Source organism: Ochotona princeps, chromosome 16 (genome assembly GCF_030435755.1).
Source record: "Ochotona princeps isolate mOchPri1 chromosome 16, mOchPri1.hap1, whole genome shotgun sequence".
Taxonomy (NCBI): Eukaryota; Metazoa; Chordata; class Mammalia; order Lagomorpha; family Ochotonidae; genus Ochotona; species Ochotona princeps.
Genome location: NC_080847.1, coordinates 24,527,070 through 25,070,641, shown reverse-complemented (window position 1 = coordinate 25,070,641; position 543,572 = coordinate 24,527,070). Strand labels below are relative to the sequence as shown.

General features: G+C 43.1%; 3 protein-coding genes across 4 annotated transcripts; 2 read left to right on the top strand and 1 right to left on the bottom strand.

Annotated features, from left to right (window-relative positions):
- The first annotated feature begins 31,068 nt into the window (after nucleotides 1–31,068).
- Nucleotides 31,069–32,180, top strand: LOC131482187 (ATP synthase F(0) complex subunit B1, mitochondrial). Its single transcript, XM_058674092.1, has one exon. The coding sequence runs from the start codon at nucleotides 31,129–31,131 to the stop codon at nucleotides 31,900–31,902; it is 774 nt and encodes a 257-aa protein (XP_058530075.1). The 5' UTR covers nucleotides 31,069–31,128; the 3' UTR covers nucleotides 31,903–32,180.
- A 25,807-nt stretch (nucleotides 32,181–57,987) lies between these two features.
- RPGRIP1L (RPGRIP1 like) lies at nucleotides 57,988–156,954 on the bottom strand. Of its 2 annotated transcripts, none has more exons than XM_004584117.4 (26): nucleotides 156,797–156,954; nucleotides 153,832–153,923; nucleotides 150,959–151,103; nucleotides 147,057–147,355; nucleotides 142,441–142,543; nucleotides 140,983–141,126; nucleotides 130,577–130,682; nucleotides 128,132–128,278; nucleotides 126,640–126,713; nucleotides 120,899–121,038; nucleotides 115,598–115,704; nucleotides 115,286–115,336; nucleotides 114,395–114,574; nucleotides 113,373–113,490; nucleotides 108,105–108,557; nucleotides 103,981–104,132; nucleotides 100,444–100,825; nucleotides 97,362–97,552; nucleotides 96,761–96,844; nucleotides 94,040–94,141; nucleotides 93,421–93,583; nucleotides 91,616–91,689; nucleotides 72,239–72,422; nucleotides 65,684–65,768; nucleotides 60,614–60,747; nucleotides 57,988–58,682 (listed from the first exon to the last, which is right to left on the bottom strand). In XM_004584117.4, exons 2-26 carry the CDS (start codon nucleotides 153,914–153,916, stop codon nucleotides 58,570–58,572), a joined length of 3,816 nt encoding a protein of 1,271 aa, XP_004584174.3. In that variant the 5' UTR covers nucleotides 153,917–153,923; nucleotides 156,797–156,954; the 3' UTR covers nucleotides 57,988–58,569. The 2 variants fall into 2 exon arrangements, with proteins under 2 accessions (XP_004584174.3, XP_058530520.1); XM_058674537.1 differs by lacking the exon at nucleotides 156,797–156,954 and adding an exon at nucleotides 156,531–156,679.
- Nucleotides 156,955–157,032: 78 nt separating this feature from the next.
- FTO (FTO alpha-ketoglutarate dependent dioxygenase) lies at nucleotides 157,033–538,848 on the top strand. Its single transcript, XM_012926690.2, has 9 exons — nucleotides 157,033–157,209; nucleotides 252,219–252,296; nucleotides 268,095–268,719; nucleotides 284,651–284,794; nucleotides 310,158–310,237; nucleotides 318,145–318,288; nucleotides 326,343–326,462; nucleotides 372,702–372,826; nucleotides 538,098–538,848. Exons 1-9 carry the CDS (start codon nucleotides 157,165–157,167, stop codon nucleotides 538,249–538,251), a joined length of 1,515 nt encoding a protein of 504 aa, XP_012782144.2. The 5' UTR covers nucleotides 157,033–157,164; the 3' UTR covers nucleotides 538,252–538,848.
- Nucleotides 538,849–543,572: the final 4,724 nt, after the last annotated feature.

Sequence of the window (543,572 nt, the reverse complement as noted above, 5' to 3'; positions counted from 1 at the left end):
ACTCCAGGTTGCCGTACCTAGTAGCTCACTCAATACCTTAGCCACTGACAGGCCTACATCATCCTGGGTGGGCCACATCTCCCCAGACCTCCTGCTAAGTAACAGGCACTGCTCCCTTCCAGTTGCTCAGTCTCTTAACCGCAGCCCCTGCCTGTTTGCCCACCATCTAGCATTAACTTGGCCGCACAACTAGAATAGCCTACTTTCAATGACATCTGAAATCTATTCAGTTCTGGCCACCCAGCCAGCCATCTTCCTGCCTTGCTGGAAAAGTGCTGTTGGTAAAGTCTCTAGACCTGTTGCTCTGTCTGCTCTACAAACAAGGAAGAGCCCCTGAATGCCCAACTCCGTGTCCCTCATGCCTGATGGACCCCCATCTTGGTAAAACTCAGCGGCCTTGTGACATTCATTAAAGCCCCATCTCTCTTCATCTGGACACAGCCACTCCCCTGTTCCTCCTTGAATGCTGGCCGCTGGGGTCTTTGCGTTTTCCTGCTGGACGCCTGGCTTGGTTTAGGCCTTGGCTTAGACACTACCTGCTCAGATACACAGCTCTCCCTCCTTCAGCCCACTGCTCCTGCCACTCCCCTCCCTGGCCCTGCTCTCCTGCAGCCCTAAACACATCACTGAACACGTACTACGCGTGGGTCTCATACGCCATCTGCTGGCAACACAAGGGTGTGCTCCGCAGCCCTGGCCTCGGAACCATGTACAGAGCATATGCCCAAGTGTCTGTTGAATGACCATGTCACAGGCCTAGCTGCCTCCAGCCTGATACTGCCACGCTGCTGGCAGGCTGCCCCGACTGCCTTCTCACAGTCCCTTATCTTCCGCGGTCCTTGTTCTCACAGAACAATGCGCTGTGACACCAGCGTGCTCCTTGACACAGCACAAGTTTGCCCCAGAGCACAAGTGCAGACAGGCTGGGCAGAAGTGAGGGCCATGTCCCAGGCTACACACCCAGCCTAAGCTCCAGACAGCCCAGGGAATGAAGGACTCGCTTTTAACTTTAATGGGAGGATGCCTCAATTTTAAAGGTAGATTGCTAAAAACATTCTCAGACACAGAATTTTACAGGCTATAGTCTAAGTGTCTTTAGCTTATGCCCCTTTTGTTAACTTTGACCTGCAGCCGAGTCCTCCAAATGGACCAGGAGATGTCCGTGGGATGGCATTTGCTGGCATAGCACTTCAGATGCCACTTGGTTGGGTGCCCACATCCCGTACTGGACTGCTTGGGCACAAGGCCCAGCTCCTCGCCCAGTTCCAGCTTCCTGCTCATGTAGACCATGCAACACAGCAGGTGGTGACTGAAGTAGTTGGATCCTGCCACCCAGGGAGACTGGGCTGAGTCCCAAGCTCCTGGTTTTGGTCTGGCTGTGTCTTTTGTAGGTATTTGAGGAGTGAACCAACAGTTGAAAGGTCTGTGCCTGTTGCCTTTTAAATAGAGCAAACTAAAAATTTGAAAATCAATTTTAAAAAATCTAGAATTTAGTAGGAGCATCTCTCTGACCTGTTTTCTGAGAGGGCAGGGAGGGTAAGAATCTTGGGTGTTGGCTCCTATAATCAACATCTGCGTGGAAATGAAGTGTCAGCACATCCATGTGAGCATGTTGGGAGGAGAGTTGGACACACAGGCGAGGGAGACAGGGAAGATTGCAGGTCAAACGGGCCATTTATTCCTGTTTGAACAACAGGCTGTTCAGTGCTGGCCCTTTCCAGGGTCCTTATGCAGATCTTCAGTATAATGTACAGTCATCTCTTTGTACCATGGGTTCCACAATCCAGGATCCATCCAACCGTGGCTCAAAAAAATTTGGACAGAGATGGTTATGTGCCCCAGCATGTTGTCATTGCCTGGGATGCCCCGTTCACATCCTGTTTCCACTTCCCATCCAATTATCTGGTTAAAGCACACCCTGCTGGGCAGCAGGTAGACTCCACTCTCCACCAGAGTGGCTTGGACCATTCCTGGCTCCTGCCTTTGGCCTAGCCCAGCCCTAACTGCTGTGGACATTTGGGAGTAAAGCAATAGATGAAGTTTCCAACCCTCTGACTTCCAAATAAACCTTTTAAAATATGGAAAACAATTGCATCTGCACTAAACATATACTCTTATCACTCTCTGGACAATTGACTCTCAGAACTATTGACACTGCCCTTACACTGTGTGCAGTATTCTAGGTGAATAATGTTTGCCACTACACAACTAGATCACAGGAGGCCGTGCGTAGCTTATACATGAGCACAGAGTCTTCCCAGAAAGGTTGAGCATCAGCAGATTTTGGTATCTGCAGTAGGGTCTTGGAACTAGTCCCTTAGAAGTGGTACAGGTGACTAAGCAGCTGACCCAAGGTTTATGACACGGAATCCACTTTGTAGGAGGAAGGTGACAAATGAGTCACCGGGACCAGAATTAGTTTTAAATATTGGGTGCAAGTTGGCAATAGTGACTCACTAATTCCTTTTCTGTGCATATGAGGTACTTCAAAAGGCAGATGAAATATGGACTGTATAGATGCTTATTTTATAAGGAAGTTTTGAAATTCATGCAGATATGTGGTCTTGAAATAAGTTCCCAGATGGCCCCAAAGCATAGCGGCTAGGCTGTCACCGGTGGGGCCAGCATCCCCAAAGGGCACCAGTTTGTGTTCCAGCTGCTCCACTGCTGATTCGGCTCCCTGCTGTAGCTTGGGAAGCAGCAGAGCATAGCCCAAGTGCTTGGGCCTCCACACCCGGCTTCCAATTGGCCCAGCTCAGCTGTTGTCATTTGGGGAGTGAACCAGCAGATGGAAGATCTTGCTATTTTCTTCTTCCCATAACTCTGCCTTTCAAGCAAATCTAAAAACCTTATGCCTAATTTTTTAGAGTATTTTTTGAAATCCAGTTTAAAAATTTAGAAGTCATTTTGTGGGTAGCTGGTCAGTCAGTGTGCCATCATCAACCTGAAGCCAGAAAGTCTGAGTCTCCCGCATGGGTGAGTGGCAGGGACTCAATCTCTGGGGCTGCCATCAACTGCTTCCTGGGTGTATTAACAGGGAGTTGGGTTGGAAGCAGAGCAGCTGGGACTTCAGCTAACACTCAGATTGAGACATGGGCATCCTGAGTTGACGCCTTAAACCACTGCACCACAATGCCCTCAGATTTTGCAAATTACACATTTTCAGTTTTTAAATCTGAGAAGAGTATTTTTGGTAACATGTCTTTTCCACAAGATTTTCCAAGATACCTCAGATAATGAATTTCAGAAAAAAAATTTATATTAAAAATAAACTTATCCATTTAAGTCTATTCTTCTATGAAGTTTATACATCTGAATTAGATGTTCAAATAAAAACTCACATGTAGGGCAGAGGTGGTGGCATGTCAGGTTAAGCTGCAGCTTGTCACATTCAAGTGCTAGCCTGAGTCTGCTCTGCTTCCTCTCCCGATCCCTGCTAATATTTTCTGGAGAACAATGGCTATTGGCTTAATTACTTGAGTCCTTGTCCCCATGTGGGGGACCCAGATGGGGTTTCTGGCTCTTGACCTCTGCCCAGCCCAGACCTGTCTGGTCAGCAGATGGAAGAGCTCTCTCTCCTCCTCTGAACTCCATTTTTTTTTTTCACTTTTGATGATATTTACGTAATTGATCAGGGTGGGAAGGGTCAAAAATTAGGGGCAAGTGGATGATACCTTCATTTCCAAATTTTGTTTTTCGTTTCCAATAACCCCACTAGGCCCACCCTGTCCTGGCTCCTGTGCTTGCCTGTGTGTACAGATTGGTCCAGTCTGCCCTGTACCCCACTCCGTTCTTACGCATCAATGGGCAGTGCAGCCAGGTCAAACCTAAGTGACCCCACTATCCAGCCCACACTCATGCCAGCGGCTGCCACCACCTGTCCAGCCTGTGAACACCCAGCTCTGGGTCCCATGCTAACCAGAGTTGAGGTCCATCAGTTTCCCTAATGGACCTACTCCGTCCCGGATCGTACACTTTCCAATGGTTCTGCAGTCTAACTTGAAAGGACTTCCCCCTAGTCCTAACGCTTGCCAGCCAATTGTGCAGTAAAACCCAACCAGCCTGTACTTATTCTGGTTTATGCATGCACCAGTGGGTAGAGTCAGCCCAGCCTGGCTCTCCCCTTAACCCAGTTCACATGCAGGCCAATAGGTGTTCTAGTGCTGCTGGGCCTGGTTTGTCCCCAGTACCAGGTCTCATGCTCACCAGTGGGAATAGTAGCCCAGCAGGAGAGCCCACACTGCCTCCCTACCAGGCTTGCACCCCTCCCCTCAGATTTCATCTGTACTGCTGGGTGCTGTGACCTGGTCTGGCATGAACTGCCTCACCTTGGCATATGCCAGAGTGTTGTGACCTGGCTGGGTCGTCTGTGCTTGGTTCCAGCTCATACCGGTGAGTGCTACAGCCTAGTCCAGCCCAGATAGCCCCCAATCCCAGCCCTAATGTGAACTGGCTGGTGTTGTGGCCTCACCTGGCCCATCTTGCGCCCAGTCCTGGTTCTTGGATCTGCCAGTGGGTATTATAAATTAGCCTAGCCTGGCCCGCCCCCAGACCTGACCCATGCGTATGCTGGTGGGTAGTACAAGCTGGCCTGGTATGGGCTGCTCCCAGCCTTGGTTCTTGTGCTCACCTGCAGGGACTGCATCCTGACAGAAGAGTTCCCTAAGCTCCTCTATCAAGTCTCCCAGTGGCAGATCTTGTACACACTGGTGGGTCCTTGACCCAGACCGATTGAGTCACCTCCTGTCCTGGCAGGAACAATGGCCTTGCCCAACTGACCAATACCCATTCTAGTTCTTATTGTTGGTTGCTACAGCCCAGCTGTACCTGGTCTACACAGACATAGCTCTTGTGTGATTCAACAGATGCCAAGACAAGAGTTAGCCCAGCCCATCCTATACCTATCCTGGCTTTCATGAGCACCAGTGGGTGCTGGAGTCTAGCCCAATTTGCACACCCCAGGCCCCGTCCACACCCATGCCCAGCCCAGATCACCACCTCCAATCTGGCTTGCACACTCATCTGAGGGAATCACAACCCAGCTGGGGTATACCCTTGGCTCCCCAACCAGGCCTGTTCCCAGCCCCAGATCTTGTGCATGCCAGTAACTGCTCTGACCCAGCTCAGAACAGCCCATTCCCTATCTTGGTCTTTACCATTGGTTACTGCTTTCTGGCCTAGCTTGGCCAGCCCCCAGTCCCAACTCTAGCTGGTAGGTACTGTAGCCTAGCCCTGCCCAGTTTGCTCCCATTTCTGACTCATGTAAACCATGTATGACAGCCTGGCCTGGGGTGAGCCGTACTCTAGCCTGGCTCCTGTGCATGCCGGCATGCTAAGGTTTGGCCCAGTCCAATCCATCCCCCTCCAGAACCAATTCACATACTTGCTGACAGGTGGAACTACCTTGCCTGGTCTAATACCCAGGCTTGAATCGTACTCAACATTGGGAACTACGGCCCACCAGGGGAGTTTCCTCCAGTCAGCCCACTCCCAGATCCATATCGCACATGTACCAGCAGGTGCTAGGCCCTTACCCAGCGTAGTCCTCAAACCTGGCCTTTGTGTGAGCTGGTGGATATTGTGGCCCGGCCTACCCTACACCCTATTATTGGGTGTGCCTTGCTGATGCTGGTGTGGGTGTTGCTGATGCTGCAACCTTGACCAGCCTGGCCTGTTACTAACCCCAGTACCTATGAGTGTGGGAGGGTTTCATGGTCATGCCTAACTCAGTCTGTCACTACCCCAGCTCTTATGCAAACCAGCAGAAATTGCAGTTCCACAGGAGTGAGCCCACATATCCCCCACAGAATCTGCACCTAGATCTGATTCTCTTGCATGCTGGTGTCATGACCCAGCCTAACATTACTTGTCCCCTGTCCTGACTTTCACTGGGAGGTACTGTGATCTGGACCTGCCAGGTAGGCTCTCAGCCCCAGCTTTAGTGTGCACCAGGGAGTTGTGGTCAGCAGTGGTTGATGTTAAGTAGCTCAGTCAGGTCTCCCATGTGGGCTGGTGCATTGCTCTAACCCTTGAAGATCCTCCAGTTCCCGCCCCCCACCCCATCAAACTGAATACAGTGGAGCAAATTACAAGTACAGTGGAGAGTCCAAAAGAGAATGAAGCAGAAGAAACTTCAAAATTAGACATCTCCTGTAACCAGGGGGAAACAAAAAGCTGGAAGCAGAGCTGGATCAGGCTGAAAAAATATTCAAGAATTGAAAGACACTATCAAAAGGCCTAATTTAAGAGTCATGGGATTCCCAGAAGGTGCAGAAAGAGAAGCTGGGTTTACAAATATATTTAATGAAATAATAAAGGAAAAATTCCCTAATCTAGAGAAAGAATTGGGAAACACCCAGGAGGGGCACAGAACTCCCAACAGGATTGACCAAAAGTGATCTTCACCACAACACATGATAATCGAGCTCTCTTCAATCGAACATAAGGAAAAGATCATTAAATGTGCACGTGAAAAAAATCAACTGACATAAAGGAATGCCAATTAAACTCACAGGAGATCTCAGAGGAAACTACAGGTCAGAAGCGAATGGAGCAACATATTCCAGATTCTAAAAGAAAAAAATTGTCAAAAAAAATTGTCGGCTCAGGATAATGTACCCAGCAAAACTTTCCTTTGTCTTTGAAAAGGAAATAAAATTCTTTCCCTATAAACAAAAGTTAAAGAATATGCCTCTTCCAAACCTTCCCTACCAATGATACTTCAAGATGTTCTCTTGACACAGAAAAGGAATAGCGCCCATCAAAACCAAAGGCAAATGTGAAGAACATACCAGTAAAATAACAGAAGACTAAATCAATGAACAACACCTTGCTAAAAGGACAGGACCAAATTACCCACCATTCATATTAATCCTGAGTGTAAATGGCTTAAACACAAATGTCATAGATTAGACTGGATTAAAAAAACAAAACCCATCTATTTGTTGCCTGCAGGAGGCATATTTCACCAACAAAGATCAGCGGAAACTATCTCATCGATTTTGACTTTGTTAGTTTCATCTCTTCAAGACACTTTCTTCTGATTAAATTCTTCAATGACTCATATCATGCAGAAGCACCCTTTTTTAAGAAGGCTCTTTTTAAAAAAGATTTATTTTTATTGGAAAGTCAGATATACAGACAGGAGCAGAGACAGAGGAAGATCTTCCATCCAATGATTCACTCCCCAAGTGAGTACAACGGCTGGTGCTGCACCGATCCAAAGCCAGGAGCCAGGAGCCTCCAGGTCTCCCACATGGGTGCAAGGTCCCAAAGCTTTGTGCCATCCTCTACTGCTTTCCCAGGCCACAAGCAGGCAGCTGGATGGGAAGAGGAACTGCTGGGATTAGAACCGGCGCCCATATGGGATCCCAGCACGTTCAAGGAGAGGACTTCACCCACTAGGTCGTGGTGCTGGGGCCCCAAGAAGGTTCTTAGTTTTCTTTTCCTTTCTTCAATGACATTAGTCATTCAGTAGCATGTTATTTAACTTCCTGATGTTTGATTTTTTTCTTCCTTTTGTTGGTTTTATGTTGTGGCTTTTCATTTAAGGGGATATGTAATAACTGTAATGGAGACTATCATATCTAGTAGCAGACCAGATATGAGAGTCTCCATGACACAGCATGTTTGTAACACTGAAATGTAACTCCTTAATAACATTATCTGATTAGAAACAAGCTACAAGGGCAGGTGCTGAGATATAGGGTAAGCCTCCATCCCTGGGACTGGCATCCCATGTGGCCAAGTGGCTGCTCCACTTCCGAGATCAGGCACATTCAGGGTGTTATGGCCGTAGACAGCTGCTGCTCCACTGCCAATCCAGCTCCCTGATCATGTACCTGGGAACGCAGTGAAAGATGGCTTGGATCCTTGGGACCCTGTACCTGCATGGGAAGCTCTTGACTCTTGGCTTTGGATTGGTCCAGCTCTGGCTGTTGCAGCCATTTGGGGAGAAGCAGATTATGGAAAAGATGACCATTTCTCCTTCTATTAATCTGACCCTCAAAGCTCCTGAAAAAATCCATAGTACCAGAATTGTTAGAAACATGTATATACGAAGAGACAAGGTAGACTAGTCTTCAAGCATCATTGCACTTGGAATTTTCATTAGTTGCCCAGGCATTCACAAGCCATGTGAATTAGTTTTAATAGGCAAACCATGTGTAAACGCACATGACTATCCCAGATGGCTTCTTAGGTGGGAGATTGACACCGCTTGTGTTAGCCATAATGGTGCAGCTGGAATATACTGCGCCTTCACCAGGTAGCAAGATGATATGGCCAACAGCCTGGTGGCACTTGGGCCCTGCGCAAGTGCCTACAGGGGTCGGCCCACACAAATCCACATGCTAATGACCTTGCGTGGGAATTCACTGAGTCAGGGTTTCTTCAAAGAATGCGTAATCTTTACCAACCCAGTTAAGAAAGTCAGGCCTCTTGGAGCCCCACAGTGGTGCCCAGCTTAGTCCTTGACAACAGAGCAGAGGCTTCGAGTCAGCCTCAGCTGCTTAACACGGTGATGGACAGGCCTGTTGCAGGGTATAGCCTTGGGAATCGGGTGCTTATGGACAGGCCTGCTGTGGGGCACACAATTGGGAACCAGGTGCTGTGGCCACCACAGTGTACACAGATCTTCTATGTGACACCACCTCACCTGGCCTGTCTCCCAGATGCACACCTGGTTGGGTGAGCTGGTGGCACCGCCAGCAGTAGTCTAAGAAAGCGCATCTATACTACCGCCTCGCTCTCCATGGCTCCTGCGTGTAGTTGTCTGTGCCCATCCTGCTGATGGCCTGACGGCCATGGGTAGACCCTGTGTTCCTAAGCACTGAGACTTCACATGTTTGAAAGGCAAAGAAGCTGGCACTGTGGTGTAACAGGTAAAACCACTGTTGCAATGCTATCATCCTATATGGATGCCAGTTTGTCATGTCCCGGCTGCTCCGCCTCCAATCCAGCTCCCTTCCTGTACATCTGGGAAAGCAGGAGGAGGTGGCCCAAGGTCTTGGATCCCTGCAAGATTTCCCTCATGTAGGAAAACCCATTGAAACTTCTGGCTCCAGCCTGGCCCAGCCCTGGCTGTTGCAACCATCTGGAGAGTGAACCAATGGATAGAAGGAAGATCTATTTCTGTCTCTCCATAACTGACTTTCAAATAAATAAGTTAGAAAAATTAAAAAAGCAGAGAGAAACAAATTCCATCTGCTGGTTTACTTTCCAAATACTTACAGCAGCCCACCTAGACCAGGCTAAAGCCAGGAGCATGCAACCCAGTTGGGGTCTCCCTTGGGAATGGCAGTGATGCAAGTGCATAAACTGTCACTGCCACCTCCCGGGGTGTAGGTTAGTCAACAGGAAGCTGGACTTGGGAACAAAGTCGGGACTTGAACCCCCAGCACTCAGATGTGAGATGCAGCAGGTGGAGTGGTGTGAAAAGCCCTTTGCTGAGAGCCAATCTTGATACTCTTGGACCAAGGACGGAGAAAGCGCTTTAGAGTTCCAGGGTTCCTGACCAGAGCGGGGACACAGCTTGGCTTGGGCTTGGTTCAACACTGACTTCCTTAAATACTGGGTATTCCTGGAGGACAAAGAAAACCTCAGTCCTTTAGTGGTAGGCAAGCTGGCGACAAGGCCACTGCCCCAGAGCTGCAGAGGATGGCTGCCTGCTGCTCCCAGTGTTCGCTGGTTCTTAGGGTCTCAAAGGGTGGACTCCCAGCACCTGTACAGCCCCTCTCCCTCCTCAGTTGAGCCCCCAAGCTCTGCTCTCCACTCTGGGCTGGGCTCTCCGTTTCCAGACTCTCATATTAGCCTCGTGGAATCTCAGTATTCAGTTTTGAGCAGCAAGACATGCAAGGCCCTCATGTCCCGCAGAGCTGGTTCATGCTTGCTCTGTGTGCATGTGTGTGTGTGTGTAGTGAGGGGAGTTGGCTCCTAGCTGGGTGTTCTGGCAGGGCGAGCCCCAGGCTCATTGCTGCATACACATGGTCAGGCTGTGGCTGAGCTAGTGAGGCCTCGAGAGTCCCTCCCTGCTGCCTAGGGCTTGTGCATGCTCCGTGAGGAGCAGCAGTTGGCGAGAATCACCCAAGCTGAGCCATGAACAACTTGTAAGTGATCTGGTTCCTCTCCAGCTGGCCACGCCCTACCAGAGCTGAGCATCTGGACAAGGACAGAGCGGCAGCAGCAGCTTCAGCTCTAAGCCCAGTACCAAGTACTCCCATGGCTTCCTGCAGACCAGCGCTCATCGCTGTGTGAGGCTGCTGGCCACACAGGCCTAGCAACCTGCCTTGCAGTTGCTTGGCTGCGTCCAGGCAACAGCGTTTGTCCAGGTGCAGGGGTGAACTCTGCTTGCAGCCCGGGGCTCCTGGCCACCTGCACAGCCCCTCTCCCTCTGCCCGCCCAGCAGACCGACTGGGGCGTCTGGCCACCATAAAGGCGATTACGGAAGGCTACAATCCTGAGCTTTGCTTGCCACAAAAACGATCACCAGAGGTGCCCCTTTTGATTTCCAGGGGAAACTGGGGCTTCTTGCTATACTTCCCGTCAGGCCGGCCCTTTGAACGAGCTCATTCCATAATTTAGAGTTTGAATCTCGTTTTAAATGGCAGTTAAAAATTGCATGTGGCAGTTCACAATGAAATTTAGCTTGACAGCTTGGACATAAAACTAAAAATAAATGACTTCACATCCAAATAATAAGTAATAACAATGTTAGCCTGCATAAGAATAGCAGGGCTGGATTCAAATACAATATTAATTTTAGGAATATGAGTGACTGGGGAGAGACAGAAGCAGAGAAACAAATCCTTCATATAGCAATCGTCTCCTCTTATCCCCCAGGCAACTGACTGGCGCTCACCTCCGCGGCGCAGCAATTATGCAGTGTAATGGAGGCAGCGCAAATAAGCAGAAAGATTTTATTAAACCAAATGAGCAAATCATCTGCGTATTATTACGATTTGATTGACACTGACAAGTGTGGAGCAGGCGCGGATGTGACTGATGAAGCAGCCTGAGAAAAGCTCTTGATAATGTTACTCTTGATAAAGTTGCCTGGCCACCTTCTCTGAGTCAATAACCGGGAGAGGAATGCGACGCATATTAATTCACCCTGTTTGCAGGCTACCCGGGCGGGGAGGGGGAGGCCGGAGGTAGGGTGGGGAGGGACGAGAGGGGAGGGAAGAAAGTTGCCACGGGTTCAGCGCGTGGCATTTGCTATGAATACCAAAATTGCATTCATGATTCACATAGACTTTACGATAATATATTAATATTAAAACTAAAGGTCATTCCACATAACAGCTAAGCTGCCTGAGCTTCAACCTTTATACCAATAACAGAATCTGGAAAGTGAGTGAGAAATATTTGAATAAGGAAATTTTTTTTTGGGGGGGGAGCACTACCGACTACCTACTGTACGCTTGGGTGGCCCCTCACCCACCGGCCTTCTCCGGGGACAATTAAAGGGCTACCTGGAGGATGGCTGCACCTGAGACAGCTGCTGCTGCTGCTTCTGAGTCAGGAAGGGTGTTTAATTGCCACAGGCCTTCGGGCCCTCGTACCAGGCCACGTTCCACTAATGATTCCCTTATGAGCTGTCGCAGTACGTGCTGCCGCCTGGGTGCTCCACGGAGTCAGCACAAAACATCCCGTGGCTGCTCAGGGCGCTCGGAGCAAAGGGCCCGGCTTGAGGACGGCTCTGTCTAGGACGATTTAGGGGGAGGGCTGCCTGGAGGCAGAGGGCTGGCCACAATGACCTCTGGAGCGCCCTCCAGGGGCTGGTTTGCTCCGATTCTGTCAGTCAGGATGGGGACGGAATGGGGTCCTGGGCTCCCAACCCAGGCACTCAAAGCTCATGGGGACTGGGGAGTTCCGAGCATCCCCACCCAGGTGCTGGTGAGAGCCATTCTTGGGGTCAGACCAGTGGCTCTTCAGAAAAGGATTTCATTGTCAAGTTTATCTGATTCTTGGTCACATGGGAACGTTCACAAACTTGGTCTGCTATCACTGGGGGCACACAGAGCCTGGGGGACAGAGGTCAGGCATGCCAGAGCTCACCACAATCCAGCAATGAGGGGACCTCATTCTGTGACCCGATTGAGAACTTGAACTGGATCAAGAGTGTTTATTCTAAAAAAGTGCCCAGTGCTGTGGATCAGGCCTCTGCCTAGTGCCCCACTGGCTGGCTGCACGTGGGTGGGAGACTTCACCTGTCCCAGGTGGTGGTCAGGCTGCTGTGTTTACCATACTTCCTCAAAGGGCATTCAAGCATGGCTCCTTTATGAAGAATGGATTGAGTTATGAATCCCGATTCCACACAAAGTAAGAGAAGACGGCCAGGTTCAGCTCCACTGAATGTTAGCTCCTTATGTAATAGACTTCTTAGGGGGAAAAATGACTGCAGTGTTCTGACATCAGCCTTGCACCTACACAGTCAGCTCCCTGGCAAGGCAGTGCTTGAGCTAGGAAGGCGCTCTATGGAGGTATGACCCCAGAGCCTGGGTGCCCCCCCCAAGGGTGCCCCTCACTACCCTGCTGTGTCTTACACTAGCCGACTCATGACCTGGTCTCCCCCAGCATTCCCCTAGCAGGTAAATACAGCCCCTGGGCCAGCCTCCTGGCTGGGAGAGTGGAGCAGCGGGATAGGAGTCAGTGCACATAGAAGATGCTGGTGCGTGCAGGTAGAGAATTAGCACGCTATGCGACTATTCTAGCACCATTTTTAAAATGAGAAAATAAAATGCACGGAAGGTTAAGAATTGTCCTCCAAAATTGATTTTCTGTAAGTCTAGAGATGCATATAATACTTTGAAAAGTTCCGGGAATATTGGGTCAGATATCTGGGAGCAAGCCTTTTTAAAATCCATGGATAGTTTCCCCGTAACACACCAGGGACTTTCTGGCAAGGCCTTGCCTGTGGGCTCAAACATGCATTCAGGTGTCCAAGGGCCATGCTTGAAGGCCACCATTTGGCATCACACTCACTTACTGAACAAGTTCAGTGTCCCAAGAGATAACAGCAGCGTAGTCCTGTGCTGAAGGATCCGCCAGCCCCAGGCAGCCGAGGCCATAGAAGCGAAGCCCAATCAAGTCCTCAGGATAAGTATGACTTGCCATGCCTCCAGAGACTGCCACGTGCTCTCTCCTGCAACCCTTCTGTCTGCAAAGGGGACCTCTCCCCTCTCCCAAGGCGAGCTGACACCACTGGTCAACAAGACTGATCAAGTTCAGAAAGACCAATGAAAAACAAGAGGAATGAATACGCTCTTTCCCCAAAAGCTCTCCTGCTACAGTCAAGAGGCTGTGTCATTGCCCTTCCCTCCCACTAGCGACTGGCCCCTCTGATGCCTTGCCAGCATTTGTAAGAGACAGAGAGAGCTAGAACCAACAGCCTTTCCATTGCCCATTCTGGTCGATTCCCACCTGAGCCACCCACATTGTTGATTGTGACAAAGCAAGCATAAGCAACTCAGAGGTTGCTGTTAGTAGGAGAACCAGGTTGACTTTTAAGATTTGTTTTTATTGGAAAGGCAGATTTACAGACAGGAGAGACAGATCTTTCATCTGGTGGTTCACTCCAAGTGGCTGCAACAGACAGATCTGAGCCGATCTGAAGCCAGGAGCCAAGAGCTTCTGGGTCTTCCATGTGATGCAAGGTCACAAGGCTTTGGGCTGTCCTCTACTGCTTTCCCAGGCCACAAGCAGGGAAGTGGAGCACTGGATGGGAAGTGGAGCAGCCAGGATATAAACTGGTGCCCACTGGGATCCTGGCACATGCAAGATGAGGACTAGGCTACCGCCTCAGGCCCTAGGCAGACTGTAGGTCAGTGCGCCTCCCTTCCAGCCTGTCAGCTTTAGAGGGTAGAGTGCACCTGCTCACCCACAGCTCCTGCCCCCTGCCCAGGCACAGCCTCCAGGAATCCCAGTGGGTGTTTGACAAAGTAGGTGGAATGAGTACAGACTCAACCTGGGAGAATGGCGCCACCTCCTCCGTGTCCTGATGGCCTAATGGGCTTAGGTAATGTCATCACGCCCGGCACTAATCCTGTCATACTCTGTTCACTAAGTTCCAAATGGCTTTCATGAATTTCCCAAGACAAACTCAGTTGAATTCCAATTGTTCATCATCTTAAATTATCACTTCTGTTCTGGCGCTTTCAGAGGCCTTAGAAGTGTGTAGCTCACAGTGTGGCAGCAGGAGCTCATTTTTTGGACTTGAACTAAGTCACCGGGTAGAAAGACAAAGACCTAGCCACGTTTCTGGCCTTCTAGCCAAGAATATACTCAGTGACAATATTCGATTTAATTTTATATACAAGTCTGAGAAAAGCCTCCAGACATTTTTTGAATAGGCCACCAAATTCTACGGAGTTAAGGCATAAAGCAGTTAGAACTTCAACATCAAGCAAAGAACACAGCAATGGCAGTTAACAATTGGAAACCACAGTTGTAGGATATTAAATATCTACAAGATACTGGGGTACTGCTCCCTGCCTCGTGACTGTCACCAAAACTTTGATGTTCTACATGAATGTGCCATATTCTCATGTCCTACTCTTTTTGCATTGCCTGTGCGCACTACAAACTGTCACCGGCACCCGAGACTGAGGCCAACAAACCTGAGCTACTTTCCCTACCAGTTATTCGTTCATTTATTCCATCAGAAATATCGAAGAAATACGAAAATGTAAGCTATTTTCCTCCTGAAATTCACGAAGCAGGAAAAAAAATTATAGATCGGGCCTGGTGAGGTAGCCTAGCGGTTAAGGTCCTTACTTTGAGTGCACCGGGATCCCATATGGGTGCAGGTTCTAATCCTGGCAGTCCTGCTTCCCATCCAGCTCCCTGCTTGTGGCCTGGGAAAGCAGAGGACGGCCCAAAGCTTTGGGACTTTGTACCCACGTGGGAGACCGGGAAGAGGATCCAGGCTCCTGGCTTCAGATTGGCTCAGCTTCAGCCACTGCGCTCACTTGGGGAGTGAATCATTGAATGGAAGATCTTCCTCTGTCTCTTCTCTCTGTATATCCGACTTTCCAATAAAATTTAAGAAAATGTTATAGATCATGTTAAATGCTATGAAGAAAAACAAAGCAAGGGAGAAAGTTCTGAATGAGAAGTGTTGTGGGTGCCAGGGAGACCAAGGAGTCAACTAAGGAGACAGCAGACAAAGAAACACGTGGGCTACAGTAGGCAAACAGCAGAGGAGCAGGGGAATACCTTAAGAGGTGGGAGTGGCCAGGGAGGAGCCAACCTGCAAGACCAAGGGTCACAGTGAGAAGTGTCACCTTTATGTTGAGAAACCTGAAGTTAAATATCACTGTATGCAATGGCCTTATTCACCAGGGCCAAATGTGGGGGCCAAGTTCCAATGTTCCTTGGCTGGAACAAGCAAGCAAGAGGCGTTCTCGTCCCTTGAAGGCACACCCTGAAGTGTGAACACAAGCCACCGACCCTTGCAACAGCATGGGCGAACTTCAAACGCACTATGCCACAGAGCAAAAGCCAGACTGCATGTTGGCTGCCTACCTGTGCTCCCTACCTAGGGCTGATCTCAGGAGGAGTGGCCGGAAGTACACACCTGCCATGGAACCGGAAGACACCCGTTTGGGTAGCAGAGCCTCCCGAAGCAGCTGCCGCTGCAGTGCCATCTCACTCCTACAGTGGGAAAGGTCATTCTGGGACTGTTCACCAAGGAGTCTTAGGGCTTTGCAAAGTTGTGAACCCCACAGTTTCCATCCCTTGAAAACTCATTCTTCACATTACTGGAAACAAAATGCACTATTTTCTTGAGTCAGCTGGGAGACTAAAAATGTCCTAGGACATAACACAAGCCATGGTATGCAATGAGAGGACACTGGTACCATGCTCACAGCATCCAGTGACACCTTGGTGACACCCATGTGACTCTGGATCTTCAAAACTGAGGGACTCCGCTTCCTTCTGCAAAACTTTTGGCCGGGACGCAATCTTAGGTCCTTTCTGCCTGTAAATTTGCCATTCTGCGATTGAATGGCATGCTACTGCTTGTGTGACAAGTTGTGGATGAGGGGACAGCCCCTAGGGGCTGTCCCTGTGTTTTTCCCAGGGTCATTTGGATACTACCTGTGTGTTCCCTGCCACATCTGCTGGTCACCTGCTCTTCTGTTTAGTCCATCTTTACTTTCAGATAAACACATTCGATTTTTAAAATGAGTTTAGTTTAAAAGTAAGCTTTATATCATGATAGAAAAAGGTGGGGGTGGGGGGTATGGGAGTCAGATTAGACAGTTAGGAGCCAACAGAGAACAAGTGCAATGAAAGCAAAAAAATGTTGACAATTTCTGGTTCAGCTATTGCGGTTGGAAATCTTACCTTTTTTTCCTCAAGGAAGTATGAATGATTGGAGAGAGATGTTAAAGACCTATTAGCACCAAAGTGAGATGTTCTCTCTGCTTTATCTGAAGGCTTCAAAGATAATTGAAAAGGGAATAACTTTGTCCTCTGGTGATTCTGTGTTATTTAATGTCAACTCCACATACTACCTAATATCGTTTCTCATTATGTGCTTATACGTCTTCCACACCTGGAGACGCGTTGAATTGAGCATGCAATATGTTTTAGAGCCACTTACTACTACCTCTCAATTAATGAGCTTTCAGATTCAGAAGGCAGAAGGTGTACACCCAAGGAGAGTGCAGGTTTAAGATCAGTGTTGTTAGAGATGACATTCAGCGATAGCCCTGGTCTGAGTGGGTCTAAGGCTGTAAAGCAGGAACATGCGGCTTAATGCTTCCATGTTTTGCTCATGGAAAGGAAATGACAGCTGATCCACACCTGCCATGGGACATGGTAGGGTGAACTGGTGCCTTTGGAGGCCTGAAGAGCCACAGAAGGCGTGTTGGTCAGTGCTCACCACATCACCACTCACGGTAGCAGCCCAGTGTCCAGCAAGCGAAGGGGGGTGGTCAGCAGAAGATGCTGCATCCTTCCTGGGGACAGAAGGAAGTATGGTGCCATGCTGCCATCCGGATGCCCTCAGAAGTGGTGTGCTCAACGAAGCAGCCACACAGACCCTAAGTCCAGGTTTTTGTTTATAGGAAACGTCCGTTCTATACCACGTTCATCAAAAGATGTGCACTTTGATGAGGACATACAGTGTATCAAAGAATTCAGAAATGGAATCAAGTTTGATGCAAAAAATCTGAGAACATTTTGCTTTTTCATGATGTACATTTTTCAATGAATGTTTAAGATCCCTTGCATCTCAACGTTGAAAATTATATCCAGAATAGGCAAGACCATGGGGAACGTAGGCAGGAGGGGAGGGTGGGAGGCATCAGTAAGCTAAATCTATTGAGGTCAAGTTTGTCCACTTTCTACAAATAATGAAAATTTCCTGCTTAAGAAAAATTAGGCAAATCCAGAAAACTAGGATGAAAATTAATGACTGCCAGGGGCTTCAAGGAAGAAAGGAGAGTGGGGGTGATGGTACAAGGCTCCTTTTGAAGCAAAAGGGACTGACTGAAAAAAGTTTGAATGTCAAAAGCAAAATTGGTACATTTATAACCATTTTTTCTTATGTGAAGATAGAGCGGCAAGAATAGAGACAGATCTCCTATCCATTGTTCACTCTCCAAGTATCTGCAACAGCCAGGACGGGGCTAGACCAAAACCAGGATCCAAATCCCCCAGGTACGGGTGGAGGACTCCAACCACTCGCGCCACCACCTGTTGCCTCCCAGGTGTGCCCTATCACAAGCTGGAATTGGGAATGGAGCCTAGGAACTCCAATATGGGACGCAGGCATTCCAAGCTGCATCCAAACACTAGAAATAACCCTGAATGGCACATTTAAATGGATGAATTGGATGTGAATGAACAGCAGCAGTTACAACCACACAGCAATTACAACAAAATGCTTTGTAAAGCTGTTGTGCACAGACCCAGATAGCTGCTGGGTAAAGACACTGATGATGGTTCATGCAGCATTAGTTCCCAGTCCTAGCCACGCAAGAATCACCTGGGGGCTTTGAGTCAGGCTTGCTGGTCTCACCTACAATGGTCTCATCAGGAACTGACAGCTGGCCGCCACAGTTCTGAATTCCCCAGGCCACTCACAGGGCTACCAGGCCCAAGAACACCAAATCAGAAACATTGCCCACAGACAGGTAAACCTGTGCACACAAACATCTCAGCTTGTCCCCAGATCTGCCCTCTTCATACTATATAATTCCTCATCCACCACAATGTACACCTGTGACTACTGCATATAAGTCCACTAACCCTTAACCCTCCAGCTTTGCATCATCATTCACTGGGGGAAATACAAATGAACTACAATGAGATAACAGTTTACACCCAGCAAAACAGGTGACAGTAAGGATGGGGAGATGCAAGGACCAGTGCACCAGTGATGGAAATGCCTAGCAGTATAGTTGCAGTGACCAACACAGTGACGATTTGTTAGAAGGGTAAACAGGCTTGCTGGCAGACCTACAGTTCTGCTCCTAGGTAGATCTCCCCAATTCCAAGGGAATTGAGAACAGGTTCTAAAGCAGGCACACCACCCCCTCCCCCCGACACACCTGAAAATGAAAACCACCCCAGTGACCATTTAGCAACAGAATGGATAAACAAAATGTGGCCCACACATACGATTAACCACAGGAAGGAATGCAGTTTTGATGCAAAAAGTGGATAGTTTTTGAAAACATTATGTTCAGTGAAACAAACTAAATGCATAGAAACATGTCATAATCTTAGAGTTGTGCCTAGAATAAGCAAGTCCACCAAGCAAAAGAACAGGTTATTGAAGGCTCAGGGGTGGGAGGTGGCAGGAGAGGGGCTTTCGTGTCCTCTCGTGCATGGAATTCCAGTTTGGGATAATTTCTGTGACAGGCTAGTAATGAGGACTGCGGACATCACAGGTGTACTAATACCATGGAATTGTACTCTCAGAAAATGCTGGAAGAGTATGTTAGACATCAATATTTTACCATAATATCAAGAACTACCTAATGAATTGGGGAGAAAAAAAGCCAGCTATAATGAGCCCGTCTGCGCAGAGGGAGAACTTTCCACATGTCACAGGGAGCAGTGGAGAGAGAATGCCCCACCCAGGATTAAATATTGTGGCTGGTAGGCCACCAGGCCCTTCCACAAAGTGAGGCTTAACATACTGGCCACCTATTGTGGTGTGAGCACAGTACACAGGCCTGTTAAGCATTCAGCACAGTGGTTGGATTACAGTAAGCACTCAACAGCGGCTACTGGTTCCCCCGTCCTCGTGGCCATCCACGCCTGCAGAAGTTCCTCCACTGTGATTTTCACTCAAAAGGCAGGTGTGTGTGTTGGGGGGAGGTGAAGATGTAGAATTAAATAGCAGGGTGGTTCGTATCTCCCAAAACCATGAGCTACACACTTGAATGTTGTGGATCTCATGGGGCGCAAGATTTTGGGGTTATCTTTTAGAGACAGGGTATAGAGTCATGCAAAGCATTTCACAATGTAGACATAGTTGTGTGTAGGATCTACAGTTTGCTAAGCGACGCCAATGACCATCCCATAGGCCCATTTTCCACCCTCACTGAGAGAAGTCAAGTGCTGACCGTAAGAGCTCCCCTGTGGGCAGGCAGGGCTGAGATTCTGGGAGCCTAGGCCCCCCTCTTCCTTAAGGGAAGGAGAAGCAGCACACAGAACCTGCCCTAGGGAAAACCTCGCGGCCCTGCTCCATGAATCTCCAAGCTTAGCACAAAAACTATTGTATCTGTTTATAAACCCAAGCAGCTGGAGGAACGCCTAGCCTTGAGCCTGGGAGCTTTCTAGGACCAGGCAGCCATGAGGCCAAACCTTAGCAGTCTAGAGACGTCCACGCATGACACCAACTGACACCAGACAAGTTAAGTGACCCATTTCCAACGACAAAGCCCAAACACTTGAGACCAACTATCTCTAGTTGGGGACTGCTGCTGCTGCAGCTTTAAAGCCTTCATCTTGAACAAACAAGGCAGAGTCTGGAACTTTTTAAGGGTTAACATCCAAATAAAGCCCCATAGTGAGTGGGACATGGGTTAACATCTTCCCGTGAACACTTTGCTTCCCACGTACCTCCTCTAGCTGCCATGCGGATTCCTGGAGGGAAGGCTCTTCACTGAACGTCTTCCAGGTACGCCTGCAGAGCCCACGATACAACAGAACCAGCAGCTTCCGTTTCAGCGCTAACCAGAGAGTATTTATAGAGGTCTAGGAAGACAGCTGGGAGGAGGAGGCAGGATGATGCAAATTGCCTCAGAGAGGGCTCAGAGAACCTGCTTCTGACATTAGTACCAACAGGCAGCACCTGCATTCACAGTGACCAGGGGTACTCTCTAGGCTTTCTGGATCCATGCTGCGGGCAGGACTGGATAATTTTCTCTGGCAAGCTGAAGTGCTGGCAGCTGGAAGAAGTGCGAGCCAGCTCAAGGGGTGAGAGGGACATGAACTCTACAAGTGTGCTTGAACAAGTTCCTCTTGGGTCAAGAGGGGCCGTTCCTGCCTCGATGACTAGGAGGAGACAAGGCCACATTCAACCTGGATCCATGAAGCCAATGGTTGATGGAAAAGTTGTGGTGTCTCAGGCAGGAGAAAGACAAGAACAATTGACATTTCAGTATGGGGCATCATCTTGGATGCCCAAGTAGAGGTGTTCAGAGAGAAGCGGGCCCAAAACGATGACAACCTGAGATCACTTAGGAACAGCATGAGACTTGAAATATCCAAGGGTTGTTGTATGCCAACCACACCTGAATCCAGCATTAAGTTAAAAAAAGAAGACATTAGGAGCTACCTGCTGTGGGTGCTTTACAAATCAGAGCTCCTTTACTTCTCCAAACAGGGAGCCAGGGCAGGTGTAATCAGGGAGGCTCAGGCTCCTGGGAGCCAGGTGATTTGCTGTCAGTCAAACAGACAGAGGGGTGGAGCTCAGCCCCTGGGAAGGTCCATGCATATTCATAAGTTTTCTCTGCAGGAGCTAAAGAGGTGGTTGCTAAGGTAGGACTTGCCTTCAATTTGCTGTCTAATTCTAAGCAGCTGACTTCCCGACGCCTCAGTTTTCTATCAAATAATACAGGGTCTCCAAGACCCCCTTTTGTCCTGGGAACACAATGATTATTTATGATTTTTTTAAATTGTCCTTTTTAAAAAGTTATGAAAGGCAGAATGACAGAAAAAGGGGAATGAAGAGAAAGAAAGAGAGAAAATGCTTCCATCCACTGAACCAGATCAAAATCAGAAGTCAGGAACTCCATCCTGGTCTCTCAGGCGTCCACATATTGTACCGTATTCTGCTGGTTTCCCAGACATGTTAGCAGGGAACAGGACCGGAAGTGGAACACTGGGCCACCAGAGCAAGCTTAGCCCACCCCACCATGTCACCGGCTCATCCCACCACCACCATTTTTTTTTTTTTAAGGAGCAATATGATCTGTTTCCCACCTGAATGTTGGAAAGACAGACACACAGTGTTTCCCAAGCTTTCCAGCATTTTTGCTTTCTAACTTGGATTTTCTTGCTACTTCTCTTCCTTTAGGAGCCTAACGCCACGAGGTTTCTAATTTTAGAGTCTTAACCAAATCAGTGCCAGAGAATTTGGGCTCTATAAGCTACAACCCAGTGTTGACTTTAAAGCGCTTGAATACTAGGGGTGTCTTTTTTTTTTTTTAAAGAAAAATGACAGCTATCAGCCCTTCACCAAGCCAGCCCCCTTGCAGACCTCCACGGCATTATCGCCGCCTTTAATATTGCTGACAGTCTCTTGCAAATGTATCACAAGTTGGCATTTATTAGTGCGAGGCACAAGTAAGGGGCATGTTATTTGATTTGAATAACAGCTCCGAGCTACGGTTGGAGTCCAGAAATATATTAGTCAGAAACAATCTCATTTAATAACATAGAAACTAATAAAAGAAAAGGATTCCAACTGATTCAGAATTGAATTTATGAATATTGCTTTAGCAGGATTAATGATCAAAACCCCAACCTGTTTGTCACGTTATAACTGACTTTTCCATTTAAATGCAAAACCAGAAGTCAATGAGTCCAAAAGATTGTATATTGCTTTGAAGAAAACCAGTTCATTTTACATGTAAGCTTCCAAATTGGCAATAAACTTTAATTACAGGGTCAGATAATCAAATTATCATCAAATAGCCTCACATAAAAATCTATGTTGGAAATTAATGAGACACAAGCCTGCCACATGCTATCAGAACCCCTCTGTAACTGACTAACCGACATTTCATTTTCATTTAGAAGTCACCGTAAGGACTCCCACCTCAATTTCCACCTTGTAGCTTAATTCGATTTAGAAAACATTTCATTCTTAGATTATACAGTCCTTTGTATTTTCATATGCATCTTTATGCTCTGGCTCCTCCTCTCACCGTGGAGTAGCTCTGTTTCATAATTGACTCCTAGGGTTTCTAAACTGGCATTACTGTAAGAGGCAGCCTAGATGCATGTGGGGGGAACCCTCTACCTGGGGTCATGTGTCAGCAGACGGAGGCGGCTTCTGCGCTGTGGGACTGAGCAGGCCAGGAAATTCAACGGGAAGAAAACAATATAACTCTTAAAAATGCCTGCACAATTTTGGAATCGACTACGATGTGAATGGCAGCTGAACGGTATTCATACTTGGACCTGCTTCATTTCTCTGATGAGAAATGAACCAGCAGAATGCTGTTCTGCTCAAAGAATCTTTTCCCACCCCAAATTGAAAAGTAGTATCTTTGCCTTCTTTAGTAACAGAAGTAGCTGTGTAGGGCTTTTGTTGGTTTGTTAGAAGGATGAAGAGCCGGCTGCTGCGGCTGGTCACATAGCAGGTGTGCTGAGAAGCCACAAAGTATCTCAAATGTTTGCTCTTCTATCTCCTTTCACGCCTTCGTTTTCTGAAGACTAGACTTGTTAGCTTTTTCATTTTTTTTTAAATAAATGGAATACAGAGCATTTGGCAGGGTTGCCAGACAAAAACATTTTTTTTTAAAGTATAGCTTCTTAAAAAATCATTTCTTGCTTGTCTGAAATTCAAATGGAAGAGGATGGTCTGTGCTTGGAGGAGCCACACTGCCAACCGTGTTGTGTGAGCACCATGACGTGGACGCTTCTCGCAGAGTTCAGAGCCTGGTGTCTTCTGACACCCTCCAGAGCTTCCCGTGATTCACTCAGGCCGCCCACACTCGGGTATCACCCCATCACAAGAGTCATCAGAAAGGGTTCTGATAGCATGTGGGCAGGCTTGTGTCTCATCAATTTCCAACAGGTGCTTGTTGAAACTTCATCTGTGTGGACCCCACCTACCACTGCCGGCTCAGTGCACCCGGCTCTAGCCCCTGGAAATTTGCATTTTTTTTAAAAAAAGATTTGTTTTTATTGGAAAGTCAGATTTACAGAGACAGAAGAAGAGACAGAGAGAAGTATCTTCCACCTGCTGGTTCACTCTCCAAATGGTCGCAATGGCCAGAGCTGAGCCAATCCAAAGCCAGGAGCCAGGAGCTTCTTCCCGGTCTCCCATGTGAATGCAAGGTCCGAAGGCTTTGAGCTTTTCCAGGCCACAGGCAGGGAGCTGGATGGGAAGTGGAGCAGCCGGGATATAAACTGGTGCCCATATGGGATCCTGGCACATGCAAGGCAAGGAGCTTAGCCACTAGACCGCCATGCTGGGCCTGAAAGTTCATATATTTAACAAGTTTTCCAAGGATACCAGGGTTGTTGGCATCAGACAAATTTGTGGAAAATGTTACAAATGTCTCTTGTCACCTGAATAAGAAGGTGGTGAGGCAGGGTGGGAGCCAAAGTGAAATTAATAACTTTTGAATCACAGCCCTGAAAAGTGCTTAACTGTAATATTTTTATTTGGTTTTTACTGAAAGGCAGGGTCACAGTGAGAGAGAGGAGAGAGAAATATAAAGAGAAAGATCTTCCAACCACTGGTTCACTCTCCAAATGGGCTCAACAGCCACAACTGAAGCCAGGAGCTTCCCATGTGGGTGCAGGGTCCTAAGGCTTTGGGCCACCCTCGACTGCTCTCCCAGGCCACAAGCAGGGAGCTGGATGGGAAGTGGGGCTGCCAGGATTAGAACTAGCATCCATACAGGATCCTGGTGTGTGCCAGGTGAGTCTTTAGCAGCTAGGTTACTGCACGGGGCCCAGAAGGTGTTTCTGTTGGTATAATGAGGACATCTGCTGTTTTCTCAGGTATACCCAGCAGGGGTCCCAGTATGAATTACTGAAGCAAGGGGAAGCCATTGCCCCTGCCTTGGGGTTTTTGTCTATGATGAGGAAGTTTACCTTGCCTCAAACCTTCTCTGTGGTTTTACCATCAGGACAAAGACAACTCAGAGAAGAAGGCATTGAAAACCTGGGAGAAGCTCCAGCCGTCAGGGCAGAAAGAAAGAGAAGGGAAGTGGTGGTGGGGGGTGCAGTTTGCCCAGTTCTGTCTTCCAGCTCCACATTAGTCCCTGTCCTGCTTTTATGGGCCTCTTGCAGGGACACAGGAGAGATGTGGAACCCGTGGATAAATCTAGAATTCCCAAACCAGTCATCGGCACTTGCAGTTTCACTCATGTGCATGAAAGTGAACTTGCAAGGATACCAGGGGTGTGAGGCCAGCCAAGGAACACTGAGAAGCCCTCGGGTTATGCCACCTTCCCCTCCCTGCCCACTCATGCCTGGGCAGGAACTGTGGGTCTATAGCCAACCAGTCACCTCCTTCTCCTGAGAGGTGTCAGCTGAACAAGCATGAGTCACCTTCCTGTGGAACCCTCACTAGACACAAAGCTGCCTCTTCAGATCATGCTCCCGCCCCCAGGAGATCAACCCTGCCTGCCTGGTCCATCCCTTTTGGGGGTCTCCTTGCTTTCCAACTGGGTGACATTCTATGCCTGTATGAAATCGCCCTCTTTTGACATGATCATTACGAGAGACAGAAAAATAGTCTCCTGTCATAGCTATGACCTCGGGCAACCTTGACTTTGCTTCAGCGTCCACTCAGGCTCCTTACATCTGGGGCTAACATTCTGGAATTCTCTGCTAGATTTGTGATTGTGACTGGTGAGAGATAGTCACACATTATAATCAAGGACACAAAGTTTAATTTCTCCTTTTCACCTAAAGTCACTTCCATCTCCCTCTGTTCTTCCAAATGACTTCTGCAGCACCACCCTGCTCCTCACAGATCCACTTCTCACTATTGATTGAGTCGTCCCCACAACTCCATGAGCCAAGAGACTGGAGGGAAAATATGCAGTATGCTTCCCCAAGAAGAAAGACTCACTGTGCCTTTTCTCAGTCGATGCCCAGAGTCCTGGGGTCATGCATCCTCATTTGAGAGGGGGCAGGAGTTTGTGCAAGGCCCACCTATAACCCCCACATTGAGGTTCTGCATCCATGGCCTCTGCATATGATGCTGGCACATCGGAGCTTGTTTGAGTCCTGGCTGTTCCACTGCAGAGTCAGGTCCCTGCTAATACATCTGGCAAGGGAGTAGAGAAGGAGCAAGTACTTGGGCTTCTGCCACCCATGTGGGAGCCCTGGATGGAGCTGTAGTCTCCCAGTTCTGGTTGGACCAGCCTTCACTATTTTGGCCATTTTAGGGGTGTACACAGCTGATGGAAGATTCTCTCTTTTTCTGTCTCTTTCTGTCATTCTGCATTTTTAAAAGCAACTTGATTAGCCCTCACTACTCCCAACTGCGATGCTGTGCCAAGTCTCCCTTAACACTGAGGACTATCACTCAGCCATTCTGCTGAGGTCTTTCTAGAACATCAAGAGTCAGGATTTTGAAGTTAGATTTCAGCTTAGATGGGAATGTGAAATTCTGACGCTGACCTGTATCTGTCTCAGATGCCTTGGAGGTGTTGACCGTCTTGTGATCCAGCAGCACCATGGCTAAAGATTACCTCCTGAAAGAAGGCCAACTGTACAAAGTTTTTAGCTAAAAAAAAATCTGTAATCACATCTGGCATAAGTTATAGTATATTCAAAGAATGCTCTTGTGTCGTTCAAAATCACGGAGAAGGCTACACAGCAATATCAGAGGTTTGTCTCTTACAGCTTAGTGAAGACAGAACCCTGTCCATAAAGATAAAATTAGGGTCAGGAACTGGGTATGGTAGTTAAGATGCTCTTTGGATGTCTTCATCCTGTATCAGAGTGCTGCCTCAAGTCCTGTCTCCGTCCCCTCCAACCCAGCTTCCTGCTGGTGCGCACCTTGCAAGGCAGCAGGTGACGGCTGAAGTAGCTGGGATCCTGCCACCTGTGTGGAAGACCTGGCTGAAGTGCCTGGCTTCTGGCTTTTACCTGACCTAGTCCTGGGTGTTGCAGGCATTTGGGGAATGAACCAGAGGATGAAATCTCTCTCTCCATATCTTTTAAGGGAAATGAAAAGAAACAGCATTTAAAAATTAAAAAAAGCAAAAAACAAAAAACAATGTTCTTCAGGGCCACGTTCAGAGGTGACAGTGGTCATCTGCGGTTGCTGGGATTATGACTGGCTTAGTGTTCTATTTCCTTTTTGTTTTATTTTCCCTGCAAATCACAGTTACCTTGAAATTATGGATCACTTTTTTCATAAGGAAAATCTAATTACACATCTGAGGAAAAAAACAGAACCAAAAAAAAAAATCTCTCAGGCTCTTATGATGGGACTGATTTTCGGCCTCCGTTTTGGGCATGCGTCAAAGGATTCCATGTTTGCTGTGTTTCCAGGTCGTCCCACGCTCTGTAGTGAAACAGTTGCCTGAGGCTTCTTCCCTTCTGTTTTTGACCCATGTGGAAATGTGCCAAGGAGAGGAAACAGCAGAATTACTCTCTGAAGAGTAAATAGTGGGAGGTCTTCACTGACTTGTGTGTGCACTTCAGACAGAATCCAACGCACAGACAATGCTGAGCAAATATTTGTTGGATGAAAGGAGAAAAAAATACAACCTTGATATTTCAAGGGCCTGCACATGTTCCATTGTTAAGACAGAAAAAAAAAAAAAACTGGTTTAAAAAATTAACTCAATTCACAACAACCAGTGTTGTAAAATAGAAATTCCCCTAACCAGTTTTGGCCAAGAGGATTCTAGTATATTCTCAACAGCTGCTCTTGTAGACACAGTCTGCAATAACTTTCAGCGCAGTTCCAAGTCTGTGTTGAACAAACAGCCCCAACGTGGGGAAGGGCTTCATTAGCATTAAGGGGAGGCTGGATTATGGCTCTGGGAAAAACCTAGCAAAGCCAAGCCTTCCTCCGGCTGTAGATGGAGCCCTAGCCTTACTAAACACGATCCCCGCGGGTGAGGTGGGGGTTTTGTGCAGTCAGAACCAGATGTTTGGAAGTTTTCAGGCTTTGGTGTTTGAGTGTGAACAACTAGAAAGCTTAAGCTTTTCTGTTGTCTCCCGCGACCAGGTTGACCCGGCTTTTGCAAGCCCAGAGCCTCGCTAGGCTGGTGTCAGCTTTCCCCGGCCCAGCAATTAGCACCTGCATCACCTGCCTCTCTGACGATTTCTCTGCTTGGGGGGCATCCTGGGGCTGTTGGTCCCACCTTGCCTGGTGAATTCATTTGGAAAGTCAGACCTGAGTCCCTGGGCACCTCTGGAAGTCTTTCTCCAGGAACCACTAACGGGACCCCCGAGCCTGGGTCTCCCCCTGTTCTCCTGGGCCAGGGTAAAGCTTGGGGTGTGGGGCTCATACCTGCAGATGGGGGAGGGGTCTTAATGAGCTTGGTGGTGTCAATGGCGGGACCCCAAAAGATCTGACTCCTGGCTTGACTGGTGTCTGATTTTTTTTTTAACTCTGCCACCTCTCTCCTCTATTCTACCTTTTCTTTTCCTCTAATCTTTATCACCCCTCCCCTGTCTGCCTCTCTTCTTCCTCATTCTCATTCTCTTCCCCTTCTTCTTCCTTCAATTTTTAAAAAAGATTTATTTATTTTTATTGCAAAGTCAGATATATATATATATATCAATAGATACAGATATAGAGAGACAGATGTAGAGATAGAGATAGAGAGAGAGATAGAGAGAGAGAGAGAGAGACAGAAGAAATATCTTCCATCAGATGATTCACTCCCAAAGTGACTGCACTGGCAGGTGCTGCACCGATCCGAAGCCAGGAGCCTGGAGCTCTTCTGGGTTTCCCACATGCGTGCAGGGTCCCAAGGCTTTGGGCTGTCCTTGACTGCTTTCCCAGGCCACAGGCAGGGAGCTGGATGGGAAAGTGGGGCAGCCAGGATTAGAACCAGCGCCCATATGGGATCCCAGTGGGTTAAAGGTGAGGACTTTAGCCTCTAGGTCACGGTGCTGGGGCCCCTTTATTTTTTAAAGATTAATAATTAGAGAGGGACAGAGGGAGAGGGAGAAAACAGAGCACTAACATCTTTACTCCCAAATGGGCACAGTAGCCGGGGTGGGTCAGGCTGACACTTGGAGCTGGGAACTCCTTCCAGGCCTCTCACATGTGAGGCAGGGGCCCAAGCACTTGGGCCATCTTCCATTGCTTTCCCAGGAGTGTTAGCAGGTAGCTGAATTAGAGGTAGAGTGGCCAGGACATAAAATGGCTCTCAAATGGGATGCCAGCATCACAAGAGGCAGCTTAAGCCACTCTGCCACAGAGTGCTTCAGCCCTTGCCTCTCTTCTACCCTTTTCCCTCACCCTTCTTTCTCCTTGTATCCTTAAAGACAGCATCTTGACAAGGGCCATTTCCACATTTATCTCTCCGTTCATCTCTCCGCTGGCCTGTGGCATCTCATCGTGTCACTCTTGCTCTAGAATATTCCATGGCATTTGCCCTGCTATCGCTCTTGTGAAGTCAAAACCCTCGGGCTGACGATCCAAGGGTATGACGCCTCCTCTCCCTTTCCCCTAGTTGCAGCCACAGGCCTTGGGGGATGAAGCCAACTCCAGTGACAACACTGCTTCTTGCATTAACTCACTCTGCTACTCCTCTGCTAGAGACATTACTTATTCTTTTGGGCCCAGGTCATACACCCTCTACTTGATAAAGCTTTCTTTGCTTGTCTTCAATGGACATTTCTTGCTATGTGCTGTAGACAGACATCATGATGGCACAGTCTACATTTACCATGGGCTCTGGTTATTTGGAGACGGGTCTCCATGGCAGCATAACCATTTGGAGTGTTTCCTTGGATGTGTTTGTATGCTATGGCCTTTATCAAATGCTCAGTGCTTTCTTCCTGGCCTCAGGCAGCAGAAGGGAGGGGCACATACAAAGGACAAAATGTTCTCTTTCCTGGTATTTAAGCAGCTCAGGTGACTCCCCATGCCCTGGCAAAAGGAAGAGCTATAGATGACAAGGTGCAGGAGAAAGGGGGCGGCTTCACATCCCTGGCCCAAGCCCTTGAGCCATCCTCTATCGCTTTACCAGGTGCATCAGTAGAAATCTGGATCAGAAGCGGAGCAGTTGGGACATGAACTATGCGGGATGCCAGCATCGCAGTTCCAGCCCTTGCACCATGCTCAACCTAGTGACTGGAGCAACTGATGCATAAATACCCAGTACCCTTGCCTCTCCTGGGGGACAATTCTGAGGTTCGTGTACATTCTCCACTGTTCTGCAGAGTCCCCCTGTGGGACTCGGCTCCAGGCTCCCACTCTTGGAGCTTCCTTCCCTTCCCTGTCTCATACTCTCCTGACTTGGGGATTGCTTCCAAAGCAACACTTGCTTTTTCGGATTCCGAGGGAACCCGAACTAACACAAAAGGGCTCTGTGCAGGGGAAAAAGGTTGGTACACAGGACCCCATGAGGCCTGACGGAGTAGGGGAGCCCTCAACTAATCCCACCACAGACACTGACCTGGAGCAGCTCTGGCCCCTCTCCCAGCCTCCCCTCCCAGAATCTACAGTGGAAGGAGCTGGAGTTGTGGTCCAGGCAGTGGGGTCCAAGCCACCACTTGTGATGCTGGCATCCCATTCAGAAAGGGCAAATTTGAGACCTCCCCCATGGTTCTGATCCAGCTTCCTGCTAATGTGCCTGGAGAAGGCAATGGAAGATGTGTGAGACCTTGATTTAGTTTCTAGCTCCTGGTTTCACCCTGGCCCAGCCTTGGATGTTGTGGGAGTAAACCAGCAGATGGAAGATCATGTTCCCTCTCTATTAAAATATATATATATCTCCCATATATATATATACACCCATATTTAAATATATATATATTCAATATAGCATTAAGACACTTATTGGGACATTTACATCCCAAATATTAAAGTGTTTCAGTTCAAGTGCCAGTTCCGCTTCCAATTCCAATTTCCCGCTCACATACACCCTAGGAGGTGGCAAGTAATGGCTCAAGTACTCAGATCTTTACTATCCATGTGGGAGACCCAAGCTGAATTCTAGCTGCTGCATTTGGTGTAACCCAGCCCTGGCTATTGTGGGCACATGGAGATTAATCATGCTGATGGAAGGTCTCTGTCTTTCTACCTTTCAAATAAATAAAATAAGTTGTTTTAAGTATTCAGAATATCCAGGGAGAAAGAAAATGGGTGGTTGTGCCTTAAGCTTTTTTTTTTCTCTGAGTTTGTGGGTACATACGGGGCCTTATTTCTCTCTGTTAGCTGCTTGAGGTCCGAGAATGGGCCCTTCTTAGTCCTGTGGTCTCCCATACACCCGAATCTCCCACAAAGGTGGGTTATTGAGCCACCTTTAGTACACCTGGCAATGTGACAAGAATACTGACAGTCTTAAGGAGGGAGGAGCCTCAGAAGACAAGGGAATGAGACCTCATCCCTACAATGGTGAAGAAATGAGCTCACTCAGTAGCTTGAATGAGCTGGGAAGCGTCTCCTTTCAAAGTCTGCAGGTTAGAACCGCTGGACTGGTCAACTCCTTCCTTTTGGCATCGGGAGACCTTGGGCAGAGGAGTCAGGCAAACTTACACAGAATTCTGACCTATAGAGTTGTGAGGCAACAAACTTGCATGGGTTTAAAACACTGATTTTTGGAATGTTTGTTACAAGAGCAATAGGAAGTTAATAAACAGGTGGGTAGGACCAGTTAGGGCCCCTGTTGGGCAGCTTTGATTAAAACATTAAAAGGCAAGCTCTAGATCTTGCCCCTGCTCCTGGTGGAGTGTCCGGTCGGGGTCACAGGGACGCCTACGCTTTGGCTGATCATGCTGTCCCGGGTGGTGCTTTCTGCCGCCGCCGCCGCAGCGGCCCCCTCCCTGAAGAACGCAGGCCTCCTGGGTCCAGGGGTATTGCAGGCAACAAGGATCTTTCACACAGGGAAACCGAGTCTGGCTCCTGTACCACCTCTCCCTGAACATGGAGGAAAAGTTCGTCTTGGGCTGATCCCCGAGGAATTCTTCCAGTTCCTTTATCCCAAAACAGGTGTAACAGGACCCTACATGCTTGGAACGGGGCTGATCTTATACTGTCTGTCCAAAGAAATATATGTGATTACCCCAGAGACATTCTCTTCCATATCAGTAGTAGGCTTACTTGTGTATGTAATTAAGAAATATGGTGCCTCAATTGGAGAATTTGCTGATAAACTCAATGAGCAAAAAATCGCTCAACTAGAGGAGGTGAAGCAGGCTTCCATCAAAGAAATCCAGAATGCGATTGAGTCGGAGAAGGCACAGCAGGCTCTGGTTCAGAAACGCCACTACCTTTTTGATGTCCAGAGGAATAACATTGCTATGGCCTTGGAGCTGACTTACCGGGAACGGCTACATAGGGTGTACAAGGAGGTGAAGAATCGCCTGGACTATCACATCTCTGTCCAGAACATGATGCAGCGAAAGGAGCAAGAACACATGATCAACTGGGTGGAGCAGCGTGTGGTGCAGAGCATCTCTGCCCAGCAGGAGAAGGAGACAATTGCCAAGTGCATCGCAGATCTGAAACTGCTGGCCAAGAAGGCTCAAGCACAGCCAGTTCTGTAACGTGCCTGACCAGGCAAAACTGAATGTGACTGTTGCTCTCTACTGAAGTCACATCTTACCCTTCCTAGAGGTGAAATTTGAGTTTCATAAAATGAGAAATACTTTGGCCAGTGGTACATTTCTCATCCTTTGTTCTCTGTGTTTCAAGTTGACTGTAATCACTTTTAATGTGCAGTTTGCTTTTGGTAAAACGTGCTGCCTAACTGAAAATTACCAGGTTATATTTTGAATGTTTAATTCATTTTACCATCCTGAAATAAAATGACAGTTAAAATATTTTTCAGGTTGTACAGTTTTCTAAATGCTGCTTCAGCATTTCATAAGAGAGAAGATTAAAGATGTCATTAAACTAAAAAAAAAAAAAAAAAAAAAAAAGGCAAGCTCTATAGAGAAGCCCTTCTGGCTTTGCTCCATCCCACGAAGCACATGAGCCAGAGGTGGAGTACCTTCTGTCAGAAGAGCAGCAGCAGTTGGGGTGCCAGTGTCCCACACTGAAATGTCTGCATTTGATGCCTGGTTTTTCCTAATTTCATCTTCCTGCTGGTATGGGCCTTGGGAGGCAATAGTGATGGCTTGTTCAGTTGGGTTCCTGCCACCCGCATGGGAGACTTAGATTGAGTGCCTGACTTTGGCCTCAGCCCTGGTCCAGCCCTGGCTATTGTGTGTATTTGAGGAAGTGAACTGGTGGAGAAGGGAGTTTTTTCTCTCCAATGAAAAGAACAATGAATGAATGAATGATTCCTTTCTGATTTTATTGGGGTAGAGGAGGCGACATATGTGGCGGTATGTGTTTGGGGCCGTTGGTGGGATATGGAAGTTACTTGGGGATTCTGTGATGTCCTTGGCATGCAGAGGGTTCTTTGCTTCCCAGACCAGTTTCCCTGTGGCTGTTGGCAGACACTGGCATCTGTCAGGACATGGGCAGTGTCTCAGTTCCTTTCTCAGTCTGGGAGGAACAATGGGACGTGGAGGTTTACCTTCAGGTTTATTTAAGCTCTTTTGCTCCTCTCCATCCAATCACAAGGTCCTTGGAAGGCAAATTTGGAATCTACTTTTCCTCCTCGATTAAACTTTCCTGTTTCAACAGGTTTCAAGCTAGTGCTAACTTCCGCTGCCAACTGGAGCTGTTCAAATGTGTCCTGGGGGTTGTGGTGGGGACAGGAGTTCACACTTTGATCTCTGCAATGAGGGTGAATGGCATTTTTCAGTCCCCAAAATGGAGGAAGTGGGAGCTGGTTTCCTGCCTTCATCACAGAGCTCTGTGGAATCTGCATGCTGTCTGGAATAGAAATGCCTTGTACTTCTGGCTTGACTTTGCACGTCTGTCCCTGGCCAATATAGAAAGGCTGGGAACTTGGGGAAGGGGAGGGGGGAGGAAGTAACCAAGTATTCCCTTTACTGTTATGGAAAATCAATTCCAAACATATGCAAAAGGGGAGAGCTTGCCCTAACGGACTCTGTCAGCTTGTAGGCAGCCTGTGTCCCCACCTATTCTCCTACTCCCACTATCCTGCCCTTCTGTATTATTTTAAAGAAAAAGGCAAGGTATTATTTTATCTATAGTTGCCCAGGTATCACTTCTGCAATTAGCAATGAAAACAATGACCTTGCTCTTAGCTAAATGCCCCTGCATTCTCCTGTGGAGGAACCAGAATCCAGAGATAACAGGACACTCTTAGTCTCTGGGAGACTTGGAAGGGATGGTTCCTGGTGTTTTATCCAAAAGCAAGCAGCTTGGGAAGTGGGATTTCAGGTATCTGTGGGACAGGCTGCATTTGGGGGTGATGTGCAGGGGGACAGGGTCCGCTGTCCCATTGCAGTGTGTTGCTCCCACTCCTCCCCAGAAGCCAAAGCCCCTAGAAAGTACCAAGGAAATAATAGAGCTATCTTCCAGAAATTCAGTACTCCCTCTTCCTGCATCAAAGGACAGGGCCATTTGGAGTTTCTGAAGCTGCAGCCTGCCATGCCCACCTCAAATTGTGCTTAGTTCGCGTCCTCTGGGCTCACAGCGCTGCACACTGCCTGCCTTGTTAGTCTGGATTAAAACCTCTTGGTGTTCAATTTTTTGCTTTTTTTCTTTTTCGAAACTGTGAAAGTATTCCGGAGGGATTCTAGATGCAGTTAGAGAATCACTTTGGATTTTCATCTGAGACATATGGAAAGACTCACCCCTACTTGCTACTTCCCTCGGACTGTCCGGCTTGTGGGGCATCACTTCAAAGTGGAGAAGTCCTTCCGGGTTTTGTGGGATGAGAGCGAGATCACACCAAACACGTCTAGGCTGTAAGAAGCAGTCCTTATTAATCAAGCTTGGTGACATCAGGGCCCACTAGAAATTATCAAATGACAAGTCCATATGGCAAAACAGCCTGAATCGAAACTCTGAGAAACAAATGATCATTACTCTGAAGTCTATCCGTTAAACACCTATGTCCCACTTTTCCCAGCTATATGTTATCCTAAGAGACAGACAGTGAACAACCTGGGGATACTTACAAAGCTGCAAACATTCACCTTTCCCTGGCTTCTCTGCCCACGTTCCATTACTGCTAGGCCTCACCTCTCCTGGAACTCTTGAAAGTACACAAATTATGGGGGGGGAGGGAAAAAAAAAAAAAGAAAAAAGAAAGTACACAAATTAGAATTACAAAGCATAAAAAAAAAGAAATAAAAAGCATCTTAGCATTAACACCTTTACTGTCCTGCCAAAGCAGTGAACAGAGAGTGAGGCATTCAGACATACAAGGGCCATGTTCAGGGGCTACCTGTCCTGGAGTCTGTTTGAGGGAAGCCAGAGAGCAAGCAGGTACTATGGAGGCCAAAAGTTGGAGTGCCAGAGCGATGGAAACAGAACACCAAGAGGGCGAGTCCCTCCCTATCATGGGCCTTTATGGGGACTGGCGAGGGAAGTGTTTTTTTTTTTTTTTTTTTTTTTAAATTATTTATTATTTAACTTCAGTAATTACATTGTATTATGTGACACAGTTACATAGATACTTGGGTTCTCCCCACCCCTCCCCAAACCCTCCCACCATGGTGGATTCCTCCACCTTGTTGCATAACCACAGCTCAAGTTCAGTTGAGATTTCCCCATTGCAAGCGTATACCAAACATAGAGTCCAGCATCTTATTGTCCCGTCAAGTTCAACGGCTTCTTAGGTATACCCTCTCTGGTCTGATGACAGAGCCAGCAGAGTATCATCCCAGTCAATTGAAAGCTCCAACATACCATCAGCAAAAATTTACATCATTATGGAATTAATTGACATAGTAATGAGTAACCAATATGTTAAAAGTAAATGCGGGTGAGGGAAGTGTTTGTGCAACAATGCAAGACCGTCCCCTCTCAGGTTCCAGCTGAGGATAGGTGAGCATCACAGGTGGGCAGAAAGGACCACAGAGAGCTTGGGCAGGGGAAGTGGCTTCCAAGCTCGTGATCATGAACCAGCTTCCTATCCCACAACATCGGGCAGGCAGAAGTTAAGCACAGGTCCTGTCCTGGCCCTTGCCTGCACTGACTTGCGCACAAGTCACTTCTCCTGGGATGGCAGGACCTCAACTGAGCACCAGGCCCTGGAAACATCTAGTGCTGGGATTTCCTTCTCCTCACTGAGGCTGGGGTGCAGAACACCCACCAGGCCTGAACCTGGGGAGCTGGGGGCAGTGTGGGAGGCACAAGTGCTGCTGGGGCTGTGGCACTTCCTTCCTTTCTTCCACTTGAGTTCGTGGAGAAGAGCCATCACCTGTCGCAGCTGGAGCCGGCCAGATAGGCTGTGGATTCCTCAAGAAAGCATGGCGGTGGGGTCTACAAGCAGAGCAGATGTTGGACCTTTAGTAAGATTCCAGAATGCAGGCCTTGGCATCCTCAGAAAATGTGTGTCTGCATGTGACAAGTCCGAAGGACAGAAATGGAGAAACAGACTCACCATGCAGTAGGGGAGGCACAGGATGGGGAACTGGGCCATGTGGGGTCAGCTGCAAGAGCTGCCTGTGGAAGGCACTCTAGCAGCAAGCTTCTTCAGGTGGCAATCCTTGCTGCTCTCTGGCAAGATGCGGGGAGAGTTGGAGGGTGTGGAGAGTCAGGAGGCATTGAGGCATTGTAGGGCTGACTGGGGACTGGGGAAGTGTAACAGGCAAGGGAGGGAGGGGACAGCAGTCCCGTGTTGTTGGGGGTGAGCCTGGAACTTCTCTGGGTGTTTTCCACAGATCCCCCCTTGAGAGTTTGCAGCCTCTCTGTGATGCTGATGGGAACCAGGACCTGTGGGGGGAGGCTATTAAACTGGAGTCACAGGGTTTCTGTGGACAGATCCCTGAGGAAGAAGAAGGAAGAGAAAAGCAAAATGCATTCCTGAGAGACAGTGCAATGATGCTTGCCAAGAAATCACCGCAGGCTTTGGGCAAAAATAGAGACTCCTCCTCTTTCTTTCTTTTTTTTTAATCTTTTTTTTTTTTTTTTTAAATTTAGGATTTTGAAAGGCAGAGGGAGAGAAAAAAGAGAAGAGAGGGAAAATGAGAGAACAGAATCTTCCATCTGGTGGTTCACACCCCAAAATGGATGCAGATGCCCAGGCTGAGGCCAACATGAAGCTAGGAACCAGAAATTCCAGCCAGATCTCCCACATGGGTACAAGAGCCTAGGCATCTGGGCATCCTAGGTGCATCAGCAGGGAGCTAGATGGGAGAGAGGCAGGTGGTGGCTTAAACTGGTGTGCCACAAGGCCGGTCCTTCTAAGATCTCCTCTTTGCTTCTTGATGAGGAATGGCTGATGGCAGGCCCGATCTTGCTGGTCTGCTGGAGGGTGGAGCCAATCCCTCACAGCACAGTGTGGAAGACGGGCCCTGCAGCCAACCGTTGGGCCTTGGGAGCCGATTTTCCCAGCCTGGAGCTGAGCATGGCATGGATTCAGCCCGCTCTGCTGGGACTCCGTAAGTTGTGCAGGCAGGCAGGGGAGGGGGCAGAGCCAGGAGGGACAAAGGCACATGTCAACAAGTCCTCCATCTTCTGCATCCTGGGGACTTGGCGGGCCAGCCCAAGTTTCCTGGCATTGGGTTCTGAAGGAGGTAAGGCCAGCTGGCTGCAGGGAGTTTTGTGCAGCTCATGTCAGCCCCTGCCTCAGGGTCTTGTTTGCTGCCTGGGAGGCAATCCACTGGCTGGCGGAGCCCCAGCTGTTCCTTTGGGGGCCCATGTGGAGGCTTTGGCCTGTGACATGGTCTTCCAAGCCAACAGGGGCCTGGGGGCCGGAAGGTAGGGCTGCGGATGGAACACAGGGCAGGTCTCACAGCCAGAGCTGATCCCTGGGGCTTTCTCTGGTCACCATCCCTTGAAGGAATGAGTTCTCAGGCCCCGAGGACAGATGCAGGGGCCGATCCTTCATTCCCTCCTACTGTGAAGCGTGTTCCTGCTTGAACCCCGTGGTGCTGGGGGGGCGGGGCTCCTCCATATGGGATGTCAGGCACACTTTGCAAACGCATTCGTGACCCAGTACCCCCTCCAAGCCACCAACTCTGGGAACAAAACATGCTCTAAAGCCCTAGCTTGATGCAGACATTAAGGAGGCAGTCTTCCTGCCTCCTTGCATTACTATCACTTCAACACACTCCCCCTCCGGGCCCCTGCCTGGGCGGGAGGAAGCCAGGCATCTGTTTGCAGTGATGTTTCTGAACACTTGACTCCCGGGGCGCGGACCTTGAAGGTCGTGTACACTTGCGGCTTCTCCTTCTTCAGAGCAAAGGGATGCGTTCAGAAAGGTCATCTCAATCCCTCTGATGCTACCAGGAAAGGCACACGCCAGAACCATCAAGGAACGGGAGAGCAAGCATCTTCAGTCCAGTGTCTCAGGCTGGCCAGGGTGACCAGCTGCTCTGTGCGCCTTGCTATCCCTCCAGCTGTGGGGTGGTGAGCATGGCTGATGTCCACGCACTGCTGTGGCGAGGTGCTCTTCTAAGGGCACTGCCCACGGGTGGACCTGTGTACACACACAGGGCTGTTGTGTGGCAACGGAGCGGAGCTTTCAAGCCTCTCTTCCCACCAAACTCAAGGGCGTTGGTTTAGTGCTGTGCTGTGGAACTGGGAGCTAAGTGTTTTCTTGGGAGGGGAATGGGCACAAACATACTTGGTAGGGGGAGAGTATAACTTGAAAGGCAGAAGGGTGTTTTCCTTCCTGGAAACCATGTGGGTTCCGCAAGCCACAAACTCAGCATGAACCACATCACAGCTCTTTGTGTGTCCATAATTTTCCACTCCATGAACAGTCCTTGGACTCTATGTCCTACCCCCGGCAACGATGCACATGGTGGCTTTGGACATCTTCACCAAACACTTACCCACGTCAGGAGCAGCTCTTGGGGCTGAGGATAGAGAAGGGAAAGGCGCGGCCTTTACTACTGATGCACACGAGTTGATTCAATCCTGGATGTAATGGCGCAAGAACCACAGGTTGGCATAAATGGCTTGATTGCAGGCAGTTGGCCTCTGGGCAGAATTACAGAGGGTCTTCCCTGGATTTGGGGAAATCTTCAGCAGACTTGCTTGGCTGAGAAAGGTGTATTAACTATGATTATGACCTGTAGGAAGATGCTTACGTGACAGAAGAGTTCAAGTACACACCAACAGAAAAGAAGTATTCAGGGCTACTGGCAGAGGCCTTGACAGAGTGTGAGGACTTGGAGAAAGAAAAGAAGTGAAGAGCTCGCCAGTGTTGTCTTACATGGCAAGGGCCTGTAGAATTTGGGGCAGGAGTAGCTGATGAAGTCTAGGCAGAGTGAGAACTAGAAACTTCTTTATTTTTTTAAAGATATACTCTATATTTTATTGGAAAGGCCAATTTACAGAAAAAGGGAGAAAAAGAGAGAAAGATCTTTCATCTGCTGATTCACTCCCCAAGTAGCACAATAGCTAGGGCTAAGCCGATCTGAAGCCAGGAGCCAGGAGCTTCCTCTGGGTCTCCCACACAGGTGCAGGTGCCAAGACTTTAATACCTCTTAATTCCAGCGAACTATTTTTTTTTTAAAGATTTCTTTATTTTACTACAAAGTCAGATATACAGAGAGGAGGAGAGACAGAGAGGAAGATCTTCCATCCAATGATTCACTCCCCAAGTGAGCACAACGGCTGGTGCTGTGCCGATCTGAAGCCGGGAACCAGGAACCTCTTCCGGGTCTCCCACGCAGGTACAGGGTCCCAAAGCATTGGGCCATCCTCGACTGCTTTCCTAGGGCACAAGCAGGGAGCTGGATGGGAAGTGGAGCCACCGGGATTAGAACCGGTGCCCACATGGGATCCCGGGGCTTTCAAGGTGAGGACTTAAGCTGCTAGGCCATGCCGCCGGGCCCTGAACTATTTTTTTTTTATATTCATTTATTCATTAATTACATTGCATTACATGACAATTTCATAGGTACTGGGATTCCCCCCCCTTCACCCCAAACCCTTCCCCCATCATGAATTCCTTCACCTTGATGCATAACCACAGCTCAAGTTCCGTTGAGATTCCCTAATTAAAAGTTTACACCATACAGAGTCCAGCATCCCACTTGTCCAGTTCAAGTTCAACGGCCTCTTAGGGAGGCCCTCTCAGGTTTGTAGGCAGAGCCAGCAGAGCGTCACCTATTTTTTAAAAAAATTTTATTTTTACTGGAAAGGCAGATTTACAGAGACAGGAGAGACAGAGAGAGCTTCTGTCCAATGACAGAAGTGGCTGGAGCCGAGCCAATCCAAAGGCAGGAGCTTCCTCTGAGTCTCCCACACAGGTGCAGGGTGCCAAGGCTTTGGGCTATCCTTGACTACTTTCCCAGGCCACAAGCAGGGAGCTGGATTGGAAGTGGAGCAGCCAGTATATGAATTGGCACCCATATGGGATCCCAGGCATGCAAGTTGAGGATTTTAGCTACTAGAGTACCACACCAGGCCCCAAATTTAGAAACTTCTAACCTAAACCTGCTTCCTGCCGGTGTAGTAATTATCATCATATACCGCCTCCCTGATCCTCACCCTCACCCCTGGGACCTTAAGTCAAAGATGGTGACACTCTTGTACAACAATGTGCCCAAGATGTGATGGTAGAGTAGCAAGCAGTGATGTGATGGGAAAGCTTAGGCAAAGCCCAAGAAGAGCACAGATAACATTTGAGAAAACTGCTGCAGTGCCCAGTCACCAAGAAACAAATCAGTAACAGACTCTTCTCCATCCTTCTGCAGAGGTGAAATTGCCAATCTATGGTGGAGACAGCGGATTAGGTCCTGCATAGTGCTTGTTACCAGGGTGGAACTGGACTGGGCAAGTGAGGGGCTCAAGATGAATCCCAAAGCTTATGCACTCAGAGAAATTATATTTTAACACAGTATTGAAAAATTAATAAAAAAAAAACAACCTTGTGAGGAATAGCATTGTGAAGAAGCGGTGATGGGCCTGGTATAATGGCTCAATTGGCTAATCCTCCTCTTTCAAGCACTGGGATCACATATGGATGCTGGTTAATGTCCTGACTGCTCATTTCCCATCCTGCTCCCTGCTTGTGGCCTGGGAAAGCAGTAGAGGATGGCTCAAAGTATTGGAAGCCTGCACTTGCATGGGAGACCCAGAAGAAGCTCCTATCTCCTGGCTTTGGATTGGCTCAGCTCTGGTTGTTGCAGCTAATTGAGGAGTAAGTCAGTGGATGGAAGATTTTTTTTAAAAGATTTATTTATTTTTCATTGGAAAGGCAGACATACAGAGAGAAGGAGAGACAGAGAAGATCTTCTATCTGTTGATTCACTCCCCAAGTGACTGCAGCAGCTGGTGCTGAGCCAATCTGAAGCCAGGTGCAGGGTCCCAAGGCTTTGAGCCATCCTCAACTGCTATCCCAGGCCACAAGCAGGGAGCTGTATGGGAAGCGGGGTTACTGGGATTAGAACCAATGCCCATATGGGTTCCTGGCGAGTTCAAGGAGAGGATTATAGCTGCTAGGCCACCACGCTGGGCCCCAAAATAAATCTTAAAAAAAAAAAGAAGCAGTGGTACCCACTTTTCCTTTGCTCTCAGGTTCTTATATTGCACAGCAAGGTCAAGCAATTGAGTCTTTGTTTAAAATCTACATAGTTCATTCATTGTACATTTTTGCATTGTTTTAGATTTTTAAAAAATATTGCATTAACACATGATTTATTTTCATCGTTGACTTTTGGGGTACATACTCACAAATGCTGAGCTTTACTCACCCTAAGGCTGGACATACATGAGGGCTGGACAAAAGTCATCTGTGAGTTTGTGGGTTTACAGCGGAGGGCAGACACATGGCTAATACACAATCTTGAACTTTGAAAAATTCCTGGAGTCTGAGGAGTTTGACCTAGAAGTTAAGATACCATATCATCAGAATATGTGGGTTTGATCTCTGGATCCAACTCCTGGTTCTGGCTACCTGCTATTGCACACCCTGGGAACCAGTGGTGATGGCTCAGGTAACTGGGTTCTTATCTCCTATATGGAGACCTGGATGGAACACCAGCCTCTTGGCACCGGCCTGGCCCAACCCCGGTGCTGTTGAGCATTTGGGGAGTGCCCTAGTGAATGCAAGCTATCTCTGTTTCCCAAAAATAAAGCATTAAAATTAAAATTAAATTAGAAGATATTCTTATATTGGTGCAAACATTTCTGAAATTTCTATATGTGATGGGCATCTTCAAAATGTTCATGGGAAATGCATGTTGTGAAAAAACCACATGTGGATTTCAAAACTTTTTGCACCAAAATAAATTTGTCTTTCAGAGTTGGTATTGCGGTGCACTGAGTTAAGCCAGGGCATGCAATAGATCACCGGTTCAAGTCCCAGCTACTCTGCTTCTCATCCAACTCCCTGCAAGTGTGCCTGGGAAAGCAGTGGGTGATGGCCAGGAGTACTTGGATTCTTACCACCCACCTGAGAGACCTGGAAGGAGTCCCTGGCTCCTGCCTTTGGCCGGACCCAGACCTGCTGTTACAGCCATTTGGGGAGTGAGGCAGCAGGTGGGAGATCTGCCTCCCACCTCTCTCTCTCTCTCCTACTATGCCTTGAATATAGGCAAACACATAGCAAGCACATTTACCTTTCAATTCCATTTTCTACATGTTTTGAAGCATCCTCATGCTCTTGAGGCTCAGAAAATGATGCCCTAAAATAGGATGTCTCAGCCTGCTGAATGCTAATGAAGCAACCCCAGTGTGTCTCTGACCTTGCCCCCCACCCCTGGATCTTTTTTCCTGCAGCACAGAGAGGGTTTTTTCCTTTTTTTTTTTCCTGGAATTTTCCTTATCTGGCCAAGGGAAGTTCTTCCAGAAGGAAGGTGAGCCTGTCCCTGGGACCTACATTACAAAGGGGTGCCAACTGCAGAAGAAAGTCAGACCCCACCCCCACAGGCAGCAGAGCTGCGTTCCGGTCACTGTCTCTCCCGCAGGCCCCTCCAGCTCCCCTGAAGGGCATTTACTCTTGCCCTGAGCCGCCACCACCTCTCTCTGCCCTATGCAGCCAGTAGTGAAGCTTTGGCCATGTGGCCTTCCGAGTCCCACCCTTGCTCTAACTCCAGGACCCTTGCCTGTGTACGCCTTTGAGTGGCTTTGCTTCTCTCCAACCGTCAGCTGTGTGTTTCTTTCAGCAGGCTCAGTTTTGCCCCTTCAGAGGGCAGTCAGGAGAGTCCCTTCGCCTCCACAATCCTACCAGATCCCCTGCCACAGCCCAGTGACTTGGGATGTCTCTACCACAGCCCGTAGTGCCTCCGACTGAGAACAAGCTCCGTGTTCACACATCACTGCAGGCGGTGATGCTGGGCCTCCCTGGGAACTCTGGACCCAGATGCTGGGCAGACAGCCAAGGGCCCATGGGCCAAGGGGGAAGTGTTAGGGGGCTGGTGGGCTGATTTGATTTTGTCTCAATGGGAACTTTCTTTGGATCTCTTTCCCTGACTTCACTACACATTTCAAAACAACATTCTTTTATGAACAGGCACCAGGACATCAAATACTTCCACACCCTCGGCTAGAAGTGCTTCGGGCCATGTTGCTCTTTTTCTTTTAAAGAGTTCCATGTAAAATCAGATGTTAACTCCCTCTGAATAAACCCAAGTGGAAAGGCTTTTTTTCCCCCTCCTTTAATGGTACCAATGACAATCAGAACAGGTGGAAAGAGTATGTGCCCTTAGTTGCAAAGTGTTCAGCCATTTAAGAGGCAAACACTAAGTTGTTACATATGCAGCAAACACTTCTTATTTATGCATGGTGAGGAAAATGAATAACAAAGCTTTGAGAGCGGCTACACCAGGAAACGCATCAGTAGGAAGAATGACGTATTTCTTTGAACACGGCCTATTGCTTTTATAAATGGATTTTGTTTTTGTACCTTGGCCAGCACCAGCATCTCCCTGCTTTTTACTGCTGCTGCTAGGCCCATCATTTATTGCAGCCAGAGATAGCAAACAAAACAAAACAAAAAGGGGCACAGGATTTGGGATATTTGGGATGTGCATAGACTCCACCCTCACCCCAAGTCCCCAAAATACACCAGCGCTGGAGCCTAACAGGGACATCTGCTCGTTCAGTGCTCCAGTCCCCTCCTCCATCTTACTTGCAGGAAGGAGCCTGAGAGCGAAGGAGTTAAGCCAGATTCCTGTAGTTGGCTGGTGGTGGAAATGGATGCTGTTGTGATCAGAGAAGTTGTGTAGCAGACACAAGGCTCAGGCTTCTGGTCTTTGCTCCTTTCCTCCGTGGTCTTCCTGAGGTACCACATCCGAGAACCACATTTCTCTCATCCACTGACACTGACGCCCAGAGGTTCTCACACCTTAGCTTCCCTCGGAAGAGAGCCTCACTTCATCAGCTTAGGGTCCTGTTGCGTTGTATTTGCACTTCACATGGAGCCCCGCTGCTCCATGGAGGCTGAGGAAGGATCCTGACTATTGCTAATGGCAGCGACAGTGATGGCAAAGATGCTGCAGGTGGGTTGATGTGGGAGGGTGTTTAGGGCCTGGCCAAGCAGAGCTCCAGAATGAGTGTTTCAAACTCTGCTCCATTTGGAAACTCAGGCTGAGCAGCCACACTCTGTGGTGAAAAAAAAATGTTCTTTTTGTTTTTCAGTGAAGCAAAAGTTCAGGCCTACACTAACACAGAGTTGTGCCAGTCTCTGCGGGGGAGGGGGTTTCAAGTCCTGCGTGCTCCACCTCTGATTCAGCTTTGTGTTAATGTACCTGGGAAAAGTAGAGGAGGATGACCCACGTACTTAGGTCCCTGCATCCATGTGGGAGACCCAGAGGAAGTTCCTGGATACTGGCTTTAGCTTGGCCCAGCTCTAGCTACTGTGGCCATGTAGGGAGTGAACCAGTAGATAAAAGATCCCTCCTCTTTGTCTCTCTCTGCTTCTCCCTCCCTGAAACTCGGTCTTTCAAAAGAAATGAATTAATCTTCTAAAAACCCTTTCATTTCATAAATAAGATGTATTCATGTTGGATTCAGAAAATATACAGAGAAACATAGAAATTGCAGACAACCATAAGTCAATTAGTCACGCTTTGGGATATATATTTCTAGCCTGTCGGTATAAATATTCACATGTTCAAGCCTGGCTTTTTTTTTTTTTAAGATTTATTTATCTCTATTGCAAAGTCAGATATACAGAGAGGAAGAGAGACAGAGAGGAAGCTCTTCTGTCCACTGATTCATTCCCCAAGTGGCTGCAACTGTCATAGCTGAGCCAATCTGAAGCCAGGAGCTTGGAGGCTCCTCCAGGTTTCCCACATGAGTGCAGGGTCCCAAGGCTTTGGGCCATCCTCGACTGCTTTCCCAGGCCACAAGCAGGGAGCTGGATGGGAAGCAGGGCCACCAGGAATACAACTGGTGCGCATATGGGATCCCAGTGCATGCAAGGTGAGGACTTTCGTCATTAGGCTACTACGCTGGGCCCTAATGAGTTCAGTTTTAATTTATTATTTAAAATATTTGGTTGTGAAGCAGGTGCTACTGGCACATAGTCAAAAATGAAGTGCATATGTAATGCAACCACTCTAAAAAAAATCTGGCAGCTTCTTTAAAAAGCTAAATACAGTTACCATACGCTCCAGAAATTTCACTCAACATAAACCTAAAAATAATGAAAACTATTACTTATACACAAAAATGTATCAGCAACTTTCATATCAGCTTGATTCATAATGGCCAAGAAGATATGAATGAAAAAAGCTGACTGCCAAGTGAGAAATCAACAGATTGTGGTACAGTCATGCAATGGAATATTATTAAGCACTAAAAAAGGAATGAACTATCGATGTGTGTGCACGATTGCATGGACAGGTCCTGAAAGCATGATACGGAGTGAAAGAAGTCATTTACAGAATCTTACAGGATTCTAATTCTGTGACACGTTCCTGACAGACAAATCCACAGACACAGAAAATATGTTAGTGATTGTTTGAGGGGGGCGCCTGGGGGGCTGGGAAAGCACAGTCAGTGCTGTGTGGCTGTGTGGTTTCTTTCTGGGGTGTTGACAATGTTCTCAAACTGGGTTTTGGCAATGGTTACGGAAGCTTGCAGCTGACAACTTTCAAGGCCATGGATTTTATGGCCTGTGAAATCTATTTCAATAAAGCTATAGAAAGGTAGACACGAAAATAACTAAAAGTTCGCTTTTTCTTCTATTTCCTCCTCGAGCTACCAAGTTTATTAATTTTTCCCCCCAGAAGCTCCCACCGACGGGCTTTGTGGTATGCTTCCCAAGATATTTTCATACGCAAGCATAGGCACATGCATAAGTTTTCACAGAACTTACTGCATACACCACACTGTTATTTATCTTACTTTTTTTTTTTCACTTATAAGGCTATCTTGGACACACACACAACACACAGAGGAAGAGCATGCTCTGTGAAGATGGGAGCAGAACGGGGTCATGGGAGCACAGGCCAAGCAAGACCACACTTACTGGCAATCACCAGGGGCTACGAGACAGGCACAGGGCAGATTCCCTTCTGGAAACTTCAGCCAGAGCACGGCCCTGACCACAACCTGATTTTGGATTTCTACTTTCTCAGAACTGTGAGAGAATAAATCCTGTTGTTTTTAGCCAAAAACCAGAGAGGCAAAACTATCTGGAAGATTATTCCATATCAGTACTTTTAAATAGCTGTACAAAGCTCAACTCCATGACTAGGACATAATCTATTTGATGAGTCTCCTATTAGATAGTTAGGATATGTCCGACTTCTGCTTTTTCAAACAATGTTGAGACAGCAACATTGTCCAGAAATACTTTCTAATATTGCAAGCAGATCTTTGGGATAAATTCTTACAATTTGTTGGATTAAAAAAGAATTTTTTTTAGTTTCAAAAATATTTTCATTTAAAAAAAATAGATGATTTATTTTACAGGTAGAGTTACAGAGAGAGAGTCAGACGTTTTCTGTCTGCTGTTTCCCTCCTCAAGTGGCTGCAATGGCTGAGGCTGAGCCAATGAGAAGCCATGGGTAGTGGTGGCACCAACACTTGGCCATTTTTTTTTTAAAGTTGGGCCTTCTTTTGCTTCTTTCCTAGGCACCTTAGCAGGGAGTTGAACTGGAAGTCAAGCAGTCAAGACTCGTATCAGCATTTAGATAGGATGTCTGCACTGCACACAGTGGCTTAACCTGAAGTGCCACATCCTGGGCCCCTATGTTTAAGTAATTAAAATTGCTGAATGGACCTCCATAGGAGGTAGGAAATTGCCTTCCCACCAATAGCGTGGGAGTGTGCTTGCTTCCCCACAGTGGTGATGACATCACATATCACGAAATTTTTGACTTTGTCAATCAGGTAGGTTAATATTAAATATCACTATTGATATAATTTAGATTTTTTTCTTTTTATATGCTCAGCATGATTTTCCCTGTTTAATATTACTACTATCCCAATTAGCAACATTGTCATATTCACTTCAAGTTATTTTGGATCTTATTTTCTATAAATTTCTTATTCATATTTTTAGACACATTTATTTTGCCTTTTTCTTATTGTAGACCAGACTAGGCAGGGCTACAGCACATGTGAGCCTCATGTGAACCACATCAGGGAAAAACCAGGCTGGGCTGATTATTCCTACCGGTGCAATCTACAATTAGAGTGGGTGAGGGTTGTTGGGGCTTAGCCACAGCATTAGCTGGCAGAAGCCGGCATGGGGGCTAGTTCTATCAAGTTAAAGCACAGAACCACCTGGAGAGTGCATAATCTGGGAGTGGGAGTGGCCTGGGAAAGAAATAGTGGGCTCCTCCCTCTTGGGTTACCATCTCCCACGGGAGGGCACGAAAACTAGGACAGGGGCTGAGAGGTGGCTAGACAGAGACACCCAACAACATCCGTGAAGGCTGGATAGTTGAGCTGGTTAGATGGAACAAGTTTTTAATACCCATTGACATGTATCAGGGCAGAAGGGGATGTGGGACAGACTGGACTAGTCTGCCACACATACTGGCAAAGCAGGGTAGGGGGCGGGCCTGGTTGGGGTTATTGTGGGTTGCTCTGGCTGGGCTGCAGCTCCCACTGGATTATGTGAAGGCCGAGTATGTGCTGGGCAGAACCAGGCTGGACCGCAAACACCCATTGGTTCCAGTGGATGACAGGGATGGAAACAGAACCAACCCAGCAACCGCAACCACCAGCTGATTGGGGCGATGGACCATGCCGGGCCCTGTTCTTGCTAGTACATACAAGAAACTGGTCTGGGAACACCTCAAAGTTTCTTTGGGGATCCCCCCAATCGAGCTTTCGGACTCAGAAAGCTAACTATCAAATGACAGAGGACAGAACAAGTCAATCAACCACCTCAGCTATATGCTGGCAATGAAAATACTGGGCAAACGCAGACTATATGATGGACTATGTCAATCAGTGGATTCTCCAACGACCGCATCGTGCTTGGAGTGGTGAGAGTGGCAGCAATTCAGAACTGTTGAACTATCAAAACCACTTGAGCAAGACCCTCGGAGCATGCCCCACATCTGGGACCTGGGGTGGGTGGGAGACTGGGTGGGGCTTCTCCCTTAAAATCTCCTTTTACATCAGATATATTAAGGAAACAATACAGAACGGATTGTCTTGCCCATCTTCCTGTAGTGCTTGAACCTTTTTACCCTAATTATGTTGATTGTCAAAAATAATTAAAAAAATACTAATATAGCACTAAAAAAATCTTCACATTTTGAGTCTTCTGGCAAGATTATTTCATTATTGTCACCTTTTGCAAATTGCTCTTAAGAAATTTAATGCCAACCTGATTTTATTTCCTTTATAACTGACTTGGTATTTTGCTTGGAATACCAGACGGTTGTTTTTTCAAAGGGTTACTATTTATTTACTTTTATTTGAAAGGCAGAGTGACAAAGAGGAGGAGAAGGTATGGGAGAGAGATTGAGGGAAGGGAGAGAGAGAGAGAGAAAGATTTATCTCCCATCTGTGTGTTCACTCCCAAGAGTGAACAAAGCTGGGGTTGAGTCAGGTTGAAGCCAGAAGCCAGGAACTCAATCTGAGTTTCCCATGTGGGTGGCTGAACTGTCACCTTCTGTCTTCCAAGACGTGCAGCAGCAGCAAAGTTGGAAGCAAAGTGGAGCTGGCACTTGAATCCGGGCATTCTAATATGGGACGCAGGCAACACAACAGTGGCTTAACTTTCTTTGTTACAATACTTGCTCCTAAAGGATTACTTTTCATTAACTGTAATGTCTAGTAGTTTCACTAGGATATGTCTGAGTTGAGCATTTTGAAGAACTTTTCTTATATTGTGAGTCTTACAGTATGTAAATCCAAGTGTTCTTTCAGGGAAGCCTGTTGGAATTTTAACTTCCTGTGTTACTTGTGTCTCACTGTCTTTCTCTTGTGGCTTCCCTACTGCACTTAGGTCAGCTTGCCATTTTCTACTGATTTTTTGGGGGGATACATTTTCATATTTTCTTGCTTTTTAAAAAAAATTTCTACTTACTATCTTCCTTAGCTACTTTTAGTCATATTTTTGTTTTAGGAATCTTACTCTTTCTGTCATCTCAGATGAATTTTTCTTTTTCTTCAATTTTTTACTTAAAAGCTTCTCATTTTACAAATTCTAGTTATAAAATTTTTAGTTTTAAAACTTGATTTCATCTCATCTGCAATTGATTTTAATTCATATTGCAATACTGTGTTACATTCTGGCTTAGGTCAGAGTTGATTTTATTAAGTGTTTCTCATGAAACAGATCTGTTTAGTTATTTGAAATATAGACTTATAAAGGGGGACACACACGTATACACACTCAATTGACTTTCCATCTCCTGGCCACAACAGCTGGGACTGGGGAGGCCAAAGCAGGAGCCTGGATTTGCACCCAACTCTCCCACATGGGTGCCGGAGCCCAACGACTTGGATCATCTTCTGTTGCCTTCCCTGTCATGTAAGCTGGGCGCTGGATCAGAAGCGAAGCCACTCATATGGGATGCCAGTGTTGCAGGTGGCTGCTTAGCCTCTGTGCCACAATGCCTGCCCCTGCAGTATTTCCATCTACTGAAAATTTTTCTTGAAGTTAAACCGAATGGAAGTATAATATAAACTCAGAAAATAGCGGATCCCCAATGTTTCACTTTCCTTTTGCATTTACAACAGTCTACTACCATTAAGATTTTTTTTACAAACTAGGAGTTAAGTAATATTTTTTGGCCATCTGATTAGTGAGTGACTAATTGCAGAAGATGTAATCAGTAATCTAGAGGTATTCTTGATGTCTACATTGTTAACATGAGCGTTCCTTGAAGCCAGGGTATGCAACAAGGGTTTCCATCCAGGCAGCATGTTTGGGAAATGAGTTGAGAGAGGAGTAGTGAGGGACATGGAGGAAAAAAACAGAATGGATGGGAACATCAGTGCAGAATTGTATTACCGAGCTGATCAGCATGACAAGTGATTGTGACTGGATTCTGCTAACCCTTTCATTAGCTGTGCAGAATACACCTCACTTGTCCAACTGAAGAATGAGATGTCCCATTTCCTGTTCCATTGGCCAAGTGTTTTCTTGGGGTGTCAATTCTCTTGTGTCTGAATAAAATATGAGAGGCAGGACATGGGGGTAGGTTGGACGAGGTGCTTCACACCATTTTCCAGTGATTTCCACTGTTGCAGTTGGAAGTCAGCTCCCCATGATGGTCTTTTATTTTCTTTTCTAGTCTTCAAACATTATTGAATTTTCATAATGTGACAAGGCGGTCATGAAGTCACCTGCTAATCTAACAGTGCCTTTCTGCAGACACTGCTGCTCAGCTGCTGATCGGACATGGATTTCTCAATAACTTGTATCAGTGATCACTGACAAGTGGGACTTGTGGCCCTTTCTAAGGCCATGATTCTTGCGGTCTGAATGTCAATCCACTTGTGCCTGTGAACTTGTCTGGTGATTGAGCAGGAGTCAGGATTTCTTCAAAAAGCTTCTGGAATGGACCAAGGACGATAACCTCAAAGAATTCATATATGGATGTGCCAATAATCCAGTGAGAATTTAGGAATGCTAGTGTCTAGTGGTGTCCAGTTCGGTCCTCAGCAATACACTGAAGGCTTCCTGAAAACTTTACTGCTTACTATCATGAGGAACAGGCATGCTGCAGGTTGCACCCTCAGAAACTGGGTGCTTGTACCACCACGGTGTATAGGAAGGATATCCATGATGTAACCTCGACTGGCCTTGTATCCCAGGCTGCCTGAACAGAGAGCTGGTGGCACTGCCAGCAGTAGAGCCACACGAGCAAGCACATCGATGCTGACCTCTGCTTTCTCCATAGTTTCTGGATGTTCTTGTATGCACCCACTCTGGCTGACCTGACCATTGGCTGATGGAAATATCAGTGTTGCTCTTTCGGATACTGGCTTTGGCTCTGGCTGCTTTAAGACTTCCTTTTTTGTCTTTGTTTTCCAGCATTTTTTTTTTTCTATGATGTTTTTAGGTAGTTCTGCATGTATCCTGTTGTGCCCATAGGACTGAGTCATTCTCAAATTGTGTTCCTAGTATGTATTTCAGGAATCTTTAGCTTCCAGCTCTTGGAATTTTTATTCTGATTCTTCTTCCTCTTTGGATCCCTAAATTACACATTTAACTTTCCACCCAATTCCATCTTTTTTTTTTTTTTACAGATTTATTTATTTTTATTGGAAATAAAAATTTTTTTGAATAAAAATATCAGATATTCATATAGAAGGAGAGACAGAGAGGGAGATTTTCCGTCAGATGCGTCACTCCCCAAGTGGCCACAATGTTTGGAGCTGAGCCAATCTGAAGACAGGAGTCAGGGTTTCCTCTGGGTCTTCCACGTGGGTGCAGGGTCCCAAGGCTTTGGGCTGTCCTCGACTGCCTCCCCAGGCCACAAACAGGGAGCTGGATGGGAAGTGGAGCTGCTGGGATTAGAACCGGTGCACATATGGGATCCCGGCGTGCTCAAGGCGAGGACCTTAACCATTAAGCTTTTGTGCTGGGCCCCCTTCTATTATTTTTTTTTTTTAAACAATTCATTAAAGCTTTTGGTTGTGTTGACTGTCAAAAAATATCTTATGGATTCTTAACTTCAGTTATTGCAATTTTTACTTACAGACTTATTATCTGGAAGGAGTTGACTTCTGGGGCCAGTGCTGCTGTAGAGGGAGGCTGTTGTCCACAATACCAGGGTCTCATGTTGAAGCACTGATTCAGTGCCTGGCTACTTTGCTTCTGCTGCAGTTCATGTGTCCAGGAAAGCAACAGATGGTCCTGCACATGGAAGACCTGAATGGAGGTCTGGGGTCCTGACTCTCGCCCAGATGACCCTGGCTGTTGTGATCATTTTGGGAAACAAATCAGCAGCTGACAGTTCGAATTTATTCTGTCACTCTGTCTCTCTCTGTTAAACGTCTACGCCAAATGTCTCAAGATTTTTTTTTTAACTTCATAATCAAACATTATTTTGAAGTTCGTAGAAAATGGCTCCATCATGTGGATAACGTATAAGTGCTTCACTAATTTGTCAGTCTCTTCAGTCTCCCTTGCCCAGTTATTTCAAAAAGTGTACTGAGCACTGCGCACAGGGCACTGTATCTTCCAGAGTTTTCCTAGCTTCTGAGATGGCTGGGCCATTGGCTCAATAAGCACTCATATTAATCTACTCAGGGACCGAGATAATTCTAATTAGGGCTTCAGGACTGTCATCACTCCATCTCCTATTCACTTTCTTCGTGGTCTAGTTTTTCAAAGGCCCGTCTCCAAGCCTGGCAACTGCAGACCGGAGGGCCCTGAAATTGTTTTGTCCTTCAATGCCTCACGAGTCTGTTTAAAACCCTGTTTAGCTTCTCGGCCTCTTGTCCTTGCTTTCTGATTGGCAGACGCCTTCAGGGGAAAAAAAAAATCAGTCTTAATGCTGGGCTCACCCTGTGGGTTTTCCTATCTCTTGTTCCTGCAGTTTCTTACAGTCAAGGTAACTGGCATTCTGGTGTTTTTAAACTTTATACTTGTATTTTATGCAATGTACATTCCAACAGGAAGTTGTTCTCAATAGGAAGACTGGTTCGAACTGTCAAATTCATCATTTCTGGGGTCGAATTCCATCCTGATGAGGTCTTTCCAAAAGAACCAGGGTTGCTCTACTGCAGCAACTGTGAGACGCTGGAAACCTTGGGCGAATTCCAGAAGCGTTGTTTAAATAAACGTAAGGTTAAAAAAAAAAGAGAGAGCAACTTGCACAAACAATGTCTGTAGTCTGACACTTATGTAAATAAAATCCCAACCCATTCTGAACATATTCTATGGGTACCTTTGTATGTATACATAAAAAATGGTCAATGCTGCTAGTGCAGGGCAGATCTGCATTAGGCTGGCCCAATACAAGCTGATTTTAACCACCTGTATTGTTCTGATTTTAAGAGGAACAACAGTGCTATTTTTGGACATTTTATTCACAAACAGGAATACAGACAGCAAGTGGATCAGATGTTAATGCACGACTCCACACGGTAGGATTACGGGTGACAGTCCTTTTTTTGCCCCCTAGATTTAGTACATCAGACAACTGCTGGAAAGTTCTGATTCTTGGTTTTGTTTTCTCGTGGGATACAGGTGCAGGATTCTCTTTCCTCTTGAATGTCATGTGATTTTGGATTTTCTGGTCTGACCAGGGCAGATAATCAAGCACTGGGGAGAGGCCTGGGCTGCTCCATAGGCTGCTTAGCCGAGCAGGGTCTTCCTCACTAAGGTGCAGTCTACCTTCCTGATCCAGCTGGTTCCTTCCTCCATTTCAGTACCACGCTCTTCGTGTGATTCCAACCTCCTTCTTTTCCAGAAGTCCTGTTCCAAAGTTGTCACCTCTGCTTCTGTGCACTTTTGAAGCCTTTTCTGTTCCCATTCACCAGCAGCCAATCCTCTCCCGCACCAGGCCTCGGACAAGTTCTCATCCTTGCCCTGCTCACGACGGCCCTCTGCCCTGTCGGGACTGCAGCCCATAGCACATGTTCCAGCCCACTGGAATCCTGCCACGCTCTCCTCTCTCCTGCCCCCTCATGTGGGCTTTGGGGTGATGTTTATTTCCCCAGCTCCCGTCTCCCTCTACACATGTGGTGGCAGTTTGTAGAAGTTTTTGTTTCCTTGATACGGTGCAGGAATGGGTTATTTCCCGTCTTGTTAGAACCCAGAACAATAAGACAACCATAAAATATGATTATTTTGTCAACCAAAAAGAAGATTAAAACCTACACAGTTTAAACTTTTAGACTGAATTGTTTCAGCTGTGATTTTGCCAATGATTTCTAAGTTCATTGCTTTATGCTGAAACACAGTCTAAGCTGTTGGTTTTTTGGAAGTGGAGATGTCTTCTGGGGTTACGTACACACTTGCCTTTTCTTGTGCTCATGCGCATTCTACATCCGCTTGAACTTAAGAGTCCTATTGAACAGATCTGAATTTTTTCAGTTTTTTGACCTCTCTACTGTTAAAAATTGATGTGGTTATACATTCCGCAGCTCCATCAATTGTTCTTTTATGTATTTTGAAGCAATACTGTTGGATGTATGTATCTTTACTTGCATGTTTCTTTGATTTATTCCATTCAATAGTATAAAATCTCTTTCTCCATCCCTTGCTTTTTACCTTGCCCTCCCATTTTGCTGACAGTACAAGGGGCCACTCTGTGGACAAACTCAGCACGTCTGTCTGCTGTCACCTAGCTCCCGTCTTCCCCCCGTTGAAGCAGAGCCTTCCCCACTTGCAGGATGCACAGACTGTCCCTTAAGTTTTCCCTCGAATGTCTCTTATTATTTCCTGTTACTGATGACATGTGTGACAATGACAAAACATATTTACACCAAGCACAGCTCCATTTTAATGACACGATGAAATTTTAACCAAGCCTTCTGCTTCAGTTCCTTTCCAGTGACTCTAGAGAGCTCTCGGAGTTCCAGCCTCTGTTAACATCACTGTAAAAAGGTACGAGCAGCAAAGACACAAAACTTAGCTTGCGGATTCCTTAGTTTCATAATGGCTGACTAAGAGTGTCCCTGTCATGTTAAATTAAGACAAGTGCCTTAACACAGAGGAACGTTTGGGAAGGCCACTGGAGCTGTCACAGATGCTGGTATCTACAGAAATGGTCGGAGAAGCGGAAGGTGGAAAAATGTGCTTTGACTGAAAATAAGTGCAAAGACAGGTGTAGGGGGCAGATGCATGGCAGAACATAGGAAGATACAATATAGGCAAGAACGGGTGTAGCTGTGACTAAAATTCAATAATTAAACATAACATTGAATAATTTAATTTAATATACAGATACTACACTTCACTAAAAAAGAGAACAAATGGTGTTCAGTGAAGAGAGAGGACACTGTTACAGGGATCAGAAAGTGAAACTCAATTAAGTGAGAAGGCGCAAAAAGGACCAGAAAGTCTAAAGGCATTTGTCTCAGGAAAGAGGTCATGTTCCAAGTTGCAGAATACCAAATTTTACTTCAGAAAGCCCTAAGAAGAAACTCGGCTTCATGGCTCGGTCAATGCCCAATTGAAAAAGAAAGGGCAAGAACACACATGCTTTGCTACCAGTACGGGGGCCCAGTGTGGCATGGCGTGAGCCCATTAGGACACACTCAGAAGCGGAAGTGGAAATTCCATCTTGTGAGATAAAAGAGATTAGGTTGGAGAGATGTTTTCTACTTCCAAATTTTTGGTTTTTAATTCACTTGTTTCTACTCCTTTGATACTTTTTTAGCTTTCTGCTTGACCTGGAGGTTGTTTTTATTCTGAACAAAGAGGATGTAAAGCTGTGTTTGCTCCCATTCATGGATTTAATTAGGTCTGTTGTCCAACCTATAATAAATCATGGGTTTAGTTATTTTTTGTTAAGGTAGTCAGGGGCCTTCGGGCATGAGTGACTTATTAAAATATACACTCATGGTTGGGGATGAATCATAATTGTGATATTGTCAATCACTTGATGGTTTTATATCCCAAAGTGCTCTCTTGGTTGTTTTGTATTACACAAAGATGACATTTTTATTCTCATATTTGTTCACAGACATGATTCACATTTTGCTATTTGGTGCATAAGGAAATCATTCTAAATTCAGCAATGGTGCCAGTATTTCTAAAAAAAGTTATTTTCCATATCCACAAAAATGTTAATCAGATTCTTGTTAGAACATGTGTAAGAGCTGGTTTTCATTGTCACAGCTCTTGATGTCAGATTACTAAAATAATTTACGTTTTGTTGTGGGAACATGGGTGCACGCAGAACCTCTCAGCTCACACGAGCACTTCTCAGCCCCTGCTTTTTCATAACACAGAGAAAGTATTTGTGTTTTGTGGTAACAAATGAATGGCAGGAACAGCAGAATTTCAATGTGGCCTTTCTTTATTTGATTAAACATATTCTCTATTTATTCTTTAAAAAAACCTAATTTAAGTTAAATGGCAACAAACCATGATAATTTAGAAAACATGTTGAAACTGAGAGTGAAGAGAAATGTTCTCTACATAAACCACACTGTAAACCATAAAACTTATTTTTGTCAACTGCTTCTCAGTACAGTGGCTGGGAATTTGACATTTCTACTACAGTAGGCAAAAAAACATGTAAAATACACTCTCCCACATACCACATCACATCTCTATTTATATTTCTAAACTAAAAGCATTACAATCCAAAAAAGTGCTGAGTGTACTGAGTGTAGTTTCACTAAAAGTTGCAAGTTTGTACTGATGCAGCTGTGTGGCAAGGCCACTGCTGCTGGCCTGTGAGCCCAGGCCATCCTCACTAGACAGACTGGCCCACCAGGATAAAACATCGCTCCGTAATCCAAAATAGAGCAAACTTTTTTTTCCTTTTTGGTGAATAACGGGACAAAATCAAACAAAGTAGTCCTTGGGTAGACTATGAAAACCAACTGAAGTTTCTCTACAGTAGCGTTCGGGATTACTCACCCACTCAAAACGTGCCAGCAGCGACTGAATGTGCAAATAAGTGCTGCAAAACTCTGCAAGAGTTTGAATATTTTAAGACTAGAAAAGAAATATTTGATATTACAGTAAACATGAATGTGACAGAAATATTGGTTAATCTCCTAATCTTATCTGAGGTAGGTATTCTATATGGTTTTTAGATCCCCCAAGTTTTCTAATAGATACTTCCCCTCTCTACTAAAAGATCCCAAAAAGTCAACACAGTCTGGTTCTTCTCCCCTGCTGGAAGGGTATTTAGTTTGGGATGTAACATTTTAAAACAATAATACAAACCTCCTGGGAGAATACCACAATGAATGTCTCAAAAACCACTCAGTTACTCCCAGGGTATAATCTAGCTGTTTTAAATTACTGCAGGGAATATTACGGCCCTTAACGACAGTGTAACTGCACAAAGCCAAAGCAAGCTGGAGAGAGAGGCCAAGAAGATGAGCTCAGAGCCAGCTGAAGTGACAACAAACATGTGGTTGTTTACTAGGATTGGAGAGGTTTTGTCTGCAGATGTTTGTGGTCTCTGCAAGGTTCCAGAGGAATGAGTTGTTACGAAGATCTGCAGAGTTTGATGAGAGCAAGATTCTTCTTGGGCATGGCAGGCCCCAGGACAGGGAGGCCCAATGGTATAGACAGAATTTATAGATTTCTGTGGTCAGAACATACTCTACTGGTCCCACGATGTACATCAACAAATTACTATTGTGCGGATGTCATTTCAAAGCCTCCTAAAGATGAGTCATTACTGAAGCCATTAGAGCACAGATGGTTCAAACTATATGCAGATACTCATACTTGCATTTTTGCATTATAGCTGCTTTTTTCCCCCCTGTTGAACTGTAATGAATTGTCTCATAATCTATTCCATCTTCTTGCCATTAGCAGGCTTTGAATGTTCACAAATAGGAGCAAAGAACTCATTTTCCAGAGCTTTAATCACACAAAGAGGGAATGCCTAATTCTCTAAATGAAATGGTCTGTGATCACTGAAGCAGAGATTTAATATATCACGGCAAATTAGGTAGATTTTAATAAATTACTTATCTCCCTGAATACTTTACATATGCTTAAGAAGGAACATAGCCTGTTTGCAAACAGTGAAAACCCACAGCCTGTAAAAATCCTCTGAAGAAAATGACAAATAAAAAAGTAAATTAAAAAAGGAAATGCATTATATGCTAGACCTCTAGAGACAATTCTTTGCAGCATTGATTCACAGCTCCATTAAAACTATCAATGAAATCCGTCAGTGAGATTGGGTAAAAGCTAGAAAATTAACTTTCTGAGCTGCTTTTTGGAGGAACTGGTTATCCAGATACATCCTAGCACTGTGTAAGCTTGGTACAAATTTTAAACAATGATCAAAAGATACTCCTTTCAGTTCTAAGCAGGGCAGAATTTGAGTCATACTTTTAAGAATAATTTCTATGTCGTAAGCTCGGTTTTTAAAGTATAAATGTCACCATTTCCTGTCGCTTCCTTACCTGTACACATCCATCCCTCCATCTGAACCCTTAAAAATGCAAGAAAACACCAAAAGCAGAACCGTTATTTTTTTAAGGAAGAAAAGCAAAAAACTTGCAGTAATTTAATAAGTTAGTGCAAAATCTCATTCTTTATATTTAATTGATAGAAACTGCATGCATCAAAGAAAATGCATACTGAGCTTTAATATGCATAAAATGGATATTAGCATTTTAAAGAGGAAGATTAACACATTAATCCAAGTAATTTTCATATATTGCTTCTAATAAAATCTTCACAGCATAAAACTCTTAATGAGGCTAATCAGAGGCATTCCGTTTAGTGGGACGATTAGGGATAACATAAAAGTGTTTCTTTTTCATAGGTTTTCTAAATTTATGCTTTTGCTTATTAAAAATAAAAATGGGAATTGCAGTTCCGTTCTTCTTAAGAAAATGTTGAAAATGCAAATAGACTTTCTCATGTCATCATGTAGGTATAAATTATTGAGAAGGTGTTACCCATGCTGGAGAACTTAAGCCCTGAGGGGTGGCAGTCATGGGACAGAGGGAATAGAAAAATAAACAAATGGAAAAGTATACAAAATTTGAACATTTCAAAAACCCAGGCTTCCCCCTCCCGCCTCCTGGCTTCCCATGAATTATAGATTATATACACCAGAGTAATTATGAAACAATCTCATCTAGGAGCTTTCATGTGAACATTTACTCAGGAGTAGAGGACGCCTCTGGAGCAGTTCCTTTCAAGTCTCCAAGTCGTCTCTGTATTGCTCGTAGACAGACCGGAGGGCGTGGAGAGCTTCGACTGTTACTCTAAGCTTGCCGATACTTCTGCCATCTGCTCCCGTGTCAAAAACTAGGGCAAGAAGAGTAGGTAGGTGTTAATGTCATTTATCAGATGTTTCTTGAGCTAGGCGAGGAGAAAACAACAGCTGGAAAGACGAAACTAGCTCTACAAAAGGCGATGATCAGTCATGGGCATTTCAGGACTGTGTAACATAAACCCTGTCCTGTGTGCAAGGAGCTGCACATTCTAGAAACAGTATGTGCACGCGCACTGCATACATGGGGGGATGACTTAACCATCTGATCTGCAAGTCTACTTAGTGAAAAAGATTATGACTCCCAAAGATAATGACAATCTGAATTTCTAACCTATCTAGAAAATTTGGTAAAATGGCAGGCTAGGAATTGAAGGTCTGTAATTTTCGGGAGTCCAGGAGCTTCACCTGGGGAAGGGGTCCCTGCTTTCAGTTATGTTCCTTTGGGCCTTGAGCCTTCTCCAAACTAAGTGATGGAATGCCAGGGCATGCCCTCTGATGCCCTGACACCCTGATAACCCATTCATCTATGGGTAGTGGAATTTGCAAGAACACTGGACATTGGAAATTGATAGTAGTTTTGAGTTACTTTAACATGTGTGTTTTCTTAATTTTGAGAAAATATGTAAAGAAACCCTCAAACAAAACTTGGACTACAAGGACTTTGGTAGAGAAATCAGCAACAGGGCAAATACAGTGGCCCAGGTGGCTTCAGATCACTTCCCCCGCATCTGTACTTCCTCTTCAGGACCATTAACTTCTAAGCTTAACGAGGACTGGATGTGACCCATGCCTGCTCTCCTGACCTGACCATTGCTGATTCTGACTCGTTCCCTAAACACGGCCGTAACAGCTGATCATGTCCGTCCACTGGTGGTCCCTTAGGAGGACAGGACAGGTTGTAAAATAGAACTGACTGTAAAAAATGGAACAACAACAAACGCAGAGATAATTTTGCTCATTTCTGTCACCTTTCTTGCTGTTAAGAGCATTCAACAAAGTGTAGGTTATGACATGTTTACTCTCATGTCTTTCCTGTGTGTCAAAGCAAGCTGTGACCAACTCACGCCATTACAGATACACAGCATATAAAGTTTCCAATCCAATCATTTGGTAGAATTTGCTTAATGGTTTAGCTTGATTCTGACTTTTGAGCACTTGACATACACTCCAGAGGCAAAACTTGATATAATGAACCATGAATGAACTCCTGCCGTCTGCAGAACACCTGGCACTGAGGAGGTGCCCATGTAAGCGTTAGATGTGTGAATGTTACGTAAACAAATCACATACTTTTTTTCCCAGAGATGGCTAACCTAACAAGTAAGATAAAAATTGGCCTTATTTCTCAATTTAGTTGATAAAGCCCAGGTCATTCCTTGTTACGGATTGTCAAAAGTCTAATTCATGAGATAGGATTTCTTCAGCAGGTTCTAAAGGCAGCGTTGCTGGGAATCCTGCGTAGTGGGGTAGACGTTCAACCCGCACTCTGCTCAGACCCCTTGTGGAAAATGAACGATCAAACTGCTTAGAGTTATTTGTAGTGACTGTATCGCCGGACTGCAGTGCTGAATTAATGAGAGGCCTTGAGAAGGCACCATCAGGAGAGCTCAGAATAATATGCTGAAGGGTAAGTGCCTGGCAGAACTGAGACTTCCACAAACAACACTAAAAACAAGACTGATTTTTTTTCAACCTCTGAACTAAAAGAATGAATAATTCCTTGTGAAGCTCCATTAATTATTTTAAAAATTCTGCTGATTCCAAAGAAGGCAAAGGGAGAGGGCAAGGAAGGAAGGGGCTGTCAGGAGAGAACTCCTGCATCAACAAGAAGTCAGCTTGAGTTGCAAAGGATTCAAGCACTGTGTGACTCAAGGCCCTGGCAGGCAACAGAAAGGAGGTTTCAACAGACAGTGGATTGCAGCAACCATGGGTTGCCAGGGCTGGGCAACGCTTCTGCTCATACCATCAATGTTTTGCTCAATGATGTCTCTCCCTTCCTGGAACACGTGGCCGAGGTCGACGTGAGCCACACCAATGTCCTCACACTCCAGCTCCTGCTCATCCTGTGGCGGGTCGCTGACCACAGTGAAGCGAACACTGAGAGGGGCAGAGGGCAGACAGAGTCACCCAGGGAGAAGAGATCACCGTGGACCCCCACTCCCAAAGGGGTTTTTGCCAGTAAGTGTGCAGTATTCAAGTTTCCAACACCAATGAAAGACCAACACATTCAGTTACAACCAAATGAGCTCTTCGAATTGCTACCACACACTCAACCTGCAAACGAACTTTCTGAACACTGACATTTATCTCTACATAAATGAGAAAATCACTAGGCAATGAAAAAAAAAACCAGATGCTCATTCTGTTACACACTCTCTGATCACATTTTGACACCTCCCCTTTGAATACTAACGGCATGAAGTGAATAAAAACCACAGAGTTTAAAAAGTCAGCATTTTCTCTAGAAGCAATTTTTTCTTTTCTTTTAAATTTAATTTTTTTTAAAAATTGTAAAGTCAGATATACAGGAAGCAGGAGAGACAGAGAGGAAGATCTTCCATCCACTGGTTCACTCCCCAGGTGGTCCCAGTGGCTGGTGCTGAGCCGATCTGAAGCCAGGAGCCAGAGTTCCTCTACTGGGTCTCCAACACAGGTCCCAAGGCTTTGGGCTCTCCTCTACTGTTTTCCCAGGCCACAAGCAGGGAGCTGGATGGCAAGTGGAACAGCTGAGATTAGAACTGGCGCCCACATGGGATCCTGGCATATGCAAGGTGAGGACTTTACGTGCTAAGCTACCATGTTGGGCACTCTATTTATTTTTTAAGATTTTTTTAAAATTGGAAGTCAGATATGCAGAGAGCAGGAGACAGACAGGAAGATCTTCTGTCCTCTGATTCTCTCCCCAAGTGGCTGCAATGGTCGGTTATACACCGATTCGAAGCCAGGAGCCAGGAGCTTCTTCTGGGTCTCCTACATAGGTACAAGATCCCAAGGCTTTGGGCTGTTTTCAGCTGCTTTCCCAGGTTACAAGCAGGGAGCTGGATGGGAAGCGGAGCTGATGGGACACGAACCGGAGCCTGTAGGGGATTTTGTGCATGCAAGGTGAGGACTTTAGCTGCTAGGGTACCATACCGGTCCCAACATTTTCTATACAAATGGACTCTGGAGCTGCTACCTTGCATTGCAACCAACTGTCATGCTCCACAGAACGCAGAGATCATGCTCCCTGGGTGACATTCCGCATCATGGTAGATAAACGTTGTAGCTTTGCCCAACAGCTATATCAAATGTTCGTATTACTTCAGCAATCTTTTAACTTACAATCATAGCATCCAAGTTGTATTTTACTTTTAGACACATAATTGTAGGGTTCTGATGGAACTGATTTGAATTAGTGGCTTGCATGGAGGCCAAACACACTTGGATTGACCAAATGAAAGGAATTTACAGTGAAGTACTCTTTTGATAGTCTTGGCAGCATGGCTTAACCCATGGATGCTTGTGAACTTTAGCATTTTAAACTTTTTAAAACATATCCAGCCCAAATCAGAGAAAAAAACAACAACAAGGATCATAAAAATTTAAGTCTTTAAGAAATCATTCCTTGGAAAACACAAGCAGAGTCCTCTCCAAACACTTATAGGTAAACATGACAATATTTCTTTACTAATCTGTGGAAAATAAGCATTGCAACATTTCACTCCTTTATAAGTCCCTGTTTATAGCTAGCAATACATTTTGATTATAAAACAGAAATCCCTTCAGTCAAAATCAAAGGTAATACCATCTCACACTGTAGTTACGATCCTGGCCTTCAAGGAGAGAAGAGGACTACTTCATTAGATGTACAGGACAGAAGGACTGAGATGGGGTGGGCTCAGGCTTCCATTCTGGGTTCCAGTTCCTGCTTTCCTGTGTATTAGCTGTGTGATCAAAGGCAAACCACCTAACCTCTCCCGTCTGTCTCCTACCGGTAGAATGGTGACAATTAGCTCTATTTTATATCAAGAGTTCTTACGGGGATCAAATGAGATGATACAAGTAAACCGTGCCGGAAACATCGGAAGTATCAAGGAAACGACTGCTCTTTCGTTGCTGCTATCTTAAATCTAGCTAGAGTTGCTTAAGCTTATACATTTCTGAGAACAAAAGTTGGCACGGGAAAAGTTTCGACTGAAAACTGAGTCAGATTCTCAAATGATACATCGACTGTATCATTCAGTTTAAAAAGATGAGTGATGATGAAAGCAATTTTTCCAATATGAGTATGTTTGGAAGAAAAATTATTAAGTGGGACTTGTGATGCATATTTTACAACAGAGGTTTACAACAAAGACGGAGGCTGCACAGACTGTAATAACCACATTGCGTGTTATCTTCACACAGGGTCTCACATCCGCAGACCACATCCATATCACAGTACATTTGCAGACCACTGTCTCTGAAGAATTTAGGAGACTCCTGAGATAAGAAGGCTAGAGATGTAAAAGTGTAATATTTTTGGCTTTATATGTTTTAGCAAAGAAAATATCAAAAACAAAATTAGCTGTACACTTAAAAAGGGAGGAAAGTACACTAAAGTAACTTAGAAACAGTTTGGCTTAGGTCAAACTGCAAATGCACATATACGTAAGTGCATCTTACCTTAAGTCTTGCCAAAACATACAGGTCCCATGGCCCGAAGAGGCCTCGGTCAAGTCTGAGCGCTGTGTGATGCTCCAATATGGGGCAGGTGCCAGGTGCCCATGTGGATGTGGAAACAGGAAGAGCTCCCTGAGCTGCTCCCGCCTCCTCTACCTCTCAGCCAGCCTGTGCTAACCTCCCCTGCAGGGCCCAGAGCACACCTCCCCATCTTCCTTCAAGCATCTGCTCACACTGCTCTTCCCTGGGCTCTCTGTGTGACCTGACTGGGTGCTGCTGTCCTTCACGAACCAGCCTGAACAGCGCCTCCTCAGCTGGATCTTCACTGTGATTTCCTAATTTAGCATTTAACTTGTTTAATTTTCTGTTACTAATTACTGCAATATGCAATTAGTTTATTTGTTTACTTATTATAGTTTGCTTTCCTTACTGGTGGATGTCTTCAATAGAAGACTGCTAAAGAGGGGGGGAAAAAAAAAGCAGAAAGGAATAAATCTTAGGTTAGTGTCAATTCTATGGTTTAATAGACAGAGTCTTCACAGTCTAACTTTATTATGTTGACTCTCTTTGTTTTCATTTTATTTCAAAGCCAAACAGAGAGATCTCACATTCGCTGATCCACTTTCCACATGCCCGCAGTAGCTGCAGCTGGGCCAGGCCTAAGCCAGGGCCCTGGATCTCCTCTGCGCCCTCCCGTGGATGGCAGGCACACAGGGTGTGCTTCAGCAGGAAGCTGGAAACGGAAGCAGAGCCAGTGACAGAGGGTGTGGGCGTCCCAACCAACTCAACCACTGAACATAATGCCTGCCCTTGTTAGTTTCCTTTTAATGAGGCACTTGGGTGTTGGCAAACAGCAAGCACGCTTATAATTCATCTTGAAGTGTCTAACTGCAGCCATGTCAGAGAGGCCAATGCCAGCCTTCTCGGTGGCTCTGGTAGTTGGTACCAGTTTTCAATATGGTTGTTGTCTGAGAAAACAAATTCTCATCTACTAGAGCTCCTTTTAAGTAGGATATCTCTGAGCACTCCAAAAAGCCGAGCACATTACTGGAATAACTTGGTTTTGGCAGTGAGAAAAATATAAACTACAGTCTATTTTCCTTTAGGAAAGAGATGCTGCCGAGGGAGACAGGTGGGCTTGGCCACTCTCGCCCCTGTAATCAGTGGTGTAGCTCAGACTTGGTCACGTAGTCCTTGTCACTGCTCTTGTGCCTCTGGAGAGCAGATGGGCCGTTCTAGAGCAACAGTAATCAAACAGTAAAGTCAGCACAATTTCCACGTGCTTGTCAAATTTTTATAATGATCACTGTTTTTAACCTCTCTAGCACAAGCAAGTGATGTTTCTGAGGAAAAATCAGGCCTTAGATGAAAGTAGAATCTACATCTTAATTTCATCTTTGTAACACTTTGGAGGAAACAAGATTGCTCTCTCCCGAGGGGGAGTGCTACTATCCAGAAACAAAGAGAACACAGAGGGACACAAACAGGCTCACCAGACCACCAAGTTCAGGCTAGAACTTGTGCAGGGGAGTAAGGCTTTGTGTTCCAATGGATGACGTTGATAACTGAGTGGAGGGAAGTATATTCCTCTACTATTGCTATCTGTTCCCTAGTGGCCTGGGATAACCCTGGATGGTGGTTTGGGATGGGGTCTTGAGAGAAGCTAAAGTATAGAAAGAAACATTGAGTACAAGTTGAGAGATGGCGGAGCTGGAAAAATAGAACTGCCTCCCAGTTTCAAAAAAATATTCCAATAAAGGGTATATGTTCTTTACTGGACCAGAATTGCAAAGTGCCTTATTTGAACAAAAAAAATTATATTATATCCAATTAAATTAATTCATCTAATTATAATTAAATAGTTATAATAACATACAATGTAGTCTCAAATGCTGATAAGCTGTTACAAGTACTCCTACTACGATCTACTACCACCTACTGGGCCAAGCATTACTGTATGCATGTTACATGTATTATCTCATTTAATCCTCACAATGACCCCATACAGCACTATCATTATTATTAACACAGGGAGGCTAATCAACTTGCCTGAGGTCACAGAGCTAATAAGTCCTACAACAAGAACTTGTAATACCTGAGCCAGGAGACTCCATAGCACACCTTCCTTTCAACCTGTTCTATTCTTCACATTTACACTGGAATGACTGTGCTGTGCTGTTGATCCTCTTCCTCGTCTACAGCCACACAGTGCTGCAGACAGACACTACGATCCAGGAGGAAACAGACCTCATGTACTCATACCGGGACACCAGGAGTAACAGATGCCAGGGGTTCGATTTCATTCCGACCTTTTTTTTTTTTTTTAATCACCTCATGCAACATAGATCCTCTTTATGCAAACCATGAGATAATTTAGAACTCTCCGAAGTACCTTCTATTAGGCATCTCTTGTTTTTGCAGAATGGCTTTTAAGATGTCTCTTTTCTCTTGGTTGTTTTCTTTATCCACATAGATCACTATACAAAAAGAAAACACACACACACACACAGAAGGAATATGTTACATTAGTATCATTCTGCATTTCTTATAAATACTTGTTTTTACAGATGCAAGTCACGCCACCTGACTTGGGAAAAGAAAACCGCTCCCGAGAGCAGAATCAAATCTGAATAGTCATGTGATTCCCTGTCCCGTCACTGGCAGGTTTATGTGCACACTGTCAGAAGAGATACAAGCAACATCCAAGAGTGCCACATCACTGTCACCGCCTGTTAATGGCACTGGCAGTCACGACGGCAAAAGCCAGGGGTCTTTATTGCGCTGTGTTTGAGGGATTTACTGCATTTTCTTTCACCCAAGAAGCAAGTGATAATGATAATGTATGGCAGAGTGCTTGTCCTTTCTGACAGCCTCGGTAACTTAATCCTTCTCTCCTGCCACAACACGCAATAAAACAGGCATCTAGTGTACTGGGCTGAGGAAATCCAGCAGCTGACATCTGCTGGTGCAGGGCTGGGGAATGTGGGAGAGAAATGTGGAGAAGGGACAGGAGTTTAGACGAACTTAGTTGTAGTAGCAGATTAGATAGCTGGTGTCAAGTCCCAGCAGGAAGATGGTGAACCCTTGATACTGAGTATGCCTATGCACTTGGGCAAAAGGCCACTTCAGTGTGTAAAAACTGTCATGGTTTAGACTTTCACATTCATCTATTTCCACTTTACTTCAAAAGGAGGGAGGATGAGACGGGGGAATGAGGGAGAGGGAGGAGGGAGGGGAGAGAGAGAGAGAAATGAATATAAGTCTTCTGTCCATCAGTTCATTTCTCAAATGCCCCCCAACAGCTGGGACTGGGCCACGCCAAGGCTGGGAGGATGGAACTGGGAGTTAGAAGGATCAAAGCATTGCTACCTCCTAGGATTTGCATTAGCAGGAAGCTAGATCAAAACCGGAGCTGAGACCAGGACCCAAACTAGGTGTTCTAGTTTGGAGATAAGGTGTGGGTATCCTACGCAGCACTTTACCTGCAATGTTAACAAGTCGTGCTCATAGATGTGCTCCTCTTACGCAGGAAGGCAGTATCTCATGTTTTAGAGGATCCCAGTATTGTAAGGTAGATGGGAACTTCTCCCCTTAAATAAGATCTTTATGTTCACTGTTATTTACTGATGCAAGATGTGGGACATCATTTTGTTTTTTGACTTCAGAGTCCTTAAGCTTTTAGGTCCTACTACTGGCTTAGAATGTTTGAAGTTATAGATAACCTTAGTGATTTAAAAAAGGAATAAATTTTCCAACTAAAGGGCCTTTCAATTAAGTCCAGAATAGTCCTGATGAATTCCAATGGCTTACGATTTTTTTTTTATTGTGACAAAATATTTCTGATACAAACTTTACCACAGAGAGCACTGTGGAGCTTTGCCATTTGGAGCACTCAGTTCAGTGGCACTGAGTGCCCATACATTGCTGTAATCATCATCAACACCCCGTTCTAGAAGTTCTTCATCATCCCAACTGAAACGCTGCACCCATTAAACAAGAGCGCTCCGTTCTGCCCTCCTTTCAGCTTCAGTTACAATTACTCGACTTCCTGTCTCGATGCATTTGCTTACTCAAGGTGTCTCAGCAAGCAGCATTGTATAGAATCTGTCCTTTTTCTGTCCAGTTCACTTGATTTAACATTGATGTTTTCAAGGTTTACCCACGTTGCAATATCCACTAGTTTTAATCCCTTTTAGGGCAGACTAATATTCCATTTACATATGAGAGTTCTTTAAGCAGCTCATGGAAAACCTATATTTTGGAAAATTATGCAAAGATTTCAAAATCAAATAAACTTATCTTTACATTCCATTCCATTATTCAAACTTTTTGAAGTCCCTTCATATGAACCTCAATTTACTTATTCATTCATTCTGTGATTGACATTTGCTTGTCTCCATCTTTTGGCTATTATAAAAGTGCTGATACGAATGTGGGATTCTAAGTATCTTCTTGCATGCCTGTTTTCAATCCTTCTTGGTGTGGGACAGACGGCAGCTCCACATTTGACTTACAAAAATAATAAACAAATAAAACAACCCCACCGAAAAACATTAGCACTAGAATTCCTTTTAAAAATGGTACTGCTGAGGACTGTTTGCTTCTGGCTCACTCAGCTGGTCTGCACGCTGTTTCCTATTCTCTTAACAGAGATAAAAGCAATGAGAGCCACCATGTATTGAGTGATGATTATGGAAACTTGGTGTCCCCAGGGTTTCTAACTCAGTAGGTCTGGGGTGAGGCCTGCACATTTGCAATACTAGTACGTTCTTGGCTGTTGCTGTTGCTGTGGCGGCAACAGTAATGCACATTTTTCTAATTGTTAACTGGGATCAGGAAATAGTGAACCCTGCTGTGTTAAGCGCTCTGGGAAAAAGGCACACTTTGGCCACCTCAGTGCAGGTCAGTATCCTATGACCATCACGAGTGGATGTTCTGAAGCTCTAGAAGATATGTACACACATGCACACACACACACAGATCACAACTTCAAAACCTCAATTGTTAGTAATGATGGTTGTTACAAGGATCAGAATGCTTCAAACGTTTGCCTACTCATCCTTCATTCCAGCAGAAATATTTGTTGGGCCTGGCACGGTAGCCTAGTGGCTGAAGCCCTCGCCTTGTATGCACTGGGATTCCATGTGGGTGCCAGTTCTTGTCCCAGCTGCTCCACCTTCTTTCCTGCCTGTGGAGGGAGGAGACCCAGAAGCTCCTGGCATCAGATCAGCTCAGCTCCAGCCGTTGTGGCCGCTTGGGGAGCGAACCAGCAGGTGGAAGATTTTTCTCTCTGTCTCTCCTCCTCTCTGTAAATCTGACTTTCCAATAAAAATAAATAAATCTTAAAAAAATAAAAAATCGTTAAAAAAAGGAAATGATATTTGTTTAGGACTTGCTAGATGTTGCCACAGTTTATGGAAAATTTATGGCTTTTAGAGGATACAAAATTGGTAGTCAAATCCTTGATCTTCAGGTGCATACCATTATAAATATTGCTCTTATGTCTGCAAGTTGGGAAAAAAACTTGTATTTTCTATTAAAGTCATATGACAGAAGTAAGAACTGCAGATGGTTTAATTATAAAGAGTTGACAACCTAAAACCTTAGAAAACTTTGGTATTAAGGTGGTATCACCCCAGTAATCCCTACTTTTATTAATTTTTCTTCCCATTAGTAACAAAAACTGATAATCTATATCCTCTTCACCTATGAAATTTTTTAAAAGATCTATTTTATTTATTCATTTTTTTATTGCAAAATCAGATCTACAGAGAGGAGGAGAGACAGAGAGGAAGATCTTTTGTCTGATGATTCACTCCCCAAGTGAGCTGCAACGGTTGGTTCTACGCCGATCCGAAGTCAGGAGTCGGGAGCTCTTCCGGGTCTCCCACACGGGTGCAGGGTCCCAAGGCTTCGGGGCTGTCCTCGACTGCTTTCCCAGGCCACAATCAGGGAGCTGGATGAAAAGCAGAGCCCCTGGGATTAGAACCAGCACCCAAACTGGATCCCAGAGTGCGCAAGGCGAGGACTTTAGTCGCTAGGCTACAGTGCTGGGACCCCTATCCTCTCATTTTATGTACTTATTTTAGATGCCGGCATACACATTCCTTTTGTACACATGAATCTTTGCTGAATACGGCTAACCTACTCCACTTGTCTAGTGTTCAAATTGGAGACAGTGCGTGTTAACTGTTTTCAAAATTTTCCATTTGAATCAAAAAGTACATTTGGAAAAAAAAAATCACTGGCATTAACACTTAATGAGATTTTGACCTTCTGGGTCAAGTAACAAGTGAATGGTAAATAATTATATAAGATAATTACTTATTAAAAAAAGATTTAGGGAAATCCTTCCACCATAGCAATGCAAATCTAGTAATTTTAGAAAGAAGCATTTTCATTATGTTGTATTCAAATGACAAAAATAAAGGTAAAACCTTCAAGAAAGTTAGTATTATTTCTCAAATTTGTTGTTGACCTAGAATTTCATTTTTTCCAGAAACAATAGATACAAAACTGCATGTTTGCTTCTAACCGCAAAGCATATTCTTTCTCCTTTTCCCCAGAGAATCTCCTTGAAACTCCATTTACTGTGAAAATGTTCAGTAAAAAGAACTAGAAGCTAAAGAAAAGCATAGCAAATAGTTGCACTGAATTCACTTCTAAGAGATTATTGGTTTTCTTGCTGTTATCAAATTACTGATTTATTAGACATAAGCAACTTCAAAAATACAATTGGGCCTGGCGGCATGGCCTAGTGGCTAAAGTCCTCGCCTTGAACAGGCCGGGATCCCATATGGGTACTGGTTCTAATCCCGGCAGCTCCACTTCCCATCCAGCTCCCTGCTTGTGGCCTGGGAAAGCAGTCGAGGACGGCCCAAAGCCTTGGGACCCTGCACCTGCATGGGAGACCTGGAAGAGGTTCCAGGTTCCTGGCTTCGCATCGGCACAGAACCGGCCGTTGCGGCTCACTTGGGGAGTGAATCATTGGACAGAAGATCTTCCTCTCTGTCTCTTCTCTCTGTATATCTGACTTTCCAATAAGAATAAATAAATCTTAAAAAAAATACAATCATATAGTAAGGTACTTTGCACTAAAGAGAAAAAAAAAAAAACTAACAAAAAAACTGAAAACAATCAATCAACAGAAAACCCCAAAGAGACCTGAGTAACTATGTGAGAATGTACAGAAATCAGGACACTGGAGTTTTGTATCACAGGTTTGATCCAAGGAAGGATTTGTATTGCTCTTTAAGCAAATGGAAACATCTGTTCTGCTCCATGGCCAAGTGCCTCAATGTATAATCAATTTCTAAAAAACAATTTTGTGGCCAATGCAACTCAACATTCTACTGCTTACTTCTGCAAAAAAAAATTTTTTTTTCCTTGGGGTATCATCATTCAAATTAGTGACTCAACAGTTCCTTCATGACTAATGATATATATATTTTTTTTATGACTAATGATATTTTGATATGGTGTGCTTGCCCGTCACTTTGTAATTAATCTTTAGGAAGCCTGAGAGAATGTTTTTGGAAAGGTTTCTTTTCCATCCAGTGAATGAGAGGAAGGAGGAATCACACTTTTGCCCTGACCACACTTACTTACCATATGATTTCTCAACCATTTGTTTTACAGAGTTTGAGCTGAAACAGAAAGCACCTTGATGTTTAGGTAAGCAACAAATTGTGAAATTTAAACATCTTGCCTAAAATTGCCTAATTAGTAAGAGATTGTGATTAAACCAGATCTCTAATTTCTGAAGATTATTGTCTCACACAATGAACATAATTCTAAAAATGCCTTTTCCAAACCTTAGAAAAAGTCCTACATGCCTACACCATTTTTTTTACAACAGCATGACTATACATGTTCACTGAAGTATAATTTTTTTGTTTCAGATTTCTTTTATTTATGTATTTATTTATTTATTTACTGAGAGAAGGAGAGGTAGAGAGAGGGTGAGAGAGAACAGATGATTGTCTTGGTTTACTCTCCATATGGCATTTTGCCACGGCTGGAGATGAGTTAGTTTGAAGCCAGGAGCTTCTTCTGGGTCTCACAGGGACACCAAGACTTGATCCATCACATCTTTTGCTTTCCTGGGTCATAAGCAAAGAGTTGGATAGGTAGTGGACCATCCAGGACATGATCTGGTACCCAAATGGGATGCTGGCGCCATAGCTACTAGCTATGACGAAAAAACTCAGTGTTTAACTAACATCAGGGGGCCTATTTTGCTAAAGATAATGCTGCGATTCTCCATATTTATGGTTCATTTTAATGCAGGGCTCCTGGAGAATTTACTCAAGATCATGGTATGATTTTATATGATCACATTATATACTTACAAGTTTCTTACACTTGAGTGGTCCAGGTGTGTATGGGGCACTTTCTGGGTCTGAGTTGATCCCTGCCACTTCTATAACAAGTTAACTCTAACGGAACACATGCCTGCTGCTACGAGTGGATGTGTCGGCTCAATGATGGAAAGGTACAGTAAGCACTTCGGCTTTACTCAAAAGCCTGAGTATCTGGGTACTGGGATCTAAACACATACGTGATGGCATTGATCACAAAGACAATTAGGCAATTGAACAGTTGAATCCGATGATTCCCTTTGAAGTATTTACTATATTCTCCAGTTATATTTGCAGACCTACAGGACATTTTTCTACTTTCAAAGGAGTATAGTAGAACATCTAGAAACATTGTTTCTCTAATGTTTTTGTTTTCTCTTTAGTATTATTTCAGTTTTATGTTACTAAGCCTTAAGCTACAGGTGTAATTTTCATTAAGATTAATGATTTGATTAATTAAGCTGACAAGATTTCGATAAGTCTGTGTGAACTTGAGAGGATCGAACTTCATCCTAGTGCCTTCGACTTTTTTCATAGAACAAGACCAACAGAAGAGCCAATGACATACGTGAATTGTACATACATACCATTGCTATAGTTATAGTAAACCCACTGTCCACTCTTGGGCTTAGGGAGGGACACAGGTGTCTCCTCAGGAGGAAGACTGTAGAATCGGTACTCAACAAACAGCCGCTGGATAGTGGCATCCATGGTTACTCGAGAATCAGTGAGGCTCAGAGCTATGATCTCAACACGGATTTTTTCTGATGGCTGTGTAACGAGTGAAAACAATACCAAATTAAAAAAAAAAAAGGAAACAATCAGACCCAAAAGATGTTGTATTCTTTTCCATGCTTAATTTTAAATAATACCACAAGGCTAATAAATGTCTTTCCTGGAATGCATCGTACACTCGTGCATATTACACACGATAGATTAGATTATTCAAGACAATCACAGAGAGAATGAGCCGCTGATGCCCCAGGGTTTGAAGTGAACAGTGTCATGGCAGTTGTCTCCAGATCTACATTTGGGGCTATAAGTTATCAGGGGTGAGATCTTCATCTCTGATTGCTTTCAGAACGCAACATCAGCTGGCCTTATTTCAAAGCATGTAACAAAGTACATGTTGATCACTCCTTCATTTAACTATAGTGCCTGAGAAAGTCTCAGTGATTCGGGGATCAAAGCCTGTTGTATACTTTATAGCTATTAGCTAATATGTGATACTATATGAATCTATATTAAGGAGAGAGGAGACTGTACTTCTCATATATTCTGCCATAATATTCCATTTATTAAGTAATAAATTTTCAGATACACATTTTTTATATAATGCTTTTCTTGCAATTCAGGTTTTACTTTACTTTCACAGAATTAACAACTAAAACAATATTTGTCTATTTAACTTTCGCTTCAATCCTCGCTTAATAGATTTTGGTGTCACAGATACTATCATGAGTTACAAATGCTCCCTTGACTGAGGATTTTAAATAAGACTACGATTACACAGTTAGATCCCACCAAGATAACTCTACAGTTAAATTTGTTTTTTCAAATTTGTAATTTGTCTTTTATTGTCAAAATCTCCTTTTCCAAACCCAGAGACATGAAACTGTAAATTATATGACTTAGATCTGATGATAAGACCTGTTTATGGGGCTAGCTTTTTAGAAATGTATAATATAATGAAACTTAATGTGCAAACTCACTATAGTGATTATGCAGATATTTCAAAGCATGTAATATAATTAATCAAATTTAAAAGCGTAAGTATCCTATTGTAAAAAAATCCCCATGAAGAATAATTTCCACCGCTGTCAAGCCCCCTCAATATTTGATGAAGTAATTTTACCCCCTTCTTTCAAAAGACATTTTCTTTTATTATGTATTCTAAGACACTTTAACTAAAAACCCAAATCTGAATATTTCAATAAGGTTATTTTATTATTCAGTAGATTCATGGAAATTTTACTAGGATGACAGAGAAAACTCCACGCCATTCTGTCTCCACTAATACAGGTACAAGGCTGCAGCTGGCAATATTACTAGGATTAGCATAGTATGATGAAATATTTAAAGGAAATTTTTTTCTAAAACCTAATAAATCAAATGACTGCCAAATGTCATTAAAGTGATGGTCTTTGACTTGAATATGCTTTTCATATTCAAATTTGAAAAGAAAGAGATGAAAGCCTGGAAAGGTTACTCGGTTTCAACTAATAACCTCAAGCCCTCTCCGTACACGTGCATAAAAAATGAAGTTGGCTCTATTGTCTAATCTCCCTTCAGAAAGCCATTCCCTGCTTGCTGAAGACTACTTGGTAAGGAAAAAACCTAAATGATACTGTTTTTCCTTTAAAATGTCTTGCACTTGTCAAAAATACTGCACATACGTGTATCTTGTAATTCTAGGGTGAATGTAGCAAAACATATAATTGTTTTATGCCACTCAGAATTTGACAAACTTACAACTGTTGTAAGGATAACATCTTCCAAACATCTAGTTTTGCACTAAAGAATTAAATGACGGTAGCTATGAAAAGGAAGGAATATATATATATATATATATATATATATATATATATATATATATATAAATATAAATTTATGTTTATCTTGTGAGAATGGGAATTTATTTATCACCGGACTTACAGCAGAGACAAGACACCTTTTAAATAGGAGGGGGGGTCAAAATTATTTCCATGGTTATGCTATTAAAATGTATATTAACTATATTATCCCCACATGAAGCCTTGTATTATTGCAATAATCAAATGTCTCTCAAATAACACAACATGCAATTCTTCAAAATTTACAATATAATTCTAGATAAAAGTAGATTCTTGGATCACAGTCAAAACCCAAAAATCAGCCTCCAAATTCCCCCCAAAATAGCCTCCCAACCCCCTCAAAAACAAACAACCCCCAAAAACCATTTAGAAGAAAACCAGTTAAAAGCCTACTGTATTATTCAAAGGAATAAAAGTACCCTACAATTCATTCTCTGTGTGTGCATTCCTGTCAGGGTCTCTGTGTGTGCGCATACATGCACACACTGGCGCACGTGCGTGTTCTCTCTCCTGTTCCTCGTTATTTCTATCATATGTCCTGTTTAATTCTCTGGGCAATGACACTGACATAAGTTATCAGTTACCATTATGTTTGATGGTACATGTTTCAGCTTAAATCTGACAAAGGGATGTTTCTAATAGTGTATGTATCTAGGGAAGCCCTGAATAAAGAATTTCCAGACATTATGCATTTTGGCTAATGGTGGTAGACAATTTATTTTCAACACTGGGACATTTTAGGTTGTGTTCCTGCCCCTGTGAAACCAAAGTTCAACTACATCATGTATGTACAATAGGCAACTCCGACTCAACATGTCAGAAAGCAAGCCGTTACCTCTCCTCCCCTCTCTTGTCTTTCTGTAGATCCCCTCATTCTCTGATATTTCCTTCCTTGGCTACAACATCACCACCTACTTAGCTACCTGCACCCAGGAGATTGGATATTCTTTTATAATATGTTTTAATGCATATCCTATGGATCACCCAGCTCCTGCTCATTGTGCTTCCATTCCTGATAGATTTTTTTAAATAAAATATTTTATTTTTATTGCAAAGTAAAATATACAGAGAGGAGGAGAGACAGGAAAATCTTCCATCCAATGACTCATTCCTTAAGCAGCTACAACGACCAGAGCTGAGCCGATCCAAAGCCAGGAGCCAGAAGCTTCTTCCAGGTCTCCCAGGTGGGTGCAGAGTCCCAAGGTTTTGGGCTGCCTTCCACTGCCTTCCCAGGATCCTCCACTGAATTGTTAAAAGCATATTATTTCAGGGCCCGGCACAATAGCCTAGTGGCTAAAGTCCTCGCCTTGCATATGCTGGGATCCTGTATGGGTGCTGATTCTAATCCTGGCGGCCCCACTTCCCACCCAGCTCTCTGCTTGTGGTCTGGGAGAGCAGTAGAGGATGGCCCAAAGCCTTGGGACCCTACACCTACATGGGAGTCCCGGAAGAGGCTCTTGGCTTTGGAACAGCTCAGCTCCAGTGGTTGCGACCACTTGGGGAATGAATCAGTGGACAAAAGAGCTTCCTCTCTGTCTCTCCTTCTCTCTGTATATCTGACTTTCCAATAAAAATAAAAATATATCTTAAAAAAATAAGCATATATTTCAGACACTGTACCAGCTATGGGGACAGAAAGAAAAAACAAGATATGGTTTCTTTTGTCTTTTTTTTTTTTAAATCTCAGGAGAAGCTTTTTTGGATTCTTATGGGGTAATTAAATACAAGTTTCCAGGGCTAGTGTGGTGGCTCACAGGCGAATCCTCTTCCTGCAAGTGCCAGGTATCAGTTCGTGTCTCAGCTACTCTACTTCCACTCCAGCTGCCTGCTTATGACCTGGGAAAGCAGTGCAGAATAACTCAAGTCCTTGGGCCCGTGTACCCACTTGGAAGAGGCTCCCAGTTCCTGGTTTTGGATCAGCTCAGCTCTGGCCGTTGTGGCCGTGTGGGGAATGAAGATGCAGACGGGAAGTTCTTTCTCTGTCTCTCCTTCTCTCTCTAAATGTCTTTCCAATTAAAACAGATAAATCTTTAAAAATGTTTTCTAGTTATACAGTAGAAATTAGACGTAGCAAGAAGGGAGAAAGCAGAGAGGATTAACATAGAAGGAAACTGCAAGCAGCCTGTTGAGACAATCAACCCAGTAATCATGGGACTAGGGTCTTTGAGTACCACACAAAAACTAAGCATGGGCTTTTTTTTTTTTCAATGAAAATTTATTTTTGATGATGTTTACATAGTTGGTGGGAAGGGTCAAGGATTAGGGAGAAAATAGATGAAACCACTGTTTACAAATTTTCTTTTACTTCTGCCTGTGTCTAGGGGAGGGGGAGGAGATAAGGGGAGAAACCACACCCAGCCTCCAACTGCCTCAGTGCCCAGAGATGGGGAAGGGCCACCTGATGTCATCTAGGGTCCCTGATGTAGACCTGTGCATGGATTTCAAACGATTTCATCTTGTGTTTTCCGTGAACTTCCTGCAGAGACCTGGTATGGTTACCGTATCTCTGGTATGGTATGAAGTATTCTAGGAGGGAGTGACTCTGATATGATAGAGGCGTGAGACATTCTAGCCTTCAATTCAGCAGAGAGGAACCTTTTTTTTCCCCCCACCAAGGGCCGTGTGGATACTGACAACACCATCCACAGGCAATACATTATCAACTTAAAAATGATCCTGCACAGATGTACTGGATTTTGAGTCCCACCTGCAACCGCCTTTATGGGGGACAGACCAAATGACTTCTCGTGGATCTTGCATGGTTTGCTGGCAGGATGTCCTGTTCGCTGCTCTCTTGCCCACAGCCCCAACCATTGTTGGCAAAATTTTCTGCCTCGAAATCAATCAGGTATCACTTTCAAGCTTGACAATCTATCCCTCTATACTCTAGGCATCCCCTCAAACTGTTGTGTGCTGTTTACATTGCTTGATTTTTACATCTGTTGTTTATTCTGTCTGAAATAGCCTTTTCTTCCACCAGACAAAATCAGGCCCTGGAGACCTTTAATCACACATGTTCTCTTATGAGGGCACCGTCATTTCCAAGGGCAAGCTGGAGCTTCCTCAAGGGAGCCCTCCCTACCCATCTCTGTCATATTATTCCATGTGGATTTGTTTACAAATCTGCCTCTCTTCTTTGGACTGTGAACTCCTGGAGGGCAGAACCTTACTAAGCATACACATCTTCATCCAGTTAACACCGTCCCCAGTATCGGACACATGGCAGGCTCTGAAGAAAGATCCAATGATATAGAGAAGGCTGAACATCTTGCATATATTCAGAGTATCTTTTATATACATAAATTGACAGCACTCGTTAACACTGCAGTTATTACTGCTTTCTTCTCACTTAAAAACATTATGTTTATTCCATCTTAGAAAGTGAGAAGGTGTTAACTGTGGAAACCTACACAGCAATTATGCCATCCTGGATTTTAACTGAATAAGACTATCTAAAAAGGCCAATATTGTTCAATCTAGGTGATGGGGTACAATGATTTCAACTTTTCTGTATGCATAGTGTCTTTCATAAAGTTCAATTAGGAGAACTAGGAAGGGTAACATACTGACAGTGACAGAAGCAATTCCGTTCATTACTGTATGTTTCGAATTCCTAGGGCAACGTGACCGGAAAGCGGTCAAGCAATGAACATGGCCTTTCCCATCTGGTTTCCTCTTTCTTGGTGAGAACTTTTGTTACTAGGTAAGACGCTGCTTTGCAAAACTTGTTTCCTTTTGTTTACCAACAGCCCTATTACCGTCCCTAGTTAGCACGATGTCAACATCAGCACGTAAAAAGAGCCTTTACAAATTCCGACTGTAGTGAACACAAGTCACACACTTACTGAAATGAGAACTGCATGCAACTGCTTTTTGGTTGTCTGCATAAATGGACACTACACATTCTGTGACTGAATGATCTAGAAACGTGATGACAGCTGGTCTTACTCTCAGAGAAAAAGAAATTACAGGTTTCAATGATTTTGGCTCAATGCCACTATTTCTTCCCAACTGATGTTAATTCACATTTAGGTCATATTTTTCTATAGTGTTTACTTAAGCTTATTATTGGCATTGCATAAAAGTTCATGCTTTGCTTTAGAGGATAGTGGTGAGCTGTTCCTCTGGTTCCTGCCATCACAGCCGTCATACTGGGGTTGGACTGCTAGCTTTTCTAAAATTGAATGCAACCTGACAACTCTAGGTACCATGTTGTGTAAGTAGCATTGGCCGATGATAAGGGTTTCCCAGCTTCTATCATTCAGCTAGCTTTAAAATGAATATGTTGAGATAACAGGTGTATTTAATTTCCACAAGTTAAACAGGCATTTCTTCCTTATTATGAAATGCTTTGGACTGGAAAATACGGAGAAAAATTTGGCATATTCAAAGGCTCATGTTCTTCAACAGATGTAACCATTTTGCTCAATCTGAGTCAAACCTTTCTATTGTTGTTGAAGAAATAAAACATTTCAGATACAGGTAAAGCCCTCACCTGCCAAGTCCTTATCCTCCTTGCTCATTCCCCAGAGGTTAACTAGAAGTAGTTTGCATTCCAAATATGCTTTGTATTTTTTTGCTACTACATGTATATGTACTTAAGCAACATGCAGGAGTTTTAAATTTTCTGCTCATGTTCTATCAACTATTTTGCAACTTGTTTCCTCCTTAACACTGTTTTTGAGACTTATTCATACCTATTATTCATATCTGATTAATTTATATTATATACAATTCCATGTATATGGCATATATAATCTTTTTTTTTTTAAGATTTATTTTATTTTGATTACAAAGTCAGATATACAGAGAGGAGAGACAGAGAGGAAGATCTTCCGTCCGATTCACTCCCCAAGTGAGTGTAACGGCCGGTGCTGTGCCGATCCAAAGCTGTCCTCAACTGCTTTCCCAGGCCACAAGCAGGGAGCTGGATGGGAAGTGGAGCTGCCAGGATTAGAACCGGCGCTCATATGAGATCCCGGCGTGTTCAAGGCGAGGACTTTAGCCGCTAGGCCATGTCGCCGGGCGCGGCATATGTAATCTTTATATACTCACCTAGCTATTGATGAACAATTAAGTTGTTTCTGTCATTATGCTGCACTGCAAATACTTAGTATGCTTTCTTTTCTTTTTTTTTTAAAGATTCATTTTCTTTTTTTTTTTTTTTAATTAATTACGTTGCATTATGTGACACAGTTTCATAGGCTCTAGGATTCCCCCAACCCCTACCTGTGTCCTCCCCCCATGGTGGATTCCTCCACCTTGTTGCAGTATTACAGTTCAAATTCAGTCAAGATTCTTTCTTTGCAAACAGATACCAAGCATAGAGTCCAGCATCTTATTGTCCAGATAAATTCATCAGTTTCTTGGGGAGACCATCTCTGATCTGAAGGTAGAGCTGGCAGAATATCATCCCGATCAATTGGAAGCCCCAGAACAACATCAACAACAATTTACAACATTATGGAATTAACTGACATGGTATTGAGTAACAAATATGTTAAAAAATGCAAATTCTTAACCACATCCTATGACTACTTCATTGACATTTCAATTATTGTTTGTACACAGAACCGGTTGCTATACACCTTAAAGTGGTTATAGGGTACTATTCAGCTGTCTCTTGTCTATTTTCATTTTAGTATTTAGCAGCTTGTTGTGTTAAAGCATAATTTTGCTGAACGTGGCAGATTTTAGGATAGTCTAAACTGACTTATAACTCGAACAAGGCATATGTCAACAGTTGAGGTGCAGAACAGTTTTAGGAGGGGTGTGCAGAGAAATCCTCAATACCCTAGTGAGGAGTGACTAATCTTTGTGTCCTACCTAGTAAGGTATATGAGGATCCACACTGACCGTTTCCTGTTTGGTTCTAAGCTTTCCTTGTATTTCTCTGACTATTGACTATCTGTTCTAATTTTTTGGGGGGCCCCCCTCCGGAGCACCCTGATGGTCATTGCAAGAGAGGGTGGGGATCTAAAGTTGGAACTAAGTAAGGACCAGAAAAAGCTCCCCTCCCTAGTCCCGAAGAAAGTTCACTGTTTTTCTGTTTCTGCGGACTGCTCAGGGCTCGTGGCTGTTATTCCGATGACTTTGGATCTAAAGATTCATTTTCATTGGAAACTCAGATATACAGAGAGGAGGAGAGACAGAAAGATCTTTTGTCTGCTGATTCATTCCTCAAGAGACTGCAATGGCCAGAGCTGAGCCAAAGACAGGAGCCAGGAGCCTCTTCCGGGTCTCCCACACTGGGTGCATGGTCCCAAGGCTTTGGGCCCTCCTCCACTGCTTTTTCAGGCCTCCAGCTGGGAGCTGGATGGAAGCAGGGCCACCAGGATTAGAACCAGTGGTCATATGGGATGCCGGCGCGTTCAAGGAGAGGACTTTAACTGCTAGGCTACCGTGCCAGGCCCTTAGGATGCTTTCTTGTACACATGCATGTGTCCCTTATTTTGGGTAACCAGTATGAGAAATTCACTTTTAAAGGATGATCAAATTAATATTCAAATAATTATACCAATCTACTCATTTTTATCACTATGTAAGAACACATTTTGTATGTGTGTATTAGTGCGTGGACAGATACAGGTAAAGCATGTACAATTTGGTACTAACTGCAAAACATAATGATAAAATGAAAGTAGAAGGCAATGAGCTATGTCTACATCTTTGAAACATTCATATTTTAACTGGTGAGCTCTAAGAAAGTTTAGAATACTTGGTTCAGACACACTCACTACTGGTATGGACAGACCTGTCTGTAGGTGAGGAAGGGATGTCTATTAATGAAGACTCTGAAGATGGGCATAGACATAATTATCTCAAAGAGTCAAAACCTTCCCTTGATTTCACAGGAATCAACACAGTATCCTCTTATTAGGAATCACATCCCCTCATCCGGCAAGTTTTCACAGAAAGGTTTTGGCTTTCTAAACAGTCTCTCTTGAGAGAAGTAAGAGCACACAGAAGGCTGATGTCACCAGAAACTAAAACTTCCAAGATAATGTTTTTAACAAACAAAACAGAACAAATTCAATTTTCATCAGCTGCAGAAGCCTGTCTTTTTAGCATGTGCTGCTCAGGAGAACTACATTGAACAAAGAATGTAAATTTTGAAAACTTCAGTGATAGTAGGGTCAAAATCTCGGTCAGGGTCAAGACTGCTTATTTTTAGAATGCTGTTATGGTGACTTTTTTTTAAAAATTATTTATTATTTATGTTATGGTGACTTTTAAACAACATGTAAATGACTGTGTACACAATGGTCAGCAAATTATAAAGCTCGTTGGTGCATTTTAAATCGGTAGTTGGGAATTATTCCCTGTTCTAATACACCTGAGAGACGTGACACAAGTCCATCATTAACTGCAGTTTACTAAGGCAGGAATGTGAAGGCAGGAGAGAATTTTTTAAACCACTCTCATTTCAGGTAATTTGGATATGCCACTCCACCTTCACTATCAGTGAGAACGGATGTTGTAGATTTTGACTGAACATTAGAATTTCCAGGATAGCACCTGACAACATTCTGATTTAATGTTCCTATCTAGGTGGGGTTTGGACCAGGGAACATTTTAAAAAGCTCCCTGAGTGATTTTTTTTTGAAAAATGATTGCTTTTATTTGAAAAGTAGAGTTAGAGAGAGGGAGGGAGAGAGAGAGATAGAGAGATATTGTCCACTTGCTGGTTCACTCCCAAAATGACTGCAATGGCTGGGGCTGGACCAGGCTGAAGCCAGGAGCCAGGAACTTCTTTGGTTCTCTCTCCTGGGTGCAGGGATCCAAACACTTGCATCGATCTTCTGGTGCTTTCTGAGGCACATAAGCAGGGGGACAGATTGGAGGTCGTGCAGCTGGGACTCAAACCAGCACCCATATGGGATGCCATCGCTGTTGGCAGTAGAGTCACTCCGTAAGTGACTCTAAGGTGCAGTGAAGGATGTAAAGCTGTGTTTCTCAGCATACCCCACCCAGCATCAAGCAATAAAATATAATTTGCAGGGATTCTTCCCTCTGCAATCTGTAGGCCTAGGGTAGTGCCCAAGACCGCTACTGATGGTGCTGTTGTAGGGATCATATGAAAGAACGCTCTCAACCAAAAGGAACCCACCCTGCATATCCTAACCCTTCAAACTTATTTACAGAAAAACTCTCACAGTATTCCTTTTAATCTATTTCTTTAAAGAAACATTTTAGTACACAATTAGCTAACCAATTATTTCCTTTCTAGAGGTCATCTCTATGCTTATCACTAAAATTAACCCAATAATACATACACATTATGGCATTACAGGCTATATGCTCTCTGTTGCAAGTACTCAATTTTCATCCTATCTATGAGCAATATATAAATGAACGAATGGCTGCTTTCCAATAAAGTTTATTTATGAAAACAGGAAGAAGACAGAATCTGGCACATGGGCCACTGTGGGCTGACACCAGCCCTAAAAATAATCACTGCTAATAGTGACATATATCCTTCCACACAACGTTTTTGCTTATGCAAACCAAAATGTTACATCTGCATGTTCTTGTAAAGACGTATGTAGTGGCATGTGTTCCGCAGGGCAGTGCAGATGCCAGCTGGGACACCTGCACACCACACTGCAGAGCCTGGCTCCGCTTCTGTTTTCAGCTTCTCGCATATGTGCACCCTGGGAGACAACAGGTGGTTTCCAAGCACTTTCCCCGTTCATGGGAAACTCAGATCGAATCCCTGGCTCCTGGCTTTAGCAAGGTCTAATCTCAGTTTTTCAAGCATTTGGAAAGCATAATGGCAGATATGAGCTTTTTTTCTCAACCTGTCTGTATCTCTCTACCTTTTAAATGAAAATAAATCACACATAAAAGTACTTGTGAATATAATCCTTACTTCTTTAAAATGTAGTCATCAGGAGAATCAAGATGGCGGAATAGGGTAAGGACACATTTAAATGGACGGAGAAACATTTAGTCAGGATGAAGCAGAGAGGACAAATTCCAGGAAATAGGAAAGGACAGAACAACACCAGAGGGGTACCTGGAGACTGACAGACACAGGAAAGCAGCGGGCACAGCAGTGTGGTATTGTAGCGACTGATTCTCCAGCAGAATTCAGCTAAGGGCGATCTGAACTCCACCAGCATCTGGAACTCCACCAGCAACCAGGTGGGAAGGGACTTTCACTGGGAGCTCAGGAAGTGAACCCAGACAAAGATCTGTTCGTCCTGCTGGTCTGTTTGATTTGATCAGGAGCAGAGACAGAGCAGCAGATCCCAGACGGGCAGTGCAAGAACAGGGTGGATTTCATAGCCCAGTCAGCCCCCTAGAGCTGAATTGGGTGTCATTTTGTGTAAGGAAGAAAGGACAAGGGAAAGGACTGAGCATGTGCTGAGCTGGGAGTGAACTCATTTCTGTCTCAGTGAACTGCAACGACGTGGCATTCTACAGGTTCCACCCGGGGCAGGTCTGGGTAGCCCTCGGATCTGACGGCCAGCAGATCAAGAACTGTAGTAGTGGTATGTCAGGCGCCATTTTGTACACTGTGGCAATAGCTTTAGGACTGCAGGGGACAACAGTGAATTGCACATGTCCTGAGCTCGCAAGATCTGAGTTCAGCGAATTGCACTGGTCCCGCAGGAAAATAATACCAACTGTGGCATCGTAGGGGTGGCACCCAGACCTAATGTCCAACAGGTTTGGCAAGATCAGCGCCATCAACAACCTAACTATATAGGACACCTGGTGTCTCTCTAATCCTGGGACCTGCTCCAATCAGAAGTGGGAGAAAGGTTGCAGACACAACGCTGCAGCCTCACCACGGTATCACAGGAGGTGGAGAGTGGTGAGACAAGAGCTGGGGCTGTGGAGACCATGGTGGAAATCTAACATAAGAACTCAGACCTGGAACTCGCTGGGGTTGTGGCACAAGTGGTTGCAAGCAAAAAGTTGTGTACCAACTTCAATAAGTAAAATCGCATTGTAGACCTGTGGGTGACAAAACTTAGAAACCTGCCCCAAGGAGAAGACTCTGCTAACCAGAAGTGCAATGACCAAGAGCAAAAGAGACAAAGACACAATGAATATTACCGAAAACTCCCCTGCAAAGGAGCAAAACCCTATGCCAACCTCAGAGTTAACTGAGGAAGACATCGAGAAAATGGGGCACACAGAATCCATAAGACTCATTTTAAAGATTCTGATCAACAATGAGAAGCTCATGCAAGAGTTTAAAGAATTTAAGGAAGCAATAAAGCAAATCAAGGCTGAGATATCAGAAATTTTTGAAATATCAAACAATTTCTGATATATCAGAAATTAAGAACACAGTAGAGCAAATTAAAAGTACACTTGAGAGTCTCCAAAATAGAATGAAGCAAGCAGAAGAAAGAATCTCAGAATTGGAAGATATTTCCTGTCATCAGTGGGAAGCAAACAAAAAGCTGGAAACAGAGCTGGATCAGGCCAAAAAAAAGTATTCAAGAATTGAAAGACACTATTAAGAGGCCAAATATAAGAGTTATGGGAGTCCCAGAAGGTGCAGAAAGAGAAGCTGAGTTTGCAAATGTATTTAATGAAATAATAAAGGAAAATTTCCCTAATCTGGAGAAAGAATTGGGAAATAAGATCCAGGAGGGGCACAGAACTCCCAACAGGCTTGACCAAAAGCGATCTTCACCAAGACACATGATATTCAAGATCTCTTCAATTGAACGTAAGGAAAAGATCCTTAAATGCACATGTGAAAAAAACAAATTGACATATAATTTTTTAAATGTAAAATTATAAAAATGTAGTCATCAGCAAGGGTTAATTTCTTATCCATTATTTTTATTAGCTTATGTAAGAGTGTGTTGGGAGAAAATTAGAATTTTCATACACTACTATGTGCAAAAAGTTAAATTTAATCAGAAATGTTTGTATTGGCAAAAGCTCCCACAAGCCTAAGGGTCCGTGAAAAGGAGCTTATTTAAATAAATGTGATATAGCCATCGTGGAATATTATCCATTAAAAAGAAATACTGGGGCCTTGCGTGGTGGCCTAGCAGCTGAAGTCCTTGCTTTGAACCCACTGGGATCCCATATGGGCGTCGGTTCTGGTCCTGGCAGCTCCACTTCCCATCCAACTCTCTGCTTGTGGCCTGGGAGAGCAGTCGAGGATGGCCCAAAGCCTTGGGACCCTGAACCCATGTGGGAGACCTGGAGGAGGTTCCTGGATCCTGGCTTTGGATCGGCACAGCACTGGCCGTTGCGATCACTTGGGGAGTGAGTCATCGGATGGAAGACCTTCCTCTCTGTCTCTCCTTTCTGTATATCCAACTTTATAATAAAAATAAATAAATCTTGAAAAAAACAAAAAGAAAAGAAATACTGCCATGGAAAGATGTTCATGGTAAACTGGTAAGAGATAATTAAGTTGCAAAACATTAAAAAAAAAAAATAAGGTTTTATACGTAACTACTATCTGGGAGTAATTCAACATTGCTGGTTTTGTTTAAAATACGTTTTATTCCTCTCTGGCTCAAGCTAGCACATGTACAAAGCATTGAGATGTGTTTATTTTACCCACTGATAGGATTTAATATTTGATTGTGGAGTGATATAATAGTTTTTAATAGTCAGATTCTAGAACCCGTGAATTGCCTTTTGCACTTTGTCGAAGCCTAAACCATGTTTTGCAGAATCGTTACCGCAGTCACCTGGGAATGCCTGCTCTGCTCAGAGAGCCAGGTTTCCAGATGGAGGTGCCATTTCGTCCAATTGAATACGGCAGCTTTTACAGAACTGCCATTAGCAGCCACTGATAAAGAGAACGTGATGAAACAGGCTCTGCCCGGCACAGCTCGCTGCCCAGAGCCTGTGATGCCCCACTCTCACCTGTGGGCTCAGCGTAAGACATCTGTGAACTGAGGGCAACACACTGTGTTGTGAAAAATGAGAGCTGAGTCATTTAAATAAGATTTTAAAATGCGTAAAAGAAGGGCTGCTAGTTATTTTTTTTAAATGCCATAGCAAAGTCAAATTTGAATTTAATGTCTATTTTGAGGACTAAAACAAGGCTTTTAATCAATGTATTATACATCAAATTGATCCTGTTAACTTCTGATTATTCAAATTAATGAAATATTCATAGAGAAATGTCCAAAGTTTTCCGTTTCTCAGACTTTCATCCCCCGACCCCCATTAATTATCATGCCCAGAAGCTTTTCAGTAGAAGCAGCAGCCATCAGGCTGACGGGATCTGACAGGCCAGCAAGGCCCAATTACACTTGCGCTCTGTGCTACTTTGATGTCCGGGAAACGAAGAAAGATAGGGGCAAATTGGGTAGCATATTATGTTAATAACTTGATTTAATCCAGCCACTAAACTTTATGTAGCCCGTTAGAAAAGATGCTAACACTAATTATGCCACTTTGGAAAGGAAAGGAGGGGACAAGCGTTTCATACCAACAAAGTGAGGCTCATAAATGTTGTAAATGAAATGAAACAAAATGAAGTAATCTATGATTAATTATAGATCACAAGCACAAAGAAAAGACAAAGAACCAAGTAATATGTCAAAGTCCTGGGAAATCTGCTAGATTCCCTTCAAGGATCAACAGTTCTAAGAAATATCTATGAGCTGTCAGATTCTATAAAGTGAAAATAAGAAATGGAATCATCTCAAATTGCTTACCCAGTGTATTAGATAATTCAAATTCACAGTGTAATTAGCATAAATGATTTTTATCTCAGACACTATTCTAGTGCTAATTTTGTGACATTACAGGAAAGAGGCAATTTTTAACAAGTCTATAAAGTGAGGGTAACTATAAAGTATTACTTTTTAATTAGCTTCTCATTCTTTTACATTTACAACATAATCTTTTTTTTCAAAGATTTATATTATTTATATTGAGAACTCGGACATACAGAGAGGAGGAGAAACAGAGAGAAAGATCTTCCGTCCGATGTCTCACACCCCAAGTGACCGCCAGTGCTGCACCGATCCAAAGCCAGGATCCAGGAACCTCCTCCAGGTCTCCCACATGCGTTCAGGGTCCCAAGGCTTTGGGCCATTCTCCACTGCTTTTCCAGGCCACAAACAGGGAGCTGGATGGGGAAGCAGGGCCTTTGGTTCTAATCCCGGCGCCCATATGGGACGCTGGTGGGTTCAAGGCAAGGACTTTAGCCACTAGGCCACTGCGCCGGGCCCAACACAATCTTTTAAAATGCAAACCCAAACTGCAAACTATTGGAATAGATGGCTTATTTCCCACATTTACTGCTCCATCTTCAAGGTTTGCACTACAGCAAATGCTCAGCAAATATCTGTTCAATGAATGAGTGATCTTTCTACCCTGATTCCTTAAACAACCACGTGCTCTCACAGCCAGGGACTGTGCCTTTCTTTTCAGTCTTCCTGGGGCTCTCCACGTGTACCATAACTGGCCTGGCCCATCTTAAAATCTCTATGCATTCCACAAGAAGCCATGCCCCATCTTCTCTCCAATCCTCATACTTTTCGTTTCTTTAACCTACAAGGAATCTCCTTCCCCATTTTTGCCAAGCCCAAATCATCTACAACATGTTGCTCAAACTTTGTGACTCTAGGAAGTCTTCTGTGAGGGAGACTCCACATGCTGACTTAGCCCAGGTCTCAGATGGCCCTACAGCACCCAGCACTGACCACCAAGCTCTGAGATCGAGTTTCTTCAAAACCCTGAGCTCCCCGATGGAAGAGACTGCTCTTTTATGTCTGTCTGATGCACACAAGACGCCACTGAGGGATTATCTTTGTGCAAAAAAATTAGTGATGCAGAGAAACGAGGTTTACAATAAGAAAAAGAACACACAAAGCCTAGAGAGTCAGGGCAGGAGGTGAGTGGGTGAGGTCACGGGGATAGCCTCTGAGATTTCTGTTAAAACTCCACTCCAGGGGCCAGCGCTGTAGCCTTGAGTTGAAGCTGCCACCTGCTATGCCAGCATCTCATACAGGAGCTGGTTTGAGTCCCAGCTGCTCCGCTTCTGGTCCAGTTTCCTGTTCATGTGCCTGGGAAAGCAGTGGAAGATGCCTCAAAGTGCTTGGGATCTAGAATCCATGTGGGAGACCTGGAAGAAGCTTCTGGCTTTGCACTGGTCCAGCTCAGGCCATTGCAGCCAAACCAGGGAGTGAACCAGTGGAAGGAAGATTGCTCTTCTTCCTATCTGTAATTCTGCCTTTCAAATAAATAATTTCTAACAAGTCACTCAAGCTTCTTCTTTCTCTGAATTTTCTTCTGAGTCTTTTTTTTTTTAAAGATTTATTCATTTTTTTATTACAGCCAGATATACACAGAGGAGGAGAGACAGAGAGGAAGATCTTCCATCCGATGGTTCACTCCCCAAGTGAGCCGCAACGGGCCGAAGTGCACCAATCCGATGCCGGGAACCTGGAACCTCTTCCGGGTCTCCCACGCGGGTGCAGGGTCCCAATGCATTGGGCCATCCTTGACTGCTTTCCCAGGCCACAAGCAGGGAGCTGGATGGGAAGTGGAGCTGCCAGGATTAGAACCGGTGCCCACATGGGATCCCGGGGCTTTCAAGGCGAGGACTTTAGCCGCTAGGCCACGCCGCCGGGCCCTCTCTGAATTTTCTTAACTTTTTTTCACTTTTGGTTTTATTTTTCTGAACTTTTTTTTTATTGGAATGATTGGAAGCAAGTCACTTTCTCTCTTGAGATCTGTTAACCCATCCAGAAAGTGAGAATGGACTGGAAATGGCTAAGTATTCTTTAATCCAAGTATATGGCTCTGATTTTGATGACTAATATTGTCTCCTGCCACTGTTTCATGTTGTAATTTTACTGCTTGTCTTTTCAGAAGTATATCTTTCCAACCACCATGGCCTCTCCCTGAGGGAAGGGCCAGAATACTGTGTCCTCATCTCTGAGAAGAATGACCGCCACTGAGGAATGAGTAATGTTTGTACACTGCATGGATCAATATGGCCCTGGGTACCTGTCTCCATAGGTCCTCAGGGCTTAGTCAATAGCTCATTTCTCATGTTCATGTAGATAACCATAAAACCTGACAGAGAAGATGACACAGGCCTGAACAACAACTACTGGATCCAAGATTCTTAGTAAAAAGCTGTAACGGTTAGTCACACGCGGCCATGGAATGCTCAGACACATGGTCAAGTATTGTTCTGGGTGCAGCAAGTGGAGGCTTTTCAATGAGAGTTACGACTGAAGTGGTCGATGAACCAGAACAGAATTTGTTCCTTGATCTAAGTGGGTTTCATGCAATTAACTGAAAACCTATTAGGACAAAAACTCTGCCAGGAACTTCTGTCTGACTGTCTCTGGCCTTTGCTCATGGACTGTAATCTCAGTGTTTCCTGGGATTAAAGCATCAAGCCTTCTTTTTTTTTTTTTTAAAGATTTATTTTATTTTTATTACAAAGTCAGATATACTGAGAGGAGGAGAGACGGAGAGGAAGTGGAGCTGCCGGGATTAGAACCAGCAGCTATATGGGATCAAGGAGAGGACCTTAGCCACTAGGCCACGCTGCCGAGCCCAGCATCAAGCCTTCTTGGGTTCTGAGCCTTATGCTTTCAGATTAGAATTTAAACCACCTGCTTCTTGGTCTTCAGGTCTTTGGACACATTTCTTCTGAGTCTTTTTTTTTTTTTAAGATTTATTCATTTTTATTGGACAGTCAGTTATACAGAGAGGAGTGACAGAGAGGAAGATCTTCCATCCGTTGATTTACTCCTCAAGCGGCCACAATGGCCAGAGCTGAGCTGATCCAAAGTCAGGAGCCCAGAGCCTCTTCTGGGTCTTCCACGCGGCTGCAGGGTTCCAAGGCTTTGAGTCTTTCTTGACTGCAATGGGAAGTGGGGCTGCCGGAATTAGAACTGGCGCCCATATGGGATCCTGGCGTGTGCAAGACAAGGAGTTTAGCTGCTAAGCTACTGTGCTGGGTCCATCTTCTGATCTTGGGGTTTATCACTACATAATCATGTAAGCCTCTTACTTTAACAAACCTCTTTGTACATATGTATCTCCTATTGGTGACACAGTCAAGCACTGTCAATGACAGAGGCATTTTGAGAATGAGACAGTAAGTGAATAATCATTGTATGAACAGTGGAGCTGACTTACTCAAACAAGATGGCTACATCATGAGGCAATACAATCTTACGCGACCACTGTTGTATACGGGGCCTGCTGTTGACCACAGTGTCTTTCTATTACACATAACGGTACAATTATTTCTGCATAGATAGCTCCTACTGGTTCTGTTTACAGTTATGAAGCTAAATCCCACCACACAAAGGGCCCATTTTACCAATGACTACATTCATCGTAAAACTCTTCCAAAGAGGGTAGAAAATTCTATTTGTTTAATAAGATAATTTAACAAGTTCAGATGTGGTAAAGCAAAAACAAACTTAATTTAACTGAATGCTATAATTTAAAAAGTTCTCAGGTAATCATATCCAAGAGTCCTTCCTTGATTTACCAGTTTAGAACAATGAAGTTTCCATGTCTTAGGTGCCATGGGCTATTTTTATTATAATTAATCATTACATAATATAAGATAGATAGGATGTCCTATTTGTTTTTATCAAGCACAGAAATAACATGTACCTGTATTTGATAGAAGCATCAGTGATGAATGAAAAACTTTATCATTTTGTTTTGCAGACAGAGTAAGATAGAAAAATGTGAAAGAATTAAAGGAAGTATTGTGATTGTTACCGGTAAAATATAAATTGTTATGGGATAAGTAAAATTAATATTTTTAGAAAAATTAATGTAGATGTACAAGTTAGAACTTTTCTACTTACCCTTTCTTTGTATCCTTTTTCCTTTTAAAATAATGTTTTGCTAACAGCACATCTCCCAAATATATTTCTCAAAATTTCAGATTATATACTATTTTCCACCAATGTGCTAGAAAACATATCATGCCTACGTAAGATTATTTATCTTTTAATAAAGTCTAATTATTTGGCAGAGTTAAAATAACCTTAATGATTTATCAGAGAGCATATTTATATATGAGTGTTCTATGAATTCACATTATCAGTCTATTATAGTTTCAAACGACAACCTTTTATTTTGAATTTCTTAAAGTTAAGGTCTAATTTAACTCATCTTTGTACACAGGACCTGAAAAGGAGTTGAAGGAAGTCAGCTGATTTGATAAAGTTAACTAAAGCTTCTATGCTAGGTACTCATGACAAAAATAACATTTACATGGCATGAATCGTCAGATAATGAAATCATAAAACTTCTTGTGTTTGACCAAGATTATGATAATATCTCAAACATTTTCCAGAATGATTGTTGTCTTTGGATTTCCATGTATGAAGCCCAGTGTGCTCTGGGTGAGAAGGCAGACTGCCCCAGCATGTTTTGAGCTCGCGCCCAGGTACCGACCTCTTTGAAGCTCTCAGCGACAGGAGCTGGGATGATGCTGTCATCACTGTCTGAAGCTGATCTGTCTTCTTCAACTGTTAAGAAACAAAGGGTCACCATTATAAAGTTAGATCAACCACTTTTATATCTTGTAAAATACAGAGAAGCAAACACTCATCATGGAATAATCTTTTTTTTTTTAAAGATTTTATTATTATTGGAAAGCCGGATATACAGAGAGGAGGAGAGACAGAGAGGAAGATCTTCCTTACGATGTTTCACTCCCCAAGTGAGCCGCAACGGGCCGGTGCGCACCGATCCGAAGCCGGGAACCAGGAACCTCTTCTGGGTCTCCCACGTGGGTGCAGGGTCCCAAAGCCTTGGGCCATCTTCAACTGTTTTCCCAGGCCACAAGCAGGGAGCTGGATGGGAAGTGGAGCTGCTGGGATTAGAACCGGCGTCCATATGGGATCCCGGGTTGTTCAAGGCGAGGATCTTAGCCGCTAGGCCACGTCGCCAGGCCCATCATGGAATAATCTTAAGATAACTGTATGACGAGGGCCTGGCCATTGTGCTCACTTGGGAAGTGAATCATCAGACGGAAGATCTTCCTGTCTCTCCTCCTCTCTGTATATCTGACTTTGTAATAAAAATAAATAAATCTTCAAAAAACAAAAGATAACTGTATGATGCTCAGGTGTATTCCTTTTTTTAGCAGATATATTTACATATGTTATATTTTTAGAAAAGAAAAAAAGGCTGTAAATTCCAAGTTGACTTTCGGTAGAAGCAAAGGAAATAAACCAAATATACTTGTTATAGCATGATGTTAAAAAAAAGTTTTAAAGAGAAATATAAGCAGAACGTTTTCTAACAGTCTAACCAACAATACTGTGCGAAGCTTGATATTCTGAGATGTACGTAATTCTGTGAAATCATCTCCATGGTTAAGATAGCAGACACATCCATCGGACACAAGCTTCCTCAGGTCCCTGTGAAATCGATCCCTTTTGCTTCCCCTTTCCCATTTTTTGTTAAGATTTTTTTTTTTTTTTACTTGAAAGGGTTACAGAGAAGAGGAGAGACAGGGCAGAAAGATCATCTGGCCACTGGTTCATTCCCCAAGCGGCCGCTATGGCCACAGCTGAGCCGATCCAAAGCCAGGAGCAAGGAGCTTCTTCTGGGACTCCCACGCAGGTGCAGGGTGCCAAGGCTCTCGGGCATCCTCTGTTGCTTTCCCAGGCCACAGGCAGGGAGCTGGATGGGAAGTGGAACTGCTGGGATACGAAGTGGTGCCCATATGGGATCATGGTGCATGCAAAGCAAGGATTTCAGCCACTAGGCTACTGTGCTGGGCCCTTCTTTTCCATTCTTTCTTCCCCAGGCCCACTTAGTAGCTTTCTGTCAGTAAACCTATACACAGCTAGTTTGCTTCTTCTAGATTTTCATATAGATTTAGTTATACACGACTATTGTATTTTTTGGTTTAGGTTCTTAGTTTTAATTTTTAAAAGAGCAGGACCTCTAGAATAATACAGATGATAATACAGAACCCAAAGGGAACATAAAATTGTTCAAAACATACATTCGGAACATGATCAATAATACTACTTACAGTATTCTACTATAGAGCAACCAAACTGAAAGAATTAGAGATACGACAATTCCACTTAACTGTAACTAAGCATATGAAACTACATCCCACCACTTCTCAGAGAGATTTCAGGAATAATCCTACTATTACATGAAGATCTTCAATGACACATATTTGAACTGACAAAACAAAGCGAGGAGCTAAGTAAGTAGCAATTTTAAGAAAAAGTCACCTTCTGGTTCCAATTCCTCTGTGATTTCTGTTTCATCTTCGGAGGAAGCCGAGCTTTGCTCTGCAAGCTGACCCTCGGATAGTACAGACAAAACATCTTCTCTTCCTTCCTGCATCTGCTCAGTATTCTCCTGCGCCTTAGCAATGCTGTTTCTGTGTGAAACCTGAAGAAAGCAGGCATGTTTGTGTGTTTGTTATTGCTTGGATCACGTTCTAGAGCACTCCTGATGAACTCCATGGATGATAAAGCCTTTGAGACATCAATGTAAACCTGAGGCTTTGAGCAGGGTGATACACTGCATACATGACTCATCAGAGAACAACCACCTAACTTGAAAATATGCAGATAAACATGAATTTGAAATGTGCTAAGAATGAAATATGCATTCACCTCAAAATGATTTTTCCGTGAGGACTTTAATGCACATGTCTATATGGTACCTGCCAACATCAGTAGAAAGGTAGATGTTACACATGTCAGATTTCTGACCTTTCAATTGCCAAGGACTGTATGTAAAAAACAGGATAAATGCAGGGATTTCCTGAACCATGCCCAAATCATAAGACAGACCCTCTAAGCAAATTAAACCTTTCAAAATAATTTTAATACAAATGCATACCTCTGGAATATGTGAAACAGATGGCACAGTAATTTCTATTTCTGGTGTATCTTCTACTTTGGGCAAAATTGTCTTCCTATCTCCAGCATCAGTAGAAGTATCCTTTTATTAATGTGAAACATACATGTATATTATTATTTTATATTTATCACTAAATCTAAAGTCAATCTAAGACTTTCACATTTATATAGACGGACCAATAGAAATCGACAACAAAAATAATGACTTTTACATTTACACAGATGCACCAATAGAAATTGACAGCAAAAAAAGTTACTCATGTGACATAGAATTTCATGTATTTTAATACAACAGTCAGCATTCATTGAAGTATCTTTCTCTACAGAGTCACATCTTTAGATCAATTTAAGAACTGCAAATATGCTTTGTTGAAGCAGTGTAAAAGTTGAAAACAATGAAAATGTCCAACAGTAAACATTACTTAAAATACGGGCATGCATTGACATGTATGAGAGCTGAAAGGGATGTGGGACATACTAGACCAGCCTGCCGTAAATACTGGCAAGCACAGGAACCAAGGCAGGGGGCGGGATTGGTGGGAGCTATTGTGGGTTGCTCCGACTAGGCTGCAGCTCCCACTGGTTTGCATGAGGGATGAGCATGTGGTGGGCAGGACGGGGCTGGACTTTAACACCCATCGGTTCATGTAGAAGACAGGGCTGGAAACAGAACTGACCCAGCAGTTGCAACCACCAGCATGTGCATAGGTTGACTGGGGCGAAGGACTGTGCTGGAACCTGTACTAGCAAGCACACACAACAATCGGGTCTGGAATCATCTCAAAGTTTCTTTGGGGATCCCTCCATCTGAATTGATGGACTCAGAACCCCAACCATGAGGAGAAGCGCAGGTTCCATGGTCTGATTGTGGAGTGCATGTGTCAAAGCTGAGCCTCCTCAAGTGGCTCAGATGGAGCAGCGGACAGCATATCCAGGAATAATGGAGGATGTGGTAGTACACTGGAGCCTGCAGGGGACACTCGGCACCACAATAGGGGACAGAACAAACTGGTCAACTATCCCAGCCACATGTTGGCAGTGAAAATCTGGGCAAACGGAGACTCTAAGGTGGACTGTGTCAGCCAACGGATTCTGGAGAGATTTCATCATGCTTGGAACGGTGAGATTGGCAATAAAATATAAATAACTTAAAAAATTTAAAATATATTTGTTTTAATATAAAACTTTGGGAAAACAACTTTTTTTTTGCTATTGAGCAAAAGTTCATTTTCCTCAAATTTATAAAATGCAAATTAATAAAAAAATATTTCTGCAATTGGGAAAACAAATTTACTTTTTATTTTCAGAATTAAAAAGTTTTTTTTGGAAAAGATTCACAGAGAAGGAGAAACAGAGAGAAAGATTTTCTGTCCACTGGTTCACTCCCCAAATGTCCACAACGGACTGAGATGAGCAGATAGGAAGCCAGTATCCAGGATCTAGGAGTTTCCTCTGGGTCTCCCATGGCCTATTGAGCCATTACACTGGCCCCTGGGTTATAATTCTTGAATTCACTAATGCACCGGACAAACACTTAATTTTGTGTACATTCCCAGTGTTGTGCTGAGCTCAGTGGGTGGTGATTATGTGTGAGTATGTAAGAAAAAATCCACTGAGTCGTGTGCTTCAGGTCCGCGTCCTTTAAGGGACATATGCCTCTTTAAAACTCCCTAAGAGATGATGGTGACTTAAGTAGTAACACTGTAGGGATTGAGAAAACAGTGGAGCACGGGGGATGCCTCCAAAGCATCTTATCTATGCAACCAAGGCAACGATCATACCACTGACTGAGAGGTCCTCTCCCCGTCTCTCCCCACTCTCTCCAGGTACAGGAAGAAAAAGCAGATAGGAAACAGTTGTCTCATCCACTTTCCCCCATTCCTTGATTCTCCTCACCCTAATTTCTGGTCCACACAGGTGATGCATCATTTTTAACTATGCAAACATCATCAAAAATAAATTCATAAAAAAGCCAGTGCAACATCAGCCAGATGGTTTCTTTTTTTTTTTTTTAAAGAAATATTTTATTTTTATTTGAAAGGTGAAGTTACAGAGAGAAGGAGAGACAGTGAGAAAGGTCTTTGATCTGTTGGCTCATTCCCCAAACACCTGCAATGGTCAGACTTAGGCTGGTTCAAAGCCAGGGCCAGGTATTCTTTTCTGGGTTTTTCACATGAGTGCAGGGGCCCGGGTCATAAGCAGGGAGCTGGCTCAGAAGTGGGGTAGCTGGGATTTGAGCTGGCACCCATATGGGATGCCAGCATGGTCAGCAGTGGCTTAGCCAAGTATGCCATGGAGCTGGCCTCAATCAGAACGGTTTTAATGAAGATGAAAACTTGACTATAATGAGTTCAAAATATAGTGTGAGGAGTGGGATACAGAATTTAGACAGCTTTTTGAAGAGCTCTTAAAAATACTTAATTACTTGTTTACTTTTATTTATGCATTTGTGTTTTGGTAAGTGAGGATGGGACAGTGCTGCTTGAAAGAGTTATGGGGCAATGTGAGGGTTTAGACTGAAGAATACGAACAGTTAACACTCAAACATAGTGCTAATTTGCGAAGCTATCATTTCAAAGGGAAAAGATATCTTCATTCACCTGTTGCCCTTTACATCAGTTAGATAATGCATATTCATATCGTTTAAGTCAAATATTTGCTATGGTAAAAATAATGAGTATTCGAAAACTTAACTACTTACAGAATTCTCCTGTGGCTTTATATCTACAAAAGACACTTTCTTCTCTCCAGGCGTGACGCGTTGTCTTGGTTTGGGTCTTGGTGCCTAAGAGAAATCATGTGTCTCACTGAGCATGATGATCACTGCATTTGCATTTGTTTTCTTTTCTTTTTTTCCCTAAGTTCTTTTCTCCCTTCCCCCCCGCCTTTTTTTTTAATTTGAGAGGCACAAAAGGAAAAAAAGACAGACAGATGGGGAGAGAGAGATGGTCAGAGTTGGTACTTGCTGGATTACTACCCAAATGTCTGCAATGAACAGGTTGCCACCTGGGGGCAGCAGTGGGGAACTCATCTCCAGTTTTCCCTGTGGTTTTCAGCAATCCACCTGAACAGCCACTACCAGGATCCTAGTGTCGCAATGGGGGAATGCTGGAATAGAGAGGTGGAGCTCTCAATCAAACTCAAGTCCTCAGATGTGGGTAGCGGGGATCTTAACAGCTGTACCAAACACCCATTGCCATTACGGATATCTCTATCTGTACTATTTTTTTTTTCTGTAGGTATATGACTATTTCTGAAGTTTTATATCAAATTTTTATACTAGGAAAGACATTCAAAGTTACCTCAGCTACGGTGCTAACAGAAGAGGTTGGAGGTAGCATGTGAGCAACTTCTGGCTCTTCTTTGTATATGAAGTTTCCTAAGTCTTTAGTTGTTAATGAACCACTTGGTGAAAGGTACGTAAATTTCCATTTCAACGTAACATGGATGGTACCTGCAGGATGCTTTTGATGATCTGTTAACTCAAATATTCCTGTTAAATCAAAATACATTGTACTCAATGCTCAAGTGAAGTTTTGTTACCTTCAGAAATAAGGAGGAACAATGAATTACTCCTAACTTTAAAAATCAGCTTGTATTTCACTTAACAATTTCAATGGAGAATAAAAAGACAGAAGGTTCCAAGATAGATTCACCTCTCAACAGGTATGTTTCAGAAGTTAAAGCATCAGAGATAACACTGATTCAAAGAAGATAAATCATTTTATGAATATATTAATCCATCAAAATTAAACTCAGAAGTATACACTTTCAACTAAGATACTACCTAGGGAATAGCTCAAGCACTGGCACTTGCTTTAAACTGAGTATCTCTGTAAGAGACTTGTCCTAAAGTTTAACACATCATCAAGATTTGAAATGTCAAATAATTTATGTTTATAAAGGAGTCTTAATGTTAGTATATAATCTTATACATAATTTTAAATGTAATTTACTAATTCAGAATTTTGCCAAATTAGCAGAACAGCAAAAAAATTCATTTAATAAACAGATCACTCAAAACAAATAGCAGATACCATAAGTGCTACCCAGTTGAATCTGTGTGTGTCACAGATTTTAATCATTGCACTAAACTTCTGGGAAACGAACAATCTCTAACTTGAAATAACGAAACTGAATGAGTAAAACCAATGCGTGAGGGGTCAAACAAAATGAGAAGCACTAGGGCAAGAAAATGTACTGAACTTCACAGGAACACTAAGGAACTGTGGGGCTGCCTTCATTCTTGTTCCCCCTTCTCCAAGGTACAGAAATCCCAGCAGGGTGGGCAGACTACAAGGATTGGTGGTTGACATTATTTGGAACATACAATGTTGATAACCTCATGTCTAGGACCATTGTTGAAACAGTAGCAATCTCAGAGGCAAACAATCAGGGAAGGCTAATGTCACAGCTAACTTGAAGTCTCAACACTGTTTCAGCTAACAGTCTGAAAGGGAGATGCAAGCAAAAGCAAAGCTAAAGTAGAGGACCCCACTGACGCTTCAAAGCAGGGAAGGCTGTGGGGACATGCACTAAGCTGTGTGGCTGCTCAGGAAAAACCAGAGGGCATCTCAGTAAACTAACTGTCTTTGGTCAAACTAGGGGCCCAGCAAACACACAAAGTAACAGTTGATGCAGATTTATTCAAAGATCTGATCTATGAGTGTGTTCGGCAAGCCGCAGACTGGCCCATGGTCAAAGGTTGTATCTGGGCACATTCTGGCATCATCACAGGCTTACTACTTAGTTATGTTGACTTAAGTACGAGTAAAACAAAGAAATAAAATGTTGCAGAGACATCAGGAAACAAACTCTACAGAATTAGTTCAGTAAGTTCAGTAAACAAACTAGCAACAATAATCACCGTGGGAGGATGCCATAAATGTATTATTCAAAATGTCCAGTTTTCAATAACAACAAGAATACATGCAATCAAGCAGGATGTACGATGCACATACAGGATACAAGGTATCAGCAGACATTCTCTAAGGAGGCACAAATGACAAAGCAAATACAAGCAAACAGACTTTATAGCAGCTTTTATCAATCTTCTGTGAACTGAAAGAAAACCAGTATGAAGAATTAAAGGAAAGTATGATGGCAATGATCTGCCAAATAAAGAATATGGTAAAAGATTATATAAAAACAAGTAAAAATTCTGGAGTCGAAAAGCTACTAAAATGAAAAGGCTCAACATGAGATGTGAAGTGGCAGGAGAAATGATCAGATTTCAAGTTTGATCATCAGCCTGAAGAAAGAGAGGAAAAAATGAAGAAAATAAACAGGGCCTCTGAAACCTATGGGATATTATTAAAAATATCAACACACATGTGATGGAAGTCCAAGGGGAAGAAAAGATAGAACAAATATTTAAGAAATGTTACAAAATCCCCCAATTTAGTAACATTGTATTATATAAATGAGAAGCTCAATAAATTTCATGTATCATAAAACACATGGAGATATGTGTTTAGACAACAGTCGAACCAAAAACAAACTTGAAAACAGTATCAAGTAAAGGTGAACCACAAGAATATCGACAGCTAATCAGAGATAATGGATGACAAGACAGTGGCCTGAAGTAATCAGGACTGAATGACAAAAAACAAACACGCAAATAAACAACAACAACAAAATCTGTTGATCAAAAATATTATATCCAGCAAAGCAATCCTTCAAAAAATAAAAGCAAAATAAAGATATTCTCACATAAACGGGATTGAGAATTTCTCTGCCAGCAGACCTGACTTCTAAGTCCTGCCACAGAAAAGTAATCAGGGAAAGTGACTGCAGACATTGTTACCAGTTCAAACAAACGAACTGAGACAAAAAAAAACTAAGTAATGATAAAAGACATTGTAAGTATAGTATATGAGATTTTTCTTTTTTTCTTCCTCTTAATTGACTTAAAAAGACAACTGCAGAAAATCAGAATTACAAATGACATTTTTGGGCTTTTGCATGTATGTGACAACAGAGCAGGGAAGAGGGAAAACAGAGGTATTTTGGAATATGGAAATGATGTTAGGCAGAATTAAAACTCACAGGAACAAATAAAGATCATCAGAAATGATAAACATGTAAGTGAATATCAAAGTGGACTATAATGATTTATTTTCTCCTTCTTTAAAGAACACATAAGTATATAAAGCAATAATTATAGCACTGCATTACTGGGTTTGTAATACAGAGCAATATTAACACATATCTATGATAATAACAGTGCAAAAGAGGGGAGAGGACATGGAATTTTTAAAGGCAACATTTTAATTAAATTAAGTCATCGTTACTTTTAAGTGGACTGGGACAGGAAGGAAGCTCAGTTGAGGTATCATAGAGGTTTATCATTACAATTTCATAGATTCAAGAACATAGGCTTACCTGAGATGCACCTGTCATGTGCCAATGAAATCAGAGGCACACTGACTTTTCCTATGTAAAGATTTTCCTGGGAATCACTATCGTCAAACACATAAAAACCCAGAGATTCTGACTTAAGGTATCGATCCAGATCCATATTCATTGGCACTGGGAAACACATATGATCATCAAACTGTGGATCACTGCTACTGGGAATGATGGCTGTATCATGGTCTGCAAAATCATAAAACTTGTACACAACATATGGGTGTGGCTGCAGGTGGCTTGCTTGGGACTGCAGGTGGTTGCAACATCTTATTGTAATGTGAAGTTCATTTAAGTTGCCATCTGTGGAATCTGCAGAACTGAGCTGAGCAGTTTTAACTGGTGCTTGCTGACTTAACTGGAAAAACATACATATTTTTATTACAGAAATAATAGAATTGAAAGACAAGCAGTAGGTGCCAACCCCCAAACATCAATTTTGTAAATGGAAAAAAGCTGTATATTTTGCTGTATAGTGAATTTTCAGTAGAAAAATCTTATTGAAAGTCAGTCCTGGAACATATCTGAACACATTATCCCATGCTAACAGCAACAAATACGGTAAGCTGAAAACAAATACACAAATTGGTGCTAAAACAAAATAAAAGTTAATATCCCTTTATTATGCTTAACAAAATAATTTATTGGTAAAAATGAATCAAGTAAAGAAAGGGTCCAATGGAAGTAATATCCTAAGTAGAGGACACTCCGTTGGCCCCCCAGAATGATGGTTTTGCGATATTTGAGTTGGCTCTCATTGTGCTCCACTGAGGTCTACAGAAGCAGATACCTGACACTGAGATTATCTAGTATTTCAAAGTTCAACTGCCACAGGAAAGAGAACAGTGTCAGACATAAAAAAAGCTAGAACTAGGGAGACATTTTAGGAGACAGGGGAGCAAAAGGGGCCTATGATCCTGTTCGAACCGTTAATGGCCCGAAAACAAGTATTCTAGAAAACTGTTTGATCTTCCATAGCTGATGTTATCTGGGACAAACAAACAAACAAACAAAAATCCCAAGTGTTTCAGGGCCTTACTTAGTTTACTGTTGAATTATCTTCCACAAAGGAACATTCCTCTGCATTTCTAAATTTGGACTGAGCATCTGGGACCCTTGACCCTAAGCCGAGCTCGGAGCCCCAGTCTCCTGAGCAGAGGCATCTGGCGGAGCTGAAAGGGGAAGCCTGAGATGGGATTCACAGTGCGGCTTTCCAGGAGCTGGGCTGCTCTTACTTATGGAAGGCTGAACGGAAAGACGTGAGAAGCACTTCTACTGCTTAGTCCCCCAATTCAATCAGTTAATGACTGATTCAGCCAGAAACTGGGAGTTTAAAAAAAAAACATCAAAAATGTAAAACCACATGATCTGATCTCCTTATGTCTAATTTTCATTTCCATTTCCAAAGTACGCTGTGAGAAACACCAGGCAGAATGACTTCTAGCACGTGGGACCCACTCCTTCCTATGTGTGAGAATCATGTTCTACTAGTCATGGTTCTTTCTTTTCTTTAAGATTTATTTGTTTCTATTGCAAGTCAGATTATACAAGAAAGAAGGAGAGACAAAGATCTTCCACTCCCCAAGTGGCCCAAATAGCCAGAATTGAGCTGATCGAAAGCCAGGAGCCAGCAGCTTCTTGCAGGTCTCCCACGTGGGTGCAGGGTCCAGGGTTTTGGGGGCATCCTTGACTTCTTTCCCAGGCCACAAGCAGGGAGCTGAAGGGAAGTGCAGCAGCCGGGATACAAAATGGCCCCATATGGGATCCCAACGCTTGCAAGGCAAGGACTTCAGTCACTAGGCTACCGCGCTGGGCTCTAGTCATACATGGTTCTTTAAGTGGAATTTAAAGAACTCAGTTCATCTAGCAAAAACAACAGAAAGGGAACTTGATATAAGGCTATAAGAATATTTCATGTAACTACAGCAGAAATGCAGGAAGGTCTTAAAAAGACAGTGGGATTGGAAAACCAATGCAATTTGTTCTCTATACGGTATCCATTTTTCCTCTGTCTGCTCATTATCATACTCGCTTTTTCTCTTCAGATTTATTTTCGATGTTTCGCTGGTTAACAGTAAAGATAGCTGTCCACAGCTCCCCGCATGGTGAGTTTTGCTTTCTCTTGATCTCAGAAGGCTGACTCAGATTAATCCTGAACTGCAGTCAACTGGAAAATCCTGAATCACTAGTTAAAATTGGGTGGGGAGTGGGAGAAAACAGAATCACCCAACATTAACCTCGGTGATGCAATGGGGTGGAAGGAAGTTCCATGAGAAAAAAGATAAGTATGACACGAACAGACATTCACAATGTTTCTAGTATATTCTAAATATTCTACCCCAATATTAAACATAGTTGCATATTTTATGCTCCCAGCTCAGTCACATTATATACAAAAAGCCTTAATATGAAGAATCCTATGTTTAATTCAGGGCTTTCTGCCTTCACCAGAACACACAATCCATTTGGAAATGTGGTCATAAAAAGTCCATGAGAGGTCCATGTGGTGACTCAACAGGCTAATCCTCCACCTGCAAGCACCGACATCCCAGTGGGTGCTAGTTCACGTTCTGGCAGCCATTTCTGATTCGGCTCCCTGACTGTGGTCTGGGAAAGCAGTGGAGGGGGGGGGCCCAAGTCCTAGGGCCCATGCATCCACGTGGGGGACCCAGAGGAAGTTCTTGGATCCTGGCTCTGGACTGGTTCAGCTCTGGCCATTGTGGCCACCTGGGAGTGAACTAGCAGATGGAAGATCTTTGTCTTTCCTTCTCTCTGTACAGCTACTTTGCAACTAATAAATAAATAAGTAAATAATCTCCATGAAACATAGTTTGGGAAATGCTGCTGCGGAGTTATATTTAAAGTTACAACTCTCAGCAACAGAATATTCATTTTGCATTCTACTTTGCATTTTAGCAACGTAGCATGAGGAAACAGTTTAAAAGAGGGATAATAACTGACAGCTTAATAACTTTATATCATTAACAGAAGATGTTAATGAAAGTTTCTTGATATGCGATAGTAGTTATACGATTTTATTTTACCAAAGGATGTTGTTTAGCAGCACAAGGTGTTCCTTTGGGTTGGTGGGACAATTCTGTATCTTAATTATTATGATGGTTCTATGAATATACATATATAAAGCTGCAGAAATACAGGAGTGCAGGTGAAAGCTGAGAAGATTTGAATAAGGCATATACCCTAGTTAACTGTACTAGTTAACTGGACTCAACGTCAATGTCCAGTCTTGACTGTACTACAGTCATGGAAGACATTACAACTGGGAGAAACTGGGTAAAGGGCACATGACAACTCTCTACACTATTTTTACAACTTCCTCTGAGTCGATGATTACTTAACAATAAAAAGTTTTTAAAAGCCACTTGAAATAAAAAGAAAAAAAGGCAACTTGATGATTGTAAAAGAAAGTAATTTCAGTTTAAAGCATGACATAAAAGGAAACATTATACAATTTCCATGTCAGAGAAGGGCCTTAAAGCCAAACATGCTTACCAACGGCATTTTATCTTGGCCTTTTAAATTTGATGTTATGTATCCCAAAGCCTTTGCTCGTTCTCGATAAAGTCGAATTGCTTGATCCATGGGAACTCTTAATCGGAACCAGTATTCTACTGTGCCAAAATTTGGGATGTTTCCTTTAGTTCCTACAAATCAATGTATAACCCATGGTTAAAACAGCACCATAAAAGAAAATACATAGCAGTGGGAAGAAAAAGAACCCACATCAATGGCAAGAGGCATTAAGAGGATCGATTTTATACTATATAACTTCAATCCATGATACATGACTGGCAAACACCAGAGGAAGAAAATGGTGATTTTTCAAATATTAGTTTCACTGTATGTGAAATATTAAAGAACTATGTCAAAAGGAGGTTGAGTCATTCTAATTCACACTATTTGCATACTTCTGATCTATAAAAGTTCAAACACTGAAGCAAATATTTCCACAGATTCTTTTTGATGCTGCAGTGCTCTTTAAAAACAAGTTACACTCAGTGTAATTTACATACAAAACCTCAAAATTATAAATACAACATTCCAACTTCGAATTCAGCCTTCAAGAAAATTTGGCACTCTCCCATCTCTCTACTGTGGCACTAGTATACGGGAAACCATCAGAACCATGCCAAACACTCACATACACTGTACACAATATACTGGGCAGTGTTTGAAAAATTACTCAATGGGCCATATACAAGATATCCACATGTGTCCAATTACTCACGTGTACTGTATGCAATATACCCATATGCACTCGCACGTACTGTACAGAACATATCCATACATATTCAACTCCTGGTGTATATTCATCACAATATATCCTCCATGTGTGTTCAATCTCTCATGTGTACCAAATACAAAACATCCACACACATTTAACTATTCACTTGTACTTTAAGTAACGTGTCCCCATGTGTTCAATTACTCATGCATACTGTACATAATAAAACCCCACGTGTTTCTCTTGCACATCCTTGGCACTCCTCTGATTCCAGGCAGCTCTTCATCTTACTTCCTCTGTGAAGACTTCCACTTTTAAGGCTCTCAAGAGACATGACAGCCTTATGTTTTCTTCGCTGAGCTTGGGTGTACCAAGCAGGGCTCCAGAGTGCCTGTTTGCTACCACACTGAAAGTTTCTTGAGGGTAAGGACTGCAGTTCCCATCAGTATATTCTAACCAGAGGAATTAATACATAATGAGCATTCAAGATACAGCAAATTGACACTGGTCTATGCATGAGCCTTTCTCAAGACACCATATTATTAAAAAAATTCCCACTACTTTTTAAAGAAAGATTTATTTATTTTTATTGGAAAGGTAGATACACAGAGAGGAGGAGAAACAGAAAGGAAGATCTTCCATCTGATGATTCACTCCCAAAGTGGCCACAATGGCTGGAATTGAGCCAATTTGAAGCTGGGATCCAGGAGCCTCTTCCAGGTCTCCCATGCGGGAGCAGGGTCCCAAGGCTTTGGGCCGTCCTTGACTGCCTTCCCATGCCACAAGCAGGGAGCTGGATTGGAAGTAGGGCTGCTGGGATTAGAACCGGAGCCCATATGGGATCCCGGCACATTCAAGGTGAGGACTTTAGCCACTATTGCACTGGGCCCCTCACCACTTCCTGCTATCTCAATTTCTTTCTTGCTAATGGATCATTATCAGGACTTAAACATGATTTATTACCTGTCACCATTTTTAAAAAGCTCCAAGACTATTAATTTACCCACACATTGTTTGTACATGCATAGAAGATATTTAAAAGAACATGCATCTTTCAGGGTAGATGTGGGACAAAAGAGGGAGGCAGGTATTTATTTTTTCATTCTTGAATCATGTGACTATCTTACCTATGCAATCCCTTCCCCAGGGCTGTCTTGTGGCTCTCTGGGTTAAGTTGCTGGGTTATGGCACTGGCATCTCATATCAGAGTGCCTGCTCCTGATCCAGCTTCCAGTCAATGCACCTGGAAAGCTAGTGGGTAACGGTTCAAGTGCCTGGTCCCTGCCACTCACCTGGATACCTGGATACCTGGAACGAATTCCAGGCTCCTGGTTTCAGCTTTGCCCAACCTTGGATGTTGTGGCCACCTGAGAAGTGAACTAGTTAGATGGAAGATCGCTCCTTCTCTCTGTCTTTCAATAATAAATCTTTATCCTAAAAAAGTCTCTGCCTAGATGCATACTTTCTCCTCTTCTTTCTTTATTAAAGATTTATTTATTTGAAAATCAGTTATAGAGAGAGAAAGGAAAGGGGGGAGAGAGGGAAAGAGAGAGAACGGCCAGAGCTGAGCTGATCTGATGCCAAGAGGCAGCTTCTTCCAAGTCTCCCATGAGGTGGCCCAGGGTCATTCTCCACTGTTTACCCAGGCTACAAGCAGCAAGCTGGATTGGAAGTGGAGCAGCTGGAACTGCCACCCTTATGCGATCTTGGCACGGCAGGCTGAGAATGAGCCTGGCATGCTATTGTACTGGCCCCAGGTCTTCTGCCTTAAAACGATTTTTTGAGGAGCGGACATTTGATCTGGTGGTTGAGATCGCGCTGTCCTGTATCAGAAAATCTGAATGCCTGGGTTTGTTTCCAGGCCCTGTTTCCTGACTCCAGTTTTACTCCACTGTAGACCCCAGAAGGCAACGGTAGTGGCTCAAGTAATTGGATAAGTGTTAGCCACAGAGAAGACTTCACTTGGGTTCTGGGATTTCTGGCTTCAACACAAGTGCAACCCCGGAAGCAGGTGTTGGGCAGAGTAAACCAGCAGATGGCAGGGCTCTCTCTCTGCCACTCAGCCTTTCTTTTTCTTTTTTAAAAATTAGTCTTGGGAGTATCACATTCTCTTGGTTTTCATCCCATCATTGGCCACTCCTCTGTTCCTTTTGCTGGATCTTTTCTCGTACCCTCAATTTTGGAGTTTCCAAAGGTTCAGCCCTTGCTCACCTTCTTTTCTTTATCTACATTCAGTCTTTATGTGATATTGTTGAAGCCCAAAGTATAAAGTATCTTCAACATGCTAATGACTTACACTTTAAATCTCTACCCCTGACCTTAGGGTACTGCAGCCAACTGGCTACCTCCGATAAGACCACTTGCATGCCTATTAGGCAGGCCGATGTTAACCAGTACAGAATGGATTTTTATTTCTCACATCTGTTCCTTTCCTAGTCTTTCCTATCTTGGCAAATGGTGATGCACTATTCTCCAAGTTGCTCACATCAGAAATTGATGTCTTTTCTAATTCCTTCATTATCCAGCATTCAACTTATAAATTTGAAAGAGTTAATATTTACTGAATATGACCATTTCTCATGACCACTTTTAATGCCATTTTACCAAGCCACCATCATCTTTGCACAAATCAATGCATTAGCCCTATTTTCCCCTCGTCCCCAGTTAGACTATTTTTTTTTTCAGGGCATTCAGATTTTTCTAACACCTATCAAAAACAAAACTCATTATAACCTATAAGACCACCTAATATGACGTGGTACCTCTTGCTCCAGCTGCTGGCCGCCTTGCTGTTCCTCCAACAGGTAAGTCTGTTCCTCCTTCAGGACTTTGGGCATGTTATTTCCTCTGCCTGACCATTCTTGGCTGAGATCCTGGCCTGGCTCTTCATTCAAACCTTTACCAATGTCAGTCCCTGAACGAAGCTCTGATCTGAACAAGCATCCATTCATTTCTCCCTTTAATCCTTAATCTCTGGCTCTCATTTCATTTTCTTCATGTCTGACTCTCTCTATCTCTGTCACACACACACACAGGTATATATGTTTTATTGTTTGTTTTCTCCCCTACAAGGCAAAGTAGACAAGAGTTTCGCCTCTCCACCTACCACTGATCACTATATTCCTAGTATATAGTAACAGTGGTAACATGAAAGGTCTTTAAAAATTGAATAAATATTCTGTAATTAATATTTAATCAAACATGAGTATCAGTATGGTAAACAAATACCAGGAGTTACATATTTTTAAAAAAGTAACAGTCATGGCATTTGTAACAGTTGTCAACTGTGGGCAGACAATACTGTCCTTAACCTAGGGGCACCTAAAAGGTAGAAGATACTCATGCAGAACACTATATGGACACGCATCTGAAGCTAATAAATTGTACTTACCCACCAAAGTTGCTGTGCAAAATATCCTGCCATTTTTTTCCAGGATCTCTTGAAATCTCAGTTGGCACGCTGCAATTGTTTCATAATCTGTGCTGTAAGCTTGGTGGACCTCAAGAGTGATGGAATTCTTCTGAACATATTGCAAAAATAAGTCATTAACATGAACAAGGTACTGGGAAGTGAAGTTATATTCTGGGTGAAGGCCTCGCACTATAGGAGTCGTCTGTAGCTCAAAATCATAGAAAGCATAGGTACAGAAAGTCACAGGCTCTTTGTCTCCAGACGCTTGTAAAACTTCAGAGGAAAAGGTTACTTTGTTGATGTGGATTTCAAATAGATTTTCTCCTCGTTCTAGATGGATGGTTTCATCAAATTCATCAACAGAGTCATCTGGCATGATTTCTGGTTTAAATCTGTATTGCTTAGTGCCATAGGCAATATCCTTTAATTGGGCTGCAAGAGAAAGCAGAGTTAACAGAGATTTTTAAAATACTGCTTTATGAAGATACAAACTGTTTCTTAAACTAGTAAGGAGTCTGAAGGCTTCAGTGAATGCTCTCAATCTTAAATTTTATAACTATATTCATTTTCCATAAATAATATTTTACCATCCAGACATCAATTGCTTTGAAATCACTTAATAAACAGCAGCAAAGTTGCAACTTCATGGACAGGTACTGTGTCACAGAGGTTGGGCCACTCCCATCCCATACTGGAGTACTGGTTGAAGTCCCAATACCTCACAATTCCAATCCAGAGGAAGCATCAGAGGATGGTCCAAGTGCTTCTCTGGTTCTTCGTTCCTTTTTTTCTTAACAGATTTGTTTGAAAGAGAGAGAGGGACACACAGAAAGGGAGACTGAGATTGTGTAGCACTGGCTCACTCATCAAATGGCCTCAACAGTCAGGGCTGGGCCAGGCCAAAGCCAGGAGCCACAGACTTTATTCTGGTCCCCCACATGGGGGCAAGGGTCTAAGTACTTGGATTATCTTCCACTGATTTCCCTGGCCACATTCACAGAGCAGCTGGCACTCAAAGGGTTATCTATATGATGTTCAGCATTGAAGGTCGTGAAAGTCTGCTGACTCTTCAGGGGTTTCTTTTTCTCTTATGGTTTCCTGGTGTTTTATGTTATGATTTTTTTCTTTTTAGCTTATTTTGAGAAGTGATTCCATACTCTGTTGATGTTTGATACTATCAAATATGTATTTCTATTTAAGAAATAGCTTTTTACTGACATATAATAGTCATACACACTTATGAGGTACAGTATGATAACAATAAATGCATATATTGTGTAATGAACAAATCAGGGTAATCAGAATTTCCCCTGCTGAATGAAATTCAATTACTTATTTCATGATGGCCGTCTCCCAGGTTCTGCAGCAGTAGAAAGCTGGAACTGGGAGTGGCAGGCAGGAATCAACCCAGGTACTCCAATTTGTGACTTACATGTTAAGAACACCTTAACTTCGAAGTCAAACACCTGTCCTTCCGTTCTACATTTTGGCTACTTGTATCAAATAAATTTGTTTTAGCTTCTACACATGAGCTATTTATCTTTCTGTGCCTGGTTTACTTCATTTAATACAACGTCCTTCAGCTCCACCCATGCTGCTACAAATAACAGAATTTAATTCTTTTTTTTTTATGGCTAAATGTGTTTATATACTATAATTTTTTAATGCACAGAATAAATACCCTGGCTGATTTTCACCTTGTCTATTATGAATAATGTTGCAATGGGCGTGTAGATGCCCCTTTGACATGATGACTTCCTTTGCATACATTTGTATACTCAGCAGTATCATATGAATCATATGATAGTTCTGCTTTTAGTTTTTTGAGGAGCTTCCATGCTACTTTCTATAATTGCTGTGATAACTTTCATTGATAAATCTCTGCCAATATTTGCTATTTTTTATTGTAGCCATTCTTCTGTTTTAATATTTATTTAGAAACTCAGATTTACATAGAGAGGCAGAAATCTTTTATTTGCTACCTCCTCCCCTAGGTGGCCTCAGTGACCGACACTGGACAGGGACAAAGCCAGGAGCCAGAAGGTCCATCTGGATCTCCCATATGGGTGTCAGAGGCCCAAATAGTTGGGCCATCTCCTGTTATTTTCCCCAAGCTATCAGCAGGGGGCCAGCTGGATCAGCAGCTAGAACATCCTATATGGGATGTTGCAGGCAGTGGCTGTACCCGCCACAATGGCCCCCATTGTAGCTATTCTAAATGGGGTGAAGTCACATTTCATTGTAGTCTTGATTTGCCTTTTTCTGATGATTAGAAATGAAAAAAAAAAAAGAGTTATCTCCAAATACTCAATCCAAATGCCTCATGTAGACAGCAGCATCCCGTTTACTGGGACCAACACAATGGCCCCCAGGGTCTGCAATGATGGGAAGTTGGAACTGACAGTCCTCAAGGGTTGCATAAGATACTAACAAGTAAATGGACGGTTACATTTTCTTTCTAAGACACACAGAAGGTAGGGTCTTAGCTTATTTGTGCTGCCCTTGCAGAATAAGTAAATGTGGGTAAGAAACAGGTCTGTTTCTCACAGTTGTGGAGATGGAGAAGTCCAAGGTTAAGAAGCCCACATCCAACAAGGGGCGTCTTGTGACATCATCACGTGATGCAGAAGAAGCAGAAATAAAGGATGCACAATGGAGAGTAAGAGGGGACCGAATGGCATTTACAATAAACCCGTTCTCACAACAATGAAGTCACTCTCAGGAGCACCAAGTGACCTCATCACCCTGTCCAAGGCCTCATCGCAGTACTGGTTCACTGAGATTCAGTTTCCAACACAAGAACTTTAGGACATATTCAAATCATAGCAAGTATCAATGAAACACTGAGGAGAGAATGCCTATTTCTGCCTCAAGATAGGAGGAGCCTTCACAGCAGACATGGAGCCTTTGAGGATGCTGTAATTCACTGCTACGTCAAAGTCCCTGAAGGCACTCCAGGCAGTGAGTGAGGCCAGTAAAAATGCCCTGTTTGAGAAACTGAAATGTGAATCCTTCTATTTGGAACTCAGACTTGGTAAAGGTAGAGAAACTGGAGATGGGATGGAAAGAAAAAAAAATTAAACCGTATTAATGTGGAGAGCTGCTGAGATTTGAAAGGCAGAATTACACAGCAAGGAAGAGAGGGAGGAGAGAGACTCTCTCATCCTCTGGTTCATTCTCCAAATGGCCAAAGTCCCCCAGGAATAACCCTGGCTGAAGCCAGAAGCTGCAGCTTTTTCCGGGTGTCCCCCATGAGGATGGGGGCCCAAGCACTCAGGCTACCTTCTGCCTCCTTCCCAGGCACATAAGCTGGGAGATGGATCAGAAGTGGAGCTGCAAGTGCCAATGTGGAATGACAGAGTCACAGGCAATGGCTTAACCTGGCTGTGGCACAACACTGGCCCCTAACGGAATTTTTTTTTATAAGACAGGGAATGATAAACTCAGAACTGCATTTCAGAGTTTATGCTATAGGTAATGGGAAGAATGGGTGAGTTTTTTTACTGAGCACTACTTGCAATAAAAGGTACACATTGCTCTCGGACTTTTGGAAAGCCCTGCTTAGTCACATGTTCGGTCTTTCCACATCAAGCAATGCAGTATGGGCATCCGTGAGGGTCTCTAAACAAAACAGTTGGGAGGGTCTGTGATGTCAATGCGCCTTTAAGAGGATACTAAAAAAAAGATACTCAGATGTTACTTGCCCTTTTAATTTTTATTCCCTACAAGTTTACAATGATTTGTGATATCACAACAGATTAAATGCAGAAACTGATTTTAAAAAATCCAGCTGTTTTCTGTTAAGCACAAACCTAAAATGATTCACAAGAATTCTGAACAATTAAAAAATCGTAAATTTAAAACGCCACTCTTTCAGAATCTTTTAAAATATGCAGTCTTTTTAAAAATACTATAATTTATGTGAAGGTATAACAGGTTTCTTATTAAGTTAACATGAATTACAAAAATTCTGGGGCTGGCACTGTGGCACACTGCATGACGCTACGGCAGGTTAAACAGTTGCTTGTGATTCTGGCGTCCCATATGAGTTCTAGTTTGAGATCTGGCTATTCTGCTTCGGCTCCCTGATGACACAGCTGGGAAGACAGCAGCAGACAGCCTGGGTACCTGGGCCCCGTCACTCACGTAGGAGACGTGGCTAGACATCCTGGCTCTTGGCTGTGACTTGGCTCACGTAGGAGACAGAGCTCACTCACTAGACAGCAGCAGATATTCAAGAATGACAAAGTAGGGCCCGGCAGCATGGCCTAGCGGCTGGAGTCCTCGCCCTGGACGCACCAGGATCCCATGTGGGCGCCGGTTCTAGTCCCGGCAGCCCCACTTCCCATCCAGCTCCCTGCTTGTGGCCTGGGAAGCCAGTTGGGGACGGCCCAATGCTTTGGGATCCAGCACCCGTGTGGGAGACCTGAAGGAAGTTCCTGGCACCTGGCTCCGGATTGGCGCAGCACCGGCCGTTGCGCTCACTTGGGGAGTGAATCATTGGATGGAGGATCTTCCTCTCTCTCTCCTCCTCCTCTGTATATCTGACTTTCCAATAAAAATAATAATAAATCTTAAAAAAAAAAAAAGAATGACAAAGTACTTATCATTGTAGAACTCACACTGCGGAATCACAGATTCCAGGCCGCTAGGATTAGGTCTAGGAAGCTACATTTTGAGTAAGTTCCTTGGGTGATTTTCATAGTTCCTGAAGTCTGAAAATCCCTGCCAGGGCATTTCAGGTGGCTGGATGGCTAATAGCAACTGGAGCCTGTGTCCTGAGTTAGACTTGACAGCAGGGAAAGCTATGCCTTGAAATCAAGGTAGGAAGGGGGTTTAGGCAGGGAAAAGAGCGAGAACAATGACATGATGGAGGACACTGGTTCTGAGCAAAACGAACCTGGCAGAGAGAACGCAGACCTGGTGGGCTGAGGTATACAGGTTCCCCAGAAGAGAAATACCAAAGAGGGTGGCATTATTTACTTACTTATTTTACTTATTTTAGTAAGTATCAAGTTACTCATTGGTACTTTGAAATTCAACCTTCAGTACTGCATCAAGAAAGAAGAAGTTTTATAAACATTCTGGAGTAATAGAACATGATAAAGGAAAACTGTCTTCTTCTGCTTTTTTTTTTTGTAATTTTGACTCAGGAAAAGTGAAAGGACATGATGAGAGCAGACTTAGATGACATATCCCACTGCTATAAATCCACCCTTCCAGTCACTGTGGCAAGGAATCACGTACCTTCCAGCTTCTGGATGCGTGAAGCTCTGACATCAAGAAGATGAACATACTGTTCCAATCTGAGCTCATAATCTTGCTGCAAATTTTCCATCTTTTGGGTCACTGCTTCAACTTCCATCTAAAAAATAAGAGATAAAAGTTCCAATATTTATGATTAACTGCATTTTCATTTTTCAAAGGGTACTGTGCTTTTAGCATTTTTTAGATTTTGGAGATATCTGGAAGTACAAATAGTGGCTTCCAGAACTCAAACAGCTTAGAGTTTAGAAAAGTATCCTTAAATGTGTTCACAATTCAGAAATAAACTAAATTCAACATTGGATTCTTCTTTGGGTGGCAAGCTTTTATTCTGAAGAAACTAACATAATGTGGTTGTGGCAGGAAAATACAATTCTTTTGTAGAATGTATTAATAATAACATGAATGAACTATTGGCCACTATTCATTCTTAAAATCAGGGACTTAAAAAACATTTGTTTCTTCTTCTTTGTTTTTTTTTTTTTGCTGACAGAAAAGTTTATTTGCGAAGGGACCAGGTAAGCAGGAAGGGAGAGGGAAGGGGAAACACCTCCAGAGAGAAAACCAGTAGGTGGGGAGCCTCTAAAAAGAGGAGGGAGAGACACCCAAAACATTTGTTTCTAAACTTTTTATTCTAAGAACTTGTTAAAAGGCTAAATTCCAGGAAGTGGTAGAGTGTGATAACAGATACCAGCCTGCAGTGTTGGCATCCCATGTCTGCACTGGTTTGAGTCCCAGCTGTTCCACTTCCAATCCAGCTTCCTGCTAAAGCATCTGGGAAAAAAACAAAAGATGTTGGGCCCCTGCATCCACCTGGCTTCTGCCTTTGGCCTGGTCCAGCCCTGGTCCTTGCGGTCATTTGGGGAGTGAATCAGTGAATGGAAGACATCTCTCTTGCTCTCTCTGTAACTCTGCCTTTCAAATAAATAATAAATATTTTGAAAAGTAATTTAACAGTACATTTTATAGAAACCCCACCCTCTCAATTTAGTATTTAACATTACCTGATAGTCTTTATTAATTTTATGTTGCAGAATCAGCATTTTTCTTGTTTTCTCAAGTTCTTGCACTGTTTCCGCATGTGTGGCTTGTAATTCTCTCATGGAGCGTTCTATATCTTTATTATTTTTATTGTCTACTCTCTCTAAAAAGGAAAGGTCTCCATTTTTTTGTTCTTTTTGAGCCTAAAATAAAACATGGTTTATTAATGAAACAAGAATTTATAAAATGTGATTGTGTGAATTAATATATATAATGGCAAAAAACAATAATCAAAAACAGCCGTACTTCCAGTTTCCCATCAGGAATAAGGTGCTACAATATATGCCTGCATAGACAAGTGTACAACTACAGAGAAATTTAAAAAAAAGACAATGTTTTGTGTTAGGTTATAAAAATTAAATTTATTTATTCCTTCATTTGACTGAAATCTACACTGTGATCTAAAGGGAAAAAAGAATATTTTCCTGTGGTTTTCTTATATGATATTCCAGAATTGGAAAACATCTTCATACTATATTTATAGTTCAATATTTTACTTAAGATAGCAAAAAAAAAAAAACCAGTAAGTTCTTATGGGGAAGAAAATTGTTGGTCAGTTTTATACTGAGGCAGGTATAAGCAAAATGTTCATTACATCTAAGTAAAATGCTTTAAATAAATTTCTATTTTAATGTAGTTTTGGTATTATGAAACATGCATATGCTATGTCAACTGACACAACACATATGTGCACCTATTTATACACATACCCTTATACATACAAACATGTGCATTAAGTACCTATAAATATCAGAAGATGTACAGATAATTTATTTTCCAAGCAGAAGGGTACAGATAAAATGACATCATTACACTGAAATGGTTATACACAGACATGAAGTTGAGAAAGTTACCTTTATAAAGAGGAGAGCTTCACTCAGTTCATCAACATTAATTTCACTCTCCTGCAACAGATTAAGTAAAAGCTCACATTGAGGCATTAGAGGCAAGTACAACCACAACCAATGAGGTTAATAACCCTATGAAAAATATGCTGCCTGACACCTTGAATTAATAAACCACGTAAAAGACATTCTCACTATATTCACAATATGAAACATAAGCCACCAGATACCATACCAAGATACTGCTATTCTTTTGCTTTGTAGTATAAAGTTTTCTCTATGAATAAAATTGGTTTTTTCCTAAATAAGAAAATAATTCACCTGATTGTAAAACTTCATGCGGTTTTCAAGTTCATCAAATTTTTCTTTCTGCTCCAGATACTGTAACTGTAATTGTCTATTCTCCTGCATGAGTTTTTCATTTTGGTCTTAAAAAATAAATTCAACACAATTAGAAAGGTTAAGTGACAATGAGGCCTAACACACACATTTTAAATGAATTAGATTTTTGTTACACACCAAACTTGGTTAGTCCTGTTTTGGTCAGAGAGGAAACTGAACCATCCCCTAGACAAAGGCAACAGGGAAATGAGGAACAAATGAATACCATCATGTGTGTACCATATGAATCACTAACTTATCAAAAACTCAAGACTGAAGTTCACAGCATTAATACAAGGAAATTGTGGCCTCTGGGACTTCAAAGAAACATTCTATTTAAAATGCCTAAGAATATGTTTCCAAATGTTTGATTTCTACTTACTTAGTAAGGGCCCTGAAAGGCATGCAAAGAAAAATTTTAGTCTTTTAGTTTTCTAATTGATTTTGCATTTTCTTTTCCCCCATAAAGTCTTCCTTATTAAAACAAGATGAGAGCTCTGATAAATGCTAAATCCATGATTTGATCAGCCACACCTCCAATAAATCTTGTTATGGTGGGAGAAGTGGGATTCTCCACTGGTGAAATGTTGTACTGAAGCTAATCGCATGTGTGTGTGTGTGTGTGTGTGTGTGTGTGTTTCTTCACTGAGTTCAAGCCATTCGTCAGTAGGATAGGAAAGTATAGCGGTTCTTAAAGAATGTATATGGAACAGGTCTGCCTAGGCAGTAATTAGCATGACTCACAAGCAGGAGTATAAAACCACGTGTACAGAAGGCAGGAGATTCACAGGGCCTAATTTTTCACACCTTGGATGAGACATGCTGAATTCTGCTAAAAGGTACATAACAATCAGCTACCAAACCTACTGCTCTCTTTGGTCCCCCGTTCTTGGGTGCAGCCTTCACTAGAACCCACTGAACCCACTGCTGACTAAGTCGCAACCCGGACATCCCCAGTATCTGCAGTCACTTCAAGTCTTTGATTTAAATTGTACATTTTTGTTTCCTTTTCTTAAAAAAAAAAAAATCCACACATCTGCCAGGAATTCTTTCATGAATTCATTTGCACAGTGACTGCATTTTATGTCAGAGTATTTCTGACTTATGAGGTTTTGTGTTCACAAGCTATAATCACTACATAAAGTAAAAGTGCTAAATTGAAGTTAAAAAAGTAAAATGTTTAAAAAGAATGTAATGAATTTGTATGTTTTAATGTCACAGATTTCCAAAAGGTCTAAAAAGTAAAAAAAAAAAAAAAATGGATTTGTGACCATTTGGTTTACAGAGACACTTATTATCACACACACACACAAATACATTTTTATCTTATTGATAGAAGTTTACAAGGCTACCCTGCAGGATATACTGCTCACATCTAGTGAACTAAAAGAATTTCCAGATGTGAACAATATCTGGAAATGCTGAAGGTTAAAACTCAGACACTTGTTTGTAAATGAAAAACTGGGATTAATAACATATGAATTCTCATAAAACTTTATTATAGAATCAAAATCCAGGGCTCTTTATTTTATAGCTGGTTAGGTTAAATAATATCCATACTGAATGATGACGAAATACAAAGTAGGTGGATTTGGTCAGAAGGATGGAAAAGCAAAGGTAACTGAGACAGAGCTGGATAATTTCATTAACTGAATAGAGCAGCTTTTAGGGGTTCTAAGCATGAAGTGAAGTGTAAAGAACATGACTACTCCAGCTTAATCCAGACACATTATACTTTGATCAGTATTTTATGCTCTATTTCTATTTACTGCTCTTCCAGTTTTTCCGGAGCATGGTTCCTGAGAATGATATGCTATTAAGCATAAATAAACTTGTTTACATGTTTCTGCCCTTTATTGATTTCTTTTGCTACAACAACTATGTATCCACACACATTTTTAAAAACAAGGGTCTTATCAGTGCAAAAACTATTGAGTCCCCGTAACCTTGCTTCCATTTAATTTTATGTAGAACTATCAACTATTATCTTTCTTTTCTCCAAATGTTTATTGGGGGATGTAACTCCTGGGTCTTCAAAAAGTAAAGAAACATTTTAGCTCAAAGAGGAAACAGACTTGCTGAATTGTAATATGAAAAATCAGAGCACGTTGTACAAGATGAACATTAACCTCCTTACCTTATGATTTGACAAAAAGCAGGTTAGGCTATACAGCATTTTATTCGAGTGAGATAACATTTCACTCTTTTAAAATGATGTTCTTCCAGCACACTATTAATAAGCAGGGTGCAGAGAACAATTCAACTAAACAATTTTCAGAGTGCCTTTGTGCTAATGTCTTCAGCTGTGATCAATATAACCATATGCACTATGCTGAATTATGCATTTCAGCTAAAGATAGAAAGGAACTTTCAAAAGCAAGCCCTTAAACACATGCAGTTAATTTAAGCATTAGCCAAATGCAAACTGCATTTACATATCCTTCCTCTACATATTCACACAATCTGAAACTAATTTGTACCTTGAATAAAGAGGTGAGTCTTCTCTAAAAATAATTTGCCAGTTAGATGAATGACTACAAGGAGCCAGGGAAATCTCTTCTGGCAAAAAACACTTGAGACATGAAAAGGTGAATGTGTGAAGAGACTTCAAAGCAAAATTAAACAGTTTCAAAAGCTGCAATGTGAAAAGGAACTTTCTAAATATTAAAAGATTCCTTTAAATAGATGATTTCGATTTTTCTCTAGGGGAAAAAACTGTTTAAGGTTATGATATTTTTCTTATAACCTATTGTAACTTTATTATTATTATTACATAAAAACAGAAACTTCATGTACCGAACTTGTAAATTTGAGGTATCTCGGCATAAAATGACTAGAAAATAGGTTGCATTTAGAAAATAAAAGATTCGGTTCTAGTAGTTTTTCCTTAGAAAACAAATGCATGGATGTGTAGAAAGATACTGCTCATAGTACTCAAAACTGAAGCTACTTAGAGATTCATCAGGAGATTGCTAAGTAATCAGTTACATCCCACACTGGGAAACTGTCACAGGCGTTATGAGCGATGATGATACAGATTTACAGTTACGCTCAATGACTGATCCCAGTATCATAAATAAAAAGGCACATTACAAAACAGTATCTATACATGTGGAAACACCAGTTGGGATGACCTTGAGAGCTGTGGGAATGGGTGGTTTCTGGAATGTTTCTGTTTCCTAACTTGTCTTTTACCACAATGTACATAAATTATTTTTAAAAATCCCCTCAAGATATAAGAACCAGTAGAAAAAAAAAGAGAGAAAGCAATAGAGAGATAAGTAACGGAATAGGTAAACTAGTCATTAATACATTGGTAATCATAATACTTAACAAATAACTCAAAAAAAGTTTCATGACCACACCGATGCAAACAAAAATCCCCATATTTCGTTCCCTTAAGAAGAGTTTCTGTCCAGAGAGCAATTCAGAAAAACAGTTTGGGGACTGTTGACACCTAAGGGAATACAGAGAGTATAGAAAGAAAAAAGGCTTATTTCCTTTCTTTTTCCTTGAAAAATGAATACCCTAACTTTACTGGCAGAGGAGAGTACTTCCATCAGTGACAAGAATTTTCTGAGCAAGTACTAAGTGTTAGCAAATCAGTACTGCATATTAAAACCAGAAACCATATACATTTCTGGCATTACAATGTTTAAATAACCACCAGGTGAGGAAATATATCGCTATTTTATATCACTTAAAAATTTCTAGACAAGAAACACATAAACAGTCTGTCATCAAATTAAATCATTTGATAAGGGAACACAGTACTGACGCATTTCACTGAAATTAAGATTAGATTGAGGGCGTGGCACGGTAGCCTGGTGGCTAAAGTTCTTGCCTTGCATGTGCTGGGATCCCATATATGGGCACCAATTCTAGTCCCCACAGCCTCGCTTCCCATCCAGCTCCCTGCCTGTGGCCTGGGAAAGCAGGTGAGGACGGCCCATAGCATTGGGACCCTGCACCTGTGTGGGAGACCAGGAAGAGGTTCTGTCCGGGCTCCTGGCTTTGAATCGGCTCAGCTCCAGCCTTTGCGACTGCTTGGGGACTGAATCAACAGATGGAAGATCTTCTTCTCTGTCTCTCCCTCTCTCTGAATATCTGATTTTGCAATAAAAATAAAATAAATCTTAAAAAAAGACTAGATTGACTCTAAGTCCCAACTGAAGACATTAAAATACAAAAAATGTCGAACTTCAATTTTAAAATGCTGTCACGTGCAGGATGATCCTATTTTTAGAGATGCTAACATGTGAAAAAATAACATTTCTTTTAGTCAATGAAATATGGCATTATGATCTAAAGGAATATATGAGTACTAACTGAAAACATAATTTTTATTTTTACTGAGTCATATTACATTTTTAAACATTCTCATGGAGCTGAATTGCAAATGTTCAAAAGCAGCAACATTATGTTCCCATTACTTGGTTTATCCAAGGGATGAGCAAACATGAAACAGATGATTCATCTTTCTGTTGTGCACTGTGAATAATGTATATGCAATATATGCAAGTGTGAGTGATACAGGGATCCAGACGCTGCTATAATTATTTTAGGACACAAAAGAGATGAGATTTGTTACTTAAACACAAAATGCATTACTGAGCATTATTTTCAGCAGCACATTTTGCTGAGGTTTCCCAGTATTTAGGGTCGTTGCTGAGAAGTGAATGAGACAGCTTAGTATGGGAGAGGTCTTTCTTGTCCAATTCTATCCAAAAGGGCCAGCAACCGCTGCAGCCATTCTGTTGTCTTGATGCTTACCTGAGCCCTGGCCCCGGCTTGTGACAGCCCCCGACATATCACGTTTATTTAATTAGGGCCAGCTTATCCCCTGGGGCCTTTATGATTCCTCAGGGCAAGGCTTTTGATTGTTTTCATTGCTGCAATCTCCAGAACTTACAGAAGCTCCTAGCGCAAACTAGTTCTCAAGGAATCCTTGTTGAGGGATGCATAAAGGAAGGCTCGGTACTCAGGAAAATTGGACAGATTAAATACAATGTGAGCAAGAGCAACTCTGACAAAGAATCCCGTGGTCGATATGCAGGGCTGAGTCAAGGCCATTCTCAGCATTAACCTACGCGCTCTTGGACGTGGATGGCTGTTACCGGACAGTGTGTTCCTCAGGTGGGGAGCGTGACAAACAGCAGGCACCACAGTGAGGACGGGCTGGCTCGGGGAACAGACGGTAGATGTTGAAAATGAGTAAGTCAGCAGCTAGTGTACATGTACCTCTTTCCGTTTTTAATCTGTCAAGGATTTCGGTTTTCTCTGTTAAATCAGATTTCAAGGCAGTCTCGAGCTGAGCAATCTGCACTTGGAGCTGCTGTTCCTTTGACTTCCACTGCTCTTCGTGGGCAGCACTGAAGGCACTGCAAAACACACGTGACACGCGGGGGAGCTTGGAAGTCAGCTTCAACCGAAAATAATAAAGAGAAAAGCTTTTAGTGGCACAGAGACCACTGTCATCATGTCTTAGGAATTAAGTAAACATGTGCTGGTCTGCTGCTGTTGAAACCAAGGCGCCTTTCTCAGGCTGCGGTTAGGGAACATGAAAGAGTTTGTGGGATGAGCAAAGGAACTGGCCTTAATTTAGAGCTCTCAAGTCAGAAAAGTTGGCAGTGTGCAGCTTTTGTGGGACTAGGAAAGGAATTCAGATACTGTACATACTCCAGAGGAATCCACAATTCCCAAACCTCAGCAATTGACACGGGACAAAACCGTCCTCTCCCACTTAGAAACCCTCTTAACAGAGAAAATGCGCTTTCCACCCAATCTTTTAATTCCGTGAGGCTTTTAAAGCATCTGTGAAAATAACATATGCACAACATACTGGCCACAAAATGATAGCGTAACTAAATCACAAGCCAGTAATTCTGATACTAATTAAGAAGTAGTGAGAATGCAGTTTTTTGTTCTAAAAAGCCAAAGGAAATAGGTTAAGAACAAACAATTCTACTTGTCACACGTGGAGGGGTAGAATACCAATACTCTGTGCCCGATAGGAATGATGGATTAGAATTACTACTTTTCAATAAAACGACATTTAAAACTTGCTCGTGTTTGACAACACATTTCCCACTGGGTCCCACTGCCTTTCTCTCTTCTTTTGGACCTCTAACTTCAACTTGTTCAAAATGGTTCCCAGCTGTTCCTGTGCCTCTGCTGGCTCCTGGAGGTGACTCCTGCCCCACGACGGAGGCCCGGACCCACTGGCTACACGCCTTCCTCCAGGAAGCATGTGAGCGATAACAAGCTCCTTCATGTGAAACAAAATCTGCTAATGACCAAGACCCAGGCATACAACAAAAACCTATTTACATCAATTGTTTATGTGGATGGTTCCTAAATACTGCTGTGAACTCTGGTGCTAGGCTGGTTGCGCTATTGACGCTTGGATTTCAAAACCAAGATCCCAGGGCTCACAACCTGATATTTTTACAGAGCTCCCCAGGCGATAGTTTTTTTTTTTTTTCTTTTCTTTTCTTAAAATCGCTCTTTCTATGCATTTCAGCAGAAAACCATTAGGAAGCTGGATATGACTGAAAAAGCATCAGTACCTCTGATCCCTTGTGCTTATTTTAAATCCAGCAAGGGAAACAAAATGTATAAAATCTGGTTTTATACTGATGATGAAGTAAATGGAGGAGAAACATATTACCGAAGATTGCCCTTAATATTGCTCCCAGCTAGTCTTGAGGTTTTGTTCCAAAAGAGATACTATTCTGGGGGACATAGCTTTCAAAGAGCCAAACTACGTATTCATTTCACATTTTGAATATTTTTACTGCATTTAAAATAACATGACCTTGAAAATAAATGGAATCCTAGAAGCTCCTCTCAATATGACATCTGTCTCTGCTATCAGTGTTCTTATTTCACATATGGAACCTTAAAAACGTGCATGGATCCAATATACCAAGATTTTAAGTCAATTTTATCAAAGCTACAATTACCTCAGTTTAAATGAAGTCCAAACAAAATACATGCTTTCTATTCTAAACTAAAAAAATATTTCTTTACATGTTTGTTTAAAAGTAAAGAATGAATGTAATTTCTGTGTCTCTCCAAATTATATTTATCAAACACACACTCTATGAGCATGAATGCACTCATATGCATGTGTGTGTGCTGCATTATTAAAAACATGAACCACCCAGAAAAAATTAGCATGATGAAATAGGTACAGCTATACATTATATCAGATGCCAAAAATTAGAAACAGTAGTGTTCCAATAGCATTAGTACCAGCATAAAGATCACCAACAGCTAATCTGGCAGAAACATCAGAAACTGTATGTGTTTAAATTAAGAACAATTTAGCAGCCTGGTTTTTCCAAAGCCACAAAATACTAGTGTAAATCAGCATAAGTCAATCTGAATTTAGTCCACTGCTATCTTCCCTCTAAATTTAGGATTACATTCCACTGGAGTTTCATGAGGAATTCCTCCTGAACTCATATGCTTGGAGCCATCTGTGTATCAATGGTGAACCACATCTGGCTCCATTTGCTTTGTAAGGGCTGTGTACATGATTAAATCTGCATATGAGAACAGTCTTTGAGAACTTTTTATTCATGAAAATCTTCTTGTGTATTGCCTGTAGTGACAACTGAGGGGGGAATGATGGTTGGTTATTGTATACATTTCACTGTCACATTATGTTGGAAGAGCGGTAATATGTCATTCTGCAAAGAAGTGCCCGCTGGTGCCTGTGGTCACTGGCATGTCCATGGCAGCCCTGGGTTTGCGTATTGGAGCAAAAACACGATAAGACTGAAAAAAGAATTTGTCTCTCCTCTTAGGTCTTTTTTCCTACAAAATAAATTCTATTTCTTCTAGGGCATTATAATATATATATATAAAAATTAGGGAATAAGAAACTTTAAATCATCCAAAAAGTAATCCACAGCTACTTCAGTGAGAATAATGAAAATTCAATACCTATTTACATCAAGATGGGTTTATTTCCCGAAGGAAATGATGCCCCAGACACAGAGTTTGATTTCTGGGCAGCACTGTATCACACGAGCTCTCCTGTTTCCTAGAATTCTACAGGGGTTAGATGTTCATTTTCCAGAAACTGAGTAAGGTCTATGGGTTGCAAGCTGTACACTGATTATTATTAGCTGACCATCAAACAACAAAAAGGTGATCCACTCATTTCTTAAAAGGGTTAATACTTCTAAAACTATATGAACACTTCTTAAAAACAGGCATTGGATCAGTCATCTTCAAAGAATCAATGCCTTTAGGTAATTGCCAGTAGATTTTGCGGCTCAAATGCAAACAGACCGAACCGCAACAGGATGGTGGGGAGAGGCAGACAGGTGGGACAGGTGAGAGGGGTCTCTGAGGGTGAGCAAACCTCGACTTTCACTATGTTTCCACAATGTTTATACACATTAGAGTTGAAGGACCACTGCGCTGTGCACTGTTGATCAAATCACAGGGTCACATATTAAACACTGGAACGCAGCTTTGTCATATTACAGGATAGTTTTCTTTCTGCACAAAAAGAAAGATTTAATAGCAAAAAAAATTTTTTTTGGAACTACATTTCTTAGTTGTATTTACTTCATGGCACTGTGTCAGAAATGTTTCAGCATATTAAAAAGGCTCATACCAAACCCTAACATGAGGGTTTTATCTTACTACATGATTCTTCAATATGCCATATGTTAAGTAAGAAACACATTCAGAGTTTCATTTGAGAAAGGAAGATGCGAATGCAATCTGTAAATCATATTGTTTCTCCTGAAATCTAGCCAGTTTTGAGTAACAGGGAGTATATGTAGTTTTTCATAAGTATTAGTTGTTGTAAATGACGAAAAACTGCTACAAAACAAAAGCATCTCAGACAAGATGCTGACTTCTGTCGTTTCTCCCACTATGAATCTGAAAACATGCATTTTTGTAGAAATCACATTTAAGAAATTTATAGTTCCATTTACTATCATGTGTGCCTGCTGGGTTTTGTGCTTCAGTGGTGTTCATGTTTTTTGGCATTAAATATTTCAACATTCATTACATATATATACTTCACATACCTCAATAAACTTCAAGTGTAAGCAGCATACTGAGATATGTTTTTATCATGAACAAAACCATGTAGCTTAAGTATAACGTACTAAAAAAAAGAAAAAACTCCCTCAAAGCCAGTTTTATACTCTTAAATCATCTCTAATATTGAAAGATAAAGTTTTATGGTGATTAAGTAAGTATGAGAAAACCATGTCTTGTCAAAATTCCATTCTTGCATTATTCTCAAGCTAAGTTTCATGTTTTGTTAATTCTAGGAAACTATGTTCAGGAAATTCCCAAATTGAAGAGATGTAGAAAAGCTAAAACTAATGGCCAAATGTCACTTCTTTTCTTACAAGAGTGTTTAGGCCATGTTAAATTATTTAAAATTACAAGATGTTGAGGATGAATGCAAATCAGTACCTGAATGTCTGACAGTTCCATTATTCCATGATTTTCCCCTTTCATCTATACAATTTTCAATTGCAATTAAAATCAGAGAGATAGTGAGGCATATGGGAAAAATTCAAAATCTAGAGTCAAAAGCACTGGGTTTATTTCTCTGTAGGAGTCTCATCAGTGTGACTCTGCACAAGTCAATTGTTTCAGAATTTCAATTCCTTTACTGATAAGATATGGGGATATTGTCTCTGCTGCCCACTATGATGCCATTCTATCTGTAAACAGAAGTTTGAATTTTCATACACGTATTAAAGCATAGATCTATGTATTATTTTATAGACATAGAAATATAAAACAGGATATATAACAAACAGTTTGGGTAAAATTAATCAGAATTGATGGGAAATGGGACCAAGACTAAAAAGTGGGTCTAAACAACCTGGAAGAAATGTTAAGGCAAAGCTCAGGTAAATACTCCCAGCCATTCCACCACTGTGGGGTTCCTGAATAGTGTTTTAACTGGCATCTGAACCTGTTGTTGCTAACCCTTAATTTAAGTGCAAAGACATTCAACAGCAGTAGTTAAATAACACAGATGACAGAAATCAGTGTAATAATAATAATGCCTAACATTAATTCAGGTGACTCAAAGAAAACCAAAATGAAAAGCTTATTCTCACATTCTATGGGGTGATTTGGTTAGCTTACAAAAAGTTAAATTCAATTTATAAAACCTAAGACATACAGTTAAAATGCTAAATATCTATGTGTAGTTTAGATGGCTATTTTCTGAAATTTCTTTGTGTGATCAACAAAAGAAACTGCTGAATATCAGTTGTAGCATAATACATTTAAAAATATACGAAATTTACTTTCATGTTTTATAATTTATCAAGGTCATAATTTATAATTTATCAAGATCATGTCTTAAAAAAGACTTACAATATCATACACACCTGACACCTTTATTACTTAGCTGTGGAGTAGAAGTTTGTAACATTACCAGAAGTGACTAATTTCTAAAACTTTACAATTATGAAACCAGTTAAGAAACGAAACTGAGGGAGCCACTTAAAATTCGTCTTGAGAGTGAGACAAGCACGTTGCCTTGTGTCTGTCTTTATAAGGACAGGGAGACTCTCAGCTGAAGACCCGTGCTTCCATCAGAATTACTGTCAGCTGGGAAGAGTGATGAGCCCTAGAGAGGTTCAAACAGAGCTCGGCCTCTTACGGTTGTTTGATTCTATTTTGATTCTGTTGTCTGCAAAGTGGGCATTCACACATTCACAATACCTGTATTTCAAGGTGTTGTGAGGAATTCCTAACTACGGATACTGAACTCACGGTCTATTAGTACAGTCTGCATTCCAAAAATGACAGCTTCTACTGGCCACACAGTGAGCCGGTTCTCTAAGCAATGACAGACCACTGCTTCGGGTGACAAGCTCATCATCAATGTCTTACACTGTTAACTGATACTAGATATTCAGACAACAAATGCTTTGATATTAAGAGTTCAAACGAAAACACAGGGAGTCAGGATTTACCTGTTGTAAAGCTTATCATAGTTTTCCTTTAAAAGTTCCCGTTCCTTTTCTAAATCATTAATTCTATCCTGCAGCTAAAATGAAAAGAAAATTACACATTAGGTGAGTATCATATAAAACTACATGGGGGTCATGAAAAACATGAAAAGATGAGACCAGCTTCGGTGTGGATTTCAGATTGCAGCTGTTAACGGCACAACTTACACCGTCTGCGTTTAATTCTGCCTTGAATTTTTTCAAGTTGTTAAATGAATATGAAATTAATATTTCTGCTTTAATTTAGTAAGAACGAATGCACTGCTTTATAGTAACATGTGCCAGGGCTAAATAAAGAATGTGTTAAGAGCTTGCTGTTAAGTCCTTGAAAACATAATAGTTTCTTGTTTCTACCAAGATGAATTATATCATTATATTCATTTTGTATTAATTTTCAATTGGCCCATAAAAATAAAAGGATTAACTTCTCTTTAAGTGCATGGTTCAGGCAAATTGTGTCAATCACTATTTGCTTTCAAGACACAATTTCCCACATTACCTAAAATTTACAAACAGTCCATGGCACACATCTTATGAAAGAACTAATAAGAACAGTATACACCTCATTTGATCTCCTTGAGTATTAGTTTCAGAGATAAATGGATAATTACAACATCTTTATGCAATTCTGTATTCCAGAATTTACTTTTATTTTAAAAGTTTGTTCATTTTTAGTATATTTTGTGATAAATTTTTTTTTCCTATGCATAACAGTATTCTGAAAATTCACCTTCACTCTCAAAATTCTTTTCTGATACTAGTTAACAGAAAAAGATTCTGCCACGATCTGAACAGAGTGTATAAGCAAGTGCTTTCATTTCTATTCTCCTGAGAAACAAGTCTGACAGGATACAGAAAAAGAATCAACTAGTTGGGAGACATGAGTAGCAACCATCATACGAAAAGTTTTTAACAACTCTTTGGGAAAACATAATTTCACCAAAAAGAATATAACATCCATCTCCTTAGAAACATATTCCTGTAATTTTGTTTTGTTTATCTCAAATGGCTAAAAATCAAACTGTGAACTCTGAGAAAGTTACGTTCCACAGTTCCACAAGTTAATCTGGTATCAGTTTCAGAACGCTATAGATTTTATTTACACTTAAGGATCTTTAATTCTTTACATAAATACTGGATCTAAGTTCATTTACAGGTGTTACTGGCACTGACCTGCCATTAATGGTCATATTTTGTTGCATCTAATACCCAGTATATGAGGGGTCTTGAGAAGAGACATAGTAAATGTGTATTATGAAAAACTGTGTAAGCTTTAGACATTTTTGCACCAAAATAAACTTTTAATTCAATTTTCCCCACGAACCTTCTGAAATATCCTCGGAGATAGCTTAGGAATCTAAAATAAAAGTGCTATTTGAAATGTGTATTTTACATCTCCAAAGCATCCATGGAGAAGTTTTGATGCAACAGCTGGCTTAACTGTTCGGGGGCTTACCTCTTCCATTCTCCTTTCGGTGAACGCCATGGAATGCAGTTGTTTCTCCAGACTGCAGCATTTTAAACGCTGCTCTTTGAGCTGCATGTTTAGCTCATCTCCATTTGCCATCAGAGCGTCATGGCTAATCCTGAGAGTTCTTTGCTTCTAAAAAAACAGGAGACTCTTCCAGATATTATTTTCAGATTAAGTTTTGAGTTAATGATTGCCATCTAGTAAATGAACGTACTCAATTTCACACTGTACAATCTATTTTTCATGTCACAAAGTATATTGTATTTTCTATAGGTATGTACTCACCCAACGTGAAACAAGAAGGAAAGTATAGGGCATTTCAAAAAGTTAACAAAAACGAAATTACAAGTTTCTTCTGGTACAAAACATTTCTGACATCCATGCAGAGCTTCTTTCTTTATAGACATTTTTCATGAGTCTTTGGAAAATCCCTGACAGGCCCATCTCATAGTTACATAAGGCAAACTATACTTGTCCTTTACTTCCTCAGACTTTTTAACTTGTTGATAACGGCCAACAAATAAATTAGCTTTAGCAATTTGGTTTTTTTTTTACTTTTTGCTATAGTTACAGTTCGACATGCTTTCTAAAAATGCTGCATTATGGGTTACAAATACTGACCAGATATTTAAACTGAAAGGATTCAGTACTACTCCACACAAACAGCCTTAGAAGTATGTTTAAACTTTAATTCAGGGAAGATTTTTAATTAAGCATAATCATTACAAACTCTTGTCAATCTTAAAAGACTGCACGTGTTAATAAAATTACATATATATTTTAATGCCCTAAACCTCTTTTTTCAAAATATTTTTTTCATTTTTATTGGAAACTCAGACATACAGAGAGGAGTAGAGACAGGAACATCTTCTGTCTGCTGATTCACTCCCCAAGTGGCCGCAATGGCCAGAACTGAGCCCATCCGAGGCCAGGAGCCAGGAGCTTCTTATGCTTCTCCCACATAAGTGCTGGTCCCAAGGTTTTGGGCCGTCCTCGACTGCTTTCCCAGGCCACAAGCAGGGAGCTGGATGGGAAGTGGAGCAGCCGGGATATAAATTGGCGCTCATATGGGATACTGATGCATGTACATGCAAGGCAGGTACTTTAGCCACAAGGCTACCACGCTAGGCCCCGCGTACCTCTTTTTTATATAAAAAGGCAGTATGTCTTTTCATAGATATCATATGACCACAACATTTAATGCCTCAACTACTAACTCCAGTCATTCAAGCAGCTACTTTCACATTCATTTAAGCTGCTTCAGGTCCATTTTCATTAATCTTGGCATTATTACAGAACACTCTCTTCAGCCAGTTTTTTCTGAACTTTCCATTTCACTGAGGCTGCAAGCTTTTATCCTGGCAAATCTCTACCCTATGTTAATTCCCAAGAGCACTGCACTTGTACTGCAGTAGTTATTACTGATACTGAAATAAATTCTGGGAGGGGGAGGGTTGGAAAAACAAGACAATTTAGGTGGATAAGAGTGCAAAACCATCATTCCATTCCTTCCTTAATTTCCCACTTTAGAAATGGCTTTCCAACACTTGTGTTCCAGTTGTTTTTCTCTACCTGCATATAGTTTCAGCACTGCCACTCTCTCATCAGTCTCCTTTTCCACAGACCCTCACATTGACATGGAATGTATTTGTTCCTTGGCATTTAAGGAGGTTCCAGCAGGATGGATGCCACCAGCCAGAGGATAGTTGCACAGTATTTAACTCTTTCAATAGTTAGTGTAGGCATCAGATGAGCCCTTAAATCATTGGCTACTTTCCTTGTCTCAGTACTTCAAAGAAAAGTACTTGGCTTTTTGTTCATCTGGAATGGTTTGAAATTCATTAATACCAGGGTTGATGCAAACTCTGCAGTGTTAATAAATGGGAACCCTCTGCTGAAACACTGCTGTAGGGCTGTGGTCCTTGTTGAAACACCTGAAAGGGTGAGGAATCCTGAGCACTGCCAGACCTGGTCTGTGAAGAGTTAAAGCAAAAACACCCAGAGTTGACATTACCGGCATGTTACAATTTTCTGATAACGGCACAGATTAAAAAAAAAAAAATCAAAATCAAAGAAAAATTTTACAGAACATGATTACTGCCTCAATGTTGGTTATGAATGCTGAAGGGTGAAATGACATACAAATACAGCAAAATTTTCAGTGCAGTATGCTCATAATGAATTCAGAACAAAAGGAGTTAAAAATAATATTTTTGGCAAGTGATAAATGCGTTTAAGATATTAAAAAACTAAAAAGTTCAGTTAGTTTGGTTAATAATTAGCACAAATGAAATATGAAGTACAGATCTGAGAATAAAAACAGCATTCTTTAAAATTTTTCAGTTGTGATCATACTACTTAAAAAAATACAGCTTGCATTTTTTATTTTTTCCATTTATGTTTTGTCATAATAACAATGAATCACTGTACCTCTTGAAGCTGAATAAATTTTCCTTCCATTACTGAAAGAGCATTGCTTTTCTCCACCAGTTGTTTATGCAGCTTAATCATTTCTACATTGTCTCGAATAGTTGACCTTCAAAGTTGCATTAAAACATAAGAGAAAAAGTGAGACAGAAATAAACTATGCAGGAGAAAAAAAACTCTATGGCATAATAAAAAATTTTCAATTACTATTAACTAGAAAATATTTATGCATTTGTTACTGAGATTCTGGACTATGGTAAACACAGATATTTAAATCCAACCAATAATCATTGCTGAATTCTCACAAACTTAATGACAGAAGCCCTAACCTGGATGCTATGGCTACAACTGCTAATATGAAGGCCAACTCATCCTGGAGCATCTTGAAAGGTGGTATAAGAACACTTTCATTTTTTAAGCAGAGACATGGGTCTACAACTAGAATTTACATTTATTTTAAGGAGGACTATCAAGCTACTTTTTCCCAAATGGAAAATATGCAATATGGTCATTCATCTTCCCGCCACTCCCCCGAACCAAATGGTATCGTAAGATTATCATTTATTGGAGTTTCTTTTTGGAGTTTAAAACTTTTCAAAATATTTTGCAAAAAAAGTGACTTAGCATTTTATACTAATAATACCCAAAGCTGGCATTTAAATATGTTGCAGATGTGCCTTTAGCTGTAAGAGATCATTTGATGTCCATAGGCTATACAGAAACTCTATATGCAGCAATACTATTTTGTATTTTTCCTACTGAGATTAAAGCAAATATAGAATTTAACAGGAAGATCTCATTAAAGGTTAATCATAGATCTAAATGAATACCTGTTTTCACAGTATATTTACTTTCTTGATAGAAAAATTCCTTAATTTGATGTTTTGCATTAAAAGGGTTTTTAAATTACAAAGCTTGCTGTCAGACATCTTTTTAAGAGAAATAACTGTAAAAAGTGTAAGTTTAGAAATTAATTCAGCTATAAAGTAAGTGATTTTACTTCAAAACTTATCTAGTGTACACATATTGGAAAAATTGTCACAATGCCCTACTGGAACCAGAAACTGGACTACAAAGCTCACACATCTGTAAACCAGCTGAGGACTTGAAATACTTAATTTTCCTCTTTGATATTTGAAAGTTCATTGTATTTTTGGCTTTGGACAGTTAGTTGTCCTCACACAGAAGATAAACAAGTCCAAGGGCCTGGATCTGGCCCAGGGTACAGTCTTAACACAATGTTAAAATAATTATGGGGCTGAAATGTATTCTCTAGTAGTTCTGAGCACATACTCAACAGTGCATTTACTGTTGTTCCCCAAGGACTGTCTTCGTTCACTTAAAACACACACACACACACACACACACAGGCATACATGTATAATATAAGGAGAAAACATAAAGTGTAAAGAAAATATATTTCTCATATTTAGAAGCAGAAACGTAATTTGCTCCTTTTCCCTAGAATTTCTTGGGTTGACTAATGTCGATATGTAGGAAGAAGATGTGACTGAGGAACTGAAAATCTTCTCTTTTACTGTTGTCTTTGATACTTATCTTATGTTAGTGTTTTCAAGATCATTAAGATATTTTGAATAAGTATCACCCTCTAGGTTTTAATTTTGAATTTTCTTTGTTAAGATACACATCAGCTATTACATTTGCAAAGCTTACACTGCTTTAATTGCTAGATGCCTTCTTGAATACAATCTTAAATTCCTTGGAGTTTAAATTCTTAACACATTGTTAAGAAAGTGACAAATAACTTCACAGAGATACTCATAATATACAACAAGTAAGCATAAATACAGCGAAAGCAATATTTACAAAGCACATAATAGTAATAATGATGTGTTTACTATGGAGCACACCTATTTTGCACAGATGTGAAACCTTCATAATAATTTTTTCATATGAGTTTTAGGGACTGCATATGTAATAGTTATCATCACGATTACATATTTTTTCAGTGTAATGGTGAGAAGAAAAGAAAGCTTGTTTAAAAGTGTTTTCAGCGATACAAAACACACCGACAAAGTTAAAAACCAGCAATGTGATGAACATGCTTAGGCTTTTAAGAAGGTGTACAAGGAAAACCATGGTCAGCCTGACAACCAAAAAGTATTTTTCCATAGATGAAAGATGGGAGAACAACATGGCTGGAAGCGACAGCAGGAGGAGAGGAAACGTTAGGACAAGACGACAAGGAGTATGAGGAAGATGCAGTTACAGCCACTGGGAAGTGGCTGGTCCTAGATCTACGACAGGGGGTTAAATGTATGGGGTTTTGTCATGCTGTTGTGACTTGTTTTTCGAGTAAGACTGTGAGAATGAGACAGAGAATGAGTGAGACAGAGAGAAAGCTCCTCTGTGTCCTAGTTCACACCCAGATCATCAATGGCCAGGTTAGATTTGGGCTGGAGCCAGGAGCCAGGAGCCAGGAGCAGTTCTCCCAGAGAGGGGCTGGAACTCAAGTATTTTAGCCTCCATCACTGCCTCACAAGGTGTGTGCGCACTGGCAGGAAGCTGCAATCCACAGCCAGAGCTAGGCATGGGATCAAAGCACTCCACTATGGAACACGACGGCTCTACCTGTGTCTTTAACCACTAGGTTAACCACCTGCCCTGTGAACAATATTTTAAGCTACTTCAACATAGTATTTTTCTGTCCTTTTCTCTACCCTATGAGAACAGCAAATTCTCAGAAGGATGACAATATGATAGAAAGAATGCATGGTAAAAACAACCAGACGAACCGACAGGGATGCACTGGTTTGTACATGCTGCATTACACGATGAAATGATTTGCAGGCAGATATTAAGCACACTAATTAAGTGCTATGTAAAAATTAATTTCTCCCAATTTTCAACAAGGCTTTGGAAAAAAAAAAACTAAGAGCAAGTAACTCGGAAAAAAGCAGTTTCTTTCGCTCTTTTTTTTTCAGGATATGATTAGAATTATGATCAAATCTCCTAAATTATGAGAAGAGTTGCTGGCCTATCTCTAGATTAAAAGCAAACTAAAATAAATTAGATTTTATGTTGGAAAAAAGTCATCCAGCTCCACAACCTGTGGGCCAAGTTTCTCTCATATAATTTGAAACAGTCAAGCAATAAACTCCGAAAGAGGAATTTCTAATGGAAGTCTTGAAAACACTTGACTCCAGCTTTGCTACTGGGTGCCATAATAAATCCAGAAACTTAAAACCTCAGATACACTGGAGAAGGAAAAACTTTCAGTGGAGCTATGTAATGTATAGTCTAATATGAAACCTTAAGAAGCAAAAATCTTTGCTCCAGTGAAAGTTTCATATATTTCATTCCCCAGGCACTCAGCTCCCTTCCTCCACTCTTGCCAACATTTCATTCTTTGCAACAGTAAGGATTATGAAAGCAAAAAAAAAAAGCCTCTTGATTTTTTTTTGACACTGAAATGTTATAATATGGTATTTAACACCATTTATAGGAGACGGCTGTAGAACATGACAGTGAGGCTCTGAAATACTGGAACATGGGAAATAGGGCACACATTTATGAGATATGAGGGAGATCTTTCTAAGCAGTAATTTTAGGCTGACAAATATGAGAGATAAGGTTAGAAACAACCTTAGTGTAAAAAAAATTTTAGATTTTTTTTTTTTTTAAGATTTATTATTATTGGAAAGCCGGATATACAGAGAGGAGAAGAGACAGAGAGGAAGATCTTCCATCCAATGTTTCACTCCCCAAGTGAGCCGCAACGGGCCGAAGTGCACCAATCCGATGCCGGGAACCTGGAACCTCTTCCGGGTCTCCCACGCGGGTGCAGGGTCCCAAAGCCTTGGGCCGTCCTTGACTGCTTTCCCAGGCCACAAGCAGGGAGCTGGATGGGAAGTGGAGCTGCCGGGATTAGAACCGGCGCCCATATGGGATCCCGGGGCGTTCAAGGCAAGGACTTTAGCCATTAGGCCATGCCGCCGGGCCCTAGATTGTTTTTTTTTTTTTAATTTATTTATTATTTTTAATTCATTAATTACATTGTATTATGTGACACAGTTTCATAGGTACTTGGATTCTCCCCACCCCTCCCCAAACCCTCCCACCATGGTGGATTCCTCCACCTTGTTGCATAACCACAGTTCAAGTTCAGTTGAGATTCCCCCATTGCAAGCATATACCAAACATAGAGTCCAGCATCTTATTGTCCAGTCAAGTTCAACGGCTTCTTAGGTATACCCTCTCTGGTCTGAAGACAGAGCCAGCAGAGTATCTTTCCAGTCAATTAAAAGCTCCAACATACCATCAGCAAAAATTTACATCATTATGGAATTAATTGACATAGTAATGAGTAACCAATATGGTAAAAGTAAATGCGAGTTCTTAACCACCTTCTGTGACCACCTCATTGACATTTCAATTTTAGTTTATACACAACATATAACATACCTAACATAACATGTTATACATAACATCGTGTCATCCCTAGATTGTTTTTAAAACAGTGGCAGACACAGTAAGAGCACTGTTGAAATAGATGTAGGCCATTCATGGCTCTTATTTGGGAATACACATGTAGCAAACACCAGTGAGGCTTCGTTTTGTTGAGCAGGACTACAGGGCTGCTAATAAACGGAGTGGAATAAGCATCATCAAAAAAGCGGTGGAAAGTCTGTTTGAAAGGTATTGAATGGTTTTGCTCAGAATCGCTACAAGGGTTCAGAGGTGAAAACAGTGCTCCTACTTGAAGGAAAATTTTTTGTCTGAATTTATTTGTTTGCTTCTGGATTTTACCTTTCCTGTGGTGTTGGGTCAAACCATACATCATAACTCAGTTTTATCTTACTGTCAGCACCCACAGGAATGGAGAGGATAGTTCTACTTGGCTCTCCACATGCACAGTCACACTTGCAATGAGAACACGTGGCAGGGGCATTCTCAAACACTGGCGGGACTCAAGAAGAGCTCAAATCCTGGCTCACCTGAAGTGGCCAATTCACAGTAACACGAATGGGAATACAGAAGCGAACAGTGATAGCTGAACACCCCAATGGGAAACACAGCTTCAATGGTGATGGAGTGGCAAAAGCAAACTAAAGGTTTTGCATTGTTCAGTTTTTTTTTGGCATAATTATGCCAATTCAGTAGAGGCTATTTCGCAGTTATGAGAAGGAATGAATGTCATGGTAAGAGTTTTTGATGAATATAAAAAGGAGGAAAGTGATTCAACTAATAAACAGAGCTTACCGAGAAGATGGGGCACACCTAGTTTGAAGAGCTAAATGCTTCCTAGTCTTCCAAGTTGCTTCTGTTTTCTAACATGTTCCTAAGTTTTAATTTCCCTCTGCTATCATGTATACATTACTTGATGTTAGTTTTAATAATAATTTCTGTGGTCTATAGACATAAAGTACCGGGAAAATACATCAAGCTGCCTCCAGAAAAATATTAACTATAACAAAAACAGTATTTGAGTACAATAATTTTCACTGGACATATTTTAAAATATTCAAAATAAAAGTGAGAACTTGGTAAATATGTATTTTTTTAAATGACAGATTAATCCCCTGGAGAAGGTAATGTCTGGATGGTGATCCCTGGCCCCAGTTACCCTTCCTTCAGAGAACAGATGTGCCCTCCAAATTAAGGGGCGAAGCAATCAGGCAAATCCAAATGGAGGGGCATTCTGAAAACAACTGCCAATGGACTGGAAAAGAGTGGGGACTCATTCTGGAATAAAGGAAACCTAAAAGAAATAGCAACTACATTCAACACATGACCCTTGAGTGGTTCCTAGACCAAAACAAAACCAAAGCAGTTATTAAAAAAGAAATTTGGCTCCAAATTTGGACAACTGGGGAAATGTGCGTATGTATTCTCAGGTGATGCTCCTGCGTCATTCGTGGCTGAAGGATCTGAATGGGATGGCAGTTTTGTGAATTCCCAGGAAGATGTCTTTGTTCCGGGGAGATACAAGTGTTCAGACAGTAACGTGGAAAGTGCGCTAAGACTCAACTGGGAGAGGAAGGCAGGGAGGCAAGGTGCAAGGGAGAGAGGAAGGGAAAAAGGAGAGGAGTGAGAGAACCAGAGAGCGGGAGGGGAGGGAGAGATGCCTTGGCTGCAGGCACGCAGAATGGAGGAGTAGGTGTACTCCTCCTCCAGGAGGGTCACCAGGATGTGAATGGAGAGCTCATTCTATTAGATGTAATCCTGTATCTGTGCAGAGGGGAAAGCGTGAGCCCCCAAAGGCAAGCTGGTTCTTAGAAACGCATGGCTGCCAAGGCCTTGCTGCTCTAGGAGTTGACAGTCCGCTCTACGCCAAAGGGAAGAGGGCAGGCCAGCGTGTCTGAATTATTTATGGATTAAATTTCCTCCACTGGGACATTATGGCACTAACATGATTTTTAATTAAGAAGGTAAACACCCTAACATTTATTTAAAAAGAAGAAAACACTTAGTACAAACTAGCTACACATTTGGGTAAGAGGATAAATATTTTCAGAATTGAAAAAGTCAATAAAAGGTAAAATGATTCTAATTTTAATGTTCATGTACATGTGTTCACTGGTTACTGCTTTGCATTTAATTTAAGACAGCCTTTTTAATAAGCAGAAAATGTGCATTTTTATATTGTTTAAATTTTAATATGGATTTTTGTTCAAAACAACACAGACATTCAGGCTACTTGTAAATGATACAAGATTTTTTGCTAATGAGGCATTATGTAGAACATATGCAAAAATCACAACTCACTCTTCCAAAATAGACCACAACAACAGGAAAAAACATGATTTTAATAAAAAAGAACAGCACTGGGCTTTTACTTCAAAGCAATTAAGGGCTTTGGATAACCAAAAGTTTATGTCAAGCTGATGCCAAACCAAACTGGTCTATTAAACACATACTCTGAAGAGTTTCTGTAATATTCTATGAAAAGGCTCTTTGCCATAAATATCAAGCCCTGCCACTCCGAAGATTACAACTATGTTAGGTTCATGCTTGAGGACAAGGAGACCAACATCCAGATCAGACTTCTAGGATTTCAAATCTGAAATAATGTATCCCTGAAGGAGAACTTTAAGTATGCTTTCCATTTTGTAATTTTTCTCTACAGTAAATTATACCAAGTTTTATATTCTGCCCAACGTTTTTTTCCAACAGTTTTCCATTAGTCTCAAAAAAAAAACCCCTGCTCTTAAAACTTTGAGCTCATGTAAACATATTAAAAATAAAAAGCCTCGAACATTCTTATTTTGAGTTACGTCTCTACTTTCAGCAACTGGATTTTAACAAACAATATATTATTCAGTACAGGTATCTTCTGTTATGAGCAAATAACATACACAATTTCTAATTTATAAACCAGGGTAGGAATGCATTGATTTCTCTGGACCATTTTTTTTGGGGGGGGGTCAATTTTGGCCTATGCTGCATAAAATGACCACAACCCAACCTAGTTGTAAAAATTTTATTTATTTATTTATTTATTTATTATTTATTTATTTACTGTTGTTTCATTGGAGAGAGAGAGCAATCTTCCATCTACTGGTTCCTTTCTCAATGTCCACAACACCCACTGGAAGGCCAGGCTGAGAGCAGGACTTTAGGAGTCCATCTGGCTATTCTGGGTGAGCGCCAAGGACTCAGGAAGTTGAGCCATTGCCTGCTGTTTTCCAGCAAGTGAATCACCAAGAAGCTGTACCGTAAGTGGAGCCAGGCCTTGAATCCAACACTCTGAGATCCACGTGTCCCAAGTGGCAACTTAAGGGCTAGTGTCAAAGGAATGTACTTGTTTGAGCATTTCATTAAGGTGAATTTTTCCAATATGTATGTTTATTTATTTGTTTATTTATTTTTGCTGGAAATATTTGTAGTAAGAAAAGTATGTGTTGGGCCCACCAAGGCAGCCTGGTGGTTAAAGTCCTTGCCCTGCAGGCACTGGGACCCCATATGGGTACCAGTTCAAGTTCCAGCTACTCCACTTCCCTTTCAGCTCCGTTTGTGGTCCGGAAAAGCAGTCGAGGATGGCCCAAAGCCTTGACACCCTGTACCCTCACAGGAGACCCAGAAGAGGCTCCCCGCTCCTGGCTCTGGATTGGCTCAACTTTGGCTGTTGAGGTTACTTGGGGAGTGAATCAGCAGATGGAAGGCCTTTCTCTCTCTCCTTCCCTCTAAAATTCTGATTTTCCAATAAAAAATACATTTTTTAAAAAAGAAACGCATGCACCTATAATTTTTTTCTGCTGTTGTTATACTTTTAGGATTAAAAATTTTTGGATTTCTTTTTCAGTTAATATGGTGGTCTAGCTCCAAGATAACCTTAGACCTTGGGCAAAAGGAAAGGCCAACAAAGTTCCATCTTACTCTTTGGGAAATTGAGAAATAAAGAAGGTGAAGCAGTCCATGATAATCACGTGCTTCATGGTTATGTAAAGCTAAAAGGGAATCGGCCAAACTTGGGTTTGACCTACGTGAATTTCTATATGCAGATGATGTCTTCAATGCAGCCAACGGCAATTTTCTAAGATCACCATGTTCAGTGCTGCGGTCTTGTCATTCAGCACTGTTACTCACAAGTAATCACTTCTTGGGTTTCCAAGAAAGTTTAGTCAAAATTATTTCTTCTTCACAGGACAACATGGAATAATTTCTATAGTTTAAAGAAATATTTCAAAGTACATCCTTGTATTTAAATAAGGCTCTCAAATATTTATGTTTCTTTTGCCTTGCACTTAGAATGGTATATAACGTTACAAGATACACAGGATTTTTTTTATGTAACTTAATTTTACATATATGCTTTTAGGAAGAGAAATTATTAGGCACAATACAAATCTACTATATCTTTTAAATAATCACTGTATGCAAGATCATTCTGTCTCTCCTTTCTGTAAAATCTGCCTTTCCCACAAAATTAAATCTTTAAGATTTTTTTTCATGCTTTCTTTAGCTTACTTCATTTTTTCAATTGCTAAAGGTTTCATTTGTTTGAAAGGCAGACAGTGACACACACGTGTGTACACAGATACAGGGAGAAAGAAAAGAGAGACGGAGGGAGAGGGAGCGACAGAAACTTCTGCCTACTGGTTTACTCCCCAGATGTTTACAGGAGCCAAGGTTGGGTGAGGCTGACGCGAAGAGGGAGGGGCTCACCATCCACGTCCAGGTCTCCTATGTGAGTTGGAGTGCTGCAAATACCTGAGGCGGTGGATACAGCAGGAAGCTGGGTCATGACTGGAGCAGTGAGAACCTGAGCTAGACACTCCAATATGGGATGCCGGCAGCCCAAGCAGTGACTTCATGGCTGTGTCAAACACCCTCCACTAGAGATTCATCTTCCATCTGCTGGTTCTCCTACCAAGCAAAGCCAGGAGTCTGGTTCGTCTAGGGCTCCCAAGTTAGTACTTCATATTTGGATTCAACTCAAATAAACAGTAGAAAGGCAGTACCAGAGAAGTTTAAATATAAACTGATTACTGAAGTTATGAAAAATGATTATTTTTGTTACATAGGATCATAGCATGGGAGCTATGTGAAAATGTTTTCTCGTTAGATAAAAACATAATACTGACTAATTGAAGAAAACAAGGGTGAGAAGACATCTAATTGGCAAAATGTTGGAACTAAGGCGAGAGATGCTACTCTCTTTACTTTTAGGTATGGGAGAAAGAAGCAGAACAAGCCAAAAGGGAGGACAAAGAGCCATAACAGAGAAGAAAACAATCCAGCAAAGAATATAGGAGAAAGGTAAAGTTCTGTGGAAAGAATAATGGCAAAAGAACCTAGTGAATGAGCTAAAAAAAGGAACACACACACTCTCACTCTCGCTCTCTCTGTAACTCTGGCTTCCAAATCATAAATAAATAAATCTTAAAAAAAGGAATGAAAAGGCAGCAGCATTACTGATGGGAACCGTTGTGATCAACAATAATAACCAGAGGACTGCCATGCAATATTAGGAGAGATAATATATTATTAGGAGACTACTAGGAAAACTTACATCCTTTTGGGTTCGCAAATTAGTGCCACGTTATATGGAATTTACTATCCTGTAAAGCTGAAAAAAAAAACTTTAAATAATGCTGGACTCATGTACATGGTATGCCAATAGCTAAGTCCATGTCATCTCTATTTTTCTTGGGAGCCTCAATTAAGTGGTTTTAGAACATTCTGCATTCTTGCCCACAGGAACAAATAACAGGTCATATACTGGAGGTGATTTCTACTCAGTAGAAGCTGCTACTAAATAGGGCAGGTTTAGGGAAAACTGTTCTTGGACTGGAGTCATTGAGAGCAGTTAGTATGTCTAGAGAGGGCTTACAATTACACCAGGTTTTCAAATACACCAGATAAATGCATCCTTTTGAGGCACATGATAAAGAGTTTAAAACTAATTTGGACCTCATCCAAGTGATATTCCTGTTTTAACATACCTTTGATCTGTAGCTTGTTGTTCTCGAAGCTGGAGAAGAGATAACTCAATTTCATTTTCTTTTCTCCTCAACTGTGTTTTCAGAATCTCAGTCAGGTGCTCTAACTCTTCTATCTGGCCTCTCTGTGATTGAATAACATCTTCCCTGAAATAAAGAATCATTTTTTAAAGACTCTGTAATTTGAGGAAAATTTCCAGTACTTGAAATGAATGAACAATAAGTTCTTCACAATAAAGAGCAAAGAAAAGTCAAGAATTTTAGGTTAATTAACTTGTACATAGGAAACTGGAACATGTTACATGTGAAGATTCAAGAACACATATGGAACAATTCAAGGCACTGCTTTGTACAAGACAATGACCCAGGCAATGGATTGGACTTTGATTCAATTCAATTAAGGAAGAATTTATTGATCACCTACTGTGTACGCCACAATCTGGTCTTCAGATAATTTTAAAGTCTTTGTTCTTTCATATGTACGCACATCTGCTTGTATCAACCAAATTAACACTTCAGAGAGAAACGGCAGGAAATTTGTCAAACATAACTCAGTGGTCTCTGGCATGCATTTATCTCTGTCATGTCTGGCAGCATCCTGGAGTAAAGAGCTTTAGGAAGCTGGGATGAATCTGGCTTTTCAAGTTTATTACCAGGTAACAAGATTATGTTTAATCCTTTACTTTTACTTTCTCACAGGCTGTTAGTTAACTGGTAATCTAAACTATTCAAAATGAGACATTTCAAGTACGTACTAGTTTTGCACAACTATCTATGTAGGGTAGTGGCCAGGTGGTGTTCTTGTTCCTATTCAGCAGTGTTTCTTCTGGATAATCCAGGTGAAGGCCTTTGGAGAAAGTGGGGCTGTCAAGTCATTTGTGTGACGCAGAGACACTGAAAACATGAGGCTTTGATTAACTGGCAAAGTCAGCCAAATGTGGCCGGTGCAACTTTTTTTTTGAAACCGTGCTATGTAGTAGAATGTAGTAAAGCAAAAGTATGAAGAAACAAAACGTGAAATCCATATGTAGTTGAAAACTCCAAAGTTTTAAGCCACTCCTTCTAATTCCCATTCCCCTCCTTTTGGGGGGGGTGGGTAATCACTGCAAGAGCTGATTGTTTCAGGATCTGATGATCTGATAAAAACTACCAGTGACTTTCTGGGATACAAACATTGTCTCTAAGGTTTTATGTTATTCCCTTGTGGTTAAAATGATAAGAAAGAGGACCAGTCAATCAACCATTCCACTGATGCAAATGAGTGAGTTCATTTTCCTCATTTTACTGAAAACATGCTATATAATACCTATTTGTCACTATCCCACAAAACTCAATGTATCTTAGTGACTAAATTATTTATACATAACTAAATTTTGCTTACGATAAAGAAAAACAAAGGATTTTAAAAAACAAATCATCAATAAACAAAGTTCTAAAATGACCATGAAAAAGAATACATACAAATTTCTTATTTCTCCTCTGGCTTTGTCAAGTAAACTGCTGTCATATTTTGTAAGCATGGGTTGTATGGTTTCTGCTACATCTGCATCTTGAAACCTTATACCTAAGAGTAAAGTAAGAGTATGATTAGAGAAGTTAGCAAAGGAAGATCCTTGATTTGCTATTAAAAGGAAGCCTGGAATACAATAAATCTCTTATTAGGGACTAATAGATGTATGTCCTACAGTGGAGAGAACTAGAAATACACTGTCCAAAAGGAATATTAGATCCCAGCTATCTGTAGGCGTTACATAAAATGCAGCAGTAAGTACTGCACGTTTAGCAAAATCTGCTAAGAAAATTAAATTATTTAGAAGTAATCTGATTCAACTTAAGATTCAGAACTCCTGCAGTAACTTCTGGAAGTACCAGTCTTTAGTTCAGATTTTTCCAATGTAAACTGAATTAAGAAGGAAAAAAGGTTTCAAAACTTTGAAATTTCTGATAATGTTTTAATTTTATAATTCACATTCCTTAACTTCATATTTAAGTCAAAATGTATCCTCAAAGAGAAAATCCTTTTTTAAACAAAAGGTAATTTTGTTTTTATTTTTAAAAAAAAATTTATTGGGCCTGGTGCCGTGGCCTAGCGGCTAAAGTCCTCGCCTCGAACACACTGGGATCCCATATGGGCGCTGGTGCTAATCCCAGCGGCTCCACTTCCCATCCAGCTCCCTGCTTGTGGCCTGGGAAAGCAGTCGAGGACAGCCCAAAGCCTTGGGACACTGCGCCCGCGTGGGAGACCTGGAGGAGCTCCAGGATCCTGGCTTCGTATCTGCACAGCACTGGCTGTTGCGCTCACTTGGGGAGTGAATTATCGGATGGAAGATCTTCCTCTCTGCCTCTCCTCGTCTCTGTATATCTGACTTTGTAATGAAAACAAAATAAATCTTAAAAAAAATTTTTATTTATTTTTAATGAAAAGTCAGATATAGAGAGAGGAGAGATAAAGATCTTCTGTCCCATGATTCACTCTTTTTTTTTTTTTTAAAGATTTTATTATTATTATTGGAAAGCCGGATATACACAGAGGAGGAGAGACAGAGAGGAAGATCTTCCATCCGATGGTTCACTCCCCAAGTGAGCTGCAACGGGCCGGTACGCGCCAATCCGAAGCCAGGACCAGGAACCTCTTCTAGGTCTCCCACGCGGGTGCAGGGTCCCAATGCATTGGGCCGTCCTCAACTGCTTTCCCAGGCCACAAGCAGGGAGCTGGATGGGAAGTGGAGCTGCCGGGATTAGAACCGGCGCCCATATGGGATCCCGGGGCTTTCAAGGCGAGGACTTTAGCCGCTAGGCCACGCCGCCGGGCCCCCCTGATTCACTCTTTAACTGGCCACAACATCCAGAGTTGAGCTGATCCAAAGCCAGGGGTCAAGAGCTTCTTCCGGGTCTCCCATGTGGCTGCAGGGTCCCAAGGCCTTGGGCCGTCCTCGACTGCTTCCCGGGTCACTAGCATGGAGCTAGATGGGAAAGTGGAGCAGCCAGGACATGAACCAGTGGCCATATGGGATCCCACTGCATGCAAGGCGAGGACTTCAGCCACTAGGCTATTGCACCAGGTCCAATAGGACACTTTTAAAGAAAACATTACCCTCCTACTTTTAAAATGTAATTTTTCTTGGTGCTAGCATTGTAGTAGGTTAACCTAAAGTATGTGATGCCAGCATCCCATATGGTGCCAGTTTCTGTCCCAATTGCTCTACTTTCAATCAGATCCCCATTAATGGACTGTGAAAAACAGTGGGAGATGGCCCAAATACTTGGGCCCCTATCACCCACTTGCGAGACCCAGATAAAGCTGCCAGCTCCTGGCCTCAGCCCTGGCCGTTGCAGCCCTTAGGCAGTGAAGCAGTAGGAGGAAATCTTTCTCCCTCTCTGTAATTCCTTCAGCTAAATAAATATATCTTTTAAAATGCACAATCATTTTTATAAAAAGAGTTATATGCAGTTTTACGAGAATGGTCCCTTGGCAGGGTTGGTGCAGTGGCACGGTGAATGAAGGTGCCACTTGGGATGATGGCATCCAATAGCGGAATGGTGGACTGAGTTCTGCCTATGCTGTTTGTGATCCAGCTTGCTGTTCCTGTGCTTCGGAAGGTGGCCATGACGGTCCAGGGCTTGGACCTCTGCTACCTGTGTGACTTCCTGACTCCTGACTTCAGTCTGGTCAACTACTGGCTATTGTCTCCATTTGCAGAGTGGGATTTTCCCGAGCTCATTAAGTTTGGCCCAAGTCCACCTTAAATGTAGTTTCAGGGCCCAGCGTGGTAGCCTAGTAGTTAAGGTCCTCACCTTGCATGCACTGGGATCCACTATGGGCACTGGTTCATGTCCCTACTACTCTACTGCCCATCTAGCTTCCTGTTTGTGCCTTGTGAAAGCAATCAAGCAGAGCCCAAATACTTGGGACCCTGCACCTTCACAGGAGACCCAGAAGAAGCTCCTGGCTCCTGGCTCCTGGCTTTGGTTTGGCTCAGCTCTGGCTACTGAGACCACTTGGGGAGTGAACCAGCAGGTGCAAGATCTTTCTCTCGTTTTCTCTGTAAATCTGACTTTCCAATAAAAAATAAATTGTGCTCAGGAGCACTCAGAATGATAGTAGTCCTGTAGCTACAAAACCGTTTCACGGAAAATTACAACATTAAAAACAAGTAAGAAAAGAAAGGCAGTAGGCCACATCACTGGATAATGTTTTGTGTAACGTCAGTGTCCTGGACTCCATACAAAACAGGGCAAAAGTGTGTAAACATGATGGGAATTGGAAGCTATGTAACCCCACGTTTAACAGATTCTGAGAAACTTTCATCAGTCTCTTCTATTCAAACAGCAAGGAACTGTACATTAGCTTGCTATCTTAATATAAAATTTGGGCATCATGTTTACGCAGCTAGAAAGACCACATACATCCGAGAGACTCTTGCTGAGTTACAATCCTAGCTAGCCAAGCTAAGGTGAGGAGAGGATAAGTGATTTTTCAGTTAGAACGTACTGCTGCAGAGCTACTGGCTCCTCACCTCTGACTGGGTCTGGCATTATTATCACTCCATTTTACAGACGGGGAAAACAAGGTCAAGTGCTCTTCTCTATGTTAGACAGCTTATTAGTGGCAGGGTGCACTGCCTGATTTATTATTCGTTATGCATTCTCTGGTTATAGTCAGAGTTTCTGGAATCTCACCCAGCTAGCAGGAGCAGCCACGGCTGTCAGCCTACGGCTGCCTCCTGTCTCTGAAGTACTTAGTGACTTCAAAGCAGTTCCGAGTACGGAAGAGACAGTGTGAACATTTTGCTTTGGAGGAAAATGAAAGCAAACTTTGCTCCCTTACTGTTCATGTGGTGTTGTTCTTCCTCTTCACTGAATGAAAAGTAAAGTTTTCCGGGATTTTTTTTTTCATACATCTAAAAATGTTGGGTCTTTTATGTGAGTTTATTCCAAAGAAAAATCAGTTAGAGCCACAACTTTACTACCTTCCCTAGCAACTGAAATTAAGCAATGTTACTTAAAATTTTTACTTTTAGGTCTGCTGTAATTAATTTTGCCTGACTGTAGGGTAAACTGAGAATTTTTATTAGAAATATTTAGGTTCTACGTTGAGTGTTGTCTATGCAATTGAATTGCTTTGTAACCTGGACATGTTTTATGCTACCTGACCTTTGACCATTTTTAGAGATGAACCGTTATGGGTTATTTATTTTAATATTATTATTTTATGCGAAAAGAAAACTGAAGCTCAGAATTAGATCTGTCTAAGGACACCAGTTAGTAAGTGGAGGAGCAAGAATTCAACCTTTGAGATCCCTGGTTATATGCACATCCCACTGTCTTGAAACAGTGTAAAAGATTTTTGCAAACTTTATAGAAGATCTTTGAACGAAGAATTTCCCAGTGAATGCTTGAAATACTGTGATCAGAAAATTTGCTCATTTCTGAACTTGCCTGAGTCAATGTGATTTCTATTTGGAATCTTAAAAAAAAAAAGTCAAACGTAACACATTTTACTTCCTTTTACATGTCTCTTACGTCAGGATGAATGGTTTGCTAAAATAAGCGCTAGTGATCAGGTGATTCTTCAGTAAAATGATCTCATGACAATATTACGATTCTAAGAAAAAGCAAGTTGGGCCAGTGTTGTGGCATCGAAGTTAAGTCACTGGTCACTGCCTGGGATGCCAATACCCCTTATGAAAGCTGCTCTGCTTCTGAGCCAGCTCCCTGTAAATATGCTTGGGAAAAGCAGTGGAATACAGCCCAGGAGCTTGGCTCTCTGACCTATACAGGAGACCCAGAGGAAAGCCCCGGTTCCCGCTTCTGGCTTTTGCCCAGTTGTGGCCATTCTGACCATGTGGGGAATGAATCAGTACACAGAAGATCTGTTTCTCTGTATCTCTCTGCAGTTCTGTCTTTCAAATGAATATAATACTAATAAAAAAAGAAAGGAAAGGAAAAAGCAAGTCAAGAAGCTATTTTTCTTTTTCCTTCTGACAATAATAAAAAGTGGTAACGCAGAACTAAAACTCTGTGAATGCAACAATACAAAACTCCAACTTAGGATTTAAGGTTAGGGGTTGTTTTACCTTTCCTGGGGCTTTCTGGCAAACCTGCACTTTCATTTGTTTTTCTACGCCCGGTGTTAATACGAGATTGTATATAGCTGTATGGAGTTTGTCTGGAACTCTGGATTTGCAGTTGCTGTTTGGCTGAAATGAGTCTGTTTTTGAGGACTTCATTTTGTCTTTCAAGCTCATGAACTTTCTCTTGCAGACGCTCAATCATTTCTTCCATTTCTACATCACGTCCCAGCCGCTTGGGGCCGCCACCAACCCGTTCGTATCGTTTCTTGTCATTAACTAGTCGTATTAACTTGGTGGCCATTCTAGGAAAATAATAAAAAGATGAAAAGGAATGTGAGAAGTCAGCATAAAATGCATTCTGTTGAAAGGAACATAATCACTGTGAAGACTTCAGTGCAGAACCTGAATAATAAATTTCAGGTTTGGATGTAACTATTACTGCCTGTGAAGAATCCTTTGATGATAATTGAAACCACTGGGCAACAATCTGCTTTATAGCACTGACAAATAACAGTTTCCTAAGGCTTATCATTTAAGGTTAGTAAAGAGAGGACACATATTTACTCCATATGTTCCTGAAATGCAATTTTTAACGCATGACCTTATATAGGAATGCTGTATGCACTTAAACGCCATTACAGCGTGTGGATGTCGTGGGTTCTATCTGGGGTCCACAGTAAGCTAAAACTTTTTAAAAAGTCTGTTAAGACTGGCAGCGCTTAAGTAATATATTTGTAGTTTCTTTAGCACTCAGAAATGTAAATTTAAAAATGTTAAAATACATACGGAGAAAGCAAAGTGAGAAATTCAAAAGGAATCAAAATACACCTTTGCCTGTTGCTTGGGGCTCAAGAACCATTCAGTTTAATGACAGAAAATAACCAGATGCAAAATGTATCATTTTAATGCTACTTTGAAATTTACACATAAATTGTGCATCTGACATCTTAGGTGTTTATACCTCTACCTTTGATTCTTTTAAGTTTTGATAAAAACTAGTTAGACAGAACAAAAGACAGAAAGGGCACATGGGGGTGATGTAATATACACGCACGGAAAACATGCCTGACAGTGAATGGAAAAATCTTGGCAGGACAAGAAAGAAAAGGTGGCTTTGATGAGAGACACAAGTTCAAGACTTTACAAAATTGGTCGCACATCTTCAATAGCTGATTCTAGTTTATAGTGAATCTATTTTTATAAAGACCCAGACAGGAGACTGAAAATAAAAACACACTTCATTTTTCTTTACATGGGGTTTGCTTTATTTTAGTATGGTTATGGACAGAAGCTTTTACTTAAGAGAACAAAAGTGAAATAAAAAAATCCTTAATAGCTTTGGGATGTCACAGAACAACGTTTTTCTTTCTATTTTTTTTTCCCCCTGGATTCAGCAGAGTCCTCTGTAAAAGCGGTAGTTAACACATGTCTATCTAGTCTTCCGGCTACCTAGCCTAGAGCATGTGGCATCGGGGAGAGCTATGCATAACATAATCAGCTAAGATTGTTTTCTCTTTCCCTTGAGGCATATCCATTAAGCATGCTTTATAAGGGATATAGGATAATAAAAACCACAATCCAACAGTACCACAAACATCCTAGTAAAATAATCAATGGATTAGTTCCTTTTCCACCTAATCCAGAGAATGATACATCACGGTGGGGGGGGGGGGGTGCGGGGGCGGCGGGACTTCACCAGGTATTCTACTCTAGGCGAGCCACAGACTCTGCCTCAGCCTTGACCAAGTGCAGGGTCCTGGGCCCGAAATAAGGGTTCATACACAAATGTAAGAGTCATCTAGATGAGTTTCCAATCGTTAACCTCAGTCCATCAATGTTCTGCTACAGAGAGACTTACACATAGAAATACAGATTACAATCACAAGATAGATTTCATACGAAAAGCAGTCATCATCTAAGAAAAACAAACGAGCCTAAAGCTTAAGGAAAACAAAGCACATTTATACTCTTCGGACTACGTAAAATAATATTCAAGCAAACTTCATCAAGAAACGCCATGTTTGTACCTGTCCAGTAAAAATAAAAATTTTCGATCCATTTTGTGATACTAACGAATCGTTCAGTGCTTTCCTAAGTTTGATCTCCTAAAGTTTTGAAATGTGTTTTATAAAACAATCTACATTTACACTAAAAGATGTGACACCGATTATATCTTAAGCATGAATTTAAAGAGAAGCTGGACTATGTCGCCCTTCAAGCGTGAGACTCAGAAGGAATTTAGGGATTTGGTTCATAACACTCATTTGATGACTACTCATACAGTTGAGTAAAATAAAATCCCAGGGTGTTAAATGGTTTAAACAGACCACAGTCTACTGGTATAATGGATAATAGGACACACACATACAACTTGATTGCTTGCCCACTACTTTCCCCACTATATGGTTCATCACCAAGTTGTTTTAGTTTTCTGGCTGGAACACTACTACTAATGAGGGACTGTTTCAACAAAATTCACACAATAGTAACTGCCTGAATCACTTCTTTTGGATAAATTTTTTTAAAAGATTTTATTTTTATTGGAAAGTCAGATATACAGACAGGAGGAGAGACAGAAAGAACTTTCGTCAGATGAATCACTCCCCAAGTGGCCCCAATGGCTGGAGCTGAGCCGATTCAAAGCCAGGAGCCCAGCGCCTTTTCTGGGTCTCCCACGCAGGTGCAGGGTCCCAAGGCTTTGGGCCACCCTCGACTGCTTTCCCAGGCCACAGGCAGGGAGTTAGGTGGGAAGCAGGGCCGCCAAGACTAGATTCGGTGCCCATATGGGATCCTGGCTCGTCCAAGGTGAGTACTGCAGCTGCCAGGCTACTGCGCTGGGACCTAGGACAAATTTTAACATGGAACAAAGCTTATCTTCTTTCTTCAATGCCTGTCTCACCTTTTCTGAAGCCAAGAGTATGAATATTCTTCACATGTTCATACAACAAATGTGACTGTACTTATTTGTTTTTAATAACATCCATCCAAATGATAGGCACAGGAGTTAGTGCTGTGGCACAGAAGGTAAAGCAGCTGCTGGCATTCCATTTCGGCACTGGTTTGAGTCCCAGCTGCTCCACTTCTCAGTCAGCTTCCTGCCAATGTGCCTGGGAAAGCAGCAGATGATGGCCCAGCCCCTTGGGCCCTGGTCTCATTTGGGAAAGCCAGAAGCTCTGGGGTCCTGGCTTTGGCCTGGCATAGTCTTGGGTGAGTGAACCAGTGCATGGAAGATCTCTCCCCATCTCTCTCTCTGTAGCTCTGCCTTTCAACTAAATCTGTCAAACAAAACAAAACAAAAAAAACAAAAAACTAGACAGACATACAAGAGAAGACTATGTACTCCCAAGAAATCATTCTTGCACAAAGGTTTTAAATATAAATCCAAAGCAACAATATGTTTCTTCAAAACAGCAGAGTCTTTGAAATATAGAATCTAGGCTAACCAGAGCAAAGTCAGGTAAGTTCCAGTGACTGATATTGTAATTCATAAACCCCAAATCTTAGGGAACATGCAGTCTAACGAATCAGAACAGTTAACGACTTTAAAAATATTTCACTGCAAACCAAAACACTTGAAAAAGTGTTGGCTATTTTCGTTAAACCATAACTATTGCATGCCAAAAGTTATTTATAGCATTGATACACTCATGGCACTCTTTTTTGATATCTCTTTTCTTTCCAAAAGTTACTTCAGACACGATAAACATTCATTATTTTTTGTTTATTATTCTCATTTGCAAGATTTTCCATTTTTAAAAACTGTTTATTTTCAATTTGACTTGTTCCAAAAAGATTCTAGGTGGGGTTCTCAGTTAGGCTTATCAAGAAAAAAACCAAAACATATTCATCAAACTTTGCAGAGTCAAGTAAAAAAAAAAAAAAAGCAAAAAGCTTTTTATCATAACCTTTTGATTTTATCCTCTTGCTTGCGGGCATGCTGTTTAAGCAAAATGTTCTCATCGCGCAGACGCAAGAATCTGTCTTCCAGCTCCTCCCGACTGACCCGGGCCACTGCCTGCCGAGATCTCATCGTTCGTGTTGTGGAAGTTTCTGAAAAAACGTTAAGGTGATTAGAATGGGATTAATTAAAATAGCCTTAAAAATAATGGAGGATGATAAGCAATATCATTTCTGAAGCAGTCCTTCCGCCTGCCCTGCTCTGTGACACAACTAAGGCTGCTTTAGAAACTGTCAGGGCGTCCGTGAAAAAAACTCCTTCCTGTTTGTGCTTCATATACTCTGCTATTAATACTGATACAACACCAGGCATACGAACAACCATTCACTAAAATAGTATTCAGTTACACTGATTCTGTGAAGCCTTTAATTTTTTTGAGTAAGCTGGTCTTGCTTGCATCTTTTTTTTTTTTTTAGCTTTTGATTTTATTTCCGTTGGAAAGTCAGATATTCAGAGAGGAGGGGAGACAGAGAGGAAGATCTTCCATCTGATGATTCACTGCCCAAGTGACTGCAATGGCTGGAGCTACACCGATCTGAAGCCAGGAACCAGGAGCTTCCTCCGGGTCTCCCATGCAGGTGGAGGGTCCCAAGGCTTTGGGCCATCCTCAATTGCTTTCCCAGGCCACAAGCAGGGAGCTAGAGGGAAGCAGGGCTGCCGGGATTAGAACCGGTGTCCATATGGGATCCTGGCACGTGCAAGATGAGGACTTTAGCCACTAGACCACGCTGTAGAGCCCAAGACTTTAATTTTTACGATAGATATTGTGAAAACTAAATTACAAATCAGAGTATCTTGTTTTAAACAAAGGCAACAGTTCTTCTTTTAAAAAGAAAAAAAAAAACCTAAAACAATATGACTAAGCGATCTGGTGCAATAGCCTAATGGTTAAATACTCGCCTTGGATACACCAGCATTCCATATAGGTGCCAATTCATATCCCGGTTGCTCCACTTCCCTTGCAGCTCCCTGTCTGTGGCCCTGGAAAAAAGTAGAGCGTGGTGCAAAGCCTTGAGACCCTGTACCCACGTGGGAGACCTTGAAGAAATTCCTGCGTTCCGATCACCCTAGTTCTGGCCACTGGCCACTTGGGGAGGGAAACTGCAGACGGAAGATCTCTCCTTATCTCCTCTCTGTATATCTGCCTTTTCACTAAAAGAAAAAAAAAAAAAGTAATACAGTAAAAAAACCCTACAACATCTACAAGAAAATGGTTCTCAAAATTTTCATAGCCATTAAAAGCTGAAGCATCATTTCTCTATAAGATATCACATACATACACACACACATATATTTAAACGACTTATTTTTTTTGGAAAGTGAGATATACCGAGAGAAAGAGAGACAGAGAGGAAGATCTTCCACCTGTTGATTTGCTTCCCAAGAGGCTGCAATGGCTGGAGCTGAGTCAATCTGAAGACAGGAGCCAGGAGCCTCTTCTGGGTCTCCTGTGTGGGTGTAGGGTCCCAAGGCTTTGGGCCGTCCTTGACTGCTTTCTCAAACCATAAGCAAGGAGCTGGATGGGAAGTGGGGCCTCCAGGATTAGAACCAGCACCCATATGGGATCCTGGTGCACTCAAAACAAGAACTTTAGCCACTAGGATACTGTGCTGGGCCCTATCACATATATATATATATTTTTAAAGATTTATTCATTTTATTACAGTCAGATATACACAGAGGAGGAGAGACAGAGAGGAAGACCTTCCGTCCGATAATTCACTCCCCAAGTGAGCCGCAACAGGCCGGTGCTGTGCTGATCCGAAGCCGGGAACCTGGAACCTCTTCCGGGTCTCCCACGCGGGTGCAGGGTCCCAATGCATTGGGCCGTCCTCCACTGCTTTCCCAGGCCACAAGCAGGGAGCTGGATGGGAAGTGGAGCTGCTGGGATTAGAACCGGTGCCCATATGGGATCCCGGGGTGTTCAAGGCGAGGACTTTAGCCGCTAGGCCATGCCGCCGGGCTCAATATCACATATTTTTTTAAAGAGCTTTTACAGGATTTAGAATGAACGTCAGGTATCTTAGACTTGGTACTGTGCCTGTCAACGGAAGATAATTTCATTTTCACTAATCCTCCAATAGAAAGAGAACAAAGTGACAGAGATTAACCTCTTCTTGGGGGTTAGTGAGAACAGTAATGGAAGTTAGACCAAAACCTCCAAGATTAAAAGCAAAGCTCATGTGTGCTTTTCACTTTTACCAATAAAGTGTGTGTAGTCAAATTTACCTCCTTCCAATGAGGGGTACATTCACTGGCCATTTCTGTGAGATAAAGGCGGCTCATGATACGGTACTGACTAGAAGGCAAAGCAAGCCTTCTTAGTGAACAAACCTCACTAGCAGATGCAGTGGCCGGACAGCACGGCTGACACCCGCACATACAGAAACACAAGCACAGCTCTGCATTCTAAACTGTTTCTTCAAGTAATGCTTTCTTAATAATGAAGTGTATAATGAGTTTCAATCTAGAGAAATGTTTTCACGGGGAACGTGACTTAAATCAGCATTTTTTTTGTCTGGAAGCGGCTTGAAACTCTTGTAGTTTCTATGGACATGTGGAATTTTCAAAAGATGATGTGGAACAATTCTGGATCACGACAGAGGGGGGTTTTACATTGGCTACGAGCTGTTGAGAAGTGACGCACTGCAGTAAAACGCCACATATGTTCTGCAGTCTCCATCTTGTTTAGTCCAATCGGAGAGCTACATAGTTACCGAAAAGGTTCGGTTTCTATGAATATCAGAAATATTTAAAAATTAAAAGTACAGAAACTACTGATGCGAGCGCCTAAGTGTAATGCAGAACAGCTGGCCTTACCCTGGAAGCCCTCCACCCTGAGAAGGCCTAGGCCCGTGTCTTTCACGGGCAGATCTCCAGCGGTCTCATCAGTGGGACCAGACATGGTCGATCTGTGGAGAGAAAAGAAATTCAAATAAACTCCAAGTTATTCCATTAACTATGCCCTGGAATGTACCATATAAAACCAATAAGGGACTAGAACTTTAATGGACATCTTATTGCCCACATGTGGCTGGCTGAAGAAGATGAAAGCTTCCATTCTAAAGTTATACTACACTCAATCATGGAGACTGTCCTCCTTTCAACAGTTTATTTCCCGCAGGTTGCTTAGGAAATGAGGTAAGATTATAATTTTGCCTTCTATCTTCTTACTCTTCTATCTGGGGGGAGCGGCGTGACAAACACCAGTGATGTACCTCAAAGTTAAGAAATATCCCCTCTCCAGAAAACACTCAGGCCAGCAACTTTGATTCATTCAAATGCTTGTCCCACCCCTTCCAAGTGGGTCAAGACACTCATCCCTGGTGGGTTTCAGCTCACCAAGTGCGAATGGGAGGAATATGACAGGTACTCTGAAGGTGAGGCGGTCGCTCCCAACTTTTTAGCATATGTGCCCGAGAGGTCAATGTTACCCAAATACTGCTTTTCTGCTTTATGGAAGAGCTTTCACAGATATGCCAACTGGGTGGGGGCTGTTGTGAATGGCCTTTGCTGCCACTGAGGCCTCAGCAAGGCCCCTGGGTTGAACTACCTTAACACGCAGGCTATGCACTTCATGGTGGCACAGTTAGTTTCTGTTTGTTAGATAGTTACACTATAGCAATTTTATTCTGTATGGGGATGTGACTGGGTCAAAGTCAAGTGTATAACCACATCAAATCAATCCCCAGGATTTTGATCTTCCTAGAAAGACACAAGCAAATACCCTAAGCCAAGGGTCTCAAGCTCTAGAATGTTAGTTCTAGAATGTGGACGACAAGGAGGGGAGTAAGCCTGTTTTGCCTTGATAATCCTTGTGCCTGGCACAGAGCAAGCATGACTGAGTCAGCCAGCCAGCTGCTGAATGAGCCAGTGAGTGCCCTTGTACCACTGGGCTTGCCTGTGGCTTCCAAAATTTGGTGTGCATCTGTGGATATGCACTGCGAGGTAGAGAGGGGGGCCCGAACTTTTACTGTGACTCTCAGAAGATCGACAACCACTCTATTTTCCCGTGTTGAAAACTGCTAACAACCTTGGAGACTCTTGGTTGCAGGAAAGGTCCATTGGAGGTTGCAAGTCGTTAAGAAGTTTTGACCCTGTCCACCTGTGAGCAGGATTCCTTTTGCGCATCAGGGTAACAGCAGTGGTGATAATGGTGCTAATACTGAATGGCTGCTTTACTATGAGCTAGCCATGTTGCTCCATGTGAATATGAAAGAAACATTTGACCACATTCTTGTGATAGCTACTTGGCCAAGGAGAAAGTTCAGCAACAGATTAGCTGTTGTCTGAGGCCACACACCCAGCTAAGGGTTGTCTGTTCCAACTGGGCAAGAGGAGGTGTCACTGGCTCCTACTGGGCTAAACCAGCTACGGCTTCCAGGACCCACAACAGCGAGGCATCTGGCCCCAGCTGTCACCAGGATGGACAGTAAGTGGCCGGGGACAGGGAGCAGTGCCTCTCTGTCACCATCCCACGCCGTCCCTCCTCACTTCGTGCTTATGGCTTTCCCTCCAACCTGCCCCTCACCCTCGTGCTGCCCCTTGGTTAGCTGGCCTCTTAGCTTGTTAAAGCGTAGGTAAATGTTAGAATAATAAAATGCTATGTTAGGATGATAGTATATTAGAATGCTAGAATGGAATGTTTTTTGGGGCAGTGTGACATTCCTTTGTGCTGAGATTACTGCTTCTTTGCTGGGTCAGGAGGTGCTGGACTTTGGGAGGATTCCGCTTTAGTGATACATCTATTCTTTGCTGCCCTGCAACCTTGTGACTAACCCAGGTGCAGGAAGTCAAGGGCACAACTCTCCTCTGGTCCCAGGAACAGGAGGAAGATAAGGGTGTGAGAATGGGATGAGCCATACAGATAATGGGTATGGGAACCGAACAGACTGCCTGCACATGAAGGCCATAAAAATTAACATGTCTAAGATTGTTACTTTTGACGTATTTCCCACCAAAAGGGCCTATATAATCTTCTGTCTTGGGCTAGTTCAGGGTCCGTCCGCCGCTTGGCTGGTCTGCGTGCCCCAAGTGTGGTCTGGCCCCAGCATGCTGGCACAATAAACTCTGTTTGCTGTTTGCATTGCCAGCGAGATTCTTTGTCGTTCTCTGGGGGTTGGCTAGCTCGCACCCTGACGTCCAGGGGCTTTAGCCCGGACTCTAACATTCTCAAATGTTAATTTTTCCAGAAAGGCTTTCCCTGGCCATGCTATGCAGCTCTCGGCCATTCTTCATGCGTATTCCTTTCCCAGTCTTCGCCTCTCTCGGAAATCACGTTACGGGCTTACTACTTCCCCGTCTCCACTAAGGAGGCTGGAGGGGGTAACACGGCCGGGTTCACGGTGGGCAATGAAGCTAATGTTCACTGAGTGATGAAGTGAGTTCCAGGCTCTGAGACTAGAATGGTCAACCTGGCCTGGCTCCAGCCCTTTAGAAAAGGAACAGCTTGGGGGAGGGGAGGATACACAATACTAATTCACGAGGCCCACAAAGGTTCGGTCAGTCAGGACAAACACCTGAAGGAAGTGGACAGGGACAGCGATTCTCGGGCTCGGGTTCCATCCGCTCAGGCGGGTTGGGATATAAAATTTCAAATCGCTCCTGGGCGTGAGGTAAACCGGCGGGCTGTGATGCAGGCCCTCGGATGTGGCGGTGCTTTCCATGAGACCGCCAGTCCAGGGGTTTCCGCAGGCCGCACAGTCGGGCCTCGGAACTGCGACCCGTGCCGCAGCTGAGGGCCCGCGAACCGCCGGCCACCCCAGTCCTCTCCCGGGGTACTCACCGCCGCTCGCCCCGCCGCTAGCTACCGTTGCTATAGCGCCCACGGCGTGTCCAGCGCCCGGCCGAGAGGAGCACGGGAAAAACATGGCCGGCTCTTTTGCCTCCTGGGAAGTGTAGTTCTTCTTGCGCTCCAGGCCTTCTGCTTACTGCGCCGCGGACTACGCTGGGACCTGGGAAATGCTCCTGCTTTAAGCCTCGAGGTGCTCTTGAGCGTCTCCGCGGTGCATCCTGGAAGAGGTAGTTCTCTGGGCTCCAAGGACGCACGGCGGCGGGCGGGAGCAGGATTGTGGGAGAACTACAAGCAGGAGGCGGGGTCCGGAACGAGAGGGCTGCGCGGCTCGCGGTGGCGAAGGCGGCTTTGGTGGCAGCATGAAGCGCACTCCGACCGCGGAGGAAAGCGAGCGCGAAGCTAAGGTATTTCGGCCGCCCTACAGCCTGTGGTTCTTGGTGCGCTGGAAACTAGAGCCAGGGAAGCGAAAGACGTTGGTTAGATGGCGACAGGATGCACGATGTGAAGCCAGGGGGTGACAGGGCCTTGTATGCAGGGGACCTGGAAGGCATGGGAGGGGGCAGTTATAAACTCGCCAAGCCTGGGCCGCAGGCCGAGTCCAGCAGGGGCGGTGAAAAAACGAAACGCGAGACACCTGTGTCCTGTTGCTGCTTCTGCACCCACTGCTTGGTTCAATGTGTAGCCACCGTGGTGCCTCAGTTGACCGGATGCTCCAATGGCTGGTGACTGGAAGCAGCTGGGCCTTTCATTGCCTCCTGGTGTGCGGGGCTGAGATCTGTGCGGTCAGGTGTGTGGATTTGGAACAGTTGTCTGAGTGGCCAGCTGGAGCTCTGGGGGTGTAAGGTGCCTTTTTCTTCTCCAGCCGTTCCGTGGGAGGACAGATGCAGTACCAAACTGTCCAGAGAGCGCTTCCTGGGATCCTGGCCATAGCCATGTGCTAAAAGCATTGGTTGTGTGTCAGGGGCTGTGTTAGGTGCATCTTTGTGTCATTTAGTATGGTCACAGCTGATGATTGCAACATGGTTGTTGTTGTATCCCGTTGTTGTATTTTGCAAAGGAGTCGAAGAGTTTCTTTTTTCCTTCCCTCTCAAAATCAGATCTTGTTGATTTGTCTTGTTATATGTGGAAGTCCTTGCCTTTGCTTTTCATCTCCGCTGTGTTGGGCCAGGCTGCCTTTCTCTCCCTAACGGGCTGTTGGAATAACCTTCTTAACGGACTGCACTTTATTTTTATTAAGATTTATGTATTTATTTGAAAGACAAAGGAGAGAGAGAGAGAGGGAGGGAGGGAGGGAGGAGGAAGCGGGAGAGAACTTTTGCATCCAGTGGTTCACTTTACAGAAGATGGCCATGGCCGAGGCTGGGCCAGGCCAGAGTGGGAGCCTGGAACTCCATCCAGGTCCCAGGTGATGGCAGAGCCCTGAGCTGCTTTTTCAGGGCCATGAGCAGGGAACTGAATTGAAAGTGGAGCATCAAGACCTCCCATGGTCCTCTGGGCTGTTACTGTTGTAAGTGGAGGAGTAGCCCCCTTGCACCACAACCCAGCCCCCAGACTGCACTCACTTAATGATCAAACTTGACTCCTGGGTTCCTTTTCTGCCTGTAACCGCACGACCAGCCTCCTGTGCTGTGGGATGTGGTGTTTTCAGAATTCAAGTCTGGCTGTGTTCTTGGCCTCCCTTCCTGCTCTGGCAGCCACCTGTTTCAGTCTTCCCTGGCCTTCAGGTGCTCTTAGGGTAAAGATGAACTTCACCTGGCCTCCAGGCCCCTGCATGAGCTGGACCCCAAGCACTTCCACAACCTGCGTGCGTCTAACACTGCCTTCTCTGCCTTCTCTTACTCTGGCCTATTTAGGAGGCTTTTCTTGTATTTGCATTGGTCCCAGGGCCTTGGCATGGGTTATGCAGGCCAACGTTGGCAGTAAGGATCAGTGGTGAGTAAAGGAGACGGTTCTTGCACTTACAGACCGGAGGCTTGCAGGTGAGTCTGTTTTAGGGCAACCCACCTAGGGATTTTCAACAGACCTTGTCTGTAATGTGGTAGGGTTGTGGCAGCTTCAGGACCTGAAGCTTGCCTGGTGAGTCTGCGCATAAGCTGGGCAGATGGCTACAAATGGTTACAAGCTGTGGCTGGACATGCACTGAGGAGGCCCTTACGTTCAGGCTACCCAGTACAAAGAAACAGTTCAGTGTCCGGCACTGCCATATCGTGATGCCTTTGTCATCTTTCAGGTGGATTTAAAGTGCAACTTCATGTACTCTGTAAAAATTAATGAAGCATCTGTTATTTGTCTGACCCTGAGATTGTAATTTTTTTAAAAATTATTTTTAGCATTTCTACTGCAAAGGAGCTCCCCCCATTTTCTGCTTCTGTAACATGTTGAATTGTAGTTTGTCTTCCTGTTGGCTTAAAAGGTTTTTTTGTGTGTGTGTGATTTTTTTTTTTTTTAAAGATTTGTCTTTATTGGAAAGGCAGATTTATAGAGAGAAGGAAAGACAGAAAGATCTTCCGACAGCTGGTTTACTCCCCAAGTGGCTGCCATGGCCAGAGCTGAGCTTATATGAAGCCAGGAGCCTCTTCAGGGTCTCCCACATGGTTGCAGAGTCCCCAGGCTTTGGGCTACCCTCGACTGCTCTCCTGGGCCACAGACAGGGAGCTGGATGGGAAGTGGAACAGCCAGGGAAGGAACTGGTACCCATATGGGATCCCAGTGGATGCAATGCAAAAATTTAGCCAGTAGGCTATTGCCCCGTGCCCCTATTTTATTTTTCAAGGATTTATTGATTTATTTGAAAGGCAGAGTTACAGAGAGAGGACACACCCACACACACACACCCACACACAGTTGCAAGCCCCCATGATAACCAGGGATGGGTCTGGCTGAAGCTTTATCCTTGTCTCTGACATGGGTGCCAGGGGCCCAAGCACTTGGGTCATCTTCCATTGCCTGTCCCCTTCCTTTCTTTTTTAAAAAAAACAGCTTTATTGAACCATCACTGTGTATAATTTAGTGGTAGTAATGTATGTAGAGTTTTGTAGCCATCACAGTCTTACTTTGGAACATTTCCATCTTGCCTGAAATAATCCTTTTGTTCATTTGCAACTGTTTTCCATTTCCCCCTCATTCTTAGGTAACCACTCATTTACCTTTCATTTGCTACATTTGCCTTTTTTTGGACTCTAATACACAGTAGTAGTACCGCCTTATTCATGGGTTTTGTTAATTGTCATTTGAAAACATGGAGAATTCTAGGAATTAGTAATTCATAAATTGTAAGTAACTTTTACTACAACATATTGTTTTTGTTCTATTGGTTTTTTTTTTTAAGATATATTTTTATTGCAAAGTCAGATATACATAGAGGAGGAGAGACAGAGAGGAAGATCTTCTGCTCATTGATTCACTCCCCGAGTGACCACAACGGCCAGTGCTGAGTTGATCTGAAGACAGGGGACAGGAGCTTCTTCTGGGTCTCCCAGAAGTGTGGGTTCAGGGTCCCAAGGCTTTGGGCCGTCCTTGACTGCTCTCCCAGGCCACAAGCAGGGAGCTGGATGGAAAGTGGAGCTCCTGGAATTAGAACCGGTGCTCGTATGGGATCCTGGTGTGTTCAAGGCGAGGACCTTAGCCACTAGGTCTCGGCACCGGGCCCTTGTTCTATTGTTCATGTTGTTACTAGTCGTTATTGTGGTTAATTTTTTGCTTTGTCCAGTCTGTACATTTTTTTTTTTTTTGCAGGTGTATCAGTATAAGAAGAAAGTGTAGTGTGTTTTAGAGCTGGGTCCTGTCTGGTTGGGCATCCACGGAAGGGCTCAGGACACAATGAAATATGTGGGTTTTCGTGTTTGGCTTCTTTCACCCGGTATAATGTTTTTAAGGTTCATCCATGCTGAGACATTTATCAGTACTTTTTTCCTTTTCACCCATTGGATAGTATTGCAGTGTCAGGACATGTTTTGGTTATCTAATTCTCCAGTTGCTAGATGTTTGAGTCAGGTCTACTCTTTGTCTGTTATGAAGAATGCTACGAATGGTTGCATCCTACTTTTTGTATGGGTGTTTCTTATTCCTTTAGGAGGGATGCTGGTCGTAAGTTAGAGCTGGGTTTAACATTTTACATAGTTTGTTTGGGGGATGAGCACAGAGAGGTAGATCCCATCTGCTTGTTCATTGTTGAAATGCCTCCAAACCTGTGGGACTGGTGTGCCTGAAGCCAGGAATGCGGTCTGGGTTGGCCATGCGGGAGTCAGAGACCCGGCTTTGTTGCCTTCCAGGATCTGCACTAGGAGAAACACGGCTAGGAATCGAACCCAGGTCCTCACATCTTAGCTGCCAGGCCAAAGGCCTGCCCCGGTTGAACATTTTTAAGAAACTGTCAAGTCGTTTTCCAGTGTGTATTACATTTTGAACAGCAGATTGAGAGGCACAGTTTGTGCACAGTTCGTCACCACTTGTCATTGTCTGTCTTCTTGGTGGTCGCCTTTGGAGTGGGTGTGAGCAGGGGCTTCCTGTGGTGTTGAATTTTACGTTGCTGAAAGCCAGGTGATGTTTGGTATCTTCCCAAGTGCTCATCACACACATGTGTATCTTTTGTGAACTATTTATTCAGAAACTTGCCTGTTGAGTTTTTCTGTGTTCTTACTTAGTTTTCTGCTTTTTGTATTTGCTAGATATGTGTCCTTTGGCAGCTGTCTATACTGCAAGCCTCTACTATTCTTTAGTTTGCAATTTTTATATCTTCATTTTATTTCTTTTTATGATTCATGCTTCTTATGTCGTATCTATGAGACGTTTATCCCGAAGTCACAAAGATTCCTTGTTTGCTTCATAGATTAAATTTTGCCATCTACATAATGGATAATTTTTGTTTTCTTTGAAGTCACTTAGATTATGTTCTCTTCCTTGTATTTGCTTACACCTTATGCTATAGACATCTATGTAATTTCCAAATCTGGAGGATAAGATTGGAGTAAATATATTTCCTTCTGTGGTAACATACACTTAATATTTCTTAAAGCGTAAGAGAGTAAACATGATATTCATGCATTTTCAAAGCATCATTACAGAGTAAGTTGGAGGCACTAGTCTCTATTTCCAAATAGTTCCATGTGTATTTCCTAAGAGTAAGGACATTCTCTTCCATATAAAACACAGTCAACTGTCAACATTAGAAAAGATAACATTGACATTCATTGAGTACAAAGTCCATATGATCTGAAGCCAGGAGCCAGAAGCTTCCTTTGGGTCTCCTTTGCAGGTGCAGAGTCCCAACGACCTGGGCCATCTTCTCCTGCTTTCAGAGGCCACGAGCAGGGCTGGAAATAGAGCAGCTGGGACATAAAAAGGCGCACATGGATGCTGGTACTTGCAGGTGGAGGCTTAACTGGCTCAGCAATTGTGCCGCCTTCTGTCCTTGGATAGCCTTTTTTTTTCTGCTCTGGGTACCAAACTGGGGTTGTAAATAACCTTTAGTCATTGTAGCTCTTCTCCTTTAATCTACTGTCCTTTAAATTGGTTCCTCCTCCTTTCTTTACCTCTCAGGACATTGGCATTTGTGGTGGGTGCAGGTTATTGGTTTTCTAAAATGACCCTGTCTTATCTGTCTGAAGCCTCCTTATGATCATGCATTTTTGACATGTATAATTTTGAAGGCATGTTGGAGCAGCAGAGATGACATATTTAGAAATCACATATTTGGCCTGGCTGTAAAAATGTGTTATTTGGCCCAAAGAATTATATCTGAAAGTTGAGAATTCTTTTCTAGTATGTAAAAAGTGGAGAGATTTCACATAAAAATCTGATTGTCTATTTCTCTTGGAAAAAAACTATAAGAGTATCTGGTAAAACTGACATGCGTTTCCTTGCTAGAATTGAATGAGAGAGTGGACCATTAGCCCAATGGTTAAGATCCCTGCATCCCACAGCAGAGTGCCTGCGCCTGACTCCAGCTTGCTGCCACTGCAGACCCTGGGAGGTGGTGGAGATGGCTTCAGTGATGGGATTCCTGCCATCCTGGGCGGGGAGGGGGAGACCTGGGTTGAACTCCTGGTTTGTGGCTTTAGCCCCACCTCATTTGGGGAGTCAGTGGATGGGAGCTCTCCATTTCTTAGATAAATACTAGCACCTGCTCTTTGTGATGGGAAATGCACTTTTAATGTTGCCACAGGCTAGTCTTTCCCCTTCAGTCACACTTACTCCTGGTCTCCTCTTGCAGGGTTTCAGTTACCTGCCATCAGTCATGGCGTGAGAACATTCATGTTTGTCTTGACTCTTTCAAGAGGGAGAGAGCCCACATCCACCTTGACTTGATTGCACTGAATTGTCAGGTTTATCCTGTCTTGTTATTGGTTTTCATTTCTTACTGTGCCTAATTCCTGAGTTTAGCTTTGCCATAGTATATGTATCTGGGGAAAATTGGTATGTGTGAGATTTTGAGCATCCAGTGTAGGTCTTGAAATGCATCTTCTGTGGATAAAACATAGTGATTTAGCATGAAGGTCTTTAGAGCAGACTACTGGAATTTCATTCTGCTCCATCACTTAATTTAGCTCCATTATGAGTCACTTTCATTCTGTGATGCCCAGTTTCTCATCTATAACATTGCAGTGACATTCATAGTTATGGTGGGGATTATGTGGGATAATAAAGCAGCCAGAACATAGCTTGCATACAGTACAATAATTATACTATCATCACCATCCCCAACTGTCTGACCTCAGTTGATACTTAGCTTCTATTCAAGATGTTAATTCTCTGAACCTGTGTTGAATGTCTACAGAGGCAGACTTGCCTCAACTGGGTTCCAGTTAGCTTCTCTTCTGTGTATCCCAAGTGGTACTGGTTTTGTCTCACCATTTGGAAAGTTAAGGAAATCGTTGCTCAAACCATTTTCTGTATTCTGTGGGTTCAGTTGAGGAACCTGGTAAATGCTGAGTAGTACTGTACTGGGCATTGGGGATGTGTGGGTTAAAGGTGGGAGACAGGGTCCCTTGGAACTGCTGGCTGCCCACAGGAAGTAGATAATCAAGCAGACACCAGCAGTAGAGTTGTGGGAGCAGTATGTGATAGCAAGGAGCACCTAATAGGGTCTAGAAGTCATGAAACCTGTTTTGGAAGTTAGGGAGTTCCGGCCTCCGGAAGATGTGTATTCATTTATTTTAAAGATTTATTTATTTTTCTTGAAAGGCAGATTTACCAAGAGGAGAAGATACATAGAAAAAGATTTTGCATCCACTGGTTCACTCCCTAAGGGGCTGCAACAGCTGGAGCAGAACTGATCCGAAGCCAGGAACCAGGAGCTTCTTCTGGGTCTCCCATGTAGGAGGGGCTCCAAGGCTTTGGACCATTGCTTTCCCAGGCCACAGGCAGAGAACTGGATGGGAAGTGGAGCAGCTGGGATATGAACAAGTGTCAATATGGGATCCCAGCACTTGCAAGGCAAGGATTTAGCCATTGAGCTATTGCACTGGGTCCAGGAAGATACTTAGAGGTGTGTCCTCAGGGTGGCATTTGCATCTTGTGATCCAATATACTGTGTTGGGGTGCTTGGTTTGCCTGCCAATCCTCCTGGCTGCAGCCTTGTGCTAGCGTGCGCTCTGGGCAGCTAAGGTGGGATGGCTTTGGTAGTTGGATCACTACCACTCCACTTGGGAGACATGGATTGAGTTCCAGGCTGCAGGTCTCAGCCTGGCCAGCCCCTGTTGTTGGAGGCATATGGGGAGTGAGGCATTGGTGGGAGATCTCTCTGAGCTTTTCAAATCAGGTTTTGAAGGGTATATTGTTTTGCGAAGCCCACATAATCCTCTCAAATACAATATGAAGATGTGGATGTGGGTGTTGAACTCCAGGTGAGCGCCCAGGCTGGGGACTTTGCAGTGGCAGTTGGGATGCAGTTTGAGACACCCACATTCCCATATTGGAGTAGCTGGGGGTGAATCTTGGCTCTGCTGCCTCTCCTGGCTTCTTGCTGATGCAGATCTTGGGAGGCAGCTGGTGATGGGTCAGTTAGTGGGGTGTCTTGATTCAGTTCCTAGTTCCTGGCTTCATCCTTACCCAGGCCACTGTTTTTGGCGAGTAATCTGATAGAAATCCCTCTGCCTCTCAGTCATTCAAGGGAAAAACATTTTCTTCAAAGATTCTTATATTGGCTCAGGTGAGATCAAAACCTTTTAAAATACTGAAAATAGAAATGGCCAATTGAAGTGGTTATTCACTTAATAAGAACATTTAATGATTTAGTATAAGTAATGTGTATTTAAATTTTTAGAAGTATTCATATTTTAAAGATTTATTTATTTTGAAGTCAAAGGTAGAGAGAAGAAGAGTGAAAGAGATCTGTGATTTACTGGTTCAATCCCTAGATGGCTGCAACAGCTAGGGTTAGGTCAGACTTGAAACTTGGAGCCAAGAGCTTCATCTGGGTGGCACATGTGGTTGGCAGGGGCCCAAACTGTCTTCTATTGCTTTTAGAATTGCTGCACCATTTAGCAGGGAGTTGGGTTGGAAGTGAAGCAGCTGGGATCCGAACCCATGACCATGTAGGACGCTGGTACAGGAGACAGTAGCTTAGTCTACTATGCCATAGTGCTGGCCTTCCAAATTAGTGTTGGCCTGTGTGTGAAACATTCCTTCCTCCTGCGTGTGGGACAGAATGCTTTCTGGAATGAGGGCCTTTCGATCTGTTATCAAATAAGCAAGGTCAGAGAGTTACTTTATGGCCAGATGTTATACCGACCAGTGGGGCAGGAAGGCCTTTGGCCAAGTGGTTCAGATGCCATTTAAGATGAGGGTGTCTCATATTACAGTGCTATGTTTGCTGACTGGCCTTGTCTCCTGACTCCAGCTCCCTGGCTTGAATGTTTGGGCCCCTGCTACCTATATGGAGACCTGAGAGCGGCTCCTGGCTCCTGGTGTCAGCCTAATGCAGCTGTAGCTCTTGAAGCCATCTGGGGAGTGAACCTGTGAAGGGACGACCTCTCTGTGTCTTTAACTCTGGCTTCCAAATAAATAAGTTAAGCTTTTTTAAGAAGTGAGAGGCAAAGTAGGTTTAGAGTAATCTATTGAGACCTTAGGAGCTTGCTTTGGGAAAGGGGATTCTAGTTTTCTTTGACCTGCCTGTGGAAGCGGGATTCTGGTTTCTATGGCTTTAAGCAAGCAGTAATGACAGGTGAAAAAAGGAAGGTAAAAGGTGTTCAAAGAGAGCATGATTCTGAGGCTGCTTCTGAGGCCTTGCAGTATCAGTTAGGAATTCTGAGCACAACAAATTGCCACACGTTTGGGCCCGGCACCATGGCTTAGCAGTTAAAGTCCTCTCCTTAAACACACTGGGATCCCATATGGGTGCCGGTTCTAATCCCAGCAGCCCTGCTTCCCATCCAGCTCCTTGCTTGTGGCCTGGGAAAGCAGCTGAGGACGGCCCAAAGCTTGGGACCCTGCACCCGCGTGTGGGAGACCTGGAAGAGCTCCTGACTCCTGGCTTCGGATCAGCACAGTACTGGCCGTTTTGGTCACTTGGGAAGTGAATCATCAGATGGAACATATTTCTCTTGATCCCCTTCCTCTCTCTATATCTGACTTTGCAATAAAGATAAATCTTTAAAAATTTGCCATACTTTGAGGGTATCAATTTCTGTGCCTTAACACTAACTAGGGGCTGCTGGCCACCAGTCATTTCAGTAGCACAGACAAGTCCTTTTGACCCCTGCAGAACTTCCAAGGTGATTAGGAGCTGTATAGGAAGTGAGGAAGAAGAACCAAGTGTATATTTCACAATAGCAACTGTCCATGACCACAGAACTTGAAACATTAAAACCTCATCTCAGAGCAGATCCATTCTGTAAACTCCCTCTGCCCCTCTATGCTCTTATCTTCAGCTTAATCGGTGTGTGTGGGTCAGCCTTTCATCCCATTGAGTAAATTTTATTGCTGGCTATAAATGGCTGTACCATTTGATCATAGCTTCCAAGCAGCTTTAAATCCCTTCCTTAAAAGTTTACCAGCTGTGCGTTGTTACTGCTTTCTGTTATCTTCCCAGTCTGTTTCCCCACCATCCTAAGGCTGGCTTTGAAAACTCAATTTGCTGTTGCACAAATCGGAATGGTCTTTTCTTGCTTGGAGAGAGCACTGGCGTCTCCTTCATCCTTGCATCTCTGTGAGGTACCGGGCAGAGTGTCCTCCACGGGGGACGCGTGAGTATCTGTTGAAGAAGGACTGAGTGATCGAGCGTCTCCAGCATCTGATGACTGATACACGTGACTATCATGATGATATCTGCTCCCAAGATGCGGATGAGCGTTATGGTGGCTGAGTTTGGCAATACATGTCTTGGCATTTAAATGGCATGTCCCCAAGGAGTAGGGGACATTTTGTTTTGTTCTGCCGTTTGTCACTGTATGCCTAGTAACTTAGCATATGCAGTGGGTCTTCCAAGCATAGGTATCAAATGAGTGAATGAATTTCCAATAGCATCACAGGTTATTGGTCATTAGCTTCCCTAATAATGAGAAATGGAACTGAAACCCGGAAGAAATAGTGGGAAACAGTTATGGATTTCATGGATTTCAAATTGTGAAATATACAATAGGTGCAGCCATTAATTTTGAAGAACAAGACCCTTCAACACATGCTAGAGCGACTGTCTACAGTTATTTGCTTTCAAGTTTAAGATGCTGCGAGACTGCAGGCTTAGTGTATTTTGTTGACAGATTCATATTTAGCGTGTGATCTTTGGCCTTTTAGAAGAAAAGAACCCGAAAGTTTAAGATGGCACTTTTGAAACCCTCTAGACACTGCACAGAGGAGGTGAATGTAGAGTTTGCTAAGCTTTTTCATTGAATCCCCTGTGATGAACTGATTTTGTATCATTTGACAAAATTGTCTCATTGGCTGAGTCTGCAGTGAAAGCTGGGGGAAATGTGAGGGGGTACTGGGTTGTGTCAGGACGTGTTCAGGAGGCTAAGACTTGCGTTAGCAGGACTTGATTCCAAGCATTTGTCCTTGGCACAGTATTTGCAAAGCCGGCATGCGTTTCAAAGCCAAACCTTGAGGTGCTGTTGGCTTGCAGTTTTTAAAATTGTTTTGTGGTAAGAGCACTTACCCTGAGATCTGCCCTCCTGACAGCTTCGTTCACTGTAGACACCGTGTTGTTCAGTACATCTCTAGCACTTACTCATCTTGCATGATCACATTTTTTTTGTTTGTTTGTTTTTTTGCCCTTTGATGAGCGTTTTCCTGTCACCCTCTTCCCACTGAGTCTCCATTCTTCTGCCTGGTTCTCTGAGTTTAACCATTAGGCTTGTATTTCTCTTCACAATGCAAACGTGCGTCCTGTTGCTTTGCTGTAGTTAGAATGACTGCTTGCCAGAGACTAGGTCTTTTCTTTTGTTAAAGAACTGCCACAAGAGCTGAGGAGCTGTTGAGACTTTTACAACGGGTCTAAACCAAGCAGAAAAACTCGGTTTGAAGGACCGCATCATGTTGCATCTGGTTTGGAGAGCAGGTCCGTTGCCAGGACATGACTGTTTTCATAACTGTTTGTGATCAGAAAATTCAGAGCTCTGATTTCTGCATTAGCCCTAAGTCTGCCCTTTGGCACCTTCATTTAGTGCCTGGATCATTCAAGGCTGAGCCTCAAGGGCCGGCATTTCTCCAATAATAATATAAAATGGGCTGATGTTGCAACCTTAACTCACTCTGCTGAATTGGACATGATTAAAGTCTCAAGGCTGCATTAATATGGATTTTCTGTTTCTGTGTACAGCACTCCATTATCTCACTGTTTTCCAGTTTGCCATTTTTTTCTTTTCTTTTTTTTAAACAGAGCTGGAACATTCTGCTGATGAATTTCTTTCTCCTGTCGCACAGGCGTTCTGCTCTTTTTGCTTATGAATTTGAGAACAGCACGGGCCAGACGAATGCAGACATTACAGTTTGTGTGGACTCTGGCCTGTTGTCATGTCAATCTTGTTATTTAGGTAAATAGTGTGCAGTGTTTTCGCCACATCAGCATCCAGTGTGCTGCAAGCAATTTTTGTTGTAGTCACAGTATTGGCTGGCGACAGTATTAATGAGAGAATAATTGGGAAATAGTAGTCATTGTTCTCATAAAACACGATCCTTGTATTGGACGCCCAGCCAGGCCGAGGAGCAGCCTAGACCGGCTGAGAGCTTGGAAGGATGAGCAGCTAGTGTTGCCAGCTTTTAAATTCAGCAGACCCCTGCTGCTGAAATTGTCCCAGCTGTTAATGCTGGAACCATTACAGTAATGGACTCAGCAAATGAAGGAGAACGAAGACACGCACACTTTATTACCAGAGGGGCAATTTTCTCTTCATCTGTAATAGCGCCGGTGCCTCATATTGATCAGACCATCAAGATACTAATCCTCTGTAAAATTACTTGTTATAACTGAAAATGTGTTAATCCAGATCCGTCTGTGTCCTGACTGTCTACTTACTATTGAATACGGGCTATTAGATGGTTTATTTTTCATGATTTAAAGCCCTTGCCCCGAAAATGGTTGGCATTTCCCTCGCAACACCGAGCGCTTAATCTTAGGTTATAGCCCAGGGTTGTCTTTTTGTTTTAAACAGAACATCACCCACTTAATTAAGGAGTGAGTGTCTGTCTTGCTGTCTTGAGTTATGCCGATGTTTTATGTTCCTCTGGATTTATTAAGCATCTTGTTTTACATTCAGTCTGTGGTTTGTGCTGTAAATAAAAGTAGGCCCATCTTGCCCATATTAGAAATTTGCAGGTAGCAAATGTCAATAAGTACCAGAGATGTGCGAGTCTTTGATTTATATCTCAGACTCCAGGTTGCGCTTTGTCGATTGGACCCATAGGCGGGATGCAGCCAGTCGCCCCCTGTGTGTAGCAGATGTATTTTTGCATCTTTGTCTGACAAAGTTTATGGTTATTTCTGCATCCTTGGTTTAGCAGATTGCTTTTTAGACAATGAGGCATGTCCATTCCTCCCGTGTGTTTTGTGAGTAATGACTACAGGTAGACATTTTTATAAGAAAACCGTTTTTTTTTTTTTTTTTTTTTAAGAAAACTTCATGTCTGTCTTCCTTAAAATTTAGAATTGTAGGTTTTTTTTTTTTTTTTTTTTTTGCATTGTACTCCCTTTAGCCTTATCTTGTTTGTTTATTTGTATATACAGCAAGGTGTTCCCTTGGCAATATTTTTATTTATTCTAATATATTGTCATGGATCAAAACATTGTCATGGCATTCTCTGTGGAGTTCATCCCAAAAGACTGACCTACTGCTTGGCAGGTGATAGGTCTTGTGTTAGGGGCTGGCGTTTCCAGGATGAATACGGTGTAGCCAGGATTGCAGCGCAGGCGGAGGACAGACACACAAGCTGGTCATGACCACAGTGCGGTGCAGGAGCTGCTCGAGTCCACTGTGAATGGAGTTCCTGGGGGTGGACGCCATGATGGACACGATGCCAGAATCAGCTGCATCAGTGTTTCCTGCTGCTATGTTACCAAAAACCGACATCTGTCATTTAATCCCACCTGTTAAACTCTTGCATCTGAGTGTCTCCTGGCTGTTGGAAAGAAACCTCTTACAGGTTTAGTAACTCCCTGGGAAGAGGCAAAGCAAGGGTTTCCAAAAACCTTTTCGTCAGTGACTTCATGTCTGGATATACAGAGCTCCCCAAGGAGACTGCCTTCAAGGGGGTAGTGCTTGTCTTATTGTTTATGTTCTGAAATCCATTTGACAGATTGGTCTTACTGCTCCACAGGGTAGTTTTGCAGGAGGGACAGTCACCTGGTGATCAGCAGCGTGGATTTTGGAACCAGTGTGCCTCACCTGTGCCCCAGAAATGCTGCATTCCAGTTTTAAGTGATCTTGGCCAAGTCGCCTGATCTCCTTGAGCCTCTGTCTTCATCTGTAAAATGGGATGATAATAGCTGTGAAAATGCAAGGATTTAATAGATAAAGCATCTAAAGTGATGATGAGTTTATATGAGTACTATAAGTAAATGTCAGCTAGTGTTGTTGTCTGGGTGGTGACACACGGGGGACATCCAGATGGAGCTCCAGGGTCCTGGCTTCGGCCTGGCCCTGCTCTAGCTGTTGAAGCCACTTGAAGAATGAAATAGCAGATCAGAGATATTTCTGTCTACCTCTCCCTTCTCTCTCTGTAATTCTTTCAAATGGCCACAGTGGCTGGAGCTGCTGGTCTGTAGCTGGAAACCAGGACAGTCCTCTGGGTCTGTCCCACACGGGGGCAGGGGCCCAGGCGCCTGAAGCATCCTCTGCTGCTTTGCTGGGACATTTGCAGGGAGCTGTGCTGAAGTGGAGCCGCAGGACCGCGGATCAGTGTCACATGGGATGCCAGCATTGAAGGCAGCAGCTCAGCCTGTTGTACCATAACAGCAGCCCCTGAACTTTAGAAAGAAAAATTTGTGAAGGAAAGAGAGACAGAGAGAGACAGAGAGAGAGAGAGAGAGAGAGAAACTCCCATCTGTCTGCTGGTTCTCTCCCCAAATGCCTGCAAAGGCCCTAGTGGGGCCAAACCTGTGAGCTGGAAAAAGAATCTAGGACTGCCATGCTTGGCAGGCATCCAGTCACTCAAGTCTCCCCACTGCCTTCCAGAACTGGAAATTGAACCAAGTGGCTCTGACTGGGGGGATATGGGACACAGGTGTCTTAAACGTTAAGCTAATTGTGTGCTCCTGAATATTTTTTCAGATCATTAAAACTGTATAGCATTTCATTGTATGGGTTTTTTGTTTTATAGTAAGCATTCTTGCACGAAAGTATCAGAAAATCTCTGCGGTTTTCAGAGATGAGTAGAAAGCCAACTTTATGAGCTAAGGCTTATAAAGATATTTGGTTTTCATCTTCAAATTGCCACCCAGAGAGATGATACCAGTTTTTAGTGTAACAGCAATACAGAAGAATACTCTTGAATCACCCTCTCCAACACTTGGACATTATCATAAAACAAAAATATCTGACGATCTGGAGGAGAAGAAAGGGCTCATTGTGGAACTTTTTTCTCAGTTACTGTATTTGATTGAATTCCCTCCTACCGTGTTGATAGGTTAAATATGGATGGTCCTTTTATGTTCTGTGTGCGCCTGTACAGTGTTTCTTTGCGTAACGTGTTTCCCTGTTTTACTGATCTGAAAGAACGTCTCTTACATTGAAGATATTATCATTTGGTGATTATGTTTTGGTAGTGTTTTTCAGCATTGTTTCTTGCCTGCCTTTTACTTTATTTTTATTATTCAAAAGTTTCCTTTGTAAATTGGAAAACTTTTCCCACCTCAGTGTTGGTGATCATTTTTAGTTATTCTACTTATTTATATGTTATTTTTTTATATTGTTCTTACAATGTATCTGATGTTTAATTGATGCAGGTGTGTACTGGATACCTAAATTTTTCCCCCTTAAATGATTAACGGTTGTCTGGGCTACATTTGTCAACTTCCACCTTTTCACAAATGTTGTTGAAAATTTATTTGCTCATTTGAGAGGCAGAGAAATGGAGAGCTACTATCCACCAACCGACACCCTCCCCCGATACACAACAGTTCAGGCTGGGCCTGGCTGACCTGTCCTTGGAATGCCACCTGGAGCCACAGTCCTGGTACCTCCCTGGGTCCTCAGTAGCAAGAGGATGGATTTAAGAGCTGAGCTGGGAAGCGCAGTCAGGCGCTGCAGGAGGGACATAGGCGTCCTACCTGCCGGGCTGCAGGCCTGTTCGCTAGGTGTTTATCTGCCGTGTACGGATGGAGAGCCCAAAGGCTTTTTGCTCCATTCTCTCGTTTAGTTTGTTATCTTTGACACGCTGTTTTAGTCACCACATTTTTTGATACCTTCCTGGCAGTACTGGCTCCATAATTATTCATGTTCAAAAATGTCTGGACTCTTCTCTCGCACTGAAAAGAAAGCTTAAAAATATGCTTCCAGATAAGTTTAAAAGTCCTGTTGTCAAGGCCGGTCCTTTGGTATTTAATTGTTATTACATTAAATTCAAGAGTCAATTTGGAAAGAGCTAATGTGATTGTTTTTCTCATTCAATGATGTCTGTCTTTACATTTATTGATCTTCATAAAGCTTGTGATTTTATTCATTCAGGCACTACTTGTGACTTTTTGGATTTATTCCTTGGTGTTTTACAATTTTTTGATTGTCTTTTGGCTGTTCTTGCAAGTGGGCTATTTTTTAAAATCATATTTTTTAAACTTACACATTTTCAAAAAGATTTATTTTATTTTTTATTGGAAAGTCCGATATACAGAGAGGAAGAGAGACAGAGAGGAAGCGCTTCCACCTACTGATTCACTCCCCAAGTGGCCACAATGGCTGGAGCTGTGCCAATCTGAAGCCAGGAGCCTCTTCCAGGTCTCCCACTTGGGTGCAGGGTCCCAAGGCATTGGTCCGTCTTCAGCTGCTTTTCCAGGCCAAAGCAGGGAGCTGAATGCGAAGCAGGGTCTCTGAGATTAGAACTGGTGCCCATATGGGATCCTAACACGTGCAAGGCGAGGGCTTTAGCTGCTAGGCTACTGTGCCGGGTCCTAAACTTATAACTGTTTTTGTGCCTGCTATTTTGTAATTGTATTCTTGTCAATATGTTCTGGTTAATTTTTTTGGATTTCTTTTAGACATATGCTAGGTAGATAATCTGAATAACATGTGTTCTTCTTTTGATAATTATATTCACTCACCCCCGTCACCCATGCATTATTACATTGTCTAGAGCCACTAAGTGATATGGTGATATCAGATAGCACTGTCTTTAAGAATTATACCATTGTTGTTGACAATTATTTTTGATTTTTTTTCAGGACCTAAAGTTGCATTTCTACTAATTTTTGACATCTATTTTGATGGTAATGTCTTTCTTCTTCATTGATAGGATATAATTTAATGGAAGTTTCTATTACTAGTTCCTTGGAGTAAACCTTTTGCTATTTGTTTCCATTATCTTAGATTTTTAGCGTATTGCTAAGTTCAACATTTTAATATTTCAGTGAGGAGAATAAATTGGATTTGTAGCAGTGCAAGATGGTGTCCTTGGTGGGTAAATCAGAATCTTGGAATGGGGTGTATTTATCCTACATATTCTGGTCAGTATTCAAACCATAGTTAGTGAAGTCCAGTGAAGCTCTTCTGACTTATGGGGTGAGTTAACAGTAGAGCGAGGCAAAGTAGTAAAAATATGGAGAGAAACCATGTTGTGCTCTCCTTGTCAAGTTCTGTTCTCGTTTTATGCTGGTGTCAGAATGTGGCTTGCTGTTTCCCTCTGCCTTTTTTTTTTTTTTTTTTTCTTGAGAACCATTTACAAAGCAGCACAATTATTTGTCCCTTGGAAGTTTCAGGTACTTTTAAAACTGTCATGTTGTAAAGATAGCTTTGTTCTAGTTTTTGTCTATTTAGTTTTCTTCTTAAGTTTTGTTCATTACATTTTCTTTCTTTTCCTTTTTTTTCCCCCTTGATTTATCTTACTTAAAAGGCAGAGCTATGCAGAAAGAGATGTAGAAACACAGAGAGAGAGAGAGAGAGAGGGAGAGAGAGATATAGGAGAGGTTTTCCATCTGATTCACTCCCTAAATGGCCACCACAGCCAGGGCTGGGCCAGGCTAACCCAGAGCCTGGAGTGCCAGCTGAGTCTCCTGTGTGGGTGGCCGGGCCCAAGCGCTTGGACCGACCTTCCTCTACTCTTCTAGGCTTTTTGCAGGGTGATGCAGTGTACCATTGATGCCAGCTCATACATTAATTTTTAAAAATTTATTATTTATTTGAAGGAGAGTTTTTTTTTTTTTTTTTTGCCAGGGGGAGCAGGGGAGGAGGTGGTTTTCCAAACACCTGCAACAGCTGGCAGAGGGCCTGATTTAAGTTGGTAGCCAGGAACCCAGTTTGGATCTTCCCAGATTGGGTGGTAAGGAGATAGTGCTTGAATTATTACCTGCTGCTTCCCAGGGTACACATTAGAAGGAAGCTGGAACTGGAGGAAGAAGAGCTGGACTCAAACCCTGTGGGTTGCAGGTGGTTTAATCTCTGTGAGAAACACACATCCCGTTAAGTTTTCCCCAAGATGGCAGATTGAAAGTTTAGTAGTTTAACATTGAATCTAACATTCTATGATTTACTTAGAATCGTATGTAATTTTATAAATTTTTTTAAAGATTTATTTTTATTACAAAGTCAGATATACAGAGAGGAGGAGAGACAGAGAGGAAGATCTTCCATCCGATGATTCACTCCCCAAGTGAGCCGCAACGGACCGATGCGTGCCGATCCGAAGCCAGGAGCCAGGAACCTCCTCCAGGTCTTCCGGGTCTCCAACGCGGATGCAGTGTCCCAAATCCTTGGGCCGTCCTCGACTGCTTTCCCAGGCCACAAGCAGGGAGCTGGATGGGAACTGGAGCTGCCGGGATTAGAACCGGTGCCCATATGGGATCCCGGCCCGTTCAAGGCAAGGACTTCAGCCGCTAGGCCATGCCACCGGGCCCTGTAATTTTATAATTAAAGAATTCCTTACTCACTTGTTGTGCCTCTTTGCAATTTTTTTTTTTTTACCTCATACCTCCAGTTCTGAAATCGACTGTATTCACCAGCGGTCTGTTTTTTTCTTGAGTTTGTTTATGCTGTAATTCATTAATGCCCATCTTAATCCTTTAAATGTTTCTTCTGATTTGCTTAGACTTTTGGTAGCTTCTGAAGACGAATGCTTACTTTGCTTCCTTTCTGTCTATGTGGCAAGCATTTGACTCTTAAAATCATTTCTTTTCAGTTTCCCGGAGGTGTGTATTGCTGTACTGGGATGCCCTTTCTCAGTCTCTCTCTGCCCTCTCAGTTACGTAGGTACATTTTATCTGTCTTTGTGCATGCGGAGTCCTGAACAGTGTAGGTTCTAATGTTTATTTGAGGAATCCCATGAAGACCTGGCTTCCCCGGAGCCTGCAGGAGTGGAAGGCGCTCCTGGCTGGTGGTTAGGGGGTTGACCCTCTGGTCCTACATGTATTCCTGTAAGGCATTGGCTGTAAATATTAAATATTCTTCTAAAAAAAGGTTTTTCACTAAAGGATTTCGGGAAGCCACTGATACGGCAGCATTGTGACTTCTGGTATAGCACGGGAGCTTAGAGCACCCATCCTGTCTGCATCTCCCCTTCCCGTTAGGCCAGTCAGTGCAGCGGGGCTAGAGGAGGGGCAGCTTTGTTTTCCTTCCTTCCTTTGCTTCCGTACTTCCTTTTTTTTTTTTAAAGGTATATTTATTTTTATTGCAAGGCATCCATACAGAGAGAGGTGACACACATAGAAAGATCTTTCGTCCCACCGTTGGTTTCTGTCCAAGTGGCTGCAATGGCTAGAGCTGAGCTGGTCAGAAGGCAGGATCCAGGAGTCTCTTCTGGGTCTCCCACGTGGGCACAGGGTTCCAAAGCCTTGGGCTGTCCTGGACTGCTTTCCAAGGTCACAAGTAGGGAACTGAAAGGGAAATGGAGCAGCTGGGACATGAGTCAGTGCTCATATGGGATTCCTGTGATGCAAGCAGAGGACTTTAGCCACTAGGTTACTGCGCTGGATCCTGGAGATATTATTTTCCAACCCCTCCCCCTTTAAAACTAGTTATAAATGAGTAAAAAAGAAATCTTTATGTATCTGAGAGTCTGAGAGGTAGAGAATGCACTCCCATACCCTCGTTCACTCCTCGCTGGGTACTGGCAGTAGCCAAGGGTGCCAATGCAAAGCTCAATTCAAGTTTCCCTCTTGGGTTGCAGGGACCTGCTCTGGTCTGTTGTCTCCCAGAGTAGGCTGTTTTTAAAGATTCTCAGGAAACTCATATCTCAGGTAACTGATGGTAGATTCTGCTTGGTTGCTTTTAAGCTCAGACTAAGGAAATTTGCCAGAAAGGTTTCATTTGTGAAATAGAATCTAATTGATGTTGCTGTGTTAGGCCTACCAATCCTAAAGGACTCTCCCCAGGTCTCTTGTCTTTCAGGAAGCTTTTGAGGGTTATTTTGCTTAATCTCTTTCCTTACTCAGTTTATTTTCTTTGTGAAAAAGAATGGCATCAATAGTGAGTATGTGCTTAGTGCTTAGTGGCATATGGTATTTTGGTTGCATTTTATTAAAGCATACACCTATTAGTGCTTTGTGTAATTCTTTTTTCCTCTAATGAAATGATAAACCCCCTCTGGCTAACAACTGTGTCATGCATTTTTATTTCTTGTGTAGCAAGGTGCTAAAAAAGCATGGTAGACTCTCAACATTTATTTTTTGTCAAGTAGAGCATATATAGATTGAAAGTTGAGATTATTCTTTTCTTTTTCCTTGCAGAAAAGTTGTTTAATCTTGTTCTGTGTCAACAGTAGAAAATATTTTCATTGGAAAAAGTTTCTTTTTTTTTTCTTTTTTTCTTTTGTAAAAACTTTTGACAGAAAAGACCCCAGCAAACTCCATTTGTAGCCATAGGAACATCTTAGATTTTGGTGGCCATTTACCCATCAGTGAGCTTTGTGAGAGTTATATTTGAGTCACCTGTGTGTCCCGATTCATTTTGCCATTTCATCTACTGCTCTTCCTCCTGTTTTTATTTAAGACTATAAAGTTACTTTAGTGTAACTGCAGCTGTCACCTTTGCCCTCAGCTAATCAAATAGTTTACCTTGAGGGAAGCATTTATCTCCCACTTTCATTATTATTATTTTTGTAGCTGTAAAGATATATATTTTATGTCTGCAGAAGGCTGTAACAGTGAAACGAGGTATTGATCTGCTGTATTTAGCAATTTCTTTCCACCTTGCCATCAATAGCATGTCAGCATCTGTCTGTACCGTGGTTGACCTCACAAATAGCTCTTTATGCTCCCATTGGATTCAAATGATATAGTATGCTGAAAACTAAATCAATGAATGATTATAAAGTTTTTAGTATTATTTCATGACCTGGAGGCACCTGGTTCTCCCTGCACTGAACAGTTCCGCATACAATGAATATGGTAAAGGAGAGTGCCTGGCCTTTGTTCAGCTGCTGGGAGAGCAGGGGTCCTACTTGGGGCTAGCTCCTACTTTTAAACTTATCCGCCACAGCACTTGGGCTCCTGCGTGCAGCACGGGGACTGGCAGAGACTATTTGAAAGAAGAGCAACACCCCATTTAGCTTTATTTCTCACCTCCCAACCACTGCTAGGCAGCTAATGTCCCTAAAATCATTTGAGCTGTAAACATATGGGCATTTGCTGCCATTTGCTGAAGAAAGACAGCAGTTGACACAGGTGCTTTGCCACTCTGTCACTGAGGATCTAACAAAAAGGCACACGGTGAGAGGTGGCAGAACAGTCTTGGTGTAGGTCTGATGGCACCCGTAGCCGCTCTCAGCTCCTGGAACCAACCCTAGATCCCATTGCTGAGGCTGCACCCTCCACTGCTCATTTCATTTGTGATACCTCCACTGGTCCGCACAGCGCTGGATCGGCAAGAGTCCTAAACTTGTTGACTTTTGAATTTTGGCTGAATGGGAAGCCTGCCATCAGCTGGGTGAACCTTTTAGATGTCTGACGGGTTATATGGTAGGATGTGATGACGGTGGGAGAGTGGGGAAAGTGGAGCCTAGCAGTGATCATCATGATCTTCTCAGAGTGTGAGTCAAATGTGTTTCAAAGAAATGCCATTCGGGTGCATTCTCTGTTAGTGCAGTAGAAAGCTTGACAAGGAGTAGTGGGGAATTCACCTACTAATTGATTCACCAGTTACTTATTGAGCATCTAGTAGGTCCCAGGTAACATAAACCACAAGCGAGGACAAGTCTTGCCTCTTATATGTTCAGGCAAAACTGTCTTGCTCAGCCTTATCAAGTCTTAAATGTGGTCTTATTCCTGTCACCTGCCATTAGTGCCCTGACCCAAATATTTGAATAGGGGAAATAAAAGATGAGTATTATTACTACAAGTTTAAGTCTAGTAGGTTTCTTTTCCTGTTTGTCATTTCAATGAAAGGATAAAGTAAAGCAGAAACCCCAAACGAGGAAGTTCAGCTTGGCCCTTGTGTATCTGGGCACCGCATCCTCTGTTACTTCCTGCATAGAGAATTTTGACTTAGCTCTGTAAAGTTTTCCTTGGCAGTCTTCTTGGGGATCTGCTGCTCCTAAATGCTTGATATACTTTTGTTAATCATTATGATTCAATGAACTGAGGTTGAACTGATTGACATTTTGTTCTGTGTGGATTTCTCAGGAATATGACTGCCATTATATTTTGATGCGGAGTTGTCTAAGAGAGTCCCTGATTAACACAGAATAGAAGGGTCACTTGTTTTGCTGCAGAATTGGTTTTGAAGTCCCTTCATACAAAAGGTCCTCTAAACATTCATGAGAAATGAATAGTATAAAAAAAGTTATGCATGGATTTCCAATTTTTTTTGACACCCAAACAGACATCTTTTAATTTGGTTTCCTATAAACTTATTGGAGAACTCTTCTCTGTGCTAGTATGTTTGATGAGGGATTTGTTTTTTTCTCTTCCAGCCATCCCTCTGGAAAGAGAAGTTACCTCATATTCAAAATCTTATCAAATCTTTTGTATTATAGGATATTCATTGATTATTATGTTTAATGTTTTCATCTCTCTGGAAGGCAGAGAGGGGAAGGGAGGGAGGGAAGGAGACAATAGAAGAGAAGGCGACGGGGAGAGAGGAAGACAAATTAGTTGATTTTTTTAATCTGTTAATTCATTGCCCAAATAAATGCCCATAGCATCCAGGGTTGAGCCAGTCTGAGGCTAAGATCCTGGTACTCCATCGTAGCACCCGGGATGTCATCTGCTGTATTCTAGGATGCGTTAGCAGGAATGCTGGATCAGCAAGAGAGTAGCTGGGACTTCAGTTGACACTGTATTATGGGATGTGGGCATCCTAAGCAGTGACTGAACTTGCTGTACTACAGTGCTCACCCCAATGAATTGATTTTTAAGTATTATTCAAGCAGTTTATCCCATTAGAGTGTGAATATGCACTCATGGCTTGGGATATTTTTCTTGATTGAAACTATATATACAAATCTGCATTTCTGTTTCCTTATTTCTGGTTTTCCCTGAGTGTGATGTTGCTTCGTGCTTGCTTCAACACTACTTAAAATAACTGAAGTTTGGCTCGCTGCAGCAGAATATTATGAACTAGCTATATTCTTGTTGCTGTAGAATAGGGCAATTAGTTGACATGTGCCCATGCACGCTTAATGATAGGGTGCTTTGCTATAAATGAGGGGTTTATCTCTTCTCCCTAGGCTCACTCAGGGGAGGGCGAATGATAGTGATCAAGGTTTGGAGAGGAACTCTAGTGCTGTAGCCGGTGTAGGCCAATACTTATACGTGAGGTTCATTTTCTTTTTTATTTGAGCAGCAGAGAAACAAAGACAAACAGAGCTCCAGTCCACTGGTTCACTCCGAAAACGCCTGTGATGGCTGAGACTAGGCTTGGCTCGCGTTAAAAGCCTCGAACTCAATCCAGATCTCCCATGTTGGTGGCAGGAAGCCAACTGTTGGAGCCAGCACCAGGCCTTCTTCAGGTGCACACTAACAGAAAGCTAGAGTTGGGTGCTGCAGCTGGTTCTCTCAACTGGGCACTCTGATAATAGAATGTGAGCGTCCCAGTCTGGCAGCCTCACTGCTTGGTCCAAATCCTATAAGGTTCATTTTCAAGTTCACACCACCAAAAGCTACCCTTGAAGAGGCCCACATAGGGCTCAGTTTGTCATTAGAAATCCTGTTATTGATAAAATGTAAGACTTATCTAACTTAATTCTCCATCCTAACCAGTCACATTAGATGACAGTCATAGGCCTTCTAAATAAGATGAGACATTGTTTTTGCACTCAATAGAGGTTATGTGTGTGTGTATATATATATATATATATATACACACACACACTTTGTGCAGTTAAATGTTAATGCTATACATTTGAGTGTCCTAACTGTAAAAGCAATAGAAGCTCAAACTTAGAATTGTTTAATGATGTAATTGTGTCATATGCTGGACTCTGAATCGTTTGTGGACTATTTTATAAACAGACTCTAATGATAAAGTATATGGATGAAATGTATACTTACAACTGTATTATTTTCATTAAATACTATTTTATATATATATCTTAGTTCTTGTAATAGTATAATATGAAATGAATCCTTTTTAAAGATTGTTTTGACTTATAAACATTTCTTAACTTTCCTAGAAAACTATTATCTGAGTTTTCCTAAATCACTCAAAATTACATACTTTCTTAGAAACTCCCACAAGAAGAATAAATTAATTTTACATTTCCTTTCCTTTTCTTTTATGATCTGAGAATGTATGTGTCTGAGGCTATGTATGTGTCTAAAAGCATAGCATGCTTAAAACCGTGGCAGAAGAGTTATGCCTAACTGTATACTTTGCATGTGTTTGTGACTTGAAATAGAAAAAAAAAGTCAAGTTTGAGACAGCTTGAATGGCACGCTGTCAGTTTGGAGCTTCATGAATTGGCAATGGTCTCATTTAGGACCCTCAGATGTGTCTCTGCCTGGACAGAATGCGAACATTTTGCATGTTGCGGAGGAGACAGCCACTCCTCGCCGCTTCACAACAGGCACTGGTGCATGACAGTTGCCCTTCATTGCTGGCTTCTTGGAGCTTAACCTCTGACCCTCCACTTAGTCGCCATGCAGCGGTCGGAGCAGGTTGGAGATGTTGGTGAATGACGGGCAGTGGCCTGCAACGTGCTTGTCATTATTTGGCTGTCAAAGGGAGCCTGCCATTGGTTTCCATCAAGGTTTGAAACCTCTGTGCAGCAGTCCATATTGCTTAACTTCCAAGGCTGTCAACAGGATGACCAAATGTGCATAAAAAATCAGAGTGCTGAATATATTTTCAATCAGGAGATGGAAGTTTCTCTCTCTCCTTTTCTTCCTTTCTTTTTCTCCTTTTTTTTCTTCCCTTTTCTCCTTTTTGGCCAAATAGATTCAGAGGACTTTCTCAGGGCCAAGAGGTTGAATCTATTGTCATGTACTGTGGTCTCAAGTGGTCTCGGATTCAAATAGCCCAGTGTAGAGCTGAGCAGTTCTGCCAGTTAAACTCTGCAGCTTGCCTTGCATATCCTAGCAGCTTCTGGCTATTGGTTTAGACGCCCTCACCAGTCCAGTGGTGCCTGGGGTTAGCTCACAGGATGAAGCGTTTACTTTGGACTTCATGTACCTCCAGTCTAGAAGGGTAGAAAGAGCAGTTCACCTGACTGCAAAGAAGGGCTTGAAATTTAAAATAAATAAAAAGGTGGTAAGATATATGATATATCAGATATAGGATTGGTATTTCATTTAAGACTTTTTTCCCCATACGGTAAATTTCAAACACAGGAAGTTTAACTGACTGTGATTAAGCCTTGGGACTTTAGAGGCCAGTTTTATATGGTATCGGGGGGGGGGGTCTCCAAAAATTTTATGGAAACTGTATTATGAAAACATACCCCAAACAAACATAACTAATTTCCACTTCTTCCATGAACTTTTTGAAATCCTCTTATCTTTTTGTAGGTCAAGAAAAAATATGATAGCTGAAATCTTTTCTATAAATTTGAGACTTTGGGTTGAAAAATATCCTCAAATGGAGGAGGAGGAGGAACAGGAGAAGGCAGAGAGTAAGTCTCTTTTCAAGTATCTGAACAAGTCTGGTATCCAAGCCTGATTTTGCATCTAGCTTGGATTGTGGGTGGAGTGGATGGGAATTAGGATGTAGTGGGTGAGAGTGAAGAGACCTGCTTCGTTTGCTTTTGCCATTTTCCAACTGTCACACAGTTTAAGTCTGTCACCCTTCATATTCAAGAGCAAGAGAACTGAGGTGACTAGGATGAAAGGAGATCCTGTTTGTGACGTGCCTGCCTTTGAGAAGTTACTTAACATTTTTCTTTTTTGATGCATTGTTGTTTAATTAAATTTTATTTATTTCGAAGGGAGAGAGAAAGGGAAAGAGAGAGAGGGAGCACACTCCCATTTTGCTGGTCCACTCTTCAGATGCCTATCTGTGCTGGGTCAAGCTGAAGCCAGGAGCCAGACCCTCAATCTGGGTCTCCACACATAGGTGGTAAGGGCCCTACTGCTGGGGTCATCACCAGGTTGTCGCAGTGTGTGTGTGTTATCAGGAAGCTGGAATTGGAAGCTGAGCTGAGACTTGAAGAACCCAGGCACTCTGATCTGGAAGGTGGGCTGGCATCTTAACTGCCCCCTAGGTGAAGCTCTGTGTAGGAACTATCTGATTTACATCAATCATTAGCAGAAAAGATGTATTTATTAATAGGTCAGAAGGCACAGCTTGAGCTGAATGAACTACTCCAGAACCCAACACATATTTGTCCCTGCTATGTGCTGGGCCTTGGTCTAAGTTCCTGAAAAGAAGCCTCTGGCTTCAGGGAGCTCACATTTTGGAGGGAGAGACAGATCACAAGCAGGAAACAAATACCTGCTTTTCAGTGGCTAAATGCCATGAAGATTAAAACCAGCAAGAGAATAGGGAGTTGTTTAGGTGGTCAGGGCAGATCTCACCTCAAGGCCTTTTCCAGGAGGGAACTGACTGGGACTCAGAAAGAATCATGGCAAGAGAGTAACACCTCCTGGGAGAAGGGAGACTGCGCCTTCCTGCTGCACATCCAGATGGTCACCTGGCCTTTGTCCCAGCGCTTTTCCTTCTGTCACCTCTGTGTCTTAATGCCATGACTATGTACCAGCCGTTGTATTTCTCTTAGCACTTGGCCTGAGGTCTCCCTGTGGCCAAGTTGTTCTGCTTAGCTGTCTTTAAACTGTCAGTTGGGGCTGGCATTGTGCAGAGGATTAAGCAGCCACCTGTGGCTGGCTCTGGAATGCGATATTGGTACCAGTTTGGGCGCTGGCTACTCCACTTCGGATCCAGCTCTCTGGTAGTAGTACATTTGGGAAGGCAGTGGAGCATGACCCAAGTACTTGGGTTCTTGCCACCCACATAGGAGACCTCGAGAAGCTCATGACTCCCGGGGAGTACTTTGGCATGGTACTATAGTAGGTTAAGCTTCCGCCTCATGCACTGATGTGCCGTATTGATGCCAGTTCAAGTCCTGGCTGCTACGTTTATGATTCATCTTCCTGCCTGTGCACTGATGTGGGAGACCCAGAAGAAGCTCCTGGCTTCCGACTCTGGACCAGCACAACCCCAGCCATTGTGATCCACTGGGGAGTGAACTAGTGATGGAAGTGCTCTCTGTCTCTCTCTCTGTCTTTTTCCCCTTCTTTCCCTGTAAATCTGCTTTTCCAATAAAAATAAAATACTTTATTTTTTTTTAAATAAAAAGAAACTCTTGACTTTGGTTTTGGTTTTGGCCTGACCCAAGTCTGGTCAGTGCAGCCATGTGGGGGAATGAGTGAGTTGATGGAAGATCTCTCTCTGTCTCTCCCTCTCTGTAACTCTGCTTTTCAAATAAGCAAATGAATACATAAACATAATTTAATACATAAACATAATTTTTTTTTTAAAAAACAGAACACATAAAGTGAGCACAGTACTGCACAGTTGATGTTACAGAGAGATTGGGCACTGATTCCATGTTGAAATGCGGACTGATTGGCTTGCCATGTGAAGTTCCCATTTCGGGGGGGTGTCCCATTTGTTGTCTGTGGCTTAATCCTCTCTTCCCAAGGTGTCACCCGCACCCCAGTCTTCACAGCTTATTCTCCTGCAGGGAGGAAGTTGTTCCCCATCAGGTGTGCGTGCCTTTCCCCCGGTGGTCTCCCTCTCCCCAGCACTTAGAAAATGCCCTTTCCTCTAGCGGTCTGCTCAGATGCCACCTCTTTGGAGACATCCCGGGTTCTGCCATCTTTCCAACGGTGTATGCTTTAGAGGTTTTGCTTTGCTCTATTTGTCCATCCATTTGTATAGTTTCTGAACTTTTTGAAGACAAAAACTGGGCCTCTGTCCCCTCTTGTCTTTTCAATACCTGGCATTAGTGGCTGATGTACAGCAGGCACTCTGCAAACTGTCACCTGTTATTACATATGCTACAGAAATACTCTGTCTTTAGCTAAAGACTATGCACAGTATTTAATATTCTAACTCAGGAAGTAAATAAGTTTATCTACCTATTTATGTTTTTCAGATTATACTATATGAAATTATCATAATCTTTTGCATTTTTACTACATTAGAAGCATTTAAATGCCAAACCACATAAGTTTCCAATATAAGAACATAGTTCATTTAAGCAGTTCCCCATTGTTGACCATTTAAGCTGGTTTCATTTATTGTGTTGACACAAACAATGCTAGATTGAGATGATGTTAGACATCCATATATATGCATTATTTAAATGAATAAGTTCCTAGAAATGGAACAGTGGGGTGAAAAGATATATTTAAGGCTCTTGAAATTTATTTCCAAAATAATGGCTGGAAGAATTTTAGAAATTTTGGTCAAGATAGATTGCAGAAGGAATTTTGTTTTATAATGTGTTTTTTCAATTGCTTGTATGTGAATCTGGTAAGGCCATCCAGCCCTGTTGAGGTCTTAGCCACACCTTCAGGTGGGCGGCACAAGCATTGCCCACCCATTTCCTAACTGGTTAGGAGACCATCAATGGGGAACATCTTACCTGTAGGTTTCCGTCCAAAAAGGAGGGGTCAGGAAAGGCTTCAAAGCCAAAGACCCTTCCTCAAACCGTAAGTGTCTCTCTCAGCTGTCTCTCCCTTCCCTTCTCACCTGGTCCTTTCACAAATAAACTTTTCTGGCTGTAACAGTTTCCCAGCTTTTTATTTCTATAATAAGCCGAAGAAAGAATCCACTGGGCTTTTCTGGTAACATCTGGGACTTAGCTGTTATTTATTTATTTATTTTTAAGTATTATTTATTTATTTGAGGGTCAGAGTTGGAGGGAGAGAGAGAGAGATCTTCCATTTACTGGTTCATCCCGCAGATGGCTACCATGGCCTTGGAACACGCTGAAGACAGGAGCCAGGAGCTTCACCCATGTCTCCCATGGGGGTGGCAGGAGCCCAAGTACTTGAGGCATCTTCTGCTGCCGTCCTAGGCATACTAGCAGAGAGCTCTGTTGGAAGTGGAGCGCTGGGACTTGACTGGTTTCCATATGGCTTAACAGGAGGATGTATCAGAAGCAAACTCCAGTAGGGCATGTTGGCATTGCAAGTAGCAGCTCAGTCTACTGTGCCGCAATGCCAGCCTTTAGATTTATTTATTTATTTTTATTAGAAAGTTAGATTTACAGGGGAGAAGGAGAGACAAAGAGAAAGATCTTTTTTGCGCTGGTTCACTCCCCAAGGGTCCACAACGGCCGGAGTTGAGCTGATCCAAAGCCAAGAGCCAGCAGTTTCTTCCAGGTCTCCCACTCTGTTGCAGGGTCCCCAACTTTGGGCCGTCCTCTACTGTCTTCCCAAGCCACAAGCAAGGAGCTGGATGGGAAGTGGAGTAGCCGGAACACAAACTGGCACCTGGATGCAGTCCTGGTGCTTGTAAGGCAAAGATTTAGCCACTGAGCTGTAGTGCTGGGCCCCTTACTGAGAAGTTTATTCTAGAGAATTCATTAATAGGTATTAAAGGAAGAAAAAAGAAGGAAAGAACAGCAAAATCTCAAGATTTTTTGCTGCTCAGCTGTGTAGATGGTGGGTCAATGAGTTTTGGTGTCCTAGGTGTGCCTATGGTTTTGCTACCTGAGGTAGGGACCTACAAACGGCTGAGCTGTTTCATTTTATTTGTTTATACTTTTGAGAAAATTGTTTTGCATTCATAATTCTAAACTTGAAAATTTTGAAAACTAGTGATCCAAATTTACTGTTGGTTTCCTCAGGCTTCTGCTGTTTGATGTTCCAGTTCATTGTTGCCACCCTAACTTCTTAAAAACAAAAACAAAAACAAAAACAAAACTTATTTGAGAGACAGTGAGAATCAGGCAGAGAAGGGGGATGAGAGAGTGTATTTTCCCATTGGTTATTTCATTCCCCAAATGCTGCAGCGGCCAGGCATAGTCCAAGCAAAAGTAAGGTCCTGAGGCTGAATCTGGCTCTCAGCTGTGTGGCAAAGACCCAGCTACCTTCACCATCTCCTGCTCCCTCCCAGGGTGTGCCCACCAAGGAAGCTGGACGTGGCAGCTAGGCAGTGGACCCAGGGACTTAGATGTCAGCTATATGCCTCTCCACCCTTAGGCTAATCCCTCCCTCCCATTTTGCAGTCCTAAAGAACTCTGTTGGCAACCCAAATGAGAAGAGAAATTTCCTGAAGGAGGTCTCTAGCACGCCTTAGGAATATCTTGTTACTTGGTTGAGATCTGTGTAGTCAGAACAGGGTGGTATCAAATCACTTTGCAGTTCCAACTCCAGCGTAGTAACTGTGAATTATCTTTTAGGCAAAGCAGAGGTTAAGGCCCTTAAGGGCAGGGGCTTCTTGCTTTTATTAGCAGTGGTGTCTACATGTACTAAAATGTGATAACCCACTCTCCTTTCTGATAAAAGAAAACTGGCCTGCCTGGCACAGATGGAGAGAGAGGTGCCTGGGGCAGATTACATTGTCACCTCTCCTAATAACAGTAGGCACTGGAGGAAAAAAAAAGAAAAGAAAAGAAAAAGGCCAGTGGATTGCTGTTCACTCATGGAAATGTTTGACGTTTTTGCCTTCCAATGAGATGTGCTGGGCCGAGGCAACTAAGGAGCATTGTATGGGAGAGGAATGAGTGAGTGGGGAGGCGGTGGGGGTGGGCTTGGCTGTATCAGAGAGGTTTTTAGACACTAGGAAACTGAAGTCCTAGCCTTGTAACAGTCTTGCGGGCCCAGCCTTTTGACCTCAAATTCTAGAGGGAGCTTCACTTTCCGCCTGTTTTTGATTTAACTTCTACGTGTAGAGAGCCAAGTTCTCTGCCGTGGTTTTGCTGACTCTTCTAGCTGAACTAAACACAAGGCTACCTGTAGAGCTGGATGTGTCGGAGGTCTCCTGAGCAGCACAGAGCATCAGGGAGATCATTCCTCCCACCTCTTGGGCTCTGAGCCCGAGGCTGGGAATCCCTGAGAAGAGTTGTCGTTTTGAGATGTTTAGTATAATTTAAAGGTTTTTCTTCTTTTACTTTGGTCGATAATTGTGTGGCTTAATCTGCCATTTGGTAATATGAATCATACAACATAAAAAAGTTAATATATGACATGTTGAGGTATCTCAGTAGACTTGAGTTTGTGTCATGTCTACCATGGCAATACTCTTACTTATCACAGAAAACATTACAAGGATTTCCTGTAGAATTTTTAAGCAAAACAAAAATATTTTAGCCAGAATGAAAGTTTTATATTTATGAAAAACACATTGGAAAGAAAAAATAAACAAACATAGCAATAGCAAAATGAAACAGGATCCTGTGCCGTGGCCTAGTGGCTAAAGTCCTCGCCTTGAACGCACTGGGATCCCATATGGACACTGGTTCTAATCCCTTGCCCCACTTCCCATCCAGCTCCCTGCTGTGGCCTGGGAGAGCAGTCGAGGACAGCCCAAAGCCTTGGGACCCTGCACCCACGTGGGAGATCCAGAAGAAGCTCCTGGCTCTTGGGTTCCAATCGGCTCAGCATGACTGTTGTGGTCACTTGGGGAGTGAACCAATGGATGGAAGATCTTCCTCTCTGTATATTTGACTTTCCAATAAAAATAAATAAATCTTAAAAAAAAGCCCCAAGTATTCAACCATGCCATTCTATAAACTGTATACACCCATACACATGCAAACTCTGTACGTTGAAAGTATCTTTGAAAATTTAGCTCCTTCTCATGAATCAACTTACTAGAAAACAGCTTTTTAAAAGTGTACAGAATAGGAAGATACTAGAAAAACATTTCTTAGACTACTCTTTTTACCCAGGTCAAATCTGTTGATAACATTCTCTCCTTAAAATGTGGAGTTTTGTATTTGTCAAGATAATAAGGAAGAGATTAAGAAATAAAGTAACCTCCAAATATGGATTTCTATTTAGTTTTCTTGTGAATAGGAGAGTCATGCTTATTTTTTAAGGCAAGTATTTTGGATTTTCAGTTATCTGTTGTATTCTGAATGCTTTGTCTACCCTGTACACAGTGTGAAAGGAGCAGGCATGCCCCGGGGATGTCAGGATTCTGCATGTTTCCAGGGTGCGGGTTCTCTTCTTCCAGGATAGAACAGTGCTCAGTTGATAGTGAGCCTGCCTCAGCTGCAGCTCTGCTAGGGTGGGTAGTGTCAGGCTGGAGTGGATGGGCTTTGAAGGTTTTTTTTTTTTTTGCCATTTCTCATGATATGAGTTTGAAAATGTTGGCTTCAGGTTAACAGAATTCCCATTTAATAATGCATTAAATGGCCAAGCCAGGTCTTCCCATGTGGTAAGCTTTCTGTAATAAGGAAGTTTATATGAAACAGTGGCTTCATGAAAATTCAGTCTGGGAATTCAGTCTGTCTCCCATAGGAGAGGCAGGGATCCAAGCACTGGAGCCAATCACGTGCTGCCTCCCAGGGTGTGCATTAGGAAGCTGAGATGGAGAGTGGGACCACGACAGGGACACAGGGATTCTGAGATGGGATGTGGTTGTCCCAAGTGTTGGCTTAATTGCTGCGTGAAATACCTGCCCTGAAAACAGGATTTGTTTTTTTTTATTTTTCATTCCAGACTGGCTGAAGAATATGGCTTCTTTTCGTATGTGTCAGAACCCTTTGAGAAAAATATATTGAAGGATAGGATCGGACCTTGTGTTCGTTCGTTCAGCATATGTAAGGAGCACTTCTGTATTTCAGGTTGTAGCCAGAAGCAGGGGATATTGCAGTGAAAAAGACGGGCTGTCCTGGATCCCTGGGGCTTAGAGAGTCTGCTAGCACACAGAGAAGAAGTAAACAGTTTCAAAGTGTGGAAACTGTTTTGAGTGATAAATTCAAGTACTTTGGTGAGTTGGGTAAAATGCAGTTCGCTGTACTCAAATGCCTATGAGCTATGGGACCCTGGGAGTCCAGGAAGGCCTCTTGGAGGAGGCCACATCTTTGTAATGTCCTAGGCAGAACCTCACTCATCTCAGAAGACAATGAGTTGAATTCATCTTTTTGGTTAGGTTTTCTTGGAAATCAAAGCAGTAACAAATGTGCCCTTCCTGTGGCAGCCTTCACATCTTAATCCAATCAAGCAGCGGCCTTGAAGCAGCTAAGGTGCCATAATTAGCATCACTTTTGGCCCAGACAGATGTGGTCTTTGCCTGTATTCCTCTGTCTAAGAAACAGGTCTTCCCTGAGCCTAACTTTCTTATCCTGTAAAATGGAGACAATACAATGCAAATTTTAGGCAGTGAAGATGGTACTTAGTTTGGACAACGCACCCTTCTGATCTATTGCATTTATTGACACATTAACCCTAAGACCAGGCACTCTCATTTACACATGAACAAGTTGGAGAATCAGGTTAAATAGTGGGTCTGTGATCTCCATCGAGTTGCAGAGAGCTGGTGTGTGAGCACAGGGTGTGTGGCTCTTGCGTTTGTGTTCTGCACTTAGTAGGAGGTCTTGACGTCGTAATGCCATCTATGTTCTTCTGCACTATCTTGATAAAGTAAGTCAGACTCCTGGCTTGTCTTTGAAATATTCCACCATCAGCTCGTAATTTCTTCCCTTCCCCAAGTCATTATAAGGTCCCCTCTGGAAATCCTGTGCTCATCCTCCTTTTATCTCGCCTCCCCTCTTTGATTAATCACTGTCTTTCACTCTGTCAGTAGCCTCTGACTTAGTTTGGGTTACCACCAAATACCTCATTGTGGCAAAATTGCAAGTCTTCTGACATTCTTGATTCTATTTCTTGCTTTTTTCCCCAGTTGATCTTAGTCAACTGCAGAGTGATTTTCTTATTATTTGACTGTTTGACTTTGATCCAGTGTAATTTGACAATTGAGTCTTTTTTTTTTTTTTTTGTTTTGTTTTTTAGATTTATTTTATTTTCATTACAAAGCCAGATATACTGAGAGGAGGAGAGATAGAGAGGAAGTGGAGCTGCCGGGATTAGAACCAGCGGCCACATGGGATCAAGGCGAGGACCTTAGCCACCAGGCCACGCTGCCGAGCCCGACAATTGAGTCTTAAAGAATATGAAGGCTTCTGTGGCACTACCTAACCTTTCCAGTTACTTCTCCTAGTTCTGACCAACCTCTCTTTTTCCAACTTCGTTTTTTTTTTTTTTTTCCTCTTAGGAGTGCTCCCTCCCACTGTTCAACATTCACCTCCACCCTCCCTCCCACTCCACCTTCTCTCAGTCATGTGGGGATAATTCTATCCTCTTCTAAGATTCAGCTGTAAAGTTTCTGTTTGCAAATCCTTCCCTGCCATCTTGCCTGTTTATTACTTCAGTTTCCGGTCACTCTGTACTTGGCCATGGCATTGGTGCACTTGGAATCTCTTTCATGGTAAATCCCTAGAAATATAAATTCCTGTCTGTACCCATTTGTGCGGAGTACAGTGAAGTTTCTGCCAGTATAGGGGGCTGGGTTTATTGATGTCCTGAGAATGTTTTAATTTTCCATGTTGCACACATTATATATGTCGTGCACATGCTTGAGCAAGCACACACACCCATGTGTGCGTGTATATATGTGTGTGTGAGTGGGAAGGGCGCACCTTTTTAGAGCACTCAGCTGTCATTACTTTTGTATGATAGTCTTTAGGGAAACATTGATTGATTTCCTTAGATTAACATTATGAGGAAATAATGTGTACCCTGCGATGTCTATGTTGTTTTGCATGTGCTTTTTACATTAATTTCTTCATCATATTAATAACGTTCTAATGTTTTACATAAGCACATTGTATGGAAGGATTGTAATGGAAAATGGTTAGCATACCCCTCTTTAACATTCCCAGTTAGAGGTCACTTTTTTAAATGGTTGATTTATTTGAAAGAAAAGAGAAACAGATAAAAATTTTCTATCTGCCGATTCACTCCAAAAATGGCCTCAGCAGCTGAATCTTGGGCCTGGCCAAAGTCAAAAGCTAGGAACACCAGTGCTGGTCTCCTACATAGGTGCCAGGGCCCAAGCACCTGAGCCATTTTCTACTGCCTTAGTATTAGCAGGAAGCTGGATTAAATCAGAGGAGCCAGGACTCAAATGGGAAGCTGGGGCAGCTGGGCAGCTGCTTAACCCTCAAAGCACTCTCCTTTTTTGTTATTGTTGTTGCTGTTTCTGTTAGCTGCAGTTTTTTTCTTTCTATTTATTTGAGGTGCAGAAACAGAAGAGGAGAGAGAGGGAGGGAGGGAGGGAGAGAGCGAGAGAGCGAAGAGCGAGAGCAAGAGAGAGAGAGAGAGAGAGAGAGAGAGAGAGAGAAGGGCAAGTGAGAGAGAATGTGGTTGCCAGAGGGAGAGCAAGCCCCTTGTCTCAATGACTGGGGCCAGGCCAGGGCTGAAGGCAAGAGCTAGGATTACAATTCAGTTCTTTCATGTAGGTGGCAGTAACTCAACTGCTTGAGGCATCTTTGCTGTTTCCCTGGGGTCTAAGGCAGCGGGAATGTGGAATCAGGAGTGGGAGCCAGCAAGTGGATCCCTGAACTCTGATGTGGAATGCAAGTGTTTTAGTCATTAGGCCGAACTCCAGTTCTTTTCCTGCATTTGTTTTAAACAGCTTCATTATGACAACTTATATATCCTATAATTGAATTAAAGTATAGAATTCAGTGGGCTTTTAAAAATGTCTTTTGTTCTTAAAGACTTATTTATTTTTATTGGAAAGGCAGTTATACAGAGAGAAGGAGAGACAGTTGGGAAGATATTCCATCTGTTGATTCACTCCCCAAGTGGCCCCAACAGCTGGAGCTGAGCCGATCGAAAGCCAGGAGTCTGGAGCCTCCTCTGGGTCTTCCACATGGGTGCAGGGTCCCAATGCCTTGGGCTATCCTTGACTGCTTGCCCAGGCCACAAGCAGGAAGCAGGTGCCAATGGGATACTATGGGATCCAGTGCCAATATGGGATCCTAGCGCATGTAAGGAGGACTTTAGTTACTAGGCTACCATGACACGCCCAACTCAGTGGATTTTTTTTTTTTAAAGAATTATTCATTTTATTTGGAAAGGCCGATTTACAAAGAGGAGACACTGAGAAAAAGATTTTCCATCCACTGGTTCACTCCCTAAGTTGCCACAATGGCCAGAGCTGAGCTGATCTGAAGCCAGGAGCTTCTTCTGGATCTCCCACCTGGGTACAGGTTTCCAAGGCTTTCGGACATGCTCCACTACTTTCCCAGGCCACAAACAGAGAGCTGGATGGGAAGTGGAGCAGGTTTGATCTCAGATCCAAAAAAGGAACTGGTGCTCATATGGGATCCCAGTGCATGCAAGGCAAGGATTTTAGGCTCTGAGCGATTGTGCCAGGCCCAATTCACTGGGTTTTTGAAAACATGTTCACAGGTTGTATAAGCATCACCACTAAAATTGAAATTTTAGAATATTTTCATTCCTTCTGATAGCCTCTCTATAACCTTTAATTGTTACTTCTTCCCTCCCATCCACCCTCCACCTCCAGTTGTAAGCAATTACTAGCTTCACTTCTGTGTTGGTGTGTTTTTTTTTGCTATGGACATTTCATATACATGGAAATGATCTGTGATCTGTATGGCTGGCTTCTTCCACTTAGCATAATGCTTGGAAGATTGTCTTATGTGTTGGATGTGCATATCTTTATATATAACTTTTTTTTCACTCAGTAACGTTCTTCCATATGCATTTTTCATTTCGGAGACCTTTGGGTTGTTTCATCTTTTGACCACTGTGAATGCTATAAGCACTCTTAAGTAGATTTTTGTATGAATGTTTTCATTTCTCTTGTGGGTATGTTTTGGCGTGGGCTTTCTGAGTTATGTGATAACTCCATGTTGAACTTTTTGAGGATGTACGACTTTCTCTAAGTTCTCAGTATCACATTCTCGTTGGCAGTGTGTGTGAGTGATGGTTTCCATGCCAGCACCTATTATTGTCCTTCTTTTTACTTCTCATATTCAATTCTCAATTCTGTTGATTAGTCACAGAGAAGTGTTCTTATTGTTATTTTCTTGGATGGAATTCCAAGACAATTGATAGGTTAAATGAGATGCTTCATATATGTATGAATGGGGCCCGGTGGCGTGGCCTAGCGGCTAAAGTCCTCGCCTTGAACGCCCCGGGATCCCATAAGGGCGCCGGTTCTAATCCCGGCAGCTCCACTTCCCATCCAGCTCCCTGCTTGTGGCCTGGGAAAGCAGTGGAGGACGGCCCAAAGCTTTGGGACCCTGCACCCGCATGGGAGACCCGGAAGAGGTTCCAGGTTCCCGGCTTCGGATCAGCACAGCACCGGCCTGTTGCGGCTCACTTGGGGAGTGAATTATCGGACGGAAGATCTTCCTCTCTGTCTCTCCTCCTCTCTGTATATCCGGCTTTCCAATAATAATAAAATCTTAAAAAAATATGTATGTATGAATGGAGAAAAAAATAATATTGGAGGTTCAGAACAGCATATTATCCAAATATAATTCAAAGGTTTTTGAGTCGTATGTTGGACATTGGAGATCGTATTTCTTATGTTAAAAAACAAAACAAAACAAAACAGTATGATTGCATGTTTTTACCTGTATTTTTATCATTGAAGTATTATTAACTAATGTAAAATTGCTATTTATGAAGTTTATAATGTCTCTATCTCTTTACTTTCTATTTAAAAATTTCTTTTTCTTTTGAAAGAGAGAAATATAAGGTTTGATCTCAGGAAGCCATTATAATCAAGAATAAAAATGTGTGTGTGTGTGTGTGTGTGTGTGTGTGTATGAACAGTAAGGGAACCCAGAGTCACTAGTTTTGAAGTAATTAGGATGACTGTGTTGACTTTCTTTCTCTCTCTCTTTTTTTTTTTACTTTGGATATAGCCTTTTCAAAATTAGAAGGCTGTGTCTCGTTTGTTATTCTGACATGCATATGTAACAGTGCCATCTCTAACCTTAGGATCATATGGCAAATGTTAACAAGAAGCACCAGAACTTGTGTTTCTCTGTCCTATTGTTTTCCTACATGAATGCTGACAGCTAGAAAGGCTTTGTGACATTGTGCCTACAAAGCTGACGATTACATGCGTAGTTTCCTGGGTAGGTGCAGAGTGTGTAGAAGAGCCGGCTATAATGACTGAATGTCATCAGTCATGTCTGTTTTATAGTACTGAAGAATTCACATAGTTTGAGAAAAATTGCATGTTAGATTTTTATAAGCAATACCATTTCCATGTATGTTTCTGCTATGTTTCTCTTCCTGAAAAAATGCAACTTCTGATATGCTCCTAGGATTGAAGATGTGCTTAGTATGTCTTCAGGCATCTATTGTTAATGTGTCTTTTATTTTTCCACGGAAGACACCCACAGGTTACAGCTTCGGTTCTCTTTATTCTCATGCTCCTTTCTCAGTGGCCATATATTTTACTTTCACTTTGCAGAATCATTGAAGGCCACTGAAAATATCATCTCTGGTTTGTTGGCAGTTTTTGTAAAAAAATCTGGGAGGAACAAAGTCTGTTGTCTGTCGATGTGCCTTTCTAATTCCCAGTGTCTCAAAAGAAATTCTTTGAAGTTGTTCTGTTTCTTTCATATCATATATATTTTTTGTGAGCTCATAATGATCTCTTGTAATGATTATAAATTAAGAAAATGTTGATAGGTTTAAAGAAGGTAAAGGTCAATCTTAATCTTATCTCCCAGATGTACGTAATTTGACATTTTGACTTGTTGAGGGTCAAATAGACTGCCACTTGTGGGTGAGATCTACCCTGCTGCCTATTTTGTATGGCTTGCATGGTAACAATGATGATTACATTTTTTACTTAGATGAAGAAAATTCGAAAGAAGAGTAATATTTAAAAAAATCATTTTTATTTATTTGAACTACAGAGAGAATAGTGTCATCTGCTAGTTCACACCCCAAATGCCCATATATACATAACAGCCAGAACTGGGCCCTGAGTGATGACCTAGTGGCTGAATACTCGCCTTGCATGTTCCAGGATCCCATATAGGCCGTGATTCGTATCCTGGCTGCTCTACTTCTCATCCAGCTCTCTGCTTGTGGCCTGGGAAAACAGTGGAGGATGGCCTAAAGCCTTGGGACCCTGCACCCACATGGGAGACCTGGAAGAGGCTTCTTGCTCCTGGTTTGGGATTGGCTCATCTTCAGCCATGGTGGCCACTTGGGGAGTGCACCAATGGATGGAAGATCTTTTTATCTGTCTTTCATTCTCTCTGTAAATCTTCTCCCCCACCCCCTGCAAATGTAGCCAGGGCTGGGATCTCATTCTGGGTCTCCCAAGTGGGTGAAATGGGACCCGAGTGCTTCAACCATCACTGCTACAAGGAGGTGCATTCGCAGGAGGTTGGCACTGGCAGTGTAGCCTAGACTGGAACCCAGGCACTCTTAAGTGAAAATGTTCTTGTCTCAGCATCATACCGTGCCAAATGCCCATCCCAGAATAACATTTTGTGATTTGTAGAAATGATAGGCCATTCCACATTTAATTTCTCTAATAGTCGCTTTATTTGCAACAGAGCGATGCCCGTTTGTTTACCTGTTGTATATGACTACTTGCATGTGCTAAAATGGCAGTCTGTCATTGGTCCTGAGGGGCCTCAAAGACCTGAAGTATTTACCTTCTGGATTTTTATGGAAAAAGACGTGCTGAGTTCGCGACTGTAATATTGGAGATGCTTTTGTGCATTTGCACAAGTGTGAGTTTTAAACATTTAAAGTCATCCTGTGTGAATGTTGCTTTTTGGTAACATTGCTCTGTCTGTTTCTATTGAAAGATAATCTGAGAATTGCTCTGTTGTTGTTTCCATGTTTGTGCGATATAAATTCATTACGTGTTACCTGGGAACAGTAATAATAACAATACGGCACTTACTGTATGCCTTAGAATTGACTTTAGTAGCTGGATGTAATATGGCTTTATTTTTCTCACCTCATCGAGGCATGAGGCAGTTAGCCCAGCAAGGGGTCATTGAGGAGACCAGGTCATTCTGGTGTCCCCTGCTGCCTGTCTCAATAATGAGTGACTGGATTCTGTCCTCGCTGTGTGACAAATTACCACAAAACATAGCATGTTGAAACAAGGAATCTTTATTACGCTACAGTTTTCTGTGGTCAGCAATCCAGATGGGTGTGGCTGGTTGACTCTGGCTCAGGGTCTCTCCCAAGGCTACACTCAGGATGTTGGCAGGTAGCGGGAACTCTGTCAAGCTTGCTCTTGTCCCGTTGGCAGCCCCACAGATCCTCAGTGACTGTTGGCTGGAGGCCTCCGTTCCTTGCCACATTGGCTTCTCCGTCGGGCAGCTCGCAACAAGTCCGTTAGCTTCCTGCAGAGTCTCTGAGAGATGGAGTTAGAGATTGCAGACTTTGTGTAGCCTAATCTGGGAAGTACTTTCCCATGTCTCCGTTTGTGGGGAGTGAGTCAATAGGACCAGCCTGCATTTAAGGGCAGGAATTAGGAAAGGGTGGGAATACCAGGAGGCAGGTTCCTTGGAGGTTGTTTCAGAGGCTGCTTACATCATTCAGCTGCGTCAACTTTCAGACATTTGTCTAGCAGGAAGGAGTCTAGGCAGAAAAGGGAATCAAGAAAGGATTTTTAGTTCTTCTTTCAGAGTGAGAGGGAAAGAAAAGCAGTGAACAAGCAAAATGACCTAGCTCTCCTCATTGGCTGGTTCACTCCCCAGAGGCCTGTGATGGCCAACGTTTATATCAGCTGAAGATGGGAGCCAGGACGTCAAGGCAGGAATACCGCACAGGTGGCAGGGACCCGACAGCTTTAAATGTCACCTGCCACCTCTCAGGCTGCACGTTAGCAGGAAGCTATAGTCGGGACTAGAACCAGGGCTGGAACCCGGGCACTCAGGGAGGACGTGGGTGTCCCAACTGGTGTCTTAAGCGTTACGCCAAATGCCTGCCATGAGAAAGGCTTTTTAATCATTTTCTTTTCTTTCTTTTTTTTTTTTTGATTCATGAAAGCAACAGTAGACTTGCCTTTCCATTTTATTAATTAGCCTTTTGTTGCATGGCCACTCCTAGCTGCAGGGAAGTGAGGTGAAGCAGTCTTGACTGGCTCTGCTGTTGGCTCAGTCGGTTTCAGGATTTGTTGGCAAAGTCACTGAGTGGCCAACAGCAGGTATCCCCTTACCTGCCTTCCGAGATGGTTGTGGGGGTTCAGTGAGGCAGCCTAGCTCTTGCCTGCTTGAGGTCATTCACTCAGTTCAGTGATACTTCGGCAGTTGTTGGTAGAGTGGCATTCCTGCATGCTGATTCTGGCAGTAACCACAGTAGAAAGAAGAAAATGAACATTTGTTGAGTATAAGACTAGACCTAACTGTCATGGTAGACATGTGAAGTCTGTATTATTCATCCCATTTTATAGATGAGGAAATAAGGGACCAGTGATATTAGGCAGACTGTTTGGGGTTGTGGAGCTGTTAATCCCCTTAATTTCTTGGGTTGGCATGTGGGGCTGAGGCAGCCAGGACCCCAGGGTTTTTTGTCCCCATGCCTTGGCAACTTTGTTTTTATTGTTCCAGTTTGCTACCAGATACCATTTTCTGTGGAAGAGGTTAGACTCGATCTGCAAGTCATTGGCAGACCTTGAATTTGAATCCTGGTGTGTATAACTCCACAAGCTCGTCTTGCGATGACAAGATAGTCTGTAGGAAGTGAGGCTGGAAGAAGAGTTAAAAATGCTCTTGTTTCATGTGCACATTTTGATGTTTTTATAATGTATTTCTCTCTTTTTTAAATAGCCATGATCAAGTTTTGGTAGACTGTAAAGTTTGCTTGGCATGATTTTGTACCAGCTGTAATCTGAATGGCAATACACTTGGCCACTAGGTGTCTCCTTTTGGTTCTGTTCTTTCCCTTGAGCCACAATTAGAAGGAATTGAAGTGGATGTAACGATGACATGACAAAGACATCTCAAAATGAATGAGACGCACACTCTGGTGATTCCAGTTGTCGTACTACCCGGTACTCTTTGGTTTGTCCCTCCTTGGCTGGTAGTCTGATATTCAGCTAACAATCAATCCCTTGGAAACTTAGATGAATTGTTTGATATGTTCTTTGTAAAAGTAGGAAAGTTGGCAGAAAGCGGTGGGAACATTTGTGCTTATCTGGATATGTTAGATAATAAAATTGTAACATGTGCAGAGACTTAGCTATGATTTTTAATACAAAATGTTTTAAAAGTCGTGGGAGTACTTATGTTACTAGGCAGATAATCATTGCATGATTCATATCAATCTCCCTGTTGTTTAATATAATAATGCTGGCAACAATTTACATGTATTATCTCCTCTGGTTCTCACAGGAACCTTGTGTCGTTCTGCCTACCCCAATTTTAGAGATGAGCGAATAAAAACAGGGAAAGGTTCATTTGCTCCTGGTTGTGTTTTGTTGCCTTCAGGTTTTTTTTCTTTTCTTTTCCCTCCTCTATTTTGAAGTTCATTACAGTGCTGGGGAAGGGTTAGATTCCAGTCAAACAGTTTCAAAGTTGCTTTGAAATAATTCAGAAAAGTTGTGGGTCTGTGGTTTGGTTGGGAGTCACAGCATCTGTTTGTTTTCTTTCTTTCTTTCTTTCTTTCTTTCTTTCTTTCTTTCTTTCAAGATTTATTTATTTTTTTTATTCAAAGTGAGGTAAACAGAGAGGAAGGGAGACAGAAAGGAAGATCTTCCGTCTGCTGATTCACTCCCCATGTGACCACAACGGCTGGAGCTGAGTTGATCCGAAGCCAGGAGCCAGGAGCCTCTTCCGGGTCTCCCACACAGGTGCAGGGTCCCAAGGCTTTGGACCATCTTTGGCTGCTTTCCCAGGCCACAGGCAGGGAGCTGGATGGGAAGCAGGGCCACCAGGACATGAACCGGCACCCATGTGGGATCCTGGCATGTGCAAGGCGAGGACCGTAGCCGCTGGACTACTGCACCAGGCCCGCAGCATCTGTTTTCTGCACTTGTCTGGTGGAATGAAGCAGTGTGCTTCCAGTGAGGGCTTCCTTAGGAAAGCTACAGGCTCTTTGCAGAATTACAAATCGAATACACTCAGAGATCACTTCCCTTTACTTGCCTGCAAATGTAGCATCTATTACTGTAGGAACTGTGGGGGCACTTGTCAGCTCAGGTTCAGACCTAGCGCTTCATGAAATGGAACATTTTTCTTATTCAATCAGAGGCACACACTCTGTGTGTGTGTATGTGTATGTGTAAGCAGCTAGGCTTAGGCACACACACTATATATATATGTGTGTGTGTGTGTATATAGCTAGGCCTAGGATTATCAATGAGATTGCTCACTGTTAGCATCCTTTTCAACTGAATTTAGATTCTGCATTAATTTCCAAATTTTCCCTGTCATCTAAAACAAGAATAAATCAGCTCATGCTCGGTTTTCTTCACTCGCAGATGATTTAATTGGGCTCAGTACCGCTCCAGTTTGCCGCCCTAGTTGCGGTGGTGCTCTCTGCAGACCATAGGAAAACGTGTAACAAATATGAGATGAGAGGGTGTTTGTTGTCAGGCAGGGAGCACTCTCCTTTGGGAAGCAGGATCTGGCGGTGGGCGCAGTCCCCAGCACTAACAGGCACACCCACGAGAGCTGCTCCCAACACTGTCACTTCCACCTCTTTGTTCCCCTTCCCGACTCACTTCCTGCCAGTGATTTGTGACATATTTCCTAGCAGATCAAATGAGCCCCTGACACCTGATTGCCGAGTGATGCTTGTTTACAGTTGCTTTCCAAGGACACCTAGACAAGATGGAAAGCTTAACGTGCAGTAATTAAATTTGCATCTGCTCTGTGACAGGCCTCAAAGGAGTCCCCGTCCCTAGTCCCCCTCTCCCACCCCGCCCCCATTCACATAGGCATTTCATTGTAGAGCGCCCACTGTCTTTGACCATCCGGCATCTCAAAAAGGCAAGATGTGGACAGGTAAACAAACATTGGTTCAGCTTCCTGCCTGTCATCAGATGATGGCTGTTAAATATGAACGCTGATAATCCTTTCCTTTTTCGACTTTCTTCTCTTCCCCCACTTGTTTCACCCAGATTAAAACTGGATTTTAAATATCACAACTGTAGCTTGGAGGTGATTTCTTTTAATTTTAATATTTTTCAAAGGAAAACAAACATTACAGAACAATCTGGATTGGTTTAACACCCTTTGGATTTGTACATTTCTCACAAATGCTAATGAATAATTCAGCAAAGCCAAACACAATCTGCTGGTGGTATCTAGTGTTATTCACACTTGCTAATGAATAATTCCCTTTGGCTTTTATGGGGCAGCTCTAAGGAGTGACTTCTGAGACTCAGATGGGTTATTATTGGGCTATTTGTCAGTGTCTTTGGGGCATTGTGAGCCAAAGCCCAACTTGGCTGCCCATTTCACATACTTGCTCCAATTCTTCTGGGAAACATGCTGCTCTCTCTGTCCCAGCTTCTCAGCCCCACAATGTTGCTGTGAAAGCAGCTGGAGAAGAAGGGACCCTAACAGAATTCAATTCCGTTATAATTACATTGCTTCAGTTCCTTCATTGTTCAGTTTAAAACTGAACAAAATATTTATTGAGAACACCTTAATTGGGACAAGGCAGAGAACATGGCATTGTGTAATATTATACAGAAGACAGGTAGAGTGTAAATGACAGAGCCTTGAGTGGAGTGAGTGCAGGGTATATGGGGAAGACATGGGGTCCCAGAGTAGTTTGCTTGGGGTCTTTGTGTCACAACAGTCAGTTGTCATTCTCTAACCACATTTGTAGATATGCATATCAAGATATGTTTACTGTGGAAGGTATTGGTTGAAATATTTATATTGTTTTGGATAATCCTAAAAGTTGATTACTGTTAGAACTGTTACAACAGAAACCTTCTAATATCATAAAAAAAAAGAATTTATTTAAAAAAAAAAGAAACTCTGAAATGATCGTACAGGCAGCTGGGTAAGTACATCATTTTAGCTGAAGCAGAGTTGGGATGTGGTATGTCTGGCTTTGGTCCTGTGGAGAGTACAAGGAGGGTGACCGTGTGTCTCCCCATGCCTGTTGGCCTGTGCCTCGGCAGCCGCACCGCGTAGCCTGTCATCTGAGAGCCACGAGGTGCACTCAGCTTTGCTAAGGTTGTTTCTGGCACCAGGGATCTGCTTCTGCTTTTTCTGCTCAACTTCTTTTCTAGTTTCTCCTCTGCTTCCCAGGTCCACTGGCAGATGATAGAGCCCCACCTCCTAGGTGGTTAGGTGGGATCAAGTGATTTTTTTTTTTCCAGCCAATGAAATGTAACTGCAAGTGATGGGTATCAGTTCCTGGTCAAGACTTTTAAGAACCAGCAGACCACTTGATTGTTTCCACTTTCCCTGCCATAGTGAATGACCTTGGAAGGCCAGGAGTTCCAGTTGGTGGGGTCACTGTCTGACACACATGGAGCCCTCCCCTCCTCAGGCTGGCTCACATTAGGTAAGACCCTGGCTGCATGAAGACCCCCAGATCTGAGGGTTTCCAAGTAGTTGTTACTGTGGTGTAGCCTACACCATTGTCACCAAATTATACAGATCAGAACCGGAAGAGATGTTATTTATTGAGAATGGCTTTGTTGAATGTGGTTTCTTTTCCCTTTTTAATTTTTAACTGTGAATTTATAGATTATAGTAGTATGTATTTATGTAGTGGAAGAAGATGTTGTGATAGCTGAGTAAATATAGAATAATGAAATGAGGCTAATTACCATACCAACTACCTAAGTTTTTACGGTGAGAACTTTTGAAATTTGTGCTTAGCGAACTTGAACTGTGTATGTTTTCATTCACCGTATGCCACAGGCTGTACAAAATGAACCAACCCTTACACCTGATATTCCTCCCGTGGAATTGAATGTTTTGTGCATTTTGGCTGTTTCATTCTCCTTCCCTCCAGTCTCTTGTCATTAGCATTCTGCGCTCTGCTTCTTGGAGTACCGTTGTTCCAGATGGCACCTTGAAGTGAGAACTGTGGTGTTTCACATAGCGTGGTATGACCTAGTTCTAGTCACAGATGGCCCCATTTCTTTTATGTTTTGAAGCTGAGTAGTATTCCATTGTGCAGTTCCTTTCTTCCTACCCCTGACGTGTGCTTAGGTTGACCAGAAAGCGCTGCAGTGAAGATGGGGGTACAGACATCCCTTGAGCACACTGCCTTCAGGTCTTCCAAGGACAGAGTCGGAAGAGGCACTCAGGATCACAGAGCAGTGCGGCTTGCAGGATGTTGAGGAACGCCCCCTCGTTCCCCCGTCTATCCTAATTTACACTCTGACCAACACAATACAGCTGTTCCTTTTCTCTTTGCCAGCATTGATTGTCTTTCATCTTTTCCTTTTTGCTTTAAAGATTTATTGATTTTTTTTATTGGAACATCAGATATACAGAGAGGAGGAGAGACAGAGAAAGGTTTTCTGTTTGCTGATTCACTCCCCAAGTGGCTGCAATGGCCGGAGATGTGTCGATCTGAAGCCAGGAGCCAGGAACCTGCTCTGGGTCTCCCACTCAGGTGCAGAGTCCCAAGGTTTTGGGCCGTCCTCGACTAGTTTCCCAGGCCACAAGCAGGGAGCTGGATGGGAATTCGGGCCGCCAGGATTAGAACTGGCGCCCATATGGGATCCTGCTGCATGCAAGACAACAACTTTTTCCACTAGGCTACTGCTTTGGGCCCATAATAGCTGCTCTGACAGGAATGAGGAGATACTTTGTTGTGGCTTGAATTTGCATTAACTAAGGATCATTGGTGTTGAATGTTTTTGTATTTGCCTGTCTGCCATTTGTATAAGTGGCTCTTTCTTTTTTTTTTTTTTAAAGATTTATTTATTTTATTACAAAGTCAGATATAAATAGAGGAGGAGAGACAGAGAGGAAGATCCTCCATCTGACGATTCACTCCCCAAGTGAGCCGCAACGACCGGTGCTGCGCTGATCCGATGCCGGGAACCTGGAACCTCTTCCGGGTCTCCCATGCGGGTGCAGGGTCCCAAATCCTTGGGCTGTCCTCGACTGCTTTCCCAGGCCACAAGCAGGGAGCTGAATGGGAAGTGGAGGTGTCGGGATTAGAACCAGCGCCCATATGGGATTACGGGGCGTTCAAGGCAAGGACCTCAGCCACTAGGCCATGCCACCAGGCCCAAGTGGCTCTTTCTTTTCCCAGGATTGTATATTTAGGTTTCTTGCTTATTTTTAAACTTACTTGTTCTCTTGTTGTAGATTTGTCTGATTCCTTACATATTTTACATATTAGCACTTCATCAGATATGTGTCTTGAAAATGTATTCTAATTGTCTGCTTTTGTCTTTTGTTTTGCACAAGATTTTTGTTGTTGATATTTTTGAAGTGATTGCATTTGTCTTTTTGCTTTTATTGCATACCCTTTTAAGGTCAAATCTAAACAATTTTTCTGTCTAATGCCAAGTTGCTTTGCATCTATGTTTTTCTCATGCTTTTAGATTTCAGATTTTATGTTTAAATATTTAATCCAGGTTGAGTTTTGAGTTGTATTTTGTATAGTGCTTAATACGTAAAGACCCCATTTCATTCTCTTGCTTATGGTGACCCAGTTTTCCCAATACCATTTGTGGAAGAGACTCTCCTTTCTTCTAGTATGTGTACTCTGTATCTTTGTATAAAATTCACTTACCTTAATGTGTGAGTTCATTACTGGCAGTCTATCCTGTTCATTGCTTTATGCCAATACCGTACTGTTTTAATTACCGTTGCTTTGCAGTATAGCTTGAAATCAGTCTTCAGCTTTGATCGTTTGGTTTGCGATTACCTTGGTTACTAAGCCCCATAAGAATTTAATGATTCGTTTCTCTATCTGGTGGAATTGTGACAGGGATTGCATTGAATCAGTAGATTGCTTTGGGTATTATGAACATTTTAGCAGAGTTAATTTCTTCAGTATGTGATCGTGAACTCTCCGTTTATTTGTGTCTTTTTCAGTTTCTTGAGATGATGTTTAATACTTTGCATTATACAGAATAATCATCTCCTTGTTTAAAATTATTCCTAAATATTTTTATTCTTTTCTGTAGCAATTGTGAGATTGTTGTTGATTTCTTTTTCAGATAGTTTATTATTAGTATTTAAGAATACTTCTGATTTTTTGTGTATTGACTTTGAATACTATAATTTTACTGTATTCATTTCTTGTAGCAATTTTAAGATTTTCTATATGGCATTATATTATCCGCAAACAGTGACAGTTGCACTTCTTTTCTGTTTGGATGTCCTGTTATTAATTTATTCTTTTAAATTTCCTTATAGCTCTGGCAAGGGTTTGCAGTACAGGTTGAATATCGTTTAAACGAAGTACTGCTTCAGGGTCTTGTTGGCATTTCCCAAGTTTCAGGTTCAGAGCATTTCAGACACCTGATTTTTGGATTAGGAAGGCTCAACCTGTCCTGTGCTGCCTAGCAGTGGTAGAAGTGAGGCATCCTTGTCATGTTACACATCTCAGAAAAAAGGATTTCAATTTTTTTGTATACCATTAGCGAACTTATTACTGATGGCCATTATCATGTTGAAATACATGTATTCTATACATACTTTGTTGCTTTTTTTGGTTATAAAGGGATTTTGAACTTTGTCATAGGCTTTTTGTGTATGATGGCATTATTAGATGATTTTTTTTGTCCTTTTAAAAAAAGACATTATTAATTTGAAAGACAAGAATTACAGACCAGAAAGGGGGGAAGGGAAGGAGAGAGATTGAGAGATAAATTGATCCTCTATTCTTTGGTTCACTGTACATATGACTGCTGGACCAAGCTGAAGCCAGGAACTAGGAACTTCTTCTGGATCTCCCACATAGGTCCCAGGGCCCAAGTAGCTGGGCCTTCTTCAGCTGCTTTCCCCGGTGCGGCAGCAGGCGGCTGGATAGAGAGTGGATCAGCAGGAACCACTGGGCCTTCTTCAGCTGCTTTCCCCGGTGCGGCAGCGGGGGCTGGGTAGAGAGTGGATCAGCAGGAACCACTGGGCCTTCTTCAGCTGCTTTCCCCGGTGCGGCAGCGGGGGCTGGGTAGAGAGTGGATCAGCAGGAACCACTGGGCCTTCTTCAGCTGCTTTCCCCGGTGCGGCAGCGGGGGCTGGATAGAGAGTGGATCAGCAGGAACCACTGGGCCTTCTTCAGCTGCTTTCCCCGGTGCGGCAGCAGGGGCTGGGTAGAGAGTGGATCAGCAAGAACCACACCGGTGCCCACATGGGTTGCTAGTGTTGCAACCTGTGATTTAACCTGATATGCCACGATGTTGTACTTGACTTTTGTTCTTTTTGCAGAATTTGGATTTAAGTAAGAATTGAAGGGATGAAAAATCAGTTTGTTTGACAAATTATTAAGGTGTTTGCTGGAAATAATGTTGGTGTAAACTGAGTTATGAAAATAAAAGACTAGGGCCCAGCATGGTAGCCTAGAGGCTAAAATCCTCACCTTGCACGTGCCATGATCCCATATGGGCGCCGGTTCTAATCCCAGCAGCCCTGCTTCCCATCCAGCTCCCTGCCTGTGGTCTGGGAAAGCAGTCGAGGATGGCCCAAGGCCTGCATGGAAGACCTGGAAGAAGCTCCTGGCTCCTGGCTCTTTGCACAGCTCCGGCTATCGTGGCCGCTTGCAGGATGAATCAGCAGACGGAAGATCTTCCTGTCTCTCCTTCTCACTGTATATCTGACTTCCCAATAAAAATTTAAAAAAACGTTAAAAAAGAAAATGAAAGAATAATAAGTGACAGAGGCAGAGTTGAGTTCAGGTTATCAAAAGTGTTATTAATGAATTTTAAATTATATTTACCATGTTTAATTGATAAGATTATGAGCCCATATTTTTTCTTACTAAATTAAGCTTTATTTTTAATTAGCTGCATTTATGAAGTTGCTTGGAGTTTACGCCAGGGTCAGGGTATTTTTTTTAAAAAATCAAAATGCTTTTTTGAAGAATTGTAAAGAAAATACAAATTGGAAGAAAAATATGAAACATAGTTATGTGAGTGATGAAACCTTAAATTTTAAAATTTTAATTTTTGATCATGTTTATATCGTTAATCAGGGTGGGAAGGGTCCAGGATCAGGGGAAAGTGGGCAAGACCATTGTTCACGCATTTTCTTTTTCTTCTTCCTGTGTCTGGGGGAGGGAGGGCAGAAACTACACCCAGCTTCCTAACAGCCTCAGAACCGGGGATGCCATCCCAGGCTCCCCCTTCCGGAGCATGTTGTGAGGGTTCTACTCAAATGGTTTCAATAGTTCTGAGATGCTGTTGATATCACCACTCCAAAGGTGAGGAAATCTTTCCAAGGTCAAGTGGCTGACATAGTTCACCTTTGGCTCTCCATTTGCCCAGAGATTTGCCAACAAGCTTCGCTGCAGTACTTGGTCAGTTGGTGCTGTGGCCCAGCCCAGCTGTGCCCACCACACGCTCGGCTCTCATGTACACCAGGGGGAGCTGCAGCACGGGCAGAGCTACCCACTAAGGCCCCCCCTGGGCTCGCCCCCAGCTCTGGTTCCTGTGTCTGCCACCATGTGCAGCGGACAGGTCAGGAAGCTTAAATATTTTCTGGTCCTTTACAGAAAATGTTAAATCCTGGAATCTCTACAAATCATTATAAAAAATAGCATGCTTAGTGAAATGTGAGTCATACGGAGAATTGGGGACTTGAGAGTTTCAGTAGTTCCTGTTTTGGTCTGGCACGGCCCATGACAACATAGTGCAAGCTCAGAACAGGTTGATGTAGAATTGTGCATTTAATGTGTGAGACATGGAAGGTGTTTGAGAGAGTGAGAACTGAGATGGACTCACGAAAGTCGTAGGTAGTAAGAAGTAGACCTTCTGTTCTCACAGGAAGTTAAGAGTTCTGCATGTGTTTAACCTAATAGATATGGACATTCATTTCAAATAAGTGTCATATTTTGCAAAGTTTTAAAGTTAGGGACTTGCACTCCGACACCGAAGTATTGGTAGTGTCTTGTTAATCTATGAAAATATGAAAGAGGTGGAAACACACCTGTACAGAAATTTGCTCGCTGAAACTTCTTCCCAATAGCAAAAAATCACTCATAATAGCCCCCTCAAAAAAGAACTCAAAATGTCCATCAGCTGATGTGTGAATTAACAAATGATATATTCATGTTATGGAATATGATTGTACAATGAAAATGAATGAAATTCTGTTCTGTGTAGAGCATGTATGAATGTTAATAGCATTGCTCTAGGCCTAGCATGAAAGACTACATATTGTGTGAGTCCATTCATATAAAATACTAGAAAAGGAGGTGATGCTGAGGGATGGGATATTATGGGGTAGAAATCAGGAATGAGTTCTGACATGTGAGGTAGTTTTTTTTGGGGGTGATAAAAAAAAGTCATAAGCTTGAAATATGAGTTATGCCTAACTTGGTGAATACACTAAACTCCAATGAATTGCACACTCTAGGCAGGTGAATTTCATGTAATGTGAATTAGATCTCAAATTAACAAAGGAATCTGCAGTGAAATGCTTGCTTTCTAGTCATGCTGCTGATTAGACATACTTCTTAAAGTGACAGGATTGGAATCTGTTATATTTTATCTTCTTGAGCTAAGCTCTTCTAAAAACAAAATTGATTTATAGTCAAATTCCCTTTGATCCAGCCATTCTACTTACATGAATTTATTCCACTTTGTGTTCTGACGCACATGCACAGACATTTGTGCAAGAATATTCATTGTAGCATTACTTGTTGTAGCAAAACATAATAAATAATCTAAACATCTATCAGTAGGAGATAGGAGAACTACATTAAGGAGGATGAAGCGGTGGATACGAAGCAGTCTTCAAGGTGCCAACAAGACACCTGCATATACATGGCATACGCTGTAGGCATTCAGGAGTGCCGATTTCCTCTGAAGGCAACTTTTGCACGAGCCCAGTCATAGGAGAGACACTACGTTGCAGGGTTAGACTTTTAGTAGAGTAGCCGGGACTAGAATCCAGGCCCTTGATGCTGGAGGCGGACATCCCGTACAGCTGCTGAAGCTGCTGTGCCACTAGTCTTCCCCCAGACTTTGTTTTAAGTAAGTATGTGTTTTCCCCCCATAGCAGCATCATTAATAATAGCCAAACAGTTAAAAGTACATCGACTGAGGAGTGAATAAACAAAATGTGACCTACCCACACATTGGTGTAAGAAGGGCCAAAGAGGATTTGACTATAAATCCGTTTTATTTTGAGGAACTCTTAACTCATAAAAGGAATTTGGTGCCTAAATGCGATCTTCCACCTTTTTAAAAGGTGGTTTCTTGCTATCGCTTATCCAAACAAAAGCACAAAAGAGCAAAAAGCAGGAAGCAAGTCTTGCATCTGTTTGTGCACACCCCTCTTCAGTTCATGTGGAATAATTTGTTTAGGAGCCATCCCACTTCAGCCCCTGGACCACTGACGATGCAGCCGCTATGCGGTTCCGCAGCAATTTTCACACCATCTTCTAACCCAGCTGTGTGGGAGCAGCGTATCTGCAGGGCAGGACTGCGGCTTGCAAGGGACAATGTCAGACTGCCCACAGTAATTTTATTGTCTCCTGTGAAATGATACATGGAGTTTATAGTTATAATAAAAAGAAACCCACTTCCTCCCACCAAGCTGTAGGCAAGTGCAAGTACGCTTCACATTGTCAGATGCCACCACTTTTGTTATTTCTAAAAAATACTCCCAAGATTTATACCTCTTCCTCTCAAACTTAGACTTTTTTTGTTGCTGCTGTTGGTACAGTTGAAAAAAAAATCTTTTTTTTTTTTTAATTTTATTGTTATTGGAAAGCCGGATATACAGAGAGGAGGAGAGACAGAGAGGAAGATCTTCCGTCCGTTGTTTCACTCCCCAAGTGAGCCGCAACGGCCGGTGCTATGCCGATCCGATGCCGGGAACCAGGAACCTCTTCCGGGTCTCCCACGCGGGTGCAGGGTCTCAAGGCATTGGCTGTCCCCAACTGCTTTCCCAGGCCACAAGCAGGGAGCTGGATGGGAAGTGGAGCTGCCGGGATTAGAACCGGTGCCCATATGGGATTCCGGGGCTTTCAAGGCGAGGACTTTAGCCGCTAGGCCACGCCGCTGGGCCCCCCCAAAAAAATCTTTTTAAGTTTTGCATCTATGTAGGTTGTTTTACAACACTAACTTTGTAACTCGCGAACTGTTTGCTGGGGTTTTTCCTGCTCCTGGGAGGATCTGTCATTGGGCTCTGGCTCGTGTTTGGTATTATCTGGTGTCACTCTTGGTGTGCTTTTCCCTACCTAACAACTGGAAGCGGGACATCTCCCTGAGAGGGAGCTCAGAGGACCATGCCGCTCGTCTCCTCAGGAGGGAAGTATGAGGGTGCAGACACAGCCCCCCTTCTTTCGACTCCTGTCCACGAGCCTAGGGACTTTGCCTTGTCTTTGGGAAGGAATTCCACGGTCTTCGTGTTCGTGCTGCTTGCTACCAGCTGACCCTCAGCCCGAGGCTGCCCCTGCTGCAGCTTCAGCACATGCAGCATATGACAGCTTCACTTTATTCAACTCACGTCTTCATTCAGCTGTCTCAAAAAACTGATTTGGCCAGTGGCATAGTAGGCTAAGCCTCCACTCTCAGTGCTGGCATCCCATGTGTGCACTGACTGCTCCTTTTTCGCTCTAGCTCCCTGCTAATGCGTCTAGGAAAGCAGCGGAAGATGGCCCATGTTCTTGGGCTCCTGCACCCCCATGGGAGACCTGGATGAAGCGAACTGGGTTCAGACTGGCTCAGCACCAGCTGTGGAAGCCGTCTGACAAGTATACTATTGGATGGATGATCTTTCTTTCTCTGTCTCTAATTCTACCTTTCAAATAAAACTAAATCTTACCAAAAAACCGGTTTGGGAGACAGAGCAAAACAGGGAGAGCTATACAGCCCAGAGCCAAAGTACATGGCCAGGAAGGCAGCCCAGGTCTCCCCCATGGGGGGCAGGAAGCCAAGCCTGGCACCGTCCCTGCCATCTCCCTGGGGTCTGTAGTGACAGGAAGCTGGCATCAGGAGGCAGAGATGGGTATCAAGTTCAGGTACTCCGATGTGGAACGCAGGTCTTGACTGCTAGGCTAAGTGTTCACTCCTACTTTTTTGTCTTCTGCGTACTGTGAGAGAACGGGGTTTGGAGATACTGTTTAAAATTCCTCTCTCAGCAAGGCTCAGTTTGTGAATTTTATAACGTTCGATGTTTGTTATCGTTGATATAAATGCTAGTACCATTGAAAGTTGTTTGGAGCCAAACCTCCTTATAATCCAACTGAGGCCCGCTGAGAATTTGTCAGCTTGTATAAATTGACACAGCCACTTCCTTACAGAGCTGAATCTGTGCTGGAGAATTCTGGATCATGAGCTGTTTCCATGACCTGAGCTGCCTCAAGTACTCAAAATACCTTGAGCTGTAGGGTACCTTGATGGTGAATTGGGAAAGGAGTTCTGCACAGCGGCATGAAACAGTCTCCATGAGGACATCTTCATGATGAAATACTCTGAAATAAAAGCAATTCTGTGATATTTAGAATTGCATTTACTTTCATTGCAGTCATCGGAAGAAATACATTATCATTATATGTGTTTCTCATGAGGGCATATTAAATATTTGTGGACAATGTTCATTCTTTTTAATTCCACGTGGTGTGAACTTTCAGAAGCACCCTCATAGTGCTCAAAGATCCTTCTTGGAGCTTCTACAGCGACTTGCTGATGGCTTGAGGCTGTGGCTTGGTGGTAACTGTCCCCCGGGGTATCAGGAGGGTATGCAGACAACACTGGGTTCAAGAGGAACCTGGACCAGAACAACTGCACAGGTTGCATTTCCCATGGCTCCAGGCAAGCTGGAAGCCACATCTTTCCTAGGCAGAAGGGTCGACCTGTTACTATTGCTAGTTGTGTGTACAACATGTGTTAGAAGAAGTAATTATTTTTAGCTGACTGACTATGACCAAGATTAATAGCTCTTGAAAGGGCTATAATGAAAGGCTGCCCCGACCGGCTTCAACATTATTCTTTATTTATCCTGCTCTCATCCCTGTCACCTTTGGGCATCAGCCAAATGTCATTTATGTGAGATTTGCCCCTTGGATGTGAAAGGGCTCTTTTTCTTAATGTTGGGAGGTGACTGGGCTGCAGGCCCGAGGAGTTGGGACAGTTGACGTGACCTAGAGGTACATGTCCCCCCACCCCACCCGCCAGGTGCATGGGAGTCGCTGGAACAGGACATGCGACCCTGGGGGACAAGGAACCTGACAGCATCTGCTTTGCTGATCCAGGTCATGGGGAATTTGGAGAGTTTTTTTTTTTTTTTTTTTTAAACTGAGATTCTCAATGTTTTATTAAAATCAGAGATCTCCTTGTGAAAGAGAGAACAAATTAACTCTCAGGTCCATTTTGACCTTTTTTTTTTTTTTGTCACGGACTTTTCAGGGCGCAGTAACTTCTCATAGTTGCATTTCCCAGCCTCCCCTGCAGCTGGGTGTGGCCCTGAGACAATGACAAGATGCATCTTCTTATAGTTTCTGAGGGAACTTTCCTTAGAGAGAGCTGGTATGTGCCCTTTGTTCTTTGCTTCTGGACCCTTCCTTTATCCTCTGCCTGGCATGTGAATGCTGATTTTGACGGTGAGGGTCAGTCCTTAGAGTGGTGAGTTTGGGAGGGGCCTGAGTCCCTGAGGACTTCATGGCAGCCACCATGCCAGCCTGGTTAAGCCATTGTTATTTTGGCTATTTAGGTTTCTTCCCCTCCCCTCTCCTCCCCTTCTTTCTCCTCCCTTCCCTTCCTCTCCCCTCCTGTCATCTCCATTCTTTCCTGAGGTTTTGTGATTTATTTGAAAGGCACAGTGAGAGAGATGGGAGAGCTAGCTAGCTAGCTATAAGAGAGAGAATGAGGGTGAGAGAGAGAGAGTTTCCATCTCTTATTTCAGTTGTAAATGCCCACCCCAGCCAGGGCTGGGCCAGGCTGGATCCTGGAACTGGAAACTGAGTCCAAGCCTGCGACGTGGATGAGGTGGAGACTGGGTTGGAAGCCGACATCTGGTATCTGAACTGGCTCTCCGGTTTGGTGTGGTGTCATCACAAGTGGCAGCTCAACACACTGTGCCATAATGTCAGTCTCTGGTTTAAAGTTTCTGTCCGTTGTCATCCAACCCTGACCTGGATACCGCACCCTCTATGCATTGCACAGAAACAAAGTAAACCCTACGAGCTCTGGTTTCCTTCTCCCCTGATGAATGTCAATCAGAAAATTTAAATGGATTCTTTTTCCTTTTAAATTTCTAGAAATTAAAACATGTTTTAAAAGATTGTAACAATGAAGAACTAATGATGTGAGAGATAGATGTATTAGTGCAGGAGATGTGTGTGTGCGTCTGTGTGTGTATGTGTGAGAGAGAGTGAGAGAGAGGCAGAGAGAGAGACAGAGTGAGAGGCAGAGAGAGGAGCAAGGAGGCTGCCACGACACAGTTGAGGAAGTGAGCAGCAGTGTGGGTGGGAAGGGCCTTTGGAAGCCTGAGCACCTTGCACCTTGGTGACACCAGCTTTCCTTGGTGTATCTGAGGGCCTTGGGACCTGAACTCAGTCTGCTTTCTGAAGGCCCAAGGGAGCTGTTTTTGAAACTTGAGGTTTCAAATGTCAACTCCCTCGTTACGACTTTCAGGTCCCTCGCACGACATTGCTCCTTATACTTAGCGTGACTTTTCTTGTTTTTGGCATAATGTTTGCATGGGGCCATCTTATTCCTCTCGTGTTATTTCTATGAGATAATGTGTCCTGTGCTAGCCATGGTGGGTTACAAATTATTATGAACCTTTACCCCTTTGAAAGACTTGCCGAGACGTGTAATTATTTTTCATGATTTTTTTTTTTAAAACTTAAAAGAGAAGAGCAACTGTTTGGCTCACTGTTCTCATTAGCATTTATAAAGTGAACTGGGCGAGCGGTTCTCTGTGCAATGTTTTTCCTGCTTCTTGCTTTTTAATTTGAAGAATAGCAGGATCTTGTCTTTTGTTCACACGAGTAAAAGTCCACTGAGCTGGAAAAGGAACAGTGTGCTCTTTGTGTACTCAGAGCATTTGAATGCTTTTGGTCACACACTAGTTGCTGTTTAACGACAATAAAATTGTGACCAAAGGAGATAAACATTTAAAGGATAAATGACAGGGCTGTTAATCTGAAAGCAAGTTTGGGAGCATTGTTGTTTTTAGCTAATAGGTATGTAGCCAAGAGTCACAGAAATGTTTTTTTTTTTTTTTTAAAGTCTGAAACTGAATGAAGTTAGTGTTTCCAACCAGTAGAAAAAAAAAAAAAAAACTTACCGCTGGACTGTTCTGGAATGATAAATAAAAACTGCACGTTGGTTTACAGATATATTGTGGTGTGCAGCATGATGTTTTGACATGTGTGCTGTAGAAAGGTCAAATCAAACGAATTTATGACCTCTAATCATTATAATTTTTCTTTTTTTTGGGTAAAAACACTTAAAAATCTCTCATAGCCATTTTCAAATACACCATACATCGTTACCGGCTGTAGTCATCGTCATGAGCAGTGGAAGAAGTAGCTTGTTTGAACATCACTGGACATTTCTGATGACCGATTATTTTTGTTGGGAAAAATAACCACTGGAGATATATTTCGTCTTATCTTATTATTTTATTGGATTATTCAACCCCTTCCCAGGTTAATAGGGAGTAAAATCAATCATGGCTTTGTTTACAAATGTCTTTTCTTTCATTTGCATTCATCATAAAACAAGTATCTTTACACTGAGCCTGCTTTTCACACAGATGCGAGAAGGCTGTCGAAAGCTGAAGCTGTCTTAGTTCAGGGCAGCCAGCAGCCACGGAGTTTGCCCGTGGTGAAAAAGAAGTACCCATGTTGCCCGGAGGGACTCACTGGATGCCTGAATGTGGACCTTGGTTTTATAAATGTTCTGATTTTTCAAAATAATCTGAGTATATGGATTTCTATTTGAAAACTCCTTATTTTAAAGGAGTTTGTGTCTACTTATTGAAATGTGTATCAGTATGTTTTTGCTATACCGTATCTGCTGGCTGGAAGGAGTGGGAGGGGGGTTGTATCTTTTGTATCCTGCTATTTGGAGCCATTATGTACTCAACCCATTCTTTATTCAGAGAAAGAGAGGATTCCTTTTTGGAAAGGCTGACCAGCTCAGTTAAAAACAGTTAGGGTATATTTGGGAGTATCAAAAAAAAAAAAAAAAAAAAAAGAAAGAAAGAAAAGGCTGAAATTGTGGAGCTGATGCCCATCGGTGGACAAACTAAACTGCACACTCAGCTTTCAGTTCATTTTGGATGACTTCAGTTGAAATTATGAACTGATAAGCATTTTCAAACATCGAGGAATGCTTTTTTCTCTCCATCTTTCTTTCTGTAACTTAAAAACTAAATTTAAAAAAAACATTTTCAGAGATGAAAGAAGATATTGTATATATGAGACAGGAATAAGATGTTAATGAAAAGGGAAATGGACCTTTTTCTTTTAGTTGTGCTCACATATTATGATAACATTTAAAAAAAATGTCATTCTTATATATTAGATGTATATACCAAAGAAATACTATTGAAATATTATGATGTTTGGGTTTTACTTTGAGATAGTTCAGAAGAAAATACGGCGTAGTGAAGAAATGAAATTATGTTGGCAGATGCTAAAAATTGTTGAAGTTATGTAATGAGTACACGGAGCTTATTGTTTATTTTTCTGTTTGAAAGCAAGGGAGAAAGAGAGAATCTTCCATCTGTTGCTTTATCCCTCAAATACTTGTACCAGTCAAGGCTTGGCCAAGCCAAAACCAGGAGCCTGAAGTACAGTTTAGGTCTGCCCAGAAGAGGATGCTTGGGCTGTTATCTGCTGCTTCCTAGGGTGTCCATTAGCAGAAAGCCATATCAGAGGAAGAGCCTGGACCCAAAGCCAGGGACTCCGATATGGGATGACAGCCTACCAGGGGGAGTCTTAACCACTATAACAAATGCCCAACCCCATGGTGGTTTATTGTACAATTTATTCTACTCTTTTGAGTGTTTGAAATTTTCTATAATAAAATATTAGAAGAGGGAGTTTTTTTTTTTTTTAGATTAGTTTATTTTTATTGTAAAGTCAGATATACAGAGAGGAGGAGAGACAGAGAGGAAGATCTTCTGTTTGATGATTCACTCCCCAAGTGACCACAACAGTTGATGCTGTATCGATCCGAAGCCAGGAGCCATGAACTTTCTTCAGGTCTCCCGCGCAGGTGCAGTGTCCCAAGGCTTTGGGCTGTCCTCGACTGCTTTCCCAGGCCACAATCAGGGAGCTGGATGGGAAGTGGGGCCGCCAGGATTAGAACCAGTGCTCATATGGGATCTTGGCGCTTTTAAGGAGAGGACTTTAGCTGCTAGGCCACAGCGCACTGGGCACTAGAAGAGGGAGTTTTTAGAGAACCAGAGCTTTCAAAAATAAAACATGAGAGCAGAAATAAAAATTTTAATTAAAGCATTAAAGAATTGAGTTGACATTTCCCCCCCAGAGTAGAACAGCAACAAAAGATGAATCATTGGAAAGTAAGAGGGAACAAGATCAAATTAGAGGGTTTGTCCCAGCAGTCCAATATTTAACTGTAGGAATTACAGAATGACAACCAGTGTACCAAAAGGGAAGAATTTAATCTAAGAAATAAAATGAGATCATTTTCTTGACCTGAAAACAGTGAGCTTCCAGATATAAAGGGTTCAATGAGTCCCCAATACAAGGACCATTATCCCATTGAGATACATTTCATCATGAAATTTCAGAATCCCAAAGAACAAGGAGACGGAGATGCAGCTCTCTGTGGGCTGTGCATCCTAGGGTCCAGGCTCCCTCTGGGTTAACAGCATCTGACAGAGAAGCTGTCTGGCTATTGGGATCCAGGGAAAGAAGCATCTGGGAACTTCTAGACTTGCAACCAGTCTTCTTGCTGTCAGCGCTACTTCCAAAATTCAGCTGTCAGAAGCCGCCGGTTCTTGTATTCCACGGGTCTCTTTGAGATGGGGTGTGAAGAAGCTCCCTTCTTCCTGGTCTTCCTCTTTTCTGCACCAGTTTCTGCCCTGCTCCTTAGATGTCAGTGGGTTTTGTTCTGTTACGTGAGTTACCATTAACAAACACGAGGTTGGCATTCTCTCATCTGTTGACTTCTTTTGTCTCCATTCTCTCTGTCCCTGAAGATTTTTGTTGTTTTGTTCCCATTTCTTCGCAGGCATTTCAATAAGGACTTGTCTTAAATCCACTGTGTTTAAATAGAAGTTCATTTGTTGCCTTCGTCATTAGTTTTGACACCAGTTTTTTTTTGTTTCTTCCTTAAGGTTTATTTGGGAACTAAATTAAACTAAAAAATAATTTAGCTTGTAGAAAATAACTCCCTCTTTCTTGAAGTCTTCCTCGGTGGGTGCCATTCAGCTTGAATCGCTTCTTTGTGAACGTCTGTGGTTCGTATGGGCTCCCACTCAGTGAATTCTCTACTGTTTCGGGTCTTACTCTTAGCACTTGTGTGCCGTGTTGCCCAACTAGATTACAGATCACAGCGTCTGTGAGTACAGGCTGATAACTTCCTGTGCTCCTGTGTGCTCCGTAGCTGCTGCTGCTGGAAATGAGTGCCATACACGCCCGTTACATGTGATTCTATTTCAGTGTCTTCTCAGCCTTTTACTTAGAGATCAGGAGGAAGAAATAAGTGTACCACAAGGGAACTTTGGAATGATATCGCTAAGTTAAGTATCACTGGCCTTCAGCTTAAAAAAAGTATTTTCTTGAAATCGCACATTTTCTGTTGTGTTGAGAAAGATGAGGAATAGAGACCCAACTCGTCATTATAGAGAGGGAACAGAGATCCGGGACTTGCCCTCTGATTTTAGGCTCCTCTGGGTGGCCTCTTTCGCAGTGGGCTTGCTTAATGACCTGCCGTGAAAGGCACCCCTGTCTATTTAAGCTCCTGCCTTTTAGCACCGGGTACTTAGAATTGTTCCAAGTCTGCCTCCCTTGTGTAAGTAACAATGCTGTCATTTTCTCTAAAGTCTCTCTTTTTATTAAAGCAGCTCTTTAATAGTTCCACATATTCTGTGGTGGTGCCTTTCTCTGAGTGCCTGCCGACCCTGGCACAGTGTTTAATAAATTATTGAACTTTGAAGAACCTTTGAGAAGCAAAGGCTTTATGTGACTGAGCAGCAGACATGAAAAAACGCTATTCTCCAGAGTATCTAACAGACAGAAATAGACGCTTGATCAGGCAATATAAGCACCGAGTGAATGATGGTAATACCATGAAATATTTACACGCCCAGCACAGGCTATGGTGTGGAGGAAGACGTGTGGGTTTTTATCGTTTTTTTGGGTTGAGCCTGATCCCGTACAACAACTCCCCGCTCTATGATCTTAAAAGCAAAGTGGAAAAAGAGACAGAAAGAGAGAGAGAAAGAGAAGGAAAAGGAAAACAGAAAAGGGAATGGAGAACATTGATTTGTAGATACTTTGTTGTTTGCAATATCTTAACTCCAAAGCAGGATTCCTGGTTTAGTCTTAGCCTGAGAATCAAGTTTCAGTGGTCCTTAACAGAAACTAAAAGTACCTGAAATGCTTTCTTGCTGCCATGAGCTTGAAGTTTTAATCAGTGTCTCATGATTTAACATGCCTTGAAAGTTATTTTATGTAAAAATATTAAAAAGCAAAGAACCAAGCACCCCAATATGAATCTGACTTTCAAACAGAATATGTACCAACAGAATACGTTTTTGTGAAATGCTATTTTAAATGGCTTGTGGTAAATTTCTTTAGGAATAGTGTAGCACAGAAAAAAGTAATTTGGGAAAAGTGCCTGTTACTTAGGACAGGTTTGCAATATACTTATATGAGCTAATATATTTTGAGAATTCCCAGTATCTTTTCAACAGAAAAGGGCTAAGACAAGTGTGCCAGATAGATTTGTTTTGTCCCTCTGCTCAGTTATTTTATAAATAAAATTTTCTTGTAATGATAGGCCATGTGATTTTATGGTATTAATCGTATTACTAAAAAGTAGTGATTGTCAGTGATAAATTAGGGTTGACAAACAATTTGTTTTATTGAGTTTCATTTCAATGTGTCTTACCTAAAAGCCCCTGACTGTTTGAGAGACATTTGAAGAAGGTTTACTTGTTGGTTATCAGGAGGAATTGAATCATGTTTTAAAAGGAAGCGCAGACTGGCTGTCAGCACTGCCCTGCCCTGGGAGTTTGCTGGGCACTGTGCTGAAGCAGGCCATTCGCCTCCGGGATCACACTGATGTGTGTCGGCAGTTTCTGTTGCTTACGAAGTCAAAGGAGTAGAGTTAACGTTGGAAGGAAGATGTTGTTGAGATTGTCTTTTGCTACTGCATGATTTCATGTATAGCCTTTAAGTTAAGAGATCTTTGAAAACCCTTTTGTTTTTGTAATGCAAGAACCATTGCACCCAAGGAAATTGAGAATCTGAATTGCTCGCGATCAGTGAAATGTAATCTACAGCTATTCATGAAATGATGCATCAAAATGAAACAGCAAAAGCAAGCTGGTGTTTGCATATTTGTTATTTTTGTTGCAAAAATGATGGCCTGAAACAGTAGGGATTTTAAAGACCGAATGATGTGGGCTTCTGGCAAGATCATAGATCTGAGGGTCCGTTTTCTTGCCTGTAAAAGTGGGGATAAGGTTCATCTGCTTTTCTGATGCGTTAGCGCTTCGAAGCACCGTGTGCAGTGCCCAGCAGATGGAAGGCATTCAGGGAAGTAGGAGCTCTTTTGCCTTCCTCTTCAGCTAAAACAAATAGACTTTTCTAGGAGGTGAGATTTCTAGAAGCTCTTGATTGCTGGAGGAAATAAGTCAGTGGAACAGAAGAACTGCGCTCAAGGCCTGTGCACAACCACGTGGGAAGGTGAGAAGTGTGTGGATGAGTGCTTGTTTATGTGTATGTGACGTAAAGAGAGTGAGAGAGAGAGAGGGAAGGAGGCCTGGGAGAATGGACATGTGGACGGAGGTCACTATTTGATCCTGGTAATTGGAGACCTCATCTGGACGTGCACTGTCATTTGCTCTTTGGAATTTGAATTGAGAGCACATGTAAGTTGAGATTTTATTTCTTCCTGTTCTCTTCGTGAGCATCTCACTCTTTTTCAAGTGCAAAATGTTAGGAATGTTTGATCTGGTACCAGGCAAATCAAGGGCTTATCTCTTGTAAGATTCTCTGTCTATAGTGTATCAAGCAAGAATGTGTGGCTGATGTTGGTATCCAGACCAGATTTCCACATGCTATCCAGGTACTGTATATTCAGTTTTTTAATGGAGGCCTATATTCTTGGGATTCAGTGGTGACAGGCCCAAGCTCCTCGCCTCATTGAAATGAATGTTCTGTTAGCAGAAGCAAGCTTGTAAAGAAGCAAACAATATTTAAAGTGACAAATAAGCCCAGACCTCATAGTGTTGCGGTATGGCATGGTAATGACTGAAGGGGGCTGGCTACTTTAGATAGAATAGCCTTTAGGGTCCTTTGATGTAAACTCCTTAGGATGACAAGGCCATTCATTCCTGCCAGGGAGACCAAACTCCAAGGTGCCGCTGAGCTTTGTGCGAGAAATAGAGGGTGATCAATGGCCAGAACTTGGGGAGAAAGAGATGAAGGGAGAAAAGTGAAACTGAGTCACATTAGGGCCTTTAGGGTGTGATAGAGTTCAGTTTTATTCCAATTCTGATAGTTAATCATTGAGAGTATGTATGTATGTATTTGCATTTGAGAGGAAGAGAGGAGGGAAAGAGAGAAATGTAGTTCTGTTGATTGGCTTACTCCGCACGTGCCTACAGCAGCTGGGGCTGGGAGCCGGCGATTCCATCTGGCTCTCCCCTGTGGCTGGCAGAGTCTCAGTCACTTCAGCCATCATCACTGTCTCCGACTGTCTGCCACATTGGGAAGCGGGGTCCGAGCAGAGCCACGTGTGGAACCCAGGTCCTCCTCTGTGTGATATTGGCATCTTACTCATTAACCGGTAGGCCAAAGGCTCACCCCATTGTAGGGTTTTAAGGTAAGGAGCAAATGTGTGCAGTGACCTGATCTGATTGGCATTTCTCAAGACTACCCTGGCTGCTGTGTGGGGAATATCAGGTCAGGGGGAGATGACAGAGAAAAATGGAGAAGAGATGTGCTGATGACTTTACCTAGATGGTGGTTTTGGAATTGGATGGAATCAGGATATGTTTTGGAGGCAGAGCTGACGGGAGTTATTTGTAGACGGGATAAAGAGGTTTGAAAGGAATGAAGAACCAAGAGTCACAAGGCTTCTTGCTTGGGCAATTAGATTAGATCAGAGGATGAGGACTGAGCGGGTCGAGGTTAAATCAGGTGCCGCCCCTTGGGCCATCACATGCCCGGTGCCTGTTCGCATCTGTGGGGTACCCAAGGAGGCTGCTGGGAAGGGCAGTCTGAGGATCAGGGCTGGAGATGCAATTTTTGGCAGTCAATGACCCCCAGCAGATAAGCCCTAGAACTGCTCTCTTCGTGAATCCTGGCTGTTCCTTAAGCTGTAATGAACTTTGAGGCCCCAGCTTTCCTGAACTGCACTGTCGCCCTTTGCCTTCCCTGCCCTCGGTTACACTGCCGACAAATAACATCCCTTCCAGGCAAAAGCATAAGATGACATACACTGTGAGGCAGATTTTCCATGACAGACTTGTAAGGAACAAGATAATCTCATTGTTCCTCCTGTTACTTAAAATAAAGGTAATATTGATTGTATCATAGCAGTTCAGGTCCTAAGGCATGGTATTGATTAAGCGTCTGATGAGAATTTGCAGGGTAGCCTTCCAGACCTGCAGCCACAGGGCATCTCCCCACTGGGCCAGGCCTCTGTGCTGACCTCCACGACCATCAGTGGTGTTTTTCTTAGAAATGCTTGGCCCTGTTTAGTCTAGGCCCTGTCCAGAACATTTATTTTGCCTGATGGATGGTTCAATCCGCCTATTACCTTAATCTGACCTCAGAACTCTTCTGTCCTTTGTAAATGTGAACTCTAATTTTGACACTTAGAAATGTTTTCTTATCAATACCGGTAGATTTCATATTGAAAGGATCAAACTTCCTATTAAGATGCTATAATCTTCTTTCTCTTTTTTCTTTTTCTTTGATTTTGTTTTCAGTGTGACAAGACTTAGTTTTGTGGTATTTTTGTTTTGTTCTGTTTTGTTTTCCTTTGGCCAATAGGACAAGGTGTGTCTTTTAAATATGTCATGTTGAGTTCTGGGACCCCTCCATTTTAATATTGCATTAAACAGAGTAATTTCTTGTGGTGATTTTAATATGAAGCATGCAACGTATAAGCTACAGATCATGTTCTGAGCATATCTTGAACAGGTTAATAATGATCATGGGATAAATTGTTCATTGCCCAAAGTATAGAACGAATTCACAGTAATCATCTATACATAACAATTTCATATAAAAGATTTTGACTCTCTATTGAGAGTAGTGTGATTCATGTATTTTTCTCCAGTGTCTGATGGTTCTGGCTGGGTGCTGCACAGTGTTGTTAAATGAGTTAATACAGCCTCAGGCACTTAGTGAAGTGCACGCCACACAGTAAATGCTCAATTGATGTTATTAGCTATTAGGAGCTACTCTAATGTGATGTTAGTACAGACCCCTTTGATGTCATCCACAATTCCCAACACAGGCCTGGGCACCAAGTGTAATATTTAGGTAGATGCTTAGTGACTGATTGATGTCTCCAACATTTGGGATTTCCCTGCACACTTATAATATCATAGCTCATTTTATGTCTTTTCTCAAAATGGTCTCAGTACCTGACATCCTTTGATCCTTCATGTGATAACTCTCCAAAGGAGCCATATGAATTTTGACCGTTTCCACATCTGCTTGTCTTTGTTAGCTGCCAGAGAGACCTCAGGTCTTAAATTCTTTGCAGTTAAGAGGGCTAGTAACTGTTAACATTCTTAGTACAGTGTCCCGCACAGAACAGCTAACGCACCACCTGACTCAGAATCCTGACTGCTGGTCGGTTCTGCCTTTAGGGGACGCCATACTGGGAAGGTGGGAGGTCAAATAGTTGTTTGTTTTCCTAGGCAAAGATAATGCCAAAGGCAACCGATGCTTCAAGTTCTGTTGATGAACAAAGGAGCAGCTCTGTGACTCTGTGTACCAGGGCCTAGGTGGGCAGCCTGTAAGTGGAGACATGGCCTATGCTTGGCTCGGGAGCACAGAGTTATTTTGAGGGTGGTTTATGAGTCATCTTGAAATATGCATTTAATCTAGACCCTGTGGCCCACTGGTGAGGCTGCTGCTTTTTTATAATCTCAAATGTCTTGTCCATGTCAAAACTTGCCTTGTTTCTTTGTTTACTTTGAATCAGGAAAATGTTCATGACCACACTTGGAATTCTTTCTCAACCACACTTGAAATTCCTCCTCAAGTGTGCGCTTGGTCACATCACCCCTGGCTGCCACCAGCACATGACTGTTTATTTTGGATGTCCTTTTCTGATGTTCAGCTAATTTAACCCGCAATGAAGTTAATCCTTGCCTCTTTGGAAAAATCCAGATTTACTTATTAGCTGCTTTGAGAGACATTTGCATTTCCATGAACATGATTTTATTATCCCGCTGACTTTTGGACCCCTCTATTCCCCACATACGCAGTGGATGCTTTTTTGAAGTTAGGATTCAGTGCAAATCAGAACTGTCCTGAGTGATCTCAAGTTCTTCTCTTTCAGGTTAATCATGAACATGTGTGTGACGGACTGGAGGAAATGTTACTGAATATTCTTTTATGTCTGTTGATATTGCTTTCTTACGAGTGAGGGAAAAGAAAATCAAGCGACTTTGAGATTCCGGTTTTCATCTCAATTCTCCACATTTATAACTCAGCAATTAGAAGCGTGGGTTCCAGAGGCAACTCTCCTTGGGCTTGACTGCTGGTTCTGCCACTTGCTGGTTGTGTAACCTTAAACAGGTCTCTTGATCTCTCTGTGCCTCAGTTTCATTGTCTGTCAAGTGGGAACAATTACAGTAATCCTCACTAGAGATTATTGTGAGAACAAGTCAAGGTAGTTCAGAGCACTTAGAACAGGACCTAAGACTCAGTAACTGTAGTATAGTGTCAGCTGTTGCTGTTATTAATAGTTAGCCATTGCAAAAATAGAACTGATGAAGGATAATAAAGTGTTAATCATGACGATTTACCGAAGAAAAACTTACAGGAATAGTTTTTACCCCTCTGGGTTGATACTAGTTAGAGTAGATTATTGCCCTAACAAAAATCATATCAAAACACTGTGTGATATCTTGAAGAATTTTCTTGCTTTTGTAACAGTTCACGATCAGGTAGACAGAGGCGGGTGATGTTTTCTTCCTTTGCATTTGCTTAAGGGTGTAGGTGGAGGAGGCCCTGCCATCGCCAGCACACGGCCTTGATGTTGGCTTTACGTTATCTGCATTGCGGCCCGTGAGAGCCGACAGAGAGCATGCCGAGATGTGTCTAGGAGTTTTGAAGGGCCAGACCTGGAAGTGGCACTCATCACTTCTGGGCGCATTCCATTGGCCAGAACTCAGCAGGAAGAGCAGGAAAACTGCAGCTACTTGTCCCCGCCACTGCGTTTTTCTGGGGTCTGTAAAAATGCATGAGAACTGAAAATTGTATTCACGCCAAGCTTCAACTTGTAGAATTGAAATGAATAAATGTTTCATTACATGTTTATAAAATGAAGTTTCATATCAGTTTTCTGAGTTACTAGATTTTGTATGCAAAAAATGTTATTACATTTGAAAATAATTTATAAGTTAGAGTTTCTAATTTCCAAGAATCCCCAAGTACACCGTGTGTTTGCTGAGATGTCGTAGTCAATCATAGATGAGTTTCTCAAGGCCAAATAAATCCAAACATAAAATTATAAAAACCCACTCACAAATTTTTTTAATTGCAGAGAGACTTTTTAATGAGAGATGTGAATACAATTTAATATGCTATGCTTATGTTGGTGTTGAACGAGTAGCAGCAGGGTGACTTACAAAGGACTTAAAGCAGTTCTTTGTAGTATATGCAGAGACTTCTGAAGACGTGTTTGGGAGATAGAAATTTATAACCCATTTTTATTGATGGATCTTGTCAAGAGTTACATTCCAGTGGCTCTTGGCTCTTCTTGCTCATTTATTGTTTAGCTGTAGTCCTGGAACCAAATTTGTTACCTTACAAAAGGCATTCTATCCAGCATAGCTCTAAGGGAACTTGGGTTCTGTGTTCGTTAGGGATATGATGGTCACATCCTTGAAGGAGACAAGGAAATGATTTGTGTCACGCTGGGATTTGACAGCGCTGCCAGGACTTGTGTAAGTGCAATGTGGAGAACTCAGAGAAAGAAGGGAGCGTGGAGGGAATGACGTTTGCATTTTCATGAGAATGAGAAGATCATTCTGCTGACTTTTGGACCCGTCCACCCACACGCCCTGTGAGAAAGCATTTGTTTTTCCTGCTGTCATCTGTGTCTCCAGACACAGCCACTTCATCTTCCGTTTTGCTCAGGCCAGGCATCCTGGAGGCAAGTAGGTTCTTATTCCATGTCTCACCCATCAGCAAGTTCTCCGGCATCTGTCTCCAGAATCCAGCCAGTTCTCAGCATCTGTCCTTCTGCCCGCCTCCTGCTAGCATCTCCCGGATCACTGTGGAGTCCTCCTAGGTAGTCTCCCTGCTTCTTCCCTTGTGTTCCTCCACACAGTACCCAGTTCGTCTCTGAAATATCATCAGGTCTTTCTTCTCTTCAGACTCTCCTGTATTCTCTCAAGTGTTTAACACAGAATTTCTCTATAACCCAGTAGTTGCACTCCTAGTTACCCAAGAGAAATAAAACGTGTCCACATAAAACTCAGATGTGAATGGTCCTTGACGCATGATTCGTCATAACCCTGACGTGGAAACAACCCGCGGGTCCTCCAGGTGATGAATGGGTTGTTAAAATGTGGTATATCCATGTGGTGGAATACTATTTGTCAATAAAAAGGATGAAGCACTTGATACATGCTGCCACAGGACAAACTCGAAACCATATGATAAATGGAAGGGTCCATGTACCACACAGTTTCTTATGCAGACTAGGCAAATCCTTAAAGAAAGGAAATAAATTTGTGCTTGGCAGTAGCTGAAGAGAGAGTTCTGGGGAGCGATGCCAATGGGCACAAGGTTTGTTTTTGGAGTAAAAATGTGAAGACTCTTGGTGCTGATCGTGTAACGTAGCCTCTGACTTGCACGCAGATAGATCTATGGTTTGGTGTATCAGGGTTATCAAGAAAGCTGCTATTGGAAAAATAAATTTTATGAGTTTGTATCTGATCTGTTCCCCTCATTCTCTTCCGTAGTTCTCCCCCTTTTTTGTTTCTAACCCAACCAGAATGCCACCCCAACCCCCAGCCCCTCCCGCCCGGTTTTGCTTTTCAAGCAGGGCAAGCCAGGGCCACTAACTGCCTCGGGCGTACATGCTGTGCTCTCTTCTCCCCCCCCCCCCCCCATACCTGCAAGACTCCTTCCCCGGCTTCCCTTAGGACTCTGCAGAGGCTGTATTCACAGGAGACTTTCTCTGATTCCCCTAAAGCAGAACTTTCCAGCACGAGTGTTCTCGGCTCCCGTGTCTGTGTTCCTTAACCATGATCTGATATGCTGTTTTCTGTGGGGGGGTCTGGTGGAAGGTAAGCTCCTGGAGGCAGTGACTCACCTCGCCTGCAGCGGTGCAGACCAGAGGTATCCCCACCACCACCCCGTATTAGCATGAGAAACGCAAGGGCTACTCCCAGGGTGGCACAATGCGGAGAAACCAGCAGCTTAGGAACAGGCCTACAGGAAAGCTGCTTTGAATTTGTAGGGTGGAAGTTAACTTCTCAGAGATTTGTGTTATCGGTTATGATCAGATACTTCTTGCTATAGTTCAGTAAGTTTTCCTACTTTTTTAACCGCTTGCCTTATGCATACAGTTTGTTACCTTTCATTGTTGTCTTACCATCAAAGCCTTTAATCCCATGTCGTCTTAAATGTACCTTTATTGTCTCACTCTCCTGGTATGTTCTTAAGGTTTATTTCTGTTGTGGCATGGAGGGTTAAGCTGCTGGTTTGGATGCTTGCATTGTTTATTGGAACGCATTGTTCCAGCTACTCTGCTCCGGATCTAGCTTTCTGCTAATATTTCCTGGGAGAGAACAAATGACGGCTTAAGTGCTTGCTCACTTGCAGCCCACCTGAAAGACCCGGATGGAGTTTTAGACTCCTGCCTTTAGCCTGCTCTAGCCTTAGCTGCGGTAGGAATTTTGGAAATGAACCAGGAAATGTAAGATCTCTCTTTGTCTCTGTCTCTTTCTCACCTCCACATACCTTTCTTCAAAGTCGCTAGAAATAAATATGCATTCTTTCCTTTAAAAAGATTTAATTTTTAAAGGGGCACTGTACCGGAAAAATATAAATGAAATAAAAAATATTTCTGCAAAGGAGCTGATTACTTTGGGCCTTTGATTTGATTTTGAAGGAATGCGTGTTGAGACATACTTAATTAGTGGTTATTTAGGAAGACTGAGGCGGGGGAGAAGAGACAAGAAATAAATGTATGCTCTAAAAAGTTAAGTATTCGAGAGCCCTCAAAATGTTATTTCTTCCTTGCCTAATTGCCGTTGCCTTTGCCTGGGTTAGAGATAATGTCAGTTGCTCCGAAGTCCGCAAGCTGAAGCACGCAGGTCACTAGGTGGCAGTGCTGCACCATCCTGGGAGCCGCGGCGCCCTGGCACGCTATCTGGCTGCGGACGAGTGGATTTCTAGGTGTCAGGGAAATTGTTTTATTGGTAAAGGGCAGAGTGTAATATATTCCTCCCCACCCTAGGCAGCCATGTAGTGCCCTGAAACATGCCCCTCTGTGGCCATGGCCTGTTAACTATGCTGATTGGGTGTAATAATTAGCAGAATTTCTCACTAACAGGGGTACTTACCAACACCTCACATCTTCACTGTGTTTTTGTACGTGATGGATTGTACATTCTGCGGAAAAAGTTGGGAAGGTCAAAGCTTACCCTCTAACAGGGCTACTTTCTGTGCATTTGTTCAGAGTAGGTTTATATTAACTTGCTCGTGAGCGTCTTCAAATCAGAGGGGTGTGTAATATAAACATTTTTTGAGCTTTTATGTCAGGGCCCAGTGAAGGTTTGTAAACACAACACTGTTAATTTTCCAACTCGTCGAATGATAGAAAAATAAATGAATAGCTGCCTGAATAACTGGATGGCACTTGCTGCTTAGAGCTGAATGTGTTGAAAGTGTGTCATAGGAACAGTGGGCCTGCCACAAGCACCACATTTGATGTTAAAATTGGAGGAGAAAATTACACATGGAATTTTTATTTTTTTCCATGGTTGTGAGTTAGGGCCCATTTAATTCCTTGTGGTTTTACAATTCCTCTTTAGGCTCCTAATATTTCCACACCAACAATTTCAACATTTACTTTAGAACATGGACAGAATTAGCTGACAGAAGACCAAACAGGAGAAAATAGGTTTAAATCAGGAAATGCTGGAGTTGACCACAAATGTACCTTCTGTGGCCTCAGGCAGGCTGTCAGGCTTTTCCGGGATTGCTTCTCTCATTTCTCAAATCTGAGAAAGTGTGATACGCACTCCTTTTTTCTCCTACTCCAGGTAAAAATGAAATGAGAACTCTTCAAATATTATATGAGAGTACGTGGGAAAAAGGAGCTAAAAGAAAAGCTTATTTTGGTACATTTGAAAAAGATGAAGTCTATGTGTGATTTCTTTTTCATAACAGACGTTTTTTCCGTGAACTTTTTGAAGACCTCTTGCGCTTATGAGGGGTTGCTATACTTACTCAAGAATGTGACAAAGCTCTTCCTTCATTTATACCAAGGTGAGTTTTAGAAATGTAAGAGACTGGATTGCCAGCACGGGGTCTGAGACACGTACTGCTTGTGCAGGTGGTGGCTGTGTGCAGGTGCCCCGGCCTGGCCCTGTTTGCAAGTCCTCCTTCCATCCCTGGAACTGCGCGTCGCAGCCTTCCCAGCTGGTTGTTCTGTTGTGACTTCAGCTCATTCTGTCTATCTGGATTTAGTGGCAAGAAATGAGAACTGTGCAAGACAGGGAAAGAGACTCATGCAGAGTCCTTAAAATGAAGAAAAGTGGGTTGAAGGCTGAGCAGAGGAGAGCCCCTGTATCAGGGTCACAGACTGGCTGGCCAGGTGAGCGGCCAATCCGTCAGCGCAGGAAGCCATTACTAAAACTGTTGATTACCTTTTAAAAGAAATTCCTCTCTCCCTCCCTCTCCGCTCTGTGTTTGTTTGTTTGTTTTTTTTCTTTTAAAAATCAATTTATTCAAGAGACCGAGAGATGGGGGTAGGGAGAGAGAGGGAGGGAGAGAGCGAGAAAAAGAGAGAAAGACACACACACACAGAAAATGCTCTGATCTTCTGGTATGTTTCCTAGGTGCCCACAAAAATCAGAGCCTACATCGGAGTCCAGTCCTTCCTGTGTGTGCCATGAGTGCAGTTCCTTGACACATCACTGCACTCGTGGAAGGCTCAAGTCAGGACCGGAACCGGAAACTGAACATAGGTACCACTTCCTAAACGGGCTAAACCCGAGAGGTGCTGCAGCCGGGCGGCGGCAAGGTGCTGCTACTCCAGGGGATGTCTGATGACTACACACTTGATGTCCAGTGCTGGAATGCTGCTGCTGTGGAAAACCGCAGTGCTTCCATCGGTGTGTGGCCCTAAGAAAAAGGAACGGCCACAGGAAGACCTCGTTTGACTTCCCCCTTTCGCGGGTGACCTGCGGCCATTTTAGTGTTAGAGAGAACTGCAGTCCATCCCATCAGCGTCTCTCCCCAGCGTGTTTAAGATGAAATCTAGCTTTCCCTCCTAAGCAGTGTTTCCGTGGTGGTGCCTCAGGTAGATGTGCGGTCGGCAACACTGACTGGCTTCTGCGCACGATCCTGCCTTTCCTCCGCACCTGTTAGATTCTCAGATCTCTCCACCTCCCTGTGACCGGCTCTTTCTGCTGTCCATGGCCATCTCCTTGTTCAGGTCCAGCTCAGTGTCTGCTGGGGCTTTTCAGCAGTCTCCTTGTTTGGACCCCTGGCTTGCAGTCTTAGTTTCTTTTAACTCGGTCCTTCTCTAAGCACTTTATTTATTTATGCATTTATTTATTTATTTAAAGAACAGGACAACAAATAGGAAAACGTGCTCCCGTGGGTTTCTGCCCTCCTCAAAGGCTTCTTGTGACTCCTCCTTACCTTCAGGATGAGATCCAGGCTGCTGAACTGGGCTTCAGCGTCGTCCGGAATCAGGGTTCAATCTATCGTTCTAGCCTTATCTTTCGTTTCCCGCCCCTGGTGAAACTGCACTTCAGCCTCCCCAAATCTAGTTACCAGCATCTAAGAGCATCTTGGCTTACTCCCTTCTTAGCTCTGCTCCTTTATTATGGCTTGTCGTTTTGTACCTTTGTACTTTTATTTATTCCTAACTCCGATCCCTTTGGCTTACGGGTTTTTTTTTTTCCCTCTCTTTCTTTCTACATAGTTTTTATAACACTGTTTACTAAGACATTTTAATTTTATTACCTGTATTGTTAGTTTTCTTTTTATGATTGTATCTCCTCTTTCGCATGTAGACAGTCTAAATATTTGCTGTGCATTGATTGATTAGTTGATTCTTCATGGCTCAGACGTCCACATGCTTGGGAGGACGGGGCTGGTGGGGGTCCGGGTGGATTTTGAAGCCATACTCTAGCTGTGTGATTCTGTCCTTTTGATTTCCAGTGAAAGGACAAATTAACTATTTGCTTGGAGCAAACGAATGGTGTGTTTTGTGGATTTAGTATTTGAAAAGGGCCCTGGGAGGGGAAGCCCCGCCGGTGAGCTCCTTATCCCTGTTTGCCAGGCCGGATGAGCTCCCCGGCTCTGCCGCTGCCTTGCAGTTTGCTGCAGTGTGGTTGTGAAATAGCAGTGGAATTTGTCTGTGGTTTCGTGCCAAAGAGGAGGTGGAAGAAAGGATTCTGAGTAAATCAGACATGCAAATTAGTAAGGCCCATGGGCCTTCAGCAAATTACACAATAAAGTCCAAAGAAATTCAGTTTGTTTTCTTTCTTCTTGCTTTCACAGGCTGTGTGTAAGAAGACAGCTGTTATGTCTTTGCTTTAAACCAGAGGTTTACAAACTTCTGGCTTCAAGACCCTTTCATAGTCTTAAAAACAATTGAGGATCCAAAAATTTTTTGAAAAAAAGAAATCGGCTGGAGTTTACTGTATTAGGAACTAAAGCAGGGAAAAAAACCCAACCCTTTATTCATCTAAAAATACTAAAAAGAAATTCATTACATGTTAACTTTTGTTATGAAAGCTGTCCAATATGTAAGAAGAATGATGATGTATAGTATTTTTTGCCAGTCTCTCTAGTTTCTGTTCTAATAGGAGCTGGATTCTTGTGCCTACTTTTGCGTTTTGTCATTATGCTGTATGTTGTTTTGAATTACATAAACAAAATGCAGCCTCACACAGGACCAGTGGGAAAAGAGATTGTTTTAATTGCCTCCTTGGTGATTAGAGGTGAATATTCTTTGAATGTTCTTTTCAACAAGCAATAGTTTCTTTACAAATCAGTTTAAATTGACAATATATATAGTGAAGGGTACCAGGCAATGTTATTGTGTGATGGTGTGGGCATTGTGGAATGATTTAATCAAGCTCTTGACGATTGTTTCTTTGTGATGACGACACTTGAAATCTGAATCTGGAGGAATTTTGAAATCTGCAGTGTGTTCCTGTTCCCCGGAGTCTCTGCCGTGTGAGCAGACCCCTCGCAGCCTCTCCTCCTGACTGAGACGCTAGCCGTTTTGACAAAGATCTCACCCTTTTCCTGTGCGCATTAGTCCCCAATAACTAGTACTCATGTATTTCAGTGAGTTCTACTTCTTTAGATGCCACATACCAATCAAATCCTGCAGCTTTTGTCTTTCTGTGTCTGGTTTATCTCACTAGCCAGTTACCCTCAGAGACCATCTCTGTTGTCACAGATGGCAAGGTTGTCTTCTTTTTACAAGCTGAATCATATTCCATTGTGTATGAGTGTTTATACCGTATTTTCATCAGCCAAGTGGAAAACTCTTAAAGGCTAGCTGCAATGTGAAATTTCCAACTGTATCAATTAAGTTTTCCTAGTGTGTTATATTAAAATCCATTTACCTGTTTTGTTGGAATAAATCTCTTAGTCATAAAAATATATATTCATCATATTTTGGTCACTTAGAAATATTTTGGGTCACTGAGCCCTGTAGATCTCTGAAATACTGATACATTATGTTATACGTCATAAAAAAGACTCTATTGATGTGTCACAGAAGCCGCTTAGTACTGGGGTGTTGCCACATTGAGGTAGCAAAAATTTTTTGCAAGTGTCTGATTTTTGCTTGAAAACTTGCATTTTGTCATTGGCAGCCAGTATAGTTGGCTGCTTTTCTGGAAGTGACAGGCTCACTTCATTAACTTTTGAGAAAGTATCTGCCAGATACCCAAGTCTTACTAACTGGAAAAATGTCATTCAGCCAGTTTTTCAAGTAAAATGGTGTTCCGTGGGTTTTTTTTCCTTGACAGAACCATTTTACTTTGGTATTTATGAGAAATGTTTCATGTATATTTCTTATTTTGTGACACAGAATCGTGAAAGAACAGCTGTTTAATTTCAGGTTTTAATATAATTAGTTTTACTGCTTTGCCAGGATAAAGGAAAGTGAAGCGTTTTCCTTTCTGTGTTTCTGTTGAAGTGCATGCTCAGGTGTATGGCTGTGACTGAAAATCTGGGGTCTCTTCCACAGCGTGGTGACTGCAGTTAATAACAGTATCTGCTTCAAAATTACTAAGAGTCAATGTCAACTAATGTATCTCCTCATGAAAAAAATGTGAATATGTCACATGATGGGTATGTTAATTAGTTTAATTTGACCATTCTGCAGGGTATACATGTGTCATATCAAAACAGCATGCTCCCAGAATAAGTACAATTATTGTTTGTCAGGTAAAAATAACGAAGTAAGTTGGCTTCCAGTACAGTTTTGTGCCATTGACTTGACTTGTGTGTGCCAACATACCTTCAGTTTCAGCCAGCATTCTGTTAAACTCTCTGTTGACGAAATACCAACACAATGAACATACGAGCAAATGGTATTATTATGAAAATAATATTGATCTTATGGATCTCATGCCAAACCCTTGCGCTAGAGCAATTAGGAAGATTTGAGTAGCTCAGGATTCAAAGGGAGGAATATCAATTCTGTGGGTTCTATTTTCAAGGCTCATTTCCTCTTTACCCTGAAATTTAGGCTGAGTGAGGCAAACTGGGGCAGAGAATCTCCTGTTCTGGGATTGCTTTAAGCCAGGGGTTAGGATTCCTGCGGTTTGACTTTCTTTTGCGTGTAAAAAGCACAAAAAGTTTTTTTTTTTTAACCTGCCTATGGTGATAATTGATGTCCAACTTAAATCAACATGGTTGTGGTCTTGTGTTGTTTTTCTTGTTAGAAAATGAAGGAATGACCAGGCCTGCAGTGGTCAGTTGTTTGGGAGATGACTTGTTCCTGCTATCGAAGCCCCTTTGGGGACATTTGTAAGGAAAGCCTTCCCTATAAAAGAACCTATTTTGAGCAACTTGCAACCACTCCTTTCAGTCAGTTGGCCTCATTTACAAGCCTTTGATTGTTCATTTGTTTGTTTGTTTGCTTGCTTGCTTATTTATTTAGATTTGGAAGGCAGTCTCTCTCTGCCCCCTGAATCGCTGTCAAACCTCCAAATAGCATCATCCCTCCGCCCCCGTGGATGTAGCTGGACTGGAGGCAGTAATTAACTGCTCATGTAATAGAAGAATCCCAATTTTCCAGTTTCTTTTTTTAACTTCTTGTGTGGTTGGGGCACATCATTGAAACAATTATTACATTTACTCAGGAGTTTGTCTCTTCTATTAAAAAAAAATTCCATCTAAGTGCCTTACGGTGAGGAGGAGGAGATTGTGTAACCAGAGTCTCCTCTTAACTGGTGTTTATTGTTCAAGAAGACTGATCCCTTTGTGTTTCTGCTTGGCACACAGAAACGGTTTTAATTTAACAGCCCAGCTCCTTTAATAGATCAATTCTCTATTGTGTTTTGAATTTGGTGCACTCCCAGTTCACTCTCTAAGCTATGGACTTCTTTGGTGAAATTGGGGCGGCGGGGGGGGGGGGGGCGGGTGTTTAGAGGACCTTAATCATTTTGGCCATGATTTACGGTCTTATCCCAAACTTCTTTCTGTTTTGTAAAAGATTTATTTTATTTTTTTATTGCGAAGTCAGATATACAGAGAGGAGGAGAGACAGAGAGGAAGATCTTCCGTCCGATGATTCACTCCCCAAATGACTACCACACCTGGAGCTATGCCGATCTGAAGCCAGGAACCAGGAACTTCTTCCAGGTCTCGCATGTGGGTGCAGGGTCCCAAGTCTTTGGGCCATCCTGTACTGTTTTCCCAGGCCACAAGCAGGGAGCTGGATGGGAAGTTGGGCCGCCGGGATTAGAACCTACTCCCTGGTGTGTTCAAGGAGAGGACTTTAGCTGTTAGGCCATGGTGCCAGGCCCTATCCCAAACTCCTGGTTAGGAAAATCAAGTAGCATTTAAATGCTGTGTGTTTCAGCCATTGTCATCTAGTCCTTATGATGGTTCTTTCTTACACCCAAGTCTGTGCCCCTTCTCTGCTTCTGTCACTGTACCCAGTAGCCATATTGCCAGTATCTCTCACCTGCACAAATTGATCTGCCTTTTCCTCCCTCATTGTTCATTCTCCATCAGTCATTGGACTCATTAAAAAAAAATGTGTCTCAAATCGTGCCGCCTTTCTGTGCAAAGCCCTTCAGTGTTTCTGGACAGGGTGAGACACTCTGGATCTAGACTCAAGTCTAACACATATGGCCACTCTGTGGTTTTGCTACTGTCCTGCAGGCTCTCTGGTCCTTTTCAGTCCGTGGAGATTCCTGAGCCTTTGGACCTGTGTCCTAGCTCTTCTTTCTTTCTGAAACACTCCCAAGGTCCTTCCTCTGCTTGTTGTGTGTCACCTGACGTGACACCTGCTCCATGTGGCTTCCCTGATTAGCCAAGCTCCCAGGACCTCCTCTTCCCACAGTGCATCACGATGTTTTATTTTCATTAAATCACTGAATACAATTTCAGGTGAGGTTTTGCTTTTAGAGGGTCTATATTTCAGTCGTGGCCCTGCCAGTTAAGTGACTCAGCGACTTGGGGTTCATTATTTAATTTTTCAGTATTTTCTTTCTCGATCAAATGGCAATAATCTATTTTCTTTGGGTTTTTTCCTTGACAAAATGAAAATAATGTATTCCCCAGTTGTGAAAATTAGGTAAATTAATAATTATAATCATATAAAAGTTTGTTGGCGGTTATTTAAACATGTTATGAAAATGTTTCTGTATTTCGCTGTGTATTTATTTGGCTATTCTTCTGTCTCTCTTACCTAGAATATATGCTTTGTGAGGGAAGGAACCTGGTTTGTCCTCCTCACAGTTGGACCTAGACCTCGTTGCAATTAGAACAGTGGCACATACTTTGCGCGCACTAGATGTTTGTTGATCATTGAGATTTGAAATATCACCCTTGTTTTACGAGTAGGGTCATCAGGGTTTGAAGAGACAAAGTTACTCGCCTAAGATAGCACTGTTACCGAATGGCTGTGGTGGTTAAGACTCAGGCTGAAACCCAGTCGCAAAGATTATGCTCTTTCCATTGTGCCCCAATAAGAAAGTGGGTATTTCAGATTCTCCCCCATTGGACACATGGTTTTCAGGTTGCCCTTTGTATGTAAATTCCAACATAACTCATGAAATGGAGTCCTTATGAGAGCAGGGCCAAGAGTCAGGAGTGTGTGATCTAGCTCTCACCCTCCCAATTGAAGGGTGGAACTAAACGTGCCCTGACTCCTGCCTTGAGAGTATAAGGGGTATACTTAAAAGTTGAACTGCCCGATTTCTGAATGGAATGAACCATAAACTTTCTTCTGTCATCTCTTCTGGTGGGTGGTGGCAGATGTTTACAAATTAAAAATGCCCACTCTGCTGTGTGAGTATAGCACAGAGGGGAAAATACTGGCCCTGGAGAGCTGCAGGCAGGTCAAGGCTCACGGTTTTGCCATGCGACTCCTTTGCTGAATGTTGGCACATTACTGAACTTCCAATGAACCTCAGTTCCCTTGTTCATGTAATGGAGAATCTTGGGACAGTTAAATGAGAGAACTTCTCTAAAGCGTCTTGCATTGTTTCCCATTTGACCCTTTTGAGAATCTGGTTTAAACAATGGACGCCTCTCCACTGAAGTTTTCCATGTACCCCAAGTTTTGCATTTAATTTTATGGGGTTCCTGAAAATTCTGAAACCCAGCTTAAAAACCTGCACTGAATCGAGGTTCTAAGGGCAAAAGCTTGGGCTTCTGTTTCTGTTTTGTTTTGTTTTCTTTTCTAAGATGAGTGCTTGGCCTCCTGTAGTCTTTTAATAATGTTTATTGAATGAGGGAATTTAACTAATTTCTGGCTCCCTTAATTACTTTGAGCCCTCTATTTGATTTCCTTTGCCCCAGGACATGTGGCAGTGCCAGCTTCATAACCTCGCCCGGGCATGCCAGTAGCCACCGCACTGTGGCCGTAGACAGCTGAGCCTGTGGTTTTGCCCTAGGTGAACGCAGTGGATGCATGAATGTTGGGAGAATATTTTCAGTTACTAATACCGTGCGAGTTTTGTGAGCCAGCTATTGAGGAATGATGCGTCAGAGTATTTGAGCACTGCACTGAGCATGACCATCATGGTGTGAGAGCTTTGCTAATGCGTCTTTGGCAGAATATAAAATCTTAGGTCTAGAAAGCCTTAAGCTGATTCATTTCATTTCTTCCAGATGGATGACGTGATCTGTCCAAGGCCACTCAACTGTTAGTGGTCGAGTTCAGGATATCTAACTCTCCCCCTCTTCCCCTAGTCGGCTGAATAATTCCTCAGCTTCTCTAGTTCCAGTAATTTCCACTGACTTTTGGGTGGTTTAAAAAAAATATTCCTGACACCATGCAGTCATTTTATTGCATCACTGTTTGAAACGGACTTGTTTATTTGTAAATGGTTGTTCCTATCTCGTCTTCCATCTTCCCAAAATATAAACCCAAGAGCAGGCATCTTGTCTGTCTTACTCACTTCAGTCTGAATAGAGCCTTGGGCATAGTAGGTATGTGATCACTTCTGGTAGAATGAATGGATGAGTAGGAGTTGTGATAGTGTCAGAGAGCTGGGATTTTATCCCACCACTGTCAGTAGAATATCAAGCATTGATTGAACCTGTTATATGGTGGACGCTGCTGTAGGCACAGAAATGAACAAGATACTGTGTTCAGCCTCAATGAGTCACAGTCTTAACTACAAATTTAGCAAATGCAGGAGCATCAAACCCAGTTGGGTACAGTAGTGTTCCAATTTTAGTATATGTGCTGCTGAAGCGAGCACGGTACAGTAGTGTTAAACATTTTAATCTGATTGCATGCCCCATTGCTTCCTATGCTTTTGGCGCACATGCTTTGCTCACATTAGTGTCTGATTTGAATGACATTTGAATTCAGGTTTTAGGTTCTGTAGATCAGTGGTCTCTGACCCTGGTTGTTCATCCCCTCACTTGGGAACTTAAGAAAACAAGTCAGTACAGAAATCCAGACTCTGCTCCTGGAGATGATGAATCGATAGGTCTCGGGGGCCTTGAAAGCTGAAGTGAAAAGTGGTAAGGGCACAAACGTTTTCATGAGCAGCCAGATTCTGAGTGTGAGTCTTTGGTCTTCAGACCTGGTCCTGGGCTTCTGTATTAACAGCATCTTCCTATCCTGTCCCAGGTGACTCTGTAAAATCAAATGGTTTGTTTGCTGTCTGTACACATACACTCTCAAGGTCAACATCAAAACATAATACCCAAACTGATCACATGCCCATTTGGCTTGCCTTGTGTCTTTTCACATGAAGGGGATTGGGGTTGGTTGGTAATTGGATTCATCAGATAAATTGAGTATTTATTGCATATTTGGTGACTTATAAAAGAGAATACTTTCTGTATGTGGAATAAGAGATTTGTGGTTTTCCGGGCTCCCTCTTCCCTGATTTGGTGGACAGATAGCCAAGCATACTCAGCAGACCTGAAACTAGGTGAACTGTCAAGACGCTGGCAGTGATAGGTTCCTCTGGGTGGGACTCAGGGCATCCCACTAGCAAAAAGAAGAGGAGGCTTAAGTGATTCCACATTTGGGTTTTAGGTATTGTAATTGCTGAAGTGCTAAATTGGGTGTGACAAATGTTAACAGTTAAATGCCAAGTAGGTTTCATTACTAATCATTGAATAGATGAACTACGTTCCTTAGGTTATGAAATAAACCAAAGACGAAAATGTAGACTCTATCTGGAATTAGAATTCAGATATTCCAGATGTGTTCACGTACATAAAAATGTTTCACTGTGCCAGTTAACTTTACTTGGTGTATTCTGTCAAGGTGATAATGTGTGTGTGGAGGTGCAGAGGGGGCAGAAGCGTGTATGTGGTGGGGGAGGGGAGGTTATGAGAAACTGTGAAAGGGATTAGAACTGGGAAGCAAAGGTTTTTCTTATGGAAATGGTAAAAGATTGCCTTTGGACAACACTCTGCTTTAAACACTAGTGTTAGAGTTAAGTTTTTTCTTGACATTTCTCATAGTATATATATATATATATACACACACACACACACACACACATATACATATATATACACACATATATATTATATGTATACAGACCAGGTTCAATAGATTTCATTCATTGATAACTTGATTGGCTTAATGGAACTTTTTTTTTTTAAATAAAGTGATTTGAATCACAATTAAAACTAAGGCTCCACATCACTGTCTGGGGATGCAGGGACAAATCGGAGGGTGGAATCAGTGACACAGGCAGGGGTATTTGCCTATTTAGCTCACTACTTAATTTCAATATTCAGAACAATACCTTGTGCACAGTAGATATGAAATCACTATTGAATTAGTGAACAAAGGAGGCTATCATAGCCTCTGCTTTCATGCAACTTAACATTCCAGAAGGAGAGACGGACAAGAAATAAGTACAAATAATTAAGTGGGATCAATGGCAGATAGTGATGAGGATAAGAGAGCTGTTTTTGATAGGGTGGCTGAGGTTGGGGCCAGTCTGGGAATGAATCGATGGGAAAGAGCAAGTTGTGTAAAGCTGGAGGAGCAAGTATGACTTGGGGAACTGATATGGGAATGATGAATGATGCCAAGACTTGTTACATTCAGAAAAGATAGTCATGATAAGGAGGGCCAATTTTCTAGTACATGCAGTGGGAGCTAGTTAACAAGGCAGAAGGGATTAAGCAGGAGAATGATATGCTTTGATCTACTTTATTTATTTATTTTAATTTTTAGGTTGTTCTGATTGCTGCAGAGACCACAGAGTGGGCTATGGGACTGTGCAGGCAATAGATGATGGTGGCTTTGCACCAGGGAGATAGCCGTGAAGATGGGGAAACATGGGTAGATTTGGTGTTTTGTAATAGTACAAGTTGCTTGGTGGTCTTACACGCAATACACATGCTTCTGTTTTTTTTTTTTATATATTTTACGATGAGTCTTCTCTAAAATATTGACTTAGGAGACTATAGGCCATAAACAAGAAAGAAATTCTCTTTTGAACTGTGGGGAAATAGAGAGCAGAGAGCGAGATGTGTGTGCTGCTCAGGGCAGTTCACTGCCATTGTTCTGTGGCTTCAGGCACTTTTGACGGCATCCGTGAGGCTCGATGGCAACGCACCCTGTGTAGCTCTTCGCAGATCAGAGCAGAATGAAAACAAAATCAGAAACTTCAGCTCTGCACTTGAATGAGATAGATTTGGAAGGGATTATCACAAATCTAGCCCGTGAGATCATGTGTTTTCTTATAAACACAAATATGTTATGCATTGAGGATTTCCAAATTATTATTCCAGATTCCTCTTGACTACTGTGAATTCAGTGATCCGTTTGGATAGTCTGTGTTATATGAAGTTTTAATAGCTAACAGTCAGAAACAGATTTGGAAGAACATAAAAGCAAACTGAAATGCTAATCGCTGCTACTCTGAAACCATTAACTTTAGGCCGGTTATTCCTGAACTACCGTTGGAACCTAAAATGGCAGAGAGGCTTAGTGTGACTTGAGCACTTGCTATTTAGAAACCTCATCCCAGTGGTAAAAATACACCTTTAACTTCGAGAGTAGGTACATTGGCTTTAAAACCTTCAAGTGCCGGAGGAGGGTGCTCACCCACCCACACCATCACCTGTGGCCAAAGGGAATAAGTCAGGAGAAAATGGCGATCGTGTTGAACGAGGCAAAGCAGAATGTGGGTTCCTTATGATGGAAAATGCGGCTAATGTTTGCTAACTTGATTTGATTTGGATAGTTAAAACCATGCCAGGAAAGGCCCCGGCTAGAGATCCTCTGCTATTCCTCATTTCACAAATAAGGAAATTAATAAGTTGTCTGACACTAAACTCTAGGTATAGATTTTAACTTGTTGCTCAAGTTAAATTGATGAAGAATAATTTTTTCTAATTTTTTTCTTTGTGTGTGTGTGTGTGTGTTAGGTTATGGATAACTTGTTTTCTGGGGAAACCCAATTGTTTATTTAAAGCTTTAGTAAGAATAGCAAATTAATGGTATGTTGGCAGGTGAGACTTTTTTTCCTTATCCTCTCTTTTTTATCCCTGCTTGAAGTCTGTTAGGTTTACCTAATCATACAAACATCTTTCATCAGTAATGTCTCTCTAGCAGACTCGGTGGGTCAAATGAAATTGTAGTTGAATCAGGCTAATAAGTGTGAGCGGGGGTGGGGGGAGCAATGAGTCTCAGCTCCATGGCCAGTGATGGAGTTTCAGGCCAGTCAAGATCACTTGAATTATTTGTTGCTGCTGGTTCACGGAACACCAAATCCAGAAGTGTGCTGTGCAGATCTCCTGCGATCAGGTCCTACTCGTGCGGGCACCTTCGCTTGCGGTCCCACTCGTGTTCTTCCTTCTTGTAGCCACAGGCTTGTGAACATCGAGAAAGGCCATGCATTGCTTTAGAGCAGCCGGATGGTGTGAGGATGAGCAGGAGGATGGAAAGAAGGCTGTGCGTCTTTTCTATCAAGTGTTTGCCTGTCAACATTTGCAAAGTGTGTGTCCTGAATTAGGAGTTCAAAGTCATAGATTTCTGAATTTGGGAAATGATGATAGGTCTTCAGATTTAAAGGTTTTTAAATTCTCTCAGCTTTCTGCTTTCTCTATTCAGCTTCCTGTTCTCTTGTTAACCTCTTTGGCTGTGTGCTATTCTGTTTTTGATGTAAAATTGACCTTTTTCTTGCTTAGCCTCTTATCTCCACTACACCATGTTCTAGAGAAATCCTCCTAGTTGCTGCATATTGTTTTCCCCTCCTTCTGTATTGTGCTTCTTTAGTGTCATGGGAGTGGGTACCTGCCTCCTCAAGCCTCCACCCCGTGAGAGGAAGGAGACTTTGAGTATGTGTCTCCTATTTGTACTTATTTAACCAATACTATGGGTTCTATTAGTAAGTATGCAAATACATATATTTTACCATTCATGCATTTTGTGTAAGCTAAGTGGTGAATAAACTAACTAGATGTCCAATTTTATTTTGGAAACACAGTGTCTAAGTTTAAGACTGCAGGGCATTTGAAATATATTGCAAAGTGATAAAAACTTTTTTTTTCAATTTCTATAGGAGTATTGTGTTTTGGCATAGCAAGGTAAGCTTCTGTTTGCAGTACTGGTGTCCCATATTGGACTGCCAGCTTGAGTCTGGGCTTCTGTTCTTGCAGTATAACTTCATGCTAAGATGCCTGGGAAAGCAGCGGAGGAGGTCCAAGTGCGGGGATCTGTGCCACCTTCGTGCAGGTCATGACTCCTGGCCTCATCTGGCCCTGAGCTCTGGCTTTTGTGACTGTCTGGGGAGTAAACCAGCAGAGGAAAGTTTTCTTTCTTGCTCTGTTTCTCCCTCTCTCTGTTGTCTTGCCTTTCAGATATTTAAGACATTTGAAAAAAAAATCTCCTAAAGGTGTGTGTCTTAAAAATTATTTCATGAACCCTGTCAAAATTGCTTACCTGTATATGCTCGGCTGCAAAAAGACGAGTCACCAAGATAACCTTCAGAGTACTTTGTGTACTGGGTTACAGCCTGAATTGAATCTGATGGGTGGGAGAGATACCCTGGAAATGGAACCATTGGCATCCCTGTGGGTGTAGTATCCCCAGCCGGGACAGCTGTGACAAACTGCAGCATGAGTTCTTGTTCAGATACACAGGCATTTCCCCTCTCTCCCTTTCCCGCCCCCTCCCGCATGCACACACACACACACACACACACACACCCTCGGCTCAGGAGCTAGCTTGTTTTCCAAGATCAACAAGTATTCCTTTCCTCTTTGGAGAGCTGTCACGAAGAAGCTCTGTGGTTTTAACTTAATGCAAGTATTTCTCTGCATCCTCAGCCTAGAAAAAGCTTTACATTTCTTTTTGGAATTTGAGGAAAGTTTCCTAACTTTGAAGCTTGAGGACACTCTCATATCTGATTAGGTAACCGTTCATATTTCTGCTACTCTGATTTCACGATGCCAGAAGCCCCTCCATGATTGCTCACTGTGGAGAGCCGTATGTGGCCTGAAGATCAATCCAACTTAGAAATCGTGTCAGTTGCTTGTGAGCTTCTTCTTAAACTGATTTCTTCCAGTTTTCAGTGTTCTTCCTTTTTTCCTTTGTGACCCTCACACACTGTTCATAATGTTTGGAATACTTTCTTTCCTTAAAATTGTGGTAAAATACACATAACATAAAATTTGCCACTCTAACCACTAATTATAATATTATTTATGGGCTGCAGTGTGATGTAGCAGTGCTTGTATCCAGTGTGTCCTGATTAAACAGGTTCATCAGCATTTTGCCTCCTTTGGCATGCATTTAGGATGGGAGGCTTGGAGTTTTTGCCTGTTGCTCAGGTCAACAGCATTAAGTATATTCACATTATTTTGTAATTATCACCGCCAGCCATCTCCAGAACTTTCTTTGTCATTTCATACTCAGCTGTGTCCATTGTGTAGTAAATCCTAATTCCCACAATTCCCTACTTTCTGCTTTTGTGGGTTGGACTCTTCTAGATATCTCATGTAAATAGAAATATTCTGTTTTTTTGGTGAATGCCTTGTTTCACTTAAAGTGATGTCTTCAGGATTCATCAGTGCTGTAGCACGACAGAGTTTATTCCATGTTAAGACTAAGTAAAATCCTAGTATTTTTCTTTATCCATTTTCCCATTAATGAGCCCTTGGGTTGCTTTCTCTTTCTGACTGTTGTGAATAATGCCTCTATGAACCTGCATTCAAAGATACCTCCTTGGGTCTCTGTTTTTGCATTTCTTGAGTACAGACTCAAGAATGGGATTGCCAAGTTATAGGGTTGTTCTGCTTTTATTTATTTTTTATGTTGTTTTATTCCTTTTGTGAAATGGCCTGTTACCCATAGTGGCTGTACCGTGTTATATTTCTGCCACAGGGGGCAGTGGTCCCAGGTTCTCCATATGCTTACATTATTTGTTTTCAGGTTTTTTCAGATGGTAACTATTCTAACTGGTGAGAGGTGTTATCCCTAGCATTTCTTACCGCTCTCCGTTTCTTTGCCTAACTTAACCTTGTACTTGCTTGGTTCTTCGCTGAGATGTCTGCTTTCCTGGACAAGCTTCCCCGAGAGCTGGCTCTGCTTGCCTAGGTGAGGCACTGATGTGCCCATCTTGTTGCTTGTATCACAGGCCTTCCATTTGGTTGCAGTTTGCTGGTTTGATGTCTGACCCTTCTGTCCAGTGCTGTGTTGCTTGAGTGGAAGTGCTGTGTCATGATGACTGTTGTCTCCTCGGTACCTGACTGTCCTTAGTGGGGAATGTCCTCTGCTCCTTCGGGTTTCCGTAAACATCTGCCTGATTTGTACTCTAGGCTTTGCAGGCAAGATTTGTGAATTAATTTTTTCGCTTTATAGTCTTGAACCAGGGATTTTGTGTCTAAATTTTGGTTTTTACTTCTGTAAAATGGGACTTTTGATGATTTGCCTCATCCTTGGAAGAATTTTTGTACAGATCAGACTGTAGCAGAGAAGAAGCTGTCTCCCACAGTCTATCAATGTGAATGAAATGAAGGAGGAGAAGAAGCAAGGGACTAGAACTCAGACACTTTAGTCTGGCTGCTGATGACATTAACTTAACATTAAAAACCAGGAGAGGCTGATCTGAGGAAGCCAGGAAAGGAAAATGTTGACTTTGATTTTGATCTTATTGAATCTCAGGTTCAGGTGGGGACTTTCATGTTGTAATATCCTGGAGACAGTTTTAAATATAGGTTTAGGCTAGAGATGAGGATTTGAGAGTTATCTGTAATGAACTCATTTTAAGAAGATGAGATTGCCTAAAGGAAGAATGTTTTTAGAGAGTGGAGGAAGCGTAGGCAATGTCTGTATTAAAAGGCAGAGGAGGAAGGAAGATCTGAAATCTGAAGTGGAGAATGAGAAGGGAACCTAGAGTGGAGTAATAAAAAGGAGGAAAGCATATAAAAACCATAGGCACAGGGGATTTTTCAGAACAAGATGCAGATAATCCCGCCCAGTGCTTCCCTGATGACTGAGAAGGGGATGCTGGGATTCGGCAGGTGGGAGTCTGCCATTGGCCTTGGGAAGAATTGAGAATGGTGGTGTAGAACCAGATGCTGGTACCTACTGGGGCAAAAGTGGCAGTAGGAGTTCTGGGAATGTACCTTAAACTTCTCTTCAAGAAATGTTGTAGGAAAAGAAAGCATGCAGATACACTGAAGCGGTGCTAGTTAAGTGCCATGTTCAAGTCCCCACACCTCCTAAGTGGCGGGGGCGTGGTTTGAAGCAATAAGTTCTAGTTCTGGAATTTGTGCTGGTGGAGCCTACTTACATAGACGTTTAGTATCTGCAGTTAAGTAACACAGGAGCAAGCTTGGTCGTCCGTTTATTATGTTCCTATTGGGCATTTTGTACCTTAGAGAATTAGAAAATAACCCATGTGATGGTTTTAAGCCTTGGCATATTTGCAGAAGGGTAATTTCTTGTTCTTTTTTTTTTTTTAAATGAGATAACCAATAGTGGTAATTTATCATTAGTGAGTAATTGGAAGAGGAAGCTTGAGAACATACAGTGCACATTTGAAATAAGGGTAAATATCTGCTGATGTAGTTAGAGCGAGGCAATGCTTCTCTCAGAAGAAATTGACATAACAAACAATTGACGCCCCAGAATCCTGGGAATCAATTAATGAAAGCAAAAAGGTATCTACTTTGAATTATAAATCTCTCAATAACTGTTTATTAAGTAAGTTGTTCTTTCAGATATGCTTGTGGAAATGTTTTTACTGCTACTATAAAAAAACTTAACAGTTTGGCGTAGTTGCATGACCAGCTAAGAGATTTTTGTTATTACTGTTCAAGTAACACATCATGTCTTGTATAATTCAGTTGTGCTTACGTGAGGGGAAGTATTTAATATCTGATTATGCAGTGTTTGCTTTGGACACAGCAGAGAGCCAGAGAGGGGCAGTTGAGAGCGAAGGATTATTAAATGGGCACTTGCCGAGGTCACTCACTGCGGACCTGACTGTGACATGGTTTCCCCATGGCAGATTGTTTGATCAGTGCTTACTGGTTAAACCTTTGTAAAATTACACAGAAAAATGAGATCTTGCTAGTCCCACTGCAATTACTTATGATTGGGTTGCTAGCAGCAAAGTGTTAAGTTTGATCACACTAATGCTAAACTGACCACAACTCGTGACTCTGAGAATTCTGTCCTCTGATCTTTGAATAGTTTTATCATTCCTTGGAAGAACTTATCAGTGAAGAATTGAAAGTTTTACATATATACATCTAGGGCCTGGTGCAATAGTCTAGTGGCTAAAATCTCACCTTGCATGTATCAGGATCCCACATGGGCGCTGGTTTGTATCCCAGCTACTCTACTTCCCATCCAGCTCCCTGCTTGTTGCCTTGGAAAGTAGTATAAGTTGGCCCAAAGCCTTGGGACCCTGCACCTATGTGGGTGGCCTAGAAGAAGCTCTTGGCTCCTGGTTTTGGATAGGCTCAGATCTAGCCAAGGCAGCAACATGGGGAGTGAACCAGTGGATAGATCTTTCTGTCTGTATCTCTCTGTAAATCTGACTTTCCAATTAAAATAATTAATACATCTTTTTAAAAGATACTTCTGATACCATTAACAGATATGAGACTATTCAACATTTCTTCTTATTGAAGATATGCTATCCATCACGTACATTCACATTGTTGTGTCCATTCTTTTATTTCTAACCAATTTATTTCTTTGTATTTTAATTGAACTTCTTCTTTGTTGTGTATGGTTAGATATTACATTAAAAATCCAGTCTGATTGTCTCTGCTTTTTAACTGAATTGCTTTGATTGTTTAAATGTTTTGATTTAATTCTACCATTTAGTGATTTGTGTTTTTGTCTGTTTTTAAAATCTATTTCTGTTTTTGTAGATTGTCTTTTTATGATTCTACTTTATTCTTTTTGTTGGCTTATTACCTATAACCCTGTTTTGTTACCTTAATGTTTGTTTTAAGATTTTTAGAATTCATCTTTTTGTTTAACTTTTTATGATTTATTTTTATTGGAAAGGCAGATTTACAGAGAGGATACACAGAAATATCTTCCATCCAGTGGTTCACTCCCCAAGTGGTCCTAATGGCTGGAGCTGAACCAATCTGAAGCCAGGAGCTTCTTCCTGGTCTCCCACATGTATGCAGGGTCCTGAGACTTTGGGCTGTCCTATACTGCTTTGCAAGTCACAAGCAGGGAGCTGGATGGTATGTGGAGCAGCCGAAACTTGAATTGACACACATATGTGATCCCAGTGCATGCAAGACGAGGATTGAGCCACTGAACCACTGTGGTGGGCCTGATTTGTCTTTTTCTTAACCAGATGTTCCTTGAATTAGCATTATTGCACCTCATCTATAGCGCAAGAATATTAGAACAATATACTTCCATTTCTTCTAGTGGTTATGCTGTTATCGTCATAGATTTTACCTTTACATATTTTATAAACTCTACAATATAATATTTTTAGTCTACCTTTCTAAACATGTAAATTGTGGAGAGTAAAGTCTTTTGTGTTTTTCATGTGGTTACTGTTTCTTATGGTTTACATTCCTTTATGTAAATTCAGATTTGTATCTAGTGTTATTTTCCTTCTGATTGAAGGTCTATTAGTATTGAATTCTTTCTGTGTTTATGTATCCAGAAGTATTTATTTTGCTGTTGTTTTTGAAAGGTGTTATGGCATTTCTCCACCATTTTCTAGTAATGTTCTTTTCACAGGATTTGTTATTGATCTCATGATATTAATCCTGGATAGATAGTATGTCTTCTCATTGCTTTCAAAATTTTCTCTTTTTCTTTGCTTTGAACTAACTTTCATTTTGGTGTATGTTGGTATTGTTTTCATCACTTTTCTTTGTGTTAGATACTTTGAACATCTTGCATCTGTGAGCTTATGTATTTTTTTTTCAATCAAAATTGGAAAATGTTTGACCCTGGTTTGTCTTACTCACAGTCTCCCACCCCTCCTCGGTGATCCCTTGTTTAACTGCTGGAAGTCACCCTACAACTCAACGGTGCTCTGTTGGTTTTTCCTGTCATTTTTCTCGCTTTCATTTAGCTCACTTCCCTTCCTGTCTCTGGAGTCATTCTTCCTTTTTTTATGATGACAAATTGGAATCCTCTACAGTGTGTCTTTCATCTCAGACATTGAGATTTTCCTCTTTGAAAGCCTGTTTAATTTCGTTCTTTTTAGCTTTCTGCCTTTCCCCCAAGTTGTAGAACTTGGGAATGACAAAAATTGTTGTAATCCCTGTTTTAATGTGTTGCTCCACTGATTCTGTCATCTGTGCCATTTGGGGGCTGGTTCAATTTATTGTTGTTTCTCTTCATTATCAGTCATGCTATCTTGCTCTGTAGTCTGCTTTTACCTCCCAAGCCTTGTAGTTTTTGATTGACAAAATATTATAAATTTTAATATGTGCATGCTAGAGTTTGTTCTTTGTTCTTGAAGTAAGGCAGAACTTTGTTAGGAACTCATTTTTAGTTACTTGGGAACAGTTTGATCCTTTCAGATCTTACTTTGAAGCTTTGTTGGGAAGGAACAGAATGGGGATATTGAGTCAGAGGTTGGCTTTGCCCCACTCAGATCTCTGGGCAGTCTTTCTGCTTCCTTGTATCTCAGGAGATTACGTAATATGTCTGAACTTTTGGTTTGCCACAGTAGAGGATTATTATTGAAAGCAGAACAAGAGATACTAAATCAGAATAGCCAAGATATCTTTTTGAATGCTTTGTCTTGCTATTCAAGCTATCGGGACTTGAGGGTTCAAGAGTAGTGATTGAAAGTTGGATAAAAGTGAAATAGATTTTAATTGGAAAATTGAAAAAAAAAACTGTGCTGTCTAGGTTATATGCAAGTGAAAAATTAAATAGTTGTGGGAAGATGTGATTACTCTTGTCCTTCTGGATGGTGTAGCTGAGTATCCTGGGCGTGGCCTTATCAATAGTAGTTGGGAATTGCAAATGTGAGTTGTGACTGTGTCATGGCCAGCAGACAATCTGTTGTGTATTCACTTCCTGTCTTGGGATGGGCCTTCGTTTCTTCAGCTGCGCTAAAATTTTATGACTTTGTTATATTAAAACTAGGGTGATTTAATAGAGGCATCTATCTGTTGAACAACTTTGAGGGTTTTTGTACACTGCTCCTGAAGTTCATGCAGACAGATAAACATCCAGCTTCATGAAGTAGGATTAGTCCAGGACCTAAGGTATAATCTGATAGGTGCGTGTCAGTTCCTTTCTAGATGGTTTGTATATAGTCTTAAGAAATTTGTATATGGATTTCAAGCTTTTCTTGCTTCAAAATAAACCCCCCCTTTTTTCCTGTTTTTCCATAAAATCCTAGAAATACTTTCAGTAAATGGTCCTTGTCCAAACAAATTAATAAGAGTGACAACAAATGGTTGTCAACGTGACTGAAGCTTTTTCTATGCTACATAATGTTCCTCAATCTTATGTGTTTTTTCATTTGAGTTTACCAAGCGGAAGACAGGAAGGCAGTCAGACTGTGTTTGTGGTAGAGTAGGCCTTGGGACTCAAACTTCAGCCCCTTGTTGTACAAACAATCCCCCCCCCGCCCCCGCTGAAGCGCTATTTGCCTATTATCTTCATGGTTTACAATTGACAAGATGTCCTAATAATTATGATTGATTTTATTTTTATCTTCAAAACCTTGTGATGAACAGTTTTTACTAATGAGGAAATTAAAGTTGGGAGAGGTTGATCCGGGGGGAGGCGTGTATACAACATCTAGAAAGTAATGGAGTCTGCACTCCAAATTCTACTGTCTCCACTAAGTTGTATTTGTTTTTAACATGAAAATAAGACAGGCAATGCTTGGCTTATTGAAATGGTTGGTATTTTGCCCACATTCTGGTTAAATATAAATATACGTGCATCTGTGGAATGTGTAGTTATTCTGCTTTTGGTTGAACTATTTCGTACTGACCTTTGTGGTGGCGGCCTGGGTATGCCTTCCTCACACTCACACCCTGCTTAAGGATGTGTCTGTGTGTCTGCTTCCTGTTTGAAACCCTCACATGATCATGATGATTTTTCACATGGTCATTGATTACCTTCATATGTGACTATATTTTGAAAAGACACAGATAACAAAATGAAATTGTGACTGAACCTAGCACACTCAGGTATATCATGTAAAATGTATTATGGGCAGATGATGAATGCAGACTAGTGTGTTCAAGCAGCACATGTGTGGAGGCTGGAGATGCAGCAGCAGGGAGATGCAATCCAGTTAACCTTTCTAAATAATTGCTGTAAGATTTTCAAACCGGATCTCCACTTGGTAACATACATGAGCTCAAATATAGCTTGATTTTCTTTTTAAATTGATTTATTTATGTGAAAGTCACAGTTACAAAGACAGGGGGAGAGACATCTTTCATCTGCTAGTTGTCTCCTAAATGGCTGCCACAGCTTGTGCTGGGCAAGGTGGAAGTGAGAAATCAGGATCTTTAACCAGGTGGCAGGGCCCCAGGCACTTGGGATATCTTCTGTTGCTTTCCCAAGCCGTTAGAGGGGAGCAGGGGTGGAAGTGGAATGCCTGGGACACAAACTAGTCTCCATATGGGATGCCAGAGTCACAGCTCATGGCTTATCCCACTATGCCACAATACTGGCAGCACAGCTTAACTTCTGGTGGTGAATAGGCTTCTGAGGGGCTGGAGTAAAGTTCCCGATACCAGCTTGCGTTCTTGGTTGTTTTTCACTTGTAAAACATTTCAGATAAGGTCATATCCTTTTCCCCCGGCTGGAGCTTTGGAACTGGGCGGTGACTGGCATGGAGGGGGTCTCGGTGTGCTCCTCCTTCCAGACATCAGAGCTACAGCTCTGCCCTCTGTCCAGCTTTCAGTGTCACATTTGTGAGCATCTTGGTGGAACTGACACTCATGTGAGTGCAAGGAAGTGCGCAAGCAGAGCCGCTTGCTGCAGGACCCAGCAGTGTGCGTTTGCTGCACGTCAGGCCGAGGAGCAGCAGTTAGCTGGATCTGGCAGTCACTTGTGAGCTCCTTCTGCCTGCAGTCCCGAGTGTCTTCTGAGGGGGTGTGTGTTTACCCACTGGTTGGCATTTCGCAGGATGGAATTCTCTGAGCCAGTTTCCACACCTTCCTCCAGATTCACTCTTCAGCATGCTGGTCTGCAGTGGCTTCCTAAATCCATACTTGAGCTTATGCTAAAGTACGGACAAAGGGATGTCCTTTCTAAAGCAGAAGCCCATAGTTGTGTCTTTTCTCTCTTCTTGTGGAATTCCATGTTAAGAAATAGTAATATATTTAAACTGGTCACAGGTAATATATGGAGTAGCTATGTATTTATGTAGCTCAAATCACAAAATAATATATGGTTAGATGTTTTTGGTATTGCTGCTCTGACCCTGCACTTGTCTAGTCTTTGTCATCTCTCCTTGTGGCCATTGGTGAAAGGAGATCGTGCCAGAGCAGGTTACTCACTGTATAAAGAAAGTGGCCATTGGAGTAGGTGTGGGCTGGCATCCAGTTTGTGTTTACCAAGCCATCCTCCATCAGGTGGAGTTCCGTTGGGCCAGAACAAAGAGGACCATTTGCCGATCCTTGCAGAAGTGGCTTACCGGCTGATAATATCCTTGACGATGTATTTTGTTGCAGTTTCATCTGAAAACCTGTTGTTTCTGCCATTGTTATTGTTTCCTTACAAATCCTGTATCTCTTGTTTGCTTATGTGTTTCTCTACCTGTGTATATACCCATTTATGCCATTTTATGTCATGTCCAGGCAAATTCCATGTAGGCTGGAGTGTAAGATCATTCATTCTTGGAAAAAGCCCCTCAGAAGGAAGAAGCCACCTCATATGTGTTTGATGTTGTGTAAGGTGCTTTGTAGTATAGGATTGTCTGTAAGTTACTGTGTTTGGGTTCTTTGGGAACACTAGCTTCTTGAAATGACCTTAGACAGTGTTAGCTGTGGATGCTTGAAAAGTGTTACTTCATAAACTATAAAAGAAAATAAACCAAGGACGACTAATATAGACTTAGTAATCATTGTGGAGATGGAAGATCATTTTGAAAAAGAAATACTCTAAGTGAATATGATCATAAGTGCATAATTACATGATGAATCAGTATTCTGAATATCCTAACATGCAAATAGATGCTTGAGACAAGGTTTATATTTCCAGTATAGTATTATAGTAGGATTTGAAAACTACTGCATCTCAAACAGATCGTACATATAAGAAGATTTGTTCTGGAAAACTGTATTGGATGGCTCCAAGGGGACTGACTAAGTCCCTGATGTCAAATATATATGACAAAAATTAAATCATACTCAATCTAGGAGTGAATGCAGCCACTATCTCAAAATGTTTCATGTAAAGTTTCATTAAAAATATGTGCGTTAGGAATTTATAATTTATAAATTATAATTTATAATTGACATTTGGCCGATTTCTGTGTCTAAAAGTTTATGTATTCAAGCTAAGTGAGCTTTGTGTTTTCTAACTGGGAGAATGAGATGCTGCTTTCTGTTTGGGTCATTTTATACTCAGTCTATCGTTGTTATTTCTCTTTGCAGAAGTTGCGGCTTCTTGAGGAGCTTGAAGACACTTGGCTCCCTTATGTGACCCCTAAAGATGATGAATTCTACCAACAGGTGAGACGCTATGATGGTTTCATCGGTTTTTGGTGATGTGCTCTGATCTCTCTGTGCTGTCTCTGAGAAGGCTGCACACAGGCAGAAGGGTCACTCCGTGTCTCTTCATCACCTACAGAGCACACAGATTTTCTCTCCCTCTGTTTTTTGTTGTGAGCTTAGTGCTTCAGCACATAGGACTTGTTTTATTTCCTCACACTTTTTGTTACTTTTTGGCTTCTGTTCAAGGTGATTTTTAAAAAAATTATTTCATTTTATTTGAATATGGGAGAGGGAGAAACTAGCAGAGAGAGATCATTCATCTGCTGGTTCACTCCCCAAATGCCTGTGATAGTTGGGGATTGACCATGCTAAATTCAGGAGCCTGGAATCCATCCATTTCTCCCCCATGGATGGAAGGGAATCAAGAGCTTTACCCACAACCCTTCATCTCCCAGAGTATGCATTAGCAGGAAACTAGGTTGGAAGTGGAGTAACTGGGACTTGAACCAGGCACTTTGATGTGGGATGCAGGTGTCCCACACTGTGAGTTAACTTCTGCATCAAATGATCTTCTCTACTCAACGCTATTTCTAATGTATAGAACGAGCCATTCATTGTTCCTTCTGCCAATTTGGAAGGTCAATTAAGCATCACCCTCTTTGTGAAAATTTCCCCAGTTCTTCTTACCTACAGCCAAGCTGATTCCACTCTATCCTTTGGTATTATACCTTGTAACTAACTCTGTTCTATCACTCTTCACTTGGTATTATAATTCTGTGACTTTGTCTCTGAATTAGCACTTTTTCAATTGAAATGACAAAAATTCAAAATAAACTCTTTGTGATCAAAAATTGGGAATTTGTTGATTTGATTTAGATGTCTAGGAGGACATGTATGACTCTAACCCCTCAAGAGATATCATTGTGTTACTCCTTTTCTCTCTCTCTCTCTTTTTTTTTTTTGGCTTAGCTCTGTGTGACTTCATACTAAGTAGGCTGTCACCTGACAGCCTGAGGGACCTTTAACATCTGGGATCTTAGAAGAAGCTTGGTGAGATCTTTTTTCAATGGTTCCATCACATTTTGCGGGGAATGATCTTGGTCTTGTTTGAGCCACATGCCTGTCGTGCAACCAGTCATTGACTCAGAAGAGTGGGATATTCCTGTTTGCCTGGCCGAGGCCATGTACTCTGTCTTAGAGTTGGATTGAATGCAGCATTCCCACCCATACTACACAGTCTGTGTGTCAGACATGACTGACTCTCCCAAAGCGAGATTGGACTCCTTTTTACTATGAGGAAGGATTAGGCAAACTTGGCAGGCAAAAGAGAATGAATTCTTACGTATTTTTCCCTGTTGGCACTTGGGATGTATTAATTAGGCCATGGTGTCCCTTTGTCTCATGCCTCCTTAGATAGCAGATTCTCAGTAACCAAGGAAGGAAGAGAAGAAAAAAGTTACTCATCTTGAGTCCAGGTCTGCTAGTTCATTATCATTTCTAGAACATTGACTTTCATCCCCTACCTCATTGGATCTTTGCTCTTTGACCTAATGAGTCCTCTTATGGATATTCCTGAGTTTTTGCTTTGCTCCTCACAATCCTTGACTCTGTAGTGTTTTTCAGAGCAAGATAGAAATCTAAGCACGTCTTCCCTCTGCTTGACGTCCCACAGCGACTGTTCATTATCCACCACCGTGTCTTCCCCCTTGGCACCCAGACTGGATATATGCAGTTTCTTAGACTAGCTATGCAGTTTCCTGTTTGGGGCTTTCCTTCTGTCCCCTGAAGCCTCTGTTGTCATGCCTCACACTCCTTAGCTGGCTCTTCAGTGAACTTCCGTGTTCGGAATCACTCACATGGCGTCGTCTGCACAATGCTTCCCTTCCACCCAGCTCAGAGTGTAGGCTCAGCTCCCCTGTTGTACTTGGTCTGTGCCCTTACTAGCATTCATCTTACTTGGTTATATTGGCTTTCCTATATGCCTATTTCCCCTCATCCTCTGCATGTTGTTCAGTGCCTGGAACCTAGCAAGCACTTCGTTTGCTTGTTTGAGTGAATGAGCAGCTTTTGTGTACGCTAAAAACACATTTATATAATTATGAATTTAGTGTGATTTGATCTTTGCTTTTGCTCACAGAGATGCTTCCCCAGGGAGGTGGTATTTGGAAAGATGTAGAGAATATATACAGAATTATGGCCTGGGGTGTGCTCCTTTTAGCTTTCCTGGTTTTTCAGTGATCTGCAGTGACTGCATTGTTTTAGAGTCAAGGAAAATAAAAAATTTTTTCAAGGGTGAAATAAGTTAGCCCACAAAGTTTGGTTGGTTCTGAAATGCTTGCTAATATTTTCATAGGTAAAAGCCTTTCTGGTATGGTTACATGCACAGTTACAAAGCAGCTGCTGAGCCATTTCAGCTTTTGTATTGTGAAAGTAGTACATGAAGAATTAAATACAAAAGGTTATCAGGCTGCTGCGCTCTGAACCAGCCATCCAGGGAGGGACAAAAGGAAACCTAAATGCAAACAGAACAGAGTTCAAGGCTTCGCTTTTATTTTTCCCGGATCCATACTAAACTCTGTTATCAATATCTAATCATGTTAAATACACCTTATCATAAGGCTTAGTGTTTCAATCAAACCTTGCTGAAAAGAAAATCTGTAGTGAAAATACTGTAAAATGAAAAACAATTATTCATTTGAAAGGTGGACAGAGACAGAGAGACGGGTTAGACAAGTAGATAGATGTTCATCCGCTGGTTCTCCACAGTAGCTGACCCTGGGAATTCAATCCAGGTTTCCTATGTAGGTGGCAGGACCGCAACTACTTGAGCCATTCCTACTGCCTCCCAGGTTGTGCAGTAGCAGGCAGGTGGCATCCGAAGTGGAACTGGGACTCACAGCCAGGTCCACTGATACTGAATGTGGGTGTCCTATCTGGTGGCTTAGCCACAAGGCTGAATGCCTGCCCCGTGAAAATACTTTTAATGACATGAATACATGCTCTAATTCCAACTGCCTACACAGCGACTCTACCTGGAAGTCTCACAGGTACATCTGACTCAGTGTGATGTGTACTACTGACTTAAATAAATATTATTACTTAAACAGATGTATGTAGCTCCCTCACTCTGTGCCAGGCAAACTCTTAGTCATTAGAGAAGACGTTGTAAAAACAGCAACAAAAGACTCCTGCCTACTTAGAGCTTAGTTTTTACCGAGTGGGTGGTGTGGGAATACCTGGACCTTGTAGAGGCATAGGATGAAGCCATGCAGATACTTGCAGGAAGAATGATCTGGGCCAGGGAACAACAAAGCCTCCGAGGTGGGTTTGAAAGGAAGAGCACCCGAGGCTAGCATCTGGCATGGAGGGAGCGGTGGGGAGAACAGAGGTGATGAGATCCGAGAACGATAGGCCCAGTTCTACAAGAACATGCAGTCTGAGGTCAGAATGTTGGCTGTTAACCTGGAGATGAGGAGGTGTGTGTAGGTTTGAAACACATGTGGGACAGGGTGTGGCTTAGAGTTCAGTGCAGACCCACTTCCCAAGGCTGCCCTGTCCTGATCTCCAGACGTTGCTGTCCTCGGTTCCTCCCTGTTGCTCCTGCCCCCGCCGTTTGTCACCTCTTCAGCCATCTCTCAGGTTGTTTTGTCTTTTCCAGTCCTACAGATGCCATCTGAGGTCAGGTTCCATTTGTTGTCTTCCACCTACACAGTTGTAGCATTCACCTAGTTGATGTTCTGGTGTGTTCCCTAGTTGCCATCTGAAGTGTGTTCCCATGAGCCGGTCTGACTTGTACCTTCTTGTTTAACATATCTTGTTGAGTCTCTGTTGCTGCTCAAGTAAAGTTCAAACTCCTCGGCCTACCTCTCCCGTAAGGCTGTTGACTGACCATATGATCCAGCCTACTTCTGTTATCTGCTCTTTGCCTCATGTGGCATCACCCTTAACCTCCTCTCCTACAAAGTGTCCTTTGCCAGTTCCTTTCTCTACTCACAGGGATCTTTCTTAAACACAGAAGAGCTTGCTTCCAAGTGGAAAATGTGTGTGCTGATCGACGTTGGGTCTCCACGGTATGACCCTAGCAGTGGGTGCTCAGCAATTCAGGGAGAGCACATTTCACCCTTCCCAGCACATTGAGAAGCCCGTATCTGTATGTGCCAAAACCAAGTAACTCATCTTTTAGTTCCATTTTCTATAAGCTCTGTGAAGTACCCTTGTATCGTGAAGACTCTAGGAAATCCCTTTTGTCTTAACAGGTACTACAAACCTGCCCACTTTCAAAATGCCTTGAATAATCAGACCACTCTTCATGGCCACTGCCTCTGACACTATGACCGAAGCCACCATCATCTCTCTTGCAGTCTCCTCTGAACTTCTCCCTTTGTCTACACTCCTCTATGTGGCCCTTTTAAACACAGCATTTCCAATAAATCAGCTTGTTGTACTTCTCTGTTCAGAACCCCTTGATGGCTTCCCAGAATCAAATCCTGGGACCTCACATTCACTGTGATGCGTGCTCTGTGTGTGCTGTGTCCTCACTCCTTTCTTACCTTGTCCTTCTCTGGCCTTCTTCCTCTTCCTGGAATAATCCAAGCACATTCCTGTTCCCGTGGCCTGGAACTCTCTCTCTCGCTTCAGGGACCACAGAACTTGCATCTTCGTGTTTTGTGTTCTCCTGCCTCCATGTCATCTTATGGGGAGGCCTTCCCTGGCTGCGTCACACCACCATCCTGGTGCTTCTTCCTTGGCTTGGTGTCTCTTTGCAGCGCTTAGCTCCATTTTAGCTGCTACTTTCGCCATGTGTTTAGAAGTTGTCTGGCTCTCCTTGGCTCCTAGAGATCCTGTAGACAACACATTCACCTTTAGATTCCCAGCACCCAGTGCTTTGCGCATAGTATGTGCTCAATATATGTATGTATTCAAAACATGCAAAATCTTTCTCTAAATGTGTTGCCAGTTTTTGGTCTGCGTTGTTAAACGAGATATTGTAAAATAGGACCTATCTTCATTATTGCACTTATGGCTTTTTCTATATAGTACCTGGTACACAGCAAATATTTGAAAATTCTAAGGAAACAGACAAAATGAACTGTTGACAGAATGAGCAGATATCTTTGTAGCCCAGTGGACATTATCCCAAGGCTGGCTGCAGTAGTTATAGCAGGGCCTCAGCAGTGAGTTCAGCAGTGTGGCTCTGCACGGCACCCCTCAGTGGCATGCTGGAAGGGAGGCTGGACCATTTCAGTGTTTAGCCCATTAGTCTTGGGATGCCTGCCAAGCTGCAAGCATTTCACAATGAAAATGGTATAGAAAATATTATGATTGATAGGGAACAAATTGCCATAGAGTGCAAAACAGAAAGTGCTAACCAGCAGAATTTATTAGCAGCTGAATTAGAAATATACTTCCCTGAAATCAGAATACCCTAATACTTTGAAGTGAAAGACATTACCAAGTCACTTGTAGGTTTTTAATTCTATTTTGTACCATTGAAAGTTGAGTTCCATTGCTCTTCATTTAAAGTGAGCCTCCTATACTGGCTTTTTGTTCACTTAACACCAGGCCAGACCTCTCTGAGTGTTGAATGCTGCTTAGAAATGTCCCTTACTTTGAGACAAATGAGTATATACTTTTTTTTTTTAACATTTGTGTTTATTGAAAGGCAGATTTTATAGAGAGTGGGAGAGACAGAATGATTTAACCACTGGTTCTCTTCCTAAATGGCTGCAACAGCTAGAGCTGAACCAGTATGAAGCCAGGAGCCAGGAACTTCTTCCAGTTCTCCAATGGTGGTACAGGGCCCCCAAGATTTGGACTGTCTTCCACTGCTTTCCCAGGCCACAGGCAGGGAGCTGAATGGGAAATGGAACAGCTGGGACTGCTGACTCATATGGCTTGCTGACTCTAGCAGGTGGAGGATTTGCCAATTGAGCTATCATGCTGCCCTACAAAGAGTAGACTCTTTATATTAGAATTTAAGCTAGGCAGAAAATAAAGCTGAATCTCCAGAAAACCTGGAATTCCTTCATCTTCCAGTCATCAGTAAAGGCATGGCAAGTTGACACTTTCTATCTGAAATGCTTTTCCAAATGCTTATTAAATGACATCATCATAATTTGTGCCCACGGAGTAATTTATAGATTTCAAGAAATATAGTATGTGACCAGACAACTACTAATATAACTTCATGACTGTATAGTTCCTGGAAAAAATCTAATGGGATTAAATGAAAAGAAACTTCTAACATATTTGAAAGTCTGCCAACAGCTGCTGCAAATTACTGTGTGATAGCTGATGTTCCACATGTACCTGTCCAAACTAGAGAGTGAATTCACTGCTTTGACACAATAAGTTAATATCAAATTATTTAGTGGCCAGTTCTCCTTTAAAGTAATTTTCTCTTCTTAAAGAAAAAAAAATCTGACAAATACTACATAGCATTTTAATGTATCAGGCACTAATCTAATTGGTTTATAAATAGTAAAACAGGGCAATTAGGCTGGTGGTTTTCTCTGTGACATTTTCTTTGAGATAGTGCTAAAATAAGCCAAGTGCTATTTATTCTTACGATAAAATAAAAAGTTTCCTGGAGCTTGGAACGCAGTAGGAATAAAATTCAAATAGTACCAGAGGTTCCATTGAAGATTTTGGATAACTTAGGGTCATCAGAAAGGGTCGAGGGTTTCATGTGGCCTTAGTAAAGACAATGGTTGGGGTGCCCACATGCTGAGTCCGAGGGCCTGGGTCTGGGTGGCAGCTTTGCTTCTGCCCTCAGCTTCTTGCTGGTGTGTACCCTGGGTGGAACAGGTGATGGTTCAAGTTCTTGGGTCTCTGCCACCCATGTGGGAGACCTTGGGCAAGCTCCTGACTCTCAGGTTTGACCATGGCTGGGTATTGCAGGGATTTGGGATGTGAACTAGAAAAGATTTCTTGTCTTTCTCTCCCTCAAATCATCATCACCATCATCATCTTCATCATCATTATCATCATCCCCTGAGCAGTATAAAATGTCTTAAAAATTATTGAACTCGATGTTGTTTTACTGATTTTTCTGATGTTTGCACTTACTTTGGGAAAACTGGAAATAATGTAGCTACCTAAAGAAAATTACCTTCAAATTCACTGTCTAGAAATAACCAGCCAATCTTTTTTTAATGTTTTTATTTTTTATTTTTGGTGATGTTTACATAGTTGATCGGGCTGGGAAGGATTGAGGGTTAGGGGAAAGTGAGTGAGAGTGTTGTTTCCCATTTTTTTTCCTTTCTCCTGTATCTGGGTGAAGGGGAGAGATGAGAGGAACTGAACTAGCCTCCCAACTGCTTCAGTGCCCAGGGAAGGGGAACAGCTCCTCGATGTCTTCCCGGGCTCCCCGATGTGGAACATGCTCCGTGGGTTCTGCTTAAGTGATTTTGATAGTTCTGAAATGCAGCCAATCTTTTTTTTTCTGAGTTTTTTTCTGTAAATATTTATATCTGTATATATTTGCTTTTTATGAAAGCAAGATTTTTTTTATCTGTCTTGTTACCAATTTTCTTGTATGACCATAGTTTGGTACTTATGTTTTTAAGAAAGCAATATAAAAATCTTAATGTTTGCTACCTCATTAAAGTATCATATGAATATGTCTTTTACCCATCTAATCCCCTTTTGGGCTGACTAAAGGTTTTGGATTTTGCTTCTTTATTTATGATTTATTTATTTGAAAGAGTTACAGGAAGAGAGAGATGGAGGGAGAGAGGGGGAGTGGTGGAGAGGGAAAGAAGGGAAGAGAGAGAGAGAGAGATTGATCGATATCAGTTGATCCTCCATCCACTGGCTCACTGCTCAGATGGCCACAATGGCCATGTCAGGGTTGAATCAGGCTGAAGCCAGGAGCCAAGAGATTCATCTGGGTCTCCCTCATGGACTGCAGGGTTCCAACCACTTGGCTCATTTTTCATTGCTTTCTTGGACTATTAGTGAGCTGGATCAGAAGTGGAGCAGCTGGGATACAAACTCGTGATCAACTGGGCTACCAGCATTGCAGATGGTAGCTTAGTGTACTGTGCCACTCCCCCTCTTTAAAAAAATGTATTTATCGGGCCCAGCAGCGTGGCCTAGCGGCTAAGGTCCTTGCCTTGAAAGCCCCGGGATCCCATATGGGCGCCGGTTCTAATCCCGGCAGCTCCACTTCCCATCCAGCTCCCTGCTTGTGGCCTGGGAAAGCAGTCAAGGACGGCCCAATGCTTTGGGACACTGCACCCGCGTGGGAGACCCGGAGGAGGTTCCAGGTTCCCGGCTTCGGATCGGCACAGCACCAGCCGTTGCGGCTCACTTGGGGAGTGAATCATCAGATGGAAGATCTTCCTCTCTGTCTCTCCTCCTGTCTGTAATCTGACTGTAATAAAATAAATAAATCTTTTAAAAAACAAAATGTATTTATCTCAAAGTAACAGAGTTTTCAATTTTAATTATTATAATTAACAATATGATGGACATTCTCAGGATATTATTGTGTTTTTCTGATTATTTCCTTTAATACATTTTTAGAATAGCTGTATCACAAGATGTAGGAGCTTTATATTTGGCCTAACTAACCTTATGCAAAGTTAGTACTTTTCATTCCAAGTTGCACACTTTCAGAATGTGTAACTTTGCTCTCCCCCACAATGTGCATTATAAAATTTTATTTGTAAATTTAATAGAACTCAGTGAACTACAATTTACTACAAATTGTGTAGTGAATTTTTTTCTGACTTTGGTGCAATTTTTTTTCTCTATATTTTCAGAGCCTTCTCTATCAATGTACATGTACATTTTTTGATTGGGACATGTATACACACACTTATATAGTTTTAATCAGTATCAATTTATAATTACTCTGTGTTAAGAATATTAAGTCCATTTTTGTTATATAGTTTTAAACTATTTGTTAGTTAACATTTGCCTTTTGAGAATCTGTAAGAATAGTATATATACTATAAAATACACCTACTGACATCAAACACTTTTTGGCTTTTTGGAGGAGTTACAGTTGTGCAGCTATCTCCACAGTAGCTGTTTTTTTTTTTTTTTTTTTAGGATTTATGTGAAAGAGAGAATGACAGCAGAGGAGATAAAGATACAGAGAGGTACTGAGAGAGAAATATTTTTCATCCACTGGTTCACACCTAAACTACCCACAACATCTGGCGATGTGCCAGGCTGAAGCAAGGATTCCGGAATGCCATCTAGCTCTTCCACATGGGTGTCAGAGACTCAAGCCTGATCCTCTCTTTTGCTGCTTCCCCAAGAACACTGGAGGGCAGCAGCTGTAGATTTCAGCAGAGTAGCCCATCTCACCACTGTGAGGTCCTTGAGTCTTTCGAAAGTATTTTTAGCTCCCACAACTATCCCATCCTTTGGGTTCATCGTTTCTTCCTGCCAGCATTGTGTTTCCTGTGTATCTGAAGGCTTTTGTTTGTTTAGTTTTAAGAAGGGCACCTGAGCACTTACATGGAGCCAAGTGCTTCGGGTGGAACGAGGAACAACATTGTCAGTCTCCTCCTGGGAGTTTGCAATGCTGTAAGATGGATTATTAAATAATAGTTGGAAAAAAAAGGATAGGTACAAGTTGATGGGTGCTATGACAGGTAAGTAAGATGTATGAGAAATGAAAGTATCTGTTTGAGGGGGGAGATGCAGAGAAGGTTTCCTGAGCAAATGATAGCAAAGGTGACCTGGAGGATGGGAGGATGAGCCAGGTGTGCAGGTTGGAAGGGGAGGTGCTGAAATGCAGGACCCTTGAGGACCCCATCAGGAAGCAAGGTAGGTGTGATCATCACGGGGAAGGTGCACGAGGTCCCAGGGAGCAAGTGATGCCATGACTGTAGCAATCTCTGTTCATCCAGGAATTCTGCAGCCACGGATTCAAGAAGTGACACGTCCAAAATGTTCATGAAAATCATTGCTTCTGCACTAAGCATGTATAGACTTTCTGTCTTCTCACTGTTTCCCACACCATATAACACAACATCTGTAGCTAGCATTCATACTGTACAAGGTGTAGAGATGACTAGGGCATGTACGAATATTAGGTCATTTTATGGAAGGGACTGAGCATCCATGGATTTTTATATTTAGGAATGTACTAGAACCAGCTTCTCTGCATACGGAGGGGTGACTATACTTACCCATGTCATTATTACTGTCTTGGTAAAAAGCTGTTTTTTTGATGTCAAGATACTTATATTTGACATTCCCATGATTATGTGGATTTCCCAAGTCTGTAGGGTTGTAACGTTTCTGTGTTAGGTTTATGTTACCTAACCTTGAGCCCCAGTGCCTATAGAACAAGAGCAGCAGGTGGCAGCATTGTGGTATGGTTGGTTAAGTGGCCTCCTGTGATGCTGGCATCCCATTTGGGTGCCAGTTTGAGGTTTGGCTTTTCCACTTACAATTCAGCTCTCTGCTAATGCCTGGGAAAGCAGGTAGAGGATGGTCCAAGTGCTTGAGCCCCTACACCAATGTGGGAATCTATAGGAACTCTTAGCTTCTGGCTTTGGCCTGGCCTACCTCTGGTCATGGTGGCCACTGGGGAATAAACCAATGGACAGAAGATCTCTTTTTCTCTGTGTCTCTCTCCATAACTCTGTTTTTCAACTAGCTAACTAACTAACTAACTAACTAACTAACTAACTAAATAAATAAATATTATCTGCCTCCCCCAGAAATGCAAGAGCAACAAGATGGAGTGGGATGGTGTTTCTGCCCTTGTGCACACTCTATTTGTGGTCTTCTCCCCTCAGTCTCAGAGGGAGTATGTTCAAAAAAGAAGTTCATGTTTCAGTTTTCCTTAATGTTTTGTACTACAGATCTCTTAACACCAGGATTTTAAGAAAATGTGTGGAAAAGTCTATCTACAATGGGCACCCTGATGCCTCAGGGCCTTGGTGACCACATAATCACCACACTGCTCCTGACTAACAGGTGTTTGGTCTCCACTTATGGGACTGCACTGCTGTCTTCATGAGTGGTATAAAGGTAACCTATGGCACTACCATTTTGTACTGCATTGGGATGGAATTAGTAGGCACAGCTCCAAGTCCTTCATGGGCCTCTGCTGGTCTCAGCGGTGGTCTATGATTGTATGCCACATGGCTCTGCCCTTTGTCTCCTTAAGTTCATGATCACACGCCTCAGATAGGTACTCTGAGCAGCAGGACAGTGCTATGATGCCTATATAGTGAACTCATTTTCTCACCTTCAGACTTAGCTAATTCATTTTTTCTCTTGTGCACTTAGTCACATTTCCTACACCTCTTCCAGTTTCTACTCTTTGGATCAGCCAGAGTTTTCGCTCGGCAATGTGTCTTCTTTGTTTTGCATACCATTTGTGGGTTGGCAGAGAATCACCCATTGAAGTAATTCAGAGTGTCTGGGCAGCCATCAGCTGGTTACCGTACCAACAGGAAACAGTGTACCACAGGGTCTTAACACTGGCTACTAGGTATTCTGGGATAGGAACAACAGCCATCATTTTTCACTGAACAAAAAAAACCTCACATGCTCTTTCTGTCATGAGACAACCAGGAAGTGTAATTGGGCCGCAGAAACCTGGGTGGTAAGGGAAGAATCTAGAACTGTTTTGCAAAGAACTCCAATGACTAGCACACATTCCTAGCTACTGATTCACTTTGCACTTCACTGAGAAAATTGAAGTGCTGTGCTCCCCAACCATCACAAACAAATGAACAAACAAAAAGAAAAACCATGGAACTTACTCATCTGCCTCTCGTGAGATTTAGCACTCTATCTGAATTTAGGTTTTTCGCCTTTCAACTTACTCCACATGTCCAAATATTTTTGATTACATACTCTTGTCAGCAAAAAATCTTAAGCACATGTAATAGAGTTTCCTAAGTGTTCAACAACTAGCTCTCAGGGGGAAAAACCTTAGCTCTGATGTTTAATTCCTTGATTTCTGCAGTGTAAATATTTCAGGCTGCCAGCTTGGTATTCCCGAATGTGAAGTTGGGAAGAGATGTATACAATAGGCTCCCATGAGCAGATATGAAGAGATTCCTGCACACACTGTAGTTATTTGTATAGATGTAAATACCTAAGTGGCACTTATGTCTGTTTTAGAACTTACTTCTCATACTAACCTTGTATATATTTTCATTGGTATATGTACATATTTTAGTGGAGTTTGATTTACTTCTTTTAGATGAAAAACGAGATAGTTGTGCTTTTGCCCACCCTCAGATCCACCCCCACCTTCATTCCAGCCCCAGGCCAACTCTAATGGATTGCCTAACAAATCCCTGCATGCCTGACTTGGGAGAGTGCTGCTATGGGCACTGAGGGACTTGGTGCCTTTATTTATACACCTGCTTTCCTGCATCATCAACTTCTTCCTCTCATCTTGTTCCCACGAGCGTGCTGACAAATTCTCGTGTACTCCAATGTCTTCCATCATTAAAGAGCGTCCCTTCAGCTAGGATTCTTCTGTATTGACAGCTACATTTTCCCATTCCCCTTCCTGGCATGAGTACTCAGAGACATCTGTACATGGCAGCTCCATTTCCTTTCCCTCTTTTGTTTTTCAGCTGAAGTCTGACTCCCATCCTGGCCACTCTGTCGCTGTCATCAGAGATTTGCATGTGCGCAAATCTAGTGGCTGATCCCTGTCCTTATCTCACGTGACCTTAGTGGCAGCTGCTGTAATTGACTGCTCATTCTTCTCGAAATATTCTTTTCTTAGGCTTTCTTTGTAGCTTATGCTTTAATGCACCCCTCTGATTTTCTACTTGGCTTTCTTTCCTGAGGCTTCTTTGACCCCTGGGGAATTAGCTTTGGTCCCCTGGTGTATTTGCATTGTCTTCCTAGGTGAGCTTGTCCATTTCTAGGCATTTGAAAATGACAACCGCCCCTCCAGTTCCCTAGGCCTGTTTTCATTTTTAAGCTGTGTTTCTCTAGTTACTCCTTGCTCTTTTCATCTGGAGATTTCACAGGTTTCTAAATGGCTATAGCTCATTTTTCCCTACTCCCTTCTCTGCTGTTCCTTGTTCTGCCCCATCTTCTTTATAGCACCTCTCCATCCCCCCCAAAAAAGCAGTTGTGTTTATTCAGTTATGAAATCCAGAAATATGGGGTCATCGTTACCTTATGTCCTCTCTCACAGATATTCCATAAGCACATCCTTTTGTTCTCCCTAGAAAATAGGTACTTTTTTCGGGCTACTTATCTTTTTCTGCCTCCATCCAGAATATTATTGCTTTTCCCTTGGACAGTTATAATAACCCTTAGTAGTACTTTCCTCATTCACATTTGTCTCATTGTAATCCATGCTCAGTATTATAAGAGGTGATATTCATAAAATGTAAATCAAATTATTCTTCTCCCTGTGAAATCTTCCAGTGTAGCTAGATTCAATTCCAGATTCCTTCCTGTGACACCCAAGGCTCTGGGTTTCACTCTCTGCCATCCTCTTCACCCTCATCGTGTGTCATCCTGGCCTTTGGGGTCTGGGTGCTGGGACAGGCTGATATCTTTCCTTACTGCATTTCATTTTTGATTTCTCCTGGGAAACCACTTTGTCTAGCTCATCACATGGCTGGCTGCTGGCTTCTTTTCTTGAAGATCCAGCTTAAATGTCATCTCCTGCCCAAGTCCTGCCTACTAATTTATTTTTTTCCCACTGTTTAGCACAATTAGGAATTGCTTTTCCTTACTTGACTTAGTAGATAGCTCTCTGAGGCAAAGAACCTTGTTTCTCTGTGATCTTTGATAAGTGTTCAATAAACAGATGTTGAGGGGGGAAATACATGAAAGAATCAATGACCATGGCCTGTTCATCATATAAATGGTAATTATTGAAAAATAACCATGATCAGAGGAAGTCAGGTTGACATGTTGTTCTATCCAGTTCCTTCCTTTAGGTCACAGCATAAAACTGAGGGCACAAAACATATTGAATTTGATAGGAGCAAATGTAAACTCTTATGCTGTGGGTTTTTGTTTTTTTTAACCAGTCTGTACAGAACCAGGTTATTGTGTCTTGACACCAATTCATACATTAAGTCCTGAGAAGTCAGAGTGGCAGCTGAAAAGTTAATGCAGTCCTCTGCTGCATCGGTGTCTAATCACAGCAGGAGAATCATTCCAGCCTTCTGGATTTATAATACAGTGTCTCATCCGTCCACCCATCTAAACCACCCACCCAACCCACCCATCCATCCATCCATCTATGCATCCATGCATCCAATCATCCAGTCATCCACCCATACATAATCCATCCATCTATTTATTAACTCACCCACCACCCATCCAGTCATCCAAACTCCCATCTATACATCCATCCACCCACTTATCCACCCATATACCCATTTATCCATTATATGAAACAGTCAACATTTACTGAGTATATTCTGGGCACTAAAATTATGGTCACAAGCAAAATTGTCATGGTTCCTCTGTTCATGGGTCTTAGTGTCTAAGCTGATTTTAAGAGAGAAGTGAGTTTTCTTCCAGTAAAGGTGTTGAGCTGGAAACTTGGTCACTTATTCAGAGACAGGGCAATCTAGAAATCCCATTCTCATTCTAGATCCAACTAGATTCTGGAGTGCAGTGGCTTCAAATCCTAGCTTTGTTTAGTTGTGTGATTTGGGGCAAGTTTTTTTTTTTTTTTTTTAGATTTTATTTATTTTTTATTGGAAAGTCAGATATACAGAAAGGAAGAGAAGGAGAGGAAGAACTTCCATCCACTGATTCACTCCCTTAGTGGCCATGATGGTTAGAACTGAGCTGATCTGAAACCAGGAGCCAGGAGCTTTTTCTGGGTATTCCACGTTGATGCACGGTCCCAAGGCTTTGGGTTGTCCTCTGCTGCTTTCCCAGGCCACAAGCAGGGAGCTGGAATGGGAAGTGGAGACGCCAGAATCAGAACCCATGTCTATAAGTGATCCTAGTGCGTGCAAGGCAAGGACTTTAGTCACTAGGTTACTGCGCCAGGCTCTGGGCAAGTTTTAAAACTGTGCTTCAATAGTCCAGTCACTAAACTGAAAATATTACTATGGATGAAGTTGTGTTAAATGAATTAATGCACATAAATCATTATTTTTAAAAAGATGTACTGATTTATTTGAAAAGCAGAATTACAGACAGACGGAGGAAGGGAAAGAGAAAGAGAGAGAGAGAAAGAGAGAAAGAGAGAAAGATATCAGTCTTCCGTCACTGGTTCACTTTCCAAATGGCCACAATGGTCAGAGCTGGGCCAGTCTAAAGCTGGGAGCCAGGAACTTTCTCTGGGTCTTTCGTGTGGGTTCAGGAGTCCCAACACTTGAGCCGCCTTCCACTGCTTTCCCAGGCACATTTGCAGGGAGCTAGATTGGAATTAGAGCAGCCAGGACGCAAAATGATGCCCATATAGAATGCCAGTGCTGCAGACAGCAGCCTCACCTTCTATGTCACAACACTAGCCTCACGTAAATCATTAAGAACCATACCTGGCATGCAGTAGGCAAAGGCTAAGGGCGAGATGGTGGTTGGGGCAATATGGTCATAGAGGAAGACTGGGAGAGCAGTTTCAAAAGTATTATTGATTCTTCTGTATACTATGCATTGGTAATAGTTCAACTTGAACTTGAAAATCTTTACTTGGGAACTTTGTGCCATTTATTTGTTTAGTCTTCTCCTTTATGATAGGGAGATAAGAATCCCATTCAGAAATGTTGTTGGATAGTCCAACTCCCACCTCCCGCCACCACCACCCAAGCTTACAAAAACTCACACCTTTGGAGCTAATAAAATTGCAGCTCTTCATAAACATGTATCTTTGTTTTGGTTTTGTTCTAGTGGCAGCTGAAATATCCCAAACTAGTTTTCCGGGAAGCCGGCAGCGTGCCCGAGGAGCTCCATAAAGAAGTCCAGGAAGCCTTTCTCGCACTACACAAGCATGGCTGCTTATTTCGGGACCTGGTGAGGATCCAAGGCAAAGATATACTCACTCCAGTCTCTCGCATCCTCATTGGTGATCCAGGCCACACCTACAAGTACCTGAACACCAGGCTGTTCACGGTACCCTGGCCGGTGACGGATTCTGCTATAAACTACACTGATGCAGAAATAAGCGCTGCTTGTCAAACCTTCCTCAAACTCAATGATTATCTGCAAATCGAAACTATTCAGGCTTTGGAGGAACTGGCCATCAGAGAGAAGGAGAATGAAGATGTCGTGCCATTGTGCATATCAGAATTCCCCAGGGTGGGCCTGGGGTCATCCGATGATGGCCAAGATGAAGTGGACATGAAGAGCAGAGCAGCGTACAACTTGACTTTACTGAATTTCATGGATCCACAGAAAATGCCTTACCTGAAGGAGGAGCCTTATTTTGGCATGGGGAAGATGGCAGTGAGCTGGCATCATGATGACAACTTGGTGGACAGGTCCGCGGTGGCAGTGTACAACTACAGCTGTGAAGGTACAGTCTGCTGTGGGCAAAAGCAGCCTTGAATGTGTCATGACCAAAGTGATTTAAGCTCTGGAAGCATATGCATGAGCGCATGCATTCAGGTGTGTGTGTGTGTGTGTGTGATGTGTCCTTTCTTAGGCTTGTCTCATCAGTACATCTGTCGAATATACCTCTTTTCTATGCAGCTGGGCTCAATGGCTCATTGTTACACTGTACTCAGAGTTTTTTCATGGGTAAGCAGTACTGTCATTTCGTCTTTGCCATGCCCAGGAGAGCAGCTCCTTGCTTTCCTAACAGCCAACCGCCTTCCTGTAAAGCTCAGAGGAGATTGTACGGCTGCTATAATTAACTTGCTGATTAAGGGATGGAAAAACAAAAATCTGTCAAATCTTCCTAGGTTCTCACAGGTGCACACTTCCAGTCTTGCCAAAATATTTTATTATGGTTGACATCACCATCTTGATGGGTGTGATTTGTCAAATATGGACTTGTTCTTGGCTTCATACCGTTTTGACTGCTGTCGCTCCTGGCCAGAAGCAGCGGAGCTGGCTTATGGGAGCAGATAGTCTCCATGTGCAGAAAATGCTGTAGTCCTCCCTTCCCAGTTCTGCAGTTTTAAACTGGGCAGGGTTGTTCTGGTTTACTTATTCTATCATGGTCTAAACTTGGAACTGGTCACAGACTGCCCTTTATGGCCTTCCACATGTTCCTTCTCTCTTCTGTTGTGTGTTTAGGGTCCCCCCTTTTTTTTCCCAGAATTGGATTACATAAAAGGCGGGTGAACATACGGAGGACAGCATGACCATTGCTTTCTTCTTTGCCTAATTATTTGACAAATGAATGCAAAACATAATGTTACTTCTTTTGTCAATTTTTATTAAAAGATGTTCGGAGATTCTAAGCTTTAGATAGCCTACCAGGGAACAAACTGGCACTTTTTTTAGAGATGGTATGTTTTCTGACAAGTCTGGTTGCTTGATGGTATTTGATAAAAGTGTTACTACTTTTTTGTTGTTGTCACTGTTGATTAAAATGACATCTGGAAAAGATACTTAAGGTTAAAAAAGGTCTCATGGTGCTCCCTGAATTTCTTGTAATTCCCAACACTTCAAGATTTCTCCAGGATAGATTGTATCTTTTCTAACTGTACATTATGTCTTCCACCCACAACAAGGAGCGCTTTAGCAGTTGGAAATGTCACCTGTTTCTTTGGCATCTCAAATAATGATGCTGACCTAAGAAAATCCCTTGAAGGATTCAGTGCTGTCCTAATGGAAAGAGCCGAGATCTTCTGATCTTCAATCCGGCTTTGCCAGGGACTTAAGAACTATCGCATCCAAGAACTCCAATGTAATGAACAATGGAGTTTGTCAAGTTCTTTCTAAAGAAGGTCACTCTGGGAAACCGAAGCAGTGGTATGTGATAGCACAAGCTGCTACAAAGGTGCCTTTGTGCTCCCACTTAACTCTCAGCCTTACTGTTAATAGTCCTATTGTACTCTCTTCGTGTGGGCAAGAGAGTAGTTTTTGAAACCTAGAATATCTTTTCGAGAGGAATTTAGATTTTTAATGAATAGTTTCTGTGGTTGAAAGTAGTCAAGACTGATAAAGTATACAAGTATAAATTAAATGTAGGAATGTTTATACTTTCGGTTCTCACCTGCAACGGGGAAATTGCAGATTTTAAATTTGTAAGGGCATTGTAAATCCTTTTGTTCTGTTAACTCCTGACAGTTGCAGAGCTGCATCTAATAATAACAACAATAGTAGAGGCTATCATTTATTGCAGCTATTAGGCTCCAGGTACTGTTATAAGCATTGTATATTGCTAACCCATTTTATCTTTCGCACAGTTACCCAGCAAATGAAATAGAATTGAAGTGCCTACGAATGAGGAAATTGAGGCACAGGTGATTGATTCCCTTATTCGTGGTTGTACAATCACAGTAACAATTATCAAAGTTAGTGTTTAAACCCAGACACTTGGCTTCAGAATATTAATGCCACGGTTTTAGGTAGCTCCTGTCCTCGTATTGTAGCTGAATTTGCAGATTTGGGTTTTGTACATGTTTCTTTTGTCGAAAGATGAAGGGAATGTCCTGCTTGCTCCTTCTTGCAGGTTCTGGTAGCTTTCCTTTTGCTTTCAACTTTTCTTCTTCAAGTTTGTTTCTAGAACGTACTCTCAAATGATGGGAATGTGTTACATGAGCTTATTATAAGAAATAAAACCTTTCTCTAGGTCTCTAGCTGTGTGTGTGGTTTTGGATCAGATGGCGTACAAAGCATGTACCCTGATGTTTTCTGATGAGTGCGTTTTTTCCCGGTGGTTTCTTCTGAGTGACAAGTGATACATTCAGTTCTCTGCCCCCCCTTACAATCTTGCCAGAACTATGGTCAAGCATGGAGACAGGGCGTTTTGGTTAGAATCATGGTGGGGACTGGAAAGACTGAAGGAGGAGGGGGTCACAAAAAGCTGAAGCCTAAGAGAATTGGATCATTTTCCATGTTGTTAGAACAAGTTTGTTGGCAGTTGATAAGGAAAGTTCAATTGGCTGTTCTAGACATTTTGGGACGCCAAAGGTAAATGAGATGCTCTCATGGCCTCAAGAGAATAGATGGTGAAAGTCGGCTCCTGTGATTATAAATATGAAATGATGAAATATTAGATGTGATTATAAATATGAAATGATGAAATATTAGAGCTGGAAGAAGCTTTTGAGATTGCCTGCTTCCAGTCTGTCCATTTACACTTGAAAACACTGAAAGGGGAGGAAAGGAAGTGGATTGTCCAAGGTCATGCGACTGTTTAGTGACAAGAGCAGGGATGTAAGTTGGAGAGCGTTGCTTACCGCTGGAGCAGGCCATGTCGCTGCACTGGCAGTTCATATGCAAAAGTGATTGCTTCCTGTTGAAATTAAATTCAGTTGAAGCTTAAGATCTTTCAGGACTTTGCTCTCAGGACCTTTTCCCAGGGAATTCTTGTAGATTTATAATGAGCCAATCATCCCTCTTTGGTTTATTTTCATGTGTAGAAGTCATTGGGAAGTAATTTGTCTAGGATACGTGTAATTATATACTAAATTCAATGGCTTTCACACGCAGTTCGAGTTAATAGATAGTTCCAGTAGGAAGATTGAAATGGTACAATTTTTAATCAGAAATGGCTTTGGGGAACCATATGTAAATAGGCAGAGTATTTGATTTTCCTATTCCAGCTTTGCCGGCAATTGCTTGTTACTGCTAGCTATAAGAAATGAATTTTAACAGGGAAAGCATTAAAAATCCACCTCTAATGTGGTTCAATGCCTTGTTCTTTGACTGGAATACCTTCCAAAATAGCACTTGGACCTTAAGTACTGGATACTGTTTTTGCTTCTTTGTTTGGAAGGAAGCATTTTTCTGTGAGATTGGCTTTATAGGAAAAGCAATCCTGAAGGTGTTTTGGTAATACCAAGTGTTATGGATTCTTGACATAATTTTCCAGATCTCATATGAAAGGCTAAGAAGGCTCAAAAGGAAGCAATGCTGGTTTGTTTCCTGTTGAGTTTCTGCTAGGCCAGAAAAATCAGGACTGTGTAATCTTGAGATGCCAAGATTGCAACTTATGTCTTTGATTTATAACAAGTTGTATCTACTTAAGAATGGAAGCTTATTACTCTAATTTTATGTTTATGTTTATGAGTATGCTTATGTGGAGTCTTCAGAAAATTCATGGAAAATATGTGTTGTATAAAAGTGCATGGATTTTTTTTTCAATCAAATCAAACTTTTTTTTTTCCAAAGTGCTTAATTTGATCAGGAAGAGGAGAAGAGAGAGAGAGAGAGAAAGAATGAATCTTTCTTTTGCCGGTTCACTCCCTAATGCCTGTAGCAGCCCGGGCCAGGCCACATGAAATCCAGGGGCACAGACCTCATTTGGGTCTCCCACATGGCAGGGAGCCAAGCGCTTGAGGTATTACCTGCTGACTCTTAGGATGTGAAAGCAGCAATCTGTATTGGCAGTAGAGCAGCCAGGACTTGAACTGATGCTCCTGTATGAGCTGCAGGTAGCCAAGTGGCACCACAATCCTTGTCGCCAGGATAAACATCTTTTAGTTCCACTTGTCACCAGCATTTTGATTTTCCCTTGTTCTTTTCCCTCATCAATGAAACAATGAAAATCTAGTCACAGCTTGTAGGTTTGGAGCATTCATAAGTTAAGCATTTTATTTTATTTAATGCTTTTCTTAGCTTCCAGCATCCCTTTCTTAGGTCTCTTAGTTCACTTGGCATATGTTTGTTTTGTTGTGTCATGCTGTCCCTTGTCGATTTTTTTTAAGATTGATTTATTTTTATTGGAAAGTTAGATTTATAGAGAGAAGGAGAGACAGAAAGATCTTCCGTCTGCTGGTTTATTCCCCAAGTAGCTGCAAAGCCAGAGCTGAGCCGATCCAAAGCCAGGAGCCAGGAGCTTCTTCTGGGTCTCCCACACAGGTGCAGGGTGCCAAGGCTCTGGGCCATCCTCTGTTGCTTTCCCAGGCCACAAGCAGGGAGATGGAAGGGGAGTGTAGCAGCCAGGATAGGAACCAGCGCCCTTATGGGATCCCGGTTCATTCAAGGTGAGGACTTTAGCCTCTAGGCTACTGCGCCAGCCCCCTTGTCAGTTATTTTTGAAGTCACTTAGACTATTTAGTGAAACTTTTCCAGCTTAAGTACCCCCTCCCATTTTCCCTCATGCAATCATTTATTCATTTAACAAAAAGTGTGTACTGTTTGTCAGGAACTTGTTTATAAGTTGAGCATTTAATGAAAGAACAGTTCTAGTATTAATGAGCTTATATTTGAGCAAACAGAGACAGAAGATAGAATGTATCACAAGGGTGAAGAATAAGCTTGTGCATTTGAATTGAGTAGACAGGCAAAGCCTGATTTATAACATACCATTTAAGCAAGGACTAGAGGAGAGTTAACCAGTCAGAAACTTGGAAGAGGGAGAGCATGCCAGGTGAGGGGAATACAGAACATAGAGACGAGGAGGTGGATCATGACTGGGGTGTTCCTGCACAGGCAGCTGTGGATTGAATGCGGTGAGAGGAGGGGAAAGAGCAGCAGAAGGAATGGTGTGGCGACAGAAGATCAGGACTTGGAAAGGGCAAGCACTGCACTCGTGATGGGGTCATTGTAGAGTTTTGAGTCCAAAAACAAAAGCCACAACGGCAGCAAGAACGCTGAAAGAGGCTTGTTGGAGTCTTCCAGATTAGAGATAACTGGCCAGGTTAGAAAAGGCAGAATAGTTCTGGTAGCTGAGAGATGATTATATAGAGTGCCAGATCTCTGTGCTATAAAAGAGCAGCAGTTGTTTGATGCTGGTGAAGAAGAAAGACGAGCAAGGGCATCTCCCATTTGAAGCGGGAAGGCTGAGCCAAGGAGAATGGATGTTTCTCCTCTCTCAGTAGCTTCATCAGAGGATACCAGACATACAGTAAAGTGTACAACTGAGCACTTACGTGTAATGCACCTCTGAAACCGCCGCGACAGTTAAGAACGTGAGCCGTGTCCTTGAATCCCGAAGTCTCCCGCGCCCTTTGCAGTACCTCTTTCCTGACCTCAGGCAGCCACTCATTTGCTTTCTGTCACCAGATTTGTTGGCATTTTCTAAAAATCGACACAAATGGATTGGTACGTGTGCATTCTAAGGACAATCCGACATCTTTTACTTATTATCAGTATTCTGAGATTCACTTGTATCAATAACTAATATCTTTTATTGTGACAGTGTGTTTTTAGTTATGTGTCTGTTAATGACATGAACACATTGTTAGGTGATTTCATTGATACGTTACGATGAGAGAATGTACGGTTGACCCTTGAACCACTGTGTTTGAACTGCACAAGTCCACTAAAGTGCATATTTTTCTTGAGATCTGTGACAGTTTGAAAATCCTCACATGTTACTATAGCCTAGAAATGTGAAAATAACTGAGAGAAAAGTTAGGTTTGTCAAAAAGGTATAAAATATAGGTAGAATAGTTTATTTCATTGTTTATTGCCATAGCACATATAAATATCACAGAAAGTTTACATTTATCAAAAGTTATACATAAAAATGTAATCTCTTGTGTTTCTTGCATATTTTCGCTGTGTAATACATTTATGTTATACGATATGTTAATCAGATGTTTATATAATAGGTAAAACTTTATATTGTACATGGCTTTTTTGCATTGTATATTATTAGTTTGGTTTATATTATTGATAAAGCAGTTTTTTTTGGAGTCGAAGTTATATGTAGATTTCTTATCAGTGGGTGTTGAAGTCCTAACCTGTTCAAATGTCAATGGTACTTACACAAGCCACAATGGCTACAACACCACCATGCAATAGAATTTTATGGATGGCATTGACTGAAACATCATTTTATGTAGCACATGCCTGTGTAAAATTTATCATTATAACCATCTCTAAGAGTATACTTGAGTGGCATTAAATACATTTATATTGTTTTGCCATCCGTTGCAAACATCGTCATTACCCGTCTCCTGAATGTTTTATTAGCTCACACTAAAACTCTGTGCTCATTAAATAATGATTCCCTATTCCTTCATGCCCCACCCTACTAACTACTGTTCCATTTTCTGTGTTATGTACTTGATTGTTCTGGATAACTTTATGTAAGTGGAGCCATGCAATGTTTGTTCTTTTTTGTGTGGCTTATTTCACTTAATATGTTCCCAAGGCTCGTCCAATTTGTAGGATACATATTATTTCATTCCTTGTAAGATTGGTTAATATTTCACTCTGTGAATACATATACCACATTTTGTTTATCCATCTGTCCAGTGATGGACATTTGGGTTGTGAATAATGCTATAATGCTATAATGAACATTAGTATTTAAATCTGTTTGAATTCCTGCATTCAGTTCTATGTGAAGTGGTGTCTCATTCTGATTTTGTTTTGTGTTTTCTTACCGATTAAGATTAGACATTTTTAAAGTGTTCTTCTTGACCATTTTTATCTCTGGAGAAACATCCAAGTCTTTTGCCCATTTCAGATGGGTTGTTTTTTTAGTTCCTGAGTTTTAAAACGTACATGGAGATGTTAATAACTTATCAGATATACCAGAAGTGTCTGATTTTTCTTATGATTTTTCAAAATGTAATAAGCAATGGATAAAAACACGAGTACATTTAACTGTACATGATATTTATTGCACATTTTTATTCTGTATTATTAATTTGTTTTGATAATTATTAGCTGCAAGACCCTCAGCAAGTAACTTAAATTCTTTATCGTTTTGAAAATTTATTTTATTCATTTAAAGGCAGGATTACAAAGGGAGGTAGGGACATGCAGACAGAGAGTAAGATGTGTTTTCTGATCCACTCCCAGATGGCCACAGCGGCGAGCGCTGAGCCAAAGCAGTGAGGCAGGTGCTCACTTAGGAGCCCAAGCACCTGCTTCATCCTCTGCTCCCTTCCCAGGTGTAACAGTAGCGAGCTGGTTTGGACGTGGAAGATCTGGAAGTTGAATCTTTGCCCAAAATGAGATGCTGGCATTGCAGGTTGCAGCTTCATCTAACAGGCCACAGCACTGACCTATGACTTAAATTCTCTGTGACTTTAAACATTTATTGAATTAGAGAGAAAGAGAGAATCTTTCATTTTCTGGTTCATTCTCCAAGTGGCCATAAATTCTCTAAAAACAAACAAACAAACTAACAAACAAAAAAGCCAGGCCTCCCATATGTCAGCAGGGATCTGCCTGCTTGGGCCACTCTATGCTGCTTGCCCAGGGACCTTCCCAGAGAGCTGGGATGGAAGCAGGACTGCCAGGACTCACACTGACACCGGGAGATGGCACATGAGTGTGCCAATTCAAGGCTGAATTCACATGGCTTCTTGAGAAAGAGTACTCAGAAGGTTAATTTCTGACCTTGCAAATTTCTCTTTTTTGACTTGTCTAGAGACTTTTGGTTTTCTTCAGAAATTTGAAGGGATTGTAATTGCACATTTGTCTTGAAAATTCTATTTTTTTTCCCTCTGTGTCTTCCTTTTCCCTCAAAAAAATTTTTTTGGTTGAATCTTCTTTTTGTAGTATTTTGTAATTTCATAGTGATAGTTTTCATCCATTGTACTGGCATTTTGTAGGCTTTTCCATCAGAAATCATGTCTGTCAATTGTTGCGTGTTTTCTTGAACTTGTTATTTATTTCTTCCTCTTCAATTTTCTCTGTTCTGTGGAATCCATAACTTTAGTTGTTAAAGTCCTCAAGTCGTTTTGTAGTTTTCTATATTTTCAACCTTCTTTTAATTAAAAAAACCTGATCTGTAGATTTCCTTAGCTTTATCTTTCCAACCTGTCCAGTGGGTTTTTTAAAAAATTGATTGAGCTCTGTAATATGTATTGTGAACGTACATCTTGCTGAATTGCCACTCATGTCTGTGCACTCAGTACCCAGAGCAAGGACACCCCCAGCATTCCAGACATGCTGCTTCCCATTGTCTTCTTGGAAGCACCCTAAGTTGTAAGGCTGGAGATTGGTTTTACACCTGCCTGGATTAGATTACACCTGTCATGAATTGTGTCCTGATTCCCTCCCCCACTCCCTTTTCGGACCTGCATATATTGGAAACTGAGCATTTTTTGCCCCAAATTGGTGTTTGTTGTTCTTGAGGGATTTGTGCATAACATATTACCCTGGTCCCATCACACTGATACCATAACTGCAGGCTCTGGTAAATATTAAGCTATTTCTCCCCCTTTGGAGACTTGACAACAGCTCTAAATAGGCTCTTTCTGCCAAAGGGTCAGGAACTGTCTCACTTAAGTATAAGTCTCACTGACTTCTCAGGAGCGCATTTCACTCATAATGATAGGATCAGTTTTTCAGTGTCTTTGCATTCCTCTTGGGACTCTTCTTCAAGCTGGACCCCAGGGGAGTGCTCCTAACTCTCATGGCCATTACCCCCCTTTTTCTTCAACATTGGGAAGGAGAGAAAATGCATCTTGGCTGTGTGCTTTGAACCTGGATAAAGCTTCGCCAGTGGCAGACAGAGCAGCAGGTCATGAGCCTTTTCCATCGAATCCAGTGGTGATCTGGGCGTCCCTGTAACGTGTAATGCAGAGTTGCCCCTGAAATCTCCAGGACCCCACTCCAGAGCTCCCTGCAGCTCCCGTTGTTGCTCTCTGATGGAGCAGGGCGGGGGGTGATGGAGAAGTGAATGTCTCTCCTTCCCTCATTTCATATTTCACTTCAGGTAACAGTGATTTTGAAGCTTGAGCCAAGGGCCCCCAGAGCAGTTTTGCTCTCCTCTCCTCACTTTCAATTTTTTTCCTCCAGGTCTATGGAATATGATGTAATGAGGTTCTCCTATATGTGAATATTTTTATCTTAAATGTGTTTTTTTCTTTCTCCCAGATGCTTAATCTGAACGCTGACAGAGTCAGACATCATATTGAAGGGCTTAAGATTTTTCTGTAAAAAAGTTTTCAGTATTTCACTTGAAATCCCAGGAAACTTATAATGAATTTTAGAGTTGATCTCTGTCAGGGGACCACGTTTGTCCCAGGCTGCTTGTTTCCAGGTATCTGAGAGCAGCTTCTTGTTAAGAGATTCTGAGCTGGGATTGATTAGGTTTCTTTCCCCTCCTCACATCAATTCTCAGTCCTCCACTTCTTTTAGACCATTAGTGGCTCATTGGCCAGGAAGGAGTACACTCTGTGGCAGCACCAAGCATGCCTCCTTGTTCCCCATAACCAGCTGAGGCAAGCAGTTCCCTTTGGTAGCACCCAGGCAGAGAGGCCTCTTACATGGCTCCCCCACTCCCCTTTTTTTCTGGGCATCTGTTCCTAAATGGCTCTCTGGCTGATGCCATGACCTTTCCCATGACACTGGGAACCCATCCTGGAAAGTGTGCCAAGTGTGTATGCAGAAGGTTGTTCTCTCCAGAGAACATGTTTGCCCTGTGAGAAAGTCTTCAGTGCCCATCCTTGCCCCTGTGGTAAGTCTGGATCCTATTCTGAGGTTCACTTACCCCTCCAGCTCCTGCTCCTGGCCTGCCTCTCAAAGTCCATGCCATTGCTTTTGGTATTTGTGCAACCTAGACTGGTGCTGTGCTTGCACGCAGCACAGGCCGTTTCCCTCCTGGAAAGCATCTTCCCAAACTCACATGTTCCCTCTTAACTGGCCATTATCCAAATGGGCTCCTCATCCTGGACACCGGCATGTCATACGTTAGCAGAGGCAGATAAAGCCTCAGGAATACCAGCTGAACAGCTTCAATGTTGGCATGCTTTTCTTGGCTCAAAATCACGACTTCAGTAGGAAGATGCTTGCTACTGAAGTCTGTCTATATATGCACTTTATAACAACATGAGGGAAGTTGACAGATAATATTATGTATATTATTAAATATGGCATAAAAGCTTTTGTAAAATGTTTTACTTATTTTTTGTTTTACATGTGTGTTTTGCTTAATTTGATGTTTTACTTAATTGGAGATTTCTGTCTTTGTTTCCTTATAGTAGTGGTTGTATGCAGCCTTAAGAATATAAACAAAATATTTGATGGCATTTTTTCATTTTGTTGATTAAATGAAATTATTTTTCCCCAAAACTAGTTAGCATAAGAAATCAAGCTGGTTATTTTTAAAAGAAGTTTTGTACATAATAAACATGGCTTCAAAACTTTAGTATTCTTGGGCCCAGCGTGGTATTCTAGTGACTAAATCCTCACCTTGCATGCGCCAGGATCCCATTTGGGCTCCAGTTTGTATACTGGCTGCTCTGCTTCCCATCCAGCTCCCTGATTGTGGCCTGGGAAAGCAGTAGAGAATGGCCCAAACCTTTGGATCCTGCACCCACTTGGGAGACCTGGAGAAAGCTCCTGGCTTCTGGGTTTGCACTGACTCTATGTTGGCCATTGTGGTCATCTGGGGAGTGAACCAGCAGATGGAAGATCTTTCTGTCTGTATCTATCTTTTCTTCCTGTATATCTGCCTTTTCAATAAAAATGAATCTTAGAAAAAAAAAAGAAACTTTAGTAATCTTTTGTGTTTTGCCACATCTTTTAGTTTTTAAGTTTGTTTATAGGGCGCAGAGAATGCAGTGACTTTAGTGAGATACTTAAATCCTCTCAGTTTAATTGAAGTTAAGGGCAGGCATGGGGCCTATTGCTTCTGTTTGCTTCCAGAATAACAGGAGTCAACAGTAATCAGTTGCAGTTGCTATAGATAATAACACGTTTCTGTCAGAGAAAGTGAGTAGCACTATACTTAAGTAATAAAACATTTATCAGGCATAAACTTTCCTCCTCCCATCATAGCCCAGAAGGGGAAAACAAGCATTGTTGTAATGAGCACTTTTTAGTGCACTGGATTTGTGAGAGGCCAGGAAACACGGGCTGCGATTGCTATCCAGGTTGTCGTGCCAAACTTCCATCGTTGCTAGACTGAGAAGTTTGCCAGGATCAAATGTAGAGGGGGAAGCAGTCCACCAGCCTATTTGCCTCGAAAGATTCCCACCCAGTGGCATCAGAAGCACCTATACACCATTGTCTTTGGAATTCTCCCAAACTGCTTCTTTTTAAAGTTAAGTAGTTGATTCTGCCAGGGAGGAATGTATGAAAAACTTTCTTCCATTATTTGTATTCTGTGTGTGTGTGTGTGTGTGTGTGTGTGTGTGATATTTGCTACATTGGTTGTAGTTAGGGCTCCCTGGAATGAAGCAGCAAAAGCCTCCTTAGAGGATCACCAGTAGCACAGGATTTCTCATTACAGATGGTCTTCTGCTAAGTCGGCTTGGTTATCAACTCACTTAGCCTTAGTTTATTAAGCTGTGTGCTACTGTTAGTCATGTTGAGTGATTAGCTGTTGCTGACGTGACATCACTATTATTTTATCCAGCCCCAGCCTCTTCACTATCAGATCTCTAGAGCAGGGCTCGGCAAGATTACAAATCGTTTTGGCTGCATTAGGTCTTACCTTCTGCATTCTCTTCTGCTCAACCTGGCTGTTCTGTAGATAAGTAGCCATGGACAATATGTAAATGAATGAGTGTGACTGTATTCTAGTTAAACTTTATTCACAAAGGCAGGTCATGGGTATGATTTGTCCATGGGCTGTACGGCCCGGCTACAGAACAAGGTTCATGGAGTTTGCTGTGGGATCTGGGCCTGTGCCACACACAAGTGCAGCCGTTGGGGGCCCTGCTGAGCAGGCACCATGGACCTCATCTCAAGGGGACATAAGTGCTTTTTACCTAAGGGCACTAGTGACTAGCTCAATAGTCCAGAGTAACTGGGAATTTGGACTTTTATACCAAATACTTTTTATCACTTAGCAACTGGTTGAAATTTGTTAAGGAAATTTGTAGTGCAGGGTCAAGCTACACACCTCAGATTTCATTCCAAGCCCACAAGTTGGCAAATTCTGGAATTTGTACCTGCGTGTTTCCTATAAGGAAGAGTTGTCCATAGAATGCCATCAAACATAGATAGCAAGTGTCTGGGGCTGGAGTTGACACTAACCCTCTGTGGGCCCCGACAGGTTGTTGGCCACACCTCTTATTAATCCTGGAGAAAGTTTCCGAACTCTTCCCCACCCAGAGCTTAAAGCAGCCACAAGCAGGAGATCAGTCAGCTCTCTGGAAGTTGAAGGCATTTGAGATCCTTGTGCCAGAGGATTCTTTTTAAAAACTTTTTTTGGGATTAAATGGCTTTGCACTTTTATTATATTGTATGATTTTTAGGAAAATCTAATCGTAAAATGCTCTTAAAAATTACTGGACAGAACACAGAAGGAACTGTGGTTATGAGATCTTTTAAATTTTTAAAATTTATTTGTGAAGTGGCGTGACAGAGAGATGAGGCTAGAAAGAAAGAAAGATCTTCTATGTACTGATTGGCTCTCCGCATGGCTACAAAGGTCAGGGCTGAGCCAGGTCGAGGCCATATCAGGGTTTCCTATATGGGCAGCAGAAGCCCAAGCACTTAGCCCATCATTTTCTGCTTTCCTAGTCACATTAGCACAAAGCTGGATTGGAAGTAAGTAGCCCAGACGTGATCCAGGCATTGTGATATAGGGTGTGGCACCCCAAGCAGTAGCTTAAACTACTGCTACACAATGCTGGGTCTATACACAGTAAATTTAACAGAAATACTATATATACATAACATCATCTTAAAAGTACAGTTTCTATAAAGGCAAAGGACTTATACTTTTGTAATGTGAAAAGAAGGACCAAATAGTCCTCTACAGAGAATAGGAGGTTGACATTTTGCTGTGGTCTTACCACCACTGTTTTTTCCAGGCTAGTAAGACTGGGGAGTGAACTAATAGATGGAGGATCTCTTTTGAGAGCTCTTTGACCTATCAAATTAGAAGTATTGTGTTTTTGATTTATATTTCTTATATAAATAAGTTGTAATATCTTTTTTTGTTTGTAAGATTATTTTATTTCTATACAGTTAGCTTCAAGGTATTCGCCATGTTTTCTGTTTGGTTATTGACCTGTAAAGTATGGATTGGTGAGAACTCCCTTGGTGATTCTTGCTTGCTTATGTTCTCACGTGTACAGTACTCTGCCCTCATCTGCTTTATCACTCTCAGTGTTTTCAGTTACCCTAGTAAACAATAATCTGAAAAATCTGACTGGAAAATCACACAAGTAAACAATCCATACATTTTAAATTGTGTGGCCTTTCTCTGGGTGCCATTGTGACATCTCATGGTGTCCCATGCCATCCCACCCAGTATAGGACTCAACCATTTGTCCAGTGTGTCTACCCGGAGTATACTACCTGCCTGGTAGTCCCTTAGTAGCCCTCTCAGTTGTCAGACCAACTGTTACTGTATTGTAGTGCTCGTGTTCCAGTAACACCTTGTTGTGCTTCTCATGGCCCCAAGTGGAAGTACTAGTAGCATTGCTGACACTGTAGATGTACCAGATTGTCTTTCCTTAAATAAAAAGGGGGAAATAACAGTAAGATAATTTGAGTAAGGAGAGCCTACATTCACATACCTGTTGTTATATGATTTTGCTTTTTCTCTTTTACTGTCAGTTATTGTTAATCACTTATTGTACTTGATTTAGTTAAACTTTATCATCGGTATATAAAAGTATGAGAAGAAACAAACTAGCACACATATGGTTCCGTGCCCTCTAAGGTTCAGGTATCCATTGGAAAGCTTGGATCGTCTCCTCCACAGATGAGGATAGAGAATCAGCCATCCAGTTATCAGTTCCACTCATTGAAAAAACAATCCTGTTAGTCTTTATTGTCATTGTGTCAAATTTATGCTGAGTTTAGGAACAACTGCCTTTACCATGATGTTGAGTATCATTTTTCAAGCACAAGTGTATCTCTTCATTTGTCTTAACAGTCTGGCTTATCAATAACGTTTACTTTTTAAAATTTTATATGCCCATGTACATATAAAATTTTATTAGATCCTTTTTTAATTGAGTTTATATTTTGGAAGTTATTCATTTCTGTGATTAACTTTTGTAACTGTTTTTTTATTTGTTAGTGTCTATTTTTTCTTGTTGATTTGCAGATAAAATAATCTGTAATTTTTTTTTTTCTTAGTAAAAAGCACATCTTGCTTTGTTTAGTTAGGGAGTATCCTGTTCATTATAACTCTGGAGAGCACCATTACACATTGCCAGAAAAATGAGGAATCATTGTGGTGATGAAGATCATCCATTTCTAATCCTTTTAAAAACTGTTTACTTGAGAGAGAGAGGCGGAAGAAGACAGAGTACTTCCCTGTCCACTAGTTTGCTTTCCAAAAGCCTGCACCAGCTGCAGCTTGGTGAGCCTGAAGCTGGGAGCTGGGAATTCAAGCCAGGTCTTCAACGTGAGCATCAGGACCCCAGTGGCTTGAGCCTTCCAGGATCTGCCTTACCAGGAACTTAGAGTCAGGTTCCAGAGATAGGAATTGAACTGTGAACTCTGAAACAGACACAGATACTCTAAGTAGTGTTTTAACTGCTAGGCCAAAGGCCTGCTCCTCTTGTCTAATTCTTAACTTTGGGAGTGTTTCTAAAGTTTTCCTATTTGAACTGGAGGTTGAGGCTGATTTGTCTTTTATCATATTGAGGAAATAGCCATTCTTTATTAAGTTTTTTGTTGTTGTTGTTTTAAATCATGAAAAGTTGTTTTATAAATATTTTTGTGTCACCAGAGAGGTGGCTTATGATTTTTTTTTTGCTCCGCTCAGTATATATGACGAATTTTAAGTATAAATGTTTTGTATGTGGAACTATATTTGTGTTCCTAGGATAAAATCTGCTTGGTTAAGGAATGTTATTTTGCACTATTTTTTAATTCTGTTTTTGATATTTAGGAATTTTACATTGATTTTCAGATGTGACTTTGTGTTATATAGGTATGGTTTAAAACTTTTTTGTTGTTTTAATACATACTGTATCTTCCTGGAAAGAATTTTGCAACTTTTCTTTCAGTGTTCCCAATCGAATAAAAATGTACTGAAATTCCCATTCTTCAACAGTTTAGTATAGTTTTCTTTGAAACTTTCTGGGCCTATTTTTTCCAGAGGGAGAATTCTTTTAGCAGCTTCCTCTATACATTTCGTGTTTTGCTTGGCTTTTGAATGATTTTGTGATTGAGCTTTGATATGTTCTTTAAAACGATGTGTTTCATTCACATTTTCTAAGTATTTGCTGGCATAGAATTAAGCCCATCTTTCATATTCTTCCGTATCGGTGGTTGTTTCCTCGTTGTCTTACTTAAGGTTTCCTAATGAAAAAAAAAAAATGACAAACAAAATATTCTAGAATATCTTGACATTCCAGACTACAAGAATGATAAAAAAGAGAGATTTCTCTTAATATCCATATTTAATGAGGTATCCATTGGTTCTAATGTAACTCTTATAAAATGCACAGGTTCAACGTCTCCTTTCTGATCACTGTAATTCCTTTCTACTCTCCGGACAGGTTCTGATGAGGAAAGTGATGAGGATTCCAATCTCGAAGGCAGAGACCCTGACATTTGGCACGTTGGCTTCAAGATCTCGTGGGACATAGAGACGCCCGGCCTGGCAATACCGCTTCACCAAGGAGACTGCTATTTTATGCTTGGTAATCTCTAGAAAACAAAAATTATGCTGATGTCCTGGTGTCTTCATTGTGATTATTGGATGTGTATATTATACAAGTCTTCTAAAGTAAACGTTTTGGGTCTTTCTATGAATCATAAACTTCTTTACAAGAGCATGCCACTCATTTTTTTTTTTTGTTTTGGTTTTAAGAGACTGCTAAATTTTAAAAAGCTGCATTGTTTGAATTCTAAGTGTTTATGGCTCCAAATGTGCTAAACAGTTTCTAGGACCCTTCACCAGAGTTACTAAATCACCCAAATCAACTGACTAGTGTAACTTCTGCAAACTCTCCCTGTTTATATAAGCTTTTAGGAATGTGAACATGTTTCCTAGTTTTGAATTTCTTCTGAGCAACAGATGCCCCGACAAGGAGATCTTTTTCTCCACTTGCCGGTTGTTGGTTCTTTGGCAAGAATAACTGAGCTGTGGTCAGGTTGAACAAGACTGTGGGGCTTAGCTGGAGCGGCTTTATCTTCTTGCTTCTTTGCTGCATTTAAAAAAAAAAATGTTCTTCTGATTTTCTGATGTACCAGATGCAGGTAGTGCCCTCTGATTTATTTAATGTATTTGAAAGGCAGAGTTAGAGAGATCTTCCATCCGCCAGCCCACTCCTCAAACAGTCACCATGGCCAAGGTTGGGGCAGGCTGGAGCCAGAGCTTCCTTTACATCTCCCACCTGCATGCAGGGGCCCAAGCACTTGGGGCATCCTCCACTGCCTTCCCAGGTACATCAGCAGACAGCTAGAATGGAAGATTTATTTTCTTATTGGCTGTAGCTCCTGATGATTCAGTTTAGCCCACTCCTGTCTGCCTGAAGAAGTCTGCTCATAAATTGTTTTTGGAGCCAGGAAGAGCTAGGGGTTTAGGGCTCAGCTTTTGTGATAAGAGTTAATTCCTGGTTAATTGGAGGCTTATAGAGAATCCACAGCTCCAGGTACTATGTGAGGAGCTTTGGGAGGGGAGTGGGTGTTAGCGGTGGCTATATAATGCACTTTTTCTGCTAGGAAATCAGAGACTACTCTTAACTCTGTAGATCATTATTTCATTAAGTGTTTTCTCATTTTAATGCAATTAGCTGAAAGGGTCTTGCCATATCCACCTGCTCTCTGCAATGTTAACATCCCCACTGTTTGTCTAAGCTTAGTATTTTGCTTTCACAGAAACAAATTAATTTAAATTAAAAAAAATTATTTATTTGAAGGAAAGATTGAGAGAATTAGAGATCTTCCTTTCACTAGTTCATCCCTCCAACCGGAGTTGGGCTAGGCCGAGCCAGGAACCGGAAGTTCCATGTAGGTCTCCCACGTGGGTGACGGGGACTCAGGCACTCCAGCAGATGCATTAGCAAGCAGCTGGATTGGAACACAAGCAGCTCAGGCTTGAACCTGCACCCCTGTATGGAACTTGGAGCAAGAGTTGAGGTTGCTATGCCACTCTCTCGTTCTTGCCTGCAGGAAGATCCTCGGGATGTGACCGTGTCACTGTGTGATTGACGGCTACTTCGCGCAGTGTTCTTCACCTGTGACATTCTTCTCATGGGATAGTGCCTGTAGTTGTTGAACACGGATCTGAAAGTCCGTTAATCTCTGGCCGCCGCTTGCATATTACTTAACAGTTTCCAAATCAATTACACATAAGCAATCTCAATCTCCAAATAAGTGTGGGAGAGAGAGATGGCCAGTGTCGTCTTTCCTTTACTTACTTCGCAAGGTCACTGGAGAACTGGAACCTGAGTATTGTAACCTTTATGTACAGCACTGTTCCTGCTGGGGGTGAGACCACCTGGACAGCATCTCAATACACTCAGCTCTCCATGTGAGTATGTTGTTAGTGTGAAGGTCATCTCTTGCCTATTCCTCTGCCTGACCTTGGGAGCTGTGATTTTACTCTGAAGTTACTGCCCACAGCTCAGTGTCATTTGTAGGTAAACATGATTTTTAAAAGAATATGCATTTTTAGAAACGTGTACTACCCTAATGTGAGCATTTGGCTTGAGTTTACATGGGTGTTAGTTTTAGCCAATGAGTCTCTTTCCTCAGGTCATTTTGCTCAGGTATGTGTGCAGTGTGTGTTTAATAGAGAGGAGAGGGGCAGGTGTTATCCTGTGGTGGCTTACGCTGCTGAGGACTCCTGCGTGCTACCACGGCAGACCACTTGTTTGAGTCCCGAGTCCAGACAGCGCGTGCTTCAGGTTCAGCTTCCTGCCAGCAGCGGGCCTCGGAGGCAGTGGATGGCTTAAGAAGCTGTGATCTTAGTCCCCACCTGGGAGATCCAGATAGAGTTTCTGGGGCCTGGTTTCACCGTGGCCTAGACCCTGAACCTGTAGGCATTTTTGGAGTGAGAGTGTTATTGGAAGATCTCTAACTCTGTCTCACAGTGCCTTTGCAGATCATTGTGTAGATCAGTCAGTCTTTAAAAAGCAATGAAGGAGATGAGGGCGTGAGCATTCAGCTCAGTGGTCATTTAACCCACATGCTATATGCAGTGCCTGGTTTTATTTCCAATTCCATCTCCAGTTCCTGACTCCAACTGCCTGCTAATGCTCTGGAGGTTCAAGCAACTGGGTTCCTCGAGTTCCTGCCATCCGTTTGGGAGAGCTAACTCGTGCTCCTGCTTCCAGCTTTAGCCTTTGTCCCTCTGGGTATTTGGGGAGTGAACTTGGAGAAGAACTCTGTCTGTCAAAGAAAGAATTACAAAATCGGGGCTGGCATTGGAGCACAGTGAGTAAAGTGCTGCCTGCAATGTTGGCATCCCTGTAGATGCCGACTTGTGTCTCGGCTGTTCCACTGCGGCAGGTGGCCTGGAAAAAGCAGTTGAAGATGGCCCAATTGCTTGGGAGACCTGGGTGAGGTTTTTGGGTCTGACTTCTGACCTGGCACATCCCTGGATGTTGCAGCCATCTGGAAAGTAAAGCAGTAGATGGAGGATTTCTGTCTTTCAAGTAAATAAGTTGATATTTTAAAAAACACATAGAATATTAAACAAAAGAGATGAGACTCACAATGATATCTTATAAGTATGTTTATTAATGTTTTGCATAATAATGGCAAAGCACATTATAAGTTTAGCTGTCTCACTTGTATTTAATAATGCATGTGTGTTTCTTGTGAATTAAAAAAGTAATACATGCTCATTATTGAGAAAAACTCTGAAAAGCATAAAATGATAATATAAAAAAACAAGTTTTTGTACATTTTGGCGTATAAGAGTAGTTCAAAAAGCTTGAGAAAATGGAATTAAAAGATAACTTTATTGTGGTTCAGAAATTTTAAGCTTCGTGTATGTGAGGGACCTTTAGAAAGTTTATTAAATCGGTATAGGGTGGAAAAAACTATGCTTGGATTTTCATTCTGTTTCCCATGAAGTTTCTGAAATCTCCTGCTAGTCCTGCTCAGTCTTTTCCCACACATTGGTATTATCTATACTTGCAGTTGTAAGATGAATAACAAACATATTGATTGGGGAGTAGCAACAAGGAAAATTTTTTTCTTTAATCTTAATAAGCCTGAGAAGCAAATATTAGCTATTCTTGCAAAAGGAGACATTGAGATTAGATTATGGCAGCTACTTGGCTATGGTTCCCCAGCCGTAAGAAGCCTTGATGGGAGCCTGTCACCTATCCCGTTGGAGTCTAACTCTGTTTGCCGGCCACTCCTCCCAGCCGCTGCCCCTTGCCATGGCCTTTCGTGCCCCTTCTCCCCACTTGGATGCAACGCTTCTGCCTCACCTAATAAATATGGGAAGAGAAGAAAAGGTGGAAATAATCTGTTTGTTTCTTTTCCATTTCTTTTAAAAGCTGTTTTTCTTCAGGGCTTCAAAGTGAATCACTATTAACATATTAAATAATTGCACTGTCCTTGTGACTTATAAGGAATGTACCCTTTAAAATCTACATTAGGTACCTGCAGCTATTATCAGCGATGAAGAGCAGAAATTGGTCTCACTGTTCTAGAAGACTATGATCTTCTGATTGCCCAGCTCTGTGCTTCTCCTAAAGGTGAAGTTAGTGTCAGCCTGCTGAACTTTGCTGCAGTCAGCACCATGTGCCCTAAGGAGTACCTTTAGACTGTGCTTTTTAAGGTGTCATATTTGATTTCCAAAGTGAATCTCCCCATCTGCTTTTAAGAAGACCAACAGAAATAAAAACAAGCATGGTCCGATGCTGCTTTTTCTCGTTGCTTTTGAAATTGGACAGCCCTTGGAGTCCCGTGCAGGGAGCTCGGCCCTGTGCTGATATCTGAAATCTGAGCTTCAGAGCACTTACGAAAAGGAAGCAGTTTAGCTCCATTTATAATAATATATTGGTCTGCAACGGAAGTGCAGCCTGAACCCTGCTGTCTCAAGTAAATACTCCAGGGGTGTCTGATGGGGAACAAGTCGGGTGCCTGTAATAAATCCACTGCCCGGGGAGGTGACGGAAGGGCCTGTTGGCAGTGCCTGAGGACACGCTTAACTGGGGTTGTCACGCTTTTAGTTTTGAATTGGAATCTTTGCCCTAATCTCAGAGTTAGACATGACCAGATTTGCAAACAGATTTACAATTTTCACTGATTTTCCAAGTAAGACTTAAAACCCCCCTTAGAGAAAGGACAGTACTCTGGGTTTTCTCAGAGGATGACTGACTGTGCCACAGATGTTTTCCATAGACGGAATGTAACCGGGGCGCTAGGGACTTAAAAAGGAGCTGGGAGACAAACTGTGGGTTTGTTTTTGGTGAATAATAGATTTTACAGGTCGAGGGACTCCAACCAAATTATGTTTATTAACCAGGAGCTGGTTATGGAGGTGGGATGTATCAGACAAAGGTGAGTGTGATAGGTAAACATTTAGGGCAAATCACCGTATCTCTCCCTTAACTTATTGATACACATTAATATATATACATACATATACATACACACACACACATATGTGTCTTTGTATATCGCTGTTCATGACTCTGTTCTCTATGGTTTGTTGATTTTGTGTCCTCAAGCCCAGTTAAATCGTTGTTGCTCTGTTGGCCATTCAGAGCTCTAGTTGCCAAGTGAAAATTCTGCCAAAAAGAGAGGCACTATAAATGGAATTGCCTGGTGTTTCTGTTTGGGGTTTGCTTTCTCTCACTTATTGCTTCTGGTGGAGTGAAGGGATTTCCTTCAGGACAGCAGGTACCTGACCTGCTGCAAGGTCTTTTGGCTCTGTGTGGTTAGCACCTCTCTGAGTCTCCTCCTCTACTGGAGAGGAAACACCAACAGGAACATGTGTGGATAAGTGCCTGGGTAGCTGTGGGCTGAACACAGGGAACCTGTTCTGTCCATTGGAACCTGGGCCATGGCTGATTGAAGAATAAGTAAAGTTAGCATGTGAGAGGCATGCCCACTCTTTGCAGTCTTATTGAGCTGCACGCCCTAAGTTCTGTCAGCTTTGCACCTCACTATCCCCCACCTAGATTTCCATAACCACCTACAGGAAGGGGAAATCTCACCCGCCAATTCTTGAGAGTGAAGATGGTTGATATCTGGCTGTGGTTGAGTCAGAGCTCTGTGGTAACCAATTTTACCTGGGTTGAGGCTGACTTAGCTTCCAGAGCCTGGTCTGTAGTTTTTATACATCAGTTTCTCCTTCCTTGAAATACCCCTGGCTTAGAGGCATCAAGACCCAGAGCAGCGTTAAAGTTTTGTGTGGAATAACCTGAAACTGTGCCGCACTCATGTTTTCTTGAGTCAGTGCGGGTGTTCTAATTGTCTGGAGCCTGCGAGCTGCAAGAACAGAGGCTCCTAGCAGCTTCCACATCTCCTCCCTGGAGGCTCTCTGGGGATTCAGCTCAGAGCCTGCGGGGTCCCTGGAAATCCTCCAGGTGTCTCTCTGTCCTACCCCAATGTGGGCATCCGCGCCCCCCACCTCCGCAAATGAAAAAGCTCTTGCTATTCCTTCCTGACCTCGTTCCTGTCCTGCCTTGGCTCCTGATGGACCAGCTCAAGTAAAAAAGTTCATCCGGCTTATGCCTTAATCATAAATTCAAAATAATTATACTTTATTACTTTTCCTGGGTTTGGAAATGTAGGTGCCATGTTCTGCTTTCTGCCAGGGCAAGGGAACAATGCAGAAATGGTGATAAATTATGACTTCAGGCTGCAGTGAGTAGGCTGGAGGAATTGCCATTTAAGTGGAAAGTGCTGGAACACCAAATGAGCACCTGTCATGTTTGTTTCCACTTTGTGGAGTGGGAACATGACAGTATAGTTTCAACTGCTTGTCCAACGTGGACTTGTGGCGTTCTTCTTATCCTCTCACAGCTGCTAAACTTGCTTCTTGCTGTTTGCTTTCTTTCATAGGGGTAAGGACGTGTCTGTGCTCCCAGAACTTTCAGTGTAAACTACATCCTCAGATGCTCACGTTTTCAAACTTTGTTTTCTGACCTGCTGCCTGCCTTTACGTTCAGTAGACCGAAGGAGCGCTGTGACTTGCGGAATATTCTCTAGGGCTAGGAATTCCGCGTGTGTTCCTGGGTAGTTGAAAGTATTGACTTCTCTCTTACATTTTCTTATCATAGCTGGGCTTTGGGTTCATTTCTGGATCATTTATATCTTGGTGTTTACTGGAAACATGTGTGACGAGTCCCCGCTGAGGACCCGGCACTGTGCCAAAAGCTTCCTCATGTTTAATTTATTGCTCATTATAGGACTGTCAGGTAGGAGTTCTCTTACTCTGATACCCGGTTTTGTTGTACTTTTTCTTTATCTGAAAATAAAATTGCTGCAGATTAGTTGCTAATGGGAAGAGGTTTCTGTTTAAGGGTATGCAAATGCTCTAACTTGTGAAAATGGAAAGGGAATATTGAAAGCATTAGGTTGAAATGTTATAGATATTTCAGTCAAGACTGAGGGCTGTGTCACATTGATGAGCTTGCTTTGGATTTGAACCATGGCTTTCTTGTATAGCTTCCTCTCCCCCTCGGGAATTCATAGTTGCCTTTCTTTCTTCTTCTTCTTTCTTTATTCTTCTTGATTGAAGAAACATGCTGTAGTAATAGTTCTGTGTCACTAACTGCTCAGCCATGGGACTTATTTAATTTTTGGGCACATCCTGGTTTCTTTAAACCGTATGTGACATGGTTATTATTCTGGATTTCTTCCTGTTGGACTTCTTTGTCAATTCCATTGTTATTGGGTGCTTTGTATTTTTCTTGCTTAGATCTAGTTTAGATTTTTATGGACAAAGACTGTTTTAGCTTTGTTGCCTTTAAAACGGGCAACACGATGCTTTGAAGATGGTAGGTACTTAATAATTAATTATTAATAAGTGGACAAATATTCCAGTAATTGTCTTCCATTTCCTTGCTTGGCAGTGATATGTCTTGAGCATGCAGACAAAAGGAACTATTCCATCTTTGAAAGTGTCTGCTTGGGAAAGAGTTTGAAGTCACTTTCCAAAGTGACCATTGACCTAGCAGAAATCTCTAGAGCTAGAATTTAGAATCCTCTGTGGCAGCCTGTCCCTTTATATAATGACTCATGTTTTATTTCTTTATATCTAGTAAAATTTTAACATGTGACATTACACAATTTCCCAAATTTACAATGTCCACCTCAGTCTGTACCTTGTCTTGTAAATCTTTTATAAAACCACCCATGGTAAAAATAAGATGTTATTTTTTTTTTAAGAAGAGGATGAATATACTGCTATGAATTTTGAGACCTTTTCTTTGCTCCTGTTTCCTTAAATTAGTGACATTGAGTTGAGTGATTCTGCACTTGGTTTGGGTGGGTTGAATTTTTCTCATTGGCTAAGCATTCTGCAAGTGCCCTTTTGGGTTTGCGTCTTTGTATAATTCATAAAGCCATGAACTGTGGAAAAGAACTTTTTAGGCCTTCAGTTAGATTTTATGTCCCTAAAGCCAGTAGGAGGATGACTATAAAGGAATGATCCTGGATTGATCATTTGAACTCAGGACTAGAGAATAAGTGTGACTTTCCTGATTCAAACAATTCTAATGGGAAATTCCATGGAAAGCCTATATATTCTAAATCGAAAAAAATCAGTGGTCTTCTAAGACCGATCAATATCTTAATTTATATATGTATTATTTTATTTTGATAATCTTACATAGTTGATTAGGGTACAAAGGGTCAAGGGTTACAGGAAAGTGGGTAAGACCATTGTTTCCACACTAATATCATCAGTTTTTTTCCTTGTTTTGGGGGTCAGGGGAGAAACAAAGGGAGAAGCCCCACCTAGCTTCCCACCCATCCTAGGTCCCTGAAGTGAGACATGCTCCGAGCGTCCTGCTCAAGCAGATTTGATAGTTCAACAGTTCTGAATTGCTGCCCATCTTGCCGTTCCAATCATGATGAAATCTGTTCAGAGTCTACTGGCTGACACAGTCTCTTCATGGTTGGGTTTCTGAGATCAGCAGTTCAGTTGGAGAGATCCCCAAAGAAACTTCGTCTGAGTTGACTCCAGACCTGATTCTTGTTTGTGCTTGCCAGTACAGGGTCCGGCAAAGTCCGTCGCCCGAGTCAGTTTATGCACATGCTGGTGGTTGCAATTGCTGGGTCAATTCTGTTTCCAGCCCTGTCTTCCACGTGAACCAATGGGTGTTGAAGTCCAGCCTGATCCTGGCCACTTCATACTCGGCCCTCACGCAAACCAGTGGGACCTGCAGCCTAGTTGGGGCAACTCCCCATAACCCCCACCAGGCTTGCCCCCTACCCTGGTTCCCATGCATGCCAGTATGTACCGCAGACTTGTTCAGTGTGTCCCACATCCCATTTAGCTCTCGTACATGTCAATGGGCATTGAAGCCTAGTTCAACCAAACCAACCCTACTATCCAGCCCACATGTTGGCAACACCCTCGTCGCCACGTACCCCGAGCCGAGCGGAGGGACTAGGGTTGCAACGCAGACAACGCAGAGAGACAAGACAAGGCAACACGCAGTACACCGAATGCCGATCGATGACAGAATGATCTTTATTGCAACTCCAGACTTTCTTTTATACTCTGCTTAGCTCCTCCCAGTAGTGGCCACCCTAAATCCCTTCAGTTCCTCCCAGTAGTGGCAACCCTAAATCCCTTCAGTTCCTCCCAGTGTTTATCCAATCCTCTCGTGGCCACCCTAAATCTCTTGAGTTTTATCCAATCCCCTGGCAGATAACTTGACAAATAGGAAGCAGGAACTTGCGGTTAAGCCAGTGGCTATATGTATCAGGCCAAAATTACCAATCCTGTTATGCTCTGAGAAACAAGCTAAGCTGTGGAGTTAATCCTTGGGAGACCGGGGCCTGCATGTCCCCCTTTTTTTGTTTTTTTAATGGACGCCTGTCTTAGGTTGTCTAGCAGTCAGTTGACGCCTTACCCGTCATGGGGAGCCCCACCTGGGGAATCCCTGTCTTAGGTTGGTCATCAGCGCTGCCAGATCTTACCCGTCTCTGGCTGCCCATCACACCATGTTCAGCACTAGGGTTTTCCACAGCTAAATCCATCATGGTTTGTCAAATAATGACCTGCTCCCAGGCTTGTTGCCTGCATAGGCGGCAAAGAAGAATGAACAGTACTGCAATCATGGCTACGACCATCAGCCTCATGGCCAAGATTCCGCTTTGTTCCTAAAACATCCATGCTGCCAGTTAAATGCCATTTCACAGGGGTAACATATGATGGTAAATCGGGGAGCAGCTGGAGATCTGCGTTTCCCATGGGCAGGATACCAGGAAGTTGCACCACTGCTGTCAGGGTCTCCTATCCTGCAAGAACATCATTAGGAGTGGGATCATGTTGAGTTGGAGCCAAGGAGATTTGCCGTGTAAGTCTCTCGGGAACCCATCTAGGTGTTTCTTCATCCTGGGGAAAAACACAAACAGAGCCTCGCCCCCACGTTAGTACTGGATCTGGTCCTCGCCATTTATTTGTGGCCAGATCTTTCCATTTTACTTGGCCTTTATTCTCATTAGCAGGGCGAAGCCAATGGCGCTCTGCAGGAGCTACATCATTAGTGACAGTTAAAAAATTTAACACATAGATTGCAGATGCCAGTAAGGAATGGGGTGAGCTGCAATGCTCAGCCACATCCCCCTTCTTTATTTTTTCTAAATAAACTTTAAGGGTGCGGTTGGCATGTTCAACAATGGCTTGACCCTGAGGATTATAAGGGATGCCTGTTTTGTGAGTTATATTAAAATATAGGCAAAGGCCTGTAAACAATGGGCTTCTTTTAATTTCTCTCAAGCTGTTCCTTTACCAATTCAATTGCAGCCTCTAATTTTTAACCCTGTCACAGACTGGTTGGGGGTCACCTTGAAGATGTCTGCCCAAACCTTTTCCAGGAAAGTATCCCTGTCTATTAAGCATATTTGGCACAGGCTGAGAGGTCAATACAACATTCATGGCACTCAACAAATCTCGTCCCCACAGATTGATAGGAATATGTGGTAAGACATACGGCTGGAAAACTCCTGAATGCCCTTCTTGATCCTTCCACCTTAACAACCTGGCACTTTTCTGTGGCTGAGAAGTTCCTATCCCTTGGAGAACGGTTGGGGTAGCCTCTAATGGCCAGGAACTTGGCCACTGTGCCTGGGATATAACTGTACTATCAGCTCCGGTATCAAGTAAACCTGTGAATTTTCTCCCTTCTATCTCTAACTGTAAGGTGGGTCGGGTTTGCATGTCGGAGACCCAACATGCCAAGGGGCCAGAATGTCCAAATCCTCCTTGTCTATCTCTCTTAAGAATGGGGTTGTCAGTTGGAACCTTGGGGATCAAGATCAGCTGGGCAAATCTAGCTCCAGGTGGAATGATTATAGTGCCTTTGGCTGATTCTGCCATGACTTCTATTTCTGCGGGGCTATCCTCATCTATCACTCCTGGTAGTACCCTGATTCCATGCATAGTAGCACTACTTCTTCCTAGGATCAGACCCAAGGTATTCTTAGGCAAGGGGCCCCTGACTCCTGTTTTTATCCGTTGGGGCCCCAGGAGCGGGGTCAATACCTCTCCAGAGGTGGCACAGAGGTCCAGTCCTGCGCTACCTGGTGTTGCTCTGAAGAGGGTTGAAATGTCGGTGTTCCTCGCAGTGGGAGAGGGACTCTGGAAGGAGTCTGCGCTATTCCAGAGGTTACAGGTGTCTGCTGGGCTCCGTACACCTGAGGTTGGGGGGCCCGGAGCGGGCCCCTGACCCCGTTTCCCGATAGAGGATTGCCTTGGGCATCATATCTGGACCTACAATCACTGCTCCAATGATAGCCTTTATGGCATCTTGGACAAAGATCTGGGGCCCGCAAGGATTGCGGGGGTGATCTTCCTTGTCGTGGAATTTTGGGGCACTGTTTTTTAAAATGTCCAGGCTGTCCACATCTGAAACAGGTTTTGGGAGGCGCCCTAGGGTGGGGCTGAGGGTGTTGAACAGCGGCTGCTATCACTTGCCCAAGGGCATGGGTGGAGTCAATATGTCTGCAAATTTTAAGATAATCATGCAGGGACTTATCTCTGTGGAACCTGAGAGCATCCTGGCAATATTAGCATTCTCAAAGGCTATATGCTTAATTACTGGCATTGCTGGTTCCACATTACCAAAGATCTTAGTAGCAACCTGCATAATACGGTCCACAAATTCTTGAAAAGGTTCTGTAGGGCCTTGCAAGACCTTGGAAAGCTGGTCTCCTGTATTAGCGTTAGGTAAGGCCTTCCAGGCTCCAAGGGCTGCATTTGCTATCTGAGCATAAACTGCTAGGTCATAATTAACTTGTTGTTGGATGCCCTCAAAAGGTCCAGTGCCAGTAAGCATTTCAAGGCTTCGATCTGCATGTCCCCCAGCCGCGTTCTGCTCAGCAAAAAATCTGCACCTATCTTGAAAATCCCCTCTCCATAGGAGAAAATCGCCACCATCGAGAGCAGAGCGGCACAATTGCATCCAATCACTAGGAGTAAGATTCAAACTCGAAAAGGATTCTATGAGTGCAAGAGTAAAGGGTGCCTGGGCACCATAATCTTTAACAGCCTGCTTTACATTTTTGAGGTCTTTAAATTGAAGGGGCTGGTGCTCCCGGCGAGGGGGACCTCCTCGAACTGGGACCTCTATTACAGGGAAGCATCGAACCCCACCCACCGGCTGATCAGTGAGGCTGTCACTCCATGGCCGTGTGGGGTAATTATTGGGTGAATGGCCCGTGGCTTCCTCCTCAGGAGGAGCGGTAGGGGTCACAAAATTAGGGGCATATGGTGGTATTCCTGCTTTCTTTAACTTTCTTTTAATGTCCCTAATTTCCCGCTTTAAGAAAACCTTCTCTTTATCCTTAATTTTCCGCTTTAAGAAAACCTTCTCCTTATCCTTAATTTTCCGCTTTAAGAAAGCCTCCTCATCTCGTTTGTCCTCACTCTCTTCCGAGGAAGAGGCCTCGTTCTCATCTGAAGAAGAGGCTTCACTCTCCTCTAAAGAAGAGACCTCACTCTCCTCTAAAGAAGAGGTCTCACTCGGGGTGGTTTCACTCGAGGCCGCCTCGTTCCAGGCTTCCAAGGACCGTAGAACTTCCCACCCCTGGATTGCTTCAAAAGTAGTCTGTACTTCTCTTAACTGTCTCTCAACTTTCACTTTATCAGTAAATAATGAATCACGGACTAAGCGCCACAAAGAAAAGTTAACAATGGGGAAATTATCTGGGTCTTTTTGTAAACAGGATTGTAAATTGGCCTTAACCTGTTCCCAATCGGGAATACTCAAGTTGCCTGAAACAATAAACCAAGGACTGCTAGATTGAATGGCTTTAACAAAATTTCTAATCATTTTAAATTTAACTGGCATCCCCAGTTGATGTAGAAGTTCTTCAAGCTTGGTGGCCAATTTATCCCGGGAGAAGGCAGAACCCATTTTATCGTCCTTTTCGCCGGATAAATTAAACACCAAGACCTAACTATACTTCAAAATAAATCTAAAACCTGAATATACTTCAAAATAAGTCGAAAACTTACAAAATAAATCCAAAACCTAGTTATATTTCAAAATAAGTCTAAAACCTAACTATATTTCAAAATAAATCCAAAACCTGACTATATTTCAAAATGAACCTCCCTCTCCTACCAGTTTAGGAGAGACTTACAATACGTCCCACTTACCTGAATCAGCTGGCCAGACTCCCGGGACGACCCTTCGTCGTATCCTCTCTTTCTCAATCTCGGTGGGAACCTCCAGATGTTGGCAACGCCCGCGTCGCCACGTACCCCGAGCCGAGCGGAGGGACTAGGGTTGCAACGCAGACAACGCAGAGAGACAAGACAAGGCAACACGCAGTACACCGAATGCCGATCGATGACAGAATGATCTTTATTGCAACTCCAGACTTTCTTTTATACTCTGCTTAGCTCCTCCCAGTAGTGGCCACCCTAAATCCCTTCAGTTCCTCCCAGTAGTGGCAACCCTAAATCCCTTCAGTTCCTCCCAGTGTTTATCCAATCCTCTCGTGGCCACCCTAAATCTCTTGAGTTTTATCCAATCCCCTGGCAGATAACTTGACAAATAGGAAGCAGGAACTTGCGGTTAAGCCAGTGGCTATATGTATCAGGCCAAAATTACCAATCCTGTTATGCTCTGAGAAACAAGCTAAGCTGTGGAGTTAATCCTTGGGAGACCGGGGCCTGCACCCACACACATACTGGTGGGTGCTGTTCTGTTTAGCCACCCCTGCCCCTGTCCTGATTTTTGTGCTCTCCAGTGTGAGTGGTTACCCAAGAGGGAGGTGCCCACTATCCCTTCTAGGACACTCCCACTCCCAGGTTATGCACTTTCCATGTGGTTCTGGCATTTAACTTGACAGAATTAGCCCCCAGTGCCAGCCTCTGCCAGCTGATGCTGCGGCAAAGCCCAACTAACCCTCACCCACTCTAATTTTTGCTTGCACCAATAGGAACAGTCAGCCCAACCTGGCTTTTCTCTAATCTAGCTCACGTGAGGTTGACAGGTGTTGTAGCCCTGCCTGGTCTGGTCTGCCTGCATCCCAACTCACACTCTCCAGTGGGAGTGGTTGTCCAGCAGGGGATGCCACATTCCCCTGCTGGCTTTGCCCTCTCCCTCCACTGTTTGGGCACTATGACCACATCTGACATGGCTCACTTCACCTTGGCATTCCGTAATGTGCACTGGTTTGTGTCATGACCAAACCTGGCCCGACCCACACTCTATTCTGGTGCTTGGATTTGAAAGTGGGTGATGTGAACTGGTTCAGCCTTGTCTGCCCTCCACCTATGCCATATGTATGCCGGTGGGTATCTTTTTTTGGCCTGATCTGGGTTGCTCCCTATTGTGGTTCTTGTGCTCACCTGTAGGGACTGTGTCCCGACAGAGGAGTTTCCCAAGCTCCTCCAGAACCTCTCTCTGTGCCACATTTTGCGCATACTGGTGTGTCCATGAGCCAGCCCTCTTTACTGGCCTTCAGTTCATTCCAGTTCTTGGTGTTGGATGTTTCAGCCCAGCCAAGGCTTGTCCATACCCAGACACTGCTCACACATGGCTCACTCAGTAGGGGCAGAAACCTAGCCTAGTCCATCCTATATCTATCTGGGTTATCCAGAGCACCAGATGGTGCTGGCATCTAGCCCGGTTAGGTGTGCCCAACCTGAGTCCACACTTGTACTAAGGAAGATTGCAGCTATATTCAGACCAGAATGCAGCCCCCACTCTGGCCCCCTTACTCTCCCGTGGGAACCCCAACTCAGCAAGGGTGTGCTCTCACAGCTCCCGAACCGAGTCTGTTCCCAGCTCTAGATTACTCACATGCCAGTGGTTACTCTGAATCAGTTGGCTTAGCCCCTCACCTGTCTCAGCCTTTGCCTTCGATGCTGTGGCCTAGTATCCCTGGCTTATACAGACTGGCCAGTGTAAGAGTCTAGTTTGGCATGACATGTGCTCCATCCTGATTTCTATTCTTTTTTGTGAGTTGAGGTTTGCTTGGCCCTGCCCAGTCCACCCCCTTCCAGTTGCAGCTCATCCCACCCCACATCCTGTTTTAGGATGCACCTTCAGGTGCTGCTGCCTTGACCTGCCCAGACTGCTGTCGATTCCTTTACCCGTAAGTGATGGCAGGTCCATTTCATGACCCAGTTCCTTGCTAATGTCCTGGGAAAGTAGCAGGTGGTTGCCATGACCTTGGATCCCAGTACCTATATGGGAGACCTGGAAGAAGCTCCTGGTTTCAGCTTCAGACCAATCCAGTTCTGGCTGTTACAGTCAGTTGGAGAGTGAACAAGTGGATTGAAGATTTGTCTTTTCAATTCTTTTAGCTAAATAAAAAAACTTAAAAAAAATAAAAACTAATGCTAATCCTTCTCCAACTCTTCCACAAGACAAATTGAAACAGTACAGTTGAAGAATAAGGAAGCTTTTCAATCTCATTTTAAGAGACTAGTATTATCCTTATACCAGAGCACAGGAAGGGACGATTATAGGCTCAGGTGTTTCTGATGAGCATAGTTGGGAAAATCCTTCACAAAGTACTGGCACACAGTATTCAGTAGCACCATATGCTGTAACCTCCTGGGAATTAATATATTCAAATCAATAATTTTATACTACACTAACAAAGGTAAGAGTCACATAATTCTTGCAATAGATTTACAAAAAGAATTTGATAGACTTTAGTATCTAGATCCCTCATAATAAGAATTTAACACATTAGATAGAATTGGAATATACTAATGCAGGCCATGAATGAGAAGCCCAAAATAGCATCATGTTTACGTGTGAGAAGCTAAAAATTTTTCCTCTAAGATCAGGAAGAAGACAAAGATACCTATTCTCGTATCTTGTGTTCAACATAGTATTGGAAGATCTAATTAGAGAAGTTAAGCAAAATAAAGAATTAAAAGGCATCCAAATCTAAAGTATATAAGTAAAACTGTCTACTAATGACATAATACTCTACAGAGCAAACACTACAGGCACCATGAGAAATATGCTAGAAAAAATGAAGTCAATAAAGTTGTAGTATATGAAATTTACATGAAGTCAGTTACATTTTAACACACTAGCCATTATTCCAGAAAGAAGCCAAGTAAGTCATTCTGTTTATATTACCTTTGTAAAGACATTACTTAGGAATGGTTTTAACCAAGGAGGTCAGAATTCTTTACACTGAAAACCATAAAGCATGGATGAGAGAAACTGAAATGGAACTTAGTTGGGAGATAACCCATATTTGTGGAACAAAGGAACTAGCATTGGGAAAATACTGTACTAGCTCAAGTTATCTAATGACTCAATGACAATGCTGTCAACATTGTAGTGGCATTAGTCACAGAAGTTAAAAAAAAAACAGTTTTAAAATTCATAGACAGGCGTGAGACTCCAAGTTTCCTAAGCAATCTTGAGTAGGAACAACAAGCTTAGAAGCTTCATTCTGTCTCAAATGTGTTTCAAATAATATTCAAAAATAACATGTAGTGTCATACAAACAAGTATCCAGACCAAGCAGATAGAAAAGAAAACTTGGAAGTCAGTGTGTGGGTTTATGACTCACTGATCTCTGATAGATTGGTAGCAATGCCAACAGCACACAGAAGGAAAGCAGTAGTTTCTTTGACCTAACAGGACATCAAGTTGTATAGCTACTAGAATAAAACAGGGGCAAAAAAACCTCTAAACATTCATCTGGACAATGATCTTTTTGGCTCTAAAAGTTTAAGCAATTAGAGCAAATGTGGACTCATGGTATTTCATCAAGCCAGAAGCCCCATAGCTATGGCCACATCAGTAACGTGATGGCACTTCATTGCAGCCTATCAGAAATGGAGAAAACAGTGACGAAGGATATGCATTCACAGGAAGCTGCAGTCAGGCACCTGAGCTTGGGTTCAAACTAAGGTACTCCGATGAGAGATGTGGACTTCTTAACTGCTAGGCTAGCAACGGTCTGGCCTGTTATCATTTACAGTGAAACAGTACTATTAAGAAAAAAAAGTCAATCAGAAGCAGTCTTTCCTGATCTCATACTTGTCATACTCATTTTCCCCTTTTCTGCACGTGCAGTGCTGTCTTGTGTCAAGTGTCTTCTTGAAGAAGAAGTGAGATTTTGTCTAAAGGTGTTTCAGTTTGAGTAAAGTCACTTTTGCATCTGGTGATTTCCCGTGTCTGTTTATCCTCCCGGAAAAAAGGACTAGACTAGTACTGGTTTGAGGGCCAGTTGCTGAGATTTTAGTTGTATGAGAGTTTGATATGGATTTGTCACACCAAATCTTTCACTCGAAGGAGGAAGGAACAGCTTGTTTTGTGAACAGTTGCGAAATTTGATGAATGGGCATGTGCTTCATGGTTTGCTTTTGTCTTTATGTGAACAGGTGCTTGCGATATGAGCCAACTGTGGTGGGTTTTGGTCCACTGCAGCATAGCTGCTTGCTCCCAGGGCTTGCCTCAGCAGTGCCTGGTTCACTTCTCTCTCACAGAGGCCTGTCCTGGGGCCTGTGTATGTGTACGTGCTGATGGACAGAGGCAAGAGCTCTGTCCTGTGGGTGCCGCACTGCCACTACTCCTCATCTTCCAAATTGGAGGGTGTGCACTTCTTTCAGGGTCTGACTGATCTGTCGATTCAGCATGTTGCTCATGGCAAGAAACTGTCCTGTATCAGCCTTCTTTGCTGCTCTTTAATCCAATCCCGTCTCTACTGTATACAGCACAATTACTTCACAGGTTTGTTGGAGCACCTTTTCCTGATAATTGGTACTGAAAGAACTTTCAATCTCTTTTTCTCCCTGCTGATCATCTCCATGGAAATCTAGGGGTGGGCCCTGCCTCTTTGCCAGACAGCTTCTCCTGCAACTCTGCCACTTCCTACTCATTGGCTATTAAATTCCGAAAATGTCCTCAATCATGGATGGCCCCCCATCTAGAACAATAAGGTCACCATGATTAAGACTGAGAGATGAGAGTGGACAGGTGAGTAAGAAAGAAAGGCTTCAGTGATTGTGTGAGGCTGCAAAGATTGGATTTCACTATTTGGCTTATTTACCTCAGTCGTGCCTTTTTGCAAAGCCCCTGAGTGTAGCCTTAAGAAATTTGGGCAAAATAGTCCTAGTGTCACACCGATCAGCTAAACCAAGATAGTGAGAGCTGGGGCAAATTTAGGGTGGCCGCGTATCCTGGTTGATCTGTGGTGAAGGAAGTCACAATGAGGAGTTTCCATTATTAAAACCATCAGAGTCCTGCATATGAATTGGTCATCCTGGCCTAAATCACATCTTTGAGTGTGTGGTCTTTCGTATGTGAGCAGAGATTTCCTGTTGTAGTAAATGTCAAGCACTCTTCTCTGGTTGTGCTGCATCTAGGCAGCAAATACAGAGAGCCTGGTTTCTATTAGGTTTTATTGAATAAACTGTGAACTCTTACTCCAGTTGGATTTGGAGTCAGCTAACCCTAGCTCCCGCAAATAAATACTGTCTAATATGTTTTTTTTAAATTATTAGGAGTATTTTTTTAAGATTTACTTATTTTGCTTAAAAGAGTTAGAGAGAGAGAGATGGAAGAGGCAGAGAGAGAAACATCTTCTCTCCATCCTCTGGCTCACTACCTGAAAAGCTGCTATAGCCAAAGATGGACTAATCCAAAGCTGGGAGCCAGGAGCTTCTTCCAGGTCTCCCACATGGGTGCAAGTGCCCAAGACCTTCTGCCATCCACCGCTGCTTTCCTAGGTCATTAGTGGGGAGCTGGATTGGAAATGGATCAGATGGACACAAACTGGTACCCTTATGGAATGCTGGTATTGCTGTCAAAGGATTAGCTTCCTAGGCCACTGTGCAGACCTCTAGGGTAGGCTTTCAAAGTTGGGCATATTCTTGCTTAAATCCTCTGATTTGACTCATGAAGCTTGAACCTCATTACCAGATTTCAAGTTTTAAATAAATTAGGTCTTCAATGAAAACGACAGGGTTATTTCTAAAAGTTTTAAACAGAAAAAAAGAGTGGTATTATTAGACAGTGGCCAATGATAAATCAAATTGTGGAACCCTGAAGAATTACTGTAAAGTTGTGTTTGTGAATTGTCACTTAGACAAAAGCATTTAACACTGACATCCATAAAAATGATTTCCTCCCTGAATGGTGTCTATGCATCCTGATATTAATAACATAGTAATACTAGGGCATTTATTTGGGTTGATGATATTGGCATGTTATAATTCCTAGAAATTATTTTTGCTCTTTGTGGGACCCTCCCCTTGGGGAACCTGTTCCAACCCTTGCTGTTAAATATGTTTTTGTTGTTTATTCTGAAACTCCCCATTAAGGAAAAATAGTCATGATCAACAAGAAATACCTAGGAGTGTCCTTAGCCAGGGTCCTCAGGAAAAATTGCAAGGGCCAGTGCTGATTCTCGATTCTTCCTCAGGCGTTAGTGCTACACTTGAGGATCTGTGTCTGCACACAGGTTGCGTCTGTTTTATTCTTCTCTATGGCTATTTTTATATTTGTATTTTAAGCTCCAAATGTGTCACTGACATTTCCATCCTTCCCTCCTACTGTGCTTTGTAGAACTGTTAATACAGCATCGCAGTGTTACATGATTTAACTGAGCTCTAATCTGGTTTTCCTGCAAGACAACTCGTGAGTCATTTTGATTGTGCATTTTATTTGCTATCACTCTGTGCAATCCATCAGTACATCCAGTTGTCTTTCCCTAGCGTTTTCTGAGTCTGGTCCTTGCTCAGCCTCTCTGCTGCTGTCACTGGACTCTGGAGGCACCATCAGCTCCTCCAGGGGCCTTGGCAGCAGCTTCCGGTCTGGCCTTCCTGCATCAACTCTGGCTTCTTTCCTGCCTTCTTTCTATGCCATAAAGCTGTCAGAACAGTTCTAAGTTGGATCACATGGTTTCTCTGCCCTAGACGTTCCGAGAATTTCTCAGAATGTTTAAAATCCCAAATCCTTTTCAGTCCTTAGCAGAGACATCCGTGTTCTGGTCACCTCGTCTTGTACCTCTCCAGCTGTGCTTACAATTTCTGCAGCCACCCCATCCCTTTTTTGTTCTTCCTGTAGTTCAGAAATTCTAGGCCCACCCCGTGCCATTCCCACTTCAGCACTGTGGTCCTAACTAGTTGTTCAGCCTGTTCTCACACAAGATCTTCCCATTGCTCACTTCCTGTTATTCAGATTTCAGTTTAAATGTCTCCAATAGACAATCTGTGGCACGTAGTGGACCGGTTCCCAAAAACCTCATTGATTCATAAGCTTCGTAAGTTATCCTGCTTTATTTTAGCCGTTGCATTCCCCGTCTACCTCTCTTGCTTGTATGTCGTGTATATCCCTTCTCCTAATGCATGGCAGCGTGGCTGTGTTCAGTTTACCAGCCCTAGAATAGTGCTTGACGTTTCAGAATTGATCATCCTGTTGTGATTAAATTAAGTAATAGCTTTGACTTTTGTTTTTACTGTGAGAATACTACTGCGTAATAGCTTTTTATACTTACATCATTTTTTGAAGGTTATTTGACAAAATGCATGAAAAATAAAATTTATCCTTTCCTACATTTCTTTTTTTGGGGATCCATGCATAGTTTTTGTTTTGAGTCACATTTCTGTGTGCTTTCTGAAGATCCCTCATATACATAAATTAATATTTTTACACCAAAATAAGATTTTAATTTCATTTCTCACAAACTTTTGGAAGCATCTTCATATATTATTGTTGTCAGCGTGGTTAGCGAGGGGGTATTAAAGAATTTTCCAAATGATTTTCAGTTGTGATTTTTTTTAAGTTGTGATTTTTAAGTGCAGGTTTTTTTATGGTTATGTTTTGGAGTGTTAAGAGCAACTTTAAGTTCACAGTTAACCAACAGTTCCCCTGTACCCCTTCCCTCCGCCTATGCATACCCAGCCTCCTTCACTGCCAGCATCCCACCCACAAGTGGTGTATTTGTTTAACTGCTGAGCTTTTATTGGCTTGTTACTCTTCTCCAAAGTCCATAGTTTACATTGTGGATCGCTCGCAGTATTATGGAAGTTTGTGGGTTTTGCAAAATGTCTAACAACACAAATCTAGATGATAGTATCACACTGAATACTTCCACTGCCCTAGAACACTCTGTGCTCTGCCTCTTTGAGCCTTTCCCTCCCTGACCCTGGCAGTTCTTGGATTTTTTTATGGTCTCCATAATTTTATTTTTCCTGGAATGTCATATAGATGGAAAGCTATAATATGTAGGCGTATTTTTAAAAATAGTATGTAGATTGGCTTCATTCATTCACTTAGTAATATGCATTCAAGATTTTTCCATGGCTTTTCATTTGTTTTAGTGCTTGATTATATCCCATGGTCTGAAAATGCCACATGTTATTTATCCATTCACCTGTTCAAGGACATCTTGGTTGCTTCCAAGTTATGATGATTATGGAGAATGCTGGTATAAGCAATTGTGTGTAGTGTTAATATGTTTTTAGCTCATTTAGGAAAGCACCGAGGAACACAGTTGCTGGATCCTTTGGTAAGATTATGTGTAGTTGTTTGAGAACCCAGTAACCTCTCTTCCCTATTACTTCTAATTTGCTTGTGCAATGGCTGTACAATTTTGTAGCAGTGAAGGAGACTTTTATTGCTCCACATGCTTGTAAACATTTAGTATTGTATTTTTGCAGTTTGGCCTTTTCTACAGGTGTGTGGTAGTATCTCATCATTGTTGTAATTTGTGTTCTAATGACGTATGATGTTGGACAGTTTTTCATATGCTTACTTGGTATTTGCCTGTCTTCTTGGTGACAAATCTGTTAAGATCTTTTGCCTGATTTTTAAATTAATTAGTTAACTAATTAGTTGATTTTTGCCTGCTTTTTAGTTGAGTCTATTGATTTTTCTCATTGTTGAAACATGAGACTTCTTTATGTATTTTGAGTAGTAATTCTTCACTGGGCAGGTCTTTTTCGATTATGTTCTTTTAGTCAGTGGCTTGTCCTTTTTTGTTGTTGTCAGTGTCTTTTGTGGTGTGGAAGTTTTAATTTTAATTCATTTGTTTTACTCATTTGAAAGTCAGAGAAAGAGAGATTGAAATCCTCCATCTAGTGGTTTACTGCACAAATAGCCAAACTGCCAGTGCTGGACCAGACTGAAACCAGGAGGCTGGAACTGCATCCTGGCCTCCTCTGGGGGTTACAGGGGTTCAGTTACATGCCACCTCTGCCACTACTTGTGTCAGGTGTATTAGTAGGGAGCCACATTGGAAGTTCACATTTGAGACTCAAACTGGTGCTCATATGGGCTGCCGATGTCAAAGCCAGCATTGTAATCCACTGTGTACAGGCTTTCCCCAGAACTGTTTTCTTTTAGTGAAGTCCAGCAAATCCATTTTGTTTGTAGTGGATCACGTCTTTGTTCTCGTACTGAAAGAGTCATTAATGTATGGATTTGTGTTTTAGAGGATTATCAATTATTGATTCAATTTCCTTAAAAATTACACGCCTTTTCATATTATCTGTTCATTCTTGTATGAGTTTGGCAGTTTATGTTGTTCGAAGTGTTGATCCACTTAATCTCAGTTGTCATATTTGGGGGTTTAGTGCTGATCATAGCGGAGTTTTTTTTTCTGGGGGTTACCCTTTAAATGTCTGTAGGACCTATAGTGATTTCCACTTTATTTACTTATTTTTTTTAATTTATTAATATTTATTTGAAAGGTAGGTTTACACAGCGAGAAGAAGAGAAAAAACTGGAGATCTTCCATCTACTGCTTCACTCCTCAAATGGCTGCCCCAGATAGAGCTATTCAAAACCAGGAGCCGAGGGCTTCTTCCAGGTCTTCCATATGGGTGCAGGAGCCTAAGCGCCTGGGCCATCCTCTGCTGCTTTCCCAGGCATATCACCAGGGAATTGGATCGGAAGTGGAGCAGCTGGGACTCAAACCTGTGCGCATATGAGATGCTGGCACTATACACAGAAGTGTAACAACTGCTCTGTCATGATGTCAGTCCTGATGCCATAATGTCACCTCTTTCATGTTGGGTATTAGTAACTTTTATCTTCCCTCATTTTTTCCTGTCTAGGCTTAATGATTTTGTTCCTTTATGGTTACGTTGTTTTTGTTTTGAGTTCATTCACAATTTAAAATAAATTTGAGGGACATTGAGCCTGTAACGTGCACATGCGTACATCTGTGGTGGTGGTGTTAGTCCGGTTTGCAGGGATGGATGTCAGCTTCTGATTTACTCCCCAAATACCAAGTCTCCTACATGCAGCTGGAGCTGGAAATGGAATCCAGGTCCTTTATTGTACAATGGGTGTCCTAGTTGCTACACTGCATACCTATCCCAAAATTTAGTTTGTCTTTGATTTGCTTGTAGTTTAAATATGATGTTCCTGAGTGTAGGATATTATCATTATTAACATTTTTTATTTGGCTGTTTTCCGAGCTTTTTGGATCTATTCCTTTGTGTCTTTGATTAGTTCAAGGATATTCTTAGTCATTACTTTTCTGTTCTTTTCTTTCCTTCTTACCCTTCTGGTATTGCCTTTTAAATATATTACACATTTTGTACTTACTGCATAGTTCTTGGGTATTCTTTTCTCTTCAGTCTTTTTTCTGTTTATTTTTTTGGTTTGTAGAACTGCTGATAACATTTCTTCCCACTCAGAGATCTTTATTCAGTCATGTCCAGTTTGCTAATGAGTCTTTCACAGACATTGGTTTCTGTTACAGTGTTTTGTTTTTGTTTTGTTTTGTTTTCTCTAGAATTCTTGCCTTTGTTTTGGGTAGTTTCTGTATCTGTGTGTTCTCATTCACTGATCTTTTCTTTGGCATTATCTAAATTGTTGTTAGTCTCATGCAATTTGAGTACCCCATTTTTTTTTTTTTTTTTTAGTGTTCTTTTAAACACTGTTGGATTTTGCTGTAATGAGTAATTACTTCTTAGCTTAGTTTTACGTTTTGTGAGGTGAGTCTAAAGCAACTTCTAATCTAGGACTAATTAAGCCTCACACCTAAGGGTGGTGTTTTTTTGTAGGGATTACCTACCATGTCTCAGTAAGGGTATACCATCTCCTCTAACACAGTGTTCCTGGATCTGTGATGTCTGAGATTTAGGTTGTCTGTTACGTTCTGCGCTAAGTTCGGTTCCTCGGGGGATTTTCATTCACACAGGCATAAAATAGTCCCTAGCCAAAGATTTGGGAGAACCTTCTGAAAATGTGCTTTCTCTTTGTGCTGCTTCTTCCCATTATTATTCTTTACAAATCTGGCTGCGATGGCCTTCCTAAACTTCATGCTGTACCTTCTCAACTTAGCAAGAATCAAGCTACGTTTCTGATTAACCGCTTCCCTAGCTTTGAAACTATTTCTGGCAAGAAATCTGGGCAGTTGTAGGCTTGTCTTGGTTTTGTACCTCAGAGCATATCTTTTTTTGCTTTCAGTGTCATAAACCTTTGGTTACTATTTCTTTTTTGTTTTTCCTGTAGTTGTTTGGGGAACAAGGGTAAACTTTGTCATGATTACTGTGTAATATCTTGGAGATTCTTCAGTCAACATTTTACATTCTTGTCTATCTTTAGAGGCATTACTGTAGCTTCTTTATGTTGACGTGTATGGGACCTGGTGGCCTTGACATTCTAGTTTGTTATTTCCTAGGAAATCATAAATTTCTGAGGAATCTTCCAATTTAACTCTCCTCTGTGTAATAAAGGATGCAGTGTACCAGGCAGAGGTAGTATGGATTTCACTTGATGTGGTACATTAGGTCTCAGGAAACACAACAACTTGGTCGTTGATTTTTCTCCCACTGCTTGCGGTTTTAGGAGTACTCTTCAACAGAGGAGTTGCCACCTCCTCCCTTCTTGGGTCATGAATCCATAGGCTTGAATTCTATTCTGAGAGCCAAGCATACAACATGCTGAGTTGGTTGGTTTCTTGCCTGGAAAATTGTTAGGGCAAACCTGATACTTTGATTACAGAGAGAAAGAGACAGACTTTCAGATGGAAGATGTTCAACTCCAAAAAATGGAAAAGAATTTTGGTGTATTCTGAAGACACAGCAAGAAGTAGATGTATCATGGGAAAGAACAAGAAACCCAGTCTAGTAGACTTTATAGTGTATGGGCATGATGAGGCCCACATATTGGTAGGGTAGACTGTGCATCATATTTGTTAAGGAATATCCTGATTTATACTTGTCCTGGAATAATCATTAACAACATCGCCTTTCCTGCTTGAAAGGTTGGGCAAGTGCACTCCCTTCCCCCCCACAATTACATCATGTTTATGATGTATGGCTTCCAGACTACAAGGTAAGTGTTTATCCCTTTGTTGTCATTTTCTAAAGGATGAATTTTGTTTACTTAGTGTTTTACTTAATTATCAGTAAATACTGACTAATAAATGTGGCTGAAATTGTTGTGTGTGTGTGTGTTTCTGCAGATGATCTCAATGCCACCCACCAGCACTGTGTTTTGGCTGGATCACAACCTCGTTTCAGTTCTACCCACCGAGTGGCGGAGGTAAGTGTAAATAAAACTGTGATTCACACTTAATTAGATGTGACAGAAGTGGTTGAATGAGCAATTTATCATAGAACGTTGGAAGAGTATTTGATGGGAAAATTGCTTCCATCTCCCTTGACTTTGGTCTCTATTTACTGCTTTTTCAGCTTAGTATTGCATAGCTTTTAAAAAGTGTGTTCACAGTGTGAGATAAGCATATTTTACTTTTTGGGGGGTTATGTTTTTTGGAGAAGGTAAATGCTGTTGGCAGGTGTTGCTAGTTAGAGATTTTCTTAGAGGGCTAGCACTGTTAAGGTCAAGGACAAGAGACGCAAAGAGGAAATGGGGTGGATTTGTGTGCGTGTGCACGTGTTAGCTGAGTTTGGATGGTTGAGAATTTACATTACCCTCACTTGCTTGGTCAGGCTCTTGGGCATGTGAATGTAAATTAAGGAGAAAGTACAGTGGTGCCAAGGAATGTCTGAGGTCTCCAGTTGTGTTCACAGTCCAGACTTTATGGCTCAACTCCACCATCACTTGCAGTGACTGATGGTCAGTTGATCAGACTAGATTAGAATGCAAAGTTAAAAGATGGAAGGGAAACATGTAATAGCCACTTTAGAGTTCTGTGTGTTTATTAAAGAAGGCTTCTAGGGGAATAATCATAAGAAAAAAATTATAAGTTATCTTCCTACCATGCTTTTTATCCATGCCTGGCTTTGTCACCACTTCTCAGAGAGCCTCATGGGGGCAAATGTGGGAGAGCTGAGCAGCAGGAGAAAGTGGCAGGAACTGTGTGAGCCCTTAAGGCAGCCTTGTGTCTTCTGGCTGTGAAGTGGCGGTATTAGTGGACTGTCTGCACCGCGGCAGACAAGGGCAGGAATGACGGCTTCTATCAAGTTGCCATCAAGCCCATCGAGCGCTCCTTTCTCCCTCTCTCCTCTTTGCTCTTAACTTACTCATTAAATAAGTGCTCATTGGTTGTACAGCGCTTGTTGACCTGGGTGATACAGCAGTCAGCGTCACCATTGTGTCTGCTGTATGTGTTGAACTCACAGTTTAGCAGAGAAAACAAATGTTAAATAGACACAGAAATACTTATCTTGGAGACCCAAGAGTCAGTCTCTCAGGAAGGAAGTCAACATGTATGGAGCATCTAGTGTGTGTCTTGTGTTCTACAGAGATGCTGTGTTTCACCTGTTATAGGTATCTGTCTGTCTAGCTGAAACCACCCCAGGAATCCAGTTCCTGGGGACTTGAACATTTCACTTACTAGGTGTGTCCTTGCATCCTTCCCAACCTTACCTGGGAGTGGAAACAACTTATCAGTGTACAAAATGATGAGTAAGAAACGTGGGGAAATGTTTGATGAATAAAACCGGTTTTTTCTCACTCCTATGGTTCTTACGAGGATTGTAGAAGTTCGTACATGTAAGTCTTTTAGAATAGTGACTGGCGTCCACAGAGCATCAGCCATGGCCGCTGTTATTGAATCCCTACTTCTGTGGCTGCTCTTCCCCTTATCTTCTCATTTTATTCTGAACAAACCCTAATGGGACATAGGGAGAACTAAAGCCCTGTGTGTGAAAGTGATTCAGTCTCCTTCTGTTTGAGGGAATTTTCTACAAGCTCATGGAAAACTAAAATTAAATAGTTTTTATTTTTGTGCAAAAGTTTAGAATTTCATGCTCGTCCTCTTTATACTTGACATTTTCCGTGAGCCTCTTGCATGCCCTCTATGCAAAGATTTCAAACTTTTTTGAAATTCCACTTAGTCCTCAGTTTCTTGAGGTGTTTTCTTTTACTAGAATGTGTGTAATAGAGCAAGAGATTGATCCATCAGTTCATTTGATGAACAGAATTGCCCTTCATTTGAAGTTCCTATCACAAGAAAGGATTCCTACTCATCCATACGGTCACTTGTTCTGTAAAGTTCTGGTATTCCTGTAGTCACCTGTGAACAAGAATGATGAATAGGTTTAATGCCTTCATGTTTTTTTTTAAATATTTATTTTTATTTATTGGAAAGTCAGATATACAGAGAGGAGGAGAAACAGAGGAAAGATCTTCCATGCACTGATTCATTCCCCAAGTGGCTGCAATGGCCAGAGCTGAGCCAATCTGAAGCCAGGAGCTAGGAGCTTCTTCCTGGTCTCCCACACGGGTGCAGGGTCTCAAGACTTTAGGCCGTCTTTGACTGCTTTCCCAGGCCACAGCAAGCAGCTGGATGGGAAGTGGGGCTGCCAGGATTAGAACTGATGCCCATAAGGGATTCTGGGGCATGCAAGGCAAGAACCTCAGCTGTGAGGCTCGTGTACCAGGCCCACCATCATGATTTTTATAGTCTGAGTATGTATATGTATATGTATTTGTATATGGTGTATGTATATATGCATGGTAGAATAGCCTGAACCCCTGGTGCCAAAGGGAGTGTTAGTAGAAACGACTAACTCTTTGATAGAATAAGCATGTGAAAGATCTAGAACATGAAGTTGTGTATTTGAACTTAAATTGGGGAGCAATCAATTGCAGGTTGTTGAGGATCTTTCATTGACATATTGGGAATAACTTTATAAAGATAAAAATGATGCACACATCACTCAGTCCTGTCAGAATGTGAACTAACGTAGTGGCAGCAGGCAAGAATAAAATGTTCTCATGAATAATGTATGAGACAAAAGTATGACAGTGACTGGGTTCCAAACCCAGGCGGTTGAGAGATAGCATGGCTATTAGCAGGGACAGGGATTATAACATGTTAGCAGAAGGTAAGAATGAATTCCTGTTTGAGCAGGTTGAGTTGGAACTGCCAAGTGTAGAGGCCCAGGGAAGCAGTGGAAATGTGGAGTTAGAACTTGTGAGAGGGCTAGATAGATGCTTCTCACCCATAGCCCTGTGGGAAGTAAGCGCACACACACATTCACACATTAACACACACACTCATGTACTGCGCTCCCCGAGGGAGCCCTTTGGAGTGCAGTGCGAGAGGCAGCCGCACAGCCTTGGTTCTTCCAGGTGGAACAATTTCATGCTGTCAGTAGAGCAGCATTGCTTTCAAAATCGTCCCTAGGCTTAGGTTTCTCCGATTAGTCATGGCTGTCTCTGCGTCTTCGAACTTTTAGTCCAAATTTCCAGCACGAATGAGCTTTAAATAAAATAGGAAACATTTACAGTGACTGCCGGGAGAGAGAACCATTACCCCAAATGTGATTTTTTGTTTTTTGTGTGCTTCAGTAAAAGCTGTATTGGTATTTTACGAATTAAACACATGGAACATGAGCCATGTGAGTGTCCTGCTTTCTATAATCTGGATCAGTGATCAGCAAACTGCCCTACAGGACAGGCTGTTTTTTTTTTTTTAAGATTTATTTATTTTTATTGGAAAGTCAGATATACAGAGAAGAGGAGAGACAGAGAGGAACCTCTTCTGTCCGATGATTCACTCTCCAAGTCACTGCAGTGGCTGGGGCTGAGCCAATCCAAAGCCAGGAGCCAGGAGCTCTTCCTGGTCTCCCACACGGGTGCAGGGTCCCAAGGCTTTGGGCCGTCCTCAGCTGCTTTCCCAGGCCACAGGCAGGGAGCTGGATGGGAAGTGGAGCTGCCGGGATTAGAACTGGCGCTGACAGGCTGTTTTTTACAGTTGGTTTGCACCATGGCTACACTCATTTGTTGACATTGGCTTAGACTTCTTTGGAGCAACAATGGCAGAACTGAGTTGTTCACAAGACAGACCTTAGAACCTGCAAAATGTTTATTGTCTAGTCTTTTAAGGCCAGTTTGCTAGGGGTTGTTGTGTTATGGTGTAGCAGGTAAAGTTTCTACTTGTGGATGCCAACATTCTATATGCGCGCTGGTTTATATCCCAGCTGTTTTAACTTCTGATGCAGCTCCCTGCAAAGTAACCTGGGAAAGCAGTCGATGTCCCAAGTGTTTGGGCCCCCACACCCACTTGGGAGACCCAGAGGAAGCTCCTTGCTCTTGGCCAGCCTGGACCATTTTGAGTGTTTGGGGAGTGAAGAAGCAGAGGGAAGATCTTTATGTCTCACCTCCTGTTTCTGTAACTGTTTCAAATAAATAAATAGAGAGCGATTGAGAGAGAGAGAGAGAGAGAGAGAGAGAGCGCCAGCCTTTTGCTGACTTCCATTAGTATCTGACCCATTTAAATAGGCTGTAATTCACTTTAGGGGAGGGCATTGGGTGCAATGGGTTAAACCTCTATTAAGAGACCTGCATCCCATATTGGAATTGGCTTGGAAGGAGTCCTAGCTAGTTTCCTACTAATGAATATTTCTAGTTTCCTACTAATGAATATTTAGTGGGAACCTGAAGGCTGTGTTTCAAATACTTGGGTCCCTACCATCCATGTGGGAGTTTTGGTTTGAGTTCTGGGTCACTGGCTTTCCCTGGTCTAACCCTGTTTGTTGTGGGCATTTAGCATGAAGCATTGGATGGATTATCTTTATGTCTTTGGCCTTTTAAAATAAATTGTTAGTTAAAAATAAAAATCTAAAATTGAAGGCAGTTTTCAAAAGAAAGATTCTTTTTGGGTAACCTTTTCATTGCAGCCCTTTATTCCACCAAAAGTGAAAAAATGAAAATGTTTAGTACTGACAAAGTTACAGTAAAACTGGTCTATTCATATACTTTTGATAGTTTTTCTGAAAAGTTCAATACAGCATGCCGTTCTTTACATGTAAATTTTTTTGCATAGTTATTTATTGAAATAGTTTTTACTCAAATGTTTCAAAGTTCTAAGAAAATATCTAAGATCATTCAGCTGAATGCTTTTTCCCCCTTAAGTTAGCCAGCTCCCTCTCCCTAGCGGCACGAATGTTTTCACATTCTTATGGTTCCTTCTGTGATATTTTATACATTATATACTATCATGAACACATACACACCAGTCCCGCCCTCCTACTCTGTACCCCATTCTGTGCTTGTGGTTTTGTTTCAGAATCCTTGGTAATAATTATTCATCAGTATATAGTTCTCTTGGAATAGGCAGTGACTTATCAGATATGACACCAGAAGCATTAGCAACAAAGAAAAGATAGATACATTGGCCTTCCATCAAAGTTAAAAACTGTGTATTTGCACTAGTTTGTATCCTGGCTGCTCCACTTTCCATCCAGCTCCCTGCTTGTAGCCTGGGAAGGCAGTGAGGCTGGCCCGAAGCTTTAGGACCCTGCGTCCATGTGTGCGATCTGGAGGAGGCGCCTGGCTCCTGGCTTTGGATTGTCTTAGCTCTGGCCATTGCGGTCATTTAGGGAGTGAACCAGTGGATGGAAGATGTTTGTCTCTCCTTGCTGTAAAATCTGCTTCTCCAAGAAGAATAAATAAATCTTGGAAAAATACAAAAAAGAATGTGAGAAGACAGCCAGTGGAAAATGTGAAAATGTTTAAAAATCATGCATCTCAAAAGGTGCTCATGCTTTATAACATACTAATTAAAAGAGAACTAATCCTATTCAAACTATGGAAACATCTGCACAGACCAACGTTACCAAGAAAGGTGAACCAAAGGCTAATAAATTAGCACGCAGAAAACACTCAGCATCCAAAGTTGTTAGGGAAATGCAAACAGAACCATGAAGAGATACCATTTCATCCAATCAGAATGGCTAAGAGTTGAAACATCATTAGCCGGTATCGGTTGGGCTGTGCAGGAAGCAGAGCCTTCTTGCAGTTCTCAGAAGGTAACTGCCAAGTCAGCCTGTGAGTCAGCGATTCCGTCTCTAGGTAGGTAACCGAGGGAAATGTAAACGTTCATGAAAATTCATAATAGCTTAACTCACAGCTGGCAAAAAGTGGAAAGAACCCAATGATTTATTGCTCAATGAACAGATAAATAAAATAGGTGTATTTAAAAAAATTTTTTTTATTAATTACATTGTATTATGTGACAGTTTCATAGGTACTGGGATTCTCCCCACCCCTCCCCAGACCCTCCCCGTATGGTGGATTCCTCCACCTTGTTGCATAACCACTGTTCAAGTTCAGTTGAGATTCCCTCATTGCAAGCATATATCAAACATAGAGTCCAGCATCTTATTGTCCAAAAGAGGTGTATTTTCATGTAGGTGAATCCTTTGTGTGACTACAAAGGAATGATGCACTTTTATATTGATACATGCTACAGTATTTATCAGAAAATCTTCTAAGTGCAAGGAGTCAGTCACCAAAGGTCATCCCTTGTATCCTTTCATTTAAATGTCCAGAATAGGAAGGTGAGTCAGGATTTTTGTTTTTTAATTTGGAAAGAATGGCACAGAGTTTCTTTTTGGCACAGTAGATTATTCAACAATTAATTGTAGTGACAGTTGAACAACTCTTTGTGTACTATAAAATCATTTAGTTGTACCATTTTATGATGTGTGAATTTTTAATCAGTAAAATTATTACAATTGGGGAAGAAATAATTTCTCTTTGCTCCAAAAGTCGTACAGAATTAAATAAATAAATAAGTAAATAAATATCCCCAAACCCAATTAGCCCTGCTGATAGCTCTTTACGTCAAAATCAAAACCCAAAAAACAACTTTGTCTACCTTATTATTATTATTATTATTATTATTATTTATTTGCTCAAGTATGGATTTACCTGGTCCCCTACTGACCGGGGATTTAGGTTGTGTCCAATATTTAGGTATAATAAATGGCAGTTCAATTAATAATGATTATAATTAATGATTACAATGAATAACGATTACATATCTTACATAGCATAGGTCACTCTGTACTTCTGAAAGTAAAGGTGGGAACAGGATAACTGTTGAGAGTCAGCATCATTTCTGAGGACGCTGTAGGGATGACTCTGGGGCAGCCGTCAGTGGCAGGTCACATCCATTCTGTGTCTTTTCTTGGCAGTAAATTGGAGCTGCCTGCCCTTGTGCTCTTAGCACGCTGGGGTCTTTATATTAAAATATGTATGAGTCAAGTTTCTGTTTTTGGCACAACATTTTTTCTTTTTTTTTTTTTTTTTGCTTTTTCCCAGGCTTGTTGATGTCACATTGTATAAAATGGCCATAACTATGCAAGGAATTTTTACACTGGAGGATTAGCCTTCAAAGTTATTTCCAGTGGCCCAGGTTAAATGATCAATATCAAGACATAGATATTCCAGGGTTCCATATTCCTCATTGTATCTGCAGGATACCTGTAGCCAGCTTTCCTATCATTTTAGAAAATCATTTTGTTATCCAAACAAATGAATGCATGTTTCATCTGTGACCTCTTCTCACACACAACCCTGCAGGGAAGGGTTTTCCCATTAGAACTCTTTTTGTTTTGTGTCCACAGTCTCAGGGAGGGATGAACTAGTTACCTGTGCCCCGACTGACAGCCTGGTACTAAGTTGAGGTTTTGCATGTGACTCCGGGGGACAAGCCACAAATTCCCCATTAGTGGAAAACTGTTCTGCCAAGGACTGTAGCTATCAAATGTATGCTGCTTGGAGCAAAGAGAAATGATGTGTTTATACTTGTAATCTCCTCAATCCTCCTCCCCCACTGTTTAGCATTCTATTTGACGTGCAAATTTTCAACCAATTCTGTGGTTTAATTTCTTCCTTTCCCATGATTGCGTTCAAGGCACTTGAATAAAAAGTCTGTGTCCTTAATATTGAATTAACTAGCATCCAAGTCTTTTTTACATTTAGGACTCCATTCTAGAAGCTGTAGTTTATGAAGAAAATGAACATAAAGATAGGGTCTGAGCTTCAAGGAGCCTACTGTTGATCAGCAAGGTGATCAGCCTACGGGTGGGCAGGCTGGCAGCACGGCCTCCACTGAGCAGAACCTGGTCGTGCGGCTGTGGGACGATGGCAGGCAAAGGCACAGAAAGGGGACAGGCGTGAATGTCCCTTGGAAGAGTGGCATGCAGAGCAGGTGTCACTCATGACCTTGATTGTTGGTTCTGTCTCGGCAGTGCTCCACCGGAACCTTGGATTACATCCTACAGCGCTGCCAGGTGGCTCTTCAGAATGTCCGCGACGACGTGGATGGGACTGATGTCGCTTTAAAATCTTTCGAGCCTGCAGTTTTGAAACAAGGAGAAGAAATTCACAATGAGGTGAGGATTTTCAGGGACTATGGGTAGCCTGAGAATCCATGCTGATTGTATAAGTTGTTCTTTTAGTATAAGGTGGAGACTCCCAAGTCACAGGTGGAGGACTGATTGTTATACCAACAGTGGCAGCCAGAGCATCCAAACTTCTGTGCCAGTTCCCTGGCTTAGTCCATTTGGGCTGTTATAATACAAGATACTAAGTTACATCCAAATATAAGAAATCTATCCTCACAACACAAGCAAAGTGCTACAAGATTCTATGTCTGGTGAGGACTTTTCTTGATTCACAGACAATGTCTCTCAGTACATATTTCCATTGTGCAGATTGTAGGCCAACTCCCTTCTCTAAGCTCTCTTTTATAAGATCACCGAGCCTATGATGTGTCACTTCCCAAAGCCCTCACCTCTTAATACACTCAGTTTGGAGGTAAGCAGTTCAACATAAGAATTTGAGGGGTGCACATACTTCTGTACCAAGCCATTCTCCAAGCCTGTATTTTATATGACAGTGCCAAGAAGGCTTTGCAACAGGTGCACATGGAGAGAATGAAGTGGTACCTTGAGCTTAGGGGAACAGGAATCTTTATCTAGGGGATGGTGAACAGGTCTGCCTTTTGCTTTTGCTATCATCACTACCAAAGCTATTTGCTATGCAACTCACTTTCCAATGAGAGCCTGAAGCAAAGGCAGTCAGTGCCTTGCTGTCAGGATGTGTCCAGAAGCCAAGGCCTTCCTTGCCTTTTGTTTATGTGATTAGTTGCTATTCTTCTCTCTGGAAGATTAGCAGGTCTAGATCCCATGAGATAATATTTAATAAACACCGTTTGCAACAAACGTTCAAACCTTTATTTGTGGACTGTGTATGTTGTTAACACTATAACATTTTTCTTTAAGTCAACTGATCTTTACATCAACAAATCTCATTAAGATGGGAGCTTTTTATTGCTGCTTCAAGTGGAAATTCAATCTGATCAGCTGAAAGAAAAAAAATTAGAAAAATATAGTGAATGAAAAGAAAGTTTTGGTCCTGGTATGATGGCTCAATGGCTAAACCCTACATGTGTAAGCACTGGGATCTTATATGAGTGCTGCTTTGTGTCCCAGCTGCTCCACTTCCCATCCAGCTCCCACCTCGTAGCCTGGGAAAACAGTGGAAGATGGCCCTGCACCCATGTTGGAGACCTGTAAGAGGCTCCTGGTTCCTGACTTTGGATTGGCTCAGCTTTTGCCATTATGGCTATTTGGGGAATGAACCAGCAGATGGAAGGTCTTTCTCTCTGTCTCTCTGTCTCTCCTCTCCACAAATCTCATCTGCTTCTTCAATAAAGATAAATAAATCTTAAGGGAAAAAAAAAAGAAAGGAAGAAAGGAAGGAAGGAAGGAAGGAAAGGAAAGATTCTTGAATAGTTCATTTAAAATTAATAGATTTCATGATGGATAAATTTTCATGTAAACATTGTTAAAAGAGAGGCTATTGTATTGTGACAGCATAGGTTAAGCTGTGTCCTGTCATGCAGGCATTCCATGTGAACACTGGTTCAAGTCTCAGCCTCTCCATTTCCAGTCCAGCTCCCTGATAATGCACCTGTGAAAACAGTATATGATGGTTCAAATATTTGTGCCTTGGTCACCCATGTGGGAGACTTGAATGGAGTTCCTGGCTCCTGGCTTCTGCGTGGCCCAGTCATGGCCGTCATGGCCATTTCAGGAGTGAACCAGTGAATGGAAGATCTCTGTTTTTCCCTGTATCCTTATAACGCAGCCTTACAAATAAATTGATAAACCTTGAGAAAAAATAAATTTAAAAGATTTTTAAAAAAAGATTAGCAAGTGGTACGACTTCTTTATTGTTGTTGTTGTTAACTGGGGGAAAAGGGGATCCGCTCAGGAGCTCTAGGCAGAGGAGATGCAGTGTCTGTCCCCACTGATACATGTAAGATCTGCTAGACTGTCTGTAACAAAATTCATCATTTCTCATCATATGTAGAACCGAAAGCAAAGAAATTCCACTTTTCAGGAGTCTACATCCTCCCCGATGCTGAGCTGAACTCAGACTTGACCGTCTACTAGTTGTTGTGCCCAGTAGGACCCTCCTTTGGTTCAGTCGGTCCTTGCTGGAGACATTGCTGGCAGCTAGAGTTTCAGGAAAAATAGACGCTCCTGGGCCTGACAACCTCACTGAATGATTGTGGGGAGCCAAGTTTTATCTTTCTGCACATTTACAGTGTAAAAATTCTAATAATGGAAATTGAGTTTATCTCCTTCGCTAACACCTTCATAGGTTGAAGAGCCTATTTTAACAAGCATGTGGGCTGTCTCGTTTTCTTATCTCTCCTGGCCTTTTGTGACTGACTGAGGTGTGTCATTGTCAGCGGAGAGGACACATCTGTAAAATTGCAGTATTGGTCTAACTGTATATTGTCATCCAAGTCCAGCTGCACTTGAAAGTGCTGCTGATTTGATGTTGTGTGTGCCGTAGTGGTGGGACTGAGACACAGCAGGAATTCCTTCGCTCTAGAGACCAACATGGGTGGAATGGTGAGAGAGCTATTCAGCTGAATGGCAAGAATGCTGGTTTCCGCCTCCTCCTTCCATCTTTGCTTATTCATGCTCATCTCCTTGCAGTAGGAGTCATTTCCATCTCTCAGAGAATGGTGTCAGGTGCTGTTTTTTGCCCTGTAAGTCGGCCTGGGATCCAGCACTTTGCAGGCTCCCTGCACTCTGTTCTTCTGTTAACTGAACACACATATGTTAGTAGTAGTTAACACCATTTCCTCGTTGTTGACTTTTACTCTTTCTTTTTTTTTCCAAGACCACGTGCCTTTGCTGGACAAATTACAGGATGAAGTCCTTGGTTTTACATGCTTTCTGCTTCTGTGGGTTTAGGAGTGGATTGTTTTCCTTGTCTAGAATGGTTTCTAACTTAGCAATTTAGAAGCTTTTGGCAGAGGAATTGAGTACCTTTTGGATATTTTTTCACAATTTAAGAGGTTTAGACAAGATTTTTTTTTTGTTCAGTAGTAATAAAAGGGCTTTCTTCTGTGTTATTTAATAGTCTGTTTTCCTTCTTAAAAATAGTAAAATGTGGGAGCCACTTTGTGGCACAACGAGTTAAGCCATAGCTTGCGACATTGACATTTCCTGTTGGAGTACTGGCTGGTTAGAGTCCTGGGTCATTCACTTCCTGTCCAGCTCCCTGCTTATCCAGCTCGGGAGGCAGCAGAGAATGGCTCAAATGCCTGACCCCTTCCACCCAAGGGAGACCTGGGTAGGGTTCCTGGCGCCTGGATTAGCCAAGCCCTACCTTGACTGCTTGTGACCATTGAGGGTAGAGAATCACCAGATGGAAATTGCTTTGTGTCTTTCTCTGTCTTGGTCCCTGCTACCCCTTTTTTGTCTCCTTCATTGAGTGAAGTCTCTTCATTGAGTGAATTTCTCTTGGAAGAGTGTTCTGTATCCTGGTACTGTTTTGCTCTCCTTTCTTGATGGTCAGATCCACATCCTCCATACACCTATAACGAGAGGGTATTCATAGAGGATCTCTTTGAAGATTGAGCCTTCCCAACTCTACCTACCTATTCCTATTCCAGGCAAATAATGTGTTCTGGTTCACAGAGGGAGACATTAACGCTGAGGGGCATGCTCATATATCTCATGATGGAACTGCATAGTTGACCTGGGGCCTAATCTAGAGCCTAAACAGACTTGACAGAAGAGCAGGTGGCATTGGCTTATCGGCAGAAGTGATGGGGCTAACGGGGATAATTTGCAACTTTATTGTGACAGAGTGGCTCAGAAATGCGATTTGGGGAGCTCAGAAGTCCCATTGATTGTGTAAGAGCCGAATGTCTGCGGTTCTAGGTGTAGATTCTGTTTCTTCCTCCCCTTCAGACTTGTCCTAAGTGTTTCCAGGAGAAAAATTTTCTTGGATGAGCTCTTTTGCCTCTTGTGTGGAGAAGGCAGGTATGTGAATGTTACAGAATAGGGTTTTCTAAGTGGCAGCTGTACACCCATAGCCACTTGGAACGTTTTATTTTTCTCTGAAGGCCCAGGAGACCCTTCAAGACCCTTCAGGGCCACTCGGCCATCAGTGAACCTTTTGATAACAATGAGCATCAATGCTCTTGAAGATTGTCTGGTGGTCCATTCTCAGTAAGTGCACATCAGACACTATGGCTGGTCTCTTATTATTACCAGTGTGTCTGCTTGGACAGAAGGAGACCCAACTCCTGTCATGGTTAGAACTGCATCCCTCAGCCAACATGGTTTGGCTTTCATTAATTTATCCGTGAAGTTATAAGGATTCCAGTGGATCCTAAGTCCTGATCCTTTGGTATGTGTGTGTTTTTAAAAAATCTATGTATTTATTTTTGTTCATTCAAAAGAGACAACAAAGAAGATTTCCCATCCACTGATTTACTACCCAAATGTTCCCACTAGCCAGGCCAGGGTCATATCAAAGCTATGAGTGATGAACTCAATCCAAGTCTTTCCTATGTTGGGGAGCCATCTGCATTGCCTCCCAGGGTGTAGATTAGCAGGAAGCTCGAATCAACGGTGTAATTGAGCTACTATATGGGATATAGGCCTCTCAAGTGACATCCTAATCCGTGTGCCAGACATTCACCCACCCTTTTGGTTTTATGCAGTGTTCATTCTGCCACTTTCCTTTCTCTCTCTCTCTCTCTCTCTCTCTCTCTCTCTCTCTCTCTCTCTCTCAATTCAAACTCTGAATCAAACAACTGGAAATGTTTTTTCTTCTTTAAGAAAAGAGCTTGGTATTTCCCTTGGCAGTGGGGAAAGCAGTGTGGGGGGCGGCTAGTTGGGGGATGGGGAGTATTCGGTTAAAATGTTATACTGTGTTTTACTCACAGCATCGAGGTGGAAATGTCATGGCATGCAGTTGAATAAAATGCATGCCAGTGGACTTGATGTCCAGAAAGATTATATCTCATGGATACTGCTTCCCCTTACGAATGAACCCTGTTGGGTGTCAGTTCTCATTGTTGACCTATTCTGATTTGCATTAGTGGGAAAAAGGGGTGGGCATAAGTTGGCATGAATATTAGAAATTTTCCTGCTCAGAAAATTTCACAAGATGGTAACACGCCTGAAACCATAAGTTCTAGGCTTTGTGGTTTTGCTTAATTTATGTTCTTCACATCTCACAAGTGCCTGACATACATAGGCTGTTCATTATTAACCCATTTAATTCTCACCACAAACCTATGTGGTTATTATGTAATTATCCCTATTTTACAGATAGCATAGCTTTTCTGTAGTGGGGCCCAAGTTTGAACTGTTGCCAAAGCCCTTGTTCTTATCCATGGCAGTAGATGACTCAAAAAATAGCTAGATGGGGTCAATAATAGGTCAAGCCACCACTTGTATGCCGGCATCCCATATGTGTGCCATTTGAGTCCTGGCTGCTGCATGTCTTATCCAGTTCCCTTCTAATGTGTCTGGGAGAGCATTGGAAGATGGCTGAAGTCCTTGGGTCCCTGCACTGACATGGGAGACCTGGACGAAGCTCCTGGCTCCTGGCTCTTGGCCCATCTGTTGCGACCATTTTGGGAGTGAACCAAGGGATGGAAGATATCCCTCTCTCCTTCCTACACTACCCCTGTCACTCTGCCTTTCAAACAAATACATTCTTAAAAACAGGAAAAAAAATAGTTAAGCATCTGAGGAGGATGATGAAAGCATTATTTATAAAAATAGACAGCCTGCTTTCATTACTCTTGTACAGTAGCGAAGTGACTAGATATGCCCTTTTCCTTGCTTCTCAGTTTTGTTTACTGTGATCTATAATCCAATGTATTCTGAAAGACTGAATGAGCTAATTATATGCGATGATCTATTTTATTCTATTTTATTATCTGGGGTGTACCGTAGCTGCCAAGGCTTATGTACTTTGTCTTCTTTAATGGAAGCCGCTAGTGCATGCCGTGAAAAACTTAGAAAAAACAACTTTCAAGTTTCTTACCATAGGGTTTGGTACTTAGCTGACAGCCTGTCCCTATGGTTTAAACAGTTTGCATTTGCAGTCCCTTAAGTACTTAATTTTTTTTTTGTAATAAATGTTGTGAAACCTGTATCTTCACAGAAGTTGAATTACACTTGTAGTTCTTGTCTCTTTTCAAAGTACTCAAGTTTACTTCTATGAACCACTGTCTTTTAAGACCACAGATAAGGTTTAGCAACTGTTGTCTTAATCTTGTCTACATTCCTCTTTTGTTTTGTTTGAACAGCTTTAACTGAAATCAGGTCTACATAGCAAACAAACGTTTAGTTAATGTAAACTAAGACCTTTTCATATGACTTGGCTTTCTCAGGTTACACATTTGGTCCATTTTCACAAGTTGCTTTTGTTTGCCTCATGAAAGTTCAATATGGATAAACAAACAAAAAAATCCTTTGTGGTCACAGGTGAAGATTGTAATAGCTCTGTGTCTGTGTCTGGAACATGATCACCTTGGCCAAGCCAGGGGAGCCAGCGTGAAGCTGTCATTGCTGTCTCTACATTTCCTTAGAGGGCAGAGGTAAGAAGAGTTTTAGGGAAGCACAGGCTTTTACTCTGATGGTGAAATTTGCTTTTCATGTTGAAGTGCTGGAAGACCTGGAAAATAAGTAGGGCTTTAGTTAGCCTCTCATGAACTGGCTTCAGGAAGAACTTGCTCAAGAATCAGTTGATGTCTCCGGGACCAGGATTTAACTGTTGTACAGCGACCTCGTACTGTGTGTGTGCCATCTCATTTGATGCCAAAGTGACTGTGAAGTCTTCCTCCTATAACTCTTGGTGGTTTTGCAGCTTATTTTGCTTGAAAGTGTCTCTACTGCCCTTCAGAACAATTCTGAGACTAGGGAAATGTTGACTTAAACCTGGGCTGCAAATTCTACCCCTAATACGGCACTGAGAGCTCTCCTTAGGTCATGTAGGCTGAGATGACATGTGGAGTGGGTTACCCACTGAATTGTAGGATTTTACTACAATGGAAAGAATACTAAGGCAGCAAACAATTAAAGTTTACCGTGTTAGCTGTCATAGCATGGAAAATAAACTAGTATCTTTGCTGTTGCTTTCACTTATTGTCATTTTCCTTGACTGAGTTGACAGGTGATGGTTTGAATGGCTTCACAATTCATTTCACATTGTTTACTGATTTGGGTAAATGTTTTTACAAACACCCCACTTCCCCAGCCCATTGATTTGCTTTTTAAGTTTATTTTAAAGCTAAGAAATGTATAGTTTGTCTTTCCCAAAACCTATCTTTTGTTTTTAGTGCCCACCTTTCATAAATGTTTAATTAATCTAGCGTATTTTGTTGGATTATGTCTTTTCCTTTGATACGTGGTACAGGCTACTTTTATTTAGGATCTCAGTAATTGTTTTTAATTGAATTTAAAGTTTGTGTATGTGCAATTGATAAATGTGATTTTAAACCCTTGCCCTGTGGGAACTGGGTTATCTTTGTGAAAGGACCCGATCTTTTGTTTTTTAAAGAGCTTTTACAAAGACATTTTTTTTTTGTTTATTTATTTGAAAGGCAGTTAAAGAGACGGAGAGAGAGAGAGGGCCAGAGGGAGAGATGAAAGAGGGCTCCCATCCACTGGCTTGCTACTGCCAAGGCTAGGTCAAGTGGAAGTCAGGAAACAGGAACTCAGTCTTGGTCTTCCATGTATTGTTGAAGCCCTAACCATGTAAGCCATCAGCTATTGCCTCTTAGGGTGCACATGAACAGGAAGCTGAAATCGAGAGCAGAGATGAGACTCTGAACCACAGGCACTCCAAAATGAAATGCCTGTCCCTATGGCAGCTTAATAGCTGTGTCAAATGCCTATCTTAGCCTTTGTCTTTTAAGACAGTTCTTTTCTTGGCTTTACAGAAATACCCTGGGGATTCTTGAGTTTTGATGGGAACTGGGTAGGTCAAGCTTTTCTCACCTTTTTCCACTCTGTGGTTCTTAAGTTGCTAGAGAACTGAGCACCAATGTCATTGTCCTTGCTTGTCCATTTCAAGGACCTTGTAACCACTGCCTTCTTTTGATGGTCCACAGGTGGAGTTTGAGTGGCTGCGACAGTTTTGGTTTCAAGGTCACCGGTACAGAAAGTGCACCGACTGGTGGTATGAACCCATGACTCGATTAGAGGAGCTCTGGAGGAAGATGGAAGATGTGGTAAGTGTGTGTGGGCAGGGATCCTGTACTATGTGAATCCTCTACTGCCGATTTTGCATAGGCAAATATGTATTTACTCATTACAAACTATTCACTTATTCTTTGCAAGGTGATACGAGCAGTTAGGATTCTGTCATTGCAATCTCAGTTCAGTCCAATAAACGTTTATTGAGTATTTTCCCCATATAAAACAGTGCCGGATACAATGCCAGCGAGTAGTGGTAAGAAAGTTCAACAACAGCATTTTTTATAGGCACTGGGCACCCTACTAAGGGAATTCTTACAATAATGCTAAGAGGTGTGGATAATGTTATGAGCCTTAATTTATAGATGTGAAAACTGAGGACAGAGACAGGCCTCACCCAAGGTCACTGAGTCAGAGCAAGATTGAAACCCAAGCAGTCCGGCTGCAGAGCTTGAGCGCTTAACCATGCTGTTTAAACAAGTGAACAAGGAGCTGGCCATGAGTATCTCCGGGTATTACATTTGTTAAAATGAAATCTCATGATAGTGGGTCTTGTGTGTTTCTTTCTTTTAAGGAAAAAAAAAAAATCCTAGCTCAGAGAAGGGAATATTTAATTGAGACCATTGGAAATGGGACTGAGGAAAAACTTGAGATGTGGCTTTGGGATTGGGAGCAGTTGGGGAGAGAGGGGAGGGCATCTGGGGAGGAGCGTGAAGCACCAGCAACTTGTAAAAGAGCAAGCGAGGAAGCGGAGCATGACTAAAGCAAGAACCAATGTGGTAGGAAGTAGAGCTGCCAGGCCAGCTGAAGCCACTTTCAGGTGCCCAATGAAGCCTTAATGGTCAATAATAACAACAGCAAATACATCAGGGGTATTTCCAAAGGACCAAACGCTGTGCCAAGTGTTTTGTGACAGTCTGGACAAGTAGGTGTAATGTTTTTCTCACTTGTTCATATGAGAAGGGTGAGAGCACATAGGCTCCGTGTGACCTTCTGAAGGTCATACAGCTAATGGGGGGGGTGGGGGCCGGCTCGGAGTCCTTGCCCTTCTCCTCTGTGCCCTGTCGCCAAGCAGCCAAGTTCAGCATGTAGTTGGAAAGTGATAAAAGCCTGCTACACTCTGCAGATGTACCCTGCACAGACTGAGCCGTGCTGGGCACAGTGAACTCGCCTGTGAAGCTATGTAGCCACTGCCCATGCCAGTTTGATTTTTGAATTCACTTTGTGGAAGTATGATCCACATGCAGAAGGCCTTTCAAAATGTCCACAGCCTGGTGATTTGGGAGGTACACATGCACCCCAGAACCTGTTCCCGCCCACCGAGCCGTTAAGACATGTCTATCACCTCCGAAAAATGTCCTGTTGCTGCCTCCAGAGCCTCTCCTCCCCACCCGCTCCTTCATGTCCTCCTCCTTTGTAGTGTGATGAGAACACCTAACACAGATCTACACTGACCCCCATTTCAAAGTAATGAAAATGTCAAGGCATCACTGAAACCGAGCCCTTTCCAAGGCCTTTGATGACGATGGTAGATGCTATCAGGTCCCTGGTCTCCCACAGTCTCTCAAGTCGGCCGCTCTCAGCTTCAAGTTGCAAGTCAAACCTCCTAAAATTAACTCAGTAATTTGAAGGAGCAGCACAGCTGGCCCTGCAGGAGCTGGGATCGCCTGTGTAGATAACATCTTGCTGCTTGGTCTGATCTTGAGGGTTTTTACCAGGAAACCCTGGGCCAGAGTAAAAAGTAACCGTCATGACTAACTAGAGCCCGCTTGACCATCACCAAAATCCCCACCCCCCAAATACCATATGCCTGAAGAATCCCAGGAGACTCATGCACAGCACGAACTGGGACACTTGCTGAGCGTGCACCCCTCACCCCCCACCTGGGCCTGTGAGATCCTTCACCCCGTGGTTTAGCTTACTGAGGAGCCCAGGCGCAAAGGCACAGCTCTTCCTTGCTGTGCACTTCACAAATAAACCTACTTTCCTCCACCACCCCGATGCCAACGATTGACTGCTGTGCCTTAGGCAAAAGAAGCCGGATTTGGGGGTTCTACTGTGCTGCTCTGAAGGCCGCTGTCAGGGTCTGACTCCCGGCTTTCCAGGTATTTCTACGGGGCCCTTCACTACCCGTATGCCATAACCTTTTTTGGGTGGAAGACTGAAAAAGCCAAGCACGAATCCTTCTTTTTTTCTTTCCTTATTGGTGTATTAGTAATATCACAAAAGTGGATTTCTCTTAAGACCTGGATCAATGCAAAACTGAGCACTGTAAGCGTGATTTGGAGGAAATGAAAGGTCCTCGCGCAATCTCCTGAGTTTTGCTCCTGAACTGCAGCCTGTTTTAAGGGGGTGTGGGGGGGCTGTGTTTCAAGACAGCTTAGGTTTCAGGGACTTTTTTTTTTCCTGCCCATTGTGAAAGTCTAATTTTGGCCATTTATTTATGGTCCCCAACTCCAAGACATGAGCTCGACTTTGAAATTGTAATTTGACAACTCTGTGAATTAGGGTTGGAAATGAAATAAGACAGGAATTTTGACTTTTGGCTTTTTTTTTAAAATATGTTTGAATTACTTTTGAGTGTTATTATAGAAAAATATTTGATGTATTCGATTAGAATTCATTTCAAAGATTGATAAATATTTCTATCTGGTGGCAGTGATGTATTTCTTTGTGGGAATATCTTCTATTGATTTGATAGCTAGAAAAGCTGAAAGCTAAGAAGAGCAAAGCTGGGAATTTTCTCGAGTGTGTGTTTTTTTCCAAGTTGGTGTGGCCTCAGTGTTCTGAGGGAAGTCTGTGGCCTCAATGTTTCTCTCCACAGGCCCCAGGATGATCATTCTCACTAGAGTGAAGGACGTTTGGGCCAAGATAAAAGGATGGTCTGTCTAAATTAAATTTGAGCATCGCCTCAAGCTCTTTTAAAATGACTTTTAACAAATTCATAATAGTTTATCTTTGCAATTGGAAGAGACAGAACAGTCGCTGGAAAGGTCTACGGTTATGTGGCTCTGTTGGTGCGGTGCCATCTGGTATTTGTATGCTGGGGGTGGGATTGGCACTGGTTGGTTGGATTCCTGCTTGGTACCAGCCCAACTCCTAACATTTTAGTTGTAAACAGTAGGGGGCAATGTTGAGCTACCAGTTTGAGGCCCCCCGAGATGCCAGCCTTTCAGGAAAATGCATACAAATCTACCATTAACTGTCAAGAATTATCCCTGTTGCTTTAAGTTAGCTGTAATCTCCAAGATTCCATAACACAGGAAATCAGTTGTGGGTTAACAAATTCAACAGCAATTTAACATAAAAAGTGCAGTGTTGAGTGCACATTTGGATCCTATAGAATTAGACTAATCTAAACGGTGTTTTCCAAACGTACTGACTTCGCTTGCAGAGAATATATTTTCCCAAATTGATATCATTGTAGACAAATGATCCTCCTTTATCTTAGACTCTTTTGAATTGTAAAATCCTGCGAATGGTATGGAAAGGCTTCTTTTTAATCAATTTTCTTTCTTTTGGTCTGTTCTGGAACAAAACATCGATCTCTTCTGGCGAGAAAATAAAATAAAAAACCCCAGGCAATCTGTGCGTTTTTTCTCCCCCTTTGCTTATGAGTAAAGCAACCTCTGCCGGCCCCCGTGCCAGGAAGAGGCCCGTGCCGTGAGTTCTCTGTCTTTGTAGGTTCCTCCTTCTCTTTCTCTCTCTTCTTTCTTCCTTCCTTTTTCTTTCTTTTCTTTTCTTTTTTCTTTCTTCTCTTCCTCCCTCCCTCCCTTCCTCCCTCCCTTCCTTCCTTCTTTCCCCTTCCTTGTTTTTTTCTCTTTCTTCACTTTGTAGTTGGAAAGCTGTAGTTTTCAGGAAAGCTCTAGACACATGGGAAATGAGCTTGGAGCTAGCTTTCCGCCATTACTGGTAATTGCTTCACGTGTCATAGCCAGTCCCGATTTTTACAAGTGGAGTCAGCTGTCTCTGAGGCTGCCAGCCTCTACTTCCCTGTGCCAGTGAGCGCAGGGTTTTGATTTTTCTTCTTCCTTCTCTCTCTCTCTCTCTCTCTTTTTTATCACACTATTTATTCTTGCCATTTCTCTCCCAGAGGAGAGTTTTCCTCTGCATGCTCTTGTGATGTAAATGTTAAACCTTATATTTGAATGACATTCTGATAAAATATCACATTTTCCCTGAATATTACCTCATGAATTTATGAGCCATTAAGCCCAAAGCAACATAACCCTTTCTTATAACTCAGGAATTTAGCCTTGTCTTCCCCCTCTCCTTATTTGCCCTTTCTTCAAGAACATATCTTACATTATAACACTATTTAAGCATTTGCGCTTTATTTTATGATTATTTTTTAAGGCCAACCCACGACCTCCCTTCCCGCCCACCTGCTCCCCCACCTCTCCCATCCGAGGTGATTGTATTATGAGGAGACTCTTCCGGATAAGACAGAGTTACCATTTGAAAGAAACTGTATAAGCGTTGCTTTCTGGGTAAAGAGAAATATGAAAAGCTGAAGTCTCCTGTGAGGGGCGGAAGTCTTGCTGTAGCCAGAGATTCAATGGATAGGCCATTTGTCTCTCAGGGTCTGGCAGTGCTCTTTGCAAAACTGACATTTATTTTACCTATAAGAATGTTTTAACAGGATCAAATTCACAGTGATACAGAAAAGAGTGCTAGGTGGAAAATCCTCTAAATTGATGACATTTATTCATTTCCTTTTGATCTTAAAAAAAAAAAGGAGAAGAGGAGGAAGAAGAAGGTCAAGTTGGCATAATCTAATGGAAATATTTCCGGTGTAAATGTTTTTCAAAAGTACTGATGATTTATCTACAGGGGAGAGACCGCCTCATGTATTTTCATTGCCTTTTTTAAAATAAAAATTTTTTAAAAAGTAGACCATGATGATATTGAATATTTTAAATTGCATTTCCTGCCCCGACAGCTCCTTCTGCTGATTAGCAATTCCTTGTGTATGGTAGTTGGCCCGAATAACTTTTATTGACTTCAGTGCATAACAGCCAAGGCTGGGTTATTTTCATATTATCTGTTTTACAACAAGGTGAAACACAACGTATAATTATGTTTTAGGTAAGCTGTACACCAGATTCAATTCTACTCATTTATGTTCCAATTGGGCACAGGAGGGCAGGGACATGTTTATGGAAAATGACGAGGTGTTTTATTTAATATCGTACACAGTTTCTTCTTGTTAAAGTGTTGAGAGGCAAATGCACTGGAGATTGTAAAAGGTTGTCCCTGACAAGTTAGAATAGTTTCAATTCAAGATGACTCACCCCCTTCTGCTCCCCACCCTGTCCCTGTGGGGCAGCTGAGGGCAGGAGTCCGCTCATTGCTGGGTCGCCAGGTCCTGCTTCACGTAGGTTACCTGGTCTGGTTAGCAAGGGCTTGATGTAGGGAGAAGTTGCTGGAGAGATTAATCAAGCTATCATTCCATTGCTTTAGGTTAAATTCTTTGTAACAGAATATAGGAATTAGGCTGCTTTGGCTTGCGCTGACTTTTGAGGAGCCTTCCAACAGATTGGGAAACCTGGAATTGAAGCGTGTTTGTTTGGTTGCACACAAGTTCTCAGTGCGTTCCCTCCCCTGCCCCCTCGGGGTATGCCTTTTCCATTAACATTCTGAAGATCCCTTGTATGGTTAGATTTCAAAAAAATGCTTTCACCAAAACAAATTTATCTTTGAATTGCACTTGCTCTCATACATACTGGTATTTGCTGTTGTATTATTGTTCAATTAACTGAGTTCATTTAAAAAATTTTTTGGGATTAAGGATTTTGGGGAGTTTGAAGCAGAGAATGATGTAAATTTGTGTTCCTATAAATAGTGAAGTGACTAATTTACATGGTACGTATCATATACACACATACACTTATGTGCATATATCTGCATATTCATCCATGTATATATGTAGTCGTATATTCTGCACCTACTACACTAACCTACATGAACATTAAGTTACCTCTGGTAACATAATTTTTCCAGGGTGGCATTTCTAATTTAGGAGCAAAGTATGTTACAGTAATCACATCTGGGATGAGATATCTGATGTTTTAAACTTGGGATTTAATCTCCCTGCCTTTTTGCCAGGACAGTCCTGAGTAGCACAGGAGTGGCACAGACAGGAGGCAAGTACATCATCACAACTCCCTGATCATTCTCACTCTGGAACGGCCCGGCCGCTGAGGGCACTCCTTCACGTCCAGCCCTGGGTGGTGTGAGTTTAGAAAGTCACTTGTAGCTCTTGTGGCTTAAAAGCCTGGATTCACCTTTTTGCATATCCTAAATGTGTTCCTTGGAAGTTGACTCATTTCTTCCCTACCCACCCTGCACCCACTCCATGTACCTCTGCATGATTCTGTTAAAAATAAAATGTGGCAGGCAGAAATTTCACGTGTAATTTAGCAAGGAATTTCTAGCCCGTTTTGATTTCTCCTTTGATTGCTTTCTAAATTTCTCTCAAATTTTTGCACTTCCCTTTCCCCTTCCCCTTGGTTAAAGCTGCAGGTTTAGTAAGGATTCTTTTTTATTTATTTATTTTTTAAGAAGGTCGTGTGTCCTTTTTTTTTTCTTGAAAAAAAAAAAATGACAATTTGAAGAGAATTCTTGCAGAAGCCGCCGGAGCAGAGTGTGCACGGGAAGCACAAAGGACTATGTTTATGATTCTCTTTGAAGTGGGTTTTTTTTTTTTTTTTTTTTTTTGGCAAGTGGATAAGGAAAATTTTAGAAACTGTCTGATAGTGTTCAGGGTAAATACTTAAACCCCTTTAGAGAATTTCACACACAGATACTGTGCAGCAGAAAAAAGGGATACTTATGTTTCTTAAAGCTGCTACAGCCTACAGCTTTGTACTTAAAGACAGAGGTGTTGAATAGAATTCTACTGAGGATACATCCAGTGACAATATCTCCAGGAACATCAGAGCAAACCAGTGGGTAGGGCGCTTCCATTTTTAACCCTTCCATGAGCTGCGTGACAGTGGACCTTTTGTTGGTCCTCAGTGCTGGGAGGCGCCTGGCACATCCCAGGAATGTTAAGAAGACGGTTTCTGCCACCAGTGCTCTGCCCGCAGTAGGAACAAGAGGGAAAAGGCTAAAGGTGTGGAGACAGAGTGACAGGGGCTGGCAGACTGCAGGTGCAACGCCTGCCCTCTGTCTTCACTCTCCTTAGTGTGTGGAGAGCAAGATGCACAGCAAACAGCCAGGCTTTCTGCGTGAGCCTTGACTTCTTGGGTTTTGGCCCAATTTCACCAAACTTCATTCAATACATGCGCAAACATGTACACACATGCGTACACAACCAGATTTCACTAATCCTATACATTAAGAAAAAAAAAGGATAAGGTGAATTCTGATGTTTCAAGTGATTTCAACTGTGCGGAACCTCTAATGAATGGAGAAGGTGTGAAGGGCCCCCTGCTTGCCCCCCCGGGGTGCTTGTTCAGCACTGGCTGCCTGCACTCATCTGGGATTCTTTGACCAGCAAGCCATTGTAGCATTTCAGATGTCAGTGCGAAAACTCAGGCACTTGATCGGAGTGTCACACTTCTCCGTGGTTCCTTGTGAAAGGTAGATCAAGAAAGAAATGTGTTCCTCACTGCGTGCAGTTTGTTTTTTTAAGGGAGAGTTAGTGAGGTGATTCAGTTTTTAAATTCTAGTCATTTATTGTACCTGAGTGTAAGTGCTTCTGAAATGATGTACAAAAATCTCAGTCTGAAAGAATGAAGTAATAATTAAAAAGAAACAACAAAGTTAACAGTTTTGAAAAAGAGATTAAAAATCCTTGTTTTACCATTTATTGGAACTATTACTAGTATTTGAAGTTTTTTCCCCACAAGTTGATTGTCAGTGATCCCCAAAACTGTTACTGAAAAGTGTTGTTCTAATGATCCAATAGAGGAGTTTGTAAATTATGAGATAGTCATATAAGGCATTGCCAGCAGTTTGTGCTAGTTGGAACCTTTTATCTATCTATCTATCCATCTATCTGATTTATTTACATTTATATTTATTTGAAGAGCAGAAAGAAACAGACAAACCAAGATTGAAAATTCTCATCTACCGTTTTACAGCCCAAATGCTGCCAACGGCTTTAGCCTGAATGAGCATCAAGCAGGAAGCCAGGTATCCCGGGTGGGTGAGAGGGACGGAGCTCCCTGAGCCGGCACCTGCTGCCTCTCATGGTGCACTCTGGGAGAAAGCTGGATTCCAGAGAGGACAGGGACCCGGGGCATGCTGATTCAGGCTGTGGGCATCCCACATGCTCACGCGGTAGCACTGAGTTTAGGAATGTGACCACTCCTCGTTTGGGAATCCTTCAGAATTTGTTTGAGTCCATTCTCTGTTCATGACAGCATCACTTTCCGTTCTTCAGTTCCCTTCCTCTAGAACTGCGGTGAGATGCAGGAGCTCAAAGGAACTCAGGAATCGGGGGCTCCGTGCTACTGCTGTAGTTTCTATCCACTGCAGGTTAAACACCTGAAATAGAAATCTTCCGATATTTTGAAGAAATGTCTCTGTGGAGAAATGTGCTCCAGGTGCCAAACACTGACTTAGCAGGGAGCCCTGGGAAAACATTAAGTTGGCTCTTCTGTGCATTAAGGGTAATGTAACCATCATCTTGCTTTCTCCTGGTTGACATATGCAAAATGATGATCCTTTTAATTGGAGGAAACCAAGATATGTGGCTCTTTCTGTATTCCTGAAAGTACCTCTGTGGTATTTTTACTTCCGTCTTTTCTCTAACAAATAAAATATGACTGGCTTTTTGGAGTTTTCTCTACATAATCAGACCATTTAGAACCCCCAGTGACAGTATTGCTTGCTTGTTAATTTTTTCTGGACATCTATAAAAATCTCATGTAGATAATCTCCTGTCTGTCTTTAATCGATTGGTAAAATTAGTCCTCAGATTAAAGTCTTGGATTTTGCAACACTATTCAAAAATTAAGCTCTGGTGTTTTAGACATATTTGCTTTGGCTCTAAAGAGTTGGACCTGGTGTTGGCTTGATAATATGTGGTCCTTTTACTTATATAGGATTAATTCAAGTGAAGAATTATAAAATACTTGATATACATCAGATGTTCTTTAGCAAACGCCAGGGAGTAAGAGGTTTTTTTTTTTTTAATATCTTTTTTTTATAGTTTTTATTCTTTTTAGGGGCAGGAACAGCAAGAAAGAGGGGGAGAGAGAGAAGGGTAGGAGAGGGATAAGAGCGGGATAAGAGAGGGATAAGAGCGGGGTAAGAGCGGGGTAAGAGAGGGGTAAGAGCAGGGTAAGAGAGGGCTAAGAGCGGGGGCGGGGGGAAGAGCGGGGAAAGAGCGAGGTTTTTTTTTTTAATGAAAAACTTTTCCTACATTTAGAAGTGAATTTTCAAAAGGATGAGGGTGGTGAGATATGCAAATACTTGTATTATTATATTTTGATACTTTAGTGCCATATCCTGGGGCACATGGAAAAATATATATATAGATAGATAGATACATACACACATATATAATTTTAAAAAACTCTGAGAATGAGCAAGGGCTAGCCTAGAGCCAAAAACCAAGAATTCAGTCCAGATCTTTCAAGTAGGTGACAGGTACCCATCTGCTGGAGCCCTCATCACTGTCTCCCAGGGTCTACATCAGCAGGAAGTGGGAACCAGGGAGCAAGCGCAGGCACTGCAGTGTGAGAACACAGGCATCTTAACCATTAGCCCCTGCAAGTTGATTGGGCAATCTGGACACTATTCAGCCATTCAGTAATAAATGTCTCAAATTTAATATATCTAAAACCAAGCTATTGATTTATATAATCTCCCAGCGTCCTCCTGCCGTGTTTGCAGGATTCAGTAATTTGAATTGTGCAGTTGTCTAGCCTCAAGCCTTATAATCCTTTTGGTCCATCAGTGAATCTAATGAGCACTACTTTGAAAATGTATTCATGTTCTAAGTAACTTCACCACTTGTTGTATCAACACCTTTGTATAAACCACCATCTTTTCAGAAATAGCCTTCTAGCCAGCTTCCCTTACACCCACTCGAGTCAGAGTGATATTTTAAATTACAATCAGGTAATTTCATTCCTGTTGTCCAAACTTACTGTCAGGTTCAAAGATCCAGCTTCCTTGAAGCAGCCCAGTGTCGGCAGCACTGATGCGCTACCCAACACCCAGCATCTACCCACTTCTAGGAGCTGCTTTATTTAGAACATTCTGGAATGATCTTCCTTCTGTAACTTGCATCTGCTTATGCCTCTTCGGAAAGTTTCTCCTACCATACTAGTTCTCTTCATAGGAGACCCTCTCTCTGTCTTACTGTGTGTCACTCCTCACCACCTGCCATTGGCGTATCTATCCTCTTGTTCATTGTCTGCCTCTGTTGGCTATACTGCTCGCTAGGGCAGCTGGGGCTTCGTTTGTCACTGTGATTTTCCCAGCTCCTGTCAGAACAGCTGGTGAGTAGTAGCTGCTCAACATACTTGGTTAATGGAAGGAACTGACGCGAGGACAATGTGCTAGTCCTGCTGATCATCCCTGCATCCAGACGAAAGATGGACTCCCAATGAAACTGTTGGACATGTGTAGACAATAGGATGCCGGACTGTCTGACATTGTTTATACCAACAGTGTCGGGTTATACTTAAATAAGAGACTGATGGAATTATGATTCCTTATGAAGGACTACACTGTTGTAACAATATGGGAAGAATCTGGTGGGGGTGGGAATTTGGGGGGGAATCCCAGCCTATACAAAATTGTAAAACAACAATAATAATAATAATTAAAAAAATAAAAAAATTATAAAAAAATAAAAAGCAATCAAAGTTTGCAACAAAAAAGAAATTGCATATATATATGAGTTAAATGTGAGTATAATTGAACAACTTTTCATTTGTTATTGCTTAAATCCCTTGCCCATTTTGCTGCTGGATTTTGGTCTTTTTGCATTCTTTATTAAGTAAAACCATAGGATAATGTATAGAACATAGTATAATGGATGTTAAAAAAAAAAAAAGTCATCCGAAAAAAGGAAAAACAACAGCAAAAAAAAAAAAAAAAAAAAAAAAAAACCCACAGTCCAAAGCAGAGAGGAACATCTTGATCTTTGGCATTCACAGTTGTGAAGATTGAGAAATCACAGACAAACAATTTATGAAGGTATGAGGAAGCCATATTTTTTTAAATTTATTTTTTATTTTTATCACAAAGTCAGATATAAAGAGAGGAGGAGAGACAGAGAGGAAGATCTTCCATCCATTGGTTCACTCCCCAAGTGACCACAATGGCCGGCACTGCGCCGATCCAAAGCCAGGAGCCAGGAACTTCTTCAGGTCTCCCATGTGGGTGTAGGGTCCCAAGGCTTTGAGCCGTCCTCGACTGCTTTCCCAGGTCACAAGCAGGGAGCTGGATGGGAAGCAGGGCTGCCGGGATTAGAACCAGTGCCCATATGGGATCCTGGCACTTTCAAGGTGAGGACTTTAGCTGCCAGGGCACAGCGCCGGGCCTAGGGAAGCCATTTTTAAATGTCATGATTAAGTAGGCTATTAGTCCTCCAGAGTAGAAGTGTTTTGTCTCAATTGTTGGCATTCTTTACACTTTACATTTCCCTCTTAAATGATTTAACAGAGTGAAATTAATCAACGATTAAATGACTTTGCCAACAAAGCTTTGGCTTTGTTGTTCCTAATGTGAAAAATTGTATTAAATAAAAAAACTTCACAAACTTTGTGAAAATTCATATTACGAAAAAGCTAATGCATTCATTTCATGATTTTTTTTTTTGCATAAAGACAAACTTCATTTCCTTTTCCATGAACTTATTATGGTCTTGTGTAGAGAAAGTGGCAAGTACTGGACGGGTTCTGGGCACTGCACTAGTGGAGTCCCTGAGGAGTAAACTGACTTTCACCAGACAAGCTGAAAACCGATTAAAATATTTATCATCCTTTGGGTATGCAATGGCTTTTGATGATGGAAGGCATATTAATATTCATCTTTGCTGCTTGTCTACACTTCAGACAGATCTCAGGAAAGGATGTTCAAATGACCAGTTTTCCTTCCTCACCAGGAGTCCTTGAGACCCAGTACTGCTTGGAACCAAGAAGTGCCTTGTGAAGTGACTGAACTTCTCCTCTGGGGGGTACGGGAAGGGAGGGGGATACCGACCAGGAGAGACCTTTGGACTGGAAAGCTTTAAAGGATTACTGCTTTCTTGCAGGAAGTCTTTTGCTAGAACAAAGGGAAAAGTTGGGTTGTAATTTTTTTTTTTTTAAGCAGCAGAACTACTGTTGCTATCTGAGGCCAGGAGGCTGCTTAGGAAAAAGTTGGAAGATGGAAGCCTTGTGAAGGATTTTGATGTGAGTCTCACTGGAGGCTGAAGAATCCGCTTCCCCCTCGCCACACCACTTTGTTGGGGAGGAAAGAGAAAAATCGCTGGCATTTCCGGCTGATGCTCTGGTCTTCCAACGGCCAGTTAGAGTGCCCCATCTTCCCCATCCTCCTTCCCACCTGAGACGGTTGGGCTGAGGCTGGGGGCCACAGAGCCAGGCATCACCAGCGCAAGGCCACCTGCCAGCCTTCCCGGGCTCTGACTTTCATTTCTTTTGACTCTAATGGGGGAAAGAGTCTTGCTTTAGTATTTGTTTATTAAGTTGTATTGGTTTTGGTCTAGATTGGAATAGCCTGGACTGCATTCTTTGGAGACAAGCATGAGCTCTGAATGGGACCCTTGCAAGTGTTTAGTCCCTCAGTTTCCATATTTCAAACCTGAAATATTCAGAATTTCCCTTTTTTACTTGTTCATTTTTATGCCATGTGTCACCAGGCATGTTCTTCAGAACGGTAACTGTCTAAAATTGAACAGTAATTCTAGAGATCTTAGTCTAGTGACATCAGAAGAGAAATGTTCTTTGTGCATCCCCGTCCTTTAGTCATACATCTGCTGCCCTGGGTGCAGATAAGTGTGAAGTTATACAAAAAGGTAGGTCTTAACGTCTCTCAGGTGGATAAGGTACAAGGCAGTCAGCAATTCAGAGGGAGAGAAAGCAAAGGAGAAAAGCTGATTCTGATACAGGCCTTTGGGAAAAGGAAGGATTTTTGAAAGGTGGGGGTGGGTGGCAGATACTCAAAAGGTGGCAAAAGAGAAAATGCTGTAGGGAAATCAGAAGCCCTGCTCACACACTTGATTACACTGGATGGGCTTTGGTGGGTCCAGTAGAGAGATAAGATGAGGGAGATTAGCAGTCACCGCCTCCCGCCCACCCCACCCCCAAACATTTTTTTGGGAAATAAACTACTTTCACCCCTTAATGACTAGCAGTCTGTTAAAGTCAGAGAAATTGGAATGCTAAACATGTACAAGTAATAGTAAGGCAAAAATTGTTTTATTATGTTGCATTTGCAGTGGTCTGACCAGGCAGACAAGTGAAATACAATTACTTGTCCTAAATTCAAGCTCTGGTGTGTCCTGAATACAGCAAATGAGCAACACCGTGTTGGGGAATTACAAAAGAGTTGAAATATTTTTCCTACCAAAAGTTTCTCTGGCTCTTTCCCTCTTGTAAATTGAGTATCAGCTTGGTACTTTTAGATTTTGGTTCTTCCTTGTTGAGGAACCTTGGGTGTGTTGCATTTCCTCTTTGGCCGCTGGAGCTATGGTTTGGAGGAAATGACATTTCCACTGCCCCTTGTCTGGGTGATAGGCTTGAGGACCCAGAACTTGCATAAAAGTATTTTGAAATATGGCCTGGGTTCCTCGTGAGTTATTTGATTTGGTTTAGAATAGCAGGTGTGGTAATCTGTCATTTCTACTGCTGAAAGCGAGCAGTTTCTTTCCCACGCATATCTCCCTGTTCTTTGGCCAATACTTCCACGTCAGCGCTTGTGCGCTCTGGGCTGTCCTGTGTTTGCCCTTGCACTTCGGCATGTCAGTCACAGCAGTTGAAAGACTGGGTATGCGTTTGGAATGCAAATGATTGTTGTTCAGTTTGGTCTCTCCCACTTTTCAAGATGTCGGCTGGACTCTCTTTGTTCCCTCCTGTGATGCTGCTGTTTGCCATTGGCTGTCTTTATTACATTTCAGAATAAGCACAAGGTGTGAATTCCTGAGTGATTCATAATTGTTAGGTTTGAGCTTCTGAAAGATTGCTCTTACTTTGATTCTGTGTAGGAATCTGAAGTCAAGATTTCCTTATTAGTGAAGTGGAGAAATGTTATGAAACTACAGAGATACCATAAAAATTGTCCACAGGAAATGGTCTTTAGAAATACATTTGTTTGGTGCAAAAAATTTGGAATCCAGCCAAAATGTCACATGTTACATTTTTTTTTTTAGTAATATGTATGGTGTTTTAATTTTATAGTCTTCATCCTAATGTATATTTTCCTAAAATTTTTGAATATTTTCCTAAATTTTGCTTCACTTTACCAGAGAGCTTCTTAAGAGTTGTGCAGAGTGGTCCTTCCCTATAGAACAATTGGACTTTGTGTTTTTTAGAATGCTCTGTTTTTTGATGCATCTTTGTTTTTTGTAATGCCAGAGAAACAGGTGTTGGAGGTGTAGTCAGACATGGCATTTCTTAATCTCTTTCAAGGCCTGGAGCTTTTATCCTAAACTCGTTTTTGGTTCTCCCTAAAATGGTCAGGCTTGATGAGCTAAGGTCCAGCTGCCTTGAAATTTGGGGGTGTCTGTGTGGGAAAGAACTTACGCAGTCCTCATCCCGTTCTCTTCCTGTGTGGCAAAGCTAGCAGAGAGGCAGATAATGATGGATCCGCATCACTCAGTTCTGTTCTACTCTTCGCCAGTTCTCCCAGGGACCTTCTCTGATGCTTGCACAGACTCAGCAAAGCACGGAGAACCACACACTTCCCGGGGGCTTTTCCTTAGCCTTGTGTTGGGCTCAGTGCATGAACAGGAGACAAACATGTTGAGGTGGGCAGTCGTTTTGGCTAACCCAGCATCCATTCCTCCGCTAACAGCACCCTGGTGTTGCCTGTGGAACTGCTTCCTGTGCTGGCTGCCCGAGAGTGACCTCGGCTTTGGCTGTTCCATGAGCATGTGACCTAACCTAGGTCTTTTCCAATGAGTCCTGTTTGCTTACCCAGCTACCTGTCGCCAAGTTCAGGCTGTCCACGGACATATCCAGCGATAAGTGTCTTTCTCCCCACTCAGTTCTGAGGCCACTTATTTCACTTTCCTACAGGCCCTCACTGGTCCCAGGTTCCCTCCCACTCCCTTTTTTGTGTGTGTGTGGGGGGCTTCTTTCAAGGAGTATTCTTTGTAGTTACAAACACTTCTTTTTGTTGTCACATGAGTCTCTGTACAATCTTTGAGATGACCGCATGGCTTGGTTTTGTAATTTGTTTAACCTGTCTGTTTTCTACTTCCTTTAGTCTTCTGCCTTACAAATACTGTTGTAAATATTCTTGTATCTACCTTTTTTTTTTTGTATGTGAAATCTGCCTAGAAGAATTTGGAACAAAGAATGTGTATTTTTAAGTTTAGGAGCATTGGCCACATGGCTTTCCATAATGTTTACAACTGTGTTTATATGTGTATATATGCATGTGTATTTATGCATATGTCTGTGTGTAAATATATATATACATACATACATATATGTGTGTTTATATACATACACTTAGAGTTTATGGGACATAGTGCTTATTTAACCACCTCCCCACCAAGTGTAGATGAGACTTTCTGACATATTGCAAGTTAAAATTGCTGAAAATCATGCTGCATTTTTCCTTCCTTTCCTGTCTGGCTGCTGAAGAGATTGAGGGTCTGAGAGTCGTTGAGTGATGGGCTCCGTCACAGGAGTACCGAGTGCCAGAGCTGGGCTATGTGTGGAGTTTGGCAGCAGCAGCCGCTGCTCTCCTAGGCATTGTAAGACCCTCAGTCAAAGCTCCATCTGCTGCCATAGCCAGAGGATCTTGATAGATATAGACATTCTAGAAGGAGCACTTACATGTCCTTGACTGGGAAATGTTGTCTTTTGCCATAGAGTGCTACGCCAAATCAGCTGGATGAGTGCACTTAGCAAGACATCCAGTGATGTTACTGTGAGGTAGAATTGAGTTTTTTTATAGGGTGCAGGTGGCCCTTTGCCCCTGTTGAGTCGCAGGGCTTTGTGCTGTAACTGTTTTTGTGGATGGAAAGTGAAGGGAAGGCTCCTTACCCCCTGGAAATGTGGCACGTTGCCTGATTTTCTGTTTAAACTTACATTCAGCTCTGAGTTTCAGTTGTCGCGTTCCAATACGATGAGCCTGCCTGGCCCCTCCTCCCCTCCCTCGTTCTTCATCCACCTGCCAGTCTTCATTAGGGTCTTTTAAACACACTGGCTCATTCTCCATTCTGGGCCCTTTCCTGCTTGGCCACAGAACTGTGAGTTTATGTCTTTACCCTGCACACACAATTCCTAGGTGAAAGTTTATTTTTGAGACGAGTTGGAGATGATTGGGACGTGTTTGCCTGATGTTTTCCAGTATAGACAGAGATGAAAGGATGTCTCAGCAGGGATAGAGAACTCGCCTTCAATCCTGGGTAAACTGAGTGAGGAGATGCTAATTCTCAGGAGTGCTGGATGACATCTCACGCTGTGCTGGCTCCTGCTATTGCCATGTCAGGTTCTATTGCTGGCTGTGCGACTCGTGGTATCAGATACCAAGTCAGTTTCAGCCCCTGTCATCATCTAAGTATTCAACTAGTTAAGAGCTTCAGCTGTCAGATTCGTCAAACTGGGATTTGAACCTGGGTTCCATCATTTAGCTGTGGATGATACTGGGCAATCATATGGGGAGTCTCTCAAATTCCCTCATCTGTAAACTGGGTATGGCAATAGTACATTTCTTGTGAGGGTGTGGTGAGATTTGCTGATGATAATGTTTGTAGTGTTTTGCACCATGGTTGGCATATTTTTGCCATTATTATTTTGAACGTATTCTCTTTAATCTTTTTCTGTCATGTTGCCGATTCAGTGCCATCTTAGCTTTGACTTGAATTGCCGCTGCTCCTTAGACTCGTCTTACCGTTATATGCGCATTTAATTCATGCTTTGCATTCAGATCTGAGTTCCAAAGTCATCTCAGAGTGACCAGTGACCATTCCTCTACTTTCTTTTTTTTCCCAAGAGTCTTGATCACTATCTGCAATTACATGTTATGTTTGTCTACTTCCTGTGCTAGATTGGAAGCACCTGGAAGGCAGGGACTTTATCCTGTGTACTGCTGATTTCTCAGTACCTGAGGCAAAATCCTAACAAAACAGGTATTTGTTGAATAAAAACTCAAATGTTTCATAGGTGTGTACTTGCTATGAAGTGCGTCTCTCAATGCTAATGATGCTTTGCATGTGCTATTTGTAGGTTTGCTATCTCTTATGGTTTGATAGAAGCCATAATTACCCACTAACGACTGCCTGTGTCTACTGGTCCACTTTTTCTGCATCATAATGATTTGCATTAGAGACATGCAGTGCACCATGTCCAAGCATTTGGGTTGAGTAGTTGTAGCCCTGTATCTTCTGTGCATATTTGAATAACCTGGGAAAATTTGTAGAAATATCAGCACTTGCATCACTTCCACCTCCAAGAGATACTGATTTAGTTGTCTAAGCTATGGCTCCCAGTTAGTGTTAGCATTGCCGAAATGCACTAGGTTTTCAAATCCTCACTAGCTACTCTCATGTGTGTGCAGGGTTTAGAACTATTGCTCAACGGGAACCTGGCTTCTTACCAAGTTAGATGTGGTTGAATGGATGAATATGTGAACACATTAGCAAATGAACAGGAAGGCTCTCTCACCTTAAAAAAAAAATTTTTTTTTTAACTTAAAAGGCAGGACTAGAGAGGGGGAAGAAGCGATTCTTCCAGCTATTGCTTCCCTCTCCGAATGACCACAGTGACGTAGCCTGGCCAGTTCAAAGCCAGAAGCCAGAGCTTCATCCAGATCTCCCACTTGAATGCAGGGGCCCAAGCACTTGGGCCATTCTTTGCTGCTTTCCCCGGCACATGAACAGGGAGCTGGATCAGAAGTGGAGAAGCCAGGACTCAGACTGACATGTCAGCTCTGGCTTTCTCTCACTTACAACTAGCACAACTGTATGGAGCACCAACTACGTTCATTTAATTCCAGGGCAACACAGAAGGGAAATGACTACATTAATAATTCTTGCGTAAGAAAGAAGATAATGTTGGTAATAAAGATACCAGTGGAGCTGTGGAAGCTCAGAAGGGGCGGGACACATTTAGATGGGCAGCATTTCAAAATGCCGCACAGTTCTTGAGGATTTTTGAGTGGCGTCTTACACAATACATTCTGATAGGTGGCAGTGGAGGTGTGAAGATGCTGTATGTTTCTGGGTGTGCATTAAGGCAGATAATGATAGCAACAGGAAAGTACAGGTTGCATTGAAGGTTCCTAAGCAGTTTTAGCAGTCCCCTGAGGCTAGTCCCCTTCTCGGGTTCTATAACTCAGGAAAGGGCACCATTGCCCACCTAATACTTCATGTGAGGAGTCAAGGAACAGTCCTTAAACCTTCCCTTTCTGCATCTCATGTATCATGCTGAAGACCTTTAACTCCTGAAATAGCTCCCAAGACAGCCCACTTGTCATCTGCTCTGCCACCAGCTTCATGCTAGACACCATCATCAGTTCCCTGAGTCTGTGACGGCAACTTGCTCTCTGGTTCACTGGGTTCTCTCCACTGCAGGCAGGGTACTGTTCGCATACACACCTCCAGTTGATTGGGCTGCCTTGTTCTTCAGGACCTTCGTATGCATTATTTCCTCTTCCTTAACTGTCTTGTCCCACCAGAACAGACCTGTACATTACTTCTACTCATTTTCCATGAGTCAGTTCAGACGCCCCTTGCCTGGGAAGGACTCCCTTGATGTGCCTAAAGAGCTCAGGTTGCCAGCTTTGTTGTCACTCTTGTGGAAGCCATGTTCTTTCCTGGAGACAACGGCGTGTCTGTGTTAGAAAGAACTTGGGAGACCTGGTCTATTTCATGATGATCTAGTGTTTCTAGAGATATTAAAATGGATAATGTGTTTTCATAATTAATTTGCAAATCTCATTAACCTTCCCTTGACCACACTGAGCTTGCTGGTCGTATTGTAAAGTAGAATGGGAATGACTGTGTAGTTTCTTTGTACAGATTCCTCCCATCTACTGAAATACAAGCCAGTTCCAAAGTATTAATTTGTGTTCCATCACCTGCAATAGGACAGCCTCTATCTTATTTCCTTGTGAGAGACGATTCTAAAATGTGGGCTTGTTTCCAGTCTCTGTAAGGCTTAGAGTAAACTCATTGCCCAGTTCTTTATAAATGAATAGGTCATGAGTGTATTGATGAGAAATATACTTTGGGGTAAGCTGCTTCTGGAGTAATGTCAGTATGGCTCTCTTCAATGCTCATTTCCTGAGTACTGTATCTTCCTAACATCATTTACCTTAGAATTAGTTAAGAAACAGGAGGTTCAGACTCAGCGCAATAGCCTAGTGGCTAAATCCTCACCTTGCATCCACCGGGGTCCCATATGGTACCAGTTCGTATCTTAGCTGCCATACGTCCTATCCCGCTCCCTGTTTGAGGCCTAGGAAAGCAGTAGATTATGTTCCAAGGCCTCTCTGCAGCCGTGTGGGAGATCAGAAGAAGCTCCTGGCTCCTGCCTTTGGATCAGCTCAGCTGCGGCTGTTGCAGCCACTTGGGGAGTGAACCAGCAAGCAGAAGATCTTTCTGTCTCTCCTTCTGTCTATGTATCTGCCTTTCCAGTAAAAAAATAAATCTTTAAAAAAAATTTTTTTGTAAAGGAGGTTCATGGGGGTTGAGTTGTCACATTTTACTTTTCCTTGCCAGCTATAAGCCTGGGCCACCTGCCTTGCCCTATCCTGGAAGACCAGGAGCCATGCTCTTCAATACTGCTCTGTGTCCATCTATGTTGGGACTCTCCTAACAACCCAGTTGCCATCCAGGGTCCATGTAAGACCCTGACAGTGGCTTGCCTAGTGCCATTCAGATGCCATCCTTTCGCGTGTGTGTGTTGATGCTCAGAATCACTCTCCAGCTTGGAAGGGTTTTCCGGCTCAGGGAAGCAAGGTATCCTTGGCATATGCACAAGAATCTTCATGCTGATTTGAGTTGGAGTCTCCTGGTGAGAAGTGATTTGTTGTCCTGATTAGAACGTAAACTCTTGCTGAAGCTGAGTTTTGTTTCTCATGTGAGTTTTATTATAGCCTTTCATGTTTATAAACATGTCTTGAGCATGGAGAGAGACACGTGGTAACTGCTGAGCCCCCAAGGGAGAGTCGGTTTGTTTTCAGTAAGGGTTGAAAATTAAGATAACTTAGCATCCTTCTTGGAGAGCTCCCCAGCCCTCTTAGTTTTATTGGCAGGTCTGGTAAAGTTTCCAAATTACTGTTTCCAATTGCTCCATGCCCTTGTAGTGGGTCCATAAAGTCTTTTGGCAACATACTGTGCAGGTTCAGCTGGCACAGAGAGGCATACAAAAGCCAGGTGAGGCCGCAGTTCCATCTAACGGGTACGGAATATTTTTAAGGGTTGGTGTGTCATGTGTTGGAGAAAACCAAGAATTGTTGTCCTGTGGGCTTTACGCGCATGTTCAGGACACAAACTCACACACAGGCAAGGCCTCAGGTAGAATGTCAGATGCAAGTTATTAGAAATACAGTGTTTCTGAGAAAATTGGGGAGGGATTTCCATAGACATTTGGTGAATGAAGAAGAGCCCATTTTCTTTTGTTGTGTTTTAAAATTTTTGCTTGAGAGGCATAGGGAGAGCGAACAGTCTGGTTCACTGGATTTCTCTGCAGATGCCCACGAGAGCTGGGGCCAGGCCTGGGCTGAAGCTGGGCATTGATTCTCCCACATGAGTGGCAGGAACTCCGTTACTTGACCCCTCACATGTTACCCGCTGGGGTCCATATTGGCAGGACACTGGAGTCATGAGTTAGGACGTGGTAGTTGGACCCGGGTACAGTGATGTGGGATATAACCATCTTAACCAGGATCTTAGCTGCTACACCAATTGCCCACCCTCTGTTTTCAGCCATGTAGCCAGTACGCATGAGGGAGTTGCCCACAGACTTATAGAAAGTGAATTACCTAGTACTTTAAACTTGATAATTCAGATACATAGATGAACTGTAGCAGGAGAGGGAGGAGCAAGAACCTAGAGAGAAATGGAGGGGAGGTGAGATGAAACTACTGGATGGAAAGCCTTCCATGATGTGCTTTGCAATTTGGCCTTTGCTCTAGACACAGCAGTAGGAGTTAGATTCTAACCTTTTGTTTTAAAGATTTATTTATTTTACTTGGAAAGACAGATATACAGAGAGAAAGATCTTCTGTCCACTGATTCACTCCCCAAGTGGCTGTAATTCTTGGAGCTGAGCTGATCCAAAGCCAGAAGCCAGGAGCTTCTTCTAGGTTTCCCATATAGGTGCAGGCTCCCAAGGCTTTGGGCTTTCCTAGGCCACAGGCAGGGAGCTGGATGGGAAGTGGGGCCGCCAGGATTAGAACCACCTCCCATATGGGATCCTGGTGCATGCAAGGCGAGGACTCTAGCCACTAGGCTACTGCACTGGGCCGGAGCTCTAAGCTTTTAAATCTGCAAATATTTGGTTAGATTTACTCTTTAACAAACTGTAGCAGGAAGCAGCATCATGGATAGACTGAAGACAGGGGAGGTTGACGGCAGGAACACATGTCATGAGATTTTTATTGCAAAAATGATGAGATTCTTTTCCAGGGTAGTAAATGGGGGGGGATAAAAAGGAAGGATGGATTTAGAGTTTTATTTTGTTCATAAACAGGCACTTAGAATGTCATCATCAGCTGGATGATGGGGGTGAGGGATGATGTAGAGGCACACACAGATTTGCAGAAGTCGTAGGCTTTGGTTAGGAAGGTGACGATACTATTTGCCAAGCTGTGGGACCTGGACGAGGAGGAAATTTAGAGGCCTGCAAATTTGAGGCACCAGTGGAGCCTGCCAGAAGAGCAGCTAATACTGCTCTGGAGCTGGGTGGAGATGTCAGAGCACATCTGTGACAGACACTGCTTACCCATCTGCCACGTGCCAGGTGGGATTCTTTGCTTGGTAGCACCAGACACATGGCAATCAGGTATGCAGCTGTGGGTGGGTTTGATGGAAGTGAGCGAGAAGAGTGGATGTAATCTAAATGTGTAAGGAGCATCCAGGCAGATTATACATGTTGTGTAGAGGACAAGCACTCTATAGCTGATGAAGCAGCCTGAGAGGCCAGAAGAAAGCCAGGAGTGGTAGGACTGCATCAGTGTCAAACTCCCTCTAGATTGACCCTACTGGGAAGAGTTTCAGCCAACTGCTAAGGCCAAGGCAGCTTGGGAGAAGATGGGGTAACGTGCTTCTACATTACTGTGAGCTGACCAGAGGAAAAGCTTCCAGAGCACTTCTTGCTGCCAGTGATGTTTATAGGTCATCCCATGAAGGTTCTTGCAAAGAAGCCCATTTGAGCAAATCAGTGGGCGGGGGGAGTGTTGCAGCTGGCTGTATTCTGAGTTCCTCCACAAGTCAGTCTGTAGACATTCAGTTGCCTGGTAGCTGACTAAATAAAAGCTGACCTAAAGCCTGAAGCATTTTAATTTGCAAAAACCATTGTTGTATTAAATCACAAATTGGAGGCCCATTTTGCAATGCATCTCTAAAATTGTCTGGGACCCTGCTGTGGTTTTGCAATTTATGTTGAAAACAAAAATTGAACTCTGTGGCATAAAAGCGGATTGTTGATTTTGTGATTAATTTGGTCTCTGAGGCCCAGGAAACTGTTAATGCTGTCTATCAGTTATAAAGTTGTGCTAGTATTTGTGGCACAAAACGAAAAATCAATATTGTAACCACAGGATAGCTCTCTTAAAATCCAAGGTGTGTTTTGTTGCAAATTGGAAGGAAGAAACCGATCCCCAAAGGGACAAGCATAATTCCACTATTTCACAAGAGCGTGTCTATTATGGAAAAAGCAGAGGAAAGTGGCTGGGTATTCTTGTAGTGTAGCGGGTGGTGCTAGGAAGGAATCCAGTTGCTGGATTGGAGAATTAAAAAAACCTCACATGCCCTTAGGTGTGTCCTAATACAACCCCAAGAAGTAGTTGCGAGGAGGGTTTGCAGTCTCAGGCTCCTTGGGTTGTGCTGCCGTATGCTGCTGCTTCTGTGTGCTCCTGCTGATCCCTTGCTGGTGTCAGACCAGTTTCATCTCTGTTCTGGGTGTGTTTTGTGGTTTCAGGGATACATTGACATAATAATTTCAGAAAGGGGTGTCTTCCAGTAGTGTCCTTGCACAGACACCCAATGGATCTGTTGGTTTCCCATTGCTGAGAGTGGGACTGCAATTTCTTTGTTCTATGAAGTCTGCATTTAGAAGGCTTTTCCCGTTCTGCCTTTTATTTTGGTGAAAGCACAACGACCTGTGTTTGTCACGACAAGAACCTATCATCATCAACAAATTGCATCAGACACATAGAATGTTCGGGGCGGGTGCAGCAGGTGGAGCCCCTGCCTGTGATGCCTGAGCCGCTTGTGCGCAGGTTGAACTGCAGCTGCTCTGATTCCAGTCCAGCTAATGCTCCTTGGGAAGCAGCGGACGTGGCCCTAACGGCTTGAGTGCTTGAGCTCCAGCCACTCCTGTAGGGTAGAGTTCTGAGTGTTGGTGCAAAGCCCAGGGCCCCTTCCTGTGGATTGTGCAGCAGCCCTTTAGCCGGCCTCCACACTGAGTGACTTGGCGTTGTGGTTTGTGCACTGGGCCGGGTGGCGGGGTCGTCTTTGATGTCTCAGCAGAGGTGGTGATCTGTTGCTTTCTTCCCTCTGTTTTGCTGCTCATTTCATCCTAAGCCATGGATTGTGTGGTCTTTTATAAGACAGAGATTAGTGCAGCCATTTTCAGTCAGTTTTGGTCATCTCCCCTAGGAGCCAGCTCTTTGCAAGAGAAACACTTCTGTCTTGTCAGAATGACAGTGATTAGCCCCCAGTTTGGATCCTCTCCAGCAGCTTTGTTGCCGGGGAAATGAACTTGATTTGATGAATAAAGGTTTGGTGTTATTTGATGAGTCAGAGGGCAGGAAAATGCCCTTGTCTCTGATGAGACTCTCAGAGTGGTTCACAGTGAGCACCAGGGACCAAATAAACCTTAATCTCTGAAGGAAAAACCCTGGGTGTGCAACTGTCCTCCCCATACCCTCTCCCCTACCAAATGTTGTAAAGCTTGCAAACCGTGTAGGTTTTCTGTTTGGGGCAACATCAAAGCCCAGTGAGTTTAGAGATTAAAGTGTGTTTGACAAGTAAAACTTTCCCTGCGCCCTGCTCGGTGCGAAATCCGGCCTGTCCCTTGCTTTGCTTTCTTTCACCTCACCATGACTTCCTTTTTTTTCCCCCAAGAAGTAGGAAGTATCACCTCCTCAAATCTGGAGTGGGGCTGCCCTGGCGTGTGCACTGAAAGCCCCTCGGAGGGCCGGCCAGCAGTCCCCTGGCCTTCCAGCATTGTCCTGCCCACTGGAGGACACTGCCCACTCAGCAGCACTGCCCAGGGACCATCTTCTGTGTGCGTGAATTTCAGGACCTTTCGCAGGCTTCCAAGAAGATCAGACAGCGGGAAGACTGTGGTGGCCCTCAGCTCAGACAAGAGACTCAGTCTGTTACCTTAGATTGTCTGTTCTTCTGTGCAGTTCACAGTTTTTGGAGTTTTTTTTTTTTTTCTTATTTGCTCGCTCCTGACTGTGTGGGGGGATGTCTCAGGGCTTTCCCTTTTGCGGATTGAAAAGAAGTGACCTGATTGTTGTCCAAATAAAGGAAAACAGTCTTCTGGCCAATTATCATTTACAGAGGCAAAACTTTTCCCTCAGTAACTTTTTTTTTGGCAAGTGTGGTGTAATAACTTAAAAAAAAAAAAAAGGAACTGTTTAAAGGGAATGGTGCTTTGTGAAGCTGAACCTCCCTGCCTCCTGCCAAGTCCTGGACCATCTCTCCCCACGCCACTTCTCAGGATGGTGAGAAGCAAGGGGAGGACAGATTGGCAAGGCAAGTGGCTTTCAGGGGAGAGCCCAGAGCGGAAAATCCCATTATAGGAAAAGCGCCGTGTGCCGAAGGCCAAGGTGCTCCCTAGTGAAAGGATCCTGGAGCTGAACAGTCCGGAGACTCCCTAACATATCTTAAATTGTCTCCGTTAAACATGGAGCGTCCTTAGAGGTCAGACAGAGCTGAAACTCGAACAGCTGTACAACAAGCATCTGAGATTGTTTTTAATTGTGTCCCCTTTCTCTAACAGCAGTAATTCTTGTTTATATTGTCAAGAACCTTTCCACTGAGCACAAGTGCACCATACTTGAAGGTCAGATGCTTAACCTTTCTGCATGGTTACAATGAAAATGGGCCCTTTTGTTTTCATTAATGTATACCCCAGCCGCCTATATGGACAGAATGGAAGCCCCCAGCGTCCCCCCAAGCTGCGGTGACTTATTGTAAGGCGGCCACAAAGGGAGCATATTTTTGTTTCTCTCCAACAGTTGTTGAGCCTTCGCCTTGTGCACCCAACCACAAAGCAGTATGGCCATTTATCAATAGGCAGAATTTTTGGGTACCATTTTGTTTCTTTGACCTGTGTTACGTTTTACTGACCCGACCAAATTGCTTAAAAATTTTCCCTTTCTGCTGTCAGTGTTTAAAGCTGCTTAATGTCTCTGAAGTGCTCCTCGCCCCCACGCTCCACCCCCACCCCCGTCCGTCCCCACTCCTCCTTTTTAACACTTCACATTCCTGTTCACTGCAGCACCTGTTACTGTAGTGAACCATGAAATCACAAATGTTATGCAGCTCTTATTGACCACTAATACTTTATTAAATATAAATAGAGGATCCCTCTGACCCCAGGGTGTTATCTAAAGGTAAGCAGGCAGATGCCCATATGTCCATAGACACACATGTGTTGATTTTAGGAGGGTAGGGGTGGGGCAGGGGGAGGGGGACAGGAAAGTAGGTTGCTTGATGTATTTGTTTGTCAGGCAAGAAGTATTTCTTTTTCTGCTCTTGAAGAGTTAACCTAAATTCAAGGGGCCCCGTTCAGCAAACATTAAATATGAGCCTCAAACATGAAGGCTTCTTTGTTACTGAAACAAAAATACCGCAGCAGGTGGTAGCCCCAAACACTGGAGGGAGGAGGAGGTTCACTTGTTGTCCATTTTTCTAATCCTTTCAGGACCCCATTGTCTGCAACCCTCCCCCCCCAGTTAAAGTCTTCCTGCTCAGTCTCATGGAGACAATTTCAGCGTGAAAGGGCTGTGCCCGTCTCGCCGGCTTTCTGCCACAGAGTAATCCGTGGGCATGGAATGCATCACCACTAAACAAGGCAGGCGAGGCAATGATCTCTCCAAGATGAGCCAATAATATCTGACTATCAAAGCATAAAACCATTCTGAAAGCAGCAAGTTAGGGTTCAGGAGAAACACATGGCAGCAGCAGTAGCATTTTGCACGTTTCAGCATTCATTTCAGCCTCGCATTTTGCTGTATCCATCAAGACACAAACATGGATTTGTTGTCCTTATGGCTCTCAAAGCAACTGCACTGGCAACCTCATTGGTTTCCTGAAGTTAAGATAAGGCTCCTTGCAGTTCAGGCCCCCTTACATCGTGATGCTTCTCTGGCAGAGAGGGCTCATAATGGAAGTTGAAATGATGGTTAACTGCAGGCAACCAGAGCACCCGAAGTAGGAGGCACCAAAAGGTGGATTCAAAGACAAAGACCAGACAGATTCCAGGTCCTGCTTGTGGGGAAGGGCCTCGAATGCTTCATGTGCCAAGTCCTTCTGTGCTCCCTCTGGAATTGTCCATTGTTATTTCTTTTATTCCAAAACATAGTTAGGATGATTTGAGGAAATTAATACAGTGCCAAGATAGTTTTATAAATTCATGTGAAGTTTGCAATTGAAGATCGGTTTCCTATGAAGTTCAGACACAAATTCTAGCAAATTGATAGATGCTTGTTTTTTTTGAAGATTTTATTATTATTATTATTATTATTAGAAAGTCAGATATACAGAGAGGAGGAGAGACAGAGATCTTTGTCCAATCGTTCACGCCCTAAGTGACCACAACAGCAGAAGCTGAGCCAATCCGAAGCCAAGAGTCCACAGCTACTTCTGGGTCTCCCATGCAGGTGCAGGGTCCCAAGGCATTGGACCATCCTCCACTGCTTTCCCAGGCCACAAGCAGGGAGCTGGATGGGAAGCTGGGCTGCTGCGATAGGAACTGGCACCCATATGGATCCTGGCATGTTCAGGGTGAGGACTTTAGCTGCTAGGCCACTGCACTGGGCAAGAAAGATACTCCTTAAATAATGTCTTTGCACTCAATCATTGTGTGAACGTTGCATATTTGTTTGTTACCAGAAAGAAGCCATGTTTCTGCTGCTTAAACCACACATTTGATCTAATGAAGGTTATTGTCAGTGTCAGTAACTATTTATAAACAGGATGGCTTCTTCCAGTCTATGGGCATTTTATCGTTTTGGATAATTGTAGCATCCAGAAGTTTGACTTTCTGACTGACAGTTGTGTCCCTTTCAGATATAGTACTCATAAATATGAGAAAGGGTAGGGAAAAGTTTAAATTATGTAATTTAAACCTTGGCTTTCTGTTGTGAATCAGTTATCTGGGGTAGATCTATGTGGGAGACAGTCTGGTAAACCAGAGACTCCACAATCATTTGATTGCTCTCTTTCTGTATTCATAGAATCATAGTGATCACTCTGATCCCAGGTCTTCTGTGTGTTCCAGTGTGACTCTAAGCCAAGAGGAAGTGAGCCATTGCTTCTTCCACCATTAGAGACCCTCTTTCAACCTGAGTCTATTACTGAAACCAAGAAACTAAACAAGAGCTTAGCATCCTTTACTGCAGTTCTGCTAACCCACCTTGGTCTGCTATCCCTTGGCAGTGAGATCCTGGGCCAGGATCACTTGACTTGTCAAGTGGATTTGCTAGTGAGACAAACCCTAGGTTGTTGGGTTGTTGGAAGGATTGAGTCCAGTGCTGCAACTCTGCCCTGCCGCAGTTACTATCTAGTGCTTCATAATTCGTTAGTCATGACATGGGTTAGTGGGCAAGAGAATGAACTCTGTTCCCAGGCAACCTACTATTAACCACATGTGTAATTTGAAGTAAGTGCTTAATGTGTCTGTGCTTTGGTTATCTTATCTCTAAATTGGAATAATATGGACACTTCACTGAATTGTTAGGATCTAGATAGGAATGCATGAAAAATATTTGAGTTAGGGTTTGGCCCATGGTATAAATATCAAATAAGTAATGGTTATTATTTTTGTTATTGTTATTAAGCTCTTTCCAGTTATATAGCTACTATGATATTTTTTTTTACCATCAATAATATCAATAATAGATAAAATGTGGACTGAAAAGTCTTAAGTTTCTCTTTGAGAACTGTTTGGCAGACGTGTGTGTTTGTATGTGTTTGTCTGTCTCTTTCTCTTGGGTAAATATGTGCCCATGAAAATTCATTGAGTTGTCTTCCCTTGCCAGATTGTTACTTCACTTAGCGTTTTTAGTAGTCTCATTATCAATAGCATGAGTTGCTTCATTTTAATGAGACATAATTTTGACCTCAAGAATCTGGAAAAATCAGGCCATTTAGCATGGACGGTGATTTCTGTAGTGATATTTATTAATTATGGCTACATTTTAACTTTTGTCTCAAAAAGAATGATTACATTGCATAGATCAGTATTCAATGATAGTGTTAAGATTATGATAGACAGTGAATGGGACATTCTGGCAGAGTCAACTATTTTATGAGTGAAAACGGATTTCAAGAGCCTGATTAAACTGAGCAGTTGTTTTCTGCAGCTCCCGTGTTCATCCTTCAACCGTGTCTCTAGTTTGCTCTGTCGAGATTGGAAGCTCCCAGTGGCTAGGCACTGAGACTTTTTGGTTGGATAGCAGATATCATTGACTGATTGATTAGCTGGGAATTTGTCACTGGTGCCCACTGCTCCTTGCGTCTAGTGTAAACTGTGCTGGGCTTGGAGTTATAATACCTGAGTTCCAGTCTTAGCTCAGTTTTAATATTACTAAGGATCTTCAAAAAGTTCATTGAACAATGCTTTTTTTAAAAGATTTATTCATTTTTATTACAAAGTCAGATATACAGAGAGGAGGAGAGACAGAGAGGAAGATTTCCATCCGTTGATTCACTCCCCAAGTGACCACAACAGCCGGTGCTATGCCTATATGAAGCAAAGAACCAGGAGCTTCCTCCAGGTCTCCCACACGGGTGCAGGGTCCCAAGGCATTGGGCCGTCCTCGACTGCTTTTCCAGGTCACAAGCAGGGAGTTGGATGGGAAGCTGGGCTGCTGGGATTAGAACAGATGCCCATATGAGATCCCAGCGTGTTCAAGGTGAGGACTTTAGCTACTTGGCCACTGTGCTGGGCCCCTTAGTTTCTTTTTGATGTAGGTTTTCTGTGAATTTTTGGAAGTTCCTTCCTAGTTCTTTTATCTGAGTCTCCAGATGTGATAATTAATGTTTGTTCTTCCTAACTCCCAGAGCATTTATGAGGACTGAATGAAATAATGCTCATGAAAACACTTTGCATAGTGGAAGTTTACTCATAGGCTAGCTCCATTGCTTACTGGTTGTATAAAATTGGTCAAATTATTTAGCCTTTCTGAGTTTATTTTTGTTTTATGTTTCACAGCGCAGCTAAGTATGCCATTATCTTAAATTCAGAGACTTATAGTTAGGGCTCAAGGACATGATGTGTGTGAGCAGTACCTGGTATGTTGAAAGTGCTCATTAGTGTTAACTGCCGTATGGTCATCATCATCTTATTCAGACAGCATTCTGGTGGAGAGATAACACTTCTCTGACCCACATCAACAGTAGGGCAAAGAGAAAGAAAGAAAGTCTTTGGTGCTACAAAGTCTGCTGACTGATTTTATTCACTTTAGTGTGGCTTTAAGTGATTAGTACTCTAGATTTATCCTACATCATGGTATAATAATAATAATAAAAACAATTCTAGAAGGCAAGGGTGGTGGCTGACACTTGGCGACCAATTGGCCACGTAGGAGATCCTATTCTAAGGGTCTTGTGCGTCAAAAGCAAATCTTGTTAATCCTGTGAAGTAGGCGCTGCAGATATTCACATTTTACAAAGGAGCAAAGAGGTTCAGAGAGGACACGTAACTTACCCAGGGTCACCAAGGCAGCTAGCTGGATTTCAGATCCTTTGCTCATGCCAGAGTCACTGAGGCTGAGAGGGAGCCAACTGCCCCACCAGCCGTGGTTTCCGTTTCTTCTTTATTGCAGCCAAAACCTGCGCATCCCACTCAGCCGGCTTTGCTTAAGTTTCAGTTTTGTACCATCCAGACTCCGGGTCAGACGTGGTGACAGCTGGAGTGCAGAGGTGATGTATATATGTAGAATTTTCTAAACTCTTAGCTATGTCTGAACTCCATAGGCTCTAAAGCTCTACCCGCTCCTTGTGTCACAGGCTCTTCCTACTCCACATGTCTAGAACTCAGCTGTGTGCTTGTGGCTTTGGGAAGTAATTTGCTTCCTTTTGTGCCTCAGTTTCCTCATCTGTGCAACAGAGATAGCTCATACATGCCGTGGTGACTGTTGAGTTAAATAAGATAATGTTAGTGAAGTGCTGGTTTGCTTGGCAGGCAGTGAACACGAAATAAACGTGGCTTTTGTTCTTGTTGCCACTGAGGGTTACCAGTTCTCCAGGACCTTCAAGGGGCAGCAGGAAGGCTTCAGCTGGGCTTTCTGGTCTCATTCTCTGACACAGTTAGGATTTCCACTGGGGTTTTGGTTTGGATGATACTGAGAGAGGGGGAGGTTGAACGGGGGTGGGGTGGGTGCAGCTACATACAAAGGAGTGAATTATAACAAAGAGTCTTTTCTGCTTCAATTCTTGCGTAGAAAACATATGTTCAGTGATGCGGGCAGCAGTTGGGTTAAAGACACACTGTAGGGCTGCAGACAAAAGGACTTGGGCTCTTGCTGCATTCACAATGTTTCCAAACATATTCACTTGTCTCACTTGCTAGGGAGTGAGCTGTCAGCTGGATCCTCTTGCAAGTGTGATTTCTTTTTCCTGTTCCCTTTCAAAGGCCTCCCCCCTCCCCTTTCCCTCTCCTCCAATGTTTCACACTTCATATAATCCAGTGTGCACGGCAGACCACTCCAGCCTTTGTGCCACTTATGTTTGGAAGAAGGAGGGAGCTGATCTGATGGAGATCTTGGGTAACTTTTCATTCGCCCAGCCATCGGATAGGACTAAGCCAATTTTATGTCAAACATCGTCAGTGGCTCAGTTACTTAGTGTTCAGGGTAGGTAGCCATTCTTCACCCCCAATTAACAGGCCAACAGTGCATCGAGATTTCTAGAAGTGGCAAGTGGGGACTATGTGTCTTGTGGTGGGGTTAGGAGTGTCCTTGCTTTTATTTGAAGAATGAATAGTTTTGGATGAAAATACAAAGAAAAGGCAAAGGCCCACTTGGAGAGAAGTCAGCTGTCATTCTCACATTCATTCTGTGAAATATACAGGTGCATCTGTACTTAATTCCAGAACAGGTAACATTGAATGCTGTGGCTGTTTTTAAACATTTTGTTTTCTTTGCTGAAGGTCTCCTGCAGCTCTGGTGGGGTTATTTCCTTGGATAACTCTTTAGAAAGTTACTTACATCTTTAGTTTTAATTGTGTGTGTACATGTATATTCATATTTACATAAAAATGTTGGGTAAAATAATTTATGTATAATTTGTTAGCGCTACTATTGCAGTAACACTGACCTTGGATGTGAAGAATCACTTGTTGGATGGACACTGAGGTGCACAAGTAAGGTGCAGATTAGGATGCCTGCATCCCCTGTCGGGGTACCCAGGTTCAATTCTGGGCTAGTGCTCCTCCTTCGAGATTCATTGATGTGTCAGGTGACTGGCTTCTGACAGGGCTTGCATTTCCAGCAGCCCCTACTTCAGCCCTGCTAGGGACCAAATGCAGGCATTTGCAGAAGGAAACGACAAATGCAAGCTGTCTGTCTTTCTGTCTCTCTGCCTCTCATAAGCAATAAGAAAAACATTTCAGAAAAAGAAAATAAGAATTTACATTTACATACTAGGGCTTCTACCACAAATACATACCGTTGTTGAGCATTTTCCCCTGCAGTAGTAGAATGGGGGGAAGAATCTGTGAAATGGGAATTGCTTTATTATCATACTTTATAGAACATATCATACTTGTTTCTAACTAATGGTCAATTAGGTAACTTATTTTCTCTCTTGGTCTTTGTGGAAAGCTTGTATTGTCAGTAGGGCCATTTGAGGGTACTTCAAGCTTAGAGGGGGACCAGTTTCGTGACACAGTGAATTCAACTGCCTCCTACAATTCCAGCATTCCATATGTGAGTCCCAACTGCTCCACTTCCATTTCCAGTTCCCTGATAATATGCATGGGAAAGCAGTGGACAATGCCCCGTGTTCTTGGACTCCTGATATCCATGTGGGAAAGACCTGGGTTAAATTCTGGGCCTAGACCACTGCGCGTTGTTGCGGCCATTTGGGAAGTGAACCAGCAAATCAAAGATTCTGTGTGTGTGTGTATAACTCTTTTTCAAATAAACACATCTTTTAAAAATAGATTCATGGATAACTGGAATTAAAACATGAATTTTTTTTCATGTAGTTTTTGAAATACCTCCTGAAGTCTTCTCACAAACCTTATTTCTGGTGAGCCTTCTGAAGCACCCTTGTATCCATGAGTCAATTTCAGCTCTTCTTTTTTTTTTCTGCTCTAAGAGTCTTGGTCCTGCGCTCTGTGTCATGGTACTATTCAGTGATTGAGTTGCTCAGCCTGGAGAACTCCAGCATTTCCCAAATGAGGAGAGGAGGCTCAGAGAGAATTTCCCCTTGGCAGAGAACTCTGGATGGGTTGTTAGTTCATTACAGCAGTGGAGGCAGTTACAGCCCTGTTAATGAACAGGCAGCCAAGTGGAATCTTCCCGATCTGGTGACTTTTGGTGTGAGGATATTTGCAAACCTAAAAATCCACAGACAAAAGACACTGTCTGAAGGATTGCGGGCCAAACTGCCACCTTTGATATCTGGCTTCCACAGAGGTGTTGATTGAGTCCTTACTGCTCTGCTTCTGATCCAGCTCCCTGCTGCTGGCCTGGGAAAAGCAGGGAAGAATGGTCCAAGCATGTGGATCCCTGCTATCCATACGGGAGACCCAGAAGAAGGTGCTAGTGCCTGGTTTCTGCCTGGCTTAGCCATGGCTGTATGTGGAATGAACCAACAGATGGAAGATCCCTTTTCACTTTGTCTCTCCCCCTTTCTCTATCACTCTGACTTTCAAATAAATAAGGCAATTTAAAAAAATCCTGTCAAAGTATTTTCTGGTGGAGACTGCCAACAACATCATCCCCACCAGGATATATCAGGTCTGACAAAGTAACTGCTAAGGGTGTTGCAGTGTTTAGTGCTGTCATTTGAAAATGCTGCAAAGAAAAATGCTGTAGAAGAGTGTGTGTGTGTGTGTGTGTGTGTGTGTGTGTGTGTGTGTGTGTGATTTCTCCTCTGGCTGAAAGAACTAGTTTGCAGATACCTTGTTAGTACACCAAGTGAATAGACCACATACTGGGGCAGCATTACACACGAGTGTTGGGCTATCACCCAGTCAACAGCAGAAGTGGAAAGTCAAAGCTGTTCTTTTCCACAGAGAATGGATTCCTTTCACAGAGGTGAGGGTAATCAGAGGATGCTTGGGGAGCTTCGTACTCCAAGGTTTGAGGTTTCATGTTTTTCTTGTTTGCAAAGGAAGCAAATGTTTGTGAAGCTACAGAGAGTCCCAGGCTGTACCTGGGACAGGAATTCTCGCTGGTGTTTCACCTCTGTATGAATCACATTGAGGAAGAGTTTACTCTACCAAAACCAACAAATCTATTGGGATGCTTGGAAAGCAAGGGGGAGAGAGAACAATTATTTTGTAAACTCCATAAAGGTCAGAAAAAGGCTCTCAGTAAGTATGCAGAAACTAGAAATCAAATCCCATTTCCTATCATAAGAAGCCCGTTGTTTTAGCCGCAGTAGTTAATGTACTTGTATGTGAAAGATTTAAGACTAGTTGGAAAGCTTTGCTTCTGTTTTATTAGGCTGCTATTGAAAAGCCAACAGCCTAACTTCAACTAGGTGCTTTGAGATTTCTTAATGGGCTGTCAGGGGCAAGACACCAGGGCTGTGCTATACTAGCTCTTTCCTGCACATTAAAACAACAGGGGCCAAGCGATCACATACAGAAGTATGAATTACTTGATGCTTTCTCTGTTCCATATGGCCAGCCGTGTCTTTGGCAATTAATCATGTACAAAATCAGCCGCATGCTCTCTGAAGCAGTGAAGTCAACACTGGGCTGTACCTGTGCCAGTGGGGGCAGCAGGGTTGCAGGCGTCAAATAGCAGGATGAGGGGCTGCTGGCGCCAAGGCCCAAGCAGCTGGCTTCCATAAACAACACTTTTTTTTCCTCTTCACCATTTTGCGCCCCCCTCTGTCCCCACCCCCCCTTTTTTTCTTTCCTTTCGTTAACAAACACATGAGCTGTTTCTCACCATCGTCTGTGACATCAATGTTGGCCACCAGAGCTTGGAGTTCTAGCTTTTCCTAGGCTGCGCCAGTATCCCAGGTGGCAAGCCATTTCTCTCCTGTAGCAGGCTGAGCATTCCAGCAGTCACCTGCATCACTGTCCCCAAGACCTCATGCAGAACCAGACAGGCTGCTGGGGCTCCAAGGACTTTAGGGAAACAGATGAGGTACAGTGATTTCTAGGAAGAGGGGAAAACTGGGAGGCACCGTGTAAGCACTTTGGGGTCAAAATCAATCATCCAGTTGTGGCTGTGGTTTTTTTAGGCTATTAGTTTTGTAAAATCGGGGTCCCTATCTTCTGTGATGGTTCTCAACTCTTTAAGGAATACTGCAGCTGCTCTAGTCATAATGATTAATTTCCGCCATTGATCAAGCATTGTGTATATATGCGCCCTTCACCACGATGATCTCATTTTGTCTATTTCGTCTATACAACAGCTTCATAAAACAGTTGTTTGTGTTTACAAACAGTGAAACTCATCAGAGAAGCATTTCCCTATTATCCTCTTGGCGCAGACATTCTTGATCACCCTGATTCAGCTCTCTTCGCTCCATCGTACATGGTGGGGGGGATAAAAAGGCCCAAAAATCTGTCTTCCTGGTCCATTTTGAAGGATTCGTTTGGCCAAGTCAACTGAGATGTTCGTTCAAATAAAGTGAGCCTTTGAGGTGAACTGAACCAAGTATGTCTTTTGGTGGGAATAAAAGGCCGCTTTGTTGGTAGCCTCTGGGAGACTTCTGCTTTTGTGCCTGCCTTTCAAGACGGGGGGTTTATCTCCCGCTTTCCTTGGTGAGTCCAGTATGGGGGGGGGCAGTTGGGGGGAGCAGGGCAGGACAGGGAGTAGGAGAGCAGCCTTAAGTAATTCAGTAGACAGGGCACCCAGTGGTGACTAGGTGTTATCTCTTAGCTCAGGTCATCCAGGCTGTGTTTTCTCAAATTCAGGAAACAGAGGAAAGAAAGTTTGAACGTTGTGTAAACATCAGCACCCCCAAAACCTCCTGCTCCTGGAGAGGGAGATAAGGCAAGGCAAAGGGTCGAGGAGGAATGTTTATTTGTTCTGCTGGGCTGTGGATCCGAGCATGCTGGATGTGTTCAGTGGTGCCCAGTCCAGTTTAGAAAAGCTGAAGGCATCACTCAGCATTGAGCTGCAGAGGTCTCACAAAAGAGCCATCTTAAACTGACAATCAGCAAATGAAGGCAGACCTGAGGGCGACCTCCCTTTGATGGGACTAAGGCTATCTCAGTGGATTCTGGGCCTTTCTTCTTCTTCTTTTTTTTTTTTTTTTTAAGAGGAAAGGGAAGAAAGGCAAAAAAAAAAAAAAAAAAAAAAAAAAAATGTGTTGCAGGACTTTTGTGAAGAGCGGAGCCTGGTTGGGTTTTTGGCAGTGCAGAGGCACTGTTGATGTGAGGAAACAGCTTTCCCAGCCGATAACATCTGAAACCAAGTTTCTTCACGCGTTGAACCTTTAGCCCTCATTATCAGAGTGTATCTGGGTAATTTGTGTGCGCATAGGGAAGTCCAGTGCTCACGCCCTGACGTGCGGCAGCTATAGCTGTGGACATAAGATGTGTGAGGAGGGCTTTTCCCCCATCATTACAGTCTTGGGGCTGGCGAGTTGGGAAGGATATGCAATTCTGGGTTCTGATACATTTAGGCCTTTTGGAAATTCCAAGAACAGTAGCAGAACCCTTTGTTGTTGAATGAACTAAGCAGAGGGATTGCCAGTCTTGTGTATTTACGGAGTGTCACCCTGTGTGATGTGTTTTCCTAGGCCTGGGTGGCTGATTGGTAAGAAGCGTGGGTGAAATCTGACTTGTAGAGTTACAGATATACAAGAAGCTAGTAATTCAGATCATAGAGGAATCAAAAGAGTTAATGATTTCTGTAAAACTATTTAATTCTCTTATACCTCTCTTTCTCTCTCTCTCTCTCTGACTCTTTCAAATAAATATTTTTGTTTAGTAATTATTAAAGAAGATTAAATGCTGTAATTCTTTTCTAAATCTCAGAGTAGATTCCATGGCAAAAACCATACATGCAGGTCCAGCGCAGTAGCCTAGTGGCTAAAGTCTTGGCCTTGCATGTGCTTGGATTTTCAATGGGCGCCGATTCATGTCCCAGCTGCTCCACTTTGCCATGCCACTCCCCGCTTGTGCCCTGAGAAAGCAGTGGAGGATGGCTCAAAGCCTTGGGAAACCCAGAGGAGGCTCCTGGCTCCTGGTTTTGAATCAGCTCATCTTCACCATTGCTGCCGCTTGAGGAGTGAACCTGCAGCAGATGGAAGAGCTTTCTGTCTCTCCTCTCGTGAATCTGCCTTTCCAGTTAAAATAAATAAATCTTAAAATAAAAAAATAACCTACACGCGCCAAATTCTGCATAGCGCATACACAGCAGCGTATGCTTTCGTTGCTGATACTCTGGAGCTGGGACACATCCGGAGTTACTGACTGTAACACGATCCAACAGGAGTTGGCTGAGCTGCTGATTTTTACTTGAATGAATTGAGAATTTGGAAACTTGGCTTTCCAAGACAATTTTGAATCTTAAGTCTCCTTAGATTGTTGATGTTTTTCTTTCTCAATCTTTGGTTGTGTGTTGTTGTTGTTGTTGTTTTGTTCGTCTCTTGGGGTTGTGTGTAAAATTTGAGCAAGGAGATACTGAAGACACTGGGGAGTTCTCTGGGGTCCTTAGAAGGCTGTGCACTGCCAGAGCCCAAAGTCATTTTCTCAAGTGAAATGGAGAAAGCGAGACTCTTTCTATTGGCATATGAGAAGGGCATAGATTAAGTGTGATCACAGTATAGTGAAACTATATATTTTTCGACACAACCATCCTTTTCAAGTATGACCTAGTGAAGGCATAGATTTCTTTTTCTACAGTTTATTGCTTAAAAACAACTTTTACAATGTGTGTCTTTGAATGTTCTGCAGAAATAGTTGGAATCAAATCAAAGCTTGTTTCATATGCTCCTCTTTAACCTGGACTAGTACTCCCTGCCTTGATTAGTCACCTTATTCACCAGGCATGCTGTGGCAGATCATTTGGCTTCATGCATTCAAAACACATATCAGGAGTCTACGTTTGTGGCACCTTGCCATACTAGGCAGCTAGAAGGATATTAGGAAATAGCCATGGTCCTTGTCTTTTCCAGTGACACACTCATTGTGGAAGCAGATGAATCCTCATGAAAAAACAGGTGCAGTGGAGTGTGTCATGGTTTGTGAGACACTCAGAGGGGTGCTCAAGGGTGATCGACCCTTTCTTAATTTGATGGAAGAATGTGGCTCATGAAAGGCTTCACAAGGGAATGCTATTTAGGATATTTCTCAAAAGGTGAGTAAGTGCTGGAAAGTTATATAGGGCTACTTTATAAAGTTCATGGAAATGCAATTGAAGTTTATTGTCATGCCATACATTTTGAAACCCTTGCATATGAGGCATCTTGAAAGAGTTCATGGAAATGTACAGTTTGAAAAATGCACGAATTTCAAAATTGGGCCATAAAATAAACTCATGTTTTAATTCAGTTTGCTTATTTACTTATGTATTTATTAACTTATTTACTCCATTTACTTGTTTATTTGCAAACCAAAGGGACAGAGAGGGAGGGAGGGAAGAGATGGGACCAAAGAGAGAGAGAGAGAGAGACAGAGAGAAAGAGAGAGAGAAATCTTATCTTTTGGTTCACTCTCCAAATAGCAATAATAGGAGGTCTTAGCTGATATACAGGAACTCCATCTGGGTCTCCCTACATTGTAGCAGGGGACTGAGTGTGTGAGCATTATCCACTATCTTCCCAGGTATGTTAGCAGGGAGGGAGCTGGTTTGGAAACAGAATAGCGAGACATGAATTGACCCCCTGATGGGGGATACTGATGTCACAAGGTTTATCCACTGCACTGCAACCCTTTCCTCTCATGAACTTGTAAGTTACCTTTGTACAGTGGTGGTAGATGTAGATGTGTAATACAGAATAGCCATGTTTTCAGAAAATTCAGTTTTATATGGGACAAAAACTAGCAGGATATAAAATTTGAGAAGTAAGCATGACCTTTGGATAGAGGGTTTTTCTGTTTGTTTGATCAAGCTAAGAAATTTGGGTTTCTGTGAAGATTCTCAGTGTTTTATAGACCCCAAATTCCAGCAACTTAAATATGTATGAATAGAACAGAAGTGCTATGTTTCCATAGGATTTTGGAGGCCAAAACTCTATGTCTCTTGGGTAGCGCTCAGATACTTTTAGAAGCACCAGAGCTTTATGAAGATTACTTGAAACCCAGTGCAGTAGGTATGCTAAATTGTTTAGAAGAAAGCAATTTAGACTTGAATTTTTATTATTATTTTAAAATTTTAAGAGTTATTTTCATTTTATTTGAAAGAGAAACTGAGAAAAGAGAGCGCTTCCATCTGTGATTCATTCCCCAAATGCCGGCAAATGTAAGAGGCAGGCCAGGCTGAAGATAAGAAAATAAGAACTCAGTCCTGGTCGTCTGTGGGCAAAAAGCACCGAAGTGTTTAGCTATCCCTGCAAGGTTGTACAGAAGCAGGAGGCTGGATTGGAAGGGGAATAGCTGGAACTCAAACCGGGCACTAATACTGCATGTGGATGTTCCAAGCAATGTTTTAACGGCTGTGCCACATGTCTGCCCCTGGATGTGTACTTTTGAAAGACATATTACAAAAGGAATTCTTAAAAGCGACGAGATTGACACAGTCAGACTATTTTGGCGGCCATTGCCTGGTCCAGATGGGAGATGGACCTGCTGTAAGCTTATTGCAGTGGGGAAGGTAAAAGTTCAAGTCCCGCTGAAAAGAAAAGGATGACAGGATTCAGTGTTAGGTGTAGGGAGTACAGGCATGGGAAAATTAGACTGAGGTGGTTCCAAAGGTTGTGGTCTGAGTTACTGCTTTGGTACTGGTGCTAGTCAGCACTCTACACAACACAGGACAAGGAATGGGTTTGCAAAGAGGAAAGAGATTAGAGAGCCAAGATAAACAATTCAGAGGCGGACAAACTAGGGTTGAGATGTCACGTTGGAGGCTGCCTGTTTAAGGTTAAGATAGCCAGTTTGAGGCCACATGGGGCCAGAGCTCAACAGAGAAGCCTTATTTGAGGCTAAAACAGTACATACAATCGCTCTGCACACAGCTCTGAAAGCAACTGGATGGGGAGGCCACCTGTAGAGACAGCAAGCAGAGTGTGACCTCTTGAGTGTGCACAGTTACAGAGCAGGGAATTCTTGTATGGAGACTCAGAAAGACAGGAAAGTGTCGGGCAGTAGTTTGAAAGAGTTAGGTGGACACTGCTGGCAAGGGCTCAAGTCAGGTCAGGGCTGATGCTACAAAAATGAAACAGTTTTCAAAGGCTCAAGATTTTCTACCATGAGGGATGTAGCCCCTTGGTGCCTGTGAAAATGTTTTGCCTATGATTGATCAATGATTTGTTTCCTTTCTGCTTGGTATTTTCCATTTCTAGTACTGGACATTTCCAGGAAGTCTTTTGTTACAATAACACCAACTTATCATATGGTAGATTAGCAGAGAGAAGATGAAACTGAGTACTAGGGGCATTCGCCTGCCACAGTGGTTAGGATGCAGCTCGGGATGCCTCCGTTCTTCCTGGAGTTCTTGGTTTGAGTCCCCGCTCCTCTCCTGATTCCACATCCTGGCAGACAGCAGGTAATGGTCCAACTGGTTAGATTCCTGCCACCCCTGTGGGAGGCCTGGACTCCATTGCCTTTGGGGAATAAACCACCATATGGGAGATCTCTGTGTGTTACCTGTCTTACTCAGTGTCTTAAAAAAGAACACATACCTGAATTTTTGTTTTCAAAGAAGCTAAGCAATACTAATCATGGTGACATGTGTGCTAAGCAATACTAATCATGGTGACATGTGTGTTAAGCAATTAATCCTTGCGAGAATCTATGATTCTGTTACAATTTCTGTTTTCACTTAGCAAAGGGGCCCAGGACTGGGAGGCGACAGCTTGGATTTGAAAGGCTAGCGGGATTTGAAAGGCTAGCACTCTCAAAATTCTGCTCAGTCCCTTCTCGTCTGCCAGATTTTCCATGAATTTCCTGTTGAGAAAGAATCGCTAATGAAATGAAATTTGGCCTCCTGAGCATGTTTCCTAAACCTGTGATTTTCTTTCCCTGTGTTTTGAGGGTAGGAGAGGGTAGGAGAAAAACGTATGTTTTTCGTAATAGGAGAGACTGTGTCAGACTTGGTGCTTGCTAAAAACTGTTCTGTGTTACTATTAATGTGAAAGTGGTGCGTAAGCATTTCCTGGGTAAGACGACTTTAAGGAGTGAATGCATTGTAAGGAGAAAAGCATCTCTGAATTGCCTTGGACGAGCGCTCGCTCTCTTGACACTCAGAAATGTCCTGTAGAGCAATGACTCCTTTTATCCCTAAATTTTATGAAATATACCTTTCTCTAATATGAAAAAGTAGAATTTGGTTCTGGCATCCAGATATATTTCTTTTTAATTTCACTGCTTATTCGTTAGATGTGCTCACTTGTTTTTGGCAGCGTTTCTTTGTTTTTAACTTTGTGATGGAAATGAAGTTTTAACTTAAATTTTATAAAATTGGGGCAGACATTTCACCTGGTTGTCAGGACATGCCTGTCCCAGGTCACGCTATATGAGAGCTGTAGCACCTGACATGAGCTTCTTGCTAATGAAGATTGGGAGGCCGAAGTTTGGGCTCAGGCATCTGGGACCCAGACTTTGAAGTCTCTTGGCTTGAGCCCATTTGAAGCATAAGCCCTTGCAGGCATTTGGGAAATGAACCAGCAGATAGGAGCCATCTCTCCGTGTCTCAAATAATATTCTTTAATTTTATACTATTTTTCAAACAATCAAATGATCTTTTTTTTTATATATATATCTACTTTTGAGCATGAATTCAGGGATAACTTCATGTAGCTACCACCACACTCAGGGCACAGACTAGTTCTACAGTCCCCAAACATTCCCTCATGCTCTCCCTTGTGCAACTCGATCCTTAGCAACCGTGGATATGTTCTCTGTTCCTATCATTCTGCCTCTTCCGGAATTCCAAATAAATGGAATCGTAGACTACTTACCCAGCTGGGTGCAGCTTCTTTCCCTCAGCATGATGCCTTCAAAATGGATCCAACTGGTTGCACATGTCAGTTGCCATTTCCTCTGTTACTGCTGAGTACTATCCTGTTGCATTGGATATACCACAGTGTATTTATTCATTTAGCTTTTGGAGCATGTTAAGGTTATCTCCACTGTTTTTGTTATTATGAATAAAGCAACTATAAATATTTGTGTACATGTTTTTGTGTGAGCATGTTTCATTTCTTTAGATAAATCCCTACAAGCAGGTAGCAGGAGCATATGTTTACAATTTATGTTTATGTTCACAAGAAGCTATCAAAGTGATTATTAGAATGCTAGGTGTCTTGTATTCCTACCTGCAACTTACAAACGGGTGGAGCTGTTGAATGCTGTTTCATATGCTCTCGGATTCGGTTGGCAAACTGTCATGATGTGTTGGGGTGCTGAAAGTTGGTCCACAGCAATGAGAGAACCTCTGGGTCTTCCATGTGAGTTTCCAAAAAGACCACCCCAGACTTGTTGGATAAAGATACTAGAGTTCCATGGAAGCACACAGTTGGAGGGAGAATAGACCTATCTACAAAGTGTTTTAGAAATATTGCACTCCAGGGCATTGACTGCAGACGGTGAGGTGTGAACCATGGATGTCATTCACAGTGATGCTAGGGTGGTAGTGGTGACAGGGAGAAACCCACCAATCTTCTATCAGTTGCCTCACGTTGCAGATGACAATAGCTGGAACTCAACCAGGAGCTAAATCTAAATCCCAGCTGTGTGACAGGGACCAGAGTACCAGGGTCATCATCTGCTGCCCACTTGGTGAACTTTAGTAGGAAACTGGATGGGAAACCAATGTAGAATTTCATCCAGCCGTAGTAGGGTGCAGGCATCCAAAGTGGCTACTTAACCCATTGTGCCATACAACAGAGTTACAGGGACAGAGAGAGATCTTCCATCCACTGTTCCTTTTCCCAATTGATCTCAGTGGCCAGCAGCCAAGAGCCAGGAACTTTTTTTTTTTTTTTTTTTTTGTTACATTAGAAGTTGAAGCCCAAGGTTTATTTAATTACTGGATTTGACCATCGTGACATTACTCTGTCAAACAGCCTCCTGGATTTGCTAGCTCCGCTTGATTTCTATGCCCAGCCATTGGCCGCACACCGAAACCTTGCCGGGACCATGAAACCAGAGTCAGGATGGAATGTGGTTCGAGAGATAGGGGAGCAGGGAGGGCAGGCAGCCGTTGACTTTGATGACCACCATAATTCTTTTTTTTTTTTTTTTTTTTTTTTTTTCCCACACCCCTCCCCCCTGGTGGATTCCTCCACCTTGATGCAGTATTACAGTTCAAATTCCATCAAGATTCTTTCCTTGCAAACATATACCCAGCATAGAGTCCAGCTACTCATTGTCCAGATGGGTTGAACAGTTTGTTGGGGAGACCATTTCTGGTCCAAAGTCAGAGCTGGTAGAGTATCATCCCAGTCAATTAAGAGTCTCAATATAACATTAACAGCAATTTGTAACATTATGGAATTGACAAGGTTTTGCGTAACCAGTATGTTAAAAAAAACAAAACAAAACAAAACAAAACAAAACAAAACAAAACAAAAAAGAAGCAAGTTCTTAACCACAACCTATGATTAGCTCATTGACATTTCAATTTTAGTTCATATACAGGACCAGCTGCTATATACCTTAAAATGGCTATAAGGTACCATTCAGCTGTCTCGTGTCTGTTTCATTTTAGTATTTAGCCATTTGTTGTGTTGAAGTCTAATTTTACTGATCTTGGCAGATTTTAGGATAATCTAGACTGGCTTGTAACTCTAACAAGACATTTGTCAGCAGTTAAGGTGCAGAACATTTTTTTTTTTTGGGGGGGGGGTGTGCAGGAAAGTCCCCAACACCATGGTAAGGAGTGACTAATCTTTGTGTCCTACCCAGCGAGGCATTAGCCAATCCATGCCAGCTCTTTCCTGTCGGATTTCAAGCTCTACTTTTTGTTGTTTGTCTATTTATTTTAGGTTTTTTTTAGTTTGTATGATTGTTTGTTTAAGAGCCAGGAACTTAATGTAGGTCTCTCACATGGCTAGACCGGGCCCAAACACTTGGGCCTTCTACATCTCCTCTCCTGCCATCAGCAGGGAACTGGATAGGAAGTGAAAGAGCTGCAACACAAACCATAACCCATATAAGATGCTGGCATTGCAAGTAGTAGCTTTACTTGCTACACCATACGATGCTACCACTCCCCTGTTTACACTTGAGCTTGGCCAAAGTCTGAGAAGTGATTCTCCCATGACTTTTTAAGCAAGAAATATTGTGATAGCTTCAAAGGGAAAATATTTTTATTTTCATTATGTTTTTGGAGCCAACAAGGTGTGTGCTTTATCTTTTATTTCATAAGTTTTCACATTTTTATTGAATCATATGCACTCCAGATACAGTATTAAACCACATGACTTTTTGAACCTTCTTCCAACTTTAAGTCCATGAAGGATGGTATCACAGGATTAGAACACCTACTGATGCCCAGCCGTCTTTGAAATGAAGCATCTTTTAGATCTGAAGGAATCAAATGGGCAACTACCTGATTTCTGTTTCTTGTTGCCCACTTGTTATTTTAGCATTTGCTTTAAGTGAGTTTTCAACATTTACAAAATTAGGGGTTTTCATATTTTCATGAAACAAAACAACTTTCTTGTTGATTTTGAAAATCCAGCCACAGGACACTGAGACAGCTTTTCTGAGCAGCAGATTCGGCTGGAGCTGACTAGTGGTCTGCCCTAGTGGGCTCCCTTTGTAGACTAAATACCAGCTTGCCTGGAGGACTATCCCCTCAGCTCTCAGCTGTCATCTCTCTAGCCCGAGTTGGTGTTTGAATTCCCTCCTGAGTTCCATGGACTGGAATGGTTCAGGGCGTGCCCCCTGTGCTGGGGGGGAAGGTGGTCTGTAAATGTTGTTGCCATGGAAGGAGTCAACTGAGTTCTAACTGGGCCTGTGTCCCAGGATGGTGGATCTAATCCTGAACCCCAGAGGCACCCCTCAGGTTCCTGTACCTGACTGATGTGAGTCAAGTTACCTAGGAACCCTTCAAACAGGAGATTCTATTTCCTGCCTTATCTGTTTATATCAGATAGAGTTGTTTATTATTATTATTAGCAATAAAAACCGATTCTGGTGAATTTACATAAAATGGAATGATACTAAAAAGGTAAGTGGGTACCTCAGAGTATCAAACAAAGAGAGAGTCTGAAATGCAGAAATTTCAGGAAAATGAAGGATATATTGAGGGAAGGTAGGAACTAAGGAAATCCAATCCATCATCCCCACACCCCACCGTCCCGCAGTGCCCCGTCATTCCTCTCAAGGGTTTTGAGTTGTGTAGAAGGAGGACTAAGATGGCCAGGCTTGCATCCTTCATGGGGGCACGACACTGTTGTTAACTGGTCCTGCGCAACTCCAGACAGTGCAGGTCTCCCCCTGGAGGAGATCAGGATATTGTTGCCAGACAAAGAGTTGCTGGGTATGGATTCCTGTGACAGCAACAACAGGTGTTTGCTGTAACTTGGTCTCCAGGCTGACTTGGAGATACTGAATATGCACTCTAAAAAGGGCTGCAGTGGAGTAAGGAGGTGGCATTGCAGGATACAGCAGAGCCAAATTAGGAGTGTCCTCTTTTTAAGTTAACAGATGTATTGGCATCTCTTATCTCAAGGATGTAGGAAGTGCCGTGAGCCCAGAATGTGACGTTGGCTATGAGATTTCTAAAGAGACCAAGCTAACTTCAAATTAAAAGCATCTATAACGTCTAAGCATGTTCCTTGAGGTACACTCTGCTAAGTTTTGTGCTTTTGTTTGTTTGCAAGTTCTTGCTTTGCAACATTCAAGGAAAATTGGTGAATCCAGCCACTGTTAACCACCTCTCCTTTTTATCCACCTCCACTTCCTCTTTTCCCCTCCCCCCAAAAAACACACTGGCATGTGTTGAAATTGAAAGTAATGATTCAAACAAGAGAGGCAATGCAGAAACCCTCAGCTGGATGGGAAGGAGCAGAGCAAATTCAAAGACTGCTCTTTTTTTTTTTTTTTCAAAAGGCAAAACAAACAACTCACAGTGAAATGTACGTGAAAATCATTTCTAATAATAGCTCATGGTAGGCAGTTCCCAAGAGGGGGGGATCGTTGGTGTGCTGAGAAAATTAGAGTGAAAATGCACAGCATCTTGATGTGTTACTTAAGGCAATGGAGCTTTAGACTTTACCTTATGTGCCATGTACATTGATTAAATACAAAATATATGCTGGCCATTTTTGTCCATCATTTACTGTATTGATTTGTTAGCAGGGGAACTGTAATAAAAAAAGCCATTGATTTACTGTCCTTATTTGCTTATGGGCTTTTTTTATTATTAATTTTTCACTTTTTCTTTCCCTTTTTGGGGGGAATCATTTCTTTCAGACAAATGCCGTGCTGCGTGAGGTTAAAAGAGAGGGGCTCCCCGTGGAACAAAGGAACGCAATGCTGACTGCCATCCTGGCCTCGCTCACCACCCGTCAGAACCTGCGGAGGGAATGGCACGCCAGGTCAGTCCTACTAGATGGGGATTTGTTGTCCCTGACACACAGGAGCTATAGGTGGCTGAACCCTTGCTTTAGGTTGGTGTCGTCACTCTCATTTGAGGACCCATGGAAAATAAGGCCGGTTAAAACAACTTCAGCTCGTTAGCTCTCCTGTCTTTGATGGCTATGTAATTTGTAATGATCCGTGACGTTGTCTGGGTGCCTATAGGATATATCCCCGGGTATAACATTTAGCATCAACATTTGCATCTTGAGCATCATGAGATTCAGGGAGGTTTGTGTTTTGTATTGTTTTGCTTTGTTTTTAACCAGTCCACCCCAACTCTAGCTATTTAGGCAAGCTAAATGTCTGGGAAACCCTCCTAGTGCTCTTTTGTCTCTCGGTGCAGAGTGCGTTCCTTCGATGTGGTCCGTTTATCAACCACATTTTCGGAATTGGTCAAGTAGAAGTTTCTTATGCTTCAGCCCCCTTGCCTTCACCCAGAGTGGTCCCTGGTTAAAGCAGCTGCTGGCATAAAGCTGGTCTAGGTCGCTGCCAATGTCCCATAGTCCTGGGAAGGATGGAGCTAGTCCCCCAGAACCCTGAGGTTCGCCTGAGGTTCGCACATTGTAAAAGCTGTTGTATTTTCCTCTGTCCCTGTCCTAGAGGGAGAGGAACCAAGACACTGGGCTGGGTTTTGTCTCACATTCCTTTCTGATGTTCAAAAACTCATTCTGTGTTCCTGGGAGTCAACAAGATTTATTAATAACCATAATATCCCTCACCTGACTTCACGCACCAGATTTTACACCAACTGATGACTTTACTGGTACGAATTGTCATCAGAATAGATTTTCCAGAACAAGGCTAAAGATAAGCATTTTCTGGAACGGTACTATGAACTATTAATTCTGAAGCCTGCTTTTCCACCTATGTGTATTATCTCTAAATTCAGACTTGCATTTAAGCAACAGTGTAATTGAATTTTTAGTAATTGTTGTGTTAGAATTTGATTATTCATGTTCACTGCAGTATACATGCTTTATTAAATAATGGAGTACCAGTGTGAAGACTGCTAAGATGCTTCCCTTCCATTTGACATTTTCCATCTTCTCTGTGGCTGTTCTTGCTGAACAGTGGACAGTACAATCCCCGCCACAATCAGTCTCCCAACTCCCTTCCCTCCAAAGACAGCACAGAAGAGGGAGGGACCAGGGGAGGGAGACAGAAGGCACACAAATGTTGAGAAAGGATAGTCTTGTTGAGTGCATTTCGTTTGTTAGCAACAACTTCCTGATACACCAAATTGTAAGACAGCGGGGCCAGGACATCCTGCTTACACGGAGTCTGGTTTCCACATCTCTGGCCTTTACTGCTAACAGTTTAATCAGGAGCTGGAGCCAGCGTTGAAGTTGATGTAGTCTAGCATCTGAAACAAAACTTCTTCAGTCCTTTGTGGTAGGGATGGTGGAGAGAAAGAGCTTAGCAGCTGACACTACACAGACCGCCTCAAAACTAAACACCTGAAAGAAAATCACCAGAGGGCAGCGTCCTGAGAGCTCCCGAGGAAAAGGGTCCTCAGAGTATTAAATGACCGTAATCCTCGCGCCCAGCGTCGCCCACCCCCTCCGAGGTTTCCCATCTCAGGCTCATCCAGATGCGCGGGATCAACAGTCGGTTACCATACACCTTTCCCTCATCAAAGCGGCCTGGTGCAGCCGTCTGGAATCAGCGCATTGCCTCGAGTAGCCATCAGGCGGGTGGTGGTGAAAGTTATAAAACATCCGCAGCAGCCCCTCCTGGACTGCCCGAGTTTTGGAGATCGGCCTATTGTGTGCTTTGGAATTATGCAAAGAAAAATATACTCTGACGGAAAATAATTAGCACTCGCCAAAGGCCAGGCAGTGCGTTGCAGTATTTGACTTTCATCAAAGCTATCAGGGGATCGGTTAGATAATAGAAAAAAAAATTTTTTTTTTCTCCTCTGCAAGTTAAATACACATGACTGTAATTACCTTACATTGCACGTTAGCAAATGCACTGGCAATGGCACGACTTCAAGAAATTTAGGTCAACTAAGATTGCACAGCTGGCAGTAACTTCAGTGTAAGTCTACTGTAATGGGCTCCCTCATGAGCAGGTTCATTTGTGATCATGTGGTCAGGGAGACTGTTTCCAGTGAAACCTGTAACTCGGTTATAAAATATCCGTGTGTCTCTCAAGCCAGCCAGGAGCTGAGCCGTTGATTGAGCCTCAACTGAAGTCTCTCAAACTGAAAGCATATGTTCCCTGTAATCTAGCTTTTGGAGAAAAGTGTCAATTCTGCATGACTCAGGGTAACCGAGTTTGTCACAGTGTCACACACCCCTGCGATTCCATAGGCACATCTGAGTGCTGTGGGTTTGCTTCCCCAAGCTCGGTAATCCCATAAACAACCCTTTCCAAATAGGCTGATTAGGGCTGTCTGTTCACTTCCCCGGAGCTGAATGATCCAAAGTACATCAGGAGAAGCTTTGTGAATGCAGGGTAAGTGTTAACAGAAGTGGTACAGAATTTCTGAAGATTCGGCTTTGTTTATACAGTCCGCTCGGCCTGATGGACAGCTTGTTACAGCTTAGAAAGAACCGGGCAAGCCCTCTCATCTGACCCCTTCTTGACCTCCACAGCTCAAAGGTCAGTCTGCAGCTAATAAACTCGGAGGTTCTTAAGGGTCTACTGTAGGGAGAGGCAGAAAAAGAGCAGCTGCGGGGATGGGGTATCCCAGGAAAGGCTGCTTGAGGGTCACTCTCTGATAATGAAAATGATTACCAAATTATATGGAAGTTTAACCGCAATAGTGAGTGAGAGGAGGGTGGAGCCCAGTGTATTAGGTTTGATAAATGAACTGTGAAGAGGCCCATCTGGCTCTCAACATCTTTTCTCCCCCTCTTCCCCTACCAAGGGGAAACATTTTAAAATAACAGCAGTACATATAGACTCAATGACCCATGCACGGAGCTGCAATGGATTAAGATTTAATGGTGACAGTGGAAGGAATTATCATTTGAAAAGTGCACCAAAGAAAAGGTACGGTTCGGTGTCCATGCCTGAGTTGTTTTCCTAAATAAAATGTAATAAGAATCAGTGCCTTTGTTTATGTTACACAATTCCCCTGCATCTTTGCTAGACTGCCCCCAAAATTTGAAGGTGTTGTTTCTCATGGATAATTCTTGGCCGTGGGCTTCGGAGAAGCTTTCCGTCGCCTTGAACATGTCAGAGGGAAAGACAAGTACTTGATGTCCATCGGCTCACTCACTTGCCACCACAGAGGAGGAGCAAGTGTTGGAGAAAATACAGGAAGTGCGGTGACCATTTCGACATCTTTCCATTGATGGTTATGCAGTTTTTAATCTTTTGTTATTACACAAGGGAAACGCATGAAGTTCATGGAAAAATAGAATTTAAGGCTAAGTTTATTTTTGTGCAAAACATTTGAAGTCCATGCATAGTTTTTTCATACTGTGCCTTTCCCATAGACTTTTAGAAGAGGTGCCTGTGTATGGCTTTCAGTTTCTTTTAGCAGGGCGGCAGGAAACGGGACAGCACAGTTTACTGGTCTTTCAACTTCATTTTCAGCAAACTTTGTGAGTTTCTCTCAAACATATAACTCCTGTACGCTGTGTTATTCTCCCTATGACTGACTCGCCAGGTTTTTCTGTAAAAAACATGAAAGCACATAATGTTCATTAAGTAGATTATGCGTATTCCTTTCTTGACTCTGTATTCAAGGAAACATCACAGCAATGCTAATTAGTGGCAGCAGTGGATGGGTCACTAAAAGCCCTCTGTCTGCTAGCTGGTAATTGATAAGGATAATCTATTTAAAGCTCTCCCCCAGGTCTCCCTGAACACGGAAGGGTACCGGTTTCAGACCACTGACACTAGAGCCCATTAAGCTCTGCGGTGTCTGGAGCTGAGACAATCGTCACAAGCTACGGAGCTTTGTGAAATGAACACGATTGTCTGTGTACAATGTACGCCATACCATGTGAGATGCCTTGTCTGTCCTGGACTGTGCTCACAAGCGAGTTTAACAGTCCATCTGGGGCTAAGAAGGTAGGAAAATTCCTAGAAAGATTCGGGGAAGGCAGTGAGAAGCATGTAGCGCTCTAAGCCCTTCAGGAAAGTGTTTAATTGTGGAGGTCTTGGAAGACTCCTTCTGTTGAAAATCGCTGTCTGCATAATGTAAGCCTCACCCCGACGACACTTACATTAAAAATAGAAGTAAAAAGCTTCTAAATGTTCTCCAGAGCCAGCCTGTTTTTTTTTTAATTGGTATCTAATTCATACAACAGAAAACTTTATTAAACATAGTTAATTATTTTAATTATTTTAAAAGTCTGCAGTTAAAATGACTTTTTTTATAGATTTGTTTTTATCAGAAAGGCAGATTTACAGAGAGAAGGAGAAACAAAGGAAGATCTTCCGTCTGCTGTTTCACTCCCAAGTGGTCGCAATGGCCAGAGCGCTGGAGCTGAGCTGATCTGAAGCCAGGAACCAGGAGCCTGTTCTGGGTCTCCCATGTGGGTGCAGGGTCCCAAGGCTTTGGGTCATCCTTAGCTGCTTTCCCAGGCCACAAGCAGGGAGCTGGAAGGGAAGTGGAGCAGCCAGGATATGAACTGATGCCCATATGGAATCCCAGCACGTGCAGGACAAGGTCTTTAGCCACTAGGCTACCATGCCAGGCTCTGAAGTGACTTTTTTTTTTTCTTTTTTTAGTATATGCCTAAGATCATGCAGCTATCTGAATTCGGAAAATTTCTCTTCTGTCAAAATGAGACAAATTCTCCTTTTTCTTCACAGTCCCAGGCAATCACTTACCTGCTTTCTGAATCCTTCTGTTCGTTTCTTGCCAACAATTTTATAAAATACATAATCTTTTATGTCCTATTTCATTTAGCCTAATGATTTTCTGGGTTCATCCTTGTCACAGCGATGAATTCTTTCACTCCTTTTGATTGCCAAGTAGTATTTTGTTATACGGATGTGCCCTATTTCCTTTATCCAGTCATCAGTTGAGGGACATTTGGTTTGTTTGTGCCTGTACTATTTTGGACAGTGCTGCCATGAACTTGAATTTTGGAGAAGGGGGGCATGCTTTCCATTTTCTAGAATGCAGAGCCAGGATTGCAATTGCTGGTCCCATGATGACTTGATGTTTGATTTCCTGACTGTCCTCCGCATCTGTTACACCACTTTACCACTTTACAATCCTGCCAGATAACGAAGACGATCCAAGTTTTTACACCCTCACCAAATCCCGTGGGTTGTGGTTACTTTAGAGTAGAGATACCCTATTGATATCTCCTTGTGGTTTGACTTGCATTTCCCTAATGATTAATGCTGAGAAGCATCTTTCATGTGCTAGCTGAAGACTGTCAGGTTTCTGGGCCCACGTGGCGTGGCCTAGTGGCTAAAGTCCTCACCTTGAACGCCTTGGGATCCCATAAGGGCGCCGGTTCTAATCCCGGCAGCCCCACTTCCCATCCTGCTCCCTGCTTGTGGCCTGGGAAAGCAGTTGAGGACGGCCCACATCCTTAGGACCCTGCACCCATGTGGGAGACCCGGAAGAGGTTCCTGGTTCCTGGCTTCGGATCAGCACAGCACCCGGCCATTGCAGCTCACTTGGAGAGTGAATCATCGGGTCGAAGATCTTTCTCTCTGTCTCTCCTCCTCTGTATATCTGACTTTGTAATAAAATAAGTAAATCTTTAAAAAAAAAAAAGAAGACTGTTAGGTTTCTGAAGGAGGACCACATCTTTTCACATGTGGTCGACTTAAGAAAGCGCGTCTTGTCAGTGGTAAAGAGCTCAACGAGCCTGCTGGCGGGCTTGCTGAAGACATGGAGTTCCAAATGGAGCTGTCATGAAAAGATAGCTGTGTCCGTTTTGCCCTTGACCATGGTTAGGCCTGGCCCTGGGTTGATATGTGTGTAGCTCAACTTACTTTTTTCTGGAGGTCTCCTGCTGCTGTTTTGTTTGGTTTCTTCCATTACGGTGTCTGTGAGCATTGCTCAGTACACAGCACTGTAGGCTGCTTGAGAGAGAATTGCATCCCTTCTGGCAGCCCCTCGGCTTGTACAGTCACACAGGACTTCCATGGTAGACAGTTTCATTTGGGTCCCAGGAGCCTTAAAATCATGTTCAGGACAATTTTTTTTTTAAAGTAACTATGACAGTTTCTTAGAAAAGCTTTTAGAATACTTAATCCATTTTTAAAAAGTGGCTTTCTGAAAACCTAGAGCACTTTCTATATGTGTCTTCCACATGCTGGACAGTGTAATAGACCAAAACTGCCAGATTGGCATTTTTCTCTGGACAAATAAAGCCATCTTGTGACTAACCATTCCCCTGATCTCTGTGACCATAACCCTCACCACTCTCCTTCAAAATGGGTCCATCTTGGACTTGTTTGATGGACTCAGAAATGTGATGGTGAGAAACTACAAGTTAGAATGAATAGGACTTCATTTTCTAAGCTAATCGGCTTCAGAGCTTTGGTCTGGACACAAGTCAAACAGTTACTTGTATGGATCAGCTCAGGCTCCAGGACTAAACATGAAGGTTTTCTCCTTGGGTATCTGGTCTTTCTTTTTGCCTCTGGCAGTCTTAGATTATACTCAAAACTGACAAGGTGTCCAGTTTAGCGATGAACTCCTGTTTATTGAGGGCTTGTTAGCTGCAAGTGCCTGCATTACACACTTGGGGGAACATCAAGATGAGTATGACGGGTGTCAACTCTGAAATACTTTATAATTTAACGTCGGGGGCTGGAGCAGTTGCTAAAAGCCTGCACTTTTTTTTTTTTTTTTTTTTTTTTGCTTGTTCTGAGGCAGGGTAGGAAACTGAGAGATGCCTTAGCAATGGAACCTGTGCTGAAGGGGACTTATATTTGAATCAAAGCTTTAGAAAAAAAGCAATCTAACTTTTAATGCACATTGTGCATTTATCATTTTGTTTTTCCTACCTTGATGGGGGCTTCATGAGGGCCAGTCCTTGGTCTGCTGTAAAACTTGCGGCCTGAGGTCTTCCTGACGTTAGGTGGTCTGCCCTGCTGGAGTGACACCCTCTTCGGCCAGGGCCCCCACTGCCTTGTTTACTTGGTGTTACCAGCAGCTAATCCAGTGCCTGGTGCTCAGACTCAGTTGAATGGCCAGCTACAGTGGCTCTCCTCCCATCACCCCCTCCTCCCCATGCTGTGCTCCCGAGGAAGAGCCGTTCCTCCCTCATTGCGAAGAGGAACGAGATATGGTCCTGCTGCTTTTCTTCCCCCTCTGCTTGCCTGATGTGGGGCGAGGGAAGTTAAGGAGAGATCCCTGATGTGCATTTCTGTGGGGTGTAGGCCTCAGCACATCCCCCGCCAGCTCTCATTGTAGCGTTAGTGAGGCGCCCAGGCCAAGTGAGGGTACTTGAGGAAGAGACGCCAGGAGATGGGGCTAAGACAAAAAGGCCTCATTCTGGAACCAGCTGGTCCTGATTCCCTACCCTTCCTAGAAATGAGATAGGACTGGAGGAGAGAAGGGGACAGGCACAAAGTCCTCTCTAAGGGGCCTGCTGCAAAAGCCCGTGGGTTCCAGCAGCGAGCCCAGAGCACTTCACATCTGTTTTGCCTGCTCTGGGTGACTACCTGGTGATGTTCTGATATGGCTTGCTTTCTTCCTTCTTCTTCTTGCACTACTTCTTCTTCTTTTTGTTAATACTGTCAAGAGATTTATTCTCCCTAGAGCAAGGAATAATAATTACATCAATGAACAGCTCCATGACAACTAGTATGTGCTTCAAGCCTGATGAGTTGTATTTATCCCTAATTCTCATCCTTAGAGGACCAAAATAACACGGTCAATGACAAAAGAAAAAAGCTATAAAAATAAATACAGCAAAGAATGGGCACTTTAAAAATAAAATAGTAGTCAATCACACTTGCTTTCAGATTAATGTGAGTTTTACAAAATATATTAATATATCACTTGTCTGTATGTTAACTACCTTTACTCTTTGTTAAAATTTTTAATTTTATGTTACAATTCCCTAGACTCTGGGATTTCCCTTACCCCCTTCCCAAATTCCCTCCACCCCCTCCCCGATCTCCCCTGTATTGTTACAATAGTCTAGTCCTTCATAAAGTCGTAAGTTCATCATTCTACTCTTTAAGTGTATTTGTCATTGCGGGTACAGAGGGCTGAGCTTTGGCCCTGGTGCCTCTGTATCCGGACTAGAACCTTGCCACGCTAGGGAGTTGTGGTCACAAGAGACTAGAGTCTTGAGGATGGGTTGCTGGAAGATGAGGCCAAGGCAGTTACCTGCACAGACAGTCTGTGACTGAGCCACCTGCTCGCATCCCTTGGTGCCATTCATGCTCCCAAGAGTGGGCTGCTTAATGCTGGCAACCACCAGCCAGTGCCCCCCTGGTTCAGTACTTGTCCACTGCCACTCATGAAGCTCGTGTGGAAGTGTTGGGAGTGAGCGTGGGGACCCAAGGAAAGCTACCGCAGGGTAGAGCAGGGGGAGCCTGGCCTGCTCATTGCTATCAGATCTTTCTCTTCCAGTGCATGGGTCCCTTCTCCTTTGGTAAGCGCAGGCTCTGTCCCTGCTGCCCACAACAGAATCATGTGCTTTCTGATTACTCCATAAAATCTGCCAACTCCGTAAAACCTCCTCAAAAGTGTGTAGGAATTGAAATGTACAAATTTAGAGCAAGGATTCAATGAATCTCGAGCTAAAGTTACTTTTTTTTTTTTTTAAGTCCAGGATAGAGCAACTTATCTTAAGGAGGCTGATGTTGTGAATGCGTTGCCGCTGTTACTGTCCATTATTTGAATGGCTTTACAGGGGACAAACGCCAGTTGACTTCTGCACATCTTGTTTATAATATCAACACGTTAGCTTCAGTGTGAGCTCTGTTCTAGCAGGTTTCTCACTGTGTTCTGGTATTTACTGTTTCTTACAGGAAGTGCTGCTCAAACATTTTGAGAAAACATTGATTCATTCATTATTTTCTTCCGCAAATATTTATTAGGTGCTACTATTTTCCAAGCACTGTTCCAAGTTCTGCATATACACAGCCCTGACAAGAGTGATGGAAATTCTTCCCTCATTGAGATTCTATTCTAGTTGAATGATAGACAAGAGCTATTTTTCCAAGTGGAACTCTGGAAATTTCTTTCATGTATATGTTCTGTAGGGATAAGTGTGTGGCTCGGTAGTTAAGAGCCTGCATCTCAAGGGTGCCTACTTCCAGGCCCAATTCTGCTCTCAGAAAGCGCTCCTTTCTCATGCACACCCGGAGAGGCAGCAGGCCATGGCTCAAGGACTTGGGTTGCTGCCACCCTTGTGAGAGACCCAATTTGAATTTCATACTCCTGGCTTCCTCCAAGCCCAACCCTGGCTGCTATCCTAAGTGACTCAGTGGGTAGAAGATCTCTCTGTCTCTTTCTCTCTGCCTTTCAAGGAAAGATTTAAAAAGAGAGACTTAAAAAAAAAATATGTGTAGTCGCCATGTCCTACATATTTGACAACACTCAACAGAGCCAAAATGAAGTCATTCAGTGAAAGTCAAGCCGTGAATGTATATGCTCTTTCTGAGAAAGGATCATGTGCTGTGAGACTTGCACTCACTCGCTGGCATTGAGTCACATTGTCAGGTATCTGCAGAATACCCGTATTCCGAGAAACAGCATACTAAGGAAGGTGCAACATCGATTTCTTTGATTAACTATACCCTGGTTCGCAGTGCCCTTCCCAAGAAATGTGTCACTTTAAAGATCTTCACTTTAAGGAAGGCTTAAATGAAGGCCTTGCTGTATTGAGAAATGTTTCGCAAGAGAGAACTGGAGCAGCTGTACCTATCTCCTAGGTGTTGGGGGATTATAGATGATAATGTACTCAAGCGCTTCATAAATGGTGGTTATTGTTGCCGTGAGTGGCCTGTCAATCATGAGTTGCTTCTGCAAATATGTACTCAGTGCCTTCCTGGTATTAGGCACTGTCCTAGGCCCTGAGGTTATAGAACCAAGTGACATTTGTTTAGGGAGAGTGTGTCCTACATGTTGAGGAAGTGCTGTGAAAGAGCACGGGTCTTGATTCCATGGAAACCCCTGTTCGAGGGAAGAAAGGGGCGGTGTCTAATGTCCTCACGGGGCTCCTTGTAAAGCCCCTCCACCAGGAGCCGTGCTGCTGCACAGCCAGGCTCTGCGGGGAGCTGCTTGGCTCCAGGTTTGAGTGCAAAGTAGGGGAGCACTCTGTGGATGATTGTGTGTCACTGGATAAAATGCACGCTAGCCTTGCCCAGAAGGACCTAGTCCTCCATGTCCAGATGGGGGGAAAGCTCGTTCACTTCCAAAGTAAATTTCGTGACCATGGCGTGATTGGGAGCTTAGATTCTGAGTCAGCTTGCTTGGATTTAAATCTTGGATCCATTGTGTAACACCAGGGAAGTTAAAAGTATAGACTTTAACCAGAGAAGTCACTTAACCCTTCTGAGCCTCGCTTTTCTTGTTTGTAATTTGCCTGAGGGATAATAATAATAGAACCTATTTCACAGGGCTAAGTGTTTCCATGTAAAACAGCTAGACTATACTAAGTCTCTGTGACATACCAGGTGTTCAATAAGATGTGCCTATTCTCCTCCACGGAGCAAAACAAAAGTATCAAGAAATAACCCAATCACCCTCATCTAAACTTGCCAATCCTTTAACAAAATTATTCAATTTATTGATCCTTATAAAAGGCAGTGGGACAGAAGAGACAAAGGAATAACATACATATATGTGGAATAAGAGATACAGATCATCCAACCACTGATGTACTCCTCAAATACCCAGAAAGCCAGGAGCTCCCGTGTGGTCTCCCCGTGGGTGGCAGGAGCCCAAGTACCTGGGCCATATTTGCTGCCCTCCCAAGTGCGTAAGCGGCAAGCTGGATTGGCATTAGAGTACACAGGACTCAAACTGCCGCTCTCCCGTGGCATGCCAGTGTCACGACCAACAGCTTAACCTGCCATTCTGCAATAATCAGTCCTTGGCCTCTCTTTGAAAGAGCATGTCACATGAAACCCTTGTGGTAGGTCCCAGGTTGCTAAATTGTTTTAGGGAGGAGCTCTTGGCAGTGTTGGTCCTACATCAGGCCTTCCGTACTGTCACATGATCACACAGACTTGATGGAGAGCTAGACCGCCGTGTGAGTACTGTCACAAGCTGCCTGTCAGACACTTCACATCTGAACCTCTTTGCCACAGAATCGGCATGATCCTGATGCCCACGAAGGCAGAAGGCTCATCCCAGCTCTGACCAGATGTGGGCCCCTCAGTTGGATCCTAGGGAACACTGGACAGTAGGTGTCACTACCAATGGCTTTCACTTCCTGGGAAACCCGCAACTGTGTTGATCTTAACAATAACAGCAGCTCCCGTTGATTCAGAACTTTTTCAGTGCAGACAGTTTCAAAAACTCTCTGGTGAGAAAGCAAGGGCCCAAGGAGTGAAGTAATTTCCCCAAAGCAGCAGCAAGTAAGGAATGGGGAATGGAATGTAAGTCCCAAATGACCCAGGCCAGCCTGCTGCAGTGTGTAGGGCTGCTGCTGCTGTAAGGGCAGTAACTAAGCTTTAGTCTTTGTCAGCCACTCTGAAGTTCACTGAGTGTTCTCACTCAAGTTCTAAAACACATGTCTCAGAGACCTTCCTGCTGCCTTGCTCACACATGCCCCTAGCTCTGTTTCCTCTCTTAGAACCTAAACATGTTTCTTCTCCCTTTGTAATTGTGGGTGCCTCTCACTCTCGAGGAAAGGAGTTTCTGGCTCTGGTGCTTTATAACTCTTCCTGCCGCCCATCTTTTAAGGGAGAAGCATTATTGCCTTTATAGCTATGTCATTTCTTTTATATTGCTTACAATCTTTTAGAAGGTGAGAGAGTTAGGGGCGAAGATGAGAACATCAAAGTTTAGCCTCCAAGAATCTGTAAATCCTCGACGTCAAATAATTTTGGGGCCTTGTTCACCAAGGCTGATTTGAGCAGGTGCCCTTAAGGTGCAAGAGTAGCAATTTATCTACTCGGTAATGGGTTAATCAGCAGCTGTACAGTATGTTTATATCGAGGAAACAATTTCGTGCGCATCAGTGTAGTCATTTTATTCTATCTCAGGGGTGTCCCCAGTGGATTTTACAAATTTACTTTGTAATGTAGATTCTAGGTTTATAGATAGAAGTTTAACTCTGGCTTTCAGTTGAGGCCATAATGGGGGTAGGGGAACAGGGCCTTGTTAGGGAAAAGGAAAGGAACAGCTCTGTTGGCCTGTAGGGGACACTGTTGCCTCATTTATCAGAATTTCCCAGTATCTTGTCCCAGGACAAAAAGATAAGAAAAGCAAAACAACCCAAATGAACTAATCAGAAGACAAAAATAGGTCATCACCTATTAAAATTGTTCCTTGGAATGACGGGGATAGTGCCAGTAGGTTTAGAATATTTGGTGTTTCTCCGGTATTGGTCAACGCTGTTTAATGTTTGTGCATGAAATAGTTCAGTGTTTCTGAGGAGGGAGTGATTGTTGGTGCCCCGATTAGCTAGCTCTCCACATCGCCCACCCTCCACCAGCCCCAGTGTTCTCTGTAGGCTACTTTTGAGTTGGATAAACCATTAGGTTGCGTTAAGCATTTTGATTTTTCACTAAGTCCCAAATGAAGTTGGAAATCCTCTGTTCTCTGGTATTCCAAATAAATATACTGAGTTTTGGAAGGTCATTTTATAAGTTCTGTCCCTCTTGCTTTTGTCCATATCATTATCTTCACTTCAGAAGTGTGGTAGCCTAGTGGCTAAAGCCCTTGCCTTGCATGTGCTAGGATCCCATATGAATGCTGGTTCGTGTCCTAGTGGTTCTACTTCCCATTCAGCTCCCTGCTTGTGGTCTGGGAAAGCAAGCAGGCAAGGACAGCCCAAAGCCTTGGGACCCTGCGCCCGCGTGGGAGACATGGATGAGCCTTCAGGCTCCTGGCTTCGGTTTGTCTCAGTTCTGGCCATTGTGGCCACTTGGGGAATGAATCCTCAGATGAAAGATCTTCCTGTCTCTCCTCCTCTCTGTATATCTGACTTTCCAATAAAAATAAATAAATAAATCTTTAAGGGAAAAAAAAAAAAGGTGCCATTTCCTGGGAGTGGTGAGGTTGTTGTGGCAGCAATCAAAGCCTCTACAGGGCTTGATGGGAACCTCAGGAATTGCACTGCCGGGTGCTCCAGTGGCTCCTGCTTGGGCATGCGTGTTCCAAGACTGTTGACAGCTTCTGTGTCTGTCCTGGCGCCACATGGCCCTGCCAGCCAATCTGCCACTTCCCGGCCCAGCTCTGTCCTCTTCCTCACTAGAATATGGGCCCTGGAAGGTGACTGCAATTAACCCCTGGGAAGCGTAGGTTTTGTGAAGGCACCATGCGCTGTAATGATACTGTTAGCTTGCTTCATTTCCAGTTTCACCATCAATTATGCCATGTGTTTCATCCAGTTGGTGCTACCCTCCCAGTGTTAATTATAACCTACAAGACTGTTACAGTTAATTTTATGGCAAGCATATTGTCTCTTCAAGGCTCCGGAGCAGCTCATAAATTATCTTGAAGGTAAAATGTAACTTGGGGAACTAGTTATGAAAATTCCATCCATCTCGCTTAGGAGCTGCAGCTGCTACTGTCAGCTGCCTTGCCCGTTGCATTGTGAGGGAATTACGGTGGGTCAAGTTGAAGAGGGTAGACCCAGGCTGTCACTCCGGAGAAAGGCTGTCCTGGCCCTGTCAGACAGGTACCTTCTGCCAATCCCTGGTGGTTTCATTTCGCAGGCAGGAAGAGGAGGCAGCGCAGGTGGATGGTCCCCAAGCTGTCTGTATTCATTACTTTACAGAAACTTGTTGTAGGTAGGCAGGTCCAGAGACCTTTCCTCTCCTCTGTTGTCATGATGTTAGGCATCATCTACAAAGTGTGAGGATAACTGTATAACTAGCTCTGGGCTTGCTTCAGGAGACGAGACAGGTGGAGGGCTGGAAGCTTCCTGTAGCAGGATCCCCCCGCCCACCCCTTGGCTCCAGCAACCCCTTGTTCATCTTCCACATGGCAGTTTTTGTCTTGCACAAGTCCTTGGCTTGAACAAGCATTTTATTTGTGGGTTTTTTTTTTTTTTTGGTATAATCTGATAAAGTGAGATTTCACTGTGAACGAGCGTACTCTAAAATTGCCTGCTAAATAAATTAGTAGGTTATCTTATTGGGATAATAAACACACTCCTTTTCTGTTTCCTCACACGAAGTCTAAGCCTCACATTCCAGCCCTCAGGGCTTTAGCATTATTATTTTTAATGACTGAACACAAGTCTTTCATTTAGCTTGTTTGTATAGTTACTGTAAATGATCTTTCTGCTGTTGGTTCTTCATTTGAAATTCTGCATGTTATGCGAGCTTTAAAAGCTTTGAGGGGGCCTCTGAGAATTGGGAGCTGTATTCAGCTCAGCATCTCCTGGCGGCATTAGAAACAGGCTGTGGCAGAAAAGTCAGAGGGAGGGTGGAAAGAAAGTAGGCCTGCATGTGGAAATACGAGTGCAAGTTTGAATGTAGCACACACGCACACACACACTCTGCAGGTGGGGCTAGGGGGTGGAGCAGCCACTGGAGGATTCACTGCTTGGTGAATCGTGCCCTGAGCTGGTGATTTCCTCCGTATTTGTGAGCGTTTTTATTGCATCCGCACGTCTGCTGGCTTTTTTATTTAAGGTGTCTATGGCTGTTGTACCTGGGCTGTGTCATGCCGAAAGTGAGGGCCAGTTTCGAAAGGTTAGGAGGGCATAGGGAATGGTGAAATCAGGCCCAAAAGGGACCCTAGGCTTTCTAAAGGAGGCAGTTCTCTTCTGAGATCTTGCCCAGTAGTTGAATATTTGTGAGTTTTCCTGGGAATGTTAGTGAATTCAAACTGGAATTGCAAACTCACATGACAGTATTCGGGATGGTGACTGGGTCCACAGAGATGGGACCAAGGGACTCGGGGATGTTCACACGCGCACACACACACGTGTGTGCAGCTGCTCTTCCATCTTGCACAGAGGCAGAGACCTTGTCCTTGTCATGAGGGCTTCTCCATTTGTAAGAGGAGCAGAAAATGCAGGCTGTGTATGAAGCCTCCCTAACTCCAAGTGTTAGCTTATGAACGCAAATATTTGTAATTATGATTCAGGCTAAGCAAAACATGGATGGTGTGTTTGGGATTTTGTTCTGAAATGGAATTAAAAACCCTCACAACTTTCTCCTATTTTTTGAGAGTAAATGTACCAGCCCTGGCCAAATAGTACTAGCTGGGCACTGCTTCTCTAACTTTGTGCCATGGTCCTACTCTTGGTTCTACTTACAGGAGGAATTTATATGTGTTTTATCGTATATGTCATTTTGCTTTGAACATTACAGGGTTCTGCGAGTACATCCCAGAGTGTTTTCACAAGACAGTGAAGTGTATATTGTACCCAAGGAAAGGGTGCCTGGCAAAGGGTAGTAGCTCTGAATCTGATACAGGGTTTTCGTCTCTCAGTGGAAGGGCCGGGACTTCACTGTGGCTGTTGAATCCCCATCTCTGTTCTGACACCCAGAGCACCTCCCTCGGGGAGCCCAGCTACCCGAAGTCGTCCCCTGATCATAGTCATCTCATGGCCCCAGCCCCATGGCCTCATGGGGTTGGAGCTTGAGAGAAGTTGTTCAGACCCTGGGAGTTGGATCTTCTGGAAGAGAGGAAAGTATAGAAACCATTTCTTGCCTTTCACAAGGGGTGGTTGGGGAAGCGTAATCCATGGCTGCCTCTGAAGTCAGCTGTTAGGCATTCGTGGTGAGCCTTCGCTGTCAGTGTTTCAGAATGGTTTTTAGGGCGAAGCCACGGCATTGCAGCCCCATCTGTACCACCGGAACCATTTCTTAAAATAAGCCTGCATTTCCAAAGAGGCCGAGTTAACATAACATAAACCCTCTGCATCAACGTTTATAATCTCTGCTGGTATGGATTTGCAGTTTGTGGGGAAAAAAAAAAAAGAAGGCAGGTCCCAAAGAGATGTTATTTTGGTAAATCAGACTGGCTTATGAAATAGTCGCTATCCCAAATCAATCCTAACTTAGCATTTGGCAGGCTTTGGGATAAACAATGTCTTTCTCAAAGCATGTGTATTTCTGCAAGGAAGAGGAAAATTAAGCAGCAAACTGTTGTCTCTGGGTTGCCATGAACTGACAGAATTCTAGAAACAGAAAGCAAAGACCAATGGTTGGCTCATTCTCGGAGCGCGCCACGGAGCCGTGCACTTGTTTTTTCTTTCTTCGAATGCCTGGAAGGTTGCACTGTGCAAAATATTTACAGTAACAACTTTCATTTTGCTCTTGCACTTTTTGTGTTTTGTTTTGTGTTTGGACCCAAAGTTGACTTTAGCATGCATGTATTTTGTGTGTCACACAAAATATGTATGAGGGTTGAGAGATGCTTGGCAGGAAGAAAAAGATATTCACATTTTGCTTAAAAAAAAAAAATCTTAATCCATGCTCACAGATGGTCCTGTTCAGGTGCTATTTTAATTATAAGGTTAAAAAAAAAAAACAACTCCACACAGTGGGAAGTCATCTTAATAAATGGAGTGGAGCTTTTGTCTTCAGACGTCAAGAAGCCTTGTTCCTGAGAGATTTTAAAGTGCTTGGTATTATAGGGGAGAGTCTCAAAATGACTGGGAATTTTGGAGAAAGGAAGAGCGTGGGTGCTTGCAAAAGTCCGGTCAGAGCCGTTGGTGTGCTTCCCAGGCACGGGCCCTGTGCTTCCTTCCCAGGGGTCCTTTCCGGGCTGGCTTTTGCAGGGGTACATGTTCGACACAGAGGCGTTCGTACATCAGAGAGAAGAGAAACAAAGCCCCATTGCTCATGCGCTTCAGCATGTTCTCATTTCAGGTAGAGGCGTATCCTCATTGTTCGCAGAGCTCCTGGGGCTGCTGTGCCCTTGTGGAGCGCTCAGGACTGATGATACTCACAGGATGCTGGATCATGCAAGCAGCACCATCTTCTCAGGAAATATTAGTACTATTTGACCAGGATGTCTTACTGTCTTTGCCTTGATAGGGAATTATAAGGACCGCATGTTAGGACCCCAATGTCCCGACATAGTTAATTATGCATGGATAATGGTGTGCGGCCATTGCTGTTCTGAGGGATGCAGCTTTGTGGTTGGGGCAGTCGGGAGGGGGGCTTATTAGGCATTTTTCAGACTCAGGTGCACTGCACCTAGGCACTAGGCACTTTTCTACACAAGCAAACAGCTGTGCTTCCGTCACCATATTATACATCACGTAGGGTGTCTCATTTATTACTGCTAAGCTAATGATGCAAGTGTAAACCTTTATGTCCCCCTCTATATTGTCATAATATATTTGGTGTTAGAGATGCTAGCTTGTTTTTCCTAAGTAATTAATCTTTTCTTACACCAGATAAATTACATGAAAATGGGTTAACACAGAGGTCAAAATGCATCTCAACCAATCTGCAGAGAGTAGATGAGACCTCTGGATACAGTGGCATTTTTTTTCCTCTCTTCCACACTGTCTCCAAACTAACCACATCACTACATTATGTAACTGGTAATGCCACATCACTGGATTGCATTCTAGTAAAGGAGAGTATTGTCAGTCCTTCAGGGCTGGGGCAACACGCGGAGCCCGGTTAAGCGCTGAGCACACGGAGCGCAGTGACAGCCCCTTGCTGAGGCAATGTGTTGTCCTCGTGAAGGATGGCAGGGTTGCGTTTCTGCCGATGCTTCATGCGCAGGTGGGCCTCTGTGCGGCAGGTCAGGGTGTGCCACAGAGTCGCCTCAAGTGGAACACGCGTGCTCCCGGGAGCCCCCAAGAAGATGCACAATACACCATTGAGGACTTTGCATTTTAGGTGGTCTGTAGGATTGCTGTTGTTTGTTTGTTTGTAGCGAGATATTTGAAATATATGCCAGTTTTGAAATGTATACTGTGTTGTATTTTTTTTGGTAACACGTATATATTTGATAGGCAGAATTGCAGGGAGAGATCGTTCTTCTATTGGTTTGCTCCCCAGATGCCGTCCGCGGCCAGTTAGTCCAGGCTGAAGCCAGGAAAGCCTGGAACTGTATCCGGGTCTCCCACAAGTGTGTCCAGGGTCTGAGTACTTAGGCTGTCCTCCACTGTATTCTCTGTACGCTAACAGGAAGCTGGGTCAGGAGTATGGCAGCAGGGACTCAACTCCAGCACCCTGATATGGAATGCAGGCATTACAAGCAGAAAATGTGCTGCACCTCAACGCAGTGTGTGATCATTGACTGTGATCTCCCCTCTGTGCTGAATGCCTCAGAAACTTCTTCCTCCCCTGTTTTAATTTAGATTAGAAAAGAGTAAGCAATGTATTGGATCCTTTGTTCTCAAGTCATATGGCTCAGAACAAGACTAAAGTCAATCTTTAAATCATCTTTAAATTTGATTGAAATAGTGATGAAAGGTAAAGAAGTATGTGGTTTGTGGATATGGATAAAAGTCCCACTGGTGGCTCACATCATGAGAGCTGAGGCAGGACTACTGGCCTTTCTGAGTGAAGGGCTCCAGAAACACGTATCCAGCCAGGTCGTAGTTATAGAACTGAGTGAAAAAAAAAAAGTGATCATGATCATTATAACAGTCAGTAGTAGCAACTCACTTTGCCTGAGTTCTTACTGTAAGAGCCAGCAAGATTAGGGAGATTCCCCAGCAAGGCACTGGGTGAAAGTACCCAAGATTTGAACCCAACTGGGAAAATCTGGGGTCTTCTTTATAATCATTCCATTTTTTATAACTTGATAGATGAGAAAACACTACCTCTTGTGTTTCTTCTGAGTAAGGGAGGTGGGGACACCTGAGAACCCCGCGCACAGCATCCTTTCCCTGCTAGGGTTGGGTCGTCCCTGTTTTGTGCAAGCTGTCAGCTGCACTGTTGACCAGGCGCTGCTACGACTGCTCCAAACTCTTGGTTTCCTTAGGTGACATCCCGGATGTGTGCCAGGACAGAGCTTGGAATTTTTTGTTTGCATTAACTGTGGGGGAAAGAGAGAGAAAGCAAAGGAAGAGTGTTTAACCTTGTTTTTTCAATTACTGCCACAGGTCCCACTGAATATTTTCTACTAAGGGATAAGTAACACATTTCTTGCTCAACAAGGGTCTGTGGAAGAAAAAAAATTCCTTGGCAGCTTCCCATATTTCCATACTTAGAAAAGTATCGTAATTCTTTTCCACATTCACTTCAAATATATGCACGCAGCATCTAATCTTGTGGGAAAGTTAAAGTGAAGCTCTAGCAAATGGCACGGTTCTATTCCCAGAAAGAAGCAGCAGAGTTGACCTATGAAAATGAATCTTGACTGTTAACAAATGTGCTGAAATGACTAGGAGAGCGCAGCCCCCAGGACCGTGCTGTGTGCGCAGCCGAGGTCTCCCAGGGCCCAGAGTGAGGCATGCACTTAAACTTGTTCGCTAGTTGTTGATTTAAAGTCCCAGGAACAAGACTCACACAGGTAAGAATTCCCATGCTGTCTTTCTCCCTGATGTTTTTCCGTGCCAGAGTTTGCGTAGAGTAGTGCTCATGCTTTGCTCCATTTCAAAAGGAAGCTTGACTTGGCAGGGGTGTCAGCAGATGGAGAAATGGGTAATTGGGGCACTCAGGAAACCCATCCGACGCACGTGTCTGGGCCACCCTCTCCATGGCCCCAGAGTCATCACGAGCAATTGCTCGAGAATTGTGAGATGCTCAAAGAGGAAAATTGCAGAACAAAATGGGTCGAAAGAATTTATACTTTTTTGTCATCTGAAGTTGCAGGCAGGGGCCAAAACTATGTCATGCACCACTGTAATCTTACAACCATTTAATTTGCTAACAAGACTTAACTGATCAGGACCTGCAGCCGCCTCCTCCAGCATAATGAAAACAAGAAGCAGCGGGCTCTGCCAAGGAAATGCTGTCCGTCTTTCACTGTCCGGCCTCACCACTTTCATTCTGGCAGGCTGAGATGAAACAGAAAGGTGATATTTGGAGCCACTGGAATTGCAGGCCTTGTAATTTAGAAATATCCATTTTATCCCGTGTAATTTCTTCCCTAAGATTCCTCAGTCTGAATCTGATACAGGTAGGAGCCAAGACAAACAGTAACCATTTACAGTCACCCAGACCAGTTTGAATTTCACTCTAATGTAAAGCAAAAAGAGTTTTTGGCTTCATTTCAGGTGTGTAACAGGGGTAGAAAATGCATTTAAAATTTTGCAGCAAATGTTACCATATGTTTCCATAACAACTGCAAACTTTTATGTTAGAAAAGCAATAATATAAACACATAGGAATCTTGGAAACAGTAAACTATTAATTTACCAAATATTAAAAAAAAAAAATCCAGCATGAAGGGTCTTTTATAGCCACAGCAGCCATGAGGGGCCCGACATCCTGTGAATTTCTCCATTATGTGGCAGAAAATGTTGCCGGTTCGTTTAAATGAGCAAATCTTTGAAAATTACAGGGTCAGTGTCAATTCTCCGCAGTGCGTTTTTCCTGAAATAATGTGTGGTGGTGCCAGCCACGGCTGATTTCTTTCACCACACTGAACTCGTAAAATGCCCGTTAGTAGAGGCCCATGGTGCACATCTGGGAAACAACTGCAATTTTTGTATTTTGGTTTTTTTTTTTTTTAATTTCACCCACAGCTTCAAACCACATTGAAGGCTCAGGGTCCCTTCAGAAAGTGTGGGACCCAGCAGTTGGCTCTTACGCTGGGTGAGGAATGCATGTTCACACACGGTTGATACATGTGTGAGGAGGCTACCAGTTTTCGCACCTACCCATTTGGTAGTTTCAAAGAGACATGGGGGACAATTGAGTTGACTGAATCGCATTTTGAGAATAAACAGTTAATAAAAGAATTGCTGGCATCATCATCATCAAGGAAAACAGTGTTTTCTGATTTCTCTGTGGGATCAAGGGATATACAGACCTTGAAAATTTCCATTCATTGATAGTTGACTCTCCAAATGCCTGCAATAGATAGGGCTGGGCCAGGGCAGGGCCAGGGCAAGCCCAAAAGCCCAGAACTCCACCCCAGACTCCACAAGGACCCAAGAGGTTGAAGCATCGTGTTCTGCTTCCCAGAGCGTACGCTAGCAGGACCCAAGGTGGAATAGATTCCAGACACAACCAAACAAGCCATGTTCCTTTCGCATTTAAAGGTAAGCTGAGGCCCCTTGGCTAGGCCTGACATGTGAGTTAATAATGTAGCTATCACCAAACAGATGATCAGTAAAGACTAAAGTCAGAGACTAGTGGCAGACCTCTTTATCCGGCGTGGAACTCTAGAGAGGTGAGTGTAGTAGGAAGGAGAGAGGGGAGAGAGAGGAGTGAAGTTCTCAGAATTTCACAAGGTCTGAAGAAGAGGGGCCGGGGATTCCACCTTAGCTTCTGTTTGGCCCTCACAGTAGAACCCACAGGCTGCTGAAGCCAAAATGCTACATTTAGGGCATTGCATGAATCAGGCTCATGGTGTTTTGGAGCCTGAGGAAGAGAAGAAGCTAATATTTAAGGAGCTTGTATGAATCTGCAGAAATTTGGCCAAAGCAGGAATAAGAGTAAGGGGCATGATTTAGGGTAACATAGATCAGATAGGAGACCCAAGAGCTACTCTGTAGAGACCCAGTCCAAATCCTGAGTCCTTGGTGGCCCTCTTTAAAACGACACACTGAAAAATTTACTTGCATTATCACCGTCTCTAATTGGACTGTTTGTTTTTTTAAGATTTATTTATTTTTATTGGAAAGTCAGATATACAGAGAGGAGAGACAGAGAGGAAGATCTTCCGTCCACTGACTCATTCCCCAAGTGGCCACCATGGCTGGAGCTGCGCCAATCCAAAGCCACGAGCCCGGTGCCTCTTCCGGGTCTCCTACGTAAGTGCAGAGTCCCAAGGCTTTGGGCCATCTTCGACTGCTTTCCCAGGCCACAAACATGGAGCTGGATGGGAAGCAGGGCCTCCAGGATTAGAACCGGCACTCATATGGGATTCCAGCATGTGCAAGGCAAGGACTTTAGCCGATAGGCTACTGCGCTGGTCACTCTAATTGGATTCCTAATGTTCTCATATTACCTGTCAATTCTTGACCAGTTCCACAGTGTAGTATACCAGAAAGCATCACTGAGCAGTAGTGCCCTTGGAGACCAGCATTGATCCTATGGGTTCTCAGTTTGTGCCTGACTATTCAGTGTCACAGAGATGAATGGTTGAGAAGACGATCAAGTGTCATTTATTCATTTCACAAATGTTTGTTGGACACTTAACACGGGGCCCAGCACTTGGGATAGCAGAGAGCGTGCAAGACATCACCTGTGTGTTGTGTTGTTGGAGGGTCAGACTGAACATAAGGAAACAAAGCAAGGGATGCTCGTGTCGGGTAAGGATGTGTGCCATGGACTAAAGGGAACAGGTGGGTGACTGGGGCATGGGGCACAGAGCGTGAGGTGGCAGAAGGGGAGAAACCTCCTGAGAGGCATTGTATGAGCCGAGCTGAGATGGCATGGAAGGAGGGCTCAGATCCAAGGGTTGGGCAAGGCCTTCATCCCGTGGTGGTGTTAGCTAAGAACGAAAAATGAATACAAACTGCATTTATGAAGTATTTTGGCAATGCATCCCACTGTGTAGTAGGTGCTAAGGAAAGCATTTCAAGGTTGTTATAGTTTCGATGCTGGACAACAGATGTAATTGATGGTGAGGCAAATGCAGAATTAAATGGAAATGACCATTCTGCATCCTCAGCTCTTTTGATGTAAGTAGGGTTTATGAATTGAGAACATTTTTATGAAAAGAAAGAGGAAATCGAAATGAAGCCCAAAAGCGAATGGACAACTGGATCACATGTGCATCCTTTAGTACGTTTATACATATTCTCTGCAGTAATGACTCAGAAGTGCCCTTTTACCACTTCATAGATGATGAAATTGGATTCCACAATTTACATAAAAATACTTATCAACAGGACTTCTGCTCAAACCCATTTTTAACCTTTTACAATGACATCAAAGCCTCCATTTGCTTCTGTGACAGGTAGAGACTTGTTTCAGGAATCCCTCCCTTGGATTGTGGTGTAGGTAATGGTCAGCTGTAAGGTAAATCCTGTTTCAATTGAAGGCGTTTTCCACTGGATGTTTCCTTATCCTCTGGCTTCAGCTGGGCAGGCCACGCCTGACAGACGTGTAAACAGATGCAAGCATTGTTGCTAATGACAGGTGATTATAAGAAGCATGGGGGCCAGGGTAATTAAACCACAATTTGACAGGAACATTTGGCAATGTACTATTTAAACATCAGAACTCTCCTTGCAGTGTGCTTCCCCCGTTGGCTTGGTGACGGGCACTCATTGGTATTCTGCAATGTGGTGCTTTGAGATCTGACAACATCTAATCTCAGTCCCTTTAAGGTTCATCATAGAGCTCCAGAAAGTGGTCTGAGTATCTAAGATTCTATCCTGGGTCTGCTCAAGTACAGCAGCAAGAATAGGGTTGCGACCTATTGTTGAGATTGCACTTGACATACTGTCATGTCCAAATTGACAGTGGTCATGTTGTTGGTGAGAAACATGGCTCACGCCTATACACTGAGTTTTTAGCTGCGCTCTGTGTTACCTGGATTTACCTGATGTTTGCCCCATAGATCAAAAGGTAGCTGATTTGATTTTTCTGTCCCTTAAATTGCTACTAATGAAGGAAAGAAAATGAGCTCAGATTGCTAGAAACCTGAAGTCATGAGGAATGGGAGTAGAAATGATTCATCTCTATTAACTGAACATGGAATGAATCAATTTATTGCTTAGATCCCAATGTAGTGTTAAATGTGTGTGTGTGTGTGTGTGTGTGTTCTTTTCTACTAGCAGGCTATCCAACAACACTTAAAGGTTACATCCTGCTAATTGCTTATTATGGACTAACGTGTGAGTGTGTCTTTTAGGGGAGGAGAATCCTGTCCTGTATTGGGTCAGTAGTGGGTCATCATCATAGACTTGTGTGCACAGTTGTGACTTTTGTCGGGCTGTGTGAGTTTTACATGTAGTGAACAGAGTAGTACATTTTCATCTAGTGAAACAGCAGCTGCAATTTATGGTTCATTACGGTCCTGGCACTGGGAACCTTGGCCAAGTAGGTTATTGCATGTCAGCTTTTAGGGACTCTTGGGTTACTAAGAGATTGGCGAAGCAGGCCTGTCCAAAAGAAGGCCAGCTGTGGGGCCCGGCCGTGTGGCCTAGTGGCTAAAGTCCTCGCCTTGAACGCGTCGGGATCCCATATGGGCGCCGGTTCTAATCCCGGCGCTCCACTTCCCATCCAGCTCCCTGCTTGTGGCCTGGGAAAGCAGTCGAGGACGGCCCAAAGACTTGGGACTCTGCACCCCTTTGGGAGACCTGGAAGAAGTTCCTGGATCCTGGCTTCGGATCAGCGCAGCACCAGCTGTTGCACTCACTTGGGGAGTGAATCATCAGATGGAAGATCTTTCTCACTGTCTCTCCTCCTCTCTGTATATCTGACTTTGTAATAAAAATAAAATAAATCTTAAAAAAAAAAGAAAAAAAATTATCAGCTATGACCTGATAATTACTTTTTTTGCCTCAACCAATTGTGATATTCTTCAGGAGGGGCATAAAAGGAAGTGAACTTTCGGGTGTAGTTTCACTTACCCCACGAGAGCATCGAATGACTGTGACGACTGTGACTGTGGGGCTGCCCCACCCTCCAGCCTCCATGGAGCACTGGCAGCCACTTCATCGGGCAGTCTGGAAAGCTCACGGCCAGCTTTTGCATTCTGCTCCAGGCGGCCGTCAGTTGCTAAGCAGAGGCTTTTTAAAAAAGCTTTGTCAGTTAGGTTAAAAGGTGTTCCACCCCTGGTGTATAAAAGAGAGAACGAGAGATTAAACTCACTAAGCCTGCCATGTTCCCTGTAAAATATCAAGTCAGAATGATTTTTAAATCCAAAGTTACTAGGCTTAGGGGGTGTGACCTTGAGTGAAAGCAGCCTCGGAACGAGGGAGGAGAAATCTGTGCAAAAGACATTTGGCCGAGAGGCTGGTGGCCTCGGGAAAGCTGCTGAAGCCAGAGCGAATTCGGCCCCTATGCCTTTCGGCCAGGTAAATACCCAGCCTGATTGCCGGGCCTCTGCATTCCAGACAGCAAGTCTCCCGTGCAGAGTGCTCACTGCAAGGCCTGGACTGGCCTTCAGGACATGTGAGGATAGACAGGACAGGGGTCCTGCCCTTGGGAGGCTTAACGCCAAACATCTCATTCAGTTCCTGCTAGATCATTCTGCTGCCGTGCGTGTGTGACCAGCTTGTTTCATCCAAAGTAGTAAGCGTGCTAGTGACTAGGTCCTGGTGAATGCGCCTGTCTGCAGGTGCTTTTTTTTTTTTTTTTAAAGATTTTATTTATTTTTATTGGAAAGGCAGATATACAAAGAGGAGGAGAGACAGAGAGGAAGGTCTTCCATCCGATGGTTCACTCCCCAAGTGGCTGCAGTGGCCGGAGCTGAGCCCATCTGAAGCCAGGAGCCCCTTCCGGATCTCCCACGTGGGTGCAGGGTCCCAAGGCTTTGGGCCATCCTTGACTGCTTTCCCAGGCCACAAGCAGGGAGCTGGATGGGAAGCAGGCCACTGGGATTAGAATCAGCGCCTATATGGGATCCCTGTGCGTGCAAGGCCACTAGGCTATGGCGCCAAGCCCTAAAATGGTAGGTGTTTTCACAATGCCTAATTTTTAAGAAGAGAAGCTGTAGGCATGAAAGATATTGGGGACCTTTCCTGGCTACACAAGGAACAGGGATTCCCAAAGAGGAAATCTTGGTCCAGAGCCCAGCTGTATGCTCTAATGTTAGCATGTGAACCACCGAGTGGCCTAGGAAAACACAAATTACAGGCCCTTCCCAGGCAGAATGTGAGAGTCCTGCATTTTTTACCTTCTCAGGATTGGTGGATGGTGGATGGATACTTATAATTTCCATGTCTGTCTTTTTTTTAAGACTTATTTTATTTTTGTTGCAAGTCAGATATACAGAGAGGAGGAGAGACAGAGAGGAAGATATCAATCCACTGGTTCACTCCTCAAGCGGCCACAATGGCCAGAGCTGCGCTAATCCAAAGCCAGGAACCAGGAGCTTCTTCTGGTTCTCCCACGCGGGTGCAGAGTCCCAAGGCTTTTGGCTGTGCTCAGTTGCTTTCCCAGGCCACAAGCAGGGAGCTGGGTGGGAAGCCGGGCCTCTAGGATTAGAACTGGTGCTAATATGGGATCCCAGCACATTCAAGGTGAGAACTTTAGCTGCTATGCTATCGCGCCAGGCCCTATACTTCCATGTCAGGTGAAGAGACACCCTTCGAAACCTGTCTTGTATTACAAGGAAAGAGAAAAAGGCCCATGAGTTTCGCTTTTTAGGAATTCCGTGAAATGATTTGCTTGACTGATTTAATAGAGTTTACCTAAATGTGTTAAGTATTTGTATAATTTGACTTCTCTTATTTGTAGCACAATTTGAGTAAACCTAACAAAATGATAAGTAAAAGGGGGAAGAAAGAATAGAAATAAATAAAACAAAGCTGAAAGAACTAATGTAAGGAGTAACTTATGGATGTCAAAGACAAAACTAGAACTTGACATCCAGAATACCTGGAGTTGCGTACAGATTGTTTGGCTTTCATTTTACGGCTGTGCTGCCAAGGGCTGTCTGTGAAGTGTGTTCCCTTGCTGTGTGCTGGGTTCCTCAGCTTAAGTGGCAGGACAGAGCTTACTATAATGGCCAAATTTTACATGCATCAATTGGAGCAGGTATAGTTTCCCCAAGTTGTAGTGTCTGCAGCATACTGAGGCAACAGTGAGCATTGGGGAGGAAGCAGAAACACGTCTCATGGAGTGACTGAGCAAAGTCCCTGGCAAAGAAAGGGAGCAGGGCAGGCTCCCCACAAGGAGGGGTTGCATGCAAAGGTCCTGGGGCATGAAAGCACACACAGTATGGTGGGGAATGAATAACAGTGGAGACGTCTGTGTGAACTACGTGGCAAGAAATGAAGGCTGGGAAGGCTGGGAAATCAGGTTGACTCACCTTGAAAACCAGGAGCCACTGGTGCTCAAGAGTAAACTTTGAAATTCTGAGCACCTGTCGGGGTGCCCTCTCCCTCAGAACTCACCCTTGGGACTCAGAGCGGCAGCATTACTCTTCGTTAGCGATGCTGGGAGGCCTTCTGTCCAGTTCTCTGCCTTACACCATTTGGGTCTGAGAATGCTTTCAGGGGAGAGTAGGTTTTCTGAAGTTAGCAACCCTGGAACAGTGAGCCATACCGTGCTAGGGGAAAAGTGTTTTAAACGCAGCCACCTTGGAAACTACGGGAATATGCTCAACATGTGTGTGTGTGTGTGTATGTGTGTGTGCAGCACCCTTGGAAAATGCCTGCCGCATCACAGGTTGCAGTGGTATCATTGGAGCTGCCAATGATATTGCTGGCAGCCCCTGGAGGAGGAGGAGGGGGGAAGCATGAATTTTTATCTGCCATTTACTTGCCTTTCATTACATGTTACTTACAGACACAGTGTCAGCACATAAGATGTTAAACATCGCTGGTCGGGAAGGAGGCTCCCATTCATTGTCTTACCTCTGCTGCTGGGGGACTCCTGCAGGCTTGGCTGTGCTGCTTCTGTCAGGGTCACATGGCATGAAGCATTTCTCCGCTCTGACAGGCGTTGAATATGAGTGACAGGAGTTATGACCACAAGGAATGGGTACAATTATCAGGGAACGGGGGCTCGGGGACTTCCTGAGATAAAACCGAAGGACCCGATTGTGCTGCGTTTTGATACCTCCTCTCCAAACTCCCGAGCAACCACGACAGGTGGCTGACTTACCAGCCCTTAACCTGTTTTCTTTCTTCTTCTTCTTCTTCTTCTTTTTTTTTTTTTCAGTGATAAACTTGTTTGGATTTCCCTGTCTGGAGAGTGGGGGCGGGTGGAAATCTGTGTGTGGTATGTTTCTAAAGGTAACACGATCGGAAAGCTGCAGGGCTGGGGCCAGGCGTTTCTCTTCTCCTGCGAGCACAGAGCTGAAAACCGTCATTCTATCTTGGAATGGATCTAGGACAGTGTCCAGAAATCAATACAAGATAAATGATTGCTCTCTTAACCCCAGCTTTCTTGTGCCGCCGTGGTGACATTGCCCCTGTTCACCTGGAGCCAACCTGACGCCAGTGTCAATGAGAAATCCTGCCATCAGAAGCTCATCTCTTCGCCCTCCCTCCTGCAGGCTGTTCTGCTGAGCACCGGCTGCAGCCCCGTGCTTGCTCCGAGTCCACTACTTAGAGCCCCCAGATGGAGTTATAGCGAGCAGTCCAATTATATTGTTGCAGGCCGCCCTCACTTGACTAGCTCCGCAGAGTGGTTTAAGCAACAGACATTCCTGACTATTAGAGCTAGTAGCAGCATGTCTCCAGTGCTGGAGATAAAATGAATGAAATTTGTTATTCTGGGCTGACACTTGATCCCAGCTGTTGAACTCCTGCTGTTGCACCTGAAGCTTTTTTCTGTATGGTAATTGCTGTCTGTGTTATTATTTCATATACTAAATTGGACAAAATTGCAACAGGTATTAAATTTTTTGAGCTAATTCATGGGAGTTCTATTGTGCATTCTTCCAAGGTGGACTCCAACTTCTGTTCAAGGCCAGGAAGACGGATTTGGCTGGCCAGATGCCCTGGCTTGTGTTTCGTGATTATCAGAGGCATTCCAATTTTAGGCCTGGTCCGGCATTTATCAGCTTTACCTGAAATCTGTTTTCGAATATACTCCTGCTCCTAATTCAGTCAGCATCTGCTGAGACCTGCCCCGGGGGATGGGGTTACAATAAGCGATATTGACAGCGCTAGACTGGTTGATCCGTGACACAGATTTGGTGGCCTCTTTGGCTTTGTGCATGGTTAGGAGGACAGACAGTGTGAAGTGTCTTCCCACCGAGCACCTTGGGAGTCCCCAGCTCTTCCCTGGGAGTGCTTGGGATGGCTCAGGTGGTACCTCTTCAGTGAGAAGTCACTGGAACGAGTCCACAAGAAGGTCTGGTGCCTAACAGTGCATCTTCACCACTTGACTTCGCTGCCTGCTGATTTCAGTTTATCCTCACGTGTAGCCAGCTTCCTGCTCAGAGAGAGGGGAGGTCTTTTCAGACTCTCCAGAGTAGCACATCAGCCCTTGTCAGAGTTTGTTGCCAACTCCAGAGCCTCTGTCTCAGCAGTAGATCGCACGGGACAGCATCTCTTACAACACAACCACTGTACAGTTGGTTTAGAGTCAATGGTGAGGGCTAAAGTAAGGAATCACAACGAGAATTCAAGTCTGGATAGGGGAGAAAATATTGCGTGTGCCTATCAAACGGATGCTTTGGGGAGACAACAACCTCAACCAGAATGTTTATTTCTGCCCAGAGAACACACCAGAAAGACATAGCAGGGCTTGGTCAACTGGAAGACATGCTTGGTCTACTAGAAGACGCTAGAATCCCAATGTTTTGTCATGTCTGGGCCAGGGAAGAGTAAAACAGACTGTGTATGTTCTGATGACAGCAAAATGTTGGAAGCTTGAGCCTCAAATAAAGGAAGGAAGATAGAGGACGTTGTGATTCTGTTTGATTCACCTCTCTACCCCACACTGTGTGCATGCTGCTTCTAAGTTAAGGACCTGATTTCTAAAAGGGCATCAGAAAGTCCTCCTCAGATGCTGTATCTCTTTGCTGTAGACATCTGTTCTTGGAATGATAGTGTCACATAGTAGACTGTCTATGGTGGAGGATTTCTGTTGTGCTCCTAAGTGGAGGTCTGCATAATTTGTGGGGCCCTAAACATACCTAAGATATGGTGATCTGTTATTCCTGATATTCATAAAGCTTATTTAAATAAATTGTTTTGAAACTCACATTTGCTAAAATTGAATTACTATAATTCATAGTGACATTCAGCATGAGAAATCTGTATATTCTTTCCCAATTGAGGAATTGAAAGAAAGATTAGTCTTCCAATGATATGTGAGATGTATAGAATTTGTATGAATTTGTATAGAATTTATTTTTAAATCCTAGATTTATTTTCTAACCTTCAAATCCAATAGCAAAAATTGACATTTTTGTCTAAACCAAACCAAGATTAGTCTTTGTTATCTATTCCGAAATCAGCCAACATGACAACAGTTTTAGGTATTTTCAAACAATATATCTCCACAGGCAAACGTTGATTTGCTCCCAGAGGTCCTCCAGAAGCATATTCATTCTTGCCTTTGCTATTTGAGGATCCTGACATCACAACAACATGAGCAAAAGTTGCCGTTTGGAAACTGACTGTGTACATTTCAGACCCAGAACTAATTCTTTCTCTCTCTGTAGCAATTGAGCGGAGGTGGTAGCTGTACTCTCTAAAGCTTACATGGACTTAATGTGTAATGTATTTTGCACTGCTGTTGGGTGTTGGATTGCATGGAACAACACGATGGAGATCATAGTGTGTAAAGCATATGTAAGAGCTTGTTTGGCAGCTGTCTTATGTTAACCTTATGTTTAAAGTAAGAGTCAGACTTCGGAAGATATCCTGACATGAGGGCAGCAGAGAAAATGTCTGAGTTTTGAACTCTCAAAAGGCAGAAATTAAAGGGAAACCAAGACCTTGCTCAGTGATACTTACAATCCAAACAACTGTGTCTGAAGGAACTTTGAAAAAAACTCCATGACAGTGGAACTACAAGTTTATTTTGACAAACATACAAACTGAAAGCCAGGTATACAATGGGTCTCCAGAGACGTTTGTGGAAAATGGTGTTAGGAAAAAATATACATGGATTTCAAACCAAAAAAAAAAAGTTGCACCAAAATAAATTCATCCTTTTAATTCCATTTCCCACACACTTTCTGAAGCACCAGCGAATAGACAGGTTACTACAGTAAGAAAGACTCCTAAGGTGGAGGCTGTGTGCTCAGGTCAGAGTTGTGCAGGAAGGGCTGCTGAAAGCGTTTCTTGTACGTCCTGACTTAATCCCTTTCCTTATTCACATACTCGTATTTCTAGAGCATCAGACCTTGCATGAAATGTCTGGGAATCGTTGTAACTTTTCTTCTCACTCACTTATTCATCGAGGTAGGGTCTTCTGACTTCACCAGCAGCGGAACTGGCCCTCTGAAAGACAAAGTCACAGTTCTCATTCCGCAGGGCAGACGCTGAACTGGGATCTGCGGATGCTGCTACAACCACAGCCCCATTGTGGATGCTCAGAGCTTCGTGTCTCGGTGAAATCAATGGCTGTCCTCTGGGGAAGTGGTACAACTCTTTCAGCAAGGATGTTCAAGCAGGCTTCCCAAATCCTTCACAGTTGTCTCTGAAAAGTGTTCGTGCAGTGGTAGGCTTTTAGTTACTGCCACGAAAATGAAAGCCTGCCAGTATATATTATACACACACACACACACAAGCATGCATGCGTGCAATATATATATATGTGCATATATATATGTCTGTATGTAATTTAAACCTGATATATACTAATATTATAAGTCCAGATAGTAAATATTTTACACTTTTTAGGCCCTACAGCCTCTGTCACCACTGCCCTGCTGTGTTGTCGTAGGGACAACGCAGCCATGGACAACATATAAATGAGTAAGTGTGACTGTGTCTCAGTAAAACAGGCGGCAGGATTTGGTCCTCAGGCCCTGACTGACCAACCTCTGCCCTCAGCCCTGAGAAAGATTATATTTATGGAACTGAACACAACACATATTTTACACTTTTATTTTATTAGTTTTTTACAAAAATTATATAATTGGCTGCTGAGAAAGAGAGGGGGATAGAAAAGGAGCTCCTTTTTGTGTAACTTGAAGCTCTGTTCATCGGTTTGTGTTTAAAATTTAAGTAAATGTCTTGCTTAAGCACATGTGAAATGTGCCTATGTTCTTTCCATGCAATATTTTGGTTACCTTCCCAGACTTCAAATTGCAGTGAATTTATCCCCAAAAGATGTTTGGTATCCATTCTCAAAATGCAGTTTGAATGTAGTCTGCTTCTACAATGGAAATAGGATCCAAGGAAACACGTCTTTGTGACTTAAGTTCTTTAGAAACTGGTGAATTGTGGAATTGGTTAACACACTGTTAAGGTGTGCTGGATCCTTTATTTTCTTGTTTTACAATTCTGTACCAGCTCAAAGAATAAAACAGTGTGACGTTTTCATGTTAGGGCTACCGGTGAGGTATTCGAGCATGGTTCCCTAGCTGGGCTGTGATGCTGTGCTGAACCACTGCCTGCAGGTAGACAGACAGACTTTGACAGTGTTACAACTACGGAGACAAACTGGAGCTTCAGGGAGTGGGTGTGGGGGTGCAGATGCAGCCTGGGTGATGGAGCAGAGAGAAGCAGTTCATCCTTGCTCTGAGGAACGGAATGGAGCTTTCTCCCTCACTGTGCGTTTTCTTTTCTTTTCTTTTTAAATTTCATTTTGTGACACAGTTTCATAGGCTCTGGGATTCCCCCAACCCCTCCCCACGCCCTCCCCCCACGTTGGATTCCTCCACATTGTTGCAGTAGTACAGTTTATATCCAGCCATGATTCCCTCATTGTGAGCATGTACCATGCATAGAGTCCAGCATCTTATTGTCCAGATAAGTTCAGCAGTTTCATTGGGAGACCATTCCTGGTCTGAAAGCAGCGCTGGCAGAATATCATCCCCTCCAATGAAAAGCCACAATACAACATCAACAACAATTTACAACATTATGGAGTTAATTGACATGGTACTGAGTGACCAATATGTTAGAAAATGCAAGTTCTTAACCACGTCCTATGACTACTTCATTGACATTTCAAATTTAGTTTATACACAACAGCTGCTATGCACCTTAAAATGGTTATAGGGTATTATTCAGCTGTCTCTTGTCTATTTTCATTTTTATATTTAGCAGCTTATAGTATTAAAGCATGATTTTTACTGAATTCGGCAAATTTTAGGACAGTCCAAACAGGCTTAGAACTCTAACAAGGCATATGTTAATGATTAGGGTGCAGAACAGTTTTAGGAGGGGTGTGCAGAGAAATCTTCAATACCTTAGTGAGGAGTAACTAATCTTTTTGTTTTACCTAGTAAGGTATATGTGAGTCCAAGCTGACCGTTTCCTGTCTGTTTCTAAGCTTTCCTTATTGGTCTCTGTCTATCTAATCTAATTTTGGGGGGGGCGTCTTCTAATAGGACAAAAATCACCAAGAAGACCAGCTTTAGAGTCCCAGAATCATTTGTCCTAACAGTCAAAATAGTCCCCTTGTTACTCCATTCCTGTGATCAGGACTATTTTTTTTAAGATTTATTTTTTATTGGAAAGTCAGATATACAAAAGGGAGAGAGACAGAGAGGAAGGTCTTCTGTTTGATGATCCACTCTCCAAGTGACTGCAACAACCAGAGCTGTGCCAATTCGAAGCCAGGAGCCTGGAGCCTCTTCCGGGTCTCCCACGTGGGTGCAGGGTCCCAAGGCTTTGGGCCTTCCTTGACTGCTTTCCTAGGCTACAAACAGGGAGCTGGACGGGAAGCGAGGCCTCCAGGATTAGAACCGGCACTCACATGGGATCCCGGCGCATGCAGGGACTTTAGCCACTAGGTTACCACACTGGGCCCTAGGACTCATTTTTCTATTGGCATCACATGATAGGGGTCCTTCAACGTCTTTGACACAGGGAATTAGCAGTGGGGCTCACAGTCATTATTATTGAACCAGGCAGTATGTTTGGGGAGTTTGCTTTGCTGCTTGGAATCCCTCCTGAAGATATCAATGCTGTCCTCCCCTCACTCATCCAGACGCAACTGTGCTGCAGAAGGAGGAAGGTGTCAGCAGAAATTACCTTCTCCAAAAGTCAACTTGCCTGCTTCCTGCCTGAGTACCTGCTGAGTCTTAGTCTTACTATCAATAAGCTGCTTGTATTCTCTTGATTTATCCAACACTGCACCTAGAAAATTGTTCACTCATCTTCCTTCATCCCTGCCTTGCTTTTTAGAGTAATGACATGTGGCAAGGAAAAAGTGTGTGATTTGCAGTGAAAATCCCTGTTATCTTGGAAGAGCCAGTTAGCTTCCTTGAGCTTTTGTTTCTTCTAGCATATAATCCGAAGAGACATTTTGGATGCCACCATGGCATAACTGACTAATCCTCTGCCTTGTGGCACCAGCATCCCATGTGGGCACTGGTTTGTGTCCTGGTTGTTCTACTTTCAATCCAGCTCCCTGCTGATAACCTGGGAAAGCAGCAGAGGATGGCCCAAGTCCTTGGGCCCCTGTACCCACATGGGAGACCTGGATAAAAGCCTCAGGCTCTTCAGATCAGCTCAACTCCAGCTGTTGCATCCGTTTGGAGAGCGAACCAGTAAATGGAAGATCTCTTTCTTGGTCTTTCCTTTTCTCTGTAGCTCTGCTTTTTAAATAAAAATACAGAAACGCAAAAAAGAGACATTTTGAAACTTAACAAAAGATGTCTATTGAAGAACTTTACAAATTGTGCTCATCAGTTACATTAGTTTTACTGTTTAACTGACTGCATTCCCTCGCCGTGTTTAGGAGAGTCTTCTACCATATGAAGATAGTTAAATCCATAGTCTGTCATCTGAATACATTCTCTGTGGAGGTGTCCATGTGAAAAGCAGTTTAACTATGACAGAATGGCAAAGGGCACAGTTTCCATGTGTCAAATAAATGGCATCTCCAACAACACAATTGCAAATAGTAAACTCAGCGATTACAAGTCCAAGCTGCTGCCTTTATAGCTTGTGACTTGGGGCTCTTGAAAGCTCCTGTTTGCTTTTTCAGTCTACACCATTTGAATACATAGCGCAGGTCTCTATTTGCACTCTCTCTGAATCTTGTTGTTGATATTGGCTTCAGTTGCTCTTCAGAACAATCTCCTTCCAACACTCGCTAAAGTAGATTCTGAGTCTATATTTCTAGTTGGAGTGAGCCACAAAGTCTCTAACTTTGGTCACTGTCTTTGGTGTCATCTCCACATGATGCGACACAGTCATGAAAAGAAACTGGATTTTACATATTGTGATGACGAGGGCTACGCATGTAAAGCAAAGCTGTGCTCCCTTCTGCCATGTCAGATGAACTAAACCCTTCCCCAGAAGCCAGCCAGGAAAACATATGACACCATTTGCAGTGGTAAGAGTGTTGCATGCTGTTCCTCTGTAATTATAATGGCCTGATCCATGTGGGGTGGGCGAGTCTTGCTTAACAATCGTTCATCTACCGAGCGTGAGGATCAGCTTCCCATCTTGAAGAGCAGCAGCAGTCCTTGGCTGGATGAGGAGGGCTTTGATTTCATTGTAATGAGGATAGCTTTGTTAAAATTCAGCTTACTCCATGCTGCCCAAGGAAGCTGGGAAGAGAAGGATTTTTCTTCCCTTTCCTTTTGCCTTTTTTTGCACAGTGGGGATGAATTGTTTCTCTCTTCTCCACCCCCTAGGTTACTGTTGGTGCTCTCCCTTGATCTCCTGCTTGTCCCTTTATTTCTCCACGTTGTGAAAAGTTTCTTTCTGTGTGACCAGGAATCTGTTTAGCAGACCATATTGTGAGTGAAGGGCCAGCGTTTGTTGCCCAATTTTGGCAACACTGGGCAGTCAGCTGGGATGTAATTAAGACTCCGAGAACAGGCTGTCTTCTCCACGGGAAGGGCATGTTAGATGGTGCTGGGATTTGGGGCTGTCAGTTTGGCCAAGGATGGAAACGGAGAGCTAGGGACAGAGATACTTCCTTTCATTTATAATCCCTTTATGTACAGTGTATGCACTTGGCGAAGTTTACATATAACCTAGTGGCTAGAGTTTACAAGCCAACGCAGTGAAATTAGCATATGTTACATGTATATTTTAGTAAGATTTTAAAGCAGGCACATATTTCCAAAGTGAATTATGCATGGATAACTGCAATAGGGTTGTGTTGCACTGGGTGTCAAATCCCACAACTTTTTGTCGAGACCGTGGATTTTACACTAAAAAGGCAGAAAGACTAAACGAAGTAAAACAGTTTTAATTTTTAACAGTTTGGTTCGGCCCAAGGAGCCAGGCTGTGACAGATATAACTGACATTTGAATAATTGGATTAATTTAGGGAAGGGCAAATCCGGTTTTGACGGTTGTGCTTGTGTGTATGTTTCTGGTTCTTATTTACAGGAATGGAGTTGTGTGGTTTAAATATGCACTTTATGTGGTGCCAAACAGAGCTTGAGGAAAGGACACACAATTTATGAAATTAGCATTTGATTTGTGTGTTATGTATGTCCATGCCCGTGTGTGTGTTCATGTGTATTAGGCATCCTTCATATGCCATATAAAAGAAATTCACTGTGCCAACTATTCAGCTCGGTGTAGACATGCGTGTCTACCCAGTACACACACACAAGCACCTTTCCTGCGCACCTGGGAATCCAGCAAGCTGAGTTGGAGGATGCTGTACACCGTTTCATAGGCCATTCCGCAAAAGCAGACATGGAAACTCACCATGGCTTTGGCAGTCCCCCTTCCTCCCCAGATCATTGTGCTGGGAAATATGATAGCACAGCAGAAGAAAAGCCAGATTTGGTGTCTGCGAAATCAGTAGCCAGGTTCTACGTGACTTTATTGTTGTTGTTGTTCCCTATCTGAAGATAATCCCAGCAACATAAAACCAAGTGCAAAACCCCAGCCCCCACTCTGGAGAAACACTCCATCTGAGGCCAGCAGGCCCAGGGAAGAAGTCCTGAGTGGCAGCACCTGGCAGGCTCTAAGAGCCTTTTCCACCAGCAGGACATTAATAGACATTAACACCCAGGCAAGAAGTGTTGATGTGTGGTTTATAGTGTTAACACCCAGTTAGGCAGGTATAACACTCACTGAAGGAATCTTATACCAAGAAGTGTATGTGGAGTCAGATGAGTGAGCCATGCCACCCGGGCTGGGCACCTCCTCCTGGCTCCCTCGCTCCACACAGACCCTGCGCTCAGCCAGGTGGCCGTGCCCTGGATTGTATGTCTTCTACTATAGCATCAGGATGATGTCTGGGAATGCTGGGTCTTGCTCTACCGTTGTGCGATCATGACTCTCAGTGTCAGTCCTTCACATTGAGAGCGCCTTCTCATCTCCTGCCATTCCGACTGGGGAGGAAGGAAACTTTGACAGTGCCCACGCCTCAACTGCCTAGCCAACTTCTTACTTTCCTCTCTCAGCAACACCTGGCTCTTCTTCAAGTGTTTCTGGGTAGTTCTGAGGCACTTTCTAGTTTACTTTGTAAATGGGGCAGTGAAGCCTTCTTGTCTCCTGACTGGCTCTCCTTAGAGGATTCTCAAAGCCTTTTAAAATTGCGTTTTTCTGGGGCAGCCTTGCAAGTCCCAGGAGTGAAGTTGCCATCTGTCCTTTATATTCAAAGAATCTTGTGTCTTGTATACCTGATGTGCTTGTCCCAGAGATAGATGCTGTTAATTAAAGGACAGCATTTATCCCTTATCTGAAATAAATCTTCCCTCTCATTTGATAAAATAGTTTTCCCAGCCTTAGAAAACAGGGAAGGACATCCTGCTCAGAGTGTTGGTGTTTATTAAAAGTTCAGTTGTCTGGCCCTCGCCATTCACAAGATTGGCTACATACACTGGGACATCACTTGCTGCCCTCCCCACGCCCTATTATCTATTAATTGATCTACTAAGATTATGACCTTTTGTGAATGCATACTTAAATAAATAGAACATATACTCCTAATGGCAGTTTGTGATTCAGATGGAAAGTCCCAGGCCTTCTTAGCACTCTACAAGTTTATGAAGAAGATGTAACAACTAGTGCCACCTCTCTGTTCTGCTACTGCCCCCTGGGAACAGAAACGCACGAACATTTGCCCACAGCAGACAGAACCTGAGTTCCACCAGTACATCACTAGCATGGTATAGGAAGATTTCCCAGAACTGGCCCCATCTCTGTCCTGAGAAGCTCAGAACATAATTTGGAGAAGTAGCTAAAGTCGTGTGTCTCTGAACTGCCCTCTAAAAGTGTGTTTGTCTCTGTCATTTGTTGAAATAAGCATAGGGAAGGCAGGAGGCCAGAGCCTCATAAGAAGTGGCTTCAAGGAGAGTGTTAATACGGCCTGTGTGACTAAGGGAAAAGTTGTGAGAGAGAGGGTGTGGCACATGGCCTTTGTTTAGTAGGAATGACCCCAGAATTAACTGTAGCATGGGTAGCAGAGTGGAGGGCTGAACGGATAATAATGTTCTGGTTTCCTGACAATCTCAAGTTCAAGTAAAATGGGCCACGGTTTGTGTTTAAAAGATTTTGTATCATGGCTTTTCATTTAAGGGGATGTACAGTAGCTGTCAAATGGAGACTAACATCCAGATATGAGGATGTAGTGTGGTATGCATTTCTGCTTCCAGACAAAGATGGACTTACAATGAAACTGTTTACTATAGCTTGACAGTAGGATGCTGGACTCTCTGCCATTGTCCATGCCCACAACGATGGTTATATGGCTGAGTATGAAGAACTATATGTTAGTAATGATATAGAGGAACTAGATGGGGGGAGGGAATTGGGGAGGGGATAAGGGAATATGGAACTGTATCATAAAATGATAGCAATAATAATAAAATGTAAAAAAAAAAGAGAGAGAGAATTCAAAGCAGCTACAGTTCTTCATTGTCTCTTTCCTTGTCGTGACTCATACAGACTAAGAGTCAGGTAGATGGCACAAAGAATGACACAGGTGTGGGTGAAAAGAGAACAGATGTTGACACTTACTGTCTGCAAGGGGCAGTCACTTCCTCATGCCCATCACTTGTTAACCTGCAGGGCGTGTGGGCCCAGGATGGCAACTCCTTGGAGACTTCAAACAGAAGCTGTGCATGTGAGGCTCTGTGAGTTTGCAGTGTTCTAGAACAGCACAGGCCCACTTGAGGCTCCTTTATAGTGGGATATGCTGTGGGCTGCCACTTGACAAGCAACCACAGGGCCCAAGAGAAGATGTTCTAGTAGCCAGTTGAGAGAGGGTAAACATGCATGAAAAAAAAAAAAAAAAACCAGAACTCAGCCCAGCCCCATACAGCCATTAATATTTTTTCATTTGCATCTCTTTACTGCCGATGCATGTCTTGCAATGGTGGGAGTCATAGGAGCCTGCCAGGTTTCTTTTACCTTTATACACAGTTTCCTTCCACAGCCTCAGATGGCTGCTGTGTAGGCCAGCGAGGGCAGGTGTCACAGTATGCAAATCCATCGCCCTCCTCTTGCTTTGACACCATCCTAACTATTGTTTCAATTTTCGTATTCACTCCTACTGCGTTTCTCCTAATTTCTGATCACTTGCATAGGTTCTGAAACGAGGGTTACTGAGTCAGAAGATGTGAATATTTTTATGCCAAATTGCTTTCCAAAAGTCTTGCTCATATGTACCCTACCTTCAGCAAGGTCAGAGTATACAAATCTTCAGTATATCCTTGCCAGCCTTATTATATTTTTAGAGAGGCTGCCCAGCCCTCTGGATCAGTAGCTGAAAACTGACCCTTCATTGAGCTTTCCCCCCCCCCCCCATACATCTGTAGACCACTTAGATCTGTCTCGATAAACATGTGCATTTTCTAAAGCAGAATGTTCTTGAGATTTTGCATGTGGGGCATATGTGCGCTCAGGCTTTCTCCGTTAACTGTCGGTCAGTAATTCGGGAGGAGGCTCCTTGGCAAGTCTTTCCTCCGGGGACGCCTCCTATCTCAGCATTGCCACAGCTGCTACCTTTAACTGCACGTCAGCTTGGAGTTGGGCCAGAGCCCAAGCAGAATCCCTGTCCTGAAGAGGGGCTCTTAGGTGTCTGGTGAACCACAAATTCAGGACTGTATCTGCCAATATATTTTTGGCAGAACCATCTAATAAAATGCACACGGCTCTGTGAAATGTGGTCACAAATTGGGATGATGAGTACCTGATGCCATTCTTTGCTAACAGCTAATCTCCTTGTCTTAGGCTTTTTCCCCCACTGCCCTTCACCACTCTGTTTGGTGCATGTTCTGAAGGCTAGATGATACATAATCGGAATGTCTTGGAGCATGCTCTAATGGGAAAGGCACCGAGCCAGTAGTAACATGGAGACAGACAGAATGTCTATTATTGGCTCTGCTCTTTGTTTAATACTAGCCAAGCAGCAGCAACAACAGCGGGTCTTTATCCACAGTTGCAATTCCTTTTAGCATTCTTCAGATATTCTTAAATCTTCATAGCAAACCTGTGACATAGACAATATGATTATCTACACTAGACACCATCTCTTTGAACTCAAGTAAGTTTTTAAATTTTTTGTTTCTGTTTCCATAGGCCTCAGTCCCTCGTCTGCCAAATGGAGTTTTCTGCTTAACTCATTGTAGTAGCAGGGAGCTGAAACAATGCCATGTGTATATCACACTGTATTGAAGTCCAGGACATGGAATAAATTGTACTTATTACACTGGCTCACCTCTCTGGCCCTTACCTTCCTTGTTCGTATAATGGAGGGGCTGAGACAAGTTGGTTTCATTGGTTACGTTCAGCCATGACATTTCCTCATGGGCTTATAGACTTCATCAGGGTTTAAAATACACACACACAATCTCAGTGATTCCCGGAGGCCGTGCACACTACCGCAGCTCTCCTCTTATACTTCTGTCCCCCCTAGCCAGTATGATTAGAAAGGAACTGTCAACCTGCAGGAAGCAAGACTTCCAGTCTCCTGTGTACTCAGAGAGCACAAGGCAACTTCTCACTCTGGTAGTTAACATACAAGTGTCTCTTCACCTCTTTAAAGTCTGCAGACAAGAGAAGAAAAGAATGTACCTTATTTCTGTGTCCTCATTCCTCACCCTCAGGTGGTTACTTCACAAACCAAGGTGCTTCACAGAAAAACTTAGGCACCAAGTCAGCCACATACAGAAATGCATTCAGGTTTAATTTCATATGGATCGTTGTTTTATTTAAACATACATGATTCAAGATCCCATATGGTACTTAGCCTTCTAAACAAAGATCATCAGGCATGGATGAGAAGCAGGTGGCCTGGCACAGAGAGCAGAGTTTATTTTTTGCTGCTGGGCTCCCTGCCATGTCAGAGTTTAACAGTGGCAAGACTGCTCAGCAGGAGGCTGACCCAGGATGCCCTGTCTTTGGTGGGGATGGAGCCGCAGCACCTTCACGGCAGGGAGTGAACTCGATCAAATCTAGGTCACCGCTCCACTCCCAGGGAGTCTCTTTTTCCGAACTTTAATTGCTTCTTCCAAAGCTGATTCCTGTAAGAGTGAAGTCACCTTCTTCATTGTTCACCCATCCTGGGTGTGTCTGTCAAGCCGCTGCTGATGGTATCTGTTATCTTCCAGATCACCTCTGTAGCAACAGGTGGAAAAGACGTGGCTTAGAAGGCATGATTGTAGATGAGAAATGTGGAAACTTGGGCACCACTCCCGCCTTGCCCGTCCCAATAAGTTAGTCTTACCTTTGCAAAGACAAAGAGGTTTGGATCATCAGGGGCTTCAAATAAAATGTACTGGAAATCAAGAACAAGAAGGGAAAGTGGGGGGCACTAGATGGTGGCTTCTGTGCGGGAAGTGGACTCAGGCTTGCTGCCTTCATGAAGAAAGTCCAAAAGTTGAGGTGTTTTATGAAATCTCAGGATATGTGGAGTTCCAGGCCCTACTTAGACCCACAGAACACCAGTTTCTGACCCCTGAACTAGAGGCTTCTTAATTTGACCCTTAGAGTCTTTGTGGCTCCAACATTGAACAATTCTGGCTTTCTGTTCCAAGCTTTGCACCCTACCCCTCAAAAAACTTTTTTTTTTTTTTTTTTTTTTGAATTAACCTTTTTTCTCACTTGTAGAATGTTGCTAGTGCCTGACCTCACAGAGGCCCAGGGAGGAGTTTAGATGGTGCCTTTGTACAAAACTGCTTTAAAACATAAGTTACATATAAATGCAAGTTGTTGTTACCTTTATTATTTTTTAAGTTTTATCTATCTATCTGTCTGTCTGTCTATCTATCTATCTATCTGGTAAAAAGAGAGACACAGGCCTGGAGCAGTAGCCCAGTGGCTAAAGTCCTCGCTTGGCAAGTTCCAGGATCCCATATGAGTTGAGTGCCATTTCTAATTCCGGCAGCCCTGCTTCCCATCCAGCTCCCTGCTTGTGGCCTGGGAAAGCAGTCGAGGACAGCCCAAAGCCTTGGGACCCTGCACTCACGTGGGAGACCTGGAAGAGGCTCCTGGCTCTTGGCTTTGGATTGGTTCAGCACCGGCCGTTGAGGCCGCTTGGAGAGTGAATCATGGGAATGATCAGAAGATCTTTCTGTCTCTCCTCCTCTCTGTATATCTGACTTGCAATAAAAATAAATAAATCATAAAAAAATAAAAGAAAAAAGAAAGAGGGACACACACACAGTTTTTATTCCCCTGCTTTGCTGCCTAAGTGCCCACAATAGCCGGGGCTAGGCCAGGCTGAAGCCAGGAGCCAGGAACTCTATCCAAATCTCCCATGTGGTGGCAGGAAAGCACTTGGGCTGGAAGTTGCTGTCTCCTGGGTTCATTAGTAGGAAACTAATTGGGAAGTAGAGGCAGGTGTGACCCCAGTCACTCTGACACGAGATTATACAATCTCAAGGAGCGGCTTAATCCACTGTGTCACAGTGCCAGCCCCCTCACCTTCATACCCCCCTTCTTTATGATTATTATAGAAAACTTAGAAGAATTACTGTTACTGAGAATTAAGGCCCTATGCTTTTTAAAGGTGGCTAATAAAAACATCAAGAGTGCACCATGAATAAATTCCTTGCCTGCAAATGACCTTGCAGACTTTTCATTATCTTTAATGGGAAATGTGTCCGTGGTGTACGACAAGAAGAGAAGACATTTCATCTGCGCAGCCGGCAGCTCATATCCACTGCACACACTCTGGGAGCCGGAGTACACAAGGCAGTCATAGCGTATAAGGAAATGAAGTTGATGTGATATTAAAGATTGCTCGTCACGGGCCCTCGCTGCCTGGGAATCGGAATGCTGCAGCCTTGTCACTGACATTTTGTGAACAAGCAGCCTGTATTGGGTGGCGATAAATGGATTATCTTAAATGTCATTCTGCACTGTTTTAGAGTTGCAAGGAGAGTTTTGATATTGAGTTGTTGGTTAGGATACTCTATACCAATCCTTCATGATGAAATAATCTCCTCAAGTTACATCCAGAAATGTCAGAGTCGCTGATTCCTTCAGTCACCCATAGCAATGTTTCCATTACAAGATATGCAGAGAAGATTGGGTAATAATGTCAAACTATTTCTAGAAACATTTCCTAGGAATCTTGACTCTCCTTGGGCTGTTTGTGTATTTAATGCTAGAGATTTGTTTTTATATTTCTATATGTTTTTCTACGTCTAAATTGGCTGCAGCTGAGAATGTTATACTTGAGTTTTTGCGGAGAGCATTTTTAAAAATGGACAATAACACCCTAAAACCAAAAGTAAGGTCAATCCGATAGTTTTAAATGTAAGGTTTGTGTAATTAGTCTCACCTGGTGATTTTCTGTTTAGTATTACAACCAAGCCTTAAACATGATCAAAGTGTTACATTCAAAATCCGTTATTTATTTAGGGTACAGTCTCATATCACAGTTTGTCAAAAGAAGTTTTATTATTGTATGCATTATTATTTCAATTGGTTTTTTGAAATTCAAGATTTAGTAAAATTAGTACCGCGACAGAGTTTAGTCATTTTCATGAAAATTTAGTCCAGTGGATTTATATAAAAATATGAAAAGTAGATTTTAAAAGCATGTTCCAAAGTTTTCTTGTCAGTTTTTCTAAATATTGGCTTTCTTCTCTAAAGATAAGATCTTTCTAGACACAGATACTGAAAATATTCAGTTTGTCAATACACGGTGCCTGCCTCTTGCCTCTCTGCACTCCGCTAATCTTACCCTCACCCACCTCACCCTACAGTTCTTAACAAAAGGCATGTACTTTGTATTTGTAAGAACTAAAACAATATAAATAGCATTAGATTGAACCATTATGAAGTTGCTCTTTTTGCAGATCAAAACAGTCACACCTCGGCAGTTTTCTGTGGCTCTGCGTGTGCCAGTGTTAGCATCGTGTTTGCTGAATGCCAGATGCGTGAGTGATGCATGTGACTCACTGCACTGGTCCCATCAGCCTGGGATTGACTTGCTGTATTTCCCCCTGCCCAGTTTGCAGAGATGGAGGGAGAGCCTGTCAGACCAGGCAACCTGTTGGCACCCCCTTTGCTCCACCTTGACCCTCTGGGCCACCTCCCGAGGCTCTCCCACCCAAACGTATCCTTTCTCCTGTGAAAAAAGAACATTATCAGCCCTGTGTGGACTGTTAGATCTTCCTTCTACGTGTTCTGTCTTTCACACACACACACACGTGTGCCCATAGGAAATAGACAGCCATTCATTTTACTTTGTTCTTTTTATGTGTAAAGACTTATCTTCATCTTTTCCTCATTCATATTTTTAAAAATTTTCTCTTGAATTTAACATTCCATTTTATTTGAGGGTGGGAGAGAGAGAGAGAAGCAGTAACAGAGACATTTCCTTTTTAATGACTCATTGTACAGATGTCTAAAACATCCAAGGCAGAGCCACACCAAAGGCAGGAGTCCAGAGCTCAGTGCTAATCCCCAGTGTGGATGGCAGAGACCCAAGCACTTGAGCCATTGTCAGTGCTTTCCACAGTGCACATTAGCAGGAATGTGGTGTGGAAGCAGAGCTGTACTCCAGCCCAGATGCTTCAATATAGAATGAATATCCCACGCAGTATCTACACTGCCATACCAACTGGGCACCAGTGTCCTGTATTGGGGGAGCAAGCTTACATCTTGGCTTCTCTGCTTCTGATTGAGTTTTCCAATAAAGGGCAATTCTGCAGGAGGCAGCAGGTGATGTCTCAGATGGTGGGTTCTCCCCACCGTGTGGACACCTGGCTTGTAGTCCAGGCCTTTGGCTTTGGCCCACCCACTGCTAGCTTTGCATGGCTTTGGGGCAGCAAAACAGTGGTGGACAGTCTCTGTGTCTCCATGATTTTCAAATAAATTTTTAGAAATAAAGTCAAAAATTTTCCAGTGTACTCAGGCCAGGGTCAGGGTCAGGGCCAGTGGGCAGGAATTCAACCCACATTGCCCCAGTGTGTAGCAGGGATCTTAACATGATCCCTGCTATTTATTAGTCTTATTTTTGGCATGTTGGTGGGTGAAAACTTCTCATGATTTGCATTTTCTTCATTATTAGTGAATACTTTTTTCACATTGTCACGGAACATTTCATTTTCTTCTTATCAAATGGCTTTTTCATATCCTTGACACGCTTTTCTGTTAGGTTGTTTATCTTTCTCTTATTGATTTACAGTTCTTTGTATATTCTGGAAACTCATTCTGTTCTATTAATATTGTAAATATTTTCTCTCAGTCTGTCATTTGATATTTCTTTAAATGCATTTATTCCTTTTATCTTACATATTTTAAAGTAGTATTCTTTTCAAATGTGTTTTTTTCATGGTTTTTGCACATTATGTTTCTAAACACCATTTCTTACTTGGTGTTGTTAAATTAGTTAATTTTTGTGGTACTCTGATGCATTCATGGTTCTATTTCCATGATTGTCTCTTTCTAAATATTTTTTAATATTAATTTTTCATTTTATGATACAGTTCCATAGGCTCTGGTATTTCCCTTACCCTCTCCCCGCAGATTTCCTCCATATTATTACAATAGTACAGTCCTGCATAAGCAGTCATAAGTCCTTCATTCTGATATTTAAGTGTATCCTGACATTGCAGCTATGAACAATGGCAGAGAGTCCAACATCCTTTTGTCAAGATATATCTAACAGTTTCATTGGGAGTCTATCTCTGATTTGGAAGTAGAGATGCATGCTGCATTATAGCTTCACATCTGGATATGATAGTCACTATTATACAGTTTCTATGCATTCCTTATCTGAAAATCCATGAAACAAACTCAAGAACAAGAATAAAGTTAAAATTTTTACAACGCCATGAAGTTAAAAAAAAACTTGCTACTGAATGTGTCGTTAAAAATATGAAAAGGAGAATAAAATGCCTTATTAGAGAAAATGATGCTACTGTATGATCTATGAGTCAGTGAATAATTTAATAAGAGAAAATAAACAATTTTGAAGAAATAAAAATAAAAATATCAAAACCCATGAGTTGCAGCAAAAACAGTGTTGAGAGGGCTATTGATCTTCTCCTTAGGGCAAGATTTTAGGTTTTTAAATACTGTAGGAACCATTGTTTCCATCCTCTTTTAAAAATGATTTGTTAAGCTATTCTTGTATTTGTTTCTTCTGGATTAGTATTAGTTTCAAGTTTACATCTTTATTGTGAAAGCATTGACTTTTAAAAAACAATACATGTATTCATTTTTATTTGAAAAGCAGACTTACACTAGAGAAGGAGAGGCAGAGAGAAAGATCTTCCATCCATTGGTTCACTCCCCAAGTGGCCGCATTGGCCAGAGCAAGGAGCTTCTTCCAGGTGTTCCATGTGCATGCAGGATTCCAAGGTTTTGAGCCATCCTCTCCTACTTTTCCAGTCCACAAGCAGAGAGTTGGATGGAAAGTAGAGCAGCTGGGACATGAACTGATGCTTATGTGGGATCCGTGTATGCAAAGCTTAGCTTAGCTATTGAGCCATTGAGCTGGTCCCAAAGCATTGAGTGAAATTGGTAGGTAGGCAAATTAAAAGAAATGAAGTCTCTTCCTCCATGAACATGGTATAGCTCTTCATTTACATATGTTATCATTTGTGTGCTTAAAATGAGTGTTTTTTTATACTCTATTTTTTAGATATTTCTTAATGTCAGTTGCAATTTTAATTTAATTACAGTTTTGTCAGGCAAGTTGAGTTTTTTTATGTTTACTTAGTACCTTATTTAATTGTTTATTAGTTACAATGGTTTTTAAATAATCTATGATCCTGGCATGATGGCTCAATTGCTAAATCCTCATCTTGCAAACTCTGTGATCCCATATGGGTACTCGTTCATGTACTGCTTGCTCCACTTCCCATCCAGATATCTGCTAATATCCTGCAAAGCAGTAGAGCATGACCCAAAGCCTTGGAACCCTGCACCCATGTGAGAGATCCAGAAGAAATTTCTTGCTCCTGGCTCCTGATTGGCTCAGTTCTGTCCAGTGTGACCATTTGGGAAGTCAACCAGTGGATGGAAGACCTTCCTTTCTTTCTGTCTCTCCTTCTCTCTGTAAATCTGCCTTTATAATAAAAAAATAAATAAATCTTTTTAAAAATTAAATAATTTGAAAGTTACAATGTGGAGAGTCACTTGGCCTCTCAGTTATGATGCCTGAGTTCCATGTCACAGTGCTTGGGTTGAGTTCCTGATTCCATACTACAGCTTTCTGCCAGTGCAGGCCCAAAGAGGAAGCCCTGATGGCTCATGTTAAGATCCCTGCTACACACTGGGGCAATGTAGGTTGAATTCCTGCCCACCGGCCCTGACCCTGGCCTGAGTACTGGCTGTTTTAGGCATTTGGAGAATGAACAGGCAGCAGGGCACTAGCTCTGTCTATCCCTCCTCCCCATTCTCTGCCTGTAAAACTAATAACGAAAATTGAAGTTATAGATGTGTTAGCTCTTTTCCTAGAACATAAATTTTCTTCTATTTGTCATTTTTCCTATCATAGCTGAGATTTTTAAAAAAATAACATGGAATGGTGATAGGGATAATAAGAATCCTTTTATTTTTTTCTGTTGTCAATTGGCATATTTCCAATGTTTTGCATTTAAGTTTGAGATTTACTAAAATTTCTTATAATTACTCTTTTGTTAAAGTAAAGGAATGTTTACGCTTCTTTCAGAATACTGGCAATAAATCAGACACTCTGTGGGGAGGATGATCTGCTGAGATAATCATGCTGTTTTCTTCTTCAGTCCTTAAGGAGGGCATATTATTTTATTAGATAATATACTGTTGAACCATCCTTGCACTCCTCAGATAAAACTTACTTGATCCTGATGTAATCCGTTTAGAGGATTGATGTCAATGTTTGCTATTTTCACAGGTGAGATTTTTCTATAGAGGTATTTTCTGGTATTCTCTGACTCTAGCTAACATTCTTGATAGAACTTGTTCATCCCTCACTTTCCGGGGACTTTGACCCTTTGAAGTCAGTCCAAGGCTTGGCTGGCTTTTGCCCATTTTAGCATTAAGGTTTTTGCATGCAACTTCCCTCAAATCTTTGAAGTTTATTTCTATTTATAGCTTTCCAAACCAAAGACCTGAGCTTACTCTTCCAAGTCATGCTTCTCAGGTTCTTTATGGGGAGTCAGTTTAAATATTTCATTGAAGCATGATGCTGCACCTTTACAGAACCTGTAATCACCTCCTTTCCTATTGTCAAACATGATTTTCTTTCTCTTCGTTCTTTGTGCATTGAAGCTATGATTCTATGTAGTCCAAGTTTGTACCAAATGTTCTTCCTGAAATAGATGTTTACCATTGAATAGCAAGCAACACAAGCTTAGAGAGAACAATTTGTAGTTTCATACAGGTATGTCACATGGCAAATATCTCTCATATTAATAAATTTATATATAGCTTTGCCAACATAGCACGTTAAACAGCTGCGACCAGTTGATTGGCATATGCGATTTAGCTGAAACCTATTTGCAGAACATATTATCACAGAATAAGCATGGCTGGGAAGCCAGAAGCTGCAGTGCAAAATGGTAACTGATTTTTAGTTTCACAACTATTTTGAAAAATGACTTTTAAAGATAGGATTGTTTTGTGTAAAAATATTTTGAAATGTGTGCAGTTTCTTTCATAATATGCATTTTCATAACACAATTTTTGTGCAAAAATATTTGAAAGCCACATGTAATTGTTTTTCATAGTATATATTTCCCATGAATCAAAAACAAAAAATCCCTTGTACAAGGAAATGATTGGACTGGGCTCTGGCCCAGTTGCTGTTGGCATTGGACACATAAGTTGGCAGATGCGAGGCCTCTTTCTGTCTGTCTCCGTCTCTCTTCTCTTCCAACATATCAAAATAAATGTTTTAAACTAACAAAATCATAAGTTTTAAGTTATGAAAAGTATAGCTAGTAGAAATGATGACTATGTGGTAGATTTGGCAATTTTCTGAACACGTGATTTACATGTGTCAAAAATATCACTCTGTACCCAAAATACACTTTGTATCCTACAAATACATACACTTAGAATTAGGCCATATTAAGTGAAAATGTAATCACGAATAAGCGACATAACCATAGCCCTAAAGGAAGTTAAGGTTGCAGCATAAGGAGTTACAGAAGAACAGAGAAAAAAGTGAAGCTGTGAAAACTACCAGGCAAACAGCTGCGAAGGGTGTCTCTGGTGATGTCTCCTTTCCCTAGTGGCAATCCCGAGCTCCAGAAGCATTACAGAACAAATGAAAAAGAACATGACACTTTCTTGAACCGATCTCCAGACTCAGAATAAACTTGGTGAAAGTGAATGTACATCTTAAGTTATAACAAATCATAGGCACTTGATCAATGCGGGTGGAATGAGGGTTTGAATAAAACATTGCCAATTTGATTGCTGGAAGGATGCACCAGTTACAGTTTCATCAACAACATCTGAGACTGCCTCTCCCTTCTCGTGCTTGGCAGCAAGAAGTGTTGCCATTAAAGCAGTCTTCTCCAATTCTCTAGATAAAAAGTTGCCTCTTTATTTCTTTGTCACTGTTGTGGTTGAACATTTTTCATGCTCATGCCTGTGTGTGTGTGAGAGAGAGAGAGAATTTCTGCTATCCATTTTCACCCTGCCCCAGTGTCTGTGGGCTCATTTTCAAGGCAGTGCCTTCATTGCCATTAGAAACTGCAGTTACATCTAACTTTCTTGGGACAGCCCCAGCCTGCAGGTCCACAAGGACAGCTGCAACAGTTCTCTGTACATCTGCCACCCTTGACTTCTGCTGCCCAAGCTTCTCTGGGTGGCAGTCTGTCAAAGAATAAGCTGGTCCTCAGCCAGCTCTTCAGGTAAGCTTAGAAGTTCTTGCGGGGATTGTCTCCTAGGAGCTGATTGGCTTCCACAGGTGACCTTCCGCCAAGGTGTATCGCTTTCTTCAGGTGGATCGTTGGTTCCTGAAACCTGACTCCTCAATGTAGGATGCTCTCCAGCCAGCTACCTCCACAAGGCTGCAAGAAGTAGGACTGCTGAGCTCAGCCGTGCTCCCATCCTTCGTGAGTCAACTTAGGAAGGACCAATCCCACCTGCAAGTCTGGAGGAGCTGGTTAGTCACAAAGGGAAACCACTTGACTTCGCTCTTCTCTGTCATGTCTGCTGGTTCATTTCTGACTGGAATCCCTGAAGCCATTCCACCTCTTCTCACTTGGAAGCTTCTGGAGTCATTTTACAAAGCACCTGTGCAATGAGGAGCCAAGTTGAGGTTTCTGATGGGATAGCCTGACAGACTTGCTACCTGGAAACCAGAGTGGCTAAAAAGAGACAGGTGCATGCCCTTTTGCTACTCGCTAGGAGGCAGACTAGTTGCACACTGCCCCGGGGCTCGCACAGCTAAGGGCGCTGATGAGTGAGGCGAGAGGGCCTGACATCCCATACATACTCCTGTCTCCAAACCCAGAAGACTTTGTTGCCCATAGAAGGCACACTGTTGTCAGATTTACCCACAGGTGCCGAAAGGGCCAGGCAAGGCCCTAACCCACAGCTTTCCAGGCAGGATAGGAACCCAAGCACTTCTGTGGGTAAATCCGAGGTACATTAAGGAGCCGCTGGCAGTACAGTCTGTTGGGGACATACATCTGCTCTGGTCCTTATATTTGTGTTATGCACAAATCTGAATAGAACATGTCTAAGTAAGTTCACACATGGACGTGGCTGGATATAAAACTGGGTGGCATTTTTTTTAATTGCAGTTTTTCTCCATAAGCAACCTTTGATGCAGGATTAGATTACAAAACTGACTTTCTGGGGCTGGCATAATTCTTCATTTGGCTAATCCTCCACCTGCAAGTGCCAGCATCCCATATGGGTCCTGCTTCATGTCCTGGCTGCTCCACTTCCCATCCAGCTCCCTGTCTGTGGCCTGGGAACACGGTAGAGCATGCGCATAGGGGACTGGAAAGAGGCTCTGGCTATTGCGGTCACTTGGGGAGTGAACTCTCTATTTTTCCTTCTTTCTGTAAATCTGTCTTTCAAATAAAAAAAAAAATAGATAAATTGTTTAAAGAAAATAACTTTCTGATCCAGCTTGGAATTACACCATTGTAAATTGCCACCAACATGTCTAAACAGAAGGCAGACCTGTTCTAATGGCATCCAAAGATAATGGTGTATATTCCCTGGCATTTTCCCAAATCATTGCACATGTACCCACTCGCTCCCTCTCTCTCTCTCTCTCTCTCTCTCTCTCTCTCTCTCTCTCTCTCACACACACACACACACACACACACACACCAGTGAGTCTCTAACTGGTACAGCAGACATGAAAGACAACCTGCAACCTTTTGTTTTATAAGATCCACCACATTGTAAGAACCTAATAAAGCACCTGTCATTGATTTCCGTATCTCAGTCCTGGCCCTCAAAGACAAACTGAGCACTTACCAACCCCACCCAGTGCTGTCTGTTACCGGAGGGATGTGGGGTTCTGCTCTACCTTATGGTGCGTGGAGGTTGAGGGATATACCCTCAGCAGAAGGCACAACACACCACTGGACCCTGCTTTCTTTTGCCTGCCCACAGTTGGTGAGTGGCATTTGGTAAAGCACCTTACATGATACTTAACCCTTAGCTTCCTTGTGGTATAAATTAGACACTAAAATAATTCTACATGGGGTCCTCTGGCTTCCCATTCTGTAACCAGTGAATGCACAAAGACCCCGTGGAGTTGTTCATGTGCTCTCCCTTACCAGCAGAGCTGTTTCAGAGCAATGGGCCTGCAGCTGTCCCACACCAAGTCCACAAGTGAACATTCTCAGATCTGCCTAGCAAGAACACATGCATCCTCACCAGTATAAATCCTTGTCTTCCAGTGACAGAAGGCTCAGCTGCAGCACTCTTGAAAGCTATGCCCAAGAAACTTAGTTTCCTAGCTGGGCTCTGCAGCTGCTGAAACTTGCTCACCTTTCACCTGAATCTCTGCTATGTTTTGCAAATGAGGAGCTGGAGAGGAAAATACTCCGCTGGAAGCTGGGGAAGTTTGAAGTGGGTAAAGCTTGTAGTGTTAAGATCATAGCCCCAAATTACTTAAGGGCTTCTGCTAACATGGAAATAAGACTCTTTGCTGTTGAGAGATTGGATATTCAGATAGATTTTTTTATGAAGGAAATAAATATTTCAACATGCAAACACTACCCAGACGGGTAGTGATGCTTCAAAACAGGGTCAGAGGTCAGATTTTTTTTCTGTTTGTTTTTTGGGGAATGGCTCCAAGTTTAAAGGGATAGCACATCACTGCCTACCCCGAGCTTCACATGGTAAGGTAATTACTGCCAGCTAGTGCAAAAGATGTGTGTTCATTTTTTATTTCCAAAGATCCTGAGATTTTTACTCTGCTCTTTTTGTGGTCCTCATTATAAAAAATATATACATCATGGGGAACGATGATGTTTCTCCATTGTGACTGTAAAGAGTCAAGCTGGAAAACCATGTGTGATAGTTCAACTTTTTTTAACCAACTTAATTCTGGAGCAGTAAATTAGGATGGGATATCTTTTTTTTTTTTTTTTTTTTTTAGAGAGAGAACATCGTACAATTCATTTTCACAGTTCCACATTTCTCCTCTAAAACATGCAGCAGATCCCTAGGGTATTGGGTATTTTCTAAAAGAGATGCTGACCTATTGGTCAGCCAGCCTGAGTGAATTAGGGCCCAAGATGTGTACAGGCAAGTGTAATTGCGTGGCTACACATTGTTGTGAGACACAAACACTGGCTCACATGCTGGCTTGGAGTCTTTGTGACTGTTGGAATTGACAAATAGCATATACAGTTTCCAAAAACCCTTTTCCATTGTAGGGAAAGTAATTATTTACTGGGTAAATAACTAGTGATGAACCAAATAATGATGAGATTTCTATAGAAGCCAGCAGATAATGTCAAGGAGGAGAGAAGGTCAATCAAGAATAAGAGTATTCTAGGGGAGCTGGGGACAAGGACACCCGCCCCCACCCAGTCTAAAGAGGATACCCACCCTCTGCTCCAGCCTCCTATTGGCCATAGGGAAATGTGGGCATACCATCATGGATGCCTTTGTTTGTTTTTCTAAATGAAGCCAGGAATCCAGATTTCTTATTTGGGAAATGTACTTACATAAAAATGTTGGTGACTAATGTAAAATACTGACTGGCAAACAAATTTGAGAGCTGGACTTGGGTCACAAGTTTCTAACTTCAGCCTTGAGAAACTGCAGAAGGTAAGAGCAAGGTGCTTACTGGCAGAACCTTCTTGTTTTCCAAGGGGGATGTTTGTAAGCATGGTGCATTCTGAACAGTTGCTGTTCTGTGGCTTACACCTCTCTAGCACAGAGCATACGGACCCTGGAATTGAAGGTAACTTGTCTCACTTGATTGTTTTAGTGACATAGATCCTCTATCAAAGCCAACTCTTTCAGAGAGTCAAGTTCCAGAAAAGTCTATAGGGCAGAGCCACAGTCAGCTCCCTTTTCTTCCTGACTTTGAACCCAACGCAAAGTAAATACTTCCCATCCTCCTCCAAGCCTACAGCAGGCCAGGTGGCTCTTCTTTAAGGGACAGGACGAGCATCACATCGTCTTTCCCTAAGCCTCCCCAGAAGGTAGCGATTCCTACCACCATCAAGCAGAGAAATCATCACTTAATGTGTCATTTTGTGCAACGACTGTTTTAATGATAGTCAGATAGACTGAAAAGGCCATGAGCTGCTGTAGCACCATGAGTGCTACTATAACACATGTTGGTACTTTGGTGTTGCCCAGTGTTAGCTTATCTTCTGGCATCTGACTTTCTTGAGCAGAGATGCAAATGGGTTTATTATTCATGCCAGGGAAAGTTGGTGGCTAGCAGAGAAATTGCAGTGTGTCCCCCAACCAGCATTGATGACCTTCCAAACAGGTGAAGTTTAGTTTAAAACCTGCTATTAATCCCTGGCCTCTGGCAAGCAATGGTACAAGGTTGCCCATTTGTTCCAGTGTGTATGGGGTGGGATGAGGAGGAGGAGGAGGGAGAAGGGTTGCAATTAGTCAGTGACATTTATGGCCTTTTTATGAAAATACAAATGAAATAAGTGGTTGCAAAATCATGGCAAGCCTTCACTTGTCTTTTACAAACTTGTTCTCAACACATGGTGAAAGTCGGTGAATCCTCCGAAGAAAGGGAAGAGCAGCAGATGGGCTGCTGAGTGTAGGCCAGGCCCTGCGCCAGGGAATAGCTCCAGGATGAAAAGGGTCTCACTCATTCCCAACAAACCCCATCCCTCTGGTGGGTCCAGAGGCAGAGAATCCCCACCATTACGTTTAGAATTGACCAAATTTGAAAAAGACAATCTCTCCCACTGGACTTTCATTGCTTGGGTTTTTAATAGGTATCCTGTGTTTATCAAAGAGTAATTGGGAGGCAGTGCCCTCCTTCGGTCTCCGTTAAAATACCCTGTGCCCAAGTCCACACCAACTGTGGGCTCTGAGGATTTTTCTGTTTTTCAAATGCCCTTTTAATTCTCCACCTCTAACACTCAGTCATACCTTCTTACTCCCAAAGAAAGGACATTTGTCGAGTAAAATGGAAAAAGGGAATACCAGCTGCTCATCAGGTCTTCAAATCAGGTGGAATTTGGATGTCTTTGTTAAGGAAGTTCTCAATTTGAAGAACAGATCCCACACTTTAGTAGAGATGCTCCCTTTAGTTTTTGAAAAGTTTAGGACCATAAGCAAACAAACAAACATACAATCATTTGAGTCCTTTATTTTCTGCATTCCTGAGCAAAATTCGGCAAAACCAGCTGGTCTGGTTTAGAGACTACAGCTAATGAGGGAGTATTTTCATCATTCATTCCAACACTGAATTCTCTGCTTTTAGTGAGAAATTATTTCTAATTTTGATAACTTTCAACTCTTCAATTTTCTTATTCTGTTTAAAACAAACAAAAAAGGAGAAACAAAACAAAACCAACTCCGATCTCAAACTCCTTGAAGTCCACTTTCATTAAAATATGACTGAAATAGAAAAACTAGGAATGGAAATTACCCAGTGAATTCAGGTTAAACAGGTTCAGGTTTGTCCTAAGGACACTTTTGGAATTTCAGCTTCCGGTTCAAATCATCTCATGTTGGCAACCCAGAGCTTCCTCTGCTAGTTTGTGGGTAGGAAGCCACGTGAGCCAAAGCTGGGTCTCCTCCCGGTTGCTCTAGATTCCTTCTGAGAAGGCTTTGTGGGGCACTCAGGAAGGGTTGGGTCATGAGTATGCAATCACTGGCATTTCATATTGTCCTTTGCTAAAAATACAACAAGGGTGCTCAGATCTCAGAGCCGGGAGCCGATTTCTGATTTCAGCCCAGACAGGTCTGCTTAAAAACCATAATCAAGCTGATTGTCTTGCCCTGGAATTCTGATTTCCAATTTAGGGTTTTGCTATATAATCTCTGGTGGAGTGTGTCTAATCTTCATGAAACCAGGAGACTTTATAGAAACGCTATGGCTTTTCCCCCCTTGTGTCTGGGCCGAGCTGAGCCGGAGAGACATGAAATTACTGAGTAAATGAAGGTAGCGTCCTTATGTCACTCTGTCTTTTTGAAAGACCAACTCAAATTCTGTCTGCTGTCGCTTTGATCCTTTTCATTTAATTCTAAGTACACTTGTTATTATACTAACTGTTGTTTGTATGTTATTTTAGCTTTTTACTTAAGTAGCTATTTAGCAATTTAAATGAAAATGTAATTAGGCTACATCTGTTTTACATGCATGTAATACCACGCAGATGTAAACGTCTATTAAAGCCATATTTTCTTTTTGGCAAGAAAAGGCAAAAACAAAATTGCACCAATCACTGGAGTATGCCTTGCTTTTAAAACAATACAAAACAAAAAAACAATATTTACAAAGCACCATGCCATTATTTATGTGGTGGTGAGAGGATGTTGCTTCTATTTTTTGAAAAGTGAAAAAAAATACATAATTTAAAAAGTTAAAAAGCAAATTTGTGCTCCATAATTTATCTGGATACAGTGTCTAAACTGACAACACATCTTGCCCTGTTGTGTGGGTTTGTGTACCCAGGGAGATTGCCCATCTTTGCCTCATAAATACCAGCTCTCATGACTCCCCACTGAATGGAAATAGTTCAGGAACAGCCGAAGTTCTAACTTAGCTCTGCTTTGAACTGACTTGGATGAAGCCATTTACCCTTCTGAATTACTAAATGAATTATTAAAAAAATAAAGAGTGATATTTGCTCAACCTGCCTCATTGGCATGTGGCGAAAATCCAGGCAGATAATGAGGATACAAATAATTTAAGAAGTATCAGAACATTATTAGGATGTTAGTTTGACCACAGCATGAACAACAAAGCCCCCAAACACCCCCTCCAGTTTTGTGTGTACAGTGGGAACTGAACTCAGAGCATTAATTCCCCTGTTTGGGACCCATTGCCTCCCTTATAGCCTGTTAATAGAATTTATAAAATATCATTTCAGACAAAGTCATTTATTTTATTTGCTAACGAGACACAACATTTGGACTGTCTGGAACCAGGTGAGGTTTTAAGAGCTGCCCATTTGCTCCATACATGTTCAGCTTTCCAGCGCAGTCATCTTTAATGGTGGCTTTTATAGCATCAATAAAAATATTTTCATATAATTCTTCCCTGTAAATATGGTTAAACTTTTAGCTTTCTGCTACTTGGTGACCTGTTAAATAACTTAATGCACTTCCAAATGGCTTGTTCAGTGCCAAGACAATGAGGAGCCAGGAGGAACTAACTTTATGGCGTTGCTCTTTCACAGTGGGGCCTCAGGCTGAGCTATGAAGAAGTTCTAGCATGGTTTGCTGCACTCAACTTTGTTAGAGTATCTTCAGCTCTTATTCTGAAAGAAGGAGCATGCGCTGCAGTGCTTCCTTCTCTTTCTTGCCTATTTTAAGTTAGTGTTTTAAATGGCAAGAAGAGAAAATAGCCTAACCAAGTAATGAATGTATCTCCTATTTACTGAGCATTAACTGTGTGCCAACTGCTATTCCAAATACTTCATTATTATCTCCTATAATCCTCTACAGCAAACTCAGAAGGTGGGTGTTGTTGTAAAGAAATCAAAGCCCAGAAAATTAAATAATCATTGCAAAGACAATATAGCTCGTAGGTGGTAAAGAGTGTGTGCCTGTGTGTGTGTTATTTATTATTTCTTTAGAGTTGGGTTACAGAAAGAGAAAGATTCTCCCATCTGCTGGTTCACTCCCCCAGATGACTAGATGGGAGGGCTGGATCTGAGCTGAACTGAAGCCAGGAGCAGGAGCCAGGAGCCACTTCTGGTTCTCTCACATGGGTGCAGGGGCCCAAGGACTTCTGTTTCATTCTCAGACCATAAACAGGGAACTGGATCAGAAGTAGAGCAGCTGGGACTTGAACCAGTGTCCATATGGGATGCTGGTACCACAGGTGGAGGGTTACCTTGAAATGCCACTGTGCCAGCCCCAAGTACCTGGATTTTAAAGTTGGCGATCTGGCACCAAGCCCTAGATTTTTGGCCAACATGTTTCACTGTACTCCATATGTGGCCACGATATCTGTGGTTGTTTCTTCGTGTTGATATAATCAAACATCTTGACCAGGAAAGTATCATAAGATAATTAGCTTGCTTTCCCAGTTCACTTCCACAGAAATGATAAGAAGTAAGACCCAGTGCTTACTAGTATATCAGGTAGTGAGAGGATCGGTTAAGGGAGTATAGATGAATAAAACACCCAGGAGTGCGACATGCAGGCTAGATAAAGATTTGGCTGAAGTGAGCAGAATGGCCGGAAGGGCCGCATCCATTCTAGATAAAAATCTGGCTGAAGTCCACCAGGAGCAGCGAGGGGAGTAACCAAGGTCAGGGGAATGGCATGGAACAATGTATAGCATTGTGATAAACAGTAGGCAGGTGGCATTTCAGGCCTCTGGAAGAGAAGGAGCAACAACTTAAAGTAAATGCAGGATGGCAGTTTACAGTCATTGAGACAAGACCCTCACCTTGGTCACTGGCAGAGAGCACACAGTAGGAAGTGGACTGATTCTGCACATGTGGGGTGAGGGGTTGACAATCGGTGAGCAGTAGCAGGGGAGAGGGAAGGTTGAAGGTCAGTACTGGCTGTCCCAGGACACTCATCCTGCTAAGCATGGAACGCCACCAAGATTCAGGCAATTCTGTACTTAGGGAAATAACAGTGGGTTAATAGTAAGAACATGGGCCCTAAATTTAGACAGATCTGGGTCAGGATCTGTGCACCACTACCTGTTGGTAGAGTGAGTCTAGACAAGTCACTTGTTAAAACCTCAGGGGAGGCTGAGTAACTTACCAGAGTGCACGAGGCTGAGATGCGGCCCAGCACCTGCCTCCTGATGGTGTCTCTGTCCTGCTTGGTTCTAGGTACCTCATTGCCCTCCGTTGGTCAGTGTTGGGCCAGGCCTGAGAGCACCATCCCTTTGACTTTCCTGCTACGAAGGCAGGCACGCTCTCTCCTCTGAGTTTCACCACCTTTCACTGGGCACATGTTATGTGTCTGCCATGCTATTACTTGCCCCGCATTCTTTTCTAAGGGCTAAATGTGGATTTTCATTTTTTTTTTCTCTTACCTCCTGTAAATTAGGCACTCATCCCCGCCCCCTGAGTCCTACTGTGCACGCCAGAGGGAGTTGTGTCTTTGTGCATGTGCCCCGTGGAAGTTTCAGGGCGATATAAATTGTGTGTCTTGATGACTTGCCGCTACATGAAGGCCACCCAAAACGCGGCTTCCCCTCTCACCTGGATCTCAGTGTGTGTTCTTATTTTGTTTCTCCTTTTCAAGGTGTCCAAGTGAAGCTATTAAGTAGATAAATACACTGTTAAGCCCAGATCATGGTGCTTGGGAAAACAAATCCCAAAGCTCACAAGCAGTACACACTGTTAATTGTTGAGCGGCTGATGCCAGCGTCTGACCTCACATGCCCCGAAGAGGTCAGTGAGCGTCCGCCATGATGGCGGGAGGAGCCAGAACGCTGTATCAGAGTGTGTCGCGCCAGAAGGACAAGACTGATGTATTGTGTCACGTCGGGGTGAAGTGGACTCCAGCACCGCCCACCGCATCACATGTCTTTTTTTTTTTTAATTCCCTTGTCTGCTAAGTATGCAAGTACAAACAGCTTTAACGCAATTTTTTTTAACCTAGAAAGGAGCCTGGGGCTGCATCCAAGTACATTTAACATATGAAAATTGAGCTGCTTTGAACTTGTATGTTTTTGATAACTGCTTGGTATGCTTCCTGGAGGATCACCTGTAGGCTTTTCTTTCCAAATCCTAATCCCTTTGATGGAGTGCCAGGACAGATAGCTCTCATTGAACAACGCCAGTCTCATAATTCTTGCTTCACTCCGGGTTGAAAGGGAACAGCTCCAGATTCAATAGGCAAATCCTCAGATTTAGCTAAAGTCATTCAAACACTTTAAAACTGAAATTGTTTTGTTCTAAAATCGAGTTCAGATGGGCTACTGAATGTTTACCTAAGCGACTTGCTGCCAGGAATCACACTTCTCCCTGCCTGGGTCCACCCTCTTCGCTGCTATCTGTGTGACCAGGAAGGATTAAGAGAAGGGACAAGGTGGAGAGCGAGACGTTTCAAAGCAACCTGGCATGATTGCTTTTCAACGCGGGCATGAGACCGGGCTAGATTCTTCTTGTTTACTCTTCTCTCAAAGCCCCAGCTCAGCATTCTTGCCCCCAACTCCCCCCTGCCCCCACCTCCAGTTGGGAGGAAGGAAAACAGCCATGTTTTTTTTATCTCTACATATGTGCCTGGTAGGGACTAATCTAAACCAGTTCAAGATGCTTTGATTTAAGACTGTTTGGAGGAACGGAAGGTGCTGCAGAATTAGAAATGAGGTGGCGCTTGGGCCCCCCTGGCTGTCCTGCTCCTGGGCTGCCTGCCTCGCTTTTGTTCTGGGATTGCTGGTTTCATTTGGTTTTGGCACCTACCTGGGCTTGTGGGGAGGTCTCTGTTTCAGGTCTTTTCAGAGATCGTGTTTACTAAAAGACGGATCTTTTCTGCTGAACATCCTGTGTCTGTCCTACTTGGCCAGATGGTGCTTCTGTTAGGAAAGCCACCACCTTTGTCATTGTGCCTGGTGGCCTAATTTAGAAGGAAACCTGAAAAGCCACTTCCATGTTCTTTGTGTGCTTGGGCCCCACACAGCTTATCGGAGCAGACGATCCCTCTGGGGTGAGCACCCCTGCGTTCCCCCGCCACTCATCTTGGCCAGTAGATGAAGGTAAAGACTGTAAACACTTCGTTTGAGTATTGGGGACACAAGCGATCCACTCAAGCCTAACTTGAGGCAAGACTGAGAGACTTGACTCCTCCCACTGCCTGCTTACGTAACCGCTTACAGAATAAGGCTTCTTCCTGCTGTATTGATTCCCAAACCTTTAGAAAGAACGTAACAACATGAATGCTGTTGTGTGGCCATGACAAAGATTCAAAACAGAAATCTTCCAGCATGAAGGACACAATATGATTCAAGAGTGAGACACAAATATCTCAGCTGAGTACATTGCCCAGACTTCCACTGGACTGAGTTCTGTCTCGACTGTACCAGGACATGGCCCTGCTTAGTTTATGAATGTTGATCCATCAATGGCAGAAATATGTCAGCAGCCTCGGTCATCCAGTCCTTGTCTTGTTTCTCCTTTTCTAGCTCTTTCAAGAAGGTTTTATGGACACTGATCACTTGCAATTTTTAAATGTTTAAAATGCTTGAAAACAGCACGTGATTTTAATGGGTGTCATTTAGCCTTGGAACGATTTCTGTTGGTATCACTGCTGCTTCTTACAACAATACTTTGAGTAGAAAAGTAGAAAGTTTATGACACATTTTATTATATCTCTAGATGCAAACGAGGGATTCTAATTTAAAAATAAGTGGTTGTACTTTCTAATTCTTATTTAGCCTCTGTAGCCATTTTAATATCCCTTTTATAGTTGACTGGTCGATGTTTTAAAACAAGTTCTTCAGGGACTCTATGCCCATTAGTCCCTGGCAATAAAACCTGAACTTGACTAACATAAAATGTGATGCCATGGAGCAATTAAGAAGGGAACTTTCAGAGATGACTGCAAATATGAAATACAGTGATTTATATGGCTAATGGATTTGGGGAAAACCAGCCCACCGCTTTTAAGCTCAACTGTGTGTATTTGGGAGATTTTATATTTTTAATTTATTTCTTTGTTTCCTCTCAAGGCAGTAGGGGGTTCCAAGCAGGCTCTAAAGGTATACCAGTCCTCCTTTTGTAGCCGGCTATGTCTGAATATGAGCCTTTATTTTTTTCATTTTATATGGAAAATGGGGTGATGTCACTTAGGAAAGCATTTTTCCCCAAAGTGGTTTTGAGAACCCAAATCTGGTGAAGTGCTATTTAAAAGCGATAATATGGTAAAGCTATGCTTTGTGCTTTAAATAATTGTAGGATTTACAGTCTATATCCTTAAACTGTTTGGTTTTATGGGAAGACAAAATACAGGGATTCATTTTATCATAGTTTCTTCAAGACGCTGAAGTCCAGTTGACAGTTATTTCTGTAGCATTATAATAATAAGTTCTTTGTATTTATTGAACTTGGTTTGTAGTCATCCTGGAGTGCTGTAATTTAAGAGTTGTTTCATTTGCAAATGGGATTGGCCTCTCTAACCTCTGAAGGAAAAGAGTGACTTTCAATGCTTTAAAACTTTCATTGACTCTCCATTGGCAAGTGCAGGATACAGCTGGATTTTTAAGAGCCCGCCTTGCCTTTTAGCCTCTTCTCCCATTTCCTCTGCTACCCTCCATTGCTCTTAATGACACATCTGTTGCAAAGCATTTACGGTATCCCAGACTTCCAAATACTGTACGTGTAAGCCTGTATTCCACTCACATTAGCTACTCCCCATGGGTATCTTCTTGACTTTGCCTTACCGCCCCCCCCTCCTCAGCAAACTACAACTCTACGATGCTTTCTTTGACTCAGGGTTTCCCTCATAGCCAAACAAGGTGTAGAAAGTGCAACGAGGCAGTTGTGCAAAGATATGGCAAAAAGCTTGTCGAAAGATAGAATCAAAAGGTAAGTTTAAGCATAGTGGTGCTACAGGGTAAACTGCTGTATCCAGTGCCAACATGTCATATTGGAGTACCAATTTGAGTCTGGACTAGTGTGTTTCCAGTCTAGCTCCTTGCATGTGCACCTGGGCAAACAACAGAATATGGGTTAAAGTACTTAAACCCTTGCCACATATGTGGGTTACCAGCATGGAGTTCCAGGCCCCCTACTCCTCTCTGGCCCAGCCCTGGCCACTTCAATGATTTGTAGAGTGAACCAGCTGATGGAAGATCTCTCCCATGTCTCCCCATACCCTCTGTCAGTCTACTTCTGAAATAAGTAAATCTGTCTTTCAGAAAAAGTTAAGTTTATCTGGATACCAAAAAATTTTTAAATCCATATCTAGTTATTTTCATTGACTTGTTGAAGATCTTTCATATGCAAAGTTCTCGTAATTTTGGCATCCGAAACAAGCTTCTTTTGTAATTCCATTTTTTCTGCAAGCTTTGCTGAGGCTCTCTGTGGGGCTACCTCTGCAGCCTGCACATGGGCCCTCCTCTCTGGACTGTGGCACTCTGTGAATCTTTGTAGTTACACTTGTCTTGCTCAGCTTCACTGTTTGTACTAAGCTGGCTCTTTGTCTACCAACTGTTGAGCCCCTTGAGGGTAGATGTCCTCTTACCTGTCTTTGTCTCCCAACGTGCTACAAGGGAGATGGCAATGAATGCATGAACAGACGTTTTCTTGTCTTAAAAAAAAAAATATGCTCAAAGGGACTGCCATGGTTTGGATGTTGCTTCAGTGTGACACCCCCCAAAGACACACATGGAAAGCTTCATCTGCCATGTGGTGATGTTGAGATGTAGATTATTTATTTATTTATTTGAAAGAGTTACTGAATGAGAGTAAGAAGGATATTCTATCCTTTGGTTCACTCTCCAAGTAACTACAATGACCACAGCAAGGCCAGGCCAAAGCCAGAAACCTTGGAATTCATGCAGGTCTCCTGCAAAGGTGGCAGAGCCCCAAGCACTTAAGCTAACTTCTTGCTGCCTTCCCAAGAATCTTGGTAGGGAGTTAGATTAGAAGTGGAGTAGCTGAGACCCAAACTGGCGCCCAGATGGCGTGCTGACCTTGCAGGTAGCAGCTTAATGCACTGTACCACAACTTTGCTACCCCAAGAGCAAAGTTAAACCAGACTCATGAATCACTGTCCCTGACTTCCTCTCTTGCTCTTCAGTTATCCTTCATGTATGTATTCCTTTCATCATTCTCGTCACTATGACGTGAGTGGGCAGTGAACTGGGAGTTACAAGGGCTGTTATTTGTTGGCAGGAGTCATATTGGAGTTCCCCAGAGGAGCATGAAACCCTGGATAGGCTAGGGAATAGAGCGAATCAGGGAAAGTTTCCTGGATACCATGACTAAAATGAGTCCTGGAGAAGAGATAAGATTTTGCCAGAGAGAGAATAGGAAAGAAAGTAGAGGGCCAAGGGAATGCAGTCTACGGCAGAGCGGCACGAGAGAAATACAGATCTGGAGAGTGTAAGTTTTAATATTTTGATATATTTGGTTCTGATTTTTTGTTATGATTTGGTAAAGCTAGTGATAGCTCTAACTCTGGTTGTTGAGATTAGTTTCTATATGAGGGGGTTCACAGTTTTGGTGTGAAAAATGGAATTAACTACTTGCTGTGTCATGCTACCTTTAATTATCGAACAGTTAAGCTTGTTCCCATGAGTGAATGGATATGCCAGTGTAACAGTTTGGGAAAAATAATAATAAGGGGACAGATGAGGAGTGGTGGAACATCTATGCTTCTAGATATGTCTCATGAAAAAATGTGAAATCTACTCATTTTATATAAATTAAAGAATTAAAAAAGGAATCACAGAGAAAAGATCACGGACATTTTCCATGAACTTTGTCCTATCGTGCTTGTATCATTTAAGAAATATTCTGCACATTTTTAAGTGGAGAAATGAGAGGCAATTTGTACAAACCATCATTACACAGTGTGTGTTATTGCAAACACTAGGTCCAGAGCATGGTCAACGTTAAGCTGTTAGCAGGATGAAAGAGATAGCTGGTTTCCACGATCAAATAAATTTGAGAGATTCTGGGGGCAAACAGAACTGGAGATGTTCGTGACTGCAAAAATTCTCAGAGTGCTTCGTAATCTCAGGCTGATTGTTAGTGTCCAAGAGACAGCTACTGCCTGGAACATTTTCCAAATCCTTCTGGCCGAAGTCTCTGACCTTGAATGCTTTTTTATGTAGCCATCTTCAGAAGTGACGCATTAGCAAGGTTGGTATAGACACCTGCTTCAGAAGACTTCATTGAGATGTTAAGTGTAGCTAGAGAGCTGCAACAGCTCAGGACGTGGGTAAAGGGGGCATAATGGAATACTAGAGAGTCAAGGGCACGTTTACACACCAAGGGTAAAGACCAGCAGAGGCAAAGCAAAGTGATGAAAGACACAGGAACACGGGAGGGTGGTTAATTAGATGAAACAGGTGCTTGAACTTAGAAAAGGGATAAAATATCAAAGGATTTCTGCTGTCATGTCTGTCCATGGTGAAAATTTTTCTAGCATTGTGTCTTCTATATTCCCAGAGAAGGTAGGACTAGATCAGAGACTTAATCTGTAATACCAAAATCTATTTAGTGAATCCAGCTACTGGCTAATGTTCTTCCCATTATAAGAGACAGAGAAACCAACTCAAATTGACTGTAAGTAAAAACAGCTTATCAATGCCGTTTAAAAGTGCATGGTTAACCAAGCATAGTTTCATATCACCAGGCTCCATTTTTCTGCTCTTAGGTCTTTGTTAGTTCTGTTGCTTCCATGGTTACCTTCCTCATAACTCCTAGGAGGTTCAACCTCTTCTCTTCTGGTTGCAGCTCTAAATTTCACATCATCGCATGTCCAGTAAAAGAGAAAACACTTTTGTTTCTCAAAGTCCTAGCTTTTTTACTGTGCCTGTTTAGTCTTTGTGAACCCATTGGCATGACCAAGGCTTCAGTCAGTATATGTGCTCCCATCCCTGCTCCCCCCAGATGGTAGAAATTCCCAAAGGAAAACCAGCAGTGTCTGTGAAGTAAAATATGTTAAGAAAGTCACCCCTTTCCTCTAAGAAAAGGCAACTTCTATAGCACATAGAGTTTCTCCAACATAATTGTAAATTGCAAATGTTGGGATGTTTAGGGTCCTGGTCTGACAGCATGAATTAGCTCTCTCCATTTGGAGCACCCAAGAAGAGAAAGGTGTTGACAGCCATCATGGGGAATGCTGGTGCTTACTGAAGAAGCCCATGCAATAAAGTAAACAAAATGCAGCTCTTGGGAACACAGCTTTTACCCATGACCAGAACCTGTCAGCCACCAGCAGAAGTCATTAGCAGGATTTTTATGAGCCCATAGCCAACACTGAGTCAAAGGGAGATCCATAGAGGGGATTTCTCTTTTCCGGAAACCCAGCAGAGGAATGGGGAAGACTTTCCGGGTAAGGTTTCAGAGAACCTAATGCATAAATCCCCTTAGCAAACACTGGGATTTGGGTTTGTAACTCACCCTCTCAGCTTGGGTCCTATGGAAACACACTGCTGTAACTGCTGTCCTTGAACCAACACAGCCACACCACGGAGGAGAGGGGTGGAATTTATGATAAAAGTATGGAAACTACTGGAACAGGCAAGTTCTTCTTAATGTGACTCTGCATTTTTAGCCGATATTTTCTGAACTGCTGGTAAAGACCTTGTAAGTAAGCAACTGATTGCTTATACATTGGTAGATCTTGCCCATTTCCCCTCTTCTGCTTACAACTTCCCTGACCTTCATTTCAGGTCTAGTAGAGACTATGCCATCATCAGTTGGTAGCTGCTCCCAAACTCTGTGGCAAATTAGAATGGAAAAGCCTGGGATTCCTTCATGCTTCATTGACGAGGATATCATTACTTTATTTGTTTGTTTATTTGAAAGGTGGATTGACAGAAAATTCTTATTTGCACTCACCAAATAGTCATAACTACCAGAGCATAGCTATGCCAAAGCCAAGAACCAAGAACATGGTGGGTGGCAAGGCCCAAGCACTTGAGTTCTTTTCCATTGCCTTGCCAGGTGCACTAGCAGGGAGCTGGAAGGGAAGTAGAGCAGCCAAGACTCACACCGGTGCCACAACATGAGATGCCAACATCACAAGCCACAACCTCACCCCACTGTACCACACTGACCCCTCGGGATAATTCTAAGAACCAGCCGTCTTAGTTTTCTGTCCTTCACCTCTGAGTTGCTGAATATGTACCTCGGGCTTGAAGAAATGTAGCTAGAGTCTAAATCCAGACAGTTCATGATCTACCTGCTTGTGGCAGTTGATTTAAAATCAGGGCAAATGGCGAGTCTCAAAGGAAAGGATCCAGGCACAGTCTGTTGAATAAGAGATCAAGAATCATCTTGTGTGATGATAAATGTTTCTGCTCCATCAGTGCTTTTGCCATGGATTTGGCTGCCATTCAACAGCCTCTGTGGCTGGCATTTTATATGGTTTTTCTTTTCCTCCTCCTATTTCGTTGCAAACTTATTTTGACTGAGGATTTTCTTGTCACCTCGTGTTGACATTTCAAGTTATTGCATTAAGGAAAACATAGGAGAAAGCAAACAACCAAGTGTATTCCAACAGGTCACCAGGCATAGAAATCATACTCACATTTCAAAGGAGAAGAGGAACTTTGAGGTGGAGAATGGAGAACAGATATATTTATGAGGAGAAAAATCATTTTGGCTTTCAGAGCCTAAGCCGTGATTCTAGCTGTGGATTTTCTTGGCTACTGGATGATTCCCATGACCGCCAAGGGGGGAAGGTTCTGGACCCACTGCAGCTGCCATGTAGTTTCCTGGAATCATACTAACATTCTGATTTCCCTGATTCTAAGTGGCTGTAACAACAAAGAGAATAGCTCTGCTTTAAGAACCGTTTGCATAGCATCTCTAGGGGACAGGTTGGTTTTGGTGTGCGCATTCCCCAGAGGCAAGCTGAGACTATGTAAATTAAAGAAATTGAGTCCATGACAACCAAGCTTGTAGTTTTATTTGATTTTCCAAAAACACATGTCCATCAGCATGTCTAAGATGACACAATATGATGAAAGCTGTGCAATAATCACCCATATACTGCATTTTAATTGGTATAACATGTGGTGAGTAGTGAAGATAGAACAATCAGGAGTTCTCTTCCCTTTGGGTTAGTTCTTTGAGTCATCGGAATTTCTACTTGGGCCCAGTGTGGCATTACCAGTTAAGCCTTGGCCTGCAGCGCCCACATCCTTTCTGGGCACCAGTTTGAGACCCAGCTGTTCCACTTCCAATCCAGCTCCCACTAATGTACCTGGGAAAGATGGCCAAAGTGCCCTGCCTGCACCCACATGGGAGACCCAGAAGAAGCTCTGGGCTCCTGGCCTCTGCCTGTCCCAGCCCAAGCTGTTGCAGCCATTTAAGGAGTGACTGTAGAATAGATCTCTCAAAAAATGGGTTAGGAAGTACAAGGTATATATTTATGTTCATTTCGAGGTGTTTTCCTAGTGTCATTTTGACTCTTTCTAATTTGATTTCTTCAATGACTTAAACTCTGATATCCTTGCTATATTCACACCAAGCATGAGTGCATCTATAAAGTTCTGTTAGATCTTGTTCCTATTTTTCTTCTTCCTCTTCTTTTAGCTGATCTGTGAAGTGATGAGAGCAGAGTTGGAAATAGAAACACATAGCAGGGTTGCTGCGAAGTCTCCAAGTGTCATTTTCTGGCCACCATCCCTGGAGAACCTGCTTTCCTCCAGTGCTCACAGGTTCTGCTCTTAGACAGACACTGTCAGCTCCGTGCTCTACCTCCAGACCCTGGTAGGGCTCTCCTTAGAGCTTCCTCTGGGCCCTGTGATGGGGTATCACCGCATTAACAACACTCCAGGCAAGAGAAGTTGCTACCAGAATGAGCGATAAGGTCAGAGAAGACCCCTCCCGGCGTCCTGCTGTGCCTGTGAAGCTGCATGTGTTTGGAATCAAATTCTTAGTAAAGATGTATGTTCTATTTCAGCCTCTTTTGTTGTCCTCTAGATGGCTATTTCATGGAAATCTGTCCTTTTCTTGAGATCACATTATTCCTTTGAATTTGTGGATCACTTCATCTTCAATGCGTTTAATAAGTATTGGTTTTCACTTTTTTTTCTTAATGCCAGGATAAGTGAAAAAAAAAACTTTAAATGCCCTCTTTAACACTACTGTCTTCAAGAAGCTATTAATGAGTATTGAGGAGGGGTTGACATTGGTGCTCTAATTTGTTGCTGATAGGAACATAAAATAATGCACCCACTTTGGGGAAGAAAAAACTCTGGGGGTTTTTTTAGAAAGTTAACTATAACATTATGATGCAACCCAACAATTCTGCTCATGACAATTCCTTACCAAAAAGAATAAAAACCTATATCTACCCAGAGCTTTATATATGAATGTTTTAGAGCAGCATTGTTCCTAATAGCCAAGATGTAGAAACGTGTATCCTTGTAAAGGAATACTGTTTGGCAATTGGAATAGTGAAGAACTAATGCATGCCACAGTGTGGGTGAATCTTGAAAACACTGTGCTAAGCGAGGAAAGCACATAAGATTATGATTATCCTTGCAGGAAACAGAAAGCACAGAAAGGAGAGTAGAAGTTGTCAGGACTAAAGAGAAATCTACGGAGACCCTCAAGTATACCCTTGAAAAGAATGAATCCTTTGGCATGTGCGTGGGACGTCAGTAAAGCTGTTACAAAAAAAAAAAAAAATAACTTGAAAAGCCAACCGCACCATGTTCCTGCTTAAGAACCCTCTGGCACACTCAGAAGAAAAAGCAGTCCCCCCACCACGATCCACCACTCGCACCCACTGCTCCTGCTTCTTGCCACACAGGGCTCTCTCTCCCTCCAACACACACAGTGTCTGCCGGCATTTGCACTGAAATGCTCTTCCCCTCTGATCTGCCAAATGTTGTTACTCAGATGTCACCTCCCAGGAGATCCTTCCTGCCCTGGAAGGTCTGTTCATTCAGTTGTGTTCCTGCTCTACTCCAGGTCCTTCTGCAAGGATAAAAGCTGTCTGAGAGTAAGATTTCTGTGTGTCTGAGCAGATGCAACATCTCCAGAGCCTGGCTTAGTGCCTGAAACAAGTGCACTCAGTATGCGCTAGATTAGTGAGTGGGCATTGTGCATGCCTTGCTCACTAGCTGGCGGTGGATAACCCAGTTTTGTCATGGTATCCCTGTACTGGGAATGGCTGCGGGCCAGTTCTCTGACCCTTTATATCCTTTATCTGATACATCCTGAGATGTTGGGAAAGCTTAGATTTGTTGTCCATATTTGCCAGAGGGGATGCAGAGGTATGGGGAAAAAGTGACTAGGGCAGGCATGGTGACTTAATATGCTAATTCTCTACCCTGCAGCACCAGTATCCCACATGTCCACCAATTCTGATCGTGGATGCTCCACTTCCTATTCAGGTCTCTGCTATGGCCTAGGAAAGCAAAAGAAGTGGGAGACCCAGAGGAGGCTCCTGGCTTCAGATCAGCTCAGCTCTGGTATTTGTGGCCATTTGGGGAGTGAACCAGTGGATGCAGGACATCTCTCTCTCTGTCTCTCTTCTTTATAAATCGTAAATCTTTCAAATGGAAAAATAATTCTTTTTTAAAAAAAATGACATAATCGGGAATTTGTCAAATAATATTCAAAATCCCCTGTACTCTTTATCCAAATATTTATTCTCCGAAATACTTCCTCATCTTACAGTTTTGTGATTGGATACTATCTTGCTGTCGACTTACTTTTTTCCTCTTTTGTCTTTGGCATCATATTGGAAGCCTGTTGAAGGTAGGAAATGTGGCTGTTCCCCATATGGGGGACAGTGTCCTCAACACATGTGCTGTCACGTGCCACTTAGAGATGCACGGTTTGCACGCATCTGTGATGGATAAACTCAGATAACTCAGCTTCCAGGATGGCAGATAGAATTCTGTAGAGCCTCATCCTGGAAACCCAGGAGCCCTCAGTGCTGGTTTCACTGGATGGATAGTCGCAGGTTCTGCTCGTCTCTAAGATGTCGGCAAGTGCTTGGGGGGGGTGCCTTCCCAGGAGGCAGCCCACACAGGCTTCTGTCAGTGCTGCTCAGGAAGTAGGTGGACTGCCTGCAGTGGTAAAAACCACTCTCCCTTCCAACTGTTCCACCTGCAGCCCTGAGCACACAGGGAAGGAGAAACAAGGGGAAAATAGATAGTCCCTCTCAACCAAATTTCTCAGGAGTGCCCTTAGGAGATTCAGAGAAGAATCATAGAAATAATGGTATGCTTTCCTAACTTTGATAGAATCTGAAAGACAGGGAGACCCTGGGGCTTGGGACTGACTGCCCTGAGGAATTAATTGCTGACCAAGTGCCTGATACTAAGGCACAGACTTTGGTAGAAGAGAAGGTTTCCTCCAGGGGCTGCTGGTCTGAGCCCCAAATTGAATCACGAGATCTTAAAGGTGAATTAATGGGAAGAAGATAAGAACCAGCCAACATCTGTTATTATAGTGAAAGCTCTTTATTTATATTATTCATCATTCATTGTCACTTCTTTCATTTAATTACCCGTTAAGCATTCAGTAGAAAAATTAAGTTTATGTTGATTTTCCTGGTTTTCTAATCCCCTAGTCTCTCCAATGTAGAATTTTCTAGAAATACCATCCTTGGAAATTTGATTGAAATAAGTAAAGGGGTTTTTTTAATATTTATTTTTATTGGAAAGTCAGATACACAAAGAGGAGGAGAGACAGAGAGGAAGATGTTCCATCTGATGATTCACTTCCCAAGCAGGTGCAACAGCCAGAGCTGTGCCGATCCGAAGCCAGGCGCTTCTTCCAGGTCTCCCACGCAGGTGCAGGATCCAAGGCTTTGGGCCATCCACGACCACTTTCCCAGGCCACAAGCAGGGAGCTGGATGGGAAGTGGGGCCGCCAGGATTGAAACCTGCATCCATGTGCAGCTTTATTATGAGCTAAGGTACTCCATGGTACTTTCAAGTAATCCTAAAGCGCCCACCTTAGCTCTCCCCTATGCTTCCATTAAAAAGGGAAAGAGAGGTCCCAAATGGGATGTATTCAATGTAGACATGCAAGTTTTCCCCTGGGCCTAATGATCCCCTTTTTGGTTCTGATACCAGACATCAACTGTGATGTGGTGGACTTACACAGCTGATGACGTTGAAGCTCACTGGCACGTTAGAGCGTGTCTCCAGGTAGCACCAGGTTTATTGCCTTTACACTGATATCAGAGAAGGAGAATCTTGTCCTTTTCCCAGCACCATCACAGGACTTGGCTTAAATATGCATGCGCAGCATATAATTATTGTTGATAGCAATACTAATAGCTGTACAATATGACTGTCCCAAATTATAAACTTTTAAAATATGTATAAAAGTACATGTTGGCTAACTCATTTACTCATCATCAGAATTCTTTGAATATTATTGACCTATTACAGTAGAGAATTTCTGAAGGTAACGGATTAAGCCAAGCTTACCCAGCTAGCTGTTATTCATTCATTTATGATTCATGAAGTGTTTAAAAAGCAACTGTTAAGATGTAAGAAGGCTCAAACCCAGTCCCTGCCTTCAGTTAAGTTGCCATCTAGGATTAATAGCTGAATTGGGGCAAAAGTTAAATATATATTTCAAAGATGAAGCAGCCCTAGATGGGGGAGTTTTCTGGCAGCTGTCTTTGAACTGTTTGATCAAGGTTAATGTAATTTCTAAATGTACAAACCAAATCATTGATGAGAAGTGTCTCAGAATGTCTTTCCTTAGATTATTGTGTCCAGGACTCTTGGGAACTACTAATCTATTATTTAGTTCTTTTATGATGCAGATCATTGCTCAGGGATTGTATCCTAGAACAATTTACAAATATCAGTTAGTGTTTATGATGGGTCGTTCCAGAAGGGGTTAAAATTAGCTTCTGTGGGACACACAACAGAAATGTAGCTGAACGTGATTTCAAAGGGATTTTTTTAGGAGAGAACCCCAAATACAGAGAAATAACTTTCCTTTCTAGCTTACTGAACTCTGTTTCAGACTAATACAGTTTCAAAATCCATATCCCATCTCCCTTTATTTCAACAGATATTTTGAATATGAAAATGTTATGTCAAAACTTAGCTGAAGCTGTCATTGGTCTTTTGAAAGGCTAAGTAAGAATTCTGTTTCTAGGAATAAAAAGGTTTGGATCAGAAAGCTTCTTTGCTAGCTGGAGTTTCTTTTTGGATGATAGTTCAGGCAGTCTTTAATCATATTTTTGTTGATTATTTATTAGTTTCCCCAGGAACTCAAACGTTCAGTAGCATAAAATGTGTTTTTCTTAAGATATTTTATAAATCAGAATCCACAATAAAGAAGTAATGGGAAATACGTTTCCTTTGCTGATATGGACTAATTGGGAGTTAAAAGGCCTTTCACTAGTCAGTGTCCCACATGGAAATGCCAGATGACCCGAGTGGCCCAACTGAACCAACCAATTTCTGCCCAGACAGAATTCATATGCCACTAGTAGATAAAGAGAGTGTTTTTTCAGTAAATCAGAACTACAGAGAACTAGAACTAATTTAAGTGAAAGAACAGGCCTCAAGCCAGCTGTTTGGGTAAACCCACGCTGACCCAAATGGGGGACTGATGAAACTTAATATGTGTGTATTCCAGGCATCAGTCTTGTGTAAGTGAAATGCAAGCCCATTGGCGTTTGTCATTGAGAGAAGTGTGAAGGCAGGATTCCCTGCTCAGCCGTGTGGGGCTGTGCAGTGTGGCAGCTTTGGTCGATATTGAGCTCGCTCTTGGGGAAGCCAGACCTTGGCATGCTTCCTGATGGAGGTTGAGGGAATTATGAAATGTATTTACTTACACAGCTCATGCTGAGCAAATGAAAGAAAGAAAGAAAAAGGTATTTGATGGGAGGAAAAATCTGCTAAGTAAAAACACAATGGAAATATGATGCATTTCCTGCTTTTGAGGCCAGTATGGTTTGGGAGCATGAGAGATACAAATATATGAAATATTTGAAGCAACTCAGACTGTCCCTGTGGTGGTATACACAGAGGCAGTAGACTGTGAAGGTAAAGAGCATGCCTCATGCCCAAAGCTCACCCCGAGTTCAAACCTCACCCTGACACTTGCTGGACATAAGACCTAGCACGGGTTATTTACCCTGTCTCTGCATGGCTCTTCTGCAGTAAGGTTACCTACCTCACAGGATTATTGTGAATGAATAGACATAAAGACATTTAGAACTGCTGTGAGTATAGATGAGAAGTGTCCAGCTCCACATGCCTGCCTTCCCCGTGACCACGGACAACACAGACATGGCCCCAGCAGTGCAGAGATAACAGAACTGTGGGGACAGTGACACAGGGCTGTTTGGCTGCCACCCATCTCTGCACCTGATTATGTTTTATGGGAGTGCTGGCCCATGTTGCCAGATCTTCTGCTAACTCAGAAGTCACTTGAAAATTAGATCTCGTCATAAAATAAAAAGCCCCCAACTCTTATGAAGTATTGTTGGTTTGTTTTAGAAGTACTCTACAAACTGAATATACATTATCTGAAGGCCATAGGCCACCCCATAATAACCTCTTTGATCTCATAATGAAACTCATAGAAATGCTTCTCATTAACTTACCCTCACACTGTGAACCAGAAATAAGTACTGAGTCCCTAGTCCGTCAGGCCCTGCGCCAAGCTCGGTTCACAACAAGGCAGGTCATGCAGAGGCAGGCAGGTGGCACTGCAGTCAAGTTGCTGCTTAGGGTGTCACATCGCATCTCAGAGTGACTGCTTCCAATCCTGGCTGCTCTGCTTTCAAGTAGTTAGGTCCTTGCCAGCCACATGGAAGACCTGGATTAAGTCCCCAGCTGCAGGCTTTGGCCCCAGCCATTGCAGGCCTCTGGGAAGTGAACCAGCAAATGAAGCACGCTCTCCCTCCCTCGCTTTCTCACTCTCTCTCCCTCGCTCCCCCTCTCCTTTTCCCTCCCTCTCCCTTATCTATCTGTGTCTCTCCTTTTAGAATACAATGATACAAATATTTTTTTTTCAAGACAATCAAAGGACAACAGCTGCTTACTATATCCAGCTTTTGAAGATTAAGCGACACCTGGCGTTTAATAGTTAGCAAGTACAAGTCCTCAGCTCCTTTCATTACCTCTGATAAATCCAGACCTGATCTGTTTGAGTGTTTGGCAGCTTAGTCAGGTTTCTGATAGTAATCGGAATGCAGTTAAAAATGAACGAGCGTATCAACAATGTTGTAGAAATGCATTGCTGAAGCTTTGTGCTTCTCAAGCTCTCTGCTGTTCTGTGGTTCATCATCCTGATGTCGCAAGCAGTAGCTACTCAGGCTGAGATGTTTATGCGGTTCTTTGCATGCCGTGCATCACAGATGGTTTCTAGTTTCATGTCCTTGGTGATATAAATGTCCTTCACACTTCCAAAGGATGTCCAGTGGAAGCCAAGTTCTCTGAACTAATCCACTGTCATTTGGGAAACAGAAAATAATATGTATTCCCCTTGCTCAGAGGTTCACAGATCCCCTTAGCAGAGCCCGTTTGAGACCCTGAGGAAAAGTGTGATGAATTTTTTTTGAAAGATTTATTTTTATTGCAAAGTTAGATATACAGAGAGGAGGAGAGACAGAGAGGAAGATCTTCTGTCTGATGATTCACTCCCCAAGTGAGCACACTGCGCTGATCCAAAGCCAGGAACCAGGAACCTCTTCTGGGTCTCCCACGCAGGTGCAGGATCCCAAAGCAATGGGCCGTCCCTGGCTGCTTTCCCAGGCCTTAAGCAGGGAACTGGATGGGAAGTGGAGCTGCCGGGATTAGAACCGGCACCCATATGGTGAGGACTTTAGCTGCTAGGCCACTGCACTGGGCCCGAAAAGTGTGATTTAGAGAACGATTGATAAACATTGCTGAAATAAATATTTCCCAAATGCATTTGACCAAGGAATACATTCCACTCCCCAACAATGCACCTTAATAAGCCAAGTCAATGATATTATTTAACCCATTGCTGGATAGCCTTGAATCATCACTGGCTACTAAGAATGATCATTTCTTCCCTACCCAGCATTCAAAGTTATCCTCAAAGGCTCAACCTTTATTGCTGAGGATTCTAGTAACTTGAATGTGGCTATGACCAACTTGTTGATACCAAATAGTTGGACTGTAAACTGAGGAAAGGGACCGTCATCCTGTGTTCTGTTCAAACCAAGTACTATATATGCTAGTGTTAAGTAAGTCTCAGACTCCTTTTCTCACCATTGTAATTGTAGTGATTTAATTGAGCAGCACGTGACCCCAGCCAGAATTATTGCAAAAGACATTAGCAATAGACAAATGTGTATCAAGGGTATATGAAAGTTTGAGGATCATTATTCTTATAAATGTACTGCAAGATTAGAAGGATCTACTCTTGAACTGTGCAAAACTCTACTTCAATTTGAATCAAAAGAAGACATTGTAAAGCTTGGCAAACTGAAAGGCAGGAGCAAGAAGGAAAAAATGGAGTATGCTCATCCAGAGTTCAAGACAAACAAATGAGAATTTACTGGGAAAGTAACAAATGAGCAACACGATGAGTTTTGTTTGTTTGTTTGTTTGTTTCTGAAAATCAATGCCTCACACAGATTCCAAGGTGGTATCTCCCAAAAGTCCGGTTCCCAGGCTGCATTCCACACTGGGTCCAGGTCTCTCACCATGCCTTGTGTCAGTGGTGTTTCCCAGCACACTCTGCCTTCACGCATGGCCGGCTCCTCCACCATCTTTTCCTGCCCACATCCAAGATGCACATCTGATTTTTCTGCTTTGAATCCAGCCCAGTTAAGCAGACTATTGCTAACTGTTTGGCTTTGTTACTTTTCCAGTAAACTTCCCTCCTGACTCTCTGCATCTGTAAATGTTCACTAAAACAAATGTGGAAAATCAACATGGCGCACTGCAACTCAATTGCTATAGTCGAGGAAAAAACATTGGTCAGCCTTTAAAGTCAGTCCTTTGACATTGGAATTTTTTTTAATCAACAGTCTCTCCCCATTCTTCTCTGCTTTGTGATATTTATGACAGCCACCTATAAAGGACAATGCAAGTCACAATATGAGGATTTTAACTTAAATCCTAGGTGTGTTTGATACAGAAAACAAAGATAACGCTGTTCAACAGTGAATTTGTGCCCCTGGGTGAATGACCAGGTGTTCTTTCAACTGAACTCTGAGACTAATTTCTTCCTGGCCTCTGGAAACCAGCTGAAGGAGTGGGCCAGCTGGTATATCTTCAATCTTGCATACCAACATCTTTCTCTGATTCACAGATTTCCTTTATCCCCGGCACTTCCTCTGGTATGTGCATCCCCAACAGTAAGCGATAGCTCTTACTGGATCGGTGCATTTTTAAGTCATGAGTCTTCTGGAGGGGGAGGAGGAGGGGAAGGGAGGAGGGTGCATGGTTACATTAGCCTCTTTCCAGAGGGAGTCTCACTTTTGTCTCTTCCACCTCTGACTCCTGAGCATCAGATGACCTTAGCATTCACAAAAAGATGACACTGAAGTCATTGAGAGTGGCATTATGAACAGTATACAGCTGAACTCAGAGCAGAGTTAATTTACATATAGCTATGATAGCCATGACCACAACTATAAACCAATATGCTATGAAGACTCAGCGAGAGAAGGAAAAAATTGGGCGGGGAAGGGGAACACATTTTCTGATGACTTTCAGTGACCAAGCCCAGTTATTTGATATTTATTCATTCATTTTCCACAATGTGCAATTTGGAAAGATTTAATCAGAGGTTTACCTAGCATATCAGAGAGTAAAAATGAAACTTTTAGAAAGTGGGAGCCTATACCCCGCAGTCTGGTGGTTCTTGGATTTTCAAATCACGTTTGTGATTTATTTTCCCAAATATCCCTACAGAGAAGGTTCTACATTTACTAAGAGGAGTATTTGAAACTCATGAGTGGGTCCATTGCATTGGCTGAATTGGCTAATCCTCCCCTTGAAAAGCACTAGGATTCCATATGGGCACCAGTTTGTCCAGCTCTCTGCTTATGGCCCAGGAAAGCAATAGAGGATGACCCAAAGCCTTGGGACCCTGCGCCCAAATGGGAGTCCTGGAAAAAGCTCCTGGGTTTGGCCGTTGCAACCATTCAGGGAACGAGCCAGCAGATGTAGATCTTTCTGTCTGCCTCTCCTTGTCTCTACAAATTTGCCTTCCCGATAAAAAATAAATAAATCTTAAAAAAAATAAAATTCATGAGTATTATAGGGGACCTCTGGTAACTTGAATCATGTCAACTTTTAGCAGTTGACATGTAAACTTGTGAGTTCTTCTAGTGTAATCTCTATCCTCTCCCATTCCCAAGGGTTTCATGGGAAGTACATGGATTTTCGGAGCCTCTAGCGCTGCAGTTGAAGCTCTCTGGTTTAGCGAGAGGACTGCTGGGGTCCCCCATGTGATCCTGCTTCAGAAGGCTAACTGGGGAGCCTCGTTTAGAATAACATGTTTTAGATTTTGCTCTATCAAATCAGTCAGCCTCATGGCCCCACCAGACAAGGTCATTCTCATGTCTTTGTCTAGCCCACCTCAAGTGTGAGCTGTCAAAGATGGTTGGGTTTTCAGGCATTTTTAAAACGAGCAAGATATCCTGACCATTTCAACTGCACATTCCCTTCAACTGAATGTTATCTGATATTTATGTATTACATCAACAGCTATGTTTCCTGTGCAGTGTTAAATATCCATGTGATGTCACTTGAAAGATGATTGTTGCAACCTTCGTTCCTAACTCAGTGTATCACCTGCACAGAGCTGTCTTTCTGCAGCAGTCCTTTGCACTTTGTGTTGGTTACGGTGGTTGAAGTACCACCCAAAGAAGTAATTTTCAGAAATGAATTCTTCATGTTTATTAGTTACTTAACTAAAAAAGCTCTGCCTTGGTGCAAATGACCATGACAGAAGAGAATGAGACAAAAACAGGACATTATTTAGCTCAGCTTTGGGGGAAAAACAAGATTTAAAATTCAGAGACATTGGGAAAAAATCAGCTGCACAAATAACAAGGATAATGATTGTTAATATTTACTGTACATTTACAGTGTGCTCAGCCTTGCTCAAGCTTCACCCAGATTTCAGCCCTGTTAAATTCTGTGAAACAGGTACTTTATTTTCCCTGTTTGCTGGATGAGAAAGCCGAGGTTTCAGCAGGTGTTTTTCAAGGCCCAGCAGCATCTAGCAAGTGTGGAAAACAGCATCCAAACACACACACACACACACACACACACACACACACACACATAGTCTGCCTTGGAATCAAGGCCCTGGCTGTTTTTGTATCTGTGTGTATGTATGGCCTTTCTGCATACAACAGATAAAAGTCACACATTAAGAGCCAACAGGCCACATGTAGCCTTAGGTAACAACAGTAGTCAGCAAGCACTTAGCTATCTGAATTCGTTTACCTTCCTTTATTCATTCATTTAATCCTCAATAACAGATACACTAGGTAGGAGACAGTTCTTAGCCCCAGTTTCACATTTAAAAAGCTGAGATTCACATTAAACGACGTGCCCTAAATGTTTGCACAACTAACACCTAAGTTCCAGCAATGTATCCCCAGAATCCATTCTCTTAGCCATTATGCTAAAAATGCAGCTATTTGCCAACACTCTAAAGCCTGGATAACTCACATGAAAACAAAGGCTTATGATTTCCCTTGCGGGGGTAGAAAAAGTGGAAGAGTAGACAGCAGTGATCTGACCCCAGCCACAATCACTTGGCCGGCTGCCCCTTTTAGAGAACCATCACCCATCCTTTTGGCACCTCCTCTCCCTCAAGGTGCTTGCACTTTCTTTGGGTGCTTGGACTGTGGAGTAATTAACTAACTAGAAAGGAAGAAGAGGAATGAGTCATCTTCCATCTGCTGGTTCACTCCCCAAATGCCTGTAACATCTAAGTCTCAAACCAGGAGCCAGGAGCTCAATCCAGAGCACCTACCTGTGTGGAAGGGATGCAAATGCTGCAGCCAACACCTGCAACCCAGGACCTGCATGACTAGGAAGCTGGAATCAAGAGTGACACCAGGAGTTGGATTCTAATATCAGATGTGGACAGCCCAAGCAATGTCCTGACCACTGCACCAAACCTCCCAATCCCAGTCCACGGTGTATATTGCTAGAGCTGTGTCTGCAGCAGGCCAAATGTTTTCATGTGTTTTATTGTAGCTTAAGTCATTTAGTGCTGTCTAAACACATTTCCCTGAAGTAATAATAAACCTCTTCCTCCTCCCTGTCTCCAGAAAGGGCAGCTCAGCAAACCTGCCCAGTTGGGAACATGGGAGGTTACAGCTCCTTAACCCTCTTCCTGGTTGATGGTAGCACTGGTGGTGCTTGAATGGCAATAACCGAGGTGGAGACAACATCCCCAGACATTGGAACACAGCTTGGTAGGCTGCTGTGTGACATCAAGACACTAGGCTTCTATACATGCCAGAACAGAATACAAGTGCAATATCCAAAACCCAAGAGGAAGGCTACTGGTGGGCCCATGCCTCTTCCCAAACTAGAGATTTATATGTTTAAAGGAGGCTTTTCCAAGAACTCAAGTCTTGATTATTTGTTCCATGTTGGGCCAAGCCAATGCATTATTGGTGAGATAATGAGTGGCATTCACCCAAGGGTAATCCTTTCAAGGATTTTGATGATGTAGTAAATCATGAGTGTAAAGCCTGAGTGGTTTATGCCATTAAAACCCCAAGATAGAATTAGACTTGTAATCACCGCTTGCCCATGTTTTGTCATTTATGATAATTACAGTAGTAATAATCCACGTATTGTTGAGAAGCAGCAGTCAGAAGCATCCATCAATTTTTTATCGACACCAAATCAACCTGATACTTCATCTTTGCTGCAAAAATGTAGATTGCACCAATTAGTCTAAAGAAATTGGGCAGTCATTAGGAATGAAGCAAGCAGTTAATCTACAGAACATTTCTGGTCCCTCTGACGCCAACAATCCCTCTTAATTACATGGAATATCATGAGCTTCTTGGGGACTCTGTCAACAGCAGCGTTGTGGCTTAGATAAAAAGAAGCATCTATGTCCCTGCTTTTGTTCTAAAGAAGGGCCCCACTTTGGACTCTTCTGTGCTTCTAGCCAAATTTATTCTGAAACAGAACATTTGAATCAAAGCAGTTGACATTCTCTTTCTAATTTAGAAAGAGGGACTTTCCCCCAATGGCCTTCCCCGTTCCCTCCTCAGGGCGTGGTCTGTTAGCTCACCATCCCATATGTGCTAACTAGTTTTGTTCACCTTACGAAAATTCTGGAATAATCATCTCCTGGAAAAAAATTAGGAAAAAGTTAAGAGTTTAAAAGAAAAATCCAGCTAGTTGTAAAGAAATCCTGGTGCTAATGAGCTTTTCTGCATCTACCTCACATTTTTTCCCCAGGCTAGCCCAATCTTCCTCTCTAGACATTTTCAGTCAGACTTTCTCATAGATTGTTCTAAGCAGCTGAGTAATGCAGAGTGGGGATTTCAGATATTAGAAGGGTTTTTTTTTTTTTCAATTTAGGAAATTTGGGAAAGAAAGAACAAGAAGAAAATAACTCAACCCTTAATGCCCAGTCATGATGCTATATACATAAACCTTTTGGTACATAGTCTGGTTCCCAAGCATGCACACACACACACACACACACACACACACACAATGAGTTTTCTGTTGTTTTTGTATTTTTTCATTTGTAATTTTTTTTCACTTCAATAAAGTATGGTTTTAAGGGATACCTAATGCTGTATCAATTCTAAGAAAAATATTTCTCCATGGTTTGGATTATTTTGTTCAGATTGCCCAGAGTAAAGACTGCGTCCAGATTCTGCCGCATCTTGATTAACTGTTGATCGGTATTGACAAACCAATCTCCAAGAGGACTGCACCAATTTAAAAAGACTCCATTAATACACACAGATACCACTTTCATTTTGGTAAATGAGATTTAAATTCAGTTGTGTTAGCATGCTTGCATCTAAGCTAAAAATATAAATGCTATTCCTCCATAATAGGGAAATAGGCACAATTGCAAAGTGTGACCTAACTCCACCTTGCTTAAAGAAGGACAGTTAGTATCTGGCAGAGTGGGAAGTAAGCACAGGCCTGGTGATGCCATTGAACCCCAAAGTTTTTGTTTTCAGGTTCTGCCGTTGGCACCTTCACCCTCATGCTGGCTCCCTTCATGTTTGAAACAGTTACAGGGACATGAAGCCTCACCTGCAGTGTTAGGAACGGAGCGATGAAGGAGATTCAGAACTGGTGAGGGGGTCCTTTCTAGACCCTCCCATGGGCTTTTCCTCTCTTCCCGTTGCCGAGATCAGAGTCCCATAACCAAAGGGCACAGGAAGCACCATTATTGGCTAATTAACCAGGATTTGTTCTAGAGCTGGGGTTACAGTCAACTTCATCCTTGTGTCCAGTACTTGAACAGGATAGGGGTTCTTTTAGGAAGGAAGGAGGGAATAGTTGTTGAAGAGGTTAGCAGTGCCACCCACAGACTTGATTTTTTTTCAGTCACTGGCATACTCTTTGAGTGATTTACAATTCATCAGTTGTGCGTTTAGTGGGTATATGCTGCCATGGTTTAAATTTTTGTACCCACCCTAACCCAAACTCAGGAATTTAGTTTTCAAAGTCTTATGTTAGTAATGGTAGGACAATGAAAACTTAATCCGGTTACAGGGTTTTGGCAGATGTTTGTTTTGATCCTTAGGGTGGAGCCCCTGTTAAATCCTGGAGTCTTTATAAGGGACCGCATGGATATAGAAACACATGCTGCCTATTTCTTGTCATGTGATACTCTAAAAGGCCACCACAGATGGGGCCCCTAGACCTCACAACTCCAAAGTTGTAAGCTCCAATAAATAAGCTACTTTTCTGTATATGGTTATCCTGTCTCAAGCATTTTGTTATAGTAGCAGTAACAACAAAAAAAGACCCCAACTAATGTTTCTGCAAATGTTACTGACAGATCTTGCAGATTTTGAGCTTTATGCTGCACAGAAGGTCCTCGTAAGCATTGATCACATTCCATGTTTCCTTGATATTTCCCCAAAAACCTACCTCTGTGCCAACCCGTTAGGTAGAAACCAGACAATCCTCTAGGTCAGGATATGGTTGGAATATAGGTTCCCTATAGGGAGGGGGAAAACAGAAACTAACCCACAGGAGAACTATCTTTCATCTTAGAGAATTGCTAGTTAGGTCAAGATTTGGCATCCAGTAGTGCACCATTGTCAGGGTTTCCTCTGACATGGAAGTTTACAGCCTGATGAGACAAGTCTCACATTGCATTGTGCATTACTCAGCCTCTGGGCATCGTATTCCACTGCACACCCTGTGTTCGCATGGCTCACTGCTCATTAGCACCACTGGTGAAAGACCAGGGAAGAAGGGGAGGCTGAGGATTGTGGAATCCAGGTTAGCTACATGGTTCCTATTTCACCTAGTTGGAGAAAGAGCTGCAATTACTGCCAACAAGACCATTTGGGAAAATTATCTAGTTTATCTCTACGTTTATTTTCCACCAATAATTGTAGAAAATAATAGTGTTACATTTTAAAGTAAATAATAATAATAACAAGAATAAGAATAATCTTTAAAAGGCAGTGGTAAAACACGTTCCTGGATTGGAGAAGCCAACTTAGGTCCTACAAGTCTCAGCAATTTAACAATATTTTGCATTTCATGTTAGTGGATTATAGGAAATAGATATTATCTTTTCTTTATTAATACCTAACTTGCAAATATAATTTAGCACTAGGGAATACCGAGATGATCTACGGGAGGTACCCATCTCTTCACCCTAGCAGACAGGAGGCCAAAGTATCATGAAAAGTCATTGCATCAGTTACTTTTCTGGGTGGAGACCAGAAAGAAAATAGACCTACCTACTATACTCGTGCACTTTCTGTTTTACAGTTTCATGAGGATTTTTACAACATAATTACATGTTCTAATTATGAGATTACATACATTCCACCACTTATATAATCAAGTGCAATTATACCGACTACTTGACTAGACAATGGTAAAAATTACTAGAGCAAAAATTACACAACAAAATGCTGTTTCAGAAAGGCCTTCAGAGCATGCGTGCCACAGACCTCCCCTCCCGAAAGAGGTGGATTAAGATGATTATAACAGCCTCCATGTAGCTATTAGTCTGCCTCGTTGAGGTACCCAGTGGCTCCCTGTGCAAGAAGCCAGCTGAGTTCTGGGTTTGGCTGCTTCCCCTCATCCCCCTCCTTCCTTCTGTGCTTCCTCACTTTCCCCTTTCTGTTTTCTTTCCCCGACTCCATACCACCTTGCCTTTGATTCAGGAGCTGAAAGAAGCATTTGAAAGAGGAGGTAAAGGGGACGCTGGGAGTAGATCCACAGAACGTGGATTATCACTGGAGTAATCTTGTGCAGTGGACACATTTGGGGGCAGCTGGCTGAGGAGAATTCGTATGGGCCTTCCAGTTATCCAACTTACTTTCTCACCGGGTAGGCAGGGCACAGTGCAACCTGTGTGGGTCCCATAGCTTTGAGGAGGATCATTGTTACGTGGGAGCAGAGAGAGAGGTGAAACTAAACATGACACCAGTGGTCCACAGAGGCAGGTGCCTTGACTGTGCCGCTGTCATGACGGTGCTTTAGAGACCACAGCTACTTGCCTGACAATGTTTCTTCCGTCACTAAACCCAACATCATCGTGAAAGGCTAATTTTTCCCTTAAGTCAGTTCCTTTAAAAAAATTTTAAGGAAATTTTTTGAATACAATATTTAAAGCTGTTTATTTCTGTGTTACTATTGTTTCAGCAGAATTCCTCCCTACCCCACCCCACCCCAGCCCAGCCCCAAACCTTCCCATCACCTCAGCTCTGGAGTTTGCTTTGTTTTAAAGGCAAAAATTCCTCATCACCTGGCCCAAGTTTGCAGCACTTTAGACGAGTTAGCCGTGTTCTCCCAAGGACAGCGGCTCTTAGGTGCACCGCTCAGAATCCATGTGGAGCAAATTAGAGAGTGGAAGAACCGTGCCGCCACTGTTTCTGATTGGTTACGGTGGTATTAAAGAAAAACAACAACATGGATTTGCCCTGCCTAGAGAAGAAAGATGGATAAAATGCTCTTTGAACACACTAGTCCTTTCCCCCCCCATGTCAGTACAGAAGGGTTGCATTTATATTTGGCTTTGCAGACCTGTCTCTTGACCTTCTAATTACTTTATTTGAAACAGCACTGAGGGTCTAATAAACCTGAAGGTTGCCTCTCCTTTGCTTTATCATAAATTAAAGCTGCTGGTTTGTTGAGGTGAAAGTGGAGGCAGAATGTTCATTACTGCTCAAGTGACGGCTTGTCAATAGCAGTGCTTTTTAGTTTGTTCTAGTCAGCACTTGCTGTGCGTTTTGTTGGACCACTGGGAAATAAATACAACAAGATTATACATTTGGAATACCACAAGAGTTCAGGGAGAAAAAAAAGCACAAATGATAAATTATACACTCGGTAGAAAGTGACATGCTATCTTGTGCTATTAACAACCAAAGATAATTGCAACGAATTGTAATTGCAGTTTGCAACTTCCAGTACAGTGTGTCCAACATCAATCTTAATAGTGAACAAAGCAATTTATATTAAAACTTAATTCACTTGGTAACTTTCTGCTGTATACACAGGAGCTAACAGATGTAGCTTTTCAGAAAGTTCAAAGGCATTTGAAACGTGGAGAGAAATGCTAATACAGTAAGCCTTGGAGAAATATAGCATTACTACTTGTAATGAAAACAAATGTATGTCATTATCTCCTAGTTTGTGTTTATTTAATAAAATATGCATTCTGCACAGTACCGCGTTCAGTGTTTCTGAATGACTGTGGAATGATGTTCCATTTGGAATCAAAGGCCAAACAGGCCGGGCAATTATGCGTCGGCGTAAGGAGCCCGCTTCCTGAGTGCATACGATTTCAGGAGCACGCCCCTTAATGCCTCGGTGGGTTTTGGATGAGGTGTAACAGCAATCTGGGGTAACTTTCCTCATGACTTTCCTCAGATTGGATGTCTTTGAAGCAAGAAAGGCAGATCTCCTGGAATTACTTAAGAGAACAAGCATATTTGTTTTGTGAGCTTGACTGATGGCCAGCAGAGCCGTTGAGTGAAATCTCTAAACTGATTAGGGCTTTCGTTCAAATAATCTTCTACCTCTTTCATTAATTTATTCCTTAATGCTATTTTTTTTTTGCTGCTCTTCCACCAAGGATAATAATCTACTTGCTGACCTCCTTGAGTGGATGACCTGGAGCCCATAACTAATCTTGTTTACTCTCCTGGCCAGCCCAACTTCATTTACCTTGCCTGGATAAAGAGCCTGGCGTTGCTAAGCTGCCCCTCCTTCCCAGCCTTCTGTTTAGCCTTCTGAAGTGAAGCTTGGGGCAGTGGAAGCTTGGTGACATTTCTGTTCCTTTCCTGGCAGCCATTCATGAACTTTTGAAAATAATAGGAAGCAATGTATAAAGTGTACCCACGGTTCCACTCTCCAGCACAGCTCCACTTACTTGAAAAAGGAATTTGAAGCCACTGGTCATGTGAATACACAGCCGATTTTTAGGTGTAATTGTCGAATACTTAATGTGTTCGTATGTTGCTTTTTCATTTGTACTGAAGTGTTTCCCCATATTACCATGTGATTTCATAATTATGCATTTTGATGACCTAATGATAATGCACTAATTTGTTTGCTTTATTTTATGGGATTATTCTCCTCTATTTTAAAAAGTTAGGTTATTACTTCCTCTTAGTTGCACTATTAAAAACTAATGCTGTGGTAAAAAGTCTGCTTTCTTCACTTAGATTGTTTTTCTCCAGTGTTTTCATAAAGGGATTAATAATTCTGATGAATGGGATTGTGAAGTCGAGGAATGCATAAGCACATGTGTGGCTCTTGCCTTTATATCCAAGTTACATTGTCTGAACTGGTGATAGTGGTTTGTATTGCCTCCATCAATGTAGCCATGGGCAGTCTTGTCCCAGCGGTGTTGGGATTCATCCTGATTCTTCCACTTACAGAGTAAATGACATTGGGCAAATTACTTAACCTCTGTACCTCAGTCTTCCCAGCTGAATGAAGGGGATAATAATAGCACTTACCTCATAAATGATAATGCATGTCATGCTATTTTACGTATTTAAATTTGGGAGAATAGTTCTGCCACAAAGAATGTTTTGTTAAGGTGAGTATATTACTGTTACTACTATGATTTAATTTTTCTCCTAATTTAGTGCCACTTCTATTTAAGCTACAATTTTAGAGGAATCATAGCAGTAGTCTATTGAAGCCAAGTGGTCAATAGACTGTAATCATCCATTTCCACCTCCAATGAAAATGCAAGTCACTTAGGCGATACGCCACTAGGAACAACTCAGAGTTCTTGTTCTAGAAGCCTGAAGAAGTTCTAGAAGGTTTTTCTAATTCCACAACTGTCTAAGTTGGCCTTGAAGCCCTAGGTCAGGTCTGAGGAGAGCTAGCCTGAATATTCTGCCTGCTTCTGTGCTGGAGAGAAGATGGTGATGATGGTGATGATGAAGATCCCACTAAAACTAACTACACTAGGAAGAAATTCCCCCACCCCCAAAAGGGAATCCTTCCAGTAAGAGGATGCAGGACAGCAAGAGCGAAAGAACAAAGACCATATTGCTGTGTTACTGTAGTACTTTTCAATCACAGAATGGTTCAGCCACCCCTCAGTCATTGTCTATGACTTTATCTCTAGAGTTAATGTTACTTGCGTTTTGTTAGTCAAATCTAACATTAGGATTCAAACAATCAGGCATTTTGCTGGAGAATGGGGATCATATTTTGGCTGCAGATACCAGTGGGAGTTCTGGAAGTCAATGATTTAAACCACGTAGGGATTTGCTTTTCCTCTAGTTGAAGCAAGCCCACAACGATCAGGGTTCGTCTATGGCTTCCAACCCAACACCAACATTCCTGGCTCCTGCACTCTTCCTGCTCTGTGTTTTAGACAAGGCTTCTAGTTTCAGGTTTCCTTTATGGTCACAAGCTGCTGCCTCCCGTAATACCTCTTCAGCATTAGAGATAGGAGGAAGGAAGATGTAGGAAAGGATAAAAGGTGCCTTTCTTTTAAGTCAACCACCTACACCTCACCCCTTTTCCAACAACTTTCCCCCAAAGCCCTACCCCACAAGTCTCCATCAGATTATCCCAAGAGCCAAAACTGACTTGCAACAGAGTGATAAAGGGGGAAGAAAGAGAAATCATTTTCAGCTGTGCCCATTGCTGCTTCCAACAAAGGGTCCTAGAGGGGAACGAAAAAGGAAGACAAGATATTGGGAAGGCAGCCCTGCCCTTGTTGGCACAGGCGCTTTGCCTGAAGGGGACAGTCTACTGCTGCATAAACCCTTCTGGCAGCCCCTTCTGGCAGCTGCTTGTAGGGACGGGAAGCCAGTGGAGAAGTAATGAAGTGCTTTCCCAGGTAGAGGAAGAAGTAAGTGGACTGAATGATGGAAACTTGAGATCATCAAATAAAGTTCCAACCTTCTCTTCTTGCCCAAAACACCTGCAACAAACTCTGTGGAGTCGGAATTGAAGGGAAATGTGCCATGCCATTTTTCTTCAGCCTTTTTGCAATGCAACAGGACAATCAATACAAATCTTTGCAGTAATCATATATTGATTTTCCTAGAATATAACTCCATTTAAAGCACTTTCATCCCCAAGAGTAGAAACATTGGAAGCGATCAAAGGAGGAAGTAGGTTTCCTTGACCCCATCTACAGTGCACAATTGATTAACACAGGACAGTTATGAGAGCACGCAGGAGAGACGTTGGAAGAGGGAAGGGGGAAGTCACCGAAAGGTTAATACCAGCTGAAGGGGGACATGGGTAAAGGACATTAGGCTTTTTTTGAAATTGTAAGGTCAGGATAAGATAATGATGCCATCTAAAATTACACAGAGTTTGAGCACCGCGCATCCTCCATGCCACTCCTTCCATCCCCAACGGCAGCCACAGCTGAGTTTGAGAGATTGGCAAACACGGGAGTGGATGTGGGCTGAGCGATTTAGACTTAGGGTTCACCCTCCTGCCCTCTAGGGGATGAGTGATACTGATTTAGTTGCTCATTTTGTCGTGGCCGTGACCTAAACTAAAACTTTTGTGTACATGGAATTGTATGTTTCTTTACTTCAGACAAAGCTTAGGAAAAAAAATTAGCATGCCTCGTTCTGATGCCTTTTCCTTTTTTAAATATTTATTTTATTTATTTGAAAGGCAGAGTCACAGAGAGAGAGAAGAAAAAGCAGAGAGAAAAAAAGAGGTCTTCCATCCGCTGCTTCACTCCTTCAATGGCCAGGCCTGGGCCCAGCAGAAGGCATGAGCCAAGAGTTCTGTCCAGGTCTCCCATGTGGGTGCAGAGACCCTAGTGTTTGACGGCCATCTTCCACTGTTTCCCAGGCCATTAGTACAGAGCTGAATCAGATGTGGAGCAGCCAGTAAAATTTCTGGCAGCAGAGTAGGAGGCTTAATGTGCTATGCTGCTATACCACTACACTGGCCCAAATGCCTTTTCTTAATAAAATGTCAAAAAAAATTTTTACCTTCCCTGTTAAACATTATTATTATCATCACTTTACTCACTAATGATTTCATTTTATATCTTCCTAAAAAAAATCCCACAACTTTGGGGGCTGCTGAATATTTCTATATATAAATATGTTCATCCAGAAACAAGGAGAGTAATTGACTGGTATTGTTAGGAGAAGAACAGAAAAAGTGTGCAAGTTCTGCTCTGCCTCTGGCTGGAGTGACTGGGATGTTGCCCAAACCAGATGCTTCCTGCGGCAATCCTGAGTTAAGGTCTCTTACACACTCCTTGCTGAAAAGACAGAAGGTGCGCTGCATTTTCTTGTTTACAGTGTATTGTTCTCAGTATCTTTCTCTCCCCAAGTCCCTCTTGCTTTTTATATGAAGGCTTAATTCTCACAAGCAAGCTCTTTATTAAATTAAAAGGGGCATGTATCCTCATTATCCTTCTCAATGTGCTACACTTGATACTGTTTATTTTACTAGCAATGTAGGGAGTTTGTATTTTGGGTGGTTTTTGTTTTTTTGGCTTCAGGCAAAGCAGCTAGTACACATTGTCAGATAAAGTATCTTATCTGTCAGCAGCACCCTTGTGAATTAATCATAATTCAATAGGCTTACTAATCAAGATTTGAGATGAATGTTTTGATAGAGCAATCAGATTTGTCTAATCTATCATTAGTTGACAGTCGCTGCGGGCACAGTGCAAACTTGGCAGTAGTATCCCCGTTTCTGATGCCTTTGGCTTGGCCCGCCAGTTGGGTAGCTCCAATGATGGCAGCAGTGGACCCAGGCTTCATACAACTAATTAAGTTCTGTTTCTCACTCACTTCAAACTTCCCTCCCACTTCCACCAAGTTTCAGAATTAGTTGGGTGGAATTCAGCTCTTGGGAACCTGCCCATGTGGTGGCCAGGTTGGGGAACACGGTGTTCCCTGCGTCATTTTCACCTGATAAGAAAGGTGTGCCCAGCCAAGGGACAGATCTCCAGGGCATCTGTGATGTCACCTGAAAAGTTGAGCAGAAAAAGAAGATAACCCTAATATAGTGGTAAAGGTTACTGATTGCAATTCTTGTCATGGGACATGTCCCTAAAATCTGTACCCCATTTTACTGAGTTGTGCATTCTTGGAGTAACTTGTTACAGCATAGCTGGCACATTCACTCGGTTTTGACATAGACTGGTATTTTTATTATAGTGCTTCAAATTCTTATACAAAACTCCTGATAATGAATTATGCTATGTACAATGTGGGATCATATGGGTTGGGATCATTTTATGAAGGCTTTTTTTTTTTTTGCCATTTTTTCCTCCTTTCTACATTTTTATTGGCATACCAATATTTCCTTGTTGATAGAAAGCTTAGAAAATTCTAGAAAAGTATGACAACTTTTAATTCCCCATAATTCTGTCAGTTATTAATATTAGTGCTAAATAGTTATGTTAAAATTGAATAATGAGCACCAATATCTTAATGAATAATTGGTAGTATTGGCAACAAAACACCATTGTATCTAACATGCTATTTTTGACTCTGAAATGCCAGGAGAAAATCTGATGCAATCCAGAAAGATGCTCTTCTCACTCTCTCACACGCACTCACTCAAGGTTTCACTTTATGTGTGGAAAACATACAGGAAAAACTCAGTTTCGACTGTTAGTGTATCCCACATGTTGGAAGTGGCGACTTTTGAGTTTCACAGGCACATCACAGGCCTTACTAAGTGAGTGCCAGTCACACTTTGAGAGATTTGTAGCTTGGATGATTTAGACAAGAGATAGTGGAGAGTTACCTAATTAGACTCCAGGTGTAATTATGTAAGGCGTTCCAGGCAGCAGTGTGCTGTGTGTTAATTAACTTTCATGCTGAACATGCAGGAACACAACTGAACAAAGAACAATTCATGGAGGAAGAAAAGCTTCTCCCACTTGGCCTACGCTCTCCTGTTCTCTTCTCCTAGCTCTCACCAGTGCTCCCCATTTTTGCAGCTCAAACTTGAGGCACAAGGGCAAGCTATTTTGCAACAAGTCCATCAGCTGTCTGCACAACTCTTTTCCTATTTTCTTCCATAATCTGCGGCACATTATAATCTTTTACAGAAATAAAATGTGTGTGAGTCTATCCCCATCCTGGTTTGCGCAATCCAAGTGTTGTCTGAATTTGTGTTTGCTCTCCACGGAGATGCAGTTCTGTGATGACAGGGAGCATGAGCTTTAGTAAAGGGGCCCTAGGAGAAGCTATTATCCCATCAACAGTTGTGTGCCATAGACTCAGCTGATCCCATGCCTGTCTCTAGGTAACAACAACAGGAACGGCACTGGTTGAAGAACATTCTTTCCTCTAGTAAAGTAGTGCATTGCTTTTTTTTATAATGGCCTGTGTTGTCAATCACTGCCTGAATTTTTAATGCCACAAAGCATACTTTGTCAAAGCATATAAATCAACACCACACGCAAGTATGAGAAAATATGAGGTAATCAATGAAGCCCTGTGGATGGATAGTCACCAATTCATTTTCCAGCCCTCTTGTAGTTCTCAAGTGAGAAAATCCCATTTTGAGGTTCTCTATTCCTTCTAATCCCATCTCCTTGACTTCTCCTTCAGGCTCCATTTCCTGCCAGTAAAGCCTAGAATGACACCACTTTGTGTATACAGGTAGATGAACGCTAACTCTAGAAGTCTCTCCATAAGAGCAAGCAGTTAGTATAGATTATGTATTTGCAGAATGGGGCAGATTCAATGGCTGTATTTTTTTTTCTAGTATCTCTTACCAGTTATTAGAAAAATTTGTTGTATAAAAAGCATTATCTGGAAGCCCCCTGTGACTGTGTGGAAAGTACTTTTAAAAGATGCAGCCTAGGGGTGATACTGATGTTGAAACAATTTGAGAGTCCCCGTCCATAATTTCCAGTTGAGTACCAAATGAAACTCTGTCTTCATTGTTTTTTCTTTCCTTCTTACATCCACTGTGGACTACATTATATTCAAAAACAGAACAATCAATTTTTGCCAAAGCATTTTTTGCAAAATTATGTTTGCTATATCTAGTATCCAAGGAGGTCTAAGATAAAATTTCTTGTGTCCAAAGAGTTTGACATCTATTTGGAAAGACAGGACATAAAAGCATGAAAAGTAAACTACTAAAAGATTTCAAATGGGTCAAGACAGTATGAAAGAAGATATGCCCATGAAAATATAGATATTGGAATACATTTGCGATTTCTTTTAGAAGGAAAAAGGCCCTACTCATAGTAGGGGCTCAGAGACAATTATGATTACTAAAGCATTAAGAAACTGAAATTTGATTTTAAAAGATGCCTTTCATTTATTTGTTTGCTTGCTTTAAAGATGTACTACCTGCTGGTTCACCCCGTAAATGGCTGCAACAGCCGGAGCTGAGCCGATCTAAAGCCAGAAGCTTCTTCCAGGTCTACCATGGGCAGAATCCCCAGTTTTTGGACTCTCTTTCTCTGCTTTCCCAAGCCACAAGCAGGGATCTGGATGGGAAGTGCAGCAGTCAGGACATGAACCGGCACCCATAGGGATGCTGCACTTGGAGGTGGGTTAGCCAGTTGAGTCATTCCATTGGTCCCCAAAGATACCTTTTCCCCAAAACAAAAGTTTTGTTGCAGGACAGAAACCTAGTCTATATCAACTAGTAAAATAATTATCTTAGATTATTGCTGACATAAAAGTCTAAAAATTTTTTAATATCATAAAACCAGTGAACCTCTGGGAAACGGTCATGAACCCCACAGACTCAGTTTAGGTAATCATTTCATGAGCAAGTTCTAAGTTAGATGGATGCATTGCAAATCACATAGATAGAATCTTAGCAAAAATATGGATCATGAGGTATGTAGATTGGAGAAGTCATGCAGTTGTGTAGAATTCAGTGTGTGGGTAGAAATGAAACAGTATAAGATGGATTCAGTGTATTGGGCTGCAACAGAAAGTGGAGAAAACTTGGCCGCTACGTGGGAGCCATCCAAAGTGCCTTGGTTCTGGGAAGGCTTTACAGGTTTCCCAGTCTGAGAATGGTACAATGCTGAGATACTGTGGTGAGTCTAGACTGGTGGCAATGTGTACAATGGATTTGGATTGTCCTTGCTCAAGGCAGAAATGTGTTTCTGGAATGAGATGATGGGAACATATATTAGGACAATGATAAAAAATAAGTATGAATTTCAGCGAATATCAACAGTGGGAGAAAGAGGCAATCTCTTGATTACGGAGTTGTAGAAGAGGGAAAAGTCCGGGGTGATTGCCTGATTTCTAACTTGGAAAGCAATGGACATCTGAGGGCGAGTATGGGAAGAAGTTCTAAGTTGTGGCTGTGTAAATGACCTGTTGGGGAGGCACATCATACAAGGAAAGAAGCGTGACCTTGACATGCTCCTGGTTGTGAGAATCAGGACATTACATGTGCTACTTATGTCCCATGTCAACTCAATAATGCCTAAAGCATTAATCAGTTTAGTAATAAAAAGGAAAATATTCTTCAATTTTGGGGGGAGGGGGTTGGTTTTTGCCATTTTGTTGAGAGTAATTGTCCTGTCTCCTTAGAGCGCTTATCGTTAGGCACATGCTCATTTCTCTCGTTAGGTGGTTAATGGCCAGATTCTCTCTTAGTGCACTGTAAATGAAGACATCTGCATTATCTCTTTGATTTTCAGCAACTGACAAATTGCCAAGAGTCTATCCATTCTGGACAATTCCTCACCCACCCACCCACCCACCACTACCACCTGCTTCAAGAGATACTGTCATTCCTGCAGAATCACTGGCTTTCTTCAGTGATGTGACCAAATTTATGTAATACTTGATCGATCACTTTGTGTCTGACACAGAAGTGAAGTTGACACTGTAGGGCTGGAAATTTTCCTGGGCCGATACCCTCCAGTGTGAAGAGTGGAGCACAGTGTGCCTTCTGCCAAGATCTTTGCCCTGATCTGCAGTCCAAATCTGAGCAGAAGCCTGAGTCAAGAGCCAGCAGTCGTCCGGGGTCAGTATGTCTGTGTAGCTCCCAGAATCATCCCTTTCTAGGGATTAGGAGAAGTCCCACTTGAGTTGGGATGAAATCCCCTGAGCCTCATTGTGGCCTTTTTTGTTTGTTAAGTAGCTCACCTATAATGTCCTCACTGCACCTTTCTCATGGTCTGACTTGTGGCATGTACAGTACTGTGCGGCCTTGTTCACAGTTTCATTACCTAAGTGTCACTTTTGAGCAGAATGGGTAAGAGGTGTGCTGCACAGACCTTCTGCCACTTATCACAAACATAGCAGTGCTTTCCAAATTTCAAAGCTTTTGAAAAAAATCTGATAGTAAAAACTAAACGTATGGGCCCAGTGCAGTGGCGTAATGACTGAGGTCCTTGCCTTGCACACGCCAGGATCCCTTATGGGCACCGGTTCATGCCCCAGCAGCCCTACTTCCCTTCCAGCTCTCTGCTTGTGGCCTGGGTAGGCAGTCAAAGATGGCCTCGAGCCTTGGTACCCTGCACTTATGTAGGAGACCTGGAAGAAGCTCCTGGCTCCTGGCTCCTGGCTTTGGATCAGCTCAGCTCCAGCTATTGCAGTCACTTGGGGAGTGAACCAGCGGATGGAGGATCTTCCTCTGTCTCTCCTCTCTGTATATGTGACTTTCCAATTAAAAAAAAAAAATTCTTTAAAAAAAGAAAAAGCTGAACGTGGCCATTTCCCCCATTACTGAAGAGTAGATGTGAAATTTTGCAATCACCTTTTTAGCAGACTTTTTAGAAATTATTTTATTTTGTATAATTTTTTGAATTTCAAATTTTTTCAAATGTTGTTTCCATAGTAGGGGATCAATGCGTCTCATTAGGGTGAGGAGATTCAAGTACAGGCGAAGGTGGGTGGGACATAACAGCTTGCTTTTTTTTCTACTGTGTCCACAGGAGAGTTGATGGAGAAGGACAGTCATTTGGTGATACCTTAGAGACTCCAATGTGGGGAAGAGTGTTCCAGTGGTGTTATCTGAGTGATTTTGATAGTTCTGATGTTGTTGGTTTCATTTCTCCAGAGTTGAGAAAATCTTTCCAAGCACTCAAGTATTTGAATCATCATCAGTTGCTGCTTCCCAGAGAACACAAAAGAAGGAACTGGAATTAAAAACAGAGACTGAATTGTGGCATATTGGCTTTAGCATTGCATATGGATGCCAGTTTGAGTCTCGTTCCACTTCAAGCTCCCTGCTAACGTGCCTTTCGCAGCCTACTTTAGTGCATCCACAGACCCAAGAACAGGCTGCTAAGCATGGCCAGAATTGTCCAACCAATTCTGCTTTCCATACTCTGGGAGGCAGTTAACATCTCCTGCTGGTCTTTCACAGACTTTTAAACATCAACTTTCTACACTGTCGGAAGGCAGACATTTGCGCAGCCAAAAAATAAAGCTGCTTTCAACTGCACTTTTCTAATAAAAGGAATGGTATTCTTTCTATCTTAATGTCAGAGTTTAAGAGCTTTATGATTCTAAAATGAGAATTCCCTTGCTATGCAAGGGAAAAGAAGACAATAGAATATTTTCGCAAGAAAGATACATCTTACTTTGCCACTGTAGCTTGTGGGCATAAGTAGATCAGCAGGAGGACACTTTTTTTTAAAGGAAATAATAACCCAGTTCTCTTATAGGAAGCCAGTTTCCCAAGTCCTGTACACAGGACTTCAGCTACCTGTAGTGAATGAACTGAGATGTTGAGACTAATGGGATGGTGTGAGCATAAGACCAGGTAACAAAAATGTTTGCTTGGAAGTTTCAAGGTCTGGGGATGTTCATTAAACTTTCAAACCACTAAGGAATCTTAAAAGTAGCAGAGCTATGATTTTCTGTATTTTGCATTTGCAACCTGGATTAGGTGAATGGCTTCTAATGATAAGCTGTTGTCCAAAGTCACTTGCCAAGGTCACTTCCTGGAAGTGAACAACTTTCGGGGGTGAATCCAGTTACGTCTCCAGCAAAATGTAATTTAATTTTGTGAGTTCCTTCCTCTCCATATATCAGTCATAAAAGCTGGTCACCAGTGTCTGTGTGGAGTTGGGATTATCCATGTTGAGATCTTTGTGTGAGATGAGCCGGAGTTGATGTCATGTCTTGCCTTGTGGCTTGAAAGAATCTGTATGTGTGTCTCTAAAAGTGGCTGATATTCAGCAAGGACATGCGTCATTGCTTATTAGTTATTTTTGCTGTGAAACAGATATTTCCTTTAATGAAATCCTTTTACTCACTGCTGTTAATGCAAACAGTACTTGATAGGGTGAAGAGTTAAAGCACGGGGAAAGTAGGTGTCCTGGCTGTGACTTCATAGCCATTTACCTCCAAGAAGGAAATGAACTCCTCTTCTTCATGTTGGTGCAGTGTCCCTGTGGTTCTGGCCACCCATCCTGGCTGAGGGTGATCCGAGGGCCATCGCAGCAGCATGCCAAGTCTTCATTTGATGGCACTTAACTATGTCCGAGCACAGCTTCACAAAGATCTCTCAGCTCCACAATGACTCAGACAACGTCTCTCCTGGGAGAAAGGGGTCTTGAAGGTATTCAGAGGGAGGAGAAGGGTTCAGAGGTCTAATCCATAACTCTAAATCCCCACGCTTGGGGGAGCTCATTGACTTGGTGGGTTTTAAGGGCTCCTTTGGAGCCATTATGGGCTGCCCTGCTGAGAGCCACTGGAGAACACTTAATTGTAGATCATTGTCCCAGTGGGTCGCAAGGCCTTTTCAGGGTCTTTGATGAAGCAGCTTCCTGCCACTTAAGGGGAACCTTGGGAAAGTTTCCATGCAGACAAACCCAGGAACGTCTTTTCAGCTTTTTGCTTTTAAATGAAATAACTGGAGTTGTCAGAGCTTTTTGTATCTTCTTCTCTTTAAGTCAGGCCTCCATGGTAAATATACCCCTGACTGCTTGGTGTCTGTTGGGTACATTTCTTTCTCTCCTTCTCTCTGCCTCTCTCTAATTTCTTTGTTTTTGAGGTCAGATCTTTTTTGTTGGTTGGTGGGAGAGATGGTATAACAAGCAAACACAATGATCACATCCAGGGTCTCGCAAAGCTTTAATTTAGAAATGTAATAGAGATCACATCATTTCATATGGAAGCAATTCCTCCTTGCCTCCTTCCCCCGAGGAGTGAAGGAAATCTCTCTGGTATATAGTTAAATACCTGATACATTAGCCCTTTAGATGGATTGATGCATTAAGGCAAAACACAAAACAAAATTTGTGTTTTCAACTCTCCGTCCTATTTTAAGGTTCCTGTTACCCCTTACTATTCTGAATTTACTAAATTAGTCATAATCTAATATTTACTTCTTTAATGTTTAAAACCTTTTGGCTGGACTCAGGCCCCAGCTTCCACATTGCCTATCTCTTGTTAACATCTCTGAATGCATAAGAGGGCATTCATTAGTGCTGAATTGAGAGAAAAGACCAGGTCCCCATTTCTTGGGGCTGAGAATTCAAGGGCATAGCCCTGAGAGCCCTGGGTCATAAAGATAAATTAGAAGATCAGAAAAAAAAAAAAACTGCAGTCTTTTTTCCCCAAAAAAACTCTAAATGGTTATTGGGAAATGAGTGTATTTCTGAAAATACTGAACTATGTTCTCGTGGTTTCCCACAATGTAAAGACAGAGAGGGGTCAGATATACTTAATAGAGAATCTTGGGCTGGACAAGGTTCCATGGATTAAGTTCTCAGTCAGTTGAGTACTTTCCTGGTTTGGGCCTCTTCTCAGGCTAGGTTAGCTTTCTACTTCTGAAACAACCAACTGGGACCACGGAGCCAGCCAACCCTGAACAAACATGGCTGCTGTAACCAGCTACCAACACCGGATGTCTACCGGGTGGGTCAGTTCCTACATAAGAAGAAACGCAAAGCCCCGTACATCCCCCCCACCCCAGACTACTTGAGAGTGGCTGAAATTCCCCAGAGTTCTTTTTTCTGATACATGGCAAGAACCTAACATCTGAGAGCAGAAGGGATTTTCAAGTGTCGCCCCTGTCACATTGAGGAAACCAAGGCAGAGGAAATGTGATGGGTCTCCCAGAGAGCCTAGGCTGGGGAGCTGTGTCCACGGCGCATCACACGTCCTCTATTAATTTCTTTCGCCTTCTCACGTCCCTTATTTCAGATGTTATTTTTTTTTCCTATTGCCTAGGAGTTTCTAGATTCTCAGAGATTTTTATTTATATTCCCTCATTTAATAGGAGGTTTCAGTTTTTTATAAACCCTTCTGCTTTAGAAAAACATAGATATGTTGATGAGAACATCCTAGAAACATGGAGAAATAGTTCTGATACCCCCTGAAGTTAAAAAAGCAAGTGAGTGATATATGTCGTTTTGAGGTTCAAAACATTGTAAAATGGTATATGCATGTGGATATAAGCTAGGCTGCTTAGAGTGGGGGTCCTCACTATGTGTAACTTCAAATTTTCCTTGATACTCTTACTATTTCTATAATTTTAGAAAGCATATTTAATACAAATACATGAGATTGCTTCTCGGAGCTATTTGAGCCTGTGCAGCCAGTGACCCTGCGCATGGAGGTGAGCTTTCTCCAGTGAGAAACACACAGATTTTTTTTTTTTTTTGGCACAACTGCAACCTTTATTCTAGTAGTGAACATATTGGAAATGAAATCCTCGAAGCTGTGGCTGCAACTGCATGAAATTAGGGACTAAGTAGAGACTTGGCCCCAGACACGATGACCCAGCAGAGGCAATCAGAGAAAAAAATGTTGCCAAACATGAACAGAATGAGAGTCTAGGAGCTGGGAAGAACCTTCCATTGTGTGACCTGGCCCTTGGGGGCTTCAGAACCAGTCGTGGAAGCACAGAACACTTCAGGTGTTTAATGATGGAAGTTAGAATCTTGCAGGTAAGGTCTCTGCAGTGATGGCAGCTGCGTCGCGATTTGGTCCAACCTGAACAGCGCCTCCCTTGGGCCACTCAGCTGCTTCTCCCAACTTACTAGAAAGCTCAGTACTCTCAACTTCTTGCAAACCTGGAGGGAGAAGCCAGTGTTTTAGACACCAATCGATTTCTCCTCTGCCCTGAGGACAGCCTATACGTGGATGGCAGGGCAAGAGGTCAACAGGGCAGCCACCAGTGGACTTCAGGGAACAGGAAGGCCCAACATGAAGGTGGGACCCTCCTGGCTGCCCTGCTCTCCTGCTTCTCGTTGAGAAAGACAACCTGCATTTTTTTGGGAAGCTGAAAATTGAAGGGAAGAAGCGATCAGAGCGGAGCAGCCACTCTATGTGCCACATCTGTAGGGTGCCCTGATCCAGGAGCAGCCCCCATACCCGAGGAACCCGCTGGTTCTGGCTTTTGATAAAGTGGACAGCAGAACACTGCATGGAAGCAGCTCCAGGATAATAATACTCCTTGAATTTTGAGAAGGAAAATGGAGTTGCCAGGTGCAGCCTCTAGCATCTCTGCTTTCGCCAAAGTCAGAATCCTTATTTCAGAGTAGATTCAGAGGGGTGAGGGCTAAGGCAGAGATGGAGGGAGGAGGATGGAGAAGAAGGGAAGATGTTTGCTTTCTGCAGGGAAAAAAACAATAGGAATCCAGAGCAACAGGGCTAGTGGGAAAGGATTTCCACTGCCAAAAGATTATCAAGCACCCTGACTCTGCAGGGCTCATGCAGCCCGTTGGCCATTTCATTCATCCGTGTTCTCTGGGTCAGTAACCATTTACTGAGCGCTGTGTTGAATGCAGAGTGTGTATCGAAGTTCTAGAAAAACTTATTCCTGCTCTCTTGTCACTGACAAGTTAAGCCTGTCTCCTAGCTAGTTCAAACTCTGCGTAGAGGGGAGCTTTGGGAAGTTCATAGAGAATGGGTATCATGAAAAAAAAAAAAAAGACTATACGTATAACTCAAAATGTTTGTTTATATATTTTTATTCAAAAACCAGATTGGCTGACATAAACAGTAAGAACTAGGGCTGATTTCAGGCACACCTGAGCTCTCTCTGCTGGCAGGGCCCTTTCACCAGTATTATAAAGGCAGCTCTGCAGAGAAAGAAGAGACAGAAAGATCTTCTATCCGCTGGTTTACCCCCCAGATGGCTGCAGTGGGTCAAAGCTGATCCGAAGCCAGAAGCTTCTTCCAGGCCTCCCGTATGTGTGCAGGGTCCCAAGGCTTTGAGCCATCCTCTGCCACCTTTCCAGACCATAAGCAGGGCGCTGAATGGAAAGTGGAACAACTAGGACAGGAACCCGCACCCTTATAGGATGCTGGCACTGTTAGGTGGAGGATTACCCAGTTGAGCCATCACTCCGGCCACTCAGAAATGTTTTACACTCAAACATCATCTAGTTTTCTTTTTCCATGAACATGTGGAAGCCCCCTCTTATGTCACAAAAGACTTCTGTTGTCTTGATTGCTGTCAGGAACACAAAGATGAGCCAGGCACTGTCTTCAGGAAGTACAGGGATTGGGGAGGATTTATCCTGATCACAATCCCTACAGAGACATTTTCATCACTCCCCTAGTCACTTATTAGGTCTCCTCACTTCCTGTAGCAATCTGTTTTATGTTTTGGCTTCATCTCTGCTTGTTGGAATTGAAGCTTCCTTCTTTCTGGCCCCCATGAGTCCTCAGCAAGCAGCTCTGCCATTGCCACCTGCTCTTCTGGACAGCGGTGTTGTAAGCCCAGGATTCTCACCTTGGCTCCCTTGCAGTGAGCAGCTTCTCCCCACTGCTGGACTTAGCAGGGATTTACCAACCACAGTTCAGATGAGAATGTAAATGTAGTAGCTGGCCGAGTGAACTATGCTAATACCAACGGAGAAAGAGTTGACTCTGAACTAATCCTTTGGGGCACACAGGATGCAGTGGTTTGACCTTTCATTAATATTCTTTGTTTGCCAATAAGAATAGTTTGAAGTCAGCGACTCTTTAAATTTGGTTATTTCCATTGGGCTCATGCCAAAAATAGAGGTTTGACAGTGGCTTTTTCAAAGCCACTAAATAGGATCAAGAAAAATCATTTATAGGCCATATCTCAGTGATACTCACTAGATTAAAGACTTTCTGTTGAATTAAATAAAAACCTGAAACATAGATATTTGAAGCTCTTGGTGGAAATACTGCCTGTAAGCACGTAGAGAAATCAACCCTAAAGTTGTAGTGTGTTCAGGTTCTCTTGGTGGTTGCATACCAATGGGAAAATCCATGTCAAGCAAATATGTCAATAATTTCAGTTGGTGAGCAGGCAGATGGTTCTAGGACGGTAGGTAATAATAGATGGAAGAAAGCTCTGGTGGGTAGCATTTGAGTTGAGCTGTGAAAAGACTAGAAAGAGACAGCCACGTGCAGGTATAGCATTAGTGTTCGTGGAGGGAGATATTACAGAGCTAGAAGTTTTGGAAGAACCGGAAGAGAGGGGAGCAGCGTCCAAGGCAGGGTGAAGGAGATGAGACGTGCAGCCAGAGAATGAAGCGTGTATCCTATCTGAAGTATAGGGACGCCTTCAGAAAGCTTAACACAGCCTTTCTCAGCTCGCCACTAGCAGATAACATGTCTGAGATGTGTGTTTAATGTAAGGTTGAAGAAGAAAGTGCTGAGGTCCCCTTGCCCTTTTAACACCTTTACGTGAAGCTACACAGGTATTAGTAAAATGAAATATTTATCTAAGTGCTTTGGAAACATCAAAACCCTCTTCTTAATAAATTACCAAAGATTCTTAGGAAACTATTATGGCACCTGAAGTTGCTGTTACTTTATGGTAGGAGGAGCATGCTGTACTTTGAGCAGACTCTCCCTCATGGACTGGCCAGGAGATTTGAAAAGATGCATTGCTGTGAGGGTCCTAGGGAGCAGGAGAGCTATGATATAGACCCACAGCCCCTGAGGATGGACACCCTTGTGGCTATGGTGTAGACCCACAGCCCCTGAGGATGGACACCCTTATGGCTATGGTGTAGACCCACAGCCCCTGAGGATGGACACCCTTGTGGATGGCATGCTGTCTTAGGAGACCTCAGGTCAAAGGCAAGACTCTCCCATGGGTGGGATCCTCAGAATGTCTCAACTGCTGAGGTCGGACTAGCTAAATGGAAATTATGAAAATATCCAGGGCAAGAAGCTAATAAATAAGAAGTGACAGGCATCACCTATTAGGGGATTATTGCACACACTGGCTCGGTGGTGACACGCATGGGGATGGCTGGGAGTACCTCACAGCATCCCCGGATGTGCGCTGCATTCCGTGCTGATGACACAAAAGGGGAAAGGCTCTGGGTGACTATCCCAGAACCTGGGTCGTGGATCTCCCAGGATGTTGCTAACAGCTTTTGGGGACCTTTGGTTTCTAAAAGTTGGCCATGGAAGGACATGAAGGGAACATGTTCCAGGTTTTAGGACTGAAGAAGCTAAGGTTGGATTTGCTCGGCTGCTGTAACAGGCTGGTGGTGACGATCAGTTGGCTGCCACCTGGGTTTGCAGGGCATCCTGCACAGAGGGACCTGGCAAGGATGCTGCCATCATGCATTCCATGAAGGCAAAAACTCATTTTGATATCTTTTTACCAAATCATTCCATTCCACCCAAGCCAAAAGTGTGCCACAGATTAATTGGGCGAAAAAAAAAAAGACTTGCCTACATTTGGTACTTCTGTTCTTATTAAGATCAGAAAGAGCAATTGGCTGAAGATCACTTTAGGAAAAAGGAAAAGAAGGCATATGCTACTTATTATTTAGAGTGAATTTTTTTATGAGAAAAGGGGCTGCCGCATCATTAATAACTCTGGCATGCCATCCCAGTTCTGGTCAGCCTGATTAAACATGAGCCCTCTTTCTCATTCTTGCAGCAGCCAGGGAGCCTGGGTTTTCCAACTGCAGCCTGATATGTATTCCACGCACAGTCAGGCCTCCGAGTTGACATCTTCTTCTGAAATTGTTTGGCTGTAATAAATACAAAACTTTCACCACTGAGGTAAAGCATTGCTGGTTGGCATCATTTCCTACCCCCTTTTAATTATTCCTGACACTGTGGAGAAACATCTAATATAAATCTGTAATGTGCACTGATGACAGACTACACGGTTGAAGGACCATGTAATTTCTCCACAATTAATTAAAGTGCATGGAGATTTTTTTTTCCTCCTCTTTCTTTTCTGCACTCCGTATTCCGCCCTCCCCCACCCGCAGCAGCCAGATGCCACTGACTGACTCAGATAACACTGCTGTCAACTGTAAAAAATTAAGATCCAATCCGTAAGAAAGGTACTTAGATAAAGAAAGCAGATGCCAGGTTATTTGTGATACCACCGCATACGTCTTGATGTAAGCCCCCATTGTTTAACATCTGTAGTCCCACAGCCTTAATTATACACTGAACTCAGCCCAGTCTGTTGGCAGCTTCTTCCCACCAGCATCGTCACTTTTGTAAATCTTTTATTAAAAATGGAAAGATGCCAATCAGGAGAAAGAGAGAGAGAAATTAGAGACACCAGAAGACCCTTGTGCACCCCCCCCCCAAAAAAGAAAGAAACAAAACAAAAGAAAAAATAACCAGCAACAGTGGTGACTACCTGTCCTATGCCGGTAGCATGGAGCATGGGCGGGTGTTTATCGGCACGTGTGTGTGGTCACTCTGAGAGGAATAAATGCTCTGTTCCCATTCCAGGCTGATCGACCACCTGGAATTGATCAAAAGCAAATTAATTTTCATTTTCAATTAGGAACACAATTAAGTCCAAAGTGATGAGGGGGGGAATTGGAATGTGTACACAGAGCTCGTGTGGTGGGAGGGCTGGAGGAAGGACCCGATGAAATGAAATACACGTTTTTGTGTCTTTGGATTTAATTCATTAGAGTGTCCGGGTGGTGCCCTGCACTGCCCCTGCTACTGCAGTCTCCCTCCCCTAGAGGTGTCTGTCTTGCTTCTGGCACCGAATGGAGGCCGGGCAAGAGAGGGCGCATTGGGCAGGTAGGAGCTCCCAGACGCCCTTGCAGGAACATTCCCCCAGCTGCAGCTGCTCGGGGGCCATGGGTGCTTTGACTTGAGAGGAGTTCTTGTTGGAAACCAGGAGTCTGGCTTCCCGCAGCATTACCTGGCCGGCGGGTTCCCCCTTCCAGAGTCTAGCCATCCTCAGAGATATCGAGTGATTGTGTGAAAACAATCTGGCTGTTGAATGCCCGCGTCACAGGATCCTGGCTCTTTTCACTTGACTTTTCTGGACATTGAACTGCTGCCTTTTGTTGCAGTAACTGAGCGGGGGCAGCCTAGGGGGGCAGACAGGATTCCTCCGGGCTGCCTGGGGAACAGTTGGCCCTGTGTGTTCATCACCAAGGGTGGTAATTTGGGGAGCTTTGACCCTGGTTTTAAGGAAAGTCAATTATTTGTCAATTATGAGCCCTGGCAATCCAGCGAAGAGGCTCAGATGTGAAGCGCCCGACTCTGTGATTTTGGGAGGACGCTTTGCTCTCCATGGTCTCCGGGGCCATGTCCCCAAGCAGCCACACTGGGCCTGCCGTAAAGCCTGCTGCCATCGCCATCATTTATGGGGCAGATGAGGACCGGCTAACCACCCACATCTCAGCCTCTCAGGAAAGCAGAGAGTGGGTGACAAATGTTTGTTTCGTCATATGAATAACAATGAGGATAGCTGCAGAGAAAAGCTTACGTCTCTCTGAGCTCTTCTGGGTGATGCATTAAGAAGAGGAAAGATAATCCAGTGTGAGCCAATCCCTAGGACTCCAGTCCGTCTTTTGTCTCATACCACCACCACCTCCCCGTCCCTATGCAAGGGTTTACGTTTCCTCCCTGCATGGTATTTGTGCTTTAAAAAGAAGATTTTATTACTTCTGCTACAGTGGAATTTCTCTTTTTACTAGACAGTTGGCATGACCACAGCCTGAAACCGCAATGGAGCTGTTAACACGCTAGGATCCATTCCCCCCCACACCCCCGTTTAAAGCTATTCTTTTCTTTATTTTCTTAAAGGGGGGGTGGGATGGAAGTGGAGGAGGAAAAAAAAAGCTCCAACACATCAACAGAACTATTAACTTTCTGATTTATTTGCTACAGGCAGCAAAAAAAGTCAATGCGAAGTGACAGCAAGAGCAGAACAGACAGTATGAAAACATTGTGTGTGAAGGTTTCCAACCGAATCGCAGCACCGCAAGCAGTTGGTTATCTGAGGATAGACATCTTCAATTTCCTGATTGCATAATAGAAATGGGATTTCCCCCCGTGGGGGAGGGACAAAAAAGCACAAGCATTATCCATAATGTTGACATAAAGTTTTCTGTGAGCTGGATTCCAAAGAGTCCCTCTCTTGAGAACAGACGAGGGTGTGCTCCGTGGCTACTCCTTGCAGGAAGGTGGGAGAAGCTGCCTGGGTGCTGAAGGCCAGAAGGAGGGCTCCGCAGGAGTCTGGAGGACTGTGTTTGAACACATAGCAAGTAGGTCTCCCACCCTAGAGCAGAAGGACTCAGAAAACTTCCCATGGTTCTTAACGACCCAGTAGCTGCATAGCTGAGGTCGCTGACGACTTTGCCGGTTATGTGTCTGAAGACTGTCATGCCAGCACCTGGGCCAGGGGTAGCAATAGACATGCCCTTCTCCCCTGGCACCATCGGACGAGGCAGGTCTTCCCTGTCCAGTTTGGTGACAGAGTGCTCTGCTTCTCTCACCTGTACATTTCTATTGACCCATATCTGAGATGGAAAGAGTTTGGCTTTAGCCTATAGGGTACAGAAGCAGTGATCATGTTTAAATCACCCTGAGTATCGATATTTCATTTTATGTTATACAGTGTTTGAGAATGACATTTTTAAAAGCAGTTTCTTTTGTCTTGGGCACGCTTGGCTGAGAAACAAAGGAAGTCTCTTTAAAGAGGTGTTTTACGTTTTAGAACTATGGGGAAAGAACACAAATCTTGACAGGTCTGTAGGTGAGAGTCCCACGTTATAGGTTTTCAGAGCTTGGAAGTTCTGGAACAAGCTTGTGTGATAACATATCTGAAGGGCAGAGCTGCAGATGGAAACCTTTGAGGCTCGCATGCCAAAACAGAACACTCCCCTAAAATTTGTGGGCAATGGGAGCTTTCCTGAGATTATATTATTCTCACCAGTAATAGGCTCCTGCCTTGGCTGCGGGCAAGGGGTGTGCAAGAGGGGTCCTTGTCTCTCACTCCATGGTTATGGGCATGTAATATGTTGTTCATTGAGCCAGGCAATTGGCAGAGACGCCAGTGCATTTAGGACTTGAGTCTACTGAAAATGAGACTTGCACCCTTGCCAGAAATGGATGCTTTTCCATGTCCACCACTATCACACATCTTGTTTTTTTTTTTTTATCCTAACTCTTAAAACAATAATATCAAACAACTCCAGGGGAAAGCAGTTAAATATTTCCATATGAAGAGCTGATTGAATTTGTATGGTTTTCTTTTCAGTAAAAATTGATATGTGATGAAACGCAGTACAGCTGGAAGGCTGGTTTGGGCTGATAAAACCACGGCCTCTCATCTGCGGGTCCTGTTCTAAGGGCTGGTGCCCAGTAAGTCGGTCATGGTGCAGCCCAAGTTCTGAAATGTCCATTTCCAGGCACTGCGCACAAAGTCAGGAGTCACCTGACTTAGCACATTCCTCGTGATTCACATCCTTCTTCTGCATCCTTCAAAAGCAGGCCTAGTCCACACAGGGGCTCCTGGTTGAGAGTGAATGTACGATGCTGCCTTGGAATCTAAGAACTGGGCTGAGTGGGCGGAGGCAGAAGAGGTGTAGTGGGCTTATTGTAAGGTGGCCGATCGTCCCATATGTCTAACAAGGTTAAGAATATCTGGTTCCAGTATAGCATGATCCCAGCTCCTCGGGGCAGTCACAACCTGTGTACCTTGGCTCCGTGTGCTACTTCCGCTTCCTCAGCATTGGTTCCACTCCTGTCTCTTAGTCACAAGATGGCTGCCGGCAACTGTCCTTCCTTGTTCACGGCCTGTGGGGGAAATGGAGGGGCCTTGTGCTGGCATTCACAGCAGGGATGCCCGTTTACCTTGAATCCACACAGAGGAGCAGTGCTCATGCCAGGATGCCATTGTCCGCACTATAAGCCTTGATCGCAAGGGCATGGTTACAGGTGGACTTGCCTGGGTACAGGGTGACAAAATCAACAATGCCCCCTGCCTGTGTGAAAGACCCTCCTATGGACACAGGGACACACGGGGGCAGATAGATCTCTGATCAAGAAACTTGAGTGTTTTGGGGGGAAAATCACATTAATGGCCTCTCTCTCATTCCCCTTAAAATGAGGGCAATATTAGTGGAGAACGTACCGTGTTGATACGAGCTTGACTTTTGGTTTTCCCCAAATGTAGAGTAAGTGGGCTGTCCCTTGCTGCTGCTCTCTGCCGCAGCCAGAGTAACTACGGGGACAGTGTTCAGCAGACTTTACAGAGCTAAGTCATCCTGCCGCTTGGATGCTTAAAAACCACATCCATTTTTCCTCTCTGCAAGAACTGGATGGAGACACTTCTCCAGGTGTAGGCCTGCCTCCACCTTTCATCCACCCTTGGAACTTCTCATGCTCCTGAGCTGGGCAAGCCCCTCTTTGCCACCTCTGATCTTTCTTCCATCTACTCATTCTCCACTTATAATTTTTTAAAAGATTTTTGTTTTATTTTTATTGAAAAGTCAGATTTACAGAGAGAAGGATCTTCCATCTGATGGTTCACTCCCCAGGTGGCCACAACAGTCAGAACTGAGCTGATCTGAAGCCAGGAACTTGTTCTAGTCTCCTACACAGGTGCAGGGTCCCAAGGACCTGGGCCATTCTACACTGCTTTCCCAGGCCACAAGCTGGGAGCTGGATGGGAAGTGGAGCAGCTGGTACACAAACCAGTGCCCATATGGGATCCTAGTGGATGTAAGGCAAGGATTTAGCCACTAGGCTATCATGTGGGGTTCATCACTGCTAACTTCTAAGTGTCTTCTATCCACACAAGTGCAGTTTCCCCCTTTTCCTTGCCATTTCCAGACACCAGTTAGCTTGGCTCTGGGATCTTGCTCAGCAGAAGAAATCCAGGGTACCAGTAGTAGGGACACTTTTCCCAAATCGTTAGGTAGCATTCACTGTCTCCCGCTATGACTATCCCTTAGTCAGCAATAGCCAAGCGCCACCCCCCCCACCCCCCCAGGAGACTTCAATTTTGTGGACAGAAAAGAAAGACAGAGTTGACTCTCAACATTTGTTAGGCTCCAGGGAAGTCGCGAGTGCCACGCAGCTGCTATAGATCTCTATTTGTCAACCCCAGAGTGTTTCCCACCCCACTGCCCTGCATCTAGGAGAGCCAGTCTGCAAACAAAGCCTTCACCCTCTGAAGATTGCCTTCTAATTAAAATTTTACATACAGCAAATAAACAAGGGCACTTTTGAAATGTAAATTTGTCATTTTCCAGGCAACTTAAATCAGCTCCGCCTACCTTGAGACAGTCTCTCCCTGCAGCACAAAGCCACCAGCACCCAGCCCTCGGCGTGGCGCAGCACAGCTCCCGTTCCCGTCCACTTAAATCCTGGGCTGGATTTTCTTTCTCTCTCTCTCTTTTTTTTTCCTTGAACACTTTCTGCAGTTTAGTTATTTGTTGTAATTATCAAGTTCATTTTTCTCTAATAGATGTGATTAAGTATATTTAGCACTGTGTAATGAGTTTTCTGCCTGGTTGCATCTTAGCTAATAAGGAATTCCTTAGCGGCATCTCTGACAGCTGCTGTGAATCCCAGGTCTGCACCGCCACCAGAGACCCCGGCCATGAACGGCTAGCATTAGAGAAATTAACTCCATTACATAAACCATAAAATTGAGGCTGAAATTTGATTACTAATAGATCCTCCATTTAACTGTAAACCGTCACAACGGGGAGGTGCCATGGGGGAGGAAGGTGAAGGCGTGTGAAATGCCAGTCTCTGCATTTTCCTCGGTGCATGTATTTCAGATATTTCCAGCTGCACCTCCCATGTCTGTCCTGGGCAGGAAGGAGAGGACAGCTCCAAAGCGGATGGACTTAGCAATGGCATGATTGGGTGGGCTTGAGCTCAGGGTTGCTGCCATGGGGATAGTACCTTGTCAGTAGGCACCTCTGTCTTCACTGAGCCTCCGGGTTGGTCCTTGGCCATCAAAACTACTTGCCATTGTCACATGCAGTCCGTATTTGCAAGGCTGAAGTACTGAGGATGATTAGGAATTGGTGACCGGCTGCTATGATGTGTAGTTGCTTAGCAACGGTCCCTGAATTAAGTCTCTGGAAGGGACATACAGGAAGAGACCAGACAGGAAAGATGAAGTGGCCGCCGTTTCCCCACCATGTAGGTGAGTTGGTCATGAAAGGGGAGGGAAAGGCGTTTGTAAGCGTGAAAACGGTCAAGTGGCAAAACTGAGGCTCAAGGAAAGAAACGGTAAAGTATATAGTTCCTCTCCTGCTAAATAAACTAAGTGGCTGTGAAACCCCCCGTCAATACAAGAGCTCATTTTCTTTCTGTGACACTTTACGAGGATTCCGGTGGCGGCAGAGTTCAGGGAGAATTACGTATGCAAAAGGCAGCAGAAAACTTAACGGAAGGACGAGACAGGAAAGCAAGTTGTGCCACATTGAAGTCTTTACAAGATTACTTTACAACTCGATGAACCGGACAACAGTGCCCAGTTGTGACTCAGCCCCAATCTCAAGACCAGGTGCAATTGATGCTGCTGTCTGATATTCAGTCTTGCTCCCATTGAAATAGGGCAGCTTCTTAAAGAAGCCAAAAACAGCGTATCTATTTCATTAGACTCCGCTGAGTTCAGCGACTCTCAGCAGACTAAGATATCACCCTGAACTACATGATTTAGTGAGCTTGTTTAGTCCCTGGAAGGCCAGATGAGTAAAATAAGAAAGTGAAAAAGCAGTAAAAGGCCTTGATCCTGATCTGGAGCCTTGTTAAGGGGCTGCCTTATCTATGGCAATGAGCTACGGCTGGAGCTCTGCAAAGGTCCAGGGGCTCATTACTGTTCCGAGGGCTGTTTTGCAATTAGTGTTGAAACACTGAGATAAAGAAAGGATGTATAGGAATTAAAAACAGATAACGTAAACACTAACAAAGAGTCTTAATCCCCGTAGCTGAGTGTTTTGCATGTTTACCTCTGATCAGAATTCTTAATAGTATCTAGTGGGTTGCAATTCAATAAAGATTCCCTGGGAAGAAACAAGTCGATGGGGATGGGGGATTAAAACACAAAACAAGAGAACCAGAAACAGAAATGTACCCACTTGGATCTTTATACTGCTTTAAAAATGAAAATTCCGTGCTACCATTCAGGCACAGCAAGGTAAAGCTTGCCACCCACAACGCTGACATCCCATGTCAGCACCAGTGTGGGTCGCAATAGCTCCAGTTCCCACCTGGCTCCCTGCTTAGCACACCTGGGAAAGCAGTGGTAGATGGTCCAAGTCTTTGGGTCCCTGTGCCCACATGGGAGGCATGGGTGGAGTTCCAGGCCCTTAACTTTGGCCTGCCTCAACCTTGGCCATTGAGGCCATTTGGGGATAAAAGTTGCAGATGCAAGAACTCTCGCTTTCTGTAACTCTGCCATTCAAATAAATAATTAAATACATCTTTTTAAAAATGAAAAAAATAAATAAATCCCTTAAGACTGTGTTTTGATTCGGCTTGTTTCAGATCAATTGTGAGCACAATTCAGCTAACCATTATGTTGTGATTAGAAGAGTCTCTTTAGGGATTGGAATACAGATTTTCTGTCTCTACCTACAACTTGTTCTCGGTCTGAGGAGTGAAAATGTTTTTGTATGAATTTGTTACGATACAGATAAGAATGTCATTCATTGCTCTCCTGACCTTGAAGTTCCTTGTGCGATAACCGGCACTGATTTGTTCCTGGAACCTGTCAGGACTCATTCTCACTTAGCGTAGAGCATTGTATTTTCAGGACAGTGCATTATGGGAACCAGAAATGATGGCTTGTTCATGACAACTGCCTTCGTGGCAGCATCATCTGCTTTAAGGGCCCATGGTTCCACTGTAAATATATATATATTTTTTAAAGATTTTTTTTTTTTTATTACAAAGTCAGATATACTGAGAGGAGGAGAGACAGAGAGGAAATGGAGCTGCCGGGATTAGAACTAGCGGCCATATGGGATCAAGGCGAGGACCTTAGCCACTAGGCCACGCCGCTGAGCCCCACTGTAAATATATTAAACTAAGGATGTTTTGTGTTCCTGCATTCCCACTCCATCACTTTCCCACAGGTAAGTAGCACTCATAGTCTAACGGTTTACCTTTCCAACTTGTCTCTGGGGCTGTGAATTCCATCGGGGCAAGGGTCATATACCTTGCCTCCCACTGATCATCGCAGGGTCTGTGACAAAGACACACAGTAAATTGGCTGGTTGTATTGAATGGTTGGAATCTGCCAGGATGGTAGCCAGAATCCAAGATGGCTCTCGATGATCAGTACCTCTTGGTATTCGCAGCCCTGCCTTTCCGTGTGGACTGGATGTTGCTTTTGATCAACAGAACAACGAGCAAATGCTAGGCTGTAAGAGGCAGCGTGACCACTTAGCATCATTCACTGCCGTGTCCACGATCTTGGTAGTGTGTCTGGTGAGCTGAGTCAAACCTCAGCTCATCACAGCTACAGCATTCTTGTGAGAGAGATTGACCTGAAGCTTCTCAATCCCCACCCCCATTCCTGACCCACAGAAACTGGGGGATAATCATGTCTTTGGGGACAAACATCTGACAGCGCAGTTAGGCCATTGCTTGCTGTGCCAATATCCTATGTCCCTGCGCTTCATTGGGGTTTTAGCTACTCCACTTCCCATCCAGCTTTCTGTTGATGTCTCCCCACCCCCTGGGAGGTAGCAGATGACTGCTCTCTCTGTCATTTAAAAATTTGAGTGTAGTGGGTGTGCAAAAGCAGCAGCTACAGGACAGACATTGTGGTCTCCTCCCTGCCCACCCTGCTCCCCCCAAGTACATCACAGATAACACTTTCCTCCTGATGGTACCTAGCTTTGTTCTAGACTGTTGCTGCAAACCTGGTTTGGCACTGCTGCATAGTGTGTTAACACATTGTGGTCCTGGCTGGCCCCTGCAGAAGAGAGAGCTCAAGCATTCATTCTTGGATTTTTTTCTTGTAAGCCTTCCCTGATAAAAGGGACTGAGTCTGAGTGACTTTCGTCAGCCGGCCAGCTTGGGGTACTCCTCTCTGGTCTCTCAGACATCATTACCCTATTACCTAGGGGTATCTTGATGGAAAGCAAATGATTGCTTTCTAAAGTGACAAAACAAAACAGTAACCACTCATGAGATTATTTAATGCATTGTGTGCTTGCCCCAGGTGTAAATGCACAGTTCACTGTGGCTGGTACACAGTAGATGGCTAGGAGTCCTTGCCTGGGCCTCTCCATGACCACCAACATACGTCTAAGGAATGATGGCGTAGATAAAAAACCATAGGCCAATAAAGCTCTGCTATACTGAAGGGCAGAAGTAAGTCACAGTGCTAAGAACACATTTTTGATGGACCATGCTATAAAGGCTGCTTTCTCAACAGATCCATTCCCAGAGCTGCCTCCGCTGGGCTACCACAGAGCATCAACCCCATGTGTGGCTTGAGGTTAGAGCTTGAGGATGGATACCAGGGGCCCTGTGCCATGAGGAAGGAGTTGTGCTGGGCCTGGATCCTCTCCCCTTAATGGACTGGGAGGGGAAATACCTGGACCAGACACCAACCAACCCCAAGTAACACTGGCAAGCTGCTCCCCACTCTTGGAGAGATGGCTCCAAGAAAGCCGATACACTGTTTTTGCATTTTCTGCCAGTGGTGGTGGGAAGGCAGTATAAATGCTGATGCTACACTTCCACACTTATCACTCCTGTAAGTGGGGGACAGGGAGAGAATCCAGGAGACACACCACAGATCATCGGGTGTCCCCACCTCCTATTCAGGGACAGCAGGATGAGGGAGTAATTGGTTGTATTGAAGGCCTTATTGGTTTCCCCTTTTGCCTTCAAAAAAAATCCTCCCTCTTATGCTGGTGCTGGGCATGTTTCTGTGATGGTGGTGGTGGTTTTAAATAGGAGAACTTGTGAAATAAGAATGCATAAAAGATGGACTTGTTTTCTATATAGGATATTGCCTGTCCTTCAGATCTATGTGTCTTGCTTATGGAATGAACCAAAGTAGGAGAGATAAACTAATATTTTGTATAAGCTCAGTCAGACAATACAGATGATAAAGATGTTTCATCTTCTTATGCATGCAGAAAATATGAAAAATCGTAGTTTACACATATTTGCTCAATTCAAGTGTAAAATTGGGCCCCCCGATTGCCCTGGGCCACAGTGGCTGTGTTAAGGAAGCTCGATTTACCTTGCAGCCGAGTGAAAAATGATCAGAATATTAGACTCATCTAGCCCACATTAAGGAGCCATTGCATTTGCCGACAATTTTATGCTATCTCAATATGAAAACAGAGCAATTTCGACTCATATCAGGTTATGATCGGCAATTACAGTTGCATAATTCACCTAGTCGTCTCTTTGCCAGGCCTTTATTTTCCCTCTTGGTGACATTCCTGAGAAAGTGCCTGATAAAAATGTCATATATCATCCGAGCTTTAGAGCTCGTGAGGGGGTAATCTGCTATGCCTTGCTGAGCCCTTATTCATCACTGGATTTTTGACTCGGAGGGGTCATGGCACTCATAATTTCCTGTTTGATATTGTCCTTTCCAGCTCTGACAAGGGGCTGTAAAAGCCCGGTTGTAGGCAGTAGTTAAGCGCCGTTCCGGTGGGGCTCATCGCCAGCAATAACAGCGCGTTACCGGGGCTCGTGCTGTAGTTGGCCGTTCGCGAAGATAATTAGATTCGATGTCAACATTTCTTTATCACCTGCATCCTTTTGTGCATCTGTGTGTCAAGTTGTTATTTCCGGATTTATTAGCACCCTCAGAGCTCCTCTCTATCTGTCAGCCTGTGTGCTGTTTGTGTTGACAGTTGTAAAGTTAATTACTAGTACTAATGAGCATCGGGCTTTTGGTGGACATGGCGTTTTGGACATTTAAAACTATAATTAGTTTATTTATTTATTTATTTGTTGCCTTGTGTAGTGCTTTAATCTAAAAGAAATGTGTTTAAAAAAAAAAAAAAAGTAAAAGATCCCTTCCCTCCATTCTGTTCTGACATTCTGTGTGCAGTCAACTTATCTTTTATTCAAAGGCTCCAAAAACTCAGTTCTGTTTCTTTTTAAAATGAAGTTCCTTTCCACTGTGATGCCGTGAATAATGGCTTTTGTTCCTTCCCTTCCAACTTGCTAATGTGACCATTTCGTATGCCTTGAGAATTAAGTAAGGATAATGATAGTGGAATGATCAAAAAATATGCTCGGTAACGATTGGCCTCTATCCAGTCAGCACTAGACTCCAGATTTTTCACTTTTACCTCTCTTCTTTTCTAATCTTACTCTGGATCCATCAAAAAAAATTTAAAAAGTCCAATAAAACTGTAAGTCCTAAATACACTCTGGGTAGTAAGGAGTAAAATTCATGTAAACATCAACTCTGGGCCAAAAGTCCTGGCCAGCTCTTTGGATAAATTACCCCAGTTAGTCCTGGCAGCACACCTCAGAGGTCAATACAGTCATCTCCACTTTCTAGATATGAAAACCAAGATTTGCAAAGTATGAGGAATTCACTCCCCAGCTGACCGTGAGGAAGTTGAGCTGGGTTGCGTGAGTCCATTCAGTGTAGCTCACGGCCCACACGTCCTCCTTACCACTGTTCCACAGACATACACAAAGTCTGCCTTCAAGAAAAATTAACAGACTCCCAGGGCATGTTATTCTAGAACAACAGAAAGCAATCACTTAGCAAATCAGACTGGCTCATTTGTATTTCACTCCCAGTCATATCGGGATGCTAGTCCCAGTGTAATGGCAATTATCTGTGGCGTGTACTTTATGGAGGTATTTTGTCTGGTCTATTGCGGCCACAAAGCACCACTCCCTTGCTGCTATTCATATTTACTTTCTATTCATCATTATCTGCCATTTTGCTAAATAACTCTCCTTCCCAGACATAAATCATCTATAAAAATACTCTGGCTCAGAGAAAATTTTGCCCTGGCACTGCAGTGATGAGATAACCATTTTCATCTCTTGTTGAAGCATTGAGATTTATTGGCTTTCGATGGGCAACAGACCAGGCATCACTCTCTGCTAAACAGACTCCCACTTGCATTTATTCTTATTGCATTTAGTGATTCAAAATGGAGCTCTCGGAATCCCTCGAGGGTCCATTCCCAGCCTGGGTGGGGTGTTATTACTTTATATTAGATAAGGGAAGGACACACAAAGAAACATGCGGTGATTCGGATGATTTTTTATTTCCGTTTAGCAGTGATGACAGAATGTCATAGTGAAATGACTTCAGAAGTCATTTTTTCCCCACTGCCCTGGTTCTGCAGCCTTGTCCCTCGAGGGCTCTTCCATTGTACAGTGTTATTAATTCTGCTAACTTTCAGACTTCATTGCTGACAACAGGCCTCTTGGCTTTCGCAGCCTATTACATTAAATTTCCCATCAAACCATGTCAGCCTCTGAGGTCACAGATTTCGAGTGAAGCTTTAGATATTTTGCCATCTGACTTCACGGGCAGGTGTTTTCTAAATTGCTTTTAGGTTTGTTTTTCCAGTGTCAGAAATCAGATTGAACCTATTTAAAAAAAAAAAAAAAAAAAGAAAGAAAGAAACTCAAAAGGCTGTGAGTGCTCATCAGGATAAGAACAAAGTGGAGTTGGAGGCACGCCTGAACCGGCGTGTGCGTATGTGTGTGTGCACGCACCTGCCCGCATGCACTTGTATTTCAGTCGACCTTTCCAAGGGAAAGCAAAGCCTTGCAACTTGGCTTCATCCCCGACCCCACCTGGTAAGTAGAGTGGCTTGTTGATGATCTATTTTTCTAACACCTATCGAAGCCCCGAGATAGAGTGTGACCACCCGGGTGACAGAGATGTACTCCCCTGACCTTGGTTTTGGAGGGATCTGTGACAATGTTGAGTGGTATTAGAAGGTTCCTCTGAGCAGACTAGAGAAATGACTGTGGCTGTGGTGCTAGACCAGCATGTCCCCGTGTGGCATTCTCCAGCAAGTTCCCAGTGGCACATTGCAGTGTTCCTCACAATGCATTCATTCTGGCAGACTGTTGTGGGATTAAAAGAAGATAGGAGCAGAAACCTTCCTTCCAAGCAACATGGCCACAGGCATCAGGTTGCTGTCAAAATTACACTCCAACGGAAGCTCACGGACGAAATTGAGCTGGTGCTGCATTTAAAAATAGGGAGGGGAGGGGCAAGCAGGTGAGCAGTCAACTCACAAAAATGATTACAAGCCATTCATCCAATCCACAGTGCCCCTGAACTGTTTGTTTATTATTAGTTCCAGTTGATGTTTCTGCTTCAGGAATGGTGATGTGCAAATCTCAGCCTGCCATTGCAGTTCTGTACAGGCTTGTGTGGCAGGTAACAGCCTTTCGGTGCCTTTAACTGTAGGGTGAATATGCACACGTGCGTGTGTGTGCACACACTGGAGAGGGTGCTAAAGCAACAGGGCTGGAGAGGTGAGGAGGGGAGAGGTGAGGAGGGGAGAGGCCCCACTCCCTGACTACCCTCTTGATAGGCATCTGAACACTCCAGGGCCTTGCCCAAGAGCTTGGCCCCCTGCTGCAGGCACTGCTCCTGCCCTGCCCTGCCCCCTTTATTTCTTGGTAGTTTTAAAAGACCCAGGAAATCTGCTGTTATGTGAACCCAACCATTAGCCAGCTCTACCTGCAGGCAAGAGTCAGAGAAGGATGAGTGAGACAGAGGGAGTGTCACTGTGTTTCTCGCTGCCTGCTCGCAGCCATAAGGAGAGAGAATCATTTGTGGCACTCTGGGGACAGTTTTGTCACCCTGACAGTAATGCTGTTATGCGCTGGCTTGACACACAGGATGAATCCATAAAGACAGATAAGTAACTGTGAAAGTGGCTGGGGATCAGGCTGAGTGCCACCACTCACCTGCAGTGACAAATAGGTAGTCATGAAGGATTGGAAATCCTGCCCAACACGGAGATCTGTCAGCCAAGAGATGGACTGCAGCTCGGGTGACACAGGCAGGCGAGTCAAGTGCGCCTGTGCCCGGTGCCCCCAGTGGGGTGTGTGGGCAGGTTAACTTTAGAGTCTTGCTGGGGAGCCGAGGAGGAGGGGGGTGGTGGTTGGGGCTTTTCTGCCAGGGCCTGTGTGCTGCTGGGGGCAGGAGAGGAGGAGGTCAGCGGAGGGGATTTTTCTTTGTGAGCCAGAACTGTGTCTGCCGTGTCCGTTTAGCGGTAAGTTCAGGCACTTTGGGTTCAGAAGGCTGTGTGCTTCCTTTCCTTTTCCCTGCGTTGTTCTTCGTACCAATAGGGGTCTCCATCTGCAAATCAAATGAAGGCAAGCCACGATCACATTAGCAAAATGTTACAGCTAAACTGCTGATGGTGGCCCTGGTGGATGGATGCAGTAGGCCTCACGTTGTCTTCAAGGCTGCAAAGGTTGCTTATTTCTGGTTGGAATCTGCTTTTCTTCTGTCAAAGAGGTTTCAAGGGAGGCATTGGAAAAGCAATAGCCGTGTGCTGGAACTGTTGCTTCTCACTTGGGTTTGAGATCCCAACAACACTGCATCTCACTGGCTGGGAATCTCTCAATGTTGTGATGCTGAATGGGCATTCCGTCATCGTTCTTGATGTCATGAGTGCCTGTCTATGTGCTGGCATCCTGCCGAAGTGTTATGTGTTTAAGGTAGAAGATAACTATGAGATTGAGAGAACCCCACTGGGTGGCCGGCAGAGATCTGGACAGCCGTTGAGAGCAGCACTCTTTGTTACACAGAGAAGAATGTGTTGACCTCAGAGAAAGTTTCCAACAGAATGGATTCTCCATCTTCTGTTCTGTTTAGGCAGAGATAAGAATGGAGGCAAACCAGGACTCATACACCTGTTTCTCTGAGCATAATCAACGCTGCTAGTGATAATCAGATGGGGCAGATATGGCGTGATGAGACTCACCTATCAAGTCTGTGCTCTGGCACAGTGGGTTGAGCTGCCATTTAATGCCCACATTGCCTGTCGAAGTGCCAGTTCGAGTCTTCATGCTTCTGCTTCCAATCTGGTTTCCTGGTAATACATCCTTGGAGGCAGCAGTAATGGCTCCAGTGCTCAGATGTCTGCCACCCGTGTGGGAGACCTGCATGGAGGTCTTGCCTCCTGCGTTCCTCCTGGCCCAGCCTCAGTTGCTGTGAACACCAAGCGAGTCAGTCAGCAGAGGGAAGATCTCTCTTTGTCTATCTTACTCTGTCACTCTGCTTTTCCAAAAGATGAAAATAAATGGCTTTTCATTTAAGGGGATGTATAGTAACTGTGTAATGGAGACTGTCATATCTAGTAGCATGTTATTTAACTTCATGGTGTTGTAAATTTCTGTTTTTCTTCCTGTTGTTGATTTTGTCTTGTGGCTTTTCATTTAACAGGATGTACAATAATGTGTAAAGGAGACTATCATATCCAGATGTGAGGATACAATGCAGTATGCATCTTTACTTCCAAATCAAAGATGGAGTCCCAATGAAACTTAACTGTAGCTTGACAATAGGATGCTGGACTCTCTGCCATTGTCTGTGTCCACAATGATGGACATATGATTGCGTATAGAGAACTATACTTTAGTAATGATATAGGGGAACTCAGTGAGGAGTGGGGAGGGGGTAAGGGAAATTCCAGGGCCTATGGAACTGTATAACAATAATAATAATAATAATAATAATAAAATGAAGTAAAATTTAGCAAAAAAGAAAATAAATTGCAAATAACCATTATAAAAATGAATGTGGGGAAAGCAGTGAAAAGTGGCTAAATGTTTGGTTTCCTGTTCCCACTTGGGAGACCCCAAGAAGCACCTGTTTCTTGGCTTCAGCCTGACCCAGCCCCTGGCCATTCCATCCCCATCTGAGGACTGAATCAGTGGCTTGAATATCTCTCTCCTTCTCTCTCTCTCTCTCTCTCTCTCTCTTTAATTCTTTCAAAAGAAATAAACATTTAAAACAATTAATCTAATACTTATAAAATATTTATGGTAATCAGAACATTTTCTCCAAATGAATTCTCCTGCCCAACTCCTTTCCTGTCACTTTGCCACCTACCTCTATCATAAGTGGAAATACCTTTGATGATCTGTGTCAACTGTATTTTTTTTTTTTGGAACCTAGCACTTTGCCGGCAGTCCGGTTTCTCACGGATGATAACTTGTGACTTCAACTGCCTGCACTGTCCTACTATGGCTAGGACTATCTGCTGCATTGCTGTTGTCTCAGCCTGCCCCGGCAACCAGATATTTCTTTAGAAAACCCTGGGGTCGATTTGTTGATTTTAAGATTCTTTATTTTAGGTTATAGTATTTGGAGACTCAGAATCTTTTAAAGCAATTCGGCTGTAATGAAAACATTTTTGTGTGTGTGACCCTACGTTCTTAGTTTGACATGTAGTGACCCTATCATTCTAACTATGATTTAAATTCTGAATTTGCAGAAGCCTTATTAAAGATGTCAATTTGTGCACCAGAATGGTAAATGTTCCTGTGAACTTTGACTCCTAAAGGAAACTCTATTTTGAAAGAATAAAAGATTTTCCTGATAAATATGTTCCTCATTTTGGGCTAATACTTGCAGTCTGAACGCTGGAATGGAGAAGGGAAAGGCCGCCACCTGACCCCACTTGCTCCTTCATTCTGCGATCCAATGGTCTTTTACAACGCACAGCATTAGATTTTTATTTTGCTAAGAACACTTTGGTAATGGGATATAAATCTCCCTGTGCGCACCTGATTAAATAGGCCTGTACAGGAATTATAAAAGAGGGTGAGCCATTTGCCATGTTGGAGTGACAGGTCAGCATGCCAGCTAGCTGGAGCCCAGTGGCTTAAGGGAGCTCTGTGGTTGCTTTTATTAACTTGGGAGCTGAGTCCTGCAGCTTCTTGGGGGCCCAGCACTGAGAGAGTCCTTGAGAGTCCTTTCTCTGGCTACACACCTCCTCTCTCAGATTTACAAGGATCCCCGGCAAGTTGTCCGACTCCTCCTACCTGCCTGTTCTAACTGGAAGGCCCCAAAGGCACTGCCAGTGCGGCAAGGCAAGGGACACTGGAGTCAGGATGCCCAAGTCCTACTGAAACCTGTCATTGTTGTGCATTCTATGATTATATTTTTTAAAAACATCTACTTTTTAAAAAATGTTTATATGTTTGCATCTAGTTGAAAATGAAATAGAAGAGAGAGAGAAGGAGAGAAAGAGAGAGAGAGATCTTCCATATGCTGGCTTACTCCCCAGGATTAGATCAAGTCATAACCATGAGCCTAAAATTCCATTTGAGTCTCCCAATTGGGCAACAGAGACCCAAGCACTTGAGCCATAATCCACTGCCTCCCAGGATGCATTAGGAGGAATCTGGATGGGAAGTACAACAGCCACTGTGAAACATAGATACATGGTGACTTAATCCACTGTGCTACAATATCTGCTCTTGTTTTATTAATTCAATTTTTAGAGACACAGAGATGGAAACATCTGCTGTGTTTCTCCCAGAATGCAGCAGATGGCCACAATGGCCAAGATTCGGCTGGGCCAAGGCCAGGAGCCTGGAATTCAATCCAGGTCTCCCATGTGGATGTCAGGCACCAGCTACTTGAGTCATCATTACCTGCTACATTCCAGGGTGAACACCATCAGGAAGTTGGAATTGGGACCAAAGCCAGGGCTCAAAACCAGGCAATCCCAATAGGGAGTGTGAGTGGTGAGTGTCCTAACCAATGTCTTGTTTGTTGGGCTAAAGGCCCATCTCCTTGGTCATTTTTTTTTTGCTGCACTTCTGTATTTATACCAGCATTGTAATCAAAATATTGAATACCAGAATTTGTCAGCGAAGTGTGTCAAATGCTGCTAGTTTGTGGAGTTTGAGCTCCAAACCTGACTCATAAGTGAGTGGTTTGGGAGTCTTTCCTCCAGGAGAGTTTATTGTAACCAATGATACCACTGGCTTTCCCAGCGTTCACTAGGTCAGACTACTCACAGAGAAGGCTACCTTTGATACCTTCCCTGGGAGGGAAAGCTGTTTTGGCAATAAAAATGTGACTTTTACAAACTTATTTTGCCCAACCCATTTTTAGGGCTTATGATGTGGGGTCTGCCAACACTGGAAATTGGCTCAGCCTAACCATAGGTCCTCTGTCCCATCTCTCTCTGCTCTTTGTGACTTTGAGAAACATTGGTAGGTTTGGAACCCATGAACCAGCAACCCCTTTGAAAACTCTTGACAGAATCCCTGGTCTTTCACACAGTAAGTCCCTTGAAGTTTATTAACCATGTTTGAATATAGTACTTATTCCTCTTGATGCTCATAACAATGAGGTAAGGAAAGTAGGTGTTACTGGCCCTGTGTTACTGTAGGAAAATTAGGAGGTAGACTCATCAAAGCATTTTTCTAGTCCCATGAGACTTAAAAATTAAAAAAAAAATGCCTATTGAGATGAAAGGCAGGATCACAGAAAGAGCTGGAGAGATTGCAAGAGAGAGAGAGATCATCCATCCACTGGTTCACTCTGCGCATGGCCAGAGCTGGGGCAGGCCAACGCCAAGAACCTGCTTTAACTGGGTCTCCCATGGCGGTGTCAGGGGGCCCAAGCACTTGGGAACCATTTTCTGTTGCTTTCCCAGGAAGGAGCACTAGCAAGAAGCTAGATTAGAAGTGGTACAGCTGGGACTTAAACTGGGCATCTGATATAGGATGCTGACATCTCAGGCAACGGCTTCACGGGCTGCATCATAATGCCAACTCCCCCAGGGACCATTTGAAGGCAGCATTTCCCTTGGTCCTTTAAAAGAGGCCATGCAGTAGCTTGGACAGGTGACAGGTATCTGGGTTTGCAAACTGAAAGGCAGGCTGGCTGTCTTGGGGCCATGACAACTGACGAACGACACAGCTGAGAACGTATCCCAGACTTCCCCACTCTGCACCAACACCCTTTCTATTACACCAGGATTAACTCCACAATCATGAAAATCTCAGGAACAAAGCTAATCTTAAGTCTTCACAGAGCTTCCCCCTTAATATGACTCCAAATTCCCATGTCAATCAAGCTTGCATTCCCTGGGGGGACCAGGGCTGGGAGTCTCATTTGCCTGGCTGTTCAGGCCAGGGAGAGCCTAGGCAAGAATGCTCGCTCACCAACTGGTTGGCCCTGGCTGAAGCGTGCCCTGGCTGAAGTGTTTCTGTAAAGTTCATGGGTTTCACACAAAGATGCAGCAGATGCTTGGAAGAAGATGAGTTGTGTGGTTGTGTCCGCCACACCTCACAGCTAAGACCTGCCAGGATAGGTGTACGGGCAGAAAGTAAAGGCCATCACCCATCCCAGCAAGCTCCCATCTCCCCGGCTGACTGGGGCATGGATCACGGTGAAGAGACTGCACTGCAGAGCATGCCACATTTGCAAAGGTCAGCCTTTAATTACATGCACAGTTAAATGGAAATACTGTAGAGAGGTCACCCTCGTATTTCTCTGACCTTCATTAATGTTACTGCTCTGTCACTTTCTCTTTCCTTGGGTTTGCAAATGAAAGTTCCTTTATTTTACCTCTAGTGGAAGAGGTTACTTTCTGGGGGGTAGGAGGAGAGAATTTACTGTTTCTTAAAAGTTGCCTATGCATTTGTTGTTCATTTCTTTCAAACCCTGTGGGTTTTTTCTTTTTTTAATAGTCTTGTCTACTAATGCTTTTGATGAAAACACCGGCAAGAACCAGCCAACGTGAACAGGTTGAACGCCACATCTGTGCAGAAGATAGCGGCTCACTTATTTATGACTCAAAGAAATGGAGTCTAAATTAAGCTAGCTATTGCTGGAGAGTGGATAAGCAGCCATTATGAATTATCCTTAATTATAGCGATTTCCTAAACTAATAAACCTGCTAAATCTTTATTGCAAAGGTTAGTTTACGCAGTGCATATAAAATCCGCATGTGCTCCGCATCAGCCACCAGCTGTCTGACAGTGTGTTGCTATTTCAGTGAGTGTTCACATAAATTTTATGTTGGTTATATTAACAGTCAGTCCATATCACTACCCACAGATGCCGGTAGACATAAAAATTGCTCTCTAGTGAGCCTAAATATCCCTAGAAGCTAGTTGTGTCTAATGTTCCATGTAGTATTTGTACGTGAAAGCACCAGATTGCAGGGTTATTTACAGATGAATATTTCAATCCAGTTAGTTCATAGAGGCCTACTTAGCCTTCTCGGCTGGTTTATTTGTATGCTAAATAATTCACCAAAGGTTCTTGTTGACTTTCTATAGTAGTTTCTATGAAATGCAAACAAGGGAGCCAACTTTAGGTGTTCAGAAGGCTATGCAGCTCTGTGTTTAAATGCAGGTCAGAGCAGCAAACACAGTCCTGCCAGCAGTCTGTCACTCAGTTTTACCGCTCGCTCTCTCTCTCTTTCTCTCTTCCTTCCTCCTCCAGAAATGACTAGAACTTGCCGCTTTCCTAAAGATTTTCGGCTGGATCTGTCTCTATCTTAAATGTATCATTTTCAGTACCTGCCCATGCACTACCTTCAGCTGACACAATTATCCACCCGACCTCAATAGCAGAGAACTGCATCCTTGGCTTTGAGAGACTTCCCACAGTCTTCCCCGCGAATAAGAACAGGTCAATCCAATGCTTCTGAAATGCCCTTGTTTTCTTCCTTTTATTTTCTGTTGTATTTGTTTGTTTTTCATCTCATTTGATTTTTCTCCCATGATTTTTTTCCTGGTGTCTTTCCAAATCTCAAGATTTGAAAGGATGAGAAAATAGGACCTTCCTCTTCTCCTTAAATGCCCCAGGCCGGCCCAGCCCTCTGTCATCCTAAAAGACAAGAAGGGCCAATTCTAGAACTGAAAGGCACGCAGCTGCCTTTGGGTAGCTCTCGGCATGTAGGCGCGCACCCAAGGGTGCCAGGGAGCATTGAGTCCAAAAGAAGTGAAAGTGGCTTGACCCTGTTGTTCAGATGGTCCCATGATGGCTCAGGTCTCTGTATGAAAAATGCTTATCGGCCCCTCCATTTGGCAAATGTTGATGATCCTAAACATTTACCCCCCAAAGAGATTGGAAAATAGCCTCCTTCATTTTCAGCCAGGCGCTGCCAAGCTCATGAGCGAATTCAATAGCAATGCTAACTTTTTATTTAATAATATTGATTTTATCATTTTTACTACTTACAATAGGGATTGGTTGGCTGATAGTTATTTGACCTCCCTTTGTGCATGGCCGTGGAGTGCTTCGTTAAGACTATCGACATAGATCTCTCTTCCCCCACTCTTCTTCCAGCAGCCCATCTCGGCAAATAATATTGAGATGCAGTAACTGTTCCCTGATATTGATTTCAGATTGTGTTCATCACACTCTTCCCCAGGCCAAGCAAAGAGCAGCAGCCCCACTTCGGTAAACCCTTGACTGCCACAGGATGAAGGATCGTTTCCATCTTTCAACCAAGAGTATCAACTCTATGTGTGTCCTCCCCCACAAATTTACCAGAGAAAATGAAAGTATTTTTTTTATCAAGATTATTTTTTACACGTGCACAATTAAACTGATCTTTTTAGTTTTAAGTTAGGCTTTTGCTGTAAATTTTTTTATTGAGGAAAGCTGGAAGATCTGTTGTTCCCTAAGCTGGTAGTAGGGACTCTGATTACATTTTAAGCTTCTGGGATCCCAGGTTTGATGCAGTCAGCGGGATCAAGAGGCTCTTTGACCTCTGGGGCTGTGCTCACCACCTGGGCCTAAGTCTGTGTTTTGAGTCTGTCGAGAAGGTTTGATGATGATGGGGGCAGGGGTGGGAGTGCGGTGGAAGGAGGGCAGTCAGCATTTGGGGAGCAGCCTGCCTGATCTAGCAGTCAGAATCCATTGGGTCCACAGGAAGGCCATGCATGGCACATTGAGATAGGTGGGTTTGCACAGACACTGAGGAAAACACCACGCACCAAGCAAACAGGACTGGAAGCCCTGGGCTTCGGGGGAAAGGAGAGGGCAGTGCGCAATCTGCACCAGTAGTGATTATCCAGGTATTGGGGGTTGGAGATTTCCAGGTTCCCTGTGGGCATTTCTGTGTTTACTGAATTTTCTTCCACAATTGGTGGATGGGGTGGGGAAGAGTCCGGCTCAGAAGTGTTCTTTTCAAAAATGGAACTGTTAGTAGGAGCATTGGAACGCCAGAATATCCCTGTCCAACAGAGTGAATGCATTAGCCAGGGTTGAAATTGACTCACTGGCCATGCTAATCTCTGCCCCCAGGGACAGGAGGCGGACACCACTCCTCTCACCACGCACCTGCCAGTTTTCATTTTGTGAGCCCGGTGGGGATTGCGCTAGCCCTTGGCACTGAAGCAGGAGCACAGAATGGATAGGGAGATGGACTTTGCAATGAGACAAGTCTGGATCTGACTGCCAGCTCTTTCTCTTGCCAGCTCGGACTTTGAGTAAGTTGCTTAACTTTTTCCCCTCAGACTGCTTAGCTGGAAAATGGGGTTACGGAAATGACTAAATGAGATCACGTATGTAAACTCTTAACGTAACGCCCAGCATCTCTTAAGTAGTCAGTAGCTAGTAATTGTCGTTACTGATGTCTACAGAGAAGTTATTTCATCAAACCAGACGACAAGAGGAATAGCATAAACACAGGCTGGAGGTTGTTCTTCACCCTCTACCCCATTACGCCCAGTGAGACTCAGAGAACTATCCATTTATCTAACACATATCAGATTTCCCTGGCCAACCTGGCCTACATAGCACCCTTTGATTAAAGGCACATTCTTAATTATATATCTGAATAGAAACTTATTTTTATATGTCTTTAGGATTTTGAAATAAATAAGTGTGCATGTCAGGAAAAAAAAGCCTTTTAGGTTTTTTTATTCGTGATTCTGAAAATATGATCACCGTTATTCCAGAAAAACATTGCACATCCAACAGGAATCCTCCTGTCAGGACTTGGTCCCAGAGTCAGTTTTGCTATTGCCAAGTGCTTTCCATGTATAGATGGTGAGACCCCCTCTGATACCCCGGCTGGCACACTAATTCTTCCCCACAGTCAGCCATCTTCAGGGCTGAGAGCAGAGGATAAAATGCAGCTAAATGAAAGACTTTACACAGTGGCTGGAACCTGCTTAATGAGAGACAATGAACATTTTGCAGGCTACTGAACTTCTGAAATGTGACAATCCAAGCAAATGAAATCATGGTACCTTTCATTGTCGTTTAATTGGACTCCAACTTGGCAAGAGGGGCCGCTGAAAGCTGCATTCAAGGAGACAGACAGGAATCATCCAACAACTAATTCAGCCCACACAACACGTCTTACAACTGTCCAAGCCCTGCACTTGCTCTCAAGTCTAACTCTTGGTCAAGACAGAGAGAGAGAGAGAACAGCAGTGAACAAAGGCAAGGATTATAAGGCAGGCCAAACAGCAGCATCGTGAATGGCATAGCTGTCACCCCGAGTTACGCATCTGAAACAGCGCAGCCTCATGGCAGCCAGTACAGGCCAATTTATTTTAAAAGAGGCACAACCAAAAAAAAAAATGAAGAAGAAGAAATGAAACAAACTTAGACCCTCTCTTCTGCCTGCTCGGGTGTCAAGCTATCAGTGTCAAGAAGCCCTGTTAACAGAAGCCTGAGGATGAGTTGAGCATAAATACTAACAAGAGAAGAACTAAGCATGGGCCTCCTGTTGAGTGGAACTAAATGGGAATCCCAGTTGAGTAACCCAAAAAGCAGAAAATTACCATAGCTGTCACGAGTGGTAGCAAAACCCTGTCAGACAGCAGCCTCAGAACCAGGCGAAGGAAAGTTGAGATCTGAGGGGGAAGGGTGCAAAGGAGTGGGCCTGTTTTTGAATGCAGTTGTCTGGAGTTGGGAAGCTTTTGGAAAGGTTTAGAAAGGTGTCTTGGCCTCCCTGCTATGTTCCTGTCTCCTTCAAGTTTTCCAGGTTGAGGCTGATAATGTAATCCATGCCTCTTCCAGCCTAACCATCTCTCCTTGACCGCTTGAGTCCCCGTTAACTGTGATGATGGTTTTAGGTTTAACCAGTAAGGCTATGAGAGTGGACAAATTGGGTTCCTGCAAGTATCAGGCCATCGTGGACATTGATTTTTGAAGGTTCATTAGATAAATGCTGACATCACAGATTGATGTCTCTTTAAACCAGTACCTAGTGCAGGACCATCTAGGGAATCAAAAATATTGATGTAACATGTTTGAGCAGGAGGACTATGGAGAATTCCCCTGCCTAAATGGGAGCCATTAATTTAGGCTATCTTTAATTGTTATAATTCTGCACATCACCCTGGAAGGGGAGTCTGTCTGTAGGCCCAGCTTTTATGGGGGATGCTGCCCCGACTCAGGAGGCCATGGAAGGCCAGACTGGGTGCTCACACCTATTTCTCATTGTTGTTTGGAACTGCTGTTGAGTAATTAAAATTTTTGATCACGGACTAATTTTCCCATACAGTGTGGCCATTCAGTTGACAAGGGACTGATTAATGGGCCAACCCTGGGGCCAGGAGGCTGCCTGGTTGTTCTCCGGTGGAAGGCATGCCGGCAAAATAAAGTTGATGGTTTTGTTTGTGTTTAACCCTTCACCTTGGCACTATCAATAGATTGAAGACATCATTTGTATCTGCAAGTGTTTCTTTAATTAAGACCTTCTAAAAATCTTTCCTATTGATCCATTCCATTATCCTATTGATTAACTGCAGTGGATCATGTACTTGGTCTTCAGCGGAAGGCAAGCCTCAGCCAGCTGTCATGACTGCAGAGGCAAACCACAGGCAGCCAGCCGCCAGCACTCGGGGCTGGCAGCAGTGTCTCGCGTTCTAATGAGGCATCCGTGGTGGCTCACTGCACACCACAGAGAAAGCCAGCGGTCTCCTGCTGGAGGGGTGGCCAAGCAGAAAGCACTCCTTCCCATGATTTATACTGCAGCCTCTTAGCTGGCAACACGGAGTAGCGGGGAGGAGGGGTTGGAGAGGAGGAGGACTGGCAGTCTTGGGTTGGGGAAGGAGGAAGATTCCGCTCCGCATCTGAATTTGAAAATCTTGAGCTTTGAAACAAAAGCAAACGCAGAAATCAAGGTGTGAAGCAGGGTGGCGAACCCAACTGTTCATCCTCCTTTCCCCAGGCTGTAGCTCCTCCTCCTCCACCTGCCCCACCTGTCCCATCAGCCTCTGCAGCATGCTGCTCAGGGGAGGTACCTTACCACAAGGTCACCAAGGACATCTGGCCATGTTCTTACCATCAGCATCATCCAAAGCATCTCCTCAGATAACCCATGGCTAGTGTTTTTGGAAATATTCCTTGATGTTGGCTGTTGCAAAGAATTCTCCTGGATGGAATTTCAGGGGGAATTAAAAAAAAAAAGGACTTTATAAGGCTGCAATTGGGTTTTCTGAGCATGCACAATCAATGAGATAAAACATTCAGCATATAGTAGGTGCTCAACAAGTAAGTCAGTAACTGTTGATTCCCCCTGCCACACACACACACAGAAATGCTTTTCTTCCACCTTACCCATTTTCTGTTGCATCCCCCCAGTGCATTCGCCACCTGCCCATTCTTCAGTGAGAGCAGAGCAGTTTCCATCCCACATGGAATGCCGCAGGAAAGAGAACATGTTGACACACAGGTGCTGAACATGTGATGGATGAAGTTAGAGAATATGGGAGCTCTGCTCTGACTCCAGCCAGCAGATGAATCACTCTTCACTCTCCGAGTGAAACCCCCCATGACTTAGAAACAGCTCACGTAAACAAGGTCATAATGATCTCTGTCTTCAGTTGAACCTGGCCAGAGCTTGCAGTAATGTGCAAAGCCCATGAGTTAATGCCAGAAGCCTCTTGGTTGTCCCTGAAAACGGAAGTCAGAAAATCCACACCATGTGGATTTTGGGTAGGGAGGGGAAGGCTAGTGGTTGCTTGGGGGAGCTTTTCTTTTTCACATGATTATTCAACATGAGCTTTTACTCATTTTTGTCCTCGAAGTTTAAGTTCAAAACAGGAGTGCAGGGCTAGCACTGTGTGTGCAGCGCATGAAGCTGCCGCTGTCATCCCATGTCGGAGAACTGGCTCAAGTCCCAGCTGAACTGCTCCATTTCTGACCTGGCTGCCTGCTGATGTTCCTGGAAGAGCGATAGGGGACCCAGAGGGAGTTCCCTGAACCCTGACCCAGCCCTGGCCTTTGGGCCATTTGGAGAGTGAGCTAAGAGATGAAAGGCTATGTTTCTCCCTGACTCTCTCACTCTGCTTTTCAAATAAGTAAACTTTTCAAAAGCTGATTACAGGGCCCAGTGCGATGGCGTAGTGGTTAAGGTCCTCGCCTTGCACGCACCTAGATCCCATATGGGCGTCGGTTCTAATCCCGGCAGCTCCACTTCCCATCCAGCTCCCTACCTGTGACCTGGGAAAGCAGTCAAGGACGGCCCAAAGCCTTGGGACCCTGCACTCGCGTGGGAGACCCAGAAGAGGCTCCTGGCTTCGGATTGGCTCAGCTCCAGCCGTTGCAGCCGCTTGGGGAGTGAATCGTTGGACGAAAGATCTTCCTCTCTGTCTCTTCTCTCTGTATATCTGCCTTTCCAATAAAAAATATAATAAATCTTTAAAAAAAAAAAAGCTGATTGCAACTCTGGTTTCTCCTGAAAGCTGTTGAGAATAGCCAGTGTTTGTGCCCAGTTTCTCTTGGCTCCAAATGCCCCACATTCTGTCCAGTGGGCCAGCATTTGTTTTGTTGTTGTTGTTGTTTGTTTGTTTTTCTTCTAATTTTACTTCTTTTTATTATTATCATTTTATGATACAGTTCCATAGGCCCTGGAATTTCCTTTATCCTCTCCTCTACTCCCTCCCCCTTCACTGAGTTCCCCTATATCATTACTAAAGTATAGTTCTTCATACACAGTCATATGTCCATCATTGCAGGCATGGACAATGGCAGAGTCTCCAGCATCCTATTGTCAAGATATAGTAAACAGTTTCATTGGGAGTCCATCTTTGTCTGGAAGTAGAGATGCATACTGCATTGTATCCTCACATCTGGATATGATAGTCTCCATTACACAGTTGTTATACATCCCCTTAAACGAAAAACCACAAGACAAAAATCAGTATTTGTAATTATCTGTTTTGGGAGGCACAGACTGGTCACCCTAACTGCCAATTTGACCCTTGCGAACTTTTTTTTAATGCCTTTTCCACATTTATGTGAAATTTGTCCTTGTGACAATAACCCTAAACTTTCTCCACGAAGGGAAGAAACTTACCTAGTTGATACAGAAAATGTGGTGGGAAACATTTATACTTATTTAAGAAAGATAGGAAGTTACCATCCGCTGTTCACACCCCAAATGCTCACATTGACTTGGAGGAGGGGCCAAAACTGGGAGCCAGGAACTTAATCCAGCTCTCCAACTGGGTGAAAGAGATCCCGTGACTCCAGCCGGCCGCTGCCACCTCCTAGCGCATGCCTTAGCAGGAAGTTGGAGTCAGGAATGGAACCCAGGTGCTTCGATGTGGGCTGCGGAGATTCTAAGCAGCATCTTTACTCCCCAGCTAAATGCGCCTCCCAGGAAACACTTTTAAGGCTCTGTATTTACTGCGACATCTGTCACCCCATTGATCGCCAGGGTTGATTCGGCTGATCTGGCTGGCTAGGTGGGTGTCCCTTTCCTCCCTCGCCGCTCCATGTGCGTCCCTCCCGAAGCTGCGCACTTGGTCGAAGAGGAGGACCATCCCCGCTAGAGGAGGACCGGTCATCGGTCAAGGGTACAGTAGCTGCGCTCCCCTGTTAGAACCTCCAAACAAGCTCTCAAGGCTCAGTATTTTGGGGTTAGCTTTTTTTTTTTAATGTTTTTGATTAGCATATTATCTCTGGTAATTTAAGACTTTTTTTTATAACCCACAGATATGTAAAACAGAATCCCCCATAACTTTGCAGCACCTCTGTGAATGCTTTAGCAGATTATCCTGCAGTGTTTTCTTAAGGATACCAGGGTCCTTTCCAAGTTTAACGGCAAAGAACCCTGCATAGATTGTAAGACATTTTTGTACCAAAATAAACTTCTCTGCTAGCCGGCTTTCCACAAACCTTATGAAATACACTTCTAATGTATACTTGTATATACTTTTTAAAGCAAAATTAAGATCACAATAGTAAGGAACTTGCCTCTTTTCCCTTGCTGTGTTGTGGGGTTATTTCATGCCTCTAAACATTGCTCAGGAACTGTTGATGGGACTGTTGATGGGAGCTGAACTTCTCTTGAATGGATATGTTTTTACTCATTCAACTTTTCACCCTATGTTGGACATTTCGATAGCTTACTAATTTTTCCCTATCATACAGTTTGCTGGAATAAGTGACCCCATTTTAAAAAGACTCCAAGTGGATTTTTTTTTAAAGATTTATTCATTTTATTACAAAGTCAGATATACAGAGAGGAGGAGAGACAGAGAGGAAGATCTTCCGTCCGATGATTCACTCCCCAAGTGAGCCGCAACGGGCCGATGCTGATCCGATCCGATGCCGGGAACCTGGAACCTCTTCCGGGTCTCCCACGCGGGTGCAGTGTCCCAAAGCCTTGGGCCGTCCTCAACTGCTTTCCCAGGCCACAAGCAGGGAGCTGGATAGGAAGTGGAGCTGCCGGGATTAGAACCGGCGCCCATATGGGATCCCGGGGCTTTCAAGGTGAGGACTTTAGCTGCTAGACCACGCTGCCGGGCCCCATGTGGATTTTTTATTGCCTCAGGATCACTTTATGGAAATGGAATTATTACGTCCCAAGGACATGGGCGTTTTTAAAGCTTCTAACACATATTATCAAAGTGTTCCTCCAGAGGTGGGACCACTTACACTGGCTCCTGTAGCATGTGAGCATACCTGCTTAACTGTAGTTTGACCAGCACTTGAGAAATTGTGTGTGTATGTGTGTGTGTGTGAGGGGGGGGGAGGGGGAAGGAGGGAGAAAACTGTTTCCGTTGGAAAACCAGAATATCGTTGATTTTATTTGCATTTTTAGCTTGCCAATAAAGTAGGAATATTTTCTTTTTCGAAGATTTAACTTGAAAGGCAGAGATTCAGAGAGAAAGATTTTCCATCCGCTGGTTCACTCCCCAGATGGCTGCAGCATCCGCAGCTGGGTTGATCTGAGCCAGGAACAAGACACCTCATCCACATCTCCCACGTGGGTTCAGGGACCCACGAACTTGTCCCGTTCTCCACTGCTTTCCCAGGCACATTGGAAGTGCAGCAGCCAGGATTTGAACTAGCACCTGAATGGAATACTGGCACCTCAGGTGGCTGCTTTCCACCCTACACCATGGCACCAGCCCCCAGGAGTTTGTTATTTTTAATGGCTGCTTGTGTTTCTTTTTTAAGAATTTTTGATCCAGGCCTTTTGCCCACTTTTGTTGGAATGTTTAACTTTTTCTAATTGATTAAGAAGCACAGTCCTCTTTCATAATGATCAGATTAGATTGCTACAGACAACCAGATTGGATTTTTCTTGTAGGCATTAGGTTATATTTGAAATATCTTGATCATGGTAATATTATGAATGTACTTTTTCCTTTAAAAAGCAACTTATTTGCCTGAGATAAAAAAGATATATGAAAAAGAATCTGACAGTGTCAATCTAGCTCAGCTTAACTATCCCAAGACACTAGCAACATTTTATTACAGTTGTCAGGGAAAAAAAAAGCCAACAATTTTATTGTTTTGATTATTGAGATCCAGCCTCAAATCAACTGAGCAATTAAAATCTCCAAATAACATTCTCTGAATTGTCAAACAAAGGATTCAGTCCCCCCGGAAAGGACTTTTTTAAGAGAAGATGGTTTTCTCTGCAATGTCTGTGCCAGTAAATGGTTGCACTAATTGGAATATACAGAATACTTTGCCAGTTTCACAATGCATGACATCCTAATAAGATTGTGATGACAAGCTTTTCTCTTTATGAAAGGTGATGTTACTTTGTGCTTCTAATATACATAGGCTCATGTGTCTTTTATGACATGCTATAAATGAAATTTTCCCAAGAAATTAATCTGCTGCACTAAATCTTTCCTGCATAGGTTTTTTTTTTTTTTTTAAAGCAGGACAACAGAATCTCGCATTCCTCTGTTTTTAACTTACAGCTGTTGGAACAATATGTTTTAAGAAATCTTGCAGTTTCATGGGAAAGGGTGGCAATGAAATGCCTATTGAAGGGCTCGCCTCAACCCCCACTAATCTGCCACCAGAATGTGGGGGGCTGGATTCCCATCTTCGCCTAGCGCAGCTGGCTGACTGAATGCAGGCTTGGGACAGTTAATGACAATCTTCCAAGACAAGCACGACTTAACATCGATATCCTTCTCTCTGATAATCTGTATACTCTGGAGGTGGTAGCTCTGGCAGGGTTTTGATGGTTTTATGATGGCTTGTGTATATTTACAGTGTGTTTAAAATACTCTTTTTAATTATCATTTGAGTGACAAAGCTTAATCTTTCGATCTTTCTGTGCACCTCCTGGTGATGTATGTTTGTTAGGTAACTAAAAAGAGGAAATTTTAGCAAAGCCAGAGCCTTGTGCTAGTAATAAGGAGTCAGTCGATGATGTAACTGCCTTTCTCTTCTTCATGAGAATGAAGGAGTCACCTTAGACAGTCTTGCGAAAGGCTCTGGATTCTTCCAGGCAGCACCCTAGGAACTTGCAATAGCTGTAAAATATCCAAAAATGAGAACATTTCAATTCCACAAAGCAAGTATTATAGAAAAAAGGGAACGGAGAATCATTCAAGGACATATCCCCGCTGGAACTGTGTGTGTCTGATCATGCCTCCTATTTTATGTGCACGGGTTCATGTGTGTGTTAACACATGCATGCTTCATGGTTGTGGATACATACGTATACATTAGGTACACATAAATTGTTATGAATACTGTAATGTTAGGTTTTTAGAGATGATGTAAGACACAGTCATTACCTTTGGTTATCCAAGCCATACGTGAAAGTGCCTTGCTATCATTACAAAAGGGATGACCGGTCAGGTTCATCATTTCTTACTACAAATGAATAAAGATTTCATTTTCTCAAGTGATGACATATAACTATTACTGTTTTTTGAGAGCCGTAATTCCTTATAATAATGGGTTAAATTTTCTAGCAAAAGCAAAGGCAGGGGAAAAAAAACAACCAACTTCGGTGAACTGTCCAGAATGATTATTTGACCATATGGGATTAACTGACCAAGATAGGGAGCATCAGACTGCTCTCAAAGAAATCTTAAAAATCGTGGATTGATTTGCAGATTTAGTGGGATATTAAAAGCTGATGTTGTGCCTGAGTAAGATAAGCGTTCTATATTAGACTGTCCCAGAGAAAGCCCTCACGTGGTCATATGATTTTATTGACAGCTCAGAACTGAAGACCACAAATTCTGCTATCGGGCAATATACTATTATAAGAAATGAACATCACAAATGCCAGAGCTGCCTCTGGGAACCCCATCATCACAGTGTGGAGTCAAATGAAGCATTAAACCAAGTATTAAGCCCCAAACCAAGCCACAGCACCTGCTGAGTTATCTTTTTTAGCTAGTATTGCTAAGCCCTGGCAGCCATCTATAACACCTCCATTCTCCTTGAGCAATTTTTCTCTAGTATCACCTGTGAGCCATGCTTAGGGTGAAGTGTTCATCCCTAGCCCCCCTTCATACGCACACCCCACCCCGCTGCTCACTTCAAAATGCTGCTTATCATCTGAGTGCCACTTTGAGGCTTAGGCAACAGACGGGCAGTGTGCAGGTCGTGCCAGGAGTTCAGCTGGACATAAAAGAAAGCAGAGAAGGTCACGTTCAAGAACTTATCAAATACAGAAAAGGAAGAATGGTGAACTGCAAAAAACAGACTGCAAAGGTGTAGGTAGTAGAGGGCTTTCCTTTAGGCAGCTGAGTCCGAAAGAGGAAGCAAGCATGGTCTGGAAGCCAGCATGGCAGGCAGTTGGTTCAAGGATCCAGAATAGTGAAGTTTAGACAGAAGAGAAAGATGAGACTCAGACCAAAATTGTGGATCAAAAGGGATCAAGAATCCAGAGCATGATGTCTTCTTTTCTTTTTTTGAGACATACTTGTGATTTGAAAGGCTGAGTTACAGACAGACAGGAAGAGAGAGAGAAGAGAGAGAGGTCTTCCATCTGCTCATTTACTCTCCGAAAAGCCACAACAACCAGAGCTTGGCCCGGCCAAAGCCTGGAGCCAGAAACTAGCAGCTTCATCCAGGTCTCCCACAAGCGTACAGGAACCCAGGAATTTGAGCCACACTTCGCTGCTTTCCCAGAGCCATCAAATAATGAGAGCTGGATCTGAAGTTACACAGATGGGACTTGAAGCAGTGCTGCCCCACAGCATCTTAACTCGCTGCCCCACAGCGCTGGCCCCGTGGTCTCAAAATGCAAAAAATAAAAACAGAAATCTAGTGAAGGGATAGGCTCTTGAGAGAGCATCCATGGAATCAGTTCATCCAACACCCTGAACACCCACCTTCCAAGCAGGCAGTAGGGTACATTGTGTATAGATCATGAAATAAATAAATAAATAGATATTACCATTCACCGTAAGTTCTAAACAATATCAGTGATATTCTGTTCCTTCCTTTAAAAACATTTTGTTGATCTAAGTTCTAAGTCAACATTTCTAAAGTTACTCTTGAAGTTTACTTCTGCATTGTATATATATATATATGTATATATATAATATATATATTTACTTTGTATATAATGCATATAGTTTACATGTGTATAAATGCTTACATATTTCAGATTAGCACATTAGTAACATCTACTTTCATAAACACTGTCTTCTACATGGAGATTGTTTCAGAGAATGCTGACTTTTATGGTCAGCCAGTGACCATGAAGAGTCAACTAGATGGATTCAGTTCATAAGTGGAGTCCTTGACCCCTTGGCATTGTTGGAGCTCACTGCTGGTTGTAACTTGCACTCCCACCCACATGGACACAGGCAGCCAGTCTGCTTTCACTTGTCCATAGTCTGTGGCTCTTGAAGCTTTGTTTTTGTTCAAAGTTGAAAATAGAGAAGCAGCGTACAAACGATTTAGTGTATATTTTCACTTGGTAAATGAAAATGATTGTTCATAAGAACTCATGCAACTGAACCTTCATAATATTTTGAAATATAATGCAATTTTCTATAATTATTTAGAAAGTAAAGAGTTGAGCAAAAGTGATAATACTGATGGTTCTGATTCATAAAATAATAATGTTATTGTAGAAAAGGAAAAGAGTGTTAAAAAAAAAAGTGTGTGTTTCAGGTGTTAGAGATGCAGGGGAAGTAGTTCGGACTATCTCTGGCATCCAGGGCCTGGAGAGATGATTGTGTCAATACAGGCAACAGGATGGCGAACTCAGAGGGAAGCTTGATTCCTAGCGGTATGGCCCAACATCTTCCCTATATCCAGTCTACTGGCCTTCAAGGGAAGGCAGGGTTGAAACTGCAGAAGACAATACATCAGCCCATTTCACCCATCAGGGAACAATAGCAACTAAGACAGCAACCACCAGACTAATAGTTGATGCCTCACGTGGACTTGCACACAGCTGGGCGATGGGGAAGCATGTGGTACTCCGCTACAGCCATCCCTGGGCCCCAGACAACTGCAGAAAGTAGAGTGGCAGAATTGTAGAAGAAGCCAGGTAGACAGCCAGCAGCTGCCTAACAGCAATGTGAAACAGGCCTATCCTGTTATACGTAGTCTGCTGAAGTGAGCAAAGCTGGTTACAGAGCTGAATAAAGCAGGCCCAGCAAGGTCCAATGAGACAGCAGGTGCACACTCTAAAGAAAGCTCCTCCCCCCTGCTGATTGCTGTCATAGGTTGTGTTGGGCCAGATAAGCATATATTCCCATTTGTCAAAGCCCAAACTCTGGAATGTTTAGCAAGATTGCTAGGTTTTCTCTCTCTCTCTCTCTCTCTCTCTCTGTTTTCTGCCAAATAACAAACTCACTGCTAAAAAAAAAAAAAATTGTTAAGAGCCAATGCTATGTGGGCCAAAATGCATCCCCTAAGCCAACATTTTGTCACTTCTAAACCAGAGCCTTAGTAAGTCCGGTTGAAACCATCGTTGACTAATGATCACAGCAAGTTAGGAACACTCATGAATGTGAAAGAAAAGATAAAAGCTCTGGAGAAGATATTCTATACCTCACACTTGCCGTTGAGTCAGCTGATTACTAAGTACCACGCATTGTGTCCCATGAGCTCACTGAACGTCCCCAGCAGCTCTCTGAAATAAACACCTGTGTCCCTGCAGAGGCCCTTCACAGGGTTTTGTCATTTCTGCAAATTCATCCACGCCATCCAGGGCCATGACCCAGCCTTCTGTTAGACTTGGGTGCTCAGGATCTGTGGTGCTGAGGCTACGCTGTGGTGTCAGCTACACCAGGAAGCTGAGAGCCTGGGTCACCCATTGGAAGGCTCCATCATCCACAGGCCTCGACAGCTCCTCCAGTGACCGAAAAATGGACAGAATCCTTAGCTGGACCTTGTGAAACCTGGCTGGTGATTGTTTCAATACCAGATTGTGTTGGTACTGTCCTGCTGTTGGCAAATCCTCTTGAACAAAACCCATGGGAAAACAGACCTAACTTTGGTGCCGTTTGGCCTGGAGCATTTGCGTCACTGTGCTGCTCCTGGAAGAGCCTCCTCGTTTGACTTAGGCCTCGCTTGCTTAATAGACCACAAAAGTCAACATCCCTCTGGAAGAACAGCTCGTGCTTGCAGGCGTCATAAGCTCCAGAAGATCCTGTTAAGGCAGGATGTTGTGTGAAGCCCGCAAGTGTGGCGCAAAGCCCCGGGCCTCCCAACGATAAGTTAGTGTTGAAGCAAGCTCCAGAGATGGCCTCTGCACTTTGTAACAAAGGCAAAACACAATTGAGATTCCACCCCCATCAACCTCTGCCGCCCCAACACCTTTTAGCTTTTAGGGCCTGAATGTGCATGAACAATTTTTTTTCCAGCAAAAGAATGTGTTCCTTGTCCCCGGATATGGCAAGGCTACAAGGAAGCCAGCTTAGAAGTGGGGAGGGAGACAGACAGGAGAAGACTGCCAGAAGTCAGCCTGCCTTGAAAAAGAGATGCAGCGATAGGCATTTAAGGTGCAGTCCCCCCACTCCCTAAAGAAGGCCGTGCTATATAATTCCAAAGTGTTTTCTCCCTGGATTCTTCTTCTCTTTTCCAGGAACTATGTGGCAAGTTCCCAATTTTTCTTGTCTTCTGTCCCAATCTGGGGTTGGGCTTATGTGGGTGGCTGGGCAAACCATGCAGGTATTATTGGCTCGGCAGACACAGAAACAAAATCCAATCCGACACCCAATCAGGACACATTCTTGAGAGGCTGGGTGGCCCCAGAGTGGCTGACAGGTCACTGTGGACTGCGTGGTGTACACAGTGTCTTTAAGCGCTGTCCAGTGTGCATTCCACTCCAAGCCCTGGTGTCCTAGCCAAAGAGGACTCAGAATTGAAGCTAAAATAGCAAGCACTATAAATCAACTGCCCCCCAAAACACTGTGGCATTGTTTGGAGATAATGGCATGCACAGGAATGGCAAGAGGCATCTAATCAGAAACCGAAAATGAACAGCCTTGCGGAACAGATGGGCAAAGTCCACGGACTTTCCTTCCTTCATGGAAGGAGGAGCTGTTATTGACATTTATATACAGTGGAAGCCACCAGAACCCCATCCTGACGATTAAATCTGGATGATCGCAGCATCCAGATGCAGCCAACAGTGACCTTCTCAAATCATACATCAGCAAAGATGCCACATGGCCCTGGCCAAGGGCACCGTGAGCATTCTTTTAGCACTTGTAGTCCCGCTGCCAGCTCTGTGGAGACCCAGCCAAAAGAGGGCTGATTTCCACCAGCCTCTAGCTGCACCTTCAGATTGGGGCAATTAGCTCTTCCACTTTATTTGGACAGCCTCAGAACCTGCTTGCCAGACACCATTCCAGTCAATTCTGCTACCTAAGTAATCATAGAGGGCCATAAGAACAAAACAGTGCCAAGCAAAGAAACATTGGCTTTTGTAAAATTCCGTTTGAACTGGGAAATGTCAAGGGTGGCGTCTCTCCCTCCAAATTATGCAACTCCCCAGTACATCTATAGAAAGCAGGCCACCAGTTGGCTCCATTTGGGTACCAGTGCCCCTTGAACCTTGCTTTAACAGCAAGGAACTCTAGAGCAACTTCCTGTGAAATCCCAGATTCCATCAATACCACCACAGTTTTGGGTTTTTGTCGTTGTTGTTGTTTTAATTGTTTTGAGAGGTAGAGAAAGAGCGAACACTCCCATCAGCTAGCTCACTACCTAAATACTTATCTCAACCACAGCTAAAGTCAGGGGCTAGAAACTCAGTCCAGGTCTCCCCTGTGGGAGAACCAACCACTGCCGCCCAGGATCTGTGTTAACAGGAAGGCTGAGTCAGGAGCTGAAAATGCGTATTGAACCCAGGCACTCCCACATGGGACAAGGGCATCCTACCCAGGAGGTCAAAACCCTGTCCCACTAAAACTGCAGTGTTAATGTAGGGAGCATGACCTCTATGAATTGCCAGTCCGGAATGCTGCGTTTCACTGAAGTCTCGGAAGATCAGGAATGTAGTCAGAATCTCCATTGCTCCCATGACTGTTACAGGTCACTCAGGCCCCTAACTTTGTGTCATGCTCTTAGAATTCACATGCCTTGGTTGTGTGCATCACATACATTTATTGAAATAGCCATCCTGCTCTCCATTAACATTTACAGTTATTAAGTGGTACTGAAAATAATCTCTCAAAAAGTCAGTGTAAGGAGATAGAAATCCTAACTAACCCTATATGGTCACACATTGAGTGTGTGTACTAAATTATCACCATGTGACCCATAAATATGCACAACTAAGATAAATTTTGAACAACTTTCTGAGATAGGGGTGCTCCTTTATTTGTTGCATGCAGGTTCAAAGACTCCTTTTTATTGTACCCAATGAAAGAAAACTGTTAGAAATAAACTTTATAAGAGAAGGATGGGAACCAGGGGGCTTTTCATTAGGTCTGCTTAGCTCTAACCTTGGAGGGAAGTAGAAGGTGTTCCACGCATATATTTTCTCAATTGTAAATTGTAAACACTCTAAAATGTATTTTTTAAATTGTGATTATGTTACAGCAGTTTCTATGTACCATAGATTAGATTTTTATTAAGGATTTTATTAAATAACTGGTGTTTCACCAACATCTAATTAAATCTTCTATCTAAATTGAACAGAAAATTATAGGGGAAAAGAAAGCATTTGTAGCAGACTTTATTACAGATAAGGCTATTATTTGTTCATCTTAAGAATTTGAGATCAAATTTACAAGCCGCATCCTCATCAAATTTCTCTTCTAGGCTGCCGAGCCCTGGCCCCTTGAAAGCAGCCCATTATCTCCCTGTCGCCCCCTTTTTATTATAGTGTCCTGGTTGTTGGCAACACGCCCGCTGTTTAAGGTTACTTTCATTAATTAACCGAAAGTTAATTTCTTTGCAAGCAAAATCTCTGATCTCATTATGTTGTCTTTAAAGCTGAAAGCTTCAGGTTTTCTGGTCTCCTTTGATGACACAATAAAAAGCTTGCTCTTTATCTTAAGGGAAACTGTCTCCAGGGTTTAATTTAATAGTCCTTGAAATAGTTACAGAACAGCCAGGCAGACTACAATAATATGCCAGTTTTAGAAAATGTTGGCTTTGTCACGGTTAAAGAGCCCAGTGAGTGATACAGATGTGGACAACAGTAGATCCGTTTCCAAGTGACTTGTGCATTTAACTCCACTTTAACTCCCGTGTTTTAAACAAGACCCTCTCCACTTCGTACAAGCCAGCAGTCTTCCCGGAAAATGCATATGATGACAGAAGTAGACGTGAATTTCAAAAAAAAAAAAATGTTACACTAAAACAAGTTCATCTTTTCCTTCCATTTTTTTTTCCTGTAAACTTTTTAAAGTGCTCTCATACATCCGTTTTGCAAACAGGACAAAACCCATCGGCAGTCTCCCACCCGGAGCGTACTCCTGCAGAGCCATCCTGTCTTATTCTCTGGCGTGCTAGAAGGGGTTGGTGCTTTGTCCTTGCCTTTGACCACACTTGGTAACTGTCTTTTTCTCTTCAAGTAGAAGGGAGGCAGTATGGGATGAGAGAGAGAGTTGGGGATAGAGTATTTGGAGCCTGGCTGGCTTGGATCTGAATCCCAGTTTTTCCTGGTACTGGCTCTCTGTCCAAAGGAACAGGATTTAATCTGGTCTTCCATTTCCTCATTAGTGAACTTTCATGGATCATATAAAGAAAATTAAAGGAGATAAAGTGAAGTAATGGGCCCATAGCAGGTACTTAATGCTTGTGAGGCCCCTCCCCTGGGACAGACCTTTTTTAGTCTTTACCAGCCAGCAGTTGATTTCCCTCACTGAAGTTCCTCCTTCTGCTTGGGACCTTGATACATGCAGTTGGCCACATCAGCAGGAGCGATTTGGGGGCAGTCACATTCCACCGAGCACGTTGGCTGTGGACTCAGAGAGTCAGGGTCTGTGTTACCTCACACGCTCTTTTACAGACCTGGGGACTTGAACAGTGTATTCTCTGTGTCTCTGTGAGTTAACTTCATACTCGGTGATGAAATCTCGTTGCTTTCTGGAGCATTAAATTCCATGAGTGGAGAGTGGCCAAATTGTCTCTTCAGAGCCACCTAGTACAGGTCACACAGAGGGGACAGAACTCTTGGCATGGCTCAGGTCTCCAGAGCCATCCAGATACACGGAGAAGCCATTTCTATCCCACTGAGCCCGGTGATGGGGCACACAGCTGAGATTTAGAGAATCCAGGGGGAAGCTGTGCAGAGAGGGGGTAATGGCGTGGGCCGACCTGCTGTGCACACGCCTGGGAGACGCGGCCCGTGCCACTCACATCTGTCCCCTGCACTAGTTTCTGATGAAGGATGCAATTGACTCAACTCAAAGCAGGTCAGAATCACTTAGGCAGAAAATCTCAGGTCTCGGGAAGAAAAGTCGTGTGCCTCCCGGGCCCTTGGCAGAAGTCAGAGGTCCAAGGTAATGTATCGGCAAAGATCCTGTCTGCCTTGGTGCCTTACTTTCTGCTTCACCATGCTTTTAGGCAGAAATATGGTCAATGCTATTGATTAGTTGATCTGATAATCCAGCGGGCTCCCTGGTGTGTTCAATCTCCTACGTTTGGATGACTAAGTGTGGGCGGTGTGAGCACTTCTGTGGGGAGGAACTCTCGGTGGAGTTTGGGAAGATATCCACTCTACAGTGAGACTGCTACAGGCATGACAATTCCAATTATTATTTTGTCTGTCACATTTAACCCTTCCCAAGACCATACCCATTTTCTCTAGCCTTACTGGAGACTAGGAAAAAATGCTTTGTCTTCTGTGTGGGGCTTCCAGGGCCTTTAGATTGACTGGTTGTTTTACATGGATGTGTTTAGAGTTTTGTTTTTCCATCTGCCTATCTATCGTGAGCACTCTCTGTTCTCCAGGGATCTTGCCACATGGCCTGCACGGCCAAGATCATCCCGAGCTTTCTCCCTGGCCCGGCACGCATCTTGAAACATCTCCTCAGTCATGTTTCTCATGTTAAAATCAGATGGCAGCTGAGAATGGCATCTAATTCATATGTATAGATTTAAAAATAAAAGGTTATCCTTAAGCCAGAGCAGTGGAATTCTTCAAATCTGTTTGCTAATTGCTTATGGTGGTAGGGTTGTTGTGCAGCAAATTAATGCCCACATCACATACAAGCATGCCAGTGTGAAGCCCAGTTCCTCCATTCACAATCCGCTTCCTGCTGATGCCTCCTGGCAGGCAGCAAATGATGGCCCCGAGTGTTTGGGCTTGTGGTGCCCACGTAGGAGACTCAGATGGAGTTCCAAGTTCCAGGCTTTGACCTGGTGGGGTTCTAGCTGCAGTAAACACCTAAGGAGAGAACCAACAGACAGAAGATGGTACTCTCTAACTTTGGCTCTCAGTCTTGCTCTGTGTTTCCAACACATGAAAAAACATAAACATTTTTTGTTTAAAGCCTGTACTGGAATAACTAGAAACTTTACTGTCTCACCCTATCTCTAGCTCGTCCTTCAAGCTCCTCAGACTCATTGAAAGGACTTTAAGATCCCTTGCCAATCCAGACCACCTCTTGGACAATTTCTGTCCACAGCTGTTGGGGTCTACAGGGCCGTTTGTTCTACATCCCAGCTCACTGTGCATGACACCAGTTATATTCCCCACCTTGGTGGGAAGAGCATAGGACGACTGCTCTAATCCCCTTTGCAACATAACAATAACAACAACAATCACGCCTCCAGACAGAGCACGTTAAGCCTAATTCAGATGTTTTTAAAAGTGGAAAACAAATCATGAATACCTGAGAAATGAGGTTCATAATGGGAGCCCCAAGAAGCCCTTTAACCTGGGCAAAATCCTATAACACAATTATATACAATTTCACACTTGACTGGACCTGTTATTTGAGCAAAATAACCATTTTTCTGCTTGTGCTAAATGAACCAGGAAAGCCATGTATCCAGCTGCAGAAAAAATGTAGAACTGCCCATTCAGTCTGCATATAATCAGCGCCCTGGATGGCAAGGGCGTTGTAGGATCAGAAGAGTTAATCATTGGATCATGCCCACAGCATCCACACAATTAAGGGCCCAGATTAGCAGAGATGAAAAATTTATTGTGAAAGTGCAATGGTGGTCTTCAAAACAAAATGATTCCACTGAGTAGTTGTTCCGTTGCCATAATCCTAACGATCAACTCTGTTACACTAATAATGAGAGAAAAACTAATTGCAATGAGGACAGGACAAATCTTTTTTAATCTGCATTGTCATCCCAACTAAGTCCCAACCCATTTGTATTAACCTTTGCTGACAGAGTCACATGATGGACATAATTTCTTATAATTTGCCAGCTATGGATCTAACCTTTCTTCATCAAATATTCATAAAGGCAGGATTCTCAATGATTTTCTGTCTCTCTTCATATTTACAGCTTGTTGTCTTCTCCCTTTTTACAGTAATTTGGACACAATTGAAGTCACAGGGAATTAAAGTTAAATGCCTTTAGCAGCAAAGGTGCCTAAAAGCAAAGACTTAGGGGAGGGGTCGTGAACTGTGGGGGGTTGGGGGTTGTTGAGCCTGTGTTCCCCAGATGCTCCTCCTCGTTCCCCAGGAATGCAGGGACTTCCCTGCCTCAGAAGGGAAAAGCAGAATCAGCCCCAAGAATGAAATGCCTGCCCCTGTCCGTGCTCAGCGCACACTCTGGCCTGTTAGCTGTGCGCTCTGCAGAGCCCCAGGCCTTCCTGTGTCTGCAGGGCTTGCCGGGAACACAGGGAGCCGTGGCTGGGCCCTGTTTGAAATGTGTGCCCAGAGGGTCCTGAGAAACATGCCAGGGGCTGGCATGGGAGACACAAGACTTGGTTGATACAGTTACTTAGAAAACAAATGTGAATATCTGAAACCATTCATGAAAGCTTTTTTTTTCTTTTTTGGTAGAGAAACATCTGTTTCCACTTTGCATCTTTGTTGCTTTGACAGTTTTCTTAACAGGCATGAAGATTTTTAAAAAAAAAAAGTCTTACAAAGGTTAGGTATTTAAAATAAGTATGGTAGCCAACCCTGTATATTCACTCTTCCTCCTTGCAAGGTTTTCAGGATGGCACAATTTTGGGGAAAGAGACAGATAATCTAAAAACTCCCCTCTTTACTCCAGTTGTGAAACAGCAAGGCCTTCTCCGAATAAAGTATCGCTGAAGATGCAAAAGAATTGTTTTACCTCATTGACAAACCTGGTGCTGACCAAACCAAGAATTTACTTCTTGCTGAGTTCCCAGGATGTTGGCCAGTAGAAGGGAAATTAGAGCTGAAGGCAATTAGATTCTCGAACAAGTGATTCACGCCCCTAGCTGGGCTGGTCGGTTCTGTCCACCGCTGCTGATATCATTATCTAGTTCTCATTATACAAGTAATGCACAGATGCATTAACCTGATAAACATATAAGCTTTATGGGTCAGGGAAAGCCCTCTTTGACCATGACACCTAATCGCGGACCTTCTCACCCTTCCAGATAGTCTTGTGTGTGTTTACAGACACAGATGAACCCACAGATAAAAGAGATTTTCTTTGGCTATTTTACATGAATGGGTTGTTTTTGCAATCCACATCAATACCCAAATGACTTCTTTTATCTCATTGATGTCCTGTGTTTGGAAACCTTTCCCCCATGAACATATAAATCTATTGAATTGTTGAAGGGGAGTTAAATATTTTTCATATATGGGTGTATGTATTATAGATATACTATAGTATAACTTTATTCATTTAATGATGGATATTTAGGTTGGTTTTAATTTTTCAAATTATAAGCAATAATGCGAAGCATCAATTTCTATTTGGAACTATTTGAGCTACTTTGTGTAATTGTCTTAGCAATATGCTGGCTATTACAAATACAGTTTGAGAATGTTTAAATATACTAATCTGCTGACTCAATATAGAATTTCAATGTTTTCCACAAGCCACACTTCCTTTCTGATGATAGAGACAAAAGAGATATAAAGCACTCCAAGTACCCCACCAGTAAATAGACACCCCAAACCTGACTGTGAGTTCAGTGTCTTCAACAAAAGGGAAAAAAAGGATAGGCTGTCAGGAGAAAGGTTGTCAGGAAGAGAAAACGGCAGTATGGCAGTTTCTTGGTACACAGATGCAGTTCTCTAGGCCATGGACAAAATTTCCCTTGCACACCACAACATATTAGGCAAGCCTTACAGTGGCTTCTAGCCACCTTGCAGCCAGTTCTCTTTTGGCCTTGTTCACCAAAATCTGTCTTATAAAAAGGTATCCCTGATTATGTAAAGAATGGTTTGCAGTCACACTGTGACTACATATCCTTCATAACCATCCCCTGATCTCTTACAATTCCAATAGAATGGAGGAAATTCTTTCAAAGGACAAGAAAATTTTACAGGGATGTTTGAGGGGTAAATTCCATGAAAACTTATTCCCTGGGGACCTGGCATGCTGTTGTTCCTCTGGACTGGAAACAGGTGGGTGCTGAGACCCCCACCAGGTGCCTCAGGGTTGGCACCAGAAATGGCACAGGTACAGTCAGATCTTAGGCATTTGAGGCAGTGGAGATGGACACTTTCAATCTGAATGAGTTGAGATGGAAGATTCTAGAATTTTTTTTTTAAGATCACACAAATTACTTTTAGGCATAAGAAATAACAAAAGTTGGGTTAACTGTCAAGCAGATGTTATTTTAGTTAAAGCAAACAACTGACTTGAGAATGGCACAGATGTGAAAGTGACTCTTTCAGACTATATATTAGACATTGATACTCATGGTCATAGTCTTTCATTCATTGAGCACTCTTTTTTTTTAATGTTTGTTTATGTGTGTATTTGTGAGTGAGAATTACAGAAAGAGCGAGAGAGAGGAATATTCCATCTGCTGATTCACTGCCCAGAAAGCTGCAGTGGCAAAGCAGGAGCTTCTTCCAAGTCTCCCTCATAGGTGACAGGCCCAAGCACTGGATCCATCTTCTGATGTTTTTTACCAGGCTGTTACCAGGCAACTGGATCAGAAAGGGAGGAGCCAGAACTTGAACTGGCACCCATAGCAGGTGCTGGCTTTCGGACAGCAGCTTTACGTGCTACGTAACAAAGCTGGCCACCTACATTGAGCATTCTTAACTGTGTCTTATAGAAGGGAACTCGGATGGTGAACAGATCATGTAATCTAAAGGGGGAAACAGATAAATTCGTTTTTAGCAAAATTATAAATTTTTGCATCATGGAACGTCATCCAGTAAGTAAAAGGACAATGTATGGAATGGGAGGAATTACTATAAGTAATATATCTGATAAAGGTTTAATATCTAGAGTATGCGAAAGAACTCCTAAAGATTAATAACTAAAAAGACAAACAGACCAATTAAAAATTGGCATTGGACTTGCTGAGGTGTTTCTGCAAAGTCGATGCCAGATAAGTACATGAGAAGATGCATAGCATCATTAGTCATTAGGGAAATGCAAATTGAAGACACAATGAGAGTGCTTCACACCTACCTACCAGATGGCTGTAATGTAACAACAATAACAACAAAAAACCACAAGCGCTGGCAAGGATATGGAGAAATTCCCTGTGTGCATCAAGAGAGGATTGAAAACAAAGGATCAAGCAGATATTTGCAGCTGGGTGTTCTTTGCAGCATGATTCACAAGAATGTCAAGGTGGAAGTGACCCACGCATCTCCCAGCAGAGGCATGGATGAACCAAGTGTGATGGAATATTACTCAGCCATAAAACGAACAAAATCCTGAAATGCACCTCAATATGAGTGAATCTTGAAAACCCTATGCTACGTGGAAAAAAAAAGCCATACACAAAAGGACAAACACTGCATAATCCCACACGTCTGAATGATCAAGAACAGGCTTTCATATAGACAGAAAGTAGAGGTTAGGAGAGCCTGGGAGAAGGAGGAAAATAAGGCATAAATACTGAATAGAGACAGTTGCTGTTTGGTCTGATGGCTAAGTTTTAGAAACAGTGGGGATGGTTACTCACATTGTGAGTTACTGAGAGTCAGTACGGTGTTGTGAGTATAGCACAAGACTGGAAGTTAATGGAACCAGATAGAGTTGGTCGAAAAGGCATAAGGCTCTAGCCTTTTGTGGATTGATAACGGGCCAGCTGGACTTGTGGTCCTCTAGCCAGGCTCACTGTGGGGTCTTGCCTGTGACCGTGGTCAGAAAGCCTACGTCAGCCATGACTCTGGCATTGCGGGCTCCCTTTGGGGGTCTAGTTTTGGACCTCTTCCTTCTCCAAGTGCCCTTTCCATGTGGTCTCTCCAGCACATATCTATAGCTCCACACTGCCCAAGCACCCAGGCAGCACCTGCCAGGCTTTGCAAGGAAGTGGCTCAGTGTCACCTCTGCTGCAGCCTGTTGAAAGCAAGGCATGGAGACAGCCAGCCCAGACTCAATCAATGGGTGACCAAGGAAGCAGCATCCATGGTTCCATGTCCAGAAGCTTCTTCCAACAAGTTGTGTGCACCTGCATGGAATAAGGGAGAACACGTCTTCATGGAGCCAACAGACCCCTTCTGAGTTTGAGAAATCAAGAATTAACTCTGTGTGCGTATAAATCAGGGATGAGAAACATTTGAATATAGATGCACTACACTGTAAAGTCAATAGACCCTAATCCATTAGATCTAGTGTGTGTAAGCTTGTGTGAGCAGGTGCACACCTGCATTGTGTCAAGAAAATTATGGGTTGGCAGTTTGGAGTTCGGCCCTGCCTGTGGTCCTGCTGTGGCTTCATCTCATAACCTCTGTGTCCCTGGGCAAATTACGTTACAACACATTGCTGCCATCTGTGCAATGGGATGGTCATGGCATCTACCTCAAAGGTCTCTCTGGATCACATGAGCAAAGAAGTGCCACCCTGCACACAGCAGATCCTCAGAAATGACAACTGCTGACAACTGCAGCAGTGCAGAGGAAAAAGCAAACAGACTCACTGCTGAACTCAGGCTTCCCAACGCCTGGACTACAGCCTCCTGACTCGGGCAATCACTTGCTGTGCATGTGTGATAACCTCACCTGCGGCCAGAACAGGTAGGAGGTACGATGAGTCCTCCTCGGACACACAGGCTCTGTCAAGTTTGAAACGTAAGAGAGCAAGCCACAGCTGTAAAAAAAAAAATCACCTTGCAGAAAAAGTGAGGGCTCCCACCCTTCGTTTTGGGAGAGGGCTGAGGATTCTTTACAGTGGAGCCCATGCCTTCATCCTCACCCTGTACCCATGACAAATAATTCATAGACTCACTTGCTGCTGCCCCATAAGCCCTTTCTCCTGGGAAGGCACTTTATAAATCACTTTAAGTTAGCGACCATAACTCCCAAGCGCTTATATGAGACCAACTGGAAAAGGACATTAACTTGGAACCAATTAAATTGCTTTGAGTCTGTATGTGCTGGCCTCCTGGACGAATCTCTCCCAGAAGGCTGCTCACATGGCCAAGTCCAGGTGAACCAGTGCACAAGTTTACCTCCTTTGCTCACCCCCGGGACTGCAAAGCTCTCATGCAACTCCATGATCTATCTGAGAGGTGACTTAAAACAGTATCCGCTTTAGAAGCAGTTACATTTTAAAACACCTTTCCCCAAGCAGGTAGTTAGCCCTGCAATTAAGATATCTGCAGAACACAGTAGAGTCTCCGCTGATTCCAGCTTCCAGCTGATGCCAGGGAGGTGGCAATTTCCAGTGGTTGGGTCCGTGATATACCCACACATGTGGGAGACCTCCCCGCCTGAGTTTCCAGGTCCTAGCTTCAGGCTGGACCAACCCAAGTCATTACCAGCATTTGTAGAATGAACCTGCCACTGGGACCTCTCTATTTGTCTCTCAGATAATTTTTTTTTAATTATTTCCTCCCTGCCATACATTACAGGGGGAAAATGAATGCAGGGCAGGCTTCCTGGAGCTTGTTGGAAGCTAGCGCAAGAGCTGTTTTCGCAGGTAGCGTTGGTTCGCTACCTCTTCCTCCATAGTATACAGCTGGGCAACTTGCACATGCTACTCCAGCTCTGGAATCCAGTGGGGGTGCCTGTGGGTGCCAAGCCCTTTGTGAGTGGATCTGCAGTTACAGAAATACAGATTAGGAGCAGTCAGGCTTCCTGGATCCTGCAGTCTTGCCTTGAGCTATGCCGTTCAGCCAGCACAGCCAGGCAATGTGGTGGGTGGCTCCTGGTGAAGGTGAAGGCTGACTTACCCACACCTAAAACTCTCTTCTGCCAGGGAAACCGTCACCAAAGCCCTTCCACCAGCGCCACCACCCTCTCACTCCTTCATTCATTTCTCCTCTTGCTTTGCTATACAGCATTTGTCTCTAGCAAAGACTCTATGACTATTTGGTCACTCAGGTCACATGACTTCCCGTCCTGTCCCCTTTCTCAGCCCTACCTTGGTGTAGTATCTCAGCTTTGACAGGGTAAAGAAGGGATTATTCTTGTTCAGCCAAACATCTGCCCTGTGTCCTGCTTTGCAGCCCAATGAGTGCTATGGCAAGGAGGCAGAGCTAGGGATGTGGGGAAGTCCTCGCTCAGTAAAGGTGAGCAGGACATATTTCCCATTTTTCCCTACTTCCTGCCAGGGACCCATGTGATGGCAGAAGCCATCAGTGCTGATAGGCAGCCTGGAGATGGCACTCGGCCACAGAGGATGGCATGGTAGAAAGGCAGATGGAGCAACCTGGGCTGTGGACTGCTTTCTCATGACCGCCTCAGTCTTTAGTGTGAGATACAAGTACCCTTCCAGGAGCAGGCAGTTAAAGCACTGCCTAGGACCCTCATGTTCTGTAGGAAAGGGCCTCACTTCAATCCCTGATTGCTGGCCCTCGCTTTCCTAGTGATGGCTCAAGTGATTGGGTTCCTGCCACGTCACCCCTACCCTCATCGCTGCCCCAGACTTGGCCGGAGTCCTTGGCTCCTGGTTTTAGCCCAGCCCTGTCCTGGTCATTATGCACATTTGAGAAATGAACCACTAAATGGGAATGCATTCTCTCTCTCAATTCCTCTCCTCCTCTACCCATCTCACTTCCTCCTCTCATTCCTCTTGAATAAATCCAAATAAACTTTCAGTTTCTTTAACCCCTGTTGGTCCTAGGCCCTCTTGTTGACAGCAGAATGCAGTTTATAACAAATACCCATGGCTCTGTGTATGTGTGTGTATGTGTCTTCCCCACCAAAACGTAGGTCCTGCAAAGCCTGTTAGTGCCGTTATCTCTTTGTCCTGGTACCCAACATGTATGTGTTGAATGAAGACTAAAATACTTTTTCATCACCAGAGATATCCATGCTGCTTAGTCAGCGGTCAAAAAGGATGCGAACCATACTAAACACATAGTGATAAAGCCATGAAGCCTGGTGTCACAGCTCTTAGTATGCACGGGAGGAAGTTCAAACGGTGCCTCTTCAGATGTGAGCTGCAGCTGCTGAGGCACATGCAGCACAGATTTGCCTTGAATCTCTGAGTAGGATGTTGATGACATCTTTTGAGTCCAGGTGGCTCCTTACCACAGTGGTCTTGATGCTACTACCGTTATTTGGACTTCTTCCCCCGAAGCAGAAGAGCTGTCCCCAGATATTCCGTGCCCATCATGAAATGTAAGCAAATGGAGCAACTTACTATCACTAATTCCGGGACAAAACAATGGCTTAAAGGATCGGTGGGTTCTTTAGTTAGAGTGGTCCAGCTCCGGGAAGCCACAGAGTCTGTGACAAATATGAGTTACCAGGAGGGTATTAGAACTTACCTGGGGGAGGGGAGAAGACAAAAAGCACACAAAATGCAATGACAACAACAACAAAAATACATACATTTTTGGGTCTGGGTTGTAGTGACTGATAGCACATGCACTTCTACCAGGAGAGAAATTTCCGTTTAATGGGAAAATTCCTTGGCTACAGGTGATCCAAGTTCCATCCCAGCTGTGTGGCTCACTAGCCCTGCAATCTGGAGCAAGACCTCCACTTTCCATCTCCAAAACTAGAGTAGAATTTCTCATTTCCACCCTAGTAGAGAGGGCCACATGAGACAGTGTATGCATAGTGTTAACTGTAAATGTTTGGATTATGGACTGCAAGTATTTTTAGAAGAGGACTTGTGTAACTCGACCCACTGTATGCCTGTGAATAAGCCTGGTTTTGCCCAGGGTCACTGTGTAAAGTTGTGGCCAACTGGGTGTTGACTTCTCAGACCACCCTTCTCCCTATCATGTCACCCTGCTTATCGGTCATCATGATGACAGCAACATTACTCCTAGCATGGTGTCATGTACTTCACTTATTATTAGCATGTGGCAGTGAAGGAAACAGACAGAAGTCCCTGCCAGCAGGGGGAGGAGCTCACACCCAGGCATCAGCTGTGGTCAAGAATTACAGAGGCAAGTGAAGGGTCAAGGAAGATGCGGCTCTTTCTATCTTAGTCAATGTTCAAGGAGGAGTTCCATGATTGGATTAGGCTAGTGTTGTGACTCAGGTTCAGAGGAGGAGTAAGCCAAAAGGATATCAAACTGGAGGAGCCCAAGGTAGAAGGAAGCACAGACTCTAATGCTTAGCCTGTTCAATAGGCCATTGTGCCCGGTGCAAAGCGCACGATGGGACCAGAGGCAGGAGAGGCCAGAGAAAAGGCAGGCACGTGGTTCTTTGTGGGCCACGGTACGAACTTCCACTCCTGCTCAGCAGAACAGCAAAATGCAGAACCTGAAATCCTGAGAAGACGGCTTTGTCATTGGTGAGCCCAACGTTAACCCGGGCCCACAGTTTCCTCTCTCACACTAACTTTGAACTGCCTCACACTGTTAGTACTGGACACCTCCTGCAAGGGCCCAGGACCTGTCAATGAGTATTCTGAATGATGATTGGAGAAGTAAGGGCCTAGTGGCCTTATGCTCTGAATAAGGTTAAAATCACCCCGGGAGAGGTTTCTCAGCCTCCCCAAAAAATAAGCAGGTACACAGTAGTATTTCTGAAAACATCAGTCCAGCCAGGTGAGCAGATAGAAGAGCCACCAGCTCAAACTTATTTCACAGCTTCCCACTGAGATGAGCACTCCAAGGTCAAACAGCCGGGCTTTCCTTCTGCGAGCCATTGTCTTGTCTTTTGCTCATTTCTCAGGAGTGTTGAGTGGATTATACTCCAGTGGCAGTCAGTCTATCTATCTTTGACTTTATAGAGGAAAATCCTTTATAAAAAAAAAAACCATATTTTTTTGTGTAAATCAGATGTTTCTATAATGTCCACATCTCACACAGGTGATGAAGTTCCTAAATTCTGGAAATCAGTAACACTGGCCTCATCCTTTTTATTTCTATAACAGTGTCCGTTTCGTTTGTGACAACTCTGATTGTGAGTCCATGGAATTTAACCAAAGAGTCAAAAGGCAAAATCTGCGGATTTGCAAGCAGGAATACTGTCTAGAATGTGGCAGTGCCTCAAGAAAGAAACCATAGCCGTCCTGAATGCCTCATCAGAAATTATTCTGGAACCTTTGTGAAGTTTGAGACTGTCGATGCAAAAATCGTGCTTAGGTTTCAAGCAAGAGGGAAGTCATGAAATTTGGAAAGGGTTATCTTTTGTCCATCACAGTCTTTTGTGAGGTGCTGTGCTGACAGAAGACAGCAGAGTGGCCGTATTCGATGGCTGAAAAAGGAGGGCTTGATACGTCGCCCGTGGGGTTTTTGTTCCAGTAATTGCACCCAGTTGGACCTTCTGCCACATAGCAGGTATAGCATTCATATCGTTCATTCAGTCCTGGGCCTGTATAGCTTCCCTCGCAATGGCTGAGTCACTGGCAGAATACATTTTCTTCCAAAGTGTTTGTTTTCATTGTTGCCCTTTAAAAATAATGAGTTCATTCTATTCCCTGGCAAGGAAAGTTACTCTAGACTGCTTTGAAATTGTATATCTTTTGTTGAGCACATTTCTGCAGTGGTTCCATAGCTTTGTGTGCTGGGGAACCCAACCCGGCCTCTCTTAAAGCTTCCAGCCGAGCTGCCTCAGACTTGATACATATAATCGTCCAGCCCATTTGACCTTTATATTGTTACCTTTGCACAGGTTGAAGTCATGCCAGTTTCAGGTGACCCTATCATGTGACCAGAGAGCAAAGGTCAGCGGCTCCTAAACGTTCAGCTGCAAGGTAGCCCATTCAAGCGCCACCATTATGTAACTGACAATCCGACAATCAAACCCAGGGAGAAAATGACTCTCAATCCTGTACCTCCTGGGTTTACACTGCCATGGTGGGCTAAGCAGTCTGGCACAGTAATTGGCTCCAAGCCCCCCGCCCCCAGGGAGCAGGATTTAAGACCTGCTGTGAGTGCTGGGTGGCTCCAGTTACCAACAGGGACACCAACTTGTAGGACCTCAGGAGCTGACTGTGTGTGCAGTTCCCTGTGAAGTGGAAATGAATGAGTTCCTCATTCTTTATGGTCCCCAGGACAGCCATGTACCCTGCCTCCCCCGTGTGACGTCCCACTTGCAGCACCTGTGGTCCTTTGTGCAGGTCAGCAGGCTAGGGCATTTTCCCAGGCCTCCAATCCTCAGACGCCAGGAGCCTCCTTGGAGAATCTGACTTTAGACCGTCAGAGAACTCTGTCTCTAACAAGGTTCCATAGGAGTTTCTCCATGTCGGGACAGAGTACACAGCGTCAAGTTTCAGGCTATTCTGGCTTCAGAAAGTAACTGTGTCCCGTGGCAGTTTTGGAAGGGTGAGTCTGTCATCTAGGCCTCAGTTTCCATTGTTTAGGCAGATTTAAACATAAACTATACATAGCACCTGGCACTCGGGGTGCATTTTCTGGACTCCTGACTTCAGCCTGGCCTTGCCCTGGCTGTCACAGGCATTTAGGGGTAAACCAGTAGATGGAAGATCTTTGTGTGTCTCCCTCTCTTTCTTTCAAATAAAACGAAAAAGATTAAATTATAGGTCATATAAATGCTGACAGAAGAATTGAGAAGCATGAAAGTCATATAGAAAAATGTCTTTGGAGTTTCAAACAAAGGTGCGAACACAACCCATGTACGGCTGCTGGGCACTGCCTGCCCCCTGTGAGCAGAAGATTCTAGACCACAGTAAGTGCTCTGTGTGGAAACTGCCTGACCACGCTGCTGTCAGCAGAGCTGGGCATACTGAACGGCTTACCAGTCACTTGGAAAATGGCCCAGATAGCCGTGTAGCTCTGTGACATTATAGTGACGCTCAAAAGCGTTTTTGTTATACAAAGGTACTTCAGAAATTTCATGGAAACAAAAGATCAGTTTATTTTGGTACAAAGAAATGTGGAAATCTATACATACTTTTTTTTCTTAAAATGCATTTTCTAGGACCTTTTTGAACATCCCCTATGTGCATAGATTTCAAATTTTTTGGTAACAAAATAACTCTTCTTTTTTTTAGTTCTATCTTTCCATGAACTTTGCAACATGCCATATAGTTTGTAGTATCTTATTCTCAACTTCTCACCTCTTCCCAGTTGTAGATTTGTATACCACTAAAAGTAAAGTCAAACCCAGTTTCTCAAGTGGTCGTGGTTGAAAACCATGCACACTACCTGCTGAAAAGGCAATTTGACCCCCCAACAAAAAAGCTGACCCACGGGCAAAAGTTTGGCTTCCCTTGCCTCTCTGATGTGTGTTGACTTTCCTGATCTGGAAACATTACCATGAGGTAGAGAGGCAGGAGGTTAAAAGCCTTTCAAAGAGAGAGAGTGAACCCAGCCTTTGTCAAAACCCATTTAGGAACTGGTTGTGCTTGGTGGTTCTGCATTAGGTAAACTGAGTTAGACAAATGTGGCATGCTTAATTTATAAAATCACCTTGGCATAGTAGGCCATTATGATAGCTGTGTGACAGCATGGCTGTTTGTTTGCCAAATTGTGCAGAGTACCATGACAGCAATCCCAAATTATAAATTCATCAACTCGTTCATTCCAGAAGATTTGAAGTGTCGAGGGCAAGATGATTATAAACCACATTGCCTACTCTTCTCTCTGTTGACTAACACAGATTAGTGGGAGCAAAGTGTAATTAAGTTGTAAAAAATAGTACAATGTAGTGAGTTCTTACCTGAGACTAGATTTGAAATGTCCTGTTGAAGGTTGACATCATGGAGAGTCAGGATTACACATGCAAATCCTTCCAATTTTACACAGACTCCTGTCCAGAACTTAGAAATGGTATCATGAAAAATACTAGCAGGGACCAGCATTGTTGTCACAGCAAGTTAAACTGCCACCTGTGATGCTTGCATGTCATGTGAGAATCAATTCAAGCCCCATCTCCTCCACTCCTGGTCCAGCCCCCTACTAAGGCACCTAGGAAAGCAGCAGAAGATGGACCAAGCACTTGCGACCCTGTACCCAAATAGGAAACAGAATAAAAATCCAGGTTCCTGATTTTGACGTGGACCATTGAGACCATTTTGGGGAGTGAACCAATGGATGGAAGAGTGAGTGAGTGTGTGTGTGTGTGTGTGTGTGTGTGTGTGTAACTCTAACTTTTCAAACAAATCTTTAAAACAAACAGAGAAAGTACTTATTGGTCAACACTGGCATGACTTCATGTGGCAAGTGAAGTCCAGGGACAGGTGTTGTAGCCTAGCAATCAAGATGTTGTTTAGGACTCCTGTATTTCACAGCAGAGTGCCTGGGTCCAAATCCCAGGTTTGCTTTTGAACAGGCTTGTTGCTAACATATACCCTGGGGGGAGGGGCAGACGAAGATGGCTCAAGTGCTTGGGTCCCCGCCACCGGTGTGGGAGACTTCAAATGGAGTTCTGAGCTCCAGGCTTCAGTCCGAGTCAGTCCCTGGTATGTGAGGAGCAGGCAAAAGATAACTCTGGCTGTGTCTGCCTGTGTGTCTTTCATATAAATAAACAAAACTTTGTTTTTAAGAAAGGATAAGTTTATATTGGTACAACAAATGTACAGATCCTTGTACAGTTTTTTCATAGTACACATTTTCCATGAAGTTTTTGGAGCCCCGCCCCTCACCCCCGCTCCAGCCCCCATATAAGTGTAGTCTGAAGAAATGGATTCTGTTCTACCTGACACCATACCACAGACTCCCATCCAACATCAGCCAGAATAATGGACTCCTTGTTGTCAGTAAAAACCTCAGTGATATTTCTGGCTTGAAAGGAAGTTACACTTTTTTCAGCCATTAGGTGTTTTCCAGTGGAGTTAAACTGCTCCAATTGTTGCAATTATGATTTCTTCCCTTTTTATTTTTGAGTTTTGAAAGTCATTTAGGGTGTCCAGTGTGATGGCTCAATTGGCTAATCCTCCCCTTGCAAGTGCTGGGATCCTATATGGACACCAGTTTCTATCCCAGCTGCTCCACTTCCCATCCAGCTCTATGCTTGTGGTCTGGGAAAACAATAGAGGACAGCTCAAAGCCTTGGGACCCTGCACCTTCTTGGGAGACCCAGAAGAAGCTTCCAGCTCCTGGCACTGGCTGTTATGACCATCTGGGGAGTAAAACTGTAGATGGAAAAAAAAAATAGATGGAAGATCTTTCTTTCTGTCTCTTCTCTCTGTAAATCTGCCTTTCCAATAAAAATCAATAAATCTTTTTAAAAAGTCATTTGGGCCAACATTGATGGTCAGCTGTGTTTTAAATATAGGATTTGTATCATCTAGGAAAAGGAATATAGATGCATGATTATGCTACAATACAGTATATGATACTGCACATATTTTAGAAAGCTTTTATGTATAGTATTTGATTTTTATCTTCACATACTCCAGTGAAGCAGAGGAGCACTAATTTCTTATAACAGTTAAGGAAGCCAAGAGGTGGAGATATTTTTCTCAAAGTCATCTGAAGAATATATTTAGGCATTGTTTATGCCCTTAACAAGTATCTTTCTCAAGTGATCTGTAAAAAGTTCACGGGAAATGTGGATTATATAAAAAATACACAGATTTCAGAACAAGTCTTTGACTACAAAATGAACCTGATTTTGAATTCTGTTTTTCCTGTGAACTTTTTGAACTATCTTCATTTCTGTAGACTAATGGCCCTTCTAGAAATTGCAATTGTCTTTTTTTTTTTTTCCTTCCTACAATGTGGTTTGGAATTGCCTGAATATGTAAATGTGGCAAGAAGAGATATGTAGTCAGGGGACCAGATCCACCTTATCCAGATAGATATCCATGAGAAAGATGGAATGTTCTAACGGGGCAGCCAGCCAGGTGTGCAGGGGCCTGGCCCAGCCCTGGCTTTTCTTCTTATCCTTGGCTTCACCTTGGTTGGGGCAGCTCTCCCTCCACTGTCTCTCCAAGGCTGTTGTAGAAGGAAAACTGTGTGCTCTGTGCCAATATTTGGGGGGACATTCAAATAATATCCAAAATGTAATTTTTGTTTGAATCAGGAGTTGCTTTCCTTATTCCCATTACAGAATTTTCTCTCTAGTAGATCATTTTTTCTTGACTATTCAATGGCTTGTGTTTTGTAATATGTCTTCATCTAATTCATGTGCGTGTGTGTGTGTGTATCCTAATGAATCTTTTAGCAAAGACTGTTTCTGCGGTAGTCTTTATCATTTCATCAAGAGTAATGGAAATGTTACCTGTCCTTCTTTATTTGTTGCAAAATTTAGGGCAAGGAAGAAGACCGTGTATGTTTTCTTAAAATCAATGGCCAGCACATTACTGTAAAACCTATTGATTAAAAACACAAAGTATAATGTTAGTCATTTAGTCTGTGAAATGATGCAATAAGGGAAGAAATTTATCCTTTGACTTTTGCATTAACCTTTTATTGACTGCTTGCATACCCATAATTAACACACACTTTAGCTAAAGTGGTTAATTTTAGCATGGTGACCAATGTTCACTAATGTAGCTGCAATCCTGATCAGCAAATGTGAGTGAAGCCCTGGGGGAAATCAGTGGACAGTGAAGCGCTGTGTGAGTTACACCTTGGCGTGGGGGCAGAGGACCCCTCACCCCCCACCCCCCGTGGGCGTCTGCTAACAGGCCAGCCGGAGTGACACCTTTTCAGTTGCTTCCTGTTACCTCACCTATCATTTCAGGGTGAGCCACGCACAAGCAGCGCAGAGTGTAGAGGATGGTTTATGGAATCGTTTGCACTGAAATGATGTGGATTTGGGAGGGAAAGAGATGACATTATTTTCATCTCAGCCACCTACAATACTTCATACAGGGGCAGCATTTTCTTTTCTCTTTTAAAAAAAGATTTATTTATTTTTATTGGAAAGTCGATATACAGAGAGGAGGAGAAACAGAAAGGAAGATCTACCATCTGTTGGTTCACTCCCCAAGTGGCTGCAACAGCCGGAGCTGAGTCAATCTGAAGTTAGGATCCTCCGCATCTCCTATGCGGGTGCAGGGTCCCAAGGTTTTGGGTTGTCCTCAACCTCTATCCCAGGCCACAGGCAGGGAGATGGATGGGAAGCTGGGCTGCTGGGATTAGAACTGGTGCCCATTTGATATCCTGGCGCATTTAAGATGAGGACTTTAGCCACTAGGCTACTGCACTGGTCCCAGGGACAACATTTTGTAAGTAGACTCATGTTTATTTGCTAATCCAAGAAGCATGAAAGCACAGGATTTCAGGATTGGTGTAAGAAGACAAGGTTGAAAGGCAGAAACTAAATTTTTCACTGTTTTGTTGAGTTCCCTAGCACTTGGAAACACAGCACTGGGCAGGAAAGATATTTTTAGCTTTCTCAGAATGATCACGTAAAACTTACCTTCATACAGAGGTCAGCATGGATGATACTAGCATCTTCTCGCTTTCTGGGCCAAAATGTGTCCCAAGAAGAAATCTTATTTGAACTAAAGGTCAAGGCCAGTGTCTTTGTGACTGTATTCGGATAGTCTCTAAATATAGTGATATTGTTGTGGTCTCAGCAGCAGCCCCTCAGTTTGTAGAGGAGATGATGGGCCTCCGCTTGGAATCAGGAGGACCCTGGCAAATGATGGGCCAAAAGTGGGAGGTCCCTGACAGGTGGAAGGCATGCCAACGATCACCAAGGACTCTGTGGATAGCAAATGGCAGAAACCCCTAACTCTGTAGAGGCTCATAAAATGGCGAAAGTCTAATCATAAGTAGCTCAAAGGAGATTTGATGCAGCTCCTTTGAGCAGCATTTTTAGGGGTAGCAAAGTGGCTCTGGTGGTTTCACATCACCCATCCTAGTCCATCACACACCAGCAGGAAAGAGAAACCTTTTCTCTTACCTCCAAGGCCAGTCTTCTGATGCATTCTCTCAGTTCTGTCCCAGTTTGGATCACATGCTTTGAAGACTGTGATCCCCTCATTCGTTCAGGCCAGTCGAGGTTCTCACAGGCTGTAGAGGTGGAGCCAGCCCCGCCCAAGTCCCTAAGCTCGAAGGAGGATCAGTCCCACAGAGGAAAATTGGACTCATGTTGTTGGGGGAGATATGGGGACTAGACACAAGACAACTAATGTGGCGTGTTAGGTTAAACCACCACCAACATATATGGGTACCTGCTCACATCTCTACCCCTCCACTTGTGATTCATCTCCCTGCTAATGTACCTAGCAAGGCAAAGGAAGATGGCAGTGGAAGTGGCTTGGGGGTCCCTTCACCCACGTGGGAGGCCCAGATAGAGTTGCAGCGTCTGGCTTCAGCCTGGCCAGCCCTGGTCATTGCAGCCATTTGGGACATGAGCCAGTAGATGAAAGTTCTCTATCTTCCCCCCTCCCTCCTTGCTCTCTATGTAACTCTGCCTGTCAAATAAAATACATGTTCATAAAAGAAAAATATGTATCATAACCAGCATCCCTAAAGCACTGGAGAGTATGTGTGATAAGTGTAATCCAAAGTCACTTCCTAGGGAAGCCGTCAGTGAAAAACAGTGGCCACTTGAAAAACCTGACCGTGGTACCTTTTAACTCCGCGTCTCCAGGAACGGCCATGGAGCCATTCTGGACCTGAACATTTGAGTCTCTTGTTAGGAATCTGTAGCCACTTAAAGACAAACCTTAGAGCTTGTCACACAAGATGGAATTCAGCTGTGGGCTGCTCTTCTTTCCTGAACTTCCGCTAAAAAGAACCAATCAGGAGGCTACCCATGTGGCCTGGCATTGTGGCACATCACATTAAGCTACTGCCTATGATGCTGGCATCCCCTAGAGGCACCAATTTGCACATCTGCTGCTTCACTTCTGATCCAGCTTCCTGCTAATATACCTGGGAAAAGCAGCCAATGTTGGTTCAAGTGTTTGGGTCCCTGTTACCTGGGTGGGAGACCTGGAAGAAGCTCCTGGCTCTATCTATGGCCTGGCCCAGCAGAGCTGTTAGAACCACCTAGGGAGGGAACCCACAGATGAAAGATCTCTGTCTCTCTCTGTAACTCTTTCAAATAAATAAAATATATCTTAAAAATAAGATGAAGCCACCCAACCAGGCAGTATGAAGAAAGGGGATTGTCAGCATTATGACAGGTGCATACACATTGGAGTCACGCATCTGTCACTGGTGCTTATAGTAGAATCAACCATGATGATAGTGGTATTTCAGATTTATTGAATTATGTGCCAGGCAGGCATCTCAGGACATTAGGCATATTAATAAATTTAATCTCCACAACAGTAATAAATAAGATATTATTATTATTATTATTATCATCATCATCATCCTATGTCTACGGAGAATATGTTCTAAGACCCTGGGTACTTGAATAAGAATCGATGGATACCCTATATAGGAATACTCTGTTTGCCTCTATGGACTATGATAAAGTTTAATTTACAAATTGGACGCAGTAGGAGATTAACAGTGAGAACCCACAAAATGGAAGTATTATAGTGCTGGACTATACTAAATGTGTGAATGTGGGATTACCTGATGATGGTGATATACTGAGGTGGTTCAGCACCTATATGATGAGGTGGATGATTAGGTGTTGTGCTACATCCCAAGACACTGTTGGACTTGTGGTCCTGGGTCACAGGTGTGCTAAGTCAAGGTCATGTGCTTTGGGTGAGCTTGGCTCCTCATGCCATGACGCTGCGGGGGGCAAACAGTGTTTGCAGCCTGGATACACAGGACAGAGGGGTGATCCATGTCCTGGACACAAGAGAGCAAGGAATTACTTTTGGAATTTTCCATGTCATACATTTGGACTACATTTGATCATGTGTCTCTGAAGCTGCAAACCAGGGGTCTGCTGTATGGTCATTGCCATTTTCAGACAAGATCCTGAGACTCAGTGAGATGGAGAAACTTGCGCATGGAATCTTCAACCCTGGGAAACAGCAGCTCCAGTCATCCAGAGAAGGGCCCCTTTGCCATGAACTGGAACCTCCCCCTTCCCCATCATGGGAAATCAAGGTCCAAGAAGCAGAATGAGTGTTCATAGCGTTCCCTGGACTCCTGTGTTTATAGCAGAATTCATTCTAGCAAAGATATGGAATGAACCTGGATGTCTATCAACTGATGAATGGATTAAAAAATATTCAGTAGATATGCATGATGGAATTTAAGTGAGCCATAAAAAAGAATGAAATCCTTACACTTGCAACAAAACAGATGGAACTGGAAATCATTATGCTAAGTGAAATAAGCCCATCTCAGCAAGACCCACCTCCCAGGTTTTCTCTTACTTGTGCAAGAGTATAAAAATTATGTGGGTGTCATATCATTTGAGGTGTGTGTTTATAAATATTGCTTCATTGAATCATACAAGTAAAGGGCAGCACACTTACTGATCATTATTAAAATCCCTTATTCTGCGATATTAATATCTGTTTTTAAGGAAAAAAAATAAACTACAAAAATGAAAAAGGAGGAATGCAAACCTAATGGGAGGCATGCTTTCAAGCCAATCACCACACTTTTTTTTATGGGTCCATAGTAGCATGATGCCGAATCCAGTTGAGTCGGGATGGGGCCATGGGCCACTGCTGGCCCTCCCTCTTAGACAAACGCATCACCACAAACCAAACGCCCTCTCCTAGATCAAATCACCATCATGCACTCGGCATGACAGGAAGAATTCTTACAAAGCAATCTTGCCATTTCCAAAGTAAAGCCCCAAAGAAACCCAGCACAGGGTTCTGCTTCACTCCCGGATGAAGGCAGTGTGTGTTTGGCAGAACCGCAAAAAGAGGAGGTGGGCCCCCGTGCCAGCCTGTGCTATGACTGGTAGGTCAACAGCAGAAACCCAGAACAGGCTGGCTGGAAAGGAGCACACTCGACGAAACAGGGCGTCAGCAAGCCTCGGCCACCAATTGTAATCCCTGCCCAGAGGGAGGAGGCCAAACCATTTGACAGGTGAAAAAGCATCTCTATTGACTTTTTACGAACCTTATGATATTCTAGGTGGATCGACACTTATCATAGCCCTTTAATCTGCCAACGGGGATAATGTGTGCACGGATAATTTATCTGACTGTGAGATTGAAATGCTCAATTTGGAATAACTTTCCCAACCCGCTAAATTGAGCATTGCTGTGTGATTCTGAAGCAGAGAGAAAGCACAATTTAAAGAGCTTTGCAGAGTTCCTTTGTAATTAGTCGCAGCTTGCCCTGAATGTTAATTTCCTCCTTGTCCTTTTCAAGTGATGGAAGTCTGTCCCTTGGACCACAGAGGCACACCCCAGAACCACACCGGCGCACTGCCTCCTCTCAGACACCCAAGATTCTTAGGAAGTGGCCTCTGATCTTCAGTGCAGCGTGTGGGGGCTTATCAGTGCAGTTTAATATTTATGCTAAGAGGATTGTCAAAAGCAGCTTCTGTTGCTCTAATTCTTGTTTTAAATAAATAATGAGAACATTTAAACACATTACTCTTCTTGGGGCCCTGAGGTCAACTAATCTTATTATTTATGAAGTGATGTGCTACATAATAGTACTTAGTGCATGTTCACAGACGCTATTATCAGGGCTGATGTGGAGAGCTGAAGATATATTGGAATGTTCCGTGTAATGTACGGCGGATTGAGTACCGAGGATGCCGGTGTAGCAATTAACCACGTGTGAAAATAGGTGTAAAGTTGAAGTATGTTTTCCTGTGGGGATATCCTCCTCATTAATAATTCCCCCGAGAAGATGGTCTTTCAACAAGGAAGCTTCGCCATCAGGCTTGGGATTGGGGCCATCCTTGGATCTTCCATGCTTGGATCTCCTCCTAGTCAGTCCTACACAGCCAGAAGACAAATTCCGGGTAGGACCATATTTTCATGGATTAAGAAAGAGACTCAGAGAAGTCCAGGGAGGTGATACACCTGTTTGATCCTTCCATGTGTCAAGTGCACACACTGCCTGTTGTATGCTGCAAGCGAGCCCAGGAATGGCTCCTTCCATAGTGCAATGTATTTCCTTCTCTTTGAGGCTCTTTTTTTTTTTTGGCAAGATAAATAAAGCCACTGAGCTTTCTGAGACCAATTTTCAATAAGCTGATTTCTGGGAGAGGTGGCAAGAGGGGCCTGCCAAGGTGCCGTGATGTTGTCCCAACTTTTTTCCTACGAGGCTATAATTTAGCTGCATATGATAATTAATTTCTCAACTATTGATGAATAATCCATTTAATAAAAACCGTGATTTAAGTGTTTTCCTTAGGGACGAACTCTTGCTAGCCTCTTAATTTAATTTTGTGGAAGTTTCCTCCACCTATTCATCAGTGGAAATGATTATTAACCTCTATTTGCATATATCCTTATAAATGGGTCTCTCCTTGGAGTGCCTTTCTGTGAACCCCGCAAGCTGGGACACTTGTAAATCTCCAGGATCTCCCAAGTCAATCCTGGCCTGTAATATTGTTTAATCTATTCTTGGATTGTTTTAATGCAGTAAATTCAATTTAATCTTTCCCCAGTAATCTAGTAATACATCGAAATCCCACAAACATTTAAATCTGATAATGGCTTAATCACACACTTTAAATAACAGTTGAGATAATGAGAAAAAAAAACCACTCACCATTTTTACAGGCAGAGTCCCTGACTCTCCCTCAAAACTGCTTGAGATGCATACCAGGAGGTCTCAAAAAAAAAAAAAAAGCCATGTGAAATACGTGGCATCCAGTAGTTAGGCGTGGATTTCAAAATGTTTCATGTACCCAAGTCAGTGTCTGTTTTCACTCTCTTTTTCCACGAACTTTGAAAGTCTCTCTCTTTGAAATCTGGGAGTTGAAAAGACAGAGATCCCAGCCCGTAAGGAAGCAAGCTTCGTTGTCAACACCACCTGCCATCTGCCTCCCCTCTTCTCCTAGCGGGCATCGCCATGACCTGCACCAGAGAGGAACGTTTTCAGAGCCCTCACCTGTTACTGCTGCACGTCTCCCATGGTTTGGGCCTTCCGGGACTTTCTTCCCACGGATTCATTGCCTCTCATTACTCTTGCAGGTGCCAATGTCGAATCGCTCGAACTTTGCCCGAGGATCAGAAGCCAGAGTGCCGGCCCTACTGGGAAAAGGATGACCCTTCCATGCCTCTGCCGTTCGATCTCACAGACCTCATGTCCGAGCTCAGAGGTCTGCTTCTGGAAGCCAAGTCCTAGAGGGGACCCCATCCCGGGCAGAGGAAGACACAATCCCTTTGGCTTTTCTCTCTTTCCACCTTGTCATGCTTGGGCTTGAGCAAGGGCAGTGTAAACACCTCTCAACCTTTGGATTCGGAAATGTGGATCCCAGTTTAATACAGCGAGGGAATGGAGCCCAGCAGTGTTGGATTCTGTCAAGATGACGCCATGTTAGAATGTGATTTGAGATGAAACAAGAATTTACCCCAAAATAATATTGCAGCAGGGATGAGGCCCAGCTGTGACAAAGCCACATTTCCTTTCCTTTCACTCACGCCTTTCCAAGAGGCTTCACAGGGGACCCAGGCTTCTGTGGGGAGACAGGACAAACATCCATACGTCCACCCCAGTTTCTTCCGACACCCTCTAGAGTAGAATAGCCAAGGCCAGTGAAGTCATTTGGTCTGGTCTTTGCCAAGGCCACTGCAAGACAGGACTCAAAATTCAATAAACCAACAGCAGGCTAATGTGTAAACTGTTCGTTTAATATGACCCACAAATGATGTCATAAATATCCAAATAACCCTTGGCTAGAAAAGAGGTTCCCTACCAGTGATCTTAAGTTTGTGGGAGCCACCAGGTTAGCCACTATCCATTGTTAGTTAAAAATTCAGTCCCTCCAGTGTCCTCACCACATTTCAAGTGCTTGTTCACCATGGATGGCCAGTGGCTATCTTCTTGGACAACACAGAAACATTTTTATCATTGTAGCAAATCCTACTGGGCAACACTTCTGCTGAAAGGCTCAAAGTAGGAATTCTCTTTTCTCCATCCCTGCAGGAGAAAGAGCTTTAAGGAGAGCTGCCCATGGAAGAGCATGGCATTTTTCCTTCTCTGAGACAAAGCTGAGCCAGCAGCCTGAGTTCTGAGTCAGGTGCTCCACTGCCCAAGCCTAGAAGGGGGTGTTAGTAATTCCAGTACAGTTGGCATGCTGGCCACAGGGAATTCTCACACCCTTAGAAGACAGACACACTCTCCTCCCCCTGCAATATCCATGGCTTTGTGGCTTTAACAGGCATCACAAGGATTCTCTTCTATAATTCCCTTTACTCCTATTTCCTGGCAGGTGTGAACTGAGCCTGGAAGAACCCCAGTGCCCCAGGGTCATAACACTGGGGTGTCCTCTGAAGGAGAGACAGGGCAGATGCAGCAGGGTTAAGAGACTCCCCACTGACTGTGACCTTTGGCACATCATTAGGCCTCAGTTTCCCTCATTTCTACTAGGGAAACACTAGATACAGCAGCCCCCAAGACTAGACGAAGTCAGACAACCTAGCAACGGTTAGGACAGTTTGTGGCATGATTTTAAGCACCCGCACGGATTCTCCTACACCGTGAGCCGAGTGTGTTCCTCTCCCTTCCTCCCCGTGCCAGCTTTGTCTCATAGCGCCACTCCTACATCCTTGCTTTCTGATCTGATTCCCACCTTTTGATGTCTCCAGCAATCATGACCGGAGTGAGCCCCTCATAGCCCATCACTTTCTCTTGAACGTGCTCACACTAGGGTAGAAGCCCAGGAGCTCTTGTCCTTGGAGCGGGGTCCCGAGAACAGACCCCTGGCTGCCATCAAACCACATGGGCTCAGGGGATGAGGCTTTCCTGTGGACTTGACAGCCACGGAAACATGACAGTCCCCAGAGCTGAGAGTCCGGGCTCTCGGACCTGTTGTCTCCAAGCCTCATTTTCACCTATCAGTCAAAGAGAAGTGCCAAGTGCCAGCTCGCAGGGCTGTTGTAGAGCTTGAATAGAATCACTTGGGCCAGGAGTGTGTGGTATGCAAATGTCACAGCTCAGAGCCCCTTGGGCCCTGCAGCTTGTGGCTTCATTGAGTTCCCGGAACGTCGGTTCTGTTTCATTTGGCACCCATCTCAACAATTGGGAATGTGTGCTTAACACAAAACGTACTTGTCCGCATTGTAGAATGCAGAACACCTCGCAGTCTGGGCCTCCATCTGAACACAGCAGCTCCTTAGTCCGAGGCAGGTGGACCCCTGTTATCACCTACCATCAACCTGCCCTGCCAAGCCTGTTTGCTTGCTGCCCCTGTAGTAGAAATGCATTAGTTGTAGTGCTGCCCGCAATGTATGTGTATTACTCTTGAGCTGTATTCATAGACTGACTATACTAACCCATCCTAAGCATTATAAACATTTATATACAATAAAGATCTTGAAAGAATGAGCTGAGAGTCTCTGCAAACTCTTGATTTTTTTTCTTGTATACCAGTGGATGGGCCTGCTCTGCTGGCCTGGGTGAGGCGCACGGATGGGCATGCATTCCCCAAACTGCCCCAGGGAGAGCCAGATGAGACGCTGCCTCCCTGAACCCCCCAAAGCTGAGAGCACATTTGCTTCCAAGAGTTGATGGCTGCCACCAAGTGTGTGTGTGTTTGGACAGTCCATGTGTGCTTCAGAAAGCTCTTAAGTGGATAAAGGGGGTAGACATGAGACAGCAGAAAGGGCAGCCAGTTCCTGTGTGTGGATGGGGGACAGGGCCACCAGCCCCATGACACCCCCTTGCAGCAGCCACAGCCTCCATCTGCAGGTTTCCCTCAAGTTGTAGAGTCCCAGCTGCTTTAAGAAAGTGACCCAAGAGATCACTTGGCAGTCAGGAGCTCTGACTGCCTTCCCTAGCTCCCTCCCACAGCCTTCAGCAGAGCTCTGAGCCTTGGTCTCCAAGGACATGCCTTGGCATGATGTCTCCCAGGCTCCAAAACCCCTGGGAATAGAGGGGCGAGCAAAAGAAGAACTTACCTGTGCTGGCTGGGGGAGGGTGGGGAACAGTCACCTGCAAAGGAGTATAATCATTCTTAATGCTCTAAGAGGGGGGAGGAAGATCGGCTGAGCAGGAGGCGGAGGGAAGTGGCAACTGAGTTAGGAGGGCTGCATTAGCAGGCAGAGCTTTCCAGAAATGGGGACAGTGAACACAAAGGCCACTGAAGGGATACTCTCTGGGAAGAAAATGGGCCCAGGCAGAGAAAGCAAGAGGGAGACTGGGAGCGATGTGACTGGCAAGGACGCAGGAGCAGTGTCCGGGTGGTGCACCAGGGACCATGTAGGAACAACTTGCTAATATATCTCAATGCTTTGGATGATCTCCCTGGCTACTCTAGATTCCAAGGAGTGTGTAGACCCTGTCCAAAGAGGCGGTTCACTGACTGGGAGAGACTCCCTCCCTGGGGGCGGGGGACCTGGCCTGAGCCCCTCTCCAGTGGGCACCTCTTGGCCAAGTGCTCTCCCATTAGCACCTGCACACCACGGTGGCCTCTGGTCCATGCTGCTCTCACTGCCTGGCAGCCTCCAGCCCGGGAGAGTTTTCTAGACAGAAAAGAAAGGAGCAAGGTCGCGGCATCGCTTATGACACAACTTCAGCAATAAGCTCCTAAATCCATCACTGCTGAGTCGCGGGATGCTGGCCACGAGGTTGCCCAGACCCTGCTTAATGGAAGTCCGGGCTTAGGCGCGCTCTCTGTTGCCAGGGAAGGTATTTGCGAATGCAACTTTTTTTTTTTCCCTTGCTCTCGTTAAGGCTGATTTTACCACTGGGCAAATTGCATACATTTGGATCCATGCCACGCTAAATACTGTTTATTTTGGAGATCTGTCAGAGGCAAGTGCACGGAAGACAAGGGGATTCCGATTTGAAAAGGCAATTCTCATCCAAATAGATTGAGATGGAGCGGAGCGGTAGGGATTAAAACGCGCCCAAGTGGTAATGCCGTTTATCCAGTTTGCCTTTGTTACTTTGTGATTAAATGGTATTTTTAATTAAGTTTCATTGGGAGCCATAGGTATCGCGGTGGTGAAATCAATTTGACAACCATAAAGGGGGAGGGGAGGCCCCAGCGAATCGTGATGATTACAGCTCTAGGGCAGCCGGGCGGGCAGGGAAGGGAAGGGAGGGGAGGGGAGTGGAAGGGAGGGAACAGAAATGGCTGCGATGTGCTGTGGGAGCAGGACTCGGGGGTTGCCAGTTCCCTCTGCCCCCCTGAGACATCCGCATGTATTCCTGGATGAGCTGGTGACTCCAGGGGACCATCTGAGGGTCCCACCTCCGTGAAACCCCATCCTGCAGCACCCTCACCTTCCCAGACAATTCTATTTCCTGCTCCTTTTGGAACCCGAGAGAGGAGGCTTCCCCTGGATGGGCCTCTCAGCTCCTGCCATGACAACAAGCACAGCCCCTGTCTCCTGCACCTTCCCTCTCTTGTCAACACCCAGCATCTGCCGACTGCGGAGCTGCAGTCCAAGCTGCTGGCTGAAGACCCTTGGGCTTGGGTCCTGGCTCTCTGTGCGGCCCCGAGGCTACCCACCCAGTGAAACCCTCCTTGTCGACACAGCGGGGATGCTAGTGACATTAATAATGGCCCACTTTGGCAGGAAACACACGCATGTGCATGTGAAATGTTTCCATAGTGACCCAGGATGCCATTGCCACAAACCCAGGTTCTGTACCTTCAGGAAATCACTTCACCTCTCTGTGCTATCTTCGGAATGAGGAACCTGTTCACCAAGAGCCAACTGAGTTCTACCATTATTCGTGGGCCACACAAAATTGTCCACTTAAAAATCAGGCTGTTGTCCTGAATTTCGAATCCTGCCTGAGATTGCATTGGCAGGGCTGGACCAATGAGCCTTAGATGGCCCGTGGGCCGGATGGTCCCCATCCCTGTGGACAACGATGATGGCATCAAGCTTATTGGACAGTTCCTGTATCTGCAATCCTGCGTGATCTGCCTCGGGTCTGGTCCATGATAATCACTGTGAATTATTATGATGAAATATATTCTCCAAGGGGGAGGAAAGAGAATTCCAGTTTGAGAGAAACAGTATGTTACCCTCCATCCTTTATTCTCGCATCTTCACTTCACAGCATCTATTGGTTTTCGAAGCAGATGGCATGCAACTTTTTACAAATGAGATACTATGAAAAATGATTCTTCCCATTCCCTTCCTGCAGCTGCACTAGGTCACCCCTTGCAATTTCAGATTTGCTTTTAAAAAAATGGTTGCCATCACCTTCTAATGGATGATCTGTGTACAACAACTGTTTATTGGCTCTGAATGGCTGAGCGCTGGGGTCAGCCTCTGGCCCGGGGAGGGAAGCATTAATTAACTCCCAGCATTAGATTCCATGATTCTTTTCCAACGATGCAGTTCACGACTTTGCTCGCATTTGCTTTTCATCAGCTCTGAAAGAATCGAGGTAAAATAGCTGCGGTGCACACGGGTGTCAAGCTAAATGGATCAGGCAGATACAGATCTGTTTGCCTGTCCGCACTGTCTATAGACAAAATTCAT

What these genes read in the sequence shown, in the direction of transcription:
- LOC131482187 (XM_058674092.1), top strand. Translation starts at nt 31,129, where the DNA reads ATGCTGTCCCGGGTGGTGCTTTCTGCCGCCGCCGCCGCAGCGGCCCCC.
- RPGRIP1L (XM_004584117.4), bottom strand. Translation starts at nt 153,916, where the DNA reads ATGTCTGGTCCCACTGATGAGACCGCTGGAGATCTGCCCGTGAAAGAC. An exon ending in CAAGAGGATAAAATCAAAAG is followed by an intron (nt 147,356 to 150,958) that starts GTTATGATAAAA and finishes TTATTTTCCTAG; the next exon opens with AATGGCCACCAAGTTAATAC. An exon ending in TAAAGCCACAGGAGAATTCT is followed by an intron (nt 94,142 to 96,760) that starts GTAAGTAGTTAA and finishes CATTAATAAAAG; the next exon opens with GATACTTCTACTGATGCTGG.
- FTO (XM_012926690.2), top strand. Translation starts at nt 157,165, where the DNA reads ATGAAGCGCACTCCGACCGCGGAGGAAAGCGAGCGCGAAGCTAAG. An exon ending in CTACCCACCGAGTGGCGGAG is followed by an intron (nt 310,238 to 318,144) that starts GTAAGTGTAAAT and finishes CTGTCTCGGCAG; the next exon opens with TGCTCCACCGGAACCTTGGA. An exon ending in CGGAGGGAATGGCACGCCAG is followed by an intron (nt 372,827 to 538,097) that starts GTCAGTCCTACT and finishes TTACTCTTGCAG; the next exon opens with GTGCCAATGTCGAATCGCTC.